General features: G+C 46.9%; 1 protein-coding gene across 3 annotated transcripts; it reads left to right on the top strand.

Annotated features, from left to right (window-relative positions):
- The first annotated feature begins 100,037 nt into the window (after window positions 1–100,037).
- KCTD18 (potassium channel tetramerization domain containing 18) lies at window positions 100,038–417,208 on the top strand. Of its 3 annotated transcripts, none has more exons than XM_086955463.1 (8): window positions 100,038–100,074; window positions 158,514–158,615; window positions 168,206–168,476; window positions 170,580–170,791; window positions 210,023–210,216; window positions 267,455–267,549; window positions 347,522–347,624; window positions 413,722–417,208. In XM_086955463.1, exons 3-8 carry the CDS (start codon window positions 168,227–168,229, stop codon window positions 414,332–414,334), a joined length of 1,467 nt encoding a protein of 488 aa, XP_086811589.1. In that variant the 5' UTR covers window positions 100,038–100,074; window positions 158,514–158,615; window positions 168,206–168,226; the 3' UTR covers window positions 414,335–417,208. The 3 variants fall into 3 exon arrangements, with proteins under 3 accessions (XP_086811589.1, XP_086811588.1, XP_086811587.1); XM_086955462.1 differs by lacking the exon at window positions 100,038–100,074 and adding an exon at window positions 100,086–100,482; XM_086955461.1 differs by lacking the exon at window positions 100,038–100,074 and adding an exon at window positions 100,086–100,359.
- The last annotated feature ends 159,508 nt before the right edge of the window (window positions 417,209–576,716 follow it).

Here is a 576,716-nt window from a genome sequence, read left to right on the forward strand (position 1 = left end):
GGGATGACGGAGCTTGAGTCCTGATTAAAATTCCTACCTGGGCTGTTTGACGGACTTCCTACAGATTGAGCGGGCAAGGATGATGCAAATTCCTAATCACTCTCTCTCTCTACTCTTTGCTATCTGTATATACTGCATTCTATTTTAACTGTTCATTTTATCATTCATTGACATTTGCGTATCTGCATTTACTGATATATTTGGCTTACTTTTTTGAATATTGCATTAATCAACAGTTTCCTTGAGACTGCCATGACTGATATATTCGGCCTGTCTTTTTAAAATATTGCATTAATAAACGTGTATGTGTTATTTTACCTAAATTTGTGTGTGTTTTCTTACCCCGCCTTAGGGGAGTGCTGGGTCTTGCCTCGGCCTAAAGGGGTGTTGCAGTTAGGGTCTGTCTTTTTGGGGAAAGGCAGATTCTTTACAATAACATACACATTATCCATTCCATATAAACCATGTAAGTGTGTAAATCAATGTACAAGATGTGTTACATGTAACAGTCAGGGTTACAAGGTGAAGGAGTCAAATACCCTTCTTAGCTCACTGTGGTCTTCTAGAAGGAGTACAATTTATTAACTGCAAGTAACAAAAGGATCTCTGTGTTCAAAGCAGTAATCCACTTAGCTATCTACATAAAATAAAAAATCTGTGTTCTGCATGTTACATGATATGATTTGCAGGAGACAACTTTTTAAAAAAGATATTTTATTGCACATTCAATTGGCACATGTTATAACATACACATATCAGAGCATCACTTCCAGTGAGGTAATTTCCTGTGATGCCACATGGAATGTCATGCTTTGGGACATCATATGCTTTGATGGCACACCTCATGATGTCACTTGCATACGGCCTAACATGGTCAGTCCCTCCACATTTTTTTAGGTCTCGCCTAGGCAGCACTTGCGCTGTCTCTTCGAGATATGTGAATAAAGCACCGCCTACTTCCCGCCCATCTTTTTGATTGGTTCCTGTCCCTGTCCTTTGTAAATGGTGGCTTTTCATTGGTTATTAGGCTTTGTAGTCCCTCCTTAGTAACTCCCTGTCTCTTTTTGTAATCTCTCATGAAGACACCCCCATTACAGGTGTTGTTATGCCCTAGGTTTTAATTATAATCTCAAGGCACTATTTTCTTAAAAGCCTTCAGACAGGACACTCACTTGGTCCTAAACAAGGTTAGCAGTGATTTCTTTACTCTATAGCACCTCTCACATTTATATTAGACCTTCTATAAATGTCCCTTCATCAGCTCCACATAGAGTACAACCTAATCCGGAATTAATATAATAATTGTTTTGTCACATTTCAAAGCTATTAATTGTATATATGGACATAGCTATTTGAATGTACTCGTGGTATTGTCTTGCCTGCAATGCATTATGGGAGTACCATATGTGACCAAACGTTTGCGATACTCACTAGGGACCTCTAGGAGCAGCTTTTAATACTGGCAGTGCTGGTGCCTTGCATACTAAGGACCTCTAGGAGCAGCTTGCGGTACTGGCAGTGCTGTTGCCTTGCTCACTAGGGACCTCTAGGAGCAACTTCCGGTACTGCACCTACCACATCTCACATTTATTTTAGACCTTCTATAAATTTCCCTTTATCAGCTCGACATGGAGTACAACCTAACCTAATCCGAAATTAATATGATTCTTTTGTCACAATTTGAAGCTACTAATTGTATATATGGACATAGCTATTTGAATGTACTTGTTGTACTGTCTTGCATGCAATGCATTATGGGTAGGGTGGATTTACCATATCTTCAAAGTTTATGATGCTCACTAGGGACCTCTAGAAGCAGCTGGCGGTGCTGCACATAGACAAGCAGTGCTGGTGCCTTGCTCACTAGGGACCTCTAAGAACATCTTGCAGTACTGCACCTAGACATGCAGCGCTGGTGCCTTGCTCACTAGGGAACTCTAGTAGCAGCTTGTGATTCTGCTTTGAGACATACAATGCTGCCCCTTGGTTTGGCCCCCCGCTTACAAGGTGAGGGGGATAGTGGCTGGATTGGAGGCATTAGTGGAGGCCACCCCCAAGGAGCAGAACCCGAACACGACTGGGTGGAGACAAGAGAATGGAGGCTGGGAGGTCCTGGACCAGCAGATAACAGCCCTGGGTCAGCTCAGTCATAAATTTAATCTTAGGAATTCGGCAGGGAGGTGGGGGGTATTTAATTGTAGGCACCTGGCACAGGGCCCTCTTTCTCCTGGGAATTTCTACAAGAGAAGAGGTGCTGCTGCTACAGAGTGTGAGGTGAGGGGGGCTCGGGAGAAGTGGATCTCACGAGGGATGAGGTGCCGTTGACCAGGGAGAGAGGGTGGGAGAGATGCGTGGGGGCAGCCGCTAGGGTGTGCTGAGGGGAGCCAGTGGTGCTGAGAGCACGGCACACAAGGTGGGGGCGGCGGGCTCCCCTGGTAAAGTACTAACTATTTTGGTAGGGTAATGATTCAGGGGAATCTACCGTGGAGGCTCAGCTATAGATTAATATTGTATTGTATTGTAATTGCATTTATATAGCCCTTACTACCCCTGACGAGGCGTCAAAGCGCTTTTTCGGCGGGTAGCACGCTACTCCGGGACCCACAGAGGATTAGTTTTGAATTAGTACAGTGAAACATGCAAGTACATTTTAATTGGTGGATAGGTTAGTCAGTTATTTGGATTTGGAATGATAGCAGAAGGACAAAGGTTTGTATTTATTTATCGCTCGCTTGTTGACGCATGCTATTCAGGGAGCCTATAAAGGATTAGTGGTGAATTAATATGGTGAAATATGAGGTAATTTCAGTGGTCGATATTAGTCTGTTACTTGGAGTGTGAAGGATAAAAGGGGAAGAAAGATTTGCATTCATATAGCACTTGGTACCCCTGATGGGTGTTGAAGCGCTTTTTTGGCGAGTAGCACGCCACTCCGGAACCCATAAAGGATTAGTGTTGAAAATTAGTATAGTATAAATATGAAGTAATTTGAGTAGTAGATATGTTATTCAGTTATTTGGGCAGTATATTAGTATAGTTGAATATGGAATATGGAATTTGAGAAGTGAACATGTTAGTCTGTTAATTTTGATAGAAAAAGGATAGTGGAGGGATAAAAGAGTGAAGGATTTCTTCTTTTTTTTTTTAAGTCAACTGATGGAAGGATCAATATATATTTGTTAGTGATAAAAGGTGGATTGTTAGGTGTAATTACAGCAGGGAGAGTGTGTCTGAGTGGGATGTAGTTATTTATGGTGTTGATTGGCGTTGTGTTAGTAATGAGTGTATTGGTTAGTGGTATAGGATAGAGTTGTGTACTGTTTGTGGGTGATGGTGGATATGTGTGGTAGTTGGGATAGTAGGGTGTGTAGATGTGGTTTGGTTGGGTTGGTGTGCATGCTGGTACATTAATCTATGCATAGTGTTGTGCGTGGTGTATATTTGGTGTGAGTGTGTTGCTCTGTTTGTGGTTGTGGATGGTGTGGGCTGGGTATTGTTAAATGAGAAAAAGGGCAGCATTTCTGGCCCTAGTCCCGACCAGTCTCGAACAGGCCCAAACGGGCAACTACCCTTGTCCTCTCTGCCCTTAACTGGCCCAAACAGGCAACTACCCTTGTCCTCTCTGCCCTTAACAGGCCCAAACAGGCAACTACCCTTGTCCTCTCCGCCCTTAACAGGCCCAAACAGGCAACTACCCTTGTCCTCTCCACCCTTAGCCTCGACACCCGGGCTGAGACACCCCAAGCCTGGCCTTTTTTATAGCCCCAGTAATCAGGTGACCCCTTCAGCCAATGGGAAGCCTAGCCCTAACACTATCCAATTACAACACTAGCCCTAACATCTAGAACCAATAGGAGACCAGAACCTTGCAGCCAATCTTAACCCTGGTCCAAGCACCCAATCAGTTCAAAAAGCCTGATCTCTATGTCCAATAAAGGCCTTAGCCCTACCACTAGTCCCAACCCAAGTCCAAGCAGCCAACGGTACAGGTAGCCCTAGTCCCTACTTCCAATAGAAATCCGAACCCTAGCCCTAGTCCCAACCCTGCAATGATTGAATCACAGACCGAGAAACCAATCAGAACCCTCAAATACCCAACCAATGAGGACATTAACCCTAACCCAATAGAAACACCAGATACAACCACCAATCAGTGTACACATGTGCCAACCAGCAGGACACCATATAAGGTCCCAGCAACCTCAGACAAGGTTTGCTGGCCAGGGAGTTGGAAGCTGCTTGCTCCTGTTCAGAATCTCCTAGGAGACAGACAGGCTCAATCCACAACTTTGGACTTCAGCAGGTAAAGGCTTCACTAACTCGAAATCTAACAATACTGTTTGAATAAAGCTTTACTCCCCCTGCAGGCCAAAAAACGAAGTGCACAGGCCCCAGTAAATACAGTTTAAACAGCTCACAGAAGCACCCTCTGATGTAGAAAATCCCTGTTGCTGGGGGTGGGGGGCAGGGGGGCTGGCCTCACTGGCTTGTGAACACAAAATGGTGGTTGGGGGTGCACTGTTTGAGCACACAGGCCTAAGCACAGAGCAAAGTAGAAATTTGGAGGGAAAACAGATTTGTCACCAAGGAATGAGAGGGACAAACTACAGAGGTTGGACTGCAAATCCCACAATTCAACACACTAAATGAAGGCAATCATGGGCAGGGAAAACCACACATTTAAAACACAACACAGGTGACAAAATATGCAATTACAGGCAGGCTAAAACTACAATTTGTAACTGTAAAGTGAAAATCGTTTTTTTTAAATCTTTTTATTTTTTTTAAAACAAGGAAAAAGGAATAGACATATCTGGAGCCATACAGTCATACATAATAATAGGGTGCACAGGTACAATGACAGGATAGACGTGAAGCAACAGAAGAATCGCTGAAACGCCTGCGCTAGTGAGTACGAAGCAGGATTTATGGCATTACTATCGACAAACAAATTTAAGCGCAGGCCCTCAGAGCCCGCCCCCCCCATAAAATCAGAATAGTAGAAAATGCATGGCAACCAGACACTGGAATCTAAGCAAAATCAGGATATTTCGCTAATATTACTAATAAGAGAAAGACAAAAGAGAAGCTTGAAGAAAAAAAAACTATAAGAACGAGAACAGAAAGAAAACAATAAACCCGTCCCCCCACCCTGCACCCCTGCATATGGCTATCGCCTAACCCCAACTAGCAGTGTGCCTGTCGCCCCGACTAACTAGGTTCTAAAAGTAGAAAAGAGAAAACATGGGGGAGGGCATTTCCGTATGGGCTCCCGGCCCCCTTGCCCCCCCGCCAGAGACAGGCATCCCCTATAATAAAAATACAATTTATCAGCATTCTCAGAAAAAGTAAATTAGGGGGAGCCATGATACACCGCCCAGCCTCTCGTGAAACCAACAGTTACGAATCCCATCCATGAAGGTCATAGTACCAACCCAACCCAGGTCAATCGATCTCAGCCTTGGCCCCTCCGAACCATCATGCGAACCCCTCCCGGAAGGACCACTACTTCTACAGGAGAATCAAAGTGCATAAAGAATCCGAAAAAAGTCAGTCCAAAACAAATCAAAGTCAGTGATTCCTCAAGAACTCCATCAGCACAAAAAAGCTCCCTCTTGGACGGATAGTCCCAATGATGTTTTCTCAACGATCGTACGGTCACCAAAGATAGAAAGGATGAAACAGAAGTCCAAGAGCAATCACCAACAGGAGTCTCCGGGAAGGGAACGCCAATCGATTCTCCCAAAGTCAGCAATGATGGTAGGTGTAGTAATACGGTCGAAACACTGGGTTCCTGATTCTCCAGAGTACCAACCAAGGGCTTCGGCACCTCTTGTCGCAAGGGGTCCTCGTCCGGAATCAAAATGGTTGTCACGTAAACCATAGCTGGCAGCAGTTCCGGCAGTGAAGCAGGGTCCGGTTCCACAAACTCCTTCTCAGTAAAGCCAGTAATCATTTTGTGAATCAGGGCATCCATATGTGAGTGAAATGCCCTGATGGCTACCAATACTGTCCTCAGCGACGGCTCACGCTCCATCCAGTCCGTTTCTCCTCGCTCAGTGCGATCATGTTCACTTCCCCCAGAGAGCCCGGTTTCTCCGGGGGAACAGATTGGAGCGGAACGGACGGCGTCGGAGGGTGACTGATCGGTTTCTGCCGCAGCCAACTGCACTCCACTGCCACAAGCGAAGACCCCGACCCACCGAACCCCGGCGGCGTCAAACCGGGTCCGCAGGACAGGGACCTCCACCCACAGCCACTATCGTGCCATGCCACTCCTCCCTCGATGTTAGTCAATCAGAATGATCGCCGTCAAAATCGGGCAAAAAGACCTCCACTGCGGTAGACCGGACCCTGCTTGATTCTCACGGCCGATGTTGTTCAACTGCGACCCAGCGAAGTCAAAACTCGAGGCCCAGGCTCTCCTGCTAGACTAGGCCGCAAACTTGAATTCGACACAACTTCGTCAACCAAGCCGGCTACGTTTTCGGGATTGCACCATCGGAGTGTGCATCGGTTCATCTACACGGAGGTAGGGCATAAAAACAGGATTATCGACAGGATCATCTGGCAGGATACGGAGGTCGGCGGAGCCGGGAGCCTAAGCAGCCACCTTGTTTGCTAGCGTAGCTCCTCCCCCTGAAAAATCGATTTTTAAACAACTTTTTGTCTTGGAAAGAGACAGCACTAGTATGTCTCCTTACCACTTCCTGGACTCTACTCACTGCAATCTGGGGCACATGTGGGCTGCAATTCACAAGATGGAGGAGAATGATTTGGGGTGCACCCAGCAAGGCCTTTAGGGGCCTGGGCAGGTGTGAGAGGAGGGCTCAGACTTGCCTGGTAGCTGAATAGCCAATGGTCTGCTGGCCTGGGGTGGGGTCTGGGCAGCTGCTTGCTCCTGTTCAGAATCTCCTAGGAGACAGACAGGCTCAATCCACAACTTTGGACTTCAGCAGGTAAAGGCTTCACTAACTCGAAATCTAACAATACTGTTTGAATAAAGCTTTACTCCCCCTACTGGCCAAAAACGAAGTGCACAGGCCCCAGTAAATACAGTTTAAACAGCTGGAGCTACAGGCCCTTTCACCGGATGCCGCTGATCGCTGCTTCGTTGCCTTGGTGGTCCTGATGTGCTCCATGACAGGGCTCCACTACTGCCGCGCCCTGCGTTGTTCGGGGTGTGCGGATGTGCTCGGCTCCTCATGTTTCCTGCTCCTTGTGGCCGAATTGCCGTGAGACTCTTCACGGTTTCCTGAGCCTGGCACTCTGTGATGTGTTGCCGGTGAGGGAGGAGAGAGCAGCGCGGCACACAGGGAGGGGAGGCAGCACGGATCACAGTGCCAGTGGATGGGGGGGCTCGTCGCCTCATACAGGCACAGGAGAGAACAGGCCGGTGGGACAAGCAGGGATGGTGTTGGTCCTCTGCCAGCGAAGTGATTGGTGGTCTGGCGCCAACCCGCATGCATGGGGAGAGGATTCAGGAAGCCACTGGTGTTTTGGGATGGTGGCTCATAGGTGGGGGGGTCGGGCGCTGTCTGGGGATGGGTGAAGGGGTGTTATGGGGTGCAGAATGCGGGGAGGGCTAAGGGTTGTTTGCGCAGGTATATATGGTAGAGGTTGAAGTGGTTCACTTTTTGGCATGGATTCTGCCCAAGAATATATGGAACAGGAGTCATTGGGGTGTTATGTTCCTCAACTGTTCATCTGGATGCCGCGTGGGGGATTATTCTGAGGGTGTTGCAATTGAATTCATGTAGCTGTTGGCGAAATGCTGAGGAGCTTTTGTGTAGGGGTAACAAGCTGCTTCAATTGTGCTATGGATTGAACGGGGTATGTGGGGTGTGCATTTCCTACGTGAGGAACAGAGTTGTGTTAATTTCTTGTTTTTGTTGCTGTGCCGATGCACTTGTGAACTGAAGGTGCCGTGATTAGGGTTAGAAGGAGGTAAAAGCATGCCAGGGGGAGCGGTGGGGGCAGGGGGCACTAATTTAGGCAGCTAAGGAAGAGGCAGCGAGGTGTCTAGTTGCAGGGTCAAAGGGGGAGTGGGGGACGACCCCGTCCAAAAGAAGGAATTTTTCCGATAAGGAGGACAGGATGGGGCTCGCTATGACCCATTGAGCGGTCATAGCCCATAAATCTGGTCTGTGCAGGGTTTGGGAGCAGGTGCATCACTCCGTTGGGTGCGCTTCCGGTTCGTCGCCCAGCTTTCCTCTCTGTTGGGAGGGAGGGGTGAGGGGGGGTGAAGCAGACCATGACAAGAAATATGTGGAAAAGGCCGCTTTTTATTGGAACAGGTGCGCATCGCATATTAAATAAACCTCAGCAAAAAGCCTTCCAAAACTAAACCTCACTAAATATGTAACATCCCTAACCCCGCCCCCTCCCCTAAAATTTCATGACCCCGCCCCCCACCCATACAATACAACATTTCAAACATTACAAAAACATTACATCACCATATCAACCATTATAACCTATAAATACAAGCCCTCCGTTAACCAACTCCCATGCCTGCCCCTTCACATCTGTCAATCCCCCAAAACGTGTAACCAAACTAAAAACGACCAACCTATCCTTTCCCTGTCGATAACAGAACTTACCCATTAATCAACAAACCTCTGCCAAAAACTGCCCAAAAACAAATAGACCCCGCACGGCACCTGCTCCAAGCGACAGAAAACAGCAATAAAAAAAACCCTGCTCCCCTGTTCCAATGAAGCCAACCAAATTATTTTATTTTTTTTGGAAACTTCTTTATTTGCGACTGCATAGTATATCACATTACATAGTATGATATTATGAACAAAGTACAGTCTTTTAACTTTTTCCCCACCACATATTCTCCCCTTGTTTGTTTTTGCACCATTTCCATTACGCTTGCAGCCAAGAACACAAAGAACATGTACGTCATTATTAAGCACCTCTCCAACGCCTCCTCCCCTGTCCCTCCCAGCCCTCCCTATGCGTCAGTCCCCAAAGTCCAGCGCCTAAGTAGCCCCCCATTACAAACATCAGAGTCCATTGCATTGATATCTCCCAGCCACAAATGTTCACTCCCTCTCTGATACCCAAGCCTGCAAGTGTCTGCGATCTCTCATAGTCCTCCATCAAGGCCGTGATAGTGTCTCCATTTGCCCCACACTCTACGAAATATACTCGGGCAGCCCCTCGCCCGATATGTGACCCTTTCGGCTGCCATGTATAGGTCCATGCCCCTTCTCCATTCCTCAAACAGAGGAGCATCAGGCACCCCCCATTTCCTAGCTATATCCCTTTTGGCCACTACCAGGGCTAGCCCCAGAAAATTCAGAGTGGGCGTGCTAGGTCCACATCATTAGTCATCCCTAATAGTACTACTTTCGGGTCCGGCGGGATGTCTGTCTCCAGCACCTCCCCCAGTTCAGCTAAGACCTCCCCCCAGTACGTTTGAATGCTGGGACAGGACCAAATAGTGTGCAGGAAGTCTCCCCTATCATGGCCACAGGGTAGACAGCACGAGTCAGGTATCCTCCCCAATCTATAAAGCCGCACTCTATCAAAATATGACCTATGCAGGACCTTAAATTGGATCAAACGGAGGCGTGATTTGATCGCTACCTCTCTAGGGTGCATCAGTAGTACCCCCCAATCCACATCATCCATTTCTCCCACCTCCCGTACCCATGTGTTCCTGAGGCCTTCTGATTTGTTTGGTCTATTATTCACGATGGTTTTATATGTCAGGGACACAGCTTTCCCCGGGATTTGTTCCTGTAAAAGGCGGCCTTCTAGTGGGGCATATTCGGGGAGTGCCTCCAGCGATGACCCTTCCGCCCTCCATGCATGTCTGAGTTGCATATATTTAAAGAGTTGGGAGTGGTGGAGTCCATACTCCTTTTGGAGCGACGGGAAGGATTGTAACACCCCTTTTTTAATCACATCCCCTAGAGTAGAGATACCAATGGCATCCCACTCCTGGAACCCCTTCAGCTTGTGTAATTCCTTCAGCCAGGTGCAGTGCCACAGTGGGGTTTGCTTCGTCGGTTTGTGTTCCCACTGTATTGCCTTTATCGCCCTCTTCCATGCTCCCAGCGTGATTCTATTAGCCGGTAGTAATCTGGCCTGCCCCTTCCCTCCATAGATGTAATGAAGACAGCTGTGGATGCCCATCTTGTGTCGTTCTAGTGCATAGGTGGGGTGTGTGGCGGGTGCGTGGAGCCATTCATTTATGGGTGCCAAGTGTTCTGCCCAGTAATAGGCCTCTAGGTCAGGCAAGGATAGTCCACCATCGTATTGATGTCTCTGTAAGGTCGAGAGAGCTACTCTAGGCTGCTTACCCAGCCACAGATAGGACCTCAACGCTGCATGGATGTCTTGGAATGTCTTGCATGGCAAGGGAAAGTATTCATTCTGAAATGCGTATAGAAATCTGGGGAGCGTGACCATTTTAAACATAGCTGCCCGCCCCAGAATCGTCAGTGGGAGCGATTGCTATCTACTAGCGTCGTCAGAGAAAGTGCGTAGGACCCGGCTGATATTACGTTCGTAGGAAAGATTACCATCAGTCGTGACAAATATTCCTAAGTACATAAACCCCTCCCTAGTTGTCTTCAGTCTCTTGGGCAGCATGGGCCAGTCCTCCCCACCTTGTGGATCGTACATCGTCGACTTGTGCCAGTTAATCTGGTACCCTGAATTATTCCCGTAGTGGTCCAGTTCTTCAAACAGTGCCGGTATGGTAGTGTCCGGGTGTGTAACATAGAGTAGTACATCGTCCGCGTATAGGGACAGCTTCTCGTCTGCTCCGTCCGCTGGCCCCATCCGGAACCCGGTAATTCCTACATTTTGTCTCACTGCACATGCCAGCACTTCAATGGATAGCGCAAACAACAGGGGGGATAAAGGGCATCCCTGCCTGGTGCCTCGTTGAATCGGGAAGGCCTCCGATAACGCCCCATTCACCCTAACCCTAGCACTGGGGCTGGTATACAAGAGACTGATCTTATGTCTATGCTTGGGCCCGAATCCCATGCGCTCCAGCACACCCTCTAGAAAGGGCCAGTGGGCAGCATCAAACGCCTTCTCGGCGTCCTGGGAAAGGAACCATTGGGGCTCAGTCCTGTCCTCCACCTCCCTAAGCCAGTTATGGGTCCGTCTCAGATTGTACCTGATGGCCGGTTCCGGGATGAACCCCGTTTGATCTAGATGGACTAACCCTGATACCACCCGTTGCATGCGGAGTGCTAAGATCATGGCATATAGTTTTGCCTCTACATTGAGGAGGGAGATGGGGCGGTAGGACGAGCAATAGTCCGCCGGCTTCCCCTGCTTGTAGATCGGGATGCCTGCCTGAGGTCCAAGGGGAACTGCCCCTCCTTCTCAGCATCAAGGAATAGGCCCAGCAGGTGGCGGGTCAGGAGATCCGCCGTTTTCTTAAAGAATTCTGCTGGTAAACCATTTGGGCCTGGGACCTTTCCCGGTCGGAGCTTCGTCAGTGCCGCCCTTACTTCTTCCTCCGTTATTTCTGCCTCTAAGTCCACCCGGTCAGATTCTTCAAGCTTCGGAATAGTAATATGTGCCATGTATTGCATTACATCCTCTTTTGAGCCCAGGTCCCGCGCTTCATAGAAGGACCTATAGAATGCAGCGAATACCTCCGCTATCTCAGCATCTGTGTCGGCCCACTTCCCCCGATCGTCCTTCACTTTATCTACCCAGCGATCATCTCTCTCTTTCCTACTTAGCCAGGCCAAGAGCCTCCCGGATTTGTCTCCTACATCGTATAGACAATATAGAGTAGCCAGGGACTGTGTCTTCGCTTCACCCGTCACCAATTGCCTATACTGAGTTTTCAGATCGGACAGTCGCCGAAGTGCTCTCAGTTCTCTGGTATGCAGATGTTCCGTTTCAAGTGTCAGTATCTGTGATTCTAGTTCCTGTACCTCGACCTGGATTTTCGTCCTATCTTCTGCAAATCTACAATGGGCCCTGTCTCTAAGTACCACCTTAAGTGCCTCCCAAAGAGTTACTCGGGATTCCACTGTGCCAACATTTTCTGCCAAGTACACCCTTACATCTGCTCTCAGGCTCCTGAGGAGTTTTGTGTTTTGTAGGTCCCATGCTGACAGCCTGAGTATCTTGGGTCCCTCCCTCCTTCTCTTACCCACCTCTATCAACAGGGGGGAGTGATCAGACACTCCACGCGCACAGTACTACTCTGTGTCTGATACCTGCAGCGCCTGCCGTGTCATAAAAATGTAGTCCAGGCGGGAGTACACCTTGTGGGCTCCCAAGAAAAAGGAATAGGCCTTGGTGCCCAGGTGGAGCCACCACCACACGTCCAGTAGTCCAAGCGCGGACATAGAATTGGCCAGCGGTGTCATATGTGAAGGTTTAGCACGGTCGCCTGTCCTATCCTGCCCAGGGTCCATTACGTCGTTAAAGTCCCCACCAAGGATCTGGGTGGTGTCTGCTGTGTCAAGGAGAATATCAGAGACTCCCCGTAGTGTGCCTGCCTGGAGTTTGGGTGGGGCGTACGCTGATATCAATGTGTACTCCTTCCTTCTCCATCTACCACGCACCCCTACATAGGTTCCTTGGGAGTCTGTCCAAACCTGCGTTATTGTCATGGGTGGATGTTTTTTAATCAGGATAGCCACTCCTCTAGAGCCCGAAGTGAAGCCCGCGTGTGCCAGGACTCTATACTGCCCCCTCGCCAAGAAGGCGCATTTAGTACCTTGCAGATGCATTTCTTGGAGGAGAACTACGTCAACTTAATATAGTTGTGAACCTGTCCCCGTTTAATCTTACAGCCTAGGCCGTTTACGTTCCAGGTTAGTATTTTAAGGCCATCTTTAGGCCCAGTCACTCCCTCCGGGTAACCCATGGGCAGGTCTTGCATTGTGGGCAGTTGGGATTCCATGCGCTATGACGGGCTTTGTGTTGAAGTGTGCGCGCATGCTTGAACAGTGCATGACAAAACAAACTTCCTCCCCCCACCCCTGCCATCTCTAAACTCTCCGAAACCAAAAACACCCACAACTTTCCCGAACCCCCCACCCTACCACCCCCCCCTGCAGCCCCAGCTTCCACATAGCCCAGACTACAGGCGGAGAGGGTCTGTCGCCCACCCTTAGTTCCCCCTACAAAACTTACGATTGCACCTTAGTGAGCGGGATGTAACCCCTCCCGCCTAGTCGGTCTGCAAGGCAAAGTGCCTAATGTAAACAACAAACGTAAAGAAATGTATAAAGGGTTGTGTGTAACTTGCGTGCCCCTTCTACGATGAGCTGCAGTGCCACAGATTAGTCCTGTCCCCTTTTCAGGAATGCGAGTCTTGAGTCTCAGTGTCGGGCTCTTCGGGGAGGCCTCTTGCCTCCTGTTCCAACTCATGTATTGCCTTCTCCAGAGGATGTAGGGATTGATCAGTCAAAAATACAACAGAGTATTGGGGGGTCCTAGGGGAGTTAGTTTATAGACAATGTGAGTACCTTGTCCCCCAACTACTACTACAAAAAACAAGAGAGGTACTAAGAGTCTATGAAGTGAAGGACTGACAGGACCAGATTGTGTCCAGTATAAGTGTTCAGATCAAACCGTTGATCTTGAGCACATGACACTATTATGTCATAGAGGTGAGGAAAGGAAGATACAGGGTTTAGAAAGTTAGAACCTAGTACCCATCCGCCCACTCATCAGTGGAATTTCGTCATCTGGGTTGGTGAAAAGAAAGGTGTCCTATGGGCTTTTCCTCAGGGAGAGTCTGAGGTAGCCAGACGTTGGACCCTTAAGAACCACATCCAACCAACAGAGAATAGTGTGTGAGTGGAAGGGGCAAATAAATTTGCAGTGCTCAGAAAAGAAAAGAGAAGGAAACTAATCCTAGTGATTAAAAATACCTACTATGATGACATAAGAAAAACTTTTATTCGGTGTGACCATCAAAGTGGTATCGTTAAAAACAGTATGCTGATAGCATGTAAGGAATTGCTATCTATCATATGTGTTAATTGGTCGACATGTTTCAGCCTATACCGGCTTTCTTCAGGACCTATGATAAGCTACTGCAACATATACTTATCGTGAGTTGGAAGTTGAACATGAACAATCTCCAACAAATGAAGGTGTATCTCCTCCTGTGCATAAAAATGTGGGAAACAAAAAACACAGTGTTAAATATATACAAACTATGTAGTGTTTACCTCAACCTCTTGAAATACAAAGAAAACATAGTCTTCACTCACCCCAATTGTAGGGAGAAAAAACCTCACCTCGCCTGGCAACAGCTCAGGTTGGAAGGAGGCCACGCACTGAAAAGATAAGTGCGAGAATAAGAATTAATAATGCAGTAACTAAATAAGTCCTGCATTATGTTTTAGACTTTTGCAAACAGTGACACCAAAAGGCATAGGGAGGCGGCTGGATTGAGAAGCTGATGTGAAATTCATCTCTAAAAATTGTATCAAACCCCTTAATATTCCAAGGTTATGCTACCAGTGGAGTTATTCAAAGGGGCCAAAAACCGCCATGCTATGTTGTTAGCGTTAAGTTAAATCAAAGGGAGTTGGAGTCTTCCTATTCAGAGCCCTCTCAGAAAGAAGCGCAACATGGAGCGCTGAAGAACTCACCTCTCCGTCGTTACCTCGGGTAGAATCCTGAGCCGAGGGGGAGGTGACTGGCTCACTGAGAATGGCTGTTAATAACAGCCGGTGGCGGACCTGAGAGAGAACTCTCAGTATGTGCGTTGTTATTGGTTGTCAGAAATCGACCAATAGTGGCAATGCAAGCTAAGCCTGCAGGGGCGCGAACCTCTTGGCGCGTTCTCATTGGTTAAGACTTAAACCAATGCCAGTGGATGGAGGCTTTATGTGCGGAACTGTGTGAAATATACGTACCGCTAGTTTTCTATCAGTCATTCATGGTGATCATACATCTGTGTAAGAGAACGACCTCATCTGAGGACTGCATGAAGAGCACTAGCATGGAAAACGTACGCCGCCCGATGACTCCGAGTATGTCAGGGAATCGTCTAAATGGGCTTTGGCACAAGGTGCGTGATTGGTGAACTTGCAACCAATCACGCACTGTTTGGTAGAAAAGGGGGTTGTTTTGTTTACTTTTCATAATGCCAATATAATATGTTAAAGAACAGGTCCGCTTTCAATAAGAGCTCCGCGGTTTGCAGAGAAATGATAGAAAGCAAATTAATGTTCATCTACACTCCATGTATACATCCGATGGTGTGTAAAAAAGGAAGTTATCATGTCAAACAGGTCGTATCCGAATATAAACAATTGAATAGACAGATCGACCGGCCAAGCCGTGTATACCAAAGGGAAGGCAGTATGTCGGCGGCTTGTCCACTGCTATGTGCGATCCCTAGGTTGCGGCTGCGTATAACAACAATGTTGGGCCAGGCTAAATTTGCATGGTGCCAATATCAAATGGGAAGTCAATTCTATAGACCAGAGAGAGCGGGCCTAGACATTGACAACCTCCCATGTGGGACCAATGAGGTGGAGATGGTGTGCACCCATGTTTGAAATGTTAGCCCCAGGTGACCCAAAACCAAGGTGAACTGTACATATAATGATGTTAAAGAAGGATGCTCACAGTTGCATCCAGGGTATATCATCGTTTAGCCCTTGTGTGTCGCTTCGCAGTTTGTAGACCCACCTTTGCTCTTTTCTCAGAAGGAACAATGAAATGTCTGTGATGTGACTGGGTATGTGTGGTTGTTCCAGGATTAACCACCTCAGTTCATCAGGATGATGTTTTTTCTCCAGAAAATGTGAGGTAAGGCGGGTAGCCTGTTTTGTGCGTCTGATTGTACTTTTGTGCTCTTGGATGCGCAGTTTGATTTTTCTTGCTGTCATCCCTATGTACCTTAAGCCACAAGGGCAGGTGATCTGATAGATGACTTTGTCACTATTACAGTTTGTGTGATGTTTTAGTTTCCAGGGTATAGTGGTGCCGATATCGACTTCCAGGGTTTTACTGGTTTGGGCACACACTGAGCAGTTGCCACAAGTTTTTCTTATGTCATCATAGTAGGTATTTTTAATCACTAGGATTAGTTTCCTTCTCTTTTCTTTTCTGAGCACTGCAAATTTATTTGCCCCTTCCACTCACACACTATCCTCTGTTGGTTGGATGTGGTTCTTAAGGGTCCAACGTCTGGCTACCTCAGACTCTCCCTGAGGAAAAGCCCATAGGACACCTTTCTTTTCACCAACCCAGATGACGAAATTCCACTGATGAGTGGGCGGATGGGTACTAGGTTCTAACTTTCTAAACCCTGTATCTTCCTTTCCTCACCTCTATGACATAATAGTATCATGTGCTCAAGATCAACGGTTTGATCTGAACACTTATACTGGACACAATCTGGTCCTGTCAGTCCTTCACTTCATAGACTCTTAGTACCTCTCTTGTTTTTTGTGGGATTGATCAGTCACCTCCTCTTCTCCCGAGGTCCGTTCGCCTGTGTCGTCTTCTTCCTCCGTGCCATTGTGATCGGTTAAGCAGTTGTATCTGGATCCGGACCTCGCCTTTGCCCCCGCCGATACTGCCGGAGTCAACCTTCTTCGACCCTGTGTGCTAGGACCCGGATATGGGGTCGTCTGTGTGTGCCTCCTACTCAGTGTTTTTTTTATCCTTTGGGTTTTAGGTGGACCCCGGCAGAGGCCAGCAGCCGCCTTCTCTTCCCTGAGCCTGCGGCCTTCCTCTACTGCTCCTTGTAGTATAGGTCATTCTTCCAGCCATTGCCATGCCTCCTCTGGTCGGATGAAAAAGTGCATTCTCCCTTCATATAGTACTTTTAGCTTCGCCGGGAAGAGTAGCATGTACCTTAGGTTTAAGTCTCTCAGCTTTGCCTTTATCGTGTCATAAGAACGTCTCTGTTTCTGGACCTCTTGGCTGTAGTCCGGAAAGATAATTATGTTAGGGTTCTCCAGCCGTATCTCCCCTTTCTTCCTGGCTTCCCGCAAAGTTGAGGAAGCGCACAATTATCGGTCTTGGCCGTGCCCCCTCCGGTGGTCTCGCCAGCAACGCCCTGTGCACCCTTTCGATGATGAAGCAGTTCGAGAATTGCACCTGTGGGAATGTTGTCTTTAGCCAGGAGTAGAGATAGGCCGCCACGTCCGTCCCCTCAATGCCTTCTCTAAAACCTACGAAGCGGAGGTTATTGCGTCTCCCTCTGTTTTCCGCATCGTCCACCTTCCACCGCAATTGCCGGTGCGATGCCTGAAGTTCCGCCATTTCCTTTTGAAGAGTGGTAATAGAGTCCTCCGTTTCTCCAATTCTTGTTTCCGCCGTCGTCACCCGCTCCGTGAGGTTCCGAAAGTCTTGACACAGGAGGAGCACCTCCGAGCCCACCTCTCCTATCTTGACCTCCAGAGCTGCCCTCGAGTCTTGTATATTCGTTCTGGATGCCTGTATCGCTTCCAGTAACATGGCGGTGTCAGAGCGCGCGCCCTGGGCCGTAGGAAGTGCCTCCCTTAGTTGGCGGGCCGTGGCAAAGCTGTCAATAGTTTCCTGCCATGTGGACCTAACCACTGGGTCTTTTTTCCCCATCTTGAGCGTCTTTATAAGTGTCCAGATGGCGCGCTGGTCATCCTCATGTCGCCCACGCAGGAATATCCTCACAGATGTCAGGGTGGGAAGAGCGTAGATATCGCCCCTCAGCCGCTCTGTCCGTTCCTCCCTGCACACTGGGGTCCCCTCTCCGTTCTGGTACTCTGGGGTGTGGGGGGGTGGCTCGCCATCCCCCAGCCAACCTCGGGCGCCGCTCTAGTAGTTCTTGTGTAGTAGGTGGCACCCCGGGGGCCCTTTCCACCCCTGCAGGGACTTCGCTGTTTCCCCCACAGCCAACTTCAAATTGTAGGGCTCACGCACTCATCTGGGTGGTGCGCAGTAGCGGCTCCGCCGTCAGCCACGCGTCGGGGGCCCTCCGATGCCGGGCCTCAAACCCCCCGGGGCAGCGGTTCTTCTGGTCACTCTGGGCCAAACCCACTCGATACACCTGCCATACAGCACTCCTTCTCACCGGTATGGCCGTTTGTGCTGGGTGAGGTGCTCAGTGTAGCCGGCAAAGCAGCTATGGCCCTCTCGCCTCCCAAAGTCGGGTGGAGCCACCAACTGTACCCCGGGCCGGGATAATGCTCAGTCCTCTATCGGGTGGCCTGTCCCGCCGCCACTTCCCCAGTTGCAGCCCCGTCTCCGGGTCGCCTCACCTCCACCACAGCTGGTCCACGTACATCTGCAGTCCGGTATCGCCCGGCCCCTCGGACCTCCGCCGGCCTCTTTCCTCACTTCGCGGGCAGCGCCTCTACCATAGCGCACGGCTTCTGCTCGGCCCTGCAGCCGATCGTTGGAGCCGGGGTCCCGCGCGCCTCACTATGGGCCGCCTCCAGTCACCAGCCAAGTGTCAGCGGGGCTCTCGCAATCGGGCTACCGCTCTGATTCCGCCGTTGTCCTCCCGTCTGTTTTCCTTACCGGGGAACAGGCACCACCAGTCTCGCGGGCCGGGCCAGGCATTAAGACCGTCCCTTCTCGATCGTCTGGGTGAATCCGGACGCCATATTGGGGAAGTCAGGCCGCGCCAGCTATTAGCCGATAACAATTTCTTCCGCTGCAGTGGCCGGAGTCTCTGGGTTATTCTCTCCGGGGACTCCTCACTTACGTCCGGTACATGTTTGCCGTTTCTCGGGTGTCAGGAACGATGATTAATGTCGGATTTAACTGCAGCGCAAAGGGAGCTCCTCTCCGGCACGTCTTACCCAGCCATGTTGTTGGCCACGCCCCCAAGCCAACCGAATTATTAACCTAACTGAGAAAAAAAAAAGGAGTGAAAAAATGAAAGCAAAAACCCAAACTGGCTAAAGGTAAGCCAAAACAAAATATAGAAACAATTGGGAGGGAGGGTGGGAAAAAAATCCTGCCTAAGCTCCCAGCCACCAGGTCACTAAACCTAAAATGGTGGCTGGGAGCAGGAGCCCAAAGCATTTATGCTTGGGCTCCTTTTGGGCTACAAACTAGGACAAGCCCAAACCCTAAGATGGCCGATGCTCCTGCATACACCTCCCCCTCCAAAGCCCCTCCCAAATCGCCCGGGGAGGGGGGCCTCCCTGCGGTCGGCTACCCCCCAAGTCCCCCTTGGGAGGGAGGGGTGAGGGGGGGTGAAGCAGACCATGACAAGAAATATGTGGAAAAGGCCACTTTTTATTGGTGCGCATCACATATTAAATAAACCTCGGCAAAAAGCCTTCCAAAACTAAACCTCACTAAATACATAACATCCCTAGCCCCGCCCCCTCCCCTAAAATGTCATGACCCGCCCCCCACCCATACAATACAACATTTCAAACATTACAAAAACATTACATCACCATATCAACCATTATAACCTATAAATACAAGCCCTCCGTTAACCAACTCCCATGCCTGCCCCTTCACATCTGTCAATCCCCCAAAACGTGTAACCAAACTAAAAACGACCAACCTATCCTTTCCCTGTCGATAACAGAACTTACCCATTAATCAACAAACCTCTGCCAAAAACTGCCCAAAAACAAATAGACCCCGCCACCCAGAAAGGCGGGGAAGGGAAACTACCCCCCTTTCTGCCCCCCCCAGTAGGAAAAAAGGCCGAACAATTCTTTACTTCCGCACATTCAAACATCTGGCCAAAACTTCTCTCAACTCCAACAAATACAGGTGCATCCCCAATTTAGATAAATGGACTCCATCATCCCGGAAAAACTCAACAGACTCACAACGGATATCCCTGTGGGACACTCTTCCAAAACCCAATTGACGGCAAAACCTGGAAATCTCAGAATTCACCTTCATCCTGGCCCTGTCAATTGCTCTAGGATTCACTGCCCCTCTCCAAATCCTTCGCGGAACCAATTCTGTCCATAAAACATGGCAACCAGACCAGCGCTCTTAATCAAAGATAAATCCCTCTTAATTGCCCGCAACAAAACCACTCCATTTACCCCACAAAGATCATTCTCTCCAAGGTGTATAGTTAGAATGTCCGGGCCGCAACCTCTCACCATTGCCTTATTTAAACATGGAATGAGTTCCCTTCAAAGCATACCCCCTTTTCCTTTCCACACAATAGTAAAAATGTTATCATTAAATCCCAATAACGTTCAGAAATAACTTTGAGCCGCCTAAACCCGGGCCCATTTGACGAACGAATGCCCCACTATCCAAACTGTCACTTCTCGAGACTGGGGCCCAGCTACTGAACTGTAAAAGAAAAAACAATGAATACTCAAGGCAAAGAGGATGACGCATGGGCCTCCCCCACGTTGCCCCGCACATAACGCTGAAAACAATTAGAAGACCAGCGCCCTAGCCGCATGATATCCCTTTGATACCATCCTCTATTATGTGCTTCTGTGGCTGCACCAATCCTAAAAGAGTGCGTTCTATATCGCTCCCCATCCAAACCAATCTGCTGCAGAGCTTTATGCAACACCATGCGCAGCTGATACCCTGTGACCGACAACCCGTTGGTGTGCAGAAAAACAGGGTCGCAATCATCACCCCCTGACAGTGTACGCCAGCGGCGAGCCAAACGCAATGGACATGTAACCTTCGTGGACCGAGCTTCCAACCACACCCCTTTCCCCAACTTCCTCTGATCCGTCTTTGAACTAGAAAGCCAAACGTGCACACACTCATCTGATAAAAACACTTCTCGCCAGTAAATCCCCTTTCTAGATTTGGAAACCCAACAACTCTGAGACTCTAAAGGCCCCGAAAAACATGAAAGCCATCAATATGGAAAACAAACAAGCTTCAAAATCATCTCTGCAAACTCAGGGAAGAAACTCCAATAACCGGGCCAAGGTCTGCCATGATAGGGGAGCACGGTCCAACTGAACACCTCCCCGCTCACTAGGCCAACTTTCAAGCATTCTCTTCCCAACCTCGCCCGCCGAAGGAGAATAACCCTAACAGAGTTTCCCCATAAAAGAAATACCTGCCAACTTCCCTGCTATGGTCACCCGAGAAAGGCCTCTCTCTATTAGATCCAAAATGAACTGTACTACATCTTCAGAATGACGCAAAGCTTCCTCACGTCTACAAGCCCCAGATGCCACAAATTCCTTCCATGCCAGGGAATATGCTGTTCGCGTGGATGCAGACAAAGAACCTACCACCAGTTGTAATACCCTACGTTGCCTACATACCACAGATGTTCCGGCATTGGGGTCGGTGTCCTGTCCGCCTCCTTGGCCAACCCACGGAATCTCCCCCACTGTGAACAAGACAAAGTATCAGCTATGCCATTGTCCACACCAGGAATGTGCAACGCACGAAATGTAATGTCATGCTTCAGGAAGCTTAGCACAAAAACCCTCATTAACTTCAAAATCTGTTCATCTCTGGCTGACTGCCTATTGACGATCTCAACCACTGCCCTGTTGTCCACCCGATAAAGTACCTTCTTGTTTGCCAGTTCCTCCCCCCAAAGGGTCAATGCCACTAACAATGGAGAAAGCTCAAAAAATGTGATGCTCCTCCCTCCATCCCTCCATTCCTGTGGCCACTTTTCTGCACACCACCTGCCTCTCCAATATAGGCCAAAACCGTAACTGCCCGCTGCATCCGAAAGCATTTGCACATCCCACTGCACATTCTCCTCTCTGACCAGTGGCATACCATTAAATGAATTTGAGAAAAAAGGACCACATCCGCAAATCCTCCTTCACTCCAGCTGGAAAGCGTACACGATGGTGAGGCAAATGCTGACCAGCCAAGGCTCTGCCCAATCTCCTACAAAAAGTTCTCCCTGCCCTAACCACCCTGCAAGCAAAGTTAAGGTGTCCCAGCAAGACCTGAATCTCCTTCACCTTTTGTTTTGACAGCATGGTGGCCAGCAATTCTAGCATTTTCAACTTTTTGTCATCCGGCAAGCGAGCCCACATTGCCACTGAATCAATCTCAAAACCCAGAAAGGATAAAACTGTAGCAGGTCCCATTGTTTTTCCAGGAGCCAAAGGCACACCCACAACCTCCATGAGCTCATGGAAAGTGTCCAGAGTTGTCTGGCACTCCGCGGAGCTCGGGGAACCCACAAAGAAAAAAATATCCAAATAGTGTGTTACCAACATATGACCTGAGTGGTGCGTGAAATGCCACTGCAAAAAGGTTCAAATAGAGCACATGACATTGAGCAACCCATCGGTAATGCTTTGTCCACGTACCATTTACTCTCAAAATGGATACCCAGAATATCCCAATCATCTGGATGGACTGGAAGCAACCGAAATGCACACTTAATATCACATTTTGCCATCTCTGCAGTTGCGCCCGCGGTCACTACAAGTGACATGGCCACGTCAACTGAGGAATATGAAACCGAGGCATCCTCCTCATCAATGAAATCATTCACCAAAGACCCCTCAGGCCACGACAAGTGCTGAATTAGCCTGTATTGCCCTTGCTCTTTTTTGGGCACCACTCCAATAGGTGATATTATCAAGTTCTGGATCGGCCAGTCATCAAAAGGGCCTGCCATCCTTCCTTCATGCACTTCTTTGCTAATTTTTTCTCGCACCACCCGCTATGTTCAGACGCTGACTTCAAGTTATCAGCCCACCTTCTCTGCCTTGGTCCCAGATAACCCAAATGAAAACCATATTGAAAACCTTCCAAAAGCTTCTGTTTCACTCCTACATCCTCATACCCCTGAAGTGCCTGTTCTAGCTTTGACAGCCTAACTGGCATAGGAGCCCAATGTCCCAGAGCCCTGCACCCCTCTACCTCCCCGACCCCTTTGAAACTGCTGTGGGGCGCCAGATGTACCTGCCCCTGACTGATTCTCTTGCCCTACCTGGTGGTTTTGGCCCCCAACATTTAACAAGGGGAGGGCGTGGCTTGGCTGCCGAGCGGAATGGCTGCCTGAAACCGCAGCTCCACCGATCGAGCAAATTAATCCGGCATTTATAAGCAATTCTGGGGATTTGGTTCAGACCCCTCGTCCCCCGGAGCAAAAGGGATGTACTCGGGCTGACCTGCAAAAATCCTGGGTCTGTGGATGAAGTTGGTGCGAAGATCGACCCGACGCGCGGTGCACCGCGGAGAGGCCTGGCGCATTAAGCGGAGCCGGCGGCTAAAGTAAGACCCAGCCCGGTAGTGGGACGCGCCAGAGGGAAGCAGAACGCTGCCCGGAACACCTTGCGATCCCGGACTACGAGGAAAATCCTGCCGCCTGCGAAGACTCGCGCACGAGGAGGGAGACAAGCATTGCGGACATTACGTGGAAGTGGCACTGAGGAAGTACTGAGCGGAATCTGCGCCATACCACACACAGAAGCGATAGCGGACACGCAGCTGATGCGAGGTGAGCGACAGCTTGCGATATAAGATGCGGTAGGATCGCGTACTAAGACTGATTGTTACCTTAAGCACAAAGCGAAATCACGGCTATAGACAGCAGCACCCGCCCGATCACGCTGAGACCTCCGGGCGTCGGCCCGACATCGGGAGAAAACGGCACGAGCCGCCATGATGGATGGGGCAATGGCAGCAATACCGGATGCCCACAGAACCAGCAGCAGGATCTAAGCAGGGAGCGGATCGGTGTAGAGGGGCCCTCGGTCAGAGAAAGTGCGTGGAAGGATGCCTGTTGCGGGCGGGCCATGGCCACTGCATACCCTCATGGATGGTGCGTGACGGGCGAAGACCCTCGGCAACAAGGAATGAAAGCGCAGCCTCACGGTGCAAAGTGAGCAAAGGAAGAACGGCATACTGCCATACAGGAGCCGCTTACGCGGTGGACCTGGTGACGCAGGCGGGTGGGTCACTTTTGTCAGCGCCGGATGTAAAGGGCGCGAATCGCCACATAGGATTGGGCCCGGGCCACTGCAGAGAGAGATCCATAAGCCAACTGTAGGAGAGTAAGGTCTGCTATCCTATGGTCACCCCAAATTTTTGCTTTTTGTTTCACTGGTTTCTGACTTAATGTGGCTGTGGGCCTGCTAATCAGACCCACAGCCTGCTGTTCTCTCTCTAAATTACTGCCAATGCACTTTAGGTGCATTACGAATTGGAACTGGTTCACCTTATGAGCCCCTGTAGTAGTGTACCCTAGGTACCCAGGGCATAGGTGTATCCAAGGCCTACCAGGGGCTGCAGCATGTATTATGCCACCCCTGGCCTGGCCTCCATATTTGACACAACTGGCTGATCACTCAGCTGGGGTAAGTTGGTGTAATCACCTCTTACTTAGGTACAGTATGCCTGTGCCTAACCCTAAACTGGACACATATGTTCCTATCAGCCACTCCTATGGAAGGCCTCATCAATCCTGGAGGCAGAGTGCTTGGAAATATGTGAGATGGTGCTCTAGCATGAGCTGAGCCTGTCTGCAGCTGTCGGGAACCACTCCCTAAGCTGTTCCGGGATATTGCCATACCATATACTCTTAAGTGCATTATAATCCTCGCGGTTATTTGCTATCTTTGGTTTGGCTTTATCAAAACATGTCGAGTAAGGTGTCATACAAATTGGAATACTATCCCCTCGCCAGTTCTGGCGACGGGGATAGCATTCCACCCTTCTAGAGGGACACGACATGTGTGTAGCCTTAACCCCGGTTAAAGTTAAACAGAGCCTCAGCATCACAAAATGGATGCTGCCACCACAGACACGAGTCTGGCCTCCTGCTGCTGACCGAAACTCGGCAGATGGTGGCCTGGACAAAGGGTTTCCTGCCTTGGGAGGTGCGAGCACCACCCCAGACAGGGTTTTGTGTATTGGGTAGGACAGGGCTGAATAGAATCAGACATGCCCGGGGCACACAAGGTGTCCCCGTGCATAGGCCAGTCCAAACCGGTCCTGGGACTTTCCAGACCCAGGCTTGGCGCGGAACTGGACAAAGGAAAGGGGGTGTAACCGCCCCCCTTCCTGGTTCCTCCCAGAGGAGGGACCTAGTAGGTGATCCACCCCTCAGATTGGGAATAAGAGTGGGAGCAGTGCCATTGCACAGCAGATCATCCTGAATCAACTTGAAATACAGAAGAAGACTGGACTTCGACATTCTGCTGCTCAGAAGACTGAAGAGAATCTCCCTTGTGGCCTAGGAGTGGCCACCCTGTGAATACAGGCACCAACCAGCAACTCGACGTCTGCTTTGCCGCCGCCTCCCGCCGGAGCCCGAGCCCAGAGCCCGACAAGAACCAGACTCCCAGACCTCTCAGAGCCCGATCCACAGTCCCTGCAAAGAAGGGACCCGTGGAGGCACCGAGTGACGTGGGACCGGACCTCTTGGAAGACACTCGAAAAGCTGACTGAGCAGCTTCTGAGGTATCCTCGACATTGTGCTTTGGGGACTGAGAACCCCCACCACCGAGCAGCCCTTGCACCGAAGATCAGCCCTCCAGCATCTCCACGATCTGCGTGGGGCCCTTTTGCATTGTGCCACTCGACGCGCCATCCCGGCCACTAGCCACGTGGTCAGCGGCCATCTTGGCGACGAAACCGACAATTTACACAGCAGGTCTGGTTGCTCCAGACCTACCCAAGCTCCTGTAAAAAGGAGCACCCACTCTGACCTTGCTGGTCCGAGTGTTAAGCATCTTTCAACTTCTGCCTGGCTTGCATTTGCCAAGGCCTGTTTCCTCCGATCAAGTTGCCGACACCGCCAACAGCGAGAAGCCTGCGTGGGACAGCTCGTGACCGACTCCTGGACGTCCTCGACCCCGGGTATCCACGTGGATGCAGAAAGAAGCTACCCGACAACGCCTGATTGCACCCGACATCGCCTGGTTCCAATCTGGTTCCACGGTAGTCACTGGCTAGTGACTTTGAACACTGTCCCCTCTGCTTTCAGGTCTTCACAACTTCAGATCCACCCTTGGATCCACCGGAACTCTTCACATCGAGCCGCCTGCAGCATCTTCAGCTCCAAGCACCATCGACCAGCGTGACGAAACCCGACACTACTTCGACCCTGTGCACCCGCTTCCTGTGGGTGAGGTAACTCAGCTCCGCCGGTGCTCCTACACTGGTACACATCTCAAGGGCCTGTGTCTTAAGTTTCAACTCCGTAGGTCACTCGGAAGGTTCCTAACTTTCTAACTTTGTACTTTTTACGCACCATAGACTTTGTATTGGAAAGTGCGTGCACTTTGAACACTGCACCCGAGTCCCGCGGGCCTTTCCCGACTTAGTCACTGCTAGTCTCGAATAGCTCCAGCGATTCCCAAGGCCCTAGGCCTGTTCCCTTTCCTATTGGTATCTCTTATACCACTTTCTTAGTATATGGTTTAGGTGGCCCCTAGGGCTCATCCATATTGTGCAACTTTTGTGTATTTTAAACTGTCTTGTGATTTAACGCTTGTGCTTCTGTGCTCATAAAGAGTCCAGGGGATTTTATAGTTAATAAATCAATATATATTTTCAATATATATCTGTGTGGTGTCCCTTTCATTTGGTATTCAAGGGGGTTGTGTATGGTAATACAGCTGGCTTCACATGCCTTTCAGAGTTTAGCCTAAGACTGCTTTGTCCACGTTACCACTAGGATAACTGGTCTACAAGGTTGAATTACAACCATCATCATAAGGGTTGCTTGGCATGGTACAAAGTGATCACTAAGAATTAGTGAGCATTATATACCAGGCCAACTTCTCACACCAACAAAGGCTACTGTTAAACACATACCAATACGGGGCATACCCGAAATTGGAGCAACTGTAACTGCGGTGAGTAGCTGTGAGGTGGATTGCGTGAGACAAAGGAGCCATATAATAGCTGGCCCACGACTGCAGGTGGAGACTACTGTGGATGTTGGCACGAGTACCCCACTGGCTGCTGACGACGAACTACCATACCGGTTCATAGCACGGGCGCCTTGTGTGGGAAGACTTAGAGGTGCGACACTCCAGGGCAGTAGAAGTGTGCTGCAGATAAGCCGACGCACCCGCACCAGGCTCGCGGTGGAACGCCGCCATGGGCAAGCCGGACACAAGACAGCCGAAGATCACCTTTGACAAGTCAAAACAGAAAACAGCTGGGCAAGACCAAGAAGAAGAAGAAGCGTTGAGAGAGGAACGGGGCAATTCGCAAACAGAAGACATCAAATCCATGTTTCAAGAGCTAAAAACGAGCCTACAAGGAATAGATACCAACATGGATGCCCTGGCTGCACGTATGGACAGCATCACAAAGAGAATGGATAAACAAGAGGGGAGAGTGGGGGTGCTGGAAACGCGTGTGACCGAAACAGAAGAAAGCCAAACTGACCTGGACAAAAAGGTACGCGGCATGGACAAGGTGCTGGCGCTGATCCAACAAAAGAACGAGGAGTTGGAAGCGCGCTCGAGGCGCAACAACGTTCGCATCACGGGGGTGGCAGAATCGACGGACATTGCGAACATGGAGCAATATATTGAGCAGATGATGAAGGGCCTTTTCGGAACAGGCCTATCGCAAATGTTCCTCATAGAGAGGGCGCACAGGACATTGGGGCCCAGGCCCAAACCGGGAGCACCGCCAAGGCCCATCATTTTGCGCGTCCTCAATTATAGAGACCGCGATACGATACTCCGTATGGCAAGAGACACGGCGGATGTGCAGTATAAAGGAAACAAACTCGCCATATACCCAGACTTTACTCTACAGGTACAAGCTGCCCGCAGAGAGTTCATGCCAGCGAAAAAAATATTCCAACAGATTGGGACAAAATATTCGTTGATATACCCAGCAAAACTGAGGGTACAGGGCCCAGGCAGACCAGCCTTTTTTGTGGATGCTAAAGCGGCACTACAGTACGCGAAGCAGCTGCCTAAAGACCAAAAGAACCAGGCGCACTCAGAAGAACCTGAAGCGATGGACAGGCTAAGTGACATTGAATAATTGTTATTGTTAAGGTTCAGCAATTGTACTGTCTATAAACTGATATAGCCAAGATAGAGCCTACGTCCAAACCTAGAATGTTGTGGGTTACTTGATCGTGGCAGACGGCGGGCATGCGTACACACACTTACGGGTGGAGGGGGTCCTAGAGCTAAAACATTCAGGCCAGCGCTCGATCACCCTGTCACGAGTACAGGGATAGTGAGAGGCCAACCTGCGTGCCCCAGGGGATGATTCCGTTAACAGGTTACTGAGATTGACTCTATATATAGTTCTTGTGGGTGGGGGGGTGACGGGGGGGGTACATGCACAACCTAATTGGGGGGTTGGAGCGGGTGGGGAGTATGGGGTATCAGGTTTGGGAAATTATGCACTTAAGGGTTCGTTTGGAAGCGAGGTATCAGGAGGAATGGTTAGTAAAACAGATCAGGATACTGTGAGGTCCAGGGCAACCTGTAAGAGATGAGTACACTTATGGTATTGTGATTGGTGGCGTATATTGAGGTCCATTGGGACATTACCTTATGACACATTACCCATGTGTGGGAAAAAATATAGGAAGGTGTACATCATGCAGAACTTGTTGAGTGATGGCGTGCATGCACGTATATCGGATGAGACTGGTTGGATGTTAAGACATGTTATTTCTGTATACCTGTAGCTGTGAAGCACATACAATGTCTTACCTGGAATGTGCGGGGCATGAATGACAGAAGAAAAGCCAGACTAGCACAGGCATTTTTACTAAGACAGGATGTGGACATATGCCTACTGCAAGAGACCCACCTAACTGCCGCTACCACACAGTTACTCAGACATAATAGATGGGGAGAAATAGTGCACGCCCCCTATTCAAACTACTCAAGAGGGGCAGCGGTGCTGATCAGACGGGGGCTGCAATGGAAAACCCATGAGGAAGTTACAGATGCTGAGGGCAGATTCATACTGTTGGTGGGGACGCTATGTGGAATGCGGGTATTGCTGGTGAATGTCTATGGCCCGAATGATGACAACCCTGATTTTTTCAGAAATGTATGGCACAAAATACAGGCCTGTGGCCCAGCGGCGATTCTCTGGGGGGGAGATTATAATGTTGTACTTTCGGACACGCTAGACAGACAAGGGACCACTAGAGAACACCACCCCAGGGCGGCGGAAACACTAGGAGAAATTATAGGGGATGCGGAATTAGTAGACTCTTGGAGGGCGCTACACCCGGGGATCCGCGCAGGCACATGCATCACAGCACATAGAGCAGCGTGGTCCCGCCTAGATTACTGGTTGTTGTCCAGGGACATTCACACTTCGGTACTTGAGGTGACGCACTTGCCTAGGTCGTTATCTGATCACGCCCCGGTATGTATGACATTGGCCACGCCGTCACAATATATAAAACCATTCAGCTGGAGGTTCCCCTCCAGTGCATTACGTGACCAGGTATTTAAAGAAGAGCTGAGAGTGAAACTGGAAGAGTACTTTGAGATTAATGAGGGCACAGTGGAATCGCCAGGCACGCTCTGGGAGGCGTGTAAAGTGGTGATTAGAGGCTACTGCATGGCGCTGTAAACGGGGGTGTTAAGAGCTATACGGGATACCCTGGGTAGACTAGAAACAGAACTAGCCAAGCTTGAGTCTACTCTAATGGAGGCACCAACGGACGGCGCACGGGCGGATTTTAGAACGAAACTCACACAGTTTCAGGAAGAGGCGGACAGGGAAGTGGCGTTTCTGAATAAATATAGTCAAGCTAGACGATATGGCGAAGGTGACCGTGCTGGGCGTACACTAGCGACCATGTTGTGTGCGCCTAGGGGAACGGACTATATCATGGAACTAAGGGGCGTAGATGGTGATCTGGTTAGAGAACCCCCAGCCGTACTGGACACTATGACGGAATATTACAGGAATTTATATACATCCAAGGTGACACCAGATGACCAGGTACTGAAAGATTATCTTGACATAATAGCCTTAGCATGGTTCAACGATGGAGCTAGACAATATATGGACTTACCGTTCACACAAGACGACATAAGAGAGATTATAGCAAGTTTACCGCCGGACAAGGCGCCAGGAACGGATGGGTTGACGGCGGCCTTCTATAAGGAATGCGCGGACATCCTGGTACCAAGGCTGCACAAAGTATATGAGGAAGCACTAGAATCAGGCATACTCCCACAGTCGCTGCGTGAAGCAATGATAATTACGTTGCTTAAACCTGATAAGGACCCGACTAACCCAGACTCCTACCGCCCGCTTTCACTAATAAACTTAGATGCCAAGATCTTTGCGAAATTGCTAGCTGAAAGACTTAAATACATGATGCCACACATAGCATTATCAGATCAGTCAGGATTCGTGACAGGCAGATCCACTTCGCATAACTTAAGGGTATTATTTGGGCTTCTACACTACCTAGATCCTAAAGTGCAAGCCACAGCCGCATTGTTAGATGCAACTAAAGCATTTGATTCTCTAGAATGGAAATTCCTGCTGACACTTTTTACCCGAATGGGATTCAGTCCGTTGTTTGCAAAGCGGATTGGTATACTTTAGCCCGACGTCCAGATTACGAGTAAATGGGCAAGTCTCCGCTCCTATTAATATAACAAGAGGAACTAGACAGGGCTGCCCCCTGTCGCCATTACTATTCGCTATTGCGACGGAACCACTGGCGGCACGAATGAGACAGCACCACACAAAGCGTAGCATTGGTTTTAGATCACGTGGTCTGCTCGTGTCCATGTATGCAGACGACATTACCATATACATGATGAACCCGGCGGAGAACTTTGATCCCTTAATGAGAGAAATGGTATGATATAGTGGCCTCACTGGTATAAATATAAACTGGTCGAAATTGGTGATGCTGCCCCTGACTGATGGTACAAACAATTGCCACACTGAATTCCCAATAGATTGGGTTACTGATGACGTCAAATACTTGGGTATAAGGATAAGCCGCACGATTCAGGATATATGGCTGTCCAACTACGGAGTAGCTATGGAATGGCTAGAAAGCAAAGTAAAGAAATGGAAAATGCTACCATTGTCGTTGACGGGCCGAATAGCTATCGCGAAGATGGTGGTGCTGCCTAAACTGCTCTATCTATTTGTAAATATTCCCTTGCCGCTTACAGTGGCGTTTTTTCGCCGACTTAGATCCGCCATTTTCGAGCTGGTCTGGGCGGGTAAGCAACCCAGGGTTGCCTGGAAGCTACTGACACTCCCCTTCCATCAAGGGAGTCTAGCAGCCCCGGATTTTGAACTATACGCATACAGTGCACAGGCCCAATATCGGCATTACTGGCAACACCCGACCCCTTACCAACCTCATGTGGCAATAGAAGGTGACGTGGCGGCGCCCTGTCCACTAAAGACAGCCTTATACCAGAAATACAAACGTTCACAGACGGACATTGATACCGTGGAGGTGGTGCGTTGGGCCTGGTCAAACATAGCAAAACGGGCGGGAATAACAGAAATCTACGCTCCGAGCATGCCGTTGGAAGGTAATCCATTGCTGGGACCACTGACGGACGCGGCGATAGCACAGAGGGCGCGTAGCTGCAGCCTGAAGGTGGCGAGCGACTTATATCCAGATGACACTTTCCTGACCTTACAAACTATGTGCGCATCGGAGGTGCCCACGGCCTCAGAGCTGCTTCTCTATTATCAACTAAGGGCAGCGTGCAAACACCGATATCCTATGTTCCCTGCAGCACCACCGACATTATCAGCTCTGGAGGACGTACTTTAGAATAACTCATTCGTAAACTAATAACACGCATATACAGAGTCACACAGAACACAGCACCTATTACACAAACTGACTCAAGATCGCAGTGGGAGGTGGAGGCTGGAATTTGTATCACAGAGAGACAGTGGACATTCTGCTGCACTCAACTTGAACACTTATCTCCAAACTATAGATTGCGGTTGATACATTTTAATTATTTACACAGGACATACCGCACACCCAAACAGCTATACAATATGGGATTGCAGGCTGATGCGACTTGCTGGAGGTGTCGGGAGCAAGAGGCTACGTTTTACCACCTAGCATGGGTATGTGGCCCAGTACATAGGTTTTGGGTGGCAATCTTCCAAAAGATAGGGCAGATAGTGGGAATAGCAATGGACCCGGATCCACTTGTGGCACTCCTCGGATTTGTGATGGGTGTGCCCAGTGCATCCCGGAAGCTAGTAGCTCTTCTTTTATTGCTGGCCAAGAGGCAGGTAGCGGTTCACTGGAAACAAAAAGCTCCGCCGAAAATATCAAGCTGGGTGGGAACGGCGGTGTACTGTAAGTATCAACTGACTAATTACTGGGAATTAATGCCACAACGTTCGAGGCCGGTAGACATTTGGCAGCCTCTGGTGGCCTGGTTGGCAGGGGCGGAAGAAGATGAAAGCGTATAAACGCATAAGTGATAGCTGCATTATGCCATAGTAGTGATGGCGGTGAAGTGTACCGTGGGGTGGGAGTGCGGATGAGGTTGTCGAGAAGTAGATGTAATATTAGGGGAGCTGTGTGGTCAGGAGACTGTAGTGTTTCAAAGGTGGACGGGTTGTGGTGGAATGTATGAGGCACGAAGGTGGATGTAGTATCGTGTGGGAAAGGCAAGGAACCACGGACAAAGTATAACCAAACATAGACACTTGAACTTGTACCTGACCATCATCCTATGTTAACCGCTTCTAAGTGTTTTGTTAGTTAACATGTTCAATAAGTATATTGGAAGTCTGCACAATTGTACGGAACCGACCCGCAATTAGCGATGTAACGCTATGAAGATAAGCTGCCTGCCTCCGGGTTGTTGGCTGAATAGCAGTGTACCACTTGCTGAAAATAATAAAGGTTTTTGAAACTTAAAAAACAAAAAAAACAAAAAATAACAATAACAAGGGGATAGCGCTTACCACAGTTGGAGCATTCGTGTCTGTACTTGCAAGACTCCCTAGTGCATAGCCGTTTGTTGAAGTCCCAGCAAGCTCCAGTTCCAGCCTGTGTAGCCGATCCGCTTCCCACCCCACCCCACCCCAGTGGGCTTCCCCTGAAAGGGCCGATAAATTAACGGCAAACCACTAGCTGTACAAATAGTTTTGCCGCCCGCAGCCGCCCCCATGGTATGCTGCCATAAATCTGTATCTAACTCCTCCCCACTTTGCTTCTGGATCCCATGCCATCCGAGCCTGAAACTCCTCATCGTATTGGGCCCATGCATAACCTGCCCCCGTAAGCTGGGCTTTCGGAATCACATCCATATATTTAAAGATAGACACGCTGCGCTCCGGGAATTTCTCACACTATACGCTTGCATATATTAGAAACGCTGCTGTCCAGTTCTCAGTAGTCAATGGCACTTTAGGGCGCTTAGCCAATTCATACTCTTCCTCCTTAGAACCTTCTTTTGACCTGACCTCCCTGTGAAGGAGTTTCAATATCTCAACATACTCACCCTTCCAAATGCGCTCTTTTGTTGCCAACATTAAATGAGCACCCAACGGCTTAGTTACCCCCATGTAAGACAGCTTTTTAATTTTCAATTCTTTACTATGAAGTGGCTCTTTAACCCCCTTTGCTTTATCCGTATTAGTCCCGCTCTCCACCTTATTGTCCAAAGCCACATTTCCATCCACAGTGCCAACTCCCGTGTCCTTGACATATTTATCCTTGAGCAGTCTACCCTCCAACTCCCCCCCGACCACCTCCTCCCCAGTCCCCACAGACACCATTTTTGGTTTGGCCTGTGTATGAGCTTTCTCACCTGGCTCTAAAAAGGCTGGTCTAGCCGACTCCGACCGCCGTGCTGATAATTCCACTCTTTCCCTTGTCCGAGGAGCCCTCACCAAGGGGCTGCGTTCTCGTCTGTTCCTTGGTTGCTGTGCCACTCCTGAAACCTGTAAAACTCTATGAGAAGCATGAGAGGGCCCTCCCCCCCCTCCATATCCTGCAATTCCCCTTCCTCTGGGCTGTCTTAATCATAATCGAGCAAACCCGGCTCCACCACCTGAAGCCTCTCATTATCAAATGCCACCTCACGGGTCCTACCAAAACCCGCATCAACAATACTGTCCTTCATGTACACTTGGACCTCCTTTGGCGGGGAAGCCGACTGTACCCGCCGGTACTCCCCCAAGCGTAGACTCTGAAGCTCCATAGCCGAAGGTAAGGTAGACCACTTAGACCTGCTATTCGTTGGGGCCAGCGAGATCGCGCCGGACCTTTGTGCGCTGACCGCGACGGGGTCCCTCCGCGGTACGGAAAGTGCCGCGCAAGGCTCTGTCCTCCCTTCAAACAACAAAAGGTACCAGAGGGTCTCAAAATAAACACCGCCCAGAGGTGTACAAAAGTTGCCCAAACACCCACAGCTCAAAATTAATTCGGCACAGGAGGCTCTCAAGGGATGAGGAAAATACCCATCAGTCACCATTCGGATCCGCCCTTCATCATTTGGGATTTTATCCAAACCACCCGTCTGAGAAAATCAGTGCCACAATCAAAGGTCGACCCGGTGGTAAGGGGGTCCCTTTGGTGGTATTTACAGTAACAGTGTGGTCTACCACTCGATGTTAATGAGTGGACAAAGACATGGGACTGGGGTGTGCAGTGCAAGAAAAAGTGAGTGAAAAAAGAAGAAACCAAGACAAAAGAGTGTGTTAAAATTGGTTTAGAAAAGCACAGAATGTTATTTATTCTATGTGTGCCTTAAATACCAAGATTAAAAGTATATGTGACCTTAAGCAGTCTGGTTATGTAGACTGCCTGAGGTAAGGATGGTCGACATGTTTCTGCAATACAGGGACTGTTGCGTCCTTGCTTTCATCAGGACCAGAGCTAGAAAAGTTAGGGCTACTGCACAACGTGAAAATAATAAGTAAGGTGAAAAGGTGACAAAAGGCCGGCGTCCTCCCCAGTCGGCTAGGACGCCGGCCTTGGAGTACCGACGGAAAGAGCGGTGCTTCATCTTCCCCTGAGCCGCTGCCAGGTGGGGTGAGGCCAGTCTACCTTACAGATCAAGTGATCGACACAGACTGTAAGGGCATTTGGATTATTCAGGTGACCGTGTGCACTTGTCTTATATTTCCTTTTGTCACTCACTTTTTCTTGCACTGCACACCCCAGTCCCATGTCTTTGTCCACTCATTAACATTGAGTGGTAGACCACACTGTTACTGTAAATACCACCAAAGGGACCCCCTTACCACCGGGTCGACCTTTGATTGTGGCACTGATTTTCTCAGACGGGTGGTTCGGATAAAATCCCAAATGATGAAGGGCGGATCCGAATGGTGACTGATGGGTATTTTCCTCATCCCTTGAGAGCCTCCTGTGCCGAATTAATTTTGAGCTGTGGGTGTTTGGGCAACTTTTGTACACCTCTGGGCGGTGTTTATTTTGAGACCCTCTGGTACCTTTTGTTGTTTGTAGGTTCTTTGGGGATCGTATCCAGAGCCTGGTCTTTAAATCTCCCCGAGGTCCTCCCCCACCGTAGTGTTTTTTGTCTGTCCTCCCTTCACCTTGGCGCAGCTGGGCCGAACCGCGCCCTACCAAGTCTGCTGTGCCGCGCTGATCCGAATCCTGAAAAGAAAAAGTGTGGACTGATGTGCTGGGGACCCCTAATAGAAAAAACTGACTCCGGCCGTGGCCAACTATACACACCGGGCCCGCTGACCGCCTTCTTACATGCCCTGACTGCACCGTCCTGCCCGTACTCGCCACAGGGATATGTGACCCCCCTTCATCAACATCACTCCAAACCAACCTAGACCCCAATGCTGCTGAAACTTGACTGCAACTCCTGCCGACTCTAGCAACAACACTCTCCCCTTGCTGCCTCCCGACTGGCCCACTGAAATCCAACCGGCCCCCCAGATACTCCACCGGGTCATACTGTTCCACCACACCACGGCCCCTTACACCTGCTGACCAAGAAGGAAAAATAACCAGGCCCTCCCAAGCTTGCCCACCACTTGCTGGCTCAAAAACCCCCTTGCACCCCCACCACTGAAATAGGAATAACACTCCCAACACTCTCAACCTGAGAAATTACGTGTGACCTCACAGGTGAAACCAAGAAAGCACCATCATCACAAGAAAAACTCCCTTTAACCTGCCCTGCACTAACACCAGAAAACCCCCTTTTGACAAACCCTCCCCCCTCCACCTGAGCCCACTCCCCATCTCCCCTGGAGCTCCCCCCCACTGAGCCCACTCCTACCCTCAACGAAGCAGGTGTAGAGAATAGAAAGGGACTGCTGCCAGCTTCACTTAAAAGACGAAGCTCTTCTAAGACACGGAAATCTTCCATCATAAAATTAAGACAAAATTACCCTAAACGCTCAGAAAAAACTAAATAACACGAAAAATTCCTCACACAAAAAATTCCTGCCTAAGCTCCCAGCCACCAGGTCACCAAACCTGAAATGATGGCTGGGAGCAGGAGCCCAAAGCATTTATGCTTGGGCTCCATTTGGGCTACAAACTAGGACAAGCCCAAACCCTAAAATGGCCGATGCTCCTGCATACACTCCCCCCCCCCCACAGCCCCCCCTGCCCTCCCCAAACCCCCTTGTAGTAATGCAGCGGAGGCCGTAACTGCCACTGTGCTGAATTTCTAATTTAAAAAACAAATCCCAAAGGCGCCCGACCACTGTCAGTGGGAGGACGGGTGCCCTTGCGGTGTGTGCAAAATGTGGTAGATGCAGCACCTCCCTCATGCATATTGCGGTGCAGTGTCCCCTCAGGGCTTGGATCGGTCCCCTCTATGTGGAACAGGAGCCCAGATTACTACCGATGCCCAGGCCGCTGGCGCAAACCGCCTCTTAGTTCCCATGTTGAATAGTTACCAAATAAAGAGACGGGCGCTGGAAGCCGGAATCAAGAACAGAGTTTATTTCTCATGAGGAGAGCCAGTCATTTCAGACATGAAACAAGGTGTCATCGGGAGGTGCTCTAACAAGTGAGCTGAGACTCCTTCTTTTATACCTTACAAAACACTTGATAGTACAATCAGGACAGTGTGACGCAAAGGAAAAGACATCCCTATAATCCTCGTGTCAATCCTACCCCACATGTATTCTCAATAGGGACCCTTGACCTGCTGATAAGAGGGGAGGGCAATCACGCAGCTGAGTGTTCCGTCAACAGTTTAGGATGTGCGCGCCTGATCATAGCCAGGGGGTGGGGTGGCCAGGATCAATAGTGAGTCCTTTGAAGGGGGGTGACTTCATACAATAAAGTGCAGTAAATGGTATCCTCTGGCTTAGGCGATGGCCTCGGACATGTGTGGTCAGTCGGACTCGGGGAAGGGGTCATCAAAGGAGTGGCATTCATGCCGCGTGGACAATCGAGCGCGGAGGGAGTGCTTTGTCAATAGAGGGGCATTCATGGAGGGAAAGGAGGTGTTGGTCAGGCGCGGCCGTGACTCCCAAGGACAGGGCCTTGCAGAGGAGGATGGTTTATGACTTGTCCATGTGAGGGAGAAGGAGGGGGTCAGGGTGCGCGCAGGGACAGAGTCGCACAGAGAGAGAGAGAGAGGTCTTATGACCCGTACATGAGAGAACGGGGGCAGTCAGATACAGCTGGGGGGTTATGTCAGCTGAGGCGGAGGATGCTTCTTCAAGAGGAAAATGGGGGGGGGGGGGCATGGGTCAAGCAGGAGGGTTGCCTTTCATAGCAGGGTCGCGCAAAAGGGAGAGGGTTTCATGGTTTATGCACGAGAGAGAGAGAGAGTTCGAATACACGCAGAAGGGAAGCCGGTGAGTCTAATCTTAGGCGGGCAAAAGGCCAGGGTGCCTAAAATGGCTGTCATGTACACAGGAGTACAGGCCTTCGCTGGCAGTGGGATGTAGTTAATGCTTTACGGTATTCATGGTACGCGCAGGGAGAGGAGTGGGAAAAAGGGAAATGAATGCTGTTTATGTACATCAAGTTCTTCAATTTCCACAGTCGCCCCTTTTTACATTACAGCGTTCATTTTCGTAATCAATGATGGTACATATAAACAGGTGCCGTCAAAGAATTAGCAGTTGTCAATACTAACATATGGCAAATAATCATGGACAGTTGAGGTGTTTGGCAGAATGCGGCACATAGGAGATTGCATTTCGTCGAGTTCCTATCATTTTCAAAGCACTACATAGCATAAATGTTTCTGACTTAAAAAGAATGTGACCAATGAACACTTCGACCAAGGCAGTTGAGGGCGGAATTCAGTTCAATATACAAGATCTCTTCGTCACAGTGTCTTTTAGCAGTGAGCCATCACTGGTAGGCTCTAGTCCGTGTACTTTCGTTGGCGCTGTGGAGCACCGGCGGTGGAGCTATAGGTCCAGCTCGGGTCTATCCTTACGCGTTGCAGGGTGTGGTCAGTCCTCTGCTGTTAGACCACAGTCCTGTTCCCTAAACAATCCGTTCAGCGGTGCCTTATGCTCGGCACCCATATTTCTGTGGCAACACCCTATTCCCAGTTGAATGCAGTTCTTCCTTTTGGCCTTCCTTTTGGCAATAAGTCACGTGGAAAAGAGTGTCACGTGGAAAAGAGTGGGTGTGTGGTTCAAATAGTCGATAGGAGAGAGAGTGGAGTTGGGTCAGAGTTCCTGGGACACACAAAAGGGACCAAGGGAGCAAAGGATAACAAGCAGGCAGGCCCATTAATCGGGCCTAAAGAAGGGGGACGGAGACTCCAGGCACACGTGGGGGGGCTTCAGGGCAGCCCATCAAGCTTCATTTTCCACGTTTGAAATTGCTGTCTCGTCCCGTATCTTGTTGCTCTGCGGCTCCACCTTTGGTTGAGGTCACACGTGTCTCAAGATCTGCAGCTAGGCTGTACGCCACGTCCGACCCTCCTCCTCCGGTGATCGTGAATCTTTGAATAGGTACAAAAACAAGCTTTTAGAGAACTGACAGACGAAGGCATTTATGCATGTGAATTCCTCCCTTAATTCTACGTGCTTGGGAGATACGCTCATCGGTCACAGTCAGAGGTCTATTACCAAGTAGTGCATATGTCGGCATTCCTACTGAGTTCATGCCAAGTTTATTCATCGTCCCATTTATAATTCAAGTGAGGACAAAATAATATTCCCATCAGCTGTGCATTTCATCATGTTCGACATTTTCGGAACATTTCCCCTCAAGGCTGGCTAACCTTATCAAACAGGGCGGGGGCGCTATCATCGAGAGTCAGGTAAAACAAGTCTTTCTCGAGGGACTCATGGTCATCATGTTTACACCTGGGACAGCAGCTGGGGTCTATCAATGGGGCGGGGACGCTTCGGGCATTCGTGCTTGGGTGCAAAGGGGGTGGGGTAATCTGGGCATTGGGGGTCAAGCTGGACGTTGGCGTTCGTCTCTGATGAACAGAACAGAACAGAAAAATAAGGTGCCATTGACATACAGTTCCCCTATAAAGGCCGGATTGGGGGACCTTAGTCGTCTTACCTGTCCTTTCTTTCTCAGCCAATTCGAGTTCATTTATTTTGCAGAAAGGAGAGGTAGTAATATGGCGAGGTACAATCATTTTAGTTTTGGTCAATTTCGCTGAACACCTTCGTGTTCAATAATTACCCAATCAGACTGGTGCCTGTGAGGCACGATTTTACCATAAGAAGGAAGATGAAATAAGGAGACTCTCATAGAGTGAGAGTTGTCCGCAATCTAAATGAGCCATTTGGTACACGCATGACATGTAGTGAGAGAGAGAGAGAGAGAGAGAGAGAGAGAGAGAGAGAGAGAGAGAGGGAGAGAGGGAGAGAGAAGGGGAGAGAGAGAGAGAGGGAGAGAGAGAGAGGGGGAGAGAGTGGGGGAGGGGGATAGAGGAAGGGAGAGACGTGTACAAAAATAGGTCGTTTGGTGCGTTCACAACACAGAACAGTAGGAGGTCAGGTAACGGAGAGACGTAAACAAAGAAAGAACACAAACCCCTACAGTACACACACACACACACTCAGACGAAGGAAGACAGTACATGTATTACATACATAAGACATTCACAACAAAAACATAAAACAATAGTTGGCCAACGAGATCTATATGTTTTTATATCCTACTTATCTTTTACTATCCTATTTACCTACGTGCTTAGCTCTGTCTACCTTTTCCTCCCTTTTCCCTCTCACCTGTTATCTTTTCGAGCGTTCTCAATTGCCAATACTTACATCTCGATCAGTCGATCAGAAATTAACCTGGTTGCGCTATTTACCCATGGTTGGATCTTAAACCATTTTTCAGTTCCTTCCTTTGGTGGGAAGTACTCCGGGCTGAGGCAACGGCAAGTATTGATCGGGAGAACAGTCGGACAGCTTGGCTAGATCTATAAGAGTATGAGAAGGGGGAAGCAGTACATTTTGAACATCAGCAACGTTTCTAATTCCCCAGATTGGTGCAGTCTTGGTAACCCTTACCCGTGCACTTCTTTTTTCGTCCTTTCCCTACCTAGTCAAATGTCTAGTTACATTCTTCTAACGTGCTATTTCGAGCCAATTTTTCGTCATACAGTACCCGTCAAGTCTCTATGTCAGTCCATCCTCCCAGTCGCTATGTTCTGAGGAGATATAGTCATGTCAAGTCTACGTCTTTTTAAGAACTTATTGTCATAAGGACCATGCTCATATTCCCTTCTTCCCTTTCTCATCGGCGGTTCGGTCATCGTCCTTCCATACTTCAGCCAAGGTTCCGACGTGACCTGCAGAAGGGAGGAGAAGAAGGGGGGGGTGCAGCATTCAAAACACATCAGCGCGCATAAATCCGGAAATGTTTTTACCTACCACATACTCGACCTATCTCCACGTAGTGCATTTCTTTACTATCTCGGCGTTTAAGCCCAGAGGGACCAGTAAGGTCAGATAGATAATTATTGACGATCTGCGTATCTACATGAGTTACTTGGTCGTAACCCCTTTTGGTCGGGTGCAAGGGTGGCGGTCAGGTGGCATTTCTGTGGTGTCGCTTTAAGGCTTCTAAAACACTTTTCCGGCTGCCTGTGACACATAATGTGGCTACTAAATATCGGGTCCTTTTTAACCTTCAGCCTTCATCATACTTTCTCGTTGCTCACAGTAGTAATACATTCAAAACTCATTAATGCAACCGCTACAACTATGCTTTCGTTTTCAAAATACTTTTAATAAAAAGTGTTGATGTATAAATACAGGCCTACAACCCAGTGGACTGGCCACGGAGCAGATTGGAACTGTACATAGGAAGAACAAAGTTGGTGGCAGTTCATTGCATAAAGTGCGGCAGTGCAATAAAATCGTATAAAACTTTACCACAGAGCAAGCATGATGCATGTCGAGTATTCAGTCAAAAATAAATTAATTCATTATCCAGATGCTCGTTCACTGTCTAAATTACACCAATTCATTGTTCCCATTCATAATCAGTACCCACCCTAAATCAGTTCATTGTCCAAACACGTGATCAATATCGGTATTGCTTTTCTTCTATAAGCACATAATCACTATCCATCTTATCGACTTTCATTGTCCAAAAATGCATACATATCTTAGAGCATCAATATTCGAGCAATCCGGGTGAACAGGGAGTTCGAAAGTTCTGTTTCGTGTATCGGCGCCATTTTGGGCGAGGTCAGGCAGGTTCCGGTATAGTCAGAATGTCTCCAATGACTCATGGTTGGACCAGAACCTTCCGTTGGCAGTTTCAAAAAGTTTTTCGCAATGAGGTAACAGTCTAACAAATGGACCATCAGTCAAAGAGTGGGGAGGGCAACAACAAGTTTCCTACTGGGTCATTCTGGTGTTCCACCGGAACTGAACAAGTCTGTACTTTGGCTGTGTTTTAGCCATTTCCAAACTGAGGCTGGCGCCGGCAGGAGTGTCGATGTCGCGGGTCCCAATGAGGGGGGGACGGGGGCGCCCATGCAGAGGGGTCGGGGGCCCCCCGGCTCTTATAGAATCTTCAAGGTCGAGGAGAGACGGTATGGGGCATGTGCCCGCCCCGGGCAAAAAGACCGCTTTTCGATGTGGACCCTCTTTAAGTAAGAGCGTTGGGGTGTCGCTGGAAGCCTCCACCTGGAGGGAGGTGGGGGAGGCTCGTTCGCGCCACCTCCCCCTTCCAGCGACCCCTCGCCGATCCTCGGCTCCGCCGTTTCGATATTGGCCGTGCCGGTTATTGAAGATGGGGGGTGGTCGGTGGCTGAGGCAAGACAGCCCCCCCCCTTCTTGACATGTGGCGGGACTACCTCCAACTCTCCAGGAATTTGACATGTGGCGGGACTACCTGTAACTACCCAGGCGTCGGCATGTGGCGGGACTACTTGCACTTGTCCAGGCGTTGACATGTGGCGGGACTACCTGTAACTACCCAGGCGTCGGCATGTGGCGGGACTACTTGCACTTGTCCAGGCGTTGACATGTGGCGGGACTACATGTAAGCTCCGCCGTTCTTGTTTGTGGCTTCGGCCTTCTTCGCGGGCCGGTCCAGGCGAGAGACAGAGGGGGGGGGGTGGTCGGTGGCTGAGGCAAGACAGCCCCCCCCCCCGTGGCCCGCAGGGCAGCAGAAGAGGAGAGAAGGAGAGGCCATCACCGTTTTCTGGGCCGTCCGCCCCACAGCCTCCCCTTCCGACTGCGTCCAGGCGAGCCCCGCATGCCTCGAGGCCTCGCCTACCGGATGGGCGTAACCGCGGACCTGTGGCACTTCGGGAGTTTCCGGAATGGGGGTAGGTACCTATTGATTTGTATCTATTTCATGTGACCGTTATTTGGGCGTGGTGGGCAATGAGGCAGACATGTTTTAGGGCAGGAATAGGCAACGGAACCTAGCTACCTCGTGGCTTGCCTTGGTGTCAAGCTTGTCTTCCCTCGCCATTTTTATGTTTCTTACTACGGGTTGTTTCTAACATTTCTTATTTTATTTTTAGCGAAGTTGATAACTCCTCAGTGGCCTACTGATTTCGCTCAACTCCTTTTCTTGTATTTTTATGCCATAACCTATTATAAGCTATAGCGACTAGTCCACACTTTAATGAACAGGTCCTTATTAGGTGTGCCTTCCAGTGGAGCTGGATGGTTCGACTCTAATAAGCGGTCCGGGCTAAACAGGCTACCACCAATGGGGAGAAGATAGGCATGACGGATTACAACGGGGACAAAAGTCTGCACTACCTATCTTATCACGGCGGACAAAGACTAGACAGAATATTTCTATTCTACGTTGTTTGGAGGCCGTGAATACCTCAAAAGAACCAATACCGAATAATCGGTCAATCAAACAATCCAGTGGGGAGAATAAGTGGGCACGAAAAGTTATCGTTACCTACTCTTTCTCTACCTGCAAAGAGAGACCTTGTTCTTCCCTGTTTGCAGACAAAGAATCTCCAGACAATAATCCACGAACGGTAGTTCGGGAAACAGTGGGGGAGGAAGATAAGCATGACGGATTACAATGGGGACAAAAGTCTGCGTTACCTATCCTTCACTGCTTGCAGAGAGAGAGCCTGTTGTTTTCTCCGTTTGCAGACAGTGAATCTCCAGAGGGTTTCAACAAAGCGTAATACTAGTATTATCCAAAACAATAATTTCACAATTTGTCGCATTTACGCGACCTTACCCGGACCGGACCGTGTGGGCAGTTCTTCGCCCTCCTCCTTCCAGCGCCCGATCGTTCTCTTACTCCATGATTTTACCGCAGCAGTCCTGTGGGATTCCAGTCAGGACAGTAGGTCACTCGAGAGAGGTCCGTTCAGAATTGGTGAAGTTCATTCAATCGGCAGCCGGACGAGGGCCCTCTCAAGGCAGGTATACTCCGATCATTTAGATGTTCACCTCATCGTCTGGATCTCTCTCATTGGACCTTATGTCACTGATGGGCTCCACATTGGGCGCCAATTGTGGAACAGGAGCCCAGATTACTACCGATGCCCAGGCCGCTGGCGCAAACCGCCTCTTAGTTCCCATGTTGAATAGTTACCAAATAAAGAGACGGGCGCTGGAAGCCGGAATCAAGAACAGAGTTTATTTCTCATGAGGAGAGCCAGTCATTTCAGACACGAAACAAGGTGTCATCGGGAGGTGCTCTAACAAGTGAGCTGAGACTCCTTCTTTTATACCTTACAAAACACTTGATAGTACAATCAGGACAGTGTGACGCAAAGGAAAAGACATCCCTATAATCCTCGTGTCAATCCTACCCCACATGTATTCTCAATAGGGACCCTTGACCTGCTGATAAGAGGGGAGGGCAATCACGCAGCTGAGTGTTCCGTCAACAGTTTAGGATGTGCGCGCCTGATCATAGCCAGGGGGTGGGGTGGCCAGGATCAATAGTGAGTCCTTTGAAGGGGGGTGACTTCATACAATAAAGTGCAGTAAATGGTATCCTCTGGCTTAGGCGATGGCCTCGGACATGTGTGGTCAGTCGGACTCGGGGAAGGGGTCATCAAAGGAGTGGCATTCATGCCGCGTGGACAATCGAGCGCGGAGGGAGTGCTTTGTCAATAGAGGGGCATTCATGGAGGGAAAGGAGGTGTTGGTCAGGCGCGGCCGTGACTCCCAAGGACAGGGCCTTGCAGAGGAGGATGGTTTATGACTTGTCCATGTGAGGGAGAAGGAGGGGGTCAGGGTGCGCGCAGGGACAGAGTCGCACAGAGAGAGAGAGAGAGGTCTTATGACCCGTACATGAGAGAACGGGGGCAGTCAGATACAGCTGGGGGGTTATGTCAGCTGAGGCGGAGGATGCTTCTTCAAGAGGAAAATGGGGGGGGGGGGCATGGGTCAAGCAGGAGGGTTGCCTTTCATAGCAGGGTCGCGCAAAAGGGAGAGGGTTTCATGGTTTATGCACGAGAGAGAGAGAGAGTTCGAATACACGCAGAAGGGAAGCCGGTGAGTCTAATCTTAGGCGGGCAAAAGGCCAGGGTGCCTAAAATGGCTGTCATGTACACAGGAGTACAGGCCTTCGCTGGCAGTGGGATGTAGTTAATGCTTTACGGTATTCATGGTACGCGCAGGGAGAGGAGTGGGAAAAAGGGAAATGAATGCTGTTTATGTACATCAAGTTCTTCAATTTCCACATCTATCCCCAACTTGGTTGCTGCTGCCTCGGATAGAAAAGGGGTGTCTGCAGCCCTTAATCATTCATGGGCAGGGGGGCCAGTGTGCATGCGGAGGATGTGCGTGAATATGTGTGTAATTCCCGTGTTTACCATTTTTTGCAGACCGCTCCCTTCCCGTTCCCTCTCACATGCTGCTTTACTTTCAGGCGAGACTTTGCAAGGTATAGGTCGGGGTATGGTCGGGAGGGGGGATTACTCTTCCAGCAATATGTAGAGGAGATGGAGGGGCTCTAAGAAGGGGTCAAAAACAACAACGCTGCCTTAAAAAGGTAAATGGTCTTTTAAAAACCTGTGAAATACTCGGTGCGTGTGGTTCTGTGTAACTCAATTCGTGCTCATGTAAAGCGCTCTGATACTTGGGGCAAAAATATGTGTTAAAAAAGGACACCAGTAATAAATGGTGTTGCACACACAACGATTTCCCTTCAGTGACGATGGGGCTGAAAAAGCCCCAATAGCGTGAATACATGTTGTCAAACATACAGCACAAGCATGCCACAGCCGTGAGTGGGATGAAAAAGCTAGGCGGGGTCCCTCAAAGGGGCGTGGCTAATATAATTAAGGGCATCCCTTAAATCATGTAACCTAAAAAAAAACAAAAAACACGGTGCTTAGCATAGGGCGCCGCCCGACTGGTATTTGGCTGTTTCTGTCATTGCATCCAGATATAGGATAGAACAAGTAACATCATATTTGCAACAGGTCAGGTCTATTGGCTTTGTCAATGGTTGTTGGTTGCATAAGATAAATGGGCAGAAACTGTCGCTTGTATATACAGTGGAGGTGCTGCACAGGGTACGGCGAGCGAGGTCAGCGCGTGGGTTGTAGGGAGTTTGGGCGCAAATTGGAATGGGTGGTGAATGTGGGGGGAGTCACAGGGCACTGGAGGGGATGCGGGGGGTTTGGGTGCCGGGGTGGCGCTTGTGGGGAGGAGACTGTAGGAGAGTGGGGTCTGTTTCCTATGGTCACCCCCACTTTTTGCTGTGATTTTCTGGTTTTTCGACTTTAGTGATGATGTGGGCCTGCTAATCAGACCCACAGCCCAGCTGTTCTCTAAATTGATACCATGTACTTTAGGTACATACCTGATTTGGTATTGGGTCACCTTTGTGAGCCCCTGTATAGTGTTTGGAAATGAATATTAGGATGGGATGCACAGCTTGTAAGCGTAAATTCAGTACAATTGGGTTCACCTAGGGTGGCGTAGATACCCCTAAAAACGCCGGTGATAAGTACATGAAATGTGATTCCAGTGGAACACTGGGACCATCCCCTTGGGAACACCTTGATTTCCTCTAATGGATAGAGGATTCCACAATGATTAGTGTTTTAAGTTTCTCTTTTTATTAATCAAGAATTCATTAAATGTTGATTCAAAACGTGTTGGTTTAGTTCATGTTTTCACTCATTAGTAAGCATGAGTGACATCTTAATTACTCAGACATCATTAAAGTTCAAAGTATCCAATGCATTTCGGGCACTGCTATATGCCCTTCATCAGGGAATAATGCTGTAACAAAAGAAATATTCTAAATTACCATCTTTCTTATAACATTGAGTAGTTCATTCAATTGCGCGTCTACTGATTTCCAAAAGCGTATCTCTGTGCAATTATATAAAACGAATCTCTGTGCAATTATATGAATCAAAAAGCTCATTTGGAGCCACAAGTACATGGTCGGTCAACTGCAAATTAATGAACAACTCACATGTCTGTAGGTTTGATCACGGCTTAACTGATGTGTTAACGCTGTTGTAAAAATAAAGAAAACGTGGGTTGTAGTGTGTTGTATCAACGCGAAATGCGAAGAGTATTAAGGCTGCCAAGTGTTGTTGAAATGCACTAACCTGTTGATCGGTGGGTTCAAACGTGAGTCTGGCCACTCGTCCGAGGGTCCGTGCTCACGGTAGTTTGTGATTTCTCAATGCAACAATGTTGCTGTTCGGTTCACGGTTTGAAACGCGATGCCGATCACGTGGGTAATGAAATGGGAAAAAAGACTATGCAGCTAGTTTGACTATGTGTAATTGCTCATTTCATGGTAAATATGTGCAGGTCGGCGTCAAATATACATCTAGGCCGAGTTTGTGTGAACATGCATGAATAAAAATGATAGGATTGAAAAAATGGAATTGAAAATAAAAGTGATACGAATAAGATTAACTGGGTGACGTGGTATCGAACCGATGTGTATAAGGAGAGCTCTTCTGGAACATGCTCCAGTCAGTGGTGCTATTGAAGAACTGGGTTTAGATGACTGTTAATGAAGATATGGTAAATGCTAAACAGGAGAACCAAGCTAACAGGACATCGGGGCAAATTTGCATATTTACAATAAGTATCATAAGTAACATGAAAATTCGTTTCTATCATTCAAACCAAATGGCTTTTGCGTGCACAACTTAAAAATCCAATAATTCTCTCTTTGGAGAATGTATTTAGTGTTGTCTCTTCCTTCTGTTTTGTTGATGGTCTCTAAAATTATGAATTTGAGCTGGGCAATGCTGTGTTTAGCTTCCATGAAATGCATTGCAACTGTTGATTTTGCATTCTTCAAACGTACATTAGATTTATGCTCAGTGAGTCTGATTTTCATCTTGCGTTCAGTCTTCCCTACGTATAACTTGCCACATGGGCATTTGAGGGCATATATGATGTTTGATGAATCACAAGTAGCATTGACTCTCAATTTGATTTCTTGTCCTTTCATTGGATGGTTGATTTTATTGCCTTTTATCACGTTGTTGCAATGTCCGCAGTTGTAACATGGTATGGTTCCATGATAGGTTTCAGAGACAGAAATTCTTGGTTGAATCATTTCTCCTAGATTTTTTGTTCTTGTAAATGCGAATAAAGGATGTTCCTTGAAACTCTGATTGAAGTCCGGTTCTAACATAAGCATTTGCCAATGTTTGAGGATAGTTTTTTTGTATTTGTAGCTTGAAGTTGAGAATTTGGAAATAGCAACAATTCTTGTTTGCTCTTTCTTTAAGCTCGGTTGTAGAAGAGTGCTTCTATCTTTTTGGTCAATTTTGGATTTGGATTGGTCCAGAATGTGTTGTGGATATCCTCTTTGTTTGAACTTGTCTTCCATTTCTTTTAGTCTTGTTTGTAATGTGCTGTGTTCAGATGTTATTCTTTTGACTCTAGCCATCTGAGAGAAAGGTAAGAATTTCTTTAGATTATGCTCATGAAAACTGCTGTAATGAAGCATATTGTTGCGATCTGTGCTTTTGATGTGTAGATCGGTTGTGAGACCCTTATCTGTACGTATGATTGTGACATCCAGGAATGCAATGGTGGTTTCTGATATTTCCCAGGTTAATTGTATTCTCTCATCAATTTGATTGAATTGTAGGAGAGCCTCTTGTAGTTCATCTTTTGTGCTGGACCATAGAATAAAAATGTCATCTATGTAACGAATGAAAGTTTTTAGATTTTTGACCCATCGTTCATTGCATAATATATGCTTTTCTTCATAAAACTTCATGAAAAGATTGGCATAGACCGGCGCGGCCGAATTGCCCATTGCTGTCCCAACCAGTTGTAAGTACCATTGGTCATTGTGCTTGAAATAACTTTGATAAAGAGAGAAAAGCATCAGTTCCATCAGGAATTTTTGGAAGTTCACATCAAGATCAGTGTTCATTAGTGCGTTCTCTATGGCTTCTATACCCATTGAATGTGGTATACTGGTGTATAATGATTTTACATCTGCTGTGCATAAGATTATGTTATCATTGGGATCCAATTTTATGGTCTTAAGTTTGGTTAAGAACTCTGTGGTATCCTTTACGTATGTTGCCATGGTTTTTACTACAGGCTGCAGATATTTGTCCAGTAGTTGACCCACTGGTTCATGTATGCTGTTTCGAGTAGACACTATTGGTCGAAGTGGTGGGTCGAGTAGATTTTTGTGAATTTTTGGGACCATATTTAGAGAAGGACTTCTAGGGTTTGCTTTCAATAAGAATTTTTTTGTTCTGTCATTGATTGTTCCCATTTCATATGCTTTTTCCACTATTTCTTTTAAATTTTTTGAGAATTCAATGGTCGGATTCTGTTCAAGTTTCAAGTAGATGTTTGTGTCTCCTATGTGTTCCATGACTTTCAGTTCATGTTGTGCTCAGTCCATTATTACAATTGCACCGCCTTTGTCTGCTTTGATACAGATTATCTTCTCATTGTATGATAATTTTCTGAGAGTGTCTAAGTCCTTCTGAGTTATATTCTTGTTTGTGTGTCGTTGATATTTGAATTTGCTGAGATCTTGTTTCACCATTTTCTCAAACATATCAATCGTCTTGTGGCTGATAGGAGCTTGGAATGTGCTACTTGGTCTGAGTCCTAATAGTTGATCCTCCTCTTGAATGGTCTGTTTAGGCAAAACATTATCAAAAAAATGGCGTAGCCGTAGTTTCCGCATGAGTTTGTAAAAACTCACCTCTACTTCCAGTTGATCCGTTGTGTGTGTGGGTACAAAGGATGTACCTTTCTGTAACAGTTGTATTTCATGTTGATTTAATTGATGCTGGCTGATGTTGATCACTAGTTGATCTTTGGAGTTTTTTTTAGATCTTTCTTGGTACCCATAGTGCTCCTTGTTGCTGGTGCTTCCTTCTCTTTCTCTTTTTCTGGCTCTTTTGTTTTGGCCTCTCCTGGGTCTCCTTTTTGAGCTTGACCCTGGTCTAAAAAATGGCTCTGTTGTGCTTGAGTTTGGGTGGTAGGTTGTATGCTGGTTTCAGGATCGACTTGTTGGACGTCACCACTGGTTGATGGTTCAGATGTTCTAGTTGTTGTAAGGAAATAGCAGAAACACAAAATGAACTATCTACACTACTAACTGAAGAGGAACTAACCACGATTTTGGATGACATACATACTCAAATGGAGAAACATACCAAGGATTTAAATGAGAGAAAAATCAGAAAATATAAGAGGGACACATTGGATTACCGCCTAGGGGAAGTGTACACCTGGGCTGAAATCTATTCTAGAAAGAGAGCTAACAAACCCTATACATCACAAACTGATACATCTTCCTCTGACAGTGATTCAGCACAGAGAGCTAGACAACAACGAACAACAACTAGAACATCTGAACCATCAACCAGTGGTGACGTCCAACAAGTCGATCCTGAAACCAGCATACAACCTACCACCCAAACTCAAGCACAACAGAGCCATTTTTTAGACCAGGGTCAAGCTCAAAAAGGAGACCCAGGAGAGGCCAAAACAAAAGAGCCAGAAAAAGAGAAAGAGAAGGAAGCACCAGCAACAAGGAACACTACGGGTACCAAGAAAGATCTAAAAAAAACTCCAAAGATCAACTAGTGATCAACATCAGCCAGCATCAATTAAATCAACATGAAATACAACTGTTACAGAAAGGTACATCCTTTGTACCCACACACACAACGGATCAACTGGAAGTAGAGGTGAGTTTTTACAAACTCATGCGGAAACTACGGCTACGCCATTTTTTTGATAATGTTTTGCCTAAACAGACCATTCAAGAGGAGGATCAACTATTAGGACTCAGACCAAGTAGCACATTCCAAGCTCCTATCAGCCACAAGACGATTGATATGTTTGAGAAAATGGTGAAACAAGATCTCAGCAAATTCAAATATCAACGACACACAAACAAGAATATAACTCAGAAGGACTTAGACACTCTCAGAAAATTATCATACAATGAGAAGATAATCTGTATCAAAGCAGACAAAGGCGGTGCAATTGTAATAATGGACCGAGCACAACATGAACTGAAAGTCATGGAACACATAGGAGACACAAACATCTACTTGAAACTTGAACAGAATCCGACCATTGAATTCTCAAAAAATTTAAAAGAAATAGTGGAAAAAGCATATGAAATGGGAACAATCAATGACAGAACAAAAAAATTCTTATTGAACGCAAACCCTAGAAGTCCTTCTCTAAATATGGTCCCAAAAATTCACAAAAATCTACTCGACCCACCACTTCGACCAATAGTGTCTACTCGAAACAGCATACATGAACCAGTGGGTCAACTACTGGACAAATATCTGCAGCCTGTAGTAAAAACCATGGCAACATACGTAAAGGATACCACAGAGTTCTTAACCAAACTTAAGACCATAAAATTGGATCCCAATGATAACATAATCTTATGCACAGCAGATGTAAAATCATTATACACCAGTATACCACATTCAATGGGTATAGAAGCCATAGAGAACGCACTAATGAACACTGATCTTGATGTGAACTTCCAAAAATTCCTGATGGAACTGATGCTTTTCTCTCTTTATCAAAGTTATTTCAAGCACAATGACCAATGGTACTTACAACTGGTTGGGACAGCAATGGGCAATTCGGCCGCGCCGGTCTATGCCAATCTTTTCATGAAGTTTTATGAAGAAAAGCATATATTATGCAATGAACGATGGGTCAAAAATCTAAAAACTTTCATTCGTTACATAGATGACATTTTTATTCTATGGTCCAGCACAAAAGATGAACTACAAGAGGCTCTCCTACAATTCAATCAAATTGATGAGAGAATACAATTAACCTGGGAAATATCAGAAACCACCATTGCATTCCTGGATGTCACAATCATACGTACAGATAAGGGTCTCACAACCGATCTACACATCAAAAGCACAGATCGCAACAATATGCTTCATTACAGCAGTTTTCATGAGCATAATCTAAAGAAATTCTTACCTTTCTCTCAGATGGCTAGAGTCAAAAGAATAACATCTGAACACAGCACATTACAAACAAGACTAAAAGAAATGGAAGACAAGTTCAAACAAAGAGGATATCCACAACACATTCTGGACCAATCCAAATCCAAAATTGACCAAAAAGATAGAAGCACTCTTCTACAACCGAGCTTAAAGAAAGAGCAAACAAGAATTGTTGCTATTTCCAAATTCTCAACTTCAAGCTACAAATACAAAAAAACTATCCTCAAACATTGGCAAATGCTTATGTTAGAACCGGACTTCAATCAGAGTTTCAAGGAACATCCTTTATTCGCATTTACAAGAACAAAAAATCTAGGAGAAATGATTCAACCAAGAATTTCTGTCTCTGAAACCTATCATGGAACCATACCATGTTACAACTGCGGACATTGCAACAACGTGATAAAAGGCAATAAAATCAACCATCCAATGAAAGGACAAGAAATCAAATTGAGAGTCAATGCTACTTGTGATTCATCAAACATCATATATGCCCTCAAATGCCCATGTGGCAAGTTATACGTAGGGAAGACTGAACGCAAGATGAAAATCAGACTCACTGAGCATAAATCTAATGTACGTTTGAAGAATGCAAAATCAACAGTTGCAATGCATTTCATGGAAGCTAAACACAGCATTGCCCAGCTCAAATTCATAATTTTAGAGACCATCAACAAAACAGAAGGAAGAGACAACACTAAATACATTCTCCAAAGAGAGAATTATTGGATTTTTAAGTTGTGCACGCAAAAGCCATTTGGTTTGAATGATAGAAACGAATTTTCATGTTACTTATGATACTTATTGTAAATATGCAAATTTGCCCCGATGTCCTGTTAGCTTGGTTCTCCTGTTTAGCATTTACCATATCTTCATTAACAGTCATCTAAACCCAGTTCTTCAATAGCACCACTGACTGGAGCATGTTCCAGAAGAGCTCTCCTTATACACATCGGTTCGATACCACGTCACCCAGTTAATCTTATTCGTATCACTTTTATTTTCAATTCCATTTTTTCAATCCTATCATTTTTATTCATGCATGTTCACACAAACTCGGCCTAGATGTATATTTGACGCCGACCTGCACATATTTACCATGAAATGAGCAATTACACATAGTCAAACTAGCTGCATAGTCTTTTTTCCCATTTCATTACCCACGTGATCGGCATCGCGTTTCAAACCGTGAACCGAACAGCAACATTGTTGCATTGAGAAATCACAAACTACCGTGAGCACGGACCCTCGGACGAGTGGCCAGACTCACGTTTGAACCCACCGATCAACAGGTTAGTGCATTTCAACAACACTTGGCAGCCTTAATACTCTTCGCATTTCGCGTTGATACAACACACTACAACCCACGTTTTCTTTATTTTTACAACAGCGTTAACACATCAGTTAAGCCGTGATCAAACCTACAGACATGTGAGTTGTTCATTAATTTGCAGTTGACCGACCATGTACTTGTGGCTCCAAATGAGCTTTTTGATTCATATAATTGCACAGAGATTCGTTTTATATAATTGCACAGAGATACGCTTTTGGAAATCAGTAGACGCGCAATTGAATGAACTACTCAATGTTATAAGAAAGATGGTAATTTAGAATATTTCTTTTGTTACAGCATTATTCCCTGATGAAGGGCATATAGCAGTGCCCGAAATGCATTGGATACTTTGAACTTTAATGATGTCTGAGTAATTAAGATGTCACTCATGCTTACTAATGAGTGAAAACATGAACTAAACCAACACGTTTTGAATCAACATTTAATGAATTCTTGATTAATAAAAAGAGAAACTTAAAACACTAATCATTGTGGAATCCTCTATCCATTAGAGGAAATCAAGGTGTTCCCAAGGGGATGGTCCCAGTGTTCCACTGGAATCCCATTTCATGTACATGCCCCTGTATAGTGTACCATAGGTATCCAGGGCATAGGTGCATCCAAGGCCTACCAGGGTCTGCAGCATGTATTATGCCACCCCTGGCTGGCCATCCAAACTGACACCACAGGCTGATCACTCAGCTTGGGTAAGGTGGTGTAATCACCCCTTACTTAGATATAGTATATCTATATCTACCTTATATATAGATACATAGTATCCTATAAGTCACTCCTATGGCAGGCCTTGACAATCCTGGAGGCAGAGTGCTTGGTTTTATGTGAGAGGGTGCCCCAGCATGAGCTGAGCCCCTCTGCAGCTTTCGGAACCATCTCCTTATAGCTGTTCTATGATATAGCCATACCATATACTCTTAAGTGCATTATAATCCTTGCGGTTAATGCTAACTTTGGTTTGGCTTTATCAAAATATGTCATGTAAGGTGTCAAACACTTTGGAATACTACCCCCCCTCCCACCAATTCTGGCGGCGGGGTTAGCATTTCACCCTTCCAGAGGGAAAAGACATGTATGTTCCTTCTTTACCCGGGTAAAGTTAAACAGAGGCCTAGCATCACAAAATGGATGCTGCTGCCACAGACACAAGTCTGACCTCCTGCTGCTGGGGGAAACTCCAGCAAGGGAGGCCTGGACAATAGGTTTCCTGTCGAGGGAGGTGCTAGCACCTCCCCAGACAGCCTGTAGTGTATTGGGGCAGGGTGGGTTGAATGGAAACCAGTTGCTGGTGCACTCCAGCCCCGCTCTGGCGCAAAACTGGACAAAGGGAAAGGGGTGTAACCACCCCCTTCCCAGGTCGACCCATAGGAGGGACCTAGCAGGTAATTCAGCCCATTTTATTAGTATAAAGATAGGAGCTGTGTCCACAGACTTTAGATTATCCTGGAACGAAACTCTGATACGAAACTCTTGGACCTTCGATGTTCTATTTTAACTAGAAGACTGAAGAAACCTCCCTTGTGGTCAAGGAGTGACCACCCTGTGCAAACAGGCACCACCAGTACTTTGCCGGTCTGCTTTGTCGACGCTCCCGCTGAACCCGAAGACTCAGCGACACAGGAACTGGACTCTCAGACTTCACTGACTCCGACCCACATCCACAGCAAAGCTGAGACCTGTGGCAGACACGAGAGACGTGGTACCAGACATCCTGCATTTTGCTAACAGTGCAACTACTGAGGCACCCTCGCAGTTGTGCATTGGGGTACGAGAAGCCCCAGACCCAAGCGCCATTTGCACCGAAGCTCAGCCCTCCACACTCCACGAGTGCCGCGTGGGGCCCACTCTTGCATTTCAGCTCAACGTGTCTTCCCGGTTTCTAGTCCGCTGGCTAGTGAGCCCCCCTGAAAACAAACCTTTGAAACCAAATTGCTTTCCTGGTTGCTCCAGGTTTGCTCCAGCTTCCCTGCAAAGGAGAAGCCCCTCAGACCTTGCTGGTCTGACCCGAAGCCAATATTCACTTTCTGCATGGATTGCGTTTGCCAAGACTTGTTGGGTCCAATCCAGATACTAACACTGCAGTCAACTAGATCCTTCATGGGACAGCTTGAATCCAGCTCCTGGTCATCGTCGACACCTCCTGGTTCTCGTGGCTGCAGAGACAAGCTTCACCTCTTCCCCTGAGATCATCGCAACATCGCCTGGTTCCTCCTGGTCACTGGCTAGTGACCCAGACGATGTCCCCTCTGCTTTCAGGTTCTTCACTTCTTCGATCCACCCGGACACTCTTCCACTGGCCGCCTGCAGCACTTCTTTTGCAGATCTCCATTGAAAGCATCGACGAAACCCGACACGAAAAGACACCTATGCACCAGGCTTCCCTGGGTGAGGTAACTCGAGTACTATGGTGCTCCCGTGGGTATTGACTCTTCAAGTGTCCTAGTCTAAAGGGGTTTTGTCGTTGTCGATCCGGAAGTGCCCTTAAACAGTAACTTTGTAATTTCTTGGTTCTCCATTATAAGTCAATGGTAACTCACGACTGTGTTTAGACACTGCACGCGTCTCCTGTGGGTCTCCTACTTCCTAACCTTTGGTTTTCTAGTGTAGCCCCAGCGATTCCCTAAGCCTATTCACTATTTCTGAAGTGGTTCTTATACCACTTACTTAGTATATGGTTTGTGAGGGCCCTGTATTTGTGCAACTTATCGTATGCTAATTGAGTAACTTGTGATGTACTTCGATCTCTGACCTCATAAAGAGTGCAGAGGGGTTGTGTTAGAAATAAATACATATATATTTGATATATACCTTGTGTGGTGTCCTTTAATTTGGTATTCAAGGGATTATAATTGGTAAAACAGCTTGCTTCACATGCTCTCTGAAGTCTTAGCCTAAGACTGCTGGTCCATGCTACCACTAGGATAGGTTGTCTATAAGGTTGACTTTACAACCACCATCAATAAGGGACGTTTAGACTGGTGCAAGGTGCCCACTAGAATAGTGGACATCATATGCCAGGCTAACTTCTCACAGAGACAGTTTCTTTTCTGGTGATCGGGTTGGAATGGTTTATATGGTGCTACTGGAATTGTGTGGCAGGGGAGTGCTGAATTATGCCGCAGGGTTGAGTAAATTGTGCGGCAAGAAAAGACGAATTATGCAGTATAATACAGCTGATTAGGGTGCATGGGAGACTAAAGAGGCGCAAGCTGCTGAAAGATGGGGTGAAGACAAGTCACAAAACTACAGGTGAAATGTAAAGGGATAAGGGGATGCAGGTACAGGGAGTTGATACTGCCCACTGGCTAGGGCCGTCGTTCACTTCACGGTTAATAACCTGTGATGCTCCTTGGAAAGGAAGGAGGTCCATTCTGACCCCTCTGGCCTTGGGGTGGGTGTGCAAGGCTCATCGCCGGGGGTTTGGGGTGGTGGGGGTTGGGAGAATGGTGAGCTCCTAACCCCGGCTTCCCCCTTCCCCAGCATGCCTCCACCAATGCCGGGTGGGTCGGGGGGTATAAGAGGAAGGGGTGATTTGATGAACAGTCAGTATGAAGGTTAGAGCGTTTTCGAGGTCAACACACAGAGAAGCAGTGCCACCTGGCTATCGGAGTAAGACCAGAGGGAAGGAGAGGTATATTACAGTGGGAGTCAGACTACCAACGATAGACAATCAATTGGAACATTTGTAGAGGGCGCTACTCACCCATGAGGGTCTCAAGGCGCTGGGGGGGGAGTAGCTACTGATCAAACAGCCAGGTCTTGAGGAGTCTCCTGAGGTCAGCAGGTCCTGGGTCTGTTGTAGGTGGATAGGGAGGGTGTTCCATGTCTTGGTGGTGAGGTGGACAGGCCTGGGGCACAACACTAGGTGGGTGCCAGTAGGTGGACAAAGGCGGCCGTCTGCTTGTACGGTTGACAAGAGCTTGTGCGGCAAAGTCTGGAGTTGTAGGTGGTGCGAATAAGAAGGCTAACATGCTGTTTCTATTTTAGATTACAAGCAAAGAAGCAGTCTATTCACACAGAGAAGGGGCTGTGTAAACTGAGCAAAAGTGGTGTCAGTAGTGGCAGAGGTCACGGACTGGGCAAATGGAGCAGGGACAAGCATAAGGGGTCGGGGACTGGAACAAAAGGTAAGTTTTGAAAAAACAGGATGGGGGCATGCTTCAAAGTATGGCAGCACTGGGGGTACCTTAGCAAGCGTATGCACCACTGTGGCCAGGCACATTGGCATAAGATGGGGGTTTTAATAGCTATCACACACATAAAACATACCCCATCCACATGACCCCACATTGCCACATCCCACAGCCACCGTTCTGCAAGGCTAGTGCCATTTTCAATTTTAGGTCAGCCACAAAAAAGGGGAGTGCTCCAGGACACGCCCGGGCAATGATGGGAGACGAGGGACTAACTCACAGCGCAACGCTGTGAATGCGAATGAGGAGGCTGGACCTAGCTGGGGTGCCTCATGAGTTGAGTACCTCGGCAGCCAGGATGCGCAGCAGCTATGGGCCAGTTTTGTGGCAACTACAAAAGCAAAACATTGGGAGGGGTGGGAGTTGGCTCAATTGCAAGCACCCGCCCCCGAAGGTGGTGGAGAATGGAAGGACATGAATTTCCACCATGCAGGTCGGGGGGCAGTTACCACATGGTAGCAATGGACTACCAAGTTCGCAGTTCGGTTGGGGCAGGGATCATCAGTCCTTGCCAACTGTGGGGTTCAAGGGTGGCTCGGTGTAGGTTTCATCAGGGCAGCAAGGGGAGCAATGTCAGGGTGGCATGGTTGCAACACCAACTACCCTGGGCCCCGTCCCAGGCCACGGACAGTTCATGGAGAGTTACCAGCAACTGCTCCAGGAGCAGCTGCAGTCATTTTGAGCAACAAAGGTGGCAGACGGATTTAAGCAACTGCTGCAGCGTAGACCAAGGAATAATACCTGTTGCCTGTTCAATGCAGGCAACTGCATCTGGGGTTGCAATGCAATTCCTGCATGGGTGCTCACGGTGCAGTGAAGCCCATCCCATTTTTTCATGCAAAACCCATGCTAGACCTACACCAGGCGCCACTTCCATGGGGTAGCCATAGCTGGGGCCCAGTAACAAAATCCCCAATAAACTTTGAGATACTAGCAACACTTTTGAATAATTACCCTAAGGAACAGGAGAGGGAACTACTTTTTTGGGGTTTCAAAGAAGGGTTTAAAATACCTTACAGTGGCTTTTTAGCAGGTAGGTCATCTAGAAACCTTCGCTCTGTGGGAGAACTTCCAGAAACAGTTGCAGAAAAAAATACAAAAAGAGCTGCAGCTAGGTAATATAGCAGGCCCATTTGACAGCCCCCTGAACAATTTTATTATCCCTCCACTAGGTATTGTCTAAAAAAAGGAAGCAGGTAAATATCGGATGATCACCCACCTCTCTTATTCCAAAGGCAACTCAGTAAATGACTGGCTAAGCCAGGATATTTGTATGGTCTCCTATGCTACATTTGATGAAGCCATCAAATTAGTTAGGGAGGCAGGGACAAGAGCCCTCATGGCAAAAGCAGATATTGAATCAGCTTTCAGGCTGTTGCCAGTGTATCCCAACAGCTTTCATTTGCTGGGGTTCCAGTTCAGAGGAAAGCTGTACCAAAAAGTGCAACACTGAACAGGCCCTCGATCCTGAAATAATGGACCAGTTGCCTACCAGGAGGAGAAGCAGTAGGGTTAAGGCAGTGCCTTCCCCCTTGCCTCAGAATGAGGATCAGCCTCCCAAGGAAGCTGATTGTGAGACCCAAGAAGGAACTGTCCCAGAAGAGCGTGAGCCTGATCAGAATGAGTTTCTTGGGACAGGGGGACCTTCAAGGGCAGATCTGAGGCATGCGCAGTTGGACTGCCCTTCTTTTGAACCCCTCAGACAGCAAGCTGCTGCTGAGGCTGCTGGGAATGGTAATGGTACCCACAGAGTGTATTGGAATGAAGGGCTCCTGTATTCAGAGGCTAGAGACCCCAAGCCTGGTGCTTCCAGGAGGTTGGTCATACTTTTGGCATTCAGGGGCTTCCTTCTCACCTTAGCCCATGATATTCCCCTAGCAGAACATCATGGCCAGAACAAGATTTGGGACAGGCTTGTCCCTCACTTTCACTGACCTCACATGTCAGAAGGTACCAAGGAGTTGTGTCGCTCCTGTGTCACCTGCCAAGCCAGTGGCAAATCAGGTGGCACCACAAAGGCCCCCCTAATACCACTACCTGTGGTGGGGGTTCCCTTTCAAAGAGTTGGGATAGACATTGTTGGACCAATGGATCCCCAAACAGCATCTGGGCACAGGTTTATTCTGGTGGTAGTGGATCATGCCACCAGATACCCAGAAGCTATTCCCATAAGGACCACAACAGCACCTGTTGTGGCAAGAGCCCTCCTGGGAGTTTTCTCAAGAGTGGGTTTTCCGAAGGAGGTTGTCTCAGACAGAGGTGAAAACATTATGGCTGGATATTTGACTGCTATGTGGAAAGAGTGTGGAGTGAACTACAAGTTCACCACACCCTACCATCAACAGTGCAATGGTCTAGTTGAGAGATTCAACAAGACCTTAAAGGGCATGATTAAGGGTTTACCTGAAAAGCTTAGGTGAAGATGGGACATCCTGCTGCCCTGCCTTTTGTTTGCTTACTGAGAGGTCCCACAGAAGGGGGTTGGCAACAGCCCTTTTGAACTTCTGTTTGGGCACCCTGTATTAGGACGCCTTTGTCTGGTGAAAGAAGGATGGGAGTTACCTCTCAAAGCTCCAAAACAAGACATTGTGGATTATGTACTTGGTCTCTGCTCTAGGATGGCTGAGTATATGAAAAAGGCATCCAAAAACCTTGAGGCTAGCCAGGAACTCTAAAAAGCCTGGCATGACCAAAAGGCTCTGCTGACTGTTTACCAGCCAGGACAGAAAGTGTGGGTGTTGGAGCCAGTGGCCCCAGCAGCCTTCCAAGACAAATGGTCTGGACCCCACACTATTGTTGAACAGAAGGGAGAGGTAACCTATCTGGTTGATCTAGGAACTCCCAGGAGCCCCACAGGGTGCTTCATGTCAACAGATTGAAACCATATGTTGACAGGGCAGACATGGGCTTGCTCATGGCTACAGATGAGGGACAGGAGGAGAAGAGTGACCCTCCCCCAGACCTGCTTTCTCAGAACCCTGATGATGGTTCAGTTGATGGTGTAGCCTTGGCAGGCAGCTTCACTGAGCAGCAGCAGAAGGACTGCAGACAAGTTCTACAGTCCTACAGACATATGTTTTCTCTGACTCCAAATCAGACTACCTGGTGCACTCATGAAGTAGACACTGGGGACAGTTTGCCTGTCAAGAGTAAAATCTACAGGCAACCTGATCATGTCAGGGACTGTATCAGGACAGAGGTCCAAAAGATGTTGGAGTTGGGAGTCAATGAGCCCTCAGAGAGCCCTTGGGCCAGTCCTGTAGTCCTAGTGCCTAAACCTCACACCCAAGATGGTAAGAGAGAGATGAGGTTTTGTGTGGATGACAGAGGCCTCAATGCTGTCACTGGGACAGATGTCCACCCAATACCAAGAGCAGATGAGCTCATTGACAGACTGGCTTCTGCCAAGTTTTTGAGTACATTTGACTTAACAGCTGGCTACTGGCAGATCAGACTAGCTGATTATGCAAAAGCCAAAACAGCATTTTCAACCCCAGGAAGTCATTATCAATTTGTGGTAATGCCCTTTGGTCTGAAGAATGCACCTGCCACATTCCAAAGGTTGGTGAACCAAGTCATTTCAGGTCTGGATGACTACTGTGCAGATTATCTTGATGATATTGCTGTCTTTAGCTCCACTTGGGAAGATCACCTGATCCACCTGAAGAATGTTTTGGAGGCCCTGCAAAAGGAAGGCCTAACTATCAAGGCTACCAAGTGCCAGATAGGGCAGAGCAAGGCTGTATACGTGGGCCACCTAGTAGGTGGAGGTCAGGTTCAACCATTGGAGAGCAAGACCCAGACCATAAAGGACTGGACTGCTCCCACCACCCAGACACAGGTCTGGGCTTTCTTGGGCCTGACTGGGTACTACAGGAAGTTTGTCAAACGTTATGGGTCCATTGTGACACCTCTCAATGACTTAACTTCAAAGAAAATGCCAAAGAAAGTTCAGTGGACAGTAAGCTGTCAAAAGGCATTTGATGACCTGAAGCAGGCCATGTGCACTGCACATGACCTGAAGCAGGCCATGTGCACTGCACCTATTCTGCAAAGTCCAGACTACTACAAAGAATTTATTGTTCAAACAGATGCTTCTGAATTGGGTGTGGGTGCTGTTCTTTCACAACTGAATAAAGATGGTCAAGACCAGCCAATAGCTTTTATTAGCAGACGGCTGACCCCTAGACAGAAACATTGGTCAGCTATTGAGAGGGAGGCCTTTGTTGTGGTTTGGGCCCCGAAGAAGCTGAGGCCATACTTGTTTGGTACTCACTTCAAGATTCAGACAGACCATAAGCCCCTCTTGTGGCTAAATCAGATGAAGGGTGAAAATCCCAAACTGCTTAGGTGGTCCATTTCCCTACAGGGGATGGACTTTACAGTGGAACATAGACCTGGGACTGACCATGCCAATGCAGATGGACTCTCCAGATATTTCCACTTAGAACATGAAGACTCAACTGGTCAAGGTTCGTTTAATGTCCCTGCGTTTTGGGGGCGGGGGGGTTGTGTAGGAGGGTAGGGTCTGCTTCCTATGGTCACCCCCACTTTTTGCAGTGATGTTCTGGTTTTTTGACTTTAGAGTGGCTGTGGGCCTGCTAATCAGACCCACAGCCCAGCTGTTCTCTCTCTAAATTGATACCATGTACTTTAGGTACATACCTTGGGTCACCTTTGTGAGCCCCTGTATAGTGTACCATAGGTACCCAGGGCATAGGTGCATCCAGGCCTACCAGGGACTGCAGCATGTATTATGCCACCCCTGGCTAGCCATCCAAACTGACACCACAGGGTGATCACTCAGCTTGGGTAAGGTGGTGTAATCACCCCTTACTTAGAGATAGTAAATCTATATGTACCTTATATATAGACACATAGTAACCTATAAGTCACTCCTATGGCAGGCCTTGACAATCCTGGAGGCAGAGTGCTTGGTTTTATGTGAGAGGGTGCCCTAGCATGAGCTGAGCCCCTCTGCAGCTTTCGGAACCATCTCCTTATAGCTGTTCTATGATATAGCCATACCATATACTCTTAAGTGCATTATATTCCTTGCGGTTAATGCTAACTTTGGTTTGGCTTTATCAAAACATGTCGTGTAAGGTGTCAAACACTTTGGAATACTACCCCCCCCTCCCCCCACCACCACCACCAATTCTGGCGGTGGGGGTAGCATTCCACCCTTCCAGAGGGAAAAGACATGTATGTTGCTGCTTTACCTGGTTAAAGTTAAACAGAGCCCCAGCATCACAAAATGGATGCTGCTGCCACAGACACAAGCGTGACTCCCTGCTGCTGGGGAAAACCCCAGCAAGGGAGGCCTGGACCATAGGTTTCCTGTCGAGGGAGGTGCTAGCACCTCCCCAGACAGCCGGTAGTGTATTGGGGCAGGGTGGGTTGAATGGAAACCAGTTGCTGGGGCACTCCAGCCCCGCTCTGGTGCAAAACTGGACAATGGGAAAGGGGTGTAACCACCCCCTTCCCAGGTCCACCCATAGGAGTGACCTAGCAGGTAATCCGGCCCATTTTCTTAGTATAAAGATAGGAGCTGTGTCCACAGACTTTAGATTATCCTGGAAGGAAACTCTGATACAAAACCCTTGGACCTTCGACGTTTTATTTTAACTAGAAGACTGAAGACATCTCCCTTGTGGTCAAGGAGTGACCACCCTGTGCAAACAGGTACCACCAGTAACTTGCCGGTCTGCTTTGTCGACGCTCCTGCCGGAACCCGAAGACTCAGTGACACAGGAACTGGACTCTGAGACTTCTCTGACTCAGACCCACATCCACAGCAAAGCTGAGACCCGTGGCGGACACAAGAGACGTGGGACCAGGCACCCTGGACAACCTGCATTTTGCTAACAGTGCAACTACTGAGGCACCCTTGCAGTTGTGCATTGGGGTAAGAGAATCCGCAGACCCAAGTGCCATTTGCACCAAAGCTCAGCCTTTCACACTCCACGAGTGCCGCGTGGGGCTCACTCTTGCATTTCAGCTCAATGCTTCTTCCCGGTTTCTAGTCCGCTGGCTATTAAGCCCCCCTGAAGACAAACCTTTGAAACCAAATTACTTTCCTGGTTGCTCCAGGCTTGCTCCAGCTTCCCTGCAAAAGAGAAGCCCCTCGGACCTTGCTGGTCTGACCCAAAGCCAATATTCACTTCCTGCATGGATTGCGTTTGCCAAGGCTTGTTGGGTCCAATCCGGATACCGACACCGCAATCAACTAGATCCTTCATTGGACATCTTGAATCCAGCTCCTGGTCACCGTCGACACCTCCTGGTTCTCGTGGCTGCAGAGACAAGCTTCACCTCTTCCCCTGAGATCATCGCGATTTCGCCTGGTTCCTTCCTGGTCACTGGCTAGTGACCCAGACTCTGTCCCCTCTGCTTTTAGGTTCTTCACTTCTTCAATCCACCCTTGGCTCCACCTAGACACTCTTACACTGGCCGCCTGCAGCACTTCTTTTGCAGATCTCCATTGAAAGACACCTATGCACCCGGATTCCCTGTGTGAGCTAACTCGAGTACTCCGGTGCTCCCCGTGGGTATTGACTCTCCAAGTGTCCTAGTCTAAAGGGGTTTTGTCGTAGTCATCCGGAAGTGCCCTTAAACAGTAACTTTGTAACTTCTTCGTTCTCCATTATAAGTCAATGGTAACTTGCGACTGTGTTTAGACACTGCACGCGTCTCCAGTGGGTCTCCTACTTCCTAACCTTTGGTTTTCTAGTGTAGCCCCAGCGATTCCCTAGGCCGTAGGCCAATTCACTATTTCTGAAGTGGTGCTTATACCACTTACTTAGTATATGGTTTGTGAGGCCCCTGTATTTGTGCAACTTATCGTATGCTAATTGAGTAACTTGTGATGTACTTCGATCTCTGACCTCATAAACAGTGCAGAGGGGTTGTGTTAGAAATAAATACATATATAATTGATATATACCTTGTGTGGAGTCCTTTCATTTGGAATTCAAGGGATTATAATTGGTAAAACAGCTTGCTTCACATGCTCTCTTAAGTCTTAGCCTAAGACTGCTGGTCCATGCTACCACTAGGATAGCTTGTCTATAAGGTTGACTTTACAACCACCATCAATAAGGGTCGTTTGGACTGGTGCAAGGTGCCCACTAGACTAGTGGACATCATATGCCAGGCTAACTTCTCACAGAGACTGTTTCTTTTCTGGTGATCGGGTTGGAATGGTTTATATGGTGCTACTGGAATTGTGTGGCAGGTGAGTGCTGAATTATGCCGCAGGGTTGAGTAAATTGTGCGGCAAGAAAAGCCGAATTATGCGGTATAATGCAGCAGATTGGGGTGCATGGGAGACTAAAGAGGCGCAAGCTGCTGAAAGATGGGGTGAAGACAAGTCACAGAACTACAAGGGAAATGTAAAGGGATAAGGGGATGCAGGTACAGGGAGTTGATATTGCCCACTGGCTAGGGCGGTCGTTCACTTCACGGTTAATAACCTGTGATGCTCCTTGGAAAGGGAGGAAGTCCATTCTGACCCCTCTGACCTTGGGGAGAGTGTGCAAGGCTCATCGCCGGGGGTTTGGGGTGGTGGGGGTTGAGAGAATGGTGAGCTCCTAATCCCGGCTTCCCCCTTCCCCAGCATGCCTCCACCAATGCCGGGTGGGTCGGGGGGTATAAGAGGAAGGGGTGATTTGATAAACAGTCAGTATGGAGGATAGAGCGTTTTCGAGGTCAACACACAGAGAAACAGTGCCACCTGGCTTTCGGAGTAAGACCAGAGGGAAGGAGAGGTATATTACAGTGGGAGTCAGACTACCAACGATAGACAATCAATTGGAACATTTGTAGAGCGCGCTACTCACCCATGAGGGTCTCAAGGCGCTGGGGGGGAGTAGCTACTGATCAAACAGCCAGGTCTTGAGGAGTCTCCTGAGGTCAGCAGGTCCTGGGTCTGTTGTAGGTGGATAGGGAGGGTGTTCCATGTCTTGGCGATGAGGTGGACAGGCCTGAGGCACAACACTAGGTGGGTGCCAGTAGGTAGACAAAGGCGGATGTCTGCTTGTACGGTTGACAAGAGCTTGTGCGACAAAGTCTGGGGTTGTAGGTGGTGTGAATAAGAAGGCTAACATGCTGTTTCTATTTTAGATTACAGCAAAGAAGCAGTATATTCACACAGAGAAGGGGCTGTGTAAACTGAGCAAAAGTGGTGTCAGTAGTGGCAGAGGTCACGGACTGGGCAAATGGAGCAGGGACAAGCATAAGCGGTCGGGACTGGAACAAAAGGTAAGTTTGGAAAAAACAGGATGGGGGCATGCTTCAAAGTATAAAGAACACCACTATGGCAGCGCTGGGGTACCTTAGCAAGCGTATGCACCACTTTGGCCAGGCACATTGGCATAAGTTGGGGGTTTTAATAGCTATCACACAAATAAAACATACCCCATCCACATGACCCCACATTGCCACATCCCACAGCCACCGTTCTGCAAGGCTAATGCCATGTTCAATTTTAGGTCAGCCACAAAAAAGGGGAGTGCTCCAGGACACACCCGGGCAATGATGGGAGATGAGAGACTAACTCACAGCGCTACGCTGGATCTCGCAGCGAATGAGGAGGCTGGACCTAGCGGAGTGCCTCATGAGTTGAGTACCTCGGCAGCCAGGATGCGCAGCAGTTTTGGGCCAGTTTTGCGGCAACGACAAAAGCAAAAAATTGGGAGGGGTGGGAGCTGGCAATGCTCATTTGCAAGCACCCGCCGCCGAAGGTGGTGGAGAATGGAAGGACATGAATTTCCACCATGCAGGTCGGGGGGCAGTTACCACATGGCAGCAATGGACTACCAAGTTCGCAGTTCGGTGGGGGCAGGGATGATCAGTCCTTACCAACTGTGGGGTTCCAGGCTGGCTCAGTGTAGGTTTCATCAGGGCAGCAAGAGGAGCAATGTCAGGGTGGCATGGTTGCATGGTTGCAACACCAACTACCCAGGGCCCCGTCCCAGGCCACGGACAGTTCATGGAGAGTTACCAGCAACCACTCCAGGAGCAGCTGCAGTCATTTTGAGCAACAAAAGTGGCAGACGGATTTAAGCAACTGCTGCAGCGTAGACCAAGGAATAATACCTGTTGCCTGTTCAATGCAGGCAACTGCATCTGTGGAATGCAATGCAATTCCTGCATGGGTGGTCACGGTACAGTGAAGCCCATCCTGTTTTTCATGCAAAGCCCATGCTAGACCTACACCAGGCGCCACTTTCATGGGTCATATTTTAAACAACAAGGGGACCCCAATTGGTATCAGCGAGGGACCTCGGGGAGCTTAATCATATAAACACAACATTGGTCCCTGGCAGGGAGATGAATGAGTGAAAATAAATATAGACTCAATCAGTACTATATTGATGAAGACGTACCCAGCCGGGCAGGGGTCTTCAAAGTTTATATTTCAGTCAAAAATGCAAAACAAGACAAAATAACACCTTCAACAAATCACGTGCGTGGGGCACAAGCCTGTACCCAACCACGACCATACACAGACAAAAACATACACAAAGGGCTTGTAAGGCAAAATCAACAGTCTCTGTGAGGTTCCAATTTTGGACAGAGAATTACTTATGGGTACCATTACATAGTTTTGTATTGAGAGTTCCACATGTATATGGTACACAGTAGGTCGACGACGTTTCGGACCCCCTTGCTAAATAATGGGGTCCATCATCAGGACAAAGCAATGGTTGCCTTTTTAGTAATTAGCCTCTTTAGCCTAAGGAGAGGAAAGGAGGAAAAACAGGTACATTACGTTTACTCACACGCATAATGAGGGTGACATTGTGCCGTGGCTATATACCTAAATCGCTAGTATCCTGGTGGAAACAGCGAGTGACTTAGTTTAGGTGTTGACAGGCATGTGACTTAATGCGATCCAACTGTTGGTGACTAGGTATGTGCTTAAGTGTGAGTGGTTCTCAGAGTCAAGTGAAGAGCGACGCAGTGAAACTGGGGATTTCCAGAGTGAAAAGAATACCAAGGTGGAAGTTGGTGCTAAGGTACATGAAAGGACGCAGTGAATTGAATTTGGAGGAATGTCAATAAGTTAGAGAAAACAGCGATGATTATACAGTATTGTGGGGGACCCTGTGGTCAAGTGAAGAAACGACGCGGTGAAGGATACATAAAATTGCAGATGACAACGTGGTCAAGTAAAATTACGGCGCAGTGATGGGAATAATGGTCAAAAATATAACAGAATTAAAGGAGGCTCACCAGAAACACCACTATGCAAGCTCATATAAGAGCGCGTTTGGCGGAGCAGTGGATACGTATAATCCGGGGATATGAGTTATCTAGGTGGGAATCAATTGTACATGATTAGGGCGAGAGACAACCAATAAAATAATTTTGGGCGTCAATGGAGGAGGGTAGGCTTATACATAATTGCTTACACTAAATTGCAAGCGACAGGTAAAATTACGGCGCAGTGATAGTAAATGCAGTAAAAAGTAAAGGAGGGAAGCTCACCAGAAACAACACTATGCAGGCTCAAAGTAAGAGTGCGCCGGCGGTTGGCTTAATCGGGAGCTTAATCGGGATCCGGGAATATGATAATTCTAGGGGGGAATCAAGTGTATACGATTAAGGCGGGAGACAACCTTTTAAATTAATTAAATTGGGCGTCAATGGAGGAGGGTAGGCTTACCAGAGTTTCAATTAAAGTTATTCATGGGTCCAGGGGCGGGAGAGGATTAGTTTCTCGTTCCGCTGTACCTGTATACAAAGTAACGTTTAATACAGGACTCTAAAAAATGTTTAGTAAGAGGCACACTTCGGTAAAAAACGAGTGGGGCTTACCTTAAAAACCGGATAATACCGGGAGCGCCGCGTCGCGCTGGGTTTCTGGAACCAGGGGGGGCCTACCGATAAAAAAGATTATCAGGGGGGACACTTAGGTGGGGTTGGGGGCACAGGGGTAGCGAGGGAAACGAATAGCGCTTACCGGATCAGTCGGCAATGCTTGACTTCCTGGCTCGTGGAGTCATGGGAGCACAATACTTTTATTGCGGTCAGCCATTGGTTGACACTTTGGACGAGGGGAGTGAGCTTGGCAGATTGGTTGACACAGGCCCATAGGCATAAAGGAAGGACAATGCTAGCGGGGTTTGAAAGAAGGGTTTAAAATACCTTAAAGTGGCTCTTTAGCAGGTAGGTCATCTAGAAACCTTTGCTCGGTGGGAGAACTTCCAGAAACAGTTACAGAAAAAAATAGAAAAAGAGCTGCAGGTAGGTAGAATAGCAGGCCCATTTGACAGCCCCCTGAACAATTTTATTATCCCTCCACTAGGTATTGTCCCAAAAAAGGAAGCAGGTAAATATCGGATGATCCCCCACCTCTCTTATCCCAAAGGCAACTCCGTAAATGACTGGCTAAGCCAGGATATTTGTATGGTCTCCTATGCTACATTTGATGAAGCCATCGAATTAGTTACGGAGGCAGGGACAGGAGCCCTCATGGCAAAAGCAGGTGTTGAATCAGCTTTCAGGCTGTTGCCAGGGCATCCCAACAGCTTTCATTTGCTGGGGTTCCAGTTCAGAGGAAAGCTGTACTATTACAGGTGCATGCCCATGGGGTGTTCAATTTTATGTGATTATTTTGAGGCATTTAGGTCCTTTTTGGAGTGGGCAACAAACAAGGTACAGTCGGTAGGTGGCAAGCTCAATTATCTAGATGACTTCTTGTTTGTAGGCAAGGCAAACTCCCGTGAGTGTGCTGAAGCATTGGCAGCCTTCAAGGTCATGTTGCACTGCTTAGGAGTACCATTGGCTGCAGAGAAAATGGAAGGCCCCACAACTAAGCTAAAATTTTTGGGAATAGAGTTGGATTCCTTGTAAGGGTTGTCACGTCTCCCAGTTGAAAAGGTACAGGACTTTGTAGCAGCTACTGAAATGGTATTAGCAAAACAGAAAGCAACATTAAGAGATATCCAAGATTTTAATGGTAAGCTCAATTTTGCATCCAGGGTCATTCAGGTGGGAGAGGTTTTCAAGAAGGTTGGCAGGGGCCACAGCAGGCATTACTCAGAAACATCACTTTGTAAGCTTGAGTGGGGGGCTGAAACAAGACTTCCGGATGTGGTTGTCTTTTTCAATGGAGTTAGAATATGGCAAGCCCCATGGACAGCAAATCAGCGGTTGCAACTCTACACAGATGCCTCCAGGCGGAGGGAGGCGGTGGGGGAATTTGGGGCAATATTGGCTGCCTGGTGGGCCAAACAGTGGCCACCTGCTTGGCAGAAATGTGGCCTGACAAAAAATATCACAGCATTAGAGCTCTTTCTAATTCTAGTGTCATTGTTACTCTGGTTGGATACCTTGGCTAAGAAGAAACTAGTCATCCTGTCAGACAGCATGGCAGCCGTCCGTGCAATTAATATTCAGGCGGCGTCGTGTCCCATTGTGTTAGGCATGTTAAGGCATCTGGTGAGCACGTGGCTCCAGTACAATATCCAGATAAGAGCAAAGCATGTGCAAGGGGCTCAGAACAAGGCAGCTGATGCTCTTTCTCGCTTGCAGTGGGAAAGGTTACGGGCAGAATGGCCAGAGGCGCAACAGGAAATGATGCCCTTTAAAGAGGAATACTGGAAACAAATGCATTAGAAGTTCAACTACAAAGCATGGCAGAGGAGGCTTTGGCTGTGGGAACAATGCAACGGTGATGGCGCTGTGTGGACACTTTTCTGAACTTTACAGCTCATGTTTTAAATTTCCAAACAATTTTCAGAAACTCGTGATGCGGGTCAAACAGTTTGTGGTGTGGGCCAGGGGAGCCAGTATATCTAGGTCATGGGTTGTAGAGCACCTATCAGCAATAGCATACCATTCAAAGCTAAAGGGTTTTGACGATCCCACTAAAGGATTTGTTCTTAGGGAAGCCTTAAAAGGATGGGCCAAAGGGGAAAGCAAAAAACAGGAAGACAGGTCCCCAATTGATTTTAACACACTAAAAATTCCAATTGACCACCTCCCTTTAGTGTGCCACTTTGACTTTTAAAGTACACTGTTTCATGTAACCTTTTCACTGGCCTTTTTTGGGGCCTTTCGCATTAGCGAACTAGTAGCCAGAGCAAAAGGAGATAAAAGCAGCAAGGCCCTGTTGGTTAAGGACATATGCCTAGGCAAACACAATGTATCCTTATGGGTGAAACGTTCTAAGACAGATCAAGTGAGAAGGGAACAGTGCATTACACTGAATAAGATGGAGGGGCACAGCCCATATTGCCCAGTTAAGCTTCTGGCAGGGTACATGGAGGAACGGCAAGGGGCCAATGGCGACGCATACCTTCTCACCCATAAATATGGTACCCCTGTAACACTTTATCAGTTTAAAAGGGTGTTAGCAGCAACTGTCCAAATGGCAGGGCTCCAAGGGCATCACTATACTACACATTCCTTTCGCATTGGGGCAGCAACCACAGCCTTCCAGGAGGGTATGTCTGCAAATGCAATAAATGTAATGTAATGTAATGTAAAGGACATTTCTACCGCGCGACTTTCACTCCAAGGAGTATCTTGGCGCTCACACAACTCAGATGGAGGAGTTGGAAGGGAATAGGAATAGGAAGATGGGAATCTGATAGGTTTCAGGTTTACATTCACCCAAACACCCAACAGATAAAGGTTTAAGAGGCAGGTTTGGGGAAGTAAGTTTTTAGGGGATGTTACCACACTTCTGTATACCAAATGTATACTTGTAATAAAGGGCATATTGAAGACTCATTACTGAACCTTTCTGTGCTTCTGTTCTATTTCACAGAGTATAAAACCGTGTGGGTCATCGGGCACTCTTACGAGTCCAAGGCTGCAAATAGAGCTCGCAATATTGGGTGGAATGCGGCATTCCAGTTTCAACGTACAAAGGTGCAATGGTTTGGAAAGCCAGGTTTACACTGGAGAAAATTGGGAAGCGTCATTCAAGTGTTCCGCACCCACTCAAAGGACCCGGATCTTTTAGTAATTCATCCAGGTCGGAAATGACCTTCCATTGATAGGGAGGGGTAAGCTACTTCACATGCTAAAGAACGATCTCACCAATTCAGTAGGGAGCATGGAAGCAACAGAAGTTGTATGGTCTGAGCTCATTCCCAGAAGGGTATGGGCTGGTTCTCGCTCTCAAACGGGCATAGAGTTGTCAAGGAGGAGGCTCAACAGCCTCATGGCCAAATTTCTGTGGGGGGCAGGTTTAGGCAGCATTAGGCACAGCTTGATTAACTTGTGGCAGCCACACTATTACAGTTCAGATGGGGTGTACATATCTGATACTGGGACAAATGTCCTGCTACGGAATATGCTAGCGGCATTGAATGCAAGGGGCTGTTGGTAGTTTTGAAGAAATAGGCCTCAGGTATGGAGGGGGCCTCGCTGGCAGATACAGCTCCCAGCGAGGCATGGCGGTACTTACAAAGCGATCCAACAAGAATAAAACAGGTTTCAAAACGTAAACAGACCACAAACGGGACAGTCAGGACTCAGGGGGTACTGGCAAGCTCCCCAATGGTCTTAGTTCACGAGAACCGGAAGCGAACAATTGGGTAGATAATTAAGGGCAGAGCCTGTGTCATGGAAGAAGTTGGGTACCGGTTACCGGGTCACCTTCGCAGAGATGGGTGGGGGAACATTATACCAGGGTCTGGCAGGCTGGAAGCAAATATGCTTGCCCACGTAGCAAAAGTTTAGACACACCGGAAGTAAATAGTCACCCGGTCGGCTTGGAAGTAAACGCTTACCCGGAAGGAGATGTGTGGACACCGGAAGTGAAACGTCACCTGGCCAGGTCGGAAGCAGATGCTTACCCGGGGAGTGTATGGACACCGGAAGTGAGGGTTGGCAGATGCTTATCCAAGGGGAGTGTGTGGCAACTGGAAGTAACAAGCATTTACAATGCAATAGGTCCCGCATTAGGAAAGTTTGAGCTATTGGTATTGTAAATGACACATTTTTTATTTATGTGTTGGTTTTGAAAATAGCGAAATTAATAGCTTTGTCATTTTTAATGCCAATACATTTAACTTTCGCAAATGTGACACCTATAGCATTTGTAATGCAATATGTGTTGTATTTACGTGACTTAGATGTATTGATATTACAAATAACAATTGCTTTTAATTTTTTAAATAATTAATACTTTAATAAAAGTTATTGTCATTTATAATGGCAATAGCTTAAACTTTTGTAAATAACTTTTGTGAAGATTATGTTCAGTGTATTTTATTGTGATGAAAATCCAAGAACAGAAGTGAAATATTACCATCTTTTTGTGACATTTGTCATAAAGCTTGAAACATTGAGAGAACATATTTGAACCAGTTGTTGTTGAATGGTTGCACAGATTGATGCTGTGGTGGCGCTGAGTGGTGTTGTGGTTGCGACGAGTGATGCTGTGGCGTTCAGTGATGCTGTGGTAGCGCATAATGATGTTGTGGTGCCTCTGAATGATGCTGTGGTGGTGCTGAGTGATGCTGTGGTGATGCGATAAATAGATAGAGTGTAATTATGTGGTGTGCAACTATATGGCACTGAGTGGTAATTGGAGTGTATGTTGCATTGAGTGCAGTGTTATTATGTGGCGTGTAATTATGTGGCACTGAGTGGTATTTGGAGTATATGTTGCGTTGAGCGCAGTGTAAATATGTAGCATATACTTATGTGGCAAAGAGTGGTATTTGGAGTGTATGTTGCATTGAGTGCAGTGTAATTATGTGGCATGTAATTATGTGGCACTGAGTGGTATTTGGAGTGTATGTTGCGTTGAGCGCAGTGTAATTATGTAGCATATAATTATGTGGCACTGAGTGGTATTGTGTGGAGTGTATGTTGTATTCAGTAGAGTGTAATTGTGTGGCGTGTAATTATGTAGCACTGAGTGGGGAGACATTTGCTGACTGCTGAGCGTGAGCTCTGCCCGTGCGAGGTCCTTACTGCTGGGGCTGCTTTTTCCACTGCCATACCTCGCGGAACCCGCTTCGCGGGTCCCGCTTCGCCCGTGGGCTTGGGCGCATCGTTGTTGCTTGCTTGCTGTGACTGGGAACTCCTGGAACTGCGGAGAGCAGGGCTGCGAGCGCCAGGTGAGGATCAGGGACTCCATTGCCCAGGAGTCCCTGCGCTGACATCATCTCCTGCACCTGGACGCTCTCCCTGCTTGCCCCGCCCCCTGAACACCGCTGAAAAGTGCCTGCTTGCTCCCTGGTTGGTGGGAGACATTTGCTGACTGCTGAGCGTGAGCTCTGCCCATGCGAGGTCCTTACTGCTGGGGCTGCTTTTTCCACTGCCATACCTCGCGGAACCCGCTTTGCGGGTCCCGCTTCGCCCGTGGGCTTGGGCGCATCGTTGTTGCTTGCTTGCTGTGACTGGGAACTCCTGGAACTGCGGAGAGCAGGGCTGCGAGCGCCAGGTGAGGATCAGGGACTCCATTGCCCAGGAGTCCCTGCGCCGACATCATCTCCTGCACCTGGACGCTCTCCCTGCTTGCCCCGCCCCCTGAACACCGCTGAAAAGTGCCTGCTTGCTCCCTGGTTGGTGGGAGACATTTGCTGACTGCTGAGCGTGAGCTCTGCCCGTGCGAGGTCCTTACTGCTGGGGCTGCTTTTTCCACTGCCATACCTCGCGGAACCCGCTTCGCGGGTCCCGCTTCGCCCATGGGCTTGGGCGCATCGTTGTTGCTTGCTTGCTGTGACTGGGAACTCCTGGAACTGCGGAGAGCAGGGCTGCGAGCGCCAGGTGAGGATCAGGGACTCCATTGCCCAGGAGTCCCTGCGCTGACATCATCTCCTGCACCTGGACGCTCTCCCTGCTTGCCCCGCCCCCTGAACACCTCCTTCCTTCATTAGGAGTAGCTTTACCCGCTGCGCGGGAGCGCGCGGGAGGGCGCCGGGAGAAGCCCGGGACAAGGGCGGGACCGTCTGTGGCCGTCCGGGGCCGAAGGAGGCCGGGCTGGGCCTGCCCTCTTGCTTTGGTTATCTGAACTCTGGTCCAATTCGTCGATACAGCCACTGATCGATTACCATCAAACATTTGCTGTTATGCCGTCTCCGGCAAGGGAGGGCACCCCTATGAAACAGGGAGGAGCCAAGAATAGGACTTTAGAGAACTACTTTACCCGGGCGGTGGGGGATGGGGACAAGGAGAGCACTCTAAGCCGGCTTAGGGCAGAGCGGAGACGCTCTATAGATAACCTAAAAAATAGACCCCTTGGAGAAAACCCCACAACGCCTAGCGAAGAGCTGACCCCAATAGAGGACGTCCCACTCCTGTTGAGGGAATGCACGAACACCCCCTCAGCTTCATCCAGGAGTCCACCACCAGCCATCAGTTCAAGCCCTAGTAGGGTGACTATCGACCTAATCTCGCAACCTCCCCCAACCCCGAAAGCGAGGAAAGCTAAGCCCAAGCCAGCCGCTGCACAAGGAGTACATGGGCCCCCCCCCAAACAAACGCAGGAGAAAGTCGAAGGGTGCCCAGGGAAATAATAAACCCAAAATTCCTCATTCTGATTTTGGGAGGTCATTAAAACCCCCCACATCGTCTGTGAGCCTTGCAGATGGATTACACTCCAAACCTATTGCACAAGATGGCTTGGCCCCTGTCCAGACAATAGATACAGGAAATAATATAGCTAATGTCCCCCTTTCTGTTGTCCCGCTAGGTAACCTGGAATTCCTGCTCAGGTCACTACTACTACCTATTAGCGAGAGTATCAAAAAGGTCGAGATTAGACTTACCATCCTGGAGGCTACATTAAGTAGCATGAAAACCCCGTCTGGTCTCCAAGGAAGGTCCCCGGAGTTCATCCCCACTCCCCCGGTCCCCCATCAGCCTCTAAATAGTGCTACGAGCTCAGCCCCCCAACAAGTCGCGAACGCTGTGGCCCCTCCACAACCCACGAGGACTAACTTGGTACCTATTAAGTCCCCTATTCCCAATAGGCCCATTCCCCCTGTAGATCCCGTCCATGCGGTACAGCCTGTAGACAGCGCTGCACCGACTCCCCTAATGAATCTTCCCCCCAGGCCACGCAGGCCTAATTTACCACCAGAGGCAAATGACTTCACTGTAGTTATGGCGGGTGTCCCTCCACTTGAAGTAGGTGAAACCGAGGATTTTTGTTCCCTAAAAAGCAGGGTCATCAAGTGGCTAAACATAAATAGACCCCTCCCAGTACATCTAAACAATGAAATAATAATGGTCAGAAGGGTGCCATGGGTGGGAAGAACATACAAATCAATAATAGGGGATTGTATACTGGTGAGCTTCAGGGACGTTGGAACTGTCTCTCACATATGCCAAGGAAAGAATAGATCTCGGGAATCTACCATTCAAACCCTTCAGGTGTCTTTCTTCTTTCCCCCCATCCCTGCTCCTATACACCCGTTCCAAAACCATGATAACTGGGAGAGGGTTGGTCGGAGGGGGAGACATCATGAATTTAACCCCAGGCCATTACTCAGTCGCCCAGAGCCACCCTTCCATACTTTCAACCGGTTTAACTGCTTGAATGGTCTTGAGGGGGTGGACTGACAAATGGATAATGTCCCACTGGGAGACGGGGAAAAAGGAGCTTTGTCTGAGGAGATGGAGGAGCAATGTCCCCTGGCTCAGCAAATACCTCCGAGTCGCGACGGGAGGTCTTTGCTAGATGGACCTGGGGCAATAGATATAGAACGCATAGGAGGGGGTCATGACCTGGTTATAAAAGATCCTGAGCGAGGGACACAAATGAGGCCTTATGGGGGACTAGGGCGGAGCGGTGAGGCACTGAGATTGATCTCTTGGAATACAGCAGGATTGGCAGGCAAATTTGATAATAAAGAGTGGCTTGATTACATTAGGAAATTTCATGTAATCTGTGTGCAGGAGACATGGGCCCTGGAGAACAATTATCACTTACAGGGGTATAAGTGTTTTTTTGTACCTGCTCAAAAGTCCAGATCAGGGAGAGCCATGGGTGGATTATCTATTTACATAGATTTAGATCTCCCGGGTAGTTGGTCCTCCCCAGATTGGAACTCCCATAGGATTCAGGCAGTTCGGTTCTCCGGGAAGGGGTTAAGATTTACAGTCTTTAACATTTATAATAATGAGGCAGCGGGAAACCATACCTCACTAGTGGCTGAATTGGATCATAGGTTGGGTCAAGAAATAACAATCCAGAAAAAGGGGCAGTCAAATGCGTTGCTGGTCATGGGAGACTTTAATTGCCACCTTTGTCCGGCACTGGTCCAAATAAACACAGACTGGTCCCAATGCCCCATGGAGAAGGGGCCGCATTTTTCCCACACGCCGACAGGGTCAGCCTTTAGTATGCTCCGGCTCAAGTATGATCTTGAGCATACTATTAACATAATAGGCACACAGAAGGATGGCACACTCCCACCTACATTCAAGGGTAGAGGGTGCTCATCCGTCATAGATTACATCCTGGCCTCAAGATCCCTGCTAAACAAGATAATTAGTGTAGGGATAGAATGGAGCAGTTTTAGCGACCATAACCCCCTTGTTTTGGAGCTGATGTATAGGGCGGGTTTAAGAACTAGAGACCATCGTACAATCACAGAGAGGGTAACAGATCAAGGTAGGAGACTGAAGTGGTCCAAAATAGATGGGGAAAAGTTTTATAAGGCCTTGGTGGACGCTGGCAAATCTGCCATTAATGACTGTTTAGATACAGAAGTCCAAGGAACAAGGTTATTGGAAGCATTCGATCAGATTGTTAATCTGATCGATGGCCTGCTTAAAACTAGTGTGCCCATAAGGAACCATGATAACCCTCGATGGTTTGATAAAGACTGCTCCAAAGCACTGAGGGAGCTGAAAAGCTGCCTTAAATCCAAACCAAGGGAGCCCCAAAAAATTAAGTTGTGTAGGGACACATATAAAAAAGAGACCAAGAGGAGGAAACTCGCCCTGCAGGCAGAAGCGTGGGCAGACTTAAGAGAAGCAGGGGAAAGAAAGGATCTTGCGGGTTTCTGGAGAATTATTAACAAACCAACCTTCCAGGAAAACGATACTCCGGAGATAGGGTCTAACATCCTCCCTGAACAGTGGGTTACCCATTATCGGGGTTTGTATAACCATGAGCCTGGTACTCCTGCAGAGCCACCCGTAACCTTTACTCAGGCGTCATCGGTGATATTTACTATCAAGGAGATCACTGCCGGGATAGAGGGTCTGACTAAAAACAAAGCCCCGGGCCCTGACGGAATTCCCCCTGATCTGTTCCTGAGTAGCACAGAACTATGGGCCCCTTTAATGACCAGGGTTATAAATACTGCAATTATTTGTGGTCTGCCACCGTCCTGGTCTAAAGCGATTATTGTGCCGATCTTTAAGAAGGGCAATAGGGACGATCCCAAGTGCTATCGTCCTATCTCCCTGATCGATGTATCGGCCAAACTCTTGGGTAGGGCGATCCTTAACAGACTGTCCGAGTGGACCGAAGAAAATAACACCTTCTCGGACACTCAATATGGATTTAGGACAGGAAGGTCCACTAGTGATCAATGCCTGAACCTTTATATGATGACTGCCAAATATACCCTGGCCAGCGATGAATCGATCTATTTGGGATTCATGGATTTGGCAGCGGCATTTGATCACGTTAATAGGGAGAAACTGTGGGACATGATGTCAAGTATGGGGATCGAGTGCGGCTTAATTAATATACTGAGGGAATTGCATAGTGACACCACGGCTAAGGTTCGATTTAACAGGGAGGGGGGACTGACCGACTCTTTTCCTTGTAAGAGTGGAGTCTGGCAAGGATGCATTCTCGCCCCTTTTTTGTTCTCCCTTTATATTAATAATTTGGAACAGTTTTTGTTAGGTTTAAAGGCAGATTGCCCAAGGGTGGGGTCGCGTCACATTCCTGTTCTGCTTTATGCAGATGACGCGGTCCTGATTGGGCGTACACCCAGGAGCCTACAAATCCTGATCGACGGATTCGTTAAGTTCATGGGCGCCCTAGATCTCTCTGTTAACCTGGGTAAATCGTACGTGCTTCTGGCGGGTAAAACAACTTCCCCTAAATTCACTTATACAATAGGAAGTCACGTAGTAGAAGAGGTCAAAACGTTTCCTTACCTTGGCGTAACCTTTGATGGCACCTTACAGTTTAACTCTTTGGTGGAGGAACGTTGTAATAAAATGATTGCCTCTAACGGGGCAATAGCTAGCTATGGCAGGAGGCTAGGCAGATGGAGCCCGGAACAGGTGATGAACTTGTACAGCTCCGTATCATGCTCCAAAGTAATCTACGGGGCAGAAGTATGGGGCTTTGCTAACACTACAAGAATTCAACGGGAAGAAAATAAATATCTGAAATCCATTCTGAGGACACCCCCTAGCACTGCGGGATTTGTAGCACACAGGGAATTAGGGAGGCCATACCTAGACGACTTGGTAAAACTCAGGTCAATTGTGGCCTGGCTAAAAATCTGGGTTAACCCTGACGCGTCTCTCAGCAGAGAAATTCTATCAGACTGTTTAGAGAGGGACAAATGTATGCGCATTCCCTGGCTCAATTACGTAAAGAACACTCTAGAGGAATTAGGCTTTGGGAATCTCTTCACTAACCCCGCAACAATTGCAGCCCAGCACAAGACACAAGTAGGGGAAATTTTCCTAGAGCGGAAAAGCCTTTGCAGAGCTGAGGCCGAAGGGGTTAAAAAGACAGTGAGGGCCCATAATCTGGTGAAGAGCGTGGAGGGTATGGAGCCCTATCTGTACCTTATGCATAACGCGCAGGATAGATTCCTGATGTGCCGTTTCAGACTGAATTTACTCCCATTTATGTTGGCATCACCAGCAGGTTTCACATCACAAATTGAGCAGAAGGGACCCTGCGGCTGCGACAACAGGTCTCCGCAGGATTCCCTTCACTTTGTTTTACTCTGTCCATTTTTTACAATGCCCAGACGCAGATTTCTTGTAAATATTTTAAAAAAAGCCAAACAGAAACACGCCAGGGAGGCATTAGTCTTTTTACAAAAAGCATCGGACCCCTTAACTTTGTGCTGTATACTGAATTTTATTAAGGTAGCGGTACGGTTAAGACTAACTAGGGGAGAGGAATGAAATGTCTCGGATTTTATAATCTTAACAGTGTTACAAATTTTTCCCTGCCTGTGTTTTATGTTAACAGTATTATTTTGTATAAGGATCTTGAAAATGTTTAATGACTTTTTTATTCATGTAAATATGTGTGTGCTTTTATGGTGTTTTTTAATCACCGAATAAAGATTCTTCGAATTGAATTGAATTGAGTGGTATTGTTTCGAGTGTATGTTGCATTGAGTGCATTGTAATTAAGTAGCATATAATTATGTGGCACTGAGTGGACTTGTGTGGAGTGTGTGTTACATTCATTAGTGTGTAATTATGTGGCACTGAGTGGTTTTTGGAGTGTATGTTGCATTGAGGGCAGTGTAATTATGTGGCATGTAACTATGTGGCACTGAGTGGTATTTGGAGTGTATGTTGGATTGAGTGCAGTGTTATTATGTGGCGTGTAATTATGTGGCACTGAGTGGTATTTGGAGTGTATGTTGCATTGAGTGCAGTGTAATTAGGCGGCGTGTAACTATGTGGCCCTGAGTGGTATTTGGAGTGAATGTCGCATTGAGTGCAGTGTCATTATGTGGCGTGTATCTACGTGGCACTGAGTGGTATTTGGAATGTATGTTGCATTGAGTGCAGTGTCATTATGAGGCGTTTAATTATGTGGCACTGAGTGGTATTTGGAGTGTATGTTGCATTGAGTGCAGTGTAATTATGTGGCGTGTAATTATGTGGCACTGAGTGGTATTTGGAGTGTATACTGCATTGAGTGCAGTGTAATTATGTGGCGTGTAATTATGTGGCACTGAGTGGTATTTGGAGTGTATCTCGCATTGAGTGCAGTGTAATTATGTGGCGTGTAATTATGTGGCACTGAGTGGTATTTGGAGTGTATGTTGCGTTTGGCGCAGTGTAAATATGTAGCATATAATTATGTGGAGCTGAGTGGTATTGTCTGGAGTGTATGTTGTATTCAGTAGAGTGTAATTATGTGCCGTGTAATTATGTGGCACTGAGTGGTATTTGGAGAGTATGTTGCATTGAGTGTAGTGTAATTATGTGGCAATGAGTGGTATTTGGAGTGTGAGTTGCATTGAGTGCAGTGTAATTGTGTGGCGTGTAATTATGTGGCACTGAGTGATATTGTGTGGAGTGTATGTTGTATTCAGTAGAGTGTAATTGTGTGTGAGGGTGCAGTGTGTGTGAGGGTGCAGTGTGTGTGAGGGTGCAGTGTGTGTGAGGGTGTAGAGTGTGTGCAGAGTGTGTGAGGGTGCAGAGTGTGTGAGGGCGCAGAGTGTGTGAGGGGGCAGAGTGTGTGAGGGGGCAGAGTGTGTGAGGGCGCAGATTGTGTGAGGGCGCAGATTGTGTGAGGGCGCAGAGTGTGTGTGGGCGCAGAGCGTGTGAGGGCGCAGTGTGTGAGGGCGCAGTGTGTGTGGCCTAAAGTAGTGTGAGGGTGCAGTGTGTATGGCCTAAAGTAGTGTGACTGCGTAGTGTGTGTGGCATAAAGTAGTGTGAGGGCGCAGTGTGTGTGGCATAAAGTAGTGTGAGGGCGCAGTGTGTGTGTCCTGAAGTAGTTTGAGCGCACAGTGTGTGTGGACTAAAGTAGTGTCACGCATACACACATTCAAATACACATACACTGGTGAAGGCTCGCAGACACACAGAAACAATATGTACATGCTCTCAGACATACACATCAGGTAAAACTTCCCTGAGGCAGTCCTTGACATACCCTTGTGTGTGAGGTTTTGTTGGTTTTTGGTTGCACCTAGTTCCGTGATGTAGTTGTAGGAGAACAAGTGTAGAGAATAGAGGCTTTGGGACAGAATGAAGAGGCAGGACAAAATGGACGGGGTGAAAGTGAAGAGAGGGCAAAGAAGGGAGAATGGATTGAGATGAAGATAGAGAAAAGAATGAGGAGGGAGAAAAGAAGGAGAGGAGTAATCTGAATAGGTAGAGGGAAAGAATAAGAGAAAGAGATAGGATGGGTGGAGGAGATTAAATAGAAAACCCGGGAGAACAAAGAGGGCAGAGGTAGGGGAGAAGGCAACAATGAAACAGAAGAGGACAGGAAGCGTAACCGAATAAGAAATAAGAAGAAGATAAGGTTAATAAAACTCAAATTATTCCCATTGCGATTTCCAAGATATGTTTCTATCTATCTTTTTTTTTTTATAGAATAATAAATAAGACTGCAGTTCACTTGGGAATCTTGATTGTCTTGGAAGCAAGTTGAGCAGCTGGAAAGGGACAAACAAATGGTAGGAAAAGAGTAGTGGGGAAGATGTGTTGTGGCTGCCTGCTGTCCATATGGTGTCGCTGGTCTTTCCTGTGAAGCTTTGTGGCAATGACTTGTTAATTTGTTAGTAGGAGCCCCCGAGCGGATTCCTTTGAAGTGTTTGAAGTCTGATGCTGGCTGCAAGCAAACCAGCATGAGTGCGGAGAGAGGCTCAGAGGCTGCAAATGGTGTGCGATGTGCACGAGCCCACACAATGCACTGTAGGCAATCCGCCTTTGGGAGCATTTCTGAGAGCCCCTACTTAATATCTCGGCCAAAGCATTGCTAAAGCAATGCCTTAGACGAGACCTAAAAAGGTTACCTGGTCGGGCTGGAAGCAGAAGCTTGCCCAGAGTGAAAGTGAAGGGTTGCGTCCTGAGGTGATAGGTCACCTGGGCAAATGGACCGGCACTGAATGTAAGGCACAGTGCTGAGCTTATGGGGCAAGGACACAGGCTGGCCTACTAAGTTAAATGGTGTTTAAAGGATAGCTTGTAAGTTGAAAAATGCCTAATAAACTGCGGTCTCAATTCTTCCATAAAACGTAAATTTGGTGTGGTCTGTGTAGTGTTGTGCAGGCAATAACGACAGACACTTACTTGTTGTTCATGGAGCTTTATTAATACACTCCTTACTTGTCCCTGTCCCTACTCTAACTGCCCTTTTCCTGTCCTCGCTCCTCCTCTTCCTCCAACCCCTTAGCTCCACCCACACCCAGCTACTAGACTGCTCACATCATTACATCTCCCCCTTTGTTCACAAAAGAAATAACTGACTAGATCAGAGTTCTTCAATTAGCCTCTTGGGCTTTTGAATGTTCCCTCGAGGACGGAGATTCACGCCGGCCTCTCCAGACGCACCTTCAATCTGACTTTCAGGTCTCTGTACTGCAACCACTTGATCAGGTCCCGCTGCCTCTCGTTGGTCTATTGTTCTGTCAAGAACCTCTTTCATAGAAGAACCAAAGGGGGTGATGGACGTAGCGTTGACAATACAAACACTCACCCCCAGTCAACTGATCTGGGTTTAATCCATCACCGTTCTTTAGCTCACTCCGCCACCCCAGTTCAGACATGGTCGTATGCAAATCAGTCTGACCCTGTGCCTCATGGGAACAGTCCAGCCCGAACTGCCAAGCCATGTCTTCCCTGGACCGGAATCAAGCTTCCCAGAACCGGTTTCTGGCATTCCAGCCGTCTTCAGCCGGGCTTGTTTGAATCCAGTGGCAAAGTGAGCAAGGGACTCACGTCTGAGCATACCCTGCCAACTTAGGGCGAACAAAGAAAAACCAAAGGGGGTGATGGACGGAGCGTTGACAATACAAACACTCACCCCCAGTCAACTGATCTGGGTTTAATCCATCACCGTTTGTACCGCTTTTGGCCGCCATAAGTGTGGCAGGGTATGCTCAGACGTGAGTCCCTTGCTCACTTTGCCACTGGATTCAAGCAAGCCGGGCTGAAGGCGGCTGGAACGCCAGAAACCGGTCCTCGTTTCCGGTCCAGGGAAGACATGGCTTGGCAGTTCGGGCTGGACTGTTCCCATGAGGCACAGGGTCAAACTGATTTACATATAGCCATGTCTGAACTGGGGTGGCAGAGTGGGCTAAAGAACGGTGATGGATTAAACCCAGATCTTTTGACTGGGTGTGAGTGTTTGATTGATTCAGATGCTCCATCCATCACCACCCCCTTTTGTACCGCTTTTGGCCGCCATAAGTGTGGCAGGGTATGCTCAAACGTGAGTCCCTTGCTCACTTTGCCACTGGATTCAAGCAAGCCGGGCTGAGACGGCTGGAATGCCAGAAACCGGTCCTCGGAAGCTTGTTTCCGGTCCAGGGAAGACATGGCTTGGCAGTTCGGGCTGGACTGTTCCCATGAGGCACAGGGTCAAACTGATTTGCATATAGCCATGTCTGAACTGGGGTGGCAGAGTGGGCTAAAGAACGGTGATGGATTAAACCCAGATCTTTTGACTGGGTGTGAGTGTTTGATTGATTCAGATGCTCCGTCCATCACCACCCCCTTTTGTACCGCTTTTGGCCGCCATAAGTGTGGCAGGGTATGCTCAGACGTGAGTCCCTTGCTCACTTTGCCACTGGATTCAAGCAAGCCGGGCTGAAGACGGCTGGAATGCCAGAAACCGGTCCTCTGAAGCTTGTTTCCGGTCCAGGGAAGACATGGCTTGGCAGTTCGGCTGGACTGTTCCCATGAGGCACAGGGTCAGACTGATTTGCATATAGCCATGTCTGAACTGGGGTGGCAGAGTGGGCTAAAGAACGGTGATGGATTAAACCCAGATCTTTTGACTGGGTGTGAGTGTTTGATTGATTCAGATGCTCTGTCCATCACCACCCCCTTAAGAACCTCTCTCATGGCAGGTGTACACTTTTGGAAATGCGAGACATTTCGGGTAATCCGTCTTTTCTCTGACTCCGCAGTAATCATTGTACCCTTCTGCTGAGTGATTACCAAGGGTTCATCTTTGAATTTACAGTCCGTTTTCTTGAGCTGGTCTTGTTTAACCACCACACAGTCTCCTTCATGAAAGGATGGAGATTTTGCTCTCCTCCGAGTGTTTGCATAGACTTTCATTTTGCTCTTGCCGGCGCGATCAGCCAGTACTAGCTCCTGATGGGCACGTGCTGGAGACACTGGTCGCAACGCTCCTTCCCATGTCGGGATCCGCATTCGAATGGGTCGCCCCAACATGAGCGTGGCAGGACACTTTCCTTTGGTGGCATGTGGGGTAGTCCGATACGCTCTCAGGACCTCATTGAGAGCCACTTGTAAGTCGCTTCTGTCCAAGGAAGCTTGTTGAAATGTCTTTTTCAAAGTTGCCATGAATCTTTCAATAGTGCCATTGGCCTGTGGCCACAGGGGCGTGATCTTGCAATGCCTGAAGTTGAGGTGCTTCGCGAACTCACTAAATTCATGTCCGTTGAAAGGGGGACCATTGTCCGTCTTGAGTTCCTTGGGGACACCCCAAGCAGCGAATATTTCATCTAGCACAGCAATCGTGTTGGAGGCATTGGTGGAAGATACAAACTGTGCTATTGGAAACCTCGAGTATTCGTCCATTATTGCCAGGACATATTTGCCTGACTGGAGGGGTCCATAAAAGTCCATGGCAAGTTCTTGCCATACCCCACTGGGTAGCTTAGTCATTTGGAGAGGAGCGGGAGGATCTCCGTGGCTGACCAATTGACACTGGGCACAGTCTTTTAAGGTGAGCTCCACCATTTGATCCAGCAGTGGGAACCACACCCTTTCTCGGAGAGCTCTTTTCGTCGCGACCACTCCACGGTGGCCCTCGTGGGCTAAGTTGATAACGCCTTGGCGCAACTGCCTCGGGATGATGATCCGATGATCTCTCAGTAGGAGCCCCTCTGAGGTGGCAGATAACTCTTCGCTGATGTGCCTGAATTCTTGCATCTCTTGGCGAACCTGAGGGTCATTCCTTTCTTCCTCACTGTCATGTCTCCAGCGGTATGTTCGCAATCGGTGCACCACCTTCTGAAGGATGTTATCCTGTGCAGTGGCTTCCTGTATCGCTTCTAGAGGAACCGCCGGTGGCCGGGCTACGCCCACTACGAAGTGTATGTACTCTTCCGCGATTGAGGGAGGTGAGACCTGGGATGCTTGAGGGTGTCGGGACATGTAATCCGCAGGATTCGCTGACTTCCCCGGTTTGTGTATTATTGTGTAGGTGTATTCCTGTAGGCGCAAACCCCAACGTTCGATTCGAGGTGGCATCTTGGCTCTGGGGTTTCCAAAGATGGTGACAAGCGCCTGGTGATCAGTCACCATAGTAAAATGTTTTCCATAGATGAATACATGAAAATGTTCGCAGGCCCATACAACGCAAGGCTTTCTTTTTCGGGTTGGGAATAAGCCTTCTCAGTGTCTGATAGGCTACGGCTGGCATAGGCCACAATGTGTCGTTGATCAGTGTCATTGTCATACTGAGCCAGTATTGCACCCAGTCTCACTGGACTGGCATCCACCGTTATCTCCGTCTTCCTCTTGGGGCTAAAATAGGCCAAATTGTCCGCTGATTCTACAGCTTGTTTAATCTCTTGAAATGCCCGCTCACACTGGGGAGTCCAAACAAACGGTTGTCCTTGCTTGGTGAGGGCTCGTAGTGGGTGACTGATGGTGGCGTAATCTTTTATGTATCTGGCACAATAGCTGGCCATGCCCAGAAAGGATCGGATGTCACTCACATCCTGGGGGCTCTTGGTGTCATTGAGTGCTGTCACTTTCTCAGGGTCAGGCTTCATCCCAGCTCCAGAGAACACATGTCCGAAGAACTTGAGAGTGGATTGATGGAACTCACACTTGTCCTTATTGAGGGTAAGATTGGCTTCCAGGAGAGCATGGTATACCCAATCTAATGCTTTGTCATGTTCCTGGGTGTTTGACCCATACACCAAGATGTCATCACTGTAGTTCAGTGTATTTGGTATGTGTCTGATGGTCTGACGAATGACTTCTTGAAATATTTCCGCCGCAGAGGAGATACCAAAACTCAGCCGTTTGTACCGAAACAAACCCAGATGAGTGGCGAATGTTGTTATGTATCGCAACTTCTCATGTAATTCCAGCTGGTGGTACCCCTTGTTCAAATCAAGTTTGGAGAAGACTCTTGCTCCAGTCAATGCGGATATCATGTCACTCAAGTGTGGTCCTGGGTGACGCTATCTTTCTATGGCGGTGTTGGGAAGCCTCATGTCCACACATAGACGCACCTTCTCAGGGGTGCCCTTCTTTGGTACAATGACAACAGGTGATACCCAAGGTGTGGGACCGTCAGTTCTTTCAATAATGTCTGCTTTTAACAACTCCTGAATTTCATCCTCTACCGCTTGCTGAAGATGAAAAGGCACTCGCCTGGGGTGTTGTGCCACAGGACGCACTTGCTCATTAATGTGTAGTCGAATCAAGCATTTGTTCATTTTTCCAAGCCCCGTGAACAACTTGGGGAACTTGTGGATAATGTCCGGATCATCACTGACTCGGTATAAGATCTCAACCAACCGGAGGCGCTCCGCAGTAGGCATTCTGAGGAGGCAATCAGCCTCCGGACCTTCAATGGCGTGAATGTATGCCGGCACAGAGGTGGATTTGTGTCGGAGTGTCGTTGCAAATTTGCCCAGACATGGAAGGTTTTTTTTTTTACATCCAGGTGAACACTCTGACATGTGCCGGACTCAGGGGGGGTGACGGCTTCATTTTGTTGTATTCAGTTACGGGGATGTAATTTTGAGACGCCCCGCTGTCTAACACAAATTTAGTGGTATGCGTTCCCACACTTATATCTAAAGGGGGATATTTCTTTAGTTGATCTGGGTCTGCTAACATGCAGACATATTCATCCGTGTATTCTGATTCCAGAGATGCCGATCTCGATTCTCTCGACAGTGACCTTCTCGGTGACCTTCTCATCCATTGGGACTTGCGAGACTCCCTGCTGGAGTGAGAAGAGCCGGAGGATGACTTTGCTCGATCCTTTACTGCTTGCGCATGATGTCGCCTCGTGTCCGGGCGAGACAACCTTGTAGCTTCACTCATTCTTTCTTTGCTATATACTCCACACATCACCTCAAAGTGATTCTTCCGTCCGCTCTTTTGGCATTGTTGACCTATCGCTGGACACGCATCTATGTGTGGGAAGTCGTACCCACATCAATAGCATTTTCTTGAGCAATCTGGTTTCTTGTCTCTCCGGCCAGACTCGTAGCGTCTGTGTCTTGTGTATTGATGACGGGATGCCGGTGGGGACTTTCTCTGTCGTTCTTTTGATCTTCTGCGAGTGTTGTGGGCTTGCATCCTATATGCTTGTTCTCTTCTTACACTACGCCCTGTCTCCATTCTTTTGGCATGTTCCTCCGCCTGATCATGCACCCTGGTAATCTCCTCAATCTCATCGAGATTATGGCTTTTCCTCAGCAACCGCCTTCGAAGTGTCTCTGAGTGACAACCATCAATGACTCGCAGTCGGATGGCATCCTCCGTTGAGAACGCGTCAAAGTTGCAATACCGAGACAGTCGGCGTAGCCTAGAGATGAATGTGCTCATCATTTCCTCCTTCTCCTGACGGGCCTGATGGAAGATGTATCTCTCATAATCCACGTTTCGTTTGTGTAAGAACTTTTTGTTCAACGCATCTCGCACTTTGTCATATGTTCCTGTATCGTCTGTCGGCAACTCTTTGATCAATTTGCAGACTTCTTTTCCAACCAGATTGCGCAGTGCAATTAGTTTATCTCTGTCTCCCGTGACCTTTGATCCTTCAATATAGTCCTCAAAGTCTTCGAACCACTCTTGCCACCTGGGGCCCATGCTTCCTTCAGCTACCAGAGTCAGTGGTTCCGGGGGGCGCAGATGTGAAACTCCCGTCGCAACTGGTGCGGCTGCTGCTGCACCGTCGCCATTCCGGGGTGGTGAATTCGCCATTTCAGTGCGGTTGTGTCAATGACACTCTCCACTTATTTGTGCTTGTCGCCCTTTGCCACTGCTTGTTTGCTTATTTCTTGTCTTTGCTTGTTGTGCTTTCACCAATGTTTGTTTACTGGCCTCTTGTCTTTACCAGTGCTTGTTTGGTTCTTGCCACTGCTTGTTTTGCATTTACCAATGCTTGTTTGCTTGCCTCTTGTCTTTGCCAATGCTTGTTTGGTTGCTTCTTGCTTTTGCCAATGCTTGTTTTGCATTTACCAATGCTTGTTTGCTTACTTCTTGTCTTCACCAATGCTTGTTTTGCAGTTACCAATGCTTGTTTGCTTACTTCTTGTCTTCGCCAATGCTTGTTTTGCAGTTACCAATGCTTGTTTGCTTGCCTCTTGTCTTCACCAATGCTTGTTTTGTGATGTCTGGTACTGCCTGACCTCAAAATGGCCGCTTGTAATCTGCACAGAGCGTTTGTCCTATTGGCTGCCTGGTTCCAAAATGGCCGCCGCTAAGGAAATCTCGGGTCCCGCGAGATTTCAGCTTCATTCATTCCCCTCACGCCGATTCAGTCACCGGGACTCACCGCATAACCGGTCCTGCAGGCAGCAACACAGTGGCAGCGCTTCACACACCCTCACTTGCTGGACCATCCAGGTAGGATCGGGGTGGGCTCCCGACTTCACTTCTTCACTTTCGGGCCATTTCCGACGCCGTGCCAAGTTGCACACATCTGGGGTGAGCTCCCAAGTTTGGCGCGAAGTAGCGCTCGGCTCCGATTCTTCTCAGCACTCACTCACGCTGGTCAGGCAGGGCTCCACGCGATCAACAACTCGCGGAGCTGAGGCGCTTACCGCTGGCCTTTGACTTCAGGCTGCGGTTTCTCTGAGGCACACGCGTCGCGACGGCGACTACTTCTTTCGTGCTGCCCGGGACAGGACGTTTACTCTTAATCATTCAGGGATGGCAGGTCACAGCATCCCACCCTCGTCGCCAGCTATATTGTCGTGCAGGCAATAACAACAGACACTTACTTGTTGTTCATGGAGCTTTATTAATACACTCCTTACTCGTCCCTGTCCCTACTTTAACTGCCCTTTTCCTGTCCTCGCTCCTCCTCTTCCTCCAACCCCTTAGCTCCACCCACACCCAGCTACTAGACTGCTCACATTATTACAGTCTGGATTTATTTGGATTCGGGTGGGGCGACTAGGTGGGGGGTGCCTCTTCTATGCCCCTTGGTTTGCTCACCCACCCCGAAGGGGAGGGGGGTAGTGGCTGGACCGGGGGCCTTAGTGGAGGCCACCCGCAAGGAGCAGAACCCAAACAAGACTAGGTGGAGACAAGAGAATGGAGGCAGGGATGGTGCTGGACCAGCAGATAACAACGCTGGGTTAGCTCAGTCATAAATGTAATCTTAGGAATTCGGCAGGGAGATGGGGGGTATTTCATCATAGGCGCCTGGCACAGGGCCCTCTTTCTGCTGGGAATTTCTACAAGAGAAGACCCACCCAACCGCTTACGAACAGGAAGTAGAGGGGGGAAAACGGGGAACATTTGTCGCAGAGGCATAGCTGACTTGCAGGAGGTCCTTTGGTATCAGAGGTTGGGGACAGGTGGCGAAACGGGAATAGACCACAAACTGGACAGTCAAGACCCAGGAGGTACTGGCAAGCTCCCCAATGGCCTTTGTTCACAAGAACCGGAAGCAAACAATTAAGTAGACAATTAAGGGCAGAGCCTGTGGCATGGAAGAAGTTGGGTACCGGTTACTGAGTCACCTTCGCAGAGATGCGCGGGGGAACATGTTATGTTATGTTATATTGAGCTTATAAAGTGCGCAGCTACTCAAAGTGTCCCGGCGCTAGCTCCTGAAAAAAAAATGAAAATGTGTCAGAGTAAAACAGGAAGGTCTTGAGTTTTTTTTTTAAAAAGCACTGGGTCTCGAGTAGTCCTCAGGGCTAAAGGCAACAGACTCCAGGCCAGACCGGCCCGATGCACAAAGGAGTTTCCACCAAGTCGCTGACGCTTGAACTTCGGAATCTGCATCAGCCATTGGGCAGAGGACCGAAGCACTCAACCAGGGTCTGGCGGGCTGGAAGCACATATACTTGCCCACGTAACAAAAGTTTAGACACACCGGAAATGACTAGTCACCCGATCGGCTTGGAAGCAAACGCTTACCCGGAAGGAGATGTGTGGACACCGGAAGTGAAAGGTCAACCGGCCGGGTCGGAAGTGGATGCTTACCGGGGGTGTGTGGCAGGCGCGCAACACCCAATGGGCTCAAAGGGCTTCAGCCCCCCAGTCGTCTGTGTCAGCCTGCTGAGACAGCTTCCCGGGCACACACACAGCGGTTTACGAGTACTTCACAGGTCTTTAAAAGACCATTTACTTGCTAACGAGGCTTTGTTGTGTTTTCACCCCTTCTTAAAGCCCTTGCATCTCCACTCTGCATATTGCTGGAAGAATCAGCCCCCGATATTTTTAGTAGGCCCCCCCCTCCCGAAATGTGGCTCTAGTTGCGCCTCTGGTGTGTGAATACCGGAAGTGAAAAGGTCTTCCTGTTGGGTTAGAAGCAGACGCTTACCCAAGGGGGGTGTGTGGCAACCGGAAGTAAAAAGGTTACCTGTTCGGGCTGGAAGCAGAAGCTTGCCCGCAGTGAAAGTGAAGGGTTGCGTCCCGAGTTGAAAGGTCACCTGGGCAAATGGTTCGGCGCTGAATGTAAGGCACAGTGCTGAGCTTATGGGCCAAGGACACAGGCTCGCCTAATAAATTAACTGGTGTTTGAAGCATCGCTTGTAAGTTAAAAATTTGCTAACATTCGTGCCAAGAATTTTCAATTCTATTAAGGACAGGAGGCGAGAATTATGCTTTCTCAATTTCTTTACTGAAAAACACAGCAGCCAATCAGCACACAGTAAAGAAAAAACGAACTACTTTACCCATGAACCCTGGGTAACCATAGAGTACATAACAGTATAAATAGAGTCATAGAGGTCACAACTTCCTCTTTCTTTGTCCATGACCATAAAGGAAAAAGTTCAAAACGGCAAACTCCAACAATCAAGTTCAAGTATTTGTATAGCGCACTACTCACCCAGAGGGTCTCAAGGCGCTTTTGGGAGGGTGGGTGCATTACTTATCGAAAAGCCAGGTTTTTTGTTGTTTTCTGAAGGAGAGGTGGTTCTGTGTAAGGCGGAGGTGAGTGGGGAGAGAATTCCACGGTTTGGCCGCTAAGTAGGAGAAGGGTCTTCCTCCCATGGTGGATCTATGGATGCGCGGGATTGCGACGAGGGCTTGATTGGATGATCGTAGTTGTCGGGCGGGTGTGTAGAAGGACAGTCGTGTGTTGAGGCATTCGGGCCCTAGGTTGTAGAGGGCTTTGTGTGCGTGGGTGAGGAGACGGAACGATATTCTCTTGTTGACGGGGAGCCAGTGGAGGTCTTTCAGGTGACCGGAAATGTGAGCTTGACGGGGGATGTCCAGTATGAGTCTGGCTGAGGCGTTTTGGATGCGTTGAAGTTTTTTCTGTAGTTTGGCTGTGGTTCCAGCGTAGAGGGTATTTCCATAATCCAGTCGGCTAGTGACCAGTGCATGGGTGACTGTCTTTCTTGTTTCGGTGGGGATCCAACTGAAGATTTTTTTGAGCATGCGTAGGATGTTGAAGCATGAAGATGAGACGGCGTTAACTTGTCTGGTCATCGAGAGGGAGGAGTCTAGGATGAAGCCTAGGTTACGTGCGTGATCTGTAGGTATGGGTGCTGTACCCAGGGCCGGTGGCCACCATGAGTTGTCCCAGGCAGAGGGGGATGATCCTAAGATGAGGACTTCTGTTTTGTCCGAGTTTAGTTTTAAACGGCTGTTTTTCATCCATTCGGCTACTTCTTTCATTCCTTCGTGTAGATTGGTTTTGGCGGTGTTTGGGTCTTTGGTGAGAGAGAGGATCAGCTGGGTGTCGTCTGCGTAGGAGATGATGTTGAGGTTGTGTTGTCGCGCGATGGATGCGAGGGGACTCATGTAAACGTTGAAGAGGGTGGGACTGAGTGATGATCATTGTGGTACGCCGCAGAAGACTTCGGTGGCCTCTGATTTGAATGGGGGGAGGCGGACTCTCTGGGTTCTTCCGGCGAGGAACGAGATGATCCAGTCCAAAGCTTTTCCTTGTATTCCGACATTGTTGAGGCGTTGTATGAGGGTGCTATGACAGACTGTGTTGAAGGCGGCGGAGAGGTCAAGTAGGATGAGGGCAACTGTTTCTCCGTTGTCCAGTAGCGTTCGGATGTCGTCTGTAGCAGCGATGAGGGCGGTTTCGGTGCTGTGTTTGGCTCGGAAGCCGGACTGTGAGGGGTTGGGGGATTTGTTGGATTCGAGGAAGGCGGCGAGCTGACTGTTGACGGCTTTCTCAATGACTTTGGCAGGGAATGGGAGGAGTGAGATGGGGCGGTAGTTTTTAAGTTCAGAGGGGTCTGCTGTGGGTTTCTTTAGAAGGGCGCTGAGTTCGGCGTGTTTCCAGCTTTCCGGTAAGGTAGCGGAGTTGAGGGAACAATTGATGACATCGCGGAGATGTGGTGCGATGATGGAGTCTGCTTTGTTGAAGATGTGGTGGGGACATGGGTCGGTTGGTGAACCTGAGTGGATGGAGTTCATCAGGCGGATGGTGTCTTCAGTAGTGATTGGGTTCCAGGCGCAGAGGTTGTGAGAGTGCTGTTTTGGGTCAGGGGTGGGTGAAGTGGTCTGTTCTTCGGACTGGTTTTCAAAGCTGTTATGTATGTCGGCGATTTTGTTGTGGAAGAAAGAGGATAAGGAGTCGCAGAGGGCTTGGGAGGGAGTGATGTCGTTGGTGCCGGCGGTGGGGTTGGTAAATTCTTTGACGATGTTCAATAGTTCCTTGCTGTTGTGGGCGTTGTTGTCGAGTCGATCCTTGAAAGCTGATTTGTTGGTGGATCGGATCAATTGGTGGTGTTTGCGGGTGGCGTTCTTGAAGGTGGTCAGGTTGTCAGTGGTTGGGTCTTTTCTCCAGGTTTTCTCGAGGGTACGACATAACTTTTTGGATTTTTTAAGGTCATCGTTGAACCAGGGGGCCTTTTTGCTACCTTGTTTGATCTGGTGGTTTTTCAGGGGTGCTAATTCGTCAGCGCTGTGGGTGATCCATTGTGTGAGTTTGGTGGTAGCTTGGTTTGGGTCCGATGATATGGCAGGAAGGTTTTGGTTAAGCGATGTGAAGAGTTGGTCAGTGGTAATTTTATTCCAGTTTCTTCGAGGAATAGGTTGTGGGGGGTTGTGGGTCGTGGACTTTTTGTAGTTGAAGTGAACGCAGCTGTGGTCCGTCCAATGGATAGCTGTGGCGTGATCGAAGGAGATGTGTTTGCAGGAGGTGAAGATAAGGTCGAGCGTGTGTCCGGCTAGGTGGGTGGGGGTGTCAACAAGTTGTTTGAGTCCGAGATTTGCCATGTTGTCCAGAAGGGTGGTGGTGTTGCTGTTGTTTTTCTTTTCCAGGTGGAAGTTGAGGTCTCCCAGTAGAATGTAATTCTCAGATGTGAGGGCATGTGGGCTGATGAAGTCAGTGATGTCTTCGCTGAATTGTGTGCAGGTTCCTGGTGGTCTGTAGATGAGGGTGCCTCTAAGTGTGGTCCTGGGGTCGGTGTGGATCTGGAAGTGAAGGTGTTCGGCGGTCGTGAGGTTATCGTCTGAGCTGGTCGTAATTCGGATGGTGTTCTTATGGACGATGGCGATGCCTCCTCCTGTTTGGTTGGTGCGGTCTTTTCGGATGATCTTGTAGGCGTCCGGGATGGCTATGGCTAAGGACGTCCTGCGGAGAGGTCATCATCCGGCTGAAGAGATGAGGAAACCTCCCAGATCCACAGGAACAACAAAAGGCCAACCAACAGGAGAAATTCGAAACACATTTCATTTAAGGTCGGAGCCTGGAAAAAGTAAAACAGAGCCGTAAAAACTATCCCAAAAAGGAATAAACACATAATCCATGACAGGGCGGGAAACATTTCAGAGAACAATCAACATTATGGCACAGCAGAAATGCGTAAAAACAATACAATCCATCATAAAGAATGAAATAAGGGTGGGATAATCCTCGCCTCCTGTCCTTAATAGAATTGAAAATTCTTGGCACGAATGTTAGCAAATTTTTAATTCTATGTCAGGACGGAGGCTCCGTTTATGCTTGTTCAAAGCTCATCCACCACTGCTGAAGCAACACTTACAATAGGTTTAAAATAGAACTTTTTAAATACAGAGTAAGAAGGCCAATCCGCGGCCTTCATGATGTCATGAAGACTGACACCCATGGAAAAAGCCTTGGAAGCCATAGCTCCCTGTGCTGAATGGGCACCAAAGAGGGAAACATCAATGCCTGCTTCCAGCATGAGCCATCTTAACCAAAGTGCTAAAGTAGCAGGAGTAACAGCCCTAAAAGGTTTCTGCAAAGCAATCAGTAATTGACCTTGTAAATCAGAACGAAGAGATGCAGTGCTTACCTCGTAATCTTTGATGCATTTGACCACACACAGCTGAGGGTTGTGAGGAAAAGAAGGGTATGTAACCGAAGACGTATTACATTTAGTCCGTCTCGATAGAGTAAAAGTAACACCCTCCGGGGTGAAAGCACGACCTGCCAGGTCCAAAGCCCGAACATCAGAAACCCGCTTGCAGGAGAGCAAACACAACAACATAGTCAACTTAGCTGAGAGTTGCTTACGGTTCAATAAAGAATTAGAAGGCCAAGACTCTAAGAAACGCAGAACAACAGACACATCCCATAAGGCAACATATTTAGGGCAAGGAGGTTTTACCATCGGATGCCTCTAAGTAATTTAGATATCAAGGGATGTTCCCCAGCGGGTTTGCCATCAATAGAAACATGACCCGCAGAAATCGCAGAACGAAAGTTGTTAACCGTTCTGTAAGCCAACCCAGAAGAAGCCATGGAGGCCAGAAAATTGATAATCAAAGCAAGATCTGCTGTAACGGGATCCACCGACCGTTGTGCGCACCAATGACACCAGCGTTTCCAACTTGACGCATAACGCTTGCGTGTGTTGGGGGCCCAAGCTTCACTGATAAATCGGATAGCGTCCCACGATAAACCTGGGATTTTCCAGCGTCCCCCGATATCCTCCATGCCACCAGATGAAGTTGACCCGACAGAACCAGAGGATGCGGTTCGTGAAGAGGGTCCAGCAACAGGTTCCATTTGGGAGGAAGAAGGAGCGGCGTCGAGCAATTCATCTCCAGAAGAACTGGAAACCAACCCTGAGCCCGCCAAAGAGGAGTGATGAGAATGAGCTCCGATTTGAACTGTCTCGCACGGGCCAGAACCTGTGGAATCATCACGAACGGTGGAAAAGCATAGCACAGGAGAGGGGGCCAAGACTGGAGAAACGCATCCGTGGCCAAGGCCTCCGGATCTGGACGCCAACTGTAGAACCGGGGAACCCAAGCGTTGAGGCGAGAGGCAAACAGGTCGAGGTGACAAAGGTCCCAGATCCTGGACAACATGCGAAAGATGCGAGGATGAAGCCTCCAATCGCTGTAATCCCTCAGATGACGAGAGTTCCAGTCCGCAATCTGATTGTCGTGGCCCGGTAAGTACTCTGCAATAACAATGATCTGTCGTTGCAGACAAAGATGCCAGAAGTCTTTCGCAATCTCCGCCAGGAGTCTGGACTTGGTACCCCCCAGTTTGTTGACATAACGCACCGCCGAAATATTGTCCATTCTGAGAAGAATGCAACAATTCATCTTGTGAGGGGACAGACACCAAATCGCGAAAGAGCCCGCAAGAAGCTCCAGGCAATTGATGTGAAGTGACAACTCTTCCTGAGACCATCGACCTCCCGTCGCCACCGGGCCGCATCGGGCTCCCCAACCCCAAAGGCTGGCATCGGATTCGATCACTACGTCCGGAGTCCTCCCGAACAGCGCACAGCCGTTCCAAGACTCCATGTGGTCCAACCACCACAACATCTCTGCCCGGGCATCCTCTGAAAGAGGAACGTGATCTGAATACCGAAGACCCCTCTGCAGATGCTTGATCTTGAGGCGCTGAAGAGCGCGATAATGTAACGGACCCGGAAAGATCGCTTGAATCGAAGAGGATAGAAGACCTTCTATTCGAGCCACCGATCTCAAAGAAACAGTCTGTTGAGCCAGGAACAATATCAAGTCCCTCTTGATGGACCTGATCTTCTGACCGGGGAGGAGGAGCTGACAGGAGACCGAATCTATCCGAAAGCCCAGGAAATCCATCGATTGAGATGGAACAAAGTCGGACTTCAGAGGATTCACCAGGAAACCCAGAGATTGTAATAGATCGATGGACCACTGTAAATGAGACCAGAGAAGAACAGGGAACTGAGCCAAGAGAAGGATATCGTCCAGGTAGACAATCAAGCGGACCCCGCGCGACCGCAAAGACTCCATCACTGGACGAAGAAGCTTCGTGAAGCACCACGGAGCTGAAGAGAGGCCGAATGGAAGGAACGTGTACTTGTACCAGATTCCGAGCCACTGAAACTATAGATAACGACGATGAGGGGCAAAAATCGGAACCGATAGATATGCATCCTTCAGGTCCAGGCGAACCATCCAGTCGCCCTCTTGAAGCAGGTCCCGCAGAAGATGGACGCCCTCCATCTTGAAGTGACGTTACACAACTCCGCCGTTGAACTCCTTTAAGTTGAGGACCAAATGAGCCCCTCCCCCTTTTTTCTCGACGAGAAAAACATTGCTGACGAATCCGTGGGGGTGAGGAACCGTGGAGACGATGGCTCCTTTGGCCAGAAGAGAAGCGATCTCCGCGGAGATGACCTCCTGATCGTGTTGGGAAAAAACAAGAGGCTGAGGCCGATGATGTTTATGAGGGTGAGCGTAAAACTCTATTTTGTACCCCTGCACCGTCTCCAACACCCAGGCATCTTTCGAGATCAATCGCCAATTGTAAATGTAAATGTACATGTATTTATATAGCGCAAATCATCCACATCGCAGGTATCTAAGCGCTTGCTTAGGGAACCCGTCCTGGTATTCCCCTGTGAGATAACCCCGGCAGGGTATCCACAAGGTGAAAGCCAGGCATCCCGCCGCGAGGGGCCGTTGTGGAGATTAAGCAAGCTATTGCCCAGAGTCGCAGAGTGTGAACCCGTGAGTCGAGTAGGCACCGGAGCGAGAATTATCGAGTCCGTGGAATTATTGAGCCCAACCCCCGTCGAGGCGGGGAATTGAACCCTGGTCCAGGGCTGATCTCAGCTTCCGGGTCTGCCGCCTCTAACCCCTGAGCCACACTTCTCCACTGTGGAGAAAATACTGCAATCTGCCCCCCAAAACCACATCGGAAGCAAGAATCAAGCTCACCTGAGGTGGAAGCATCCTGACGTCCTCCTTGGTTACCGTTGTAACCTCCTTTGCCATACTGTCCTCTGCCTTTTCCGGAAGGATCTAAATTGGATTTACCGGAAGAGTAACCTTGACCACCCCTTTGGGACTTGTTTCCACGTTGAAGATTGGAATCCGATTCACGGCCGAACGAACGTCCCCTTCGTCCAGCCCTGGCAAAAACTGGGCGAAATGCCCGGCGAAGGTTAGATTGGGTTTTATCCAAACCGTTGAATGTAGACACACATTTTGTAAGCTCCTGTAAGGTCCCGACTCGGAAGAAGCCAAGTCTGTGAGCTTAGGATCAAGCTTCATTAGGATAGAGCGACGACGCTCCGAAGACAGGGCACAGTTGGCATTGCCCAAAATACAAACAGCTTGTTGGGACCACCCCACAAATTTGTCTGGATCAATAAGGGCTCCAGTGTCTTTGGCCCGATAGGCCAAGTCAAGTATTTTGGTTAGAGGACCAAGCAAATCCAATAATTTGTCCTGGCAAGACCGCCAGGAACGATCTAATCCTTTCTTCGGATCCTTGGAATATTTTTTTTATATAAGTAACCATAGTAGGGTCTACTTCAGGGGTGTCAGCAAGTTTGTCAGCGAGGTCCGGGTGAGGACACTCCGAGCGCAGACGCGCTCGCACATCTTTCTCAAAAGGACGGCGTATGTGGGATAGGACATACTCTGCCACCTCTTTGGAGGGTAACCAGGATGAGGAATTTGGGTGAATAATATCTGAAGGGTCAAAATTAAGCAGCTGGGGCGTAGATGAGGCATCCACAAAATGTTCCTTACGTGCCTTCTTAGAAGGAGGAGGCTTAGCAGGTTCCGAGGACAAAGTAGAAGAAGAAGAGCCATCATCAGAATCGGAAGGAGGAGAAGAACGGCCAGACGCAGCACGTTTTTTGGACGAAGGCGCAGAAGACAAGGTCTTTGCCAATTTAACAAAATCGGAATGATGGGGAGTTGTGGGAGACTTTTTGCTGCGTTTAACAGAAGAGGGAGGCAACCATCCCTGTTGCGCAGCGTACTCAGAAAGATGTCTCTTCAAAGGAGCGATGGCCTGGAACAGAGCCTGACCCATGAAATCTTCAACAGAACCAGAAGGTTCCTCATCATCGTAGTGATACCCTTCCTCTTCATAAAAATCTCCCATGGCGACAAAAAAACGCCAATTAATGCCCACAGGAAGGATAATGAAATATATATAGCCAAGGCCAAATCAGGGGGAGTGGAACCCCAAGTGCAAGCCAAATATGCAGGTAAACCTGTCAAAGTAAATAAATAAATAGTGGAGGGAGGGCTTGCACAGCAACAAACAATATGCCACTCTAGGCAGAGCCTATGCGAATTTTACAACACTCTAATTATAATATCAAAGGGCGTGAAAGGAGACAAACGACAGGCAAAAGGGCACGCTTTCAGAAAAGAATTATATCTTCCTGAGGCAAGCGCCAGTAGAGGAAAAACGAGCCTGATAGAGCTCGCGGTAAGAACGCTGACGCGCATGCGCGAACAGCCGCCTGCCGAAATGGGAGACGCGCGAGATACACGCGCGTCTCCCGTGCTCCTATCTTCCGCTCCACAGAAAGGAAAAATAGACGCTAACAACACGCGTCTGCACAGGGAGGTGCCACATGCTCCCAAGCCACACCAGCAAGAGCCGCGAACACTGCGAAGAGGCGCTGAAACCAAAGTGCGTAACGATGACAACGAACGCCGAAAGCGGCGGAGGGCAAACACAATAGGCGCACAAAGCGGCAGAAGCAGCACTATGAGCAGCGCACAAAGCGGCAGAATAACAATTGAATTAGCGCACAAAAGCGGCAATAAAGTCAATACATAGCGTAAACATTAATGCAAAGAAGGAAATATGCACTTAACTGGCTGGGGGGGGGGGGGCTCTGGTATGGTTCCTGGCTCACGATACAATCATTTGCAATGCACTAGGTCTCGCATTACTGAAAATATGAGCTATTGGTGTTGTATTCTTATTTGCAACACCAATACCTCAAACTATCAGTAATGCGAGACCTATTACATTGCAAATGCTTGTTTGGAACTTGTGCCCTGCTTGTTGTGGTTACCTATTCCCTATGGTTAATGGGAAATGTAGTCAATGTTTGTTTTTCAATGCTGTTCTTTGAAGATGCTGGATAATAAAAAAGTGAAAAAATAAATGGATAATCCTCGTCTTTGTTCCCTTAATAGAATTGAAAATGTCCTTCTCGACTTCTAATTCATGCTAAACCGCTGTCCATTAAACTGACCACATATCGCGTAAATGCTACCAAACCCAGTGCTATCACCCAATCAAGTTACTAGTTCCAAATTAATATTAATGATGGTAAAGTGAGAAGACTTATGATTGATTGGGTGAACTCCCAGCGGATTCGCTAGTGGAAAATCTAGCAGTTAGTCATTGGCTAAGATATCTTGAACTTTTTTTGATTTTTTGTGATTGGTGAATAAGTCTCTCAGCTGTTATCTATTGGCTGTGATAGCTCGTCATCGTAGAAGTAACCTGCTGTAAATCCCGCCTTCTGTCAGTGTGATGGACTTCCGATTATGTAAATTTCCTTGTTCCTGATTTAGTACCCAAGGCTGCCCTAGTTTGACTCGGGGACTACCCGATACCGAGAGCCACCCGGTTTGTACTTGCGTCACCAGCGTGTCAGATTTGTAGCCTACTGTCTGTTTCTTCATAGTACTGCCGGTCCCGGGTTTCTCCCTATGGTATTACAGACCCCTTGTATACACAGAGCTGAGGCCGATCGCGGCGCATGCAAGTATCGACTCGTACAGTTATATCCCACCGGACTTTAATTTCTCCTCGAGCCGTTAAGAAGGATAGTGGAAGGCCGCTGCGACTCTCTCAGATTCTGCGCACACCACTCTACGGCGTGTTCGCGCGGACTGGGGCACAAGTGGACAGGTGTTAACAGTTATTATGGTGTGAAAGTCCTGTGTTAATGAGCTGACGTGTTCCTGTGATTTGGAAAGTTATTATCTTTTCTTCATTGGGGGTCCAACTTGGATGTCATTTTTTGCAAGACAGGTATTATGGATGTGAAGTTTCTCACGTTCTAATATTTATTTAATTTGTAATGCATCCACAGCGAATTTAGTCTTCTCTGGAATTCCGCAAACTGCCTATGCCGGCAATTACTTGGAATGGCTGGAATCATTCACGAATCCCTGCAGGTTACTTACGTGCTGGTGCACTGTCATCTGTTGGGAATTGAAAGACATGTTTAACATTCTTAGTCCGTCCCCAATGAACTCAAGTGCATGGTAGTTCGCCGGTGTGGGTCCAGAAGGAACACTGTGCATAGAATTCAGGGGAGCGTTGTCTCCAAGTTTTAAAGGAGCTTCTTTGGGGTTGCGGCTACTACGTATATTTGTTTGTGCCAAGCATACTGGCTTGACACTTCTTTCATAACTGATCATGAAGCTGTAACTGCATCAGATGTTGCAAAAAGGATACCTACACAAGGTGTATGACAATTCAATGGATTGAATTTAATATATATATTATTTTTTTTTTGTTTAAATTTGTTTACAAAGTTATACACTATAATTAACACATGTTGATAGGCGTTTACAGGCGTTTGAATGGTACCTGTGTAGAATAGATCGACAATCCTATCATACATCATACATCATGGACAAGGTACAGTGAGATATCATGGGGATTACCCTTCAGTTGGACTCTACTTATATTTGTATGTTTCGTGGAGCCTGATTATGTGTGTTTCCCAATGGTGCGGGTTGGTGTTCCTTCCCCATCTCTGTCTTCGTGGATCTTCAAGTATAAGGTTCATGATTGTATTCCCAATTGGGGTAGGTCGGTTTCGAGGATTTGAAGGGGAAGAAACAGAACCGTTAACTGTGGAGGGGAACAGGTGGGGACGGGAGGGTTAGAGAGCCGTCAGAATGTATCTTGGTGACAGTCGGTTGCATGGCTAACTATGGTTTGTTTTCAGTGTGCTGTGGTGTGTGTAGAGGGAGAGAGAGGCCGGGAAGAGGGACGGCCCACAGAACACAGAGGAGCTTGACTGGTAGTACCCCAGTATAACGTTGGTTTTATGTGTCACACGTCCGCCTCGCGTTGGTTATTGTTTGTCCTAAGAGGGATCCGGGCAGAATTTGGGATTGAGACAGCGAGGCCATGGGTGATATCACCGGTGTTGCCTCCTGTATGAATTGAAATAGTAGGTGCGCCCATTCTATAGATATAGATAGGATGTTTACGTATCCTTTTCACTTCCTCATCCCTTAGTGCTTCTTCCTCCGCCGCCCTCCACTTTTTCATGGCGTCTACCCAGGTCGCTTCTGGGGGCCCTGCTGGGGCACTTCAATGCATGGCTATTCCTAGTTTCGCTAAGCGAATGGCTAGGGATGCAAAACGGCACTGTACCTGGCTTTTCGGTCTTCCGCCTGCAGAAGATTCCCAGTGCACATGCCTCCCATGTGGATATGGCCTTGCGGTTGACCGTCGCTCGGAGTGTCTGGTGCACCCTGTCCCAATACTGTTGGATCGTGGGATAGTCCCAAAACATATATTTGAAGTTTGCCTCAGGAGTCTGGCATCGAGAGCATTCGAAATGTGTATCAGGATAAAAACGGTGGAGCCGGTGTGGTGTGAGGTATGCGCGGTGCAGGATATTGAATTGAATGTTTTTGAAGCACGCGTTCCTGTAGACCTTTTTTGGATACTCCAATGCCTTTTCCCATTCCCCGTCATGGAACACCCGTCCTACCTCGTCCTCCCATTTCTGTCGTAATGCGTTCAAGGGAGTGGTGATCAGTTCCTGGATCGCTTTGTAGTGCCAGGTGACTAAGTGTCTCCCCGTACCCATACGCAGAATAGTGTGTATTACCGGGTGCGTTGGTGGTTCACCATCATTAAGATCCCAGCAGTGGCTGTCTAATAGTTGTCTATGCATCAGGAACTGTCCCAGTGGGAGTTCATACCATTCCATCATTTGGGCATATGTCCGTAGCTGCCTGTCCTCAAACAGGGACTCGATTTCCGTCACTGCATGATCGGTCCATCCAGAAGTGTAATATTTCTCCTGTTCAGGAAACCCTACTAATGGGAGTAGGGAATATAGGGGCTTTCCCCTCGACATACGATGTATTTGTGACATGCACGTACAGGCTATTGATACCTGTAGGGGGTATGTGCGTATAGGCTTGGTACCTGGCATTAGCATTCTCCGGATGGCTGGAAGAGGTACTCGGCCGACGTCGGAGAATGTCTCTCCTATGTGACGTTGTAAATGTAAATGTACAGGAATTTATATAGCGCAAATCACCGAGCGGTTTCTAAGCGCTTGATTAGGGAACCCGTCCTGGTATTCCCCTGTGAGATAGCCCCGGCAGGGTATCCGCAAGGTGAAAGCCAGGCATCCCGCCGCGAGGGGCCGTTGTGGAGATTAAGCAAGCTATTGCCCAGAGTCACAGAGTGTGAACCCGTGAATCGAGTAGGCACCGGAGCGAGAATTGTCGAGTCCATGGACATTTTAGGACTCAAGACCCCGCCGAGCCGGGAATTGAACCCTGGTCCCGGGCTGACTTCTGCTTCCAGGTCTGCCTCCTCTAACCAGTGAGCCACACTTCTCCACGTTCTGCCGTCCAATGAGATAACCACTTAAGTTGAGCTGCCACAAGAAGTATGCTTCGAAGGATGAAACTTCCAGCCCCCCGAGTCGTGGGTAAGTACAGTGTGTTTAGGGCTACCCTGTGTCTACCACCCCTCCCCATATTCATGCTGTGAGAAATGAGTCTAGCTCCCGAAAGGAGGAGCGTGGTGGTATTACAGGGAGATTGGTGACATATTAAGTAGTCCAGGAACCATAATCCTCTTGGCTATGGCTACACGCCCAATGGAGGCCAAGGGCAGGGTCTTCCAGAAGGTTACCGCCGCACGCAGCCCCGCTAATGTCTTGCGGTGGTTCCCCTCATAGAGATCCTCGGAGAGTGATATAGTCTTACCCCTAGGTACCGGGGTGCCGTAGCACTCCAAATGAGTTTCTGGATTCCCACTGATATGTCTTGGGAAGCTAAGTGAGGGATCAGTGGAAAGATCGTAGATTAGTCCCAATTAACGTTGAGGCCGGAGGCCTCTGCGAAGTCTTGTAGTATTGTCAAAATCTCAGAGTAAGGGCGCTTGTGACATCTCGAACATAGATCAGAAGGTCATCTGCATATAGTGATACAGTGTACCGTATATGCTATTGGGATACCCCATGCTTCGTCCTCTTGACGTAAGCGTATTATGGCCAGGGGTTCCACTGCCAGAGCGAACAGGAGGGGGGACAAAGGGCACCACTGCCTGGTCCCTTGCTCCACCGAAAATGGAGCCGAGATGTGCTTCCCTATTCTCACCCTAGATGCGGGGCACTTGTATAGGAGTTGTGTATACACCAGTAGAGTCGGTCCAACGCATATTTTACGGAGGACGGCTAATAGGTATGGCCACAGCAACGTATTGAAGGCCTTTTCGAGGTCCTGAATCAGGCATGCGTCACGTGGGAACTGATCTTTTGCTCTATCCTGTATTTGGAATAACCTGCGTATATTCTGTGAAACGTTATGCCCTGGGAGAAAACCACTTTGGTTTAGGTGGATTAATTGTGGGAGAATTTGGATATACTGGTCTGCTAATATTTTGCCAAGTATTTTACAGTCTGCATTGAGCAATGTTATTGGTTTGTATGAGGTTGGGAGCGTGGGGTCTCTATGTGGCTTGAGGAATGTCACCAGGGTAGATGCCATGAGCGAGCCTCGGCGCTCACTTCTCTTCAGTACATCTTCGTACATGGACACAATCCGGGGGGTCAACTGGGCTGAGAAGGTGCTATAGTACTCAAGGGAAAAGCAGTCTATTCCCGACGCTTTATTTCGTGCCAGTGCTCTGATTGGGTGGATTACATCTGGGGGTTTAATCTTCGCCTCCAGCGCCTTCCTGTCCTCGGATGGGATGCTGGGCATAGGTTGTGGGTGGAGGAACTGGGTCAGCACGTGACGTGGTGTCGGGGCCCGATAGATTACCGTGTGATAGTCGTGAAAAATGTCTAATATATCTACTTGTGAATGTTTAGGGGTGCCTGTCTTATCTATAAACTCGTGATTGGTTTCATGTCCGTGTCTTGTTTAGCAAGCCAGGCTAGGAGTGTCCCCGCCCTATTTCCCTCTCGATACACCCTGGCAGCGAAAACCCTGAAGTTATATTTGCAGAGGTCCCTCGTGGCCTCTGCATGAGATGTCTTGACCTCTGCCACTTGCTCTGGGGTGGCTTCCCTTTTGTCCATGTTTTTGTTAAGCCCACCAATATTGTTTCCGCTTTTTGTAGTGATCTCTCTAGTATTTTTCGCACACCTACTGTTTGTTGGATACAGTGTCCCCTGGCTTTTACCTTAAACGCATCTCATTCTATCAGTCTAGATGTCGCTGTACCAGCATTTAGTGCAAAGTGTTCTTGAATGTGCTCTCCATGTGTGTGACAGAATACCTGATCAGTGAGGCACTCCCGCAGCAGTTTCCATGTAGGCACGGGGGTGGGGTGGTCTCCATCTGATGATCAATGTGTGTGCGTCATTGTCTGACAAGACTCTTCCCAGGTATTCAGTGTGTTGTATGTTTGGGAGTAGTGTTTTGGAGCAGAGGAATCTATCTAGCCTCACCCGCAGATTATGTGGGGCGGAGTGAAAGGAGTATATTTTAGTGTTTGGATTCTTCTCTCACCAGGCGTCGACCAGTGGTTCACCCAATTTCGAAATTGCTCTGTCCGTTTAGGCGCGGAGGATTGCGTCAATGGGGGGGGTGAGACCTATCCAGACAGATGTCTAGGGTACAGTTATAACCCCCCCCCCAAAAGTCACGGAATCGACGTGTTTTGTGCTAGTACTCCTGGGCTCCACATTGGGGGAATATATGCTTCCGAACAGTATTGATCGACCCTCTAATAGTCCTGCAATCGGGGAGTATTGGCCTTCTTTGTCTACTACTCGTGATTGCTCGGATCCCGGGTCTAATCCAAATCAGGGCACCCCTGGCAAATGCAGACTGTGTTGTGGCACAAATAATACCCTGCCATTTTTTACGTAGGCGATCTACCTCTATCGTTGTCAGGTGTGTCTCCTGCAGGAGAGCTATCTGCACTTGCTGCCTTTTTATATACGCATAGATGGCGTATCATTTGTTTGCTGTGTGCATGCCCCTGACATTTGATGTAATGATTTTTAAATCTGTGTTCGGGATCTTGTTCGCCATTTTGTCTAGTGTCTAGTCGGTGCCTCTCCTGGCTTAGTGCCCTATCCATCCCCTGTGCTCCTCCCCCATCAAAGTGCCAGCCAATTGTGTGTATTCTATATTTTCATTTTCCGTACATGCGCTCCCCTATGAGTACGTGGGGAATGTGAAAGAGGGGGGGAAGTAAGATTAAACAACGGGAAATGTTCCCAACTTGGGGGATCTATCACTCGGAGCGACACGTCCAAACTGCACTTCATGTGCTAACTTTAGTTTGTTGCTTGGGGGAAGTGGCCGTCCATCTCCGCCAGCTGCTACCACTGTGGCCACCCGCCAATTGACTGTATATTAGTAGTGCCTGAAGGTGTCTTTTCCTTCCTCTTCTACCCGCTGCAGTTCAATTCAGTATTCAGAATTCAAGCTTGCCTTGTTTAAGACCTCCTGCATGAGCGCCTCGCTGGTGCCGAGCAATGTCCCCTTTGCGGGTGTGAGATCTCAGAGAATGCCTTCCCTAATGTTCATTGTGACGTATCGGGAATAACAAATCAATGTGTTTGCCGTTTGGGGGGTTACTATTGGGGGTGTTACCGAGCCATCACGGAGAGTGTGCGCGTCGCTGCCTTCTTCCTCTGAGATGAACATGTGTGGGTATCTCTCTCCGTTCGAACTTTCCCCCGTTAGTCTCACCTCTGTGGCCGCTCGTAGTGCCCTCCTATGTTCCACTATGATTTGTTCGAGATCTGGAGAGTTTTAAGTAGTTGAGTCAGATTGCGGGCTCAGCTGCGTAAGGGTGACTCTTTTGTGTTGTTGCCTCTGGCGGCCTGGCGGGCGATAGGTTTGTATGCTCTTGGGATTATCCAGGTTCGATAAACGTTGTTCTACCCAGGTACTAGCCTCTGCGGGGTCAGTGAAAAAGTGTGTGGTTCCATCGTGAATAATTTTGATACGGGCTGGAAATAGCAGAGTATATTGTTAAAATCTTTTTGTGCAGGGTGCGTTTAACCGCTAAAAAGATGTCTCTCTGTTGCTGAACAGCTCGTGAGTAATCCGGAAATAACATGACTTGCTTGTCCTCCACATGAAGTGTTCCCTGCTGTCTTGCTGCTCGGAGAATAGTGTCTCTATCTTGGTAATGAAGCAGTGTTAAGAGGAATGGTCAGGACGGCGATCCCAGTAGTGGCCTGTGGGCTGGAACCCGGTGTGCCCTCTCTATGGAAAAGAAGGGGGTCAGATCCCCCGCCGGTGTGAATGTCGCCATCCATGTTGCGATGTACCTGATAGGGTTTGCACCCTCCACCTCTACTGACAGATTCAGGATGCGGATGTTGCTCCTGCGGGAGCGCCCTTCTAAATCATCAGTTTTATTCTCCAGGATCTTCATCCGCGATTGCAGGTCTTTAAAGGTGTCTTGTTGTTGCTGTACTTGCGGTTCTAGGGTTTGCAACGTTTTCTCCCCTTGTTTAACTTTGACTGCCAACGTCCTGTGCTCATCTCGGAGCAGGTTGAGATCTGTGGCCTGTTCTCCAAATTTAGTTTCCATGGTTACTCTTTAATGTTCTATGGCCGCGAGGACATTGTCCAGTTTGTCAGACATGGACTCTGAGCGAGAGGGCTCCCCCTTCAATTGTGTGTTTTTAGGGTTCAGGGAGGTCGTTCTAAGGGGCCCTGGGGCCTGCGATGTGCCTGTTACGCGCTGACACTCCATGTCGGTCGTGTCCCTCGCTGACGTTCTTGGATGGGCTCCTGCGCCGTGTTCCTCCTCTATGTACCCGGGGTGACAGCAGTCGGTTGCGTCCTGCGCTTTCCTGTTTGTTGCCTCCCTTCCTCGTCTCAGTGAGTTCTCCCAGTGGCAGCCCGGTTGCTGATGTGGATTACCCGTTGTCCGGTCCGAATTCCGCACTGATCTGATAGGCTGTGTCTCTGTTAGTTGAAAATGTCTCCGAGAGGCGACTAGGAGAGTCCAAGCCCCCCTTTGTGTCCTTTCTTTGTCCAGCGCCTTTAGTTCTGGCGGTGATCGGATGGGAGAAGAGAGAAGTCTCAATATAGCAGGGTAAAGATGCTCCCCAAATCCACCGGCCTACCACCCGTGGCCTCGCTTCTTGTTGGTTGAGCTGAGGGTTCCCTCCAACGGGAGGGACAAGGTCGGCTATTCTCGTCAGGATTCTCCAGCAGAGGGACTCAATTTGGTTTCCGTGGCGAGCCGGGGCCCATGCACAGTGCTATCAATGAACAGATTGCCGCAGGCTCCAATCCCACAGTCACTTGGAGCGTCTTCAGGTGGCGCTAGTGTGTCCGTGCCTTGAGGGGCCCAAGTGGAGCCACGGGTGGCGTCTGGGGGTGTCGCTATGCATAGCCCCCCGGAGCCTTGCCTCAATCTGTTGCTCCGTAATACCCGCCGTAGGCCGGTCCCATGTGTACTTGGTGAAATGCCTATGGGGTCTTGTACCAGCAGAATGGGCTACCAACGTGACTTTGCCTCCTGCCACGCACCTCGGGTCCTGGCGCCGTGCGGGGGAGGTCGCTGTGCCCGGGTCTGCTGTTGAGTGGTGTTGATAGCCCGCGTCACGGGGGTCAGCTCTCGTGAGGCCCGTATGTAATTTCAGTTTCCCCTCTGGGGACCACAGTCGCTCTTGTGTAGTGGTCCGCGGGGGTCCTCGAGTGTTGCCCGCCCTTAGAGGCCAAGGTTGTGATCCTGCCTCCCCCCCCCCCCCCCCCCCCCGTTCGCCTTGAGGACCGGCGCTGTGCTGGGGGAGGGTGCCTGGCCCCAGGGGCACTTTTTCGCGGTGTATTATTTCTCTTCCTGGCATTGGTGTGAGACCATCTCGGCTCGGTTTCTCGTGTGCGGGAGTCGTGTTATGCAGGGCCTGCGAGCGATCGCTTCAGCCTCTTAGGAATTGGCGACAGCGAACAGAGCTCTCGCCTGTCCCATCCGGATTCCCCCCACAGTTTGGGAAGCACTGTCATCAATTTTCGACCGCTGCAGTGCCCAGGGGTTGGCGGCCGTCAGCCTGAGCCTTTGATCCTCTTTCAGCCGCCGGGAGTGCTCAGGATTCGAGGGATGCCACCATTTTGAGCTTGCAGCGGGGACCCTACCGGAGACGCTTGAGTTGCTGGGATCACTTCCCTGATCGCACTCCAGGGCTCACCCGTTGTTCCTCAGGGTCACAGCTTTAGTGCCATTTTTCATGGGTTTCAGGCAGTCTAGGGCGTATATTAATGGCTATGTCCGCCATCTATCCGGCTTGGCCACGCCCCTTGAATTTAATATAATTGTAAGTGTAGACAAGCATTTTGGTGTCGTGGGGCACATTTATACAGCTTCGACAAATGGAGAGTTATTCCAAAAGGCTTGTTTGGGCACTTCCCGATTGTGGAACTGGTAGATGTAGTTGCCACAACATATTGTAGCAACTAGCCAAAGCTGAAGATCAAGAAAGGAACATCCCTGGCTGGCTTATATGTAGCAATTTTGGAGTATAAATTGCAAGGAAACGTAGATTAGCTTTAGGGAAAATCTGACTGAGACAAATAAACATTTAACCCATAATCTTTTGGTTTGGCCACTAACAACGCTGTCTTGTTCCTGGCAGGCTTAGGTTACAACGGCTCAGGCAAGAGAGCACATTGGTGCCTCTATCTTTCTGACCAACATCTCTGTTCAATAGAGGAGAGGTACTATTACCAACCAAAAGTGACACCAAACTGGCCTACCATCTCCATCTGACTGCAGCACCAAACTGCAAGTCCAGAGCTCCTCAAACTGAACTCATTCTCAACTGCAGTAGTTACTGCAGGAATGTACTGTAGCAGGGTAGGTTGGGTTGGACAGTGTACCTGGCTTGGGACAAGGTCCTGGGATATACTGGTCTGATAATGTCCACTTCTTAGATCTAAATTATGCATTCTCTTTTACTTGCATGGCTACCCATTTGGATCCACCTTCTCTTGCAAGTTTCAGTGGCCACAGAACTCTGTGGCCTCCTCTGCATTTTCCAGCATCAGTGCAGAACAGTTGGTGCCGGTTAAATAGTCCTACCATCTTTCTTGTTTTCATCTTTGAATAATTGGGTGTTTTGTTGACTCAACCTAGTATGGTGACGTAAATTGGTGAAGAGAGTAGGGGCGATTTTGTCATGTCACTGGATTTTTGTTGGTACTGTGTTTGCTAGTTACTTAGCCTCTTGATGCTTTATACAGACTAAGATCTACAGTTGTAAGTCATCCCGTGGGTCTTCGCCACATCAGATTTCTCCCCTGACTGACCGATTGATGTTGGTCTTTTGGGAGGAGTGGATTATGTAGACGGATATATTCCATGGGGGCACTGATGGTGGATCTTGCAATCTTTACAAACTAACCAGCGTACATGAGTGCCTTTTAGGTTTTGTCTGCGTGGTGGTTTGTGGTGGTGCTTTGGGCTATGCCTCCCCCTGCCACACTCGTGCCAACTGTCACTGCCTGATGCAAGAGTGCAACTGTTCAACCTCTACTCGGTAGCGATGTGATAGCTGTTGTGTAAAACGAATGGCTTTGTTATTCTGCTTCTGGCCCTTACAGTTGAGTGGGGTATGGGTGAAGATCCTGCTTATGGGTTATGTTTTAGAGGGTGAAGGGGAATAACACTTATTATGATTGAACGTTTGCTACGTTCATGCTTATGTGTGATCTTGAATACCTAGCTTTACAGTGTGGTATTTTATTTTTAACCAATTTGTAGTGAGTTTAGCCTCAGCATCGCATAAACAAATGACAGTCACATGGATCCGTGTTACATATACATGTTTAGTATTCCCACCCCGGTCTCTGCGCATGCGTAGCATTATATCTAGTTCAGCAGGAGTAATTGGGCTACAGTATAAACAAGTAAACAAAAATAACTTTGGGTCATAAGTTTCATTTTTAGATATAGATTCAAATCAATATAATTGTCTTCCCTACGAGCGACTCCCCTCGTATATCCTCACTCCTGCACAGATGTATAGTGTTACATGCATTTAAAATGACATCACACAGCACTGTATTTCTATCAGTCTGTTAGGGCTCAGGTTCGGGATAAGATAACAGGGAATCGGCAGTTCCTTGGAGCTCAATTGTTGTGTCGGGTGATCTACGCTCAAGGGGCATCTAACCCTGACTAGGCCTAGCACGTGGCCCTAGAATAAACTCAGCCAGACACTGGGAAATAAGGTTGCTTGGTCGGTCGGCGCGTGTCTCTGAACGCCCTCTCACGTGCTCGACCTCTTTTTATTATAGGGCGGTCACATGACCAACTTGTCCGTCCCTCCGGACCTCGGGGGCGGACCCTCGGGAACACAACATTCCTCCTAAAACAAGAAAAACAACAAAAACCAAAACATACTGCAACATCGCAAACAGGGTCTGATCGAGCCCATTGTTTCACTAGCAGCGGGACCGATACCTTCAGCGTCTCTCACAAATGCTAGCGCATTCAGTCCAAACAATACGGGCATATATATATAAATGAGAACAGTCTTACGTAAAGTAGTCTCTCAGCCAGCTGGAGGGGGTGGGATTGGCACGTAGCTGGCGCTGGGACCCTCGCTGAGTCATCGGCTCTGTTCCAGCCTCCACCTCTTGGCTTGGCGCCTCGTTGTCGGCCCCCTCCGGATCTGGGGCCTCATCCAGGGCCTCCGTGTCTCCGCCCACATCCTCACTAGAAGCCTGCTGCTCGACACGTGGCCTGACCTCGGGCTGAGATGTTGATTCACCCAGCGGCAACGTAGTTGCAGTTTCGGTTTCTCTGTCGCCTTGCTGGCGCCTTGGCTCGCTGCTCGACGGGTGGTAGAGCTTGAAGTGAGACACGTTGCGAGTCACCTTGTCTCGTCCTCGAGTAGCTGTGATGCGGGTGCCCTTCACACCACTGACTCGCCATGGTCGTTTTTCATAACTGAGTCTGAATTTGCCCCCAGTGGCCCGATTTTTTTATGAGCACTAGGTCACCTCTTTTGAAGTGGGGGGCCACAGCCCTACGTTTCTTGCTGATCTGGTCGTAGGCAGCCCGTCTCCTCATTTCTACAGTCTGTTCCTTTATCAGTTCAGGTGCCCACTGGGGGTGATGAGGAATGGAGTCCGTTATTACCCGCCCTAGGAGAAGATGGGCAGGAGCTACCCCCGTTGTAGAGTGAGGGGTCTGGCGGTAGCTACGGAGAAAAGTGAAAATAGCCATCTCCACGGACTGTCCTTTATCATGTGCAATGCGGATTACCTTGTTCAAGGTTCTCATAAACCGCTCGGCCTCCCCATTGGCCTGAGGCCACCTTGGTGTGATGCGCCTGTGACGGGTTCCTAGGGACGAGAGATAGTCTGCAAAGTCTTGACCCTGGAAGGGCGGTCCATTGTCCGTTCTAATTTCTTTCATGGCTCCATGCGTGGCAATGATTTTCTCTATCTTGGGAATCACACAGTCGGCACTGGTGCCGGTGATGATTTCGACTTCCGGGTACTTGGAGTGATCGTCGATCATCACCAGCGTGTGCCGTCCATCCGGAAGGCTGCCAAAGTCCATGCTGACCCTTTCCCAAGGGCCTCGGGGCCTGGGTTCCACAATGATGGGGGCTTCGCGGGGGCTGTCGCCTGTAGTTTGGCAGGCCGTGCATGTGCGCACAGCAGTCTCCACCATGTCGTCCATGAGCGGGAACCACACCTTTGTCCGCAGCCGGGCCTTTGTCTTAACCATTCCCTGGTGCCCTACATGCGCCAGCTGAACCACTCGGCTCGTCAAGGCCGTCGGGATCACCAGACGGTGCCCTCGCAGGAGGCACCCCGCCTCGTCTTCGTTCAGTTCAGCCCTCACGTGGTACAGACCGTCCATGATTTTCTGGGCCTCGGGTGTGAGCACCTTCCAGCTCTCCCTGGCTTTCTGCCAGTTGGCCGTCCGGAGCAGATCTTTGGCCCGCTGTATACAGGCGTCCTGAGCCGTGGCGCTTACCACCTCTTCCAGGGATATGGGGCGCGGACATGATCTGGCCACGACCCATCGCACGTAGGCCTCCGTCTCTTCAGCTTCCTCCATCTCCTCTGGGGTGGCCGCCCGGGGGTGTCGTGACAGATAATCCGCCGGGTTCTTTGCCCCTGGCTGGTACTCAATGGCACAGTTGTACTCTTGTAATTGCAAAATCCACTTTTCAATTCTGGGGGGTGGTTTGGATGAGGTGCCTGAGAACAGCGACAGTAGTGGCTTGTGATCCGTTACTACTGTGAAAGGCTTGCCATATACATACAAGTGGAAATGCCGGCATCCCCAATGAATTGCGATGGCTTCTTTTTCAATTTGGGAGTACCTTTGTTCTGTGTCCGTGAGGGACCGGCTGGCAAAGGCGACGGGGCCCAGTCTATCTCATCTCGGGCTCTCTGCATCAGGACAGCCCCCAATCCTGCCGGTCCGGCGTCTACTGCAATCAGAGTGAAATTTCTGGGGTCAAAAAACGCCAGCGTGGTGTTGCTGGACAGCGCACTCTTGATGTCTTGGAATGCCCTTTCCTGCTCCGGTCCCCAGTTCCAGGGCGTGGAGTCTTTGGTTAGCTCACGTAGAGGGAGGGTCAGGTTAGCTAGGTCTCTTATGAAGCGACCACAGTAGTTCACCATCCCGAGGAAGCTTCGGACTTCCGTGACCGTCGTGGGCGGAGGTGCATCTTTGATGTCTCTGACCTTGTCCGGATCAGGATTGACGCCATCGGCCGAGAACACGTAGCCGAAGAACCCCAGCTTGGTCTGAAGGAACTCGCATTTGTCTCGGTGCAGAGTAAGTCCAGCGCTGCGGAGCCTGCGGAACACCTGTGCCAAGCGTTGGTTGTGCTCGGGAATTGTCCTTGCGTGCACCATGATATCGTCACTGACATTGATCACCCCCGGTATGCCGGCAATGAGCTCCTGTATGACGTTCTGGAACACTTCGGCGGCACTGGATATCCCGAAGCTCAGTCTGGTGTACCTGCGCAGTCCGACGTGAGTGGAGAACGTCGTGATGTTCCGGGACTCTTTGTCTAGCACGAGCTGATGGTACCCCGCCCTGAGGTCCAACTTGGAGAACCACCGGGCCCCGGCCATCTCTCCGATCAGGTCATCGATCGTGGGGGTGATGTGTCGTTCCCTTTTGATGGCCGCATTGGGTAGGCGCATGTCCACGCATATCCGGACCGCTCCCGGCTGCTTGGGTTTCCGAGTGACTACGATGGGCGATACCCAGGGGGTGGGTCCGGACACCTTTTCAATGATGCCCGCTGCTTCCAACTTCTGTAGCTCTTCTTCGACCAGTGGCCTCAGATGAAACGCGACCCGCCGGTGTCGCAGGGCCACCGGTTGGACAGTGGGGTCCACATGCAGGTGTATCTCCCGACCCTTGAAGCGGCCGATCCCTTCGAATAGGTCCGAAAAGTCTGCGATCAGTTGCTGCACTGATTCCTCGTGCATCCCAAACGCAAAAGAGACCACTCCCAGGTCTTCTGCCGTCCGGCAACTCAGGAGCATGCCTTGGCCTTCCTCCGACACGAAGATGTTGGCACGCGTGATCTTGTCTCCGTGCCGGACTGCTGCTTTGAACTTTCCTCGAATGCGGAGGGGCACGTCCTGTCCATAGGCAAAAACGGTGATCGGAGTGGAGCGGAGGCTGGGTGGAGTAGCCATGTCTCCATAGAGGGACGCACTCATTAGATTTATTGAGGCACCCGTGGCCATGATGTCCTGATCAGCTACTTGTATTGCGCACTGTGGTAGTGTCGTTGTGCGTCGGGTGTCTCGGGCCTCCACAGTAACCACATGATTGCGCCGAAGCTCCGCCCTGCGGAGTTGTTGTTCGCTTCACCCATTTGGGCTGTGGGCGGACCTGCAGTTTGTTCACCGGTTCCACTTTCATATTGGCCTGCAGGGCTGCTTCCATGTGGGCTGCCCTGGCCTTGGACAGCTCCTTCGTGCGGCCCAGCGTGAGAATGTCTGGGAGGGGTTTCCCCGACTCCTCCAGAATTCTCTCGCGCAGTTTAGCAGAGGCACAACCCTGAATGATCTGGCCTCTGATTTCCTCCGTGACATCCTGAAATCCACACGTTAGTGCCAGTTTCTTCAATCGAGAGTGATAGGCATCTAGCGATTCCTCTGGCAGTTGCCGCGCTTGTCTGAAAATGAACCGTTCATAGTCTTGGTTGGCCATGGGTTCAAAGTGCGCATTGAGTGCGTTTATAAGCGTGTGGTGGGTTTTGGGAGTTGCTTCTGTAAGGGTGCGGGCGATGGAATGAATGTCCTTGCCACCAAGATGGAGGATCATGGCACGCTTCTGCTCCTTATGGACCTTGGTGGCCTCAAAGAATATGAATAGCCTGTCCACCCATTCTTTCCACTTCGGTGCAAGAGTGGACGGCGCACCTTCCACCACGAACGGCTCAATGGGCGGAATGTTGGCCATCGCTTCGGACGCTCGGGAGGATGTCCGTGGGCAGCCGGGATATGATCCAGCGGCAGCCGGAGCGCCGGACGCACCTCGCGCGACCAATCACACTCCTGCGCGCTGCAGATAGATGCAGGCCAGCGCTGCTCACCTGAAGAGAGCCAGGGATCAGAGTATTTCCTCCAGGCAGGCAGAGCGGGGGTGTGTGGTGGCACGGCACGAGCACCGCGGACACGTGGAAGTGCCCGCAGCCACCTCACCCCAACGGGGACACACACACGCACCCCGAGCGGGGAATCGATCACCACCCTCGTCGCCAATTGTTGTGTCGGGTGATCTACGCTCAAGGGGCATCTAACCCTGACTAGGCCTAGCACGTGGCCCTAGAATAAACTCAGCCAGACACTGGGAAATAAGGTTGCTTGGTCGGTCGGCGCGTGTCTCTGAACGCCCTCTCACGTGCTCGACCTCTTTTTATTATAGGGCGGTCACATGACCAACTTGTCCGTCCCTCCGGACCTCGGGGGCGGACCCTCGGGAACACAACACTCAATGCTAATCAGTAATCGGGCTCTCTTTAATCGGGGAGATTCTCTTTAAACTCTTGCAATTCATGCAGCAGATTATCCCAGTCTGCAGCTATGGGGACCCTACATAGTCCCCGGGACTCTTCCCGCCGAAGCACCACTGATACAGCTTTACCCCATTTGTGTCGCTGAGCACCAGTGCTTTAACCCGGTAACATGTTGCCTTTCAATGCATGGCAGTGGACCTACGGACTATCACGAACGCCAGCTCTATGAAATGGTTTACAGTGCAGTGGTTTTGGTACTCTGCTTTGGCCATGGTTCCCATTTCTCTGTCCCCAGTCCAAATCCTATCCCTTACAACCAATATGAATGGCATAGTCCGACTGGAGTTGGAATACTTACATGTATGTCAACCAGCTAATAGGGTATGTCCTACCTAGGCTGACTCAGAAGTCACATCAGTACTTATCTTCCAAACCACAACACCAAGTAGCACAGAATCTGAATTTAATCTTAAGGTAACCTCTGTACTAACTGCTGTCTGCAACACGTTGAGTCGGCATTTTATTATCTCGCTGTTTAGTATGCTCTGTCTTGCTGCACATAACAGCGACAAATTAAACTGCTCAGTGAACTTTTATAAAAGTCAAAGGTCTGTTACCCACTTTGTGTGGACTGCTAAATGAGCGTGTGCTTGGCACGCAGCCAAGATTGCAAATGCTAAAGTTTTATGTGCTGAATGGGTTTTGAGGCAGACAATTATTTATTTATGTAGATTTTGAGAGTAGTAGAAGAAAGCATAAATTAATGTTCGAGAGTGGTTGCCTGATTTCTTTTGTGAATTGAGTTGTGGCTGGTAGTAAACTTAATATTCTATTCTGTGGTCTGTGTAAATATATATATATATATATATTATATATCAATTACCACGCTGTAGATGTTGAAATTGTACTGGCTTGATTGCAGGCTTTCTTGTGAGTTCAGGAGAGAGGTGTGCAACCAACAATGACCTTTAACATATGACATATTTGTCGGACTAGCTAGAGTACTGTTTGAGAAGTACAGCAACGTTACATTGATGTTTGGTGATTTATATTAGTGGAGTACTAGATTAAAACCAGAGAACAAGTTGGTGTGTGATATAATCTTCTGTAGGCTATTTTTGAAAACAATAAATTATCAGTCATGTGAATGGCAGTGGCGTTTTCTGGGTTTACGGTATGTTGTGAGAGAGGTCATTTATTGTTGGGCCGTAAACGTTTTCTGCATGGTGAAGGACATGCACTCCTGCTGTGAGTGCCCCTGCTTCCATGATATCTGGCTCCCTGGTACTGATTTTTAGTCATGGTGATTTACGGATAATGCGTGTGCACCATGACCCAGGCCTGCTTCATGGTAATGCTGTCTTAGACCAGAAGGGGCACATCTAGTGCTACCCTCATTATGGTAGAGGGTTACTGCTTGTGCCAGGAGTTCAGTGAAATGAGCGCAGCAGTGGCAGAATACCCGTTTTGTAAGAATCAGTGTGAACAAGCCAATGTACCTTTGTCACTGGTCCACTCAAGTAAAATTCTGCTGTTGTGTACTTAACGTGCCCTTTGCCTACGTGGTAACTGTGTAGCGATGGACGGTGCATGCTGCTAGCATGTGTGTGCTGGGATGTATAAGTACCTGTGCATGGTACATGACATGGAGGCCTATGGGATCCATTTTGGGAGCCCAGGGCCTGACAGGTGAGGACTGCAACCCCCAGATGGATTTGGGTTGCTTACATTCCTGAGGTGGGAATCCAAAAACACAGGAGAAAGGGAAGCTGAGCAACCTCTGTGCACATCGATGATCTCTTTTATGCCAGGAAGAGTTTATGGACCTGGGCTCATTGTAAAGCAAGTTAATGGGTCTGATTAGGATGGCACTGTAGGACGAGGGGATCATGGTGGAGAGTAAGGCTTATGCCTCTCAACCTTTGTGGTCTTATAATTTTAGTGGAGCATGACAGCCAGGAATGATTCCTGGTTACCCTCTTGGCCTCTTTTGTGGATCAGTCAAAAACCCTCATGGCCTTTGTTGTGGATCAGTCGAAAATGGAACTGGCTACTACTGTGTCAGCCTTTCCCTTGCCAAATGACAGAACAGGTGGCAGGCATTTTTGAGAATTCAACACTCACAACAGGAATAGTAAAGGACCAAACATTACATTAAATCCGTGTCTGGATTCACGCTATAAAGGCAGGAGCCTGCATCCCACAAGTTGTTCACCAGGAAAGAATATCACCAACAGGAGAGAATATTACCAAGACTTCTGGCCCTTGGAACCAGGAGTAGAAATCAAGGTCTTCTGGTCTCCTTGCTGGGTAAGGGGCTGTCAGCCAGGAAGTCAAGACCACTTGCCCCGAGTATGGGCATCACCTTTCTGCCTGCTTGTCAAGACCAGCAGACCTTATGAGAAGGAGGGGGGTCATATGGAGGGAGCAATGCCCAATGGAGATTCTTTCAAGTGTATCCTATTGGGCGAAGTATGAGGTGCCTAGTCCGATCGGACCAGCTTGTGAGAGTGTGGGTCGCCCACAAAGTCAGTGACCTCTTTGTGCCAGGAGAGGGCCACTGTGAAGCTAGTGCTATCGCCATTGTGCCTGTGAAGTCAGTGATCCCTGTCTTCCATGAGCAGGCCACTGTGAAACTATTGCCGCTACCCTTGTGCAAGCGAAATCGGCGACCCTCGTATTCCAGTAGAGGCACTGTGAAAGCACGGCTATCGCCTTGAATCAGTGTACCAAGGCTGCTGTGAAGAAAATGTACTGCTTGAGAAGGAGCCATGTTGAGGCTAACTGATATGACTATCCAAAGACTAAGGAGACCCGACGCATCATTGGTAAAAGACCTCAAAAGGTTCCCGACTGCATAGGGAGACCAGAGCCCACAAAGACGCGCCCCGTGCTCCCACACTTGCTGGTTGCCATTAGTTTGAGTAATATTGTTTGAGGCTATAGACCTTGCATAAACTTAGCACATAGAGCTGATAAATTTGACACATAAGGCCAAACTTAGGCTTTGTTGCAAGGGAACTAGTGTGGGACACATCTGAAAGTTGCTTCCATTATTGAATGTCAAATAACCAGCTCCAGTAGAAAACAGAATGACTCGTGACTACCACGCAGGATGATGCTAGTGTACCGACATTAAGAGACTGTAGGTAGGTAAGGTTTAGTATATTGCCTCTATGCTTTGTGTGCATATATACAAATAGTATTTTTTTCATAAAAGCAGGTATTTGGACAATCAACTTATTGCAGTTACTGTTTGTGCTTTCAAAGTCTTTTGTCCATTTGCCTCACACCTACTTCCTTGCTAAGAGCCTTTTGGTTGCTCGACCCGTACTACCACTGACAGTCAAGTGCTAAAATAGGTAGTACTTGGCCCTGTTACTCAGGACCTATAATATGTCAGGACAGCATGATTAAAAGGCACAACCTCCATAGGTAGGCCTAATAACTTCTGTTATTGCTCTTAGCCACAACATGTGTATTCTAGTTGCTTCAGAATTTAAAGTTTTCAATTTTTTGGATCGTCTGTATTTTTCTGTACCACCCACGTTTACGTCTCTCAAGGTATATGTGAGGTATTTGGAATTTCTTTTATGGGTAATTGCTTACTCACACTTTTCTACGTCATTGAAACGCTTCTTAGATCATAAAAATGTTCTTTTTGTACTGTTAATCTGCGTAACCTGTTTCAACTTGTCTTATTTTTGAGCGTTGCTGAAATGATGTAATGCTAGACAACTGTAAAATTCAGTTTTCGTACATTTCGACTTTGACATCCTAATATTTTTAATTTTTAGACCTAAAAGTGGGAAATATGGTTAGGGATACATTAAGAATGAAAATGTATTTGTGCTTGTTTTGACAAGTGTCTCAAGTTCTAAACGGATAATTTGTAGACTTATTTGCACCTAAGTTTCTACAGATGATTAGAATATGAGTGACAGTTAGAAAACATACTAGCATGTTGATAATGCTTACAGCTGTTTCCACCTTCCAAATCACTTATTTGAAAAAGTGGTATGTTATTTTTTCTTCAAATGCTTACTATTTAGATGAGCTTGGCTCTTGATGCTTAATAGCCACATAGACAATTGCACTGTGGTAGGCATCTAATGTACATTTCCTGCATCATTTACAGAATGATTATCTGTTCACTTGAAATAGCCTTATCTTGTCTTACTTGTAATAGCAGCATGTTCTCAGAAAGTAATTTCTTCACAAAAGAAATGTGTGTTGGTGGGTGCAGGGAAACACTATTTGGGAGAGCGATGCATTGGTACTCTGTAGTGCGCACCAAGTCTCCCAAAGTGTGTACTGTGCTGCCTCAAATGGTGTGTCCTTGTTTTTTTTAATATCTTTATATTAATTTGAGGCAGTGAATAAAATAACATCACACAATTATCTAGGACATTATAGCATAAGGCATTACACGGAATTAAGAAACCTGGGAGTCTGGCTGGACCCCACCCTCCGCTTTGTCGGCCACACAAAGAGAACTGCGGCCTGCTGCTTTGGTGTTCTTCGGGGCTTAAGACCTGTCCTCAAATTTTTTGATGCCCTGACCAGGCAGCTGGTGATTCAGGCGACGGTGATGTCCCGGCTTGACTATGCCAGCTCTCTCCTGGTGGGGGCCAACCAGGCAGAAATTACTCGCCTGCAGCGCGTTGAAAATGCTGCAGCCAGAGCGGTAGTTGGCCTGCCCAGGTTCTGCTCCGTCTCTAACACCCTACGATCCTTGCACTGGCTGCCGGTCAAGATGAGAATTCACTTTAAGGTCTTATGTCTGGCCTTCAAAATCTTGAAAGGTTCTGCTCCCCAGATCCTTACCAACCTCTTGTCTTTGTATGTCCCGACACGCTCTCTTAGATCCTTGGGCCAAGCTCTCGCGGTGGTCCCCCGGTTCAAGCTCAGCCGAGCTGGGGGCCGATCTTTTCGTGTGAGAGCTGCGGCTCTCTGGAACTCCCTTCCGGTAGAGATCCGCATGTTGGAGGACCTCCTGCTGTTCCGTAAGGCCATCAAAACCTTCTTATTTTAAATCTTGCCCCCGCAGCTGTTCCCCTTTTCTGTCTTTGCATCTAGCGGTGTTGTGTTCTACCTTGTCGTGCGCCAGGACGCTCCTTTGCTGGAGCATCTGTGCGCATTATAAGTGCCCTTAACATAACATAACATAACATCACAGCACAGTGCTGTTTTCAGATATATTCGACTTCAATAACATATCAACCCGCATTTATCTCCTCAGGGCCCATCTCTTCTTCCTCCTCATAGACCAGGGAATGTAACGTGCCAGCAGTGCTTCCGCTATATACGTTCTATTTATTCCAATGGTGTGCCCTTGTTAACTAGATGGGCTTTGGTATTTGTGTTAGAAAGTCTGTTTGTTGTGTGCTTATCTCCTCCACTGGTTCAGTCTGGATGTAATCCCTGCCTCATTGGAATGGTGAACTGTTCTGCATTGCGACGTCCGTCTACACCCAATCCCCATAACGTATCGTTTACCCACCAGCATTAACACCAACTTACAAGTGTGGGCGAGCCTCTGTGTGTCTCACATACCACCACTGCAAGATCCCACCCCAGACATTCTGTGCAACTCTTCCTTATCAATACTTGGAGCATTTCTTGCGAATCAGATGAGTTTAGCGAACATCTGTGGGGGGAGTGAAAGTAGCCTGTGATGGACTTTTACTCTATTACCATGTAATGCTCCGATTCGCAGTTTGGTTCTCGGAGATGGCACCTTACATCACATTACAAACCATCCTTTTTCATCGATGCCTACAAGTATCCTTAGTCCTGCTCTGTGGCTTTATCTCATACGCATCCGTATATTTCATCTGTATCACTTCTGGAGGCTCCCCTTCCATCACGCATGGCCTGAGCATAAATGAACAGGAGAAACTGCCTCTTATTTAAAGATTTATAGTGAACTTGATCAGTAAAAACACCATGAATCTCGTCTCTTAAACATAAGTACCGCATTCTCAACGACTATGGTCCTTTCAGGGTTTATTTACTTTTCTTAGCCTATAGGGCAGAGGTGCCTAGCAAGGGGATACAATATAGCTAACGTTCAGTGTTGTCAATCCCTCTACTTTACTACTACTACTAGTAAACTGGTTGTAGGTAGGTAAGACTGAGGAACTCCGTGTTGGAGGCCTTACCACTGAGCTTTAAGCTACAGCAGCCTACTAACCCAAATAACACAACCATTCGTATTGCAATGGATTTCATCCCAAGTTCCTGAGTTACTTCTCTTAGCTAAAGCCAAGTTCTCACTGTCTGCGTCCTGCTTAATGGGGTTACCTGGAATCTTCAAGTCTGTCTTCTGTGAACACTGCCCACACAATCTTTAGACTCATGAAAAAACCAACCAGTCTCACAGGTTGCAGCATTTTCAAAAATGCTGGGATGGAGGGCGGTGAAGGGCTCTCTGCACTACCACCCACATAAGATTCCCCTGGGGCTTCAAGGACAAAATACCTCAGAATGGCTTCCTGAAAGCTAACACGCCTTTGTACTTTTTCTGATTAGCAGTCTGTGTTTTACCCTTGTGGATTCAACATTTGTGCGAACACACTAGATGTACGCCCATTTTAAAGATCTGAGTCATCAGAGCTGAGCTTTGTTGTTGAGGTAGGTAAACAAAGGGATACATTCCTCACAGTTTAGCACTATCTTCGCTTGTACCTGGCTGGACAAAGATAACTGGGAAATGACTTGTCAGTTTTTGATTGCACATGTGAATCTGGACTTTGGCACAGTTGCTTAAGACTATTTTCTAGGTGTCCCTGTTGCATATGATATTGTGCTTGTGTCTTTCATTTTCCAGATGTGGGGATGGGGAGGGGAGCTGTTATGTTTTGGGGTGGGGATACTAAAAGTGTTAAAAGATATCTAACTTTATTGAAGTACGGCATTCAGCAGCCACTCTTAAGATCAAATATTCAGTACAAATACGTTTTTTTTAAAACGATTAAATTGAGCATTATCAAGCTGAAACGTTTTTGGAGTTCCCATGTTCAAGATTTTTTGTTATTTGATTTAAAGTTTAAAGATGTGGGGGGCGCTAGGTGGCGCCTGACTGTGATGGCCGCGTCTTTGTAAGGCTCCCGCCTATCCGGGCGGATTTATAATCATAATTCCCATCCTGGCACTACATATTGCCCTTTAACTGGCAACACTCAGCAGTGGAAAGAGTACTGACGCCGCGGTGCTGAATTGAAGCCGGCAGCCTGTTCCGAGTCGGAGATATCCAGTGAATAACACAGGTGCAGAAAGAGGGCTGAGTATCCTGGAGGTCTGCGCCGGCGGGGGGAGCTGCGCGAGACCGCTGCAGCACGGGCCCGCCCACGGAGCTACTGGCGACGCTGCGCAGGGGACCCGAGACGACATAACTGCCCACCGGGATAATTTCACATGTGGTGCAGACCCAAGGAGAGTGAAACTGACCGCGGAGAGTGATCCTTGCTGTGCATGAACTGCAATTTCCCTAGAGCACCCGAACGGCGGCCGGAGGCCAGAGAAGACGCTTGGGACCCGGCGGGGGAGACGGTGAGGAGCGGCGGTGGCGGGAGGTGTCGAGAGATATAGCATTGCGGTGAGGCCCCGGGAGAAAGAGCAGTGGGGCGAGAAGAAAACAGTGGGGGGCACACTAAATGCGGACATTACGCTGGCGCGGAGTGTTAAGCAGGTGCCGCCATTTTGAATTGGGGACAGTTACTAGTCCCCTGTGAACGGCGCGGGTGCACACCTCCCCCCACGGGGGCTGCATCGAGAATAAACAGCCCAGGCGACACTTGCCTACTGTGTGTCCACTCATTGCCGCACGCCCATCGGAGGCCCCAGAGATAGCACGCTGTGGACGGCGTACTTTAAGACGGAGTGGGCCAACCCCGCCATTTCCCGAGAGGGGCAGACACGCGCCATTGTCAGCGGGAAAGGGCGCCAACTTGGAATACCCCCGGAGCTGCCAGAGCCCACCTGCCTGGACGCACAACCCGCTTGCAGCGCCTCTCGATATTTGATCTGCCTTGCTGATTAATGCTGCCGCCCGGGCCGGATCCTGACTGCCGGGGGGTGGTTTGAGGCGGCCTGAGGGACCACTCAAGTGTGGGACGCCCTTGGAGTCAATCAATTTAATAATCTTTATTTCGTTGCACTGCAACATAAAAGATATACAATAAAAGAAATACATATATACAGTACAAGGAACCATAGTCAATACTACAAGTCATCATTTTGGAGAATCTATGGGGGTTTGGAATTATCACATAATTGAATAAATAATTTAAAATACATTGTACAAAGTTAAAAAATCATTAAATCAAGTTTATAACAACCAGGCATAGAATTAAAAATTATCGAAGCAATTAAAACCAAAGAAAACATATTCCGTGGTACTAAACAGGTACATCTTTTTTTAAAAAGAAAGGGACTTTTTAAGTCTAACGAAATTTACAGCCAAAAGAAATCTGCTGATTCCAAACACAATTATTTGGCTGGTATCTGTTTTCAAAATTCTACCAGCTTCCTTATGGGATCTGGAGCCAATGATATGGCATAATGGGACTATCCATTTTTTTCTTGCTTTGCCATAGCTAGGACAAAAAAACAGTATATGCAAAACATCTTCCTTGACGTTGTTAGGACATAAAGTGCAGTAATCGCTATTTGTCTTCCCCCAGCATTTTTCAGTCGAATTAGTTCTCAGTGTTCCATATCGAAATTTTAAATACAGGGTTTTAGCCAACGGTGGCTGGACCTCGTCGAGAAATGATTCGAAACAGGGCACATTTTTAACCATTAAAAATGATTCGGTTAGGGGGCCGTGTGTTCTAGCATACACAGAATCATTGCTCACATAAGACCAAAAAGACAATTTGACAATTTTCTTGGAGGCCATAGTTAGAGACTCCGGCTCACTCCAAAAATGGGTTAGGCCTAATTTGGATAACCACATTCTCACATGTTTAAACCAGTAAATTTGGTTACCACTGTCTAGGTCCAGAACTTCTTTTAACCCATTTTTATAGTCAATCAATTCAGGGGTTATCCATAGTCTAACCCATAATAATAAAGGTCTTAATATTGCGTGATGGTCAGTGTGCTTGATGTTTAAGTCTAAAAATAATGGAACCAATGGGGTATTGGTGGGGACTTTTAATAATCCCCTAAAAAACCTATTCTCCAGTGGTTCAAAGGTCTTTCTACATACTGGTCCCCATAGTTCGGCCCCGTACAGAACAGCTGATTGGACCTTATACCTGAAGATCTCTATTGCAGGGGTTACTGCCTTGTTCATACATTTGTTATGTCTTTTTAATATTGGGAGACAGTTTTGCTTATACACTATTGTTGATTTTTCCAACTGTGGTTTCCATCCCATCGAAGAATCTAGTAATACCCCTAAGTATGTAAAGCTCTGTTCGTAGCCTAGCTTGTGGCCATTTAACATCAGATTGTTTTTTAAACTTTTATGCGGGTTTAGTGCCATGTATTTTGTTTTTTTAACATTAATTTCTAGCCCTTTTAAGGTACAGTATTGCTGGAACCTATCTAATAAAATCTGAAGGCCCCTAGGGGTTTGAGAGATGAGGATCGTATCGTCAGCGAAAAGGAGGGACGGTACCCGTTCCCCTCCTAATCGGGGCGAATCGTTATCACAATTCTCCATAAAAGCCGCAATGTCATTAACAAAAAGGGAAAAGAGTGTGGGAGCCAATACGCATCCCTGGCGTACTCCCCTTTTTATGGGAATTGGATCTGTAAGTTCTCCATTTGGACCCCACCTAACCTTAGCGTAGCTCTCCTGATGCAGGCCCTTCACCAGTTTTAATAATTCCTCAGGAAGTCCCTGTCTTTCAAGGGACTTCCAAAGCAGGTCACGAGGTATTAGGTCAAATGCTGCTCGTAAATCTACAAAGGTCACATGCAAGTGGCCCTTGCGGATGATGACATATTTCCAGTACAAGCAGCACAACCTTAATACCTGGTCTATAGTTCCAGTTTTTTCCCTAAACCCCGCCTGATATTTTGATAAGACTAATTTTTCATCTAACCACGTGTTTATACGGTTTAATATATGCCTGGCATATATCTTTTGAGTTATGTCTAAAAGACTAATGGGGCGATAATTAGCTGGATCGCCTCTATCCCCCTTTTTAAAAATAGTGATAATTTCTGCTCCATCCCAAGTGTCTGGGATTTGGTCACCAGCCGCAATCGTATTGAATAAAAGATTTAAATATGGTGCCCAAACGTCAGTGTTATGCAAAAAAAGGTCACCTGAAATTTTATCAAGGCCAGGTGCCTTCCCTTGTTTGACTAAAGCAATTGCCAACTCAGTTTCATGTAAGTCAAAGACTACCGGTAGGTGTGAATTTGCAGACTGAGTGGGGGTTAATTCTTCCAGAGAGATTGCCTCGTAGGTTTTGGGTGCATACAATGTTGTAAAATGTTTTACCCACGTGGCTTAGTCTAAAAAGACCTCTCTAGAGCCTTTCTCTCGTTTGTTCCCCTTAGCCACTAATTCCCAGAAGTGCCTCTGGTCCTTGGTTTTAGCTGGTAGTAGCATGCTGGACCATAGTTCATCATCCCAAGAGGATTTAGCTTTTACCAATAGTGAGTTATATGATTTTCTTTTGTCTTTAATTTCTACAGGGCTTTTTCTTTTAATGGCCTCAATCAAAGCGGTTTTGGCAGCGCGGCATTCCTTGTTATACCAAGGTTTTCCAACTGGTTTAGCATTGACTATCCCAGACACTTTTTTTGGTTTCTTTGTTAAGAGATCAAGCAGTTGTTTAAAAAAAAATTATGCAAATTAATAAATTCCCCAGATTCACATCTAAGTGAACAAAACGAATCAAATGTATTTACTAAGGTACTGTAAATGTTAGTTAAGAGGTCCTCTCTTTCCAAAATATATGCCCATTTAACAGCCCTTTGGTTATTACTAACAATTATGTTATCTTGTGTTGGTAACTTTACTTGTCTGTCTCCTCCCTGTGTTTTCCTGCCCCTTTAGTAAGTTATTACGAAGCTACTTTCAAGGGGATAATGGTCGCTGTCATATCTTTCCTTAACTTTTAGATCAATTGTATATGGCCACAGGTCAAAAGAAATAATAACGTAATCTAAATTGCTTTTATAGTCTCTCCTCTTAAAGGTCGGTGCTTTCGGGCTATCGGATGGCATACGGCCATTACAAGCCCTCAGACCATGGCTCACAAGCAGCCTCGTAATCTGAAGGGCTAAAGTAGTCCCAGCGACAGTCCCATTACCAGACAAGAGAGGTATCCCGTTGGCCACATCCTCTTCTTCATACAAATTGACCATACCCGTAATTGGCTCAAAGTTACAGTTCATGTCCCCACATAAAATTACACTTGCATCAGGCGTTAGGGTATCCATAAAACTCCCCAGTTTTTCAATATATGGTGACACCTTATGGGATGGATGAGGACAGTTATACACATTTATAAGGTAGATCACCCTTTTGTCCTGTGTGGTTATTTCCAGACCTAGTATATCTAGAGAATCGGTATTTAGAGTCTTTATACTGATGTTAATAGATACACTGATCCATATTAGTAGGCCTCCTGCGGCACGTCCTCTTGGAGAAGGCGTAGCCTCTATTTGGAATGATTTATAACCTGCTCTATGGATCTGGTCCGTAGCCCATGTCTCTTGTAACATACAAATATCAAAGGTGTTCATGTAGTTGTTCCAATCGGGGTCACATATTTTTGCACGCACCCCCGCCACATTCCATGAAACTAATGTAAACGGGGAGGGACCCTCATTTAACCCGCAGATACCAGCTGTTGTAGGTGGAGACAGGCGACTATTAGCCCTGTTGCCAGTTGCAATAACAATGTTTTCTGTCCTCAAAAATCTGCTTCCTCCATCCTCATTGAGTCCATCAATAGTATGATTATTTACACCACAACTATCTATCTCACAGTTCCTTAAACTTCAATTGCATTCGTCCAGTCCACTGAATACATCAAACCTGTTAGATATTTCCAATGGCGTGAATGGTATTAAATGAGCCATTCTTCTGTATTCGTTTGTGTCATGCCTGGGGAGTATAGTGTTACACCCAGAGAAAGCAGGGACTGGTGCTGGTTGATACATGTGAGCAAGGTTTCTAGCGGGCCCCAAATTATAAAAATGATTGTCAAAGAGGGTGTTGCTTGATACTGGTTGTTGTGGAAATACTATGGATCTTGGGTAGAAGTAAGTCAAGGGGCGCGGTATGATACAATTGTTCGCATTGCCATGTGGCCAGGATAATATATATTGGACTGCGTTTTTGTCTCTAAAATTCACCACAACCACATCTCCCCCTATGTCCTTTGGTCTTCCACCTAACCAAGGCAACCGTCGAACGTGGACTATGTCTCCATTGATATTACTGGCTATAGGTCTGTACGAAGATAGCCAGTGCATTATTTTGTTTTTTAGTTGATAGAAGCCTTCCCGCTTATTTCCCGACAATTCTGGTACCCCGGTGAGTACCACCACATAAGGTGCAGCTTCTGGCGGGAGTTCAGTGGGGGGTCTCCTGCCTTCGACCCCTTTTGTGTATCTAGTATCTTCCCCCTCCAATCTTGGCAGACCATTTGATAAATTACCCTCTTCCCTAGCTAGGTTATTATTGACAGGAATATCAGGGATGCGATGTGAGGTTGTGGGTAATCTTAGTGTTGGTGTTTTTGTCTGGTTTGTTTTGGGGTTAGGAGGGCGTTTGGGTACAGATAGTGTACTTATAAGCTGGTTTTTAGTTGCAAGTGATGTAGATGTTTTTGAATTGGTAGAAGGAGTGGTGGTAGAGGATGCTGCCACAGCGACGCCTGATGGTAGGATATGCGCCGGTGTGGTTGCTCGGCTGGAAATTAAAGCTGTTGTTGGGCCTATATTTCCTATAGTCCTGATAGAATTCTCATGGGTTGCCAAGTCTACCTCTATTTTTCCCAGTCTTAACTCCACTCCTTTTAGTCTTTCAACTATAGCTAACGTATAGCTCCTCACAATAAGTTCTATGCTGTCTAGTAATTTACTAGTAGAATTTGGAGGAGATCCTTCAGCATTTGGATTAATTTCAGTGGTGCACTCAGCAACCAAGTGCGATGTCGTTAATAGGAGTGCTGGAGTGTCTAATTCTATTTGTGCAGCTTCTTTAGCAACTGTGGTTACCGTTACTCCATTGCTAGAGGAATTTGACTTCTTCCCAAACTCAGAGTAGCTCAACTTAGGCTTCGTTGGATCCATCCTAGTGCGTCTCTTTTTAGGTGGTGGTCCATGGATTTTGTGTGGCAGGGGCCTTGTGATTTTGCCTCTTACAACTTTCCCTGGCCTGGGTGTTGGTGAAATCAGGACTTTCGGAGCACCCAAGATGCTTGAGGAATCAAGAGAAATAGTGGTTGAATCAACTGGGGTGGAGTCGATGGCAGGTGCTAAACAGTCCCTTAGCAATAGTGGCACACTGTCCCCCAATTAGTGTAGCGTCCATAAAATCGGCGCAGGGGTCATTGTTTATTGTGACAACGGGAGTGGGCTCAGAAAGTGACCTGTTTTTGAATTGTTCAATTGAACGACGGCGGTCAGCCCGACGTTCTGCCAAAAACAAGTCTTTGGACCCATCAGAAACAGCTTTCATAAAGTAGTTGTCTAAGGTGCCATTCAATGAACTCCCTACTTTATCGGGGACGGTAGCAGGGGGAGGGCTAAGTGCAATAGTAGCCATATCAACAGTGGCAGCAATAGTACGAAAGTCGATATAAATGCGCACTTACTTATGTGAGGTCCCACGACCAGGGGGAGTGGCCCAGTCCAGTCTCCTCAGGCCTCAGAGGGCCTAAGAGGGCCCGCCCTTTGCCCGGGCTTCGCCCCGGGCGCTCCCGCGCGCTCCCGCGTCGCGGGTGAGACGCGGTCTTTATGCGCCGCCTGGCGCGATGTCAAGGCGTCTCCCGCCGCTAGGCCTGACGGGAAACGTAGTCCTGTGCCCCCCTCCGCTCGGCGGCCGCTGGTTGCTGTCAGTTGCGGCGGCGGGAGGGGGACGGGAACAGCCAGGCACCGGAATCCTCGGGGTGCGTTTGCAGCGGGTGGGCAATACAGGGTTCGTTGTGGAGTTACAGGGGCCAAAATTGCTGTATACCTCAGGGCACAGCGTCACCCGCTCTGCCGGTGAGACGCGGTCTTTATGCGCCGCCTGGCGCGATGTCAAGGCGTCTCCCGCCGCAAGGCCTGACGGGAAACGTAGTCCTGTGCCCCCCTCCGCTCGGCGGCCGCTGGTTGCTGTCAGTTGCGGCGGCGGGAGGGGGACGGGAACAGCCAGGCACCGGAATCCTCGGGGTGCATTTGCAGCAGGTGGGCAATACAGGGTTCGTTGTGGAGTTACAGGGGCCAAAATTGCTGGATACCTCAGGGCACAGCGTCACAGTCCATAACAGTGAGCGCCCTGACCGATTCCCTTAGCGGCAGACACCGGCCGGACGCAGGCCACGGACATTAGACCGGCATGGGTAGGACGGAACCCAGACAGGCGAAGCTCACGTTTGATGCACGCAAAACACCCAGCATCTCTTCCAGGGAACAAGGAGACGATGACCCACCGGAGACCAGGGATGAAGGGTGGAAGGCTCTCCTAGTGGGTATGCTGCAGAGCCTCACCTCCATTGACGCTAAGATGGACGCCATGAGCAATAGATTGGAGGCGGTCGTGGAAGTTGGATAAACATGAAGAGTGACTAAAAGAAGTGGATCACAGGGTGTCTGAATTGGAAGACTGAGCGGGAACCAGCCGGCAACAAATGCTACAAATGGACAAACTGCTAAAGGTCATTGCCGAGAAGAATGAGGAGTTGGAAGGCCGCTTCAAAAGAAATAACGTTCGAATGCTAGGCCTAGCAGAATCCACCAATACTGGGAGGCTGAAAGATTTTATGGAACTACTACCAACTGAGCTGTTTGGGAAAGACTCCTTTTCTGCGCACATGGTCATCGAACGGGCCCATAGATCACTGGCGAAGCGTCCTCCCCCAGGGGCTCCTCCGCGCTCCTGATCTACCGTGATAGGGATACAGTGTTAAGGCTAGCGGAAGAAAAAGGTGAAGTACGGTATGAAAACACCACCCTGTCATTCTATCCCGACTTCACCCAGAATGTGCAGGAAGCTCGGAGCAAGTTGGTAGGTGTGAAGAAAAAACTACAATCCCAGGACATTCAGTACACTATGCTTTACCCTGCGAGGTTACGGATTCAACATCGGGGGACGTTGCATATCTTCAACACACCACAACAGGCGGAGGAGTACCTTAAGCGAGATAGGCGATCGACTTACCGGGAGGAAGCCGCGCAGGGGCGCTCACGCTCCCTCTCACCACTATCGGAGCCGGCTTGACACTGACGGCCTGCGTGAGAGACTGTTTTCTGTGGCACTGCCGTGTTGTTTTTTATGGACTCAATGCTGAGCGGCGGTGCACAAACTCATGTGCTGAACTGGTTACATAATCCCGCACCTCTTTAGCTCACCATCACCAGCGGTGTAGAATACTGGGAGGGATCGATGGCAGTCATCATGAGAGGATGCGGAGAGAAGACACTCAAGATCCCACACACCACTGTTAAAGACAGGATGTCATGGGAGCACTGCGTGGGACACACCGCTTGGCAACACAATCGATATGGCCTTAACGGACACTATGCCTTGTGGTGAAGCATAACTACTGTTTCTACTAAGTGCATATGCTGGCCGCCCGGACACTCGCCTCCGTCCCATCAGACCGACCCCTGTGACCCAGGCGGTTGCGGATGGGTGAGAAAAGGAGGCTGAGAGGGCATGTCGGTGGCCCCTAGCGGTCCCCAAATGAGGGCATTCCCCCTAGACCTTTTCTTTCCTTGTTTGCTCGGGTTATTTGAGAGTACGGATGATATCTGCAGATCAGGGTGGGCGCTGGGGGTGGGATGTTTGTTCCTGGCGAGTTGGGGTTGCCGGTGTGGGAGGGGGGGGATGTTGGGGGAAGGGAGTTCCAGGGGAGGAAGAATGCTGGGAGTTCAGATGCTGACTGCGCGCGACCGAGAAAGTACACAGAAAGACATGAGTGATAGCTATGACTGAGACGAACACTGCTGGCTCTGACCTTCAAGTAGTCTCCTGGAATGTGAGGGGATTGAATGACCCCAGGAAACGCAGGCAGGTGCTAGGTTATTTGGAGCGCCATCATGCACAGGTAGTGATGTTACAGGAGACCCACCTTTCACGGGGGAGCATGCCCCAGTTTGCATCACGTTGGGCCTCCCATAGTTGCTTTGCGTCCTACTCCAGCTACGCTAGAGGAATAGCCATACTTCTTAAACGTGGAGTTAAGTTCGTTGAAGGGGGGACGGAGGTAGACCCAGACGGAAGGTACTGTATGATTTGGGGCAGAATACATTCGCACGATGTAGGTTTGCGAACTACTATGGGCCTAACATAGACGACGCCCACCATATGCTCACGCTCCGAGGCAAACTACACACGCTTGGGCAAAGATACGTCTTCTGGGGAGGAGACTTTAACACTGTAATAGAACCCAGACTGGACCGCTCTCATGCTACCGCAGCGCACTACACCACCACCCAACCCACATTGCACAACATCGTAACATCTGACAACCTGCTGGATACATGGCGCCACTTACACCCCACACGGCGGGAAGGGACACATTATTCGGCTGTACACAATACCTGGGCCAGGTTAAATTATGTTCTTGTAACGAAGGGCGCTGCACACTGGGTAAGCAAGGCAACACATCTGGCTAGAACGTTCTCTGACCATTCCCCTGTGTTAGATGCTATGAAGCCCCTGTTAGATCTTTCCCCCTATCTGAACTGGAGACTAAACTCTTTGCACCTGCAGGACGCTGTTTTCCGGGCAGAGATGGAGCAGGAGATTACTGACTTCTTCCCCAGAAACATGGACTTAGTGGCCAGTCTAACAACGGTGTGGGAAGCGTTTAAAGTGACTGTGCGGGGATGGTGCATTACCAAGGACGGGGGCATAATGAAAGATCTCCGCCTCGACTTAAACAAACTGGAGACCGAATTAGGGGAGCTAGAGAGAGAAATCGTGGTAGAGGACGTGGCGGGAGATGTTAAGGCTCAGCTACGAGACAAAATGACGGAATACATGGATACGGCGGAGAGAGTGTAAGTTCTGAGGGAAGCATACGGTTGCTCGGAAATATGGAGAGGGTGATAGACCGGGAAAGTCACTTGCAGGCGCGGTGAGACCCCCCAGATTCCACCATTACATTATTACACTGCATGATGAACAGGGAACGCCATGTGGCACTCTCCCGGATCAAATGGCAATAATGATGTCTTATTATAAAAAGCTATACACGTCACAGCGACAGACCCCGTTACCCCTCGGGATATTTCGAAGATGTGGCCCTGGCCTGGCTGGGGGATACACAGCGCAAGTTCCTGCCACTGGGCTTGGAGGTGGATGAGATCAAGGACGCAATCATGTCCATGCGGTCCGGAAAGGCCCCAGGGTCAGACTGAATACCCATTGACTTTTATAAGTCCTATGTCTCCACACTAGCACCCATTCTGAAGGAAGTATTTTATGTGGCCCTAGATGAGGGCAGCCTGCCAACCACTATGCGGGAGGCTCAGATTATGTCCCTGCTTAAACCCGGCAAGCCACCTGACGTTTGTGATTCATACCAGCCCCTCTCACTGCTCAATAGTGACACTAAAATACTGGCAAAAGTCCTGGTCACGAGGCTAAATTTCCTCCTGAAACGTCTGGTGTTACCCAACTAGGCAGAGTTCGTGCCAAATTGAGCCACAGCTCATAACCTCCGGATGCTCCTGGCCGTGGTACAGGACATAGACCCGAACAGCGCTGCGGTGGCAGTCTTCCTAGATGCCACCAAAGCGTTCCATTCTGTAGAGTTGGATTATGTGTTGGGAACACTGTCACATATGGGGATGCCAGAGGCTTTCTAATGCTGGGTCAAAATGCTATACACAGCGCCATGTGCCAGGGTATTGCTGAATGGTGCCAGATCGGAGACCTTTCCTGTCTCCAGGGAGATGAAGCAGGGATGCCCCCTATCCCCGGTTTTATTTGCTATTGCAATAGAGCCGCTAGCAGCTAAACTGAGGCAGCATCATAACCACAGAGGCCTTATTTACCCCTCTAGGCAAGTACTGGTGTCCCTCTACGCAGACGACATCACACTGTACATACATAAACCGCAGGACAATCTAAACCCTGTCTTGCGGGAGATCACCAAATTTGGGGCCATAGCTGGGGTGCAAATCAATTGGGGTAAGTCTGCTGTATTTCCCCTTACCGACCACACGCCTCCTCATCCACTAGGTTACCCGCTGCAGTGGGAGACTAATGACTTTAAATACCTGGGCATTTATGTGACCCGGGATAAAGAGGCACTGATGAGGACGAACTATGGGCGCGCTCTGATTAAAGTGATGGATAATATTACTAATTGGCTCAGGCTGCCCCTTTCGATGGCTGGGAGGATATCCCTCATTAAGATGGTCATCTTGCCCAAATTTTTATATCTGTTCATAAACATTCCCTATCATCCGGGTGCCTACTTTTTTAAAACGCTGAAGACACAACTGGTGATGCTAATATGGGGAGGTAAGCAAGCGCGGCTGAAGCTGGACACCCTCATGCTACCGTACCGATTCGGGGGCTTTGATGTACCCGATTTTGAGCAATACTATTATAGTGCGCAGGCGCACTTCGTGGCGTACTGGTTTCATCCCCCACCATACATGCCCCATTTGGCTGTGGAAGATGGCTACGTGGCCCCAATCACGAGGACGGGGTATGTGTTTACGCCGCATAAGGAGAGGAGCGTGGACCCGTCCACTGATGATTGTACGGTCAGGGCATGGACCTGGCTGGCACGTGCCGAAGGGGTGAATCAGATGTATTCCTCTAGAATATCCTTGCGTAACTGTCCTCTGCTACCTGTTACAAATGAGAACTGAGAAGATATGCCAAAACCTGCTAGAGAGACTGAAATATATGACTTGGGGCGACCTTTATATAGGGGGCAAATTTCGGACTGCAAACCAATTTTTTGGGGACGATCCGCACTCATTTATGGATCTCTTCCTGTACACCCGGCTTAGACAAAGTGTTCGCGCCAAGACTTCAGACTTTCCGAAGGAGCCGGACACGTTTGTGTCACTCCATTTTAATGCTGCAATCAGAAGCACCCTCACATGTGATATCACTGTTATATACACGAGTGCGCACAGCCCCTCCACGATCCCTAGTGAGGGCCAGGAGGGAATGGGACTCGGACCTTGACGAACCACTTGTGATGAACAGTGGGAGTTAGCGTGCCTTCAGACAGCAGCGGTCTCTGGCAGTAGCAGGCTGCGCCTGATTCATTTTAAATTCCTGCATCGGCTGTATCACACCCCAGCGAGGCTACACAGGCTCCGTCTTAGGGACGATGACAGATGCTCCAGTTGTGGCCAGGGTCCAGCTGACTTTTTACATCTCGTTCAGGTGGCCAAATACTGGGGTGAGGTTTTTGAAGGATTAGCGGCAATGCTGAGCGTTCCCATTGAAATGACCCCTGTCAGGGCCTTGCTAGGGTTGGTCACTGATGTAGACACACCACACTGTAGATTTTTAGTAATGAGTATACTCCTGGCCCGGCGACAGATAGCATGCAGGTGGGGAAGGGGAAGGGCACCCGAATTCAAGACATGGATACATGATATGTCAACATGGCAGGAATATCTCAAAACGTACGCTGAACAACTGGCACTGAAGTCCCGGCCCAGGGACATATGGGGACCCCTGGCGACCTACCTACTGGGAAAGCAAGCAGATGATGACCATGGGAACAATGACGGGGAGGCTGCAGATGGGGTGTGAATCTGGAATGTGACTGTGATTGGGACACTGTTGTGCGGTTCATGAGGAAGCCTGGGGGAAGTGAGGGTAGGGGGGGGGGGGGGCGGGCTGGGCCTTATGGTTCTATTGGGACTAATTACACTGACTCCAGCAGCGGTGCCTAGTTCGGTGAGCACAACTTTGGACTGAGACGCCTGGTTCAACTGACATCTAATCCGGTCTGGCACATCTGTCAGCTGTTCTTTGTGGGGGAGGGGAGGGCAGTATTAGGGGGCGGGGGAGGGGGGGAGGGTTTGTTCTTTGCTAATGTATGCATAATTTGGGAGGTGAACCGTGCATTTCCATGCAGCTTGATCTGTGTCATGTATTGTTGTAAAGCCCAAAACATTTCAAAATAAACTTTTAAAAAAAAGTTTAAAGATGTGTTGAAACAAGGGGAATTTCACAAGCCCTTTTATTTGTTTTGAAGAAAGAAGGTGGGCAAACCTTGCTGGTATGTAATAAAGGCATTTATGGCCTGTGACTTTTTTAGGGTCCTATCTGTACTTGGAAGAATGGTAAAATATGACGAAAAGTAAAATATAGGGATTGAAGGTCAGGGAATAAACCATGCCGAAGAAGTATGGCAACATCTGTGTAGATAGCGTACAGCTGCAATCTTTGATGTCCGCCTCACAAAATGATCTTGTTGGTCTCCAGTAATGATGTTCAAATGATTGTTTCTTATTATTGATTGTTGGTGAAAGGTATATTTTCGGTATTCTGGGCCATCTTTTTTGAGTTGTAGCAGAGTTTAAGGATGTTGGGGGGGAAAAATTAAGTCCACATGATATTAGGCTCGTATCTCATCAGATGTCCCCAGTTGTCAATTTAAAACTTGCATCCTGAGAAAATCTGTCAGTAAAAAATAGGATAATTGAGTTCGGATAAAACAAAATATTTTTAATAGCCCATACATCCACTTGTATGCCGTAGACAACCCTTTTTAGGTTTCGCCTGGCGTCCGCTGCGCAGCAGCGTTCGCGCAGGTGAAATCTTATGAGAAGCAGTCTGGGGCTTTGTCCCGCCTCTCTGTTCCATGGGCTAGCTCCATAAATGGAGGCTATCCATTGGAACAGAGATACGTCACTCATTCCCCGAGCAGATTCGTGGGCGTTCCGGCGATTTTTTTCGCTCTCCGCCCCTTTGTGAACGTCATTGCGGCGATGGACGGTGGTTTATTATTTTTTTTTTGAAGGTTTGTTTTGGTCATTTGTCCGAAGATGGCGGCCGGGCAGTAGCTTACTTGAGAAGCTCCGCCGTGCCGGCTTGAACCAGCGTGTGCCAGTTCCCGCCCCCCTCCCAGTGTTCGTGTGCCGTTCCTGCCCCCCTCCCGCTGTTCGTATGCCCGTTCCCGCCCCCCCCTCCCGCTGTCCGTGTTCATTTGTGATTACTTTGCCTCTGGGTGGTAATGGATTCCTGTGTGTGAAGAGCTGTGCGGTCTAGCGGCTGGGGACCAGCAGTTTGGTGGAGACGGATGCTCTGCATTTTCTAATCATCTCCATGTTTTTTCACCCCTCCCCCACGCCCATGCTTTTCTCACGGGGTCAGGGCTCGCCTTGATCTTGCAGTTGGTGTTTGTTTTGGGAGTTACCGGCGGCGTCAGGGGAGAGGCACAGACGGAACCTGCTCTCGGATAACGTGTGGAAATGACTCTTAATAAATGCGGTTAATTGTCATTTGGTCTCGTGCGGCGAACACAGGCGGGCAGCAGATATGCAGGCTCTGATTAGCTGCGCTACCAGGAAGGAGCTTAATATCTGAACAGGCGTTTATTTTTGTGGATCCCATAAAACGTACAAGGTGTTGCTTTAATGTGGATGTTGAGTGTTTTAAAGGGAACGGCGACTGTGGATCTTGGGATTCTACGCGGGCTGCGCCTGCTTTGATAATATGGGATTAGACTAATTAAAACCTGAAACACAATGGCCCCTTGTGTGAGGCCTGTCGCCTGCTCGCGCTCACCCCTCGTCCATTGATGGTGATTCTAGTGGGGAGGTTAAGCTGTCTCCCCCTCCCCAGCAGATGTAATCCTAGGGGGTGCTTTTCTGTAGCTCAGCGTGATGTCTATGACTTGGGGTGTTCGTAGCGTGGGAGATAAAGCCAATAACTAGTCTTTTAGAGATATTATTTAATGCAATTTCTATGTGTTTTATTGACCATTCCTGTTGTGTGTTACATGCTTTGTACGTCATTTTGCCGAAATGAATGATGTGTGGAGAGTGGGTGCAGACTAGTGGCCCCTATGCGCCCATGCATGCATGCTGCGTGCATGGACGGTAGTGCGGCGAGATCTGTGCACCGTCTGTAGGATGTTTGTAGGGTTGTGTTAGGTTGTCTGCACGGAAAGAGCTGTATGTTGCAATGCCCCGTGTTTGTGGGCTGTGCACGCCAGTGCAAGCTTCTCGCAGGGCTGTGCAGCTGTTTGTAGAGATGGCTGCACGGAGAGAGCTGTATACTTATCTGTTGGTGGACATGCATGCACCTTGTTCGTAGTGCAGTCTGGTGACGAGAACGCTGCATGGCGGGAGCTCTTTAGTACTTCTTCACAGGCCGCCTCAAAGAAAAGCATGACCCTTCGTCAGGCGCTAGCATGCACGGCGGCAGGGTGAGGCCTGTGCGGATGTGACTCCCCGGCCTCTGCGCCGCCCTGATAAGGGCGCCTTGCCTCCGTCGAGCACTCCACTGCTCTGAAAGGAACCCGCCATATCTGCTTTCGTGTACGGAGGACATGACGCGGCTAGAAGGCCTCCTTTGAAGCGCTTGCCTCCCGAGGGGCACACTCTCACAGCCTCCCCTAAGCGCTCTCCATTATCCCGGGCCCACGCGTGAGCAGGTCATGGCTTGCAGTCCTGTTTCGTCCAAAGTCCCGGAATGGAAAGCGGAAAACAAGGATTGGAAGGCCTGCTCACACATGGACCTAGGGAATTTGATACCGTTTAAATTCAGCTATTTGGATGCTGGGTGCGTTTTTTTAGTTGTTTAGAAAAATGATGCACGTGTATACAAATAAATGGTATACCGTGATTATGTAGCGCGACAGGGTAAATCTAGTCTGTCTGAATGGCCGGGGTGCTGTACTCGAGTGATCTTACATTAGGTGACACCAGTTTCCTGCTTACATTGAACACACTGCAGAGATAGGGGCGAGTTCGTAAAGGGTGGGGCCTGGATACTCCTTTCTCCGCCAGTGAATAATATATGTCCGGAAAAGGCTGTGCCATTTACTCAATACATTTCTATAAGAAGATATATAAAAGAATTTGTCAAAAACAATAATAAAAGCTCTAACTTTTACAAAAGCGAAACCGTTGCATTGTAAATGCTTGTTGTGTTTCTTATCGAAAAAGGTTAGTACAGTTAAGCAGGTTTTTATTATGAGACCTGAAATGGAAATTGCAGTTGCCTCGAGCCCCTGGCTGAATAATTACAAATGTGGCTCCTTGCTGTACCCTACAGGTAGTTTGGTCGACTACTTGTAGCTTGCATGTTTTTAATATTCCCAGAACACCGCAGTGTCAGATAGGAGTCATAGATTCTCTGACATCTCACTGCTTGCCAGATTTAGCAGTATTCCTTTGATAATGTATTTTGACAAGGAAAGCACTAGAGTTTATGCAATCTGTAACCTGGAGGGGTCTATGAGCAATGACTTGCACATAGAAGGTATAGTTTGCCTCCTTCAGGTCATTTATGCACAACTCCAGCCAGGCAACTGCAGGTCTGCTTATTCTCTTTGAAGACCTACCACATATCAGTAGCGCTCTAATCTGCCCCAAATGCAGAAACGTACTCCCTTTTTTGCCTTCAGAAGTGCTGGTACTCCTTGTCCAGTGCTCAGGGCGTAGATGAGGGTGTGAGAGTTGAAAGGTTGATGACATGCAGATTTTGAGTTGTGAAGGAAAGGCTGGCTTAAAGTTTTCAGTGCCATATTATTGCATCTCCTTAATTCTGATATTTGTGTGTTGAAACAGGAGTGAATAGTCTACCCGTAATATAAAATCCTAATTTTAAACAATGTAAGAAAAACCCAAATGTGACTTGTTTTTACCTCTCCATAGCGTATCTGAGGTAGACTGGTGTCAAGATGGTGTTGAATGGTGTCTCCTGTGGTGCCTTAGGATCATTCCTAATTTTGCTCTTTCATCCTCTTCCTAGAGCTTTTTAAAAAAATGTCAAGATCATTCAGCTCTCATTGGCCCCCGATCTTATTTGCAGCACAGGACTGGAGCATGAATGGTACAGGCATTTCTGTTCACCCTTTATCCAGATATGAAAACATGTAGTAGGTTTTTTTTTTCTCACCACCAAGTGTGTTCTTTAAAAACCTGGCTGTGACAAGGTATCAAAGATGTGCCTATTTTCTTCCTGCGTCTTTTACTTGGGAGATTTGTTTTCTGTTGTGTGGATTAGCAGGCCCCACGAGCCAAGCATGGTTGTTCCACTGCTATAGCATGAACTTCCTTGCTCCACAATACATTCTCCACCTTGTGGCATCAACCTGACAATCTATTCCCAGTCTTTTCTTCAGTGAATAAATGTAGTTGCCTTAGATGAATGTTTCGTGTGGTCCCATTGCAGGGATTCTGCTCATGAACCGAACTATTCTTGGGACCATAAAACATCGGCATGTAGGGACTGAGTCACCATACTACTTCTGTATCTATGAGTCAAGCTAGCTATTGTGCCTCACTTACCCTCCTAACCTTTCCTGAGAAATTAGTGAGTTGACACACCAGAACACAACGCTCTCAACCCTTTCAGGGATAGGGGTAGGCCTTATAATGTAAGGAAAATGTGTCTTTTTAGCTAAATTTTAGGTTTGCAGGAGATTCTGGGTAGGAAAATGTTGGGGAATCTACATAAGCCATACCTCCCTGGACTCCCCCCGGCTGTCTAGTTCTCAGAAATATCTTGGTTAGGTAGGTTTCCCTAGATAGCCATCAAGCCCGGGACCAAACATGCAGGTGATCTCCTTTGCAAAACCAGGTCATTTTGTGATTGGTCATTTTAATGCCTCAACAATATGTTTGGGGCCCTTCCCTGCTGTGGATACTTGGCCCACCCACACAAGTGAGATACCATTTTTATCAGGAGATCCGAGGGAAACGCTTGGTGGTATAAAAATGTGTAACTAGACACATTTTGAGGTTTGCATGGCGTTGTTGGTAAGAAAACTTGAGATCAACGAGAGGCACACCACCCAATATTCTGCATGGTTTGTAGTTTACAAAAATAGAGTTGGTAAATTTTCTCTAGAGACAATCTACACCTTAGCAGAGAGAGTGAGTGAAAGGTTCAAAATGTATATTTCATTAACAAGAGATTTCACAAAAATTAAATGCACGGTTAATAATTAAAGGTTAAAAACCTGAAACAGTGACTCACAGATTCTGAGCTGTAAAGCCACGTCAAGGCACCAACCTCTTTACAGGCCATTCACACACCTTTCATACTTGACATACACCTTCCCTCCGCCAGCCACGTTCCCAGGACGTTACACTACTCACATCAACAGACATTGGAGAGACAATGTACACCCTGGCATTGAAAGACAGAAAAGAAAAATATTGCTGCACAACTAAATATTACTTAAATACACACACATACTGGTTGGATTTGGCACGAGGGTGAGTGAAATGTTCAAAATGTATATTTTAATATTAAGAAATTTTTCAAAAAGGAAATGCACTGTTCATAATTAAAATGTTTAAAAACTTGAACCAATGAGTCTGCTTGTGAGTTGTAAAGCCAAGGCTAGGCACCAACGTCTTTACAGGCCATTCACACACTTTTCAAACGTGACACAGACAAGACCATTCACACTTCCAGCCGCAGGCCAAGCACATTACAACATTAATATCAACAGACCGTGCCATTCATGGGCCCATCACTTTCAAACACCCACATGACTGACACAGCAATCACACCGGCTGGCGGTTGACGTAGTGTGTGTAGTGGCGTTTGGTCAGCAGTGTGTGTAATGACCAGCAGCAGGTCACTACTCATACACTGTCAGCCAAATGCCAGCCCACACACACACACCACCAGCCAAGCGACAACCCACAGAGACACCACCAGCCAAGCGCCAGCCTGCGCACACTGCCAGCCAAGCACCAGTTTGTGCACACTGCTAGCCACGCCCCAGTTTGCGCACACCGCCAGCCACGCCCCAAACCAAGCACACTACCAGCCACACCCCAAACCACGCACACAGACAGCCAAGCACACGTCCATGCACACTGCCATCACATTTTTTTAACAAAAGAAAACACAAAGCAATTGAAAGTAGATATAAAACTATCACTACAAACAAAACTTGCTGTAACTCAGTACATCACACTGTCATCCGTGAAACAGAACTAAAAATATAAAACAATGCAGACCAGACAGTTCACTTTTACACTTGTGGTTGCTACCAGAAACTCTTTTGTGTGTGGTACAATCGGAAACATGTGGGCACACACTGCCCAGGGTTAGGAGGAGGATCAGGGCAGGGCATATGACTCTCCATCCACATGCCTCTTTGTAAATAGACTCTATATCTCTTACGGGGATAGATATTTTGGGGCGTGGGAGGAATTAAATCAGGAAAGTGGCGATCTTTCAATCTAGCCACATCCTCCACTACTCCAGCTCTAGGAACACTTACCTGTTCCACTACGACAAGGCTGCCTATCACACACTCCTGAAACTGAACAAAAGTCATCCTTGACTCTGGAGGACAATCCTTGAACACAATAAAAGCATTCAAAGTTGGTAAGTTGAACAAATGGATGGCCAACTTCTTATACCAAATGTAAGCCTTACGAACAGCTGTGTAAGGTTCCAACCTCTGATCTACCTAATTGACACCACCCATGTGCTTATTGTAATCTACAATGCACAAAGGTTTGCGCACTTCAGCAACCTGACACCAAACAGTCACAGGTGAAGTACTTTCATCATAGATGATAGTCAGCATGTAAACATCCCTCATGTCCACAAATTTCACAGCTAGCAGTTTGTCACTTCACAAGGCACTGCACTGTCCCCCTCAAGCTTTTCACAAACAAGCTCTTCCGGGTACCCTTTACGGTTAAAGCAGATTGTGCCACAAGCAACAGTGTGGACTTTAAACAATTCCCTAATCATTTGTACAGCAATGTAGACGAAATATAGGTATAATGTTGACCTTTGTTAAAAAGTTCTCAACCAAGTTTCCACACAATTGTCTCACTAACTCCAAAAGTGAACGGACAACCAGGGGGAGTCAATAGTGAAATCCCTACCAGTGTGCATCCTGAAATTATAGACCTATCCTGTCCTACTCTCAGAAAATATATATATCTTAATTCCATAAAGTGCCCTCTTGCTAGGGATGTACTGCCTGAAAACAAGTCTTCCCTTGAACAGGGCCCAAGGCTCATTAACAGCTATTTCTTTCCATGGAGCATAGACCTTTGAAAATTGATCTAGAAAGTGATCAAGAACAGGCCGAATCTTGTAAAGATAGTCAGAATCCGGGTGATCTCGTGGCAGCACTGCTGCATTATAAACAAAAGGCAGCATCCGAATCAAAAGTAAATACCGATCAAGACTCATAATTGCAGGAAATATGGCAGTTGCCATCAAGGGACTGGTAGACCAATATGAAGCTAGGGACTGCTTCCTTTATCAAGACCATCAAAAAAGTTAAACCCAAAAACGTCTCATCCAGATTTGTGGAAGTCTACCGGGTAGCTGTAGAGCAGGGCCTACGTCTGGCACTGTTGTCCCTCAAAATCTGTTCAGCATGCAAATTAGTCTGCCCAATAATCTCAGCCAAAAATACCTTGTCCATAAACAATTGAAAAAAATGTATAGGTAAAATATTTTCACAATTCACTCTGCACCCTGCAACACCATGAAAGGCAGGCAACACCGGCTGCACCATGTTTGGATCAACCCAGAGTTCAGGGCTTCCAAAGGGAAGCCTTGCAGCCCCAGGCTACAATCCAGATGCCTCTTGCTGCACCATCAACACATCAGTGTCCTCCTCTAAAACAGACACTTCATCCGCACTGAGAGTAGCTTCATCATCGGATGATTCCTTGTGGACCGAAAATTCACTTCCAGAATCTTATACTTCTTCCTCTGCCTCCGATGCACTGTCTTGTCCGTCTCATAATCCTGATCAGAGGAAGATTCAACAAGCATTTGCAATGCAATAGGTCTCGCATTATTAAAGTTTGAGCTATTGATGTTGCATTATTTAGCAATGCCAATAGCTCAAACTTTAATAACGTGAGACCTATTGCTTTGCAAATGCTTGTTATAGATTCATTCTCATCTTAGCCATTATGTCATGCCCACCCTCCCAGATCCAGGCCTTTGACAGAGCTTTGGATTACAGGAAGTGATAGGGGATGCTGACCTATTTATGGTACTCCTTCCTGGGGTAGGCTGGGTTTAGTTAGCATTTCCTGTTTTGTTTCCTATCCTTATAAACAAGAGCCCACAGATATTCTATAATACTTGTAACAGAATGGATCATAGAACACAACCGCACAAGTAATGCCCGCACTGCAGGGCGGGCGCCCGACCTGCTCGTCTGAGATTTTAGGAGGTTATATAATCCCCTCGGTGAGCCAGTGCCAGCAAAATATCCCCACACAACTTACAAGGCAGCAAATCTAATTTAATTTAATTCGCTTTGCGTTAAGCATAGAAGAAAGTTTGATTTGTCTCCAAAGCCTGCTTGTAATTCGTTCAGGACCTCAGGACACCTTCCTATGTTGTTTGCTGCTGGCTGAGTGTGGAGGGTTCCTTGAAGTTGTACTACTATTGTTCTGATGCAAAGCAGCGGAAACATTTGTCATATAATTGTCTGAATGTTTGTTGATTGTGATTGTGAAGGGTGGGTTCTAATCAAAAGTGTCGCCTCTTTCCCCCTTCCTCCCGCCCCCATCCCTGTTGCTTCTTTACCCTGTTGAGGCAATCAGCATTAATGCAGAGAGGATGTGGCGTAGCAGCCACAGCTACTGACTTTGGGGCTGGTAAACCTGGTTTGAGTCTCAGTGTCGGAGCAATAGCATGCGATTCTGGGCAAATCACCTCATAGCTGCGTGCCTACCAAAAACAAATGTAACTGGTGCTCAGGGGAAGCACTCCAGTACTTTTGGGTTGAGTTCACGCTTTATAAAACTGCAAAAAAATAAACAATACTTTCCACTAGCACTCATTCAGTTTTCGGTCTCAGCTGGAAAGAACATGCGCTGTCACTTCAGTGCTGGTGTTGAGTTCACTGTTCCGCTCCTTATCAAACCCAAAAAAGCACTGAGACGTGGGCTTCTCTGACCACATCGTAGCACTTTTTTCAGAGACTTTCAGCCATGCTGAACAGCATATATTCTGCTATACAACGTGACTAAAAGATATTTACATTGACAACACCAATAGCTCTCGGTATGGGAAGACCTATCTGCTTTGCCAATGCTTGTTTTTAGTATCCGAGAGCTTCTCTTTCTAACCTTGACACCCACTGATGAAAAATACCATACGAGGTCGGTGAGGATTTATTTTCCGCTGTGACTGCATGAATGTTTGTTGCACTATTTGTATCTATGTTTGTTTACAGAGACAGGGGAGAAAGAAGCACACGAGGAAGACAGCAAAATGTAGCGTGTGGGGGAGAGAGTAGAGTAAGAGAGACACCAACTGAAGTGCAGGTGCAGAGAAGCACAGAGGAGTAAGAGTGACATGGAACATGGGGGAGGCTGCTGGAAAACACATGCTCTCCACATGGAGTGCTTAAGCAATAAGAACAAGGCATTGAAACTGTTAAAGGGGTGGGCAGTAATAAACAGACCCCCCAGGATATAGCGGCATAGATTAGCAAATTTAGCGGCACAAATATGGAAATTTAGCGGCACAAATATGGCAATTTAGTGGCATTTTTGCAGCACTTTATTTTACTCCTAATCATTCATTTTCAGCCTTATATCAATGGAAACTGTTTTAGCAGAGTATTCCGCTTTGAAATAGGCAACCTGAGATATGGAACAGATGAAGCAGCCCACAGGTGAAGGCTGTTATTCCTTGGAAATGCAATCCTCCATTTTCTTTAGTATAGGTTCTGAGAAGCCCATCAAAGATAGCCTGGTAGCATCCCATAGGAAATAGCATTCCAGAACCTACCTTAGTGAAATTAAATATTTGCCTAAGATCACACAATTTCAGCATGGAAGCCACGATTTTATCCAAATTTTCTGGTTTCACTCTGTACAAATCAGCAAGTAAGTGGGTATCAATTAATTTGTCTTTCCTTATGTTGAGACTTTGTTTTTAGTTTTAACCTCCTAGTGCATTCTTCTGTAGTTTTTTAAATTATAGCTCCAACTTGACCCAAAGGTCAACTCTTCACATGTGCACCAGTCACACTACATAATTACAACACACACATGCATTGTTTTTAGACAGGGAGATTGTGACTTGCCCAGAATCACAGGATGACGAGCCACAATTTCCAAGTGTATTAAAGCAAATCTAACTCAGCAACACCCGATCGGTCCACAGGCACGCCATTGACCTTTGGAATCTACTTGACACCATATCTCCGGACGTCGCTTTCTTAACAGAAACATGGATGAACGCCTCCTCCGCCCCAGACATCACCATTGCCATCCCTGAAGATTATAAGATCACACGCAAGGACCGTACCGGCCACACAGGAGGAGGAATCGCTATCGTCCATAAAAAATCAATCCGCATCTCAACCAGCTCTGACGCCAACCTCGCCAACTCCGAACACCTTCACTTCCAGATCCACATCGACCCCAAGACCACACTCAGAGGCACCCTCCTCTACAGACCACCAGGACCCCGCGCAAAATTCAGTGAAGACATCACGGACTTCATCACTCCACACGCGCTCCCCTCCAAAGATTACATCCTTCTGGGAGACCTCAACTTTCACCTTGAAAAGATCAACGACCGCAACACCACCACCCTCTTGGACAACCTCGCCAACCTCGGACTTAAACAACTGGTCACTTCCCCCACCCACATCGCAGGTCACACACTCGACCCCATCTTCACCTCCAGCAAGCATGTCTCCTTCAGCCACACTACGGACCTCCTCTGGATTGACCACAGCTGCGTTCACTTCACCTACAACAAGCCGAAACCCATCAACCACCTCCAACCAACTCTGCAAAGAAACTGGAACAAAATCACCATCGACCAGATCTCCTCATCGCTCCTTCTAAACACCCCAGCCCACTCTTCTAACCCAGACCAAGCCGCCGCCAACTTCACCCTATGGTTATCCAACACCGCCGACACCTTAGCACCACTGAAAAAACGCAAAGCAAACCTGGCAGCAAGAAGGCCTCATGGTTCAACGATGAAAATTTTTTAAAGAACTCCTCAAAGCCCCAGTCCCGCCAGTCGTGCACGTCAATCCTAAAGATAAATGTGAAGAACTGGCTAGTTTCTTCCATTCTAAAATAGATACAATCCTATCCTCTCTGCCCGCTATGCCTCAAATCTCTGAGCCGGCTACTGGTCCTATAAGCTGCCCGACCGAACTTGTCTCTTTTGGCCCCTTCTCGGAGGAGGAGGTTACAAAGGTCTTGGTGGAGATGAAGAGTGGATCTCCGAGTGACCCAGTGCCTATGAAACATCTTAAACTTGTGGCTAATACTCTGTCAGCTCCTCTTACTGACCTTGTCAACCTCTCTCTCTCTCATGGTATAGTCCCTCAGAGATGGAAAAAGGCAGTAGTAAAAGCCCTATTAAAAAAACCAGGCTTGGATCCCGCCAATCTGACCAACTTCAGGCCTATCTCGCTTCTGCCGGGGTTTTCTAAAATCGCAGAGAAGCTGGTTAACCGTCAGCTCTCTCACTATCTTGAGTCCAACCACCTGTTGGGAGACTCCCAGACTGGTTTCCGTCCCGGCCAAGGAACGGACACAGCCCTGCTGGCGGTAGTGGAGGAAGCAAGGAGCACTCTTGATGCTGGAGGATCAGTGGCAGTGATCCTCCTGGACTTGAGTGCTGCCTTTGACACCGTGAGTCATCAGGTGCTCCTCCAACGCCTGTCAGAGGTAGGTGTCTCAGGGACGGCCCTGAAATGGTTGGGATCTTTTCTCTCCAACCGTTTCTACCAAGTCTGGGAAGGGGCAGAACAGTCTTCCCTATTCCCTCTTCAATGTGGAGTCCCTCAGGGCTCATCGCTGAGCCCTACTTTGTTCAATGCATATATGACTCCACTTGAAAGAGTGGTAGCCCCCTCGGGGCTGAAGATCATCAGCTATGCTGATGATACTCAGCTGGTGGTGGGCCTCACTCAGCTGGCGGAACAACCCAACTTGTTGCATGACTGCCTGGCTAATGTCTACCAATGGATGTCCAACTCAGCTCTGAAGCTCAATGGAGGAAAAACTGAGCTGATGCTCTTGGGCAACACCAGTCCCTCCATCATTACCAGCTGTTGGCCCCGGTCTCTTGGCGACCCTCCATCTCCCAAGAAGGAGATCAAGTCCTTGGGAGTATGGTTGGAGGAAGATCTGTCCTTCAGGACCCACGCCAGAAAGACCGCGGGGGTTTGCTTCGGTCTACTGAAGTCAGCCCGAAAGGTTCTCCCACTGCTTCCGGATCCAGCTAAGAAGCTTTTGATGCGTGGCTTAATCCTTTCTAGGCTTGACTTTGGTAATGCCCTGTTTCTTGGTGCCCCTGAAGCCACCTTTAAAACCCTCCAACAGGTGCAAAATGCAGCTGCCAGAGTTTTGATGGAGATCCCTAGAAGGCAGTCTGCTGCCCCGGCCCTGAAAGCACTTCACTGGCTCCCTGTTAAGGAGCGGGTGAAATTCATGGCTCAGAACAGATGGCAACAAGGCTTGCCCGCTTTGTAATGCAAAGAAGGGGGATATTCTTCACGTCACCTGTCTTTGTGAAGAATTCCAACAAGCCCGCCAACAGCTTCCTAAGGATCAGCTCAAGCAACAAGGGATCAGTACCAGAAGGCAGGCGGTGCTGGCATGCCTGAACCCTGAAAACACCAAACTGAATTGTAGATATGTCAAATTTCTTGCGATGGTCGAGCAAAGGACCTTAAAACTGCCAAAACCAGGGTCGAACAATATAAACACAGGCTAATAAGCAGACTGATAGTAGGATGTAAGAGGACCTTGCTATGCTGTCTTCGAAAAAAGGTGTATAGTCAGCCATACTGTACTTTTTATTGCATGTTCTCCTTTTAACGGTTTTATAGTATGATATTTTATGATCTTTTGTAACATGTTTGCACTGGTTTTAATTAACTATGCATAATAAACTTTACTTACTTACTTACCCTTACATGACGTGCATAGCTGCTGGCAGGCCACTCCCTCTGTTCACAAAGGCTGCGGCTGCAACCAAAAGGAAAACTCACCCACGACAGATTTAACCTGTGGTTTTCAGGAAGAATTGCAATCCCTGGCTTTGTGCGGGTCGGATTCCCTGCACAATAACACGGGCTTGCTCATGTTTTGTTACAAGCTTTATCACCGTCACAGCTGAGCCGAAAGCCGATGTTATAAACCACGCTCCCAGACACGCACACAAAGCCCTACACGACCAAGGCCCGAGCTACCTCAACAACCGCCTCAACTTCTACGCTCCCAAACGCCACCTCTGATCGACCAACCACGCCCTCGCCGCCGTCCCCCGCATCCGAAGAGCGACAACAGGAGGAAGGTCCTTCTCCTACCTGGCCGCCAAGACCTGGAACACCCTCCCGACCGAACTTCGCCTGACCCAAGAGCACCTCTCCTTCAGGAAGAAACTCAAGACCTGGCTGTTCGAGCAGTAGCGGCACCCCACCCCCCCCCCCTAGCGCCTTGAGACCCTCCGGGTAAGTAGTGCGCTCTATAAATGCCTTGATTGATTGATTGAGTGCATCCGGCTGAATGCACCGTAAAAGGCGCCCAACGACCTACTGTGTTGGAGCATGTATGAGGTGAATTCGAATGTAACAGGCGATGATGTCATATATGTTAAGCCTACACTCAATTCGGCACTTTTTGTTTTTGTGCAAAGCTAATAGGCCTGTGTAAGAGGTTAAAATGCAATTAAAAAAAGTATACGAAAAAGCAGTATTAAATGCCCCAGATGCAAAGAAACATCCTGGTCTGGATATAGTACTCGCGCATGGACCTGGGAAATTTGAGAGCGCAGGACAGGTTTGATAACCACCTACAGAGGCGTTTGATATCAGCTGTTGAAGCTGCAAAGGACTCAGCACCTTTTACTGCACACCCTCTTCCCTCATTGGTCCATTCTGACTAGATGGGCCTCGGCTGCAGTTCAACGCAACACGCTGGGTTTATTATGGGCAGGTACCTTACTGGCTTTGCAAATACTAGACGTAGGCACCTCTTTCACACAATTCTGTGATCCTGGGCATATTTCTGTATGTCACTGTACACTCTTACCTATGAAAGCATGTAGAAAAAAGATGAGCACAAGTACCTGTGTAGCAAGTCTCAATAAGATAGCTAGCTGCTGGGATGATGCAACTGGGAGGACACTGCTGAATAATTATTACGTGACCCGGCCTTTCATCCTCTCTGTCCAAGAATGATGTTGTGGTGTCGCAACCTGCAATCTCCACATATGATTGGCCACCGCTTCGCTGCCCCTTTCCTCTACGCTGTGTGTGACCTTGCACGATCTAGCACTCCCTCTCTTTGGCACGACCCGGGGACTGACTGAGGCTGGCCAGCCCCAACAGCTTTTGGGCCCCTCTGGAATGGATTTAGGATAGAAATACGACTTAAGAGTCTATAAGGACTGCCCCCAAGGTTCTCCTCGCTGCTCATGTGCTCGGTGGTTGGGAGTCTGTCTCGCCTGATAAGTCTGGCGCAAACTTGCTTTTTGCCCCCGACCGAAATAATCTGTGGTGGATTTTACTTTGCCTTAAAATGGGAAAGAAATGCCCAGCTTTGCTTCGGTGCAGAAATGTGCTTACTGTGTGCATGCGTGCCACAGCCAAGCATGTGATTTCAATTATCGCGCCCATGTCTGGGCACGATAATTGAAACCACATGATGGCCTATAGGGGTCTATTACTCGCACCAAGCGCGTAATAGACACCTATAGGCCATGGGAAGAGCAATGCGCCCGCCTGTGGCCTATTGCGTGCAGTCTTTCATTAAAAGACGCATGCAAAGGCCAATAGCTGCCCACAAAAGGAAAAGCACACGCACAAGCGTGTGCGATTCCTAGGGCAGCTTCCAAAACCCGTTTTTCAACTACTAAAGGACTCGCGCTGCGTGAGCACTGCTGGGCTGTGCAACCCAGGGCGCAAGCCCTAAAAAGCATACCAAAAACCTGCTGAGCAGTAATCCTGCAGCTAGTTTTATTCCTTACTAATAAAGGTAACTTGACAAACAAGTCAACAGCAACAGACACTTTGTAAAATAAGTAATAAACAAAATGTGGTGTTATCATATAGAGCTATATACTCCAAAACTATACCACTCACTTGCCAGAAACCGCCTGATTCACCACTGCCTACTCTGCACTGACACAGGAAGGACCACCAATATGCATAATATTATACCTTATATCTGTTCCTTTGTTTACTGTTTTAGCTTTTTTTTTCTTTCTTTCCTTTTCTCAATTACTAAGTCTATTTCATGTTGTCCTCTACCAATTTATTGTAAAGCGCTCTTATATCCTTCAGGATCTTGTTTGCGCTATATAGAACTTTATAAATAAATACATCTAAAAAAAATTTAATAATTACACATAAAACACAATACACATTGTGCACAAATTGAAAGAGAATCTAACACTCAAAACGTAAGCTAAAGATGCTGCTATCAAGACCCCACTTACAAAAAATGTATTCATGCATGACAATAATACTCATTTGGAGTAAACACCACAAAACGTTTTTCTTACTAAACACATGCAACTAGGCAAACTGCATATCAACCACAGCCGAAACCGCAAACGAGAATCACATTAACGGAATCAAAAGCTTTGCCCTTGAATAAAAAGGAGAAAAAAATAATTACAATCACATATGCAACTAATGCACCAGCTCTCACACAATTCACCAGTCAAGCAGTGGGGCAGATGGGCCTACAAATATGGCCAGCACATTGACTCCCAAAAGGGTAGGGAACCTTGCCTAAGGGGCCTCTCCCCAAAAACAACAACTTGGTGAAACCAACATCCCTGGTGTCTAGTGGCTTCTGCCCACTTAGGGGGCAGGTGGGCCTAAAAGCATAAGGCCGATCTGCCCCCAAGGTGGGCAGAAACAGCCAAAATAATCACCCCCTAAAGGTGAGCGACCCTTGCCCAAGGGGCCGCTCCCCAGAACAAAGATATTGCCCAACAGAAAAAATCCTATGTCCTGTGGTCTCTGCCCCCTTGGGAGCAGTTGGACCTAAAAGCATATTAAAATAACCACCCCCTAAAGGGGCAATTTCCCAACAACATCTTCAAACTAACAGCCCTTGTGCCTAATGGCTTGTGCCCCGCCCCCCTTCTTGGGGACAGATGGGCCTAAAACCATTAGACTGATCTGCCCCAAAAAGGGGCAGAAACATTCAAAATAATGACCCCATAAAAGGGAGTAATCCTTGCCCAAGGGTGCGCTCCCAACTTCAAAAAATCCCTGGTGGCCTAGTGGAGAAATATAAATAAATACAAACCGATCTTCTCCTAATTGGTCCCCAAAGGGGAGCGAATCTTCTCCAAGTGGCTGCTCCACTCCATTTTTTAAAAATTGATTTACAAAATAAATTTAAAAAAAATCTGTTGTCTAGAAACTTACCTGTCTCCCTCAACACACTAGAAGCAAGTGGTTTCCAGCGTGTCAGTCAACCTCTAAAGCCAGCATGCGGTGTGCACTGATGTCATTAGATGACGTGGAGGGGGCGTCAGGAAGGGTGGCCCACAGGGGAGCACCATCGCTTTCCATGGGTGGGTGCTAGGATGGAACAGAGCCGTCCACACACGCCCACTGTGGCATTGGATGGCTCCCGGCCGTCTGACACACTCAAGGGGCAAAGGGCTAACTGGTTGACAAACAAAGCTGAATATATGAGCTTAGTCTGGTGGAGGAGGAACTAATTTAAAATAATGTGACGCAGGATCTGAAGTGTCGTATCTTGCAAAATGTGAATTTGTCTTTTTGCTTTTTGGAACTTCCAGGTGGGGGAGTTGGAAAATGTTCCCATTGTGTGTAATTAAAATGTGTATGCTGACCACTAGCTCTGTGCAAAAAAATATGTCCATATTGATAACAGAACATATCTGCATAGTTATCAGAATTAAGATATAGGTCCTCATAGAATTTACAGTATCACCTTCCCAATCATTCAAATGTAACTCGGGTACTAATGCATCACCCAGAGAAACTTTGAACACATGTGGTATCTGCGGGATCTCTGTAGGATCAGAATATGTTGAAAATAACTTTAGCCCAAACAATTCCATCAGTCACTGGAACAGCTGAAATGTTGGCGAAGGACAAGTCTCTTTTCAGTTTATGCGATGAAGAATGGGGGGGGGGCAACACTCCATTGACCGTTCCATAGCATAACCTGTTAGGAGGTAAAGGCCATTGATTAGGGGGAAAAAAACAGCCGCAAATCTAATCCACATAACCAGAAAAACCAAGGAGAATATGATCCACACATGTATCCATGGCGGGATTAGATACGTTGATTTTAACCATGAAAAAAAAATCAAAAACGTGAGGGAGGCAGATGCAAAACAGAAGAACGATCTGAAGAAAAATCTTTTTGATCCATATAGTACCTGGAGGATCCCAACTGGACAACTGGATGTTGCGTCTTAGCCATAGTACCTGAAAAATGTCATTCGGAAGGACTCTCTAATGGTGGATCCATATAAATAGCATCCATCGTAGAAGACGTAGTAGTAGGAAAAAAGTATTGTGTCTATCAAATTATCGCCAGAGGACTCAACCCCTGCCTCCCACAGCCAGTGGTGCTCATGGGCTGTAAAGGAAAAAGAAAGTCTTGCGTAAGTGAATGAACACTTCATGGCATACTATTGAGAATCGGCCACATGGTGAAGTTTGATATGTACAGTGGTGACAAAGCTTTTGTCATTAGCACCTGGAAGTGGTAGCAAGATCACAGTTTGTGTACCTTGTATTCCAAGGACCAGAACAGGAGCATGGTACATTCGGCCGAATTTCTTTTTCATCACCCTCTTTCCTACAAACTGGATCTCCAGCTCTTGAAAGCTAGCCGGAATCCGGAGTTTGGCTCTCAGTTCTTGAAGATGGACATGCATACAAGTGTTAGCGAGACTGAGCATTGCTGAACTTTTGTAGGTCCTGTAAGACAGCACAATGGTTATCAACGTCAAAGGTTGCAGCAACCACCACAATGTTGTGACCATCATGGTCTAGAACATATATCTTGATGCCAAAAAGCATTTCGTATGAGGTCTGCCCACCCAGAGATCTTTTGAGGAGATTAAGTGCTCCTTGAACCCCATGGAGAGGGTTCACCCAACCACATCCTGTACCTAACACTGTAGCCGTCAAGAACTGCTTTAATTAATGGTTCATTCTTTCCACAACCGAATTGCCCTCAGGCCTTTATGGAGAAGAATGATGCACCTGTACACACATGGACGTCATCGGATCACAGTACGCTATAGAAGCGAAAGCCGGACCCTAGTCGTAGTGGAATGCGTAACAGGCATAAGTCTTGTCGATGACTTTCAAGTCTTTAATAACAATTCGAGCATCAGCAGTGTGATGTGGCCAACCCCATATGAATCTAGAGCAAGAGTACAGCAACCAAGATAAATTTGAACGCAGTATCCAAAATCAGTAGACCACAGTGATCTAGATAAGTACAGCCAAAATGCTTGTGGGAAATTAAAAGCTGTGGAGCATTCTATCTGCTGACAGATATTGCAACACAGGACATATTTTGGGTATGTCTGTATAAGCTGTGCCACCAATAACTCCATTATAAAAGTAAAATAGTGGCAGGCACTCCAGCATGAGTGGATGGTAAACCTTCATGCTAGGCAACTATTAAAGCTTGTCTGCGGTCCTTGGGAATCACACGATTGCAGCGACTCCAGGAATAGTTACAATTGGAACATTCTGGTCATTTAAGTGATCAGAGTATTTAGAAGGAAAACCCTTTGGTAAAGGGGTGCATTTTTAAAAGCATTCACAGCAGCCAAGATATTATCAATACAAGTTTTAGAGCATGTGACTGTTGCTATTTTAGTCGTGGCAACTGCAGATGCAGAGAATCACACACAATAAATATGGGAAATTTAAGATCTGTATTTTCAAGTGCAAGGAGCAAAGCCTTCAGTTCAGCTAACTGCAGTGCAGTCACCAAAAGACTGTGTGCAGGTTGTTTGTGGTGAAAAATGCCATCTAACATAACGCCAATAAGGATGGTGCATGCAGCAGAGTACTGCTGCTTAGAACCTATAGCAGGTTGAGCTGAACAGTCAGTGTAAATAACATGTTTATACTGATGCAGAGTCAGAACACTAGAGGGCAAAGGATAGATCTGCTCACACTGTAGAATTTCTTGTGTTTGCAAAGAAGGGTCAAAGACAAAGTCTACATCTACGACTTTTAAGGACGTAGCCCATTGTATCCACCTAGAATGGAGGACTTTACCGTTAGGAACGCAAGCTTTTGTGACAACCTCTATGGCAGGCATGGGAGTAACAACCATTAATTTCCCTTGTGCAAGGGGCCATCCTTAAAGCATGGCCATCTGCACAGCAGTAAGTATTTTTTCAGTGGAAGCAAAACGTATTTCTGCAGCAGAATATAAATGGGATTTATGTGTTGTAGGGACTGTTTCACCCTCATTAAAGGTGACCTATATAAATCCAATTACACCTAGTAAAACTCAGATGACGAGGTTCGTGGTATTAACACGCGTGTGTAAGTGTTGTTTCAAGAAAGGTAGATTGTAAAGATCTGAGTGTTTCTGTGTGCTCTGATGTCCAAGATGAAATGGAAAAATCAGGATAAATTAATTCATACTGGGGTTTTACGCATTGTGCATAATTCGGTATGTTCGTTCTGCCAAAGTTCAAAAATCCCAGCAGGGACTATACTTTTTTTAATTGTGTTTGGAGGTTGAAATTGCGTACATTTCTCAACAAAATTAGGGGAAAGACTCTTTCCCTCATTGGTAAATTCATAGTAGAATAGTAGAATATGTCTAGGTGCTAGTGTCCGACCAAAGAGAATAACAAGTGGCTAAATTCCAATAAAAGAACAGAACACGAAAACATATGCTGGTTCTGTGTAAAAATGCATTGTGCCATCAGACGATTCCTGAAAGGAACAAGGAGAATGTGTATCAGATACTTGATAACTGTCTGGAGTCTATATTTTTGTGAAGTCGCAAAAATCGTTTTGCCTTTCAGAGTACTACAGGCGGTCTACCTTTTCAGATTTTAGATTTATCCCATGGCTTTTAGCAAACTTATGGTCTGGTCTGGCATCCTTTTCTGAGCTAGGCCTGCCAAGTGCCAGTACTGAAGGTCTGGTTCCCAGACTATTGCATCCTAAAGACCTATATACATGAGCAATGATAACCAGAAATTCACGTTTGGCTACTGCCATCGCGGCAAGTAGCTGGCATATAGCCAAAGACCTGGCTTCACCTGTAACATTAAAAAGAAATCTTTCAGAGACAAATTACCCATGAGTATCATCCCCAAATCGAGGGCAAGACCTGCTCCATGCTCTATCTGTATCTGTTGTTTGAGGGCATTCGGTAGAACAGCCATCGAGGGAATGCCATGACAAGGAGTGTAGACTGTGGCAAAAATAGTCCCCCAAGTGTTGCAGTTAGGTAGAGTGGATCCAGTGGGTAAGCACACATTTAAAATTCTGCACTTGTGTTTCACAGCTTCAAGTTACAAAGGTTTTTTTTTTAGGCAATCCAAATCAATATTTCCTCTCTATTAGTGGGCCGCTTGCTCATAACTGAATGAACAATTTCAGAACTTATTACAGGTGCTGCAGGCAACTGGGCTTGTGCTTGCAGGCCACGTCTAGCTGGCCCAGCAAGTAATGTACATGAACTAAATCGAGTTAGCCGTCGCTATAGGACAACAAGAACATTATACAAAGCATGGATTTGTACTAGATTTAAATTACCTAAATCTGAATATGGTTTATATTCAGCCAGTGCTGGCCAAGTGGCCCCATCATTACTGAGAGGACTTCTCTGAACTGGGCCAGGCACATCGGCTAGCGCTTAGATACCCCTGGGTGATAATGCGCTCTACAGGTTTATAATAAAATAACATAACGTAACATAACATCGGGAAGGGCCCCATTAAACCAAGTCTCGTGCTCACAGACTGTAAGAGGAATTTCAACAGCATAAAGTTGATATGCTGCAGGTGCCAGGGGTATAGCACATTCATGAAAATCGTCCGCAGCCGGAAGATTGACCCAGAAATACAAAACTTCAATGCAGAATGCAGCGCCCAAGCTCCTGCATTAAGGACTGCATATTGTTGTAAATATGCATATATTTATGCCTATCCGCAGTTGACTGCAAAACGTGATGGCAAAAGTAATTTTATAACGGATTCAAAGTGTAGCACAAACATGGTATAAAACCTATTAATATTTAAGCTTGACAACCAACAGAGCTAGGTGCTACCTAAACAATTGTGGAGGATCCCCAACACGACGGACATGTCAGATACAAAGGTGCATGGGTATTGTGGACAAGCACAAGCAGTACTCTGGGTTTCCGCAAGTAAATACCTGACCAAAACGTTGGCAGCTGCATGTTGCAGGGATTCTGCTCAGGAAAGGAACTATGTTTGGGACCATAGAACATCAGCATTCCAGAACACAAACACTCTTGACCCTCTCAGGGATCACGATAACAGTACACAAACTTTCGCAGTCACACTCATACTTGTCCACAATATGATAAACAAGAGACACGAAGGTCGTTTAGAATATTTATTTAAACTATCATGCTGTAAGAGGCAGTATTTGCACCATAATTAAAAACAAATGGATAGCAAAAATATCGGTAGCATGGTTAACAAACCAAATACCATAAAAAGCCCTGTCATGCTATGAGACAGATTAGTCTTACCTATGTTCCCCACCTTCCCCCCACCTTTCTACTGAAGATAATGATTATATATCAAATATCTGTGGGATGAGTGGTGGACCCTGTACCTTAGCATACATAGATGGATGTTCAACATCTGGGCTGACGTGGCAATCTTGCCTCAGGACCTTCGCTCAGTGTGTGAGTTTTTAACTCCTGTTCTCAGTTATATGACAGGACATGCTTGCTCACAAACAGCAGCTGCATTCTCATGTTATGTCTAGGTGCTAGTGTCCGACCAGAGAGAATAACAAGTGGCATTGTTGTTTGACGTAGTCTGTGGTATTCAGACTAAATTCCAATAAAAGAACAGAACACGAAAACATATGCTGGTTCTGTGTGAAAATGCATTGTGCAAAAAGCAAGCGTGCTTATGCAGTAACCTGTGCAAAAGAATTGTGGCCTACAACATGTACAACAAGGCTAACCAAAAAAGCTACAATGGGCCATGCAAGAAACACATGACAGTCCCTCGTTTTTGGGTTCTACACAGGATCTAGCAGCCTCTGTTCTAGGGCAGATGCTGGGATGGAGCAATGCAAAGATCCTTTCCCTTTCAAATAAGTTTCATACAAATGCAGACCAAATAATTCCATTATATTTGCAAGGTCCTGATCCTCTGCCGTTTTTCTTAACCAGCTTTACGTATTTGACGATGATTACTTATTCTGCTCTAATGAGTTGTCTTGTTACCAGAGATAAGATCCTCAGTGCAATTTTTTTGAGCGATGCTGTACTATGTTTGTAGGCGGTTTTATTATAATTATGTTTTTCTTTTTAGATATGGCGCTTTGTTGCTGATAAACGATGAAGATCTTCATGGTTGACTTCAGTGGAACACCCATCAAGTCAAATCTTGTTTTTTTGAGAAATCTACCTACAGGTTTGCTTGGATTATGTTTCTGTTCATCCCTCACACTAAATCTAAAGGTGGCAGTATACACACTTTTGTTTAGATGTTCCTTTTCCTTTTAGTTTTTACTACTATTTTATGTAGGTTTGCCAATACTAGTGAATCTCCTACTTTCATAAAAGGGCAGAGCTCCTGTCATTTACTTTTAAAGGGATGGGGAGCTAGCTAGCATTTTTTAATATATGCCTATTCATACACCAGACACTTACCTAATGCTTGGAGTTCTTTAGCTATCATGAGTAGATAGACTTATTTAGAGCTAAAGAAAATGAAGCCTTACACATATGGACCCAGTGTTATTGGACATTGGGTATCCAGTAGCCGCAGATGAAGTAAACATTATTTTTTCCAAACTTTTCAATTAACCTGTGTTTTGCTGCCCGAAGTATTCTTGTTGCTAGTTTTGAGAGTTGGATGGTGATGATTACACTCCCTTCACAAATATATCTGAATTTCTCTTCAAATGTTACTACCTTTAATTGGAAATTAAGGACATACAAGGGAGAGCAATTGGTTTGCACTTTAATGATCCACGATTCAGCATGGTCAGTGCAGTAAGAACACGCTATGTAGCTATGTTTTTTTTTTGTTTAAATCATTTTAGTAACCATTTTTTGTTTGTCTTGCACATCGATAAGTAAAACCTTACAATCAGAGCAGCATTCATGTAACTGACGGGAAAAAGGGGGGGGGGGGTGATAATTAATTGCCAGTAGCAAGGTACACTATGACTAGGGACGACATAACAGTGCAAATGCAGGGTTGCGTTAATTATAACCAATCTTGTGGCAATAGCTCAAGGAGGTCAAAAAAGTGCTGCTAAATCTATACATCAGATAATATGCGAGTAGTTTAGGAACTGTACAGTTCAAACATAACCTGGGACATAGGGTGCAACAAAATGAGAACAACGAAAGCGAAGGAAGGGCAGGGTAGAGTTGTGTAAGACCTGCCGCCTTATCTAAATTCGCTGGAGGGCCTCAGACACCTCCGAGTCTCAACGGTGGCAGGAGCCTGTGGCACTGGGGCGGTGACTGTCAGAGTGTCTGTGGTGTTCTACATTTACGTCAGCGAGGGGGGGAGGGTTGCCCTGAGTGATGAGCATCTTTGATGCAATTGGGGATCCCGTGTCTGTGTCTGCCCCCGAAAGTCTGGAAACCATCTCATCCCATTGGGGTGCCAGGGGAAACATACGTATGCCAAGCAGGTACTCTCTGCGTAATACTGCACCCTCCGCCCTTGCCCAATTGTGTAAGGAACTGCGCCAGGCAAGAGGGTGCGGTGGCAGGGGAGATTTCCATCGCTTGGTAAGCAAGCGTTTGGCCGTTATGAGACCGAGATCTAGAAACCGCGTGGCAGCTCTGCATTTCTTGTTTCTACTGAAAAGGTGTAACACATGGGCTTCCCAGGTCAGGGGAATGGTGCGGGAGGTGCAGCTCACAAGAGTAGTGGTAGCCGTTTTCCAATAGTCAGTCAGGACTGGACACCCCCAAGGCATATGTATTAGGTCAGCATCCAATTGTCGGCATCTGGGATAAGCCGCATCTACGGGGAGGAGGTGCCTGCTGATGTGGTCTGGGGTAAGGTAGACCTGATGGAGTATGAAAAATTGTATCTGTCGAAATCGTTGATTCGGGGGATGCGGGTCGGGCCGCCACAGGCAGCCAACCATTCCCCATCTGTAAACTCTCTACACAGTGCCCCCTCCTAGCGAAGTTGGAGTCGGGTGAGATCTGTTTCCGTGTGTTGTCGTAGTGAAGATGCGAACCAGCGCGAGGTGTTTCCCTCTCCCCATCATGTGTAGATACTGCAGTGTGTGATATAAGGGAGGTTCCTGGGCAAGCGCACCCATTTGGATTTTTTATATTGCTATGAGTGTTCTATGTAGTAGGAACTGCCCAGGATGTAGATTCTCCCTTGCTATGAGTTCTTGGAATGGGTTGAGAACGCCTTCTTGGAAGAGGTCCCCCACATCCTTTATCCCCTCCGAGGGCCAGTGATGTAACTCCGCCGCCATTGTGTCGCCCTGTAGAGTTCCCAATAGCGGGATGGCGGGTGCGTATGGGATGGGGACCTCGTGAGGAAAAGACCCCTCCGGAAGCAATTGTGTGCGACATTGAGGAGAAAAACATCTGGGGGTCTCAGTGTAAAGCAAGGATGAAAAATTTGGAGTAGGGTGCCAGCTGTAGTGAAGGTTGCATAGATGCCGTGTCTTGTGAATAACGGGAGGACATCCATCTGACGATCCACTGAAGTTGGGAGGCCAGGTAGTAATGTTCGAAATTGTGTACCGCAAGGCCACCCAACTCAGTGGGCAGGTAAAGCTTTCAAATGAGTACTCTATGGCGTGAGGCTCCCCATATAAAATCCTGCACTACTCCTTCTCATTGCTTAAAGAAAGGGGGTGAGATGATTAGGGGTAGAGTGACGAAATAATATAGGAGGTGGGGGAGAACCACCATCTTAACCAGGGCGATTCTGCTAGATATTGCCAAGGGGAGGGTTTTCCAGAACCCCATCTGAGACCCAATCGCCGAAGTAGCGCCAACAACATTTCCGTTGAGGAGATCAGCTCTGGCGCGATAGACCTGGACTCCTAGATAACGAAAAGGATTTGTGCACCAGGCAATTGTTGCCCCCCTCCACCCCGTCCCCTAAGAACGGGGAGAGTATAGACTTTGTTGGGTTGACCTGCAGCCGGAAAGCACGCACAAAAAGACTAAGGGCTCTGTCAAGGGAAGGAGGAATATCATTAAGGTCCCTCGCATATATTAACAGGTCATCCCCGTAAAGCGAAATGGTGTATATGCCATCACCTAGTTCGATCCCCATATCTACGTGAGTGCGGATATGAGCCGCCAGCGGCTCCACTGCTAACGCAAATAGTAACAGGGACAACAGGCACCCCTGCGGTGTCCCTCGCCATAATTGAACTGGATCAGAGAGATATGGGCCTGCTCGAACCCGAACTGATGGATTACAGTACAACTACCGCACCAAGCCGAGGAAGTAGGGACCAACCCCAAAGCATGTCGGGCCGCAAAGAGGAAATTCTAGGCCAGCGAATCGAAGGCCTTCTCTAGGTCTAATAACATGCAACCGGAGAGCGGCCAGACGGTTGGGGCATATTCCACCACCCAAAAGTAGCGGCGTAGGTTCAGGGCTGTGTTACGCTGTGGGACGAATCCATTTTGGTCAGAATGTACCAGATCAGGGACTAGCAGGGCTAGCCGATTGGCCAAGACCTTCGCCAGGATTTTATAATGCGATTTCAAGATAGCAATCGGCCAGTAGGAGCCAGGAGACGCGGGGTCCTTACCTGGTTTCAACAAAGACACCACATTAGCTGTTCGAATGGATGGAGGCAGAATCCCCTCCGAGATTGTCTCCAGGGACACCGAGTGCAATTGCAGTACCAAATGTTCCGCAGAAGTTTTGAAAAATTCTGTTGGGAGTCCGTCTGGTCCCGGAGTCTTACCTGAGGACAAGGCACGTAGTGCGTCCCGTTTTTCGTCTTCTGCTATGGGAGTGTCCAGCTCCAGGGTCTGATCCAATGATAGAGTAGGTAACTCTACTGTGTCCAGAAAAGGTCTCACGTTGTGAGCGTTACCTGTCAGGGCGGTGTCGTAGAAGCGGGTATAACACTATGTAGCTATGTTGTTGCTTATATCCATTAAGGTTTGTGTGTATGATCTTCGACAGTTTGACGTAAGGTGAGGGGTTGGGCTTACCGGGCTGAGTGGACATTACATAGGCCAGTCAAAGTGTAGCACTAGAATAGAATGTTAACTTTGTATACTTGGACTTTGCAAAGGCATCTGGCATGATGCCATGCTAAAGATGGAACCCTTTAAATGTAATCGGTTAGAAATTAGTTACAAGTGATACATATCAATTAATAAAAGGTGAAAGGCAGGCCCCATAATGTAATGATAATTGAAATTGTCTCAGTGATTGGAAGACAGCAATGTTATTTCACACCAACCATTATTGGGTACACTGGCCTTTGGCATGTAAACCTTCTTCGGATGAACGTGAGCAATTAACATAAATAAAGTAGACTGCAAATTCAGAACAGCACCTAATATCACACTGGGATCTGAATTTCTTTGGAAAATGAGCTGGCCAGAGGCACATTACCTTTAGTGTAGATAAGCTCACAATCGTGCCATAGTGCATATTGGTCTGTTAAGTACACACTAAATTGGCTGATTCACGTTTGCGCACAGTACAGTCTTTATTTTTCTCGTAGACTAACTAAATATGTGAGCACTTCATGCTGTCTTCGAAAGCATGTTGTGGATATTGTTGCATTACAAGGGGATTTGGAGATGTAAGGGCCTGATGTGTGAAGGCATTGTGCAGTTGCAAAGTCTGCAGTTCGCAGATGGGTTTGCAACTGCAAAATCCTTATTTTAAAAGTACAAAACTCCTTTTGTGAGTCGCAAGTCATTCTGATTTGCACAAAGATTTTGTACCCTTTCTGATCTCGAACACAAAGTGGGAGAGTGAAAATTGTACCGCTTCTTATTTGCATTGTGAATTGGGTGTATCAGTGATTTGTGACTGCAGTTGCTGTCACTAACCATTAATTGGTTATTGACCCCCCACCCACTCCTCCCAAGTTGGGATTCGGTACCTGATTAACAAAGACGAAGCTGTCCAGGACACCGACCACTTTTAAAATAAATGACCTGCTGGGAAGATGTGCACAGGAATGGATTGATTAATGAGTTTTAGAGGATTGACCTGAAGGAGTTATTTTGTTTTGAAATAAGGATTGTAGAGGCTAACTGGATGCACATATGTATGCATATGGGGTGTTCATAAATACAAATTATATATCTATATTGATGATCTTTGAAGAAGGAAGGAACCATTATTGTAAAGTGGTTTGATCTGTTGCCGGCAAACATTTTATGCAATGCAAAATATCTATTTTTAGAGGCCATTCGCCTTGCCTTTAAAAATATTTGTGTAAAGCAAGGTTGAGTGACTATTTTATTGTGGGGTAAGAAGCAGTGGCACATATAGATGTTAAACAGTAAGCTTAATTAGGATGACACCAGGACTATGCTTCATGAAACTGATAAGACAAATCCACTGATTGACCTGCAGCTGGAGAGAATCAAGCGGATGCGGTCTAAGAGTGGTCAAGATGTACCCATCCATTTGTCTGATCCATTGTGTCATAGTTAGCAAATAGTTCAATTTCAATGACAGAGGAGCTGTTGTGGGCATCAAATGATGAGGACCATAGCCGATTCTGTCCTCTTTCTGGGCTGTAACACTGAGTGGTAATAATGGAGGACATTGTTCAGTTTAGCATTATCTCTTCATGATTTTGCTGTACTGAGTTAGGTCGGAAATCAGCAAGGTAGTTTGTGACAATCTTCAGGAATGTTGCTGTGTAGGTTCTTTTTGAGGGGGCATGATGTCTGCTGCCAGAGGACCAGAATGAATCCATTTAGATTTTAGAAGGAATCATTTTTCCAATCTCGGCTGTCCTAATTGAGTGAAAAGAGGAACTGTTTTATGCATGTGGCTAGGCATGGTCCAACTGATAAGGTTGGACCTCTTATTATCAAGGCAATTCTCAACTTTTCTTCTGTCTCCATGGGTTTAACAGTAGAGAGATAGATTGTAGGTGGAGGGATAATAGGATAGTGAGGGGCTTCTGGTTTGTTGGCGAAGGAGTTACCTATTTTATTTTGCATTCAAAAACCTCCGGTAAGTTTTCACAGTGATTCGTTTTCAGTGCATCTCTATTAGAGGTTCCTGGTGAATGTTGAATATCTCACTCTATTGAGTGGGGCATTCACTGATGCATATTGAGAGGAAAGCTTTTTTTTGTTGCTATGTTGTGGTTTCATGGTAGACTTTCCCTTGGTTTCCTATAGCACATCTTGAACTCTTCAGTATGTGATTTACATTCTTGACATCACAAGGTATGGACTGAACATTTCATCTCAGCTAGGTCCCCTGAGTGTTACTTAGTAGCTTTGAGATGCATTGGGTTTTCTGTTTTGAAGATTGGGGTAGTAGATTTGTTCTAGTGAATGTTATTTATGAGGGCTTCTGGGTCAGGAGAGTTAATTTAGACAGCAAATCTAAATAGTGTCAAACTGAACTATGATGATATTATGTAGTGCCCGTTTTAAGTTAGATATTGCAGATCATTCAGTAAGTCTATTCCCTTACTTTTATTTCTCTGCTCACCCCTTTACCTCCAGCTAAGGAATGGCTGGCAGAGGCTCATCTAACATTACACCAAGAGGAAGTTACAGCACTCCTGGTCAAGGAGCTATAGAGAAGGTTCCGATTTTAGAAGTAGGCAGTGTTTGTTATTCCTGCTACTTTCTAATACCCAAAATGAACCAAAGGTCTTCGACCTATTCTAGACCTCAGAACTGCCAGTGTCTTCCTCAAAAAGGAGAAATTCAAGATGCTCAAGTTGGCTGAGGTCTTGAGGAGACTCTCTGGTAGCGTTGGGCTTGCATAATGCGTATTTTCACATCCCCATCCTGCATGCCCACTGGCGTTACCTGCGGTTCAAGTTAGGCCGGAAGCACTTTCAGTTCACTGTGCTCCCCTTTGGCCTTACCAGGCATCTTGGGTGTTCACCAAGATGATGGCGGTGGTTGCAGCTCATCTGAGCAAGTTAGGAGTGTTCATCTTCCCCTATCTTGACGACTGGCTGTTGAATGCATCTTTGCCCCAGGCTGTCGTCTCCCCCTTCCAGTCTATGGCGACCTCCTGCATTCACTGGGATTCTCTATAAACGTGCTGAAGTCACACCTGACTCCTTTTCAGATGTTCCCCTTCATCTAGGCTGTTCTGGACACCACGCAGCATTGGGCTTATCTGCCCGAGCAGCGAGTCCAGGATATTCAGGCTATGATGCCTGATACCTGAGATGTCCTTTGGGGATGAGTCGTGCACCATATCAAGTTCTAAATAACATATGTGGTGCAGAGGCCAGAGCGGCTGACTCCGGAGCATGGGGCACACAGTTCGATGCAGGAGCTCAGCATCATGTGAGACTGAGCAATAGGTCACCTAATCTCCCTGACAAGCCCTCCCTCCTCCCCCAGTGCCTGGATACCCATAGGGGTGATAAGTTTGCGCTTTTCAAATGTGGAATTATGATTCCGATGCTTCCGTCTCTATTCTGGATTTCGGTGAGAATGACACTGAGGCTACTGGGGCTCATTTCTTCCTGTATCCTGTTGGTAAATCATGCCAGATGGCATATGTGGGCTCTGCAGTGGGACCTGAAGTTCCAGTGGGCGCAGCATCAGGGGAATCTCTCCTATGTGGTCTAGATCTTGAAGGGAACTGCAAAACACCTGCGTTGGTGGTTCAAAAACCAGGAATGGGTCAGAGGCAAACTCCCTCCCTTCCCCAACCAGATCTCACATTAGTGACAGATAAGTCACTCCTGGGATGGGGCAGCCTTCTGAAAGAGGTGGAGAGCAGGTGACACTGGTCTCTGGTGAAATCAGGGCGCCACATCAATTTGGAGCTTCGAGCCATTTGCTTGACATTGAAATAATTTCTTCCCTCTGTAAAGGGGAAGTTAGTGCCGATGTCAACACATGATACTGCAGCAAGCGGGTGGGGTGGGATCATGGACCCTTTGTCAAGAGGTCCTGCGTCTCTGGACATGGCTAGAACAGCAGAGCATAACCCTGGTGGTTCAACACCTGGCAGTTTCTCTAAATATCTGGGCAGACGAACTCAGCCGCGGATGCCTAGCAGATCAAGAATGGGGCCTTCAATCTGAGGTGGCGCAAGGTCTCTTTAAGCAGGTGGTAGAGCCTTTGTTAGATTTGTTCTCCTAAGAAGAGAACATGCAATGTCAGCAGTTTTCACGCTGGAGTTTCCAAGGTGGCTATGGCTTGGCGACACTTTTGTCGTGAGTGGAGCTTAAGCCTCCTAAACACCTTTCCGCACTTGCTACTTCTGCCCAGAATTTTCAAGAAAATCAAGAACGACCAGGTCCATTCTGGTGGCTCTGGACTAGGCACGGGGAGTCTGGCATCAACAGCTTCTCCGAATTAGCATTGATCTCCGATCAGGGTGCCACTTCGGATCGCCAGTGTTGATAAAGTAATTGATGAGTAATAAAGCAATGAACACGCTGATTGCTACAATACATATTATTCAACTGAGATGTGTGTGGTTTTTATTACCTTTGCCCCAAGTCTTTGCTCATGAAGAAAATTGCTTCATTCTATATATATATTCAGTTCTGTAGATCTACTGATCATTCAATGCAGAAGAAAACTATTTTGAAACCCATTTGGTAACACTACTGTTATGAATGTGCTTTTCACTAAAAGGACACACCCAAACCCTGCACTCCCACTTTTGAGGCAAATATACCACTGCACCTTTAAATAATACACTTTGAGCAGCACTCCCTAAAGATGAGTAAAAGACGCAGCACTCCCTTTAGGCGAGGCAAGAAAACAAATCCAGGTGCATGTAAAATAACACACACAAGTTTATTAATGGAACATTTTAGAATGGTTGGTCAAATATATCAGTAAATGCAGATTCCCAAATGTCAAGTGACTAAAATGTACAATTAGAATAACATGCAGTATATACAAGTAGCAAAGAGTAGAGAATATATATACAAAATGGTTAGGAACACCTCACCTATTGATTAAGCAACACCCTTGCCAACTCAAGCTGGGGGAGGCCTTCACCAGCCCAGGAAGGAGCTCGATCAAGACTCCAATGCCATCCCCTCCACAGCAATATGTCTATTCTGTGGTGAGCTTCCACCTGGCCCCCGAAGGCTACCAGCTTTAATACCATTAGTCAACGTGAGGCGAAACTTCTAAAAACCTCGCCCCCTTCTCATGAGAAAGAACCGAGCTGGCTGTACCAGTCTGTGTCAAGGCCAAGACGGAGGCTAGCCAAGCTCCCGTATTTTGACTTTGAGGCAGAGTTGCACATTCTATGGATAATATCCAGTTCACTCTGGTCAGTGAAGAGTGAAAAACAAGTAAGGAGCAGAAACATGCCCTCCCCACTTTGCACCTATGTGCGAGCAGCAAGGCAAAGCCAGAAAACAAGATGACATGAGGCCATGTCGAAGCCAGTAGTAACCCAAACAACTTGCAAACACTGCTGTGCACGCACAAAAGCTGAAGCAAGGCAAAGTCAGAAAACAGGACCATCCTACATTAAGGCCAGGGCACAATAACACGCTTAAGTCAGTTAAAATGATGGTAATTGAAGGTCATCTAGGGTGCCAAACCACAAGAGTGCCTCTTTTACTACAACTAATGATCTGAGTCCAAATATGTGCTAGAATCTGGAAAATTGTAAACTAAATAAATATTTCAAGGAGCAGTTCTGCACAGCTTTACCAATCTGAGTACACAATGGGTATTTTCTAAAGCCCAGTACACTTTCGCTTTCAAAATCATCTACAACTATTTGACCTTTATTTCCACTCGAGAATTTCCAATGAGTGAACCTAGCAGTGTATTGTAATTTATTTTGTAGGTCAGCGTTTTAACACTTTGTTACTCTGTTCAAAGGTAATCCCGAAAAAGCATCAAATGGAAACTTTCCAGACCCCCTGCGGCCTATCTACGTGTGCAGTGAAAGGTGATGGCAGTGACCAGCATGCTACAAGCTCAACAGTGACCGAAAATAATGGATTTGGTCAAGATGACATTGCTGAAGTTCTGCGGCTCAACGTTGGAGGCTGTATTTTCACTGCAAGACGGGAATCTCTTTGTCGTTTCAAGGATTCAATGCTGGCAGCCATGTTCAGCGGCCGTTTTCCTCTCAAGAAAGATGAACATGGTAAACAAGAAACAAAAGTAATGTATTCAATTACCCCTAAGTATTTTTGCAAGGCTGTGCTCCAGGTCACTTCAACCACACAACATTAATTATGTTACAGCAATTGGGAGACCTTTCATGTCTATAAAGAATGTGTCATTTTTCCTCTTAATACTCAAGCTGTGACATTCCTACTCTACATTACATTGGAGGTCTGTCATCTCAGTGCAAGATACTTGAAGCAGCGAATCTGACTGAACACATTAGTAACTAACATAAAAGCTGAAGATATTTCTTTTTTTTATTCATAATACTTTCATCCGAATTTGCACTGTAAATTAACAGTTCCCATCTGTTAAATACCCTTTTCCACACTTAAAAGGTTTGTTGCAAGTTACATTAGTGTGCCGAGACCGTATAAACTTACGGCTTGTGACACCCTTCTAGCATATGTTTGAGGTAGGGACTCCTTTAAAGAATCTTAAATGTTTGCTGGAATAGGTTAAACCTAAGTTCATCAAACGATCTTCAACCATTCTGAACTTTTTAACATGTTATTTCTCCTGTAGGGTTATTGTTTAGGGTAAGTCTTTCTCTTCAGTATGTTTTTGAATTGGGAGTTCCTTGTTCTATTCTCCCACTCTCTCAACCTTTCTGTTTGGTGGACCATTGCAATGTGTACCCCAGACTTATTATGGGAACAACTGTTATTTATTGGGGCTTTAAAGGATGCCACTGTGGAAGTAAGATACGTTGTCTTACGTTTTTCAGTGGGATAGCCCAGAACTGCTAGTTAAGTAAAAATGCGTCTAATCTAATTTCAGCGCAATGCAAGGTTTCCTCATCCTCTCCTCAGACTTTCAATGTCCTTTCAGTCTCTCCCGGTCTTCCGCTGCCTCCCATTTCTCTCCTTCTTTAATCCCCGCTTTCCTCCCACCCATTCTGTTCTTCTCATGCTCGCCCTTAGTACAGTAGGATGTGGACTAGGAGGACCTCTGAAGGATCTGCTGCTAATCTGTTGGACACCATTTGAGTAACCAGCACCATTCAGCTGTTGCTGTGTGCTCTGTACCAGCTGCATCAGTGAGCATTTGAGTCAGCACAAGCCTTGTAGAAAAAAGTGGAAAGTGGGTGAGCAGGAGAGGGACATACACTGGCTTAGTGACAATGGGAAATAGAGATTAGTAATTTGTGCTTTTAGTTTTGGTGACCAAAAATATCCTGTTTTGTTAAAGTGGTGATAAAAATGCTAATCGGATAGGTTGGCAAACTAATCCAAAAAATGATTGTCAAACTGTACTAATCGGGTTTGAAAACTGTTCCGTGCTCTTTGGCAGAAAGCACAGTATAAAGTATTTTATTGAATATGTCTTAATTCTCTCATTGTCACTATCTTCATCAATGGTTGCTTAGTGTATAGCCAGAGAATGGGCAGGGGCCTTCATTTATTCTTTTCACATATGTCACTTTCTTTTGTACATTCAAGATTTTGTTTTGTGAAAATAGGGCTTAAGTTGTTCTCATGCATTATACATATAAAGTCCTTAAGCTATGTTGTTAGAGTACATTGAAGCTCAGTAGCTGCACATATGACGGGATCCAGTTATCAAGTATAATGATCCAGAAATAGCTCTTGTTGTTAACATGTTCTGCATCACACATGCTGGGAAAGGGGTCTCTATTTACAATTGCAGTCAGAACATTGGTATCTGAAATCATACTGCATAGTTGCTTGTTAACATAAGTATTTAGTCCATTTAGTCAAAAGTAATGCCTACGCTGCTGTGAATACCACAATTCTGAAGAGAAAAAAGATGTATAACTTTAATTTTTGGGTTCCGCTTGATGGGTTAGTTTAATAAACAATTTAATCCTCACATATTTCACGTAATGTCTCTTCAGTAAAACTGAGAGTTCCCATTACTACAAAAGAGCTTGAAGCCCCAATGATGAAGAGGTAGCTGCAGTGAGGAGCAGACAAACTTCATGTCTAACATAAAACACAGCAATTTTAATGGAACATAGCTTTTTTGCTTGCCAATATTTAGATCTACATTCCCATATTTGTGCAGTAGTAGTAAATTGTTCCTTGTGTTATCTTTATTTGTATTTTTACTGTTGTAGGTGCTTGCCTTATTAATCGGAATGGAAACCTCTTCAGCTACATTCTGGATTACCTCCATGGGGAAGTTGCGGTTCCTACAGACCATCAGACTCAGATTGCACTGCAGGAGGAGGCTGATTATTTTGGGATCCCGTATCCCTATAATCTCATCGACCATTTGGCCAACGAAATGGAAACGTATTGCGTTAAGTCAAGTTTAGAAATTAAAAAGGTATTTGCACTAATTTTATTTAACTGTCTTTTACCTGGTAATATAAAAAAGCACATTTTGTTTAAAACAAAAAAAAGATTGTTTTATGTGTTTAAGTATTTTAATAAATATATATTTTATTTATTGATTTGAACAATAACACAACATGAAGTGCTGTAATATCATTTGACTGGATATACTCAATTCTGTATCAACTGTGTCCAGTACGTTGTATACATGCGTGTTATGGCACTCATAAGTTATATGGTTCAAATAATTAAGTAGGCTACATCTAATATCAGTGACTTGAATTGGAGGGTTTGCAACGGAAGTTGTTGTGGGATGGTAGACCGCGTATAGCATTGGCTAAAATGACGCTCCCGTGGTATGATGGGGGGATAGCTCTCCCTGATATCAAAAGATATTATTGGGCATCGCAGTTGGGGGCTATTAATCATGGCACGTACGGGCCTGTGTCGGATCCCGGCTATGCCATGGATAGATGGATACTTCCTGGAGGCAATTACAACAGAGCGTTGTATACTAGGTCTGTGGAGAAGAGTTTGACTGGGCCAACTAGGACGGCAGTGCGGATATGGCATGATGCTACTAGCTAGCTTGGATGGAAAGACCGTTTGACTTTAGCAACCCCGCATTTCGGCTCTGAGAGGTTCGGCAGACTGTGGAATACAAAGGGTTTTGACAAATGGGATCTTATTGGCATTTCCACAGTAGGCGACCTCTGGGTGAAAGGAAAGGTTAAATCATTTGTAGATTTACAGACTGAATACGAATTGGGAGAGTCATAATACTTTCGATATGCACAGGTTCGACATGCACTGACATCGGTTTTCCCTGAGGGGGTGGAGATACTTGAGACAACCCCATTGGAGGACCGTATATTGGATGGTTATCTGCCTGATAGTACCATTTCCCTTGTCTATAAGAAGCTGATTAATCATAGAGCGGACCTTTTGACACAACTACGGGATAAATGGACCCGAGACGGCCTAGAACTTGATGATGAGGACTGGCAATCGGCGATCTCCTCACCAAAGGAGGTCGCGATTCCAGCACGACTGAGATTGGTTCAGCTTAAAATACAACACAGAGTATATGTTACAGGTCCTCGTTTGGTCCGAATGGGTTTCACGACAGATGGTTTGTGTCAGCGGGGATGTGGTCACTTGGGGACATTTCTCCATATCATATGGGAATGTCGATATGTGGTTGAATTTTGGGGTAGGGTCCACGGAGTGATGCCAGAAGTGACAGGGGTGGCTCTATTACCAGAAGCTAGGCGATGTTTGTTGAATGTCTGGGAGCCGACTGATCTCAATACGGCACAAACTCAGTGGGTGACTTTGGGGGCCATGATTGCTATACGGAACATAGCACAGCAGTGGGGGTCCCAGAGGCCACCCGCTATTGAGGTGTGGATAGAAAATATGGATTGGTGCATGTACCGGGAGAAAACTGTGTATTTGGCTCGGGCCTCCCGAGGAAATGGAATAATGTATGGAGCCCGTGGAATCGATACAGGGGGAACATATGTGTACCACCTGCTACTGCAACCTTTGATGTCCCACTTTCCCCCTGACCCCTCATTATTGACGCTGACGTTGTATCTCTTCAGTACCCTATCCTCCTCTCCCCTCTCCGACCTCAGTTCATCACTAATTGTATCATATGTTGATATTGTGGACGACCCTCGTATGTTCTATGCACTCATGTATTCTGTGGTTGCCTTGTTTTAATAAAAAGAAATATAAAAAAAAAATATATCAGTGACTTGACCAGTAGTTAATAGAGGTTCACCGCATGTAGGTGTTATCAATAACAGTACAACTAGACCTCTGATGATTCTCAACAATTAGTGTAGCTTATCAGTCGCCCACATTTTCACCTTCTGGTTCCCCTGTTTTCTTACCCACTAGATAATGCTGGTATAATCCCCTGAAGCTTTTAGGTCAGTTCCGAGGGGGCAATAACTCATTAGGGGCCATATGTAGGTGAGGCAATACCGGTCGGTAACGGTGACCGGTATTTAGGGATTTGAGATGTAGGAGGCAGGTGTCAAGGATTGGGTAATTTACTGAATCGGTAATTTAAGGAATCTGTAAATTACCAAATTCTTAAAATTCCGATTCAGTAAATTACCGAATCCTGAAACCTATGCAGGAGGCACTCAAGTGAGTGCATTTTTGCATTCAGGATTTGTTATTTTCCACCAACTATAAGTTGGTGGTAAATACCGAATACCTTAAAAAAGCATTTTTTTGCTTTTTTGTCAGTGCCATGTGGCAGACATACATGCCCTTAGGCCATGTATGTGTGCCACATGTGCACACATGCACGATTCAGGGGTGCAACAGGGTGTCAATGTGCCACCCTGCCACCCTTGGATATGTTCCCCCTATTACCGATTCGGTAATAGTGAATGGCTTCCCATTCATTCCTATGGGCCTCCAGGCCCATAAGAATGAATGGGAAATACCGAATCGGTAATACCGAATATTACCGATACGGTAAAATTTACCGAATTATTACCTACATACTATTTACCGATTTTCAAATACCGAATCGGTAAATAGTGGTTACCTACATATGGCCCAAGATGTAACCGATTGTGTATAACAATAAAGCATGTCTGTGATCCACTCATCTATTGTCAGCAATGGGCCTTTAGCCATCGCATCGCCACTCTACGTTTAGCCAGTAATAACCTCATTGCTATCAGTTTCCTTATGCTTTTATCCAATTTCATATAATAACCTAGTAGAGCGAGCAGCGTATTAGGTTCAAGGGTATGATCCGTGATCTCACTGAAATATCTTCCTCCAGTTTCTCAGAATTCCACAGCAGTACCTTGCATGTATGAATCCAGCTACTTGCTCTGGGCAGCGGTGGCATTCTGCCAAGTCTCGCTGTCCATATTTGAAGAGCTTCTCTGGCATGTAATACACTCTATTTATATATTTAAAATGTACTTATCGATGTCTACTGTTTAGGGATATGCGTTTGGTGACAGTGCAGCAATGCTGCCAACTTTTATCACTTAGATCCTTTTGCCAGTCCTGTCGTACATTCATTAGCTGTGATTTTTTTGGCTTCCTGTGCATAACTGTACAATCTGGTCACTAACTTTTTGGCGGTGTTCGCATGTATAATATTAGTGAGCATTGGCATCGCTACTGGTTCCTGCAACTCGTCTCCCAGTTGGTCTCGCCAAGCATGCCTAGTTCTGAGGTGTTGAAATTGGTCTAGGAGCTATAGAGCCATCACCTCTTTTAGTATGTCTTCCCACTTACGTACCACTCCATTGTGGAAGAAGTTGCCTGACTTCAATATACCCAACTTTCGTAATGTCGGAACTACTTCTCTTTCTCTTCCTGTCGGGAACCAGGGACACCACTCCAGTAGGGTTGATGGTGAGTACAGCAGTGCGCCTGTCTGTTCCTCAAGCAAAGTTTTCCGTACGTTGTGGAGTTTAAGGAGCCTAGGACAGTCTATTGAAGGTATTATAGACCACCTAAGGGAGAATGCCGGGGTTAGCAGCGTCTCTTTCTATGTACATGTGTGGCAATGCCTTCGGGCCATGCATCCAGATATATGAATGAGAGGCTTGAGCTACCCTATAGTACAGTTCAAGGTCTGATGTTTAGGCCTCCCATGCCGTATGTCAACGTTGGTGTTTCCCACCGAACCCTCGGCTGCTTGCCAGCCTAATCATCAGGGATCACAGTACAGTTAATGTGTGTCTTGGCAGTGTCATTAGTATATTTTAAGAAATAGGAATCAAGGCGGAATGACCATTTTCATAATAGAAATACGTCCAAGCTGTGAGGGGCAGTCAGATCCATCGGTCTATGTCATCCTCCAGTTTAGAAATATCCCTCCCAAAATTATTGGCTAGTACTATTCCAGGGTCTTTGTGAATTTGTACTCCTAGGTAGCGTATTGAGTCTGTTGACCATTGCATGGGAAAGTCCAGCTGTATCGAGGTAATGTGTGGGGTTCGAGGAAAAAATATGGATTTTGACCTATTGACTCTGAGACCTGACAACTGCCCTAATTGAGTTACTTTGATGAGTATGGGGTTAAGGTGCTTCTTGGGGTCACGGACATATATCAATGTACCTTTTTCAAAAACACAATATGGACAGTGGACCACTTTTAGCACCCTATAAGCACCAATCCATCTATTACCAATATATACATTTAGGTTGTCTTTCAGATAGCGTGCAGTTTTCAGAATACTCCCTGTCCGGAGAGTATATCCCAACAGCTTTGGGAAGCACAATGTTACAACAAGTTCCGAAATGCACCACTTCGACAGTCAGATTTACACCATGTGTCGGTGAAGGAGTCTATGTTCAAAAGAAATAATCCAAATAAGAGAACGCTGAGTCCGAAATTGCAAACCGGTATCGGCCGGAGAAGATTTGGCGCGTGTATCGTGGAGACACCAACTGGGGGCATCGAATGGGACCCCAACAGGTAACTACCTGAATGTGACTATTTCGCCAGAGCCGATTAGGGATCTACGAATCTGAACAAGTGACAGTGAATAATACGTATATTCCATACACTTTAAGGTTATTATCCAGCAATAAACTGCACAGCCTATTGTCACTAAAGATGAAGAAATGAAAAAATAGAAAAAATAGAAAAAATAGAAAAAACAGCAGGAAGGCTTTCGCAAGGAGCATTTCTTTTGGAAGATATAAGGTAACTACCTTTTTTGAATTTGACATCTGGTGACCCTACTCAGTCACCAATATCCAGACATAGGATACAGATATTTACGGCAGTTTGTGATCCCGGCTCCTAAAATTTCTACATTCGTCAACTACCATCACGCCCTGAAGAAGTTCCGCTTGACGGAACGAAACGCGTTGGCTGGCTTTTCAATTGGAATATTAAAGGAATCCTGAACACTTGTTTGCAATTTCGGACTCAGCGTTCTCTTATTTGGATTATTTCTTTTGAACATAGACTCCTTCACCGACACATGGTGTAAATCTGACTGTGGTGCATTTCGGAACTTGTTGTAATATATCAATGTACCATCTTCAAATGCCAAAAGTATTAATCGGTACCCAGGGAATCTCAATGCCCTATGCCCATGGTATTCCCTTAATGCACACAAGAGGTTCTGCCACAAGAGCGTATAGGAGAGGGGATAGTGGATACCCTTGGCAGGTTCCTCCCATTACCCATGGCAGGTTCCTCCCATGATAACTATAGAGCGCGGAACAGTATTGCCCACCCGCACTCTTGCACCCGGTACTGTATATATAGCACCATGACCAGTCGGGCAAATATCCCTCTTACCCCAATTCTTCTCAGGGCTCCCTTCATGAACGCCCATTCAACGAATTGAACGCCTTTTCTGCGTCTAGGAATACTGCTTCAGCTCTAACTGCTGGGTTAATCCTTTGAAGCGTCCCAAATATAGTTCTAAGATTATAGGTAGTATTGCGCCCAGGGACAAAGCCAGCCTGCTCCGGTTGTACAACCACGGGTATTTGGGGGGCTAGGCAATTAGCCAGGATTTTGGCAAAAATCTTGGTATCTCATTTAATTTTTTTTGTTTTTGTTTTTGTTTTTGGAAGACCTTTATTTCACATTTGTCCATCATCATACAAGGTGTAGTGCATGGCCCACATAGGGGCGAGTCAAATATTCAGGAATCAGAGTTATTCGGTATGGATGACACAGCCATTTAGCTGGCAACCCGGGGGTCCAGCGGCATTATACATGGTGGAAGCAATATTGTCATTTGGAATTGTTCTTAATAAGTGATCGGTCTAATTTTCTCTTTTTTGTTGGGGGGTGTAACAACAGTAGAAATGTGTCATTCAGTCAAGCATCGTGGCCGTCGCTGCTTATTCCCCGGGATCTCACCTAGGTGTATGTAGAACTGCATAATTGCATAGTAAAGCGCGGGTCCCGGGGTGGTTGTGGGCCTGTCTCGCGTTTGCAATGCTCGACCGTGTATGACAATCAGTGTGTGGTATAGCTCACTGAGGCATAAAACTACCGGTGAAGGCTCGCGAGACCAGTTCGCAGCCCTATAAACGACGTCCATGTGTGTGGCAGTAGGGCGTGCACACTAATCCTCAGGTCCCAAGCACAGCGGTCAGTCAGTGTCAGAACAGGCGCACTTCGCCTTGCCGCGTGTATGTCCACTGCTTGCGCCGGAGCCCTAAACGTCCGTACCTCTCCGTACTCCAGATGTAGCATGCGTTTAGTAGTGTGTTGCCGCCTAGTGTTCGCTCTGTCCTCGGTGTCCATATCGAGAGCTAAGTACAAGTCTGGTCGGGGAACTTGACCAGCAGGTAAACTATCCCCCACGGGCTATAACGGTAGGGGAAAACTGGGGTCGAGTAATGTATTGCGGTCAGGGAGTGAGTGGAGGGGGGGCGCAAAGAAGAAGATCATCGTATGTTGCAGTGGGGGTTAGCAGCCGTCCGGCAGGACGCAGAGGGGCCAGGGTTAGGATGACAGAAGCTGTGTGTGGGGGGGAGTTGCGGGGGGGGGTAGATAGTGCACACCCGGGCAAGGTCTCTGTTTGTGTGTGCGTCTAGCGTATCCATGAAGCAGGCGAAGGTCGCCTTAGGACATCCCCTGTTCCTGACAGGCCTCCTGATATGTCTGGAGGAGGTCGTCCCAGAGCTGGGCGATGGGGAACTTGCGTAGTCCCGCCGTTTCCTCTCTCAGGAGCGCGGCACTTTCCGCTCGCGCCCAGTTGGTGAAGGACGCTCGCCAGTGCTGTGTGCGGGGGGGGGAGAGCAGATTTCCAATGTTTGGTAAGCAGGCGTTTGGCCGCGATGAGGCCCATGTCCCAAAAGCGCGCTTGCACTTTATTGGACTTAGTGCGTTTATATAACCCCAGAATGCATGCTTCCCAGGTGTGTGGTAACCTCTCCTCGGCTCCATGCGTGAGGAGCTTCAGGACTCCCTCCCAGTATTCCCTCACCCCAGAGCAGTGCCACAGCATGTGTAGTAAATCCGCTCCCGGTAGAGAGCAGCGTTGGCAGGCCGCATCCGCAAGCGGGAAATACCTATTGATTTTATCCGGCGTGGGGTATGCGCGCTGGAGCAGGTAGTACTGTATAATCTTAAAGCGGGGGTTTCTAGGGATGTTGGTCGGTCCCGCCAAGACCATCGCCCACTCCTTATCGGTCCAGTCCCTGCCCCTGTCCGCCGCCCATTTGTCACGCAGCGGCTGTGTGGAAGGTTGCGAGTGTGTTTGTAACGCCTGAGCCAGCCAATGTATGATGTGCGATCCGTTGCCCATGACATGCAAGTACTGGATATAGCAATGCATCAGGAGTTCTTCCGTCATGTCACCCCAGGAAGCTGTGAACGTGCGCAGTAGCGACGCGTGTTGCAAGAACTGCCCTGCCGGGAGATCTGCGCTGTCAGCCAGGGCTACAAAGATAAGCAATTCTCCCTCAGCGTACAGGTCGCTCAACGTGTCCACCCCCGCCTGTGCCCATGCTTCCAGGCGCGTTTCCGTGAGGATTCCGTCCGGGGTCGGTGTGTCCAGCAGTGGTATGACCGGGGCATACGGCTTGGTCGCTCTGGTAAGGCGTAGGCACCTCAGAAAACATTTCCGCGCCACCGCCAAGTGCAGCTGGGAGGGGCACCGTGTGTGGGTGAGCGGGTGAAACAGCGTATTGATCTGTGTTTGCGTCCATGCAGCCTCATCCGAGGCAGTATCCTCAAGATATTTGCCACTCAGCCAATACGCCACCCATTGCGTCTGTGCCGCAAGATAATACAGCTCTAAGTTGGGGACTGACAATCCTCCCGAGTCAGTTGGCATGTACATCTTCGTCAGCGCTACCCGCGGGCGGCCACTGCTCCATGTAAGGTCGCGGAGGAGCACCTCTAGGTCTCTAAATATCCTGGTTGGGACATATATGGGTATGTTCGCGAAGTAGTAGAGTAGCCGGGGCAACACAATCATTTTAGATAAAGCTATGCGGCTGGGGACATTAAGCGGGAGGGTATTCCAAAAGCGGACTTGTGCCCGTATCGAGGCGATCGTCCTAACGAGGTTCCCCTCTAAGATATCCAGTGGGTTCCGATAAATCTGTATTCCCAGGTAGCGAAAGGAAGTGGGATACCATTGTAATCTGCCACCGCCTAGTCGTATGTCGCACTCGGGCGTGTCCGGGCCAAAGGGGTAGGCCCCAGATTTGGACCAATTGACCCTGAGGCCCGACATCTCCTCAAATGCAGCAAAGATGTCAGTGAGAGAGGTGGGGATTGCGGTTATGTCTCTGACGTACAGGAGCAGGTCGTCTGCATACAACGACACCGCATGCAGACCATCCACCAACGGAATGCCCCAATGTGGCCCCTGTGCTCTGAGAATCGTGGCCAGGGGTTCCATGGCCAGGGAAAATAGCCGCGGGGACAGAGGACAGCCTTGTCTAGTGCCCCTATGCACTCGGATGGCATTGGAGTGTAGCCGGCTCGTGCGCACCCTGACTGATGGTCTGAGGTACAACAAGTCCACCAAGGCCTCGTATCCACCTCCCAGTTGGAACTTCTCCGCGACCGCTCGTAGGTACGGCCACTCCACGGAGTCAAAGGCCTTCTCTAGATCAAGAACGAGGCATCCCGCCCTGGGCCATTGCCGGATAGCATATTCCTGCACCCGGAAGAGACGGCGGTTATTGTGGGAGGTGTGGCGCATTGGGACAAAGCCATTCTGATCTTGATGCACTAAATTAGGCACATGGGGAGCCAGCCTTCGGGCTAGTGTGGAGGCCAGTATTTTATAGTCCGTGTTAAGCAGCGCCAGGGGGCGGTATGAGCCCACCCTGGTGCCGTCCTTGCCCGGCTTCAGGATGGAGATCAGATTAGCCTCATGCAGCGTCGGGGGCAGGATGGAGTCCTCCGCTGCTGCATTGTACATCCTCAGAAGCTCCGGAATGAGGATATCCGAGCCGGCCTTGTAAAACTCCGCCGGGAGTCCATCAGGGCCCGGTGCTTTGCCGTTGGACAGGTGGAAGATTGCCTCACGGAGTTCGTCCGCTGTGAGAGGGGCCCCTAGTTCGTTCTGTTGCGCCACTGTCAAGTGTGGCATCTGTAGGGGGGCTAGGTAGCCAGCAATGTCTGGGTGTGGGACTGGCAGTCTGGATCGATATAGTAAGGTGTAATGCGCAACAAAGGTCTCATGTATGCGGCGCTGTGTGTACACAATAGCTCCGCCCGCCTCCTGTATGGCCGTCACAGGGGCCGCGCGGTCCTCTTGAGAAATCAGCCAGGCCAAGAGCTTACCAGGCCTATCACTAAGTTGATGTGTCCTCACCGAGTGTGCAGCATAATTAATATGTTTGAGGCGTTCCAGCAGTGCCGCATGCTCTGCGCGCGCCCCCAGTAGTGGAGCCTCGTCACCCTCCACCGCGTCCCCCTCCCTAGCAAGCAAGCCTGTTTCTAGTCTGGTGAGGTCTTTTTCCAGTTGTTGTCTAATCTGGCCCTGTGTCCGCAAGCAGCGCACCACTACCTTGAACGCATCCCATTCCACTTGGGGAGAGGAGGCCGTACCTGCGTTGTCCTCAAAATACTGAGCAATGCATGTGAGTAGGGAGTCTCGGAAGGTCGCATCCAGCAGCAGCGCAGGTTGCATTCGCCAGGTGGGCACAGGGGGCAGCGGTTGTTCCCAAGTGATAGATAAGAGGTGAGGGTTGTGGTCGGAGTGTGTGCGGCCCATGTAGTATGTGTCCGTCACATGGGGCAGTATGTCAGTGGACGCCATGAATCTGTCAAGGCGGACGTGGAGGCCATGTGCGCCTGAATAGTACGAGTATACCCTCGCGTCTGGGATGCGTGATCTCCAGATATCATGTAGGTCCCATCGCGCCGCCCACTCTAGTAGGTCTTTCGTGGCATTTCTCGTGGGGGCATGCAGTGGGGGGGGCAGGGATCGATCCAATGTCGTGTCTAAGGTGCAGTTGTAGTCGCCACCCAACACCCATGAAGACTCCCGCCAGACCGCCATTGTTTGCGAGAGGCGTTCCAGGAAGCCACCCTGATCAACATTAGGGGAGTATAGAGACACCAGCGCTATCTGGTGCCCATCCAGCCTGCCCCGCACGGCTGCAAATCTGCCCTCATCGTCACTCGCAGCGTCCTCGCACACCCAAGGAGTCCCAGGACGGACCCATATCAGTGCCCCTCGCGCGTACGAGGAATACTCTGTGGCGTACAGTTTCCCCCGCCATCTACGGTGTAGTGCCCTCACCTCTGTCCCATTCAGATGCGTTTCCTGTAGCAGCGCGATGTTAATCTTGTGACGTTTCAGGTATGAGTATATGTGGTAACGCCTAGCCGGTGTGTGCATTCCCCTAACATTCCAGGTACATATCTGTGTGCTAGCCATTTGTGTCGTGATAGTCAGGGTCCTCAGTGTCCTCCCCACATCGTCCCCACAGCAGTTCATCCCGCCCGCCGTCGTATGCCACCTCCGCCACTAGTATGCAGTCAATGTCTCTTGTATTGCGCCTTAGCCTCCAGCAAGGTATGGGGACAGGGAAGAAAGGGAAAACATATAGCCATAACATGGCAACAGGGAATGTAATTCCAAAAGGTCGGCTGCACAACATGTCGCCGTCCAAACACTCTAATGAGCTCGCAAACTATACAGTTCTGGGGGGTAAAAAGTGACTTGTAACCAGCAACAGGTACAGTATTGGAGTCTCTATGGGAGCCATGTGTCCTTCCCGGGCAAGGTACAGAGCCCGCTGCGGCTCAGGAGCTTCCCAGTGTCCGCCGCCCAACGCGGCGCCCGTGGCTCGCCCCAGCAGCCACGGGAGGGGCTATTGTTCCATAAGGGGGCGCCTCCCCCCCCGAGCGGTCCCCGCTGCGGCAAATGTTCGAAGCAGTTCTGCTAGCCAATTGTTCAAGTCCGCGCTGAGGGCGGTCAGTTCGTGTGCATAGAAACGAAAATAGTACTTACATTACCTGGTGTCTCCCCCAGCGGCAGCAGTAGTCTCTCTCACCATTTAAGGGGTCCGTGATCCGCCCAGCAGGAAATCAAACCAGCCAAGCGGCGGGTCGCACAGCTTCGCATCCCGTAGTGAGCGGGAGGGGGTAATCCCGGTCTCATGGTAGCCAAGAAGGTCCGCCGTTTGGGGTGTGACGTCCGGGGGTTCCCCCGATTGCTGGGTATCTGGGATGCCGTAGATCGCCTCGTCATCCGTCAGTGATGCAACTGGGCTGGCACCAGGGTGTGGCGACTGTGCCGGGGAGATGTTGATTTCCACAGCTCTGCGTAGTGCGTCCTGCTGTTCCTGCAAAATAAGGTCTACGGGCGGGGAGTGGATCGAGGCAGGTCTGGACTGCGGCGGCGTCGGAGTCCCGCGGCGGCGTCGTCGTCGAGGTCTTTCGGTTCTTCTCCATGGTAGAGGTCCCTTGCGCTCTCCGCGGAGCCTCAGGCATTCCCCCATCCAGCCAGGCCTCCACTTCGTCGGGATTCGTGAAGAAGTGCGTTTTGTCCTGCGCCACCACTCTCAGTTTGGCAGGGAATAGGAGCGAATACTTCAGGTTCCCTTGGCGCAGTCGCTTTTTCACCGCCAGGAAGGAGTGTTTCTGTCTCTGGACCTGTACTGTATAGTCCGGGAAGAACATCACTGTGGCGTTCTCGATGGTAATGTCTCCCATCTTCCTGGCTTCACGAAGTATCGCGTCGCGGTCCCTGTAGTTGAGGACGCGAAGGATGAACGGCCTAGGATTGGAGCCAGGGGGCAGGGGTCTCGTGGGTACACGATGGGCTCTCTCCACCACAAAGTAAGGCGAAAGTGTGCCTTCCGGCAGCAGATCTCTCAGCCAGTCTTCCACATGGCGGGCCGGGTCCGTCCCCTCCCACTTCTCCGGGATACCCACTAGGCGAATGTTGTTCCGTCGCGCCCTTCCTTCCGCATCCTCTGCTCGTTCCTCCAGGAACTCCACTCGGTTCAGGAGGTCCTGCACATGCCTGTCCACCTGCGTGACTTTGGGTTTGACGGTTGCCATCGTGCCTTCCAGTGCCGTAGTGCGGTCCTGTAGCTTTTTGTGGTCGGCCCTGAGGTGGGTGAGATCTATCGCCACTCCATCTATCCTAGCCTCCAGGGAGGTGCGTGTCTGCTGGAGTGAGTTTTCCATGCGTTCCATGGCGGCCAGGACACTGTCAAGCTTCGACGCCACCTGGTCCGCATCCATCCTGGCCGTTATCTTCGTCTGCCTCCCCTTCGTTTGCGTGTTGCCTGCTCCGGTACGTGTCTTCACGCCTCCAGACATGAGCCAGGCAGTGCTTGTGTCGTCGACCCTCCTGTCTCCGTGAGGGGCAGGGCGTCCGGGCCTGGTGCAATGGCGGGAGGGCGACGGGGAGCGCTGGGTCCTTATGCGGTCGCTGCTCCTCTTCCGCTCAGCGAGCGCGGCGGCCTCTCAGACAACCCGTGCCACAGCTGCGGGATAGCGTCTGTGTGTTGGGAGGGCCCTGTGGGTGTCCCCGGCTGTGTGGATCGGTCTCCTCGGCTCCGTGGTCTGTAGGCCCGGTAAGTGTGCCCTGGCGCACTCCGGATGGGCGCCTCTGTCGTCCTCTTCCGACCTCGGTAGGGTCCACTCGGGCTAAGGACGCAGCCGGAGCAGCCCGATCAGTAGGGCGGTGGGGGGTGAGTTTAGTAGGGCCAGGGCAGGTTATTTGGGCCAATCGTTCTCCACCCTCAGGTTCATCAGGTCCGAGTGCGCCTCAGGCGCTCCGAGTGCGACCAAGGAAGCCTCTCAGTAGGGGGCACGGCCACGTGTTGCGTCGCCCGGCTCTGATGGTGGACGTCGCCCAGTCCGCCAGGTGCACGGTCCAGCGGTGCAGCCTGGCTACCACCAGTGTCTGAGCAGGTGGGGCGCCGGGCTATGTGGGGTGTCCCAGGGGCAGGTACGGGCTTCCCGCCTTACCCTCAGTCCCAAGGCAGCGTCTGTTTCCGTCCCGCAGGAGGCCTCCGCCGCCGTCTCCACTCCAGCGTTGTCAGGGAGTCGCCCGTGGGGCAGCAGTGCAGCAGCCAGGCCGGTCAGCCTGGCCCCGCAGCCGTAGAGGCGGTGAGCAGCAGTTCGGGGCCAGGTCCGCCAGGCGCCGCGCCAGTCCTCGCGGCTGCGCCGACCGCAGATGCCAGAAGTCGGGCGGTCCCGCCCGCGTGGGCCAGTCCGGGGGCAGTCTCCAAGCCGAGCACTGCTGTGTCCCTCTAATGTGCCTCCTCGGGGTGTCAGTAGGGCTCCAGGTGGTCCTCGGTTCGCTGATGGGCCCGGGTAATATCGGGCAGCCGCTGCGCCACTTCCAGAAATCCCCCTCACAGGGCCCCTTCGAGAAAGCGAAGCCCCGGCCTCACATGATTCCGCCTCCCGGCAGGGTACGGGGCCGGGCGGCAACAGGCTCTCGGCAGATCGCGGTGTGGAGCCCCGCCTCCAAGTCCCTCAAAGAGTCAGCAGGGCCCCAGGTGGTTCTCAGCCCGTAGTCGGGCCCCGGGCAGCGTCGGGTAGCCGCACCGCCACCAGCAGGCCTCCTCACGGGGCCTTCCCAGGAAGGATAAGCCCCGGCCTCGCGTGATCCTGCCCCCCGGCAGGGTCCGAGTTTGGGCAGCGGCCGGCTCTCGGGAAATCGCTGTGCGGAGCCTCGCGTCCAACTTCTCCCAAAATCGCACAGCTTGTTTCCGTGGGTCACGGGCAGGTCCACCAGCAGTTTCGGGGCTGCAGCGGTAGAATTGGCGGAGAAATGGCCCGGTATAGGGAGGCTCAGGCCGGAGCTCTACCCAGGCACGTCCTGCAGCATCGCGTGTCCCTTGGTATCTCATTTAATAGCGATAAAGGCCTATATGAAGAGCAGGCCTCCAGGGATTTCCCGGGTTTCAAGAGTGTGACTATTAGTGCGTCTCTCATAGATAGGGCATCTCTCCAGTCTTGACCTTCTCCTCATTCAGAGACATTAAGTAGGCGATAACTAATTCCAGAAAGGCACTGTAAAAAGGGATTGTGAGGCCATCTATTCCTGGCACGCTGCCTGTGAGCATTGTTTTAAGAGCACTTCGAATTTCACTAGGGTTGAGCTGAGCCATTAGGTGCTCCCTATGTGCGTTGGTGAGCCATGTCATTTGTATGTGTTCTAGGTAATGTTGGATTGGCTCTGTTGGATCGTCCGAGGCTTCTACTCTGTCACGGTGTTGCCTAGCTTCGGACCTGTTGCCCTCACCGAGTGCACCAGCAGCCTCTTTCACCCTCGCTTCCCCTCCGACAGCAGAGCTTTGCTGTCCCATTGGGACTCCTGGCTGGATCATCTGTCCCCGCCCCTGCAATGCACAGCCTTTCTAGGTTCTCTGGGCAGCGCCACACCTCTCTCGGATAATGATCAGCGATTCTCCTTGATGCAGAGGTATCGTGGGCGCTGCGTCCCAGGGCCTGGCGGCTCCCCTCTCACCTCTCAGATCCAGGAGGTCACGGGTCGCCACAGAGCTGCAACGTAAGCTCTGCTCGGCAGTCCTCTACCCCAGCCCCGATCAGCTCTCTGTCGCAGGGCCAAGGTAAGTCGATCATATATTGGGAGGAGCTGTGTTTCACTGCAGAGCCCGCGTCTCTTACCATCAATGTGGCCCACCAGTATTACGGTGCAGGCTCACCAGGGAACGCCAGACCCCCTGGCTGTTCTTCCAGAGCCGTGTGGAGACCTCAGCCTATGTGAGGCCAGTTCAGTCTCCCACCCATGGGCGGGTCAGATCTCCGGCACTCTCTGCAGAGTTTGCCGCTCCCACTCCACCACATCACCAGCCAGAATCTGTTTGTCGGATCGCCCGGCGGCCTCTGATGCACCTAAACAGCAATCACAGGGGGGTGGGTGGGGTTATGCTTTATCGGGAAGCAGTATTATTCAGGGTCGTTTGCCGGGCTTTCGGAGCTCTACTAACTTGCGGCCATCTTGGAGCCAAGCAAGCTCCTCCCCCATGTTTTTGAGTATTTCGATGTATAGAACTCTTTGGGTGGTGGCAGCTCCTGAGGTTCGCTGGGGGTTTCTTTGACAGCGTGTGCAGCTACACTCTTGGGGCTTGGTAAATATTTTAAATACCTGTTCAGATCGCGCTGTGAGCGCTGGCATGATTTAGATGCTGGCGGCGATTTCCTATTTTTAAAAACTATCACTCACCATTTTCGAGCACAGTTTTTAATTACCTTGCATAACCTGAGGATCTTGGTTCTCCTTGTGGCCTCCCTCGCCCCGTTCCACCGCGGCTGACTGTGCCATTTGTGTGGAGGGCGAGGCGCCATCTTGTGTTTCCCGGAGCTAGGTTGGGCCTGAGTTAGCAGTCTAGCTTACCTGGGGAGGCAGAACATAAATTGCGCATGTGTCCTCGGCCGCGCAGCGGGCGCGACGATGGCGCGCCGAAGGTGCGCCTAAGGTAAGCCCGCCTGCGCCCAGTGCCAGGAATGCTGGTACTAGGGTGGTAGAGTCTGGAGGTGAAATAATTGGCTACAGTCGTGAGGCTCTGCTCGCACTCAATAAAGACCCATGTAACATCTCCAAACAATGGGAAGTATTACACTCCATGACGCGTAACTGCCCTGCCTGTCGTTTTCAGTTCATGAACCACCCATCCGCCTCTCCGTGTAGGATTGATCATCATACCAACATCCGTGCAGCACTCATTAATGCACGCTCGATGGTCAAACACACGGAGGAGGTTCATGAGTTGATTGTTGACGAGCGCCTCGACATCCTGTTCATTACGGAGACTTGGTTACATGAATTCTGCGCGCCAGTAATCGAGCTAGCCACTCTCTGAGGGTACAGGATAGCCAGGCTCGATCGTACGGGCAGAGGCGGAGGTATTACCATGATTTTTAGGGATAATTGGACTTTAACAAGAGAATGTACAGGGGATATTCTAGAAGGGGGAAGCGATGGAATTTGCTTTAGCCCTCTCCCCCCACTTCACCTTAGGTGGGATATTGATATATCGCCCCGCTAGGTCCTCCTGGCAGCTTCCTCAAATCTTTGGAGGAGGTCGTCACACAAAGAGCTCTGAGGTTCCCAAATTCCTGCTGCTGGGAGACTTTAACATTCATATGGACAATCTTGCAGCCCCGGGGTCAAGGGATCTATTGGATTTGTGTGACACAGCCCTCCTGTCACAACGGGTTCTTGACCCTACTCACTCAGGAGGTCACTGTCTTGACCTAGTCTGCTCCAATTTTGACCTGGTATTTTTGTCTTCCCGCCCTGTCACATGGTCAGACCATTATCTGATCTGTTTTTCTTGGGATTTAGGCTGCCCGCGTAAACCGATGAATGGGAATCTCGGCTCCCCCCTGGTAAAGATTAACATTCCAGCCCTATCCACCGCTCTAGCCCAGTCCCGCCCTGCTGAGGCCCATAACTTAGAGGGGGCAGTAGATAACTTCTCGGAATGGACGAGTACTGCTATAAAAACACTCCCCTCAGGGAACATTCAACCTAGAGTCTCTCCTTCGTATCCATGGTACACTGACCGCTTAAAAACCCTGAAGTTAGGTTGTAAAAAGCTAGAGCGAGCCTGGCGTCGTGAGTTTTGCTCCATAGCCAAGGCAAAATTACATAAGGCACAATGTGAGTACTATGCTGCCATTAAGCTGGCAAAAGGTGATTTCTTTGCAGAGAGTATCTCTAGAGCTAAGAACAATAGCAGAGAAATCTTTGCTATTGTGCGGAGCTTCACTTCTCCAGTGGCAGAGGTCTCTTCCGCACCTACATCCCCCAGCTGGTGTGAGAAGCTGTCCTCCTTTTTTATTGACAAAATCCTAAAGATACAGGCCAGCCTTAAGCTTCCCTCTCCTACCCACCTATCTCCCACTATGACACTTCAGGATAACATCGAGCCAACCCAGCTCCTCTCTTGCTTTGAAAGAGTAGAAGTGAAGGATGTGACGACTATTCTTAAATCCCTTAAGTCAGGGTCCCTGACAGATCCTTGTCCAGCTAGGGCTCTTAGTGGGGTTGCTGACATAATCGCTCCTATAGTAGTGACCTTGATTAATGATTCACTGCAGTCAGGCGTAATGCCTTCTCAGTGGAAACATGCTAAACTCCTTCCTCTAATCAAAAAGCCTACGGCTGATCCACTGCTCCCTTCGAACTATCGCCCCATTTCCCTTCTCCCAGCCTTGGCGAAAGTCTGCGAGAAGGTGGCGTTCAGACAGCTTGAGAAGTTTGTGGAGGCTTCAGGGGCCCTGCACCCGGCTCAATCTGGCTTTAGATCATCTTTTAGCACCAAGACGGCGCTTGTAGAGGTCTCGGAGGCCATCAAAGAATGCCTAGATGGGGGCGGCAGAGCGGCTCTGATTTTATTGGACCTCTCTGCTGCGTTCGATACGGTGCCCCATCTCCAGCTTCTCTCCAGGCTGTCGGACATCGGCATCGCAGACACGGCATTAAGATGGGTGGAATCTTTTCTTAAAGACCGCTTCCAACAAGTATGGTTGCCTCCATTCCACTCATCTGACAACAAAGTGGAAACTGGGGTCCCTCAGGGCTCAACTCTCAGCCCCCTGCTTTTTAATATATATATGACCCCCCTGATCTTCCTGGCAGAAAGTTTGGGTGCCAAAATCATGGCCTAACCCGATGACACCCAACTTCTCTTCACCTGGAAAGGTAATGATCTACAGACTGGGAAAGCTCAGCATTGTCTGTCGTCTGTATTTGCCTGGCTGGCCCAGGCCAGCCTGAAATGTAATTAGGAGAAATCCGAAATACTTCTTTACGGACAATTCCCGACAGCCTTTAAAGAATCCTTATGGCCCACAGGTTCTCCTTGTCCAACTGGTGACTATGGGATAGCCAAGAACTTAGGGATTTGGTTTGGGGCTGATATGTGCTTCCGAGAACAGATCAAAAGATTAGCGGGAACAGGTTTTGGCACCCTTACAACCCTAAGGAAATTCTTCCCTCGCCTCCCTAGAGCAGCTAAAGAGGCTGTAGCCAGGGCTCTCATACTTTCGCGATTGGATTATGCCAATGCTTTGTATGTTGACTCCCCTGCGTTTCTTTTAGGGAAACTGCAGGTGGTACAAAATGCGGCGGTTAGGCTCCTTTTTGACATCCCTAGGAGACTAAATGTCCGCAAACAACTATGCAAACTTCATTGGCTTCCGGTGACCCAAAGAGTATGTTATAAGGCCTTAGTCCTGACTCACAAAGCTCTCCATGGACCCTGTCCAGCCTACTTGAGGGCCAGGTTTAAACTCTACCAGCCACCGCGACAATTACGCTCGGCTGCACTTAGAAACCTGGTTGTCCCTAGGTTTCGGAAAACTCACCTTGGGGGCCAATCCTTGGCGGTCAGAGCGGCCATTATGTGGAACAGCCTGCCAAACCAATTACGGCATACGACGGATCTAAGCATTTTAAAAAAACTATTAAAAACACATCTGTTTGAACAAGCTTTCTAGACTACTGTTGTTCGCTGCCATTGTTTCCTCTACGCGCCAGGACAGTCTCGACTAACAGTGCGCAATACAAATCAGCCTATAACATAACATATAGAAGTGATAAACTAAGCTGCTCCATTTGGCAACATCATCAGATTCTTACTAGGCATCAACCAGCCATTATTGGACATGTAAAAGCATATTTTGTACATAGTTATGGCTGGCTTTGTTTGACTCTAGGTGTGACTCTGTGTGAATTGATACAATGATCCACACTGCAAATGCCGTCTTCCTTTGATTTTCTCTGCTGTCTGTGCGGAGAAAGCAAATGTACAACTCCACCCTGGCTGACATTTTATCACAGGTGGTTGGTTGGCTGTCCTGAACTTCTATGCTTAGTGGTAAAGGCAGTGAAATACTGACTCTCAAATATTTTGAATGCATGGCTTTCTTCCATCTTTCAGGGTTGATAGTGTAAAAAACTGCAAATCTTTGCTAGAAGTATCTTCTGTGCTGAGAGTTTGTAATATGAGGTGTGTAAATTGAGTCTTTATGGGAAAGACTGTCGGTGTAGTACTTACGTGTAGCTCATACTGAGGCCCTTGAAGAATTGGTGAGAAAACATTTGCAGTTTTATTCTTGGGCACCAGCACAGGATGCAAGGTGTGTTTAGTTCAGTGAAATTGTACAACAGGATATAGCCTCCAATTGCAAATCCTAAACATCCAAATGTTTCTGAGGTGAAGTCTGCATTGACTACTAAACACATGATTTTGAAAGATGAAAGGAAACTTGAGGGAGAAATCTCTTTGGGTTATAAAAAATACAGAAATGTCCTTGGTACCCCTCCAGCATCAACATCACAGATTTCAAAGACGTTTCATTGCCAAAACAATTACCGTCTCCAAAATAGCGAAAATAATGTATGTGAAAGCTTTTGGACCCTATATTATTCAAATTTGTCTTTTTATTAAGCATCAAACCATTTTACATACAAAAGACAGCACCCTCAAGGGTACAATGGGGCAGGCAGATCTCAGGGTTGCAATACCAATAGCTATGATGGGTTCAGCTTCGCATGACACCCCTGCCGGCCACAGTCCCGTAAAGAATGGATGAGCCTGTTTCAAGAACATACAACCCCCAACCCCAAATCAAACCAGTCCCAACCCCCCCCCCCCCATCCAGTGGTGACTAAATGATAACAAAAACAGAATGAAAATAATACTTCAAAATCAGCATAAACTACCTGTGCATCAACTAATGGTGAGATTCAGGCCTCCCATAGTAAAGCTAAGGAGCCCCTTAGGGCCAACGGGTCAAGGTGAGAGCATTTTTAGTTGGAAAAGGTTCATGGCCCGTACTGTCGGTGGACAGACCGCTGAGGGCAGACCGCGAGACAAAATGGTCACCAGGGGTCCCCAGCGAAGCACAAAGTCTTCATAATCATTCTGGAAAATGTCCGCCAGGCGCTCCAAGGATATGATCCTCCATAATCGAGCATGCCACAACGAAGATGCGCGGCCTCCGTCTTCTTCCATGCAGCTGCTAAAGTGAGTTTGGCCGCCCCCAGGTATGTCCACAAGATTGCTTTTTCAGCCTTAGTTTTCCTGGTCAGGAGGGGATCTCGGAGGCCAAGGAGGGTAAAGTCAATGGAGGTTAGTATCGGGTAGCCCAGTATCTCTTTGATATGAGAAAGGATCTCGTCCCAAAAAGGCCGAATCTTAGGACAATCCCACCAGATATGCCTAAAGTCCCCTTGGAGCCCACATCCCCTCCAACAAAGGTCTGAAGTTTCAGGTAAGATACGTCGAAGCTTTGTAGGGTATAGGTACCAATCGTATAAGGGTTTATAGTGGGCTTCTCGAAGTGCCAGTGACCTATTATGCGTAAAAATATCCCTCCAAAGATGGGCCCATTCCCCATCCGTAACGTCCCTCCCCAAAACTTGCTCCCAAAAGGACATATATCGTGCTCAGGGGGGATGGGGGGTGGGTGGGGTAATCTGTGCAGAGCAGCATAGCGTAAATAGCCTAAATGGCACCCTTCATAGAACCCGCCCTAAGGGCTACAAACTTCTTCCAAACTTCAGACTGCAAGACAAAAAGGTCACCAGGGGTCCCCAGCAAAGCACAAAGTCTTCATAATCATTCTGGAAAATGTCCGCAAAGCGCTCCAAGGATATGATCCTCCATAATCGAGCATGCCACAACGAAATTGCCGCGGCCTCCGTCTTCTTCCATGCAGCTGCTAAAGTGAGTTTGGCCACCCCCAGGCATGTCCACAAGATTGCTTTTTCAGCCTTAGTTTTCCTGGCCAGGAGGGGATCTCGGAGGCCAAGGAGGGTAAAGTCAATGGAGGTTGGTATCGGGTAGCCCAGTATGTCTTTGATATGAGAAAGGGTCTCGTCCCAAAAAGGCCGAATCTTAGGACAATCCCACCAGATATGCCTAAAGTCCCCTTGGAGCCCACATCCCCTCCAACAAAGGTCTGAAGTGTCAGGGAAGATACGTCGAAGCTTTGTAGGGTATAGGTACCAATCGTATAAGGGTTTATAGTGGGCTTCTCCAAGTGCCACAGACCTATTATGCGTAAAATTATCCCTCCAAAGACGGGCCCATCCCCCATGCGTAACGTCCCTCCCCAAAACTTGCTCCCAAAAGGACATATATCCTGCTCTGGGCAATGGTGGGTGGTGGGGGTTGGGGGGAGGGTGGGGTGTGGGGTGGGGGGGGGGTATAATCCGTGCAGAGCAGCATAGCGTAAATAGCCGAAATAGCACCCTTCATAGAACCCGCCCTAAGGACTACAAACTTCTCTATATCTGTAAGTTCTCTAGTGGCCGCCTCGTGAATGGAATGTGTCAAGACCAGTGTTTGAGCTGCAAGTAGTGGTAATGCTCACTCTTTGGAAGCGCACATTCTTTCCGGCATTCAGTGAACGATAGAACCTCTCCATAAACGAAACAAGTCGGCGATTTTAAGGCAGTCTCCCCTCCTCCAACTATCAAAGGGCCCCTCATGTAATGCCGGGGGGAAATCTGGGTTGAAATGAATGGGCGTGTATGGGGAAGGGAAAGAGGTCCACGCCGCCCTCTTGGTAACCTTGTCCCACGTGGACAAAGTCGTACGGGTGGGAGTGCTGAGCTAAGCATTGGGAGGGCGATCCTTTCTGGGTTTCCACAGTACATCCCATATATACCTCCCCACCACAGAGCGGTCCATGTGAAGCCAATGCTTATCGGATTCCCTGGCTGACCACTCGGTTACAACCCGCAACTGGGTCGCCTGGTAATATAGAGTGAAGTCAGGTAGGGCTAAACCACCTTGGACTCGCGGATGCCGGATTACATGATGGGGTAGGCGCGCCCTTCCCTCTTGCCAAAGAAATTTGTTGACCAGAGTGCAGAGGTTCGGTAGCAGAGTCCCCTCCAGATCAATAGGGAAAGCCTGAAACAAGTATAAGAATTTAGGTAGGACTGTCATCTTGATTACGTTGTTTCGCCCCAGCCAAGAAATGTAAAGAGGCGACCACTGTTTAAAATCTTGCTGGAGTTGAGACATTAAGGGTGGATAATTCAGCTTGTAGAGATCGCTCAATTTAGCCGTGAGGCATACTCCCAGGTAAAGCAAAGAGGCGTCAAAAGTTTCAAACGGGACACCTCAGCAGGGGAGAGGGTAAGATTAAGTATGAGTGATTTCGTATAATTTATCTTGAAGCCAGCCATGTGCTCAAAGCTTCGTAGTTCTCTTTGCATCGCTGGCAACGAACGGACCAGATTTTCAAGCGTGAGGAGTATGTCATCGGCAAACAATAAGGCATTACTCCACCAAAGGGGATACCCCGGATCTCCTCGTCAATTCGAAACCTAAACGCCAGAGGTTCGATACTCAGGGCGAACAAAAGAGGTGAAAGGGGGCACCCCTGACGGTTGCCTCTACTCAGAGCAAAGGGGGAGGCGGAGCAGCCGTTAACCGTCACGCGGGAAGTGGGATCCCCAAACCCGAATTTCCGCAAGGTTAAAAAGAGGAAAGTCCAGTCCACCCGGTCAAAGGCCTTCTCCGTGTCGAGGCCCACCAGTACCGCGGGAATCTGAAACCTCGTATCTTTCTCAATCAGGTGAACCGTACGCCTGATGTCATGCGTTTGCCTGCCCTTTATAAATCCCGACTGGTCGGGATGAGTTAGCGCCGGCATCAGAGATTCCAGACGCGCTGCCAGAATCGCAGAATACAGCTTGTCGTCCAAATTAAGAAGGGCAATAGGTCTATAGGAGCCGCAGAGTTGTGGATCCTTACCCGCTTTGGGGATCACCGTAATCACAGCTTCCGCCATTGAACTAGAAACCCACCCGTCAGAGGCAATGGCCTGAAATGGAGCCGTAAGATGAGGAATGAGCTGTGTCGAGAAACATCTGTAGAAGTGAGCCGTAAGGCCATCAGGACCCGGGGCTTCACGCAATTTGAGTTTCGAGATGTCCTCCCCGACCTCCTCTAGAGTGATGGGGGAATCTAACTCTGCGGCCGACGTCTTCGACAATTGCGGAAGGGCAAGGTCATCTAAGAATTGCTGTTGCAGCCCTGTGTCCGGGGTGGTGCCTTGAAAGAGCTCACTATAGAACTCCCTGAATATGTTAGCCTTAGCGGTGTCGGAATGCGTGAGGTGACTCTGTCGGTCCAAAATCCCCCCGATGAAGTCTCTCTCCCTTTGTACCCTAAGCCGGCGTGCTAGGTGCGGGCCCACCTTGTTGCCCTGTGTGAAAGAGGCCTGACGAAGTTTTAACAGGGTGAATCCCACTCGATTAGAGTATATGGCTCTCAGTTTTCCGCGGAGAGCAGTAAGTTGCCTCTGGAGGGCGCGGGTTGGGTTGGCTTTATGGGCCTGTTCCACTACTCCCAATTCCCTCTCCAGAGCCTCCCTTTCCCTTGTAGGATGTTTGTTTAAATTCTAATTAAGTTGGATACACTTCCCCCGAATGACGGCTTTGAAAGCATCCCAGGTGTTTTGGGGGGTTGTGTCCTGCGGATTGTTATGAAGGAAAAAATCACCAATAGCCGTTCTAAGGTCGTCTCTGGCCACAGGATCCCTGGTCAGAGCTAGGGGAAAATACCACCAACGTGTTCTAGGAGAGGTCCCACTCCATTGAAGGCCCAGAGTTATCAAACTATGGTCGGACACTGAAATCGGAAGAATCTGGGCAGCCTGGGGGGCCCCAGCAGGGATTGACTAATAAAAATGTAATCAATTCTGGAATACGTCCTATGGACTTGTGAAAAATGAGTGTAGTCTTTGGTGGTGGGCTGGAGGGAACGCCAGGCACCAAGTAACCCCTGATCAAAGACTTTCTGTCGTAGTCTACTCAAGAAGGTGTTAGTGGCCGCCCTGGTGGAACCGGAGCTATCCAAAGACCCCTGCCACGTGAGGTTAAAATCCCCCAAAGCACAATAGGACCCTCCACAACCCCCCATCTGGTCAGGAGCATGTGAAAGGAATGTAGATTGCCCCGAATTAGGTGCATATAATGAGATAAAGGTGCATAGTTTACCCCTCAAGCAGCCCTCGACTAACAGCCTCCCCTCCTTATCTGATTTGCTAGACTCGAGTTGGAAATTCGCAGAAACATGGAAAAGCAGGGCCACCCCATTGTGTTTCGTTGTGGCGGCGGACGTATAAATCATCGGGTAATTCCTGTGACTTAACCTAGAAACCTCAGCCCTCTTAAGATGAGTTTCTTGCAAGGCTACCACCTCAAATTTGTGATCATTCAAATACTTCCAAATGTGTTGCCTTTTCTGTGGGGAGTTCAACCCCATGACATTCCAAGAAGCAATGTTAACCATCAAGAAAAGAGAGCCCCCTCCCCGAGTTGCTATAGAAATCTCTGTCCCGCCGCCCAAACCTCCCCACACTGGGCGCATGATTAACACCACCCCTTCGGTCTTCCGCCACCCCTCGTATCGCTAAAGGGTCATAAGCCAGGCTCACAAAAAAGAGAACACAAGATGCACAAAACCACCCCCCCCCCCAGTCGCCACCGGATACCCCCGCGCTCCGAAACCCTCCCTTCCACTCCCCCAACCCCACCGTAAGGCCCGAGGCCCCCCGGCCTAGACCACCCCCAAACACATAGGGAAGAATAATGGGTGTCACGGACAAGGACCGCACCCCCCGATCAAAATGTCAAGAATAACTAGGAAACAGTAGAATGGCAGGCAACCAAGAAAAAAATAAAAACCTCTGTGTCCTTAGTATGATGATGCAGCGCTCAGTAGCCCTCCCATCGCCTAGCCCACCGCTGGGCCCAGGCTTGGCATCACCATCCTCCATTGCGCCTTGAAGTATCTGCAGAGCTACAAGATGAACCAGCATCAGGAGGAAAGCTCCCCCCGAGGATGAGAGGAGTCCAAGCGTCAAGTACCAGAGGTCGGAAGACCGCCTGAGTCTCCGGTAATGACGACCCTTCGAGAGCTCCAGCGGCGAGACAGATCCGGATGTAGAAAGAAGGAGGCCCTGATGGGCAAGACAGTGTGGCCCGACCCTGCCGGGGTCCCCCCCCAACGACACAGCCAGCCAGCAGGCCGTCAACCTCAGAGTCCGCCCGGAAGGATCGGGAAACACACAGCAAATCAGGAACAGACCAAGGGGCTTCAACGGCTCCTTGTGACGGTGCGCCAAGGATTGGGGTAACTCCGCGATGACCCCGCCGGCGCCTTGGTACCCACGTCGGGAGACTCTTCTGGGAGCTGAAGACCCAGCACCCGCAGCCCCTTCACCAGCTTAGAGACGTGGTGAGTTTTGTTGCCATGCTCAAAAATTAGTCCAAAGGGGAAGGACCACCTATAGTGAATCTTGTCTTCCTGCAGTTTTGCGGTGATAGGACGCAATGCCTGACGGCGGGCCAGGGTCGCCGAAGCTAAGTCTTGACAGAGAGAACACCCATGGCCTTGGAAGGACACCTCCTTCAGTTTCCTTGAGGCCAAGAGGATAGCTTCTTTCACCTTGAAGGAATGCAGCTTGACCAGGACATCTCGAGGGCACTTGCTACTCCCCGCCTGAAGTGTACCCACCCGATGAACTCTCTCTATCTTGATTTTGAGCTGCTGAGGCTTTAGAATCTCAGCGAAGAGACCTGTAACAAAGGCTTCCAGGTCCGGTCCCTCCGCCCCCTCCTCCAGATTCCGGATCCTAATATTTTCCCTCCGGGACATATTCTCCAAATGCTCTGCCTTGAGTATGGCTTGCTGGAGCTGACCGTGAAGGGGCTGTTGTTGTTCCTGCATTGAGGCCTGGGTCGCTGCCAAACTCTGTGTTTGCCCCTCCACCTTCAGGATTCTGGACCCCACTGCATCCACATCCTGTCGCAGAGTAGTGAGCTTTTCCGTGAGGTCGGCCTCCAATTGGTCAACAGATGTTCGCAAGTCCTGTTTAAATTCACGACAGAGCTCCACTTTAAAGTCTCGGAGGGTAGCCACCAGGTCCTCACGTGTAAGCGTCATTTCGGGCGAGTGTGTGGCGTCCCCCAATGAATTTGGTTTCTCGGAGACCATAAAGTATTGAGATACTTTGTTGGAGTGCTAATTAGGAGGCATAGGGTCCCCTCCTCCAGCTTGCGCGGTGCCCGGCGGGCGACCAAACCCAGCAGTGAGCAAGACGTTTTTCAGACCGACCCAGGAGACATGCTCCCAATGTCCAAGACTGGGGACGCCTTCCCGGAAGCCCCCAAATCTAGACCCATGTGTGGGGCCCCGACGAAGAAGACGAGTCTCAGAGGGACCCCCTCTGAATTCTGGGACCAACTTCAGACCAACAAGTAGACTTTTTGGCAGGGCTCACTATTCTGGCTCTCCACCACTCAGCTGTAAGTGTATCTTCATCTCTGCAACGCTCCCCAGGCGGCCGCTGCCAGCATCAGGATCCCCACTGCTGCCATCTTGAAGTCAGGCAATGGAGCGGGACATTACGAGCGCGCGAGGAGAGGCACCACACCGCGGCTCCTGCGAAAGCTGAGGGGAGTGCTGTCCCACAACCGCAGCAGACCAAGGGCCCATGAAACATCCGCCCCGCTGCCATCCCGCCCCGCCAGAGCCGCTGCAGCCCGTTACGCCCTACGCGGCGCCGGTACTGGCTCTGGGTCCTCCGCCTGTGGCGTTCTACGTTGACGGCGGTTAATCATACAGCAGCCGCCCTCCTCCTCAGCGACTCAGCGAGGGGCCCCCCTCGATGTCAGCACGGGGCTCCTCGAAGCAATCCGGCGCTCTAAGTCTCGTGCGGCACTCCCGGCCCAAGCAGCCACACAAGACCATGGGAGGAGCTCTCCATTAATGAGAATCAGCTTAAGATACCTTCAGTGGTTCATGATAAGAACATTCAGGATCGAAGTGGTACACAATTGGTATAGAGGTGTCATGAGATGCTAATTTACAGGATGATCTACAACTGCCCCATTTGTCTGGTGGTTTCCTCCATCTCATTCAGCCCAAACTGTACAGACTTAAGCAAATGTATCCATTTACTCTCCTTGTAGTTTAGTGACCTGGCAAGAGATCCTCCCCTGGTTGGTAGGCAGACCCTCTCTATGACCCACCATTTAATATCTTCTGCTGTATGATTGTGTGTGGTAAAATGTTCAACCAAAGGTGCTCCTTGTGTCTTACATCTTATCCTGCTCATGTGTTGTAGAATACTACACCTCTATGCATGCCAAATCCAGATGCTCCTAATCCAGTATTTACTATAATCCAGTCACACTGTTTATAACACTCACACTCAGTGTGTAATGATTATATGGGTTAATTTATGCCTTCCTGTCAAATATCACCATGCCAATATCATAATTGATTCAAACATCTGCAGGAATGTATATCACAAAAGAATAGATAACGTGATGACATAGTATGTTACTGAAACAGTGCATATTCAGTTAACCCAATCCAGCATCACTCTGGTTAGATACATGTTATTCAAGTAATGATTATATCGGTTAATTTGCATCATTGTAAGAATTGATTTTAACATCTGCGGAATATATGTCGGCCTCAATGGAAAAGATAACGTGATCAGATATGATAAGATAATGTTTAGTTTTACCCAATTCAGTATCACTCTGGTTAGACACATATTATTCAAGTAATGGCTGACTGTCAGATGCCCTGAATATGCGATACTCAATATATTATGACACAGGCCTGTTATATTCCGTTAACCATGTATATATCTGAAATTGGTTTAAATGAAAATCGTAATTATTCACTTTAAATTGATATGCCGCTGTTTGGCGTGATGTAAGTCACCTTTACAATACACATTGACCTTCCTCGCAGCCCCAGCACACCCCGGGCGCTTTTGAAAGCGTTGCCTAACAAATCAACCCTCATCCTACATGAACTAGTTTTCAAAGGCACTGTAAATATTCTCACACACCGGTTTTTAAATAATATCATTTCATTAAGTGGATTCGATCCTTAAATCCGCTGAGTTTCACGTCCCATACGTTACCTGGCAACCGCTATGCGGCCCCGTGAAGCATCTGCGAGGACGTTTTACTGTTTTTTCTAAAGAGCACCGCTCCAATCCGTGTTTGTACAACAACGCGAGAGCGGAGACTTCGGAATGAAATGACATGATTAAATTCCATCGCATTTCTAGTATTGCTCGGACTCGAACCCCGGAACCGCTAGCTTTTCCTGTATCACGTGATTCTTTCATGTTACACATGTTGCTTGGCAACCACTACACGGCCCGGCAAAGCGTCCTCAAGGACGTTATACAGATCCTTATAGAACACTGCTGTAAGCTGCATTCGCTCAATCTACGAGCGCGGATACGGCAGAAGGGAACTAGATGCCTGTTAACAACCGCGACTTATCCTAAACAGATGTCAAGAGGTGAGCTTTTACGCTAGGTCAAACCAGCTAGACAAATTCCACTAAGATTACCGTACATATCTAAGGGATCTTGCTTTCTCTCTTCGCAGACTAAGCAAAGAAAATGGATATTCAACTACCAGCGCCTTTTCGACTAGAAATCATTTATGAATTTATGAAATTATCACCATGGAGATTAGCCTCCGTTGGCACTTGAGGTGAGTTTCCTAACCACCACGGTATTCCTTTACATAATATCTGAGGTTAACAAAGAAACGCTCACTATTTTAATATTAAAACATCTTTATTTAGTGAAACGGATTGAAAGGGAACTACTGGTATTTGTACACTACAGCCTTGAAAGTGATACTTCTCGCGCTATGTTCTGGTGAGCCCATCCGGGCCCACTTAGGTGAGTCAACTTTGACAGTGCAACATTAAATAATTGACACTGCTCATGTCCCAAAACCAAACCTGACCCCTTCACTTTGAATCAACAGGCTGTTACCCCTACCCCTATGTCCTGAAGAAGACCCTCATTGACCCGTGAAACATGCAATCCCAGGGTTGAAACGTCGACATCGTATCACTTGGACCAGTTAGGGCGCTCTGTGAAAAGGCTCAGTCATTCAGCCCACGGAACGACTCAATTTTGATTGAACTATTCTGTCCAATCTTCCCCTTACCCCTGAATTCTCTCCCTTCCCGAGGCACTATTGTACATATTACACCATCACAATGTCACTGAGCACTTAAAGTCACGTTATTCACAAATTTCATGTCAACTTGTACCTTTAACAGCCAAAAATATTGAAATATGGTATTTATAAATGCTTGAATTTATAAAGAAAGTCTGTTTCTATACCATAGACGGTTTGGTTTTGGTTTATTGCTGATTAATTTATCTATGATATTGAATAATTATGTGATGAATACAATGTACTAGAAGAGATATTGATACACCCGACAGAACCAATTGTGTGCAACTTCGTAAATGCACAGGTTCTGAGGGATACTGGGTTACCCCCTTGCATTTAAAGAACATTCAGGAAGGCATGAATACGACACCAGTGTCTCTACGCACACACAGCATGAACATCCTGTAGGTACACAGATCCCAGGTACAATCACCTGAAAGAGAACGTTTATTTTTAGAATAATTACTACACTGACTCACAATCTGTGAGTTATGCCCATGTCCGACTGCATCAAGTTGAGCACAGCTAGGACTAGAGTACGTTATCATGTTGGAAACACGCTCCCTACACTCTTAATGTTCCATGTACCCTGCGAGTGGAATCTGTCCTTAAGGCTCCAGGCAAGGCATGGTCGAAGACACTTACATTAGAGAGCATTTCAGCCCGCACATCGAGATCTAACTTTCATCATATCCATACTGCAACAGTAACTGTGATTTTATTACTACTTCCTGAAAAAGGTCACGGACTTCAAATGTTATCACAGAGCTCCAACCAGAAAGAAACATCAAGAAACTGTGTATTGCGGAGAAGAAAGTTAAGAGTGTTGCTGTACAATTGCTTATTTACCGATTCCTAAGACTCTGCTCACCACCAATCTGGTGACCCAGAGGCCCAACGTACTACCTCTGAAAAGAAGAACCTCAAAAGAAGCCTGAAAAGAAAGTAAGGGCTAATATACAGGTACTGTGAAAGTGACGGCAGCTTCCATAAGGGAGAGGCTTCTGAGAATTCACAACAATGATTCTTCTTGACTAAATGTCATGGCCTTTTACAAGATGTCTCTACGAGTGGCTGAATAGTCGGCATCACATGCTCAGAAGCAAGGGCTAGCCATTTTCAGATCAACTCCTGACAAGACACTGATTCCAGTTTCCATTTGACATCTTTTAAATCGGGGAAAGGCAACATTTTCTATCTTGGAAGGCTTTTTTTCTTTTAAACTTCTTTTTATTTTGGAGTATAGAGCCAGTAGCACACATTTTGATCACCTGTAAAACGCACCGTGCACAATGGATGGCAAATCAAAGATACAGTTCATGGAGTTAAGCACCCACCCAGGATGTACGATAGTCCCATGGACTATCTGGGGTGCAGATCTCAAATCGCACCAGGGAATACATTTGAAAATGCTCGAAGCGCTGTACATCCCCGTTAAGGTAAACAATGAACAAAAATACACACAGAAAATAAAACATAACAGAGAAAACCTAGGCAGCAAATGACGGAGGTAGAGCATCACGGATATCCCCAAGAAACATATACTGGCTCAACAAATATATGTGTCTATCCCGCTCCTCCCACTGGATGGACCCATAATATACTAGGTAACAGTTGGAGGAGGCCGCGCCGGGTGTCACCTCTCCTTATCCCTGACCATCCGATCTAGATTTATTGAGGTTCTCACCACTACCAATATGTTTTCTCAATGACCATTGTCCCCTCCGAGGGGGCAGGGTCCTCTCCAGCCATTCACTCTGCCCCACCCCAAGGACACAAAACCACAGAGGTCAACCAGGCATTATCACCACCCACTGCTGTTCTTTTCCCTTAGCCGCCGGGAATTAGTTAGACCGGGCATCCGGCATTGTCTGCGGCATGGCCTGGAGTTCCCCGTCTGAGACCTGGCAGCTGTGTGCTCACCCCATTGCCCGGCCGTCTGCAGTTTCTCCAGCAGTGTCCCTCACATCTAAAGATCCCGGTTAGCATTCTCATCAATCTTGAGAGCTCATTCTGATGGAAGAAAACTCATCCGAGCTACTGCCTTTATGCTGATTAGTCAAGGGTACATAAAGGCCAAGCAACTTAAACACTGCCCCTGAAGTACACATTCTACTGCCTTGAACATAATATTGTTCTAATTAATAGCAAAAACGGTGTCAGAAAAGTTACCTGTGGCTTCAAAGAGTGCCACGTTTGTTCATTCGCTGCTAGTGATGAATCGCCTGTAAAAGGAGAGTGTCTCAATTGCGATTGTAGCCTTTTTGTCATGTTGGACAGGAGATAACATTGCTCCACGCTGGGCATCTTGGCTCTCAATAATTTCTTAGCTAAGTGCCCTGAAGTCCATTGGTTGATGTCCACAGAGAGGTATATCAGGAAGCTACATTTTTAACATGGATGCCTTGCATTCTTAACCACGGCTACTAGCTGTAATGCATTTTGAATGGTAGCTGCCTAATTTTCTCTGCAAGTAAAGATATCTCTCCAACCTACCCCAAGCGTGTGCGTATACCTCTGAAGCCACCATGACACACACATTAATGCATCTGGAGATTGCTACCAGAAGCTAAGAACTCTTATAAAGGAAAGAGGGAATGGAAGGAAAGAAAGTGAGCAAACAAAGAAAGATACAGAACAAAGAAAACCAGGACAAATAATAACAAATAGGAAAGAAAGGAAGAAGAAAATGGAGGGACGGAAAATAAGGGCAAAGGGAAAGAAACCCCACCCCCAGCACGGAGTGCATGTGGTTTAACCACTTTCCTTCAATACTGAAGGTCTCCCACATACGCTTCCTCATTCATAGTACTGGCGCATTGAGCTGGCAACTGTAATAGAAGAAGCTTAGGCATTACCTTTTTTTCAGAAGAGTGGAGCTGCATGCTACTTTGCTGCCAGCTCCCAGCCTCACAGAAATTGATCTATATTGTTTTTCATTGATTTGGCGGTCAATCCATACTTGATTGTCAGACAGTTACAGTGTGACTTACTCCAAGGCGTTCTGGGAGTTATTGGTAGCTCACGATTGATACGGGGAGACCCCTGTGCTAAATATATATTTTAAGTTCTTTCTCTACTATGATTCGTGTGGCATCTTTTAAAAGCCTACCTGGAAAGCAAAAAACCCTTCACCCTTTAGGGTAACGGTTATACAGAGTCTCCCAACCTAGCGCAATGCTCCTCCAAGATGGCACCTGAGCACCTAGCTTATTCAAACCTGCGTACAACTCTCTTCTCCAGCACCTGCCGTTAAAAGCACCAGCCTTACTTGATTGCGCTGGTTTATGCAAATGTAGGCACTTAAAATCTTTAGAGACTATGTACCAGTGCAGAGATAAAAGAGAGCCACGTAATTTCAGCCAAGATTTATCCTTGAAGTAAGCTATGTATTTTCCTGTCACTGTTCATTTGCTTGCTTTTCCTCTGCTCCAAAAGGAACAGTAGTTAAATGTGGCATAAACGTTTATTATTCTGGGAGCTCTCATACTGCATCAATGGGATCCAGGATTTCAGAATACAGAACTCCTCTGTTACGAATATCAAATCCCATTGGTAAGTCGAGCCCTACAAGCTGGATTGTGCAGTGTATACAGTTATGTTGTTCTCTAGCAAACAAAATGCTGCATTTTTGTGTCCTCATCAAGGTAGACAATACCCAAAATGTAGCAGACTATTTCAAAGAACGTGTGCTACCATTCACACCTCACTCCACGTGCACGGAAGTAGATCACTGGTGTGCAGTTCATGCTAAGCTTTTGGTTCCCGAACCGGTTCATGCCATGGAGGGAACACATTTCTTACCTCTAACAGTAGATTGAAACCATTCTAGTTTGACATGTGCATCGCTGTCTTCCCTGGAGAAGGGGATTTGTATTGCACTTATGACTTCACCAATACCAGAAGGAAGGTTTTGTTTGCACAGTGGGACGTTTTGGGGTTCTGGTAGACATTGTGTCATCTTGACCAATGACCACGCTTACAGTAGACACTGAAACACAATTTAATGTAGCAACGAGGATGCTTTTCTATGCACAAATAAAAAATGGTGGGGAGGATGTCCATCATGTGTTTCGGGAAAAGTCTCATGCTGCAACCTGTTATTAGAAATAAGTAACCTTTTCTGTTTTTGGAGATTCGGGTCACCTCATATAACGAGCTAATGTTACCAACCACACATCTCACAGGATATTGCATTTCGTAAATAAGTACTGTTAAAATTTTAAGGGCTTTAATTAGTGAAAACCCTGTTTTAGAGGTATGGCCTTTAACAAAAACTAATTAATATGCACGTTTCCAGTGCCCCCTTTAGTGCAATTATGTGTTCTTGTCTGCTCACAAGAGGCATCTATAAGTATTTACAGTTGCCAACCCTTTATGGCCCTAATAAAAAGACTTTCAAGTACACTGTGCCACAAAACTATTGTGAAACCAACCCAAATGAAAATTGTTCCCAGAAAAATACTTAATTTAATCTGTATTCACTCTCTTACTGAGGAACAGTTCCCGGATGAAGTATAAAAGTGGATATTGCTAATTTGCCCGTAACAATACCATTGCACTCCCTGAAATTAGATATGACCTGTCGTCAAAATGCATCAAACCTTGCATGTTTTTTTCTATGTATATTATTATCATGTTGGGGAAGCATCTTTGCTTGGCTCAGTTATCAGAGATTATATGTAAACAAGAAAAACTTCAGTGAGAGATGGAAACCTGCACACTACAAAATAACTTAAAGAAAAGACAGTAGTATTTTGGCGAACTCTTGTATAGCGATCTCCTGTACATTCACTGATTAACCTGGGATCAAAGGTATTTGGTTCCCACTCTTAGTACTTTTTAAGACTATAAAATGTTGCTTGAAGTTGAAATGTAACGGTGTATAAGTGATCATTCAGTTTACAAAGTTGCTAGGTGCTTTAATATAATAGTCATCCACAATAGTTGATCAGTCAGTAAATCATGCCCACTTGTCCAGTTTGTAATCTCAATACGTACTGTACTGGGTCACTCCTCTTCAAGAGCAATTAGACACAATACAAAAACGTGAGAAAAAATACCGTTTATTACAAAACGCTCCTAAACACTTCCAAATCCACATTTTCACAATTGGTAAATTCAGTAGTCATGAAAGTGAACTTGTCAGTCTAAAAAACAAATACAGCTCTGTTCATCAATTACAGGTTACATCACTGCATCTGGTACACAGTATTACATTTAAGACTATTAATCATTCCAGCTGGTCAGTCATAGATATCCCTTTAATTGTTATACCACGTCCCTGTGTGGAAAATAAACCTTTTAAATAATGTAGCACACTAAGTTTCTTAAGCTGCTTATTTCAACCACCTTCCTACTAATTCACGGTTCCAGCATGCCATCATTTCTGCTGTACTTGCATCATCAAATGTGTATGCCTGTTCGTGTAGTGTACTAATGTGTCATTTTACCCTTCTGGTAAATATTTAAATACGTATGACTTTTTTTGTATGTGAGTGGCATCAAGCTGTTCTGTTCTGATGAACCTTAAATTACAGTCCTCCTCTTAATACTGAAAAGTACTTCTAATATGCCTAACATCCCGCCAGGCAGTTGGTGAGCGTAAAGTAGACTCTTGGAACACAGAGTTGTTGAAGCACTGTGTGCCACGTCACTCTACCTCAGTATCCATGAAACATGCCACCTTTATATGGCACTTACTAATCATCCTGTAATCTTTGTGACACATCAGTGACCTGCCAGATAAAAACATAGGTCAAGCATCTGCAGGGTTTTGTAGTAGATGAAGAGACAGTTCCTCTCTTCGCAGTTTAATTCTAGAACAATTACTCTTTGAATCTCCCCTACCACAGCTAGCGCACGAGTGTTTTATCTACTGCAAATAGTCTTTTACCTTCTCCCACAGTTGTCTCTTGCTGTTACCTATATCGCATCACCTCCGAGGAACCATACCCGGGGTCGGCACCATGTGTGAATTCCTAGCCTGCCTGGCCTCGATTTGTTTATAACACCAAGATATATCGCAAATTCATGGCATATCTTTTCCATTGAGATACAGATTTGGTGTGACTTTTACCTTCAGATCTACATTCCTACTTTCAATCCAAAGAGGTGTGCTATATCCACATGCCTGAGTTACAGACTAATGATTATATAACACCCAACATGGATATCGACACATTTAGTTTTTGAAATTTGTAAAATTCCACATTTAGAACCTGTAACGGTATTCATATGCAGTGTCTGAGGCTGTAGGGCAAGTGAATGTGGACCACAGTGAAGAAAGTTTTTTTCAGATGTCCAATGGTGATGGCAGGTCGTCTGCTTTGGTGTAAACTGTTGATTACCTTGCAGCTTGTCTGGTAGTTCTAGAAATTATACATAAATAACAAACAAGAACCTAGGAGGTCTATGAGCCAAGCAATTGGCTGGCTAAACTGTCAAGTCAGTCTTTATGACAGTTGGTGCTAAAGTCACCATATAGCAATGTACAAGTAGAAGAAAACAAATGTGTAAGTCACAAAAGACTAGATCCAGTACGCATATTATTTGTGAATAACCATCAGAACACCAAGTGATCAGTCCTATCATTTGGTCGTTCACACTATTTGAGAGCAGTGGCCCTGATGAATGCCAAGGGACTCAGTGACCGTTAGGCAGAAACATGTTGGCCCGTTTTGTGACAGTCATAGTTCCATACTGTCGTTTGCGCTGTTCCTATTTTAATTAGGGGATGTGCCTAGTTTCTATTAAAGTTGTTGTTTAGACATATCACCCTATTTTATAAATCACCACTTTTCTATTGTGTTGCACTGTATTCTTATCACCTTTTATGAGCCATCACAATTAAACCAACACATTGGCAGTTCTAACTGTAGACCACATCCAGTTCTCACTTTGACTGTGTGGCATGAGGTCTAGATGATCCAAGGACCCGCCTGGTCACAGTGTGAACGACCAAATGATAGGACTGATCACGTGGTGTTCTGATGGTTATTCACAAATAATATGCGTACTGGATCTAGTCTGACCAGTTCTCCTTCCATGTCATCACTCTTTTGTGACTTACACATTTGTTTTCTTCTCCTTGTACATTGCTATATGGTGACTTTAGCACCAACTGTCATAAAGACTGACTTGACAGTTTAGCCAGCCAATTGCTTGGCTTATAGACCTCCTAGGTTCTTGTTTGTTATTTATGTATGTTTACTGGGGATGTGAACCAGTAGTAGGTCTCTAAAAATCCTTTCCCTTTGACCCTACTCTCCCTGTTTGTTTTTTGAGTTCTAGAAATTAGCCAGTTGGAGCCCCGCCGCAATCCTAGTTAGGATTTATGTGCGACAGAAATCTGTTTAATCCATTGCTTCCTGCAAGTTATTGGAGAAACAAAATCCCACATGCTTTAAATTTCTGCCTGCCGTTACAATCCTAAAATCTGCTGCGAATACAGAGAACGTATGATACTTTCACTACAGGGTTTCAGGTTTCGACATATGCTTGAAATAGAATTAAATATGAAGTGTTCTTCCATTAATTTAAAAAATACATATTTTTGGACTTGTTGTGGGAATAGACTCGCATCATTGGCATAAGCTGCTAATCGGTTTTCCATTTGCCAACAAGAGTTCCTTCGATTTGTTCTGACATTCTGATACTACACAGCAGTGGTTGCAGTGTCAGCAACCACTGGAGCATTGAAGGTCCCTGGTTCTGGGCCCATGTGACAACCTGCTCATCATTTTATGATTGTGCAGACCCTATATTTTGTTGTGGAAAAGACCTGTGTTAAATCTTTTGACACATGGTCATCATAGTTTGTAATGTTGCTAAACTGAGTGCTAGATTCTGCTGGGTGATGCACACCTGGGTGGTTGCAGCCCCAATAGTAAGGCTACTACGCTAATAACAGTTTTTGGCAGCTAGTTATAATAATAATAATACAGGTCCTTTTACAGCAGCCCCAGTGAAGAGACTGTCTCCTGGCTCTCCCTCCTAAATATATGTAGTATGCCATGACTGGGACTCCTTATTGCAGGGGTCTCCAAACCGGTCCTGGAGGGCCTGATCCATGCCATATTTTTTGGATATCCCCATTGAGATACATGTAGTAATTTTAAAAATCTGGCATGATCCGGCCCTTCAGGACCGGTTTGGAGACCCCTGCCTTATTGTATGTTGTGTTCATGAGAGCTTTCGGATGCAGAGGAAGTGAGGTAACTCTTAGCTTGAGGTCACCCCGTGATGCGTCCAATAATATTGCAGGGTGGTCTGTAGCCTTTAGGGCTAACTGGTACTGCGGTCTTCCATTTGTTATTTTATTATTTATAAAACACGCTAATGACAGTAGGTTTCCAGGTTCCGCAGCTTGACCAAATAACAAAGCCCAGAGGAAAAGGACCAGCATAAAAGGGTTTTCAAAAGATAACTCAAACCCAGATGGTTCTGCAGTAGAGTAATTCTTAAGGGAAGTGAGTTCCTGAGGTGAGCTGTAAGATGCTGAGCGGAACGACTGCCACAGTGTGTGTTTTTAGGCAGGGTACATTGAACAAGATATGGTGTGCTGATGGCTGAGCTGATTTGCTATAAAAGGCAGTAGTAGAAGCTTCTTCAGTTCAGATACTTCGGACCCATTAAAGATCCTATGTGCAGTGCAGTGCGCCTTGACCCGCACTCACTCAACTGGTAGCCATTGGGCGCAGCACTTTCCTCTGAGAAATGGTGGAGTTTATCGAGATTGCAAACAGTTCATATGGCAGAGCTGTCTTGCCTGCATTACCTTTTAGAAAGTTGGTGTCATTCACCGCTGTAAGCCCTGCCGCCTGTCCTATAAACTCAGCTAATTTGGGGGCTAACTGATAATTTGACTTTCTTCTCAGCATAGGAAAGTGCTTTCAGCCCAAATGATCTAATAAGCTGGTGCCAGATATTGGCTAGTAAGAGTGATAGCGAGAACCCCCGCAGCAGATTCTGATTTAACAGAAATGACTTTACTCCTGCTAGGACCATACCCTGAAATCCGTTCTCCGCCACATGGTTGAGCAGTATAGTTTGATCACCAGTATCAAAACGTCCAAGAAATCAAAGCCAATTAAGGCTGTGCTGTCACCCTCATTTTCTTTTCATGCATACTCCCCATACAGCTCCCCCGAATCCCCTCTATATGTAGAATGCTTCTTAAAGCCAAGTCCAAGTGTCTAGTTTTTTTATACACATCCAGTAAATGAGGCATGGAAGATCTTTTTGTTGCACTGGGCATAGATCAAACCAGTTCCAGCGGGCAAGTGGCTTGTAAAGCAACACTCTAACAGTGCAGTGGCCAGAGGGATAGCTAATGCTTTGGTCCTTAAACTGAGAAGGTGGGCTGTCTGCCGAACATCACATCCTTTATTCTCTTCTGCAGGAAAAGACTCCAGTATTAGTGTATGACTGGCCAGAGTTGTCTAGAATCCAATACAGAAGCACGAATGGCAGTTCCCCTGTGGGTGGTTGGCATGGATCTGTTGCCCACCTATAAGGGAAATGCACGTTGCCACAATTGGTTTGCCCCCTTCTAAAGTTTGGGGCTAACTTTGAATCTGAGTCAATTGTCAGAATCTGGAAACTGCTACAAAACTCGATGTAAGCTGACGTCTTGGCGAGTGCTCACTTTTTACTCAACATGACTTATTAAGAGGTAGATGGGGTTCAGAGACAGAGTCTCTGCTTATTTCTCTTTGAGGAGTATTGATTATACCCCAGGGAATGAGGACAACGTCTGTGCTGCTAAGTCCGGCTGTAGAAGGAGATAGATGTGTGGAAGCCTTGAGAACCTGTCTTCGCACAGCATGGAGGCAATCTTCCAGTCATCCCTTGTACTGCTGTGAATGCTTAGTCCCTAAGCCAGACCAAATCTAGCATCCTCACACTGCTGCACAGCCCTGCTAAAATATGATGCTCTTGAGCTGTGTTCCAGACTGCATTATTGTGATATGCGGCTGGCATGTGAGACTTTCTCATATTGTTTAATAAAATAAAAACATAATAGTTTAGATTATGCTTAGGCATCAAAAAAGACAATTCTGGGTCGGAGCTTGTCGGACCTTCCACATGGGTCGAAGATTGAGAAGTTCTCCATGTTCCTCTCAGTTAGTGACTGGAGTGTTGCAAGTGTTAGGGCCATTCATGATTTTGTCACCCTCCCCCAGCCCACTTTTTTTTTGTTTTGCACCTAGACTGCTTTTCACATTTATTTTTCTTTTTTTTAGGTTTTATCCGAGTTTTGTGATTCATATGATTTACTATGCACTAAACCGACAGTGTGGGTTCTGCACTATCTCAGCACATGTGGTGCCAGCTGCGAGAGCAAAATTATCGGAGTTTATGCCACAAAAGAGGATGGCACTGATGCAATACATAGCCAGCTAGGAGGCAAGATTCACAGTAAAAGTGTTCACAAGAGGTAAACCTAATCCTTCAACCTGCATTCCTATGTATTACGGTGTTCCCTGTTCTTGATTCATGTGATGCCTCCTCTGTATTTTGCAAGTTTCAAACATGCATGTTTTGATTTTTCTTTGGCCCTTTGAATTATCTATAATGCCTGCTTTACTTTTTTTTTTTAAGGTAGATTTCAGGCTTGCTGGTTCAAGACAACATTGTTTTTCTTCTTGCAGTGCCAGAATTGCTTTTCTCATCTATTTTGCAAATACCCCTTCCTCTAAGACCCCTCTCAAATTATCACAGTCACCCCACCACACTCCCTTCTTAAATGTTGTAAACTGTGCAACAATTAGAATGTTGCACATGGTCAACTAAATCTATGACCCGATTAGTATTCTCGGCAAATTAACGTAACTGGCGGCCGGTTTGCTCGCTAATCACCTGCAAAAAAATAGTGAAGTATTGGTATTCTGTTGGATATATCTTCCCGCAGATTCCTTACCTTGCAAAATCTGCTTTCAGGCTTAAGACTAGTCCAGAAAACATGTTATTTACCAATAAATCTCCAACATTGCCAAGTGACGCCATGTGGCTGTGCCCTGCTTCTGGACATGTTGTCACAGAGTATATTAGATGTCAGTTCTTGTTTTTCTGTGCCTCATTGACATGTTATGAGACTCTGTCTTGGTGTCTCACTGAAAATGTCTCTGCATTGCACAGCAATTAGGTCAAATGTCTCGGCAAAGGGCCTCAGACTTTAAGCCTTTTGGACGTTCTGCAAGAAGATGTTCCTCTTGGATCCCTCACAATGACCATGTGGTGCCTAGGTCTGCATATATGAAGAAAGGCGTACAACACTTGCACTTCCATGTACTCGGGAAGCAGGAGGCCAGTAGGAGCTTTGCTGTCTTTCAGCTAACCCTATGTTGTTTGAGGCTTTCCAGTTAGCGATAATGGATCTCTTAAGGACAGCTCAGCATCCTTCTAGGCTATTACTGAAGTGCTGGAATGAGGGTGGTTCATTATTGGTGGCCTGTCAACTCCAACTTCTCCTGATACCACACCTGCATGGGCGTTGGACCCTGGCATCTATGGTTAAGTCCTAACTGCTGTCCCCTTTCGCTCCATCCTTTCTTTGGCACTGATCTAAAAGCCAAAGATGGCACTGTCCACAGAGCCGGTGCCAGCCAAGGTGTTGATAGGTAAAAGTATAATCTAGGAAGCAAAGGATAAGGTCTAGGTCAACTTAAATGAGGAACTCTTTTTGGATGACCCCAACACTCAACGAAGCCGCTCCCCTTCACCCCCAGGGCCTTGAAAACCTTTACCAACCCTTATTGAACCCTATTGTGAATACCTGCCCAGAGGTTTGCTTGTTTAGAGAACATTTTAAGTTCAGCTTTATATTCCTTGCCTGTGTAGGATAGGGACTATGGCCAGATGGAGGATGACTCGGAGGATGATTACCGCCTGCCATTTTACAATACTGATACTGGCCTCTGTTTAGGCTTGCAAAACGTAGCGGCCTGGAAACTCACCAGAAGATGACCTTTCCTACACCTCTGGCCATATCTCTGGAAAGATTTCATCTTTTGCGACAGTCATTTGGAAGGTTGTGAAAGCCTTAAAAGGGATTTGACTTTTAGTTGGAAGTAAAATCTGACTGACATCTTGTAACCTTTTGCAGAATCAACAAAGCCTTTGCTCCCGTTTAATGACGGACTTTTGGATGATATCATGGCTGCAGCTGAAAAAAACCTGTTTCTGCCGTCCGTCTACAGAAAGACTGCCAGATACCATAGACCTGACTGGGTGACCCCCAGTTATTTGCCCTCCCACTTGTCAACATAAAGTCTTGCTGTTCAAACATTGTCATGAAAGCAGATTCCCAGGTCCTCTCCTGCAGCTCTCCAGGACAGGAAATCCAAGAAACTGTATGCCTTGGGCAGAAAAACTTTGCTACTGTCAGCTTGGTCCTCTGGTCTCTAATGCCATCTGCCTTTTAGGTTGATACATGCATGGCTTATGGGAACTGACTAAACTTGGTTATCAGCCTGTCTAACCATATAAAGAAGCCGGTCGCGGACCTGGTGAGTGATGGCCTGGTTGTGTATATAAGATCCTAAAGTGTGGGCTTAATTCTGCAGACAGAATTTCCTGGTGTGTGGATACAGCTGTCATGCTTTGTTGGCATGCTTGGATGCGTTCAAGAGATGTCCAGGCTAAGCTTATGAACGTACCCTCAGATGACTAGCGGTTCATTTAATGAGAAGGAACAGCAGGACATTTCCACCAACAGTATCCGACGTTGCACAGCTATTTTCGGGCTGTGAAATCTCGATAAAGACAGACATCTCATACTGTTCCGAAACCGCAACAACTAAATAGCTTATTTCAGACCTGTGCCTTGAGGTCATAACTGGTAATTAGCCGTGCTCCATGAGAACCCTGATTGATTGATTGATTGATTTCAGGGCGGGTTATATTCAAGGGGTGTCACCAGTAGTCACAGATCCAATCCCCACCATTCTCCCCGGGCTCTCAGCCCCTTCAAGCCCCATCTGACTCCTCACCTTTTCAATATGACCTTCCAGTGGAAAGGGAGGGTCTCCCATTTTGTCACCCTTTTGGAGAAAACTGTGTAAGACCACTATGTCCTCTAGCTGACCTCCTTCAGAACACACTTAATCATTTCTGGTCTTCTGCTCCAGGCCAATCCCCTTCCTACAGAGCGGGCTTGCCAGTGCACGCCGCAATCCTAGAGGCAGGGTCCTTACCTTGCAAATTAACCCAGAAGTGATTCCTCTGGAGCAAAGAAGCAGAGTATGTTACTCCTTATATTTCTTGGTCCCCAAGAAGGAGGAAGGACTGAGGCTTTTCCTGAATCTCCACCTTTTACATATTTTCAACAGGCAGGACCAAGATGCCTTCCCTTGAGCAAAGTCATTTCAGCCTTGTACTCTGGTGATTATATGGTGTCCAAGCACCTTTTAGGGCTCCTACTTTCATCTTCCTATTCTTCCCGCAAATAGCTGCTACATGAGGTTGTAGGAAAGTACTTCCTTTTGACATGGCCACCCCCACTTTTTGTCTGGTAACTGATGCAATTTTGATAGAAGTGCACTGGTTTTCTACTATCCAGGTCCCCAGTGCCAGTTCGCTTTCCCTAAAACTGTACATTTTATCCCCCAATTTGCAATGCTTTTAGCTCCCCTGTAAGTCCCCAGTAAATGATACCCCAAGAACCTAGGACATGGGTACTAAACGGAGTCCTTAAGGGCCTAAGGGCCACCTTGCAGCAACCAAAACCTGTTTGAGTCCAATCTGGACTCCAGCAACACTGAGACGGAGCAGCCGTTCAGGCAATTCATCACTGCAGAGACCTACTTCCAGAGGGGCTTTGGTTGCTTCAAGGGCTCATATAGGAAAGCATTGCACATAAAGATTAATTTAATTGAACATTTTACTCACCCGTGAAAACCAATATTTTTAAAAGCTCGCTTACGAAGTTCATTATATCAAAATGTACATGAAAATTAGTTTTTTTTTTTAATTGGTCTCTTGATTTATTCTTTTAATGTCTCATTTATTGCCTCTGTGGGTACAACAAATGCTTATCACTACGCTCTGGTCGCCTTGTCTCTCTACACAGTGTACCTCGTTTTGTTGCACTATATAAATCAATCAATCAAAGGTCTTGTTGAGCGTGATAACTCACCCGTAAGGCTCTCAAGGCTCTGGGGAATGTGGGGGGTACGGCTGATCTGTCGAAGGCACTGTGGTTCAGTCGAAGGTTGAGGTCCTTCCTGAATTGAGGCAGTGACAGTGATTGCCTGAGGTAAAGAGGCAGAGTGTTCCAGGTCTTTGCTGCGAGGTAGGAGAAGGATTTTCCTCCCGCCATGGTTTTGCGGATGCATGGAACGGTGGCCAGGGCCATGTGTGCAAAGCGGAGATCTCTGGTAAGTGATGAAATGCGCGGCGGTGTTTGAGGTTCGCAGTTAACATGTTGTGTAGGGCTTTGTAGGTATGTGTGAGGAGCTTGAAGGAGATTCTGTTGTTGACTGGGAGCTAATGGAGGTCTCTCAGGAGGGCCAGTGATGTGGCTGCGGCGGGAGATGTTGAGGAGGAGTCTGGCGGAGGCGTTCTGTATGTTCTGCAGTTTCTTGAGGAGTTTCTGGGTGATGCATGTGTAGATTGTGTTGCTGTAGTTAAGTCTGCTGCTATGAGTGCGTAGGCGACCGTCTTCTTGACTCGGTGGGAATCCACTTAAAGATCTTTAAGAGCAGCCATAGTGTGTGGAAGCAGGCTGATGAGACGGCGTTGATCTGGCGATTCATAGACAGCAAAGAGTCCAGAATGATGCCGAGGTTTTGTGTGTGGTCTGTGGGGGGGAGGGTTCAAAGTGCTGCGGGCAACCAGGAACGTCCCAGGCAGATGGGGTGGAGCAGTAGTTAAGCCTTCTGAGTTGAGCTTGAGGCAGCTGTCCTTCATCTAGGTGGCGACAGCCTTCATCTCGTCGTGGAAGTTGTTCTTGGCGACTGTGGGTTAATTCGTGAGGGAGAGAATCAGCTGGGTGTCATCAGCATAGGAGACTATGTTAAGTTCATGGTGACGATGGCTGCAAGCGAGGCCATGTCGAATTTGAAGAGAGTGGGGCTCAGGGAGGAGCCCTGAGGCACTCCGCAGCTGATTTCTGTGGATTCAGAGTGGAACGCTAATAGTCTTACAGTGTTCGGCCAGTGAGGAAGGAGCTGATCCATTCCAGGGCTTTGTCGCAGATGCCTATGTCGTGGAGTCTTGTGCAAAGGGTGTGGTGGGAGACTATCTAAGGCGGCCCAGATGTCCAGGAGGATGAGGGCTGCAGTAGCACCACGGTCGAGAAAGGTGCGGATGTCATTTGTGGTGGCAAAGAGGGGTTCTCGGTGCTGTGGTTGCTACGGAAGCCGGATTTGGAGAGGTACAGGATTTGGTTCGCTTTGATGAACTACGTAAGTTGGGCTTTGATGGCCTTTTTGATGACCTTGACTAGGAAGGGGAGTAAGGAGATGGGTCTGAAGTTCTTGAGTTATGTCTGATTGGCAGAAGGCTTCTTCAGCAAGGGTTTGATCTCTGCATGTTTCCAGTCTTCCCAGAAGGTGGCGGAGTTGATGGAGCAGTTGATGGTGTGGCAGAGTTCGGGGGCGATTGAGCTGCTGGCTCTATTGAAGATGTGGTGCCGACAGGGGTCCGAGGGGTGCTCCGGAGTCGATGCTCTTCATGATCCTGAGGGGGTTGTCAGCCGTGAGGGGAGTCTAGCTGAGCAGGGTCTACTGGGGTCCGGTGTCTTTGGGTACAGTGTTTGCGCATGAGGGTCTGGGGTAACAAGGCTGTTGAAGCGGTCGTAGATCTCCTTAATCTTGCAGTGGAAGAAGGTGCTGAGGATTTTGCAGAGGTCTTTGGAGGGTGGCATGTCTGCTGTTTCTGTGCTGGTATTGGCAAATTCTTTGACAACAGTGGAGAGATCTTTGCTATTGAATGCGCTGGCGTTGATCCCTTCTTGTAGAGCCACTTTCTTTGTTGTTCTAATAAGGTGGTGGTGTTCGGTGACAGCTGCTTTGAAGGCTGAGTTTTCTTATGGGGTCTTGTTGCCATCTACAGGTGCGTCTGGACTCATGAAGGGCGGGAGAGAACCAGCTGGCTTTCTTGGAGTGTCTCTTGCCTGGGGCTTTCTTGAGGGGAGTCTGTGTGTCTGAGCAGTTGGAGAGCCATCGATGGAGGTTGCGTGCTGAGGCTTTAACATCCGTAGTGGCGTTTTGCTGAGGGAGGTGGTTAGCTGTTCACAAGCACCTTGCTCCAGCTTCTGGAAGGATAGTGGTGGGTGTGGTGGTGTAAGATGGGTTTGATGAAGAAGTGGACGCAGAGGTGATCGGTCCAAAGGAGCTCGGAGGTGCGGCTGAAGGTGAAGTTGTCTCTGGCAGAGAAGATGGAGTCGAGCGTGTGTCCTGCTGACTGGGTTGGGGAGGTGACCAATCAATCAGGGAATTTTGAAGCACACTATTGACCCATGAGGGTCTCAAGGCGCTCGTGAGGGTGAGGGAACAGCTCCTGTCAGTCAAAGAGCCAGGTCTTGAGGGTCTTACTGAAGATGTGTAGAGTAGGGGCATGTCTGATGTCGATCGGAAGCTCGTTCCAGGTCTTAGCTACAATGTAGGAGTAGGTTCTTCCACCCATTCTTGCTCTTGATCAGAGGTTTCTCTTGGGTACGTGGAAGGAGATTCTTTCGTTGAGATATTGGGGTCCGGTGTTGTGGAGGCATTTGTAGGCGTGGGTGAGCATCTTTAAAGTTAATATCTTCCCTATGGGGTGCAAATGGAGGTTTCGCAGGTTTCGCAGGTGTTAGGTGATGTGTTCATGTTGAGGGATGCCATGGACGAGTCTGGCTGCCGTGTTCTGTATGGTCTGGAGTTTGCGGAGGAGAGACTTGTTGATCCCGGCTTAGAGGGTGTTTCCGTAGTCCAGTCTGTTAGTTATGAGTGCTTGGGTGACGGTCTTTCTTGATTCTGGGGGGGTTCCATTTGAAGGTCATCAAAAGGATGTGGAGAGTGTTGAAACAGGTGGAGACGCCTGCATTGATCTGTCAGGTCATGGAGAGGGAGGAGTCAAGTACGTTGCCAAGGTTCTGGGTGTGGTCCATGGGAGTATGGGGGGCTGCCGAGGGCGGTGGGCCACCAGGTGTTGTCTGAGTACGAGGATCTCTGTCTTCTCCGGGTTGAGCTTACTCTGAAAAACACACAGGGACCCTGAAAGAAAGGATACTGCCCTAACAGGGAAAACAGCTTATTGGGAAAAAAGGAGGAATTGCACCGGGCACAGTGCTGGATAATACAAGGAGAAGCAATTAAACCATAGACCCACAATTCAAAACATGCGAACAGTATAACTGATATATAGAAAAATATATTGCTTTTATTTTACTTTTTTTCTTTTCATTCAAAATATTTCAGAATCAAAAAACATGTACAAATACATCTATTACACAATAAATTATTCTTTTTTTTAAAAACATACATTCTAGACTCGTATACAAATTTTGAACCACAGATCATTACAATATATGATACAACCTGAGTAGTATATGTATCTCCAATTGGCCTAAACCGAATACTTAAACCAAAAGTCTTTTTGATCTCTATTAAGGCACAATACACCATATATGTCTCTTTCAGAAAACACTGGTTACAGTTCTTAACTACCCGCTATCAGAAAACACTGGTTCCTGTTGTTAATTACTAACGCGTTTCGGAAAAGCCTTCTTCAGGGTTTTCATACCAGTGGTTGCTAGAATGAAAAAATACTTTATTTAATTTAGGGCACATTTGTGGTCTAAGGCTTAAAGGTAAATTTCCTGAATAGACCACAGTTCATGGAGTTAACACAAGATTCGACTACCACAACCGATTTGGGTGATAAAGAAAGCCCTCACACACTGACCTAGTCAGTGTCATGCTTCATCATCGGGCCCCACCGACAGAGGCCGAATGCCTCTGTGGTGTGCTACGACGCCAGAAAGACTGCGGAGCAGGTTTTGTGTTTGGAGGGCGTGCTCTTGTTTACAGTGAAAGGTTTAAAAGTGCCTGAAAAAGGGTATCGAAAAAAATATATTTAATAGTTGACTAAAAAATTGAGTATATTCTGTATTTTACCAACCTTAAACCTTGGCATGTAAATACAGACACATAATACTCCTTACTTTGTGCCTCAGGGATCATTTATTAAATATATTTTTTTCGATACCCTTTTTCAGGCACTTTTAAACCTTTCACTGTAAACAAGAGCACGCCCTCCAAACACAAAACCTGCTCCGCAGTCTTTCTGGCGTCGTAGCACACCACAGAGGCATTCGGCCTCTGTCGGTGGGGCCCGATGATGAAGCATGACACTGACTAGGTCAGTGTGTGAGGGCTTTCTTTATCACCCAAATCGGTTGTGGTAGTCGAATCTTGTGTTAACTCCATGAACTGTGGTCTGTAAAGTTTGCGTTTAGATTGATCAATAGCCTGATCTGACCTCTCTTTTCTTGTTTTTGCATAATTAACCGGGGACTAAGAGAGTGTCCTCATTCTCCCTACCTCTCCTTTTGTTGTTGAAAATTTCCTGAATAGCCACTGTGTGACTAAGTACACAATATAACCCTCCCCTTTATACATGGTCTAAAAACTCAAAAATCTGACCTCTGCTGTGGAATACAACAATGAATATTGCACAATACATGTGAACACATAACACACCGTTTCTAATGTCACCCACCAAGTGGTGTTATTTATACAGAAAACACATAACACATTGATGTTCTCCTTCTCTTACCAGTAAAATTCTATAATTACCCAAAACTATGGGGATAGATTGACCAAACTCGCTGTGTGCTCAATCCCCTCCTGAGGCGGAAGCCAGGAGGTAGCTGTTTTATTTAGTTAGAGTTAAATTTTATTTCTTGCACGTTTTAAAAACCTGCTGTACTTTCAGCTTTTAACATTGCCGCATTCTCGCTTGATTACGAAGCTTAGAAATACTGTTCTATTACTTTGTGTGTTTTCCCCCGCTTGACTTTAAAAGTGGTGGTTACATTTCCCGCGCCCCCGCTTGATTTAATAAGCGTTACCTCTTCCCCGCACCTACTCGCCACTTGGACCAACATCAGCCGACTTTGGCGCTGAGATAGCTGGGTCCCGGGTGGGCTGAACAATCTTAGCGGCCATCTTAGTTCGGGGAAGCGTTCGCACGCACTCGATTGGCCAGTACAAAAAGGGAAGGACATGCCTCTGCGCAGCGGACGCGTGCAGCGGAAGCGCCGGATCTGTGCTGGAGTCGTGCCAGAGTCCTGCCCGTCTGCGCCCGTCCGCGACCAGGAAGCGGCCGCAGCCGTAAGTACTTTCACTTGCCGCAACCCCTCATGTCTTGTCACTTATGACTGGGACGCGCTTATGACCTTTAAACCTAATGATTGCACCTCTATGTTAATCTCTCCCTGCGATCTCACCTCTCACCTGCCATTTACACCTTGCAGCTTGGGACAGATCGAAGACAACACTAGGAAAAAATGTCCCATATCACGGATCCCTGCCCTTAATCCCCCTACTAGTAAAACCTTATGTATAAAAGCAGGCCTGATCAATTGTCGATCTCTAGCAAAACACTCCCTTGATATTGCCCAAACTTTGGAAGACAATAAATGGTATCTCCTTTTTAGGGCTCGCCCTGCGATTGCAGGCCAAAGGCCTGCTGTCGCAAAGCGAGACTATTGTGATCATTCCGGCTTTCAAGGACTAAACAGGAGAGGACAAGAGACTGGCACGCGCACGCAGCAGCCTGCCGGGATCAGGTCGCGCGCGTGAACACGCGCTCCGATTCCGGCAGGCTGTTCACAACACATGCACAACATACATACAGACCCCCCCCCCACCCCCCGCCGCGCATACACACACTCACAGAACCCCCCCTGCCCCCGCCGCCGTGCAAACACACACACACATACACAGAACCCCCGGCGCTTACACACACACATCCCTTACCTCGTCTCGGCGTGTCTTCGCGCTCCCTTGCCCCCGCTCCTCTGGTGCGCGCGCGCACCACTGGTTTCGATTCCCGCGTCGGCTCCTCTGTGCACCACAGGTTTCTATTCCGTGCTTGTTAATTTAATTCCTAACATGGACTTACTGCGTTTGTTTCGTTTACCTATCAGTCAGCGCTCATTAGGCAGCTGTAGAACGCGTTTCAGTTTTCTTCTAACATTTACTGCTTAAAGTATGTTACCGGTAGGGGAAAAGATACTGTCTTTAAGTAATTTTTTTGGTACTAGCAGGACATTAAAATACCAGTCATACCGCTATAACACAGTTTAGATGGTAGTCGTAATGGCTGCATGTTCGGGGTGTCTCATACGACACACCTCAGAGATTCGCAAAGGAGCCGCGGTGCTCGCACGCAGCCCACCCGTAGACGTAGGCCTGATCCTCACCTCAGCAGCTTACTTGCTCCTACTCCGCGGGTACTTCAGCAGCAGACCTCAGCCTCTCCTCCTACAGCAGCTGCCTCGGAGACTCGCATTCCGACAGCAGCCACCTTCAGACGGGCAGTCTCAATCCCCAGCTCGGGATCATACAGCAGCCGGGCCAATGTTTGTATTTGCAGCCGATTTGCGCGTCACCGAAGAGGCCGAACCTTTCACCCAGAAGCAGTCGTCGGAGATTCGCCAACACAATTACGGCCACTACGTACAATTACGGCCACTATGTAGTAGAGGTCACAGGCGTTCATTCCAAACGCAGATTAATATACCATACCAACACCAATAAATATAGAAGAACACCTAGAATTCTCACGGAATTAGCCCCTATGCCGAAAACAGCAGATCCCAGAAACGAAGGCCTGAGTTCCAGTAACAGGGGTCGAAGACCCTTATTGGGGAGGTATTAATGTAAGGTAAAGTTTAGCAGTCGCAACCGCAGGCCTTGGTTAAATCACGTGACTTACTAAGTAACTAGGTAGCTGGCAATTAAAGGCAACGGAATAACTTTAATTGTTAAGAGAAATTGAACTGATAATAGAACATACAAGTGGTGAACTGTCCGAGTCTTTGAGAGCTTTGTTTACTAAAACGAAAGCAATTATAGTAAAAAATTCCATAGGCAATTTGTTGGCTCTCTAATAAGGGGTGAAGCAAGGAGTCAGCAGTAAGCATTCCCTCCAAATCTAAATATCTTAACTTGATTGGAAAGAATGTAAAAAATCGTTTGGAATGATAATGCTCGTATTTCTTATTTTGACTCCATGAGAAACAAAAAGGATTGCGGCCCAAAATGCCTGTAACTGAAACACATTTTTAGGGAGACGTGGAACTAGGGTTACCACCGTCCAAGAGAAAAATACCAACCATTTGCTGTTGTTTTAAGAGTCTGCAAAGGTTCCTACATAATACTAAATAGGACTTTAAACAAAATACTCTGTATGTGATGTGTGTATTAAGACTTTTCTGCCTTTGTTTACTTTAATTATCAGTCAGGGATCAGTAACACAGCTCTAGAACACATTTAAAAGTGCTTTTGTATTTATATTTACTGGTTTGCGTATGCACATATGAGGGCTAAAAATACCTGCTTTAAGAGGTCTTCTTGTTTTATATATACTAGCAAACACCAAATTAACCTGTTCTCATGCCGCTTTGTCTAAAGTGCTAGCTGTCCCTGTTTGTACCGTTTCGCACCTTTTACTAGATAGATCACCCGCAAACAGGGAGAGTATGCCCTATTACAGAGAATTTGTGGCCCCCAGGACAGCCGCAAACTCAAGGCTGCCTTTGAGTTTGCCATTAATGAAATGAAAATCGACTATTTGAAACAGCAAATCACTCTTTCACTGCACAGGCAGCATGTGGCCTGCCTTACAAATGTGGGTGTAGTGAGTGTTGCACCCGCTTGCAGGGGGATTTATGAGGGGGTCAAGGGGACCCACTTTCCACCATCAGAAGGCATCCTCGGTGGTGCACCACCATTCACCACTTGTGGTCCACAGTAAGTTTACGTACTGACGGTCTCTTTACTTCTCCACTTGTGTCCATAATACAGCACGGGTGCACAGGCATAGATGCATCAAGCTAAAAACCGGTCGCAAACGTGCAGATTCTCAGAATCTGCCCCTTTGCGACCGGTATTTTTGCCTTTGGGATGCATCATCCCAAATGCAAAAATCGCAATTTAAGAAATCGCAAAATAGCGATTACTTAAATTGCAATTGCATTTACGGAATTTCAAATTGAGATTCCTTAAATGCAATGCATTCAAGTAAAACAAGCACTGGCGTTGCCAATAGGTCTCGCAGTAGGAAAGTTGGAGCTATTGGTTTTGTAAATGACAAAGCCCTTTATGTTTTTAAAATGAAAACAAAAAAAAAGGCATTGTTATTTGCAATTGTAATAGCTCCAACTTTCCTACTGCGAGACCTATTGGCAACGCCAGTGCTTGTTCTTACTGAGACCTGGCTAGGGGACGAAACCAACCCTGCCATACGCCTAGCCATTCCATCAGGCTATAGTATACAGTGTGCTAATAGACAGAGCTCTCGCTCAGGAGGAGGAGTAGCCATTATATATAGATCTCAATGGACTATCTCCTCCTTCCCCTACACACAATTAGAACGCATTGAAGCACTCCCATTCTGCGTCAAAATGGCTGCCAATTTCACCTACTCCGTCTTCTGGTTTATCGCCCCCCCAATTCCAAAACATCCCACCTTCCGGCCCTTTTAGACTATGTTTTACAGGCAACATCGCGTTACGCAAACTTTACCCTCCTTGGGGATTTCAACCTTCATGTTGATAATCCCTCAGACTCTATTATCCTCAACTTCCTCTCAACCTTATCGGACGGAGGGCTAAACCAACTTATCACCAGTCCAACATATAAGGCCGGACACACTCCGGACCTAATCTGTACCAATCTGGATGATATTTCCATAAACGAACCTCTTCCGGTGATCTGGTCCGATCACTTTTTTATTCCGTTTTCTTTCTCCTTGCACCATCAAGACCGACCCAGACTTCCAGCCAAAACACTAGGTAGAAACTAGAGTAAGATCTCTCCTGACAGCTTAGCGGCCCACCTCCCCCCTGATTTAGTTTCTGATTTGGATACTAGACTGACCAACTTCAATGGCTGGAGCTCTTCCGCCATTGACCATCTGGCTCCAATCAGACCTATCAAAACCTTCCGTGCTACCCCCTCTGCCCCCTGGTATTCTGATGTGCTCCGTAAATGCAAGTCGGCATGCAAGCTTCTAGAGAGACGTTGGAGGCATTCCTACTCCCCCGACAGTAAGGTCAAATATAAATCTGCCCTTAAAGATTAGAGGAAAAGGATAATTGAGCACAAAAGAAACTATCTGGAAGAAAAAATAAACCGAGCACAGGGATCGTCCAGGGAAATATTTAACACAGTCAGAACCTTCATAGACCCACTTGCTCTTAAACCTCCCCCTCTGGTGTCTCAGACACTTTGCAATCGCCTCTCTGATTTCTTTGAGGACAAAATTGCCACTATATACGACTCCTTTCCCTGCAATACCAGCTCAGACAGCCATGTAACTAGTGCAGTATCTACAGACTGTGACTGTATCTTTTCTAATTTCATAGAGATTACCACTGATTAATCATTAACAGAACTCTCAAAATGTAGATCTGGCTCACCCCTGGATCCCTGGCCAGCCAAACAGTATAAATCTCTTGCCCCTGTTCTTAATCCCATCATAAATGGGATATGGAATGACTCCCTGCTTACAGGTACCTTCCCAGACTCTTGGAAGCATGCTCGACTAGTCCCCTTATTGAAGAAACCTAATGCCGACCCTAGTGAACCTGCCAATTACCGGCCTATCTCCTTACTACCAGCTCCTGCTAAAGTGCTTGAAAAACTAGTACAGCAGCAATTAGCAGGCTTTTTAGAAACACACAGTGCTTTTCACGACTCACAACACGGTTTTAGACCGGGATACAGTACTGAGTCAGCACTGATAGAGATGGCCGACGCCATACGATGGAAATTGGACGAGGGATCAAGAGCGGTGTTGGTGCTGCTCGACTTGTCGGCAGCATTCGACACCGTCTCCCACCCCCTCCTCCTTGACCGCCTTCGATCAAAAGGCATTCAGGGCATGGCCCTTAAATGGATTACATCCTTCCTATCCAACCGGACACAAGCAGTATTCACTCCTCCCTATACCTCGGACAGTCGTCCGCTGCGCTGGGGGGTCCCCCAGGGCTCCTCACTAAGCCCTCTCCTGTTCAATGTTTATTTTTCGCCCCTATCCGAAATCATTGCTCAAACAGGAATAAAGGTAACATCTTATGCAGATGACATTCAACTCCTGTACACTTTTGACAGCCCCACTCAATTCACTTTCGATCCTCTAAAAAACTGCCTCTGCACCATAGCCAAATGGATGGATAACAACTTTCTCCGGCTTAATGCCGGGAAAACTGAGATATTATTCTTCCATCAACCATCTCCTTTGGACCCCAACATCTGGTGGCCCCTTGAATTGAGCGCCCCCCCCCCCCCCCCAACCAAAAGAATCAGTAAAAAATCTAGGGGTCAGATGGGACTCTAACCTCTCATTCCACCAACAAGTCCACACGGTATCAGCTGCCTGTTTTTCCAAAATTAGGATGGTGAAAAAATTCATCAACTTTCTACCTAGCAACACCAGGAAGACCATAGTCCAGGCACTGATTACCTCCCATCTTGATTACGCCAACGGCCTGTACATCGGACTGACTTCTGGTCTTTGCCACCGACTCCAGACAGTCCAGAATGCTGCAGTACGGTTGGTGGGTGGCATTCCCCTACGCGATCGCATCTCGTCACACCGCCGTAGGCTACACTGGCTGCCTATACAAAAAAGGGCAGAATTTAAAGCACTTATACTGGCCCACCGCGCAGTGAGGGGAAAGGGCTCTGCCTACCTCTCCACCTGCCTCTCCCCCTACAGTAATACCAGGCTCCTTCGTTCCTCCTCAAAAATACTCCTCACTACCCAGAGATTCAAAAAAGCACGCTCCGGCGGAAAAACCTTTCAAGTTTGCGCCTCTGCCCTCTGGAACAAGCTACCCATTTCTATCCGGATGATCCAGGAAGAGCTCCCCTTTGGGAAAGCCTTAAAAACCTTTCTCTTCTGTTAAAATTCCCTCTACAAACTAGCTCAGCACACAAACATACAGGAGCGCCGGGACATCCCGTTGGGGTAGCTGTGCGCTATATAAAACACACTAAATAAATAAATAAATAAACCACTATTATCATATCGGGAGATAGTTGGGTATAGTGTAAAGTCTAACCTCTTTTTTTTGTTTTTTTGTTTTTTTGTAAGACATTTATTAGCAGTAGTAAGCAGTACACAATACGGAGCCTACAACCCTGGGGCCGGCTGCAACATTTCGATTTTTGAAAAATAGAAAGTATACATAGCTCTTCTGTCAATAACCTCAGATCCAGTGGCATAGAAAGCGTTCTATGCATCATGCGTGCTCACATTTCGTATTTACATTCAAATGACGTCTTGTTTTTTCATTTTATAGCTATAAAAGTTAACTCTATAAACTCAACAGTTCGTATCCGTTTTTCTTAGAAATTTCGTAGTATCGTCGGGGTATTATTTCGGTATCCGCTGCACTGATACCCATGGTAGTCTGGGACAGACCCTATAACTGTTTTATGTGGATAGAATTCGTTGGTTCACGTATTCATTCTATCTATACAGTAATATACATCGCCTACATAAACGGTAAACATTTTCCGATTATCAATGCATTAGAGAAATTGTGACTCTGATAAGTAGTATAGCCTAATTGTATACGGAAGAAATTCAGCTTAAGTCAGGTCTTATGGTAATGAGGCTAGAGCTGCTCTGTAATATAGCTGCATTGTGCTACTTATTTTATTCCCGTTTGTAGGGCTCTGTATTCTCAGGATATTGTGCGTTGGCCTCCTATGGGAGGTGGCATGGAAGTGTATCCCTTGCGTGTGTCCACCTCATGTCCAGTTGACAGTATGTGGTATCATTCAGTGTCTCGTATAGTCAGGAATATCGCGCAAGGTGTGTGTCTAGACCCCTCGATGAATACATACAATATCGTAGCCTGCATAGCAGTTGAACCCGCCATATCAATTTCCTAAACCAGGTCCAATCGGGAAACAAAGAACCCAAAAGGGTGATCATCTATGGAGTGACAGTACGGATGTATCAAATGTCTCTATGCGCTCCCCGAGTGAAACGAGGAAGGAAGAAAAGGCAAAAAAATAAAAAAGAACAAAAGTGTTTCATGTGGAAGAACAAGGGGGGGGGGGAGTGTATAGGGGAAGTGGGGTTGTGGGACATGTCAGGGGGTTATTGTGTCGTTTCATGTATTATTGGACAGTCGTGTGGGTGGGTGTCCGGACCCGCAGCCAGTGTGACAGAGGCTTGTTTCAATCATTACTCGATGGAGCAGGGGGGGGGTCGGGCCCCTTCCAGCCTGGAGGCACCACACCGCCAGCACTCTGGTCTTGCAGGCATCAGGGGGGGTCATTGTTGTTTAAGTCCGTGGTGTTGTCACATCTTCCCTGTATGTGTCTCCTCAAATACAGTAGCATCTAAGCGAGCTCTCTATTTGTGCCCTCCCGCTGGAAGGAGCCCAATGTGTCATCCCAGAGTTGTACAATCGGGAACTTTCTCAAGCCCGCTATTTCTTCCCGATGTAATGCGATGCTTTCCGCCCTAGCCCATTTAAGAAAGGAGACGTACCAGTACTTAGTAAGCAGTGGTTCCTTCTTTTTCCAGTGTTTAGTGAGCATCCGCTTGGCAGTAATAAGTCCTAAGTCCCAGAACCTGGCCTGTATTCTATTCAATTTGGTCCTTTTATATAACCCCAGAATGCAAGCCTCCCATGTGTGAGGCAGGCCTGTGCCAGCGCTGTGTGTCAAAAGAGATCTCACCCCGTTCCAATACGTGGCAAGAGTGGGGCAATGCCAGAGCATGTGTAAAATGTCTGCGCCTGTCAGGTCACACCTGGGACAGCCAGCGGTAGTGATCATGAAATACCTATTGATCTTGTCTGGCGATAAATATGCTTGATGCAATATGTAAAATTGTATTGTTTTGAAACGGGAGTTGCGTGTAATATTCACGGGGCTAGCTAGGGCCATGGTCCATTCCTTGTCCGTCCTTTCCCTTCCTCGGAGGGCCGCCCATTTATCTCGCAGTGGCTGTGTGGATCGATGCGTGTGCATGAGGAGGGCCTGAGCCAGCCAGTGGATGATATGGGAACCATTACCCATGACATGCAGGTATTGCACGAGGTGGTGTGTCGGCAGTTCCTCCTGTATGTCACCCCAGGACTCCGTGTACGCGCGTAGTATGGACGCATGAAGAAGGAATTGTCCGGCTGGCAGGCCCGCGCTCTCCACCAGTTCTGCAAACGGAAGCATGGCTCCATCCGCATAGAGGTCGCCCATGGTTTCCACCCCAGCCGTATTCCAGCTCTCCAGCATGCGCAATGTCACCATTCCGCCCATCCTGGGGGTACCCAACAGGGGGAGCGCGGGGGCATAAGGTTTTACTTCACGGGTCAATTTTAGGCTACGAAGGAAGCATTTGCGAGCCACCGCCACATGTAGTGGCAACGGGCGGGGTCCCTTGGTCAGAGGGTGGAACAACGCGCATATTTGCGCATGGGTCCATATAGTGACGTCAGTAGCGGTGTCATCTAGGTGTGTGCCACTCAGCCAGTGTGTCACCCATTGCAGCTGTGCCGCCAGATAGTAGAGCTCTAGGTTGGGACCGCCAACCCTCCTTCTGCAGTGGGCGAATAGAGTTTTGCCAATGCTACTCGAGGGCGTCCAGCATTCCAAATCAGATTCCGGATCATGTATTCTAGGTCGCGGAACACCCTGGCAGGGACATACAGTGGGATGTTGGCGAAGTAGTACAGCAGTCTCGGCAACACTATCATTTTGGATAGTGCTATCCGGCTGGGTACGTTCAGGGGCAGTGTCTCCCAGAAGGTCATCTGGGCGCGCAACGAGGAAATAGCCCGCAGCAGGTTACCCTCCAGTATGCTCGGTGGATCTCTATAGATGTGTACCCAGCGGTATTTAAATGTGGTGGGATACCAAGTGAGCCTGACTCCCCCGAGGCGCACATCACATTCCTGAGTGTCGGGGCTGAACGAGTACACTCCGGACTTGGCCCAGTTGACCCTAAGACCAGATACCTCTTCAAACGTCCGGAATATTTCCGACAATAGACTCGGCACACAGGCGAGGTCACGTACATACAGAAGTAGGTCGTCTGCATAAAGCGAGATCACGTGTGTGCCGTCAGCCAGTGGGATCCCCCATCCCGCTCCTCTCGCCTGCAACAGCGCCGCGAGGGGCTCCATGGCCAGTGAGAAGAGTAGGGGCGACAGGGGGCAACCCTGTCGAGGCCCTCTGCCCACCTGTACCGTCTCCGAGAGCAGTCCGCCTGTTCGCACTCTCACACTGGGCCTCTGATAGAGTAGTCCAACCATGTCGACATACGCGTCTCCCAGGTCGAATTTTTCTAGTACCGCCCTGAGGTAGGGCCATTCTACAGAATCAAAGGCCTTCTCAAGGTCCAGTACCAGGCATCCCGATCTCGGCCAGTGTTTCGTGGCGGTGTCCTGTATTCGGAAGAGGCGACGGATATTGCGAGAGGTGCTTCGCGCAGGTACAAAGCCATTTTGGTCACTATGGACCAGAGTCGGGACCACGGTGGCCAGGCGCCGGGCCAATAAAGAGGTGAAGATTTTATAATCGGTGTTTAACAGGGCCAAGGGTCTATATGAGCCCTTACACGTCTCTTCCCTACCGGGTTTCAGGAGCGAGACCAGGGTAGCTTCATTAAGTGTGGCCGGGAGCGCCGAGTCATCTATTGCAGCATTGTATACTTTGAGTAATTCCGGGACTAAGGTTCCTGCGCAGGTTTTGAAAAATTTGGCGGGTAGCCCATCTGGGCCAGGTGATTTGCCGTTGGAAAGAGCAAAGATAGCTTCGCGCATTTCCTCCGGCGTGAACGGCGCCTCCAGGTCTTGCGAGGGATGGCAGCTGAATATCTGTGAGATAGTCTGCGACCTGTGTGTGTGAGCCTCATGTGTGACTCTCAGCTGCGACCGGTACAGGACTTGGTAGTGTCGCACAAAGGCTTGATGTATTTTGCTCTGAGTATACACCACCCCTTCCTCAGCCGTTTGAATGGCAGACACCGGTGCAGTGTGGCTCTCTTGTCTGACAAGCCAGGCCAAGAGTTTCCCGGGTTTGTCGCTGTGTTGGTGTACACGCGCAGAGTGGGCTGCGTAATTGAGGTGACGTAGTCGTTCCAGTAGTGCCGTGTGTTCCTCACGGGCCTCGAGCAGTTGGTCATCTGTCCCTGTCACTGCTTCCTGCTCTCGGCGGAGTAGGTCAGCCTCCACCTGGTGTAGGTCAACCTCCAGCTTTTTCTGCATGTTCCCCTGTGTGCCCAGGCAGTGTCCCCTGATTACAACTTTGAAGGCGTCCCATTTAATCTGCGGGGAGGATGCTGTGCCTGAGTTATCTGTGAAGTATTGTGCTACGCAGGCTTGTAGGGAGTCTCTGAAGGGGGCATCTAGTAACAGGGCAGGCTGTAAACGCCAAGTGGGGATGGGCGGGTGAGGGCGTTCCCAAGCTATATCCAGTGTATGTGGATTGTGGTCTGAGTGCGTTCGGCCAAGGTATTGTGTGTCCGTTATGAGAGGCAACAGTTCCGATGACACCATATACCTGTCTAGGCGTACATGTAATGTGTGTGCTCCAGAATAGTAGGAGTACACTCTAGTGTTGGGATTATGGGCGCGCCAGACATCCTGTAAGTTCCATGGCATCGCCCACTGAATGAGTGTCCTCATTGCCCCACAAGACAGTGCATCAGGCCGGGGTGGGGTAGAACGGTCTAGTGTTGCGTCTAGTATGTTATTGTAATCACCCCCGAGTATCCAGGGCACTCCATGCCAAGGCGCTAGTTTCTCTGAGAGGTGCGCAAGGAAGCTCCCCTGATCTATGTTGGGAGAGTAGATGGATGCCAGAACCACGGGTTGCCCATCAAGGCGGCCGTGTACAAGCACATATCTGCCCTCTGGGTCGGCATGGGAGTGTCTCATCGCAAAGGGAGTGCCCGGTCTCACCCACAGCAGCGCCCCGCGGGCATATGAGGAGTACTCTGTAGCATACAGTTGCCCCCTCCACCGGCGGCGCAGAGCTATTACGTCCGCCTTGTTCAAGTGTGTTTCCTGCAAGAGTGCAATTTGGATCTGGTGTTTTTTACGGTATGTGAATATTTGATAACGGCGCGCTGGCGTGTGCATGCCTCAGATGTTCCAGGAGCAGATTTTTATCACAGACTGTAATAAATAAGAGAAGTCCCATGAAATGTAGATAAGTCCAGGTTTTATTCAGCTGCAGCACAGTACTTCCAGTCTTCCAAACTCCCAGATTCAGTATAACATTTTAGATCATAACAATTCTAAATGGAACTATCTGAATAGTGTGCATGTGCAACATGGGACAAAGGTTCTATTAAAAGGGAAATATGTACAGGGAAGGATTAAAAGGGAAATACCAAGAAGTGAGAATATAACACATTTCCCCCCTTAAAGAAAAAGAAATGCATTCAAACATGAAGAAGCATATGTAAAAATCAACCAATATCAACTATGGTACACATTTCGAAACTCTTCTGACATTCCATCTTTTTCCATCCTGAGTAACAACACTATTATGATAGACACGCATAACTTTCATTGGCTTACCAAATTTGTTCTCTCCTTTAACAACAAACCCTGGTTTTCGAATCCTGACAACATCACCAACCATGAATGCTGGTTGTCTAACCTTCATCCTAGAATCGTAATTACATTTGTACTTGTCTTGTTTGAGCTCCACTTTTTTAGCCACATCCTTAATGTTCACATCAGTCATTTGTTGACTACTACTTTTCTTAAACCACCAAGGACATAATCCCGAAACAGGGTCTCTACCTTTTAATAAACGGAAAGGAGAGACTTCAGTAGTGGCATGAGGCGTAATACGGTATAACCATAATTTTTCTCTCAACTTATCCTTCCACAGACCTCCTGATTTGCGAGCCCAAACCAGATCTTCCTTGAGGACTCTATTATACCTCTCCACTAGACCATTACCTTGTGGTTCATAGAGGGCTGTAGTACAGTGCTTGATCCCATACGTGCTCAAAAACTCCAACATGAGAGAGGACTTGAACTGTACCCCATTATCGGATACAATGCACTCCGGAGAACCTTCTCTGGAAAAAATCTCCTTTAAAAATAGAATAACACTTTCAGTATTTGGATGAGGCACTAGTTTGACCTCAGGCCACTTTGAGTGATAGTCTACAGCAACAATGGCAAATCTACATTCTTGTGGTAAGAAATTGAAAGGACCAGCAATATCAATTCCTAACTTTTGCCACGGATGATCTGGCCACTTTACAGGAACTAAAGGTGCTGGATCACACTTACACGATTTATCACTTTCAATGCACTCGGGACATTCCCTGACAAATTTATCCACTACTCTATCAACCCCTGGCCACCAGAAATTGGACCTAATAAGTCTTTTCATAGAAGACATTCCCATATGGCACTCATGACTCATTTGTAAAATCACACTTCTTATAGCCACCGGTGGAATACATTTTCCAGCTCTGAACAAAAGATCTCCCTCAATGGCCAACTCATCAGCAACATTGTAGAAAGGCGTGATCTCAGCAGGAACATGTTCTTTGGAAGGCCATCCCAACCTCACATAGTCTCTGACCTTACACAGCAAATCATCCTCATCCATACCTCTCTTCCACATATCTTCCGATATAACTTTGTATTTTTCTGGAAACATTTCAGAAATGCTGGTTACTACTTCTGTATCTTCATCAATCCCAGAACTAGTACAGGGCAACCTAGACAAACAGTCTGCAGTAACATTTAACTTCCCTGGCACATATTCAATGTCGAAACTATATTCTTGCAAACGTGACATCAATCTTGCAATGCGAGCTGTGGCATTCAATCCTCCACCAGGTGATAAAATGCTCACCAATGGCTTGTGATCAGTGCGTATGAGAAACCTTGCACCCCAGATGTAATTACGGAAATGCTCAACACCCCATACACATCCCAACAACTCTTTCTCTATGACTGCATACCGTCTTTCAGTTTGATTCAATGATCTGGACGCAAAGGCAACATTCCAATCTTCCTTTCCTGAACGTTGAGAAAGCACACAACCTAAACCATAAAGGCTGGCATCCACTGTCAAAATGCAAAGTTTATTCAAACAAAATGGCCTTAAAGTTGGTGCTGACACCATGTCGAGTTTGACACTTTCGAAAGCATCCTGCTGTTTTGATCCCCACAAAAATTCTACCTCCTTCCTTGTCAACTCCCTTAACGGTTCCATCTTTGTAGCAAAATTTGCAATGAACTTACTGTAATATTCGCACAGTCCTAGGAACGACAACAACTTATCTTTACAATCTGGTGCAGGAGCCTTTAAGATAGCATCCACTAAGGATCTTTTAGGAGCAACACCCTCACCAGAAATAGTGTGTCCCAAATATTCTATAGTTTTTTGAAACAACTTACACTTCTTACTCTTAATGGTAAGTCCAAACTTATCTAGCATCTTGCACACATTCCTCAAATGCTCCATGTGTATTTCATCATCTTTGGAGAAAACCAAGATATCGTCTTGGAAACACTTCACGTACTCACTCATGTCCTTAAATATATGGTACATAGACCTCTGAAAAACGGAGGCTGCCGACGCCAAACCGAACGGCATCCGTTTGAACTGGAACAAACCCTGAGGTGTGATAAAAGCTGTGAGATGGCGTGACTCCTCAGCTAACACCACCTGATGATACGCCGATCTCAAATCTAACGTGGAAAATATCATCCCCCCTCCCAGCATACTCACGACCTCGTTGATATTTGGCAAAGGATGACAGTCTACCACTATGTTGGCATTGAGTGCCCTCAAATCTATGCACAACCTCAAAGATTTGTCAGGTTTGCGTGCCAAAACCATTGGCGAAACCCATTCGGATGACTCTATTTCTTCTATGACATCATTTCTTAACATGTCATTCAGTGCATCACTTAATTCTCCTCTGACATTAAGCGGTACAGGCCTAAGTTTTTGTACCACCGGTATGGCTCGTTGTTTAAGCTTAATAACATGAGTGAACCCACTTAACTTACCCAATTTGTCCGAAAACACACTAGGAAACTCATCAGAAAGAGTCTTCCAAACATTACTCTCTTCAACAGATCTGACTTTATCCTCTGACATATCACCATCATATGACACCATGACAGGATCTTTGTTGCGTGGATTCAACGTAATGTGAAGTCTGAATTGATCTCGCCACCCCAACACATTCACTCCCTTCACAGCCACATACAGTTTGATATATGCAGATTGATTTTTAAAATAAATCATGGAGGCAATATACCCTATAAAATCGATACTTGACTCATTGAAACCTTTTGCCATAATATCAGGAGGACACAATTCACCTTTAGAAATTATGTTCCTGTACTTTTCATCAAAATACTTTTCAGTTATGATAGTCCAAGGGGACCCAGAATCAGCCATCAATTCTAACTCTACTCCTTTAAACCTAACAACACATTTTGGAGACTCCAAATAATCCTCCTCAAGTAAACTTATACTGACAATAGACACAATCATCCCACTTACTCTGTTTGATTCATCAGACACAGCATGTTCATATCTGACCAGACTTGAATCATAGTTTGTTTCATCTCTCACACAAGAAACTTCCTTTTTCTTGAAATAATTTCCTTTATCCCCACCTTTCTTTTTGTCTTCTCTACATGAGTTGGAAAAATGACCTATTTTTCCACACTTGTTGCACTCCTTCCCTAAAGCAGGGCAAAATTTGAACGTAGCAACATGATTGTAACTCCCACATCTAAAACATACGATGCGGCTACGTGGTCCAAACTTATGACTTTGGGAACCTCTTGCAACACTGTTCATTGCACACACTTCTTCAGTTAACTTATCACTCTTACTACTCTTATTGCTTGTCTCCTCTATCGTCTTCATCCACTTATTAGACTGTTCGAAAGCCTTAGCAGTAGAGATACACTCCAGCAAAGTTGGGTTGCCTACAATCCACAATTGTTCTTGTGTTTTCTTGCACTTAACATTTACAATAATATTATCTCTAAGCATCTCATCCGTCATATTACCAAAATTACATGGCATCACTAGAGCCCTTAAACCTGTTAGAAAATCATCAAACGATTCATTTTCTTTTTGCGTTCTAGTATAAAACTTGTACCGGTTTAAGGCTAGACTAGTGGTGGGTTTAAAACGTGTTTCCACACGAAGCATAGCTTCATCAAAAACCCCATTATCACCAGGAACAGTTGGTAAATTTCTGAAAATAGCTTGTCCCTCGGATCCCAAACATTGTAAGAAAATGTTTTTCTTTCTTTCATTTCCCATCCTTTCACCATCAATAGCTTTTAAATATGTCATAAACTCTTCCTTCCATCTATTCCACGGGATGGGAGGATCACCTTTGTTTTGCAAAAATTTTGACGGAGGGTCGAACTGCATGTTAATCAATAAAAGTAAAAATAATTGCAAAATAAACAGTATAAATGGTAATAATGCAATAAGAGTAAATAACTATAACTCAATAATAGATACTAATGAGTACACAAGCTGTGTACGTCAGCGAAATTGAAAAGGAGTCAGCGTAGGATTAAAACTTGCAATACGTGGTAATGCTTCTTGTGTAGTGATCTCGTTGTTAAAATCACTTTCTACGCGTGTTGCAACCAATTTCCGACAAGCGCGTTTTAAAAGTACCTTCCGTAATGGTGTAAACAAACGTTCGATCTTTGGTAGCGGTACCAGATGCAGAGTATTGTTTTTGTTAAAGTATCTTTACCTTCCGTTAAGAAACCAAAGTCTGTTCGCAGCGCTGTTTACCTTCCGTTGAGGAACAAAACTTTCCCTTCGTAACGCTTGAGATCGAGGTAAACAAAGATGGCGGCTACCGACGCAATACGCATTACGTCATGCGTTGCGTGTAGCTTCCTTCGTCACCATAGATACAGCGCATGCGTGTGGCTTTGTTTGTAACCTTGGATACAGCTTCCTCGTCGGCGCATGCACGCTGTAACTGAAGACTTCGCGTTTGAAGGAAAACACTCGCAAAAGTAAGATTTTGGTTTAAAATCTGCAAAATCACACAAGAAATCCTCAAAAGTCAGCGCATTTGTAAAAGAAATATATCAGGAACTTTGCAATTCTTGCAGTGAATCCACAAAGACAAATAGAAAACGAATTCTTTCTTGAATCTTTTCCACTATATTTACAAGCCACACTCCAGGTTACGCATCCAATGATAGTTTTTTGAAGGAAAATCCAAGTACTTCTGGTGAATAAATTCAAGTACTTTTGGAGAATAAATCAATCCAAAAGCTTCTGGAAAATGGGTAAATACAGCAAACAGCTCCAAAATCTCCCAAAATTTCCCAGTTTTGTACCACACCTGTGCTGCTGAAGTAGAAGTAGTAGGTACTGGTCACCCTCGTCGCCAATTTTGTAATAAATAAGAGAAGTCCCATGAAATGTAGATAAGTCCAGGTTTTATTCAGCTGCAGCACAGTACTTCCAGTCTTCCAAACTCCCAGATTCAGTATAACATTTTAGATCATAACAATTCTAAATGGAACTATCTGAATAGTGTGCATGTGCAACATGGGACAAAGGTTCTATTAAAAGGGAAATATGTACAGGGAAGGATTAAAAGGGAAATACCAAGAAGTGAGAATATAACACAGACATATTGTCAATTCAGGTAGCCCCTCCTCCCCTCCATACATATTAGCCAGTCCCGGGTCCGTTGCATCCCCCCACCATGTATGTCCGCAACTATTTCCACTGACGCATTCATCACAACCCAGAATCACATAAAAGGGGGGGGGGGGTAAACAATTAACAAAGGTAACCAATTGTGGGTGAACCATACATGAATGCCAAAAGGGCAGTAGCGAAACGTGCCACCGTCCATGCTCTCGAGTGAGAGGGACAACCGTTCAAATCTAGGAGGTGTCACGTACTAGGCACAGTCTCAGCGGTATAGTCATCTGGATAGAGAAGGAAACCGGTGTCCCTCCCTGGGCCTTATGATAGATGCTTCTTACAGCCTCATTGTCATTGTGCGGAGGTTTGGCGTAGCCTGCTGTGCAGGGGCCTCAGGCTAGCCAGCCATGTGGGGGCAAAGTAAAGTAGTTCACACATCCCAGGCCTCAGGCATAGGTAGTCCCCTGCGTGTCAGGGCCGGCGGGCAGAGGGAGGGGGGGGTGGGTTACAGGGAGGCCCCTCCAGTACAGCACCTTATCAGCGTCCATGTGACTGGGGCAATACTCACTTCGTCTCAACTCCACCGTCCATCCCGGGGGCAAGGGAGTCGCCTCCGGTGTCACCAAGCACCAGCGGTGCTACAGCGTCCATCCGGCCTCCATTACTGTCACCGCCGTTCTGGTAGGTTCTGCCAGGACTCCCCATGTGGTTTCAATGAAGCAGGTCCGCTGTCTGGGGTGTGATATCCGGCAGGTCTACCGAAAGCTGCAAGTCCGGTATACCATAGATGGCTTCATCATCGCTTGGAACTATCCGAGGGCTGGCGCCCGGTACGGCGTCCGATGTCGGGGAGCTGCTCAGTTGAGAGACCCTGCGGAGTGCATCCCGCTGCTCCTGGAGAATTTGATCCGCTGGCGGGGAGTGGCGCGGTGTTTCCTCCGGGCCACGAGTCTGCTGTTCCCTGTTCCTACGACGGCGTCTCGGCCCACATGCTCATGGTCTCGTCTCATAGCTCTGCGGCTGCCTGGGCGCCATGTCAGTTCCACCATCGAGCCAGGCGTTTACTTCTTCAGGGTTATTAAAGAGGTAAGTTTTATCCTGCGCCACCACTCTTAGCTTTGCGGGAAAGAGGAAGGAATATTTGAGGCCTACTGTGCGGAGCCTTCGTTTTACCTCCAGGAAGGAATGTCTTTGACGTTGCACTTGGATAGTGTAGTCTGGGAAGAACATTACTGTGGCATTGTCTATGCGAATCTCTCCAAGCCTTCTAGCTTCCCGCAGGACCGAATCTCGGTCACGATATTTCAGTATCCTAAGGAGCAGTGGTCTCGTGGGTACTCGGTGCGCCCGTTCCACTACAAAGTAGGGCGAAAGCGTATCTTCCGGCAGTATGTCCCTCAGCCAGTCTTCTACGTGTTGGGCCGGGTTGTTGCCCTCCCATTTTTCCGGGACCCCCACGAGTCTGATGTTCCGTCGTGCCCGTCCTTCCGCATCCTCGGCACGATCTTCCAGAAACACTACCCTGTTCAGGAGGTCCTATACTTGTTTATCCGTTTGGATGACTCTGGGTTCAAGGTCCGCCACCGTTCCCTCTAGGGTCTTGGTTCGATCTGCCAGTTTTTTGTGATCGTCTCTTAGGTGGGTAAGATCTATGGCGACGCTGTCGATTTTGGCCTCCAGTGAAGTTCTAGTCGATTGGAGTGACTCTTCCAAGCGTTCCATTGCAGCGAGCACGCTATCCAATCTCGTGGTCACCTGGTCGGCATCTATTTTCTTTTGCGCCTTATCAGTTTTCCCTTTCGGCGGCACCTCCAGTTCCGGTGCGCATCCGTACCCCTCCGGACATGGGCAGAGCTGCTTGGCTATCAGTTCTGGTGGGTTCTCAAGAGGCTCCAGTAGTGAGGTGATCTTTGGTTCGTGATCGTGAGGAGGCCTAGTGACTTCCAAGGTCAGCGGGGCGGCAGGGTGTGTGATGGTCCCAACGCAGTTAGCCAGGTGGCGCTCCACGTGCCCGCGGCGGCGTTCCTCTGATCAGGCAGGTGTTCACACGGTTTAGCAGGTACCAGTCATCGCCTCCGCCTCGGCCTGTGTATCGAGTAATTAGCAGTCTCAGTGGTTTCGGGGCAGCTATGGCAGACGGGGGGTCTGTGTTGGGTCTCCAGTGCCGTCGCTCCGTGAATTGCCTCAGGGGGGCCAGGCCTTTTTCGGTGTCGGGGGACGGCCTCCCGGTGTTGCTCTGTTCGCACTAGGCGTTCTATTCCCCACTAGTTCCGGGGCCTCCTCTTAGCATCCCGTGCGTTTTCAGCGATTCCAATCTCTCAGCGGTGGCACATCCGAGTGATTCCTCCCGTCGGCAGATCGTGAGAGGCCTGGGGGGGGCAGAGGGCTTCCCAGGCTCCGTTTTCCGGCTGGCAGAGAGGCCGAGTTCAGCAGGTGGTAGGCCGCGTGTGTGGGCCTGGTCGTCAGTCCGAGCCACGGCCTCGCGTTGCTATCTCCGCCGGCCGGGCTGCAGGGATTCCCGCAGGATGCCTTCAGGAAAGACCGGTGCAGACCGGATCGGTCCTTTCGAGCAAAAGTCAGCCAGCGGGACGGTGTTGGCTCTGCGATGCTCCGCCCGCAGTTTCAGGCGGCTGCTAGGAGAAATAACGGAGAATCAGCCCAGGGAAGGGGAGCTTGGCTCAGAGCCCTACCCGAGTGCGACCGCCGCCATTGCGTGCCTAGCCACGCCCCCCCGTAAAGTCTAACCTCTTACTTAACTTTGTCCTACTTACTTTGCATAACAGATAATTTCTGCATAGGTCTTTTACCTTTGTTTTATTCCTGTGTTGTATATGTATGGAACAACAACCATTCCAAATTTTATGATTATTGGGACTCAGAGTGACCGCATACACAGTTGTCTAGAGTAAGAAGATATACACACAGATATAAATATAGTATGGATTCTGCCCTCCTAATTGACTTTGTCCTATTTATTTTGTTTAACAGATAATTTCTACATATGTCTTTTACCTTAATTTCAATACTGTGTTGTAAATGAATGTAAATGTAAATGTAAATGTGCTGGACTTGTAAAGCGCACAGCTGCCCGTAAGCGTCCCGGCGCTTGCTTAGGGAACCCGTCCTGGTATTCCCCTGTGAGAAACCACAGCAGGGTGTCCACAAGGTGAAAGCCAGGCATCCCACCGCGAGGGGCCGTAGTGGAGATTAAGCAAGCTATTGCCCAGAGTCGCAGAGTGTGACCCCGTGAGTTGAGTAGGCACCAGAGCGAGAATTGTCGAGTCCGTGGAATTTTGAGCCCGAGACCCGCCGAGGCGGGGAATCGAACCCTGGTCCACGGTGGATCTCAGCTTCTGGGTCTGCCGCCTCTAACCACTGAGCCACACTTCTCCACTGGAATGGATGAACAACCATTCCAAACTTTGTGATTATTGGGATTCAAAGCCGCCGCATGCACAGTCGTCTGATGCTGAAGAGTTCCTTTGAGTTGCTGGAGTTGGCGAAGGGCGGGAAAATACAGGTACAATTACAATATAATACAAAATACAGGTACAATTACAAAATACAGAAACAAAAGACAGAATACAGAAATGGGGCACAAAACACAAACACAGACAACAGCTACCAGAAAAGCAAGGCTCTCCCACTGGAACACCAGGGATGAGGCGCAGGCAGGTGCCTGTGAATGGAGGAGGGCCTCGAATACCTACCTTAACAGGGCAGCGACTGCGGAGATGCTGGGGGAGAGAGCAGGTTTCTGACTAGTTGTTTGAGTCCAACGGTGGCGAGTTCTCCAGCCGGGACGAGGTGTTCATGTTGTTGGGGTTGTCCAGGTAAAAGTTGAGGTCGCCGAGGAGAATGTAGTCTGTGGAGGCAAAAGCCTGAGGTGCGATTAAGTTGATGATGGAATCTCTGAAGCAGGGATGGGATCCAGGGGAGCGCGGGGTCTGTTCATGAGGGTGTCGCAAAGGGTGGTGTTCAGGTTGGTCTGGACTTGGAAGTGGAGGTACTCCATGTTGGTCGAGTGGTCTTCCGAGTGGGTGGGGGATGGAGGGTGCTTTTGTGTACGATGGCAATGCCTCCACCCGGTTTGTTGATGCCGTCCTTGTGAACGATCTTGTAGCCATCTGGGATGGAGGTGGAGTTCATCCAGGTTTCCATGAGGAAGGCGATGTCTGGGTGGACTAAGTCGAGTAGGAGCCCAGATCTCTACGGCATGTTTGTCTATGGAGTGTGTTTCTTGAGAAGTATAAAGCTGCGGTTGCCAGGTCCTGTATATGTTCGTCGTGAGGTGGGTGGGGCTGGTGTGCGGTGGCAGGCGAAGGTGCAGCTGCAGGTTTGGCACGAGAAAAGGCAATGGGTGTCATTCGGCGGTGGCAGGCTGTGTGGCGTCCGGTGTTGAGAGCGTAGAGGGTGCTGGTGTGGTAGCAGCAGATGGTCCAGGAACCAGAGTCCGTGGCGCTGGACACGGTCCAGGCGTGTACGGGTGCAGACATGTTTGCTGCCACTAGTTAACTTGAGGGGGAGGGCTGGACAGTTGGGAGGCGGGGAAGCAGGAAAGTGGCGCTGAAGGTGGGCAGGGCCACGGTGGGCGAGCAGCGGCGGGGAGACAGCGAGGAAAGGCGCTAAAGTGCAGAAAAGATAGAAATTCGAAAATTAAGGAAAATCAGAGGTCATAAGAAAAAAAGGCAGAAACAGAGGGCAGAACAGAGATGCTCCCCACTGGACCACCAGGGATGAGGCACATGTGGGTGGACGAGGGCCTCGAACACAGGACCTGGAAGGGTCAGGCGGCAACAGGTACTAGGCGGAGCAGAGAGGTGCAGTGAGGGAGGCTACTCACTGACAATGTCAGGATATAGGGTGCCAGCTTTCTACAGAGGTTCACAGTGGGGTCCCAACACTATCAGTTTGCCATCCTTCTGTTGAAATTGTCTATAGCCGCTTCACTGTGGTGGTCAGGAGTCTGTTTATTACCATACTTGGACGATTGGCTGGTGAAGACAGTCACTGATGCTGGTTCCATCCCCAGTGTACCATGACTCTCCTCATGACCAGGACTTTACCATCCACTTTCAGAAGTCTCACCTTGCTCACACACATAAGCTGAACTTTATCAGGCCAGTGTTTGACACAAGTCTTATGAAGGCCTTTTCTCCTCAGAAAATCATGTGTCCAGCTCAAGCTCAGATCCCCCGCTTGCAGGCCTGCGCCGCCTTGTAGCCTTATGCTTCCTATTACCGTATCACACTAGCTGTCAGATGAGAGCCCTCTCGTGGTATCTGGGGAGGCAGCTGCTGCAACTCTAAGGAAGTCTCTCGGTTCAGGTGCACGTCATCCTGTTGTTGCATCGAGATCTGCATTGGCAGATAGACCGTTACATCCTTTTGAAGAGTCATGGATGCCTTGCTGGTCTAGGGTTTTCATCTTGGTAACATGACAGTATGGGGCCTTTTGTCCTTGTCTCAGAAATACCTGCACACGGATGGAGGAGAGAAACTACTTCAGAGTTCAGATAGCCTGCTGGAGCTCATTTAAGAGGGCAGCATCCATATTCCATTAGACTACATACCTCCATCCTGGGATTCTTTGCTCCATCTCTCATGTGCCCCCAGTTGCCTCTCGCTGGAAGGCCATGAATGGGAGCTACACCCTGAAATTACCAAGGCGGTCTTCTCCAGATGGGAGTTTCAATTTGTGGATCTTTAAACAACGACCTGAAACAGGAAGTGTGCTCAATATTGTGCCATACAATACTCTTGAGGTCATTCCTTTGAGGATGCCTTCAGGTTCAGTTAATCTCAGAGCCTGCTATATACATTTCTGCTATAAGGCCTTTAATCTTGAGTCCTTAGCTGGGAAGGACACTATGCATGCTTAACCAGATGACAATGCTCCTAAGTCTTATGATGATGATGACTTTAGTGCTCCAGAGTTTTACCCTTTTATAGTTGTCGTGATGTCTGTAAGACTTTTCCTTGTATCTTGGTCCATTACATCCTCCCTTTGATTGCTGCTCATGAATTGTCTTCTAAAGGTTAGCAACAGGGTAAATATTTGTTGTAGGTAAGGGACATACTGCAAAATTGCCCACCTTGTTATAACAAGTAAATTTTTACCAACATCTTTGCTTTGGTGTTAGAACTGTGTGGGAGAGACTCCGTTTACACTCTGTGTGGCAGTGATTTTAAAACTGTTCAAGTGCATCTATACTCTTTGTGGCACTGTATTTTATCAGACCTCGTGCTTTTTCACGATTTAACTGTTTAATTGTTTTTCTGCTTTTAAAATTAAACCCATCACTTCTATTGTGTAAATTTCGGTGAATACGACCGTAATTGCATTTTAAAACTTACTGTATATTATCTGCTGGTCCCCGGTCCGCCACGGCTTGTGCTGGTTGCTGCGGAGGGACTTTCAGCAACGTCATCAGCGCTGCCCCCGCCCCTTCCTCCTACATATTTCCTGCCACAGCGCGGACGCGCGCAGCTAGAGCGGCACCCCTGCAGTAAGGTGGCTGACGCGCGTTGCTTTGGTGTTAGAACTGTGTGGGAGAGACTCTGTCTACACTCTGTGTGGCAGTGATTTTAAAACTGTTCAAGTGCATCTATACTCTTTGTGGCACTGTATTTTATCAGACCTCGTTCTTTTTCACGATTTAACTGTTTAATTGTTTTTCTGCTTTTAAAATTAAACCCATCACTTCTATTGTGTAAATTTCGGTGAATACGACCGTAATTGCATTTTAAAACTTACTGTATATTATCTGCTGGTCCCCGGTCCGCCACGGCTTGTGCTGGTTGCTGCGGAGGGACTTTCAGCAACGTCATCAGCGCTGCCCCCGCCCCTTCCTCCTACATATTTCCTGCCACAGCGCGGACGCGCGCAGCTAGAGCGGCACCCCTGCAGTAAGGTGGCTGACGCGCGTTGCTTTGGTGTTAGAACTGTGTGGGAGAGACTCTGTCTACACTCTGTGTGGCAGTGATTTTAAAACTGTTCAAGTGCATCTATACTCTTTGTGGCACTGTATTTTATCAGACCTCGTTCTTTTTCACGATTTAACTGTTTAATTGTTTTTCTGCTTTTAAAATTAAACCCATCACTTCTATTGTGTAAATTTCGGTGAATACGACCGTAATTGCATTTTAAAACTTACTGTATATTATCTGCTGGTCCCCGGTCCGCCACGGCTTGTGCCGGTTGCTGCGGAGGGACTTTCAGCAACGTCATCAGCGCTGCCCCCGCCCCTTCCTCCTACATATTTCCTGCCACAGCACGGAATCGCGCAGCGGCGCGCCAAAGGCAAGCCCGTCTGCGCCAGAACGCCGCCTGCCGCACGGACTTCTGTCTTTTTCTCTGCTGCTCAGTGGTAGGCATTTTTATTTTTAACGTGACATCATGCTCTATTACTCCTGGGACGAACTACTCGCACTTGATCCTAGATATCAGCCACATGTAACTAAAACTCTTACGATGCAAAGCCCATTGAAGGTTAACACATGGCAAACCAGTACTTCCTTGGTGCCCCTACTTAGTTCTGGTTTCTCTGTCTCTACTAACGCGACTGTGAGCAAAGGTCGTACCCATATATCAGCTTTATATCTTAACGCCAGATCCATTCCCAAGCATGCCCTTGAGGTTTGGAGCCTTTTAGATACAGAGCGTCCTGATATCTGTTTCTTCACTGAAACGTGGCTACATAGCCAAGCTTCGCCTGATTTGGCCATCGCCTTTCCCCAGGATTATCAGCTTATCAGGCAGGATAGAGAGGGCAGGAGAGGCGGAGGTGTGGTTGTGGCGGCTAGGTCTCCCACCTCCATCACCTTGCTCGAATCCTTTGTTACTCCTATGCTTGAAATATTAATTGTTAACATCTCGTATAATAAAACGTCACTGGGGAGGGCTGCCTTAGTTTATAGACCTCCGAAGGACAAAAACAAATTTGTTAATGTTCTTCTTGGTCTTATAGCTTCTCCTGTATTAGCCACAGATAATTTTATCTTGGTAGGCGATTTTAATTACCATGCCGAACTTCCCCTTGACGAAGATAGCTGTAACCTACTTTCAACTCTAGAAACGCTATCTCTATCCCAAAAAGTTACTGGCCCTACGCACCAAGCAGGCCACACTCTTGATTTGCTCTTTACCAATCTCCTTAGTCTCAACTGCGAGTCTCCCCTACCTATGACGTGGACCGACCACTATCTAGTAAAGTTTAGCTTTTTGAAACCTACTGACTCCAAACCCTCTTATCGTTCTGATACCAAATCAATACGATCCTGGCGTAAGTTGACCTCAGAGGCATTTTCAGCTGCTTTCATACCTCCTAACTTACAGGGAACAAATATCAACTAATCCGCTGTCCAGTTAGAAGCATCAATTAAGGCCGCACTAGACATTATTATACCTGAAACTACAGTCAAGGTGAAATCAATAGCATCTCCCTGGTTTACAGATGAACTTAGTGGACAAATCCGCTAGTAGATCGGCGGAAAGGCTGTGGAGAAAGACCGGAACTCCTGCAAATCGGTTGAAATATGAACAGGTTCATGCTAACTACCTGAAAAAAATAAAAGCTGCTAAATCCATCTACCTCACTGCCAGGATTAACCCTTTCGATGCTGATGACGAGCTCAGCTCGTCATCACCCACGGGTGTCGTGTGCTGATGACGAGCTGAGCTCGTCATGAAACATGTAAAATATGAATGACCAGCACAGCGCAAAAATCCCTGCAGCAGCCATGTGGTTAACAAAGCCGCCCATTCGAGTAAGGAATTGTATAAAATAGTTAATGAGTTTACCTCTCCGCAGGTGGAGCAATCTGCATTTCGGCCCACTGCTCAGTGGGTTGACTCACTCGCAGCCTATTTTGATAATAAAATTAAGGCTATCTATTTGACATTTGCCGCTTCTTCACCTGGGATTCACCTAATTGGAGAGGCACCCTCCTGCCACTCTTCCATCCCAAGCTACCCTCAGTCCCCTTCCTTCTTTGAATTTGAGCCCACTAACACCGTGGAAGTATTAGAAACCCTCTCGAAGGTGAAATGTGGTTCTCCTACAGACTCTTTGATTCCGCAGAGGTGTAATGAGATCTTTCCGTCACTCATTAACTTTCTTACCAACATTTTTAATGCTTCTTTTGATCGGGCTCAGTTCCCTAGTTGTTGGAAGGTGGCTCAGATCAAGCCCATTTTGAAAAAATCTAACAGTGACCCCACCATCCCATCTAATTATAGGCCGATCTCGCTTCTGCCTTACTTTGGTAAGGTGCTGGAACATCTCGTCAACAAGCGAGTTTCAACTTTTATTGAAGAACAGGGCCTCCTTGATCCCTCGCAATCGGGGTTCCGGGCCGCCCACGGGACCGAGACTGCAGTGTTGGAGGTAGTGGATAATATCAGCCTCACTCTCAATAGAGGTGAATCTGCAGTTCTTGTCCTGTTGGATCTGTCAGCTGCCTTTGACACCATCTCCCACAGTATTCTTCATCAACGACTGTGGGAGATTGGTGTCAGAGGCAAAGCCCGTGCCTGGTTTGAGAGCCATCTGACAGGCCGATACACCTACATAAAGGTCGATACCCTGGAATCTAATAAGATCCCCCTCTCCGTGGGTGTCCCTCAGGGATCAATTCTAAGCCCCCTGCTTTTTAATCTCTATCTTACCCCTCTGGCCAACATAATAAAATCTTTTGGCTTCTCCATTGTGTCATATGCAGATGACACGCAGGTGTTGATCACCTGCAGTCTGGACTTTCTTGACACTCGTTCCAGATTCCAGAACTGTATGATCGCGATAAAGGACTGGATGAGTACCAACAAACTCCAACTGAACTGTAGTAAGACAGAGATTATGTTGTTTGGTAAGGCCAAGCAGATATGGACACAGGATTGGTGGCCACAAGACATGGGACTTTTCCCTGAGCCCAAAGAAGTGGTACGCGACCTGGGAATCATGATTGAACCCACTCTTTCTATGAAGTCTCACGTCAACTCGGTATCCCGCACTTGCTACGGCATTCTGCGCAGGTTGTGTAAAATATTTAAATGGCTCCCCCTTGATTCTAGGAAACCCCTGATCCAGGGTCTTGTTAGTCGTCTCGACTATGGTAACGCTTTGTTCGCCTCTATAAATGAGGGCCTGTTGGCCAAGCTACAAACGGTGCAGAACACCGCAGCCCGTTTGGTGCTTGACTTGGCACCTAGGTCACCATCATTGCCCAGTCTCAGGGAACTACACTGGCTCCCTGTGTGCCAAAGAAGCCATTTTAAGATACTTAGTATCGTCCATAAACTTCTAATGGGAATTGGCCCCTCTTATCTTGCTAAGAAACTGGTCTGGTATAACCCTTCCAGAGCTTTAAGATCTAGTTCTAAACGTCTCCTGGTCCAGCCTAGGGCCAGGACTGTGAGAAATGGCTGCCGGGCTTTCTCTTATATTGCCCCCCTACTCTGGAACAAGCTCCCCCCTCATCTGTCTTCCATCTCCAATCACTTGGGCTTTCGGAGTTGCTTGAAAACATGGCTCTTTCCTAACTAACTGTGTCACTGTTTTAACTCAGGGTTGTTGTCTCATTCTGCTTAGCGCCTTGAGACCTTTCTGGTGAATCGTGCGCTTTATAAGAACTTTTGACTTTGACTTTTGACTTTAAACGTACGTTTACCATTGCACTACTAAATGCATGAGTTTCCTTTCTCGTCATCCGTGCCTCTGACAGATCAAAAATTTAGCATAACCAACGCCCTGGTCATACCTACCCTGCTTTCAATATCCTATCAATACTCACTTCACGAGGCTGACTACTTGTCAATTCTTGTTTATTTTGCTACCTCAGGCTTCTATGCAATGGACACCCATCTAAAATTACTAAATAATCATTCAAAAATGTCTTAAACAGTTAAACTTAACCACTACCTCCTGATTCCGCTACTTAAAGTGACTCACTTCTGTCAATTCTGAACAATTTTTTCAGACTCGCCAAGCCTCTTGTCCTTGAAAAAGTTCAGACTTAAACATTTTGGACTTTCCTTTAGTCAGGAATTGAATGTCAGCAAAAACAGTATTTGCAGAGCTAGAATGGTATCCGAACTCGCAACCACTGCTGACCTCTCCTTTCTCAAAATGAAAAAACATGCCACGCAAACAAAGCTTCGCTACTGCCAGGACTAACAACTTAAGAGGTCATTCTCAAGGTAAAGAACAAAAGGAAAGGTGAACAAAGTGGCCAGATACTGCACCATGCTTTTCTTGTCCCTCATTTGTCACAGAAATCAGATGTCAAACCTAACTGCATCCTTTTCCCATCCATATATATCTCACCTGGAACTCCTTCACACCAATGGCAGGACAGTTCCTGACCAGTTTCCTATGCTATCTAAAAGCAACCTCCTATGATGACATTCTGCCTTCAGTCAGAAAATTCATGTTCCTTGAAGACTTTACACCCATCTAGGACATCAACACTCATTTTATTAGAGGTACCTTCTTCATATGCCGGAAAACTGGTCATAGCTGCCTTGGGACAATCCGTGGTTACTCAGCAGTTTCTTGTGTAGGAGGTTGTTATAAGGTTTAGAAACTCTAATACAGCATGACACCGTAAATAACACTCAAAGTCTGTGTTCAGCCAGTGGAGTCTTGAATGTAATATAGGGTTTCAGTTTAAAGGTAAAAAATTAGTAGTTTAAACTATGATACACAAAGAAATGCATTCATTAGGTCTCGCATAGCGTTGCAGTGCAACGCCCTGTTCGCTTTGCAAGGCATGCAGTATGCAGTATAGTGAGAGCAGCTCCGCCAACTTTCCGTCCAAGTTTTTCATTGGCTTAAATTGGAAATGCTGCATTCTGATTTGTTTTCAGCTTGTTTGTCCCTCCTCCTCACGGCCATGTTGTCATTTTTCTCCTTCCATTGCTATCGGCCCCTTTACTTCACAAACTCTTTTGTTCCTCTGCCCCCCCTTCCCTCTCACAGTCCTTAACTTCCCCCCACTCACGCCTTCTTGGACGCCTGCGGGTTTGTTTATAATGCAATAGGTCTCTCGTAATATACGTCCTATTGTATATATAAATGCTTGTTATCTCCTGGGATTGGTTGGCTGAGTTTCGGCACTTTATTTTGCCTAACCTGTCCAGACGGCTGTGTTACGCATGCGTCGTCCAGCAGCCACTAAACATACGCTCCCGCAGGAAGAGGAAGGTGTTTACCAGACCCAGGCAGCCGCTGCTCTGAACACCCACAGCTGCAGCCTCTGCAGCAGCGAGCGGTCACAAGGTGACACCTGTGGGGGAGGTACAGACGACCCATCCTTGCAGAGGCCGCCTCACCCTCCCGATGGGGAGGGAGGGGAGGCTCAGGGGCCGGCGCCATAACCTGCGCCGTGCCCCCCAGTAAAAAAACGGTTCTGGGCGCTTTAAAGCGCCCAGAAGCAAACGAAAGGGGGATGCCTCCCGCCAAAAAGGGAGAGTGCCCGATGGCGCCAAAAGGCGACCAATGGGCGGGTTACGCTATGTTTGAAACCCCCAATCAGGGGGTACCACCTGAGCTCCAAGGTGGCAGAAGTGGCCAATATAAGTCTCCGCTCGCCCAGGTAGCTCCTAACTTCGTGGAGCAGGGCGAGCGGCGCACCGACGGAGTTCTGCAGACCCACCCACCCACACCTAAGGAACAGCAGTGTTGCAGGGCTCGTTAGTGGCAAGGGTGCTTGGCGGAAATTGGTGCAAGGATTGGCTAAGGAGACACACCGACGGGCGGTGTGTAGGATGAGGGCCACTAACATTTGGATGCCACACGGCAGGGTGAGGTGGCCGCGCTAGGGAGGGGAAAGGAGACGGCGCTCGCGGCCCAGACCCCACCGGACGGCAGGGCACAAAAGGTAGCGAGCTGGGGGCCTAACTCCAGAGACAGAAGCTACCCTCCACGACACGCAGAGGGCGTGGGCGATCAACCAAATGGTGATCCCGGAAATAACCGACAAAGAGGACTACCATGAACTAACAAAAGGAACTGGTTTTGGGGTGCCATTTACGAACTGATAGGTACCACAAGAGCATCGGCCCTGAAGCGGGCCAGGATGGCTTATGACATGTATGATTTATGACCAACCTACGGCAGTTCGCAAATGACAAATGTTTAACCAGTATGTGTACATTCCTAATAAACCTGCGGCCAACAACGACCACAATAGACGCACGTATTGTTGGCTAACTTTGTTGGGATGGTGGGCGGGAGGCATACGTTTTCACAGAATAGGCAGTGCAAGGGTTACGCTCTAGGGGTCCAGGCGGCCCTCGTACTTGAACTGCACAGCAGACCGAAGGTGGCGGCTGTAACACTCTCACTGTGGAGGTGCACTGTGTCCCGGGCACTGTAGCAGGCAGCGGCGGTGCTCCGGGAACAGGACACATTTGAAGCACACTAAGAACAGCAGCCCTGGCAACGCGGAACAAGAAACAACTTTTCCCAAGTATACACCAATAACATTTACAGTTTCACATTGTGCCGCCCGTTTGTAATTGTTAATCAGCCCTGCCATCGCTCAACACCTGCAGGGAACAGGAAAAACTGGATTTTTGAGTTAACAGAATCGTCTAAGGAAGGGGGACACTTCAAAAAGCTTTGTCAAAAAGCTTTGTTAATTACTCTCTTGTTGAAGATAAACACACACGCACGCGGGAGTGACGAAGTAGTTATGGAAACAGCTGGCAACCAAATGCTATGTTTAAAATCGTTTACTGTCTAGTGCCACTCCCCCTTCAACATTTACAAAGTAAAAAGCAAATTCGCATTACATATAAAGCCTCATACAATGATATATATATGCTTCTAATTAATAATCCACTTCGCTACAAATCTGATCAAAAAATATTCTACTTAAATTGCATTGTTAGGGTTTCATTATCCACAAATGACCCATTTCATTATTCAAATAAAAAAAATTACAACGGAACAAAATGTTAGCTTAAAATCAAAAGTTCTCCTTTGCGCTTTAATTTGACAAACGAACCGTATTCACTTTTGGGAGCGGGCGCTAAATGCGCCATGACATCTGTATTAACCCCTCACAGATTAACCAATATACAAATGCAGACACCAGGGCACCATGGAGATAAATAAAGCAGCCAGTCCCACAACTTCCTCAGAGAATGCACGCCAGCTCGTTTGCGAAAGGGGGGGGGGGGGCGAGGGGGCGGGGTCTCCTACGGTTTTTAAGCACCATTGCAAATTTTCCTTAAAAATAATCTTAATTCCGCACTAGGTAAACAAGTAGTCAATTTCCCTACTTCTGACCCGCGACGTGTTTGCTGTTAAAACCCTAAAAAAGTTAGCATGGCCAAAGCGACACAGCTGCCCCACAGCAGGTGCATTGTTCCCCAGAGCTTATCCCCCACCGCCAGTGGTTCCCAAACTTTTTTAACCTGTGGCTCCCTTGAACTATTTGGCAGTTGGCCGTGGCTCCCCGCCATTTTTTTACCGGTGGGCGGGTGGGGGGATGAAAGCAAGACCTCAGGAATACTTCCTGTTGGCTTCCTTAAATTAATTGGGATGCAGTGAAGGTATTAGGGATAAAAAGGATAGCAGCTGCTAGCGAGCTATTCACAAACTACCAGCAGACCAGTAGTCATTCTCAGAGGTGTTGTAAGCACATCAACTAGTACCCGAATAGCATCACATCGCAAATTTTGGTACACTGGACAGATTATTTTTCTCCTTTTCTTTAAATTAAAGGTGACGAGTAGTATATTGGCAAGACCTGGGGTGCACATCTACAGCACTTTTTCCATTTCGAAAGTAAACACAAAAAATATTTTTTATAAATGCACATTAGGGAGGGCGAGATACAGGATGTACTTAAATATTGCAGTGGTTCACGTATTTGTTGGGTTGACTTGACATGGTGGCCCACCCAGAGCCCACTCTCTCACCTCATGCCATTGGCATTTCACCTTTTATTATGGAGTTTGCACACTGGAATGAAGGAGGGATCATTTTAATTCTCCACAGCACACAGATTAATAATCTGTACTTCATACATGCATTTTGTGGTCATACCCATCCTTTTTGTTTTTCTATCCTCAATGCAGCAAGTTTCTTTTTTTATGTTCTATTCAGGATTTTAATTTTACCTGCTGGACCATGCCAAAGACTGATAAATATTTGCAGAGCCCACTGGTCTAATTATTTTCAAACTTTTACACATGAAAGGCGAGTCTAGCTGCTAGTTGTAACAAATAAATGCAATAGCCGAGAGCATTGGTGGATCTACAGATGTGGGGGTATGACTACTGACTCATTGTCAGTGAAATTGCTCTCCATCCCAGCTCCCCCATTAAGTGAGGCCTTTCCCCACCCAAGCCCCTGCACTTTGAGTGTTGAGTTTGGAGGCCCTCTTCCACCTGCAGGTTTCATCTGCGCCTCATCCCTGGTGGTCCAATGGACCTCCGTCTCCATTCTCTTGTTCCGTTTTCTCTCCTTTTTCCCTCACTTCTATCTCCTCCCATCACTCTCCTTCTGGGTCTTTCCTCCACTTTGTCGTTCCCCCCTCATTTCAAGCTCCCTCTTTCACTCTCCTGTGTCTTTCCTCCACTCTTTCTTGCACTTTTTCTGTTTCCCCCTCATTTCAAGCTCCCCCTTCACTCTCCTTCTGTGTCTTCCCTCCGTTTTTTATCCTCATCTCAATCTCCCCCTTTCACTCTCCTGTGTCCTCTGTGTCTTTCCTCCACTCTTTCTTGCACTTTTTCTGTCGTTTCCCCCTCATTGACCTTCATTGACCTAAAAAGTGGCAGTGGATTGAGTCAGCACTTTGACCTAATACATGGGTGCCACCTTGTGCCAGTCACATTATTGCTTTATAAAATGCTTTCACACCTTCCGTAATAATTATTTTTGGACCAATTTTGTTTGTTGCACCATTCATATATCACAATGCTAATTATCTGATAACATAATCTTTACAGCCTGATTCAGAATTGGTTGAGCAATAACTATCATCTGTTCGTTTTTTACGGAAGAACAAAATGAATGAATAAAATATCCTTGCTTTTCTTTGGAGGACATTTCCAAAGCAATATTAGTTTGTAAACAGATTGAAATGAAGCAATGCATCTGTTTAGTACCTTTTCACTTAAAGGGCCAAGGGCATGTTCAAAAATCTACACCTCTACTTTTTTATTATTTATTATGAGATCTTTGAAAGTCAAATATATATTTCAGCATGCCATCTGGAGATCGTGTGTTTTGAATGCAAATGTAAACTTTGTATTATTGACGAACTTGTGGCGGGTGCTAGCTAGTTAAAAACAACTGACTTGGCTGTTTCTAAAATGTATTACAATAACAAAATGCTTGTCAATCAGCACGTACATAATGCTAACATTTTAAATCATTCGTGAGACAGCTCGGCTTAAAGTTGCCTAAAATTAAATAGCGTGGCACGTGACAGCGGTTTCACAACAATGCCATATTCCATTCAGTGTTTCCCGTGGCTGCATTTTGTATTTCGCCTCGTAGCACAGTAGCCTGAAATATCTGCAAGTCAGATGGTATGATCTATTGGTTTTCATTTCACCGTTATAGGTAATTTGCTATCCGGATTATTTTCGCATAGCGCTGCATGACGCCTGTTATTCTTCAGATCATTCAAACTGTATCCATATATAAAGACCTGATAATCATTTTACATTTATTTAGCCACCCTCTGCTAGCAAAAACATGTTTTACTGTCAGACTCTGAAGTCATAAATCTTTGCGGTGTCTAGCCTGCCAACCTCTCCACGGTAGATACATTTTCCCCATGTAGGAAAAGAAAGAATATGGGGCTTGGTTTGTTAGAAATGAAGCCTGTGCGCAGCGTTCGTCTGTTTATTCATGTAGGAGGGTTCGTGTGATCGTGTGTTTGTTTTAATCGCGCATAAGTACTCTGGTGTTCCTGCACTCTGCACTTCTGACATCGCTGCACAGGGGGCCTAACGAGGCCATATGCTATCTTTCCAACATAGTGCGGCGGCGCCCCTGGCTACTGATAACGGCGCACCATGGCGCCGCGGCGCACAGTTTGGGAACCACAGCCCCACCCAGAGGCTGTGCGTGCTTCTGAAATAAACCCTGCGCAGACCTGGGGTGGCCGGAGCCCTGGACTCCGGAGATGTGGACAGGAAGAATAGCAAGTGTGTGAGTGAGGGAGAGTGCAAGGGGTACTGGAGAGACAGGCCGTGCTTGTTTTGCTAATTACACTGCAAGCTGGAGAGTCAGCTGCTCGTATTTCACTGCGATGGAAATGCTACTCCTAGCTGTGCTCCTTTTTAATGCCATATGTTCATATGGCTCCGTATATGTTGTCTTGTGCTAATGTCTGTTGTGTAACTATTTTTGATGTTTGTGTGCTTTGTTCAGGGGGGTAATCTGTGCGTGTCTGTTTGCTTTTTGGGTGGGCGGTTGTTGTCACTTGTGTATCTGTGTGGGTGGCTGGGTGTGGGACAGTGTATGATCTTATACTGGCTTAGAATCCACACATTCGTCTAGACTTCTGCTGGTAGAAGAAAGCGTGCTCCATTTCTAAGGTTACATTTGATGTTGCAGTAATTATGTATAAACCCTGCTTCTAAGTATGCTTCCTTGAGAGAAAACGTTAACACTTCCTCAATGCTTTCAATATCACAACACGAACCCAAAAAATTAAGTGTGGTCATCCTAAACAACATCATAGTTTAGAACTCACGTGAATACAGTGCATACTCTTAAGGCCAAGTGCTCTAGAGTTTATATTGTTGACGTTGGAAATGAACCATGGTTTTAGGAATAATGTTTTCTGTTTATCCGCTTAACGGGTTTCCCTTTTTTGCCAAATAAAAATAGATTAAATGTCGCTCCCATTATTATGAACGACACACGTTTAATTAAAATAATTCAGTAGCAACTCAAGATTTAAATTGAGTGTGCCTTATTGAAGCAAACGTCCAACAATTATTTTTTTGAATGGGGCCCTGCAGTTTACAGACAGATGAAGAGATGGTCAGGTTGCAAAACATTTTTATTCAGGTGTTCCCGAGGAACAGAATATGATGTGTATAATGTAGCTTAACACGGACATGTGCCAGACGACAGGCATTGCCGAGCAGCCTCAAGAACAACCCTTCCAAAGGACAGGAACTCGGTAGCCTTGGTGTGTTGGAAAAATGCACACTTTCAGTCTGTCTTAGTGCACTGATGTCAAGGCTTCAAGAAAAAAAAAATAACAGAAAAATGCAACAGTGGGGGCGTGACCAAGATGGCGGCGGAGTAGGACGCGTTTATCAGTCCCTCCGGCGCCGTTCCCATTATAGCATTGATTAGCTCCCCCCAGGGTGCCCATCGGCGGTCCGGGTGGTGTGTCGAGGCTCGGGGCACCGCGGAGACCCAGGCGGCGCCGTTCTCTGGTCCCGACAGCAATTCCTGGAGCTGCGGGGAGGTGCGGCCTGTGCGACCTGCGCATCCCAGAGGTCGCGTAGCAGTGGGGCGGAGCCTGTAGCGCGCTGGACGGGGGCGCCCAATCTCCAGTGCCAGGGACGGAGGAGCTGGCACTTCTACCCCGGCCAGTGTCTTCGGGAGACAGCGAGGGCAGCCGAGCATCGCCCACGTACGGCGGAACGCCTGGAGGTAATCGACGGCCCTCTCCCGCGGCCCTAGAAGGCAAGGCTCCAGCCCAGCAGCACAAAGGCGACTCCCCATCCCCTTTCTCGGTTTGCGATTCGGCGGACGGCGCCTGCACTCCACGAGGTCTGGGCCCAGAGACCCTCCAGCGGGGGCACCGGCAGCGCGCAGGGCGCCCAAGACTTTTGACCGCGGGGCCTGCACGGGAATTGCCAAAGAACATAGTTGGACGAGGCAGAGGAGGGGTGAGGCCTACAGGATCCAGGCGGACGGAGCCTGAGCTTCACGGGGACTTCCAGTTGGGGCACCGGTGGTGCGCAGGGCACTCAGCTCTAAACACGGGGCCTGCGCGGGGACTACAGGAAAGCATCGCTGAACGAGGCGGAGGAGAGGTGAGGCCCACAGGACCCAGGGCGATCGCACTGCTCTTGGGGCTGGAGTCATACATGGCACCTCGCTGATCGGGTCTAAGACGGGAGGAGTAAGGCCTAGCGTTGAGGCCTGATCCTGCGCCGATTACGAGGCAGCCTGCACTTCAGAGCCGCCTCCCCCCCCTCACATCGGCCCTGTGTGACTTCGGAGTGTGGGCCCCAACAGTTGATTACATCCCAGGTTGACTGGTATTGGCGCGTGAGGTGAAACGCCGGGATACACCGTGTGGACAAGGGGTTGGAACTAGTGTCGCCTCGCATTAGGTCTCACCGGAAGACTACAACATGGCGTCGAATAGGCCCAAAAAGGACAGGCTGTTGAAAGAAAGCGCCCAGAAAGGCACACAGCCGTCAACGTCACCGGTCAGTGACAAATCCCCGCGCCGCGACGACCCTGACGCACCAGCCACCAAAGCCTTGATGCTAGAACTCTTCACAGTGATTAAGGAAGGCATTACTGAATTACGCTCCCAGCTAGCGTCAGACCTGAGGGAGATGAGGCGTGATGTGGACGCAGTAGGAGAGCGGGTCGCGACGTTGGAGGAGCATGACTTGGGCACTGCGGAAGATGTGCATCGGCTACAGCAAGATATCTTACGCCTCACGGAACAAAACCTTGACCTTCAAGCACACACGGAAGATTTGGAGAACAGGTCTCGTCGGAACAACATACGGATACGAGCTGTGCCGTGGAAGGGAGAGGGGACAGACCTACGAGGCTACGTGGAGGCGCTCTTTCGACACGTTCTGAACGATGAGGAGGCACAGGAAATCAAGATGGACCGAGTGCATCCAGTTGGTCTCCCGAGAGGTCCCAAGGCTCCGCCACCAGACATTTTGGTTTGTGTCCACGACTACCAGCTCAAGGAAAGAATTCTGAAGGAGGCGCGTGATCACTCTCCCCTAGAATTTCGTGATCACGACCTGTGCTGTACCAAGACCTTGCGGCCTCCACCCTGGCTAAACGCAGGAGCTTCCGGCCAGTCACTACCTTTCTACGGGAGCAATTCTTGGGGGCATCCGTTTAGACTTGTCTTTAAGTGGAAGTCCAAACTTATTCAGATTCGGTCGCTATAGGCAGCCTGTGAACTCCTGGGGTTAGACCCAACCAACAACCCGACAGACACCAATGTCTCCCCTTCCCGACGAAGGCGTCGTTCCCAAGAATGGCAGAAGGTCGGCGAACAGGCAGCAGCAACTAGACCGGACCTATCGGACACCTTGCGCGAAAGGGGGGCAGCAGTGGCATCCATGGCCAAGGTGACAGAGGCCACAACGGACGCGTGAGGACACTGTCCTGGGCACACACCCTGTGGGCAGTTGACAGGTGCCGAAGGGAACCGTTCGTTGGTTCTAGAAGAAGTCCCTGCTGGACGTCAGGGGAGACCGGGCGAGGATCGTCAGTTCCACCTGTGGGCGTCTTTCTTCCTGTTTCACCAGTCATCCTCGGATGATGGACAATAAGTATGTCTCGATTTGTTGGTTTTATTATGGTTTTCTGTTTCTTGTTTTCAGGGGCTCTGTTGGGGAGGGGGGGAGGGCATGGGAGGGTGGGCAGGTTCCAGGTCCCGAGACAATTTTGGTGCTGCGTTGGGTGACCCCTGTTCCTACAGATAGGGAGCATGTAGTTCGACACTTCCCACTAAACAGACAGCGTCCAATAGAGAAACCTTGGTTGCCGAGTGACTAGCACTCTGGGGGGCTCCAGTTCCCCGTAAAATGTCCCATGCCCCCGACTGAATTGAGGGTCCTTACGCTGAATGTGCGAGGACTTAATAACCCGGTGAAATGGAAGGCGATACTCTCCCTTCTGGAAGCCTCCAAAGCAGACATTTGTCTGCTGCAGGAAACCCACCTTTTACAGAAAGATTGCTCCAGGATGAGGTCTCGCTGTTTTCCACACCAGTTCTACTCTTTATCTCCTACCAAGACGGCCGGTGTGGCGATCCTGGTGGCCCAACGATTCAGGGGGAAGGTACTGTAGAAGGGGGTGGAAATGAAGGGGGGACTGTTGTCTTACAGATTCAACCTACGGGGGTCCACTTTCTCGGTATGCTCTATCTATGCTCCAAATGAAGGCCAGGAGAAGTTCTTGCATACAACCCTCACGGAGGTTGCCGCTCTGCCTGACCGCCATATCCTCGTGGGGGGAGATCTGAACCTAGTGATGGACACTTTGCAAGACAGGTCAGGGCAGCGCTCCTCGCAGGCTGGTACACTCTCGGCGGAGGGAGTTACTAGATTAAAAGACATGGGCATGGTGGATTTGTGGCGCAGCTTGCACCCGGGCGAGAAGGGATATACAAATTACTCTAATGCTCATAAGACCTATGCACGCCTCGATCACTTCTTAGTTTCTTCCACTTTACATGCGCTTGCTTCAAAGGTTGATATCGCGGCTGCGTCCCTCGCTGACCATTCCCCAGTGGTGGGGGTGTTCACCCTCCCCCCGATTACTCGAACAGCACGTTCCTGGAAGTTGCGCGACACACTACTACACCGGACCGAAGTGGTTGAAAGGCTTAAGGGGACTATTAGAGATTACTTAGCACACAACAACACCACAGACACCTCATTGGCCACTCGCTGGGCGGAGCTTAAGGCAGTCCTCCGCGGGGAATTGATCGCGGTCTGGGTAGCTGAAAATGCAGAGCGAGCGCGCAAGCGAGAGGAGCTGACACAGAAAACGTGCGAACTTGAGCTCATACACCAGCGCAAGGGGGCACCGAGAATATGGAGACAGCTACGGCAGACGCGGCAGCAACTGGCGGCGCTCGACCAAGATCAGGCGGAATACGCGGCGGTGAGGTTTCGACATATGTATTACACCGGGGGTGACAGGTGTGGAAGAATGCTGGGGCGTGCACTGAGGGAGGTACAGCAGCGGCACGCGGTTCAGGAGATCTCTACACAGGATGGGAAGGTAGTCACCGAGGATGCAGACATAGCTGCGGCTTTTAGCGCCTTCTATACTTCTCTGTACGCGGGAGCCTCTTTGGACCTAGCGGAAGGTGAGAAGTTCTTGGAGTCCGTTTCACTCCCATCCCTGACCCCTGAGCAAGCAGAGTTCTTGGACCAGCCTATCCGTCCGGAAGAGGTCATTGCGGCTATTTCTCGCCTTAAATTGGCCAAAGCCCCTGGCCCGGACGGATTCTCCGCCATATTTTACAAAACATTCTGTGCGCAGGTCACACCGCTGCTGACTGCTCTTCTTTTTAATTATTTTGCTGACCCCGGAACGATATCGGGGGATCTGCTAGACGCGTCCATCTCTGTCATCCCCAAACCTGGAAAGGATCGCTCGCGATGTGAGGCATACCGACCTATTTCCCTACTCAACGTAGACCTTAAGCTCTACACTAGTATTTTGGCGACGAGACTCGCACCTCTCATGCCAAGCCTGATCGACCCTGACCAGGCAGGTTTCATCCCGGAGCGTCAAACGGTGGACAACACAAAAAGGGCGCTGCATCTCATAGAAAAGGCCACGAGGACGACGGGAGAATATATGTTTTTGGCAATAGACGCGGAGAAGGCGTTTGATCGAGTTCATTGGCCTTACCTAGAGCAAGTGCTGGTGAAGGCAGGGCTGGGCGATAAATTTCGCACATGGGCACTTTATTGTTACTCTCTTCCCACGGCGACGGTCAAGGTCAATGGACACTCATCGCCCCGCTTTCCCATTGAGCGTGGCACAAGGCAGGGATGCCCACTGTCGCCCCTGCTCTTCGCCTTATACATGGAACCGCTGGCACAGTCGATACGGTCTAACCCGGATGTGCATGGCATTAAGATCGGGGCCTACACACACACCATCAGTCTATATGCTGACGACATCCTCTTATCCCTGTCCGCTCCGGCTACTTCCTTACCAGCATGCGTGGGCAGTCTCGATGCCTTTGCTAGGGTGTCGGGATTTAAGGTTAATATGGCTAAGTCAGAGGCCTTGGATCTTTCTCTAGAGGCACAGACCCGATCCCACCTGCAGAATAGTTTTCCATTCCGCTGGACGCTGACCACTGTCCTTTACCTGGGAATCCACCTGAGCCCCACATTACAAGACACGGTTCGGGTCAATTATGCACGGCTGAGCCTTCTTATCCGCAAGGAGCTCAGTCGGTGGAAGCATTTGCCGTTATCTTGGTTAGGCAGAGTGGCTGCTGTCAAAATGACAGTCCTGCCGCACATACTTTACCTATTCCGAGCCATCCCCCTCCGTCCACCAGATGGTTGGCTCCGCCAGACGCAAGCCGAACTGGCACAATTCATTTGGAACGGCAGAAAACCTAGAATGAAACTTAGAGTGGCAATACTGCCGCCCGAGAGGGGGGGTGTGGGTCTGCTGGACCTCCTCTTGTATTATCAGGCGGCCCAACTGAGAACCTTAGTTGAATGGAGTAGATGGGAGTCAGAGAAACACTGGCTTTTCCAAGATCAGGCCATTGCGCGCCGTCCACTCCAGGAAGTGCCCTTTCTCCGCAAGCAGCATAGACCCCCTAATTTTTACGCCTCCCACATTACGAGGGTGCCTCTGGAGGTGTGGGACAGCACCAACTTGAAACATGACTTAACCACCTTCTCATCCCCACTCACACCCCTGCTGGAGAACCCTGATTTCACTCCCGGATGGGACGTCGTTGCTTATGAGAGGTGGCGCCCGGCGGGATGTAGGACTTTGTTCCACATGTACGTAGGTTACGGGATCATTCCCTTCGAAACACTCAAACAGGAATATGGACTGCCGGAGGCGGAACGCATTAGATACTTACAGGTGCGGCATTGGGCTCTTAATAGTCAGGTGTGGGTGACGGCGGACAGGCAATTGCGGCCTTACGAACATTGGTTGCTCACGAGGAAAACAGATAAGCGTCTTATCTCTGACCTCTACCGCATGTTGTTAGATCGCTACTCCCACGTCTATAACTCGGGCAGGGCCCGTTGGGAAAAGGAGTTAGGACGCACACTCGGCTCTAAGGAATGGGACGGTATATATTATCGAGCGCGACACTCCGCCTACCACATGGGACTAATGGACACACTCACCAAAATAGCAACGTATTGGTACTACACCCCAGAGAGACTGCATGAGATGGATCACAGTAGGGATGCAGCATGCTGGCGCGGCTGCGGGGAGACGGTTTATTTAATACATCTACTATGGGACTGTGTGCACCTCCGGGATTACTGGAAATCGGTCTTAGATGAGGTTGATGCCCACTTCGATACTGAAATCCCACGATTCCCCTCCTATGTCCCACTAGGCCTCCCAAACCCTTCTACATACCCATTACGGTCACGCAGAGGCAGGCTGATTGCCATCGCTATTGGGTCTGCATTACAAAATATCCTATCGCTATTGGGTCTGCATTACAAAATATCCTATCACTCTGGCGCACAACACACACCCCTTCCTTTCAGGGCTGGCTATTTCGATTATGGGCAGTGCTAGGCATGGAAAAACTGTCCTTGATCAAAGCGGGGGAAGGTACGAAGTATGCGGACCTGTGGCAACCATTTCTGTCCCTTTTAGCCACGGCATTCAGAGAAGTCACGTGCCCTAGGTACTTACGTATCTTACGTCTGTCCCAAACAGATGGCTGTTGATTTGGGGGAGGCTTACCATATGCAGGGGACAAACCGGACCTGGGGAGGGGGAGGGAGGGGAAGGGAAGGGGGAGGGAGCTGGAGCTGGGGTTCGGGTGGGGAGGGGGGGTTCGTTTTTTTTTCTTCTCTTTATCGAGTCACTAGCCTAAGCCTCTTAGGACAAGGCCACTTGGCCACATTGCTTATTCTGTCATAGCGGTCTGATTTAACGACGCGGCCGGCCCCTCGGGGTTGTAGGCGGTTTGCTGTGTTTAATCATTTGTGGTACCACCATAGGCTTTGAATTGCATACACGGAAGTACTATGCTGAGCCGGGCCGCTGGGTTGTAGGCACTTGTTGTTCTGTCTCTTGTGCTCCCAATTTACCAAAAAACAGATTTAATACTAAAAATGCAACAGTGAACAAGCTGAATAAAAAACGAATACAAAAGTTGTCAGTTGATTTGCATTCCCTTTCCTTTGTATAATATTGTAGATTCCAGGAGTGCTACTATAAGAAACAAATAGCAACTGCCTGCCCCAGCCCTACCAGCTCATTGGAGATGGCATACAAGGCCTTCTTTGCTAGCTGACTTCAAACAGTTTAAAAGCGTCTGTGGACGAGAAGCCCAAGTAGAGGCGGGGAGCACTTAAGTCATGCCTCCGTTATTTCTGAACCCTTTCTTATTAGCCCTGTTGACTGGGACTCTCATCCTTATACGTTTAAGCAGCAGAAGCTATTGCCAAGCGCGAGCAGAGCATCGGCAAGCGCGCACTTAGGACCCGGCCCCCCGGCCCCCGCCCCCTACCTGATCTAGATAGGGGTGGCCGGTCTGCCCCAATGGGCGACCGGCCGCTTATCACTTCCAGGGTGGGAGGACGCACTTCCGGTGCGACAGAGGGCGGAGCCTGGTGACCTATTTAGGCGCTAGGGGCAGGGACCCCGGCCTCTCCTTCCTCTGTTGCACCGGATCGTGGCGGCCTCCCAGAAGCGTTCCTCTCCTTCAACCCCCCCTTTGTTTAGTTTTAAACTTAGTTTAAATTTTAAATTCCCGAATTCCCTTGTCCGGAGGTAGGAGCAGAGGTCGGAGGCTTTCCACAGCCGAGTGCGTGATGGGAGACGACGAGGAGGAGAAGCGCGTCGGATTGCAGCCATCCATCTCGCCAGGTAAGGAGTCGGGTGCCGGGGGGGCCTGTGTGCAGCAGCGGATTACGGGAGGGGTGTCTGGGTATTGAGTCTGCTCCTGTGGTTTGCGGCTGCCGGCAGGGTCCCTGGGCCTGGGGGCTCCTTCCTGGTCGACGTGGGCGGGCTGAGGGGGACGGTATCAGGGCCTGGCATGGCTAGATAAGTAGACGGGGGGAAAATACACACGGGCCAGTTAGGGCCCGGCACAGAAGGCCTTGTACAGGCAAAGTTTAGGTGTTTCCAGTCGGATTTGGGCAGTACTGCTAGTACCTTGCGGGGGAGTCAGAGTGGGTCTTTTCTTTTCGGAATCGGTGACCGCGTTTCCCGCCTAAACCAGGCAGCTTCGTGAATGCTCAGTTATCCTGGGGCCTTCATACAGGGAGGGGAGACCACGGTTCGAGCCTTGGGATGGTGTCACATCGGGGCCTGCGGTTGCATTTCGGGGACTAAATGGGTCGGGTGTTGTATGGTCAGGAAATTATGCGGCGGTAGATGCTTCATGACTCTATGATGTTGCGGTACAGTGCGCTGCGCTGGAGAGGCTGTGGCGGTTATCGTGAGGGAAAAACTCCAGAATCGTGTTACCTAAGGTTGGTGCACCACGCGGAAAAAACTGAGGGGGCCGTGGAGAGGCGAAAGCCCATAAATTCCACGTTACCATGCCAGAAAATCGATAGGCACGTTGGTTCACGTTAGATCGGCGGAGTATGCTTTTCAGTAGTAGTGAATTTTGCAGAACCTGCAGCTTCGGTGTGACGGCCCTGCACAGGAACGAGTCAATGGGGATGATATCCGAACTGGTTAACCCGGGTAAACCCACCTTTTTTCTGCTTGCAAGTTGGTTTGAAATGGATGTCCTGTTCTGCCAGGTGGAAGTGTTTTTTCCATGAACCAGTTTGAAAATGGCCGCATCTAGGTTGGCTTTTAAAAGAGCATGAGTATACGGAAAGGCAGTTAACCTCCTTTCTATTCCACCATACGTTTGAGCAACTGTATGACTTACGTTGTGTTAGCTGCTTGTCCATAATTGTGATGATTCTATTAACGAGCTCCGGTGGCGCTATCAGTTAGCGCGTGGTTCTTGTATTGCAGTACTTGCACTGGGCCATGACGAGGTTGTGAGTTCGGGCCTCACCTTTAGCGGCTGATTTGTTTTAAACAAGTATTCACAGTTAGTAGGTCTCTGTTTATTAAACATAAGAACTGTAGTTTTCGGCCTCGGTAAGGTACCATATTAAAGACACATCCCTGCTCACGGGTGCCGTCCCAGTCGGGCAGTTACTAATGGTGTCCGGTCGGTTGAGTAACTGGCATACGAGTTTTGGGAGATAGCGCTACAGTAAAAAATCCCGGTTTAGCCTGGACATGGCTGTGAACTTTTGGCGCTTTATTTAATTTGCCATTCTGCCCCTGGGCTGCCCCACGACAGCCGGGCGGTGCCTGTTATGCTTGTGATTGTCGCCAATGACACAGCAGGTGGCGCAGGGACGTAGTGCTGTCTTTGCAGGGGTCCTAGACCAGCAGACTTTCCATCAGTGATTGAGCACAGTTCGTATCACATCGGTCCGGGAAATCATACCTAAATACACGCTTTATCAGCATGACCCCGCCTTCCCGTTTGGTATACAATGTTGATCACTTGGGCGTACAATATCACATTAAGGTGTTTGTTGCCAATCTTGCTCGTTGTATCTCGTTTTACATTTCTGTTGGGAGGTATATGAGGCGTGCTAGCACAGCTAAATAGCGTCTGGCCCACCTCGCCTCAGGGTAACAAAACGCTTCGACCTCTTTACCTCAATTACAAAACGGGCACAAGTGCCATAAATATATTTAGTCTCGATTGTCACATGTGTGGCATATGTGCGATGCTGCACAACAATTGGACCAAAGCGCATTTTGCTCCTCGTGATTTCGATTATCAAGTTATGCCTATTACACGTTCTTCAAGGCATGCGCTCATTTTGCATTCTTAACTGGAACCGCATAAAAAAAAAAAAATTTTAGAGTGTGTTTCGCACAGCTATGTTGTGATAATCACCATAATATAACAATTTGCGTGGCGTGCGTTGCGAATGTTAAATATTGGAGAATTCCTGAAATAGTACTCCACAGAAGTAGCAGGATGACTCAGTGAACTGAGCTGGTGATGTGATATGCGGTGATGTGCAGATCAAGGGTTTGCATTTCTGCTATGCTGACTCGGCCTTTCAGACATTGAAGGTGGATTAACTGAGTACTAGGGCAGGTTATAATGTTTTGTAGGTAGTGACGAACTATGTAAGGAACTTTAATCCTCAGCGGCTAACATCTTGCAGGACTCCATTGGTGGCGCCATCACTTACCTCATTTGTATGCCCAAACCCCGGGGTGCCGGCAGGTTGGCTAGTTCCTAGTCTACAGATACCGTGGTTTGCTAACTAGGGGCACAATACATATGCCACGTACAGAGTCATCCCTGGTATAGGAAGTAAAGTGCAAGCATGACCTAGAATATGGGTGACGATATTTAGGAACTCAGTAATGTGCCAGGACGTCATAATGTTCGGTGTGTAGGTCTTGAGAAGTCTTGCATCTTTATTGCAGGGCCATAAGAACACGAATGGATCAGCCTATCATGGCTCCAGGATAACGCATCAAAAGGGTAATGGGCAATGGTGCATCACACTATGGTGCAAAAATCGATATGCTGTTCTGATGAGTGTGACAAAACATCTGGAAGACCTACTGTGATTACAGGAGTAAAAGGCGTCAAAAAATGTACTGCATTGCTTTTCCTTAGTGGGGCAACTAAAATGCTTTCATCCAGTGGGAATGCAAAATGTCCAGTATGTGCAATCATTCTAAACTATGCTTCAGAATTTTGGTAATCAAACCTGGATGTGATGAGGGGCCATGGTTTTGTTTGTTCACATCTTGCTCCCTACGGTGGGGTTTGGTTGGTAAGTGCATGGTGCTGGCAGATCCACAATAAGTTCGTAGAGAAACTTAATGGGAGCAGGCTGTCGTGGGGGGGCAAGTCTTCATGGGTTGTCAGTGGGTGAGGATTACTGAATAAAGGGATTAGTAGGGGTGGAACGTACAAGAGTTGAAGTTCAGCCCTGGGGGATCTAAATAGGGTAGGTAAGCTCCCTTACCATCAAGTTACGGGGTTTAGGGCTAGTAATGAAGGCAAAAGGGGATAGTGCTATGTGGGTGCCTTGCATAGTAGTCTTAATGGCTTATAGTTTATCGTGTATATACGGTTCACGGTACTGCTAATTCCGGAGGCGAAACCATATGATAAGCTGCGTCATTAATTCACTCCAAGACCATCATCCTGGGAAAGTAGGCCAGTTTCGGGCATAAGAAGTAGCTAGATTTCTATGGGCTGGTCGCCTTGTCAGATAACATAGGACCTCGCCTTCAATTGGTGTGTAGTTCCCATATACCCAAGAGGGGTCCGTCAAGTTGGGATATCGTAGGCTAGGTTTGTGGGCAGGCAGCCCCATGCACCCCCCCCCCCCTCGTATGCATAGGCTATATGGATCAGCGAGCACATAGAGTTCTTGAATCCCCGCCTAGTGTCTAGCATCCCCGGAACAGGACGGCCCGATCCCCATGGGCTCAGAAACTATACAGTTACTCGGGCTCACTTAATTTGTCTCAGGAATACTCAGGGTAAGACGGGCTGCCCGTTGCCATAGAAAGGTATATAACAGTTTCCATGGCGCGCAGCAGAGTGGGACTGGCCTGGGGCTTTACTTGTAATATGTTGACTATCTGTGGCAGTACCACAGCAAGCCGTTCAGAGTAGTGTTAGTAGGACCGGGACTGAGCATGTTGGGATCCCCTGCCCTCTCGGGCAGGATAGGTGGGGCAACGCTAACTGCAGAAGCAGGCTTACCAGACAGCGCAATGGAATAGGTCGGGCGCTTGTCGTCCAACGGTGGCAGGAGACCCATTTGACCAGAATTGTAGTGTCAGAAATGCTATGAGTTGCCAATGACCATGCTTGACTTTTCTATTTCTCTCCTGTTCAGTAATGTGCCCGCGAAAGTGGTGGTGGCATGTGGCACTCGTCCATGCGACAAGCTGCAAGGCGACTATGGCAGTGGCGAGTGGTATGGCAATTGGGCCTGAAGGAAACAGGGATCCTGTGTCGGGGCGGGCGGCCCTTGGAAGAAGTCGAGAGCCTGGAATGTCTCGGTGAGGCGGCTCAAGTAGGAATTGCCCAAGTCCCGCTCAGTGTAGGGCCGCTTGTGTAGCATTCCACCCGAAGGGTCTCCAGTCTCTGGAAAGGTGAGGTATCACATGGTTGGATGTGACCAGGTGGGCTCAGTGAAGGGCTGCCGGTGTCACATTCCGCACCGAATGGATTTTTCCGGTGAGGTGAGGTATCGCAAAGATGGAGGGCAGTTATCGGGCATCGGTACATAGAGCTGGGTCAGAGGATTAGGGTCTTTCTTGCAGAGCGCAGGTGGGGAAGGTGACGGACCTTTGGGCCCTGATCACCTTTGTGGCGGTAGAAAGACCTTGGGACAGTACAATTGACCGACGGAATGGACGGGAGTCCGCCTTGCGTACTCCCTAGGCTAGCACTGAGGGGGGAGACGGTAAGCTCTCCGCTGTGAAATAGGGCCCCGGCTGGGGAGGCTAGGGCGACAGGTTACGAGCCTCCTGGGTTCCTGGTCAGCCTGGTGGTCGGAGGGTGGGCCCCTGGAGAAGGCGGACAAGGATCAGAGGTTGGGGGCTCACCCCTCATGGTTCGCAGGTGGGTTTCACCTCGCGTGGATGCACGGCAGGGAAGAGGGGAGCCGGAAGCCCCCCTTAGTGCTGGAGGATTAGAATCTTAATCTGGCGAAAGAAGATCAGGAAGTCAAGAATAAAATTGTGTTGATAACTGTATGTAATGAATTTGAAATGCCTTGTCATGTTTATGAATTGTCTAAATATTAAACATGGCCGTTTTTACACCCACACAAATCTCTGTTGTTGATTTTCATGTGGGTCGTCATGTTATAAGGAGGGAGCGGGGAGCATGCTGGGGGATCCGGGTCCTATGAACGTATCAGTTGCAGCGCTTATTAAAAGCATATTGACTACTTTTATATTCATTTAACTTGATGAGCCATCTTACCGAGTAATCTTTCCCCACCTCCTGGATGGCAAGCCTGTGATTATCCCAAGTATTTCATCAATGTGCATTCCCGTTTAGTAGCTGGTGCCATTAATAATTACTTTACTGCTTTTGCTTGTGCTTCTATAATTAAAAAATATATATGTATGATAACCATTGGAAATCGTTGGGTCGTCCATGTGTTTGTTGATTATATCACATAGGGATGTCATTGTGCTAAAAATATATGTGACCGAGGCTACGTTCCGGTAGTGTGTGATCATGCGTTGCATCGCTAAACACTTACAAGGTCCCGAAGGCGAGACCGATTGCATTACAAATGCTTGTTTTTTTTGTTTAACACTTGACAAATCAGACTTAACAGTGACAGTTTCATCGTAGGATTTCGCTTTTTAACACTGGGAATGGACCTTTATGACTAGGAATCAACTAAAACTAAAAATAGTATCTCTGGGGTCATTAGAGTGTAGCCAGATGAATGTCATAGTTCCCAAAACGTCTGGAGCCAGTCAATGGAACCAGATCCCCCAATGGTGCTCTAAAGGCCCAGGACCTTCGGGTGTATCAGTGCTTTATTCCGGCATCCGTGGTGTCCGGGATCTCTCCCAGATGGTGCATGTCTACTCGTGAAGAGTCGTGATAGTGCCTAGGGTGCTACTGGCCCAAACATTTCTTGTATGTAATATTGCGTCTTTATATACAGCAAATTCGAAAAGTGTGGAAAATGAACTGTGAAGATTTATTCTTAGAAATGTTAACTTCTTTTGTCAACAGTTGTGTAGTTTAGGTTTTGTGTCCCCCAAGGTCATTTGCCTACTCATTTTTCACTTTCTGCACTTAGAGAAGCTGGAAATAATGTTCAGTATATCTGGAGCTACTATTCTCCAGCGGAGTTGAAGAACATGATGGATGCTTTTGATGCCTGGAAAGGAAGAGGTATAGTGCTGACATTCTTTTTTCAGTCTCTTAAGTGTGTACTTATTAACCGCATAGTAGTGGGCTTTACCGTAATGTTTGAGTGTTTTGTAGTATTAGACCTGTAGCTGCAAAGGGTTCTTTACCCACAGTACCTCTCAGCTGCTAGGCACTGCATTTTTTTCCTTTTCTTTATTCCTTTCTTAATTGCTCTACTGTTATTGTTTCTTCCTAATGTATTGTATTTTTTTAGGTCTCTGAACAGGCCTTGGGTGACAGGCCGAGATAAACATGAACTAAGCAGCATAACTTATTTATTTAACATGTGTTAATCATATGACTTTTTGGCTGGCTCGGCATCCTTTTGAACAGCATCAGTTGCAGAATGGTGTCCTGTTGGGCATGTTATGGCATTGGGTCCCAAATAAGGGGCACTTGATGCATTTTGGAGGCCTCTCTACAGGAAGTGTGAAGGATTAGAGCCGTAGCTCTTGAATAGTACTGTGTGATCGTTGGACAGGCATTGGCAACTTCTTCACTGCAATGTGGGCCTTCTTGATGGGTACTCAGCTTTGGTCTGACAGCCTAGATACTACACTGATTACTGAAACTTTGTATAATAGCAATACATGTAATACACGAAATCGATACACTGCTGTAGAGAAAGGAAGCAGAACAGACTTTAATCCGGTTTGAATGTCATCGGCTCTAGTTTAACATCTTTTGCTAAAAAAAATCCGATTTGACAGCTGAGTGCCACATATGAATATGAAGGATTGCTTTCTTTGGAAGAAAAACACCCACTAGGAGACACCATTTTGAGAAAGTTATTTAAGGGTTGTGATTGTTTTGATGATTGGTCCTTCAAACTATATCCAAATTGTTAAAATGTGTAACGTGTTTCAAGAATGAGTCTAATTGAGCACACGGAACATGCAGGGAAACGGGCCTCCACTGCTCGCTATAGGGAAGACCGGAAAGGGGCCCATATGTCTTTAGGACGGGCAGCTGGATGTTGAATATCCACGTTTTGTTCTGTCGTGTCATGGGAGTAAGTATCATCCTGAAGCCAATTATTTATAGTTGGGGCCTCCTCTGCATCGTTACTATTGCCACTCGTCTCTTGGCGACAAGAATCATGGATGTCAAACATCTGGTCGTCTTAAGCAGTGCGGGTGTATCGTCCAACAGAGCCATCTATGGAGAGTGTTCATGTGGGAGCTGAGCTAAGCACTTAGAATAGCAGAGACAGCTCACCGATACATCTGAACTCTCAGGCCGGACTTATGCAGGAAGAATGCATTTGCCAAACTACATCGTTTACGTATACGTGGATCGCTGCCACCAAATTTAGACCACTTTTGGAGAGTATAATAGTATTGGTGCAGGTATTTAAACTGTACTTATTTATGCGTATAATGAAATGGTGTATCCTTCACTTGCGCATAACAATTTGGCCAGATCTTATCGGATATTCGATGGCCTAATGAATCCTCCTGACGATGATGGATTCAACCCAGATCTGTGACTGGGGGGGGGGGGGGGGGGTGGGGGGGGGGGTCTCTGTGTCTGAAAAGTTTCAGCACTCAGCCCATCATCTCCTTGTGTTTGCTTTGTTCACCCTAATTTGGCAGGGTATGCCCATACGTGGGCCCCTTGCTCACTTTGCTGCTGGATTCAAGCTAGCCTGCCTGATGAGGGGTTTTACCCCAACACCGGTCCCAGGATGCTTGTTTCCGGTCCAAGGAAGACTTGGCCTGGCAGTTCGGGATGGACAGTTCCCATAAGGCACAGGGTCAAGACTGATTTGCATATGGCTGGGTCTGAACTGGAGTGGTGAATTGAACTAAAGAACTGTGACTGGGGGTGGGTGTCTGATAAGTTTCAGCACTCAGTCCATCATATCCTTGTGTTTGCTAATGGGACAAAACTGTGGAATACAAAAAGGAAGTAGAGTGTCCCGCGTTTGCTCTAGTGATGTATGCGTTAAGGAGTGACATTTCAGTGGTGCACTAGGAAACATGGAGGAACCCGCCCTAACAGTGAAGCGCAATGCATGGTAACATAACCATGCTAGAGGTGTGTGGCGTTACAGTGGCCAAGGAATGTTTGTAGGAAAAAGGAAAGTGACACCATCGAGAACGGCCACCGGGAGTCGACTGTGTGTATCAGCTCCTTCACTAACTTTTCCTTGACTGGCAGGAGCAACTGATTATCAGCCATAGGCAGTAGGGGAGAATTGGGCATATCAAGTGTCAAACGTTTTGCTAAACCTCACCACATCTGGCACGTTGACACGAATACGTCCACGTCATTCCTTACTGCAAATGGGTGAATGCTAAGGGTCCCTAAAATCACTTGGGTGCAGTGGAGGGGAAACAGCCTTTACAATGCAGGCATTACCAAGCAAAGCCTTTACCACGCAGATTTTTACCACTTATATGCCTTTACCATGCATGGTAAGTACAGTTAAGGTAGGTATGTGTGTGTGTGTGGTGTTTGTATATGTGTGTGTTTAGGGATGGGTGTGAGTATAGGTTGATGAGGGTTGTGTAAGTGTTTAAGAGTAAGAGTATTGGGTTGTAAGGGAGTTTTTAGGGTTATGGGGTGGTAGGTGTATAGGGTTGTAATAGTATTTTAGGGGTTGGTAGGGGTATGGGTGGTAAGGGTTTTAGGATTTAGGGGTGGGTAGGGAAAATGGGTCCTGAGGATATTTTTAGGGATGGATAAGGGTATTGAGTGGTAAGGATGTTTTTATGGTTGACGGGTTGGGAGGGGTATAGGATGGTACGGGTATTTCAGGGTTACTGGGTGGGTGGGGGAAGGGGGTAGTAAGGGTAGTTTAGAGTATGGGGTCAGTAGGGGGTATAGGTTGGTAAGGGCATTTTCAGGAATTAGGGGTGGGTAGGGGCATGGGGTGGTAAGGATAGCTTTAGGGGTAGGTAAGGTTATTGGGTTGTAAGGGTGTTTTAGGACTTAGATGATGGTAGGGGTATAGAGTTGTAGGGTATTTTAGGGTTTAGGGGTAGGTAAGGGCATAGGATAAGGGATTTATTTTAGGGTTTAGGGGTGGGTAGGGGCATGGGGGGGGGGTAAGTATATTTTTAGGCCTTAAAGGTGGTAAGGGTATTGGGTGATACGGGTGTGCTTATGGTTATGAGGTGGATAGGGGCATAGTAAGGGTGGTAAGGGTAATAAAGGGAGGTTTGGGTTTGTTTCCCTCAATAAAAACAAATTGAATTAATTTATTTTAAAAAAAGGTGGAGGTTTGGCCCCCCACCCTCCAAAATGTATATTTAATTACTGCCGGTCGTGGACCAAGTTTCCGTGACTTGCCTATAACTTTGCGCTGTTTGACGAATCTTCATAACATTTTCACAAAAAAGTGCCCTGGTAATTCTTGTGGCGTATGGAAAGTTTTGGGGTGGTCCGTCAAGCGGGGGCCAAGAAAAATGGGGGGTCAAAAAAACCTAGGTATGCCATGTTAATTTCCATAGAACCTTTAGACACGGCAACAGCCCGAACTGTTGATTGAAATTACACCAAATTTGGCAGGTAGATGTTTGTCTAGGGAAGTGCCTCGTTTGTGATTTGTTGTAAATCCGTTCGGTAGTTGTGGAGTTATGTAAAGAAATTTCAAATTGTGTATGTATAGGGAGGTGGAGGATCCGCGACCCCTCCCGATCTCGTGCTGAGATATGATTGGCTGGCAACACTTGAAACCAGGAAGTGTTGGCAGCCATCTTGGGACTCTGCTTGAGCTGAGTCCCAGATAAAAACATTAAAAAAAGAAAAGGGGTCCGTGTATAAATACCATGTCCCCTTAGTCCTCTTTGGGAGGGGGTCCAGGGGGGCTAAAAAAGCATTAGAAATAAAATCGGCAGGAGTCGCACTGGATTCGCAAACCTCATCGCTATTTTTTTTAAACGAAGCACAGGTTCCCGAGGCGAATTCATTTTTATGGGGGAGTCCGCTTACTGCCCCCTCAACCCAATACCCTCCTCCAAAGGCCACCACCACCACCTACGCGGAGCCATGATCAATTTGTATTGGGGGAGCCTCAGAACCCCCCCTCCCCCACCTCCATATGGTCCCGGAGACCATCACCTCCCCTGGGCCATCTTCTTTTAAAAATTTGGGATGGGGGCTGCGCGGCCCCCTCACAGGCCGTTCTGGGGTTTGGGGACCACCACTATCCCTGGGGCAAGCCCTACACTTTAAAAAGGCGAGTGTCCAGAAGGCCCCTCCTGGAGCCTTTGATGGCCCTGGGAACCGCCACCCTCTAAGGCCAGCTCCTGCTGTGTCCCTGGTTGCCCACCCCCAGACATATCTGTTTGCTGTGGCTTGGCAGAACTTTGCCACTCCCTGCAAGTCAGAGCAAACGCTCCACTTCAGCATGCGAGAGCGTTGAAAATGCCCTTGGTTGCTGGAAGTGGAGCAAAATTACTTTTAGACTGTGGGAGCTGCTTGTTCAGCAGCTCCCTATGTCTAAAAGCAATGCGGTCTCCCTCAAGAGGCATTTGGGCTCCCAGGACACCCAAAATAAAGGCCACCCCCGAGGGATGGGGTCACTGGGGCCGAAATTAGCCCCCCTCCCAATTCCATAAATGCCTGGCCCAGGGGATGGTGTCCCTGGGACTGGAATAGGTCCAGGGAAGGAGGGGCGTGCAGCTCCCCTTCCCTAATAAAACTAAAACAAATCTTTGAAAAAACCCGGACCAGCAGATCTCCGGATGCCCTGTCCCCTATCACAATCACTCTGCAAACGTGCCTCCTGGCTTACTACTATTTGGAGGATGAAGTCTCCTTGCACGGTGAGGGTCCTTGGGGGCCAACAAGCCTTCTTGTTACCTCTAATAAGTCCCACACAGTGGGATTGCTGAGAGGTCATTGGAGGCCTCGTCCCCTTTCACCACCACTCTGCAAATTCACCTCCTGGCGTAGTACTTGGAGGGATGAAGTCTCCTTTGCTGCTGAGGGTTGTTGGGGGGCCAACAACCTCCCCTGTTACCTCCAGTAAGTCCCACACTGCAGGATTGCTGAGAGCTGGTTGGAGGCCCGCCCACTTTCTCCACCACTCTGCAAACGTGACTACTAGTTAAAAAAAATAATAGAAATTCACTTAAAAACTAGAGGTTACAAGGACTTTATTGTTAGAAAATAGGTTTTAAAAAACCAAAGGTTACAGGAATGTTATAGTTAGGCTCAGATTTCACTCATACAAAAGCAGTGAAATCAGCAGTTATACGTGAGATAACTATAACTCATGCCTCCGCAATGCACTGCTTACGGCCTCACATCTTGCATCACTCATGATCTGGTCAGTGACATCACTGATGACATCTCAGTACTGATGATCTAATCCACAGAACCACTCCACCCCATACAACCTCTCTTACACCCACTTACAGACCCACACAAACAGTCACATACCCACCCACCTACTCACTCACCCATACAGTCTGTCAACACAACCACTCACTCACCCATACAAGAACTCACACACTCACACAACCACTTCCATACCTATTCATACAAGCACTGACACATCCACACACTCACCCATACATCCATTCACACGGACACTTGCTCTACAGTACAGCCACTCACACACCTACTTACTTAACCAAACTCCCACTATAAGATCCACTCTTCCCAGACTTTTATACAGTGCAAACTTGACCCAAAGGTGTTGGGTATCAGAGCGCTTTACATTAGCACCAGTTGTGTTACACAAGGATACATTCATTTTATTTGTTAGGTGCAGGGAGATTAAGTGAGTTGCCCAGAATCACAGGATGTTGAGCGTCATTGCCGAGACTCGAACCTGGTTCCCCAGATTTGTGGTCTATTGCCCTAGCCATTAGACCACATCCTCTCCCCAATTTCTCACCCATACAGCATACTTACTCAACCAGATGGCCATTCAACCACCCACCCATTCAACCACCCACAAACCCACTCAGTCACCCATACAGCCACTGACACACTCACTTTACCAGTACACTCACACCGTCACTCACATACCCACATAGCTACTCACACACCCACACAGCTACTCACACACCCACACAGCTACTCACACACCCACACAGCTACTCACACACCCCCACAGCTACTCACACACCCCCACAGCTACTCACACCCCCCCACAGCTACTCACACACCCACACAGGTACTCACACACCCACACAGGTACTCCCACACCTACACACACCTATTTATACACCCATATAGCCACTATTACACCCATACAGCCACTTAGAAATCCACACCCACTCTGATGCACACAGTCATACAGCCACTCACACAATTTTAGAATTCGCATCACTCCCAGCAATACCGAAAGTATGCTATTTTAACTTTTGTAGTACCTTAGTATATGTGTTTAACACACCTAAAATTTAGAAAACACTCTTACTCACTGGATGATGTCATCAGTGATTCTGTTTGAGATTTCATCAGTGATGTCACTGACCATGTCATGTGTAATGTAATATGTGAGGTCATAAGCAGTGCATTGCAGGGGCGTAAGTATAGTTAGAATTTCACTGGTTTTGTAGGAGTGAAATCTGAGCCCAACTATAACGTCTCTGTAACCTTTTTTTTTTTTTTTCAATGAATACATATACCTTACATTGTTTATACTTACCTGCATTGTAAAGGCATAAACTAGGTAAAGGCATGCTTTGTAAAAAAAGAAAAAGCCTCGTAAACGTGTGTGTGGTATTACCCTGCGTTTTAATGACCTACATCTGGCAGGGGAGCGCTTAACTTTACTAAGGAACCGCAGCTGGTTGGGATATCATTCAGTATTTGAGCTAGTGTAGCCAGATAATATATGTAAAAATTTGGCACAGCAAGGCCACTCAATATTTATGGTTGTGTAAGGGTCTCCCAGCGAATTCTCAGTTGGCCCCCCGCCCCATATCAGCTGAAGGGAGACTGGGTTGTCTTTGCTGCTTAAAGAAGTATTTTGGGAGGGAAATTAGAATGTTGGAAAACAGTTTTAGGATTCTTGGTTAGACTACCATTTTGGTTGGGGTAATCCGCCCACTCATAGAGAGGGGTAGGCGGATCTATCTATCGTCACATGTCCTGAGTTGATCAAGCACCGTGATCTAACATAACCAATGCTTAACGTGAAGGATTCTAGTCCAACAAACAATGCAAAGGGTTCTACAATGTAAAGTGATGTTGGAGCGGAACAGGGACCAAGTACAAAGAGAAGAAAAACAACCCACTTCCACTTACATGCTCTATATGAAGAGTCAAATACAAATGTGAACACCAAAAACTTTTTTATATAGAATAAATCAAATGTTTATCATTATTTATGCATTCATAATCCTAATCGATATTTTAGAACATAGTAACTTATTCATGATACTTTAACACAAGAGAACCATCTCACTGTCACAAACTAAAACTCCTCATACTCACTGACTTCATATATACTATTTATACCCAACGCATCATCCAAAGACTCATTAAAACTATTGTATATCGTGCCTCAATGACTTGGAACCTACAAGGATCTGAGGAAAATACATTTTCCCCAGATACAATTACTGGTAAATAATTAATTGTTATACATTCTAACAAATGAATGGCCTGACAAACATTTACAGGTCTCTATAGGGCATATCCTTATACAATTTATAGTATGGTGGGGCGGTGAGGGCCGTTCTTCCTGAAGTCACTCGCCATCTGCCTTTTTCATATTGCCCATCTCATCCTCCTGGGAAGCTGCGTAGGACTGGTAAGTGTTCCACCCTGATTATTAGCAGCATAGTTGGTACAACTGGCTAAGTTCATTGTTAGGCCTTTGATTTTAACATCGGCTGCCACTGCGCTTTACATCTGCCTACAGTAACAAAGCGCGGTGGCAGCCGATATTAAAATCCAAAATCCTTCAGGCACTGAGCAGCTACCGCGGTCGCAGCCGATTTAAAAATCCATAGTGCCAATATCGGCCCACTGACCAACCCTCCAACATACATGCAGCATAAATAAGCAGACAAGACACATTTTTTGTTGGGAAAAATTCGCTGCAGGTTTATTAGCATAACAATATGCCAACAAGGTGGGTTATCTTACAGACGATCCAAAGGCAAGCCGCCCCTCGCGGCCTACCACCTGATGGGCCAAACTTGCATCGTGGCCTTAGCCAATCAGTGCTTAGAGGTTGTGGTGAGGGGGTAGCCACTCCCACTTCCAGTGAACCATCGGTCCACCCTCTTGCTCACGCCCCCCCCCTACGAGGGGCGGAGCATTCAAGCGACCCCTGGTTGTACAGGTTTCCAACCGCCCGTAGGATAACGGGGCGCCGTCGCACCCCAGGGTCCACCGCACAGACTTCCTGGGGATATTAGGCCTCAGCATCCTTTGTGCTGCTGAAGAGGGTACCCCTGAGTACCTTTCCGCCTCTGGATCGCCCTGTAACTCCGCCACAGCCCAGGGTGTGGCGACCGTCGCAGCCAGGGTCCCCTACCAAGGCCGGCATTCATCCTTACTTGCTATTACTAGGGCCTCCTCCCTATTGAGCAAAGCGGGTCCATGCAAAACGTGGACCACTGTCCCCATCGTCCTGAAACACCCTGTGAATTTGGAATGTCGCTTAGAGTCTAACAAAGCCAAATGCCAGCTGCCTCACTTCCCCCCAACCGAGGTACATGCCACGGGAGCAAAGGGGTGTGAAATCGGGCCAAAGAAGTTCACCCGTCCCCGACTGGTTGCCACTTGCCCCTTGTGGTCTCCTTCTAGGGTGCATACTTTGCCCCGAAGCCCAGACAAGTTCACAGTTCTAAACCATTGCTCCCTGACGTAAACAGCATGGTGTCCCAAAAGATGGAGGGAATGAGAGTGTGTAGCCTGTTTATAAGACACTGAATCTTACGTGAAGGCCAACATACGCAGCCTACCCTGCCTGCTGACCCTTAGACCGGGCACAGATGTCCGGTCCGCGCTATCAACCTGTGTGTCCCTTGATACTTCCACCAGAATGGTGTCGGACTACCAGATTCTGTGTCACCTGCTTCACTGAAACCCCATTGGGGGCTCCGCTGGGACCCTACTGAAACGCCGCAAATACTGCGTCCCGCACTAGGCCCTTAATGCCTCTCCCCGTCCGTCAAAGACATCTGACAGCCTGACCCCCTCGCAGCTTTGGTGAATGGCATTGGCCCACACACCCAGTCAGTGTTTGAAACATGCATCTTCGCTAGAGTAACCAGATAAAGTAGATTGGCTAGCCCTGTTCTGTCCAGGCTTGTCAGTGTCCAATCCACCAATAGGTGACTATCCTGCCATGGGATGTTTGAATATGCACGGGTGTCCCAGTGGACCTGCGGGTAAAAGGGGGACTACAAGACAAATACTTGCCCCTTTTTGAGCAGTGGGACGCCATCGAGACTTCTGACTGAATTGGATGCTGTCGAGGACCCATCTCTTAGTGCATGCTTGCCTCCAACAGATTACCTTAGGCAACCTCCCTTATAACACTGTGTAACCTATCACCTCGTGTTTAACACTTGTACTATTCGTCCCCCTTTGCCTGGCACTCGTAGGACCCTATGAAGTCTACCACACGCACCCTATCCAACTTTATATACAGTTGTGCAACAGGGGAACTTTTACTTCCTCACTCGTACATCCTTGTGAGTGAAACTGCAAAGGAAACATTACTATCGTACCTGACTCACCAAGAAGTAAATGCTGGCTAGGTGAGAGGTTACCTTTGGTCTTGGCCAAACGCCCTCCTCCTGTTCTCGCACTACAACCCACCAAGTAGCTGGCAGCTACCGCCACTGCCTAGCTCCCTGGCATTTGCCAGGTGTTATTTTCTGACTTGACTGGACATGGGCATCCAACACCTGACATCCTGATGCCCCCTTGCAGCTTTGGTGAATGTCATCGGGCCCGGCCCAGCCCAGCCCCCCCAGTCAGAGTTTGGCGTTACCAGATATTGTGCGTGGCTAGCCCTGTCCTGTCGAGGCATGTCAATGGCCGTACCCACTTTTAGGTGGCTACGTTGCCATGGGGTGTGAGACAAATGCACGGGTGTCCCCGAGGCCTGCAGGGCAAGCGGGGGACTACAAGACAAATACTTGCCCCTTCTTGCGCAGTGGGAACGCCTTTGGGTCTAATTGACTGTCTAGGCTGATGTTGAGGATCCATCTCTAAGTGCGTGCTTGCCCCCATAACCAATGACATTAGCTGCCTGGCCGCAAGCTTCTCCATCACTGCCAGTATGAGTTTTGCATAGGCAACATCCCTTATAACACTGAGAAGAGGATCTCCTCATATATGACACTTGCACAAGACGTCCCCCTGTGCCCGGCCGTCGTTGGACCCAAGAAGCTTGCAACAAGCAGCCTAAACAACCGTAGGTACAAGTTGAGCAACTAGGGGAACTATTCCTTCCTCCCTCTTACTTCCTGGCATGAGACCACTGCCAAAGGAGTCCCTACTTCAGTGTCGGAAAACACTAAAAGAATACTGTCTAGGTGAAAGCTTGCCCGGGCACCCAGCCAAGGGCCCTCCACTGTGTGTCAACCCCTGATGTTGAAATATAGACTGTTGAATTTGCCTACACACTTCCGGGCCCTTAACGTAAAACCAGCCAAACCAAATGCTTACATGGACACATGTGTGCAAACATGTGTCCCAAGAATAAAACAAGATTGAGGCTTGAAGAAACCGCCTGATCCAAAGTGGAGCCAGAGCTGCTAGGTCCTAGTAGGATCAGACTGTGGAGGTATGTGCGAGGCTAACGCAGGCCCAAAGTTCTGTGCAAATTCGTAATGCCTCCCCATACTGCCAATGGGCCAAAGAAAGAAAACAAAATTGGCAATGCTGTGGAACAACTATGGGAGTGTTTTATCATGGGCGAGATGCAGGAGTTATATGTGTAGTTTATGCCCTGAAGGACCGGAGATTTTTAGAGAAGTCCTCCAAGTACCCCACAGAGGACCCGACCAGTCTTCTACCATACTACCCAAGATGTTACTCGTCTAGTCACCTAGGGGGAAACTGGTTTCCACTGTGGCCCGACAGGAGAAAAGATTATGTTAATGATAGGTCGTTGCCTACTGTTAATACGCAATCTGTGGGTATCATGGAAGCGAGACAAATTCCACCATTCTGAACTGATCATCCTGAGCCAAGGGAGAGTCCCGACATGCGTTTTTCCCATGTGCTACAGGTGAGGAGCACCTACCCTTCCCTCAGCGGATGGAGCCTCAGTTAATAAAACTGCCAATAAAATTAGAGAACAACGGCTGAGCCCAAGCAGTTCATGTTCCCCACGGCCGCTGCCACTGATAAAACTTGAGCTTGTGTCATAACAGTGCACAATGCAGGAATAAAATGACTATGACTGACCCGTTAATTCTTGCAAAATCCGGCTGCACTCTAGCTGGGGAACTCCGGCATGCTGCCCATTGGAGCAGGGAACTAGTGGGTGAGCAGAGTGCTCCGCGGTGAATCACCAGCGGGTGAAGCAACGTTACCTCACCGCCCCCACCGAAAGCTTGCAGGTTCCCCCAAGGTGCCAAATCCTCTGGATCCGAGAGGCGGAATAGAGCATAGCACTGAGGCTGCAAGTTTTTCCCAGACCCACCAGTGGATGAAAAGCCAAAAAAATTCAAAATTATGGCACAGGGGAAGTAAATTGCACAGACTCCCCGCGAATCCAAACGAGAACACAATAAAATTATGGCACAGGGGATGTAAAATCCGCCCAGACTCAGAGGTGTTCCAAGAAAACACATTCTAATATATATATTTATATATATGAGGTAAGTTGTCGTCTTTCAACAGCAAATCCGGCCAAGAAATAACGAGGCAAAATCCAGTAATGGTGCGTGGTAGTTTATTGTGCTGAACACCAATGAGCTAAGGGAGAGTCCCTGTAGGAAGGTGGATATCTGACTATGGTTACCCCCAAACTTTTTGCCTGGGGTTTAGCTGGTTTTTGACTTAGTGGCCTGGGATCCTGCTATTCAGGGCCCCAGGCCGATTGCTCTCTCCTTAAAATGGACTCCATGTACCTTAGGTGCATAACACAATTGGAATTGGTTCACCTTAAAGGGCCCCTGTAACAGTGTACCATAGGTACCCAGGGCATAGGTGTAGCCAAGGCCTACCAGGGGCTGCAGCATGTATTGTGCCACCCCTGGCCTGGCCTCCATATTTGACACAGCTGGCTGATCACTCAGCTGGGGTAAGTTGGTGTAATCACCTCTTACTTAGGTACAGTATGCCTGTGCCTAACCCTAAACTGGACACATATGTTCCTATCAGCCACTCCTATGGAAGGCCTCATCAATCCTGGAGGCAGAGTGCTTGGAAATATGTGAGATGGTGCTCTAGCATGAGCTGAGCCTGTCTACAGCTGTCGGGAACCACTCCCTAAGCTGTTCCGGGATATTGCCATACCATATACTCTTAAGTGCATTATAATCCTCGCGGTTATATGCTATCTTTGATTTGGCTTTATCAAAACATGTCGAGTAAGGTGTCATACGAATTGGAATACTATCCCCTCGACAGTTCTGTCGACGGGGATAGCATTCCACCCTTCTAGAGGGACACGACATGTGTGTAGCCTTAATCCCAGTTAAAGTTAAACAGAGCCTCAGCATCACAAAATGGATGCTGCCACCACAGACACGAGTCTGGCCTCCTGCTGCTGACCGAAACTCGGCAGATGGTGGCCTGGACAAAGGGTTTCCTGCCTTGGGAGGTGCAAGCACCACCCCAGACAGGGTTTTGTGTATTGGGTAGGACAGGGCTGAATAGATTGAGACATGCCTGGGGCACACAAGGTGTCCCTGTGCATAAGCCAGCCCAAACCGGTTCTGGGGCTTTCCAGCCCCAGTCCTGGCGAGGAGCTGGACGAAGGAGAGGGGGTGTAACCACTCCCCTTCCTGGTTCCTCCCAGAGGAGGGACCTAGTAGGTGATCCACCCCTCAGATTGGGAATAAGAGTGGGAGCAGTGCCATTGCACAGCAGATCATCCTGAATCAACTTTACACGAAGAAGAAGACTGGACTTCGACATTCTGCTGCACAGAAGACTGAAGAGAATCTCCCTTGTGGCCTAGGAGTGGCCACCCTGTGAACACAGGCACCAACCAGCAACTCGACGTCTGCTTTGCCGCCGCCTCCCGCCGGAGCCCGAGCCCAGAGCCCGACAAGAACCAGACTCCCTGACTTCTCAGAGCCCGATCCACAGTCCCTGCAAAGAAGGGACCCGTGGAGGCACCGAGTGACGTGGGACCGGACCTCTTGGAAGACACTCGAAAAGCTGACTGCGCAGCTTCTGAGGCATCCTCGATGTTGTGCTTTGGGGACTGAGAACCCCCACCACCGAGCAGCCCTTGCACCGAAGATCAGCCCTCCAGCATCTCCACGATCTGCGTGGGGCCCTTTTGCATTGTGCCACTCGACGCGCCATCCCGGCCACTAGCCACGTGGTCAGCGGCCATCTTGGCGACGAAACCGACGATTTACACAGCAGGTCTGGTTGCTCCAGACCTACCCAAGCTCCTGTAAAAAGGAGCACCCGCTCTGACCTTGCTGGTCCGAGTGTTAAGCATCTTTCAACTTCTGCCTGGCTTGCATTTGCCAAGGCCTGTTTGCTCCGATCAAGTTGCCGACACCGCCAACAGCGAGAAGCCTGCGTGGGACAGCTCATGACCGACTCCTGGACGTCCTCGACCCCGGGTATCCACGTGGCTGCAGAAAGAAGCTACCCGACAACGCCTGTTTGCACCCGACATCGCCTGGTTCCAATCTGGTTCCACGGTAGTCACTGGTTAGTGACTTTGAACATTGTCCCCTCTGCTTTCAGGTCTTCACAACTTCAGATCCACCCTTGGATCCACCGGAACTCTTCACATCGAGCCGCCTGCAGCATCTTCAGCTCCAAGCACCATCGATCAGCGTGACGAAACCCGACACTACTTCGACCCTGTGCACCCGCTTCCTGTGGGTGAGGTAACTCAGCTCCGCCGGTGCTCCTGCACTGGTACACATCTCAAGGGCCTGTGTCTTAAGTTTCAACTCCGTAGGTCACTCGGAAGATTCCTAACTTTCTAACTTTGTACTTTTTACGCACCATAGACTTTGCATTGGAAAGTGCGTGCACTTTGAACACTGCACCCGAGTCCCGCGGGCCTTTCCCGACTTAATCATTGCTAGTCTCGAATAGCTCCAGCGATTCCCAAGGCCCTAGGCCTGTTCCCTTTCCTATTGGTATCTCTTATACCACTTTCTTAGTATATGGTTTAGGTGGCCCCTAGGGCTCATCCATATTGTGCAACTTTTGTGTATTTTAAACTGTCTTGTGATTTAACGCTTGTGCTTCTGTGCTCATAAAGAGTCCAGGGGATTTTATAGTTAATAAATCAATATATATTTTCAATATATATCTGTGTGGTGTCCCTTTCATTTGGTATTCAAGGGGGTTGTGTATGGTAATACAGCTGGCTTCACATGCCTTTCAGAGTTTAGCCTAAGACTGCTTTGTCCACGTTACCACTAGGATAACTGGTCTACAAGGTTGAATTACAACCATCATCATAAGGGTTGCTTGGCATGGTACAAAGTGATCACTAAGAATTAGTGAGCATTATATACCAGGCCAACTTCTCACATTGGTGAGCAGCGGATTGGGATCTGAGCTTGCTGTTGTTTTACCATTACAATCTTTGAGATTATCATTTGAAAGATCATACAGGTACCTGCTAGGTACATATAAAACAAGACTAGTATACTTAAGTTCTACTGAACGTAGTTGTTGTAGAGCAAAGGGAGTAGCACACCCTAGCTACAACTACTAGATAGGTTTAGTAGGTAAACACCAGTGTAGGTAGATTGCAACACATCCACCCACACTAGAGCAATGTCTGGAGCAGAGGGTTCCACTGGGAATGTCTCTGTTGAGAGTGACCCTCCAAGGGCACCATCCAAATTTGCTATTTTTTCCTTTAAGGAATTAAGACAGCTTTGTGTCTTAAGGGGTCTGAAGACAGGGCCTTCCCCTACTACAGACCACCTAAGAGAGCTCTTAGACCAGTCTGAGACTCTAAAGCCCTCTAAGGCAAACCCCACAGGGAATGCTGAAGGAGGCCATCCTTCAGAGGATGACACTGTAGACACCCCTGCCCCTATCATCCTGGTAGATGAGGAAGCCTCCACCACTGGAGCTCCTCAGGTAGATGAGGAGGAAGAGGAGGAGGTGGAAAGCAGTGAGTCAGATGATGACAGAAATAGTCAGGTGCTGGTCAGTAGACTGAACCAGGCTAACTTAAGCTTACTTGGGAATGAATCGGGTAACAACCCATTCAGACCCCCAGGTGGACTTAACCAGAAGCCTAGGAGGAGAAGGACTCACTCAGGTGACTCTGACAACTCCCATGCTTCTAGAGGTTCTCATGGTCACCCCAGAAGGGTGATGACTAGCCCTCAGAGAAGGGAACATGAGACCAAATTGAGAGAATCTCAAATTAGAGAGGCTGAATTGAGGATCCAGAGACAAGAGTTAGAGGTTGCCCTGGCCCAAGAGAAACTTGCTAGAGCAAGACAGCCTAGAGAGAGTGGATTAGGATCCACTGGTGGCAGCACTATCCAGAAGGATAAAGACAGGTCCTTTGATACAAGAAACCTGAGTAAGATTGTGCCCCCCTACAAAGCTGGGGATGATATCCACAAATGGATGACTGCACTTGAGAGAGCCTGCATGGTACAGCAGATCCCTCAGGAGCAGTGGGCAGCAATCTTGTGGCTCTCCTTTGAAGGTAGAGGCCGAGACAGACTCCTCACAGTTAGTGATGGGGATTCTAGAAACTACCTGGTCCTGAAGAGTGCTCTGATTGATGGGTTAGGCTTAACCACTGAACAGTACAGGTTAATGTTCAGAGACACCCAGAAGACACAGACTCAGGACTGGTCTGAATTTGTTGAATGTGCCACTAAGGCTCTGGAGGGCTGGTTGCTGGGAAGTAAGGTTACTGACTATACAGGATTTTATAATTTAATTATGAGAGAGCAAATCTTAAGTAATTGTCAAAATCAGCTTCTACATCAGCACCTGGTTGACTCTGATCTGACCTCCCCACAAGAATTGGGTAGGAGGGCAGACAAATGGGTCAGAACCAGGATCAGGCCTAAGAACCAGGGTGGTGACCAAAAGAAAGAGACTACCAAGCCTCAAGAGAAGGGTGGGGATAAAAGTAAGGAAAAGACTTCCCCAGGGCCCCAAAACTCCAAGAATGGGGGTGGGTCCCAAGACACTTCTACAACCCAGAAAAAGCCTTATTGTCATACCTGTAAACAGGTGGGGCATTACAAAACAGATAGCTGTTGTCCCAAGAATGGCAATAAAGAGAATATACCTCCAGGTAAGGCTCCAACACCTCCTGTCACTGTTAGCAGTGGTCCCCCAGGTGGTGGGAGCACCCCCAAGAATTTGGGTGGGTTTACTTTTGGAGGACAGGTGGACTCTGGCCTATCCAGGTCCCCTAACTCAGATACTCTTGTCTATGAGACTGGCATGGGGTTTGCCAATTTCACTGCTTGCCCAAACACTTTGAGCAAGTATAGACAGGAGCCCCTCATCAATGGCTTGAAAGTTGAGGCCTTCAGAGACACAGGGGCTAGCATCACCATGGTGGCTGAATGTCTAGTCCCCTCAAGGCAACTTTTACCTGATGCCAAATATCAGGTGACAAACATTGATGGCATAGAAACCAATCATCCCATGGCAGTAGTCAATCTTAGCTGGGGAGGTGTCACTGGCCCAAAGAGAGTGGCAGTGTCAGCAAACTTGCCTGTAGATTGCCTACTGGGTAATGATTTGGAAATCTCAGCCTGGGCTGAGGTTGAACAGCAAACCCATTCTAGAATGGTAAATCTCCATGGAAAGGTTAGTGGGACTGTGATGGCTACAGCCCCAATCCAAGATGTCCTTCCTGAAAAGGTTGGGAGGGCTGAGCAAACCTCGGCCCCATCTTTAGATAACTTCCCTCCTGAAAAGAGTAGCAGGGCTGTACTAGTAACAGCCCATACCCAAACTGAGTCTCCTCCTGAAAAGGTTGGTGGGGCTGTGATGGCCACAGCCCAAACTCAAACTGATACATGGGGAGTGAAGCCTGAAATGATGGATCACTCCACCCAAACAGAGAGCATTGAGGAGGAAGAGAAATCTTCCTCCCACCAGACTTTAGGAAAGGATCAGCCTCCTCAGGGAACTGATCTTACCCCTGATGAAGGAACTGTCCCAGAGGTTGTTAGGCCTGGCCTAACAGAGCCTCTGATGGCAGTGGACCCTTCTCAGGTGGGACCCAGTCTGGAGCAGGTAACCTGCCCCTCTCTACCTTGCCTTACTCAGCCCAGGGCTGCAGAGGACAAGAAGGACAGTGAGATCCAAAGGGCCCCCTGTCAAATAAAGCACCCTCATCAACAGATTAGGGGCACCGAAACTAGTAGCCCTAGTGAGGTGCAAACTTTAAAAACTCCTGAGGGATCCCCCTTAAAAGTAGTTGGGGACCTCCCCCAGATGGATATTGTTGGGCACAGCCAAACCTGGGACCCTAAGGGCCCAAATCTGAACTGTCCCTCCAGTAAGCCAAACAGAGGGACTCAGCCTCCAGCTTTAAGTAGCCAGAGGTTGACCCTGAGAGCACAGTGCAACTCAGTCAAAGAAAGAAAGGCACACATGGTGGAGAGTGATTGGAGGAAGCTGAGCCCTACAGAGGAGACTCCCTTCAGTACTCCATCTCAACACCAGCCTTTGACTTTGCAAAGACACACCACAGGTAGAGATTCCCTATGGTGGAGACCCTCAGATACCCTTAGGGTGAGGGATTGCTTAGTGGACCATGAGACAGGGGGTTACCAAGCCAGAGCTGGTACTTCCTTATATGGCCACTTAGGCAATATAGGCTTACCTGGTCAAGGATAGCCTTATCTCCTTTCGTTTGGGGGGGGGGGGTATGTAGGAAGGTGGATATCTGACTATGGTTACCCCCAAACTTTTTGCCTGGTGTTTAGCTGGTTTTTGACTTAGTGGCCTGGGATCCTGCTATTCAGGGCCCCAGGCCGATTGCTCTCTCCTTAAAATGGACTCCATGTACCTTAGGTGCATAACACAATTGGAATTGGTTCACCTTATAGGCCCCTGTAACAGTGTACCATAGGTACCCAGGGCATAGGTGTAGCCAAGGCCTACCAGGGGCTGCAGCATGTATTGTGCCACCCCTGGCCTGGCCTCCATATTTGACACAACTGGCTGATCACTCAGCTGGGGTAAGTTGGTGTAATCACCTCTTACTTAGGTACAGTATGCCTGTGCCTAACCCTAAACTGGACACATATGTTCCTATCAGCCACTCCTATGGAAGGCCTCATCAATCCTGGAGGCAGAGTGCTTGGAAATATGTGAGATGGTGCTCTAGCATGAGCTGAGCCTGTCTACAGCTGTCGGGAACCACTCCCTAAGCTGTTCCGGGATATTGCCATACCATATACTCTTAAGTGCATTATAATCCTCGCGGTTATATGCTATCTTTGGTTTGACTTTATCAAAACATGTCGAGTAAGGTGTCATACGAATTGGAATACTATCCCCTCGACAGTTCTGTCGACGGGGATAGCATTTCACCCTTCTAGAGGGACACGACATGTGTGTAGCCTTAACCCCGGTTAAAGTTAAACAGAGCCTCAGCATCACAAAATGGATGCTGCCACCACAGACACGAGTCTGGCCTCCTGCTGCTGACCGAAACTCGGCAGATGGTGGCCTGGACAAAGGGTTTCCTGCCTTGGGAGGTGCGAGCACCACCCCAGACAGGGTTTTGTGTATTGGGTAGGACAGGGCTGAATAGATTGAGACATGCCTGGGGCACACAAGGTGTCCCTGTGCATAAGCCAGCCCAAACCGGTTCTGGGGCTTTCCAGCCCCAGTCCTGGCGAGGAGCTGGACAAAGGAGAGGGCGTGTAACCACTCCCCTTCCTGGTTCCTCCCAGAGGAGGGACCTAGTAGGTGATCCACCCCTCAGATTGGGAATAAGAGTGGGAGCAGTGCCATTGCACAGCAGATCATCCTGAATCAACTTTACACGAAGAAGAAGACTGGACTTCGACATTCTGCTGCACAGAAGACTGAAGAGAATCTCCCTTGTGGCCTAGGAGTGGCCACCCTGTGAACACAGGCACCAACCAGCAACTCGACGTCTGCTTTGCCGCCGCCTCCCGCCGGAGCCCGAGCCCAGAGCCCGACAAGAACCAGACTCCCAGACCTCTCAAAGCCCGATCCACAGTCCCTGCAAAGAAGGGACCCGTGGAGGCACCGAGTGACGTGGGACCGGACCTCTTGGAAGACACTCGAAAAGCTGACTGCGCAGCTTCTGAGGCATCCTCGACGTTGTGCTTTGGGGACTGAGAACCCCCACCACCGAGCAGCCCTTGCACCGAAGATCAGCCCTCCAGCATCTCCACGATCTGCGTGGGGCCCTTTTGCATTGTGCCACTCGACGCGCCATCCCGGCCACTAGCCACGTGGTCAGCGGCCATCTTGGCGACGAAACCGACGATTTACACAGCAGATCTGGTTGCTCCAGACCTACCCAAGCTCCTGTAAAAAGGAGCACCCGCTCTGACCTTGCTGGTCCGAGTGTTAAGCATCTTTCAACTTCTGCCTGGCTTGCATTTGCCAAGGCCTGTTTGCTCCGATCAAGTTGCCGACACCGCCAACAGCGAGAAGCCTGCGTGGGGCAGCTCGTGACCGACTCCTGGACGTCCTCGACCCCGGGTATCCACGTGGCTGCAGAAAGAAGCTTCCCGACAACGCCTGTTTGCACCCGACATCGCCTGGTTCCAATCTGGTTCCACGGTAGTCACTGGTTAGTGACTTTGAACATTGTCCCCTCTGCTTTCAGGTCTTCACAACTTCAGATCCACCCTTGGATCCACCGGAACTCTTCACATCGAGCCGCCTGCAGCATCTTCAGCTCCAAGCACCATCGATCAGCGTGACGAAACCCAACACTACTTCGACCCTGTGCACCCGCTTCCTGTGGGTGAGGTAACTCAGCTCCGCCGGTGCTCCTGCACTGGTACACATCTCAAGGGCCTGTGTCTTAAGTTTCAACTCCGTAGGTCACTCGGAAGATTCCTAACTTTCTAACTTTGTACTTTTTACGCACCATAGACTTTGCATTGGAAAGTGCGTGCACTTTGAACACTGCACCCGAGTCCCGCGGGCCTTTCCCGACTTAATCATTGCTAGTCTCGAATAGCTCCAGCGATTCCCAAGGCCCTAGGCCTGTTCCCTTTCCTATTGGTATCTCTTATACCACTTTCTTAGTATATGGTTTAGGTGGCCCCTAGGGCTCATCCATATTGTGCAACTTTTGTGTATTTTAAACTGTCTTGTGATTTAACACTTGTGCTTCTGTGCTCATAAAGAGTCCAGGGGATTTTATAGTTAATAAATCAATATATATTTTCAATATATATCTGTGTGGTGTCCCTTTCATTTGGTATTCAAGGGGGTTGTGTATGGTATAACAGCTGGCTTCACATGCCTTTCAGAGTTTAGCCTAAGACTGCTTTGTCCACGTTACCACTAGGATAACTGGTCTACAAGGTTGAATTACAACCATCATCATAAGGGTTGCTTGGCATGGTACAAAGTGATCACTAAGAATTAGTGAGCATTATATACCAGGCCAACTTCTCACCGTCCCGACATGCGTTATTCCCATGTGCTACAGGTGAGGAGCACCTACCCTTCCCTCAGCGGATGGAGCCTCAGTTAATAAAACTGCCAATAAAATTAGAGAACAACGGCAGAGCCCAAACAGTTCATGTTCCCCTCGGCCGCTGCCACTGATAAAACTTGAGCTGTGTCAGAACGGTGCACAATGCATGAATAAAATGACTATGACTGACCCGTTAATTCTTGCAAAATCCGGCTGCACTCTGGCTTTGGAGCTCCGGCATGCTGCCCATTGGAGCAGGGAACTAGTGGGTAAGCAGAGTGCTCCGCGGTGAATCACCAGCGGGTGAAGCAATGCGACCTCCCCGCCCCCACCGAAAGCTTGCAGGTTCCCCCAAGTGCCAAATCCTCTGGATCCGAGAGGCGGAATAGAGTATAGCACTGAGGCTGCAAGTTTTTCCCAGACCCACCAGTGGATGAAAAGCCAAACCACTTCAAAATTATGGCACAGGGGAAGTAAATTGCACAGACTCCCCGCGGATCCAAACCATGATATAGTACAACTGGGTACCCTCCGTTTCCCATTGCGTGGCGGTCTACCCGGTATGCTGGCTCCACATGGACTGCATAGACCCAGTCATTAATATTTATGAGCTAGGAGGCAAGGTAGTAGCTCCTGACATCTGGGACTGCTAGCCCCCTTTCATATACTCCCTGCAGTAGCTTATGCAACTCAATTTGCGGGTTCCCCCCTTCCCATAACAGGGTATGCACCTCCCCTTCGATCGCTCGAAAGAACGTGGTCAGATTCGGGTATGGGGTATTCTGAAACACGTATACTAGTCGGGAAAGGGCCATCATTTTAAAGACAGCTCGGACCATGAGGGTAACAGGGAGTCATCTCCAATGGCTGACGTCCCCTTGTAGCCTCTCTAGTTGAGAGTGTAGGTTCAGGGCTAAGAATTCCTTCTCCGACTTAATTATCCAGATCCCTAAATACTTGAATTTGCCTTTTATGTGTCAGAACTTTACAGGCTGATGTGAGAGGTGGGATCTCTCTGGCAAGGAGAAAAATAAGCGACTTGTCACAATTAATCTGGTAGCCGAGTAGCTGCCAAAAGTTTGAAAGATATGTAGAAGTCTATGGAATGTCCGGCGAGGTTTGTATGCATATAGCAGAATATCCTCAGCATATAAGTAGATTCGTTCCTCCCAGCCTACCCCAATGTCTATGCTGTATACAAGAGGGTCCCTGCACACCCACACTGTGAGCGGTTCAAGTGCCATCGCAAAAATGATAGGGGAGAGGGGGCAGCCCTGTCTTGTGTGCCTATGTAGCAAGAAGGGCCTGGATACTGATCCATTTACCCGAACTCTTGCCAGCGGAGCAGAATACAGCAGACGTACCCAGGCACAAAACTTGTTTACCAAAGCAGAGTCTGGACAATACCACAAATAAGTATGGCCATTCAATGCTGTTGAATGCCATGTGGGCATCCAATGAAAGCACTGCAGTAACTTTGGCTGATTGGGACCCAGTTATGGACATGACACCATATAGACGTCGGAGATTTAGCCTGGTGCGCCTAAGTGGCATGAACCCGGATTGATTGGGATGAATTGTTGTGGAGATAATGGGACGTAGTTGATTAGCCAGCACATTAGCTCGTACCTTTGCTTCAAAGTTCTTGAGCTACATAACTCAGGGGTCTACCTTTTTTTTTGTACAACCACCATACAATGGTGGCCCTTCTTAAATCCTCTGGTAGCTGTCCCTCCTTCTTTGCTGCTTGGAACATATTCCGCACTGGTTGGGCTATTGTATCTGCTACACATTTATTTAATTTGGAGGGCAATCCGTTTGGACCTGGTCCCTCCCCGGACTGTAGTTTGTTCTCTAATGGCCCTTACAATCTCCTCACTAGTTAGATTGCTGTCAATAGCTTCCCGATCTTCTACCGAGCGCTCAGACAGAGATATCTAAATCAGCACAGTCTTCACCCATCCTTTCAGTGGTGAACTGTTATATTTCCTCATTATATGTTGCGAAGACCTCAGCTATTTCTAACACTGACCGATATGTGCCTCCGTTTGGTGCCTGGATCTCCAGCACCCAGCTTTGGTCCCTGCCCTGTGTCTGTTCCCTAACCATGCTATTAATTTATTCGCTTTATTGCCTAAATCGTATAGTCTCCTCTGCGTGGCTACAGCAGGCATCCGGGCCCCCTCTTTCTCCAAGTCTCTGAGTTCCCGCTGCTTAAGGTGTATCCTATGTCCCAGCTTGGGATCGGATATGCCCCTCCCCCCATCTGTACCTCCAAGGCGGTGATTTCTTGTTTAAGTTCTGTGCAGCGGAGATGTCATTCTTTTCTTTTACCCTCGATCACTGCCTGTACGTAGCCCCTTGCCACTGCTTTATATGCCTCCCACAGTGTGCATGGCAAACTCATCGACCCAGAGTTTTCATCAAAGTACTGTTTCAATCGTTCCCTGAACTTGTCTTGGAATTCTGGGTCCTTAAACTGCCAGGGATCAATATGTGGAGGGAGAATATAGTCTCGGATGGGGCCTTGTAGACTTAATTCCACGGGGCAGTGGTCCGATTTGCCCTTTCTTTGTGTTGTGCATCTCGGAAGCGACCTTCATGCATGCGCTGTGTCATAAGATAGTTCAACCTGGACACGCTGGTGTGTGCGGCAGGGACGTGTGTGTAGTGCCTGGCAGACTGATTGTATGCCCTCCACAGATCTGTTAGACCCAGTGCCTCTGCGAACACTCTCAGTGACTCTGAGACTGCGGCTTGGCGTGAGACGTCGTCTTGTCAGTGTCTGGAGACTTTGTGGCATTCCTGTCCCCACCCAATATTAAGATACCTGGGTCAAAGCTTTTTATTAATGAAGTTCCATTTGAGCAAATAAGTTGTTCCAAAGCAGACCGTTCAGACCCAAGATGTCACTCTGATCCAAGAGTATTACATTCTCCCAATATAATCGGCTCTGCCATGGGGATCTAGAACCCTACAAGGTTAGGGACTTCCACTTCATCAGAAGCTTTCCTCCTTCTAAGACCTCCCAGTAAAAAAGCGTTTTTTTTGGTGGAGAACCTATTCTCCAAACAAGCATGTGTTTGTTCCTTCAAGTATCACACGCATTTTATGAATTACCCCTTTTTTGAGACATGATGGCAACCTCTATTGTTTAACTCAGCATCTCCACATCAGCTTCTAAGTTGGAAGTGGCTATACTTTGAGTCCCTTCCATCCTGAAAACTATCATTGCCACTGATTTCCTTAATTTCTAGTTTATTAGAAATCAAAATGGGAAAATCTCTATCTGCTGTATTCAGACACAACATGTACAGGGCTCTGGAGTTGAATACACTTTTCTTTGGGTGCAACCTGTCTCTGGATTCATTAATTGTGTTAGAAGCAAGTGATCGATTTCTTGTATACACTGCAGACAGTCACTTAAATTTAGAAAGTGTATGTTGCATTATCCTCTACCATGAGAGTGCCAATTACTGAAATATTTATCAGACAGCATGACAGATTCCAGTGAGAGTCAGTGATGCATCTAAGTGACTGTCTCTATCCCAGGGATGACTAATGATATTTTGGAAACTTTGAGAGAGATTTGATTTCTTGTCAGTTTAGTGCTGCAAAAGATGTACTATACTTATTCTACAGTGGATACTGTTGTCACATCTTTGAGAATGGATTCATGATTGTGACTCTGATCATATATCAAAGGAACAGCTCAAAATTCCAGATCTTCTGTTTTGACACTCCATTTGGACCTCCTTCAAAATTCTCGCCATCTTCTAATAAGGTCCGGGGGGAAATCCTGACCTTTGAGAAATTGGTCCTCAGTGATGTCACACGGTTAGAGAGCTAACGGGCATTTGTACCGTGTAATATATCACTTGATGAAAAAAAGGCACTCTCCACTTTGAAAATAAACCCCTCCCTTGTCATAAAACCTGCTGACAAGGGAGGTGGAATTGTGCTTCATGAAAAGGAAGAATATAAAAATTAAATCTTAAGGCAACTGGGCAATACTGACCACTACTCCATACAAATCCTACAAAGGAGATACAGAAACTCATTGTCCAAGTCACCAATGAAGGCCTAGAAGCAGGTTTCCTCAGCAAGAAAGAACATCTATTCTTGAACACTAAGTCACCTAGAACACCTGTGATATATACCCTTCCTAAAATTAATAAAAATCAAGACAAACCACCTGGCCTCCCCATAGTTTCAGGGTGCGGGTCCATTCTGGAGCCACTGGGCCAGTACGTCGATCACTTTATCAAAGACTTTGTACCAAAAACAGAATGCTACATATGTGACAGTATGGCCATGATAAATCTAAGAGAGGAATAATCTTTTACCCTGCATCTGACACACTATTCACGTTAGATGTAGAGTCACTTTATAGCAATATTCCCCAAATTGATGCTATGCTCGTTATTGAATGGGTTTCGAACAGACGTCCATGCCCACATGCAGTCCCAACTGTTTTTATACTCCAACTTCTAGAAATCTGTCTTACCAAAAACTTTTTTCTTTTTAATGACCACTACTGTGGGCAAGTCAGAGGTACATCCATGGGAGCAGTATTTGCTCCAAATTTAGCCATTCTGTACACAGATGATCTAGAGATAGGGTGCATCCTCACAACAACAAACCCCTTCCACAGTGGCATCGCCCTGTGGAAGAGGTATATAGATGATATATTCATGATTTGGCGAGACACCATGGAGCAATTCCTCCATTGGTTGAACAATACCTGTGTCGGACTGACATTTACTCTATCACACAATAAATTGACTATTCCATTCCTTGATTTAAACATCCAACACAAAGAGGGACAACTGATAACAAGCTTATTTAGAAAACCCACTGAGCGCCACACACTGCTCATACGACAGCCACCATCCCTGCGCCCTAAGGGATTCACTCCCCTATTCACAGTTCCTCCGAATTAGGAGAAATTGTTTCCTGAAAGAAGATTAATTTAAGGAAGCACAGATCCTAAGTAATAAACTCTGTATTTGAGGTTATCCTCGTAGACTAATTTGTAATTCCCTTAAGAGGGCTTGGTATTGTCCCAGAGAAGTGCTTCTAGAGCCCAAAACCAAAAGTACACAGAACCGGATGGTGTGTGTAACAACTTTTTTACCGGCCTCACATGCCATACAAAAAAGTGTAATCAAACACTGGATAGTACTCAATGCAGGAGTGCTTAATCTTGAATGCCCCTTGTTTGCTTTTCGAAAGGCTAAGAACATTAAAGACCACCTGGTACGTGCAGCACTACCCCCCACTGATGCAAAAGGTACCTTGAATGATCTCTGGGGTCTACCACGACTTACTGGCCATGCTAAATGTAGAGAATGCATTGTATGCGAGTCTACAATAGAGGGCAAAAATTTTGTATATGATCAAATTAAGTTCCAACTAAAACATTTCTCAAATTGTAACACTTGCAATGTCAAATACACCATTTTGTGTCCATGTAACAAGATGTATACCAGTCAAACTACACAGAAAGCACGTATAAGGATCTGTCGACACCGCAGTAGGATTCGCTGCAGTGCCCCAAATGCCCCGTTGGTAGATCACGTTAATGCGACAACACACATTGAAAAAGACATCAAATAGGCAATCATTAATGTAATTAAACCTCCCCCGAGGGGTGCAGACATTCATCAGCTGCTCAAAAAAGTGGAACTCAAATGGATACTGAAAACAGGCAGTATACATACTGGCCTGAACCGTCTTGAGGATTGGACTTCCTTCCTTAATTTGACTGTTCCTTGCTCTCCATTGTAAAAACAAATTCAGAATAACGTAAAATATTATTTATTTATAATGACAGAAAGGTTTTAACTTGCTCAAAAATGTCTCTCCATGGTTTTACCCCTTCACTTTGCTGTCTCTCTCTCTCTATCACAGGCATTATTAGCCTACTCACTATACATAGTGCACTTTCCGAGATGGCCGCCACTTTGTACCAATTAATCTCACCTCTTGTCCTGCCTGCACAAAGGTCACATGACCACCTAAAGTTTATTTGTACTCAATCGCTCGTCTGGTTACCTTGCACACTTTACAGCACCGGTTATTGGCCGGGGTTGTTCACTGGCGGGACCACGCACTACTGACAGGAATAGAGATTCACTCGGTAAGGGTACTTATAACATTCTTACAACCTCACTACGGAGACTGAGCAGTGTCGTTTAGTCTCTAAGTAATTATAGCCCCATTTCTTAACCCTCTAGGACTTCCCATATCCGGAGACCACGACTGCGGCTCTTGTTGGATTCATGCACTGATTTGAATTATATTAGGGTAAGCGAGCGCCCCCTTCACTCACATTCAAGGTCCATTTGGAATAATTGCACTTTCCTAACTTGCGCTTATTCCCCACAGATCCTCATTTACCCACCAGCGGTCCCGGCACTCACTTCCATTATACTTGCCCACTCACGGTAAGCTGGCATTAGATTGATCACATCGCTAGGCCCCCTTACTTTTTAGCAGTAAGGTAACCCTTCACTTCCTCCGCTTCTAGGCATTAGCCATCGTGCCAGAACCTACATGGACCCCCCCGGTTCTCCGTTTCCTTGGAAGGTTTTCCCCACGCATCTGAGTGACCTCAACTGCCGCACTCGCGCCCTTCTCCTCCCACACCCCACACAGGCAAGAGTACCATTAGCGCCTTGTTACTACTAGCCCAACCGGGTAAGGAAGGTCAATTGCCCAGCCTTGTCTGCTCTTGTAATGCCTTCACACCACCCTACACATGTGCCGCGTTCCAGCGCATAAATGGCATCTTCAATCCTTGTCTTGGTAGCACAGCCAGTCCTTTCATTCACTTTACTCTCTCTTCGCCACAGCAAACCGCTTTCTCTCTGGCTCTACCCTGTCCTTGTAAAATTCCCCTTCTTGTCAATAACTTCTTCACATGGCCAAGTTCCTCGCTCTGCCCTTTATTTTAATTTGCACATCAACATCACAAACTCCATTATTATAGTGTTGGAACTTGTACTAGGACTGTATGGCCCACCAAATGCCCTTTGTAATTATATGTCCCTTTTTCTTTCTGCCTATTTTCCATTTTTTTCCATGGTTTATGCAACTTACAGCAATCACTGCTATATGTATACAGGCATGCTATCCTTAAAGTCCTGAAGATGATCCCGTTAATTATTTAGTAGATCGAAACGCCATTGACACATTGTACACCATATGCATATATTATACTGTGATGTTTAATATGTAATGGCGTTCCCACGTTATTACGTCTGGTCTATTCTCAAACGTATATACAGACATGTCCCCTTTGCCTGAACCCTTTCCTCAGTGTTGTTTTGTTTGTCTGTGTCAGTAGGACGCATGTTGGGTCCCACTTGAATTTTTTTCCTTACTTTGTTATTCATCTATTACATATTAAAACCTGTCCGGCTGGACAGAGAATATAGCACTGATTGAGTCTATATTGATTAACACTATACCTATCGTCTAGGGACCACTGTCTTTAGAAATAGTAACGCACCCAAGGTCCCTAACCGACTGCATATTGGGTTCCCTTGTCTTTTTTCAACACCTCTTTATTCAGGACAGTATCACTGGGATGAAAGTGGAAGTTGGAATAATGAATCTTTGGCACTTGTGTAAAAGACGAAGGAATTTGCAAAACTCAGTTCTCAGGATTCAATATCCTCAGCAGTATGTTCAGTCCTCCACTTGCAACAGCAGTTTGTAGTGAATAAATGATCCAGGCAAAGGCTGAGGTACTAGAAGAAAGGAAGATACGGAAGCCAGCCTTCTCCCCCAGCTGCAAAAGTTTAAAAGCAATGACTTGCATACTTTATACACACGTCTGCAAAAACCTTTCTTTGTGACAGGAGATTTTAAAAGACCATTCTATACAGCATCAGTAGCACTTTGAGTAGAGAAGATCACCCCTAAACTCCCACCGCAAAATATTGCCCATGACTGCATCGGAAGTAGTTGTTTCTCGAGTACAACCTCTTAACTGGACTAGTTAATTGTTCCAGACCAGCAGTGTACCTGTACACAAATAACATTGGAAAAGCCATAGACTACATACAGCATAGCCAGCTCATTTCATTGTATGGCTCAACCTCTGGCCAGTCAGAGGGATTGCACGTACCACGTAGAGGCTCAAACTACCTGCTCTGCTCCATTTCTTTAAGGAAAGACTAGTTTTTAAAGGAACAAGTCCAGAACAACATTTTTATGCACTAAAGAGTGTCTTCGTGCCAGCAATGCCTGAGAAAGCATCCAAATAACCTCTGATCAGGAAATGTGACTATTGTGGTGAGAGGAAAATATACAAATATATAACGTTACTGTATCCCGATCATGATGCAGCCCGTTGTGGTATTTGCATAACTTTTCTGATAGACCCTAAAGCCTGAAACACGTTTCGCATTGGCCTTCCTTAAGAAGCAAGGCACATCTGTGCCTTCCTGTTCAACTCATTCAAAGCATAATAAGAGGTATTTGGAATTTCAGGAGGTGCAGAGAAAGTATTCTGAGAAGTCTTGGTCTTTGGAACATTGATCGTCAGAGCCGGTGTAGAAGGTCCAAACCAGTGGTCACCTGCAATATGAAAAGGGAGAAGCAAAAAAAGAAGGAAAGGCAAGAAAGAGACCATGAGAACCCTTCTTCCACACAACATCTTCCTAAGAAAGCTGCCAGCCCTCTTAACACCTCCAAAAGACAAAGTATTCCTCATTGGATTCTGAAATTACAGTCAAAAAGTTTAAGGTCATAACATCTCCAAAAGTGATACCATCACCGTCCATTCTTTTGTATCCAAATATAAGCAAGAACCTCTGTCGAAGATGAGCATTGAAAAGGAGACGCCCACTTTTTTCCACGTTTTTTTCTTGAGGCAAGAGGCATGCTGTCAGTTAACTTTCCTTTCACCAGCGGAAATAAATCTAAGTAACCAACCTTCAGTTCATATTGCATCAGACACGGTTTTTCCAGATAGCAGCATCTCTGCCGACGACTTTGGCAGACTCTTCGACAAAGCAATTGGCAGTCTTGGTAGCGTCTGTTTTGACAGCGTCATAGCTTGCTTTGATGACTGCCTTATCTACCTTGGCACAGGCAACAACTTTTCCATCCGGTTGTGACAGTCACATCAGCTCTCTCCATTTCTCCGATTCCATCCACTGTTCCACTGCAGTTATTACTAGTATCTCAGTATCATCGCATCCCCCAGAGACACATTTACAATGTGCCTCCTTTGGGATCAAATTTGAAGGTCTGAGATGCTCAAAAGCGGTGCAGCCTCATCATGACAAGAAGGCTATTATTTTGTATCATGCTCTTCGTCTGCTATGCACATTGTATCATTGCATTATCGTACTGCAACCTCCTCAGCTCTTGCACAGCGCTCTGATACCTTGATGGTCATTGTTTGCACTTTATAAAACAACATAAAAAAATAAAGGCTTTCTTCAAAGGAGAAAATAAAAATAAGAGCCAGTTCTAGGTAGCAAGACTGCAACAACTCAGAGACTTAAGGTCCTCCCTTGCCCTGGCGGAGGTCCCGCCCTGGCTATTTAGAAAGCATTGGCAGTACCCGCCGTCATTCGGGTTCCTGTCCGTCCATTTCACTGTTTGGTGCAGGGCTCTGTCAACATGACGGAGCCTTGCACCAAACAGTTTGCTCTTTTCCGAAATTCCTTAGCAGGATTTTCTTTTTGAAAGTAAAAAAGAATAGGCAGTATTTTTTTAAAAAAAATCTTTTTACTATCACTCCCCTCCAGGGTTTGCCTGGCAGTGATGGTCAGTAAAAACCACAGCTATATGTCCGCCCATCATAAGTGGTCTGGCTGGTGGACATATAGCCAATTCTCTGACTGCTCCTACGGAGTGTCGGATACGTTTGGCTATGGCAGTGACTGAGTAGTCTCTGCCGTAGCATAACTTAAGGTCAGCCCCCATCTAAATCAAGTGAACCACTATGTTGGCAGGGAGAGAACTCCTTCGCCATTGTGAATCAGGCCTTTAACCACTAAATGACACTTTGAGTTCAGACGATGATGAAGTTAGAGGAATGCAAACTTAGATGTTTCCAGTTGTTCCTATGAAGGTTCGACATACTGATTATGTTCCACCTGTGCCTTTTGTGTTACCTATGGTGCCTTCCCCTACTTTGCCTCCACAAGTATCGCCAGTGCCACAGATAATGGAAATACAAGACTTCCTCAAGAAAAGGTGAGGATGACATTGCTTATTGGCAGATACTCTGATGAAACTAGTTTAGTGGACATAAGAGGAGGCGATTTTTGCAGAGCTGATAATATTAGCCAGGATTTTCAAGGTGATGTGGATTATGAGGATGGTGAATATGCTTGTTCTGGGAGTTCGAGAGTGGAATGATTTTGTGATTACTGATGACACACTTCCTGTACCGGAGCCACATGAAATCCCTCCTGATGTCCAACAGATTTCATACTTGTCGCTGCAGACCTCAGAATAATCTTCTTTACAATTTAATTTCACAGAAAAGGCAAGGCCTATTAGGCCAATCCCTTTTTCTGGATCATCTAAGGGAAGTCTCTATATTGACAGTTAAAAACACAGCAACAGTTCAAGAAATATAAAGCTCCAGTCGATTCACTAACATGCTTCTTGAACCATGCGAAGACAGACTCTGTGGAGTCAGTGGCTTTGCAAAGAAGGTCCAGGAATCCAACTACACCATGTACAGGTCTGACGGGCAAAAAAGGCATGGGATTCTATGGACAGAAGAGTCCATGTGTTTGCTGCAAGTTCCATCAAAATTGCCAACTCATCATCAGTTGTCTACAGATATCACCAGTTATGTTGTGAAATAGTGTCATTCGTAGCTAACCTGTCAGAGAAAGACAAGTGTCTGAGGCTATTGTAAAAGAAGGGGAGACAGCATTATCTGCCCTCATTGATGCTGCAAATATTCACCTATGGTTGCTTTTAAATAACGGATGATTGAAGACATTTCATTCTGGCCAGAATTGCAGACCTGTATCATAGGCATGCCAGTGTCTTTAGCAAGAAGATGGATGATATGCCTCAAACTATCAAAATAGATAACGACCCTGCAAGGAAGATCCTCTGCAAAGTGTGCGTTTTCTGGGAGGGCAGAAGGAGGGTTGAGTCGGCGTTGCTCTGGCTTTGTCAGTGCACTCAGTCCGCCTGAGGAGTTCAGGCAGTAGTGGAGCTGCGAGGAGCTGCGAGCCGCGAGTACTTTCAAATCGCGGCCAGGGGCCATTCCCTAAAACACAGGAGCCGCGGGGGCATTTCTGTAACGCGGCAGGAGCCGCGAGTATCTCCGAACGATGCAGGAGCCTCGAGGCCATTTTTGCAACACGGCAGGAGCCGCTAGTATCTCCAGACGTGGCAGGAGCCGCAAGGCTATTTTTACAACGCGGCAGGAGCCGCGAGTATCTCCAGACGCGGCAGGAGCCGCAAGGCTATTTTTGCAACGCGGCAGGAGCCGCGAGTATCTCCAGACGCGGCAGGAGCCGCAAGGCCATTTTTGTAAAGCGACAGGAGTCGCAAGGCCATCTCTGTGACGCGGCAGGAGCCGCAAGTAGCTCCAAACGTGGCAGGAGCCACAAGGACATAACCTGAAGCAGCTGTAGCCGCCAGTGACCTTTTCATCTTCCATTGAGGTGCACGGCCGGTATCGGCAGCCTCAGCTTGTGGCCATCATACCGCGCATTCAATCCTTCACCTGGAACACCCTAGTTCGTCTTGGCGCTTTGAGCTGGTTGAGCGTGGAACCAGAGAGACTCGGGCAGAAATGGGAGATTCCTGACACGGCCCCAGCTCACCTTTTGCAGAAGGCATCGCCCAGGTAGGAGATCAACAGTGTCAAGGGACTCTGTAGATAAAACAATACACAATAGCCTATACAGCCTGAATATCCAACAGGAGATTTTGCTAGAGGGGTTGCTGACTCCAGGTGTCATAGCAGCTTATAGAGACTTTACAGAGGCCTTGTACTGGTACTTTGACTTTTGTATTCCCTTGCCAAGTGTTTTATAATGCTGCAAATATAAAGATACAGTTTACTGTACTGTAGCCGGAGCTTAAAGATGACGCTTAAAAAGACACGGCCAGGTACGGAGGTGGAGGTTAACCCCGCAGGCCCTGCACAAAGAAGGATAACAAGGAGTATAACTACCCTACAAACTCAGGAACTAAACAACGGTCACACCCTCCCCCAAGAACTCATCACTTACTTCTTTCAGGCCTCCAGTGGTCCAACAGTCTTGGACGAGATAGTTTGGAGATTCCGTCTCCAAACTATCAGGAACCACAAGGGTCAGAGCGGGCACTATTCCTGTGAGCCTGCCACCACACAGAAAACTGGGAGTACTGAGACCAATCTTAAGCCCACTGCCAGGGCGAAAAGCCCAATATGGATCACAGCTGATATCCATCAGTGGCCCACAGAGGAGGAGGATGATGAGCATAAGAAGGTGGTCGGGGCTAATCCCCCAATGAGAGCATGTAAGGAAACTGATCCAACAGCAACACCCTGGGTAAATCAGAAGGCAACTTCCCCAGGAATAGATGTCTTAACTACCTCCTTCCTGCAAAAACTAGAACAGACCATCGAAAGAACACTGGTTGCAACACCAATAAGTCCTGGAAGAACCGCTGACTTGAGAAGGCTCCAAACAGAGGGTTGGAGTCAGATGGGCCTAGCAGATCAGCAAGATGCAATGGAAGAGGCAACCCTCAAAGAGTTAAATCTGTCAGCAATAAGAGAAGTACAGGACAAAATGGCTAGGGCGTTGCTATTGCAGTCTACAAAGATGGAAGTACAAATTGATTTACTGCAGTCAATGGCTCAGAACCTGGTGTGCCAAGATGACAAGCTGGCAAAACTAGAGGCGTCACTTGAAGTCCATAATGCCAACGCAGCATACACTAGCTCCTGTGCAGCCATTATAGAAAAATGGTCAGGGCTACCAGAAGTATTAAAGGACATGCTGGCACTTGCCAAGGGACAGAGGGAGATGTTCCCTTTAGAACAAACAATCCCAAAGACATCAGCTGTGAAGATGGCGCCACCAGAAATTACTAACTATTTCCCAGCAGATAGCCGCGTATCCAAGGAGCCACCGGCAGGGCCATGTTATAAGAACATCATAGAAGCACAAGGGAACGGGGACTCCGAGGCCCTACCACTTGCCACAACTATCGATGTTTCACAGGGTGATGCTTCCCCGTCGGAGAAGGTGGATGGAGTAGTGGCAGGGGCAGAAGCCCTGCTGTCAAGGAGGGCAAAGAAAAAGATGAAGAACCAACTGAAGAAATCCAAAGCCAAAAGAAGACCAATATTACCAGGAATACCAACTTCTGGTGCTACAGAGAACAAAAACAGCTCGATGCCACTTTGCTCCATATTCAACTTTAAACAGGTAACCAAGGCCAATTCTGTGTCAGGGGAAGATCGAAGTCAACAGAATACCCATTGGGAGAGCCCACAAATAGTTGGGCAAACATTAGCGAAGACCCATGATGAGGAAGTTCTGCAGAGCATATTACAGGAGGATGCCTGTACACAATCCAGTGCCTCTAGCTCCCCAGGCTGGGAGCACCAACACAGGACTGCAAAATATCCTAAAAGAAACCAGGAGGAGTTGCAAGAAGAACAAATAGAGGCGAAACCGCCAAACGGGGCGATAGGCAGACATCAGCCAGGAGACGGCCATAAAAACCACTAAATCTGAATTTCCAGAGGTACACCACCTGGGGAGAAGGGCAGACACTGCGCACCTCCACGCATAACCAATCTGCAATACATGAGGTGATGCTTACTCCCAGATATACAGCCAAAGGCTCTTACGACATTCTGAACAGGTCCAACATTGTCCGCCTCTTTGGCCATATTGAATCCTTGGCACAGATCACCTCAGATAACATAGTGGGTAAAGTTTAGAAGTCTGGAGAGGGATACTCATTATGACTCCACTCTGGTCGGATTCATACAACAGCAGGCCCAACATGCCGTCCTCAGCGAAGCTTCACATCTCGCAGAATGTGGTACTGAAGTTACTGTCCTCAGTGCGCCAAAATATCCACACGTCCTTACGCCCAATTATGATCAGCAAGAATCTACATCAGTCCTCTAAGGTACAATGAATAAAAGCCTAGGTGGGGGAGTGAAAACAGGGAGACTAAGTACCCCGCTAAAAATCAATATCTCGCACAGACACGCAGCGAAGAGTGCAGCTGCTCCAGCAAGTGCTGGCCCACACGGAGGACATATGGTGATAGGGTCCCTAATCAAATATACAGCAATGAAAACAGAGGATGTTCAATCTTAATTAGTGGCCAAGACTGTAAGCTAACCCGTATCTCATGGAATATTGCTGGGTTAAGTAACCTCTTTAGAGACCAGGCCACACTAGACTATCTCGCAAAGGGGGACGTATTGTGCTTTCAGGAGACCTGGGCCAAGTCAACCACCCCAATTGGCGGCTTCTATGAACATCACATACCAGCGACCAAAAGGACCATCTTTGGACGCCCGTCTGGGGGTTTATCCATTTTTTTAAGTCACGCTTGCAAATTTAAAATCAAAGAAATAAAAGTAGAGTCATCTGACCTTCAAGTCATTATAATAGAGGGGCTGAAAATGGGCCAACAGCCCCATCCTCTGCTACTAATTAATTGTTACATTAACCCAACTAAACTTCAAATGCATCAGGCCATGGAATCCTTCACCAGCATTCTGGAAGACAGTCATCCGATTTGAGCATCATAATGTGATAATTGCAGGAGACTTCAACAGAAGAGGTCTGGGTTTGATCCCTGTCGCACCCAATAATGGGAAGAAGTCAGGCCCATTGATCTCACTCCTCACAAACTTTAACCTACAATCCACTCATGGAATAAAAAAAATCAGCCGTCCCTCATGGATCCCTAAATCGACCTTCAGGAATGTCTCCACCATAGACTATATTTTCATCAATGAAGGGCAGGCACACAAACTATGTGACTTCACTGTGGACGACAGAGACGAAAGCGACCACAGGCCTCTCTGTGCCTCCTTTAATCTGGCGCGGGAACAGGTGGAAGCCCAGGAAACAATTGCAGCAACCACAGGCGATGAACGTCATCTAGCCCTCAAAAGAATAAAATGGACAGCCAACCTTAGTCATAGCGTGTCGGATTATGTGGCCAAAAGGGAGGCGGAGCTAAAGACACAAGATATAAAGAACATCATACATTTTTGGGAAACACTGATAACGGATTTACAGAAGAACTTGGGTAACACCAACCAATCAAGAAGCAGCCAACAATCAAATCAATCCTTGCCAGAACGTCGAAAACCGTGGAGCCTGACACAAAGCAAACAAGCCCTTAATAAGGCAATTAAGGCAAAAAAAAGGTATCTATCCCTGCCTTGCGAACCATTTATAAGAAGAAAGTTTGGGAGTTGAAAAGACAGCGGACAGAAAAGAACTGGCTTAAAGTGTTCTCCCTAATTAAAGAAAAAGACCACAGCAAGCTATTGCGATACATCAATAGTCTGAGCTCTGGAAGCCAGCGCAAGGAAAATAGTGTTGCAGGCAATGTGTGGGAACAGTACGTGAAGGGTCTGTACACTAGTGGAGCAAACAAGATGGGCTCTCTAAGCTCAGAGTGGTCGCAGGTGTCAGCTGTAACCATTAAAACTCAGAGCGCGCAGAAAGAAATTACAGTGCCCCGACAGCCCGTCACTTATACAGTGGAGGAGACTGTAAGGTACATTAGGGCGACAAGAACAGATGGGGCCCCTGGTCCAAATGGTATTCCAGCCCAAGACTTCAAAGCCGTCCCTGCCTTTTTTGCATCCATACTTACCCCGCTATACAATCATTCATTCTTCACAGTAATTTTACCAACATCCTGGAAAGGCTTGTTATTATTTCCAATACATAAGAAGGGAGACCACTCGAACCCTGCTAATTATAGGCTCATAGCCCTTCTTGACATAGAAGCCAAGGTTTATGCCCGCCTATTACTAAGGAACCTAGAGGCCTGGGTGGACAAGAACGGTATTCTCCCGCCTTTTCAGACTGGCTTTAGGGCTAATAGTTCCACCATGGACAACATCATAGCGCGCTCTCACCTCTCGAAGCAAGCCGTATTGGGCAATAAGTTGCCCCTGTTCTGCTGCTTCATAGACTACTCCACGGCCTTCGACCGAGTCAATCGAAGATGGTTATGGGTAAAACTCGAATCTTGGGGGATCCCGGAAACCCTGCTAAAAGCAATAAAAGCCCTCTACGAGGGGACATGGGTCTGGGTTAAATTAAGTCAAACAGTCGTAACACCAAGAATCGAAACTAACACTGGACTAAAGCAGGATTGTGTTTTGGCCCCCCTACTATTCAGCTTGTACACTGCAGACAAGAGGCAAGCCCTGAAAGACGCCAGCCTAGTACTTCAGATATTGGGGAAGTTGGCCTTGGGAACTCTCCAGTATGTGGACAATACAGTGGTCATGGACCACACTAGGGTGGGGCTCCAAAGAGCATTAAATAGTCTTGCAATATACAACAAGGAAAATAGCCTACTGATCAATGAGAGCAAGACCAAGATAGTAATATTTGGTAAATCCCCTCACAAAAAACAATCAACATGGTCTTTGGGTGAGCACCAAATCAGGACAGCTACATCCTACAATTATCTGGGGGTATGGCTGTCGGAGAGGGCCAAAGCAGCCAAACACATAAAGGAGTTAACACCGAGAATTAACAAAATAATCCTGTCTCTCAGACGTCTAAACCATCGCCTAGTAAGTCCATCTGTAGAACCTATGCTGACTGTACTTAGGGCAAAACTGATTCCCGCAATCACGCATGGTCACTTAGCCTTCCCAGGAGCACTTGAGAAAGTCATCAATGCGGCCCAGATAAAAGCTTACAAGACCGTGCTACAAGCTCATAGACAAGCAAGGAACACCAGGCTAAGGCTGGAAATAGGATTGAACCGCCCGGACTTGGTACTACAGGGAGACCTAATAAAATATTACATCAGAGTAATGAAAGCCCCTGAAAACAATCTCAAATATTTTCTAAAATGTATTTTCAGGGCAGCGGGTTCCCCATGGCACTCCAAGTTGGAACAAGCAATAGACCTATTGAAAAACGAGGCAAAGAGCATGCCCCTTGACGAAATTCCTTATTCTGCCTGGGCCCAAGCGGTAAAGTGCCAAGTCCAGACCATCTCGTCTGAACTAGATCGTTCCTCACTCCGGTACAACTCCCTCACACTGGACCTGTATAAGTCATATACTCCTGGGAAAGCCCAACCATATTTGCAAGATTCACTTTCAGCCCAAGCAAGAAAGAAAATTATGTACTTGCGCCTCTTGGCCCTCAAGATTTTGGATTTTAACCCAAAATGGGCATGTACTGACAGCATCGTCTCCTGCCGGTTATGAAATTACCACAGAGAATCTTGGCTACATCTTTCATGCTGGCCAGCGATCGTCGTCGTTTGCTGTGCCCGGCCCTAAGGGACTTGGGCCTCAGAACCTGCAGAGGCGCCTCGGAGTCGTGCTTTTCAGAAACCACAACTTGTTTACTTGCCAGGGTTGGCAAGTTTATCCATCAAATTAGAATTGCACTTGATTCCCACCAAAAGGCCACAGAACTCAGGGGTCCTGTCATTCTGCAATGAAAATTATCTGTTGCCTTAACCCTGTTAGTAGTCACCTAATTCAGTGGTTTCTTGCAAGGTCACTGAAATAAAAAATTAAACTTGGGGCCAAACAGGGGGCACGTTAAGAACTTTTCTAAATGACAATTATTATCACGGAGAGAATGACCCTGTTGGATTCTTATATAACCATTGATCCCTAGAGGTGCAAACATGCGAAACTGTGCTAACCCAACATTTTAACTTTAAAAATAAAAAGTTCTTTTAATTGAAGTTTTAAATGGACATAAAGTAGTAAATGGAGCCCCTGTAGCCACGGTGCTATTTTAAAGCTGAACACTTGGTTTTTCCTGGGGGAAGGGTAGTTGGGAGGGGGCGCTCTGTGTTTTATACTGTGAAGATTTTAAGTAATCACACAGTTACTTACCCTGCAAGATAGATGGGTATATTGCAGAAAAGACAATCATGCGTAGGCTATAGGAGACGTTATTGAGGATGTTATTAATATCACCATAGTCATCAAACAAGACAATATAGTTCCTTACAAGATTAAATCCAGCAGCATTGATGACAGAGTTCGTTCTAACAGAGCAAATCAAAGGTGCAGGGGAGGCCAAACCATATATGAATTTGGCTTCACCAGTTTTTCCTCCTCCCAGTTGACCATGTTTGTAGGGTAGAGGATTCAATATTTCCAAAAACCATGGCAGAAAATGACATTTACCAAATAGGTGCTGTAAATAGTAAAAAGGGGAAACACTTTGGAATTTGCTCAGATCGCTCTGGATTGTCCACCAAAAAAGAGGTTCCCAGCTAGCTCTGAAACTTATTTCGCAAGGATGCAAGAGAATTAATTAGTGAAGAATTGTTTTTAAATAAACAAAATCAAGGGATTGGCATCAAATGTTAGATTAAAAAAAAACTAAACAAATACCTGATTGAACAGGCTATCAGAGTGGTCACATTGCAGGAAATTCTCCCTTTCATTGAAGGAAGATCATTTTATAGCCTGTTCAATATAGCAGTTTATCTCACTGACAGTGAAAACCTGCACTTCAGGGGGTGTAGTCGTATCGGTTCAAAGTGCTCCCATTTGCCTGAAATTGGTGCCAAAAATGTACACCAAATGAATAACCCTATTAGCTACCAGTCTGTGATGCCACGGTTTGTCAGTTCGTCCACATTTTGACTGTTGGCTAATCAAGACTACTCCTTTTGTTTAGGCATACAAAGCAGTCCTTAAAAAAAGCATCTCTTGTTACAGCACTAGGACTCGTAATGTGTAGAGAAATCTCTTCTGACACCATCAAATGCTTTGTTTTTTTCTGGGAGCTAAATTTGTCACAGCCAGGATGAAGAATCTTCAAAAGTATGTCTGAAACCTATCCAAGCAGCCCTTCATAGCCAATCTCAGACATAGTGACTGTCAGAAAACATAGGACGTTGTTAGGTTGCATGTCACCAAGCATTCTCCTGATTCTTCAGGGTCATCTAAGGATGGTACCATTTTAAGAAGAACTAGATGAGCAGTTGTGCCAACAAGGAGGCTATGGAATGACAATGTAAATATAACAAAGATAATGAAAGATTTACAAAGTTGAACAATAAAGGATAACAAAATTAGCTGACCGGTTGTTTATTCACTAAGATCCTCAAGTATTTTTGATGACAGATACCTTTCATATAGGATGGTAAGCACATCTTAGCAGCATGCATGTAAGCGGAAGACGATCAGTCTTGTGAGCTGGACCGCAGGTAGCTACTGCTCGTCTTGGAATGATGAGAAACAGCGGATTGGGACATGTTTGTGCTCCATCGCAACTTCATATGTCCACTGTTCATTAGCCGATGGTACTGTCCATGCTCCAAATTGGTAGTTTTCTCGATCGATTGTTATGTTAAATGTTATGTTATGTTAAATTAAATTTATTAAGCGCACGTACGCCCGTAGGCTTCATGGCGCTGTGGAAGACTAGCAAAACATAACATGTAACAGAAAAAAAACGGATTTAACTAAGGATAAGCTTGCTTAAAGAGCCACGTTTTAAAAGCCTGTCTAAAGGCCAACAGATCTTCATGAAGCCTTAGCGGCGGTGGCAGAGAGTTCCACAGGGAGGAGGCCAGGAAGTGGAAAGATCCACCTCCCTGGCGTTGTTTCCTGATCCGAGGCACCACTAACAGGTTCTTTTGACCTGAGCGGAGAGCACGAGAGGGAGTGTAACTGACCAGCAGGCTGCTAATGAATCCAGGGCCCTTACCTTGTAGAGCCCTGAAGATAATGCATCCCGCTTTAAATGCTGCTCTCTGCGCTACTGGCAGCCAGTGAAGACTAGCCAGTCCCGGTCTAATGGACTGCCACTTAGGAATCTTACAAACCATCTGGCCGCTTGGTTCTGGACCAGTTGAAGTCTCTTGAGCTGCCCCGCTGGAAGACCCAAATACAAACTGTTGGAGTAGTCCAGACGGGACAGCACAAGAGCGATAATGACCTGAATCAGAACAGGGTGGATTAAAAGGTGGGCGATCTTCTTAATCTTACGAAGTTGAAAAAAACTTGCAGATACCACAGATACTTGCAGATTGGAAGGGTTAATTCATTTATGCCTTTCCTCAGATTCCTCTGGTGGCCAGATATTTCTGCAAAGTAAGATGTGTACCATGTAAAGTAAAACTGATAGCTCGAGTGTGGCTGAGGCAACACTGTTTCTGAGAACTTTGGGAATATGTGTAAAGATTGCAGTTCATGTCAGACCCTCTTCTGTCTCAGTGCTCAAATGTTTCCATCATGATCCACACTCCTTTAGAATGTGTTCTATTGGCTGTCACTGGTGGTAGTTTTAAGATATTAGACACCGATTAAGCACCTTCCACTCTGAAATCGTATAAAAGTAAATGGGAGAGGTTTTACTGCTGTACTCTTTCTAAGAATATAGACTTATTAAACATGTCTTATCTGTTTTTGCCATGTCTTCTGAATCAGACTAATTGAGGACTCTGTTATTCTTTGGGTAGAGTACATTTAGCAGCCACTTTATGCTATTTGGAGTGCAGATCGGCTTTCACTGTCCTTAAAAAGAATGATTTGAGTTCATGAAAGGTTTGTTTAGATAGTTCCCACCATTGGCTTTAATTTCAACACAACTTTGCCCAGACTAGTAGGTGAAATCCATTCTCTATCAAGTGAAGAACCACATTCACGTTTTTACAAAGCCAAAGTATTTTTAAGATCCAACTCCAGGTTTATCCTCAAAGCATCTTCATTTCATGTTAATCGACAGATTGTGCTACCATTTTCTTTCTAAATCCTAAACCGATGGCTAAGAGCTCATTCCATTCCTGAGACTTTGAGATGCTTTAAATTGTATCTTCAGAGAAAGGAATGTTTTCGCAAAACTGAAAAACTCTTTGTAACCTTTTGCCATGTAAATAGAGGATGTCCCTTACTGAAGCAATGGCTTGCAAAACTGATTTTGTTTTGTGTATTTTATTAGCTCATTAGACAATGAACAGACCTGTCAATGCCAGTATCTGAACCCATTCTATGAGAAGAATAGCAGCAACAGCGGCTCTTTGCTGGTTTCAAGCTTAAGATCATATGTGACGTGACGCTTCATCATGCAAATCTACACCTGTATTTACTAAACATTGCTGAATTGAGATGAAATATAAGATAGAAGCACCTGCTTGACAAGCAATGTTGTGGAGTCTGTTGACATAAGGGGAGCCTTATTCCCACCTTCCTGGGTGCAGTGAATTAAGCGTTTTACTGCTTTTGTAGACTATACTCACGCATGAGAATGCATGAGTTTATTTGATGCTAAAAAAGAAAATAGTTACCTGTACCTCAAGTTGTTTAGTATCTTTATCATATTCACATTTCACCTTCCATGTATTTACTGTGAGGCTCTTGTATTTATTTTCATTAACTGACAAGCGCAAAGAAATCTGCCAATTTGATCCTTTGAGGGGAGCATAGATGAGGCCTTGCCCTCCGATGAGCCAGAGTTTGTGCCAGATAATGAGGTCGATAGGTTGCATGGTGCCTGGTTTTTTCTCTCCAATGCACTGCTTGTAGCGCACTCCTTACCAGGGGTTCCTAGCAAGATTCAAATGGTGAAGAACCAGAATTACAGGTCCGTAACTAATTCCTTTTTTTTCTCACAAGTGTTGGTGTTTGATCTTATCAGAAAGGGTTCATTCATGGCGTTCAAGCAAACACCATATCGCCACCCACTAAGCAAGGCCAGAGCCTCTTGGGAAAAGCTGCCTCATTTAAGAGCAACAGCACAATACAGAAAGTTCCATTCTGAGCAGGTGGACATTTTTTATTCAGCTCATACTCATTTCTTAGGAAGACCAAAATCGAATTACTTGTCATGTATATCTAAATTTTACATTTCAAAATGACCAACTTGTATGTAATCCTTCCCTCGTGTTTAAGATTTGATTGAGAAGTCTCTCCAGTGTCTCAGGGGAGTCAGAGCTTACTGGGCAATGACTGTTAGGATTGTTTCCGGTAACCGCTGGTGTTCAGGGACCACACTGCCGTTTCACTGAAACTCAAGGGACAAGTGCTCCCATAAAGCACTTGACAGTCTCTTGAAACTGAGGTCGAGCAGTCATACTTACTTCTGGAGGTGGCCTGGTTTCCAAAATCATTTAGTGTGGCACATTAAATAACACTTAAACGAAAATCCAGGCTGTTCTTTACTTTAGAAAAGGACTTCATCCACAAGTAAGTAGATATTATAAACTTCAAAGAAGTGCCTACCTAGCGCCTTCAAGGCCAAAGAACTAACCTCCAACAACATTGTAGATCCTAGTGTTTAGAAAATAGTTTGACTGGTCAGGTGTGTTAGCATTTATTTTTCTTCCAAGTCTTTTTTAGAAAAAGGTCAAAGGTTACAGCTGACGCTATTTCAGGTTTTTGTGTCTCCCACTCCTAGAGCTGGGTATCTTCTCTCCTCATGCTTGTGAGAAGGACCTATTCGGTAACCAGATGAAGCTTTGCTCAAAGTACTGGCTGAGGATGCTATTACTTATCCTCCTCGCAGGCCTAGCCAATGTGGGAGGTTGCACCCATTCAGTTTCTGGCTGCCTCTGAAACCCTGGAGTGCCTATTTCAAGCTCAATCCGCTCGTGTGGTGGGCATGCATCCGAGGCCGGCCACCCTGGGTGGGACCAATTCTTACTGGTCCATTGAGTGTGTAATGGCATCTTGAAAGAGAGGCCATTTGTCTTGGGGATGGATGACACTAACGGGAAAAGGTTGAGGGAAGCAGAGGCGTAGCAGCAACACCTAATGTTTAGAACTGCTGAGACTTGTCGAGGACCTCCCAGCCTTCTGCAATACAATTTAGGCATGAGCTTTCGTTTATACCGCCAATATGGGAATATGTAGTTGGGTTCCTGAAGAACTATGCTTGTCCGCTTTCTCAAACAAATACAGGAAGTCTCTGATAAAGTAAAATAATAGAATAGGTGGCTTAGATATTGCCTTTCTGTTCTTGAGAACTCGGATGATTTCCCTCAGTCGCCCAGAAGCCGTATTTTCCCGTTTGACATATGTCTAGTTGACATCGATGAGAAGGATGTACAGTCCTAACCCATGTAGGATTACATGGTGATTTAGATTCCTTATATGTGTGTTTCTCAGAAACCGTCTAAAAATAAATTCCTCAATGTAAAGTGGTCTTTTTCGCTGAAATACAGCCATGTTTCCTGGACTTGTGAGGAGAAGGATTAGATTGTACCAGGGGTAGGTAGGTATGACTCCATATTCATCCTTGGCTCCACTTTCAACAGTTAACGAGGTTCAGCCACTGGGGCTGTTCTTTCTTAGTGGATAACTCCAGTCCACAGCGTGATTTCGACGTTACAAGTTCACGAGCAGGACGTTTTTCCTTGAGTGATCTTTGGCACACAGTGTACTCTTGACGGTCTATTTAAACATCGCATGGTGAAGGCCTTCGGACCTTTCTATCACAAAAGATTGCTGCCTAGTTCCGGGCATGAGTTTGGAGGTGGGATTAAGTATCGCCTAGGATAACACAGTCATTTGCTTCACTTTCTGTAATAACTTGTGGTGTGGGCTACAGTGTGTCACTGTTGGTGTATTCTAAATGTTGAACTGTGCCTTTATTTGAGTATGTGGAATTGGCGATTAAAAAAGCAGCAAAGATCGTCTGAGATTGAGTGACCGGTTTCACTGTGCTAGCATAACATACTTTACATATATTACCGGAGTGCAGGAGCCAAACAGAATACGGCAGTGTTTAGTTTATCTGCTAGAACACAAGCGAATAATGTATTTACATTTATGCCGTGGGAGTTTGAAGCAGAATTGACCAGCAAACGACAGGGTGTTATGAGTGTTTGAATGAATTGTGACTTTGGGATACAGAGCCCGCATCACTCACTGTTCGTCTGGCCTTATTTGTAATCCTTACGAAAACAATATTTAAGGACCATAAAAAATTATGCACATGCTGCTACAGGTGAATTATAATTAATTGTATTGATCCAGCGCTGCTCTCAAACAACCCTCCAAATCATCACAAAATACTGAAGTGCTATCATACTTCACTCGTCGGTGGGGCCCATAGCACCGCGAGTCACTCATTCACACAATCACACTGCTCCCAAGATCAGTGACGACTAGAGGACAAGCTGCTGGACAGCGGAGCACCCTATTAATCTACAATTTAAATTCTATACATTATGTACATATGCATATATGGACGTCTCCATTCTCTTTAGATTTATAAGAAATAACATCAAGGCACACCACTGTTTTAGTTGATGGAAATCAAGACCAGCTTAATTTGCTATTTCTCATTTATCTTTATTTTTCTTATTATTTTAATTACTCTATCATGACTTGATTTTTTAAATTCTAACATTTAGCTCATAAAATTCTTAATAGGACATTTCTATAGATTTTAGTCAAGGAGAAAAATGATTTCAATAATTTTGACATTTATTAGTAAACAATCAAGAAATAAGAATTTGAAATATCATGTTACCAAGCTCGTTGAAGAAAAAGACAGGAATAAACAATACAGATTTCCAATCTGACTCTCTATCTTCCTCGATGTCTACATCCCATCAGGACTCTGGATTCAATTCTATACCCCCTCAAAAGTTAAAGTCAGGAAAAATTCAAAGTCTTTTGCACCCAAAAATCATTCAGTCCAACAGCATGTCGTGGTGTGAAAAATAATTTCAGGAACAGCCTTTTTTCTCTCTTTCGTATTGGCTCTTTTATACCCTTTTCCCTTACTATCTGACTAAAATTTGAAACTTTAGGGTCCATACTCGTTCCTCATTGGTCCATTAGAGGGGGTGGTTAAGATCACCTCCTCTCCTTATTGTCCAAGGTTTGCACTGTCACTTCCACGTTTCTCATACGATCAAAATTGTCCAGTTTGATACTCCTCATCCTGTCCTTGTATTGTTTATACATCATGTAGTTACTTCACTCAATTTTCCCAGGCTCACAAACTAAAGCATCTTTTTGGCATCAGTCCGCTTTTCCAGGCCACGCTGACCTTGACACCAATAGCCCAAGCACAGGCCGTTCATACCTCTCTCGAGCACTGTCGCACATGCGTAGAGCCATGTATTCTCGGAGTCTCGCAAAGCAACCATTTTCTGGCTAGGCCGCACGGGCATCAATGGGAACTAATATGAAAACAAATGTTAGATTTTAGAATTAAAGTTCTTCTGTTTACCTCCCACCATTCTAATTTTACCCTGTTAAAGGTTACCTGGCGGAAAGCAACACAAATGCATGGTTTAGTTACCAAATTTGTTTGTTTTGCCACAAAAACACTCACGATAAACATGAATACATAGCTCTATTTAACTAAAAGCATTACTGCACTTTATTAGTATGACATTTTCACATGATTAATACATTAAAGTTTGCAAAATAAGCAAGTTAATTTCCCACGTCTACTTTTTCTGTGTGTGCTTTTCTTTTTGTTGGTTAGCAATAACACTTCATACGATTAATACATGTTATGGTTATGGGAACTTACCTTCGCATTGGGTGCACAACATTTTTTGTCATTCCCCTGCTCCATCAATTCCCCTCTTTGGTGATTTTATCACCACACAACACCCCAAAACTTTTTAGAAAGTTTTTAATAAAACATGTTTCAGGTTATTTTCATTTAGTTAGCTTAGACTCTTTTATCCTTCAGTTTTCTTGTATCATTGTACATTTTATCTTTGTACTCTTTCAACTCTATTTCTCTCCTTTCATGCTCTCCTACTTTGTTTTCTTCAATTTTGTTTTTATTGATTTTTTATAATGTTTCTATTACTCCTACATTTGCAAATTAGTCTTAGTATTAATATTATAAAAATTACTACAGTCAGTGGAATTAACACTTTCTCTATTATTGATCTACCTATTTCAAGAAACCATTTCTTGAGAAACTCTTACCAAGTTTCTCAAGAAAACCGTCAACCTCCAGTGGAGTAATTTCTTCATGTAATTCAGTAATATTTGTAATATACTTTTGAATACTCTTACTTTTGTCTGGGATATAAATACAACAGTGCTGTACCTTTAAAATTCCACAAACCCTCCTTCTTTTGCCAATATTATGTCAAGAGCAAGTCGATTATGCATCACCATAGCTCTCATAGCAACCATTTCAGTATTTACCATTAAAAGTCCTCCAGCCGTATCTGTTGATAAACGATCTACTATTGTTGACAATTTTTAAATTTTGTTAGCATTAAACTCCAAAAACATCACCTATTATTTCTAATAAACGTTACCTTCTTTTACGTGTTAATGGTTTACCTATTGCATGAATTCCATTAGTTCCTCTATCTACATGAAATATTTTAGGAAAGACCAAACCTACATAACTAGATCCGTACCAGTGGTCCGGTAATCTATAATAAACTTTGTTTCCACACAAAAAGTAAATTCCAGGAAAAACAGGATCATTTCCACCTTTAAATCCCCATCCCCTTTTATAATATATGTGTCTTCACATTGACTTGCTCCCACAAAATAATTGTCATGCAAAGTGTTATCTCGCCGAATACCTAATTTCCCCACTTGTGGTGTATCTATGTTAATTGCCACATTTACATTATTTCCCTCATTATTTTCATCTTCAAAATTCCACATTGTTGATTTGTTGATTTTGCTTTATTTGCAGTGGATTTTCTGTTGTATTGGATTCTCCTTTCCTCTACCATATCCAAAAAGGCTTTTTCTTCACTAAGCATTTTACATGTTAAATTGTGTTTAAAAGCATAATCGAAAGTTAGTACTTGTGTCTGAAGAAAATATTCACCAAAAACTCTACCCATTTTACTTTTGTTCAGTTCTTGTAAAATTTTCAGTGTCATCAGAATTAGAATAATACTATTCCAATTTACCTGTTTTGTAAAATAAACAAGATAAAACACTAAAGGTTATCCCATACGTCAAAGGGAGATGATGATAAGTCACACCCTCTGATACAGATGCAGGTAACCACATACAGACATAGCAGTCCCTTGCGTCCATAGTTCTCACATATTCATACAAGAGTTTAGAAAAAGTGTTCTTCGAAAAGTTGCTAATGGAATTATCTCTATGTAAGTCAGGATTATATACAGTTTTCATATCACTCTTTAACCCATGAATCTTTTCTTTCTTACCAACATTAGTCTTAGCATGTTCAAATTCAGGTCTGAAAGGAATTATAATTGCTAATATAAGCCACACTACTATTAATAACCCTGTACATATTAACCACATTCTACACCATTTTCGAAAAATAGCACATTTTGATCATTCAACATCATTAGTAGGCATTTTTTTTTCTTTTCAAATACAATATCTCATTCACAGTCTTTTATCGTCACCACAGTGTCTTCATCACTTTTGCACTTGGAAGAGTGTCTTTGTCTCTCTTGCTCTTGGAAAAGTGTCTTAAAATCTCTTTCTTTAATAACAATGTCTTTTAGGATTCTCTTATTTCTTTTGTTTTTGTCCTCTTTAGGTTCCCAGTTTTACACAACTTTGTCTGTCATCAGTCTTTTACTCACTTTGATAACTCAGATTTTCTCGACTACTGTTCACTTCCTCTATTGTGGGCAATGCAACATATGTTCACTCAGGCGATTTAAACTTTTGATTTGGTCTTCTTACTCTTTTTGGCCTTTGCACAGTTTCTTTATTTTCTCTTGACAATTCCTTTTGACTTGTTATTTAATTTACTTGTTCCTCTTGATTTTTACTTTTATTAATCGGTTTGAACTTAAGTCAATCATTTAATTTAGGCCAATTGTCTCCTTTGCGTTGCTTTTTGTTTTCAGGCTCTATTGTTCCACGTTCTAATTTCCAAGCTCTTTTTCGTGAACTTCTCCTTAGTTTTGTTTCATCATCACTGTCTTCAGATTCAGTTTCAGACCGACCTTCACTGGGTATCCCATCACTATACCTTCACTCTGCTCCAGACTTACACTTGCAGCAGCAACTGCTTTCAGGCATCCAGGCAATGCTCTAGCAACTGGATCCAGAACTGCTGAAAAGTATGCAATTGGTCTTCTCATTCTTCCATGTCTCTGAATTAGAACTGATAATGCACACCCTTCTCTTTCACTGCAATACAGTTCAAATTCTTTCTCATAATCAGGCATACCTAGTGCTGGTGCTTCACACAGACTGGTTTTCAACTGTTCAAATGCTGCCATTTCTCTTTCATTTAGCACTATAGGGTCTCTCACATCTCCTCTTGTCAAGCGTTGCAGAGGTTTTGCAATCATGAAAATCCACGTATCCATTGTCGACAGTAACCAACCATTCCTAGAAACATTCTCACTTGTTTCTGTGTCTTTGGGGGTTTCATTCCTTGAATAATTCTGATTCTCTCTATGGTAACTTGTCTTATTCCTTTTCCAATCTTGTGACCTAAATATTGTACTTTCTGGCAAAACTGTAATTTTGATGGAGACACTTTATGTCCTCCTCCTGCCAAATGATTTAGCAATACTATTGTGTCAGAAACACATGCATCTTTGGCTCTTGATGCAACCAGTAGGTCATCAATATGTTGAACCAAAACAGATTTTCCTGGCATTTCTAGACTCTCTGGTGATTTCTTTAATAACTGATTAAAGATAGAGGGACTTTCAGTATACCCTTGAGGAATTCAGCACCATGCCAAAATACGTTCCTCAAACCGGAATGCAAATATCGGTTGGCTGTCAGGGTGTAATGGAACTGTAAAGAACGTGTTACACAAATCAATAACTGTATACCATTTTGCATCATGTGGAATCTGATATAATATCACAGCTGGATTTGGTACAATTGGACAACATGGAACAACAATTCTATTTACCTTTCTCAAGTCTTGCACTATTCTAAATGTTCCGTTTGGCTTTTTTAATCCCATTATAGGTGAATTACATGGACTACTCATTATTTCTTTTAGAATTCCCTGCTCAATCATCTTGTCAATTACAGGAGTTATTCCTTCAATTATTTCTGGTGTCATATTTGGATAAACAGCTCCTTCTTTCACAGAAATTTTAACAGAACTTGCATCTTTCATTTGCCCTATTTCATCTCCTGAAAAATCCCATACTTCCTCTCTGACTGTTTCATTTTATTCACTAGGAATTTTCTCTTTGTCAAACACTGGAAACATTTCACTTCGTTCTAAAGCTATTATTGACATGGTCATTTTATACAACATGTCATCATCTGCAGTTTAGAACGCAATGCCATCTGGTGAACAAAAATTGCCCCAATTCATTTTGCAGAGTATGTCCCGTCCAAGCAAATTAACAGGACTACTGTCACATACCACAAATCGATGCATCTCTTTAAAATTACCAATTTCAACTTCTACTGGTCCAGTAAGGGGTGTTTTAATCTGCCTATTTGTTACTCCTACAACTTGGATGTACTCACCTGAGAGAGGAATGTTTTGAATTTCTACTGATCTAACTGTAGAACGGGTAGCACCTGTATCCACTAGGAAGGTAATATTTACACCATTCACCTTTCCAATTCACAAAAGGACCAGATTGATCTACCTCCAGAGTTGCGCCAAGCGCGCACTCAACTTCCTCTCCTAGGCACCGTCAACAACTCTCATCTGACTCATTTCCATCCGACCTCAACCAATACTGCAGAATTGCAGTTACACACGGTGGTCTTGTTACCTGTTCTCCTCCGTAGAATCCTGTCTCTGCACTGTATTTCTGAAGATTTACACTGTGTGGGAATGGTGGTTGTGGCACCTGACTCCGCTGGTTAACTACCTGTTGCTGTGGCGATGACTGTTGATTTACCTCATTCTGCACCTGTGGATTTACTAATTTATTTTCTGGATTAACCTATTGAGGTAACTTACACTTGTTCTTCCAATGCCCTACCTTGCCGCAGTTATGACATGGCTATTTCTTCTTTGCCTCATCTAAATTTAATTGTCCCTTTCCTTTGTTCATGTTACCTTTCGTTTTTGTTTGATTTCCGTCATTATTTTGGTTACTAAATTGAGCTCCATGTTGTTCAGCTACTTTCACTTGTGCCCACATAGCTTTCTCTTAAGCCTTCTCTGTTTGGCATCAAGTTCATCACTACAATATTTTGCATATCTTAATACTTCACCCACTGTGCTGGACTGCCAGCACATCATGTGGTGTTTTATCATATCACTTATTTCTGGTCTTAAACCAAATACAAATCTGGACAAGAAATGGCTCATATCCTTTTCACTCAGTTCTTCATATCCACTATATTGTTTAAAAACTAAAAGTAGTCTTTCGTAATATACATGTACAGATTCTTTAGGTTCTTGCAATGCTCTGTCAATTTGTACCCAATCTGTTTCTTTAGGAGGAATTTTGTTTTTCAAAAACGTTATTACTTGATCGAACTTCCTCATCACTTCAGGAGCTGGAGCACCTGTTTTAGCATCCCTTGGGTATTCTGTTTTTAGCCAGTCAACAGTAATTTTACATTCTGTCCATAAATTTGCAACTCCAACTATGTTGAATAATCCATCTAAATCTTCTCACAATACTTTTGAAACCTTTACAAATCTATCTACTTGTCTATACCATTCTACAGGTTTTTCTCGCAATCTCGGAAAATCATTAGTAAATGACAATATATCTTGTCTAGTCCGGTACATGTACATAACCTCCTCCTGGTATTTCTCTCATAGGACATTCATTCACAACGTGTTCTTTCTCTTTGACAGGAAAGGCTAATGATGTTTTGTCACTAATTTCTTCTCTTTTCTTTACCCATTTGCTTCTCCATTGTTCCACATCTCCCATTTCATCAGCAGCACAATTAACTTTTATTTGGGTCAATCTTCCTGAAGTATTTAGATTATCTATGTCTTTCTCAGTAAAGTCTACTCTGTAGGGTTTCTGTAACATTTTAATTTTTGCAAATTCTATTCCTAATTCATTCGCTGTTTCTTCCAATCTGTCATGCAGATTCTTTGCCCTCCATGTAATGCTTTTACACATAAACATCAGTTCATCGTCCAATTGTTCCATTAATCAATTCTTCCATATCTATTTTTAATCTAACTACATCCATTATTTTAGGTTCCTGATCTTTTAATTGCAAAGTTTTAACCCAATCACTCAATTCTTCTATTGTTGGTCCTACCGGAGTCTTTGTCAAATCAATTTTGTTTATGCTTTTTTCGGGTGTTTACGATTCTGATTCTGCACCCATAGGAATCCTTTACACGGGACTTTGATTTATAGTTAATTCAGGTGGTGTTATACAACTAGTATTTCTAACTTCAGTTAAATCTGGGTGAACTTTTTCCTTTACTTTTTGTAAACTTGGGTTAAAAGGAATTGTTAACAATGGTTCTTTTTTTCTCTGATTTTCAAAAACCGGAATTACTGGACCTATAGTTATTGGCACAGTCACAGCATCTATGTTTTTAGTGAGTTCTTTTATTTTCTCAGTTAATACATTTGTGGATCACATTAATTCAGCGGTACTAGGATTTTCATCAGGTTTCGCTTCCCTTTTTTCTGGAGTACTTCTAATTTCAGAATACTGTTTTGGAGTTCCAGTAAATCTAGTCTCCATTGGTGGAGCATTTGGTGTCACCACTATAGAATTTGGCTGCTACAAAGGGGGTCTTCTATTTAAAATCTCCTCCATCACCTCACCCTCTGTGGCACTGATCCCACAACTCTTTCTATCTGTTTCCACATTTTTCCTTTTCTCTGTACATTTCAGTCCTACAACCTAATCAACTGTTCTCATTGGGTACATTCCATCCCGCGTCAGTATTTCTCCATCTTCTCATTCTACTCTCATAAGTTGTTCCCCATAGACCTCTCAGACTACACCTACGTTCCCCTAAACCTTAAAATCTCTCTCGCTGTAGCTCGTGCATTTCATCTTCCCATTCTTTCAATGCTTCAAATTGTGTTGGTCTAGGTCTTGGTTCAAGCTTTGTCATCTTTTCTTTCAAATTTCGCAATACCGCTGTACTAAATGAACCTACTTCCCGAAATGCCAATACTCCATCGTTTTGAGTATACTTCGCCCAATTCTCCAACCAAATGCAAGTATGATAGCCATATTTTGTCATCATAAGTGATGCGGGCGCTTTTGGTGCAGGAAGCAATTTTTCCTCTCTAGTGACTATTTCCTTATCCTTTTTGAACAAGTTCTTGATTTTCTTAAACCATGTAGGTTTCTCTCTTTCTTCTCCGTAATAATTATTCATTTTCCACAGATTTCTCGCTTCAAAACAACCGTATATTATATCTCAAACTGTTTCGCTATAGCAACCTATCACACCGCGATTCACATTAACGCACCAATCCGAATAGAATACGTCAGTCACTTCAACCTATGATTGTACAGTTCTTGCTAACGCACCAACCAGCACTCAAAACGTTTGTCACGTGGACTTATCCCAGCGCGACACTTTTGACGTCAGCCCTGCTCCAGCTTCTGCTGACCCCTCTTTTACTGAATTTATCAGCACATTATTTCTGTATTTTACACAACTTGAATCAGTTAGTTACGACATAAAACATTTCCATTCATCTGTTTCGCTAAAACCAAAGTGATAGTTTCCTCAAACATATAAGTATTCTGTATTTCCAGTAGACAGCGCTTAACTCTTCTCTACCACAGAATTTAGTTTCGCCGATAAAGTAGCACTTCCCTCTACCTTACCCTTCTCTCAAGCTTAGAGGAAAACTCTATTACTCTGTCAGGGATAAGTTTTAATCGGAATACCCAATTGATTCCTGTACTTAAGCCCAAGATTTTATAGGCTGCCTTCGCTATACATTCACCACTTTCACACGTTAAATGTCCCTAACTTGTAACACACGTCTATGTTACCACTTTGAAACAGACTATATAATGTGCGGCTTCACTTGCCACACGTTCCCCTCTGCCTGCAGACAGAGTAACCAGCTTCCTACTTCCCAGAAGCTTCAAAATTCCGACTACACATAACGTAATACAAACTCAACATATAGTGTTAGTCATAATTTCTGGACATCGGAACTCTATATACATGTCAAATCTATACATCGCTTATCCAAACTAACCTATAGCAACCAGACTCCTGCTACCAAGAAAACTGATCCAGCGCTGCTCTCCAACAACCCTCCAAATCATCACAAAATAATCGAGAGCTATCATACTTCACTCGTGTCACTCATTCACACAATCACACTGCTCCCAGGATCAGTGAAGATTAGAGGACGGGCTGCTGGACAGCGGGGCACCCTATTAATCTACAATTTAAATTCTATACATTATGTACATATGCATATATGGACGTCTCCATTCTCTTTAGATTCATAAGAAATAACATCAAGGCACCCCCCTGTTTTGGTCAATGGATCAGCTAGTAGAAGTTAGTTGATGGAAATCAAGACCAGCTTAATTCACTATTTCTCATTTTTATTTATTTCTCTAATTATTTTAATTATTCTGTCATTACTTTATTTTTTAAATTCTAACATTTAGCTCATAAAATTCTTATTAGGACATTTTTATAGATTTTAGTCGAGGAAAAAAATTATTTCAATAATTTTGACATTTATTAGTAAACAATCAAGAAATAAGAATTTAGAATATCATATTACCAGGACAGGAATAAACTACACAGATTCCCAATCTGACTCTCTATCTTCCTCGATGTCTACCTCCCATTAGTACTCCGCATTCAATTCTATACCACATCAAAAGTTAAAGTCAGTAAAAAAATTCAAAGTCTTTTGCACCTAAAAATCATTCAGTCCGACAGCATGTCGTGGTGCGAAAATTAATTTTAGGAACAGCCTTTTTTTCTCTCTTTCGTATTGGCTCTTTTATACTCTTTTTCCCTAATTAAAATTTGAAACTTTAGGGTCCATACTCATTCTTCATTGGTCCATTAGAGGGGTGGTTAAGACCACCTCATCTCCTTATTGTCCAAATTTTGCACTGTCACTTCCACGTTTCTCATACGGTCAAAATTGTCCAGTTTGATAACTCATCATCCTGTCCTTGTATTGTTTATACATCATGTAGTTACTTCACTCAATTTTCCCAGGCTCACAAACTCGAGCATCTTTTTGGCATCAGTCCGCTTTTCCAGGCCAGGCTGACCTTGACACCAGTAGCCCAAGCACAGGCCGTTCATACATCTTTCGAGCACAGTCGCGCATGTGTAGAACCATATTTTCTCGGAGTCTCGCAAAGCAGCCATTTTCTAGCTAGGCCGCACGGGCCTCAATGGGAACTAATATGAAAATAAACACAACAGATGTTAGATTTTAGAATTAAAGTCCTTCTGTTTACCTCCCATCATTCTAATTTTACCCTGTTAAAGGTTACCTAGCGGAAAGCAACACAAATGCATTGTTTTCTTACCAAATTTGTTCGTATTGCCATGAAAACACTCGCGATAAACATGAATGCATAGCTCTATTTAACTAAAAGCATTACTGCACTATATTAGTATGACATTTTCACATGATTAATACATTAAAGTTTGCAAAATAAGCAAGTTAATTTCCCACGTGTACTTTTTCTGTGTGTGCTTTTCTTTTTGTTGGTTAGTTATAACACTTCACACAATTAATACATGTTATGGGAACTTAACTTCGCATGGGGTGCACAAACATTTTTGTCATTCCCCTGCTCCATCACTATCCCCACCCGTTCAGGCTGAATGCAATAAAGTGTTTAGATATTTGAATGCTTTTTTTATTTTTCATTATTGTCTTTTATTTTTTGTATGAAATAGCTTTTGTAGCTTTTAAAATACGGCCTGTTTTTGAAATTAAAACTAAAATACAGTATTTCTGAAATGTTTTATATGTGGACCTCTTGCAGGGGGCAGTATCTCATTTGTAAATAATTATACTTCGTATAACCTTATTAACGTCATTTCTTCCAAGAGCAATCTATACAGGTGATTACGTCTGACAAGTCTTTCTGGGGACAATGGTCTCCATAGTGAGGCCAGGCTATTTGTTGCCTCTGACCTTAGGCTTCATAAAAGTTCAGGCATTCAAGTGTCTTAACTGTGTTTCAGTTTCCGAAACCAAATACCCTGCAATTGAGCTGAGACATGCTGTGAAGGTGCTTTCATCGTCAACATTTAAAACAAAGGGACTGAGGGAACAACCTTCTGTTAGCTAGCATCTTTGGAAGGACTGGGCTTCCATTATGTGGTTTAAAGTGCTGTTACTGATAGCGGGGAAGTATCGTAAATATCACCTGTGCACGGTTTGCGTTTCTAGGTGGTTCCTGCTTAAAGTGCCTTTGTGAGGCCTTTTCTTTGGACCCGCAGACAGTCTGTGATAACAGGGCAGTACCCTTTTTTGGCACTGTGATTCGCCACTAGTGTTGCAGGGCCATCAATCCTCATTCTTTTCATAGGATTGCCATGCTACTCTGTGGGCACTTAACTCTCTCGAGTAAAGAAGTTGAACAGTTGAGGCTTACACTCTGAAGTGATAAGGGTTGGAAACTCGGATTCAGTAAATAACAGTTAAACCTAATGTCCAGACAGAGCAAAAGCTTCATTAGAGAATAGGACTATCGTTTACAGGTAAATAAATAGAAGTCAAATTAAGGTACAGTCCCAAACATTATTTTCTTTAAGTGCTAAGCAGTAGGCCAATGTTGTTCTCTTGGGCTGTACTTTGGTGAACTCAGAAGACTGTGGGAAGCTCTAGCCTTACGATTTCGGTCCAATGGACCATAGCTTCTTGATAAGAGAAATCCATGTATCTGGACTTCTGGATTAGTGGTTTCTGGCTCAAAGCAGCAGCTGAAAATTTAGCTAGCTGGGTGACATCCCAAATACTAAGTTTCCATAAAACAGTAATGCATTCATCGTCAGTGGATCTTCCATAAAATGAGATGCTTGAATCATTCCCTGATGTCCAACTCGTAATCCTTGTTAACATAGTATTTCACTACGGCACTGGGTACTGAAAACAAATGAAAAGTATTCATAGACCACAAGTAGCTCATCCACCTCATTTTAAACCCTAAGTCAAGCCAATCACGTGGAGGGACACAAAGTCATAACCCTCCTCACAGATTCCCAACTGTCGAATTTCTCAGACCACTGCTCCCTCCCTCACAGACCTAGATTTTCCCATCTTTACTTGTCTTTGGGATCCATTCACTGCTTTAGATCTAGAATAGTAGCTATTTCTGCTCCTGTTTGGTATATACAAGGTTATCTCTTCATATGCCATTTTAGGATTGGATTTCATCATGGCTGAGACCTTGCGCTCTCTATTTAAGCTATGTGTTGGGCGGGAAAGGTTTTTACATCGGATACCCTCACAAAATGTTTATACTGCCTTCACAAATCTAGCCTTGTGACTAACTTTTTAGCTTAGTTTTTAAATAACAGGAAAGGTCTCCTTTAAAGAGTCCCATTTAATGCTGACTCTCCAGGAAGTGGCTTATTGAGGAATTCTTGTATTTGTCTTCTAACATCCAGGAGAAGACGTTTCTGCCCTTCACTTTCTGACCCAGACTTTTATAGCGATATGTTATTGTTTGTTAGGAACTCCTAGTGGAAACAATTGACCTGATGCTCTTTCGAATAGTTTCATTCTACGAGACTATGTTCTTTAAGTATCACCAAAAGTAAGACGCAGTTAGTAACCTTAAAGCTTGCAAATATATTCATGTAAGCATCATAATGACACTACAGAACACAGTAATGTAAACAAAACATACATCATATAGCTCCTATGTTCAGCATTTTAATTCACGTGTCACTCCAGCAGGGGGATGGCCAGTATATTTGCGACAGATGGGATGATTTTCTAGAGAAGAAGAAAGATAAAAGCTTAGAAATAAGTAAACTTTACACATAGGGCAATATTCAACATCACTTGAGCAGGAACGTGCAATCTAGCAGAATCCCCATGTTTTATATTATTGACCAAGTTGCTTCAAATACTGTACACCAGATCTGCGAAGCTGCTTGGCCAAGTCTTTGTATGGTGCTGGATCACTCAGTCTGGCGCAGCACAGTCTAGCCACAAGGGTTTACAAAACTCGTTTGACTAGCGTCAAGTGCAACGAATAGGGCCCACAAGGAACAGCAGACATCCATCTCTTTACTCACAAAGTGCCATTATTGCATCCCCTGTTGCAATATCAAAATGTTTCCCCTCGCGAAAGTGATAATGGTGGAACATGCAAGCCTCTTCTCCCTGATGCCTACAGCTGCTGTCAGCACTGTGGAACCTGTACCGCATGGACAGCTCTTACTGCAAATGGTTATCAATTAATAAAAACAGCCAGGTTACTTTTCAGTGCCCTTTAACCTTGTGAGTGGCCAGATAGCTTGATTTTCCTTGCGATCACAGGGCAGAAAAAAGCTTCTGGTGGGCCATGCACTTCTCAAGGAATTGAAAGTTGATATTTTGAGTCGCAAAGCCATTTGTAATGCACTCTTTGAGAGGTTGCCACTCACGCAGTGCAGGCATTGCGAGGCCTGTACACTCTTGGACCCTGTTAATATGATGTTTAATTGCAACTTGTAAAATTTTACTTTTTGTTTTATGATCTTTTAAAATGTGTGTTGTTTTATGGGCATTATTCGAAATAGATATATTTTCAAGTAAACTAGATTGGTGATATCCTTTTGTCTTCTACCACCCACTATTCCCCTCATATTCCTTTTCTTCCCAGATGAGAAGTTTGCTCTCAACCTATTATTTTATGAAAATTGCCCTTTTCTTTGATTGCAATAATGTAATGACTCCGAAACCTACCTGGAATTTAAGAATGCTTACACACACACATAGGCACACAGACTCGCTCGTGACCAGTAGGTAGCTATAGTTGGGACCATGTTTCTATAGAAAAAGCATTTTTTGACTTGCTTATATCTTTGGAGTCGTTTGATGAATCTCACGAAATGTCCCTAAAAAAGTGTCACAGTTAAGTCGGGGACTTAAGACACGACTGCAGGCTGAACCGCTGGAGGGATTTACACCAAATTTGACAGGAAAGTAGATTTTGGTTTGCAGATCACGCTTTCAGTTATCCGATGTAAATCTGTTCAGTAGTTGTGACTAATTTAAGGAAATCCAAATAAGGGTATCTGTGATTGATACTAATTTGCAAATAATAACGAGCTCGTGTAGGGAAATGCAGAGTTTTGATTGGCTACCAACACTTTAACCAGGAAGTGATGAACTGCCATCTTGAGACTCTGCTTCCCCCCCAAGAAAATATGAAAATGGGTTAGGTTACGAAAATCCTAACCCCCTAGCTTTGCTCCTGGGGTCACAGAGGGACCCCAGCCGGACAAAAAAAGCAGGCCCCACCTCCTTGGGACCAAACCATAAAAAGTAAAAGGAGGGCCACGCACCCTCCCCCCTGGAGCTGTAGTCACTCACACAGCCATTCAGACACCCACCCACTCACCCATAGTCACTCACACGCCTACTCACCCACCTACATAGCCACTCACTCACCCGTACAGCCACTGACACACCTACCTTCTCCCTCACTATTACAGCCATTCACTCACATACACACTTACACATCCATACAGCCACTCACACAATCATTCAGCCATTCAGATTCCCACTCTCACAGTTACTCACATAATGTGTAAGAAATAGTATCACTCAATAGTAGTACACCTAATATACTAACTAAACTTTTGTAGTAGCTTAGTATATGTTTAACACTCATAAACTTGTAGGAAACACTACTAACTGGATGATGTCATCAGTAATGTCATTTGAGATGTTATCAGTGATGTCACTGACCATGTCATGAGTGATGTAAAATATGAGAGCATAAGCAGTGTATTGCTTGGGCGTAAGTTATAGTTAGCTCAGGTAACTAGAACTGCTGATTTCCTAAGGTTTTGTACTAGTGAAATCCGAGCCTAACTATAACGTCCCTGTAACCTTTCATTTTTTTCTGTGAAAAAAAATATATATATCATATGTTCACTGAAAAAACCTAAGGTTAAAATAACGTTAGTGTTGTGTCTAATAAAAATATCTTTTTTCATTTAAGAAACACAAATGTAGAAATTCAGTGGAAAAAACAAAAGTTAAAGTAACATTTCTAGTTAGGTCTATTTCTCGGCTGTGTAAACTCGTCCACACAGACTGGATGGACCAGTCCCAGACCATGATCATGTCAGTAGACCTAGAAAAGGCCTTCAGTAACATACAGTGGGACTTTCTGGAGGCCTTCGTGCTCTGCATGGGTTTGGCAAAGGATGGGGTAGCTGGGTGTGGTTTTATTAGAAGGCCAGGGCGAAAACGGGTTGCACCATTTTGGATTCTTATGACCTCTTTCGAGGTACAATGCAGGGGTGCCCGTTGGGACCCCACTGCTCTTTGGCATAGCTATTGAACCGCTGGCAGAGGTCTTCCGAACAAAATTCTGGGGTAAGGGAGTCACGGTGAAGGGGATGGAACATATAATCCCCCTTTATATTGATGACCGGCTGATTTACCTGCAGAATGGGAAGGATGATATTGGCTTTGCTTTGCAGCTCCTTAATAAATACAGGACTTTCTCTGGCTTGCAAGTTAACAGAGCCAAGACGTGTGTCTTCCTGGTCATGCGGGAGGCGCCCCCAGCCCGCTGGATGTCCATTGGACATCCTCTGGGCGCAGCATACTTTTAAATCCCTAGATATTCAAATTTATCATGAAACTATGGATTTGCGGTAGGGGAATCTGAGTAGGGAAATGTGATCTCTAAATCTTGTGTCCCCATGTGGCAATCCCTCGGACTGTCCGTAATGGCGCGCATAACGCTCTCCAAGATGGTTATGCTCCTAAGGCTGCTTTACCATTTTGCAAACCTGCCAGTAATAGTTCCGGCATCGTGGTTTTGTCAGCTGGAATCATTCCTGAGAGACATAATCTGGGATGGAGGCCGCCAGAGGGTCTCGCTTGCCACCCTTCGCTGTCCACCCTTGGAGGGGTAGGCCTTGGAGTTCCTGATTTTTAACTAAACCACGTGGTGGCACAACTTCAATGGATCTCAAGATGGCCTGTTGGGGCAGAGCTGCCGGATAGGAATGAAATCAAACCCATGGTCAGAACTCCTCTTGGCAGCAGCCGTGGGCTGTTGGTGCCGTTATCTCAGGTAGGTGGGAGGCTCAGCGGTTTATGCCTTTAAGCATCCGCTGTTGGGACTACCACATGGAGACCCACTCGCATACTTCAGGGCAGGACAAATGAGCTCTTGGACAGAGGTGGAGATAGTAACAGAGAACAACTGTTACCATTTGGGCACCCTCATCCCACGGCCATATCTGATCGAATAAACAACCCTGCCAGCTGGTCAGTTCCTTACAAACAAGGCACTCACATGAACCATGACCTATGGGACCAGGGAGCTGCAGAACCGGCAACCCACCTAGTTTTGCAACTGCTTTTGACGAAGGGGACAGGGAGACAACTGATTACGCTGTTCTACAGGGCACTAAATATTATGGCTGGGAAACCTCTGGAGGCCGTTAGGAAGTGCTGAGCTCGGCTGTGGTATTTCGGACACTGAATGGGAGAGACTGCTGGTGTAGCCTCATAGTCTCCCGTAACACCCGCCTCAATTATATCCAGCACATTTGTACACACAAGACATACTTGATACAGCGCAAGATAGGGGCGATTTACGGGGGAGAGCCCAGACTGTGCTCCGATGTGCGGCACTAGATGCAAACTTTAAACATGGCTTGGGGATGCACTCCACTACAAACGTTCTGTGGGGGGCAGTCCTCGCCCTGAGCCAAACCCTCAAAAATACTATGGCGGTCTGCCTTTTAGGGGCCTTTCCACAGACCGAGGCCTAAAAAATGTAGGGACTAGGTTCCTAGAACTGGCCCTGATATTGTCACATAGTATAATAGTCATGACTTGGAAGTTGGTGGACCTAGAGTTGAGACCTGGACCAGGGACATGACATTGTGGGCCGGGCTGAAGAGAGGGCACTGCAGGGAGGTTGCCCGGGGGTCCGCTGATGTCCAATAGCAGGCATGTGGTTGGAGGTGGTGGATGTGTGGGATACTGAGACTCAGACAGAGGCACCCTGAGAGGAGGGTGGGGACATGAACCGAGATGAGACGGCCGTAGTGGGCAACTGAACCGGGGGCACGGTAAAGAGGGAGAAGATTAGTCCGGGATTGATGGGGTAGGGGATGCGGGGAGCGCCACCTCCCTCTCCAATCCACTGGGCGGGGGCGGGAGTCTGTGGGTGCGGAGCATGGAGGAGTTGGGGGGCCTTAAGAACCCCACCCTTCTTTCCCTAACCTAAGCACAGTACTGGCAGTGACCTTCCCTGGGACAAAGTTTGAAGTTTATAGTTTTTTTAAGGGCATTCTTGCACAATGAGTTAAAGGATATCTACATAACACACATACACGAGAGGGACAGGCCATTACGCCGGCCTACCACTATTAAAATCTTGAGAGTACGGCCACAGATAATGGAAGGAGGGATGGGAAATTTACCAAGTTCATCCCACGTACCCACGCATTACCACCGACTAGCGGGGAGTCTGGTTCACACCCAGCACAACTATACCACATATCGGGGCTCCTGGAATAGTGGATATATACTTAGGCTGCAAATGGTGGGGAGGGTGAGGAGTGAAGAAATGTTAAATAAAATGGTGGAAAATTCTATACTGCAACTTCATGCCAAATGGCAATAAAAAGAAGAAAAAAAACCTAACTTGTGCCACTGCCGCACACTGCTTATGACCGCACGTGACATAACTCATGACATGTTCTGTGATATCATTGATGACATCATCCGCGCTTTGTTTTCCCACACATTGCTGTATTATTAGCTATGACTTTACACATAGCATGGTTCACATTAACAATCAACCACAGATACATGAGAAACCCTCATTGAGTATGGTGTTAAATCTGTATACAACTATTCAGAGAAAGCCAAAATAGTAAATGCCAATTCCATAACAAATGCCCTTCTACGGACAGCTTTTATCTCAGTCATACCCCTGACACACACCGAACCCCATTAAGAAATAAAGTTGATATTAGTAGAGAACTGAGTACTGTAAACAGTGCTTACTCTATAGAGAGAGTTTACTTTATACCACACTGTTTGCCAACCCTTAAACTTTCCTAAGAAATACACCACAGATTATTAAAAACAGTGCACGCTATATGCAACAGCTGTCAAGAAAGTCACAATTTGCCAAAAATAACCAATATCTGAAGGCGGTAAACATTCTACTACCTGCACCGTTCATACTATGGTGAAAACTGTAGATAGCCTATCTTCTGAAGCAAAACAAGCATACGGAAATAGGTGAGTATCTGGTGCCCACAGTTTTCTATGTTAAATAGAAATTGTCATGCTGAGACGGTTCTTCAAAACTGTAGGCTGCTAACAATACTGAGTATGTAGTACATAGAATCTTTGCCCAGCTGATGACTTTTTTTTCAGTACCAAATACTTAGTGGAACAGAATGAACACAAGCCTGCTGTCACCTTTACACAGACTTACTTTTGAATACAAAGATTTATAAAGTGTTCAATACCTCTATACAGCTATGGTGCATTAGGAGGACATGTGTTTTCTATATACTTACGGCATTTAGCAGGACCCAAACTGTTCAAAAGTAAGTGGAAAAATAATATGCTAGTTATCCGCCAGAATCTAACCAATAACCCAAATGAGCACACTCAGTGGATGATGTCATCAGTGATGTCATAAATTGTCATAGAACATGTCATGAGTAATGTTAACATCATCATCAGAGAACTTTATTTCGATCACTATGGATAATAAAAGTATAGACAACCAGCATCACATATATACATAAAAATGCAAATATTAATAACACTAAATACAACTTTGCTGATATATAAAAAGCTCCATCTGAATATTAGTTCAAAAAGCAATATAAAAAACACAGTTTTGGTAAGCATAGGGCCACTATCTAAAGTGCTTGAAAAGGACCGTGACCAAAATTATAGTCTACAACAATATTGCACACCCGACCACAATTCATCATAAACATCAGACTTTTCATACATTCCATAGGTTAAAAACTGGCTGTGCAATTTTCACCCGCTTTATCCAAAATGGCATTAAAAACTTTGCCTGGCAAAAACCCATAATCCGACTGGTATCACACTGCAATAATCTGAATGTTTCCTGATACTCCCTACTACCCAAGTGTTTACAAAGGAGAACAATCCATTTTGCACGTATTTGTTTATAAAAGGGGCCGAAGAACAAAACTTGGATACGCTATTCGTAACACCCTTCACAGCCTACACACAAATCATCATAGGAACCACTATCTGTTGCCATCTACCAGTGAAGGATAGTATGACTAGAGTACCATACCTAAACTGGGGGTAGAGTTTCCTGACTAAAGGAGGGACAATTTCATCAATGAAACTTTCATAGAGAGCCATTGTTTTTCGATCAATGAAGGCCACAGATAGGGAACCCTTGCACTGCATAACGTGGTCCGTTGCCACACACTCCCCAAAAATTGCTTTAATTCTGGCCTTGCCAATTAAACACAATATCTGGCGAAACCCAATATTTATACAGATTCAGCCTTTGAATTAGGACCTTAGTAGCACAAAGCCACGGAATTTTCCATGCACACTGTGGGACCAAAAGTACTTTGATTTCCTCCCGATAGGAATCGAGGGTGGGTGTTGTCCATAGCCGGTACCAGTAATCAAATTTCTGCTCTCAATCTTGTGGCCAATCTTCTTTTGGGCCAGATTTAATATAATGGAGTCAGCTGTATGCTTATAGGAAGATTCAATAAAGTTCTCATAAACCTTTGCTCCACGATGGTGAGCCTTTCTGTATGCGAACAACCCCGAGTCCGTCCATAGGGTCTTTACACTGTATATTTCTAGTGCCAGAGCCACCCTTCTAGATGAGGTTTTTCTGTGTATTTTCCCTATATATGCATTGTGTTGACCCAAGGACAACTGTGCTTTTTCCACCTGTGACACCCAACATATATTCTTTGTGAGTTTGATACCCAGTTACTTGGCACCACATCAAAGGGAGTGTCCCCAACTAGCATTCTCTTAGAAAGGGTCGACGTCTGCCCAGTAACAATCATACATTTGGTCTTAGAGCTATTAAGCTCGAAGCCCCGCTCAACATAAAACATTTGAAAAAAGTTCAGGAGCTGTTGCAGACCCTGCGGCGGCTTAGATATTAACAAGGTGTCGTCCGCAAAAAGGAGTACCTGGACCCTCCTATCTTAGGTACATCACAGCCGTCCCTGTCCAAGGAACCAATTACACCATTTATGTATAGCGTGAAAAGAGTGGGCACTAAAACACACTCCTGCTTGACCCCTGACCCCCCTGCATTCACCCTCCCCGGTGGAGAGGGTCTATCAGGGCCCCCTTCTCCCCCTCCCCCCTCACCTGAGCTTGTGTGTCGGCATGTCACCTCACTAAGATGTCCAACTAGGGAGTGGGTACCCCCATTTCCTTAAGGACTCTCCGTAACTTGGCACAGGGAACCACATCAAACGCTGAACGAAGGTCAAAAAAGGCAATATAGTTTGCCCTTGCCAATAATCACCTCCCTCCAGTAAATGCAGGCAAAGCGAAAAAATCTGATCCACAGTGCTCATATGTGACCTAAAACCCACCTGCCAATCAGAGAGCACACTCTCATTGCTTATCCAATCTTTGATACGGGTCAGGACCTGATTACATAATGTTTTTTGTAGTGACTCAATCAGGTTTATGGGCCTATAATTGTCTGGTCCCCCTTCGTGTAGATGGTAATAATTTACGCTAATTTCCATGAAGGGGGAATCTCCATACTAGCTAGAATTGTGTTTGAGAGCAGATCAATATGTGGCCCCCAGATTTCTAGATTTTTCCTATACAGGTCATTTGGCAGTCCATCTGGGCCCGTGGCACGACCAGGAATACAAGAATGAATGGATTTTGATGCTTCATTTAACGAAAATTCAAACTGTTCGGCTTTAGGATGAAATCAGTTTTCATAGCCATAACATCACCCTTGACTATGTCACATTTGGTAGAATAAAGCTACCCAAAATGTGCCATCCATTTCTGGGGCTAAATACAGAAGTCAAGAGTGCGTGTGTGACCATTTAGGCAAACCACAACTGTCTTCCAGAAGGATTTATTATCTTTATTGGAGAGTGCTTCATTCAGGTTTGTCCATAATGAACGCTCCCATTCCCTTTTAGCTTTATTTAACACCTAATGATAGCAAGTCTTGCTTTTGGTTATATCTAACTGCGATTTTGACTTGATTGGCACAATAAGCTCACTCTTGACTGATCAACATTCCCTATTATACCAATTATCAGGGTTTGACACCGTTTCCCCCCTGTGCCTTTCCTTTCCCTGTACCTCTCTAATATGGGCTAATAGTTTGTTACTAGTAGCAAATTCCTAAATTCTGGACACAGGAGAGAGTCCGCAATTACACTATCAATGACCACTTAAGTGCTTCTGAATTTTTCAGCACCCAGTTCCACCTAATGGTTCTAAAATTATTAGTGTACGAGAGAGAATCTATATCTCCATTGTCATAGGACACCTGAACAGGATATACTTCATCCCGTAGTAACAGCCAAATGGCGTTGTGGTCACTGTCTGTACGATCAATTACTTCCATATCAACGATTGCCTGCCAGAGCTTAACATCTGCCAAACAATAGTCTATTCTACTACTATGAGCCACCCTATTGTATGCCATGTTGCCCTGGCGAGCCGAGGGGCATCTTCAATTAGTGGCTATAAGTTCACAGTTTAAAGCCAGGGCCAACAATTGGCTCGCCTTTGCTGTCCATCTTACTAAGAGAAGATCGATCTGTGGTATACCTCAATGATTGTCCTGTTCTTGGGTTAGGTCAAGTGGGGGACTGCCAGTGGGTCAAAGGTGGAATTTAAGTCCCCAGCTACCAAAAGCCTATCTTTACAAGTATTCTCCAAAAGTGCTTGTCTAATATACTGATTACCTTGGTCTCCTCACTACAGTTCTCCACTTTATTATATACATTATACATTTTTTTATGACGGCCTAGATGGGAGCACCAGCCTAACTGTTAGTATATAAGGAGAGGCAATGGGCACTAAAGATGTTCTGCACTGGGGTGTTATTTTAATCCATACACACAACCCTCCTGAAGGTGTACCCCTGGCAGATTAGGTCACTTTCACACAAAAAGATGAATACGCGCACTTGTGAATGGGGGCTAGACACCATGTCTCTTGAAAGAGACAGATGTCAAACAATTCAGTAAATTAACCCCACTCATCCTTCAATAATAGCTTTGTTAATTCTGCTGCATTCCATAACAACATTTAAATAGGGATTGTGTAAGGCTGTTTGGCACCATTAAAAGCAGGCGGGACTAGCTCCACAGTGGTACTCACCCCCCGCCCCCAATTATATACAACTGGGGATCCAGTCGCCGAGTACAGTGTCTGGCCCATTAATCCATTTCCAGTAGCCTCTAAATGTGTCCCCCCTTCTCAGAGGAGGCACGTTAGCCAGCAATGGGGCTTGTGTAGGATGTGACCGCTCTTCCTCCACAAAAACTCTATCATCAATATTACAATGGAGAAGTACCTTTGGCTCCAGTCAGCAGGGGGCAGCATTTGTCCCACTATTTGTTTCATCCAACTCAGTCTTAATCCCTGCATTCTGTGGCCCCTCAGACATACCTGAAATGTAAGATGTATGTGTGTATTTGCTTTGGAAATGGTGCAAACTTCAACTGGTATAAGATCTTCCACCAGGTCGCTGTTTGTAAAAGAGATCCGCAGTTTATCATAGGAGCAATCAGAGGTTTCCAACCGTTCCACTTATATAATATCACTCCTGATAATTTAATAGCATTGTCTTGTCTCACGGAACCAGTATGTTACCTTTTTTGTTGTTGTTTGATCTGTTTATTATTATTTAACAGTAAGACATAAAAATACATTCATTTCCTCCAGGCGCTTGGCACATGTGCACAGGGTATCTTTAAACTGAGTTTACAAGAGGCCAAATTGTATCAGGGGCCCCATTTAGCAGTCTTATAGTCATACATAGAATTATACATTCCGCAGTGCTTATTATGATAACAAAACTATTCGCATATACCTTGCGGATCCCCGGCAGAAATTAAAAGATCCATGTATATCAAATTAACAATCGTAAGAGTTACAGGCAAAACAGTGCTCAAGGCATCCCCCATGTGGCAAAACATACCCACAGTTTCAGTGTCAGATATCCAATACTTTGCAGGCAAAATAGTTTCATATAAATGTGATACTGCACAGATCCCGTCATTCCTCCAAACTCAAAAGTTAGCTCCAATACCCCCAATTAAACTGATTTCGAACTCCATAAGTTATGATATATGTATACCTGATTCAAGTTGTAGATTTGTTTGAAGTGTTGTGAGAATTGAGTTCCAGATAGTGGGAACTTGCACAACCCCAGTATGTCCTCCCTTCTAAGGTACACCCCCTCAGTCTTTTCCCAGTTTAGGTCAGAGCGAGACCAGGCCAGTATCGATGCAAGGTCCTGAGATTTCCAACGCTTAGTTAGAAGTCTTTTAGCCACCACAAGGCACGGATCCAGGAATCTACTTGTGGCTCTATGCGCTCTATCTCTAGGGAATAACCCCAAAATGCATGTCTTCCAAATGTTTGGGAGTTGTCTACCTGTGCATTCAGATAGGTGTAGTGTAACCCCTTCCCAGTACTGCTGACGTTTATGACATATCCATAATATGTGTTTAATGTCTGCATCTAATTGGACTCATCAGTGACACTGCAAATCATTTCTATGAAAATTAAGATTTATTTTCTCTGGGGTAAGGTATGTGCGATGCACAATATACAATTGTATGGCCTCTCCTTTAAGACCTCTCTTTCAGATGACAGGTGTACATATTAGGGTATGTGGACGGACTCTCCTCTCTGCTGATACCTCTCTCTGTAATAAGTGTGTGTAGTACGGTGTGGGGAGGGGCTAGTGGCTCTCCTTTTAGAACTCTTTCAGATGACGGATAGCCATGGTAGGTTGTGTGGAGGGACTGCCCTCTTATGGTCCGACCTCTCTCTTAGATGACGGATGTGCATAGTAGGGTGTGTAGAGGGACTGGAATCTCTGCTGAGACCTATCTCTATAATGATAGGTGTGTGATGTAGGGTGTGGGAAGGGTCTGGGCTCTCCTTTCAGACTTCCATTTCAGATGATAGGTGTGCGTAGTAGGCTGTTTGGATGAGCCTTAACTCTACTCACAATTCTCTACAAACCAATGAGCATAAATATTAGTCTCAAACACCATCTCCAGTAAGACTCCTTCGTACAGTAACAAGTATGCATAGCAGAGTGTATTCAAACATCACCTACTCCTTCCTACTTTTCACGATCCTGCAAGAGTCTTGCAAGATTGTAACATTCATTCTGTCCCGGGGCTCGACCTGGACGAATATTACCATGGGCTGTAGTGAGTTAGTCTACCTTAATGGGGTCATCCAATTGTGCCCTCATATGGTCTGTAAGAGTGTGGGGGTGTCTCTAAGAATTTGGCGATTTGCTCTTCTGATATTTGCTCTTTATGTCTTTAGGGTGCAGAGAAATAGTGTAAATTCCGTGGCTACTAATTCAGGGGAGGAGTATATGGTCCCGTCTGACCCACGCACTGTTGGTGCGCTTGAAGGGAAGTTTTAGCTTGGCATAATCTATGCAGCATCTTACTGGATTTAGTGCCCCATTGGTATATCCGATGCTGTGAGGCTAAGCATATTTCTTTCGCTTCCTGGGTGAGATATTGCTGCATGCGCTGTTGTGCTAGGAGTAGATTACTTTGGTGATGCGGATTAAAATCTGCTACGAGTTGAGCATCTACTCTCTTTTGGTGGCATTCAAAGTCTTCTAGCTGTGCCTGGTGTTTGCGCTTGTTCCCCGCATGGAAACTTATCTCTACTCCATGGATTGTGGTTTAATTGCTTCCCATAGGATAATTTTGGATTGGGCCGAGGCCACGTTTGCTGCAAGATAATCTGTCACTGCCCTAGTCAGAGTCTCCTGATACCCTGGGTCCCGGAGGTGCCATGGAGACATTCGCCATCGGAAGGTTTTTTTTTTTTAGTTAAGCTTAAGTAAGACCGGGGAGTGATCAGAGAGTCCCCGCGGTAAATGAGATATGTGGGATATTCGGTGGATATAGCGATGTTATAAAAATTTAGTCTAATCTGGACAGTGACTCATGAACCGCTGACAGATCGGTGTATCCCTGTTCTGAGGGGTGATATTCTCGCCATATGTCAGCCCATCCCAATGTAGTGGCAAGGAGATGTAGTTTGGTCTGACCTGTCTGGGGTACCCGCCCAGGATCTCCCCGCCTGTCCAAGGATGACATCACATCGTTCCAATCTCCCCGCAACAGTGTCAATCCCTCCGGAAGCTCTTCCCACTGCTGTGTAACTCTATCGATGAAGGCGTTTCCCAAGGGAGGGGGGCATATATGCTGCCTATATTAATTGGTTCGCCATACAGTGTACCTGAGATGATGGTGTATCGGCCCCATGGATCCAGCTACTGCCTGGTTTGGACATAGAGGACTCGGCTATGTAAAATGGCTGTGCCTTGAGAACCCCTAGTAAACCCGGAGTGATAGATTGTATAGTACCCAAATCTAGCAAGACAGAGGACTTTATTGCCAAGCAAGTGAGTCTCCTAGAGGAGAAGGATGTCAGCCCTGTATCGGTTAGCCTGACTGAGGACGGCGCCCCTTTTGATTTTGTTTAGTATCCCTCTAATATTCCAGCTAACAATGGTGAGTTCGCCCAACCGGGGTTGGTGTATCAGAGTAGTCATCTAACGTCTGTCTGGCAGCTTTTTGTTATGATGTGTGTGGGGTCTAGATATTGCCTCTGTGTACAAAAAACGATAATAACAATAACAATAATACTTAAAAACTTGAAGGAATCCCCCACCCACTCTGCCCATCCCCATACTGCCATGAACCAGGAACATCTGTTGCAGTAGAGGGAACCCTATACCCCAACGGGGGAGGGCCCAGAGATCCTCTGCCAATCGGTTCCCAACTTTCCCTGCAATGTAAACAGAAGAGTCTCAGGGCGGTATGGTTCTGTGACTGGGCCTCCTCGCCATCCGAACGTTCAAACGGAACAAAAGTCTCAGGAAAGGAATAGTGTTTGACCTGGCATCATTGGCGTGAGTCTCCCTTCCATTTTTGACGGATTGCCTCCTCTGTTTTAATATGTTTTTGCTGGATTAATGCTTTGGGCACGGTGCCACTGCTAATCAGTGCCACAGTGCAAGTGCTCCCTATGTTGAATTTATGTACTAATTGGTTATTCCATCATTGGGTTATTTGATTTACCTGTCAGCCCCTAGTACAGTGCACCATGTGTTACCAGGGCTTGTAAATCAAATGCTGCTGGTGGGCTTGCAGCACTGGTTGTGCCACCCACAGAAGCAGCTTGTAAAGTGTGTCTCAGGCCTGCCATTGCAAGGCCTGTGTGCAGTCTAGCACTGCCATGTCGACTTGGCCAAGTGCACCCACTTGCTAGTCCCTAAACCTTCCATTTGCTTCATATTAGACACCCCCATGTTAGGCCCAAGGGCAAGGTGCATTGTAAGTATAAGGTAGGACATGCTCTGATGTGTGTAGCATGTTCTAATAGTGTATTACAGCCGTTTTCGTTTTTCACTATTGAAGGCTCCCTGTTCTCATAGGCCAGAATGGGCAGTTAGATTATTACATTCTTATAATCCTAACTGACTCAGGGAACACAGTAGAAATTTGAATTTAGTATACCTTTTAGTAAAGTTTATTTTAATATTCTGTGTTGCAAATACCACTTTTAGAAAGTAGGTATTTGCTTGCCTAACCATTGGAGCCTGCCTCTGCTGGGTTGTGTATTCCTTGTCTGGGTTTGTGAGTGACAGGGCTGGGGAATTCCAGGAGACAGACTGGGGCAGCCTGGTGGTGAATAGAGAGATCTACATCTAGATGGGAGGGAGGAGTTGCACCTGGGACCTGAATAGGGCTGGGCCTTCCCTCTACAATGCTGGCTCCACCCTCTGTGGCTTGGCTGATGTCTCTGCCCTGCACTGTGAAAGGAGAGGAGGAATCATGTCACCAGAGTGCTCCGGAGCTGTATCTTCCATCCCCTGTGCTAGCTCCACCTCCTATGGGGCGTCTGATGTCTCTGCCCTGCACAGTGAAAGGAAGAAGAGAGTCATGTAAACAAAGTGCTCAGGAACTGGTTTGGACTAGGCAGAGGCCTCTCTGCCTTCAGAGAACAAAGGATTTTGGGGTATAAATATTGGGACCCTGATCCCAAGAAATCAGATTACTTCTGGACAAGAAACCTTTCTGCCAAGGAGAAGAACCAAGGAAGCTGCAGGAGTTGTACTGCCCCTCTGCCAGTGTGGTGTTTGCTTGGTTGGCCTGCAGTTTGCTTCATTGCCAAGGGAGAGGAGAAGGAACTTTGTAAGGACTTTCATCTACAGAATATTCTCCAAGGGCTTGAACTGTGCTTGCCTCCTGCTGAAGTCTCAGGGACAAAAGACTTCACCTCCAGCTCCCTCTTGAATTTCCTTGCTGGGAATTCTGACTCCAGTCACTTGCGTCGCTGGGAGCTGGAAGCGCGACGCATCGAGAAGAAGCGTGTCGCTGCCGCAGCTGAAATCATCACAATGCCAGAGAAGCGAGCATTCGTCGCATCTCCCTGGAAGCGTGTGTTCATCGAAGCTGCCTCCGTCGCATCACCGGAGAAGCGTGACTCCATCGAGAGAGTCGCCATCGCATCACCGGAGAAACGTGTCGCAGGGCCTGTTGCGACTCCAAAGTACAGAGTCGTCGCATCGTCATCGCATCATCATCATATCACCGCAGGCCGAGAATCTACGCATCACCTCTGCACCGGTAAGGCTCACGACGAGTCCCCTGCTGTACGCAAACATTGAGAAAGGACTCGACCGCTCCCCCAGGTCACGGAACCGACGCATCCCCCCTTTTGCGAGCCTTTTGTTCACTTTGCGTTACGCATCCAGGTACTTTGTTGAGAACTTTGTCTCATTTACCATCAACTTGAACTAAGAGACTTCATCTTTTAAGTAATCTTAAGTGTAGTATTGTGGATTTTTGTCGTTTGTGGTCATGTGTTTAAGTCTATATAAAGAATACTTATTTTTATAAAACCTGTGTTGTGTCCATCTGTAGTGTTTTCACTGTTCTACTGTGTATATTCACAAATGCTTAACACACTGCCTCTGAGTTAAGCCTGTCTGCTCGTGCCAAGCTACCAAGGGGGTGAGCAAGGGTTATTAAGGAATGTAATCCCCTTATCCTGACTTAGAAGTAAGGGTCCCTATTTGGACAAAGGTGAATACCATTGCAACTAGAGACCCCCAGATCTAACAAATAGCAATTTATCTTTCTCTGCGCCAGGAAATGGCATCTATGGTCCGCCCAGGACGCAGTCTCTGTAGTTGGTGCTCAACAATTTGATCCGAATCGATATCTCCGTTTAGAATTGTTCCTTTTCGGGCGGTACCTTTGTGAGCCCTGCGACATTTGAGAAGAGTCAGATTCCAGTGGTGGCGGTGTATGTGGCCGAAGATGGGACCTCTCGTCCGCCCAGGCAAAAACTGCCTCTGGTGTATCAAAGAAGAAAGTTTTGGAGTTAAAGGCAGTGCGCATTCTGGCCACAGCCACATGTGCTGAATATTGAGCTCTCTGAGACTATGCTTAGCGGCCATGAAAGATTGACTTTGCTCCTGCACCAGCCTAGTATAGTCCGGGAAGACCATGACGTGGCGCAAATCAAACAGCTTGTGTTCTGGCAACCTGCCATTTAGTGTCCCGACCGGCGTAGTTCAATAAACGAACGATTACTGGCCTTGGGTTCTCCCCTAGAGGGGGTTTCTTCGTGAGCGCCCGATGTGCCCTTTCCACGACGAAGCATGTGGACACCCTTTCCTCAGGCAACAGTGACGGAAGCCAATTAGTGATGAAGCGGACCATTGAGGTACCCTCGCAGCCCTCCGGAAGGCCCACAAAGCGCAGGTTATTGCAGCGGGCGCAGCCCCCGTGTCTTCCACTCTTGAGGCCATCTCCTGGGCCACCATTGCCAATTTGTTCACCTTCTTTTGGAGAGTCAATACTTGATCTTCGACTGTTGAGACTCGGGTTTATGCCTCAGTAATTCGGTCGACCGCATTCCGGAGATCCTGTCGCAGCAGGGAGACTTCAGACCCTACCGCTCCAATTTTGGCATCCAGGGCGTGATTCCATAATGGCAGCCAGGAGTGCCGATTTATTGGTCGTCATTCCACCAGGATCTCCCACAGGGGGCAGTCGTGTATTGGTCAAGGGTACTTTGTTTAGGGCCGGCACCACCCTGCTTATCTTTGCTCATGATGATCGGGGATGTTCTTCTGGCTACCTGACTGCAGGGCTGGCATCCACGCATTTCATTAGTGTCTATCTCTCTTCACAATGTTACTGCAGCTCACCGTTCTTCCTATTTGCGTCGGGGGGGATAGCCCTATGGGCTGGACCTCATGGACTCCGGACCCTCTTGTCAAGAGAGATGCGGGCGACCCTGCCTCTGAAACATCCACAGGGGATCACGCTGCCGCAGCAGGCCGGGGGGAGGGGGTGGTGGGGAAGAGGGGTGGGGGGGTTTGGGGGGGGGGGGCTCGCAGGCCGGCCAAACCTCTATGGACCCCGGTATGGTGCCCTCCTGCTCCTCCGCTGTGCAGGATTTCAGTAAGGTGGGGTGTTGCTGGGATAAAGGACGAGGAAGTAGGGTGTTTACCTCTTACCCCGTACCTCTCACTGGATCAGTGTACTAGTGACCCAAGTGGGGCCCCGCACTAACCGCCCCTTCGATCACTGCCTCGCCGCTTCCCTTCCTTGGGGCTCACAAGGCTCACCCCTACTGGATTTGGTTGTGCTGCCCCTAGGCCACAGTGACATTAGGGCATTGCTCTCTATGCAGTGTGTGGCCGCGCACCACGCCTCCGAGGAATTTGCTCGGCCGGCCACGCCCTCGCAGCTGTGATCCCCAGGGTCTAGAAGCTCCCAGTCGGGTCCTCAATTGACAGGACGCACCCTCGTGTGGCGGGGGCTCCCGGTGAACACTGCACTTGTGGCCGATTGGGCCCGCCGAGCACCCGCCTCTATGGAAGCTGCGGGTCCCCTCCCTCCCCCCCGATCGCAACGGCCACACCACTATTCCGGCTTGCCTTCGAGGGTCATCAACGTCCTTCCCCACGTCTTTGGCCTCACCTCGGCCGCTGGATGATTTCAGAGGCGGGTGCTGCATCAGTTGGCCTGGATCTGTGCTGTGTTGTGATCCGTGCCGCACGCTACTCGTGATTGATCTTCAGCATGTCCACTCTCCGGCCGCTTGCCGATACGTCCTGGCCTCAGGGAGGGTTTATTCGTTCTGCTTAGGGCAGGATGTAAGACGGATTAATTGTTTTATCGAGTGGGCGAGCCTCGTAAGAGTGCGTCCGCCATGTTGGCTGCCCAAGCCACGCCCCCCTTAAATCTACCTTTTGATTAAGAGCATCTCTTTGGTCTTTTGGTAGACCCTTCCTTAGAGAAGATGAAGGACACAGACGTTGGAAAATCTAATGGTGCCCTACAGTCCCCATCCAATCGGTGTTCTTTTCGTCGCTCCTTCTACAAGGGGCGCTCCAAAAGCATACCCACAGACATTACCACAACATCGTATAGAGGCAGCAGTCAATCACCCTCTTCAAGAGGTTGCTTTCAAGGCGGATTTAAAGGCAATAATGGAAAGGGAAGAGGTAAGGTACCACACCCGCACCGCCCCCTCAACAAACAGTGACTTGCCTCCTCTTCCCTGATCATTCCACACCTGTCGGGGACGTCTCTCTCAATTCCTCCCCATCTGGCATAAGCCTTCAGACAAATGGGTACTAGGAATTATCCAATCTGGTTATTGCCTGGAGCTTACCAACAAGCACCCAAACATACCTCCACGTTCACACAAAATGTCCACAGCACATACACCTCCTCAAACAGGAAGTTCACTCTCTTCTGCAAAATAAAGCTATTGAGCCCATACCTTTATAATATCAAGGATCCGGCATGTACTCCCTATACTTTCTAATACCCAAAAAGGAAGGCTCTCTCAGGCCTATACTTGAGCCCCGAGAGTTAAATCTATATATTCCCTCAGATCACTTTCACATGGTAACACGTCAACAAGTGCTCCCACTCCTACAGCAAGGCGACTTTATGTCTACTCTAGACTTAAATGACGCATACTTCCATACTCCAATACATCCCACTAATTGCAAATATCTCAGGTTTGTGGTAGCGGGACAACACTACCAGTTCAAAGTGCTTCCATTCGGAGTCACCACTGCTCCCAGAGTATTCACCAAATGTCTTGCAGTAGTTGCTGCTCACTTGCGAAGACAACATATTCATGTCTTCCCATACTTAGACAATTGGCTCATCAAAGCCAGTTCTTACCCAAAGTGTCTCCAGTACACTCAAATAACAGTACAGTTAACTGCACAATCTCGGGTTCACAGTAAATGTGTGAAGTCCCATCTACAACACGCAAACATACTTAGGAGTCACTCTCTAATTTCACAGCTTCTGCGCAACCAGTCATTACCAGCTCGAGTATATATGCAACTATTGGGAATGATGGCGTATTGCATCATGATAGTTTCCCATGCAAGACTTCACATGCGTTCCCTTCAAGAAGGCTTAGCACATCAATAGAATCAGTTTCAGGGTCAATTATCACATCTGGTGGTGTTAGACGGCCGCACCAATCACTCTCTGCAGTGATGGAATCCACAAAATCTATCCAAAGGGCAGCCCTTCATTGACCCAGTTCCACAGACCGTGCTAACAGCAGACGCATCACTCACTGGTTGGGGAGCTCATCTCCAGACTCACACCATACTAGGTTTGTGGAGTCAAAAGCAAAAGCAGCTTCATATAAAGCATCTATAGCTGCTAGCAGTATTTCTAGCACTCAAAGCCTTCCAGACTCGGCTTGCAGGCAAAACTGTCCAGATATGCACTGACAACATGACCGCAATGTATTACATACAGAATCAAGGGGGGAACACACACTCTCCAGCTGTCAAGCCTTGCACAAGTCATTTGGAGTTGGGCCTTACATCAAAAAATTAATCTTCTGGCAGAACACCTCCCAGGAGTAAACAATCAGATCGCAGATCTTCTCAGCAAGCAGAGACAACTATATTCACAGGTTGGAATTTCACTCTCCGGTTCTCCTCCCATTCTTTCAAATTGTTTTTTTTCTCAGATAGATCTGTTCTCAACACACCAAAACGCAAAATACCAAAACGCAAAATGCCCAAACTTCACCTCCAAATATCCACACCCATTGTCCAGAGGCAATGCACTATGGATGAACTGGTCAGGGATATTTGCCTACGCTCTCTGCCTCTCCCACTCAATCCACTAGTGGTTCGGAAGCTCAGACAAACATCCCCTCACACTGATCCTAGTAGCTCCCACATGGGCCAATCAACCTTGGCTCACTACCCTGCTGAAGCCCTTAGTAGGTCCTCATCAAAAACTACATCCAGTCTCCTCACACAGAGCCATGGAAAGATGAAACAACCAGACCCCAAAGATCTCAACCATGCGATCTGGCACCTGAAGACCTAGTTTGGCTATCCGAAGCTTCCACCAGACTGTATGAATATCATTAAAGAGGCCAGAAGGCCTACCACAAGGGCTTGCTACACAGCTAATTGGAAGCGGTTTGTTATATATTGTAATAACAACCATATCAACCCGTTAGATGCTTCCATTCAAAATATAATTTGTTATTTACTACACTTACAGCAGTCAGGAATAGCTTACACATCCAAACTCTTGCATTTCGCTGCAATAGCTGCATACCTTCAAAATAGACCGCATCGTTCCCTTTTCAGAGTACCCATTATCAAGGCTTTTATGGAAGGACTCAAATGAGTTATTCTACCAAGGCTTCCACCTGCTCTAGTGTGGAACCTTAACATTGTCCTTACCAAACTAATGGGTCCACCCTTCGAGCCATTGCACAAATGTGAACTGCAATGTCTCACTTGGAAAGTTGCTTTTCTCATTGCTATTAAATCACTGAGGAGAGTGGGTGAGCTTCAGGCACTAACCATGGAGGGACCATTTTGTCAAGTCCACCAAAACAAAGTGGTCCTTCGCACTAACCCCAAATTCCTACCCAAGGTGGTATCTGCCTTTAACATCAATCAATCTGTTGAATTGCTGGTGTTCTTTCCTGAACCAGATTCAGCGGCAAAACTAGCTGTACACACATTAGATGTTAAACGAGCATTATTGTATTACATAGAAAGAACAAAACCATTTTGTAAAACTAAACAGCTCTTTGTGGATTTTTGCTCCATCACACAAGGGCAGACCTATTTTTAAATCCGGTATTGCTCGATGGATAGTTAAACGTACTCAAACATGCTATGCAAAAGCAAAGAGGACTTTGCGAATACTCCCTAGAGCGCATCCCACCTGCAAACTAGGGGTTACTATGGATTTCTTAGGAAAAATCCCCACAGCTGACGTCTGTAAACCTGCAACATGGTCTACACCGCACACATTCACCAAGCACTCTTGTGTAGATGCGTTAGCGAGACAACAAGCTAATGCAGGCAAACAGTACTTAGAACTCTTTCAGACAACTGCAACAGCTTCAGGTTAGCCACCGCTTTGGGAGAATACTGCTGTATAGTCTATGCAAAGCATATGATCTACAGCTCACATGTCTCGAACGGATAATGCTACTTACCCAGTAAGCATCTGTTCTTGGCATGTCGAACTATAGATTCACAATGCTCCCACCTGCCTTCCCGGGTTCCTATACCTGTTGCAGCTATCTCTTACTTTATGTACATATGCATGGACATCTCTATTCTACTCTTATGGACTCCTTTCCAACCCTCTGCTGGTGGAGTCGATGTCCATGAGCACTATCACCGAAAGGAGGCGTCACCTACCTTGTGACTGAAAAGACTTCTATGAAGAAAAACAAAGTGCAAACATCCAGACCCAACACTAGATGGCAGGAGCATGCAAAGCATGTGAATCTACAGCTCTACATGCCAAGAACAGCTGCTTACTGGGTAAGTAACATTATCCTTACAATCGGGGCTGGGAAAAAGCAGTATGTGCACAAAAATGGTACAAAATCATGTGTTAATTAACCTAACCCTCTCTCTCTCTCACAGGCTGCAATGGCGCTGAGAAAAAATCCGACAACGGGTGGGGTGGGAACAGGGCGGGAGACGGGAATGATTTCAGAGCACAACCGGGCGAGTGAGTTTGTTCATTTCGGCAGCCGCGCATAACTAAAGAATTGAGCAGCTGCTTTTCTCAAACCTGAAGGTGCCCCGCGCACATCTTAAAAGCCTTGCAGGAAAGTTGTGTCTGCAGTCGGACAAAATAATTAATGAAAATAGTGCTCTCTGACTAAATAAACATACTGTGTAACCACACAAGTAAATTGTCCAGTCCTCATGGGAGGTTACAAATGCATACAAGGCGTTAATATGGAGGGACTGACAAGTTTATTAATGAATCACAAGCAACCATTTAGAAACGACAGAAACCAATTGGAAAGGGCGCAGCTTCAAGTCAATACCCAATACAGCAGGCCTCGCAGAGCTGCTCATGTGCTGCCCAGGCTCGACCTAAAAAGGTCTATTTATAAAACATATTTTAGCCACATTGCAAACCATCTGCACTGCTGTACAGCAGGGCTACAAAAGACTGCCAACACTAATGGCTCTCATAGGTGAGACCCATTGGCTTTGCCAATACTTGTTACATTAAGGAGGTTAATGTAGGAGATGAGTAAAGAATAAAGGGGTGGGTGAGTAGCGAATATTAAAGTGGATTCCTATCTCAGTAGAATATGTTTAATTTGAATCTGTTAAGTTTTTGTTGCATACTAAGTTGCAGTTGTTCTTGTTTGCTATAAATTGTCTTTTAAATGTAGGTGTCAGCTATTGGCGTGTGCCACAGGAAATGATTGAGTGTTGGACGCTGGAGGAGAGATCTCTGCAAGGGAATCCTGACCACATGCCTGCAGTCCAAAGAAGGTATGCATATGCTGGATGTGGAAAGCGCCGTACTTTTTAGAAAATGAGAATTGTCTGTGTAGAAGCACTTTGTTATACGTTATGCCACCATGCCCTAATAATTAGGAAATATTAAGGGATATGGGTCAACGAGGGGAGCCCATAGATTATGCAGTATTTTGTAGTAACTTCCTATTGCAGTCAGTGCTGTTTGCTAATTATTTTGAAGCTTCATTGTATCTAAATATCGGGGGGGAATCTTATGAAATAGTAAGTAACTAGTGAGGTGGTATCAAGATCGCTTAGACTGAGGTCGAGAGTCTTCTCCGATCACAACCAGTTTCTTTGATTTCATTTTGCAGTTTATGCTAAATGAACGGTTAAGGTTATTATATTTATGATCATGTGCAACCAAACATGCAGTGAAAAGTAAATACATTTCTCACAATTATGAATACTAGTCTAGATAACGACATTCCTCGGGTCTTTTCTACTTAGAACCTCGATAAACATTTGTCACAGATATTAACATTTATCCTAAATTAACACAGATGTTACTTAATCTGGGTTGTTTCTACACAAGACACAATGTTTTCTTGGATTGCAGATAACATTTGCCAAGACAGGATTACCTATAAGGTCCCCTAGACTCTCATTGTTATGCATTATATTCACTGAGTAAGGTGGTCATTTTTTACACACTGAATTTATCAACCTACCTCAAATATTTTGAGGGATTCGGGGCATATGGGATATCTTAATGGATTGTAAGATTGTATTTTTTTAATAATAAACTGTTGATTTTTAACACTGGTGAAGATTATAGTTTTTAACTAATGTTGTGAATTGTACACAGGGTTCCTACACTGACTGTTGGCCTCTATTGAGTTACTGTATGTTGACTTAAGAAATATAATTTTGTCTCTGAAAGCGTAGATATCCCCCAAGTCCCCTTGGCTGGGTCATCTTACGCCTTAGGGTATACCCCCAACGTCTAGGGACGTTCTGCTTGTTTTTCCATACTTGCTAACCCGGTCCCTTACTGGTTCTTAGGGTACCTCCCTCCTTGTGTTGTGAGAATATAAAAAACTTCCAACTAAAGTGAGTGTCACCATACATTACATTTACCACCATGGTCAATTCAATAAATACTTTATTTCGGATATATTTCAATCCATAAAAGTACACAAGTAAAATACAGTAGACATTTCATAGTTAAAATCACGGTTACTAAAAGACAAATGATACATATTACATTAATGAGTAAGTAGGCGAAATCATAATTAAAGTGCAAATGGTACTGAATTTACAATAAGATGCATAAGTTCATCATCCATCAGAGGTATATAGTCACTCCTCTAGGCACTTTCTCAATTTAACAGTTAATTTTAAGAATTCTATCACATGAAGAACACTATCACTGTGCAAAAGCTGTAGATACATAAGTGCTGGTCTTATTTGATTAAAATTTAGTTTCTTTAAAAGGGTAACAAGGTAACGTTTTCGTGGGTATTCATAAAACTTACATAAAAATATAAAATGCAGCATATCCTGTGGAGACTTCCCGTCGCAGCCACAGGGAGCAGCAGTTTTATTAAAAATGTCCGACTTAGGTCTGATTAAAAGATGCTGAAAAATGTTGAACCTGAACCTCGTCAGCAGAAATTTTTCATGAGAAGTAAAGGAGCATGTTAGATATAATTCCATAGTATCACAGGTTTTTAACATGACATATTTCCTAACATTAGGTTTCATGAGCTCAACCTCTTCTCTTTGGGCCCTCCTATCCATATAAAAAGCCTGCTTAATTGCTGCCACATCACCCTTTAATATCCCACTGGGGTTTTCAAACAGGTTCAGATATCCAAGCTTCAGGAACTGAGATTTCAGGTATTTTAACCAGGGCACAAACATTGCATTATCATGAGATACAAGGTCTTTTACAATCAGGTGGGTTAGCGGGATGTCTTGATTTAGCCATAATTTTACCCAGCATGTCAGTGGTCTTAGCGCAAGTATGTCCGATAGGTACTGACTTCCCAGTTCTTCGTGTACCGCTAGGTTCGATGTACTAGCTGGGACACAAAGCAGACGCTTTAAGAAATTATTTTCAGTGACCTGTAGCTGTTCACCACTTACATAGCCCCATATCTCACTGCCATAGACAGCGGTAGCTATCGATTTAGCATTATAGAGTTTCATCATAGCAGTATTTGGCTTTTTCCCCAATTTAGTGGCAAAGTTAAAGATAGAGGCATTTACCCTTGTCATTTCCCCTTTCTTTCTTGCCACGTGTGGGGCCCAACTGAGCTTTGTGTCAAATAAAACACCAAGATATGAGAATGTAAGAGTGATGGGGATCAGGGCATCATCTAGTTTAAAAATGAAGTTCTTTTTTGGTTGACGGCCAACATGCATTATATAAGATTTGGAATTGTTGACCAAAAGGTCTCTATTAGTCATAAAGTTATTAAAAGCATTCAGAAGTGCCTGGAGACCCTTTTCCGTTCTCGAAATTAAAACCGCATCATCTGCATATAAAAGTACAGGAATACCCCGCCTGCCAACTCTAGGGCAGTCTGATTTTACCTCCTGTAGTGCGGCATCTAAGTCATTAATGTAAAAATTAAAAAGAAATGGGGCCAGGATGCAGCCTTGACGCACTCCCTTTTTAATGTTAAAATTACCAGTGGTTTCCCCTTTAGTTGAGAACCTAACATTAGCTCTGGTGTCACTGTGCAGGTCCACCAAAAAATCCACAATCCCTCTGTCCACACCTTTCTCCCTCATGGTCTGCCACAGCCTTCCCCTGTTAACACAGTCGAAGGCCGATGACAGATCCATGAAGGCAAGGAGTACGGCTCCCTTCTGCACGACAGTATATTTGCTCAATATGAGGAACAGGTTGAGGCACTGTGTTATAGTGGAACGGCCCTCACAAAAGCCATATTGGGAACTGGACATAATGTTATTATCAGCTGTCCAACTTGATAAGCGCTGCAGTAAGATTCTCCCCATAATCTTGACCATAGAGTCTATTAGTGATATTGGACGATCGCAAAGGGGGCTGCCCTTGTCTCCTTTCTTAAATACAGGAACAATTGTTGACAATCCCCAGGACAAGGGACAACCCAATATAGCGGCAGCATTAAATACAGCTACCAGGATAGGTGCCCAAAAACCTGGATCTGATTTGTAAAGATCCGGTGGAATTCCATCAGGTCCAGGGGCTTTCTTTGCTGTGAGACCCTCTATGGCATCCATTACCTCGCTTTTATCAAATTTAATTTTACATCCCCTGACATAGGGTAAAGCATCAACTGTTACAGGGTTCGCTGAATAATACAGTTTTTTAAAATGAAGTTCCCACTCCTCCTTAGTTATGCAGCAGTCTAGTCCATCCCCCGGTTCTTCTGCCAAGAACGGTCTTTTAACTAGCGCCCAAAATTTGGTGCTACAATTTAAGGTGGAGGGGTCAAGTATTTCATCCCAGGCCTCTCTTCTTAAAAACTCCTTACGGGATGCGATGACAGCCTTATATTCTTTTCTGCACAATTTTACACCTTCCCGATTTCTCGGGGTGGTTGACAAAGCAAACCTAAGTTTGCGTGCAGCTTTAGTACAGTCGTGGTTAAACCACCTAGGACCCCCTTTCACCAAGTTCTTAAGGGGGACTGACAGTAGTTCTGACACCTTCTCCGATAAGTTTTGATAAGCAGCTAGGACCTGCCTAGGATCTCCCCCCTCAAGGGTACAGTTTTTAATATCCTCAGTGCATTTTTCAGCGATATTTTTATAGAGAAGATCCGGGGTGACCATTGACCATTTAAGTCGCCTCCTCCCATCTGTTGTGCACAGCCTGCCTGTGCTACAGCTCTGGTTTCCCTTTTTAACCCAGGGTCCCTTTAGACAGATTGTTAGAGGATTATGGTCACTGAATTCACTTAGCTCAATGCTGAACGAATCCAGAAAAATCTGCATCGTCAGAGAAACTAACATATGATCTATAAAGGTGCCCCTGCCATGCCCTATGAAAGTAGGAATATCAAAGCATTTTAACGGGTCCCTGAGTGTCATAGCCAATGAGAGGTCAAAGTTGTTCAACAGGTCATTACATAATTCCCCCTCCACAGTATGTTCCATTTGTAGGCCTCCCATACGTTCACAATGCAACTCTGTTAGGCATTTCTTCAGTGGGTCACCGCAAGGATGCACATTAAAATCCCCCATGATCATAAGATTATGACCAAGATCTTTCGAAAAAGTAGTAATAAAAGAATTCAATACAGAAATTTGATTAGAGCCTGCACTATCATGAATTGCATTATAAAAATTCACAAAACCAGCCCGACAGTTTTCTCCATATAGAACTAGGCCCATCACTCCGGTGTGCTGTGATTCAATTCTACTCATTTTACATGGTATTAAAATAGAAACAAAAATTACAAGTCCCCCCCCCTTTGGCCTACCCCTTATTGATGGAGTAGCTGGCACATAGAAGGCCTTGTACCCTTCCAGATGGAGATCACACCCCACCAACCAAGTTTCTTGTAGACAGATGATCTTAAATTGCTTAATGTAATTAACCCAATTTCCATCAGCCATTTTGGCAGCCAAGCCTGCAATATTCCATGAAACAACATAACAACCTGATGCTATATCCTGTGGGTTCTCTGTGTGTGTATAGGTTCACCTGAAGCCACAGCGCCCTGAGCCGCAGGTACCTCACACATCTCAAGTCCAGACAGGGCTTCATACCTGTTCTGTGTGTTAACATTAGACCCATGGTGATAGCGTCCAACGCTATTAATCCTATTGTAGGTTTCATTCATACTTCCAGGCCCGCATGGATTGATGATGTTATATATAAATTGTGTGTCCATGACTGGGGTCTGTGGTTCGAACACCCGCCTAGTTACCCTTTGTTGGGGAGTGGGTTTGCACAGATGTGCGTAGAAGTACCCCAGTGGGCGCACACAAATACTGTTCTCATTGTAAACTAGTGAGGATGCTCTTAAAAGGACAGTTGCCACATGCTGGGGATGTTTAAAGTTTACGACAATACAATCCCCACTACCCATCTTTTTATAGGGGCCTACCCAGTTCACCCTCCTTACTGCCATTATCTGATCTGAATAAAGAATGGGAAAACCACAATTTTTATTAAGCCATGCCACTGTCTTATTTTTCAATGATGCATGAGATTCATCATATGGTGAGGCGGGATGAGTACCACAAGGTGGAACATTGGTCAGTACTGCCACAAACGGTGCACAGTCAGGTGGTAAGTTTAGGTATCAATTGTTCCTGGGGGGTCTTGGGGCTGGACCACTTCGTGGGGGTATAATGGGTTGTGTCAACAGAGCAGGTGCCACTGGAACGGCTGGTGTACTTAATGCCTCATTCCCAGTGGTGGCTGCTGCAACAATGTTCCCAGTATTCTGATGGTCTTTTGCCTTCGTTACATCCTGCCATTTTCTACCCGCCTTATCTCTGCCACTAATTGGTGCCGCCAGGTGTGCAGATACCAGGCTGCCCAGCCTTGCCACTTCCGTGACCAGGATCTCAATCTGACTAGTTAGTGGTTTGATCAACTCCTCTATTTTCAGTGCTAATTTTGCTTCTAGATTTTTAATTAGAGAAGCAAACTGATCAGAATTTAAATTAAAACCACTATGATTATTTCCAGTGAACACAAAAGGGTTTATGGCAGGGCTATGTGCTTCTTTCCCATCCCTTTTTTTAGTACTATGTTTCCCCCCCCCGTTTTTGCTGTGCTATCCTGCAGGTTCGTATCGGCCTGATAACAGGCGGAGCTTCACTTATTTCACCTATTTCCTCGCTTGACAGGACATGTTGGTCTGAGTAAACCTCAGCACTCACTGTAATGGTAGTCGGCGGTTCTACTCTGGTATCACCACTCATATTTGCATCAGCGTCTATAGTCATCCTGGGGGGAGACAGATCTGGCAGGTCCGAAATCGAAGTGCCCTTCCCTAAAGAGGCACGTCTTTCATTATTTATCTGGCTAACTTTCTTCACCATATAGTTCTCAATGGTGCCTGGACCCACAGCTGGTTTATCACTTTTGGATTTAGACATCCTAAATAGCTATAGTGCAAAATGTAAACTCAGGTAAAACCACTACTTACTCATATAAAATAAAACAAAGTTCGAAATAAAGTCTCACGTGAATAATACACAATGGAGGTCCAGTTAAGAAGATGTAGTGTCCCTGGCCCAGCCCAGTCTCCTCAGGCCACTGAGTGCCACAGAGGGCCCGCCCTTTGCCCGGGCTTCGCCCGGCGCGTCCCGCGGGACGAGGGACTGGCGTTGCCTTTATGCGCCTCCTGGCGCTCTTCTGGGCGTCGCTGGTGGTGGGAGGGGCCCGGCGGAGCCAAGCCCGGCCGGGAAACAGGCGGAGCAAGGCCCGGCCCTTGGTGGCTGGTGCGGCGCTTCGGCGGAGCAAAGCCCGGCCGTGAACACTCCTCAAACAGTCAGGTACCCCCGCTAAGCTCTGGCCTGGCGCTGCCTTTATGCGCCTCCTGGCGCTCCTCTGGGCGTCGCTGGTGGTGGGAGGGGCCCGGCGGAGCCAAGCCCGGCCGGGAAACAAGCGGAGCAAGGCCTGGCCCTTGGTGGCTGGTGCGGCGCTTCGGCGGAGCAAAGCCCGGCCGTGAACACTCCTCAAACAGTCAGGTACCACCATGGTCATGGACGAATTTTGTGCAGCTGTGCCAGGCAGTGTGCTCCCTCTTCCCTTTTTAAAATTACTAGAAATTACATTTTTCCTTCATTTTCTGTATTCTTTATGGGGGGGGGGGGGTATTTTGATCATGTTGAAATATACCTATTTTAAAACTGAGAGTGCTATAGAAGGACCTTTTTAATTGTGCTTGATTTTACCTCATGATACTGTTTCTTCTCTAATATATTTTTGTAACTTTTTCTGAAAACATAAGTGGCTAATTCCTGAAAGCCGCAAAGTTTGCATATATTCATATAAAGGATTTACAGCTCTATGCCCCATTTACAACTCTTTTCAGGTAAGGTAGTTTTAAAATGAGGCCCTAAAAATATTCCATTCTGATAGACACTTCTACCTGCAGATTCTTCACCTGTAGAATTATCTCTGGCGTATGCCTGGATCCAGAAATGTCAATGCTCTCACATTGCTGGTAGGGGGTGCTGGCTTCATATCAGTGCCAGAAGTTGGCATCTGATGGTGTCACTGAAGCCATATAGCACCCACCACAGTGAAGCATCAGTTCCCTTTTTTTTCACACCTTGGAAGTAAATCCGGAGCTCGCTCTTTCCTGAGAGTCGTGAGTTTACCTCACACAGAAATTACTTCGATCTAATGTCTTGTCCGGAGCTTTCAGGCTTCAAGCCCTGAAGGGATTGCGAGGCATAGTTACCAGTATTGGGGTATCTTTAATAGATACACATACTTCATCATTCTCCATCACCAAGATTGGAGTCCCACAGGAACTTAATCAAGCAGTAATTAACAAATACCATAGGATTAATGGCCTCAGGCCATGAATGTAATATCCTATCTATGTCCTTTTATTAAAAATTAAAAAAAACGTGAAGTACAACCAATCAGCTGTCAGCACCCTCTAGAACAGTCCCAGCAGAGGCAGTTTCCCTCAGATTTTCCCCAAACGTCATGTGTGAAGTGAGTCTCCCTGAGTTCTACTCAGTTTCTTTCATCTTACTGGATTTTATTCTAGAATTACCATCTTTCCAAAATGTCTAACAGAAAGGGCCTTTTCCGCCCCTGTAAGACATGTGGCAAGAAGAGACTCCATGTGGATGATCCACACATGAGGTAAGACAGTGCAGGGTCTGTCACGCTTTCGCCTGAAAAACTATGCAGGATAGAGAGGTGATGCTATTGTTATGTCTCCAGATGACTAAACATCAGAAAACATCTTTAGAGAAATAGAGCAATGGATCTTCAAGGCCTCATAAGACAGCTAGATCCCAAGAGGGTACCTCTGGAGAGGGGAGAAAACATCTCACACCCTCTCATGAGGGTAAGGATTCAAAAAAGGAGAAAGCACAAAGTCTCCTCAGAGCCTTCATTATCCTTACTTACTACACCTTCAAGTAAGGAAAAAGACCGTCCTTGAGCCTCTTCCTCACGCCCTTTGAGGCACAAATCTGACAGAAAATCCTTGTTGAAGACCCCATCAACAGCACCACGCTTGTCGACAACCACAAGTACCACCGTCTCAATGTCAACACCGTTGATGGCAGGAACGACGATGATGGTAGCTATTACAGGTCCCATACCATATACTAGGATTTCTCAGACGAAGAGCCCATCAACGCTGAGTGAAACGCTGACTACTGCATCGTTGACGATTATAGTGCAGACGACCATCATCACGTCGTAGAAGGTTCCGTTGACGAAGGCCCCATCGATGATCACTGCGTCAATGACGATAATGTGTACGTCAGTACCGTCCATGAAGACGTTTTATGAATCCATAGGGACAACACCTTTGACGGCACCGTCAATGATGGTGAACATCACAAGAGTGACCTAGACTTTCCTACTGCCTGAGGTGACTTCACTCGTCAAAGTGTCACCTTTACCTCCTCACTTACTGGATATAGAGAACTCTGATGAGGATGATGATGACATCTTTGGGGTATCTTATAGCCCATCCGAGTTCTATGTTAAATGTCAGTTAGAGGACGATGACTATGAGGATGAAGAGCAGTATTATCAACAAAGTTTCATAACTTTGCCTCGCCATTACCAACCTTATGACTGCCTTCCTGATTCTTGTCCTTGAGACACGTCACATCTGCCACCTTCTCTCATCCAGGATTTACAAGCAGACAGCAGCTTCCACCTCAGGGTAACCAACCTGAACCTCTTCCTCAGTCGGAACTACAGTGCACACCGACTCTACCACCAGCTGACACACCCAGGATCACTCCTTGCTCACTGATCGTAGCGTCTCCCACAGAACATCCGTCTTCCTCAGTCGAGGAAAGAGTAGAGGGTGAAACACCAGATCCGCTACCATCGTCGGATCCTTGGGGCAATCACTGTCCCCTCCACCACATCATCTAGCTTACTCTCCTCCTGAATATATTGGAGGGTTCCATAATTTAATGGAGAAGGTAGCCACCAGGTTTCATCTGCCAATGACAGTAAAGCAGGCAGACTTCTTCCTGTACGATTTCAATGAAAAAAACTAGGCAGTCTATACACTCCATTCCCATAATCGATTACATCTGGCAGGATGGAGTGAAAATGAAACCCCCTGCTACAGTATCCGCTGTGCTCCCTCGAATTGACTGGAAATACAGAGCTCCAGAGGATTCGCCATCCTGCCTCAAAGGTCACGCGAGACCGGATTCAGTCATTTCTCAGGCGGCACAGAGGCGATCTAAGAATCCGGCCACTCACATCACAACTCCACCTGTTCAGGAAGGCTGTAGATTGGATGTTATGGGAAAGCATTTTTCAGGTATGGCGGCAATCACAGTTCGGGCAGCTAATGACTTGGCAATAATTGGCCGATATGGTCATCAGATGTGGTCTGACATGGGTTTAATGTTAGACCTCATCCCAGAAGATATAATGCAAGTAGCCAGAAAAATCTTACTGGAAGGAGAGCACGCAGCATCATGGAGCATTGACTACGCAATGAACATAACTAACACTGTCTTTCTGCAGCTAGTGGGTACTGTTGTGTTACGATGCCAAGGGTGGTTAAAGTCTACCACTTTCAGGCCTGAAGTCCAAACAAAGATATTGGATATGACAAATGATGGGGACGCGTTGTTTGGCAAACACATCAACTCGCTGTTGGCTATAAAAACTGATACAGACACCACAAAATCATTATCCACCTTGCAGTACAGAAAAGTGCCATTCAGAGGAGCCTGATAACATGGCTTCACCTCATACAGAGGTGGTTACCAAAGGGCCCAACAATATCATGTATACCAGCCACAATACCGGCAAAGATATCAACCTCCTGCATACAGTCCGTCATCGACGGCTTGGTTCTCTCACCAGGGCGGCCTCAAAAGAACACCCACCCGAGACAATGGGCAAAAACAATGATCACGATCTGGTACCAGTTTCCCACCCCATAAGTGCGAGAATTTCTAATGTACAACATTGGCAGAACATAACAAAGGACCAATGGGTATTGTATCTGTTCACCTATGGCATACCGTGGAGTTCACAGAATGGCCACCAAATACTCTGCTCAGGGGAGCCCCTCCTTGTCTTCACTTATTAGACTAAGAGGCCAAGGTCATGCTTTCCAAAGAAGCAATCGAAGAGGTTCCATTACTGCAAAAGGGACAGGGTTTCTACTCTTGTTGTGACTTAATAAAAAATAAATCCAGGGAGTGGAGACTAATACAGGACCTCAGGAAACTCAACAAATTCCTAAGGAAACAAACCTTCAGGATGATAACACTTGCTGATGTCTACATTGCCTGAGCAGATGAGACTTCATGACCTCTCTCAATTTGGAAGATGCATACTTACACATCCCCATCCATCAAAAACATCGAAAATTTCTCAGGTTCGCAGTAGCTGGTACCCACTTTCAATTCATGGGCCTCCCTTTCAGTCTCAAGTCGACACCAATGATATTTACCAAGTGCCTCGCCCCGATAGCTACAGCTCCGCAAACTCCAGGTCACCAGGTATTTCCCTACCTGGACGACTAGCTGCTTAAAGCGCCAGAGGCACTGCAAGTCACCAAAACTACAGAGGCTTGTCTACAGCTGTTACAGAGTCTAGGATTGACAGTGAATCAAGACAAGTCATCACTTGTTCATTGTCAGACCATATTGTTTCTGGTCTCCAGGCTAGACTCGAACCAGTGCAAAGCTTTCCTCTTGGACGAACGACAACTCCGTCTGCAGAAGTTAGTACTGGTCATTTCAGGAAAATGGCCTGTTTCTGAAAGGAAGTTCAAATCGCTCCTACGTATGTGCTCATCAGCGATAGACCTCGTCCTGTTAGCCAGGCTAAGGAAGAGACCTCTATAGGAAGAGCGTCAGCATCAATGGTTGCAGATATCGGGATTCTTCGAAGACCAACTTTAGATCACTCTGGACATGAAGGAGGCCATACAGTGGTGGTACCACAGGGCAAATCTATTGAAAGGTCTTACCTTTATCCAATCAATCCCAGATTTCATTTTAAGTATGGACACCTTCATGGATAGCTGGGGAGGTCACTTTTAAGATCCCCAGATTCAGTCAAGTGGTCCAGTGCTCAAACACTGAAACCGATCATCAGTCTAGATCTCAAAGCCGTATTTGTACGAACAATACGACTAGAATGTATTACGTTAACAAGCAGGAAAGAATCAAGTCCCTCACGCTATTGCAAGAAGCGCGAGAAGTGTGGGATTGGACAACAGCACAGGGCATCTCTCTCAAAGCCGAACACGTCCCGGGTTTTCACAACATCCTAGCGGATTACCTCAGCATAGCAAAAAAACTGTTGCCATGAATGGAAACTAAATCAACAGCAACTGGACAGTGTGTTTGCACTGTGGGGAAAACCAGCACTAGACCTCTTTGTCACGAAGGACAATATGAATTGCCAGTCCTATGTCAGTAGAGTCCCTCCGGGGCCATGGGGAAATGCCATTTTGATGCGATGATCAAGGGTATAGGCCTACGCCTTTTCCCTCCATCCCATGGATTCCCTGGGTACTTGCCAAAATGAAAGTGGAAAAGCGGAGTGCTGCTGTCTGATACTAATTGCGCCCATATGGCCCAGACAACATTGGTTCCTGGAGCTCCTTCATCTCACAGAGTCCATACCCATTCGTCTGTTTCCATCGCCCTCTCTCCTGACCAGAGACAAGGGTCAGATATGTCACCCGGATCCGACTTCTCTTCACTTACATGCCTCGCTCCTGAGTTTTTGGAGTTCAGAGAGATTATTATTTCACAGGAATGCAGGGATATCCTCAAAGTCTAGAGCTGAAATTACTAACAAAACATTCAGATTTAAATGGAAACGATTCTGCTTCTGGTGGCAGCGAAACAATTTACATCTATTTCAAGTATCCCCAGAAAAGTGTTGCCATATCTCCTCTCCTTAGCAAAATCAGGTCTCACTTTCGCCTCAGTAAAAGTGCACCGTGCCTCGATCTCTGGGTAAAGATGATCCTTTCATCTTCCTTTTCTCTGTGCTACTAGTCCGGTAAAACAATTTATGAAAGGTCTTGTCCGCGCCTTTCTTCCGATGTGTGCATCCCCTCTGCAATGGAAACTCAATATAGTTTTTCTCACAATTAATAAAACAGCCATTTGATTCGATTCACAGAGCTGAATTGAAATTTCTGATGTGGAAAATGGCTATTCTTCTGGCTCTCGCTTCCGCTGGAAGGGTTGGTGAAAGACCGGCTTACACTATCAAGGAACCATTTCTTCAGTTCAAGGAGGATTTTGTGAGTCTCAGAACTAGTCCTACCTTTGTCCCTAAAGTTCTCACTCAGTTTCATCGTAAAGAACCAGTTATGCTCCAAACTTTCTTTCCGAATCCAACTATACCAGCTGAGCCGGTGCTGCATACGCTTGACGTCAAGCGATGTCTCAAATTCTACCTGCAAAGAACAAAAGACATATCAAAAACTGATCAATTACTAGTGACTAACAGTCAAGGCTGGGAAGGCACAGCTGTCACAGAAACCACTGTAGCTAGATGGGATACATTATTGTCATGATAAGGCTGACAAGCCTTTAAAAAGAAAGACTAAGGCACGCTCTATAGGATCCATGTCTATATCAGCAGCTCTTTTTGCTAGAGTGACATTCGAAAAAATTTGCCGTGCTGCAACCTGGAAACGTTCCCTCACATTCAGCTCTACTGCCTAGTCTGCGAAGCGTGGAGATGCCGCTGTAAGCCAGGTGGTGCTTTGTCACTGGTTTAGGTAAGGTGAGCCTCTGGTAAGAAGGATTTTAATAACTGTGTTACAAGACTATGTGCTATTTGTTCCCTTTGTATACGTATAGATAGAAGATATTCTTTACCCTGAAATATGTTAGATTAATTTTCCTTATTGAAACTAGATATGGAACAACTCTTACGGTATTATAATGGTATATGGACATCTACAATTTCTATACCGGTTATGTAAGAATGTTTTAAATGTCTCCCACCATCCACTACAGACAAGATGATTTTCTTATGTTACTACTGGCTATTCTGAATCAAGCATGTTAATCTGTGAAAGATACCCCAATACTGGATAGGAAAAGAAGTTATTTAACTGTAACTTTGGTTATCCAGTATTGGTATCTTTCATAGATTCACATGCAACCCATCCTCCTCCCTGTAGAGGCTCCCCTCTTTTACTTTATGGGACAACATCTTCCCACTTGTGCTTTAAAAATATTAGGGAAACTGCTTCTGCTGGGACTGTTCTAGAGGGTGCTGATTGGTTGTACTTACAGTTTGGTCCTTTTGTACATAGATAGGCTATTACCTTCATGGCCTATGGCCCTCATAGCCTATGGTATTTGCCAATTACTGCTTGATTATGTTACTGTGGGACTTCCATCTCGACAACTGGGAATTAATCAAGCATGTGAATCTAGGAAGGATACTAATAATGGAAGACTGCAGTTACAGGTAAGTAACTTATTTTCATACCCATCACTGACTGACTTTGGTGCATGTGTTCTGACCATGATTCCTGTGCTTGCTCCTCCTCTCAAAGCATGCACCCATGACCTGAGACCATAATGACAGATAAAGTCATCATCGCTCAAGATCTCCCTTCTCACATTCTTCTGGAGTGGAGAAAAAGAAGCATAGACGAGGGAAGTTGCCTAGATGACACCAGACTCCCACCGGATCTTCATCCTCTGAACTGGAATTAGTCGCAGTGGAGCCTTCGGATCCTGCTTCACCAGGCTCTGAACCTATTCCATAGCTGGACCCGGGTGTTCAACTGACTCCACTGGCATCTTTAGCTCTATGGGTGCAAATTCTGTCATTGGAGGGTATTCTGGTACTGGTGACATCCTTTCCACTGTTCCAGGCATTAGGAACAGTGGAAAGGAGAGGTGCAGTACTTCTCAGTGCAATGTTTGGAATCTTTGCTAGGGCCTCGAATCCAAAAGGGGTACCCTTGTGACCGGCAGTGCCCCTCAGCCTATTCATGTTAAATTTGATGGCGCCATACGGTACTGGGATCCAGCCTTCTCTCTGGTGTGCAACTACACTGCTCCCTCATCTGTCGTGGCCGGTGCCGCCACAGACACCACCTCTTCTGCCGGTGTTGTGCCCAGAGTCACTGAAGTCATCTCCTCCATCTTCATATAAGGCTGTCCGAGGAAGAGAAGTACAAACAAGTCAATCCACAGCCTTTTCTGTTCAGACGCTGATCCTCCGAATCTCTAACCTGCTGACGATGATGGGAGAAATCCCCATGGGGTACAAGAGTTACCTCCAGCTAGTCGCCTTGATACTTCCCCAGAAATATAGTTGGGGTATTTGTTTTGGCACCCCAACTCTGTAGGTCGTATCTTTCACCTAGCGGTCAAGAAAGCGACAGAGGTTCTGGAGTTATATTTGCAGTAAGTGGATGTTAGACCAGTGTCCTCATGAAGGTGCTCCTCCGGAACCTCTGGAACATCGGAACCTTTGCTCCCCATCAAGCGTGCATTGGTGGAACCTACCTTGCAGCTTGTAAAATTCTACTCCTGTGCCTGTGGTCAGTAGACTAGTTGCCAAAAGCTATAGCCCTGCTTTAGGGGGCGACCATCCTCTTGGATGACCCTTCTCCAGAAAGTCTGGGGATCTAGTCATCCTGGTCCTAGAAAATATTCTCAAGGCACGTTCCCAGCAGTCCTTTCGAATGGGGAATCCAAATGATTTGAGTCATGGAGGAGGAACGTCTTTTCTGATGGTAGTATGATGCTTAAGTACTAGAAAGCCAACTGTCTGCTACCAGGAAGGCAACTGTCAAATGTTTGAACCTCCAACAACCTCTACCACAAGATTACCATTCTTTTTTTCATTTTTAAGGATTCTCCAGGGTGGGGGTTATTTTAGTCAGCGACATTCTTACCAAACGAGACGCCCCAACCTCAAAACTAGTGCTGGAGTAGGGACAGAGGAAAGGGCTGTGGATACCATGAGCAATGCAAAAACCACAGTTGATGGACAGAATGCAGAACAATGCATACATTCACCCCAGTACAGAGATCTGGGCCTAAATCCATCGTTTTTTTGCACTCCACACCACCCCAGTTCAGACATGGCCATATGCAAATCAGTCTGACCCTGTGCCTCATAGGAACAGTCCAGCCCGAACTGCCAAGCCATGTCTTTCCGGGTTCGGGTTCATAACCCCCATCAGCCAGGCTATCTTGAGTCCAGTGGCGAAGTGAGCAAGGGAGCTCAGACTGATTTGCATATGGCCATGTCTGAACTGGGGTGGTGGAGTGAGCTAAAGAATGATGATGGATTAAACCCAGATTAGTTGACTGGGGGTGAGTGTTTGATTTGCTCAAACGCTCCGTCCATCATCCCCTTTGGTATCGCAATGGTGAATAGTAGTCGTGACTCTCAAGGGGCAGTGGCTGGGCATCCACAGCGCTTCCTTTGGAGGGACGATATGTTCCTCTGATCCTTCAACCAGGTGAGAGAGGGAGGTTGATAATCACTCAGGTTCCGACCCTCAGTTGGGGGTCTGGCATGCACAGATCACCACAGCGTCCTCTCCTCTTGATGACATTGGAACAAGGCTCCTTGTTCTTTAAGGTGGACCCCTCTAACGTATACGGTCACTGACGTTATTCCACACTAAGGTGACAGCCTGATCGATCACCAACTTTATTCCATAGATGGGTGGCAGCGGGAACAGCACATCAGTCATGCAATCTTCACAGCAGTCCCCTCTGGCATACAGGGGCGGCGACTTTCATCTGCACACGGGCCGCTGCCTGATTGGTGCAACCATGGCTAACTTCATGGGGACCCCCCTCTGGCATTAATCACTGGCTTTAATCTAAACACGGGTGATAACCCGATTGGTGCAGCATCTCTCTCCTCCCACCTTGCTGTGGGGATCACTTGTCAGGAGCCACGGTGGAACTAGCTCCCTCCAAGCACCTCTCTTCCCCACAGGGCACACTGGTCTTAGCAAGTAGGCAGGCACTGATGGTCATGGGGCAGGTGGTCTTAGATTTCTCAAAATATAGCCTAACTAGCTGCTTGACAGTTGACAATTTTGGGGGGCCTTGAGCTCCACTTCCTAAAGACAATTTCCAGACATCAAATGCGATTTAAGGTCTGAATCTTTGTAGCATGTCATGGGGGTTTGCTTCCATTTGAAGTGCCCTCTCCTTTGCCCTGCCTTTTCTCCAGGAAGCTGTTTGTCACAGCAGTAGTGACTCCAAATTAGATAGCCCCACAACACAGGTCATGGGAATGAATAGAGGTTTATACTTGGATGTGAGCCACAGTGATATGCGCATCAAAAGGTTACCCGTGGGCCTTAACCCTTCTCTTTGATTCTATTATCAGCCCCATCTCCTTCCAGAGATTTGCCCAGGCCCATTTTCAGTGACCTATCCGCACCCTTTGAAGTGTACTGAAGAGCCTGGTTTTCCTGCTCGCACTGTGTGTCTCACCCAGCTCTCAGGAATGCAGCATTCCTCTACATCCTTGTTTAGTCGCTGGGACTTTGTCAAGGCTGCAGATAATACATATACAATGTCTAGCATTACATGAACACTTATAAATATTACAATGGTTTTGGTGGCCTCAACGAGGTCCTAAGGGGATATTGTAAATTATGAAGTTAATTCATAAAATTGAGTCTGGAAGAAGGTCTCGGTTGAATACCATATAGGTCAATTTTATTAGAATTTAAACAGAAAATATATAAAAAGTTTGTAATAGCGATAATAAATTTCTTATCAGGTGCTCACATATGTGACAAAAAGTGCTCAAAGTGACTTTAGTGAATTAAAAAACATTTATATACATTTATATACAAAGATGTCACCACAAGGGTATTCCCACACAAATTATATACAATAAAAAATGGGGGAGTTTTTCCTTGAGTTTGTCGACGGCGTTTCGATCTAGGTTGGTTTAGATCATCATCAGGACGTGAGCTTCCCTGAAACTAATAATAAAATTAAATTTAGTCCTAAGGTATTGTACACAAGACCAAGAAATTACTTTGAAATTCTCCAGGCAATGATTCTAGAAGTGTGCCATTATTAATTGGCCCTCGCTTACTTAGAAAAACCTTTTTTTTATTTTAAATATAACTGCACACAGAAGTGTGCCGTGCTGGCATCGACAGTCACAGACTCATTTACGCGCTTTTATTTACTTAAAGACTTATTTAAGTCTTTGATTTCTAGAAGGCATAGAAATCGAGTGTACTAGACCCAGTTTTTTATTGTAGGCTAGATTACGCGCTTTGCTTTGCTTTGCTTTTGGACTTACTTCGAGAAAAAACACTTTAGTTCCTAGGCGGCAGGAAAAATAAATCAGGCCGATGTCGTAAAAAACTGCCTTTCTAAAATTAAAAAGGGAATAATTACGGTTTGTGGAAGGTACAGTGAATGGCCCACATAAATTAGTTTAGACTCAGCACTTACACGTGATTTATGCAGTAAGCGCCACAAATTGCACAGTTTAATGTTGTTATTTAGGGTCTTCGCTTCCACAACGTTGTCTAGAAGAGACAGAAAACCATTTTTGGTAACTTATATTTTTGAGGTGAAGCAAAACCTTAGCATTCAATCATAGGGCATTTTTACCTCTATATGTTTTAGCGTTGCAGAGCCCGTGTGTTCCCTGGGCCAGGTGTGATTTCCGTGGCAGGAAAACGTTATTAGATGTGAGGATTCAATTTGCTCGCATCGGTGGATCAAGGGCTTCGGTAAAAGCGGGAGCTAATCAGAAACATTACAGGGCGGTTAAATTCATGTCTTCTGACAGTTACCTTTAGAAGAGAAATGCATGGACTAGACGTATCTATCTTACTATTAGTTCCAGCACTTACTTAAACACCGCTACGTTCTGTCCCCTCCGGCGCCACAGATAGCTTCTACGATCTGGCGTTCTTTCAAGCACTGATCTCTTATTTCTTTGACGTTTATAAGACGCATGCGTCAGTTAGGTTTAAGCTCGCGCATGCGTACTAGTATCCTACGCGCACTACTCTCTTGCTCCTTGATGTTTGTAAAGCGCATGCGTTGACCAAATTTGGCTGCACGCAAGCGCAGTAGTATCAAAATGATACATGTGGCTAAGCTGGTGGTGTCATTCGCGCAAAATCTGTTTTATCAGTCTATCAGGCTGGCGGATAGATTATTGTCCCATTAGCGGAGCGGGCCACATATTGTTACAATTCTTCTGTCCCGCTAATTCATTTTAGCCTGAAAACAAGAACAGAATATACCAACATATAATGTCTTGTATACATAAGTCTACTTTATATTTTAAAAAAATATATATATATACACACACAGTATACAATAGCCGCCGTCATCAAAATTTACAGTTTGGTAAAAAAAATTTTTAAACATAAAGATTAAACTGTTAATTATTTCTTTAGCCCGAGCTATTCCATTGATCCAGAGTGTTAAGTCCTTTTTCAATACTTTTACATAGAAAAATCCATTTACACTCAAGACGGTTCAAGATTGTCTGCTGATTTCCTCCTCTCACATTTGGTACAACATGATCAATCACTTGCCATAGTACATCATTTTCTGAATGTCCAAGTTCCACATAGTGTTCAACAAGGGGCGCAGTAAGTACCTTGCATCGTATTCGGCTCCGATGTTGAGAAATTCTCATCCTGATTTGTTGCGTAGTCTGACCGATATACAATTTTTTGCAGGGGCATTGAATACAATACACAACATTTTTGGAGTTGCAATTTGTAAAGGATTTTAAATTATACTTGCAGTTTTCATACTCAAAACATTTCGTATTGCTCGTGAACAGGCATGCAGTACAATTGTTGCACTTATAGTGCCCTATAATTGGTGGTAAATTTAGATAGGTCTCTATAGTTGTAGTTTTATTTTTTTCACAACATGCAGCTCTCACTAAATGATCTTTTAAGTTATTACCCCTTTTAAAGGAAAATAAAGGGATACCTGTCTCAAGTTCAAGGGGGGCTAGAACAGGCCAGTGTTTTTTAATGGCTTTACAGATCTTATTACTGACAGTATTGAAAGTTGTTACACAAGTTATCCTGTTTAAGGGCTCTCTCTTTTTAGACTCAAACAGATGTTCCCTATGCGTGTACCACGCACGCTTCATAGCTCTCCGTACCAACTTCCTGGGGTAGCCTCTGGTCATCAATTTAGAGCATAAAATTTCTGCTTCTTGAAAAAAATCCTTTTTAAATTTACAATTTCGTCTGATTCGAAGGAACTGGCCATAAGGTAGGCCGTCCCTAAGTGCCCTTGGATGTGCACTTTGATACTGTAGCAGCGTGTTCCGCTCAGTGGGCTTCCTAAATAAGGTAGTGTACAGTTGTTGCTCGTGACATTTGATTGTTACATCCAAGTAATCAATTTGGTATCTATCAAAATTGTAAGTAAATTTGAGATCTGATTGGCTGTTGTTTAACCACAAGCAGTATTCCTCCAATGTCTCCTCCTCACCTTTCCAAATCATTAGTACATCATCGATGTATCTGTGCCAATTAACAACATTTTCTCGGTAAGGGTTAGTAGTACTCAATACCACATTGGTTTCCAAGTCATCTACAAACAATATAGCAAAATTTGGAGCAAAAATGGCTCCCATAGAGGTCCCTTTACATTGTCTGTAGTAGGAATCTTTAAAAATGAAGTAGTTTTTGGTTAGGGCAATCTCTAATAGAGTCATTATAAAATCAGTAGGGACCTGATGTGGAGCGGGACGGTTATTCAGATGTCTGCGAATCACGTCCATTCCTTTTTGCTGAGGTATATTAGTATATAATGACTCTATATCTAGAGTTACCAAAATTTGTGAGTCAGGATCGTATGGGTATGATTCCACAAGACTTATTAAATGCGTGGTATCCTTAACATATGTGGCTGTGTCTTTCACCAAATCCTTTATAAAAAAATCAATATATTTGCCCAAAGGTTCCACGACCGAACCACATCCTGAAAGGATTGGTCTTCCCGGTGGTGCTTCCTGATTTTTATGAATTTTAGGGAGTGTATATAACACTGGGATTCGGGGTTGCTTATTGTTAAGGAACAGAAACTCATTTTTACTTATGTATCCCTCCTCTAGTGCTTCTTTGGTGATCTGCTGGATTAAGTCACCAATTTCTTTAGTGGGATTTTGTCTTAGTTTTTCATAATGAAGACTGTTATTTATTTGGCGGAAAATTTCCGCTTCATAGGAGGTACGGTCTTGAATAGCAATACCGCCTCCTTTATCGCATGGTTTTATCACGATTTTATCATTCTTTTTAAGTTCAATGAGGCTGTCCCGTTCTTCTTTGCTGATGTTAAAGGGTGTGAACCTGTAATCCTTTTTAATGTTTTCCAGATCCCTGAGGATTAAGTGCTCAAAAGTTAAAACCTCAGGTGGCATAGCACTGCTGGTAGGATTAAAAGAAGAAGGCGGTCTTAAGCCAGTAATGCTCTGTTTTTGGGCAGCTTCTCTATCTTTAAAGAAAGTTTGTAGTCTTATTTTACGAAAAAAAGAAAACATTTCAGATTGAATATTAAACCAGTTCGGTTTCTCAGTTGGGACAAAAGAAAGTCCCCTACTCAGCAGAGAGATGTCTGTAGGGTTTAATTGGTGACTAGAGAGGTTGAATATGGGTATAGTTTCCATATTTGGTTGTATTGGGGGTACATTATCTAATATTGGTTGCCCCATTGGTAAAAGCGATTCCTGGTCTGACGCTCTCCCGGGTTGAAATTGTACCTCGGTTTGGGTCTCCCTCTCCCTCGCCCTCTGCCCCTCGGGGGATCCTGATTCCTCTGTTGGCCTCTGCCTAAAAAATGAGAGTTGTTATAATTTGAGGTGCTGGGGCCCTCTAAGCCGTCAGAGCCGTCTGATTCAGCTGAGGAAACGGAAAAAGTTACAGGAGCCCTGTTCTTAAACCTACCCCAGGTGCCTGATGGAAACTTTTGTTGTTGATCCGCGGCACCTGTGGTGAAGAAATCCTCCTGGAGGTAGGGATAGGTTTTATCTTTATTATAATTCTTAATGTCTTTGGTGACTTTCGTTGTTTTTTTATGAATCTCAAAGGCCTCAAAGTCTTTTATAGTACGATCAATTTTTTCTAGGCAGGTTTTTGCGTCTGCCAGGGAATCAAGGTCTCTTATTGCCTGTTCCAAAATCCTTATTTGTTCAAGTTCCTGTTTGCTGTGTTCTATTGCTGTGTCGATACCGAGCACCATCCAATGGCGCGAACACGTCGTGCCAATGTGTGCAAAGCCTGATTTAAATTTTGGATCTTGCGTAAAGATCGCTGGGACGTTCCGTACTTGAAGGCCCACTGGTATTATTTGTGCTCTTAAATAATCAGTTAACATAAGAGCATGTAATTCAGTACGTACATGCTTTTTTTTAAGATGTTCAAGTTCAGATAATTTTTCATTAGCCGGATCGACATTTAAAGCAACGTTTGGTAAGGAACCTTGCAACAAGGAAGGACCTGAGAGTTTACTTGCTACATAGTCTTCTGTGTAGGTTATACCCACTGGTATAGACATATCAATCTAAATTGAAGTATAGGATATATACAACACATATAACTTGAATCAACAAAAAACAAAGACAAATTACATGAAGCATTACATGAAGTCACAGTCAAAAGGGACAAACACCTTGAATGTAGAGAAATTAATTCACCCAAAAAGTGAAGATAATATAATTGATGAGTACAGTCCCAGATGAAAAAATAACCGGTCCATGCATCATGTAGAGGTGAAGATAAACTACTTTTTTCAGTGCAGTCTTGTGTCTAAAGAATGGCTCTGACATAGAACTGTATCAAAGTTGAGTGCGCCGAACACACTACGTTGTAGCATGCACGTGTTAACAAATGAAATGACAGAGAAAGGTGATCATGCCAGATCTTTATCAAGAGAAGCAGTGTCCCAAAGTAAAGTGAAGAAAAGGGTATGAGCAACTAAATAAAGAGAAATCCAACAAGAAAGCCCCAAAAAGGAGTTGAGAAAGATGAGCGGTTACCTGAAATAAATCGTCACAAAAGAGTATGATTAGACTGAAGAACTAAATTAGCCCTTATGTTCACATAGTATGCTCCTGCGGCAAACCCAACAAGTGGTATGCAGTCTGAGAGATATCCATGATCTCTCACCTGAGACGTAACATAGATGGGTCCAGGCCAAATAGTGACAATGGTTTAATTATGTCTAGCTTAAACAGAAAAGCCAGCAGTGGTGATGACACACCTCTGGGCGTATTACGCATTGTCATTATTTTGTAGTGTAGTTCCTATTTCCCTATAGGCCCTGCGCATTGGAATAACATAAACAGCAGAATAGACGTAGAAGTGCGGTCTTCCAGGTCTCTACTGACTATGCTAAAATTAATTGGGTTTCTTACCGACTAGCTCAGAGGTCACTGGAAACTTTCTTGACTGAATAGGAAGTGATTAGCTTCCCTGGCACAGCCAAGAAGGGATTCAGTTTTCCAACAACCGCATAAACATGACAACTTTGCTCCTCAGATAAGAGTCAATCTCTAGAGTCGTGTGAAACAATAGACAGTTATTTTACTCAGTCAGTTGTGCAGATTACTTTCACTAAGATGCAGAGAATAGAGAGACGGGCGTTTTCAATAAAAGGTATTATTTATTGAACAGTCTTTCTTCTCATACATGAGAAATGAATTGCCACAATTGCAATACTAGTTATTATATAAAGTGCGTACAGAAAAATGAGTATTGCGAAATAATACTGTAAAAGCATTGATATGGTTTCTTAGCCATATAATGGTTAAAATGAATAAAATATATACATTCATATATACATTAGGCTAACTTACTCAACTGGTGTTTCTAACTACGCCTACCCCAGTGTGCCTGACCTAAGCCTAACACGTGGAAGGGAATAAGTAAGTAGTTTAAGTTAAGTTGGTTTTGCCAAGGTTTGCTTCAAGAATTCTCTCTAAGGGTTTAGTCAACACCATACCTCTGGAATAGAATGTTGGAGGTCTTGTATCTCCTCTCAGGACTCGATATCCCAGTCACTCGCAAGGGTAGGCTGGAAACGCCGGAGCTGGATTTTCTCGGCAGGAGAAAAGACAGCGTCTTTCTCAGCGCGTCAAAGAGGAGGAGGAGGGGCAGCGTCCGTGGGCTGCTTGCATCTGCTGGGCTCTGCAAGGGACGGCTGTTCGGCTCCCGTGTTCAGAACACCATCATTCGCGCTTTGCTTAAGGCAACGCTGGTAATATTTATACCTGAAAGGTGCCTTGTTTGACGTAAGTTTTTGGACATAAGACGTCAATAAAGATGTCACTAGGAAGTGATCGTCCTTTCAGTGCTCATTAGAGTTCTATTACTAATCAAAACATAGCAAGCGGGGCTTTCCCAGGTTGCTGAGTTTTATCTTATTGAAGAACTCGGAGTGTAATCTAGGAATCAAGATAGTGGCTTCTGCTGTGTCATTCACTGTAATGAGCTGCAGAGGCGAGTCTCAGAAATGTGTTTGAATATGGCTGAAATATGGCTCTGATCGTTTATGCCATTATAGGGGTATGAATGGATTATAGCCGAATAGGGGCATAAGGTCACAGTATTGATCGGGGTCCTAGATTAGAACACGACACCCACTCCACGAATTTATGTCCATCAAATTACTAAAACTAAAGCAATAAGATGCATGTGTAACATTGCCCACCCCAAAATACATATTTGCATTTGAAATGGTGTATTTGAAATACATGGAAATATAGGTACTGTACGTCTTTAAGCATAGAAATCATTCAAAAATTATAGCATATGTAATCAGTTGAATGATATTTGCGAAGAATTACACATATCTTTATACAGAAAAGAAGGGCGAGATAATTTCATCACATATAAATGCATTGCTGTAAAATTTGCTAGAGGCTGATGTAAAGTATATTGTCTCTAGATCTACTAAAAATAGAAGTTCTGTTCTTTATGAATAGTTCTACTTTAAGCAAAGAATTCGTGCCAGAGAAAAAAAAGGGTAAATATTTTGAAAAATAGTTCAATAAAAAAAAAACCTTGGTGAACGGGGGAATAGAGTTTCAACGCTTTTCAGTAGTTTTTGTTGATCAAAACTGAAGGCCGAATTCAGAGTTCATGTGAACGCTGTGTGTCAGAATGCTTTCCAAAAATTATTGTTTCTGTTCAGGGGAGAACATCATATCAGACAAGCTCTCAAAAAATTGGTCTACAAAATCAGGTGACAGTTCGACCAAGTTCGATAATGCAGTTACTTGGCATGTGTGAGAATGATTGCCATCATCGGTGTCTGGATCAGCAATGCTCACAGAAGGTCGTACCTGGGTGATGTTGCTTTTATTTTTTCGCTCCACTGTCACCACCTAGTCGTAGCACAGGAGTCTCAACGAATGCCGTCATCAGGATTGGTAGCCGCTGGGGACAACACAATGCGTGAGCCGTTACAGGACTTAGCAAAGTATCGATATCCATTGGTACTGCTGATGGAAGTGCAAGACAGGTGTCTAACACGCATTCCTCTCCGCATAGCATACATCGAAGCACAGGTAAGATGCAGGTCTGCCATATAGGTCTGAATGAAAGAAACCAGGTCATGTTCAGATCTCTCAGCCTGGCCAATCCAAGGACTCTAGTTATTCGGTCCCGGTAGCGTAGTGCTAGGATCGTTTCTTCCATCCCTGCCGGAGTCATGTCTGTGTTTTGGCTTGCCATATCGGAGCAGGAGGGTCAAAAATAAAATTCCTGCTACAAGTCCCAAAATTAGGGGGATGCCGCCAAAGACTGAATGGACAAAATTTGGAATTAAGCCCAAGACTGCTTTGAATGGTGTTAACAGTCCCGTAAAAATGGTCTTAAACATGCCTGGGATACCTACGGCCTTTGACATGTTTAGAATTTGGCTAAGCATTTCTGTGAAATGCACGGGGCAATTTGTTGATAAAAGGTCATGTATCTCCGAAGCTGTCCTTGCAACTTGGAGATCATACGTCTCTTTTGATGACGTTATGGGCACTGTTGTCTGCAAAAGCACAGACTTCATTCTGCTTAAAGTATCAATTCGTATAGAAGAGACATTCAAACAAGGCCATATGGGAGTCTCTGAGTCTCCAGGGCCGTTTGGAAACAATGCTTGCATACAGCATTTGACCATGGATGTTACGCTTACGAGATAGGCTTTTCCTGGCAAAAGGCCACAACAGCTGTGATCCGTTATTAGAATGTAACTCCCGTTTGAGAGCGGCTTGAAGAAAGGCTCTATCTGCGTTGCAGGTGTGACATGTTGGTGGCATGAAAGGTTGTTCGAATTCCCTTCACAGGCTCCGTGTAAATTAATACCCTGGCACAAAAGTATACCGCTTAGTGAATGTTTGCAATTTTCACCACTAAGAAATACACTTTTGTTGCTGTCACTGATGCAAGTGTGTGTGTATGGTAGTTTCCATGCTGATTTAAGGTATCCTTTACCCAAACGTTCCTACTGGCCAGTCGGTATATACTCAAGGCAATTTTTAAATTGAAAAGTTGTTATCGGAATTCTGATAATCCCGTGTATTATCCATTCAATGACAGGACGTTCTGACATTGTCAATGGTAATCTCTCAAGTTTTTCGATGCTCAGGATTGTATAGTCTGCTCCTATCTGTGCCAAGCATATGTGTTTATCAGTAAGGTTAAAGATGGAAAACAATGACGTTGTGTTGATTAAACGCCATGGCACATAGCCTGAACGAAGATTTTGCAGCGTCCAGCCTAACTGTACAATAGAACGTAATTGTGACTGGCCATGCTGTAACATTAGCAAGTCCTTGTCTATTATATCTATGGCAGATGATACAATACTGTCCAGTGAATATATTCTGGAGGACAGAGTCATTAACCCATTGTCCACTACAGAAAGTGATTTTTCCAAATTAATACGATCAATTTCTCTTCCAGGGGATCCTCATCAATAGTCATAAGCATTAGAATATTCCCGCCCATGTGCGGGACCCCGGAAACACTATATTATATGTACCCCACATATATATACATATATATATATATATAAATAATATTTATATAAAAAACATGCAATAGCAGCCAAATAACATCAGAGCTGAAATATGCTGTGAAGAATTTCCACCATACATGTAAATATAAGCATTGGAAACATGAGAAACAACACCAAAGATTGTTTAGAAACTGTTTTAATGCTTAGCAAGCAGTAGAAATTCTCATAACTCACTGGAAGCATAGGAAGCTCCCAGGCTGCATTGCAAACACACAGTCTAAAAAGACTGAAAAGCTAACCTGTAGCTGAATAGCAATAAACTGACACCGTGCCTTTAAGGCACCCATGACCCCCTGTATCCCATCATGCCCCAGGGGTGACAGTTAGGTCAGTTGTTCTTTCCGGCTCCTTCAGGGAAGGACCCTGGTTACACAGCTCCACTATTTTTTTTTCTGTTTTTGACAGAAAAATACTGCACTTTTGACAACTTTTCCTCTTACTTGGACAATTAATATCTAGTCAAGTAAGATACTGCTTTTTTCAGCAGTTTAGTGAACATTTTTCTTCTGAAAATGCCTTCACTCTTTGACAAATGCCCTTCTTGTGGCAACAAGAAGGCAAAATCAGACAACCACGAAGTCTGTATCCTATGTCTGCCTGATGATCAGGATCCAGGCACCTGTCCTCATTGTGAGCACCTGTCAGGAAGAACTCTCAAAGACAGGGAGAGGATTCGTATTTATGGCCTGGCTCACAGGGCTTCAAGAGGAAGATCACCGGTGAAGAAAGGGACCAAGAAGACTCGTACATCTTCAAAAAAGAAGTCTTCACACCCTTCAACCTCAGCGTCAGGCTCGGCGCTGAGAAAAGAACAACCGGTTGAGTTTTTCTCTTCCAAACTACCGTCGACGGCGGGCTCGCCGTCGAAGAGAAGACCAGGTACGTCGACGACGTCGAGGGATCCAGCTCCGTCGTCCAAATCCCCTCCGCCGGCGTCAACCGGGCGCCGACCGGCGTTGAGGAAGGCGACTCCGCCGCCGTCAACCGGGCGACGGTCGGCGTCGAGATCCATAACCCCTCCGCCGTCGTCAACCATGCGATGACCGGCGTCGAGGGAGGTCACTCCTCCACCGTCGTCATCCAGGCGACGACCGGCGTCGAGAAATGTGACCCCTCCGCCGTCGTCCAAGAAGAGGCGTTCGGCGTCGAGAACCAAGACCCCTCCGCCGTCGACAGTAGCTCGTCGATCGGCGTCGAGGACGCAGTCTCCGTCAGTGCCTCGTCGGCGTTCGGCGTCGAGGGTGCCCAATCCCCTCCGCCGTCGTCGCACGGGCACTCGACGTCGAGACAGAGAACTCCGTCGACGGCCTGTCATCACCGTTCGACGTCGAGTCAGAGAGCTTCGTCGACGACAAGACATCGTCTTTCGACGTCGAGAGAGAAGCCTCCGTCGGCGACTGGACATCGTCGCTCGACGTCAAGAGAGAGGGCTCCGTCGACGGCAGTTCATCGCCGTTCGACGTCGAGGCAGAGAGCTCCGTCGACGGACGGTCATCGCCGCTCGACGTCGAGAGACCGCAGGCTTTCTCATGGACATTCGAGGTCGAGATTGTTTGATCCTCCGACTCCTCGAAGGCGTTCGACAGTGAGGGAAGAACGCTCGACGTCGAGGCATTCAGATGCGGTCATGGTGACGGAGTATGCTTCCCGTCACTGATCTTCACGGTCCTCTGGCTCCTCAACTGAACCTTCAAGGTCCAGAAGTCCTGTACACAGATCTTCTGAGCGTAGACCAGATCCTTCATCTGACCAAATCAGACTATCACCTAGATGGTATAGGTCTTTGGACCATTGGAGAGATTCTGGGGCTGCCAAGAGGATGCAGGAATATGCCAGTCCACATCACAGGTCTCCTCTGCCGAGTCTGGTGGAGGAGATGGACAAGCGAAGCCCTCCCAGGCGCAAATCACCTGTGAGACCATCAACCAGGTCTCCCAGAAGATCCAAATCACCTGTGAAACCATCCCAGAAGATCCAAATCACCTGTGAAACCATCAGCCAGGTCTCCAAGAAGATCCCGATCTCCCAGAAGAAGACCTCGGTCGGAAGATCGAATCAGGTCTCGCTCTCCTAGACGGGAGGAGCGTTCGAAAAGATCGCGGGAGCGAAGGCACAGTGCTCACCGTAGACGTTGACGTACTCCGTCTACGTCATCCACCTCGTCTACCAGGTCGTCCAAGAGGGACTACTCCCCTACATTGACGGACAGTCCTACGTCCAGGTCCTCCCCAGTGGATGACATTGGCACGTATCTGGATGTGCTGCAAAGAGGAGCACTGAAGCTGAACATAGAAATGTCTGTCCCTCCGGTAACAACGACAGTCATTTTTGATACTATACACAAGAAAGCCATCTCCCGGCCCCTACTACCCTTAGTCACGGGGATTATGGATCCTGTCAAGGAGGTTTTCCTAACTCCAGCGGCGATCAGAGCAGTTCCCGCCCGCATTCAGAAAAAGTACAAACCGGCATCTTCGGACCCGGTGTTTGTAAAATCTGATCCTCCAGCAGACTCTGTAATTGTGGCAGCGGCGAGGAAGACGCACGCTGTGGCTGGTTCCTCTTCAGTCCCTCCAGATAAGGACAGCAAAGCTCAAGACTCCTGGGGTCGAAAGGTTTGCAACTCAGCGGCGTCCACTCTGAAGGTTTCTAGTGCGGCTGCGCTTCTGAGTCGATACGACCGAGCCTTATGGGACTCTATGGAAAGATTCAAAGCCAAACTGCCAAAAGAAGACCAGCAGGACTTTGAAGAGACTGTTACCGAGGGGTGTCTGGTGGCGAACCAGATGATAAGCACGGCTGCGGATGGTGCAGTGCTTTCGGCTCATTCCTATTCCCATGGGGTTTGTGCCAGAAGATCGGCCTGGTTGCGCCTTACAGGTCTGAAGCCGGATGCTCAGCATCGCATCCTGAATCTCCCTTTTTCGGGTTCCGCACTCTTCGGAGAACATGCGGACGAAGAGATGACCCGAATGAAAACGGAACTGGATACGGTGAAAGCGGTGGGCTTGGAGAAGAAAAAAGAATTCAAGCGCCGTTTCAAGTCCAACAGGGGGAGAGGGGCTCAACAGAGGGTTCAAACCCCTCAGTGGTCCCAAAGTAAGAGCCAGGGGAAACCCCAGTTTCGAGGCAAGCCCAGCAGAGGTAGAGGAGGTCACCAGCAATCCTCTAACACCACAAGAGGAGGAAAGGCCTGAGCAGTGGCTTCCTCTGGCGCTGTTACCCACTCCAGTGGGAGGAAGTGCTTCACAACACCTGGCAGAGTGGGTCAGCATCACAAAAGATCAGTGGGTGCTGAATATACTACGCAATGGATACAAGCTACGTTTCCGTGCTCCTCCGAAGAGCATGCCTCCAAAGAGCTCTTGCCCTCACCAGCTAAGCTTGCTCCGAGGAGAGGTGAAAGTCCTACTGCAGAAAAGAGCGATAGAGGAGGTTCCTCCCACTCTAAGAGGAAAGGGAGTTTACTCCAGATACTTCCTTGTCCCCAAAAAAGATCAGGAGGACAAGTTCAGGCCAATACTCGACCTACGACTATTAAACAAAGTCATCGTCAAAGAAAAGTTCCGCATGCTAGCGCTTCACCAAATATGTCCACATCTTCAAGTCGGAGATTGGATGTGTTCGGTGGATCTGCAAGATGCGTACTTTCACATCCCAATTGCTCAACAACATCGCAAGTACTTGAGGTTTGTCGTAGGGAACAAACACTACCAGTACAAGGTGTTACCCTTCGGTCTCAAGTCCGCACCACGAGTCTTCACCAAATGCATGGCAGTGGTGGCGGCTTTTCTTCACAAAAAGGGACTCTTCATCTACCCGTACCTGGACGACTGGCTCCTAAAAGGCCCATCTCCGGTACGGGTAACGCACGATCTACAACTGTGCCTGCATCAGCTACACAGGTTTGGCCTCCATGTGAACCTGGAGAAGTCAGTCCAGCGGCCTACACAGTCCATCCACTACCTAGGCTCCGTTCTGGACACAAGCCTGGGAAAAGCGTTTCCTTCGGAGGAGAGACTTTTTTCCATGAATCAGAAATGTGGGATTCTGCTGGAGTCTCGGCTTCCAACAGCCCGACAAGTAGCATCCCTGTTGGGTTCCATGGCGTCCTGTATTTTTCTCATCCCAAATGCCAGGCTGAGAAGGCGTCCTCTACAACAGGCTCTGGAGGATCAGTGGGACCAAGCAACAGGGCTCTGGGAAGACCGTATCACTCTTTCCCAGGCAACGAAAGATGCCATAAAATGGTGGACTCAGAGAAAGAATGTGCTGGTAGGAGTTCCGTTTCACCATCCCGTTCCTTCCCAGTCGATAGTGACGGATGCCTCCCTGCAAGGCTGGGGAGCACACATGGGTCCGCTTCAAATTCAAGGCCAGTGGTCTGCGCAGGAGCAGACATACCACATCAACATGCTGGAACTCAGAGCGGTATTCCTAGCTCTCAAAGCTTTCTTACCAGTGATCGAATCCAACTCAGTCCTAGTTCAGACGGACAATACGACCACCATGTTCTATCTGAACAAACAAGGAGGCACGAGATCTCGCCCACTCTCTCGAGAGGCTCAGTCAATCTGGCATTGGCTTCTCTCTCGAGGGCTCACAATAGTGGCAGTGCACCTTCCGGGCGAGTTGAACGTAAAAGCAGACGCACTCAGCAGGCACTTCGAAGATCAGCCAGACTGGGTGCTAAACGACGAAGTAGTAGAAGAGCTTTTTCGTTGCTGGGGTCGTCCATCCATAGACTAGTTTGCAGACGACGAAAACGCAAAATGCCACGCCTTCGCGTCCAGGTTCCACCGGCCAGGAACGCAGGGGAATGCTCTACTGATGGATTGGTCGGGGACGTTCGCATACGCGTTTCCTCCCCTGGCTCTGATTCCGAGAGTAGTTTCCAAGATTCTCAGGTCGAACATGGAAATTATCCTGATTGCTCCGGATTGGCCACGGCAGTGGTGGTACCCGGACCTTCTACATCTGTCTGTGTGTCCACACAAACGACTTCCTTGCAGGCCGGACCTGTTGAGCAAGATGAACGGGAGGATAATGCATCCCAACCTTCCATCATTGAACCGAACAGCATGGCTCCTGAGGTCCTGCAATATGGACATTTGAACTTGCCTCCCGAATGCATGAACATTTTAAAAGAGGCTAAGAGACCTTCCACAAGAGCGTCCTATGCGTTCAAGTGGAAAAGGTTTTACTTGTGGTGTAGGGATCATCACTTGGATCCTACTAAAGGGCAGGAGGAAATAATCCTTCCATACCTCCTTTCCCTGGCAACTGCTGGTTTAAAGTACACTTCTATTAGAGTGCATTTGTCAGCCATTGTAGCATACAGAAAGTCACCTGATCAGATGTCTTTCTTTCAGGTTCCAGTGGTTAAGGACTTCCTCCAGGGGTTGAAGAAAGTGTATCCCCCTGTGCGAAATCCTTCTCCTCCTTGGGAATTAAACCTGGTTCTGTCCAGGTTAATGTCACCTCCTTTCGAGCCCATCCACAAGGCCTCCTTGCAACATCTTTCTTGGAAGGGAGCCTTTTTGGTGGCGATTACCTCTGCGCGCAGAGTAAGTGAGATACAAGCGCTCTGTGCGAAGGAACCATATACTGTTTTCCACCACAACAGAGTAGTCCTAAGGGCTCATCCATCTTTCCTGCCTAAGGTCATCTCTGATTTTCATATAAATCAGTCTATTTCCCTCCCTTCTTTTTTTCCAAATCCTACGACCCCAGCCGAGAGGTCGCTTCACTCTTAAGAGAGTGCTAAAGTTTTATTTGGAAAAGACTAAAGGGATTAGGAAAACAGACCAACTGTTTGTGAACTATGGTTCAATGAGAACAGGTTTTCCAGCGGCCAAGAGATCCATCTCCAGATGGATTGTCTCTTGCATTAAATTGGCCTATCAGCTTGCAGGCAAGCCTTTGTTGATGTCTCCAAAAGCCCATTCCACTAGAGGGACAGCCGCTACAGTAGCTTTCTTACACGACATACCAATGTCGGAGATATGCAAGGCTGCAACCTGGAAATCAGTTCATACCTTTACGAGGCATTACTGCCTCGAATCTGATTCCAGGGCCGATACTCAAGTAGGGCAAGCCTCCTTGAGGAATCTGTTTGGGTAGTCTATAGTCTACTCAGATTTGTGATGAGATTACTGTCTTATCATTCCTTTGCCCGCAGGGAAGAGGAGAGGCTCGCTATTCTATTCTAATGCTTATGACTATTGATGAGGATCCCCTGGAAGAGAAGGATTAGTTACTTACCTGTAATCCTAGTTCTCTTCTAGGGGTATCCTCATCAAAGTCATAAGCAACCCTCCCGCCTCCCCGGGCAAAGGATACTCTTTAATAAGGAGATATGGTTAACCTATTTGTCATTGGGTTTGTTTTCAGTCTCCGAAAAGAACAACTGACCTAACTGTCACCCCTGGGACATGATGGGATACAGGGGGTCATGGGTGCCTTAAAGGCACGGTGTCAGTTTATTGCTATTCAGCTACAGGTTAGCTTTTCAGTCTTTTTAGACTGTGTGTTTGCAATGCAGCCTGGGAGCTTCCTATGCTTCCGGTGAGTTATGAGAATTTCTACTGCTTGCTAAGCATTAAAACAGTTTCTAAACAATCTTTGGTGTTGTTTCTCATGTTTCTAATGCTTATATTTACATGTATGGTGGAAATTCTTCACAGCATATTTCAGCTCTGATGTTATTTGGCTGCTATTGCATGTTTTTTATATATATATTATTTATATATATATATGTATATATATGTGGGGCACATATAATATAGTGTTTCCGGGGTCGCGCACATGGGCGGGAATATTCTAATGCTTATGACTTTGATGAGGATACCCCTGGAAGAGAACTAGGATTACAGGTAAGTAACTAATCCTTCTCGTATTTTCTCTGCTGTTTCAATTTGCATAATTTTCCATGCCTCGTTGTAAGCCGCATATATACTGGTCGCTATGAAACGCTTTTGACGCTGTTTGCGTGGTCCCATAATGAAATCGCGCAAGTCAGCACCATCTTTAAGTAAAGATAAGTGTTGCTTAATTTCTGCCAGTGTGGATGATCCTAGCCATTCAAGGCAGAGTTTCCCTACACTGTATGTTGTTACTATCCCTGGATGTTGTCTCTGGAGTATCTAGGTTCTGGTCTGGTCATTTTTATCCCCTGTGTTTTATTCAGGAATCTATCTTGACAGTTATTCGTGTCAGTAGGCCAGATTAACCACTTTTTCCAATCAGGATGTGTTCTGTTTAGAAGTCAAATTTGTGATACGTCTATTTCAATATCTGTGGTTGCATTATCAGGTATTGGCTTTGGAATAGACGGTTTGTTAAGTTCTTTAATCTTAGCTAGGCCAAGACAGGATGTTTGGTGAATTGTGTCATTTAAAAACATCATTTGTTCTGGGATCATGCAGGCTCGAAAGAATGCTTCTAGGCCTTGTACCTGCCACTCTTTTGTACCCCAGATGGTTTTTGTTTAAATGTTATTTTTCCAAAAATCAAAACCAAATGTCATCATTTTTTTCATAAAATGCTTCTGAATATATCAATTTAGTATTTGTCAACATGTTTTTCGTCCCTGTTTTATCTAACAGTTTATAATAAAACGTTTCTGCATCACTGGTATTAAACCCTGAGAAGTACTGAAATGTCTCATAGAATGTTTTAGAACTACTTTTTGGTGGAGTAGCACAATGTTCCCATTGGTTATACTTTAAAACATTTCTAGGTTGTGCAGATTTATGCAAGTAATAGTCACCGTAGTGTGAGAAGCAATACATCTCGTAATTAGAAGAACCTTGTAAATAATCATGTTCTGTGAATCTAGCTGACATTACTAAATCAGACATCATATTATTTATACTTTCAAAATCCCAATCATCAGAAAATGTACTTGGTTTTACAAAGTCACTTAAGGAAACCTTGAACTGGTGAGGATATTTCAAGATTTCAACCGGGCCATACACTTCATAGTCAGTTTTGTCCCATACTACCCCGCCGGGTATTGGAATGGCTGTGACATTCACTGATGATAGTTCTCTTTTCTCGACATGAGATGATCTGTGTGGTTTCAGGACTAAGTTGATGTTCTGACTTGCTGTGTCCATTGAACTGTATTTTCCCTCAATGAATTTTCCCAAACAAAGTACCATGATGAGCCAAAGCAGGAGGAAAAATATGCCTAGCCCAAACCAGAACTCTAACCATGGAGAAACAAGATAAATTTCCTTTAGTTGATGAAAGAGTTCTGTTACTTTTTCTTTAAAAGTCTTTGTTTCTGGCGTTACTTCAGGGTTGCTTTGATCTTCAGAAAAGTTGTCGAAATTAATGAAGTAGCCAGAGGCAGTTCTGTCAATTGTTGGAATTGTTTTCTCAATTTGTCTTTCGGTAGCACATTCTGATGCCACATCATTGTAGACCGGTGTTTCTTGACAAACTGTTTCAATCTGTGTTTCAAGGGGCACGAGTTCCATGGCATTATTGCATAGTCCTTCTCTGTGCACTGCAGGTTTATCAAATGTGATTAGTCTTTCAGTTTGAACCTCTTGAATTGTTGCAAATGTGGGTATTCTGTTGTTTCTTGGGAGTCCACTTGGCCTACTGTTGATTATAGGCCACATGATTGTGGTTTTACCAGGTCGATTGATACAACTCTGTTCTCCTTTTTACCAGCAAGGGGCGGTAGTACTACTGATCTTGTTCCGTTGATTGCTTCGACAGGTACTGCTTTTATGTAAGAAGGCCCAAATTCCTTCTTCACCGCTATTTTCTCTCTGACTAGATCCCCAATCTTTGGAATCCAGACAGGCCTTGCTGGGGCTGATGGTGCCTCTTCAGTGGTAGTTGGCTGTTGCTTTAACTTTATGTTGCTTAAGGATTTTCTTGTTTCATTCAAGTCCTGTAAAGCAGCCAAACGATCTTTGATGTCAAAGTCTTTATTCTTATCTTCTACCACTGATACCTGACATTCGAGGTCCTGAACGTGCATTCTAGTTCCGAACAATAGTTCGTATGGGCTGAAACCTTTTAGAGAATTTCTTGGCAAATTATTTAGACTGAGCTGGACACTTATTAAATGTTTGACCCACCCATCACCCAAACCTAATACCTTCGCAGTTATAGATTGCTTTATGTCCCGGTTTTTTCTTTCTACCACACTGTTCCCTTCGGGGTGTGACGGACAAGAATACCGCAATCCAACGCCTATGCTGGCCATGGCCTCCTTATAAGCTCGAGAGCTAAAAGCAGGACCCTGGTCAGAATGGAACATGGCAATTCCGTATGTGCCGATAAAGACTCGCAGATCTTTTATAACCGTTCTGGCGTCAGCCGAGCGCTGGGGCCACATTTTTTTAAGTGATTTTAGTCTAAATGACATACAATGGGACGCATGTCTCTTTTTTGATTGTGCGTATAGAGCGCCTTATGCTTTCTATTAGGGTTCCTGACACTACGCTGGCCGGTTCTCCACTGCGATCTCTGTTGCAGTCTTTACAATTTTTTGCAAAATAATGAATATCTACGCTCATCCCCGGCCACCAGTACTCGTATTGTAATTCTTTCAGAGAGTCCCTGATTGTTTGGTGTCTCAGACCCAACCCCATATGTGCTTCCTGTAAGAGGAAGCCTCTCCTGCTCCTGTTTGGAATCACCCTATCCCCCACTCCAGGGATTCGAGCAAAAGGAACGGAGTTTGCATCAATTACATATGCATAATTGAGTGGATAGTTCACGGGTAGCGCTGCACAGTCGTTTTTTAAGGACGTTTTTACTGCCAGCATGGTTTCTCTGTCAATGTATTTTTCTGAACGCTTTTTTGTGGCTACGAAGCCGGTTTAGTTGCTTCCGCTGTGGCTGTATTAGCCAATGAATTCCCTGCAACGTGAACGCCATCACGTTGATGACTCAGAGTGTGTATCACCTGAGTCTTTTGTAGTTCTTTCTGTAAAAGAACTACTTGCTTCCAAAGCATTTTATGCTTGATTGTGTCACCTTGACTTATTTCCCCCCTCGTCCTTTTTTCAGAAAATTAAACACCGTTCCTCCAGAACGAAGGACAAGCAGGGACTCTCCGGCAAGCCTTGAGCCGGATGAAGCGCAGGTAAGAGCCCCGCTCAGGGAAACAAAGGTTGAATGAGCCATAGCGAATGCTTTATATTAAAACCGCACATGTATTCCTTTTTGTTTCCAGCCACTGTGAGCATTCTACTTTCTACCATCTTGATCTGCCGCTTTTTGAATATTGATGACTCTTTGGTCCATTGGCTAAGGTAGGATGTGGTCCCCACTGGTCTTTGAGCCTCTCATTTTTAATCGTGTCTGAACCTTCCCCCCTAAGCACCCCTTTTTTTATTATTTTTGCAGAACGATTTGGTCCTGAGGAGAACCCCCCTAATAAGTGGGGTTCGAAACGCGTCGACCACTCCACTCCCGTATTTGGTCTTTATTTGCTGTTTCAAAGACAGAACATCTTTGATTTTGTTGTGAGAACGACTCTCCCCGTGTAAATACACTTAAGGAACTGAAAAAACTGCATTATTCAAAGGGATTCTTTCCAATTTATGTTTGACCAATACGTGGCTCCATTTGGATTTTCTTGTTTCTTTTTGTCCACTGATTACGTTGTGTTGTGTATGAATGTCTGTGTATGACTGGACGGCCATGCTTGATTGAATGTCTGAAATATTCATGTTTTTTGCACTTTTGTATTTATTGTATATATGAAACTGTTTGCTTCCCCTTGCACTCATAAAAAACAAAGCAAAAAATAATTTGAAAGAGAATAAATCTTTATACATTGCTAAAGAAATCAAGCAGGTGGTTTTGCTTTTTTCAAACCCCTATTGGTCCCCCCAGTTTTGTGGGCTAACTTTGTCTCAGCATTGGCTCTCGTGTTGTTTTTCTTGTTGATTGTGTCACCTGTCATCTTTGAAATCATTTTGAACCCAGCTCTGCAACTCATTATTGTAAGAGTTGACGCAAAAATGCGAATCGCACACGATTAGTGTCGGGAATTCACGTTCCGCATTTTCAAGCGCCATTTTTAAAGATCTAATTTCAGCTCGCTGAGCCGAACATTTTCTCAGTGATTCAGTTTTTGTTATTTTCGATCTGAATTTACCGCACAGCCAGCGACCTTTAACAATCGCGCAGGCTGCATCATAGGATTTGTTTTCCACATTGTAGTGCTGGACAAATCTGTCTGTATAGATTATACAGGAGTACTGTTGGAGAGGCAGAATTTCGATTGGCAGAGGATATTCTTCTTCATATTTTAAATCATTCAGTTTTTTCATGTTCGGGCCATAGTAGTATCTCACTTTTTCAGTTTCAAGGGTATTTCCCCACTGTATCCATTTCGGATCCAGTGACACTGTAGGCAGGTTTACTGGGCTGAATAGTGCCTCGAAGGCTGATTCTGCTGTAATTACCGTTATACTTCTACCTTGGGCAAAAGCTCTTTCTTTTGCCACTGCCGTTCGAATTGCATTTACAGAATTTTCTGTAAGACTGAATGTTTTCTCTGCTTGTGTGTACAAGTGTGATTTGTATGCTATTGGTACCGTTTCTCCCTCATTAGAGGTCAGGTAAGTAAATCCGGATCTCCCTGGGATGACTCTGATTACAAGGTTGCGTGTATTGTCAAGTGTTTCTAATTTTGTTTTTGGTAACATGTCTGTTTGCAGTGATCTCAAAATTTCTGTGTGTTTTTGAGTCCAGTTGATTGGTTTAAAATCAGGTTTAATTAATTCGTAGAGAGGTTTAACCCTCTCCGCATAATTTAGAATGTAAGTTCTTCCGAAATTCAGGAAACCTAGAATCGATTGTAAATTCTTCAGCGTTTTTGGTGCTTGGAGTACAGCGCACTTCTCTAGGAAGTTGTCCGCTAGGCTTTTGCCTTCACTTGATAATTCGTATCCTAAAAATAATACTGTCAGATGGGCAATTCGAGACTTTTTAAAGTTGAATTTGTAACCCTCTGCTGCGAACCCAAGTATAATGGTGTTCACCCTTTTCAAGTGAGTATCCAAGTCGTCGTCTGTTAGATAGATATCATCGACATAAGATAATGCCTCATCATCATATATTTGCAGTAACTCTGTTACTCTAGCTGAGAATAGTCCTGGGCTGTTCTTGAATCCCTGTGGGAGCCTACAGAAATTTTTCTGTGACCCCATTACTGAGAATGCGGTCAAGTATCTGCTTTCTGGTGCAATATTTTGACAAAAGAAACCATTAGATATGTCTAATGTTGTTTTATATTTTTTCCGAACTATGTTATTCATTAGTGCAGCACTATGCGAATTTTGTACTGCAAATGTTTTGCAACATGAGTTAAGGTGTCTGTAGTCCAAAACTAGACGATATGAATTGTCTGGTTTGGAGACAGGAAACAAAGGATTGTTCATTTGAGAGGTGCATGTTTCAATCACCCCCTGGTATTCAAGTTGATCTAAAATCTCCCTGACCTGTTTTTTAGCTTCTTGCTTAATTGGATACTGCCTTTGTGCAGTCGGTTGACTTTTTAACTGGATTTTGTGAGGATGAGAGTCCTCATCCCATCCTAAATGATTTTTATATAATGCTGGTGCCTGGGCTACTGCCCATTTCCTTGCATATATATACTTAGTGTGAATCGGAATGTGATTCGAGAAGGCAGGCATAATCATTTGTTCGCCATGAGGGCACTCCCTGACAAACTCTGGGGGCCAATCTTTTTCAGCTAACAGAATGTCATAGCCTTTTGAGAGGTTATCCCAAAATAGACCCCTTATTTTTCTAGTCTTATCACCCTCTATACGCAGTGTTATTTCGTACATCTTATGAGGTTTGCTAACCCTGGTATCGGCAGTTTCCACCTGAATGTATTCATTCGTGTCCACTGTCTCCAGATGACTCATCAGGATCTTGCGAGCTATGCTGATTTCTGCTTCACTGTCTAGCATTGTCTGTGCCCACTCCCCGTTTTTCAACTGTGTCCTCAGTATTCTCGGCATGTTCGATTACTCTAATACTGGCTACCTTCTTTCTTGGAAATTGTAATTTTTTACTTTGAGCAGGTTCCTTGTCTTTGGACTTGGTGTGCTCTCCTGGGTCTGACCGTATTCTTCTTTCCGATTTCTGCGAAAAAGATCGAGAGGGACGTGTATCAATACTTTGATATCTATCAGGCTTCTTCAAATTATCCCTATTTCTAAGGTTATATCTTTTCTCAGAGGGCTCCCTCTGGGGAGACTGGTGTTCTCGAGTCGGAGTTCTTTCCCTCCGTCGAGGAGGCCTTCCTCTGGACTGGAAAACTTTTTCCTTGGGAGTGGATTGTTTATTTCCATCCCAGCTCTTTTTAGGAGTGTTTGAATTATTTTTAATAAATAATTTTTCAGGATTTTCGAGTAGTTGGGGTTTCACTGGTTTCCCACCCAAGCTGTCTCTACCTAATTCTTCATAGAATTTCTCTATGATTCTGGCAAGCTCAATTGGTTGATCTGTTTCCTTCAACTTCTGGCGGATCGTTTTATCCTCCATTGCCAATTGAACTAACTCTCTATATGCCTTTGTTAATTCTCTTATTTTAACTAAGAGTTCTTCACTTGACATTTTATCAATGTCTGGTTGTGGTGTGGAGCTGGCTAGAACCGGCCACGTTGCTCCTGGCCTACCTAGTGGACCGAGTCTGGTAATATGATCATTGTGTTTTAGGGCGCCTTTAAACCAAAGTAAATGTTCTTGGTATTTTAATGGGATTTCAATCTCCTCGAAAGGAGCGTACTCATCCTGTGGATCCCCTATTTTGTAATAGTGGAACTCTTGTGTTGCAGCGTTTGCCGCTGGAAATTTTATCCATGAATAGAATACCTCTGTCTGCCGATATTCGTGAGCCTCTATCACGAAGACGACTGTGCCACCTAGTGTGGTCAGTCCATTTTCTTTAAGTTTTAACGTTATAGTTTTTCTTATGTTGACCGGGATGATTATCGCACCCGGTTCAGTAATTTCATCGGGACCCTGCTGAGTCGCATTTACTGCGGCTCCAGTGGTTCCGTTCTCTCCTGGCGTTGTATAAAATCAAGGTTTTGCAGAGCAGGTCTCCAAGGAGACAAAGATTAGGTGCACAATATTTTGGAACACTGTATCCTTCAACGTTGAATAAACCAGAAACTCTACATAGGAATCTCTTCCTACTAAGTTCGGGCGGATTTTAACCTTTCACCCACTCCAGACGTCTATTGGAGTATTTACGGGAGAAAGGGTCTGTGTGAAAAATGCACGACTGAGTTACTCTAACGTCTTGCGTTAGTTTATCGCCTTACCAAACGTTTGGGCGCCATGTAGTGTAGTTCCTATTTTCCTTATAGGCCTTGCGCATTGGAATAACATAAACAGCAGTATAGACGTAGAAGTGCGGTCTTCCAGGTCTCTACTGACTATGCTAAACTTAATTGGGTTTGTTACCAACTAGCTCAGAGGTCACTGGAAACTTTCTTGACTGAATAGGAAGTGATCAGCTTCCCTGGCACAGCCAAGAAGGGATTCAGTTTTCCAACAACCGCATAAACATGACAACTTTGCTCCTCAGATAAGAGTCAATCTCTAGAGTCGTGTGAAACAATAGACAGTTATTTTACTCAGTCAGTTGTGCAGATTACTTTCACTAAGATGCAGAGAATAGAGAGACGGGCGTTTTCTATAAAAGGTATTATTTATTGAACAGTCTTTCTTCTCATACATGAGAAATGAATTGCCACAATTGCAATACTAGTTATTATATAAAGTGCGTACAGAAAAATGAGTATTGCGAAATAATACTGTAAAAGCATTGATATGGTTTCTTAGCCATATAATGGTTAAAATGAATAAAATATATACATTCATATATACATTAGGCTAACATACTCAACTGGTGTTTCTAACTACGCCTACCCCAGTGTGCCTGACCTAAGCCTAACACGTGGAAGGGAATAAGTAAGTAGTTTAAGTTAAGTTGGTTTTGCCAAGGTTTGCTTCAAGAATTCTCTCTGAGGGTTTAGTCAACACCATACCTCTGGAATAGAATGTTGGAGGTCTTGTATCTCCTCTCAGGACTCGATATCCCAGTCACCCGCAAGGGTAGGCAGGAAACGCCGGAGCTGGATTTTCTCGGCAGGAGAAAAGACAGCGTCTTTCTCAGCGCGTCAAAGAGGAGGAGGAGGGGCAGCGTCCGTGGGCTGCTTGCATCTGCTGGGCTCTGCAAGGGACGGCTGTTCTGCTCCCGTGTTCAGCGCACCATCGTTCGCGCTTTGCTTAAGGCAACGCTGGTAATATTTATACCTGAAAGGTGCCTTGTTTGACGTAAGTTTTTGGACATAAGACGTCAATAAAGATGTCACTAGGAAGTGATCGTCCTTTCAGTGCTCATTAGAGTTCTATTACTAATCAAAACATAGCAAGCGGGGCTTTCCCAGGTTGCTGAGTTTTATCTTGTTGAAGAACTCGGAGTGCAATCTAGGAATCAAGATAGTGGCTTCTGCTGTGTCATTCACTGTAATGAGCTGCAGAGGCGAGTTTCAGAAATGTGTTTGAATATGGCTGAAATATGGCTCTGATCGTTTATGCCATTATAGGGGTATGAATGGATTATAGCCGAATAGGGGCATAAGGTCACAATATTGATCGGGGTCCTAGATTAGAACACGACAATTTGCACCCAGCGTACCTTTGAAAAGGTGCACAAACAATGACAATGCGCCCCATTATGGTGAATGTGCTGCCCCCAGGGCTAGGCATTCCTGTGAAAACAGGGGGGCTGCTTGTAACCACCTGCACTTTTAAAGGGGATTAGCGATCTCCTTGCAGGTGGGTGCTGTCAGTGACGGCACCCACCTGCAAGGGGAATTCTGGGGGGGTCCATAGGACCCCATTTCTCCCCTTCAGAGAGCTGCTTTAGGGGTCACACACAGTGCGCCACCTAGGAGATGGCACACTGTGAGTACACCCCCATAGAGCTTCTTTGCCTCTGCACCCGCATCTGTAATATGGCGCGGGTCCAGAGGCAAAGGAATTCCCTCATTTGCATAGGGCACAACCCTATGCAAATGAGGGAACGCCCACTGATGGTAGTGCTGGCGCTTTAAGTGCGCCAGTGCTATCAGTATTATGAAGAGGACGCACAAGTGTCAGCACCACCTTCTGTAACACCAAAGTGCTCTAGGGGTGCGCAAAGCGGGCGCAAACGCCCTTGGCACCCCGGGGCATTTATTGTAATGTATCCCCTGGTCTGCTGTGAAGTCTATTCAAAGCTAAGAAAACATATAGAACCAAATCATCATGTGGACAGAAACCGTTCAAAAATATAGGGGCATGGCCAGCAAGATGGCCGACTAACAGCACTAAACACCGGCTCAGCCGGCCCTCAACAGAATCCGACATCTAGTCCTGGGAAAATTCACCCTTCAACACACAACTAAATGCGGAGAAGATACCGACAGTCGAGAGGCAGTGACAGATGATGGAGCGGACTTGCGGCGAAACCGAAGGTCAGATGAAGTAAGGAAAGGGACGGCCGTAAGCCCTACAGAGCGTAAACACTGGGCCTGTGAAAAGGCCTACAGCCTCTCCGCCTGCGTCCAGGAGTGCCGAAGAATGCCATATTCAGCTGAGGGCCTACGGTTGCGATTGTGCAGCAGGGTGCGGTGCGGCTGATCCAGAAGATACAGCCCAAGAGATAACGGGAGCGGCGTCTGCCCACGGGGTTGGGGAAGACAGGGGGTAGAGGACCCCCCTGCGCCGAAGGGCAACTCCTGAGGGGCCGGATCTGTGTGTGCAGCCTCAGGGAAAGATGAGGGAGACATTGAGGCGGTGGAGCGGGGTTCATCCTGGGCACCGCCTACCGAGCAGTCCCGAGGGATACCGAGGGCAGATTCACGGAGGAGGCCGCGAGACGAGTGGGGGGTGCCCCGGAGCAACCGCAGGAGCTGAAAGTAGTGAGGGCGACGCCCATCCCTAATCAAGGGTGGGAAATAGAGTGTTGCTGGGCTGCCGGGCCCCGAAATGAGTAATCCAGAGGGGCCGAGGGCTAGCTATGATGACCCGAAAGTTTGGGGAAGGCGGGGGAAGCGACGCCATAGCGCAGCCCTCCCCGCGGCGAGGAGCAACTCCAGATGGGCCGGAGGCTCGGAGCTGTGAGTGTGGCCCCGGGAGGAGGCAGAGAGACATCGAGGCAGTGGGATAGTGACTCCCCCACTGCCCTCTGAGAAGTCTTGAAGAATGCGGAGCCTGGGTGTAGATATATAGAGGTCGCAAGACGGCGGGGGAGAGCCCCCGAGCAACCCGGAGGAGTGCTGTGCCCGAAACGATGTCAGGAGCCGGGAAGCAGTGAGGGCATCCCCTCCCCCGCCCCCCCCCGCCCCCCCCCCCCTGATCCAGGAATACAAGAGGGCGTCGCTGAGATGCGATGCCCCTGAGGCAAAGAGCATTCCTTGAAACCGGGTGTGACTGGCCCAAGGGTGTGGAGCCCGGAGAGGGGTCATACAAGAAGAGGCCCGATCTTGAAGTACCCAATAAGGCCTGAGAGAACAAGTCTGAAGACACTGAGGCAATAAGGAAGACTGAAATCGGCCAAACAAGGCAGGCCAGGTGAGATAGAGTGCGCCCTGGGCAGAGGGGAAGAGACCGAGGCAAAACTCACTTAAATAACAAGGGCAGAGCCTGAAACACCAAGCCTACCCTTATCTACAGGGAGAGTCCCCCCTCCCTCTGAGTGGGCCTGTCAGCTTAACCACCCCTCCTCTCCCCCTCCCACCCCTCCTTGATAACTGAAGAGGGGAAAGGTGGTTTTGAAGACGCGGCGTCCTGCCCAGGAACGATGGGGGGGGGGGGAATCTATCTCAGGAGAGGCGTGAATAGACTTTGCGAGAAGCCAAAGGCCAGGGACTTGGAAGGAAAGTATCCTAACTGGTGTCTACCCATATAACAGGTGGAAAACCAAGGCAGTACAAAACCTTCCTTATAGATGGAAGCCTAAGCTGGTAGATACGGGGGGAGGGGGTAATAATTTAACCCAAAGCGGGGAGAAAGGGCGCAAGAATCCTTTACTAAATCTCCGATTCTACTTTGATTCAGTCCACCCCTGGACCACACAGCTCTATATACTGTGGCCACCAGCTACAGACATGTCAAAAAACAAGGAACTTAAACTGCAGCATCAAAGCAAATTAGACAAATCTACCAAGCCTGTTGAGACCGCAGCAGACTCAGGCGAACCACAAACTTCCATCCCAGACAGCGCGGCGCTCCCTACAAGCAATAAATGCCTCCAGGGAAGCAATAGAAGGGAAGATAGGCAAGGTGAGGTCTGAAGTAACACTACTATGGCAAGCCCTAAGACAGGTGTCCGAAAGGGTAACGCTAGCAGAAGGCAGGATTTCAGAGGTGAAGGACCCGACCACCATTGAGCAAGGAAGTCCTTGACATGCATGCCACCATGATGAAAGAGGTGGTCTGGAGAGTAGATGATGCTGAAAACTGAGCAAGGAGGAACAACCTACGCTTCGTTGGTTTTCCGGAGCAGGTGGAAGGCCCTGACACCGGGGCCTTCCTGAAGAAGTGGATTCAGGACCCGTTTCCCACAATCCCTTTCTCAGCCTGTTTTGTGATCGAGAGGTCACACAAAGCTCTTAACGCCAAGCCTCCCATGGGAGTTCCCCCCGTTCCCGACCCACTCCACGTTCAAATATTGCCACATATAGCCAGATTCCTAAATTACCAGGACAAGGGACTCCGACATGCACACAAGAATCATGATCTTCCCAGACTACTCTAGAGCGGTGCAGAGGCAAAGGCGCAACTTGACATGGGTGGAAGAACGTCCACCAATAAGGACAAAAGAGGCAGAACCGAGGGAAGCCGCAGAGACCTGAAGACAAAGGTCCAACCAAACGATCAGACATACTAAAGGAAGATTGGAGAGGTTCAGGAACCGAGCCAAGCAACAGCGCCTCACACCCCAGCTCGAGAGGGGTAACTGACGATCAGGACACTCCAGGGAAGCAGAAAGAGGAGCGCATTCTAGTAAAAGAGAAACCCCACGGGGAACAGGCAGGGAAGATGAAGAAACGGAGGCCTCGGTTAGCGCTCACCCGACCAAGGCAGAATCGGAACACTCCCTGTTGACCTCAATATCCACACATAAATCCAAGACCAAATGCAGAGGCACAAGGCGAAGAGGGGGAAAAGCTGAACATACCGTGGGCAGGCGGAGCCCGGTGGTAACATGAGACTTGAGATCTCGCCGATACTGACTGGTGCTCGGAGTCTGCCGCCCCATATTCAAGTTAAAAGCTTTATTATTTGTATTTTTACTAGTTCATTTGTCCTTGCAGCCCTTCTTACTGCAGAGTAGATCCAAGTTTAACTGACATAGCAGAAGGAGGACAAGGACAATAAATTTGGGGGGAGGGTGGGTGACAGGCATCTGCAAACCACCCACTACACAGTTGGTCATGTTGCCACAGAGGGGAAGGTGCCCCACCAGGGAGGGGGAGTGTGGGGGGAGTGGGTAGGGTGAAGTTAGGGAACAGAGGAGCACACAAACAGATCAGTGATATTTACAGATAGCAACACAGACGATGGACCCAAACTACAGATGGGGTAAGATGACACTACCCAAGACTATGCCATTCGATATCAAGACGAGCAACGGGGAGTCACTTGACCACGGTAAATACTCTATCATGTCCTGAAACGTGACTGGGCTGGGAAGTAAGGTGAAGCAACGCCTGGTAGCTGCCTACATCAAATGGCTGAAACCCGAGGTAATATTCCAGAGACACCCCTGAGGGGAACGCAATTTGGATTACTGGGCAGGGAGGTATATAAAACACTGGCACACACCAGTTTTTTCACACGCGCCCGGGTAGTGGCAATCCTGATCAGGAAATCCCCCCCATGTAGGGTACAACGCAAGTGGATCGACCCAAATGGGACATACTTAGCAGTTAAGGGGATCTGGGACAGACTAGATATAACCCTGATTAGTGTATATACCCCCACGCCTACAGACATATATACGTTAGCAAAATTGACAGAAAGCCTCCTGGAGGCGGGTTTCTGTATCCACTTAGTGGGAGGAGACTTTAATGATGTGGCGGACCCCCAGCTAGATTGTACCTCTTCCATAACCGGCACGCACAGAGACATACAGCTCAACGTTTCCTCAAAACAATGGGTTTGACAGATCTTTGGCGAAGGCTCCACCCCCAGGCCTACTCATACTACTCCGGGGGCAGACAGAGTCTTCTCCACAATAGACTATGTCCCGGCCCCAAGCAGAGTACTTGGCTAGAGACCTCTCAGACCACTCTCTCCTATGGCTCTCCTTGGGTAAGAGAAGTCATACGGCTAAGCGGGGTTGCAAACTCAATGCCTGGGAACTCAGAGACACTAGGGTAGCTCAGGAGATTAGAATAGAAACAGAACTGTATGTCAAGCAGTCACACTCTGAGGCATATGAGACAGTTCTCCCTGACAGGGCACTGAACATAATAGCCTACAAAACAGGCATTTGCAATGCAATAGGTCTCGCATTGGGAACGTTTGAGCTATTGGTCTTGTAAATGACACATTTTTTGTTTGTGTTGGTTTTGAAAATAGCGAAATTAATAGCTTTGTCATTTACAATGCCAATACTTTTAACTTTTGCAAATGTGACACATATACCATTTGTAATGCCACACAAGTCAAAAAAGTTTATTTTGTTACGGTACTCAATTGAGGACCACAAAAATAAAATATATACATTATACAATCACATTTAGTACATTTTCAGTGCGATTTTCAGAAATTTAAAAATTTTATAGCAAACAAATTCGTTTGGGGGGTTTTTACAAATTAATAAAAAGTCTTTAGAGTTTATGATCCTGCATGATCGATAAATAGGTGTAAGACATAGTGACCTTGCCTTCACAATTTCTGTATTAGGACATATAAAAAGAAGATGTTCCAAATTCTGGTTGCCCCCCTGACAAAAGGTACATGAAGCTGTCTTTTCTGATCTCCAAGTAGAAGTAAAAGTTAATACTGGAAGGATTCCTAGACGCAGCATCATGATTACGCGTCTTGCTCCATGAATAAGGGTATAGTCTAGGTAAGGTAAGTATTGCTTGTATTCATAGGAGTTGACGTAGGTTTTATACATAGATAAACTAACACAGTGTGAATAATCAATGTCATAACTCAATTTAGGGGTGAATTTTTTTAAAAATAGTTTGAGTTGGGCTAAAGACCACGTAGAAAGTATTTCTGGACTAATTTTAGCTAGCTGAAAAGCCTCTTGCATATTTTTAAAAAAAAGTGAGGTTGCTGGAACCGGTGTTAAATGTCTCGATTTTTAGTAAATTTCGAAGAGTGCCTTCCTTAGAATGGAGTAGATTATAGGCCCACCTTATGATACTAGCTACGGCCACAGCATAGGCACTCGTAATGTTGCATTCCAGTCTCAACACCTGTACTGGAGTAGATGTTGAGAGCTTTAATAAGTTTTTTAATATTTTTCCTTCGATTAAGTTCATATATGTCCATTGATGGATGGGAATGTATTCCGTAGCATATGAGACAACCGGTGGAATCTTCGCTCGATAAACTTGAATCAGTGCCGAAAATTGCCTCTGACCAGTGGCAGAATATAGGCGAGACAATGCCCCAGCGTGTAGATCGCTTTTCCTTTTTAAATGATCTATTTGGCTGTTGTTCCTCAGATTTTGGGAAAAAATTCTGCCCAGGTAAGTATACTCTTTTACCTGCTCTACTTTCTCCCCTCCCAACTTCCATTCATATCTCACCTTTTTCTTCTGTTTAGAGAAAGCAATCACTTTGGTCTTGCTGATATTTGGAATTAGGAAGTTTTTCTTAGAGTACTGGTGTAAAGTGTCGAGAAGATTCTGAAGTCCAAATGGAGTTAGATCAAACAGGACAATGTCGTCCGCATACAGCAGGGAATGAATATACTCGTTGGCTATCTTTGGCGGTGTACAAAAACATTGTTGTAAATTACTTGGTAAATCACTTAGGTACAAAGAAAATAAAATAGGGGCCAAGAGGCACCCTTGCTTTAGTCCATTTGAAGTGAAAATTACCCTTGATAGACCTTTATCGCTCCCCATTTGGATACGGCACCAAGTGTCACTGTGGAGATTTATTATTAAGAGCAATAGCTGTTCTGGGATGCCCATTTTTCTCAGTTTTAACCACAAGGTTGGTCTGTCTACTCGGTCGAAGGCCGTCGAGTAGTCTATGAATGCTGCATAGACGGTTTGTTTGTTCCCTGTTACATATTTGTCCAGGATTGTTTGGAGGATGGCTACATTATCAGTCACTGCATGGTTTGGACGAAATCCAGACTGGAACTTGGGGATTAAGCCCAGGGAAAATGCCCAAGTTTTAAGCCGTTCCAATATTTCCGCCGCAAAGATCTTACCAGCGGCATCCATGAGGGCAATTTGCCTATAATTTCCCGGAATGTTTCTTTTTCCTTTTTTGTAAATTGGAATGATTATACTCCCCTTCCAGGAAATTGGTATTTTGCCGCTATCGATTATGTAGTTAAATAGTGGCGAAAGTAGCCGTCCCCACTCTTTGTGCTCTATTTGATAGACCTTAATAGGTATCTGATCGGGTCCTGATGCGCCAGTGCTTTTTGCCCATCTTATTGTCTTTGAGACAGACAATGCCGTCGTTTTATTGATTTTTGTATCATTCTTTCCCAGACATTGCACTTCAGCTTCGCCATTATTAGTCAACTTGTTTGGACTGTAAAGCTCTCGAAGGTAAATTTCCCAGTCTTCTTCTGTGACAGGAGTTGATTCTAGCTTTTTCTTGGTTCCTGTCATTACTGCAATCAGGGCCCAATATTTGCGTTGGTTTTTTTGTTTGGCCGCTTCTTGGATTTCAATCCAATTTGTGTCCTGTTTCAGTTTTTTCTGTTTAGTTTTTTCTCGCCTTATTTGATTTTTTAATCTGTTAATTTCCTTTTTAATTGTGAATGAAAAGTTCAAAAACTGGGCACGTATCAACCTGTTGATTTGTTTTACGACTGGTTTGTTTGAATTTTTGTAGTTACTACTTCTTTTACTTTTCCATATTTTTGTTTGTTCTAACTTACTTTGTAGTGCATGTTTCAGTTTATTTATTATGCATGCAAAGTTCTTTATAGGATCGGCTGAATATGTAGTAGTCAACAAATTAGTTTGGGAGATCAATAGCCTCACTTGGTCCAGATTTTCTGACCCCCAGAAAATTCTGCCCCTCGTTGCATTTACTTCCATTTTTATTTTCTGAAATAACGGTTGATATTGGAAAGTAGTTTGTAGAATCCATTCCGTTGATAGAAATAGGATAGCATGATCACTTTCCTCATTGAATGTGATTAATAGTTGACTCATTCGATCTTTTACTCCGATCCCACATATAAAGTAGTCGAGTAGAGAGGAAGATCCGTTACCCTGCCTCGTATAAGATGCTGGTTTATCGCCCTGCATATTACCATTTAGGATAGTCCCGTTTATTCTTGGGAGAAATGATAATAATGCACGACCTCTCTTATCAGATCTCATTCCTTTTGGGAGTACAGGGAGTGATATTTCCAAGGATTCTTCTTTTAAAAGTAAAGCCCATTTCTTTGTTTCACAGTTTGATATTTTTGCATTCATATCTCCCATTATAATATAAGGCAGGTTAGGTTGATCTTCAATAATTTGGGAGATGGTCTCCATTAGGCGGTCAAACAACAGGTCGCAGTTAGTGCTGGGGGGCGCATAAATGTTAAAGAGTAGTAAAAAAGTGGATGATGTTTGGAATTTTAGAGATACTTTTAGACATTGTAAATTATCCATCTTGGTATTAATTAATTCCTGCGACCAAGAATAATCTTCTTTTAATAAGATTGCTAAACCGCCTTTAGCATGGCCCCTTCTTGAATTTTTTGCCAGGGTTTCAAAAACGTAGTATCCTTTTTGTATAAAAGGTTTAGTATTCCATGTTTCCTGTAAACCAATAATGTCGGGGAGAGTATCAGTTACATACTTTATTTTATTGTCCATCATCCCTGCCAGGTTCCAGGACACTATCGTCATACCTTTGCTAAACTTGATTTTTTTGAGGTTTAACAATTTTTTTACTATTTAGGGTTTCAGATAACCATGCCCAAGATTTTGTCATGTTCTCATTATTGGTAGGTCTTAGTTCCCTGGACCATACTGACCTCTCACCTTCTTTTACTTGTATTTTTAGCAAGTCTTTTCTGTTGGAATTGAATGTTATTTCTCCCCTGGAAGTACTAGGGAATTCATCACATCGGTTATTTTTGCCCAGGGTACCTTTGTTTATGTTGTTAGTAGGAATGGGATCCACTACGGAAATTACGTCATAACCGTTTTTATGAAGGATTTCCTTTTCCCTAAGAATGATTCCAGGTAGAACTGGCGAGAAAAAGGAGACTTGTGCTAATTTCTTATTTTCTTTATTAGGAAAGAGAACTAAATCAATTTCATTGCTTGTCAATGAGATTAGTGATGGCATTTCTTGTAGAAGGTTCAATATTCTACCGCGGTTTAATGGCATCTTGTCAGTAGGGAACAGTTCCTCAATGATTAAGTGTTTAGATATTTTTCCTTCCCATGTTTGCGTAATAATATCATTCATTTCTTCAGTAACCTTAGTGATTTGTTCTGCTGTTCTATATTCTACCACTGGACAAAATTCCTCAGCCTTTGGATTCAGCTTTGTTAACAGTGGAGATTTTTGAATTTCTGAAGAGTTCATCACGGCTTTAGGAGTGAATTTTTGAAATTTCAGTTTGTTCCCTTTTTTCCTTTGTATTCTCCTTAGTGGTTTTCTCTGTTTCTTCCCCCCAGCATTTTCCTTCTCATCTCTTTTTTCAGTTTGATTTAGTTGACTATCTTTCTGTTCACTGATAATGCCCAATGGCTCTACTTTGTTTTCCTTTATACCCTGATCCTGCTTGTTATTGGACTCTTTGCACGAGAAGATAGAAAAATGCTTATTAGCATTACCGGTATTAATTTCCGGTTCTTCTTTAAACAGTTTTTTGAGAGAATATGTAATAAGAGGTTTATTCTTCTTTCTTAGATCCTTTGTTGTAGTCACCATTTTTCCTATATTAGTTGTTTGTGTACTGACATCTCGCTGCTTTAGAGTTATATTGATGTTATTTTGAAGAACTTCACCTGTTAATGTTTCAACTAGAACTGATTTTTTTGATATATCATTACTTAGAAATTTTTTCTTTTTTTCCTCAACTAAATGTTTCAATATTCCTATTTGCACATCCAGGGTTTCGTCGGAATTAGCAAGTATTTGGCCAAGATGAGTGAGCACTGATTCCAGTATTTCTTGCAATGTAAAAAGCGCCTTTGAAAGAGGAGACGTGATGTTTCCACAGGTTACATGCGAAAAAATTGGATCTGTAAAGTTGTCTTGGTTAGGATATAAAATAGGTGATTTTTCTGGTGAGCTGGTTAAAGGATGTATTTGACTCAATGATATTTCGAATATTTCTTGCTCTTGCTTCATATTCGTACTTGTAAACACATCAGAGGATAGCTCATGATCCTGTTTACTTATTGCGATTAGTGGACTTATTTGAGCTGTTTCCACGGGGGTGTTTTGGTCTTTCTCTGTGAGGGAAATAATTGCCAAGTTACTTTCTGATTTTGTGCGAACTGGATTGCAAGTAGGCTGTACGAAGAGTGGTAAAGAATCATAATGGTCCTTATTTGTAGATGACTCTAGTTTATTTGGTTTGTCTGTTGATAGTGAAAAAACAGTTTTTCTCTTTGAAATAGTGGAAAAGTATGTATTTATAGCTGGGGTACTTGAAAGATGACCAGATTTCAATGAATTTGTTGCCGTCTTTGTAACAGCGGTTTCAGTCCCCATACGTTTCGAATAAATTGTTCGTGAACGGAGTTTTTTTATCGCCCTCATATTTGAAATCTAGATTTAGATGTATTCGTATATTGGTTTCGAAGTATAAATTTAGAGATACCTCTGTAGCCAGGCGTAAGTGGGGTGGCCCGTCCCGTCCTCAGTCGTCCCCGGACGGCCACAGACGGCCCGCCCTTTGCCCGGGCTTAGCCCGGCGTCCCGCACGCGTCCCGCTTAGCGTGGAGGGAGTGTTTTAAGTAGGAGCAAGGGGCGGGAAGAGACTCCAGGTGCGCTCAGGTCTCCGCGCGCTGCACCCTGGGTCTCGCAGTCCCAGCCCCTGTCAGGCGGCCTCGGTCGTCGAAAATAGAAGGTTGAAGGAGCCTGTCTCCTAGGATTCTCCGCGTGACAGGCAGCAGGCGATCAGTGGGCAACAGAAGTCTCAAAGAGCACAAAGCGCACAGAAGCAGCTACGAGCGGCACCCGCGAAGCGGGGGCCGCGAGCTGTTAAAGCGCCTTCAGCCAATCCGGGTTCAGGAGGCAGTCAGCAGAGGCGGAGCAGGGGCGGGAAGAGACTCCAGGTGCGCTCAGGTCTCCGCGCGCTGCACCCTGGGTCTCGCAGTCCCAGCCCCTGTCAGGCGGCCTCGGTCGTCGAAAATAGAAGGTTGAAGGAGCCTGTCTCCTAGGATTCTCCGCGTGACAGGCAGCAGGCGATCAGTGGGCAACAGAAGTCTCAAAGAGCACAAAGCGCACAGAAGCAGCTACGAGCGGCATTTGTAATGCAACATGTTTTGTATTTGCGTAACTTAGATGTATTGACGAATAACAATGGCTTTTAATTTCTTTAAATAATTAATTTTTAAGTAAGTTATTGTAATTTATAATGGCAATAGCTTAAACTTTTGTAAATAACTTTTGTGAAGATTATGTTCAGTGTATTTTATTGTGACGAAAATCCAAGAACAGAAGTGAAATATTAATATTTTTTTGTGAAATTTGTAATAAAGCTTGAAACATTGAGAGAACATATTTGAACCAGTTGAATGGTTGCACAGATTGATACTGTGGTGGCGCTGAGTAATGTTGTGGTGGCGACGAGTGATACTGTGGCATTCAGTGATGCTGTGGTTGCGCATAGTGATGTTGTGGTGACCCTGAGTGATGCTTTGGTGCCCCTGAGTGATGCTGTGGTGGTGCGATAGATAGATAGAGTGAGGGCGATAGATAGCTAGAGAGAGGGCGAAAGATGGATAGAGTGAGGGCGATAGATAGATGTGTGTGGTTGTGTGTGTATATGGTTGTGTGTGTGTGTGGTGTTGTATATATGTGGCTGCGTGTGTGGTTGTGTGTGTGGTTGTGGTTTTGTGTGGGTGGTTGTGTGTGTGGTTGTGCCTGTGTTTGTGGTTGTGTGTGTGGTTGTGTGTGTGTGGTGATGTGTGTGTGTGTGTGGTGATGTGTGTGTGTGGTGATGTGTGTGTGTGTGTGGTGATGTGTGTGTGTGTGTGGTGATGTGTGTGTGTGTGTGGTGATGTGTGTGTGTGTGGTGATGTGTGTGGGGTTGGGTGTGTGGTGATGTGTGTGGGGTTGGGTGTGTGGTTGGGTGTGTGGTGGTTGGATGTGATTGTGTGTGGTTGTGTGTGTGTGTGTGTGTGTGGTTGTATGTATGTGTGTGCACAGCTAGAGAAGGATGTAAGTGGAAGATAGCAGCAGATCAGCACAGGAGAAGAGAACAGGGAGTTAGAGAATGAGGCGGGAGGAAGAGAACAGCAGATAAGCATGGGAGAAGAGAACAGGGAGTTAGAGAAGGAGGTGGTGTAAGGGAACAGCAGATCAGCACAGTAGAAAAAAACAGTTCAAGAAGGAGGCGGGTGGAAGAGAACAGCAGATCAGCACAGGTGAAGAGAACATGGAGTTAAAGAAGGCGGTGGGGTGGAAGAGAGCAGCAGATCAGCACAGGAGAAGAGAACAGGGAGTTAAGGAAGGAAGCGGGTGGGAGAACAACATATTAGCACAGGAGAAGAGAACAGAGTTAGAGAAGGAGGCGGGGTGAAAGAAAACAGCAGATGAGCACAGGAGAACAGAAGCAAACAGGGAGTTAAAGAAGGAGGTGGGGTGGATGAGAGCAGCAGATGAGCACAGCAAAAGAGAACAGGGAGTTAAAGAAAGAGGCGGGTGGAAGAGAGCAGCAGATGAGCACAGCAAAAGAGAACAGGGAGTTAAAGAAAGAGGCGGGTGGAAGAGAGCAGCAGATCAGCACAGGAGAAGAGAACAGGGAGTTAAAGAAGGAGGCGTCGTGGAAGAGAGCAGCAGATCAGCACAGGAGAAGAGAACAGGGAGTTAAAGAAGGAGGCGGGTGGAAGAGAGCAGCAGATCAGCACAGGAGAAGAGAAGAGAATAGGGAGTTAGAGAAGGAGGCAAGGTGGAAGAGCAGCAGAAGGCGGTAGAGTGGTAGAGTGAGGTCGGTATAGTGAGGGTGGTAGAGTGAGGGCGGTAGAGTGGTAGAGTGTGGGCGGTAGAGTGGTAGAGTGTGGGCGGTAGAGTGAGGGCGGTAGAGTGGTACAAAACCCCCCAAGGCCACCACGGCCAGTCTGGCTTTATGCTGAAAAGGTCAACCAGACTAAACGTATGCCGCCTGAATAACTTGCTGGAAGCGGCTAAACTTAGAAACAATCCACACTGGATATTGTCGTTAGATGCCGAAAAAGCGTTTCATACAGTACATTGGTCCCTCCTGAAACTAACCCTCCAAAAATATGGCTTTGGACCTAAATTTTGGGAGGGGATAGATCTCCTATATGAAAGCCCAGTTGTCCGGGTGCGAGTGAATGGGGCATTGTCAAGAGAATTACCTAAAGGCCGAGGTACTAGGCAGGGATGCCCCTTATCCAAGAGGAAGCGCAAAGAGCGGAAGATGAATCAATATCGCTCTATGCTGATGATTTTCTCTTATATGTTACTAACCCCCGACACACCCTCACATTTATTTTTGACATATTTGAGAAATATGGGGAACAAGCGGGCTACAAAATAAATTGGGGAAAAATCCAGCTTATACCCGGTAAACCCAAGCTTTGACCCCAGTGACTTTCCCAGGCAACTTAAAATAGAAAAGGAAGGAATAAAATATTTGTGCATGTACGTCTCCACAAAGAAAATAAAGAGCCTTAAATGTAACATTCACTGAGTTATTTCAGAGTTCAACGATGTTGAGTGGTGGAAAACCCTACCATTGACACTCCTCTGGAAAGCAGCAATATATAAAATGATAATGTTGCCGAAGCTACAATATGTCCTCCAAAATGCATACCACTCTTTCCCGGAAGAGATCTTTGCCAAGAAAGAAGGGACACTTAGAACGTTCCTATGGAATGGCAATACAAGAGTGACACTCAACACCCTGCAATTAAACGCATATAATGGGGGCAGAATGCTTCCAGACATCAGAGCGTATTACTGGGCTGCACATCTGATGGTGATCAATGACTGGGTACACATGCCAGGAGATCACCCCACATATGCCCTGGAATGCACCCGATTTGGTCCACATACACATTATTTATATGGAGGAAAGGGAGGAAAGAAATTGTTGCCGGTGACGCATGTAGCTGTAGACACTTGGAAACGGGCAGGAAGGCAGATGCGATGGAACGACCGAATAACACGGGAAACTCCTCTGTGGAAAGGAACGAGATTGCAGGAGTTTTTCAAACTAACAGGCTTTAGGATATGGAATATGCTGGGCATCTCAAAAGTTGGGGGATATACTAGAGGGCAGGGAGCTTATTACTTTTGCCTCACTGCAAAAGTACAATATGGAGTACGATATGCACAGAACCAATACTTCAAATACTTACAAGTGGCTCACGCTCAGAAAACTCAGGGGTTAGACACGGAGGAAATTCCTGAATATGCACCACTGGAGGGGAGACTTACCATGGGGTAAGTCAGGACTTACAAAACACTTATAAATAGCAAGCCGGACACCCTGATAAGATTATGGGCAAAGTGACAAACAGATCTAGGACCCCTGGATTACCGTGACTGGGAGGCGGCATTGATGAACCCTTGGGAGGTCGCCATCATACACTCCTACACTTAATACAATTTAAAGTACTCGATAGGGCATATTATGATAGAGCCCGCCTTCATAAAATGGGGAGGGCAGATACACCTGAATGCCATCGCTGTATTAGGTAGAAGGGACCCTACCTGCATATATTGTGGGAATGCCTAATGATACAGGCGTACTGGAACACCCTAATGAAAAAACTGGGGGAAACAATACCTTTGGACCCAAAGTACCCACTGACATAGACCTCCCTCGAAGCTTAGCTATTATTAGCAAACCTAGGTATGATAGTGGCTAAACGAGACGTGGCACGACAATGGGGGGCACCTGAACCGCCCACAATACATGAGTGAAGAGGGGGGATTGACCTATATATGACAGCTGAGAAGACGACATACAAGGCTCGAGGAAATTTACTAAAATATGAGGCCCCTGGATGTGATATTATGGACTCCCCATGAGGTAGGAAGACACACCATCACAAGACCGGACGTATGATATACTAAGGGGAACGCAAATGAGAACTTGGAGTATATCTAGTCCTTTACCCCGTGCTGTCTGACGTGATCTAATATTTACAGAAAATGTACGAATATTCTAATATTTTATGTTGATTTCCCTATGTTGAACCTTCAAATAAAAGTGACTGTGATGCTGTTACTGTACTTCAAAATAATAAAAACAGTTAAAAAAAATAAAATATATATATATATATATATATTTATACATACACTGCAGACTTCTTTTGTTCGAAAAGAAAGATCGAGCCACACCAACCAGGTACTTTTTCAAATCGATTTATTCCAGGGCAAAAAAAGACGCGTTTCGAGCGCACAGGCTCTTGGTCACATGACCATGGTTCCATGTCAGGTAAACATGTACCTTTAGGTTCAATGAAAATAAAGAAAAGACTCTGTGTTCACAACATCACACAGGTCTAATGTCAGAATCAAACAAAATCATGTCGTAATTCATTTGTTTATGACACAAATAATTAGATTAAGAACATTCCTTCAGTGCCAATTGTTCTCCATATTACTAATGTATATATATGTTCTAAAGATTAGTGTTTTAGTAACCTGCACAATTCCATGTTTCGTTATTAACAATCTTGTTCTTATTGTCACTTGGGTATAGTACCCATTCTCTTATCTAAAAATAGATAGTTGCATATAGTATTTACATCAGTAGTTAATAGCATATCCATTCACACTAGAGATTTATATGAATTATAATTAACAATTTCTATTTCTCTCCCAATGACATAACCTCTGTCTGTGAATTGCATTAATACTCGTTCGTTCACCTGCTTCAAAAAATCTTTTAGGTATCATCATTGTGTCACCTATTGATGAACAATTCCAATATGCTTTTCGACGAGTTTTAAATGAATTCACTAATGAAAGTTACAGAGGGTAAAGGAAGTAGCGGGCAGTGCAACATTTAGTGTTTATGCCCCCTTGCTTCGTGCTCGTAATTCATACGGTGGTGTGTAGTTCATTGTGTGTTTTGCTTTTACTTAAGGAAAGCAATTCCTTCACCATACCGAAATAATCTACAATCACAAGAAGAAAGGTAGATAAGGTTATTAATTTTCACATTTCATACATTATTACCCATCTAATATTAAAAACTACTAGTTCAATTCTTTCTGTGATTTCATTTATCATTTGTTTCCAGAGTAGTTCTAACATTTTGGAGAAAATACTATTGACAACTACCATTGTGCTAGTGATACCACCATGTCTATAAACATTTAGTTGTTACAGGAGGGATTGGCACAATCTAATTCTAAAACTTTAGTTAAAATTGTTTACCCTGTTTTTAAATCAGCTGGCACATGCCTAATTGTATTTGCATCCTCTTACACGCACTGTAATCGGTGGAACCACCGCTCTTTGCCGGTCCCTCGCCTTCGTTTGTTTGTTGTTGGCGGACATCTTTGGTTGGGGAAGAGGGTGCACGCGCTAGTCCTCTCTCTAGGAGGCGACTAGGGCTTAAAAGCTGCCATGTCCACGCGCAGCGGAGACGCGCAGCGGGGATGCCGGAAAATCGCCGGAGTTTCGCCAGAGTCAAGCCCGTCTGTGCCCGTCCGGGCCCAGACGGGCTCAGGGCATACCACTCTGCTCATTCCATCTAGACCTCTGCCCCCCCCCCCTCAGGTATTCACGAGACTCACTGCTCTCGCTTCGCGCGCCTAAACTGCCTAGTTGCCATTACAATTGGGTTGAGGGTACTGCCTTTAAACACTGTCTTGGGTGTCGTTTGTCTAATAACTGTGTGACTTTAAATTCACTCACTATGGCTCTGCTTAATTGCAGATCACTGCCTTGTCACGCGATAGAAATACACTCCCTCCTTTTGGACCACTGTCTGGATGTGTTATTCCTGACGGAAACGTGGCTGACCGCGTGTTCGGGTCCCGATATTGTCAATGCTCTCCCACCGGGATACCTCATTTTCCATCTTGATAGGCCGGATGGGAGAGGGGGTGGAGTGGCCATCGTGTATAGAGATACTTTTGTGTGCAAAGCTGTAGACTGCGGTATTACCAACACTGAAAGCTGTCATTTCTCCCTTGGCATATCTTCTTCCGTTTCCATCTCCGGCCTCCTTTTGTATCGGCCTCCTGCTGCGCTGGGGAATTTTGTGGACTCTCTCATTGAGGCCATCATTCCATTAGCCGCTGCCTCATGCAACTTTGTACTTCTTGGGGATTTTAATCTTCACTTTGATAACCCCAATGATGTGGTAGCAAGAGATTTATTGAGCTCATTTGGTGCTCTCGATCTTCACCTCGCTCATTTGGGAGCTACTCACAACAGAGGTCATCAGCTTGACGCTGTTTTTGCTAATACTGCCAACCTGCAAGCCCTCCAGATGTTGGCCCTTCCCTGGACGGATCACCACCTTATTCCTTTCAGCTGGTTGTTGAAGAACCGGGGAGATCCCGTGCCTAGACAATACACTGTGGAACGACTCTGGTCGAAGCTGCCGGTTGACAGTTGGGTTGAAGAGCTAGCTATAACTCGCCCTGACCCTGTAGATGATCCCAATATTGCTGATCAACACCTGGCTAATTGGCTCACTAACTCTCTTGATCTACTGATTCCTAAAAAAAGCAGGCTTATCAGGGAGAGAAGAATTGCTTCTGCCCCCTGGTACACCCCGGAACTGCTGGCGGTAGTGGAGGAAGCAAGGAGCACTCTTGATACTGGAGGATCAGTGGCAGTGATCCTCCTGGACTTGAGTGCTGCCTTTGACACCGTGAGTCACCAGGTGCTCCTCCAACGCCTGTCAGAGGTAGGTGTCTCAGGGACGGCCCTGAAATGGTTGGGATCCTTCCTCTCCAACCGTTTCTACCAAGTCTGGGAAGGGGCAGAGCAGTCTTCCCTATTCCCTCTTCAATGTGGAGTCCCACAGGGCTCTTCGTTGAGCCCTACTTTGTTCAATGCATATATGACTCCACTTGAAAGAGTGGTAGCCCCTTCGGGGTTGAAGATCATCAGCTATGCTGATGATACTCAGCTGGTGGTGGGCCTCACTCAGCTGGCGGAACAACCCAACTTGTTACATGACTGCCTGGCTAATGTCTACCAATGGATGTCCAACTCGGCTCTTAAGCTCAATGGAGGAAAAACTGAGTTGATGCTCTTGGGCAACTCCAGTCCCTCCATCATTGCCAGCTGTTGGCCCCGGTCTCTTGGCGATCCACCATCTCCCAAGAAGGAGATCAAGTCCTTGGGAGTATGGTTGGAGGAAGATCTGTCCTTTAGGACCCACGCCAGAAAGACCGCGGGGGTTTGCTTCGGTCTACTGAAATCAGCCCGAAAGGTACTACCACTGCTTCCGGATCCAGCTAAGAAGCTTTTGATGCGTGGTTTAATCCTTTCAAGGCTTGACTTTGGTAATGCCCTGTTTCTTGGTGCCCCTGAAGCGACCTTTAAAACCCTCCAACAGGTGCAAAATGCAGCTGCCAGAGTTTTGATGGAGATCCCTAGAAGGCAGTCCGCTGCCCCGGCCCTGAAAGCACTTCACTGGCTCCCTGTTAAGGAGCGGGTGAAATTCAAGGCGTTGTGTACGGCCCATAAAATTCTACATGGCAAAGGCCCCCCCATCCTTTTTAATATGGCCCGTCCTTATAAACCTCCACGCCTTCTGCGCTCGGACCAGCAACATCTTTTGCAATCTGCGAGAGTTAGGAGAGCTCGGACTGGGGGCAGGCGTTTCTCGGTACAGGTGGCATCTCTGTGGAACTCTCTGCCCCTTAAGATTCGCTCAGAGCCCAAGATCCTATTATTTAGGAAACTCCTTAAAACCTACTTGTTTCCACAGTAGTGAGTAATCGAGTTCCTCCTTCTTTGGTCTGTCGCGCCGGGATGCCCCCGGGTAAGCTGAGCGCGTTACAAGTTTCATATAATAATAATAATAATAATAATAAAGTTCTTTACATAAATTATAGTTAAAAACAGGTGGAACCGAGTTCCTAAGGTTTGGGAAGCTCTGCTCTCTTCTTCATCATTTTTACAGATGTATGTACATCTCTTCATCGATGTTCAATCCCATGGGTGCTAGGGTTCCTGCCTGGAGGATGAATCTCGATTCTGCTCTTCGCAGTGCCATCTTTCTATCTCCTCATCTAGGGTTTTTGGGGACTGAGTCCAGAGCAAAGTACTTTGCCTGGGTCCAGTCTCCATCATGATGTGAATTGAAATGCCTCGCTGTACTGTATGAAAAATCCTTATTCGTGATGGCACGCCAGTGCTCCAGTATCCGTTTTTTTTACGGGGAACGTTGTCGGCCCAATGTACCATTTGTTGCACTGGCATGTCACCACATATATTACATAGTCTGTACTGCACTGGATGTTTATACATATAAATATATATATATATATATATACACACACACACACACATATACATATAATGTGTGTGTGTGTGTATATATATATATATATATATATATATATATATATATATATATATACATGCAGTAGGGTAAAACAATTACTCTTCTGCTAACCTCACCTTAAGAGTACCTTTTGCTGCTTTTAGTTGAAAGGCATTGCCAAGTCACGTAAATATCTGTTCCCATGGAAGACCCAGTCAAAAATTAGCCCAGTTAATTTCATATGTTGTCCAATCAAGGAATGCACTAGTGTCTAAAGCAAAGTATCCTTATCAGTATATACTACCCCATATAAATCCAGGTGTATAATTTTGTTGGGCTGTCGGCAACAGCAGATACGTATTCAGTATTAGACCTTAACACAGCATTGGGGTACACCTTCTAAGTCCAGTAAGAAGAGAAGAAGCTGCGGCCTTGAATACCTAAAAGCGACCGTAAAGCATACCATACGTCTGCGTGCCCAGCTGTTCCATAATAGAAAAATACTTGGTGGTCATAAATATTGTCAGCAGTGCGGGTAATGCTTACCTGCAACCGTCTGCTGTCCTAAAAACGTAAGTGTCAGGTCGCACTCCGCGGAATCCAGATGCAGCAAGAATGGTCCACCTCCTGACCTCACCAACACCCTGATAACATAACATAACATAACATACAGAGTGTTCGAGTGATCGGGCGAGGGAAGGATAGGAAGGGAACAGTGGGGAAGGGAAACCTGCAAAACAAGGTACACGATTAATACTCACATATACAGTCTACTCTCATATTATCTCGCTAATTCCTGTTTATTCACCTTGAGTAAGCACCTTGATTTCCCTGCTCTTGCAAGCATCACATCAGTCTCTCAAGTCACTTCCCAACCTATGCAGAATAAAGAATAGATCGTTCAACGACTAAGATATCCTGTAGATGGATGCCAACATACCCCTAATTCCAAGAATGCAAACTGAACAATGTAGAAAACTCATTTCCCTTCAAAGAAACTTCACAAAGCTGGTAATGGCTTCAAAAGTAAAAAAAGAACAAGTACTATATTGCACCCAAACTTCTAATGTCCAAAGAATAGTTCCTTCCTTATTTTTATCCAAGAATCAGAGTCACAGTACAACGTGGTTGCTTCACCACACCTTCAGCTCTGAATATAACAAATCCGGCAAGCCAAAATGTCTTCCAAACACGGCAAAGCGTAGTTGTGACCACCGCTTTCCGCTTTGGCAATTGTAATCCACAAGAACTAGTAAATTAATCCTTAATGAAGGGAATATCCGCTCCCTTTCTTCGTAACGTTAATGCGTGGTGCTAACCACAGCATCCCGCTCTCTCCAACAGCCGGCATACAGTAACGGCCGTTACTGTATGCAAATGCCAAGTCCACGATGCTCAGACGGGAAGCTTTACCGCCTCGCACCCCGCTCACCTTAGCTTAGTAGCGGACTTCCCCGCGGTCTCCGTATGAAGCGGGAAACGTCTGCCACTACCGAACACTCCTGCAGCCTCGGGGTGTATCTGGAAACCTTCTGCCTATGACGAGCCAAAGTCCTCAAGCACGCCGGTGCCTCATCTCTTCCTCCTACAGGGAACTCGTAAACTGGAACAAAAACAACAAATCACGCACAACGTTATCCGTGTCAGCCCTCCTTAAGTATCGTGCATCCTTGCCCATGCCTCCTGGGATTTGTAGTCTTAGGGGGGCAAGGTACGCGCGGCTGCGCTAGAACCTGACAGTAAGTTATCCCAATTCAGTCTCCTTGCGGCATCTGAATTTAAATTCCAGTAGTAACCATGGCATTGTGTGGAAGCAGAAAGAGGACGTTCCGAAAGTCTTGACTAGATCGCGGTCGCAATCTTTGAACATTGTATCGGTGATGCATTACCAAAAAGGAAACGATGGAGCGGACAGACTACAAAGTGGCAACATATTACAATCTGGTGTGTGTATGTGCCTGAGTATATCAAGAAAGTCTCCACATATTATATAAAAAAGCAGTAGAAAACCAACATTCACAATGGTACCATATAGAAAAATAGAACTGGACTAGGCAGCCCCTCCCATGTTTAACAAGTATGCCTTGAGTATGTCCAATTGTCAAAGAGTCGTAGATGGAGATCAAAGGACACTGTCTCCCATGGAATCCGGATTCCACATCAACCTATTGAAGCTCCCATGCGATGCAATTGGCAGTGAAAGCCTTTCTACCCTCTAACAAGGGAAGACTACTGAAGGTGTTCACCATTTGGTACTTCAACAAACAGGGCTGGGTGGGGTCATTGACCCTCTGTCAAGAGGTCCTGCGCCTCTGGACATGGCTAGAATGTCAGGGCATTTCCCTGGTGGTTCAACTCCTGGCAGGCTCTCTGAACGCCAGAGCAGACAAACTTAGCCGAAGATACTTAGCGGATCACAAATGGCATCGCTAAACTGAGGTAGTGCAAGGTCTCTTTCAACAGTGGGGTGAGCATTAGTTAGATTTTTTTGCCATCGCAGAGAACGAGCACTCTCGCTGGGAGATGCTTTTTGTCTTTGGTGGAGCTCCGGCCTCCTGTATGCCTTTCCCCAATACCTCTCCTGCCCAGAATTCTCAAGAAGATCAAGAACAACTGGGCTCAAGTCATCCTTGTGGCTCCGGACTGGACTTGGAGCCTCTGGTACGCCAAGCTGTTGAGCATGTCCATCGTTTCTCCATTCAAGCTGCCCCTTCAGAAGGGTCTCCTGTTGCAACTGGAGGGACGGGTTCACCACCTGAACCTATCAACACTTCTTCATGCGTAGAGATTGAGCGGCGACACTTGAAAGCTTTTGCCCTTCAGCTAAAGTCTTTAATGTTATCTTACTAGCTTGTTATCCCTCCACCAAGATGGCATACGCCGGCCGCTAGAAAAAAATTGGGGCATGGTGTACAGAAAAACAGGTTGACCCCCTTTCCCAAGTTTTCTTGTTTGTCCTTATCCTGGCCCAGCAGGGCTCTGCCTTGGACACATCACAGGGTTATTTACCTGCTCGCTCTGCCTTTCTGCATCTGCCAGATCAGCCTTCCTGCTTCAAGTATTTATTGTAAATGGATTCCTTAATGGTCTGCAACACATATTTTCTCCAGCTTCCTTCGTTATGCCTCAGTAGGACCTTTACTTGTTATTACCTTTGGAACATATTGGGCTCAAATCTTAATTTCCACCATGACCGGTCACGTTTGCACTTGTCCCGCTCCTGGCTCTGCTGGTATGACCTTTGTTCATGACCTTCCAAAAATAATCTGCAGATATTCTGTCATTCCACTACTGCTTACGAAACATGCTTTGGCACTTCATTGGACAGTAAAACATATTCCACTGATTCTTCATGGTTGAAAAACATGATCTATTGTGATAAAACAAGCGAAGAATATGCGATACCACAACCTCGTCCTTCAGACTTAAACCCCTGCTAGACTACCTACTGACATTGAATAATGATTTATCAGACTGACTTGCTAATCCTTTTTGTTCAATGTCCACCCTACCTAGGCTCTTCTGTGTCGTGCTAAGTTGGTCGCTTTGTATGTTCACCAGATTGTTGATGTGTTACGTGACAATGAATCTGTCTTCATAACCATTGGCATTATGTTGATGTGTTTTGTTGTTGAAATGAAAAACGATAAAGTTAAAAAAATAAAAATAATGTGCGCTACCTTTGATCCGCTTCATACTTACCCTCAGGATCCTCACCATCAAGACAGCTTTTCTGGTGGCAATTACATCTGCCCGGAGGGTGCGTGAACTGCAGGGGCGGTCATCCCAGCCTCCGTACATCTTTTTTCCCCTCCCTACCCCCCCTAGACGAACTTGTCCTTCGGACTTGATCATCCTTCTTGCTGAAGGTAGTAACCCAGTACCACATAGGCCAGTCCATCACTTTGCCTGCCTTTTATGCTCCGCCTCATCCCTCTTAGGAACATGAGACATACTGACTAGAGAGCATTGTCGCTCTATCTTGACTACACTGAGCATTTCCAGATGGACGATCAACTCTTTGTGGGGTATGTCGGAGCCTAGAAAGGGAAGACCATGCAGAAAAATGAACCATCTCCTGATGGACTATACTCTGCATTAAGAGCTTCTACACATTAGCGAAGAAGCAACCCCCAGAGGGTTTGCATCCTCATTCCACCAGGGCAAAGGCTGCGACCACTGCATTGACATGCGGAGTTCCGGTCCCGGACATTTGCCAGGCAACAATGTAGGCCTCACTGCACATGTTCACCAAGCATGAACAATCCGTTCCATCTGGACTGGCACTTTGCCCATTCGACCCTGCAGGACTTTCTGGTTTAAATCTGCTTTGCAGGCCCTTCTCCAGTGAGGTATTGCGTGGGTATCTATTCTAAGGTAAGGAAGCAGCAGCTTCAAGTCTCTATCAGATGAACAAGTTACTTACCTTCGGCAACACCTTATGTTGTAGAGATTGTCTATCCGCAGATTCCTCACTGACCCTGCCATTATCCCGGCTCTGCCAACAGATTTCTAGACCAGGGCTATTCCTCTTTTCAGGGCCCTAGTTCCACACACCTGTAGTCTGTGTTCTTTGTGGCTCCTTGTGTGGAAAGTCATGAAAAGAAGCGGACTACATCTCACTGGGGTGGCACTTGTATAGGCACTGCGCATTTCACTTCTGGCATGGTTGATGCCGACAATACCATGTGGAGCCAATGTACACTACCTACTGGCACACAGGGTTACTCCTCCTGGGCAAAAAAATCCAGATCCAGTCTGAAGCCTGGGGATAATTCTAGTGTAAGGAATCTGCTGCTAGATAAATTCTCTTAACAGATAAGGCATTAGCGAAGGTAAGTAAATTGTTCTTTTAGTCCAAATATATTTTCTAAAAATAGACTTAATTTCTTTGCCATGTCCACAACTACGCAGCTGCTATTGTTATTGCATTGTGTTGCTGTGTCATAATATTGGAAATGCCCATGTGCTAACAGATTTGTGTATTTACAGGAGGATCATCGATTTCAATGAAGAAGATCAGGAAGCTGGGACATCAAAAACCAGCCACAAACCTATCCGCTTTTCTGGTCCTTCCACCAGCACTCAAATTAAAATCAAGAACTCAACTGCAGTAAAAGTGCCTGCCCTGGACATTTCCAGAACTCCTTTGCGTGTTGCAATTCCAGTAAAGCGATCCAGCAATGGTGGTTTGGTACTGCACAAAACAGTATTACAAACCCGTCCTGCTAACAGCAACATGGTGCCTTCCAGCAGTGTGAATTCTTCTTGTGCAGAATTGACCTCGAAACAGACTGCTCCAGGGAGCTGTAAGACCAACTCCTCTACTACCATTTCTCCACTGTCCTCAAAGAAGCCCACTTTGAATAGGATTATCAGGTTGAAGCGAACTCCAGTGTGTGCAGATTTGTCTCCCTTACCGACCTCTTCCACCTCTTTTTCAGTCTTGTGCAAAGAACAGGAACTTACATCCCCTCCTGTTCCAATGTCTTCTCCATCTACAGCACAGGGAGTCTCTCCCCACAAAGCAAACACTGATTTAACACTTGCTCTTATTAACGTCAGTGAGAATCTTGATCAGAATGAAACGGATAGTAGCTCTTAGTAAGTACATGCCATCAAACTCTAACTTTTGTCATTTTTATGGATTTCTCATTAGAATTTTTTGAGGCAAAGTATCTTGATGTGTAACACATGCAGTTTTAGTACTACGTTTATAAGAGTAACCATTCTTTGCTTCTGGATTGTGTTGTGCTTCATTCAGATTTTTGAACAAGAAAAAATATGAAAAGTATTGTCCTTAATTTAACTATAAAGCCCATGACCTTGAGGTTCAGATATTAGGTGAAATGCAAGTGTGTAAGAAATTGGTTTACTGGTTGACTGGAGTGTGAGCCTGGTCAAGCAGCAATCACAGTCCTGTCAAGTTAAGGCACAAGCAAATCTCAAACTATCCTGTGCTTAACCCCCTGGTAGCTTGGCACAGAGCAGTCCTGCTAAACGTAGAGGCAATATGTAAGGTATTTGTGCAACACTTTAGACAGTAAAACAGTGAAACTACCACACACAAGGTTAGCAAAATGGAGCTGAATTTAATAAATCAAGCAAGACTGAAACTACAGAAATCCTATCTGTATAACCTGAGTTATGAAGTTTTGAAGAATAAACCGCAAATTAGTGCCTAAAAACTTAAGGTATCAACCGCGGCTCTCTTGTTGCGCTGGAATGGCTCAAATCATAAAGTTCAGGCCGACCGCAATGGAGCACAGGTCGGATGCAAGTCCCAGATAATTCCTGCTGAAGTTTAACCTTCTCAAGTTTTGTGCTAAGTGTAAGGAAATGCCTCTTTGTATGGTCGACTGATGCTGCTGGTTTTTCGACTGAGTGTGCTGAGGCCTGATCACCAGACCTCTGTGCCAGTGCCCTTACCCTAAAAGTGTATGTTGAATTGGCCATTCCCAATTGGAAACGGTTGACCTACCTCTAAGTCCCTAGTAAATGGTACCCTGGTACCCATGGCATGTAAGTTAGAGAGGGTACCCCAGGGCTCGCAGCTTGTACTGTGCCTCCTTGCCGGTACCCAAAGTAAAACAAACTAAGTCTGCCATTGCAGAATGGTACAGCAGTCGTGCACTGATAGCCTGACTTTGACATTGAAAGCAATGGCATAGCCACCACTCCCCCTGGACATGTGTGTAAGACACCCTTCTGGCAGGCCTAAGGCAGTGCGCAACATATTACGAATGCAGGCCATCTACTATACATGTCCTAATAATAAAAACAAACAACTGCTGTTTTTACTGTGGAAAGATTTGAGCGACCAGTTGGCGAGTACAAGGTTACAAGCAGAACCCCTCAGCTGCACCGAATGGTACGACCAAAGTGGGCATGCAAAGGTATCAAATAACTCATTACATTAAGCCCAACTTGTATCTCAAGTCGAAATTAATGTAACTTGTTGCAGTGCTACTTAAGCAAAGCTGCCGCTTTGTTGCCTTTTAAAACTCCTGCACCTTCCCGGGCACACGTGGAGCCTGCTCGACAAAACAGCTTTCTGACCTCCTGGAGAGACGTGGTAATGACTCAGGAACGAGAATAATGAGGGATTGCAGGCCACAGAAATGTTGTCTCCTTCCTGCAGGATGCCACTTTGGTATTAGTACTAAATGCTAAGCTTCAAAGGTGAAGCCATATTTGAAGGGCAGATGTGTAGCACCAAGGGGGAGGGCTCCCCCATTGTTGAGGTAGATATTCTGGCACAGAGGGGAAATCAGTTGACGAAACCAGTTTCTCCAGGGGCGTGTAGCCCTGAGGTAGCCACACCACAGGGAGTGGGCTAGGGAGGTCTGTAGACTAGGAGAGGAGTCTCGCCATCTTGGAAGTGTGCAGAATAGTGAATCCTGGGATAGTCATATGAGACACTCCACAGGAAGTGATCACTAGGTGAGAGGTAACCTGGTAGCCCATTGGCTACCAACGGCATACCGCACAGAGGGCATTTTCCAAGTATAAGAGGGGCACCACTGGCACCCAGACCTCCGATCTTAATGAACTTGGAAGAAGGACCGAAGAAGGATTGCCCTGCTGTACCCAGGGACCAACAAAGAGAGGTTGCACTAATAAAGACTGCACTTGCTGGCTAGCAAAGAGAAAAACCATGCAGTTAAGCCAAGAGAATTTCCAAGGGCCAGCTGACTGGCCTCCTGTTCGCACCTGAGGGACACAACAGCTGAAGGAGACTGCTGGGGTAAGTTGGTAGCCCAAAGTCTTCAGGCCGCTACCACCGCCGTCATACAGCACCGACGACCAAGTGACGCACAGCGTTGCACCGGAGTTCACTTAATCTAGGCGTGTCGTCCGAGTTGCTGGGACCCTCAAAATGTGAGTTATCGACTCTGGAAGGATTGGCCTGTGACCACAACAATGGTTGACTTGTAGTCCAGTGACGGCTGGACCAGAGCAGAGAGGACTTCGTGGGACATCAACCCTGCACCAGGACCCTCTACCCATCTTCTTTGACCGAAGAATCCCTGCAGGAAGACCCCCATTGACCATGTTGCATCCACAGCATCCTTGGAGCATCTTCAGCATCCTTCATCTGTTGCATCAGGATCACTCCATAGGAATCTATTGCAACATGGATAAAGTACCTGGAACTGTTGAAGTACTACTTCTTTTGTGAAGGTAACTGTTTTTGAGGACCTTGCTGGTTCCCCTGACTAGCTCCCTGCTGGAGATGGTAGCCCCAAATACTCCTAACCGACGACATTGACTCTTACCTAAATTTTCCTTGAAAAAGCTTGTAAGTGCTCAGTTTGTTGACTTTGCCAAGGCTTATTTTTGGTTGGGTAAAATTGCTTTGATTTATTATTGCTGATAAGATCTATATCTGCAGAACCCTCCAGTGGGTCTTTTTCATTCTAGTGTCTAAGTTTAAAAAAAATAGTCTATTTTTATAAATTGGTGTTGGCTTTCTTGAGTGACATGTCAATTTCTTCAGTTATTTTGGTGCCGTTTGAATTCTCAACACTTGTTCCTCTGTGCAAGACCTGCTGCTCAGTACCACAGCTACCCAGGGTTGAGTGGAGGGTATTAAAGATGTAACATACTGGACCTAAAGTGGTTGGTAAGTGTATTACACTGTGTGGTCGCACAACCACACCATATAATAGACCCAATTTCCTCTCCCTAAGTGTCTTGTTCACGTTGCAGAGGGTCACGGGGAGCAAGGAGAGCATCGCGGGAGGTAGTCGGTTTGGTGAGAAGAGCCGTCAAGGAGTTGCGGACGTGCGGGCTGGAGCTTTGCATTGGCAGTCCCCCACATATGATCGATGCTTGTTGTGCAAAGAGATGGGCTGGCGACTGCTTGTGCTGATTTTCTGTGTGAGCAGTGCGGTCTCAGTGCGAACTAACCTGTTTACTGTTGCAAATAGCCCAAAAGCTTGATTTTAAGAGCACTGTGCCACACCAAGGGATCAAGAACTCGCTGCACCTGAGTCCCAGAGCTGGTTGGAAAGCCTTTTATGACCCTGAGACTCCAATCAGGAGGCAAACAGACTAGCCTTTGGAATCACGCTGGGGTCCTGGGTTCAAGATGAAGTTGCATGTCCAGTTCTTCTTCCCCAGGCAAGAGAGCAGCAGGCCAGCACAGTAGGGCAGCAGTTCCTGTAGAGCAATAGTCCAGCAGAGTGGCAGGCGTTGTGACAGCACAGCAGTCCTTCCTGGCAGAGTATCCAGAGGTCCAGAAGTGTACTAAAGCGTTGGTGTCTGAGGTTCTCTTTTCTACACAGTTGTACCTTTGAAGTTGGGGGAAGCTTTTAGAAGCATTCATTTGAAGTGACATATACCCTGCCTTCCTGGCCATGGCTCCAGCCTAACTACAGGGGGTACACAGCCCATCGTGTGGAGGCAGGACACATCCTATTCAGGTGTAAGTCTGGCTCTGCCCAGCTCCTCCCTACCACCCTGCCAGTGATGGCCCATCCAGTCACACCTAAGCTCCCTATTCTGTGTGACTGCAGGCTCCAAATGGCTAAGGCAAGAACATGGCAACTTTCTAAAAGGAATATAAAAATTAAAGTTGTGCTGTTCCTGAATGATCTATAATTTAACAATATACAAGGGACAGTAGGCTACAGAGTCGAAGAGATGGAAATCAATTTCATTGGAATGTAATGCTCTCACGCACCCAGTTGGGTGTCATGCTTCATCATCGGGCTGCTCCTCGTCTGGCCGGCGCTCCCGATGTGGGGCACTCTGGCGTAGATCTTTTTCCATATAGCCGTTTGGTGCTGTGGGGTGTGAGAGATTTAGTGAGTGTAGATTAATAAGTGGTGTGTGATGTTTATGTGAGTTAAAACAGGGTTGGGAGTATCAGCAAAAACTTTAATTGTGGGGTCTTCTACCCTGATTAAAATAAAGAGGAAAGGCGCAATGCTAAGTTAATGTCTTGGGCGTGGCGCTCTTCCGTGTGGTTGGTCAACATGTTTCTTCACAATTCTACAAGTTTAGAGGCGATTCGTCAAGACCTAAAGTTTAAAAACTATCTACAGTAAGGTGAACCGGAAAACAATAAAAAATTAACGTTTGGGATTAAAGCCACCATGACTTACTCTGTCTAATGGCTGGTGGTACTGGTTCTACCCTAATTGAGATATACTACTGCTTCATCAATCCCCGGCAGGTCAAGATATGAGGAACTTCCCCCTATAGTTTGCATAGTACACAATGTGTCCAAGGACCTACCCACTGCTGCCGGGAACTTTCTACAAGGAGCATTTTTAGAATTGCAATTTAAAAGCCAACGTCACCACAAGTAAGGATTTTAAATTGTGATTCCAGAGATACACTACATGAACTGGTTACCTCTTCCCATTTGGAAATTACTCATAAAATTTAACAGGGCAACTCAGTTATCCCTTGGGAGAGCTGGCCCTTGCAGTACTGAAAAAGGAATTTAGTAGTTTTTCACTAACAGGACATGTAAAGCTTAAAAGTACATGTCCTGTTCTTTATACACATTGCACCCTTCCCTCTTGTCTGTCCAGGCACAACGCTAGGGGTGATGTAATGTATTAAAAATGAAGGCTTGGGTCTGGCAAAAGGTTTTTTTTATTATGTAAATGATTATTTTATTTATTTTGCCAAGTCGAAATAGCAGTTTACACTGCACACACAGCGCTCTGCAGGCCTGAGAGGTGTTTAAAATGCTACTTCAGTGGGTGACACAACCAGTGCTGCAGGCCTACTAGTGATATTAAATTTACAGGCCCTGGTTACATGTAGTGCCACTTTACTAGGGACGTAAAAGTAAATTAAATATGTCTTTTGGCTATAAGCCAGTGTTACTGTGTTTTAGAGAAAGAGCATAAGCATTGGTTAGCAATGGTAAAGTGTGCATAGTTCTAAGGCCAGCAAAAACGAAGTTGACAAAAACAAGATCTGAAGGTAAAATGTTTTGGGGAAAACACGCCATGGATGCCAGGTCTAACAAAGTTTTTTTTTTAATCCATGTCTTGTGGCTTAGTAGACTAATGCGTCCATTGTAGGGGCTGTTGTTTGACTTCGTGGTCACAGGTTCAAATCCTAGCGGGTCCACTAAGCCTTATCCTTCCGAGATCATTAAAATGAGTACCATTGGGTTGGGTAACAATAAACATCTTTTATTCAATGCCAAGATACCCTTGGCTGAATGCGCGCTTTACAAATACACGTTCTGTTATGTTATAGTTGCTAAAAATTGGTATTTTTTGGTTGCTGTTATTAGCTGCTGTACATTGGTGGGGGGCTGTCTACGTTTTTGACTGCACAGTAATTGAAGATCTGAAGGAAACAGGTTAGTATTAGATTCCTTACCTTAGAATATCACCAGGCGCCAGACTGGATCCGGAAAATTTTGTGTAGTAGTACCCCTGCGCGTCGGTAGGCGTTGCGGGCGGCTCCGTGTCCGTCGCCGGCGTCGTTGGCGCCGGATGAAGTCGTCGGAGTACTTAGACGCCGCCCTCGTGCGCTGAGGTAAGTTCTTCTTTTTTCCGCGCCAGCAAGCGCAGGTCCGGAGAAAGTGGTACCCTTTAGTCACTTTTTGACTAAACTTTTTCGATCCTTTTTGGATCCGTTTCGAGTCCCGTGTCGACTGCAACCGACTGATGTCGGTTACCGACCCCCATCGCCGGTGCCTACATTGCCTGGGGCCCGATAACGATGACAAGTCGTGCCCCAACTGTCGTGCCTTGACGTCGAAGCCTAGGCGGGAGCGGTCCCGTAAGCGCCTCGAGCTCCGGCACTCGGCCCGTGCCGCTCGAGGTCCCGGTCCGGAAGGAGGTCGAGGGACCGGTCGCAGGGCCGAAGTCATCACAGCTCGGCGAGTTGACACCACTCGTCGGGCTCCAAGTCCTCGGGTAAGAGGCACAAGAAGTCGAAGAGGCGACACCGCGGCTGGGGTTTCGGGTGACACCTCCTTGGCAGCTCCGCCGGAGCCGCAGGCGTCTCGGCCTGCTCCATACCCGCCGGTCCCTGGGCAGAACGCGACGCCGGAGGAGATCGACGCCTTCCTCATGGCCATAAAGTCGCTCTCTCCTCCATTGGGTTCTGCGGTGCCTTCGGGCTAAGCGGCCCGACTGGGAGCCCAAGCGGGCCGGGTGCTTCGGCCCCGGCGCCGTCTGGTGCTTCGGCCCGGCGCCGACTTTGGTCCCTACGCCGCAGGGCCCCACTGGGTCCGGTTCCGGATCCGAGTCGCCGCTGGTTGACCTTACGACCCTGCCCTCGTGGCCCCTAGGGTGTCATCCCCAGCGTCGTCCCCGCACGACGCCGTCCCTGGTCCACCCCTCGGTCCGGATCCGGCGTTGGAGCGGCATTGCTTGACGCCGCATATGGCGCCGGCCGAAGAGTAATTCTTCGAGGATCTGGGTCCATCCTTTATCCCTGAATTTAGGACATGGACGACGAGGGAGACTGAGGCGGGTATGAGGACCCCCTGGCACGTGAGTGCCAGTCATATCAGGACTTGACAAAGGAACTAGGGGAAGCCAGTGGCCTGGATACCTCCCCAGACACTGGTTTTGTCTCCCCTCCTACCGTGGCTACCGAGGAGAGGGCTGCTTATAGTGTGGTGCTGATGAGGGCATCCAAGGCCTTGGCTCTTGAGCTCCCCGTCGCAACAGTGAGGTCTAACATCCTCACAGAGGTCCTTAAACAAGGGGTAAAGCTCACCAGAGCCTCTACTGCTGTTTAATGAGGCTCTCACAGACATCCTGTTGGGCACTTGGTCCAGGCCCACTACAGGTACCCTTGTAGATAGGAACGTCGCTAGGCGCCACCGCCCAGCCCCGGGCGACCCTAGTCTCTTGTCCACCCCGAGAGCCTGGTTATCCAGGCCTCTACTTCCCAATCCGCATTCCCGACCACCACCAGATCGGGAATCCAAGAGGTATGAACAGTTCGGAAAGAAGATGTTCTCCTCCCTTAGTTTGGGGTTGCGGTCGGTCAACACGGCGTGCCTCTTGGGCCATTACACCCACTCTTTGTGGGATACGGTTGCAGCCGTGCTGCCTGGGAGCCCGGGCGAAACTCGCTAAAGGCCTCGTGGAGGAAAGAGACGCAGCACAGTACTCTATACGATGTGGACTGGATACCACGGACTTGCTATGAAGAGCGATTTCAACGTCTGTGGCAGTTCGCCGCCACGCCTGGCTGAGGTCCGCCAACTTTTCGGCCGATGTCCAAAACACCCTTATGGACATGCTGTTCGATGGCAGCCACCTCTTTGGTGGCAAGGCAGATCATGCGCTGGAACGCTTCAAGGACTCCAGGGCTACGGCCAAGTCCTTGGGCCTGTCGGCCCGCATCCGCAATCTTCTGCCCAGCGCTCCTTTCGTGGCCACGGAAGGGGTGCTCCCACACGTCCTGCCAGCCACGGGTCGCAGACTAACATTCAGCGCGGTGGCGGATATGGTTACCGTTGCGGCGGTAACAGGGGACAACGGCGCGGCTAGTCCACATCCACCCCCGCGGCATCCGCCTCACAGCCTTCCTAGTCCGAGCTTTCAGGCCCATTTGACACCAGTGGGGGGAAGGGTTCGCCATCACCTCCTCCCCTGGCGCACCATCACATCGGACAGGTGGGTGCTGCAAATCGTCCGAAAGGGCTACTCCCTCCCCTTCGAGGCGACCCCTCCAGCCATGCCACCACAGTACCACCGCGTGTCGGGGGATCACTTGCAACTTCTGCAAAAGGAAGTTTCGGCCCTCTTGGCCAATAGGGCCATCAAGCGCGTTCTTGGGCCAGAAGTAGGACGTGGTTGTTACTCCCACTACTTTCTGTTTCCCAAGAAGGGCTAAGGGGGCCAACGCCCTATCTTGGACCTAAGGAACGTCAACGGCTTCCTCCGGAAGGAGAAGTTCAAGATGCTGCCTTTGGCTCAGGTCTTAGCTGCCCTGGACCCAGGAGACTGGATGGTAGCGTTGGACTTGCAGGACGCATATTTTCACATCCCCGTCCTGCCGGCCCACTGGTGCTACCTGCGGTTCGCGGTAGGCCACGAGCACTTTCAGTTTACCGTGCTCCCCTTCGGCCTTACCAGCGCCCCACGGGTGTTCACGAAAGTGATGACGGTGGTTGCAGCTCATCTGCGCAGGTTAGGGGTTTCAGTCTTCCCCTACCTCGATGACTGGTTGTTGAAGGCGGGCTCGCCCCAGACAGTCATCAGCCTCCTCCAGACTACAGCCGACCTCCTGCACCTGCTGGGGTTCTCCATCAATGTGCCGAAGTCACACCTGTGTCCCTCTCCGAAGCTCCTCTTCATCGGAGCGATTCTAGACTCTGCGCAGTTTCTGGTTTATCCTCCCGAACAGCGATTTCGGTATATTCAGGCTCTGATTCCGATCTTCCAGCCGTTATCCCGAGTCTCGGTCAGGTTGACGCTGGGGCTGATGGCCTCCTGCATCCTTCTGGTGCATCACGCCAGCTGGCGGATGCGGGCTCTGCAGTGGGACCTGAAGTTTCAGTGGGCCCAGCATCAGGGCAACTTGTCCGACCATGTCTTGATCTCGGAGGGCACTGGAAGACAGTTGCAGTGGTGGCTCATGGACCAAGATTGGGTCAGCGGCAGATCCCTCTCCCTACACCAACCGGAGCACGTAGTTGTGACTGACGCGTCCCTCCAGGGCTGGGGGGCCACATGGTAGAGTTGGAGATTAGAGGCCTCTGGTCTCCGGCGGAGTCCCGGCTCCACATCAACCTTCTGGAGCTGCGGGCAATCCGGCTTGCACTGAAGGCATTCCTCCCCTCTGTCCGGGGGAGTGTAGTGCAGGTGTTCACGGACAACGCCATGTGGTACTGCAACAAACAGGACGGGGTGGGGTCGTGGACCCTATGCCAGGAGGCTCTGCGCCTCTGGCAGTGGCTGGAACAAACAGGGCGTGACCCTGGTGGTTCAACACCTGGCAGGTTCCCTGAACGCCATGGCTGACGAACTCAGCCGTCGGTGCATGATGGATCACGAATGGCGTCTGAACTCGGACGTGGCGCAAGGCCTCTTTCAGCAGTGGGGAGAGCCTTGGTTAGATCTATTCGCCACAGAAGAGAACGCTCAATGTCATCAGTTCTGCGCGTTGAAATTTCCAAGGCGGCACTCGCTCGGAGACGCTTTTTGTCGCGAGTGGAGCTGCGGTCTTTTGTACGCCTTTCCGCCTATACCACTACTGCCCAGAGTGCTGAAGAAGATCAAACGCGACTAGGACCAAGTCATCCTTGTGGCTCCGGACTGGGCACGAAGATACTGGTATCCCAAGCTACTCAGCATGTCTGTCGATCCCCCGATTCGTCTGCCTCTTCAGGAGGACCTTCTGTCGCAGCAGCAGGGGACGATCCTACACCCGAACCTGTCCAGTCTCCACTTACATGCGTGGAGATTGAGCGGCGGCAATGAGGCCATTTGACTTGCCTCCTGAAGTCTGTAATGTGATTCTGGCAGCCAGGCGTCCCTCCACAAAATCGGTATACACCTGCAGGTGGAACAAATTTGTGGCATGGTGCACAGCAAAGGCTGTAGATTCCCTTTCTGCCCTCTTTCAGAGGTTCTCCTCTTTCTTCTTTCTCTTGCCCAGCAGAGCTCTGCTCTGGGCACTCTAAAGGGCTACCTCTCTGTCATTTCCGCCTTCTTAAGGCTCCCTGATCAGCCCTCTTTGTTCAAGTCCCCAGTTGTAAAAAGGTTTTTGAAGGGCATCACTCATATGTTCCCTCCTGTTCCTTTCGTGATGCCTCAGTGGGACTTGAACCTTGTTCTGACTTATCTGATGTGCGCTCCCTTCGAGCCACTTCATAACTGTCCTCTTCGTCTCCTTACTCTTAAGACTGCATTCCTGGTTGCCATCACCTCTGCCAGGAGAGTGAGTGAGCTCCAGGCTCTTTCTTCTCAACCTCCTTTCCTTTCTGTCCATCCGGACAAAGTGGTGTTGCGGATGCAACCCTCTTTCCTGCCCAAGGTAGTCACAGCCTTCCACATCGGGCAGTCCATCACCTTGCCCACCTTCTTTCCGCCTCCGCATCCCTCGAAAGAGGAAGAGAGGCTCGACCGTCTGGACCCAAAACGTGCGCTCTCATACTATCTGGACCGCACACGCCAGTTCCGGGTGGATGACCAACCCTTTGTTGGTTACGTGGGCGCTAAGAAGGGACGGGCGGTGCACAAACGGACCATTTCTCGATGGGTCGTCTTGTGCGTCAAGGCTTGTTACTCTTTGGCTACAAAGGAGCCTCCTGTGGGGCTACGTGCCCATTCGCCTCGGGTCACAGCGGCTCCTACTGCCCTGGGTCGGGGAGTCCCCTTGCAGGACATCTATCAGGCAGCTACGTGGGCCTCGCTGCACACGTTCGCAAGACACTACTGCCTGGACAGCCAAGTCCCGAGGGATGGCTTTTTCGGCCGTTCCGTTCTCCAGGACTTTCTGGTGTGATCAATGGTTCGCAGACCCACCACCTGGGTTGGTATTGCTGGGGTATCTATTCTAAGGTAAGGAATCTAATACTAACCTGTTTCTTTCAGATGAACAAGTTACTTACCTTCGGTAACAATATATCTGTAAGAAACAGTAATTAGTATTAGATTCCTTACTGCCCCTCCCATCCTCCCCGTTCTGCGAACCGATATCTAGGGTTAAGGTCATCCCCTTTCAGGGCCCTAGTTTTCACGGCACCAGTGTTGGTTTTTATCATGGCTCTGCGTTTCTGGCTTCAAGCAAGCCGGGCTGAAGACGGCTGGAATGCCAGAAACCGGTCCTCGGAAGCTTGTTTCCGGTCCAGGGAAGACATGGCTTGGCAGTTCGGGCTGGACTGTTCCCATGAGGCACAGGATCAGGCTGATTTGCATATAGCCATGTCTGAACTGGGTTGGCAGAGTGGGCTAAAGAACGGTGATGGATTAAACCCAGATCTTTTGACTGGGTGTGAGTGTTTGATTGATTCAGATGCTCTGTCCATCACCACCCCCTTTTGTACCGTAAGAACTAACATCAGCGCGCGAGGGCGGCGCCTAAGTACTCCGACGTCATCCCGGCGACGACGACGGACGCGGAGCCGCAGACGACGCCTACCGACGCGCAGGGGTACTGCTACGCAAAAATTTCTGGATCCAGTCTGACGCCTGGGATATTCTAAGGTAAGGAATCTAATACTAACTGCTGTTTCTTACAGATATATCGTTACCGAAGGTACGTAACTTGTACTTCACTGAACAATCTGGTCAAAGTGCCAGACAATTTGTTTGCATGGTTAAAAAACTCAGTACTCCAACGATCTATGCTGGTGAAAAGGGGAACCATTCTGGTGCCAATTCAAGGTGCACTTGTCAGTCCATTTGCCATTGGTTTTCACTTTGCAGGTTACCTGAAGACAATGTTTTGCACTTTCCTGCAGTATTGATATGGAAGTTTACAAAATCTAGTTATAAAACAAGCCAGTATATTTTTTAAATTACAGATTTATCAACGGAAGATGCTGTCTCTTTTCAAGAGAAGACCTTTCTGTATTGCTCCACAGATTTAAGCTACCACCATAGTCTTCACAGCATTGTTCTCATCTTAACTTCAAAACAAGAGCATACAAAAACATAGCTTCCAGAAGCTTAGTGTATGGCAACATCTAAATAAATCATTGACCTGTGATTTGTGTGTTCTTCTGCACTTCTGGATCATTGGGGAAAAAAGAGGTTACTTTGCAGGTTTCCAAGAGCTCATGATTTTGTGCCACTTGCTGCATTAAAGGGCTACATAACACAAGGCCGTTAGGCCACTTCTTGTTTGAAATCTTTCTACTACCTTAATTTAAAATGAAATTATATTGAACCTTTATAAAAAAGACACTTGTTAGTACCAGAAATTGCCATGTGTGAAATATTTGTACTGTTCAGTGTTGTATTTACAGACTGCATTGCTACCAGCTATGTGGAGTCCTTGTTAGTAACATGGATTGTTGCAAAAGTCCATGGTTGGCAGGGTCTATGGTCCTGTTTGACTTATTTGGAAAGTGTTGGGTCTTCTTGAAGACCTGTGGGCTTCTGTGTTCTTGGTATTGCGACTCTGGTATTGTGTGCCAAGCTGTTTATGTGACACAGCAGTTGATGGAGCTAGACTGCGACTACAAACTCAATTAGTTTAGTCCAGGCATTTTAGAACTTTCTTCTATATACTTTTAATATTCATCTTGTTTGTGGTTCTCAAGGCTGCGATCCTTAGGACTTTGTATTGAACAGGTGCTGGGTGTCAATAGTTGTGTGCCATGATCACGCAGGAAAGCATGGATCACCATATATTTTTTAAAACTTTTGTTTATTGATTTTTTAGTAAAATACAACATAGACCAAAGGTACGAAAACAGTACACAGACCGTTGCACAACAGCATCCGTCATCCAATTACAGTATACATATGATGCCATTAGATACAGATTATATTATTTGATAAAAGAAATCATCGAGGGGTTGGGGGAAAGTGCACAAAACAGGATTAATCAATCTGTGTTTCGCGAACTTCCAATAGTCTCTCAGTCTTCACCTGGCGGGCAGTTCTTCCTCATAAGTTTGCAGCATATTTTGACTGGAGGCCATATCTCGTAGCCATAGTTTTACCGTGGGTTTATCTTTGCTGTCCCAACATAATGACACTCTGCGTTTGGCGAGAAGTAATTCTATAACACAAAATTTACGTTTAAGAGCTCTAACATTCTGATTCAATCCTAACAGACAAGTGCAGCTGGAACATTCAATATCTATGTCTACGATTTTACCCAATGTGCAAGTAACTTGTTCCCAGAAGGTGCGAACAGCGGGACAATGCCACGCAATGTGAATGAAATCGGCTTCATCGGTTCCACAACGTTTACACTGCGCATTTGTACGTAATCCATATCTAAAAAGCCGGGCCGGTGTATGGTAGGTTTGATGAAGATATTTAAAGTGTAAAATTCTTAAATTACCATTAGGCGTGAGCATGCCTTTAATAGAACAGGCGGATGACCACTCCACCTCAGTGAGAGGAACCTCCAGCACCTCGTTCCATCTGAGCAGTGCCTTGGAGGTCACGCCTGCAAGCTCTTCCTGCAATGAGTTATATAACCTGGAAATTAAATGTGTGTTGTTAGCCGTAGTGATCAGCATCTGCAAGGTCTGGAATGATGGTGGTTCCGCAGGTAAGGCAGTGTAGTGTTTCCTAACCGCCCCTTGAAGCCTATAATATGTGAAGCGGAATAATAAGGTTTGATTGTGTATATACGTCAAGTCAGTTGGCATTATGAACCCTTCATTTTGATACAAGTCACCTAGTGTGTCGAATCCTACCTGTTGTAACAATTTCATGCCCACCTCTTGTGTAACCGACAGTTCAGGGTGATAGGGTTACGGAAGGGACGGAGCGTATAACGGCAGTTTCTTTGCTAGGCTACCCATTTTATGCCATGCAGCGGCTGTCGCGTCTTCAGTGCTAATGTCCCTGTCATGTAGTGGTCGTCTGCAATGTGCGAGTATTGCCTTTAGCGGAACGGTATGAGCATCACCCTCCTCAATAGCAACATGTGTGAGGTATGGGATGGGGTGGAACCAGTAGTGCGCATAAATAGTAGAGTAGCAGATCCGGTACTTTGAAACCACCCCTAGAATAGGGCAGGGTTAGGGCTCGCAACTCTATACGTACTATTTTACCTGCCCAAATTAAACGGGTTACCAAGGATGTGAGTCGTTTGAAGACTTCATTTGGAGGTTGAATCGGGATATTGTTGAAAAGATAGAGGACTTTTGGTAAAATTACCAATTTACCTATGGCCATCCTGTCGGCTAAGGATAGGGGGAGCTGGATCCATCGGGTAATTTTGTCTTCTAATGTGCTTATCACCCTACCGTAATTGGTACGGATGACTAGGTCTGGGTCGCGATGATACCAGATGCCTAGATACTTCACTGGGTCTGACTGCCATTCTAAGGGTAAGTCTAATTCGTAAGGTAGCATGGAATCGGTAAGAGGTATAACCATAGATTTTGACCAATTTATTCGGAGGCCTGAGTGTCCTCCAAATGTAGTATATTCGCGTAATAATGGAGCTAAATTCTGTTCAGGATCTTTTACATAAAGCATCATGTCATCCGCATATAAAGAGATGTGTAGTGGCCTAAAGCAAAGAATTGTAAGGTGGAATGGTGATATCCTTGCCTAATCCTACAGGCCAAGGGCTCTAGTGCAATGGTGAATAGTAGTGGGGATAGGGGGCATCCCTGCCTCGTTCCGCGTTCTATTGCCATGACGTCGGATATGCAATTATTGACCCGAACCCGGGCCATCGGTTTAGTATACAGTAATTTCACCCATTGTATAAACCTAGGTGGGAATCCCATCCGGCGCAATACAGTTATTAAATAGGACCACTCTAGCGAGTCAAAAGCTTTGGCCGCGTCTAACATAATTGCTGCAGCTTTGGTGTCAGGGTCAAAATAATGGGATACTGCAAAAAGAGTTCTATTGTTATGTGCAGTTGACCTTGCTGGAATAAATCCAGATTGGTCCGGCAGGATCAGGTTGTTCGAGAGTGGTTGCAATCTAACAGCTAATAGTTTGGCCAAAATCTTAGAGTCCACGTTAAGTAATGATAATGGGCGATATGAGTCGCAGCACTCAGGATTTTTGTTTGGTTTAAGAAGGGCAATCAGAACTGCTTCTCTCAATGAGGGAGGGAGCAGCAGTTTATCATGTGCATCACCGTACATGGCAACAAGATGGGGCGCCAAGATATCAACAAACGTTTTATAAAATTCGCAAGTGAACCCGTCAGGGCCGGGTGCTTTGCCATTAGGAAGGGACTTAGTAATCTCAGTCACTTCCTTCACAGTAATGGGCTGCGATAGGTACTCTCTTTGTGCATCCGAGAGCCATGCTAAAACAATGTTGGCTAGATAGTCCATAACTTCCTCGGGGGGGGCAGTGTGTTGTGATTTGTATAGTGGGCTATAGGATGTTGCAAATTCTTGTAGTATCCCCTCTGCGTCAGTGTGGATCTGTCCGGAGTTGTCTCTTATTTGTAGAACTTGTTGTGGAGCACGGCCCTCGCATATTTTAGATGCTAGTGTTTTGCCAGGTCGACCCCCTTCTCCAAATGATCTTGCAGTGGTGCGCTTTGAGATGTATTTCAGCTCATCCATCCTCTGTAAATGATTGATATTCAGACATAACAACCCTGATATCCCCTAGTGTTTTAGTGTTCTGAGTGAGTGCAAAGTCACGTTCTAAAAGTCGCAATTTATCTTCACATAGTGCTAGTTGTCTGCGGATATGCTTTAGGATCCCCGCATTCGTGCTAACACAGATCCCGCGTATTGTAGCTTTAAAGGCCTCCCATAACAAACCCTGGTCGTCTGTAGTAGGTTCGTTAATTTTGAAGTATTCTGAAATGGCGTTGGAGATGGTGTCAGCATAGACTGAGTCCAAAAGTGCCTTAGCATTGAAACGCCAACTGTATGGGGGAGGTGTGTAAAATGGTATTGTCATAGACACTAATACCGGATTGTGGTCCGATAGAGGCCTTGGTAAATGTATTATAGCACTAGTCCAAAGTAGAATATCATGCATTCCTAACCAATAATCAATCCGGGACCAACTGTTGTGTGCTGCTGTGGTGTGTGTGGCCTCTAAACTGCCTGGGTTGTGCTGTCTCCAAATGTCAGTAAGGCCCATGTCGAGCATAATATCCTTCAATTTAGCTACCGCTTTGCGATGGGGTTCTATAGTGGAACCTGACCTGTCCAAATTTTTGTCAAGCACGAGGTTAAAATCCCTGCCCCACAATATAGATTCACCTTCCCATTCATGTAATGTGTGCCATATCTCTTGATAGAAGTCCGGATCGTCAACGTTCGGACCATATGTGTTAACAAGAGCTAATTTCCGGCCTCTTAAGAACACCCGTAAGAATTACATATCTACCCTGAGTGTCTACACGGAAGGTATCGATAATGAAATTCGTCCCTCTCTTAATGAGAATAGTGCCCCCCCGTGAATAGGAGGAATATGCAGAGGTGTGGACTGTTTCAGCCCATCTGCGCCCTAGTTGACCGACAGCATGTGGCGCAGTGTGCGTTTCCTGTATAAGAGCAATATTAATATGCAACCTGTCAAAATATGCAAACATTTGTCTTATTTTCTTAGGATTGTTGAGACCCCGTATATTCCAGGTTAGCAGATTTATTTGTGGTAAACGACCATCATCAGCAGTCATAGTGTTGCAAGGAAGCTATTATTAGGTAAGTTATAGGTGATAAACATTGAAACATCTCTATATTAGACTGTATGCGAATAGACGTTAACGCATCAATTCCTAATAAACAAGCTTCATGGGACTCAGCGATGCGTCTTAAGTACATTGGACTGCAACTCTGAACCAAACATTCCCCCTCCCACATTAGCATCCCAAATATGCCAAGGACATGACACCAACCCAAAATGTAACCAAATCATAAACTGCGTGGGGAACACACGTATGAGGGTCCGTTGAGGTCACACGGCTCCATCCACAGTAATAGTGGATGTGGTCAGGACCTTAACATGAACATGAACCAGTTACAAGCAGTTACAATAAGAGAATCTTGACAGTATGTCGAAAATTACGTATATAATCATACCGACTGGTGCCCTTCAGTCGCTTTATTGCCCAATCCCTTCACCGCCCACTCATCCTAATGCAGTGAACAGTTGCGAATGAGTCCTGAAATAATCAGACTTGTCCCCTACTCTTCCAGGCAAACAAGAGATTTGTGGACATACCGGAGGAAGGTATGTAGGCATATTATGGTCGCTAGCGTATACCATAGACAATACCGAACAGTGCAGTACATTATGCAGATTACCCAGTTCGAATGTGTTCACCCTCTCTATAAGTTGCATAGTGTATTGTGCCATGAGGAGCGTCCCATATCTTAAGTAGTGAACAGTAACTGTGGACTCCACAATGATAGGCGCTAAGCACAAGTGGTGCGCTGCAATACATCCTGGAGTAACATATTTCGGGCTGTGGAAGTGCCAGGGAATACAAAAGTATAACAGCCCCTTGCGCGTTGCAGTAAGTAGTGTATTGCATTGGCCCATCCATGTGGGAATTCGGAGTCGTTGGCATGAACAGTCACACATAGGTACAGAAATATGCGGTAGCAACAGCCCCATACCATTGAAGAGGACTGATAAGGCGGCAGCACCATTGGCCATTGCAAGGAGTGAGAGGGGCACCATCACAGTACTTGAAATAGGTGTGGAGAACAGTGGCTTACCGTGTGTAAGGCTTATGGAAGGAGTTCATCTTACCAGGCCATGGTCACTCAGTCCGAGTCTTGGTGCTGCTCCTCCCGTGCCCTCTCTTTGCGTCTACTTTGGAACTTATGAAGAAAGTCTTGGGCGGCTTGTGGTGTCTGAAGAATAGTGGATCGACCTTCCAGTGTGACCTTAAGTCGCGCCGGGTAGAGCATGGCATATTCAATGCCCAGTTCACGCAGCTTTTTCTTTACTTGGTTGTATTCCTTACGTGCTAGTTGGACTGTTAGCGTGAAATCCGGGAAGAACTCCAGTGCGTTACCTTGATAGTTGATATCGCGCTTCTCACGAGCTAATCGTAGAATGGTATCGCGATCCTTGTAGTTGAGAATGCGTGCAACTATTGGGCGTGTGGGTGCGCCTGGTTTGGGCCCAGGAGCCAACGTCCTGTGAGCGCGCTCTACAATCAAAATGGATGAGAAGGATTCCGCGACAAACACGTTCTTCAACATGTCCTCCACATAGGTTTCCATCCTGCCGGTGTTCGCGGATTCTGGTACACCCCCGTTGCAGACATTGTTCCGGTGCGATCTTGCTTCCAAATCCTCTGTCTTGTTCCTAATGACTTCCAGAATCTTTTCCAGTTCAGAGCATTTTTTGGTGGTGTTGTGAGATTCGTCTTCCACCGCTGAGATTCTTGTTTCGGCTTCAACCAGGTGCTCCCCATGTTTATCCAATTTGGTGGCCATGTTGTCGACTCGCTGCGCTAAGGTGTCAAGTTTCCTGTTGATATCTTGAAGACTTTTCTGTATAGCCTGCAGAACTTGTGCCATATCATTGGACGTCGTTGCGTCAGTGTCCAGTTCAGTGTTCGAGTGCGACAGTGCGCCCTTATTCTGTTTTTTGGCTTGAAACTGCAGCTTTGTTTGCGATTTCTCGGGTTTGCCCATCTTCGTGATTAATTACTTCACCTATGTGATGAGTATGTGCGAGCAACCCGTGATAGAAGAAAGGGCCTCGTGCTGTAGGATCCCAGATTCACTGATATCGCTAGGATAGTATCACTGAGATGACGCACTCTGACCGGAAGGAGCAGGTCTCAAACCAGCAGTTGTACTGCACCAGCGTAATTATACATGCGTCCTGTGGCTGAAAGGATGCAGTGCAGTGTCCGTGTGCCACCACTCGTGCGGCGATACCTCTAGTAAGCGTGAAGGCGCTGCAGGCGTTGTGTAACTAGAGGCCACGCTGATATTAACATTGGTGTCCCGCTAGATTAGCCGCATGCTAATACTAATGAATGAGCACTCTTGGACAGAGCCACAGCATTCGCGTCTCCAGAACTGGCCCGATATATTGCGTTGACTCTGCGTCTGTGTCGTGGCAGCTCGAGGAAGCCTCAGGTCTTATAATGGGTGTAGCACCGAAAATCACTACTGCACAGTCAATCAGTGACCGAGCATTGCGAAAGCATATCGGAGGATTTCGCCTAACTCTTGAGCAGGACTTTAAGTTGGAGGAGTTCTGTCGCCATTAGCAGCCATTATCTCTGAGTCCGCCCGCCATTTTGTAGTTCATACGAGCAGGCATAGTAGTGGGGAGACTCAGTTTGCTTGTGCGGCATTACAAGGTGAGCTGGCCTTCAAACAGCGCATTCCTCACGTTAGGAGTCCATTCGCGATGTTTTGGAGTTGGTTGCGCTCTTCGCGGTGCTGTGGAACGCCGCCGATACAGGTCTCTCGTTGAGTCCTCTAGTGTAGGACATGCGTCTCGGCAGAGTTTGGCAAATATTCGTGCTCACCGATACTTTAGAACACCGCCGCCGCCGCTTCAGTCCAGTAGGCACCGCATTCTGACACACTCAGCTGTACGCGGAATGAATTTCTGTCACGTTTTACCGCTGCTTTGCATCTATTTTCGTCCCGACCCGCGGAGCTGTCTCAAAGGGCAGCCATTCCGCTGTGCACCCTCTAGCGCCCCTTCATGGATCACCATATATTTATTACTATTCAGAAATTGGAGGTGGCTTGTGAGTTTATTTATTTCGGGAAAGTGTTGCCAAAATTAGCTGGCTGTACTGAAAACATAGCACCGCACAAAGTCTTCCTGTACCTAAAAATAGTAATTGGAGGTGGCAACTTGGATTTCCAGTTTCTCGTAGGCTAAGTCTCAAACTTAAGTTTCAGAAAGAGTTGTTCTTCAATGTGGTTTGCAAACTACTGAGGGGACCGTGATCAAGATTCTTCTGGCAACATGGAGCCAGTGAAACGTTTAATGGGTTGACGTGATGCGGTCTCATATTCACAGCTGCATTAGGATTCAGACAGCTTTGTTGTTGGTGTGCTTTGGCCTTCTTTAGAATGTGATATGGCCTCAACCTGTTGAGGACATTCAAGGGAAGGAAAAATGCTCTTCTGGGGCCTTCATTTGTAGAAAGAGGTTTTAAATGCCTGGTTAATCTCAGATCTTTATGATAGCTGGGCGTCCATGATGACTGTGGTTGCAGAGTTTTGCTGGCAATGGTGAGTGGTGCTCCAAGTTCATGTGGCTTCGGAGAATATGACTGAGTGTTAAACCATTTCCACATGTTAGGACTCCTGTTTTGATGGGATGTGGTTCAGGTGGTTTCAGTTTAGCCTGTTCTTGACTAATAGCGCACAAGGGCCAAACATGTCAGTAACAAAACTTGTATGGACGTATTATATTTTATTTAACGTGATAAATGATTGACTACTCACGTTAAAATGTTTGGGTTCCTCGTGTTACCTTCTCTAACTCTATTTTGAAATTCACTGATATTCAGACTTATTTAGGGCAAACTGGAGATGGCAATCAGCAAAGCATTGTTCATAGTGGTCAATTACACATGGTCAAGTGTTCTCTTCTTGAGGGCTTGGACGAGCTATAGGAGATTCTTTGTATGAGTCCAGTATCACTTAAAAAAGCATTAGCCCCATATCTGCTCAAACGTGAAACTGAAAAGAACTGAGTATTATGAAGAACAGGCTTCAGCTCCATATGAAAGGGCACAAAATGGCGAGCTGACCCAATCCTATACCCTATTGTGACTACATTCTACTTATTTCAATACCACATACAAAGAAGTTATAGCTACCTCAATGTGCATTAATTCGTTAAAAACAATTGTTGGGCCCTATGACACCTGTCAACTCGCCCCATCCCAAACAAATATATTACTACCATCCCTGACAACTTTCTCTGCTTTTTTACAATGCATTAATTCTCTCTACAATCTTCTCCATTTTCACTTAAATTGAGTTTCGTGGCCCCTTCTCCTCATTGGATGTTATTTATAAATGTTTGTCATTTCACTGTACACTAGACTTACTTCTATTCCAGCATCAGTAGTTATATATCGATCCTTTTTCAGTGTGGTGCTGGGACAGAGAGATGATTGGCGTGCAGTAGTCTCTAATAGAGGAAGACATTTTTCCTTAAACTTAATCTCACAGTTAGTAGGCATTCTACAAATATTCATTGTATGCAACAAGCTGATTTTGAAAATGTGGGAATGTTGCAGTGATTCTCTTCCAGTGAATCCTCATAAAAAAACAAAAGCAATGAATTGTCCTGCCCATGTACGGGATCCCAGAGCACTTTGCAAAATATATCTATATATGTGCAAGCTCTTTTAGAAGACAGTAGGCACATCTACATTGAAAACAATAGGTTTTGCAGCCTCAAAAACTGATAGAAATGGTCAAATTACATCTCATTCAATTATAAAAAATATCTTCCATTGGAGTAATAGTCTCTGAATCCAAAATGACTAGAAATATCAGTCACAAATCTCATGTTTAAAAGGAACAATAAAGGTAATGTAGGGCAATGCTAGCACATAGGTTGCACAGCTAAGACATTATAACGGCCCTGTGTCTTTAAGGGCTTTGCCCTAACTCCATTGTCCCAGCATGCCCTTGAGGTGACAGGTCATTTTTCTGGTTCCTAGGAACAGGATCCGGGAGCACTGAGCAGTCATTTCTGGCTTTTTCTCACTAAAATCATTTTGAAACCCCGTCAAACCAATCTCACTCGACATCCCTTAGGACTGGAGATATTTTTCACAATATCTGACTGGATGTTAATATATTGTGCAGTCAGAAATGCCTTTACTTGCAGGTTCAGTTGTAAGAAAAAAGCTAACGTAGGTCCTCATGGCCTCTGAATCAATGGCCTTCCAAATGATCACCCTCCAGAATACCGCAGGCTTATAAAATGAGCATTTTCAATGCAATAGGTCTCGCATTTGGGAGAATTGGAGCTATTGACATTGTAAATGATAATGTCTTTTCTCTATGTGTTTGCTTTTGGGACCTTCAGCACACACCTACCAATCGGTAGGTGAACTGCAGACTGAGTATTGCGTATCAAACTGGAGCAGACTAAGTGTGCTCTGTGTACGAAGATGTCCCTTCAGAGAGGGTGTAATGGCACCAATACATTTCCCTTCTGAAAGTTGCATGGGAGACCCTTTGCCGTTAGGTGTCCTGCAGCATATTATCCATAACTTTAGCACACACCTACCAATCGGTAGGTGAACTGCAGACTGAGTATTGCGTATCAAACTGGAGCAGACTAAGTGTGCTCTGTGTACGAAGATGTCCCTTCAGAGAGGGTGTAATGGCACCAATAAATTTCCCTTCTGAAAGTTGCATGGGAGACCCTTTGCCGTTAGGTGTCCCTTCTGAATGAAGTAAATCATGCTGTTATACCACTGCTGGCCCCTAGATAGAGTGTTTAAATGGAACACAGTTACCGTACATTTTTAATACATTTCACCTTCGGACCATAAATTGTAGGTAAAGAGATAGGATAGAGTTGGAGTAACGAGGAGTGGAGTGTTACAGTTTATAGTAGTGGTTTAAAATGGCAGTGTTACAACTTGTGGAGATGGAGGCAGTGTTTTCTGACATTTATCACATCATACTCAGAACTGTGGATGCATGATACATTCACAGTACAGGTGCACACTTAGGCAATTTGGCCAACTTAAAACCAAAATATTCAGTGAGGGGTAGGAAAGACTATTAAAAAATAAAAAAGTTTAAAAAATTGCCGTCATTGAAAGTAACTTGCGCTCATGGCCTGCTGTAGTCTAGGAAGAAAGACACTGTACAGTTTTTATCCATGGACGAGCTGGTTGTCAGGGTGTTTGAGAAGGAGATTAACACAAAAGGTTGTGAAGATCACATGACGGCTGGATGCATTTGGTGCTTGTACCTGGAAACACAGTATGTTACGTATTCTGGATACTCTCAAATCATCAGCAATCAGTTAAAGCAACCTGAAAAGCAAGTTACCCAAGCTCTGAACATAGACAGAATCGGAGGCTAGGCTGCAGTCAGAGCATGCACGCATATTCCTTGCAGGCTGTTGGTGCATGCTGCGTGTACCGCAAGTTTTGCAGCTGGGGGTGGGTTAAAAAAAAGCCCTGTGGCCCCTATCTTTGTCCTGCTTGCACAGATAAAGATGAGCACGGTGTTTGGAGCTAAGAGCAAGGTGCTTTTGACACACCCAGCAGTAGTAGAATGCTACGCCCCTTCATCCGTGGCAGGAGTTGCAGATTGCCCCAACCCAAACAAGCAGCGGAAACTATTAAACCAGCTGTGTGGATTTACATATGTGATGGATAGCAGGTAGGGCAGAAGTTCCTGTCACAAGGATCTGAGGGGTACGGAGGAGTACTTAAAACATTCACAGATCAGTGGGACTCCCGCTGAAGAAGGCAGCCATGAGCTGAGTGCGAGCGTAGACAAAAAAAAACTCACTCACTGCTCACGAAGAGGGTGGAGGGGAAGGAAACACTGCTTTTGTGCTCAGAGAGTGAGGGGGCTTTTATCGTGATTCAGGTGGGGGAAAGCAGTAGGGCATGAGAGCAGATGACTTTGAAGCTCGGAGGCGAGCAAAATGAAGAAAAGAGGACGGGTACAAAAAATCTTGCTCATAAGTGTAATAAAGAACATGCATCGTAAGAGCCCAGGTAACAGGGGCACTCCCCATGGGAGGTTACAAAATTTGAAAAGGTCTACTAAGCTTTTTCACCAATCACAAATTGGTATTTACAAAGGACAGTAAGAGAAGCCAATAGAAAAGATGAGAGGGGCTTCAAGCCCATATTCTAGATACCGCATGTTTTGAAGATACTGCAAATGCGCTGCCTCGGTGAGACCTAAAACTGTAAAGAAGAATCCTGAAAGACAGGCAGAGGATCAAGATGCTAGGCCATAAGGAAAGGCTTTAAGAGACTGCCCAGGAAGTCATGAGGGGCGAGGAGAGAATTTTCAATCCATATCTTCATCCTTCTCTCTCTTTCTCTAGGAACTTTGTTAGTGGTAGATCTGAAGAGCGCAAGAGAAGAGAAAAAAACAAAGTTCCCAGTCGAAGGCCTCCACGCCGAGCACAGGTACTGTAGCCACATGTTTGCCATTGAGAGACTGTTCATCACATTCGACCTCAGGAAGATACAGTAAGTAGACGTCGAGGCAACGCTTATCAGCACCAGAGCCACAACCATCAACGTTGAAAAGACCTTCCCACTCAACCTCCATCATCTGCATCTTCATCGCAGAGACATGCAATAGATTGGCTCCATCGTCTTAAAATGAAGAGATTGGCAATCTGTTAAGTACTCCAGATTGTACTCGCCCACAATAAACTTTACACCTGTGATGTCTGTCTTCCACTCCTTTTCCCAGAAAATCTGTTTTTCTGCACTTTGGGTTAGAGAAAGGGACGCAGAGCTGAGGTGTTCGGTGGGCTGATGGAAATTCAGGCATTGGTTCAAGTAGGTGGGTACAGGGCCTTGTATGTAGGGGTCCGGAACTTGACCCAGCATGTTTTCTGTGCAGGGAACTAGTGGAGTTCCCTGAGGTAGGGGATGATGTGGGTTCAACTAGGGAGATATACAGCGAGTCTGGCTGCGGCGTTCTGTGTGTTCTCTAGTCGCTGGAGGCGATGAGCTGCGATCCCTGTGTAGAGGGCGTTGCCGTAGTCCAGTCAGCTGGATATGAGAGCCTGGGTGATGGTGTGTCTTGAGCTTTGGAGGTAGCCATTTAAATATCTTATGAAGCATGCAGAGGATTAATAAGCAGGATGGGGAGGTCGAGGTAACCTATGTCATCATGGTTAGCTTGTTGTCCAGAATGATTTCTAGGTTCTTAGCATTGTCAGGGGGGTAGGACTAGAGTAGGTTCGAGTTCTGAGGGCCACCAGGATGCGCCCCATGCGGAACTTTGGTTTCTGAAAATCAGTATTTCTGTTTTGACTGAGTTGAGCTTCAGGCAGTTGATATCACAGGGATTCCGTGCTCAGACAGAACTGTGCATTGAGGCTTGGAACCTCAGTGAATTAGGGTGTGCCAAAACTCACCTTAGTACCCAAAAATCCCCTACCAGACTAGCAATCGGTGTCTCATTGGTCATTATAAACTCCCAATGCTTAGACAAACCAGAACATGGACTTAGTACACCTCAGGTAACGTGGAACACATGAACACTCTTTCGTTATACAATCATTTCAATCCAGAACAAGGAGTAAAAGAGGACACGTGCATATTTGAAATGTTTATTCACTAATGCAGTGTTCTCAAACGCAGTATCTTAGCTAATACAAGCAAACATATTATAAGAAACAAAGTAATCCGCATAGTCACTAGTCCAGAGAACACAAACGGTGAAAGCATATTATTATGCTAAAATGAATAGGGTTTAACAAAACCGAATTCTCACCCTCCCTAGCTAGTATATTATATTATATCTAAGAAGGTCTCTTGTGGGTTTTAGCAGAGCTGCCCCATACCTCAAGATCCTAGTGGTAAGGGATCACATCATCAGCAACCAGCTCTTCTGCATGCGAAGCACCATCAAGTGTGTTTGTATGCTATCGTGCAAAGCAATATAAAACGCGCCTGAAGCCAGAACTTGGCTGCAGCTGCATGTATGTTATGTCTAGGAACGTGCGAAGATCAGTGCTCACAACAACTACTGTGTTGAGATATCCTTGAAGGTTTCAGCACTCACTGTACAGACACAGCTCACCAAGCAAGGCTGATATCAGTGTAACAACATATTATTCTCGTATGAATCGAAAACATTCTACTAGGCTCAAAGCTAAAGCAACAACTAAGTGTCATGTGCAAAAGCAGCAGAAAGGTAAAATGGCGTTTAAACTCCTAAAAAGCTCATGCTAACTTAACACAGCATACATGCTCTATATATCTATATATCACCCTGCCTTGATCCGAGCACGTATAAGATAAGATAAGAAAAGGGACTCAATTGTTAAAAGCAGAGTTCAATAAAACGTTCAGTTCGGAATTAAGTAGGTGAGGAAAAAAAATAATTTAGTCCGATCAAAAATCCAAAATCTCACCAGCATGACATTGTAATGTCCAATGTTAGTAAAGCCAATATGTCTGATTTAAAAATAATATCCATCATAACTCGGGGGAAAACTTTTTTTTGTGAGGGGGAAAAAAATCATGACATGAAATGCCTCAATAGGAGTCAGCCTAAAACTGAGTATGCGAAATAAGCAGCAACTGCTTCCAAAAGGAAGTCACGGTTATCATCCAAAAATAACTCAGCCCTCCAATTTAATAGTGAGAAAGAACATACATGCTCTTCAACAACCGGAGCCTCTAGTACCATCAGAGGACAACTCGGTGGGTTCTCAATGAAGCTGTGTGCCAAGAAAGCTTGTGCCGCTGTGAAAATATTCCAACGACCCAGAACTCCATGCATCGCTGCAAAGGCCATAATCCCTCCGTCAGAACAAAGCAATTCATGAGTAACTAAGGTACTCATGAGATGATCATAATCCACTTCAGGAGACACCAAATTGCAGAGACACAAATCCAGGGCCCAATTGAAATCACAGCTCAGGCAATGAAACACAGGCTGGACACAGGTGAAATAGGAAAATCGAAACGATAATCCATACGATGCACTTAAGGTGGCAAGTGGCAGCACACCATAGTATTCAAGCATCCTGTTGCGAAACAGTGCCAACTTCTCCTGCTCGTTTGCGAATACAGGACGGACATCCATTTTGAATTTAAAAAAAATAGCAACAAAAAGCCAGCAGCCAGCGCCAGTAAAACGGGAAATCCACCAAATAGGCTGGAAAAGATTGAATGGAAGAAAGCAGGAATGACTCCAAATATCTTTTGGAAAGAAGTCACTAGACCACTGCTCACTACTTTAAAAAAAATTAGCCAGCCCTGAAGTGGAGGACGCTTTAAAGATTGTATGAATCAGCTCACCAAAATGTAAAGGAAGGTCAGTATTCAATAAGGCATGCACTTCTGTGCGGTTGTTAGCTACGTGAAGGACAAATGTTTTGCGAGCAGATGTCAGGGCAACTTCTTTTTGTGACAATAAGGCTCTTATTCTGCTCATCTTATTGAACTCAGACTTCAAGGTCTGAATTCTCGGCCAGATGGAAACATCCAGGTTCCCATGCGGGGGTGGATACAGCACATTTTTACAGCAAACCACACGCTCACTGATTGTTACAACATAAGCTATGCCTTTCAATAACCCACAACAATCCTCATTATTAAAAAGTAAATAAATACCGTTTGCTAACAAAGTGAAAGTCGGGACAATATCAGGTACTGGTGTACCCTTCAAAACACATGCCAAATTAGGGCAGTCTTGGTTACAAAAACCATGCAATTGGATGTGTCTACACATCAATGAGTGATCTGTTGTTTCTGTACACTCATCTCCTTTCAGATAAACCTCTTTCCCGTCCCTAAGACACCTATAAGTGAAAGGGAGAGACCAGGCTTCATGTAAGTAGGAGGTGCCAAGCGGGTCGTACCTGCCAATGGCAAAATACTTCATGCAATTTGTAAACTGGAAAAGCGCAAAAGGTAAAGTTATTAACCTGTGGATAAGCCACGTTGCAGCTGTGGCCTCTGCCACCGAAAATGGTAAAGATTCTAAGCGTTCAATGTGTAACATGGAAAAAGAAGCATCTCTCATTGAAAGCAAACGTTGTTTTTCAGTTAAATTAAAAGGTGCAAACAGAGATGTGACATTAATGTAATTCCAAGGCACTTTTCCATTTTTTAGTGTCTGCAGGGTCAAATTGCATAATAGAACGCAATTGATTTTGACCATGGTACAAAACAGACACTTCATCCTGTACAAAATCAACAACAGATGAGACAATATTATCCAATGTGTAAATTCGGGAGGAAAGGGTATTAATGCTGTTATCCACAACTGCAAGCACTTTTTCCAAATTAGCTTGATCAATAGCCCTAAGGCGGGTAGCCGCTTCAATCTGTGATGTTTTCCAGAGTTCATTATAAACGGCATGGATTTATCTTTTAGATCTACCCTTATGAAGTCATTCAAGTCAACCTCGTCAGTCAATTTAGACAAATGTAATTTTACTGACGCCAATGTAGAGTGTTTGAGCCAATTCTGACACAATTTGCCTACTGAATAAGTGGTCACAGAATGGTCACTGTCAAAACGGGGATCTACTCTGACCTGTGTAAAACTCTCAGCCAGGCACGAATCTGCACTTCTGTGCCACATCAACCAACCCTTAGGATCCAAACCGGATATGTTAAAGGATGCATTTAGCAAAAGGGTCTGCAACTCTCTAATTGAAAATTTTGTAGAATTTTCCCAACCCGAATATTCTTCCAAATCTGGGTAGGAAGGAGAATTTAATTTTTTAAAAGTACCCAATCCAAAGCATGTTGTCTGTGAGATAGAAGAATTCAAAAACAACATATGATTTGGGATGAGACATGCACGGTGCAAAGCCTCAGTGCCTTGTACCTGCCAACTTTTAGAACCCCAAACCGATTTAAGGTCAATAGTTTCCTTCCACAACTCGTAGCCACCAACAGCTAGCTTGTCTAGAAAGGACTTCGAATACAGTAACTTAGTATCGGTAAGTCTAACTTTGGAGATGGATTTATCTGTTATTTTAAAGTAAAAGGAGGCGGGATTGGACTGATTAAAGTCAGTAAAATAAGTGTACTTTTTGAAAAATGTGTCTGAGCTGCCTCTCAAAGGAGCTGGGCAATGTTCCCACTGAGTATAATTCACAGTACTCCTCCTAGAATTAGTTTTGTGCAAGTAATGATTGCCAAAATGTTGGAAGCAAAACAAATCACCATAATTAGCAGATTCTAAATACATATCTTCAGCATCAAAGGCAGCATAATACTTTAAATCAGCAAACAAAGCCTCTACGGCCTGAACATCCCAATCATCAGAACGTATGTTTTGTTGAACCACATCCCCCATGTTAACTCTAAGCACATTAGGAACATTAATAACTTCAGTCGGACCATGGATTTGAAATTTAACTGCATCCCAGACTATTCCATCCAGGACAGGCCACGTGGTGATGTTAACAAAGGCCAAGTCTCTTTTCAATCTGTGGGCTGAATGTGAAGAGGAGTGGGGAGCCAATGTTCCATTCAGATGTCTAATGCATGTTCTCTCCTCGGCATAATGTCCATTTATAAATCGAAAAAAATAAAACACAAAACCAATTGACATAAAAAGATAGAGAGCAAAAAGCCCCAGCCAAATGTAAGTCCAAGGGGGAATAAAAAAATGTTTTTTTAAACAATGTCGCGTAGGCTCTCAGCCTTGTGGGCTTCCCCGACGTAGGTGAAACAGTGTCAAATGAAAATCTGGATTCTGTGGCTAAACGAGTTTGTAAATCAGGCATCGATAAGTCAGTTGGGTAGGTGTAGTCTGTATCATCAAGGTGAGTACCAGGCAAAGCACTCAATAAAGGACTTGAAACTGCAGGCATCTTGAGGGCCACCTTCGGTACATGATCTGAAGCAGTGGCCAAAACAGAATTTCTCACTATCGAAGGACAGGAGACTGCCGGTGTCATGCTAAGAAGAATCGGCCACTCTGTGTATTTTGACATTGTCAATGGAGATATACCTGTTCTCTTTACGACCTGGAAGTGGTGGTAAAATGACTGTTCTTGTGCCCTTCACTCCAAGCACGGGAACCGGAGCACGGTATGAGGGACCAAATTCCTTTTTGTTATCGATCTTCTCCCGAACCAGTTCTCCAAGTTGGGGTAGCCAGCCAACTACCGGGATCTGCAACGCATCATCCGATGTGGAGGGCAAATGTTCCTTCGCAAGACTGTCTCTGGTCTCTTGTAGAGTCTGTAAAACATTGCAATGTTCCTCTACGTCAAAGGAAGCAGCCGAACCGACCGCGTCTAGACGGTCAAGGTCTGGGACGTACATCTTGATACCAAAGAGCATTTCGTATGGGGCCCCCCCACCCAGAGACCTTCTAGGGAGATTATTAAGAGCACGCCATTAAGATGGGCCAGCCAGTTTCTGCCAGTGCCTATAACTCGAGCTGTCAGCAGGTCGGTATGGAGACGAAAACTTGACTTGGACCCCCATCGAAGTCATGGCATCCCTATATGCCTTAGAGGCGAAAGCAGGACCCTGATCCGAATGGAAGTTACCACAGGCAAAAATCCCTACAAAGACACGCAAATCCCTGATGACAGTCCGTGAATCAGCGCTGCGATGAGGCCAGACCCAAACAAAGCGTGTGCATGAATCAACTGCTACTAAGATGTACTTATACGCAGTATCAGAAGAAAAAGGACCGCAGTGATCTAAATAAACGCAACCAAACGGTTTATTAGAAATTAACAACTGTGTTTGGGGCGGACACGTAGCAGTTGAAGGCTTAATCTGCTGGCAAATGTCACATTGAAGGACATAGTCACGCGTCTGTTTGTACAGTCCCTGCCACCAAAAACATTGTTGCAACTGAGACACAGTAGCCGAAACGCCCACATGCGCAGACGCAACCCCTTCATGGGCCGCTGTGATCAGTGAATTTCTGCGATCTGAGTTGGGAATCAACCTCTCCCCAACTTCAGGTATTTTCACATAAGGAACCTTTTTGGGACTTAAGTAGTATGTGTACTTCGAAGGGAACCCAGTAGGATATTTATCTCCCTTCTCAGTGGCAGCAACAGCTGCCAAGATATCATTATCAATCTTACTTTTGGACCGTGTGACTGCTGCAACTAAATATGTCGATACCGCTGATTTCGCTGCTTCATCAGCAAGCGAGTTGCCAACAGCGTGGACTCCCACGCGCTGGTGACCGAGAGTATGAATTACAAACACAAGTGGCAACTGCTCTTTAAGCTCAGCCACTCGGACCCAAATCATTTTATGTTTTATTGTGCTACCCTTGGAATCACGAAAATCATTCTGAAACCAAAAGAACAAGTTCTCATTGTAAGACTGGACACAGTAGTAAGAATCACGTACGATAAGTGTTGTCACACTAGGATCAGCGTACTCTAATGCAAGCATCGGAGCACGAAGCTCCACCAATTGGGCGGTGCAGTCCCCTAGAGTCTGTGTATGCACGACTATGGACTAGAACTCATCGTTCACCATGGCACCTACCACAATGGCGCATGCGGAAACGTAGGCGTGTTTAGAACCATGTGCAACTTGCGCCGAACCATCAGTGTATATGATGCAATGGAAATCCTCCAAAGGCCGCATAGCCAAAGGTGCAGGATGAACAAACTCATATTGCAAAAACTCCTGCGACCGTAAGGGGGCATCAAAAATGAACGTGACATCCGGAGACGTCAATGATGCAGCCCATTGTATCCACCGAGGGTGCAAAGCTTTAGAATTAGGTACACTGGCTTTCGTAACTGCTTCCAAAGCAGGACACGGGGTAACAACCAACATGCGTTTTCCCTGTGACAGAGTGCGTTCCTTTAGAATCGCCATCTGCACAGCCGTCAAAATTTTCTCCACAGTGGAAAATCGCATTTCAGCCGAAGTGTACAAGTGTGGCTTGTAAGCAATAGGTACTGTATCTCCTTCGTTAAAAGTAAGGTATGTGAAACCCACCGTCCCAGGGATGATTCTTATCACCAGGTTGGTGTGATTATCACTGGTCAATAAGTATTTAGAAGCGAGCAGATCAGCCTGCAATGATTGCAGTATAGCTGAGTGCTCAGGCAGCCAGTTCGATTTCGTAAAATTTGGTTGTATCAAAGCATACAAGGGCTTGATACGCTGGGCATATTCAGGAATGTATGTCCTCCCGAAATTTAAAAATCCCAGTAAAGACTGTAATTTTTTCAGAGTTGTCGGAGCGCACAATTGTGCGCATTTCTCCAAGAAGTGAGGAGCCAATCCTCGACCTTCATTGTTGAGCTCGTAGCCCAGGAACAACACTGTGTACTCCGCAATGTGCGATTTTGCAAAGTTGAATTTGTCACCGAAGTCGGCAAAGCTACAAATTAAGCGGTCAACGCGACACAGATGCTCCCACAGTTCATCATCCGTGAGATAAATGTCATCCACATATGAACAAGCATCTGGGTCAACTCTCTCTAGGAGAGAGACTATGCGGGCAGCAAACACTCCAGGACTATTCTTGTAGCCCATCGGTAAACGTTTGAAATGTTTCTGGACACCGCCGCAAGTAAAGGAGGTCCATTGGGAACTAAGACCATCCAAATGGTGGGCATAAAAACGTTGGAAATGTCAAGCGTGGTTTTAAACCGCTTGCGCACAAGACTATCCACTAAAGAAGAGCCGTGAGTATTCTGTACTGCACAGGTACAGCAATGTGAGTTTAAATGCCGGTAATCCAATACCAAACGATATGAACCGTCAGGCTTGGTCACAGTAAAAAGAGGGTTATTCATTTGTGACACACAAGTTTCAATAACACCCTGATATTCTAATTGTTCAAGGATTTCCGCAACGGAAGCCTTCGCTTCACGCTTCAAGGGATATTGAGGTTGAGGCTGAGGCATAGACCGCAAAGGAATCTCGTGGTGAGGAGAAAATGTATCCCATCCACAGTGAGTATGTTACAGAGCCGGCGCAAGGGCCTTAGCCCACTCTTCTGCAAAGTTCAGCGCATGCTCCTTCGAGACAGTGTGCGTGAAACTAGGGAGGATTACCTCCTCCCCTCTCGGAGCTGCGAGCACAAAAGGTGGGGGCCAGTCAGCCTCCGCTAACAAAATGTCATAAGTAGTCGTAAGATTCTCCCAAAATACCCCTTCTATGGTGCGTTGAATGTCACCCTCAATGAATAAGACTATTTCATAGATTCTGCCAGGGGGAGCTACTCTAGTGTCAGCTGTCTCCACAACAACATAACGGTCAGTCGCTGTCACCTTCAGTAGTGGACGCAGGGCCTCGCGCACTATGGAAATCTCCGCTGCGCTGTCCAGCAAGGTCAGAGCCCATGTCTGATTCCGAAGCTGGGTTCTCACTATCTGTGGCATATCTGTGTGCTATTAAAGCAGCGACTTTCTTTTTCTGAAACTGGTGTCTCTTCGGTGTAGAATCGTCCTGCTTGCCTTTGCCGTCTTACGAGCGGGGCTGGTCGCGTCCTTGTTGGCCGCCCCGACCCCTGCCGCCTCCTCCACCACCGGATGAAAAAGCTGATGACTCCTGAAAAGAACGAGGAGAGCGTTGATCAGAAACCTGAAAACGATTTTATCATCGCGCGATCGCGCAAGTCATAAACACGTTCTGTGGGCGCAGGCAATGGAGACGCAGGATGAGACTCCTGTTTCTATTGTTGTTGCTTTCCCTGTTTTTGTTTTTTAGGCCAATTTTATTTTTTGGTCTTGGGCTGTTCGTCGGTTTCCGACTTCTGCCCTTGGGGTTGTTTTTTCTCTTTAGTAGAAAAAGGCTTGAGACCCCCACTATTGCGGCCCACGGTTTTATAAGCCGCCACAATAATCCTCGCCAACTGCCGGGGTTTTTCGGCTCCGGGAATCGCCTGCAATGCATTGGCAACCTGAAAGTTCACCGCATCTCCCTTGACATTAGCAAGTATGAGATCGGAAACCACATCAAAGGTGCCACAAAGACGCATACCCAATTCAACCGCAGCCTCCGGTCCGTGTTCATCCTAAACACGTTTAAGGACCATCGGCAGGACAGTCATAGACGGAGTGCCGTAACACCTCGCGTAGACCGCCGCAAATGTCTTTCCCCAGGTCTCACAGTCACCGATTTCGGGGGTCAAATCCTTAGGTAAGGTAATTGTCAGAATCCTGTGTTTTTCACCAGGAGATGTGTTAGGAAATACCCCTTCCAATTGGTCAAACTTTTCGGCAAACCAAAAAAGAAATTCATCCTGTTCTTGGGGACGCTTGCCCATCACTGCGTTGACCATATTGGGACTGAGCTTCATTCCGCCCTGCCCGGCAGGAAGCGCCGCACCACCCGGGGCCCCGCCCGGGAGATTGCAGGTAATGTATTGCACTAACGACCTAATCACGCTAATCGCGACTACATGTAGTCATCTTAACTCAGCTACGTTACATGCTCCATGAAGAGGATGAGGTGTAAAACCAGCCAATACAGGCCAAGTTGCGCCTGGAATGGACAAAGGACCTAACCTCGGAGCTGCTAAAGTATGGGGTAGGGCGCCATTAAACCAAACTCGATGCTGCCAAGTATCTATAGGAATCTCCTGTGCCCTATATGGAGCATATTCCTGTGGCACAGCCGTCGGAGTGTATGTGTCGAACACACGCGTATCTGCGTTCATAGCTGGGAAGGTCACCCATGAGTAAAAAATCTCATACGGGTAAGCCACCTCTGCACTCACCACCATTATCACGGCCAAGCCATCTTCGGGGACATTATAATTCTGCAAATGATTGCGCACCGCAATGCGGCTATGTTGCGCAATGTCCACCGCAGCCATAGTGACACAGAAAGAAAAAAGGTACAAAGGAAACTTTGTAACACAACTGGGTAGTAACTCAATGAAACAGTTTTAGAAAGATTCAAGCTTGAAAGGACCTATACGCATACAGGTAGGTTTGTCCGGCACCACTGTTAACCGGAAACAATAGTGAAGGGGTTAAGGACCGAATGATGTACTATTCAAGTATCATGCTATAAGACCACCAACGGTTGGGCGCCATGTCGCAGGGATTCCATGCTCAGACAGAACTGTGCATAGAGGCTTGGAACCTCAGTGAATTAGGGTGTGCCAAAACTCACCTTAGTACCCAAAAATCCCCTACCAGACTAGCAATCAGTGTCTCATTGGTCATCATAAACTCCCAATGCTTAGACAAACCAGAACATGGACTTAGTACACCTCAGGTAACGTGGAACACATGAACACTCTTTCGTTATACAAGCATTTCAATCCAGAACAAGGAGTAAAAGAGGACACGTGCATATTTGAAATGTTTATTCACTAATGCAGTGTTCTCAAACGCAGTATCTTAGCTAATACAAGCAAACATATTATAAGAAACAAAGTAATCAGCATAGTCACTAGTCCAGAGAACACAAACGGTGAAAGCATATTATTATGCTAAAATGAATAGGGTTTAACAAAACCTAATTCTCACCCTCCCTAGCTAGTATATTATATTATACTAGCAGCCTGTCCCGACATTGTCCGGGTATGAATTGCTGCCGGCCAGTAGTATATTGTTTTGTAGGATTTCGTTTTGATAGCATTTATAATCTGTGACAGGCCTGTGAAACGCTCCGATTCACAGTGCACTGATGATGCACTTAAGAGTGCGCGTTCAGTAGTGTGTGAACTCGAGTTTCCCTACTTTATTTTTCCTTGCAATATTATACAGCGCGAACTCGACAACATGGCATGAGCACAATTTACATTACAGAAGAACACATTCATTTGTGGTAGGCACGGGGAGACAAAGCGATTTGCCTGGAATCACAGGATGTTGAGCTGATGGCGAGATTCGAACGTAGCCCCCCAGCTCTAAAGTTCGCAATTCTAGAACTTGTGGTGGGAGGTGTGTCTAAAAGTGTATGTCGGTGCTGGTCAGCAATGAGAGAGACCTGTGCATTTGTCAAATGGGTGGTGAAAAAATATGAGTATGTTGCTGGAGATGTGGGCCGCCGTGCCACCAATGTACTTACCGGGGGAGGGTAAACACCCATTATACCGCAATTTTCTTTCCGCATACCATCACTCCGCATACTTTCATTACGAAAGTACCATGACTCCGCAATGCCATTATAATGCATGGCATTACATTTTATATGCTTTTACCACGCATACATTTACAACGAAATTCATTGTAAATGCATGAATGGTAAACGCATGTTTTTTTAAAAATGTTTGGATAAGGTAAGTATGGGTATAGGGGTATATGTTTTGCGCTACTGAGGTATATGTTTTTGGGTGTTTGGGTATTTTAAGGGTTCAGATATAGTTTTGGGTTATGGGGTACAGGGGTAGTTTTCGGGTTTAGGGATAGGTATGGGTTTTGGGGTACAGGGGTATTTTTAGGGTTCAGGGCTAGGTTTGGGTCTTGGGGATAGAGGGGTATTTTTAGGGTTCAGGGGTAGGTTTAGGTTTTGGGGTACAGGGGTATTATAAGGGTTCAGGGCTAGGTTTGGGTTTTGGGGTACAGGGGTATTTATAGGGTTCAGGGCTAGGTTTGGGTTTTGGGGTACAGGGGTATTTTAGGGTTCAGGGGTAGGTTTGGGTTTTGGGGTACAGGGTTATTTTTAGGGTTCAGGGCTAGGTTTGGGTTTTGGGGTGCAGGGGTATTTTTAGGGTTCAGGGGTAGGTTTGGGTTTTGGGGTACAGGGGTATTTTAAGGGTTCAGGGCTAGGTTTGGTTTTTAGGGTACAGGGGTTTTTTAGGGTTCAGGGGTAGGTTTGGGTTTTGGGGTACAGTGGTATTTTTAGGGTTCAGTTCTTGGGGTACAGGGGTATTTTTAGGGTTCAGGGGTATGTTTGGGTTTTGAGGTACAGGGGTATTTATAGGGTTTAGGGCTAGGTTTGGGTTTTGGGGTACACAGTATATTTATAGGGTTAAGATGGGTTAGTGTTTAGGGTGTTGGGGTATTTTAAGGAGTAAGGGTGGATTATGATTATGGGGTGCATGGGTATTTAAAGGGAGCAGGGTGGGATTAGCACAAGATATGAGACATGGCATGAAGGGCGGAACGTACCCCACGCCCCCAGCGTTTGTCACGCCCCCAGCACACGCCCACAGCACAACGCAGACACGCCCACAAGGGACTACTTTGCTGACATGGTTCTTTTACCTTTTGAATGTATATGGTGGGCGTCTGCATAGCCTATGTCCTTCTGCTGCAACTGCCCTTTCCAACGCTGTATTGGGTGGTTTCTGAGATTACTCGCCTCAAAGGTTTGGGGTCTCTCCTTATTATATTAGTACTAGCAGCCCGCCCCAGCGTTGCTTGGGGCAGAAGGGGGCTGGGGGCTGCATTTTTACCCCGGGGCAGAAGGTGGCTTGGGCAGCATGTTCTCCGACTCCCCCCCCCGCCGCCGCCGCCCGCCCCGCCCGCCTCCCGCCCATACTCGAATTAAGTTAAGAAGTAGCAGCCCCCCCGCCTCCCGCCCGGACTCCATAAACATTAAAGCCCGCGCGGGGCACCCGCCGACTCCCTCCCCCCTCCCGCCTCAGCAACGTACCTCTCACTGCCACTGCTCCTCCGGTTCTTGCAGCTCCTACCGGCGCTGTTGTCCTCCGCTCTTCCTGGTTCTGGCGCCGCTCCTCCCCTCACGTCGCTCATGTCGTCGCCGCTCCTCCCCTCACGCAGACGTCGCGGCCGGCGCTAGTTGCAAGGGACTACTTTTTTAAATTTATTAATATTTTAAAAAACGTTTTATTTTTATTTTTATGTAGCCTATGTCCTTCTGCTTGCCCTGAGGTTTTCTAAGATGTCTTGGGTGTTTGGATTGGCGCTGTAGTTCCCGAGTTTACCTTGCCTAAAGGTGCAAGTTCTCTCTTTATAATAGTAGTATAGATGGATCTAAGAAGGTCTCGTGGGTTTTAACAGAGCGGCCCCATGCCTCAAGATCCTAGTGGTAAGGGATCACATCATCAGCAACCAGCTCTTCTGCATGCGAAGCACCATCAAGTGTGTTTGTATGCTATCGTGAAAAGCAATATAAAACGCGCCTAAAGCCAGAACTTGGCTGCAGCTGCATGTATGTTATGTCTAGGAACGTGCGAAGATCAGTGCTCACAACAACTACAGTGTTGAGATATCCTTGAAGGTTTCAGCACTCACTGTACAGACACAGCTCGCCAAGCAAGGCTGATATCAGTGTAGCAACATATTCTCGTATGAATCGAAAACATTCTACTAGGCTCAAAGCTAAAGCAACAACTAAGTGTCGTGTGCAAAAGCAGCAGAAAGGTAAAATGGCGTTTAAACTCCTAAAAAGCTCATGCTAACTTAACACAGCATACAGGCTCTATATATCTATATATCATTGTCCTTCATCCAGTTGGCGACATCTGTCATGAAGTTGGTCTTGGTGGTGGTGGTGTTTTCAGAGAAGATAAGTTGTGCGCTGTCATTATAGGATATTATGTTGAGTTCGTGGGTCTTGGCGATACTGGTTAGAGGTGTCATATAGGTGTTGAAGAGGATGGGGATGTGCAAGGATCCTTGTGGTACTCCACAGATGATATCCTTTGGTTCGGAGCTAAAGGGAGTAAAGAAAGAAACACTCCATCCAGTGACATGACAGATTTTTGCATTGCTGTCACATATTGCGTCATGCATAATTCTGAGTCAGAGTGCCAGACTCCACATTCAGCCTTTATCGCAGTGTCTAGAGGTTGAAATGAAACTGGAAATTGGGGAGCTGAGAAAAGGTGATAACATTAAGCAGCCCTCTAGTCACACTCTTGGTGATGCTAAACAACCAAACATCTGAGAGAGCTACCGTTTCCTCAGGATATTGCTTTGCAATCTATAGTGACAGATGCATCAGTTCTAGGCTAGGATGTCCACGTGGATAATCTACAGACACTGGGAATTCGGGCAGAGAAGCAGAAGTCCCATCTCCTTCTGCTGCAGTTTAGAGTTGTCCATCTAGCTATAAAGTCATTATTTAATTCAGAATAAGTTAACTTCTTGTCTAGATGTAAACTATAACCACAATGTATTATCTGAAAAAGCAGAGAGGAACACTCTCGAGACAACAACTGTCTCTAGAAGCTCAAACCAATTGGAAATGGAAGTTCGCAAAAGATCTATTACAGCTGTCTAGGCATACAAAATGTTCAAGTCGATCCTCCAATTTGATTAATGCAAAATAACACAAAATCATGAATTGATTCTCAACGAGGGAGTACTGCAGAGTGTGTTCAAAGAATGGAGTTATCCTCAAACAGATTTTTTCCCAAACGCAAATATAAAAAATGTCCCAACTTTGCCATTAGATACTACTGATCCAGCGGCGTACCAACAACAGATACTCCACTACCATGTACTCACCTGGGCCCATTAAACACACACACAATTTGAGTACACCGCTATAGACAAAATGTATAATTTCACAATGTTTAGGATTAGTTATTTCATACTCCTAACTAACCTTTCACTGATCAAAAGTTCTTTCTTCTGGTCAATGAACCATTAGTTGAACTAGTTGACGGCGATAATTAATATAATTCTAACTTTCTATACCTCGAAGTAAATAACCACAGACTCAGTGCATGTGAACCACTTTAAAAATACACAGTGCAATCACCATCATTCTTAGGAGAATTTTTTTTATTAAATCATCAAACAAATACAATACAGACTTACTCAATGAACGATGTCTGAGGAAAGGATAGGATAGAGAGAAAAGAACATCTGCGAATAACGTGCAATTATAGTTACCAAGAATGGTGTGAAGACCAACACTCTTGTCAAAGGGCTGGTAAGGTTCCCCTGGGATAGGTCAGGCGACAAACACTTCAGGACAGGATTCAGGATAGTTGACCTCTCTAGAATACCGACGGTTGCGCCGCCCCCTCTCTGACACTCTCTTCCTCCTCGAAATTCTTCAGCGATCTTATCTAACTCAATTATATCAGGATAGAAGGTTCTGCATTCGGCTTCTTCATCAGCATCTCCCTCAGTATCAGCATCTCCCGCTCTAAGCTCATAGCATCTGGACTAACTAACTAAATAAAAAAGCAATCTCAATTATACCTTTTGTTCTTCATGTTCCACCCACTAAAGTTTTGATATCGTAAAAATATGACATCTAATGGGTCAGGAAAGGGGGAAGATCATCACACCATGCTTACATGTCATCTAAATCAGTTCGATCATTGTTCACAAACCCATCCCCCTAATTTTTATTCAAAATTCTTGTTCACACACGCAGTCATGTATTATTTGCAACATTTTATTAACAGTCTAAATGTGAGTCCACTTTCTTGAACTTTTCACTATCGGTTCCCAGGGTACAATACTTTACGACCTTGGCTCCCGTTCTACATCTATGTCATCTTTCCGGGTTAACTTTCAGTGGGCATGTGCAGTCTTTCTTTTACTGAACTTACTTCAGTTATACATGAGAGGCCCAAATGCGCACTAGTGATAAAGTCAGAAAGACAAATATTAGTTTCACATATAAATGGTTTCACGGTATAACACCCATTTCTACTCTATTCCCATTTACTTATTCATACTTTCCCCGCATTAGCATTAGTAAAATAGCTTGTTTTTGTTTCAGCTAAGCAGATGCCATGCACGCGAGTCTTCAAGATTTTATGTTAGTGTCTTCTGCTCATGCGCAAGAATTTCCCTCCAAACGATAGCTCATCATACTGCATAGATTCAGTTGATGCATGTGTAGTAAAGATTTCCTGTTTAAAGCGGTTTTAGTCCTTCGTTCATGTTATTCACATTAGTAAACACATAAGCAAGATTCACTAACCCGCGTATTTGTGTGGTGCACATTAGTTTTATACAAAACAATTTCAGTAACTTGTTAGTGAGTTAAAGGAGCAGATTGCTTCCGGGAAAGTCTCTTTTGTACAAGTTGTTGCTCCATCAATCCCCTCTCTGATGGCATTTTCAACTAACTAAGAAAACCCCAGGTGATTCAAAACTGCGCTGCCCGCACTCTCCTGCGCATCCCTCGCAGCCTATCTATTAAATCCGAACTAAAAGATCTCCACTGGCTTCCAGTGAGGGAAAGAATCCACTTCAAAAGCATGTGTATTGCCCACCGTGCTTACTGGAGGAAAGGAGCAACTCTGAACCACACCCTGATCTCCCCCTACCATCCCAGCAGACAGCTTAGGTCGGCCTATGCCTTCCAAGCCATCAACCCCAGGATTAAAAGAGCGAGGAGTGGAGGCAGAATGTTTTCAGTAAATGCAGCAAAACTCTGGAACTCCCTTCCGCTCTCCCTTCGCTCAGAGGCTAACATCCTGACTTTTGGGAAAAAACTAAAAACCCTTCTCTTCAGTAGATAACTCAACCCCCTGCCACATACACCTCCCACTCCTAAGCGCTAGGACGCCTGCGGGTAGCTATCGCGCTATACAAAAACCAAATCCAATCCAATCCAATCCATTTTGAGCCATCACAAAATTACCCATCCCTTCTCAGATGCCAACTTTCAGCATTTCTCATTCTCATTTTCCTCCTTTTCATTTTTAATTTCATCTTTGTTTTTTAAATCTTTTATCTTTTTGTATATCCTTCCTTTAATTTCCTCCTTTTGTATCTCCTCATATTCCCTCTTTCTTTTCTTTCCTTTTCCATCCCATTCACTTCATATTGTCTTCCTCTTCCTTTGTTTCTGCAACATTTGCACCAAATCATTATTGCTAAAACTATTATTGTTATACCAACTATTGGAAGAATTATTTGACCTAAAATACTTTCCCTAAATCAGAAAACCAAGTCCCTATTGAAGAAATACTATTTGTTAGTCTTTCCCATACACTGTCAACCTCCAGTGGTTTCAAATCTTCATGAAGTTTTGTAATATTCTTAATATACCCTCTAATTTCCTTACATTTATCAGTAATGTAAGTGCAACAATGTTGAACTTTCAGCATTCCACAGACTCCGCCCTCTTTTGCTAATAAAATATCAAGCGCAAGTCAATTATGAAAAACCATAGACCTAATTGCAACCATTTCTGTATTTATCATCAAGAAACCCCCAGCAGTATCAGTCGAGAGACAATCAACTACTGTCACCAATTTACAAATTCTATGTGAATTCAGAATGACTCCCACTGAAGGTATCAATACACCAAATATGTCACCTACTATTCTTGAAAATCTAGCTCACTTTCTCCATGTTAGTCCATTAGTGTTTTCAATGTTTCCAGTGATTCTTTTTACATGCTACATTTTCGGAAATACTATCCCAAAGTAGCAGCTTCCGTACCACAGTTCAGGCAACTTATAATAAGCATTATTCCCGCACACGTAGTAAACCCCAGGAAATACTGGATTTGTTCCCCCTTTTAGTCCCCAACCTCCCAAAATTAGGAAGTTATGTTTACATTCACTGGAACTAATAAATATGTTATTATTTGTCTTTAACCTATGGAGGCAGGTTTTCCCTTTTTTCACAAAGTCCAGGGACATCGCAGCATGAGCTTTGCCATTTGCATAAATTCCCTCTTTCCTAGCCCATGGTGGTCACAGGTTTTCTGTTCAGCAGCTTTCTTTTGACAATCCTATCTTCTTCCCTCTACCAAATTCAAAAACACTTTCTCTTCTTCACGTAATATACATGTTGGATTATTCTTGTGTGCTTTAACTATATCTATTGATTTTATTGTTATGAAGAATTCACCCATAAACTGCATCTTGGCTACTAAGTACTGGATTCATATTCTTTCGAATAGGAAGCTCTGAAAATACTACATCTAAGTTTGAATAATACTGAAGTTTTCCTGTTGCATAAATCAGACTTGCAAAAACACTACATGATATACCATATGTTAAAGGTAAATGGTGATATGTAATTCCCTCTGATACTGACGCTGGTAATTTCATACAGACATAACAATCGCTAATCTCCATTGTATCTACATATTGAAATAACAATTTTGTAAAAAGATTTAAAGATGTGTCATTATCTAATACGGTGTGATAGAAATCTGTCTCATCTGCCGCTTCTAATTCTATTCTATCTCTTTTTATTGTTGCTGCTTTCTCATTAGTAACTGTATCATTCTTTTTATTTGTTAACATCAATAAAGGCACTGCCACTGTTAGAAATAGCCATACTGAGATCACTAATAAAATACTACATCTTCAAGCTCTACAACATCTTCGTGTTAAACTTTCTTTCAGTTGTTCAGTGACTTCATTTTTCGCCTTTTTAATCTGAGAAGATACTCTCTCCTCTTTCTCTCTTAACGTGGAAATACACTCTTGTTTTTATAGTGGTCTTAACTTTCTTTCATCAAGCTGCGCAGCATCTACTTCCTCTGATTCCTCACTTAAATCTAAATTTTCAAATTCTTCTAATAGTACATAGGTCCACTCCGGGGCCTTGTATTTATTGTTTAAAATTCCCAGTCGTAGGCTTCTTCGTGTGTTTCTCACAGTTGATTGTTTAGACTGAGTTTGACTAGTAACCTCCTTCACTTGTTCTGGTCTTTCGTTTGTTTTTCTCAGGTAATATTTCAGTATTTTCACTCCACCTGGCCAGTTATCACCGTTTCTGACCCTTTTAACCTGAACTGCACTTTCACCTTCTTCGTCTTTTTCTAGAGCTCTTTTATTTTCAGTATGTCTAGGGACAATCTGTTCTTGTTCTGAATCACTCTCTTCCTGGTCCTGTTCAGGTCTTAATATTGTTATTTCATTCGCCTGAACCTGTTCTTCTTCCTCTATCTGGTCCTGTTCAGGTCTTATTTCAAATTGATCTTCTTCTGTCCGAACTTGTTCTTCTCCTAACTGGTCCTGTTCAGGTCTTAATACAATTTGCTCTTCTTCTGCCTGAACGTGTTCTTCTTTTCCTGTCTGTCCCTGCTCAGGTCTTTGAATAGTACTGTTTGCCTTTGCCTGAGTATGTTCTTCTTTCCCTGTCTGGTTCTGCTCAGGGTCTCGAGTAGCTTTGTTCACTTCTCCCTAAGCGTGTTCTTCTACACCTATCTGATCCTCACTACCTTCCTGCCTCTCTAATCAGGTTCTTCTTCTTGTTTGAATAACAACTTCAGGTATGTCAATCACTATTATCCAACCCTCCTGACTTGTGCTAGGTTGTTCCTCGTCTATTACTTCAGAATCTATCACTCTAGATTCTTCGACTTCACAACCTTCAGCTGTTTCAACTGGTTCTCTCAGTTGCTGTTCTTCTTCAGTAGGGTCTGGAACTATTTTGGTATGACTAGCATGAATCCATTCGGATAAACCTGCACACTTCATTGCTGTTGTAGTGAGCAGTATGACTTGACGTGGCTTATGTAAATGTAAATGTAAATGTATAGGCATTTATATAGCGCACTACTTACCCGTAGGGTCCCAAGGCGCTTCGACCGCTGCGAAACCCTTCCTGGCTTCCCTGAGAGATGGTCCCTATTGGGTATCTCCAGGGTGAGACCAGGTATCCCCGGCGGTCTGGTGGGGCCGTTAGTGAAGATGAGGCAAGCTAATGCCCAGAGTTGCCGAGTGTGATCGCTGATCAGAGTGGGCACCGAGGCGAGAGTCTGGTCTAGAAACCTGCCGCGCCGGGAATCGAACCCTGGTCCCGGGCCGTCCTCTGCTCTCGGGTCTGCCGCCTCTAACCAGTGAGCCACACTACTTCATCCCACCTGGGTGCTAGGCCCGACTTTCTGGCGTGTTTCTTCACTACCACTCAGTCTTCAGGATTCAAATCATGCGCCTGTGTTGGCTGCCTGGCAACTGCTTCTTCTGCAACCTGGTGAGAGACAGAACGCACTAGGTCAGCCAATCTTTTGCAATAGTCTAATACCAGATCATCCGTTATATTCATAAATTTATGTCTAGGAATAAATGCTTGTCTCATTGCCCTTCCCATGAGTATTTCATGTGGACTCAATCCTGTTTTTCTATCAGGAATACTTCTGAGTCCCATCAACACAAGAGTCAATGCATCTGGCCATTTCAGTGATGTGGATGCACACACTTTTCCTAACCTTGACTTGATTGTGCCATTTAGTTGGTCAACCACTCCAGAAGTCTCTGGACGGTATGCACAATGCAGTTTTTGTTCCAATATTGAATGCTTCACAGATTAATCGAAATATTTCATTATTAAAATGAGGTTCTCTATCTGATTCCAAAGTGACTGGGAAACGGAAACGAGGTATCAACTCTCTTAACAGCAATTTAGCAACTGTCAGACTGTCATTACTCCTAGTGGGATATGCCTCACCCATTGTGAAAACAAACACACTATGACAAGGACGTACTTCATTCTGTTGCTTCGAGGCAACTCTATGAAGTCAAGCTGCTGTCTCGTGAATAATCCTTCTGCCTTTCTAATTTTTCCCCAACTGACCCCTGTCTTCCTGCCTGGATTTTAATGCTTACACTAAGGAGTTAGGTCCTTGGCCATGAAGTCGGCTAGACCATCAATAAATTGTATACAAAAATAATTGCCGACTTCACCTTACTTAGCACCTCCCAATTGAGGAAAAACAAACCAGAATTACTATATGGTCTGTTTGGTATATTTCCTTAATACCTTTTTGCTTTTTTATTTCATTATGTTCAAATAGTTTAGGTACAAAAAAAGACACTTTAAATACATTCAACAATTTTAACTTAAATTTTCAAAATCAAATTACATTCCACATTGTATATATAAACAACACATAAATTGACATTACATATATAGACACCATATTAGTTTTGATCAACAATTAATAATAATAATAATAATACAGAAATTTCTAAAGCGCGAACAGCTACCTCGCAAGGAGGTGTCCCGGCGCTATGTGAGCAGCTCGAGTAAACAATAAGTAAAGCCGGTGGATCAGATCTTTTGATTAAAAAGCCACGTTTTTAAATGTTTCCTGAAACCAATCTCTGATGTTGCCGACTGAATGGCAGGCGGTAGGGCGTTCCACAGCTTCACCGTGTTTGCTGAAAAGGTCCTGCCTCCCAAACGCGCCTTTCTGACTCGTGGGACGTGTAGCTGGAGTAGGGAGTTTGACCGTAAAAGTCTCGCCTGTTCATATCTAGGGAGTCTTGCTTTAATATAGCTAGGACTGGTGCCATGGAAAGCTCTAAAAGCCAGTGTTAGCGCCTTAAATTTAATTCTGCTTGCCACCGGAAGCCAGTGCAGCTCGCGCAAATGCGGAGAGACATGCTGTTTAAAAGGAATATGTTTTATCAGCCTCGCAGCCGCATTCTGCACGGTCTGCAGACGTTGAATCAAATATTTGGGTAGGCCCAAATATAAGCCATTTGCATAGTCCAGCTTCGAGGTGACCATCGCATGGACTACCATTTTTCGGCAGTCTTCTGGAAGCAGCACAAGGAACTTGCGCAAATTCCTCAGCTTGCTTAAGCACCCTGTTGTCACTTGCTGAATGTGGGCAGAGAAGGCCAAGCTCTCATCCCACATTACCCCCAAGTTTTTAGCCTTTGTGCTGGGGGAAGGCGCAGGGCCCATCTCAGATGGCCACCACAGATCCGGGGAAGGGCGAAGGCCTTTCCCAAAGAAGATCACCTTCGTCTTGCCAGCATTCAACTTTAATTTATTGGTGTTCATCCAGCTGGCAACATCGCGGAGGCACCCCTTAAATTTACCGAAGGCTGCCTCCGACACTTCTGAGTAGGGGAAGACGAGCTGGGTATCGTCTGCGTATGAGATTGCCGTGACCCCCCATTTGGCAATCATAGTAAAAAGTGGTGCCAGATAAATATTAAAGAGTAGCGGGCTAAGTGCCGATCCCTGAGGGACCCCACACCCCAGTCGCTTAGGTTTGCAGGAAAAAGAGCCCAACGCCACCTTCTGTGACCGGTTGGTCAAATAGGAATGAAGCCACCCAAGTGCTTTATCCTGAAGGCCAATGTCCTCTAGGCGCTGCAGAAGTCTGCCGTGGTCAACCGTATCAAATGCGGCCGATAGATCCATGAGCACCAGCATAGCAGATGCTCCTGAATCTAGAGACCACCTAACCGACTCAGCTACCTCAATCAGGGCGGTCTCAGTGCTGAAGCCCGGCCTAAAACCCGATTGAGTTTCATGCAAGATCTTATTCTCTTCAATGAAACTATTCAATTGGCGCTGAATCAGTTTTTCCATCATTTTACCTGGGGCAGCCAATAGGGAAATCGGTCGGAGATTGCTCAAATCCCCCGGATCTCCATTTGGTTTTTTTTTCAGAGGGAGGAGTGTGGCATGTTTCCAACAGTCCGGAAACACCCCAGATGTAATGGACGTGTTCCAAATGTGCAGGAGGGTGGTCACAATTGACTCCGCCATCATGCTCCAGAGCTTCGGTGGGCAAGGATCATCAGGAGCCCCCGATTTGCACCTCTTTATTTCCTGCAATGCCTCCTTAAATGAGATAGAATGAAATTGACCTAAAATCGAGGTAGATGGGCTGTTGTCAACACTATCAGCCATTATGGTGGGACGAGAGTCAGAGAAGGTACCATACACTTTCTTAATTTTGTCATCAAAATAATCCGAGATACCTTCACAAAGAGACTCGGATGGGGTGACTTCTGTTTCAATAATTCTCGGCTTGAAAAAGGACTGCACTATATTAAAAACTTCTTTACTGGATTGTTCCGCCTGACGGATAGAGGTGGCAATATGACGCCTTTTTGCTTTTTTTATAGATTTATGCAACTTGCGGAGGGCTGTTCTATAGCGAGCCTTAGCTGATTCACAATAGTTTACCCGCCAAAGGCGCTCCAGTCTCTTGCATGCACCCTTCTCTGCCCTTAGCTCTGTAGAGAACCAAGGGGCAGAAGGTGATTCCCTGCGAGATAGGGCGAGTTTGGCTGGAGCGATGGTCTCCATCATGTTGCCTATCCATCCATTCATTGCCACTGCATCTTCATTTGGATCTGTAGTTAGAACTGGAGGGTAAACTGTCAGGGCCGCGCTAATAGTGTCAGGTCGAAGATTTTTCCATTGCCTGAGCACAAAGGAGCGTCTACCAGTGGCCTGAGAGCAAGATGGTAGAGTAATGGCAAAGGGGATCAGGAAGTGATCCGACCAAAGCAGAGGCTGTGGGGTCTCAACTATTGTATCATGGATGTTAGAAAAAATAAGGTCCAGCGTGTGGCCTGCTCTGTGCGTGGGACCAGTAACAATTTGTGTTAAGTTAGCTGCTCTCAGAGTAGATATTAACTGGTCTGCCAGGGGGCAGCTCAACCCATCAAACCGAGCATTAAAATCGCCCACTACTATAAAGTAGGGGTGTATAAGAGAGCTTTGGACAATAATGTCCATAAGATCACCTGAACTGGCCCCAGTGCAGTCCGGGGGTCTATATATAACTATCCCTGCCAATGAACATTGGGGATTGACTTGCAGACAGAAGTGAAGCCCTTCCATCCCTGTGATCGAGGTCGGTAGCGAGAATGTGAGGGTAAATTTAATCTCACATAAATGATCGCTAACTAAACAAAGGACAAAGTAAACATTTAAATACTATTATTCAACAAGCAGCAAATTAATGCATTTTAATTTGTCAAAGTCATTCAATGTACTGCAAATTAATGCATTCCTGATTCAAAAGCCGACACGTTTCAAACCCATTCCTGTCACTTTATGGGTTCTCATCAGGGCTCTGTCTCTTTTATTTTTCTACAGGATATATGTAAAAAAAGAGAATGGAATTCTATTTTAGTATTTGGGTATATTTCTTATCAATCACCCCTCTATCGTTCGCAAATGACAAAACCTGTACCTGCATTGTTGCCAGTCGTATGCTCCAATATTCACTTTCTAGCTCATGTGTTTCTTTATCTATAATGTAAGAGTATCATTATCAGGATTTTTAATCGTTTCTTAAAGAGCTCGGGAACACGTTTGCAATAGCATTGCCGCACAGCCTACCTTTTATGATCCTTCTCTTCGTGTTTGCACCCTTATCATTTTTATATTTCGTGATGTATTCAACTACTGTGAACAAAATGGAAACATTTATATTTAGAATATTTTAAATAAATTTTCCATCTGATTTTTTTGTCTACTTATTATCCCATAAAGGTGACTTTGAAAGCATACCTCATTTTACTTCAGCGCCTACATGCGCGGGGTGCTGCACGTCTCAGTTTTGGTTATGCAATGGAAGGGATGGTCCTCGTGTTCCTACAAGTTATTCAAAGACAAACGGGGGAGAAAGTTCTATCACCCGTGTGTATTCATTTTGTGTCTGTGTTACTATATTGTTTTCTCAATCGGTTTGGCATACCTGCTTTCTTTAGTAGCGCGGTCCCGCGCTATGCTTACAGAGCGGCTTGTTTTACTTCGCTGCTGCGCTAATTCCTTCCATCGCTGATCTCCCATGATTACACGGAGACACGAATTAAGTAACTGATACATGTAACTTAGTATCTGTTCCCATAAATGTATCGCGGCTCTTACCTCCTTCTTGTGTGTGCCGAGTATGGGTTCGCTATGTCCCTTGACATCGCGGCCATCTTGTAGCGTGTTATTTAAGTGTGTACTTGCCTTGAGTAGGTGGGGGCCATCTTGGAACGGGCTAGTTGTGGGCTTCCAAGTTAGCTAGTGTAATATGTTGTTTACACCCGCCGTTTGTCATAAATAATTCGGTAATTATACAATCATATTAAATGCTCTCTAATTATCAAGGCACATATAGCAGTCTACAACAGTTAGTTTTTCAGATTAATTCGACAATCAGGAATTCATTAGAGTCCGGTTAAAGCGCTGTTAAATTTCAGAGTCAGATAAGCTTGTTTATGCAGAAGTAGCTTTTCTGTGTCAATAGGATATTTTGACTGATTTACAGTGTACAAGACCGACCATCTGAAATCTGTCTCACCATGCTGCTTATCAATAAAGTGTTCAACCATAGGGGCTGATATCACCTTATTTTTGATGTGTGACCTGTGCTGTGTTATTCTCACATTTATTTGCTGATTAGTCTTCCCTATATAAATTTTTGAACAAGGGCATTTGACTACGTACACAACATTTTTTGTTCGACAATTGGAAAAACCATCATGTTTCCATTTTATGTTGTTATGTTCGAATTCCTTCCCCTCGATTGTGTTAACACAGGACACACAGTTTCCACAATTGTGGTGTCCTGCGTGGATAGCCTCTAGTCTGCATTTCCCCACAGAATGTTTCTGCATAATGGTCATACTCTCCAATTTGCATACAATTCCTCCTGATTCGGAGTAGCTGGCCATATGGCAAGTTAGCCTTCAGGCTCCTGGGGTGAGCACTACGATGATGAAGTATCGTATTTTTGTCAGTTTTCTTCTTATATAGTGATGATTGCAAACAGCCGTCAACACATATAATTTGTACATCCAAAAAAGTCATTCTTATGTCACTTGACTCTATAGAAAATTTTATGTCTGGGTGCCTCAAGTTGAGCCATTCGTGGAACTGCATCAACTCTGTGTGGCTCCCCTGCCACAGGAGCCACACGTCGTCGATATAGCGCAGCCACTGAATTATATGTCCCATATGTGGATTGTTATTGTCCACGAACTTCCTTTCGTATTCGGCCATGAATAATACGGCCATTTCTGGGGCATAAGGACATCCCATGGCTGTACCTTTTGTCTGCATAAAGAACTTGTTGTCAAATTTAAAATCGTTTTTTTTCAAGGCAATTTCTGCTAAGTTAAGGATGAATTGAGTGGGGACTCTATGCGGTCTTTCTCGGGCATCTACATAGAGCTCCATGACTACTAGCGCTTCCTCCTGGGGAATCTGAGGATATAGGCTGCATTTCCCCACAGAATGTTTCTGCATAATGGTCAATGCATAAAGGAGGGGGGTCCTCGGGAATTTCTTCACCAAGTACTCCCCCTCCTTTAGTCCTACAAAGCCACTTTCCTTACCTTTTTGAATAATTGGCGCTATGATACCTTGTATCTCTTTTGTGGGATCTTCATTTAGCTGCCTATACCAAATTTGATTGTTTATTTGTGAAAAAGCTTCGGTTAAGTATTTATCCCTTGGCCAGATGACAACCGCTCCGCCCTTGTCGGCCTGTTTTATCACAATCGAGGTATCATCTTTTAGAAAAACTGTACGCAAATTGGAGAGTATGACCATTATGCAGAAACATTCTGTGGGGAAATGCAGACTAGAGACTATCCACGCAAAATGTTAAAACACTCCTACAAGAGGGCTCGCTGTACACCGCGCGAATGCCTGTTGGAAGTTAAAGAAAAACAAGAACTAAACCGACTAGTCTGTGTGACTACATTCGGTCCCGACACCCATAAGATCAGACAAATGGTTTTAAAAAATTGGCATCTCCTAGAGAACTTAGAATGCCCTTTCCCTCGTCCACTGTTCGCATATAAAAAGAACAAAAGCATTGGCCAAACTAAAGTTCGTGCTGAAAACGCTTTGGCTAAACCTAAGAGCCACTTACTATCTAAATGGGGGTTAAAACCTATCGCAGGACACCACAATTGTGGAAACTGTGTGTCCTGTGTTAACACAATCGAGGGGAAGGAATTCGAACATAACAACATAAAATGGAAACATGATGGTTTTTCCAATTGTCGAACAAAAAATGTTGTGTACGTAGTCAAATGCCCTTGTTCAAAAATTTATATAATGAAGACTAATCAGCAAATAAATGTGAGAATAACACAGCACAGGTCACGCATCAAAAATAAGGTGATATCAGCCCCTATGGTTGAACACTTTATTGATAAGCAGCATGGTGAGACAGATTTCAGATGGTCGGTCGTGTACACTGTAAATCAGTAAAAATATCCTATTGACACAGAAAAGCTACTTCTGCATAAAGAAGCTTATCTGATTCTGAAATTTAACAGCGCTTTAACCGGACTGAATACATTGTCCGAGGTTTCCCGACTCTAATGAATTCCTGATTGTCGAATTAATCTTAAAAACTAACTGTTGTAGACTGCTATATGTGCCTTGATAATTAGAGAGCATTTAATATGATTGTATAATTACCGAATTATTTATGACAAACGGCGTGTGTAAACAACATAATACACTAGCTAACTTGGAAGCCCACAACTAGCCTGTTCCAAGATGGCCCCCACCTACTCAAGGCAAGTACACACTTAAATAACACGCTACAAGATGGCCGCGATGTCAAGGGACATAGCGGACCCATACTCAGCACACACAAGAAGGAGGTAAGAGATGCGATACATTTATGGGAACAGATACTAAGTTACATGTATCAGTTACTTAATTCGTGTCTCCGTGTAATCATAGGAGATCAGCGATGGAAGGAATTAGCGCAGCAGCGAAGTAAAACAAGCCGCTCTGTAAGCATAGCGCGGGACCGCGCTACTAAAGAAAGCAGGTATGCCAAACCGATTGAGAAAACAATATAGTAACACAGACACAAAATGAATGCACACGGGTGATAGAACTTTCTCCCCCGTTTGTCTTTGAATAACTTGTAGGAACACAAGGACCATCCCTTCCATTGCATAACCAAAACCGAGACGTGCAGCACCCCGCGCATGTAGGCGCTGAAGTAAAATGAGGTATGCTTTCAAAGTCACCTTTATGGGATAATAAGTAGACAAAAAATCAGATGGAAAATTTATTTAAAATATTCTAAATATAAATGTTTCCATTTTGTTCACAGTAGTTGAATACATCACGAAATATAAAAATGATAAGGGTGCAAACACGAAGAGAAGGATCATAAAAGGTAGGCTGTGCAGCAATGCTATTGCAAACGTGTTCCCGAGCTCTTTAAGAAACGATTAAAAATCCTGATAATGATACTCTTACATTATAGATAAAGAAACACATGAGCTAGAAAGTGAATATTAGAGCACACGACTGGCAACAATTCAGGTACAGGTTTTGGCATTTGCGAACGATAGAGGGGTGATTGATAAGAAATATACCCAAATACTAAAATAGAATTCCATTCTCTTTTTTTACATATATCCTGTAGAAAAATAAAAGAGACAGAGCCCTGATGAGAACCCATAAAGTGACAGGAATGGGTTTGAAACGCGTCGGCTTTTGAATCAGGAATGCATTAATTTGCAGTACATTGAATGACTTTGACAAATTAAAATGCATTAATTTGCTGCTTGTTGAATAATAGTATTTAAATGTTTACTTTGTCCTTTGTTTAGTTAGCGATCACTTATGTGAGTTTAATTGTTGATCAAAACTAATATGGTGTCTATATATGTAATGTCAATTTATGTGTTGTTTATATATACAATGTGGAATGTAATTTGATTTTGAAAATTTAAGTTAAAATTGTTGAATGTATTTAAAGTGTCTTTTTTTGTACCTAAACTACTTGAACATAATGAAATAAAAAAGCAAAAAGGTATTTAGGAAATATACCAAACAGACCATATAGTAATTCTGGTTTGTTTTTCCTCAATTGGGAGGTGCTAAGTAAGGTGAAGTCGGCAATTATTTTTGTATACAATGGATTTAAATGCTGACAGATCAAACATCTTTGGCAAAGACTCTTTGCGACTCCCCTGAACTTCGGATAATACCAAGTCTGTCTGAATAGTCTAATCATTGCATCCCTACAAACATGTGTGTCCCCATGATACATTCTTGCCATTTGAGATAGTAAGCAGTCTAACATGACTGGTCTGCCATAGGTGTATACCCATACATCATCTTCTGTCCTTCTTTAACAACCTGACTTTATCCAGATTTCCTTTTCATTTGCCTCAACTTCATCCTGCAACTGTCTAACCTCATGCCATGTTTCTAGAGCTGAGAAAAACATACGTTGGCGGCTGATTTCATTTGTTTCCATTTTTCTGTTAAGTACTGTGTTATTTCTTGCACAATATTGAGCAATTTGGTCAGCATATCTGTTATCTTCCGCCATATAGTCATTGCCTGACTGGTGAGCCGCACACTTGACCACTGATATTTGTTTCAGCAATTGAATTGCTTCCAACAATTCCTTTACATTTTTGCCGTTCCTTAGCGGAGATCCTGAAGAAGTCAGAAATCCACTCTGCATCCAGAGTTGGCCAAAATCATGCACAACCCCGAAACCATATTGACTGGCCGTGAATATGGTTATCCTCCAATTTTTCCTAATTTTGAATGCCTTTGTTTGGTCACCAATTCGGCTACTTGTGCAGATTTGACACCCAGTAAACGGGATGCTTCAATGACCCCCGATATTTTACATACAGCGTAAGCTGCACTGAATCCTCCTCCCTCTATTCTCACGCATGACACGCTCTTTCTCCTGAGGCGGAAGCCGGGAGACACACACCACCTCAGCACACTCTGAACCTCATACCAGTTCGTTTTTTCAAAATCGTTTTTTCTTGTGTTACTTTATTCCTTTAGCCTTGGTGGCATTTTTAAAATAAATAATACTTTCCTTACTTTACTGACTGCGCCGATTGAGGGCTCAGTCCAGCCTCGATCTAGGAGGCTAGTATAGGAACGCGGCGGCCATCTTAGGGAGGGATCTCCCAGGTTGATGAGCAGGGTGCAGTCTAGCTTCTGAGGCGCAAGGCACTCGGCGCTAGTACTTAACCAGGAATTTGTTTCAGCTCGCGAGACACGCTCTTTCTCCTGAGGCTGAAGCCGGGAGACACACACCACCTCAGCACACTCTGAACCTCATACCAGTTCGTTTTTTAAAAATCGTTTTTTCTTGTGTTACTTTATTCCTTTAGCCTTGGTGGCATTTTTAAAATAAATAATACTTTCCTTACTTTACTGACTGCGCCGATTGAGGGCTCAGTCCAGCCTCGATCTAGGAGGCTAGTATAGGAACGCGGAGGCCATCTTAGGGAGGGATCTCCCAGGTTGATGAGCAGGGTGCAGTCTAGCTTCTGAGGCGCAAGGCACTCAGCGCTAGTACTTAACCAGGAATTTGTTTCAGCTCGCGAGACACGCTCTTTCTCCTGAGGCGGAAGCCGGGAGACACACACCACCTCAGCACACTCTGAACCTCATACCAGTTCGTTTTTTAAAAATCGTTTTTTCTTGTGTTACTTTATTCCTTTAGCCTTGGTGGCATTTTTAAAATAAATAATACTTTCCTTACTTTACTGACTGCGCCGATTGAGGGCTCAGTCCAGCCTCGATCTAGGAGGCTAGTATAGGAACGCAGCGGCCATCTTAGGGAGGGATCTCCCAGGTTGATGAGCAGGGTGCAGTCTAGCTTCTGAGGCGCAAGGCACTCAGCGCTAGTACTTAACCAGGAATTTGTTTCAGCTCGCGAGACACGCTCTTTCTCCTGAGGCGGAAGCCGGGAGACACACACCACCTCAGCACACTCTGAACCTCATACCAGTTCGTTTTTTAAAAATTGTTTTTTCTTGTGTTACTTTATTCCTTTTGCCTTGGTGGCATTTTTAAAATAAATAATACTTTCCTTACTTTACTGACTGCGCCGATTGAGGGCCCAGTCCAGCCTCGATCTAGGAGGCTAGTATAGGAACGCGGCGGCCATCTTAGGGAGGGATCTCCTAGGTTGATGAGCAGGGTGCAGTCTAGCTTCTGAGGCGCAAGGCACTTGGCGCTAGTACTTAACCAGGAATTTGTTTCAGCTCGCGAGACACGCTCTTTCTTCTGAGGCGGAAGCCGGGAGAGACACACCACCTCAGCACACTCTGAACCTCATACCAGTTCGTTTTTTAAAAATCGTTTTTTCTTGTGTTACTTTATTCCTTTAGCCTTGGTGGCATTTTTAAAATAAATAATACTTTCCTTACTTTACTGACGGCGCCGATTGAGGGCTCAGTCCAGCCTCGATCTAGGAGGCTAGTATAGGAACGCGGCGGCCATCTTAGGGAGGGATCTCCCAGGTTGATGAGCAGGGTGCAGTCTAGCTTCTGAGGCGCAAGGCACTCGGTGCTAGTACTTAACCATACGTACTTCCTCCACGCAGCAGACGCGTTTTGCTGATGCGCCAACATCGCGCCAAAGGAGCGCCTAAGGAAAGCCCGTTTGTGCCCGTCCGGGCCAGACCGGGCCCAGGGGCCAGGATGCTATCTTCCACAATCCAGGTTAGACCTGTTCTCACTCATAGCCGGAATGAGCTGTTGTCCCTTAATAATCATGCTTCCAGGAACTGTATCTTGCTGGGTTCTCATACCTCTGCCCCTAATATCTGCTCTGGATGCAGATATAATCTCCACCTTGAAAATCACCATCGCACGGGAGTCAGTTTCGACATATACCGTTTGGCATTACTCAATTGCCGCTCCCTACCCAAACACGCAACTGAGCTCGCCATGTTAGTGGAGGAACGAGACTTAGATATACTCTTCCTCACGGAAACATGGACAAATGACAGCTCCCAACCGGATCTTGTACGGGCTCTACCTCCCAATTATGCCATACATAGACAAGACCGACTTCATGATCGGGGGGTGGGATTGCTATTATTTATAGGAATACCCTTGGATGCCGAATAGAAAATCTTTCCATCTTTGGAGCTGAAAGCCTCAAATTTGCTATCTCGTTCTCTCCCATTAATACTCTTTCGGGAATCCTGATCTATAGACCCCCTGGCCCTTACGGTCAATTCTGTGAAGATCTTTCTTGCACAGCTATTAACTATGCTAGTACTTCTCCTAATTTTACCATTCTGGGGGATTTTAATATCCATGCAGATGAAGTAGATGCACCGGCTTCTATAAAACTGATTACTGGTCTGGAAGTTCTCCATCTAAAACAACTAGTTACCGATCCAACACACTCTGCAGGACACATCCTTGATCATTGTTATACCAACGTTGGGTCCCTTAGCTATGACGATGCGATTCGGATCCCCTGGTCTGACCATTCACTACTATTATTCTCCCTGCCCTCTCAGAATCAACCCGAACATACTAAACTCACGAAACAGTTATGTCGGAGATGGTCCAAACTCCCCATCGAAACTTGAAACATCAATCTTAAAAATACCCTTCCCAAAATCCCACCGGAGACGGTGGAAGCCGATATTTCCTTCAATCGATGGGTGGAGGCATCCTTGGATCTTTCCCTTCCGAAGGTGGAACTTTCCCACAGAAGTGGTAAGAACAAGAAGGCCTGGTACACCCAGGACTTGAAACTATTGAAGCTCGCCTGCAAGCAACAAGAAAGGAAGTGGAGAAAACACTACTCCGAAAATGACAAAGTCAACTATAAACTTGCCCTAAAAAAGTATAAGGAGGAGATTAAAATCACCCAATCTAATTACTTTCAAACCAAAATTAGCATGGCTGCCAATTCACCTAGAGAAGTTTTTTAAATTTTTAAATCTTTGGTCACCCCTCCCACCCCTATTGAAGACCCAGGACTTGCCCAGGCACGTTGTGAGGAACTTGCCAAATTTTTCCTCAACAAAGTAGCTACCATATATTCCTCTTTTCAGCCTTCTCCCACTGGACCCCCGCTGGCTTCTCATATGGCCCAAATCCAACTTAATGAATTCCTTCCTATAGACCTCTCCACTACTCAGAGTCTCCTAAGAAACTTAAAATCAGGCTCTCCGAATGACCCGGCACCCCCTACCAAATAAAATCTGGTGTCAGATACTGTGGCTCCAGTCATTCAGGAAGTGATCAATGCCTCGTTGACCTCAGGCTTGGTGCCTTCAACCTGGAAACAGGCTAAAGTTAAGGCCCTGTTAAAAAAAAACAACCTTAACCCCGAAGATTGGGCAAACTATCGCCCCATCTCTCTTCTGCCCACTGTTAGTAAACTCACAGAGAAGTATGTCAATTCTTTGCTGGCTACCTTTCTTGAGGATAACAATCTCTTTCACACGACGCAGACAGGGTTTAGGAGACATCAAGGCACCGAAACAGCGCTCATTGCAGTGGTTGAGGAGGCAAGGAAGATCGTAGACAGTGGGAATCATGCGGCCATACTACTATTAGATCTTAGCGCGGCCTTCGACACCGTCAACCACTCCATTCTACTTCATAGGGTGGAGGAAGTCGGTGTCTCGGGCCGCGCACTACAGTGGCTGCAATCTTTTCTGGCTGATAGGACCTTTGTGGTATTTGAAAATGAAGCCTCCTCCCCTCAAATGTGTCTCAACTGCGGTGTACCCCAGGGCTCATCCCTCAGCCCCACCTTATTTAATATCTATATGAAGGCGTAGGCTGAGGTGGTGCTTCCCTGGGGAATAAGACTTGTTACATACGCAGATGACACACAACTGATCATCTCACTATCTACCAATGATGCCCCTTTTGAAAGACTCGCCAGCTGCCTTAATAAAGTTCAGGAATGGATGGATGAATCCTTCCTTAAACTAAACGGGTCAAAAACTGAGGTGATGATGCTGGGACATAAAGCACCTACCACAGTGGATGGTTGGTGGCCGGACAATCTGGGCCAACCACCCAAACCTAAGACCCAAATTAAGAGCCTTGGGGTATGGATTGACCCAGCTCTTAATTTTTCTGTCCAGGCCCTGAAGGTAGCTGCCACATGCTACGCACTTATGAGGCTTTTGAGGAAAATTATCGTTCTTCTTCCCTTTGAAGCCAGAGGGATACTAGTGCAGGCATTGATTCTGTCACGCCTTGACTATTCCAATGCACTTTATCTGGGCTCCCCCCAAGGGACAATCAGGACACTGCAGACTGTTCAGAATTGTGCTGCATGTTTGTTGCTGAACATTCCACGAAGAACATCTGCCAAACCTGCACTCCGCCAGTTGCACTGGCTTCCAGTGCAACAGAGGATCGAATTTAAAACCTTGGTGACGGTCCACAAAGTAATCCATAAAAAATCACCCTTATTGATATAATTATTTTTTTGTCCCCACCTCCCGAGACGGGAATTAAGATCCTCCAATAAGAACCTTCTCTCAATCCCTAAAACTAAAAAGGTGCGGATGGGTGGACGACGGTTCTCCCTACAGGCTTCAAGACTCTGGAACAATCTGCCACTCGATCTGAGAATGGAAAGTAACCATCTTAGTTTCAGGAAGTCGTTTAAAACCCTGCTGTTTGTCTGAATTCGGTGAATGAACGTTGTCCAAAGCGCTGGGATGCCTTCTGGTAGCCATGCGCGATACAAATACGTAATCATTCATTCATTCATCTAAAAATAGTTCATTATCTGGCTCTTTCAAGGGCACTTCTTTTTATTTCGGGACAGGGCTTGGTACACATTTCAGTTACATCCAGACAATCATGATCCATTTCATCTTTCACTTCTTCACAACATGGGTCTGGCATTAATGTGGCAGGATTCATTATTGTACATCTTATTACTGTCACATTTTCCGCTCCCAGAATCACTCTTTCATACTTAGTCATCCGACTAGGGGTAAGGTGCTGTGTTCGAGTCCTTGTTAAAGGAATCTCAACTGAATGTGGGATGTAAACTTTGGATGAATTGACTCACTTTGCTCCAGACTCATACAAGTAGCAGCTACTGCTTTTAAGCAGCCAGGTAATGCTGAAGCCACAGGATCCAGAGTAGCAGAGAAATATGCTACTGGACATCGGCTTAATCCAGGTCTTTGTGTCAAAACTGAAAGTGCACAATTTTCTCTCTCAGAACAGTGCAAATTCTTTCGTATAGTCAGGCATTCCTAAGGCAGGGGCCTCGCACAGAAAATGTTGCAATTTCACAAACACTTACACGCACTCATCATTCCAGACAATCAGATCCTTTGCTCTTTTCCGAGTCAACTGAATCAATGGTTTTGCCAGCAGGGAAAACCCAATGATCCACTGCCTACAGTACCCTACTACTTAGAGAAACATTCTAATCTCCTTTTGTGTCTGAGGTAGTTGCATTTGCTTGATTATCTTTATTCTCTCTGGGGTCACATTTCTAACTCCTCTTTCTATTTTGTGGCCTAAATATTTAACTTCTTGCTGACAAAACTGAAATTTCTCTGGAGACACCTTGTGTCCTCCTTCGGCCAAATGGTTCAGTAATGCAGTTGTGTCAGTGACACAATCTTCTCGTGTTTTTGATGCCACCAGTAGGTCATCAATATACTGTACCAAAACTGAATTCCTGGGCATGACCAATGTTTCTAGACACTTTTTCAGGATTTGATTAAAAATGGAAGGGTTTTCTGTATACTCTTGAGGAATACGGCACCATGCCAAGACACGGTCTTCAAACTTAAAGGCGAATAAATATTGACTGTCTGATTGCAAAGGAATAGAGAAGAAGGCTTGGCATCAATCAATTCTTGTAAACCAGCCTGCATTCCAGGGTTTCTGATAAAGAATAACAGCTGGATTTGGCACTACTGGACAACAAGGTACTACAATTTTGTTAATCTTTCTCAAATCTTGCACTATCCTGTATTTTCTGCTATGCTCTTTAAGTCCCATTATTGGCGAATTGCAAGGACTACTCATTATTTCTTTTAAAATGCCTTGTTTAATCATTCGGTCAATTTCTGGAGCAACTCCTGCTTTCACTTCTGGACTCATTTTGTATTGTCTTGTGTTTGGATAAACTGCACCTTCTTTCACTGTTACTTTCACTGGATCTACATTTCACATTAGCCCAATATCTTTTCCTGTAAAATCCCACACTTCTGGATTTACTATGGTTCTCAACTCTTCTGGCAATTCTCTTTTGGTTATCAATGAAAACATCTCATCTACCTCAGTGCCTTGCTTGGCTAGCATGATTTTAAATACGTCTTCATCAGGGGTTTGGAAAGCAACACCATCTGGTGTTCAGTAGATTGTGCAGTTCATTTTGCTCAATAGATCTCTTCCCAACAAATTGACTGGACTAGAATCGCAAACTACAAACCAATGCATGCATGTCTTTGAAATTTCCAATATGTACTTCCATTAGTTTTGTGATTGGGGTTCTAATCTGTTGATTCGACACTCCTACAACTTGGATAGATTCTCCCTAGGTGGGTAGGTTTGGGATGCCTGCTATCTCACAGTAGACCGGGTAGCACCTGTATCCAATAGAAAAGTGATATCACTACCTTCCACTTTCCCATCAATAAATGGACCTGACTGATCTACCGGCAAGGATGCGCCAAGCACGCACTCCTCTTCCTCCCCCCTCAGGCACCGTCATTGCACATAGTCCCCCTCGTCATTATCATTCTGTAAAAAATATTGTATAGCCACAGAATTTTTCTTACCACTTCCTCAGTGAAATCTGGCCTCCACACTGTATTTTTGAGTGTTCACAAAATTTGGCATAGGGGCTGGTGGCACCTGATACTGTGGAGTAACCACCTGCTGCGGCCTCATTCTGCGTCTGTGGATTTAAATTTAAATTTTGCCCATTATTATTCTGAATATTCTTACACTCGTTGTTCCAATGTCCAAACTTTCCGCACGCATGACAAGGATATTTCTTCTTCGCTTCCTCTCTATTCATTCGTCCTCTTACTTTACCACCATTTGCCGCTTCATCATTCTCATTTTGCTCTTTCACCTGATTATCAGTCTGGGTATTTAATTTATTTCCCTGCTGTTCTGCCAATTTCACTTGTGCCTACATCATTTTCTCTTTTAGCTTTCTACGCTTTGCCTCAATATCAGCTCCGGAATACTTGGCATACTACAAGATCTCATCAATCGTCTTGCTCTGCCAGCACAACATGTGCTGCTGAATCATCTGACTAATCTCCGGTTTCAGACCATACACAAACCGATACACAAAATGTCCCATATCTTTATCACCAATGTTCTCCAAACCACTATACTGCTAAAACACTTGCAGTAACCGCTCATAATATGCATGTACAGACTCATTTGACTCTTGAGTTGTTCTATCTATCTGTTTCCTTAGGAGGAATTTTTCCTTTCAAAAAAGTAATTACTTGGTGATATTTCTTCATCACCTCTTCTGATGGTGCTCCAGTTTTGGAATCTCTCGGATATTCCTCATTTGGCCAATCAACTGTAATTTTACAGTCCGTCCATAAGTCAGCAAGTACCACAATATCAAACAAACCATCCATATCCTTCAACAGAACCTTTGAAACTTTCACAAATCTTTCAACCTGTTTGTACCATTCAACGTGCTTCTCTCTCAACCTAGGAAAATCGTTTGTAAATGACAAAATATCCTGTCTGCTCAACGGAACATGAACATATCCACCACCAGGAACCCCTCTCATGGGACACAATCTCCCTGCTTTTTCTGGTTCTTTTAGCAAGAATGCAGATGATGCTTCCTTTGCTTGTGCTTCCTCCTTCTTACTTGCCCACCTAGTCCTCCACTTGTCAATGTCTCCCCAACTCTGCAAAATGTTAATTAACTCTTTTATCTGTAATCTTTTACCAGACACATTCATATTCTCCAAATCTTTGTTAGTAAACTCCACTCGATATAGTTTCTGTAATCATTTTGATCTCCTTATATCTACTCCAATCTCTGAAGCAACCTCTGTCAATCTCTCATGAAGCAATTTTGCATTTCTGGTTATACTAATACATAAAAACAACAACTCATCAATGTAAAGGTTCAACATTTCTATTCCCACATTTCCCGCAATCATCTCTTCCACCTCCACTTTCAATCTGTAAATATCTAAGATCTTTGGTGTTGAGCTTCGTTTATCTATTCATTGTGCCCATCGTCGAAATCTTCTGGAGTGACTGCTGTTGAACCTCTAGTTCCTAAAGGTAACATAGGCCCTCTGTCTTTCAAAGTGCTGGGTGGAACTCTTTTCGGAGTTTCGGTTAAAGGTTCCCTTATTGGAAGGTCCATTAATGAAATGACTGAATCGCACTCCCTGGCCTGATCATCAGATATTACTACCTCTCTTCTGGGATTACTCAAAGGAATTGTTACTTCTTGAGGTTTTGGGCTACTCAATTTATCTCCATATAGTGGGATAACAAGACCTATAGTCACTGGTACTATCAATGCTTCAGTATTTACATTCAATTGACTTATTTTCTGTACTACTTCCTCCCTATTTCTATTCAAGGCTTCTCTTTCTTTATCTTGAATCACCCTATTAACTGATATATCATGTAAAATTTCTGGAATTATGGGTGTTCCCATTGCCTTTGCACTTGGAGTGACTCTACTGGGTCCTTCTTGATATAGTTAGAATTTCCTCCAACAATTCGTCATCTGATTCACCATATCCTGCCACATTCATGTGTTTTGTTTTCTCCTTACACTTGCTTCCCGACTGTTCCTCAGCCATTAACGCTGGGTATAAACCTTCTGATACTATAGCTCTTCTCCATTGCTTCATCTGACCTTTGCATGACTCATGCAAATGTCTGGGAAAAAATCCTGTATTTCTCTCATTTAAAAGTCTCTCATTCTTCCAAAGCCTCATACTGAGTTAACCTAGGTCTTGGTTCTAAATCATTCATTCTCATTCTCAAATTCTGAAGAATTCTCCCATTAAACGTACCATGTTCTGGAAAAGCTAGAACTCTGTCACCTTTTGTATATTCCATCCAATTCTCCAACCACACACAAGTATGATATCCTCTTTCCATCATCATAAAGGAAGCAGGCGTTTTTGGTGGTGGAATAGGATTTCCCTCTCTAGTCAACACAGGCTTATCTTTCGTAAAGAAGTTCTTAATTTTCTTTATTAATGACATTTTTCTATTTTCTCCATACATTCTGGATGAATGATATATGAAAGAATATTCCTCAAACCCTTGAACTCTGCTATCGGTGCGACTCACACCAGCAGTTAAATCAGGACTCAAAATACAATTCTTTTTTAAACGAATCCTAGCGCGGCTATTAACCAATCAAACTCAGGCTCACGCTCGTGGTCTGACCAATGCCAGCGTGGCCTTTTGTGACGTCAGTATTGCTCCTTACTACTGACCCCTTCTTTACAATCTGCTTCTGTCTCGCGCCCGCTGTTTCAACCAATACTGGCGCGGCTCTCTGTGATGTCAGCACAACTCCGGCGACTGACCCTTCCTTCACAAGGTAATACCAAAACTTATTTCTTTACTTTTCTCAAAATAAAATCCGTTAGTAACAACATAAAAACATTTTCTACTCTGCCTGTTACACTAAACAAAGGATAGCTTTTTGACTTATTCTGGAGACTCAGAATTGCTCAGTAAAAACCCCTGTTTACCCTTCATTCAAGCTTGGGAGAACCTGTTACTCCTTCGGTGTTATCCCTACTGGGAAATAAGACCAAAGTTTCACCAGCGAACCCTCTGCTATCGCTCACACTCTACATTTATGCAAAATATTCCCCAGTTTAATACTGCCAGGCCTACGTAGCTTCTCAGTATTATTCCAACAGACGAGTAACTTCACTGCAGTGTGGCTTTTCTCACCATCCGCTATTCACTTCCCTGGTATTTCCGGACAACATAAAACAAGACGCTAACGCTTTCGTTAAACATAAATCAATATTCAATATTATCACTAAACTAGTCCATAATAACCATAACTCTGCTACCAGAAAACGAATCCAGCGGCGTACCAACAACAGATACTCCACTCCACATACTCACCTGGGCCCATAAAACACACACACAATTTGAGTAAACCGCTGGAGTCAAAGTTTATAATTTCACAATGTTTAGGATTAGTTATTTCATACTCCTAACTAACCTTTCACTGATCAAAAAGTTCTTTCCTCTATTCAATCGACCATTAGCTGAAAGTGATAATTAACATAATTCTAACGTTCTATACCTTGAAGTAAATAACCACAGTCTCAGGAAAGTTTTAAATTGTTATCTAAATTAAATGCATGCAAACCACTTACAAAATACACAGTGCAATCACCATCATTCTTAGGAGAGAAAATTCAATTAAATCATCAAACAAATATAACACAGACTTACTCAATGAACGATGTCTAAGGAAAGAAGAGGATAGAGAGCATTCGGCTTCTTCATCAGCATCTCTCCCAGCATCAGCATCTCCTGCTCCAAGCTCACAGCATCTGGACTAGCTAACTAACTAACGCTATCTTAATTATACCTTTCGTTCTTCATGTTCCACCAACTAAAGTTTCAATATCGTAAAAATATGTGATCTAATTGGTCAGGCAAGGGGGAAGATCATCACACCATGCTTACATGTCATCTAAATCAGTTCGATCATTGTTCATAAACCCATCCCCTTAATTTTTATTCAAAATTCTTGTTCACACACACAGTCACCTTATATTTGCAACATTTTATTAACAGTCTAAATGCAAGTCCGCTTCGTTGAACTTTTCACCATCCGTTCCCAGGGTACAATACTTTGCAACCTTGGCTCCCGTTCAACATCTATGGTATCTTTCCGGGTTAACTTTCAGTGGACATGTGCAGTCTTTCTCTTACTCAGCTTACTTCAGTTATACATGAGAGGCCCAAATGCGCACTAGTGATAAAGTCAGAAAGACAAATATTAGTTTTACAAAAAAATGGTTTTACTGTATACCACCCATCTCTACTCGATTCCCTTTTACTTATTAATACTTTCTTAGCATTAGTAAAATAGCTTGTTTTTGTTTCAGCTAAGCAGATGCCATGCACGTTAGTCTTCAAGACTCCATGTTAGTGTCTTCTGTTCATGCGCAAGAAATTCCCTCCAAGCAATAGCTTGTCATACTGCGTAGATACAGTTGACGCATGCACAGTAAAGATTTCCCGTTTAAAGCAGTTTTAGTTCTTCATTCATGCTATTCACATTAGTAAACACATAAGCAAGCTTCACTAACCCGTGTATTTGTGTGGTGCACATTAGTTTTATACGAAACAATTGTAGTAACTTGTTGGTGAGTTAAAGGAGCGGATTGCTTCTGAGCAAGTCTCTTTTCTACAAGTCCTTGCTCCATCACTACCAACCAGGATCCATGGGTAATGCCCTTTTGATCAACTTTTCAGGGAGATTTCCTTACTCTCTTCCTCCTATCCCACAGATCACTATAGTCCTGATAAAGCTATGACCTTCCAAAGCAAAAAGGATTGTTGTAGTGGTTTAGCTCCTGGATTCTTACAATATGGATATTTAGGTCTCCCTCAGTACCTAAATATCTGTTTTGGAAATCTCGAGAGACCTACCACTAGAGCATCATCTGCTTTCAAGTGGAAAAGATTCTGCATCTGGTGTACTCAAAATAACTATGGCCCTTTTACATGTCAAGAGAAGGTGGTTATTCCATATTTTTGCACCTTGCAAGATTTGACCTTTCCTTTTCTTCCATAAAGTTTCACCTTGCGGCTATTACTGCATATGGAAAATCTTCCTCACCAACCTCTCAAGAGGCCCACTTTCCACCATGGGAACTGAATACTGTGATTTCTAATAGAGGCTTCTGGCCGCAGATTCCTCACCTTTTGAATATTTCCAAGAAATCAGACTGGATACAGAAACATTCCGCAGTACTTCTGTGTGCCAGTAGGTAGCTGCGTGCGGCTCTGCACTGATACCGTTCTGCTTTGGAAATGATGTTTGATGCCTATATATGTGCCACCACCGCACACCGATGTCATTTACTTTCTTTCTGCGCCACTAGATACTGACCAGAGCTTCGTCTTGTCTCTTTAATTAAAGGACAAGTTTTACATCCTTCAGGACTGTTGTAAATAAATGTCAGTGACAGATACTCCTCAGGTTTTCCTGTGGTGCTTGTGGTCGATCCACAACTCTAAGGTCTGCAGTGATTAAGTGTTAATGAACGGGGCCGTACGAGATCACGAGGCAAGGCTTTACCTCTGGCAAATACCGGAAGACAACGAAACTGGTCCAAGTCAAAAGGTTGTTCACAAGCCCGTTCCTCATTCCGAAGTCGCAGGCATCGTTCTAAAGATCTGTCTTAGTATTGATCAAAGTCGTCAGGGATGTCATAGAGAAAACACAAGAAATCTTAGCGGATTCCTGCCACTCATATTCTCACGAGATGACTTGAGGGCGGCACCACACTTCTAAATCTAGCCACCGTAGTTGATTAATGTTCAAGCCTATCCCACAACTTGTTCTGGCACAACCTGAGTTTCTGAGTCTATCTGCCTCTCTGAAACAAATCAAAGAGTTTAGCAAGGCCATGCTCTGACTCTTACGATCCTTGCCGACTCACTCCGGCGTGCCGAGATGTCTTCCATCTGCAGTACCACCGGCGGGTTCGACCTCAGTGCCAGGTGGACCCTCTGAGTGCTTCCGGAGCCATCGGGATGCCTAGGGCACCTAAAGACCTTGACCTCCAGCTTCCTACCTTGGAGATCAAGATGAAAGTCCTGACATTAATTCTCCACCCTGGGCAAGCATCCACTGACCCCCCTCTTGCTTTTCAATAAAGACTTTACAGATATCTAGTCGGGGGGCTTGGGCCTAACCTTGCTCTGGCACTCCAGTCAAGTGCCAGATCATCAAACATAACCGCTCTGCCCAGCAACCCTTTATTTTTTTTTCTGCGTCCCTCCCCGGAACTTGGTGGTGCCACCGTCTACAAGCAGGACAGATTGAAGCATTTTTCCAATCTCTCCCCCAGATGGAAGTCAAAACATGTGAAGATGTTTGAAAAGGGTTTTCTCATCCACCAGCTTGGCTCTTGGATCAGTGAATGCCGCCTAGACAACAATGCGCACAACAGCAAAGAGCTCTTCAACATCGTGAAGGAACTCTCCAACCCCAGCTCCAACACCAACGACGTCCCACCCTCGCAAGACCTGTGCGACTCGCTGGCCACCTTCTTCCACCGCAAGATCACAGACATCCACAACAGTCTCAACGCCACGACGGCCCCGACAACCATTGAGACCTCCGCCCCCACGACCACCATCCGCACTAACTGCCTGCTCTACTGGACCAACATCAACGACGATGACACCATCAAAATCATGAACACCATCCACTCCGGATCTCCGTCAGATCCAAGCCCACACCACATCTTCAACAAAGCCAGAACATCCATTGCACCCCATCGCTGGAAAGTCATCAACACCTCCTTCGAGACAGCAACCTTCCCAGAGAGCTGGAAGCACGCCAAGATCAACGCCTTACTCAAGAAACCCAAGGCGGACCCCAAGGACCTCAAGAACTTCCGGCCCATCTCCCTGCTCCCGGCAAAGGTCATCGAGAAGACCGTCAACGAACAACTGATGCGCTACCTTGAGGAGAACAACATCCTGGACCCTTCCCAGTCCGGGTTTCGCAGCAACCACAGCACCGAGACTGCCTTCAACGCCGCCACGGATGACATCAAGTCCCTGCTGGACAACGGAGAAACGGCGGCCCTCATCCTCCTGGACCTGTCAGCCGCCTTCGACACAGTCTGTCACCACACACTACGAACACGCCTCCACAACGCTGGGATCCAAGAGAAGGCCATGGACTGGACCACCTCCTTCCTCTCCGGCAGAACACAAAGCATCCGCCTTCCGCTCCGAAGCCACCGAGATCATCTGCGGCGTACCCCAGGGCTCATCCTTCAGCCCAACTCTGTTTAACATCTACATGGCACCGCTCGGCCACGTCGTCCAACGGCACGACCTCAACATCCTCTCCTACGCCGATGACACCTAGCTGATACTCTCCCTCACCAAGGACCCCCACACTGCCTAAACCAACCTTCACGAAGGAATGAAGGTCGTTGCTGAATGGATGAGGAACAGCCGACTGAAGCTGAACTCGGACAAGACGGAGGTCCTCATCCTCAGATCCAACCCTTCGGCCTGGGACGACGCCTGGTTGCCGACCGCACTGGGAACCGCTCCAACACCAACCGACCACGCAGGCAACCTAGGGGTCATCTTCGACTCCACCCTCTCCATAACTAAACAGGTCAACGCCGTCTCCTCCTCCTGCTTCAACACCCTCCGCATTCTCCGTAGGATCTACAAGTGGATCCCCACTGAAACGAGAAGCACAGTCACCCAGGCCCTTGTCAGCAGTAGGTTGGACTATGGAAATGCCCTCTACGCAGGAGCCCCGGCCAAACTCATGAGACGGCTCCAACGCATCCAGAACGCCTCTGCACGCCTGATCCTCGACATCCCTCGCTGCAGCCACATCACACCCCACCTGAGAGACCTGCACTGGCTCCCGGTCAACAAGAGGATAACCTTCAAGCTCCTCACCCACGCACACAAGGCACTCCACAACACCGGACCAACGTACCTCAAAAGACGACTCAGCTTCTACACCTCCACCCGCCAGCTCCGCTCGGCCGACCTCGCCCTCGCCACAGTCCCTCGCTTCCGAAGAGCGACCTCAGGCGGCAGATCGTTCTCCCACCTCGCCGCAAAGACCTGGAACACCCTCCCCATCCACCTACGGAAGACCCAAGACCTGCTGACCTTCAGAAAACTCCTCAAGACCTGGCTTTTCGAGCAGTAGCAGTATTCCCCACCCCAGCGCCTTGAGACCCTCACGGGTGAGTAGTGCGCTTTACAAATAATATGATTGATTGATTGATTGATTGATTGATTGATTTATTGATTGATTGAATGCCAGCTGCCTCTTGGGGCACTATTCCCACTCCCTTTGGGATTCTGAGGCTCACGTCATCCCAGGTGTTAATGCAGATCTCTGACCTGTCCTCACCCAGGCTATACGGGATGGTCCTAGCACTGCCAATTTCACAATTTGTTGTGGTTTGGCCACCACCAATTCTATTGGGCCGGTCATTGACTAGTTTTGTCATTCGCCCCCCAGTCCTGGTTGGGGTCAACCAGTTTTCCGGGTGATGTCCAGGTTTCCTATTTTAAGCATACCATTTGAGAGGACTCACCTGCTTGGGGACATGGCAGATTTTTCTCTAGAGCTGTTCAAAGAGAGTAGGGGCACAGCATCCTCTCTGGGCTCATCTTCCCCACCTCGCTAGTTAATCAGCCCTATCGCTCCCTTTGCTTCTTTGGCAGAAACTCCCAGTCATGTCAGCTTATCCAACTTCAACAAGGTGCCCCGCAGTTTCATGGTCAAGGCTGTGGTGCCCTGTCAAGGTGAAGGAGCCGCCCAACCCTCTGCAGCCCTACCTACGAAACACCTTTAGCGTGTCATCAGTGGAGCACTGCCGTACGTGGGAAGCAGGATCGGTGATTTGTTTTTCCAGGTTGTCAGGCCGTAACATAAGACAGGTTGGTCCTGCAGACTGTTCACAAGGGGTATGCATAGTCCTTTCTTTCCACTCCATTGCATCTTCCACTGTTCCCTCAATGACTGATATAGGATCGTTTATCCATTTTGCAACAGGAAGTGCATGCCTTTTTGACCAAAAGGGCTATTAAGTGGGTGCTTGAGGCACAAGTAGTACATGGTTGCTGTGTCTGCTACTTTCAGGTGCTGAAGAAGGACGGACTATTTTAGACTTGCGCCTTCTCAACACCTTCCTCCGGCTGGACAAATTCAGGATGCTCATCCTGGACCAGGTATTGCCTGCCCTCAATTTGTCTAATAAAGTTTTGACTGTTGATGAAGAAAAATTTTGAGCAAAGGTCTTAATTTTTGCCCCCTACAAGAAGGTGATTTTGCCAGTACACATATAGATCTCTTCAAATGTGTGAGGACTTTAAAACGCAAGGATTTCTTTGTAAATAGATCAAGTGGTGGAGGGGATGATTTAGACCTACCAGACACAAATCACCCGACAATAGGAGAGATACACTGTGCACTGTCTCATGACTTTGAATGATGATGAAAACATTGACATTCCTATGTTGCTTAGGGATCTTAATATTCCCCAGATCAACAATACAAAGACTGGTTTCCGCCCCAAATCCAAATTTGTCCCCACCCACTATTACCATCGTAATATCGACATTCTCCATGACAAAAACACTAGGGATCTCCATTACTCGAGACACCTAGACAATATACCCCCAAGATGGCCTATAACATCACAGCTGCAGAAAAACAGGCCCTCAGAAGACTTAATGAAGACACTAATGTCATAATCAGGGAGGCCGACAAAGGTGGGAATATTTTTTTAATGAATCATGGTGATTATATGAAAGAAATTGCACGCCAACTTGGCAACAATTCTTTCTACAGGGAAATGCCGAATAATCCTATTGTTGAAAGTACCAAGCTTATCAATGCTCACCTCTATGATTGGAAGGAAACGGGACTCCTCACTGAATAGGAGTTTAGGTTCCTTTGGGTGGAGTCTCCGTCATTCCCTTATATCTATATACTCCCTAAGGTCCACAAAGGTGGAGGATTCCCACCTGGTAGACCTATAATTTCGGGGGTAGGATCTCCCACTGAAAAATTATCACAATTTGTGGACGCTAAGCTGCAGGGCTATGTGGCCAATTTGCCTTCCTACGTACGAGACAGCAAAGACATCCTCACCAAACTAAGGGATTTTGAGTGGTCTGATGATCTGACCTTTGTAACTCTCGATGTGGAGAGTCTATATACGTGCATTGATATGGATCATGGCATCAAGGCCGTCCAATCCTTTTTGGATAAGGATGATGCAGCACTATTTGACTTTGATGAAATGATCATCGCCACGATTACTATCATTCTAACCAATAACTATTTCTTGTTTGACAAACGGTGGTTCCACCAACTACGTGGGACTGCGATGGGCTCCAAGTTTGCTCCTTCTTACGCCTGCCTCTTCATGGGCTGGTTTCAGAGGGAGCATGCTTGGAGCAGGCGTGTCTCCCCCTGGACCCACAACATCGTGTACTGCGGGAGGTACATAGACGAAGTCATCTGTCTTTGGTCTGGAACTGTTGATGAACCTAATCAATATGTTTCCTTTCTTAATGACAACAGGTACAATGTTAAATTCACGATGACCTACCATTTGCTGTGGTTCTTTCCCCCCACTTCACTTTGGGAGGCACCCTACTCTACCGCCCCCCGTCTATCCCGGTAGCTTCGTGGGCAATATTGAGGAGGTTATTGTTCCCCGGGCCCTCAATTTTTCTCGCTATCTCCTGCTGGGTGATTTTAACATCCATATGGACACTGGGGATCTGCCTGAATCAAGGGGTTTGGCTGATGTCCTTGCGCTGGCGAACCTGACACAATGGGTGAACTTTCCCACTCATAAGGCTGGTCATTGGTTAGATTTGGTCTGCTCTAACTTTGAGATCACTATGTCACCCCCTATGAAGGTTACCTGGTCGGACCATGCCTTAATTTTGTTCACTTGGCCCTTAGGTTCTAAAGTGCTGAGGGATTTGCCTGCCCCTCAAGCTCACGCCCAGAGAATAAATGTAACCACCTTCTCAGATTCGCTTCTGGCTAACCGGCCAACGTTGCCGTCTAACCTAGAGTCTGCAGTGGATTTATTCAATGCTTGGGTTAAACAAAGCGCCGTTGTGCCCTCCAATAAAGGTGGTAGTAAACGGGTCAGGTCATCGCCCTCTAAACCCTGGTTCTCCCACGCTCTCAGGGAACTTAAATCCGGCTGCAAAAAACTGGAGCGAGCCTGGCGCCGTGAATTCCGCCCTGATCTGAAGAGTGATCTGCGGAAGGCGCAGAAGGTTTACTATGCCGAAATTAAAGCTGCCAAAAGTAGGTACTTCTCAGAAAGGATAGAGAAGGCGGACAACAATGGCAAAGAAGTCTTTGCCATTGTTCAGAGTTTCCTTTCTCCCTGTGCTGCCTTACCAGTTCTTCCGGCCTCCGATCGCTGGTGTGAAGAACTGGCCTGCTTTTTTGATAATAAAATCATCAAAATTCAAGAGGAGCTCCAAAATTCCAGTGGGCTTCTTCGGCCCTTGTCACCCTTCGCTTGTTCTGGGGGGAAGCAATCTACTAGCCAATTTACCACCTTTGAGCCAGCTGTGCAAGCGGACGTGCTGGCCATCTTGGAGTCACTAAAGTCGGGTTCACCCTCTGACCCTTGCCCCGCCAGGGTTCTGGGGGGAGCTGCGAGCTTGGTTTATCAGGAGGCCACTCAGGTGGTCAATTTGTCTTTGTCCTCGGCCTCAGTGCCACCTTGCTGGAAACAGGCGAAATTGCTTCCTCTCCTTAAGAAGCCTGGCCTGGACCCTCTAGCCACGTCCAGCTATCGTCCGATATCGTTGCTCCCGGCACTGGCGAAGGTCTGTGAAAAGGTTGTCTATAGGCAGCTGAATAATTTTATTGAGTCCTCTCAGGCCCTGCACCCGGCTCAATCGGGTTTCAGGGCGGCTTTCAGCACCGAGACGGCTCTGGTGGAAGTTTCGGAGGCCATCAGGGAGTGTCTGGACGGAGGCGGCAGAGCGGTCCTGGTTTTGCTGGACTTATCTGCCGCCTTCGATACGGTTCCCCATGCTCTGTTGCTGAATCGGTTGGCAGAGGTGGGACTGTCAGGCGCGGTTCTGGCTTGGCTGTCCTCGTTCCTGTCGGAACGGACGCAGCAAGTTTGGATGCCTCCTTACGCCTCGTCTCCCAAGAAGCTCAGCACAGGGGTCCCCCAGGGGTCGACGTTAAGCCCCCTGTTGTTTAACGTTTATATGACCCCGCTGATCTATCTGGCTGAGCAGTGGGGAGCCAAAATAATGGCGTACGCCGACGACACTCAGCTGTTGTTTACCTGGCCTAAGAATTGCCTAGATGCTAGTGTCGTCTGCTCCTGTCTATCCAATGTCTTTCGGTGGCTCCTGTCAGCCCAACTTAAATGCAACGAGGACAAGACAGAGCTGTTGTTTTATGGCAACTTTCCGGCCAATTTTAAGGATCTCATTTGGCCGCCTGATTTTGCTTGTCCCAGCTCTCTTGGAGGCCCGGCCAAAAACTTGGGGGTCTGGTTCGGACAGGATCTTAAGTTTGAAGTACATCTAAAAAAACTTACGGCGACCTGTTTTGCGACCCTCAAGTCACTAAAAAGGTTCCTTCCACTGCTCCATAGGGAAGCAAAAGAGACGGTTCTGCGTGCTCTGATTCTATCTAGGCTGGATTATTCCAATGCCCTCTTTAGCGGTCTTCCTAAATATCTCATCAACCGAATGCAGATTATTCAGAATGCGGCGGTCCGACTTTTATTCCATCTCCCGAGAAGAACCAGCGCTTCTGCTCATCTCCGAAAGCTCCATTGGCTTCCAGTGGCCCATTGTATTGTGTTCAAATCTCTGGTCCTGGCCTTCCGTGCCCTGCATCAACACGGACCACAATATTTGCACAAGAGGTTCACGTTTTATTCCCCTCGCCGTGCACTCCGATCAGCTAATCTCCTTCTGATGTTTACGCCTAAAATCAGATATGTGAGATTGGGTGGTCAATCTATTTCTGTCCAAGCAGCTCGATCCTGGAATGCCCTGCCGCTCTCTTTGTGTGCGTCAGCCACACTGGCAGAATTTAAGAAGGGGTTAAAAACTCACCTTTTTAATCTCAGTATCTAGTTGCTTCCCTTCTTCCTTGGTTCGGCTCTGTTCTAGTTCACATATCGCGCCAGGATACTCTGTAGTAGCAGAGCGCGTAATAAAATCTTTTATACATACATACATTATACATACATACATAAGGAACATATCAACTTTCTGCACATCCAATTCTACGTCAAATCAGGTAGAATAGAAAGTACCCTTTTCCGCAAGGAAAGCTCATGCAATTCAGTACTGCATGCCACCAGTGCCCATCCTAAATCTGTGATCAACAACATTCCCTACGGTGAAATGACGAGAATCATGCGTAATTGCAGTGAGGATCACAATTTCAATACACAACTGAGGGAGACCGTTGACAGGTTAACCAGACGGGGTTACAATCCAGCAATCCTTAAAAAAGCTGAAATCAGAATCTGTAATATGGATAGGGAGACATCTCTACAAGTTAAACCTAAAAGAGACGATGTGGAACCCAAAGCGAGGTTCATCACTCAATACAATGCACATAGTGGGGACATTTTTAACATCTTTCGCAGACATTGGCATCTTCTGACTGAAATACCTGGCCTTAAGAAATTTATTGAACAGAGACCCTCTATTACATATAGGAGAGGCAAGGCCCTTAGGAACACACTTTGCCCCAGTTATGTTACGACTCCCAAAAACAGTGACAATTGGCTACCGACAAAACCTAAAGGTGTTTTCACTTGTGGCACTTGTAGCATATGCCCAATAGATATGAATAAAACCCTAACATTCAGATACAATACTGATAAACAGCACAAGATTGGCCATTTTATCAATTGCAATACTACTCATGTAGTTTATGTATTGGGCTGCAAATGCGGGATTATCTATGTGGGTAGTACTATCCGTTGCCTCAAACTTCGAATTCAAGAACATAAACGTGCAATCAAGTCCAAAGAATCTCGATACCCAATCACTGATCATTACATGAAAGAACATCCAGATGATCTCTCTTTCTGGTTTCATGGTATTGACCACGTTCCAATACCAACTAGAGGTGGAAGTAGGGAGCTAATGCTGAGGCAAAAAGAGGCACGTTGGATTTGCAATCTAAGGGCGATCGAGATGGGTCACAACACAGATGGGGAGATGCACCATTTCCTATGAACTTATATTGTATTTGTCTGTAATCTCTGTACAGTCACAGGACCGCCACCACCATGTCTGCCTTGCAGTTGATATCTCATATTTGCTTTGATAAAAATAACAGGATTATTCTTTAATTCTTTAGGTCCAACATGGTAATCCTGTTTTCGTTTGAGTATGTGAACCACACTGGGCTCAGTGTGGTATAGCCATTTTGTTTACGGTATATGTATTTAGCATTTAACACTTTTAACCATGTATATATTTTTGTTCATCCATTGCGTTATTATGTTTCCCCTTCCTATGGCTTGTTTATTTAGGTATGAATACTTTACTTACCTCTGACTTTCTGTCTTTTTCTTCTCTATGCCCACTCACATTTGTTCTGAGCTTGGGATCATGTGTCCCACTGTATATGCGCAACGGGGCATTTACATGATTGGTTTGTCCATTACTGTAGTCTTGTTTTCGTGAAACACATGAGTTCTGTATTAGAGGCTGGTCATCTACACTTACTTGTAGTTTTTATATGACGTTTTTCTTCGCACTTTTAGGTATACACTTTCCTACGTGCGGTACATTAGATCACAATCTTGGATGTCTGTTACCGTTTAAGACCACTACGATCATTAGGTATACACTTTCCTATGTGCGGTCCATTAGATCACAATCTTGGATATCTGCTACCGTTTAAGACCACTACGATTATTAGGTCGTCTTTTCTAACAGCTATCCCTGCATAATCTTAACTCCAACTTTTGTGTTACAGTTTGCCTTTCGTTTCTTGAATGTTTTCCCTTTTTATATTCCAGCTTTCTTGTCAACTACTGTTATTTTTATTTCTGTTTCTAACGCGCTTTTGGTTTATCCGATTAATATTGGGCATTATGTGTATGGCCTGTATTGCGGCTCCTTCTCCCAGTGCTTGTTCTAAGATGGCGCCGCGTTTCCTACCTACGTTCTGCCTATAACGAAGAAATCGCTTTCATTGCCGATCACGTGATAGGGGTGGGTGTATTTTAACCAGTGAGACAGCAATGGCGGGTCCTTTGAACCTTTGGCGTTTTGAAGATCGGTACTCCGAACCTAGGTAAGGTATCGGGGAGTTTTTTTGCTATTTTGCGCTTTTGTTTTTGAGGGATCCAAGGTGCGCCAGTACTAAGGGGAAGGGTGGTGCAACCGCATGTTCGCTCGTTCCGAGCGTTTGTTTCTAAGCAAATATGGGACGGTGTGTATTTTGGTTAGATCGCTCCTGCTATTTTCTCCGCAGGTCTAAGAGATCTTCACATAGGCAGACGGTAGTTTGTGTCTTTAGATACAATTAGCGGGACTTCATTTCTAATTAGTGATTTGTTTGCTTATTGTCGCATGATGAGTACTCCCCCACAGCGCCACTATTATCGGCACAGTATTTGTTTGGATTCCAGTGGGGCGGCACGCTTTATATTATAGTTTTTTTCATTTATACTTGTTTTAAGAACTTGTCTTACAATTTAGCTATTTTGTGTTTCTTTACTTGTTAGTACATTCCCTTATTATGGGGAGAATACTACTCAAGCGGTGAAAAGGATTGATACATGCCCTATCACTTGCTGTTTCTTGCACAATTGCAGGTATGTTTTTATGAGTAATTACTTACACATGGTTCTATATTCATAATATATGTTTCTCGACACCGGCAATATAGGGACACTTATGTATATTTTGTATTTAATTTATTGAATTCCCTTTTTTATTAGTTTCTGTACCTGGCTTTTCCGTGCGGGTGTTACTCTTTTCAATACCTACCCAGTCTAGGCGTGACATCTATTCCACCAACCAGGTTGGCTATTGACTTTGTAAACTACATGGGTATGCTCTGATTGTCAATTACTATTAGGTTCATTACCAGTATTATATGTTTTGTTTTATCTTTTGGTCCATGCAGGGATTGGTTTATTTATATTTAAGCCCCTGATCTACTTACCTTCCACCCTGTTGACACACGAGGACAGAGTTCCTAGGTGAGCAAGTTTTTGAGATATACTTAAGAAATTAGGGTTTTTTGGTACGTTGAACGAATGTGATACCGGATGAGGTTAAGTGTCAATTTTTAGATGGCTCGCGGTGGGCTTGTTGCCCTTTACCTTTATTTGATTCTCTCCACTTACCAGTGTTGAAGCATTTTGTGGGCCATTGGGCCCTTCTTTTTTAGATATCGTGTTTGACTTAACCATCTCCCCCCCCTCTCCCAGCTGGACCCGGGCCAGTTTTTCGTTGTGTTTCTGCTTTTCTGAACATCCACTTTTTGATTAATTATTGTATTGTTGTTTGCTTTACAGACTATCATTTCCCGCACACTATAGACAGATTGAGCTGTTGCTACATAAGTGACCATTCACCCTCTTTTTTGACCACGCTTAATTGCGATTTATATCAGGTAAGGGGGTCTTTTGGTTTGTACTGCCTATCCGACCCTCATGCCCTTGACCCGAGATCCATATATGGTTCCCCTGCATAATCGGTATGTTTTATTCATGTGTACCTACTTTCGCTATCTACAGTATGTTGCTTCTCTTTATAGATTGAGAATTTCGTCGACCCACGACGTGGACACCTAGTGTTTGGGATTAGCATGTCCTGGGTTCACCTCTAAATATTCGCTGTTTCTTGGTGAGTGTTGTTGCGGTTTTATTCTTTTGTGCGATTTTTTGGAGTAATGTTATATCAGGACTCCATACCCAACGATGGCCACTCGCCCCTTATTTTTGATGTTATTTCTTCTTCTTTTTGGTTGAGACTCTCCCGTCTGTCTTATCTTTCTTCAATATTCCCGATGAGTTATTTCTTTTTTCTTTTTTCTTCTCTTCCCTTACCTCTTTCTTCTTATCATTTATTTTTCTATTTCTATCTCTTTTTCATCCCTTCTGACATAATGCCTACACATTTGTGTGGTGCAAACCTCTCAAAATGTTGCTTAGACCGCATACTTTCTGCTGCTGTTATACTTACAATGGTATGTTGCGAATTCCCCAAGAATCTGGTTAGACTACATTGTCTCTGCTGTTGTTGTATTATCGTCTTCCAGGTCAACACAACACCAATATGTTTTAGTGATTTTTTTTTTGTGGTTGTCTTGTTTTTCTCAAGATGTACAGTCTTGCTGTGCCTATGTATACACTTATTAGTGTATTTTGTTTGTATTTTTTGTATATATATTTTTTCTTAATATTTGGTCATATTTCTGTATATATTTTGTGTGTGTATGTATGTATTTGTTTGCCTAAGTGTTTTTTTATCTTTGCCCTTTCAGCCCTGACGAAGTCCCCTTAGGGACAAAACGCGTTGGCTGAGGCCTTTTAACGATTTCTAATAATAAAGGAACTTTTTCCAAATTACCTTATTTGCTACGGACGTCTTTTTGGTGCACCATCCTTCATAAATGCAACTTGGTATCTGCCCAGACAGTGGAGCTGATGTGCGGATAGCCCCAGATGTGATTTGCACAACCACTTAAACACTTCCTACTGCGAAACTTGAGTGCAAACCTTAGTCAGCCGCAGTTTTCTTTTTCTGACATTCCCTGCCCTAAATCCTGGAGACTGGATGGTGGCATTGGACCTGCAGGATGCCTATCTCCATATACCCGTCTTGCAGGTTCATTAACACTAACTGCGGTTTATGATCAACGTGCCTGTGTGAAACCTTCGCTCCTCATCGGCCAGACTGGTGAGGATGCCAAGGTTCAAGAATGCTAAGGCTGGGGGTAGTTCTTTTGGTGTGGCTGCAGCTAAACTGTGGAACGTACTCCCGTTGGAGCTCAGGCAAGCCACTGACCTCCTACCTTTTAGAAGGAGATTAAAAACCTGGTTGTTTCCTATGATTTAGTTGGTGTTTAGTCACGGTTTTTCTTTCTGTCCGAGTCTGCCAGCGCCAGGATGCCTGTTAGGTGACAGTGCGCTTTATAAGCTAAATAAATAAATATAAAATACATTTTCAGTTCACTGTGCTCCCTTTTGGTCTCCCCAGGGTCCCTCAGTTGTACATGAAAGTGATGCCAGTGGTGACAGCACAGCTTCGGAAGTCAGGGGTTCCATTCATCCCTCACCTCAATGACTGGCTGCTGAAGACAGGCTCCCCCCAGGCAGTCGTTGGCCAAACGTCAGACCTCCTGTCATCTTTGGGGTTCATTATCAACCTGCAGAAGTCACACCTGGTTCCTTCTCAGATGCTCTTTTTAATAGGAGCCATTCTGGACAGTTTAGGTTTGTGCCTTTCCTCTGGAAAGTATAGTCTAGGATATAGTCTGTGATCCGAATCTTTCAGCTTCTGTCCTGCATCCTGGTATTGAACCACCTGGCAGTACCATTGAATGCCAGGATGGACAAACTCCTCCAGCGGTGCCTAGCAGAGTGGCAGTTACACACAGAGGTGATGCAAGGTGTATTCCGCAAACGGGAAGAACCTTTGCTCAATCTGTTTGCCACCACTGAGAATGTGCAATGTCAGCACTTCTGCATGTTGGCATTTCCAAGGTGTATGTCCCTCTGAGAATCATCCTGCCTTAAGTTGAACTCTGGACTCCTGTATGCTTTTCTGCCAATACCTCTCCTTCCCCGAGTTATCAAGATAAGGAATAACGGAGTCCAAGTAATCCTAATGGCTCTGGATTGGGCACGGAGAGTATGGTACTCGGAACTCCTGGGCCTGATTTCGCAACAACAGTGCAGTGTTCTGCACCCGAGCCTAAGCAGTCTCCACCTTCATGCATGGAGATTGCGTGGCGACAGCTGGACACCTTGGACCTTCCTCCAGAATAGTGGTTATCATCTTGGCAGCCAGGTGTCCCTCAACGAAAACTGTATACACTAATCATTGGGACAAATTTGTGGTTCGGTACATCACATGCCAGATTGACCCCAACTAAGCCAAGTTATGAAGTTTTAATCTTCATTTTGTCCTAGCAAGTCTTAGCTCTGGGCACGTTTAAGGGTACCTTTCAGCATTTTTACATTTCCCAGATGAGAGCAGATTTTTTAACGTTTCCAGTTGTAATGTACTTTTTTAAAGGTTTACTACATTTATTTAATCCCTCTCCCTTTGTCATGGCCCAGGGAGATCTTAATTTGGTCTTTGCATATCTGATGTACACTCCTTTTGAGCCCCGTCACAGGTGCTCCTCACCCTCAAGACAGTGTTCCTTGTTGTCATAACATCGTCATGTATTGTGAGTGAGCTTTAGGCTCCCTGTGTCAACCTACCATACCCCTTCTTCCCAGAAAAGCTGGTTTTGCAGGCGCGGGCTTACTACTTGCCTAAAGTTGTGATGCATTACAGCGTCAGTCAAAACAATACCTTGGCAGCGTTTTGTGCTCTACCTCACCCCTCTACAGAGGAGGAGGCACTGTGGAACTTTTTTGGGGTTAAAATGGTAAACATTTACATTAACCTTACTGAACAACAAAGTGGATGATCAGCTCTTTGAGGGTTCTCTGGAGCAAAGAATGGCAAGGCAGTGCACATGACCACCATTTCCCGCTGGATTGTGCTTTCAAGTAAGATCTGCTATACACTGGCTAAAAAGCAGCCTCAGCAAGGACTGCATGGTCATTCTACTAGGGCCAACGCTGCTTCCACTAGACATTTGGCAGGCTGCTATGTGGCTGTCCCTCCATACGTTCACAAAGCACTATTGTCTGGACAGTCAGGTTTGCTGAGAGGGTAGTTTTGCCCATTTGGTTCTGCAGGACTTTCTGATTCAAATAGGTACTGCTTTGGTATCTATTTAAAAGGTGAGAAATCTGCAGCTAGAAGTCGCTGCTAGAAGAACAAGTTACTTACCTTCAGTAACGCTCTTTCTGGTAGAGACTCTATCAAGCTGCAGATTCTTCACCAATCCTCCCCGTTCTGTGATTGGACTCTCAGTAGGATCCCATGTTTAGGAATCGGCACACTGGTCAACCAATTTGCTATTGGGTCTTTACGTCTGGGGGCCCAGACAGCCTCGAAAGTAATTGACATCTGTGTGTGAGAGTTATGCCTATATAGGATATAATTTCTGGAGCAGAGTAACATGGCTCCACCTACTGGCACGCAATAGTACTACTGAAAAGTTTCCGATCCAGTCCGATGCTTGGCAAATATCCAAAAGGTGAGGAATCTGCGGTTGAAGCCTTTGCCAGAAAGAGCATTACTGAAGTCACCTGTTTTTTAAAGTTGATGGGTCCGCCCTTTAAACGTATGCACAAGGTGACTCTGCAGCATTTGTAATGGAAGACAGCCTTCTGCATAGCTGTTACTTCTGTAAACCGGGTCGGCGACATTCAGGCCTTATGTTTAAGAGAGCATAATATAGTTTTTTATAAGAAAAGAGCTGTAATATGAACCTACTATGCTTCTCTTCCAAAGGTAGTGTCAGATTTTCATGTAAATCAAACAATATCTTTGCCAAACTTCTTCCCAAACCTGTCAACTCCAGAGTAAGAGGTTGTTATTTGCTGGATGTCAAAAGTGTACTAAAATTCTATTGACAAAACAAAAGAGATTGACTAAACAAAAGAGATAGACAAACTGACCAACTATGTGTGAACTATGGTCCTCATAGGCCTGGTCTCTCTACTTATAAGCAATCCATTCCTAAATGGATTGTTTCTTGCATTGTGCTCTGTTACTAGTTAGTGAAGGAATCCTTCTCTTTTTAAACCTAAAGCTCAGTCAACTAGGGGAAAGCAGGGACTATGGCTCTGTAAAGAAACATACCCATTTCAGAGACATGTAAACCTTCTACACGGAGGTTGATGTATACCTTTACCATACATTATGGTTTGGATTCAGATTCAAGACAGATGGCCAAGTGGGTCAGGTCTTTCTGAAAATCTTTTTGGTCAAAATCTTTTAATTGGTTTTCACAAAGTTTTAACAACTTTTGAAGCTCCACCGAGCTCTAACCCATACCAAGATCACCAGATAGCTAGAGACAGTACACAGTTTCTCCATAAGTGCTTGGCATAATTCTTCGCATTTCCATGTGCCAAAACACATTATCACATTGTATATATTGTGCAATCTACACAGCGCCCAGGCACTATGATCGGGAGCTGTCAACATAAACAAAAATAGTAAACAAATAGAAAATCCAGTGGAATTCAATCTACATAACCGTGAATTGATTGAGGAGAGCATGGGGCAGGCTGTATCACTGCCAGGGGGGTCGCCGGGGCCCAACCCGTCCAATCCCGGCAGAATCGGGGGGGCCACACACGAGGGGGACCACGAGAGCCCTGACAACCACATCTCCCGGGGAAAGCGCCGCCAGGCCAGGCCAGTTATGTTTGGAAGAGGTGAAGGGTCCTTAATCTAGGGCCACAGGCAAAGAGCGGCAGGCCTTCCGACAGGTATCCCACCAGTGGACTCCTGATATAATCAGAACCCTTGCAGAAGTCCGTTATAATATCCGTCATTCGTTCCAGGGCTAGGGCTCGCCATAGTCTGGCATGCCATTGAGAAAGAGAGGAGGCCTCTGGTTTCTTCCAAGGCTGCGGCTAATGACATTTTAACCGCCCCCAGGCATAACCGCATGATAGAGCGGTCCACCTGGGTTTGATGCCTAAGGCGCGGGTCCCGCACCCCAAGAGAACATGCTCCAGAGAATCTGGGGTAGGGTACCCCAGAATCTGTTTAGTCTGACATAGGTTTTCCTTCTAAAGGGGTGAATGGAGGGACAATCCCACCATGTGTAGCGGAAGTCGACTAAGAGCCCACACCCCCACCAACATCTATCTGAGGTGTTGGGGAAAAGCGTGTGTAGCCTCTGGGGGTGCAGGTGCCAATCAAACATAGTTTTGTAATGGGCTTCCCGCAGAAACATGGAACGGTTGCGTTTAGCAATATCTTTGTAAAGGGAGCTCCGTTGCTTTTCTGTTAAGGGGGAAAGCAGTAGGGCATCCCAGAACATCCTATGGCGTGGGACCTGAAACGGACCCAGCGTGAGAAGGATCACGTAAAGAAACAAGATGCAGCCCTTGGTCGGGCCGCCTGCTTGGACAAATATCTCTATTGGGAGCAGGTCCCTGGTTGCTGCCTAACATATCTGGTGTTGTTTCACCCAATGTTTTAACTGGAAGAAGCGGTATTCTTCTGTAGAATGCAATTGAAAGGTTTTGGCGCAGTCTGTAAAGGAGCGTAGTTCTCCTCTGTTAAGGGGGAAAGCAGTAGGGCATCCCAGAACATCCTATGGCGTGGGACCTGAAACGGACCCAGCGTGAGAAGGATCACGTAAAGAAACAAGATGCAGCCCTTGGTCGGGCCGCCTGCTTGGACAAATATCTCTATTGGGAGCAGGTCCCTGGTTGCTGCCTAACATATCTGGTGTTGTTTCACCCAATGTTTTAACTGGAAGAAGCGGTATTCTTCTGTAGAATGCAATTGAAAGGTTTTGGCGCAGTCTGTAAAGGAGCGTAGTTCTCCTCTGGAGAAGAGATCAGACAGCATGAGGCACCCACCCTCCCTCCATCTGTGAAAGGGACCTTCTGTTATTGCTGGGGGGAAGGCGGGATTAAAATGGATGGGGGCGTAAGGGGATGGAAAGGTCTTCAAGGGCAATGTCTTGGTGGCAGTATCCCATGCATTAAGAGCAGTGGATGTTGGGATGCTAAGATATACATTCATGGCCTGTCTTGTTTTGGTTTCTAGGGCAGGTCCTATATGGACCGTCCTGCGACTTGCCTATCCATATTGAGCCAGGGTTTGTCTGAGGCTTTGAGGGACCACTGCGCCAGGACACGGATATGTGCGGCTCTGTTAGAGAGGGAAATCTGGAAGGGAAAGTCCCCCCAATAAGTGCAGTCTGGTCAATAGTCGCTGATATAGGCGGGCCCTACACCCCTGCCAAATACATTTTGTTATCATCCCTTTCAGCTCAGTGAACAGCTCTCTGTTAACCAGGATTGGGAGACCCTGAAAAAGGTACAGGAGACATGCCAGCACGTTCATTTTGAACACGTTTATACGACCTATCCAGGTTATATATGTGTAAGCCCATTTAAGCTGCCGGAGTAGAGGGGAAAGTTTGCTTATAGAGGTCTGCTGGATTAGGAGTGATTTTGATGCCCAAATAGGTTATTTCTTCAAGAACACATCGGAAGGGAGGCAATTCTCCAGTCCACCGCGGTTGCCACAGGGGCCGTTTGTACTTTGCCAGTAGCAGCGGCCATATTGGGGCGGCTGGCTGTTGGCGGTCTAGTCATCCTAGGCAGGGGCATAAGAGGAGGCAAGGCATGGGAGCACGGCAGTAGGTGGCAGACACGCCGGCATACAGAGCAGGTGATATGAGCTGTGTATCACCCCCATGAGCACTTCTCCTTCTCCTACCTTGACATTTTTAAATGTACATTTTCTTTTTTGTAAAAAACGTACTTTTGGTCTTGTAATACTGTAGGCAACTCTCCGGTCCACTGCGGCTGCCACAGGGGCCGTTTGTTGTGGAGAGAGGCTGCCTTTAGCGTTGTACTCCGCCAGGTGCAGCGGGCATATTTGGGCGGCTGGCTGTTGGCGGTCTAGTCATCCTAGGCGGGGGCATAAGAGGAGGCAAGGCACGGGAGTGCAGCGGACGCACGCAGCGGGCACGGAGGCGGCTCTAATAGAAGTCACGGACAGCATTAGGATGTCCTTAGATAAAGGGATTCCCACCATGCTGATGCTCCTCGATCTCGCTGTGGCCTTCGACACCATATCACATAACATCGTGCTTCGCAGACTACGGGATATTGGTGTCGGAGGTCTAGCACTGGCCTGGCTCCAGAGCTTCCTGACAGACAGATCTCAGTATGTCAAGTTAGACGCACTTGTGTCATCAGTCACCCCACTTGACAAGGGAGTACCTCAAGGCTCTATTCTAAGCCCCACTCTGTTCAACATATATGTGGCCCCGTTGTCCGCTATTATAAGAGCACATGGCTTTGATACCATCTCTTATGCGGACGACATGCAGGTGATTATTCCTTTTGATTCAGATCCTGCTGTCAAAAGAGTCAAGTTCAGGACCTGTATGTTGAACATAGCCGAATGGATGGGGGAAAATTTCCTCCAACTGAACGCCAACAAAACGGAGATTGTCCTGTTCAGGAAGGCGGAGGAACTCTGTTCACAGGACTGGTGGCCTACAGAGCTGGGAGAATCTCCCTCCCCTGCAAAGCATGTCAGGAATCTGGGGGTTTTACTGGACAACAAATTGTCATCCGCAGATCACATCAAATCACTTTCTGGCACTTGTTTTGTAATTCTGGTAATGTTAAGAAAGGTATTTCCTTGGATTCACCTTGGATTCCTTGGCAAGAAAGACTTTGATACAGGCGTTTATTGTAAGCAGATTGGACAACGGTAATGCCCTATTGGTCGGAGCCAAGGAAGATTTGCTTACGAGGCTCCAAGTGCTGCAAAATACAGCCGCAAGAATGGTCTTGAATAAACCCAGACGCTCCCCTTCGCGACCTTTGCTGCCAGCCCTACATTGGCTGCCTGTAAAGAAAAGAGCAGTCTTCAAACTCCTTACTCTGGTATTTAAGGCAACTCGAGACCTGGGGCCAGCTTACTTGAGGAAGAAGACAAGGCCTTATGTTCCCGGTCGCCTCCTCAGGTCAAGTAACCAAAATCTGCTAGTACCTTGCAGAATCCATAAAGCCAGAATGGGAGGACGTGCTTTCTCCTATCTGGCCCCATTCCATTGGAATAGGCTGCCGGAAAAGATACGTCGCTGTACCTCTCTGGGACACTTTAAAAAAAGCTTAAAAACCTGGATGTTTAGGGGTCTACACTGCTCATGGTCTCTGTCTGTTGTCATGCCCAGGCGCCGTGAGATCCCCCTGGGGATGATATGATGCGCTCTATAAATGTTAAATAAATAAATTAATTAAGGGAGATGCCTCCATGACGGCAGTCATCATTGCTTGGGGCAGTGTCAGCTTAAGTAAGAAAGATTTAGAGAGATTGACTTTCAATTCCGCTACTTTCTCAAATTCCTGAAGTTCCATTTGTATGGCCAGAAGGGACGAGTTGGGCTCAGTGATGGGAGCAGAACATCTTCTGCAAAGAGTGAGATTTTATGCTCGTCTGGGCCAAATTTAATACCCTGAATGTCTGGGTTAGCTCTGATACGCGCAGCCAATGGTTCAATGCAGAGGGCAAAAAGCATGGTTGAGAGGGAGCAGCCCTGAAGAGTGCCTCGCAATAAGTCAAAGAATCCGAGGCCACTCTGTTGACCAAAACCAGGGCCCTCGGGAAGGAGTAGTTGGCCCGCACCATGCTCAGAAAAGCCTTGCCGAACCCCAAACAATATAGGGTGCAAATTCGGAAGGTCCAGTCAACTTGGTCAAAGGCCTTCTCTGCGTCTAGTGAGAGCAAGGCTGCTGGGATAGGTTTCTTCCGTACTTTATCAGTTAGATTAATTATCCTGCTCAGGTTATCATGGTTTTGGCGTCCTTTAAAGAAACCAGATTGATCTGGGTGGACCAGGTTTAGTAGGATGTCTTCAAGTCTAGTGGGCAAAATCTTGGAGTAAAGTTTTGCGTCGAGGTTCAGGAGCGCAATAGGTCTATATGACGCGCATTCTTGGGTGTTTTCCCTGCTTTGGGGATTAGCGTGATTAACGCTTCCCCCTTCGACGGGTAGACTTGATGAGAGGTTACTATTTCATTGAAAAGTGCTGTAAGGTATGGGCAAGATCAGCCGCAAACATTAGGTGAAAATGGGCTCTGAACCCATTGGGGCCCGGGGCCTTTTGGAGTTTTAGAGAGTCTATTGCATTTTGGACTTTCTCACTCGAAATGGGCTTCATTCTTGGCCAGGGAGACCTGTGGGAGGTCTAGTGAGTCCAGGTAGCGGGATTGGTCCTCTCTCCGTGTACATTCATTTGTAGAAGTCGCGTAAGGCGCTCGCCTTCCCCTCCTCACTGTCATTTATGGTGACAGCTGTGTCAAATATTTGTTTGACATACTCCTTTTCTTGTTTAGCCCTGAGTTGACGTACCAGCAGAGGACCGATTTTATCATTTACATCATACCCTCGGTCTTGAAGGCGTAGGATTTATTTTTCTGCCCTATTGGTATATATTGCCTGAAGCTTCCCCTTCAGAACAGTCATTTTCCTTAAGGTTTGGATCGATTGGGCCTCCGTGTGTGACTGTCCGGTTAACCGCAGCTCCTCTCCAATGCCAACCGCTCCCCAGTTTGTTGTTTCTTTTGGGTGGAAGCCAAGGCAATTCATTTACCCCTTATGATCGATTTTAAGGTGTCCCAGTTTGTCAAGTGGGAGGTATCTTTAGGATCGTTGTGAGCAAATAAATCTTTGATCGACTTTCTCAAGTCATCTCGAAGAAGATGATGCCTAATCAGGATATTAGGGTAGGACCATCTTGTGAGTTTGGAGCGAGGCACAAGCCAGTAAAGTGACATTTCCAGGATTGCTTGATCCGAGAGACATATTGGGTGCAGTTGTGCTCCCGCTATCTACGGCGAAGCGCTTGACTGATAAAATTGTGGTCAATCCTAGAGTGTGATCTGTAGTAGTGGGAGAAGAAAGAATTGTCACGTTTTGAGGGATGGAGGGTCCTCCAACGTCTATCAGCCCCATGCATTGGATTAAGTATTTAAGGGTCTTGCTAAAGACTCCTGCCGCTGTTCTATGTGGCTAGGTAGTGTCTACAGTAGGATCCCAGATAAGATTAAAATCTCCCATTAGGAGAATATCCCCAGAGGCAAATCCCTCCAGCGTTGATAGGAATGTGAGCTGGAAGTCCGACTGTCCAGAGTTGGGGACGTAAATCGTGGCAATAGTGCATGGGCGACCCATCAGAATACCCTTTACCATGAGGAATCTCCCCCCTTTGTCAGCCTTTGAATCATGGAGTTGAAAGTGAATGGAAGAGTGAAGCAGGAGAGCAACTCCATTTTGTTTAGTGGTGGTCTAAGACCTGAAAATCAAGGGGTAAGTTTTGTGGTGCAGCTGGAGGTCTTTGCCTCTTTTTAGATGAGTTTTCTGTAGGGTCACGATATGGGCATGGTGGTCCCTCAAGAATGTCCATAGGCGTTGCCTTTTGTTAGGGCAGTTTAGATGCCCAACGTTCCAGGGCAGACAGATGAGTGGCATAAAGTCACGTGAGTGGAACACATTTGCCATGGAAAAGAACCCCCACCTTCCCCCAGTCCTCCGCCCCCCTCTTCCAGAAAGTCAATCAGTTGCGTCACAAGCTTGGCTCCCTGGTAGGAACAGAATATCAGAACAAATAACAGAATTTTGAACAAAAAAATCTCCAAAGCTATCAAAAGATCTCACTATTGGTGACTCTGGGGGCGAGTCCAGTCCTGCATCTAGAGCCCCGCATATGCATGTATTGGACACGAAGATACTCATATCTTGAAAGGAATAAGCGAGCAAGTCTCAGTCCCATGGCAGGAAAGGATCCCATTGCTTCAATAAACCGCCCCCTTACCTCCCCCAGTCCAGGGGCATCCCCTTCAAAATCCTGCCTACCTCTGGGCAGAGTTTCTGAGTATTCAACAGGCTAGTGGGGGAGGGTCGAAGAGTTAGAATGTTTTGAGACGTTATGCTTGGGAGGATCAGCATCTCGTTGACCTGCCGACCTTCTTAGGCGTCTGCCAGGAGCCCGATAAGTACCTCTCTGAAGAGTGTTCCAGCCCTCCCTCCCCGGAGTCACCGCCAGTTGTGGCGATGATTGTTCAAGGCCAAACAAGGTCGCTGCCCCTTCCACTTCGGTAAAGTGGGGGTGTTTGTTTCTGAACGAGAAGGTGATACCAAAAGGATATGTCCTTCGATACTTGATCTGACATTCCCTCAATGCCGCCGTGACCGGTCTGAACTGCTGCCGACATGCCAGCGTGACTGGAGCTACATCTTCCAAGAGTGAGCAAGTAGCCCCTTGAAAAGTCATCACATCACTGCTCCTAGCTTCCTGTGGGACAAGTTCCTTAGTTTTAAAGGAGCTGAATTTGGCCCTCGTCTTGTGGGCGCTTTTTGTCTCCCTGGTTACACATGCCCAACTTTGGCACTCTTTCCAGCCGGACCTCTGGATGATCGTCACCAAGAACACTGAAGAAAAGACCCACCATGAAGGCCTCCAGGTCGGGTCCCTCGCTTCCCTCCTCTAGACCTCTCACTCTTACATTGTCTCTGCAGGAACAATTCTCCAGGTCCTCCTACTTCAACAGGGTGGAGTTCAATTGGGTGGTCAGGCTGGCAGTTCTCTCTTCCTGAGGCTTCATTCGCCCTTCAAGTTCCTGGCACTTTGCTTCTTGATCTATGGTGCAGGCTCCCACCGAATCCACATCAGCCTGGAGCAACACCAGCTTCGAGCCCATCTCTAAATGGAAAGCCTTGTACGAAACGCCAAGGTCTGATTTTATGTCGTCCCTGAGTTCCTTTTTGAACTCCTGCAGCGTCGCCAGCGGGTCCTCCCTGGTAAACACCATGCTGCCCAACGCGTAGTCTCACCCACCCCCCCCCCCCCCCCCCGACCTTCTCCGCTCGGGACTCAGATGCAGCAAAATAGCTGGAGATTCTATTAGTTTGAGTCTTTTTCAGCTACATATGGGCCACGTCTCTGGCTATTGTGTTGCTGTCTCTGGACCGGACGATCACTAAATTGTAGTGTTGCAGTCTAAAGCAGGGGCAGTTGCCCGGGATCACCCGGGGTGGGGCGGGGGGAAATAGGAGAGTTCCAGAGACCTCTACAGCAGGGTCTTTGTCAGAGGACAATGAAGTGATCCTAGAGCACTTTCTTGCCCACAGACGCTTTTTTTCCAGCAAGCTCATGTTGGGTTAAGAGTCTTGGAGAGACTCCCCCCAATTCCACTGTCGTGGAGCCCCATGATAAGGATGATGTGAGTGTCCTGGGGGCTCCCCCCTCTGCAGGGACAAGTGTGCGCTCTCACCGGCTCCCACCGCTGACTCGGCCCCAGACACGAGGCTCTCTTTTCATTGCCATTTAGAGGAACAAGGGAGCCCACTCGGTAAGCAAGGACCAAGGGTATTAGTGTAAATGAACAACAAAGGTCCTTGACAAAAGGGAGATACACTCTTGAATAATTATAGGCCACAATCTGCGCTATAATGAACAGGAAGTCCAGCCGGACCTCAAAATTTAATTAATAATGTAATAAGTAGAAACTTATAAACAGTGGGACACAATCCTGTATCCAACAAGGCTAGACAAACAATTTACAATACACACAGGTAGGGAATTTCTCAGGCAATTTGAAAGGAGGGAGCAGCTAAAATTAAGATAGAATCAATTAGCTTCGCTCATGTAGAAAAAACGCAATTTTAGCACATAATAGTGAACTGGTGTTTAGACTACATCAACTGTCGACGGCGTTTCGATCCAGTGAGAATCAAGGATCATCATCAGGACAACCAATGTATTGCCTGAATGTACAAGCCTTAGGAAAGGGTGCAATGAGACAACAGAGAGTAGCCCTGGGTATTGCTGAGGGCGTGGAACTGCCGGGCTCAGGAGCCTCGGCGTTGCGAGATTCGTAGGCAGCAGTGGCCTGCTACAGGGAATTTTGAGGAGATTGAAGCAAGGATCACCAATTAGTGCGATGGTCTCGCATTGGAGAGGAAGAGTTGGGGGGTATTTCCGCGTGGCAGTGGAAGCCTACAATGAGGCACCTTGAGTTCACAATGGAACTACTGCAACCGTCTGGGGGGCCCAAATTTCCAGCCCACCGGGCACCATCTTGAAGTCCGGCATCGTTGCGTGGTCCTGGGGAGGCCTCCCCCATGATCCGCACTCATAAGGCCCAGTGTTGGGGGTGTGGCGAACGCTCTGGGGACATCCTACCCACGCCAGCCTTCTCGCACGCTCCCACCTGAGTGATGCAGCTAAGTATATCCAAGCAAAAAAAAAGAAATCTGTTCATAACATATGTGGACTTAAGTTCAGCATTCGATTGTGTTGACCATGGAACGCTCTGGCAAACATTAAAGGACATTGGCCTGGACAATCAAATACTTATTTTCATCAAGGAACTGTATCATGGGGCTGGTGCTTGTGTCAGATTTGGTAGAAAGGGTGAGTGTTCCGATATGTTCCGGATCCATGGAGGAGTAAGACAGGGGTGCATTCTTGCCCCTCTGCTCTTCACGCTCTATATAAACAAGGTTGGATCAATCCTGAGTGGTCTATTATGATTATCCTACAGCAAATGGAACACCCATCCCTATACTGCTTTACGCAGACGATGCGGCGATTATGTCACAAACGAGGGTAGGCCTACAAAAGGCGGTGTCTAAATTCTCGGAGTACATAAAAAGCAAAGGTCTCCATGTGAATGTTTCTAAAACCTACACAATGTCGTGCGGACCCAAGACCCGAAGAACACCTTGCCCAATAACCCTGGATGGCAGAGGGGTTGAACTTACTGATAGATTTTGCTACCATGGAGTCCATTTTGAGAGGAAGGGCTCCTGGAAACATACCGTGGCTGCACGGACTCTAGCTTTCACAAAGACTACTGGAGCCCTGATGAATTTTGCTAAAAGACTGGGTGGGAGGCCAGTTAAAGAACTGCTCCAGATCTTCAAGGCTAAATGCATTTCTACAGGGACATATGGGGCTGGGCTCTGGGGGATAGAGCAGGTGGAAACCATCCAACGCGTCGAGAATCGTTTCTTACGCTATCTATTGGCCACCCCCAAGAGCACGGCAACATATGTGACACACATGGAAGTAGCCTTGCCATATGTCACAGACATTATTAAGTTATCCCCAGTATTGCTATGGCACAATGCATGGGTAAATCCATAGACCCCCTTAAATAGAAAGATCTTAATGGATTGCCTAGCGATGGATGGAGCCACTAACATTAAATGGTTCTCTTATGTTAAAGACCTGTTGGATGAAACTGGTCTTCCCGAAATCTTTCTTAACCCAGACAGCATGGCAAACATTTCAAGATCTGCTCTCAAAAAACATCTATTGGCACACCTAGAGAGCAAAAGATGGTGGGAAGAGAGACACAAGAAGACGGTCATGGCCCACGACTCGGTTACTCTTAACAAGGGGGTTCAGCTGTACCTCTTAATCGAACAACCCCCTTTTACTCGTATGCTTTTGACTCGTTTTAGGTTAGAAACCTTTTATAGGTTAATAACCTTCCCACAGTGCAACGACTGGTGTAAAGAAAAGCGACTTTGCCCTTGCGACAATGTCTCCCACCAGTCTAATATTCATTGTATTTTCTTTTGTACTTTTTATAGTAAGCCGAGGCAAAAAATCTTGAAACCCCTACTTGTATCCTGGGGTCTGAGGTCATGCAGAGGGACATATGACAAATTAAGATCTCTAGAAAATGAACATACTATTTTTGTTGTATCCTCCCTACTGAGAGCTGTTATTAGGCACAGAAACACAATGCAAGCTTAAACTTGCACCCGCACATGTTTTATTATACGGACCCTTCCTGGCCTAATCCAAATTATTTTACATGGCTATGGTAACATATTATGAAATTTCTTGTTTTTAAACCTTGAATTCTCACTGATGTAATGAAAATGTAGTATTTTAACCAATATTGGAAATGTAACTTTTAAATGTGATTTTTTAACTGTACGCTTTTATGAATTTGATTTTATAATTCGAATAAAGCACTTTTGAAATTAAATTAAATGAGTGATGCAGTCAGCGGTGGGGCCTCCCCTCACTCGGTCATTCTGGGCACAGCAGCCAATCCACTGGCCCTGCTTAGGGCCAGACGCAGCCAGAATCCGGCAACTACTCAAGGCCCCTGTTGCTTGGGGGGGTAGAACCACACAGCGGGCCAGGGATCGCGGGGCCGTCCGCACCCGCAGCTAGGCGAAATCTAGCCAGGCCGAGCTGTACAGAGCACAGCGAGTGCAGGCGCCATTTTGTCTGCTCCGCTGCTCCCCCACTTGGTCCGTCCCTCCGCCTCGCAGCCACTCCTTCAGACGAAATCCTAAGTAGCAAACCATCCTCTGATGACAGCACGCCCAGAACTCAGGCTGCGAGCCAAATTCATGGCACTGGTTGCGCTGTAAAGCCCTTAGTTGCCGGGCTCGACACGGAGCCGATCCGGATCACGTCCACGTGGCCATGAATGTACAAGCCTTAGGAAAGGGTTAACCACTCCCCTTGAGAAATCTTTTCGAGTGAATTTGGGTTTTGCTTTTTTCTTGTCTACAATTCTTGTAGTAAGATAAGCTTGTTATTCTTCTCTGTGCTTATGACTTGAAGATGATCCCCTGAAAGAGAAGAAAACGTTTCTGATCTGTAATCCTAGTTCTTTTCCAGATGAATTTTCTTCAAAGTCATAAGCAACCCTCCCACTTTCCTGGACCAGAGTTTAAAGCAGATGTTTCTTTTCAGGGGCATGTTCTTTATCTCTGTAATAACGTAATAATTAACTGATCTATCACCTAAGGTGCATGATGGGAGAGTGGTGTAAGGGTGAAATCCTTAAAGGCACTGTGCCAGTTTTAATGCGTCCCTTGTGCAGCCTGTGTGCTAACATTTCTTTATTTTTTATTTTAAAAAAGAGATTTGTGACTGATAGTTCTAGTCACTTTGGATTTGGTGACTCTATTACTCCAACTGGAGATATAGTTGAAAACAGAAACACAAAATAAATTTGCCCATTAATGGACTTTTCTAGGCTGCAAAGTCTGTTGTTTTCAATGTATATGCGCTTTTTGTCTTCTAAAAGAGCTGGCACATATTTTTTTACAAAGTGATTTGAGATCACGCACATGGGCAGGACAATTAAGTGCTTATGACTGATGAGGATTCCCCTGGACAGGAACTGGGATTCCAAGTAAGAAAGCTTTTAATCTATTTTTTCCACATTTGAGGGTTTTGCTGTGAGCATGAGTTGGTCAATGCAGATACCATTTTTGGACTGCAGTTTTGATTAATCCAGAAAGTGAATAGTACATACTTCAAAAGTAAAACAAATAACAGATGGCTAGTAATATCAGTTGAAAATGATCTATTGCAGCCTGAATTGTTGAATACCAAGAGTTGAGTTCCGTCAGCAATAAGTAAAATCAAGGAATAATTGAAAAATGCATTCAAACGAATCCAATTTATCCTTAATAATTACTATCATCCAAGGACTAAATAAAAATCAATAAAATTATATTTGTGGCTTAATATTTTGGTAGACCACAATTCAGATGGTTTGCATATTTATTCTTCTGCTCAATATTGGCTTAGTTAAAAGGTTTCCCATATTTACAGACCTTGCATCAAAGGTAGAAAAGAGGGATTTTTTTTCTTTAAAAAGGTAAAAATATATTATCTCAAGTGAAATTAACTGTCAAAAATACTTTAGATGAGTTGGTTGAGAGAAACTGTTCTGTACTGCACTTATGAAATCTGGTCCTGCGACTGAATGGATGATTCTTTAATTTTTACAACAGAGATGCATACAGTGCTAGGATGCAATTTATTTTGTAACTCCATTACTACACTTGATTTTGAAGGTGCTTGGGGAATCACCTCGTGTCTCGTAGTCTTCTGGATTTCTTTTTATGGTGCATTTATTTCAAAGTGTAGATTCAGAATGGTCTTTTTACCTTTCGAGTATTAACCATGTCATGTAGGGGTGCGTGGGGAGAATACACATTTGTCTCCTGAGGCATATTAATTTAGCTACTCACACTCAATGGATGTTATGCCCACAAAATCTTTACAAAGCCTAGGGCTTGGAAACATAGTCTCACTTGAAAAAGGAGTTGCAAGTTACCCTCTGTAAGACAATGTTAATAATGTGTCTGGATGTGCAAAAATATTTTATTAATGTCTGACCAGTTCAGTGTTTAAAAAAAAAAAAGGTTTTCTCCCCCTTCTCATTTAGTAAACTTGTTTCTGCATTCAGTATTTACCTTCGCTGAGTCCCAACCTTTCATCAGGATTTATTGTAAGATGAGCTCCCGGGGAAACATACTGCACGGAGCAGTGAGGAGGTAGGCTGCCTGCCGACGCCGTATACCAGAGGAATGAGCTTGTACTTGGATGCGCCGGAGAGACTGAGCTCAGGCCCGGATGCCGCCACCCTATTGTCAGAAGACAACTCAGTACTGTTCCGATGACTCCCTGCCTGACCGTGGATGACTCCTGGAGAGATTCCGAATTGCTGACTTCTGCCTACACCTGCATAACTGCCACTGACTCCCGCCGGGGTGGGCTGATGGCCCGGTGAGTTGTCTGATCACCAAAGGCAGTGATCTAGAGTGCAGGAGGTGCTGCGCTAACAGCACAAAGGTAGGAATCTTGCATACAGACTAAAGAAAATTGACACTGGCCCTGTGTGGACACTTTTAGGCCACTGCCTCACCTCATGTGTACTCACAAGCGCCTCTTCAGCCCTCGTTGGTCTCGATCAGGGCTCGAGTCGGGGTACCACATGGGTGGACGGCGTCCCCCCACTTATTTTACAGGGGGGAGGCCATCCCCCCTGCCAAACAGCTGGACTTCACTCTTTGGCCTCTCTGGGACGAGGAGCTCGGCACCTTTCGTGACGTCACTTCCGGTGACAGCGTCCCCCCACTTCTTTTTTTACGACTTGAGCCCTGGTCTCTATCCCTTGGCTCTCTGAGCAGTTTTAGGCTCAGGGATGGACAGTGAGGGGTGTTTGTGCCCTGCAGAGCTAGGAGTAAAGCCCACGTGCTGATGTACCCAAGAGCGGAAACGTGGGCCCAGAGGGCCTTGTTAAGTAGGACAGGAATTCCCCCCCCCCTCGTTAAGCATTAGAAAACAAAAGAGGACTTCTCAAATGCGAAATAATAAGAGCATTCTGCGAGAGACTGACCTGAAGAGGAATGCTCCCTACGCTCTCTTAGTACTAAAAATCAAACAAGGACTTCACTGCCAATAAAAACAAAAAGAGGATTAAAAACTTTGCAGCACATACAACAATAATTTTAGTTTCTATTAAGGACACAGAAGCGAGGATTCTGATAGATACATCTGCCAGTGAATTCCTCACCATGTGAATATCCCCTTGCGTCAGCAACATTCGGAAATTATTTTTGTAGTTTCGCGCCGACGGTGACGACATCACAGAGGCACGGCATCGCGGGCGACTCCGCTGACGTCACCGACACCATAATAGGCCCACGCCGGCGTGATGACATCAGGTCCCTTTTTTCCGCGTCGTCGACGCTAACGGTTTTCAAGGGATCATCTGTAGCTTTATAGTAACTTTGTTACTTTGTAGTTTTCTTCTGTGTTTCATTGTCTTCTGTCGAGATGTCTTTGAAGAAGACTGGATTTAAAGCTTGCGGGGAATGTGGCAAGACAATGTCCATCACTGACCCCCATGAGTGCTGCGTCTGGTGTCTGAGCTCCGATCATGACGTCGAGGATTGCCGATCTTATAAGAAGATGACTCCAAAGGCCCTTCGAGAGAGGGAGACGAAGCTCCTCGTCGCAAAGTTGAAAAGTAAGAAAGATAAGAAGACTTCGAAGTCGCGAACTCAGCGTTCAAGGTCGAGGTCTCGTTCGAGGTCGCGCTCGAAGTCGTCTTCTGCTCATGCTTCGAGATTTTCGAGGAGGAAGCACAAGAAGAGGAGCCATGAGTCCCGACATCACTCAGGGAAGGACTCGAGTTCGAGGCCGAAGTCGCAGGTGAAGCTACTTCGTAAAGAAGCGGTGGCTTCGGCTTCGGAAGCCCAGGACTCCGAGGGTGAGGCTTTGCGTGCAGATTTGCCTGAGTCACCGAAGCAGCTAGCGAATCCTTCTCCGGACCCGTCCCATCCTTCTGGTCAGGAGGATGAAGGTGAGGTGGAGGAAGTTGGTGAAGTCGAGGTTCCGGTGCCTGCGGGTTCGTCGACCCCAGTGCCCCAGCCTGAGGAGGAGATCGACGTCGAGACGACTCCGCTCCCTCGAGAACAACCTGGGGGCCCTTATCCAGCCTTTCCGGATACAGGTCAGGATCCATCCCAGTTCCTGAATGCCATGTTTGGAGTTTACCCCAGGGCAATGTACCCCTCTGGTGCACCTGTTGGTCCCACGGGTCATTTGGCGTATAACCTGGGTGTCCCCCAGGCTTATGCTCCTGCGCCCTTTATGCCTTTCATGCCAGCTCTAGCACCGCAGTGGCATTTCCCGGCGCCGCTGAGGCCTTCGACGCTGAAGCCTTCGACGCCGAATCCATTGACGCCGATTCCATCGACGCCGGTACCCACGACTCCGATGCAGAATCCCGTTCGGCCTCGGGTTAAGCTGCCTAGCCCGACTTCGGGTACGACGCCGGCTCCAGCGAAGTCGGTCCTGGATCCGTCGACTTCGTTCATGAAGGAGAGGTCGAGGCGTGAGGCCCAGAGACTTCTGGAGAAAGAAAGGTATCGGGATGCTGACGTGGAGGAAGGGGAGTTACAGGATTCGGAGGATCCTTTTGATGACCTGAGAGAGGCCAGTGGACTTGAACTGTCTCCTGAGTGGGATTTGGCCTCTGTGTCAGACGTGCCTTCCAAGGATGTGACGCCTTATCACGTTGTAATTAAGAAGGCTGCAGACTTGTTAAATATTACTCTGCCCACCGCTGAATACAAGTCAAACATTCTTACTGAGGTCCTTCATTCGCCTTCCTCCGTTATTGAACCAATGCTTCCTTTTAATGACGCTTTGGCTGAACCCATTTATGAAGTTTGGAAGAAACCTCTGACAGCTCCTGCTGTTTCAAGGGCTGTAGCAAGGAGGTATAGGGTGGCACCTGGTAACCCGGACTTTTTGTCAACGCACCCCCTGCTGGAGAGTTTGGTTGTGCAGGCAGCCTGCTCAAAGAAGTCAACAGGTGCTTTTCCGCAGGTTCCTGGGGAAAAGGAGGCAAGGAAACAAGACCAGGCGGCAAATAAAATCTTTTCATCAGCCAGTATGGCTCTAAAGTCTTCAAATGCAACTTGCCTGATGGGTAGATACATCCATGCTTTGATGGATTCCGTCAAGCAGTTGGTGCCTAAAATCCCTGAGAACGATAGAAAGGATTTTCAGGAGGTTATTTCTGACACTGCGGCAAGGCAGGTAATCCAGAGTGGGCTGGACACGGCTGATTCGGTGGCGAGAGTGATGGGTTCATCTGTGGCCACGAGGAGAGCTGCGTGGTTGAAATCGTCAGAATTCTCTGTGGATGTTCAGTCCGCTTTGATGGATTTGCCCTTTGATGGGTCAGGATTGTTTGGTAAAAAGGCTGACGCTGCTTTAGAGCGGTTTAAAGACAGTAGAGCGACAGCAAAATCTTTGGGCCTTCAGACCAGGGGTTCATTTGGAAAACGATTCAGAAGATTTGGCAGATCTTCCTTTCGGGCCTACAAACAATCACAGCAGCAGCCGCAGCAGCAGCAGAATACGCTGTACAAGTCATACAGGGGCAGACAGAGAGCTCGTCCTAGAGGTCGCCAAGCCTCCTCCTCCTCCTCTTCCCAGCCCCCTGCCACCACAGCAAAGCAGCCCTAGATCCGCCATTCAGGATCATGTGGGCCCAGTGGGGGGCCGGCTTACCCATTTTCTACGAGACCCAATTACCCTCCTTGCCAGGGTTATTGTTCGGAGGACCATCTGCTTCTCCTGCAGGAAGAAGTCCTGGCACTGTTCAGAAAGGGTGCGAAAGAGGTGGTTCCAGAGCAGGAAAGGGGTCAGGGATGCTACTCCCGGTATTTTCTTATCCCCAAGAAGGATGGCAGACTTCCTCCTATCTTGGATCTCAGGATCTTGAATCTCTACCTGAAGCAGGAGAAGTTCAAGATGCTCACCCTTGCACAGGTTCTTCAAGCGCTGCTGGATGTTATCGGTCGATTTACAGGATACGTATTTTCATACTCCCATCCTGAAGTTGCACAGGAAGTATCTCTGTTTCACGGTTGGGTCGCAACACTACCAGTTTGCGGTCCTCCCGTTTGGTCTTACTACTGCGCCTCGAGTCTTCACCGAGGTAATGGCAGTGGTGGCTGCACATCTCAGAAGATCGGGGATACCGGTATTTCCGTATCTGGACAATTGGCTGATCAAAGCAGAATCTCCGGAGATAATGCTCCATCATCTGCGAGAGTCAACTCAGTTGTTGCACAGGTTGGGTTTTTCGATAAATGTACCCAAATCTCACCTGGTGCCCTCCCAGGGCAACCTGTTCATAGGTGCGGTACTGGACACTACTGTGTGTCGTGCATTCCCTCCTCCTCAAATGATTCGCGACATACAGGAAATGATTCCTTTATTTTACAATGGGGCGGTTGTTCCAGTCCTGAAGGTCCTTCGTCTGCTCGGTCTGATGGCTTCTTGCATCCTGTGGGTCAACCATGCACGCTGGCACATGAGGGCACTCCAGTGGTGCCTCCGTAGGCAGTGGTATCAGCACAGCGGAGATCTCAGGGAGTCAGTGAGGATCTCGAGCAAAACTGCAGCGGATCTGTCTTGGTGGGGTGTGGAAGGCAATCTGTCACAAGGAAAGCCTTTTCAACTACCTCCATCGGTGGCCACGGTGATATCGGATGCATCCACTCTAGGGTGGGGTGCTCATCTGGGGGATCTGGAGGTGAAAGGTCTTTGGCCTCCAGAGGAAAGGTTGCTTCACATCAACCTTCTAGAATTGCGGGCGATACGTCTGGCGCTCAAGGCCTTCCTCCCTTCCCTTCGCGGTCAGTCAGTTCAAGTCCTGATGGACAACACGACCGCGATGTGGTATGTCAACAAGCAGGGAGGAGTGGGGTCGCAGTGTCTCTGCAGAGAGGCTCTGCGTCTCTGGTCCTGGGTTCAGGACCATCAGATTTGTCTGATGGCAAATCATCTGGCCGGAGTTCTGAACGTTCGTGCAGACAGTCTCAGTCGGCAGTTCTCCGCCGACCACGAGTGGAGACTCCATCCAGAGGTAGTTCGTCACGCATTTCGGACGTGGGGGATTCCTCAGGTGGACCTGTTTGCCACTCACGAGAATGCTCACTGCCCGTCATTCTGCAACCTCCAGTTTCCGATGCAGGGAGCCTTGGGGGACGCGTTTCAATTGAGTTGGGACTCGCAACTCCTTTACGCGTTTCCTCCCATACCATTGATTCCTCGAGTTCTGAGGAAGATTCGCCAAGACTGGGCCTAAGTTATATTGATCGCCCCGGATTGGCCAAGAAGGGTGTGGTACACAGATCTTCTCCACCTCTCTTCGTGCCCGCCGCTTCGTCTACCTCACAGGGCAGATCTCCTCTCTCAGATGGAGGGGCAGGTTCTACACCCCCACCTCCAGACCTTACACCTTTATGCCTGGAGATTGAGCGGGGCAACCTGATTTCCTTTTCTCTCCCGCACGATGTGGTGGATGTCATCTTATCGGCCAGTTGTAGGCAGGGGAAACCCAATAAACCCTTGTAGGCTTGGGCAACGTATAATTCAACACAAAGAGGTGCTACAAGGGATTTGTTTTTGGATCATTCAGTCTTAATTCTGAGTTGTACCATAGTAACACTCAACTGTATCCACTGGATAACAATATTTCTTTAAATGGATAAACGAATCAGTGGAAGGTCAGAAGAAAAGCAGAGCAAAGGGATTTTTTGTTTGAAAAAATCTTTACTGAAAACAAATTGTGGGAGATAAATGTACAAACTAATTGTAGCAACAGATCATGAACAAAGATTGAACACAATTTATCTATAGTTCATGACAAAACACATCAGCTCCTATTTAGTAAACAAAACATAACCCAAAATGATCAATTAAATGTGGTTACGAATATGTGTTGGAAAACAACATTAGTGGAGTTGATGGAGTGTCGACGTTTCGGTCTTGGTTGCAGATGTCAAAAAGACCATCATCAGGACGAGGATGTTTCAATTGCTGAAGCAAAAACTCCCTTGGGGTGTGAAGCGGTGTGTCTCCTTTAGTTGACTGTCACCGAATTTTCTAATACTGTATCAATAAAGTTCTTGAAGAAACATATTAAACGCGTTGGTCGGTGAGTTGGAACAACGATCATATGACACGCTTTATGTTCAGTGTGATCTCTTTCAATTAATGAAGAAAACTAACGTCTCAATCGGTTACTGAGGTACAGATTTGCCACATCAGAAGAGTTGGACGTTGTTTAAAACTGTTGGTGATTTCTATTAAGGTCGGGTTTGAAGGGACAGCGTCTCCTTCCTCCGTGAAACAACGTTCACCGTTCAACGTGGTCAATCAATGATTGACCACTGAGCCAGGATACGTCCAACTCTTCTGATGTGACAAATCTGTACCTCAGTAACCGATTGAGACGTTAGTTTTCTTCATTAATTGAAAGAGATCACACTGAACATAAAGCGTGTCATATGATCGTTGTTCCAACTCACCGACCAACGCGTTTAATATGTTTCTTCAAGAACTTTATTGATACAGTATTAGAAAATTCGGTGACAGTCAACTAAAGGAGACACACCGCTTCACACCCCAAGGGAGTTTTTGCTTCAGCAATTGAAACATCCTCGTCCTGATGATGGTCTTTTTGACATCTGCAACCAAGACCGAAACGTCGACACTCCATCAACTCCACTAATGTTGTTTTCCAACACATATTCGTAACCACATTTAATTGATCATTTTGGGTTATGTTTTGTTTACTAAATAGGAGCTGATGTGTTTTGTCATGAACTATAGATAAATTGTGTTCAATCTTTGTTCATGATCTGTTGCTACAATTAGTTTGTACATTTATCTCCCACAATTTGTTTTCAGTAAAGATTTTTTCAAACAAAAAATCCCTTTGCTCTGCTTTTCTTCTGACCTTCCACTGATTCGTTTATCCATTTAAAGAAATATTGTTATCCAGTGGATACAGTTGAGTGTTACTATGGTACAACTCAGAATTAAGACTGAATGATCCAAAAACAAATCCCTTGTAGCACCTCTTTGTGTTGAATCTTATCGGCCAGGCGTGACTCCACCAAGTCCATTTATTCTTATAGATGGTCTAAATTTGTTGCTTGGTGTGGGGAGAAGTCCATTGACCCTTTAAGGGCTCGATTGTCCAATATACTTCAATTCGCACTTTCTTTGGCCCAGCAGGGTTTTGCGGTGGCAACTATCAAAGGTTATTTGTCGGCCTTATCGGCTTTCCTTTATTTGCCGGACCAGCCCACTTTGTTTGAATCACCTATTGTATTATGTTTCATTAAGGGCCTTACCAATAAATTTCCTCCAACTCCTTTTATTGTACCTCAATGGGACTTGAACCTTGTTCTTACGTTCTTGATGGGTTTGCCTTTTGAACCTTTACACAAATGTCCCTTGAGACTTTTGTCTTTCAAGACTATTTTTCTAGTAGCAATTACCTCGGCAAGGAGGGTAAGTGAGCTTCAAGCTCTTAGTTCAAAGCCCCCATTTTTATCCATTCATGCTGAAAGGATGGTTCTTAGGACCAGGGCTGCTTTTCTGCCTAAAGTGGTTACTCCTTTTCATCTGGGGCAGTCCATTACCCTCCCTACCTTTTATCCTCCCCCTCTCCCTTCCAAGGAGGAGGAGAGACTTCACCGCTTGGACCCTAAGAGGGCGGTGAGCTTTTACTTGGACAGGACAGGTGAGTTCAGGTTGGATGACCAGCTGTTTGTTGGATTTGCTGGCTGCAAGAAGGGGAAGGCGGTGCACAAGCGCACGCTCTCGAGATGGATTATCCTCTGCATTAAGATCTGCTACGCCCTGGCGGGTAAGGAGCCTCCAGAGGGTATAAGAGCTCACTCTACTAGAGCAAAGTCTTCTACATCTGCTTTGTCTAGGGGTGTGCCTGTTGAGGACATTTGTAGAGCGGTGAGTTGGGCCTCCCTCCACACTTTCGCGAAGCATTACTGCTTGGATAGCGAGGTGTGGAGGGAGGGCCACTTTGCGCGTGCTGCCCTCCAGGATTTCCTGGTATAGAATAGTGGACACCCTCCTCCGGGAGTGGGGACTGCTGTGGGACTCTATTCACAAGGTTAGGAATCCACTGGCAGATGTATCTATCAGAAGAACAAGTTACTTACCTTCGGTAACGCTTTTTCTGGTGGATACAATATCTGCCTGTGGATTCCTCACTGACCCACCCGCCTCCCCATTGTCTACTCTTCTATGCCTGAGTTTATTGTAATGTATTTATTTTTTATTGTCAAGGAAATGTTTTATTTCAATTGCATTACTGTATTTGCTTCACACTGTGTGTGTTATCTTCATATTTGTGTACTGTGTATACTATGTATATATCTACTGTCATCGGTCCATCCGTGTGCCTTGAAGGCACGGAAAAAAAGGCGGAACTGATGTCATCACGCCGGCGTGGGCCTATTATGGTGTCGGTGACGTCAGCGGAGTCGCGCGCGATGCCGTGCCTATGTGACGTCGTCGCGAAGCTACAAAAAGAATTTCCAAATGTTGCTGACGCAAGGGGATATTCACAAGGTGAGGAATCCACAGGCAGATATTGTATCTACCAGAAAAAGCGTTACCGAAGGTAAGTAACTTGTTCTTCAGCTTCTCAATCTTTACTAATCACTTTACAAGCAGCCAATCAAAAAACAGTCAAACATTTAACCGCTACAAATCCCATGAGGCTTTGAACCACGCCTCCATAAACCACCAATCGGAATAGTCCAATGTCTTCAAAATAGCGAGGCACCATCTTACTGCCTCTTGCTTTGCAATGAGTAGTCTTCTTAGTGTAAGTCAAAAAAGGATACAGTTTCAGCTCTCAACGGAGAGCAACTCCAAATAACATTTCCCAAAAGAAACAACTTATCCATAGGTAGCGCAGAAATCACCAATCTGCCATGAAACTCTAGATTCAGCTCTGTTTGGAATCCGTTCTTGAAATCAGAAAGAAGTTTTGAATATCATAGAACCATAGACATCATGGCAGTTAAGAAACCACTTAACCTGTCCCAAAGGGGTGGGATAATCCTCGCCTCCGTGTCCTTAATAGAATCTAAAATTCTTGTTGCATATGCAGGAACATTTTCTATTCTATGGCAGGTCCGGAGGCTCAGATTATGCTGGTTCAAAGCTGACCAACCACAACAGAAGAAACATGTACAATTGGTTTGTGATAAAATATTTTAAACATTGAATCAGATGACTAATCAGCTGCTTTAAGAATATCTTTAAGAATATCTTCTAGCCTGGATCCCATAACAAAGGCTTTGACCGCCATTGCGCCCCTAGTAGAATGGGCACCATACATAGAGCCATCTATACCAGCTTCAGCTATGACCCAATGTGCTAATGTAGCCGCCGATACTGGGCGGAAAGGTTGCTGAATTGACAAAAGCAAAGGCCCCAAGGGTTCGGTTCTGTGCGGTAAGGTATGCTACTCATAGGTTTTTAAACATTTAACCATACATAATTTGTAATTGTGAGGAAAGGCAGCATTATCCACTGATCGTGACATAATCTTAGTTCTATTAGATATAATAAATGATACACCATGTGGAGAAAATAACCTACCTGCTAAGTCAAGTGCACGTACGTCTGACACTTGTCGACAAGAAAAGAGACACAAGAACATGGTAAGTTTTGATGAAAGTTGTTTTAATGATAACTCTTTATTCTCAGGCCAAGATTCAAGTAACAATAACACATTGGAAACATCCCATAGAGTATTATATCTGGGTTGCGGAGGTCGAGCGACCCTTATTCCTTTCGATAATTTGCATACAACCAGATGAACACCTACTGGTTTCCCATCTATGTGGTTATGTCCAAGCAGATCTAAAATTGTTTACTTACTTGTAACATAACCGGGTTTCTCCACACTCAGAGAGAAAATTCAAGAAATTTTTTAGATAGAATCCCACGGGATCCACCTCCAGTTGAAGGCGCCAACCCACCCAACATTCCCATGTAGCAGAATATTGTTTATGAGTGGAAGGATTCCAAGCTGTTGTATAAATCCGGCAGCCACCGATGAGAGGCCTTCAATTTGTTCATGTCTCCTGATAGCTTCCAAACCATGAGATGAGGAGAGCGGACTGGATCCAGGAGCAACTGTGGAAAGACAGGAAGTCGAATGGGTAGATCTACTGACAACTCCAAGAGAGTCGGAAACCACGTTTGTGTCTTACAAAGAAGTGTAATTAAGACCAACGATGCTGACTGATGGCGGACGTGGCTGCCACTCTCTGGATCATTGCAAAGGGGGGGAAGGCATAGTTTGTCTGCGATCCCCAAGGATGAAGAAAGGCATCTGTTTCCAGGGCCATTAGGTTCCATCTCCAGCTGAAGAACTAGGGAAGTTGAGCGTTCAGGCAAGAGGCAAACAGATTAGGGAGGCATGGGCCTCAAATAGTCATGATCTCTTGAAACAATGAAGGATGAAGCTTCCAATTGCTGAAACCTATCTGGAATTCCAGTCCGCCACTAGGTTGTCTGTGCCGGGGATGTATTCAGCCAAAACAGTGATCTTCTGTGCTAGACAGAAGTGCCAGAACTCTTGAGCTATGCTGGCTAACAGTCGAGATCTCATACCTCCTAGGCAATTTATGTATCCTACCATGGACACATTGTCCATCCGCAGAAGGATGCAACAATTGCTCTTTATGGGGGAGAACGACTTGATGGCGAAGGAGCCTGCCAACCGTTCCAGACAGTTGATATGTAGTTTCAGTTCTTCTGCTGACCAGCAACTGCCGCTAGGGAACTCTCTGCATCTTGTGCCCTAGCCCCATCAACTGGCGTCCGATTCGATGACTACATCAGGAGAAACTCCGGAAATGGCCTTGCCATTCCAAACCTCCATATGTGTCAGCCACCATTGGGGCTCCTCTTGCACATCGTGTGTCAGGTCAATTGTGTGATCGTAACTGAAGTTCTGTTGAAGGTAGTGAATTTTTAAACTTTGTAGCACTCTGAAATGAAGAGGACCCGGAAAGATCGCTTGGATAGAGGATGCCAGAAGACCAACAATCCTCGCTAGGGATCTCAAAGGGATCATCGTCTGTTTCGACAATGTCGACCTGATCTCTCTCTTGATGGGTTTTTTTTTGGTTGGAGGTCGAAGTTGGTCTGTCACTGAGTTGATCTGGAATTCCAGAAAGTCCACCTGCTGAGAGGGAATCATCATGAACTGCTTGAGATTTATTACAAAGCCTAGGTTCTGGAGGAGAGACACAGTCCATTGCAGATGACTTAGTAACAGAGTGTGATATTGTTCCAACAGAAGCATGTCGTCGAGATATACGATCATGCGAATTCCCATGTCTCGAAGTCGAGACTCCACTCGTTTCAATAGTTTAGTGAACACCCAAGGGGCAGAGTATAAGCCGAGCGGTAGAGATTGATATTGAAACCATTGGTCCTTCCATTGAAATTGGAGGTAACGCTGATGAGAGGGATAGATCAGGACTGTCAGATAAGCATCTTTTAGGTCTAACCACACAATCCAGTCCTTTTCCAGCAATAGATCTCTCAAAAGATGGTTGCCTTCCATCTTGAAATGGCGGTAAATCACGAAGGGGTTGAGCCCCCTCCTTTCTTTTTGAACCAAGAAGACGTTGCTGCTAAAACCTTGTGGCTGGAGAGCTCCCGCAGCAATGGCCTGCTTTGTCAAAAGATCTAAAAGTTCGAAATCTATAAAAAGATTCTTCTTGTCGGGAAAAATGGAGAGGTGGAGGGGGGCATATTGAATTGGAGGGGATGTTAGTTCTGTCTGATACCCTTGAACAATGTTCAGGACCTATGTATCTGATGCGATCTTTGACCAATTCTGTATAAAATGCATCAGTCTGCCCCAAGGGAATCGCAGGAAGAAAAGGTTGAGTCATTACCAGAGGATTGGGCATCATTGTTCCGGAATTCTCTGTTGACGCCTCTGTTGAAGCGACCTCTGAAGCCTTGTGATCTGGTGAGATAGAATCCGGCTTGGACCGGGTCCTGTGCATACGCTCTGTGCCTGGGGATATATCCATGGTGAGGAGCTTGCTGTTTGAAGCATCTGGTCGAACGTCCTCTGCCATGACCGGCCCTGCCGGAGAGGGGTATTGAATACTCTCTTGAGACATGATTGAGATTTGTCAAGGGAGGTGGATGTATTTACAAACTTAGCAATGTCCTTGGCGAATCTGTAACTAAAAAGTTGACCTTCTGCCAAGGGACCATATTCTGCAGAGGCCAGCTCAGTAAGTTGTGGATTTATCATTAAGTGAACAGATGTACGTCTCTCAGAGGAAAGCGCACAATTCGCGTTGGTTTAGGAGGCAAATTGCTCTTTGAGTCCATCCAGCTAGGGCTTCAGGGTGAATAGCTGCATCCGTCTCTTGGGCTTGAAGAGCTAGTTCCAAGATTTTGGCCAGAGGGCCCGATACATCTAGAAGCTTGTCCTGGCATGCTCTCAGAGCTTGATCGATTCCCTTTTTTGGATCTTTACGGAATTTCTTGAGGAAAGTTTGCATAGATGCATCTATGTCAGGAGTGAAAGCGGTTTTGTTAAGGAGGTCTGGACGGGGACATTCTGACCTGAGGCGGGATCTGACCTCTTTGTCGAAACTCTTTCGCAGATTAATCTGCATATATTCTGCCACTGCTGGGGCCGGGGACCATTCTGAAGATCTAGGGTGAATAATGCTAGCCGAGTCAAAAGTGAAAGGGGACTGAGTCGCTGGAGAAGATGGACACTTGCGTTTCCTAGAACGCTTATGAGGTCATGACTCTTGGGAAGAAGAGGAATCTGTATCAGCGCCCGTGGTAGGGGAAGGCAGAGGAAGAGACAATGGGGGTAGGGTCAGCGGGTCAGTACTATAATCATCCCTTGCTTTTTCCATAACTTTAGTGCAGATGTTAACATGCGGCCAAGAGTGGCCTATGGGCTCTGAGGGAGGAAGAGGGTTGGAGGGGGATTGAAGGAGAATGGGAGGGATTGCTACCTCAGTTTGTCAAGGCGTTGCGATATGGGTAAGAGGGCAGAAGACCAGGCTTTGTCAAGGGTTTAGTCAATCAAAGTTTCCATATTCTCGTCATAATAAAAATCCTTATGATCCTGTGGCCCATAAACATCTAGGTCCAGCTCACATACCTCATAATCAGACATGATGTGTGGAAGAAGTGTTTTCCTAGCTCAAAAATCCCCGAAGGGAAACCAATTAATTACGCCCTGTACAGCTTAGATATATGGCGTATGGGAGGAGCAAAAAGCAGCTGCAGCGGAGATGCCTAGGTACCTTAGACTGCTTCCTCAGGACTTAAGAGAGGTGGGGCCCTAACAGCCTGAATAGCAGCTAGAGGTTCCAAAAATGTATGTAACTATTCTTTCAATAGCCTGACGTGCAGGGGTGAAAAATGTCGTCCGATTTAGAAAATATGTAATTGGCCCGGTACCGGCACTGCAATCTGCTGAGGAACCCTGTTCTTCGAACCCGGGTCAGCCGTCACCAGCGCAAAGACGGGAGACTGCAGCATGCACTATCGCGTGCAGGCTCCCGAGGTACATGTATGCAGCCCAATTGGGCTGCCTACTCGGCCTCGCTTCTGGGAGGGGCCACTTCTTGGAGAAGAGCGATGCGCACGCCTGCCACAGCCCGGCCACTCGGACAACAGCTACAGGCAGTTCTGGAGAGGAAGGGAATAAAGAAGGCGCAACCCGTGCGGAGAATGGGGAAGAGAAGCACCACGGGGGGACGCGGGAATCACTTATACGGAAACAGTATCAGGCAAAAATCCAGTAGTGAAAAACATACGGACACAGCACTGAAATATATCAGGCAACGTGCAAAACAATTACATATCGTAAGCACAATCACATAAAGCATAACATTAATCCGTAATAGAAAAGTGTATCATGCAATCCAATTACACAGAATAATGAGGCCCTTATCTTGACTGCGGAGCAGCAAAGATATTTGTAGTAAGGTGGTGCCTCACTATTTTGTAAACATTGGACTATTCCGATTGGTGGTTTATGGAGGCGTGGTTCAAAGCCTCATGGGATTTGTAGTATTGTTTTACTGTTTTTTGATTGGCTGCTGTTAAAGTGAGTAGTAAAGAGTGAAAAGCATAATCTGAGCCTCCGGTCCTGCCATAGAATTGCACTAGGGACCCCATTCCAGAGAGAGGTGAAGGGAAATCAAATCAAAAGAAAAATACTCATGAGGCAGCCATCTTATAGAATTCTCTCCAGACAGACCTAATTCCACCATCCCTGGCAATCTACCCCTATCTCACTACGGAATACTCACGATTTGGCAGTCTTTTGTATATAGAATTTAATATATATATTGTTATTCAAAAAGGACCTTAAATACACAGCACTCCACTCCATCCTTGCAACCAGTCCCATCACAAGAGCAGCCGAGATCTCCTCTCCTCAGCCCGGATCGCACAGCACTGACATAGAGAGATGCAGCCCTAAACTCTGGAGCTCTAAATATCCTACCAATCTATCCAAAATTTCTATAACAAGGATCATACATAACCTTCTCAATTTCTAGACCAACTAATAGCAGACACCTATCTCACCGCAGACAAGGGCAATCAGAAAACTGATTTAATTTTCTAATCAAAATGTTCAGCGTAATGGAGAAACCTTATTCCTCTTCAAAACAAGTTACAAATTCTACCGATATACCTTATGGAACCAAACTCACCATTTCCTTCTTACCAAAGTTTCAGAGGGAGCCCATCATATCCATCTTCAGGACTGGGAACATACCAATCCTAGCGACAGACCAATAGCTCAACATCTTTGACATTTCTCTCCCATATTGCACACATTCCCACTCCCCAATCACCCCACTCACCTTCATCCTCGACTGACAACCCAGCACCAACTCACCAGCTCATTCACACTAATACACTACCCACTAATGTCGCCCCCTGCACGACTTCCAACGGCCACACAGCAACCCAGACCACTGTCATACACCTTAGTCATGACGTCGCCAATCCCAATCCTAGGATCGTCTCAGCGACTACCATAGTCCCTGCGAACACAATTGACGACCTCCGAAATGGAACCCACTCAGCTAACAAAAAACATTCTATGCCTCCAGTTTCAACGACTCTGACCGCTCCATGAATATGGTTGATATCCCGCTAAACACATAAGAGCCACCACCTATCTCCCCTCTTGTGGTACTAGGAACACCCCCCTCCGCGGCCCACCACACACAACTCTTAACTGAATAGAACAGAAACTCAACATCCCTGCTGAAGATATTTCCCACATCAAAAAGGCTCTCTCAAGCCAGAACAGTTTTGTTATGCAAACCCAAATCTATGCTAGGAAAGGTGAGACCCCATAAAGGATCTCCAAGTGACAGCAGGCAAACCTACAGGTCCTTCATCCCCCTTGATCACCTTTTGTACAAACCCCACCAAGTCTTCAACCCTCAATCCCCTTCTGAAGCGTTAGCACTTACAAATCATACTGCTGTAAACCACCCCTAAGGACTTCCAATCCCCCATCCAGAATCCCAGTATTCATCTGTACAAATAGAATCCCCCAAACAAATATAGTTACCCACCTCCCCGCTCAGTGCACCACTATCCAAACACTTCACTCTCAAAACAATAACCCTGACTCCCCAATCTGTTGCTCTTGAACTGCAGATTAGCGGGTAAACATGCAACAGAAATAGCTGAAACTATCCTAACAAATGGAATTGACATTCCATTTTTAAATGAAACTTGGCTCAGTGATCACTCAACCCCTTTAGTCGACCTGTTCATTCTACCTGGCTATTCCATTATAGGACAGGACAGACCAGGTCATATAGGAGGACTAGCGAACATTCACAAGAAAGCCATCCGTCTAAACACCTTTGAGACCATGAACTACTTGACATTTGAAGACCTAGGAGTTGAACTCATAATAAAAGATGCAACACCATCTACCAAACCCTTGGTGATTGCCCAATCTTCACAAAAGAGCTATCTGACCAGGGGCCGCATTGCACATTGCCATTGTTTGCACCGGGCTCAAACAAGACAATGCGCCCCATTATGGTGAATGCGCTGCCCCCAGGGCAGCGCATTCTTATGAAAACACGGAGTCACTGCTTGCAGTCACTCCTTGTTTTCACAGTGCAGGCGGCAACCCGCTTCCACTTTTAAAGGGGATTAGAGATCCCTTGTAGATGGGTGCAGTCAGTGACTGCACCCATCTGCAAGGAGATGTCCGGGGGGTCCATAGGACCCCTTTTTCCCTTCCAGAGGGCTGCTGTCAGGGGGCGCACTCACAGTGTGCCGCCTGAGAGCTTCTTTGCCTCTGCCGCCACATCTGTAATATGGTGCTTGTGCAGAGGCAAAGGAGTTCCCTCATTTGCATAGGGCGTACCCCTATGCAAATTATGGATTGCCCCTATTGGTATCGCTGGTGCTTTAGGTGCGCCAGTGCTATCGGTATTACTGAAGGGGATGCACAAGCGTCTGCGCCCCTTCTGTAATACCAAAGTGCCCTGGGGGCACGCAAAGCGGGCGCAAATGCTTGTTGCTCCTCTGGGGCACTTATTGTAATACAGCCCCTGATAACACAAAAATCTCTAAATGACACCAACGACATACTCTTATTTAATAATTTAAGTCTTCACTGGAACAACACAGACGACTCAATGGTTTGTAGCCTAACAAATTTACTTGAAATCAATGACTTTAAACAACTTTGCAAAGATTGGACACACATCAAAGGCGCTACCCTAGATGGGATAATTTCCAGAAATTATCTTGTCTCCATTTGATCTATTACACCCTTCAACTGGTCCGACCATCACCTCATACACTTCAAGCGCAAGGCCAGCTCCAGATACAACCCCGCCACTACCAACTGAATCATGCACTGGGCATGATAGATGACCTCACTGCCCACTAGAACTCAGCGATGTCAAACCTCCTTGACCAAGTGGCCCGCTCAAACTCAAGAGATCTAGAAAGACCCAGTCTAGATCCTGGTTCAATCTAGACCTAAACACAGGAGGAGGCAACTAAGAAAGACCAAAAGATTATGGAGACAAAACCCTTCACTGACACACCTCCCACTCCTCAGAACTGAACGGCTATTCTACAAGAAACACATCTTTAGTGAAAAAGCTGCTTTCTTTCGCTTTCCACTTGACCGCACAAAGAACACACAGAGAGACCTTTTCAACATAATAAAACAACAAACTACCCTCACCTCCCATCATGAAATAATAGCCACCAATGAACTCTGTGAAGAAATAGTCTACTTTTTTACTGAGAAAATAGCAAAAATGTAACAATTTCTTACCCACACAGGTCTGACTCCTAAGCCCTCCCACTCCGACAACGACGACACCCCTGTCTCCATAGAAACTCTTCCTCCAGGCTTCACATCAGACTTGAATGACCCACAAATAACTAAAATCAATAATGAGTTTGTCCTACTGAAAACAATGCCAATTGGTCAGAGTTCAAACCGTTAACAGAAGGTGAATTCTACAAAATAATTGCAGACTTGAAGCCCACGTCCCATACTACTGACCCCCTCACCTTCACCCTAGTACAGAACCTTAGCTACATCATCCCTCCGTTCTAGACTAAAATCATCTATGCTTCCCTTGCGTCGTTCTGTGTACCTGACTCCCTCCAACTAGGCCAACCCACACCCCTTCTCAGAACACCTGGGCCAGACCCTAACGATTTCAACAACTTCAGATGTGTCACCAGCTTTCCTTTTTTAGCAAAAGTAATCAAAAAGTGTGTCCTGCTACAACTCAACCAACACAGTGATACATTCAACTTCCATGATAACTTCCAATCAGAATTTAGAAAAGGTTGTAATATGGAAATCGATGTGCTCAACAAATCAGACGGCATTCTCAGAACGTTAGAGGAAGGCGACTCATGCCTTCTAATCCTACTCACTCTATCGGTGGCATTTGACACAGGTAATCACCAAGCCTTACTTAAGACCCTCAAGAATTGCACTGGTATCAGCATCAATCTCAACAAATAAAAATCAACAGCTTTCTCTCTCAACCTACACCAGTTCCACAAGGCTCGAGCCTCTCTCCAGCCTCTTCATGGAACCCCTCAATGTTAACCTGAACCAAACGGGTGTCAAATACCACTTACACGCCGATGACACACAACTTAACTACAAAACAATATCTCACTGAGACATTAGTCCTCTAAATACTACACTAATGAAGGTACAAACCTGACTAACCACCAACCACTTAAAGCTGAACCCCAATAAAACTCAACTTTTACTCTTTTCCCCCAAGAACAAGCCTTTACCAATCCAAGAATGGCTTGTAAATGTGGATGCACTAAACTGTTCCCTCTCACTCTCCAACACTGTGAAGTTCCTGAGAATTATCCTCGACAAAAGCATGCCAATGAAAAAACACATCAACAACTCAGCCAAAGGGGTGCTCTACACCTTAAAACTTCTTAAGAAAATCAAACTATTTATTTCCCCCCGACGACCTAAAGACTGTAGTGCAATCCTTTGTCCACTCCAAGCTCAACTACAGTAACGCCATCCTCACTGGGACCCTGAAAAGTCATCTTACGCCTCTTAGTACAACTCTTAATGCAGCTGCCAGACCCCTCACAACCAAACCGTTGACCATATCTCACAGGCTCTCAAGAGTTTCAACTGGCTTAACGTAGAAGGAAGATGCATCTACAAGACAGCTTGTATCACCCACAAAGCCCTATCGAGAGCGGGAAGAAGCCAGGACCTGAGAAACTCCAACTCATTTCTCCTCATCCCTCCTAAACTGAAAAAAAAAACACAGAAGCGTTTGGTCTCCAGAAACGCCCCACGAATTTGGAATGCTCTTCCTAAGGATCTCTGCTGCAATCTCTCCTACACTTGTTTCAAACGGAACCTCAAATCTCTTGCTGAACAAATACTTCAACCCGCCACCAACCTCATTCGTCGTACCCATTCTTCCACCATGCAGACAGGATCACTCGCCCGACCCATGAAATGGCCACATTTTGTTGCTAACGCCACTCATCCATATCATTGTATTATCCTTTACTCTCTGATGTGCCTTTAACCGCATGCGCGCTAGCGGAATTCCGCTCGGACGCTGGGTTTTAAAAAAACGCACTTTGCGTGACGAGCTGGGCTCGTCATCAGCGTGCGAGGAGGCTACGCCATGACGAGCCCAGCTCGTCATCAGCGTCGAAGGGGTTAATAATGTATTGCTTTTTTACTCACTCCGACTATACTATGTCAACTGTGAAGAACCCCCATTATCACTGTTTGGAACTTGTTCACACGTCTTGTAAAGCCCGCTGATACCCTCGGGTACAATAGTGCTATATAAAACTCTCAAATAAATAAATATTTATAGGTCGTGGCTTAAGTGGAAAGAAAACCAAGATGGCCAACAGCTTTCTGTAGTGAGGCTAACAGTAGGTGGTGATCAAGATCTGGCTGGTATAGTGTCCCCCTACGTTGGGGCCTCAGGTTATGAGCCAAACAGCGCTCTCCCCAGGGGACTAATGACTCTGTGACATGAATAGAAGAGCCATTGAGAGGTGAGCACGGGCAGCGGTCAGCTCACACAGTCGCTGCTGTAAGTGTTCGGGTGGTGATGTCACGCTACTGGTGGGAACCGCGGAGCCGGACAGGGGTTCGGTGTTGGTGGAGGAGGTGCTGCCATACACCTCACCCCACCATCCCGCTCTCCTGGACCTTGTGCTGTGGAAGCAGTTGAGGGCTGTGGGGTTGAGGGCTGTGCTGGCCTCAGGCCATGGAGGAGGATGAGAGATAAGGATTCCATCAATTTGACCTAATTGCCCAGCCAGTAGGAGCCTAACTCGAAACTGTACAGAATGTTATCATTATAAAAGCTATTCAACTTCTGCAGGGTCCTAGAAAAACTGAAACAAGAGACATTATTTAGGTATTCCATGATCATTTTTCATATTTTTACTCTAAAGAGAATATTCTAAATAGTGTAATTGCAGGATTTAACTTTTGAGAACATTCCATCCCTGCTAGCACCTTTGGAAGAACGTACAATGCTGGAAGAGGTTTTAGAGGCTAGAAGATACCTCTCGAGCAATAAAGCTCCTGGGCCAAATGGCTTCACCAGTTCCTTTTTTAAAGCTTTTACGTAGATATTAGCAATGTGCCAAGCTCCCGCATTCATCTCCTTTTTTAGAAATGTAGAAAGAACAAAACACATGATGGAATCGTAGACAGTTTAAATGTGCAGCCTAAAACAAAGGGGCATATTATCAAGCCTGTGCGCTAAAATTATCGCCGCTTTATCGGCCGAAAACGGCCGATAAAGCGGCGATAATGGGCTTGATAATATGCTCTATGGAATTCCAATCGAAGCCCATGTTAGATGTGAAGACATCTAACATGGGCTTCGATTGGAATTCCACAGAGCATATTATCAAGCCCATTATCGCCGCTTTATCGGCCGTTTTCGGCCGATAAAGCGGCGATAATTTTAGCGCACAGGCTTGATAATATGCCCCTAGATTCTCACCTATGTTGATCGTATATGCCTAAGTCAACTTCAGAGACTATGGCCTATTGTTCAACCAACTCAATTGGGGTTCATAGTGGGGAAACAGGTATGAGATATTTGCCTAGCGCTGAACCTCTGGGGCCACAAAAATGAGTACACGGATGCTCTTTGTCTTGCTCGATTTGGAGATGACATTTGACAGATTGGACTGGCTCTATATCTTCAAATTATTGAATAGAGCTGAACTTGGACCCAGCTCAAGACAAATTTTGTCCATCCTTGTACGAAGCACAAAATTCATAAGGTTCGTAGCATGCTAGATGTTCTTGTCAAGGACTTGTATAGATAGGAAATATTATAGCTCAACAGAGTTGCCTGTATTAAAATAAACTTTATGCCTAGATTATTCTGTCACTCAGACTCTTCCGCTAATATTCCCGAAAGGCGTACTTCAAAACATACAGGAGAAACTGTTAGCTTTTACCTGGATAAGCGAAACCCTATGTGTATCTAAAAAAGCATTATATTGAGGATCCCCACAAATTGAAAGATATGTTTGAGGCATGCAGCAACACCCCTTTATAGATCTAACAATGCCCAGAAGTACTAGACTTCGGGTGAAGCTAGAGGAAGCCCTTTCATCTAAACCATTACAGGTATTCCTTTGAATGAGAAAACATACAATGCTACTGTAAACCACACAGATCACACTAATGCCCTGTAACACTGTGATGTGGGTAGGTGAAGTGACTTTGTGTATCCCCAGTGGCCTTTTACTTCGAACAATCATGATTTGAATCCAGGCACTATAGATAGGGCCTTACATACCTGGGTCAGATATGACACAACCACGTTGGAGAAGATCTTTGAAAATGGAAAGGTTCTCACCCTAAAAACATTATGTCAGCGATGGCACATATCTGAAAGAAACAGGTTAGTGTTAGATTCCTTACCTTAGAATTCTTTACCTTAAAATATCCTCAGGCGTCAGACTGGATCCGGAAAGTTTTCATCAGCAGTACCCCTGTGCGTCGCTAGGCGTCGTCTGCAGTTCCGCATTCGTCGTCGTGATCGCCAGTATGACGTCGTCGGAGTACTTAGACGCCGCCTTCGCACGCTGACGTTAGTTCTTCTTTTTTCCGCGCCAGCAAGCGCATATCCGGGAAGAGCAGTACTCCCCTCAATTTTTGACTACATTTTGATCTCTTTTGATCACTTTTCAAGTCGACCCTCAACTCACGGTGCCGCTAGGGATGCCTGGTTTTAAACCTTGCGAGGACTGTCACCGCTGGATGTCGGTGACAGACCTCCACCGTCTGTGCCTTTATTGCCTCGGGCCGACCATGATGACAAGTCGTACCCCGACTGCCGGACCTTGACCTCGAAGGGTAGAAGGGAGCGGTCCCGTAAGCTGCTCGAGCTCTGGCAGTCGGCTCCACGCCGCTCGAAGTCCCGGTCGAGGAGGAAGTCGAGGGACCGGTCGCGGAGCCATAGTCATCGCCGCTTGATGAGCCACCACCACTCGTTGGGCTCCAAGTCCTCAGGTAAGTCGTGGCATTCGAAAAAGAAGTCGAAAAGGCGTCATCGCTCTTCCGACTCCCCCCGACGCTCGCGCGATGCGGCCAGGGGTTTGGGCGACACCACCGGAGCTTCAGGTGCCGCGTCCAGCTTTATACCTGCCAGTCCCTGGGCTGCACGCCACACCGGAGGAGGTCAGCGCTTTCCTCACGGCCATGAGGTCACGCTTTCCTCCGTCGGAACCTGCTGAGGCGCCTTCGGGCCCCACGGGTCCGACTGGGAGTCCTAGCGGTCCGGCGGCTCCGGCCCCACGCCATCGGGTGCTTCGGCCACGGCGCCGTCAACGACTCCGGTCCCGACGCCGCAGGGCTCCGCAGGATCCAAGCCTACTGGATCCGGGCCGTCGCCAGTCTACCTCACGACTCCTCCGCTGGCGCCGACCCCAAGGGTGTCGCTCCCGGCGCCGTCTCCGGACGACGTCGACCCCAGTTTCAGCCCCGGTCCTGGTCCGGCGTTGGATCGGCGTAATCTCCTGCGCGGATGGGTGAGGCCTTCACCCTTGACCCGGCTCCATCATTTTTACCTGATTATCAGGAGATGGATGATGACGAGGACTGGGAGGGGTCTGAGGACCCTCTGGCACTGCAGTGCCAGTTGAGTCAGGACTGGGCAGAAGAGCTAAGGGAGGCCAGTGGTCTGGACACTTCGCCCGACACTGGATTCGTCTCTCCTCCCTCCGTGGCTTCACAGGAGGGGGCTGCTTACAGCGTGGTGTTGAACAGGGCGGCTAAGGCCTTGGCTCTTGAGCTCCCTGTTGCGGCCCTGAGGACTAACCTCCTCTCTGAGGTGCTCAAACCGCAGGCAAGCTCCTCGGAGCCTCTACTGCCGTTTAACGAAGCCCTCACCGACGTTCTGCTGGGCACCTGGTCCAAGCCCTCCACAGGCCTCCCTGTGGATCGGAACGTGGCCGGACGCCACCGCCCGGCTCCGGGCGACCCTAGCTTTCTGTCCGTGCACCCCATACCCGAGAGCCTGGTGATCCATGCCTCTACGTCCCAGACCGCATTCCTGACCGCTCCTCCGGATCGGGAATCCAAAAGGTATGATCAGTTTGGGAAGAAACTATTCTCCTCTCTGAGTTTGGGGCTGCGGTCTGTCAACACCGCCTGCCTTTTGGGCCGTTACACCCACTCTCTGTGGGATACGGTTGCGGACGTGCTGCCACAGTGTCTGTAGGAGGCACGGGCAAAGCTCGCCCAAGCCCTGGCGGAAGGGCGGGATGCAGCACGGTACTCAATTAGATGTGGACTTGACACCATAGACTCGCTGGGTAGAGCGATTGCAATGACAGTGGTGGTTCGCTGCCACGCCTGGCTGAGGTCCGCCAACTTCTCGGGGGATGTCCAGACCTCGCTCATGGACATGCCCTTCGATGACCGTCGCCTTTCTGGCGACAAAGCGGACAGTGCGCTGGAACGTTTCAAGGACTCCATGGCTACGGCCAAATCCTTGGGCCTGGGCCAGCACCAGCAAACGTCCACTTTTCGCCCCTTTCGTGGCCAAGGAAGGGGCGCCCCCACACGTCCAGCCAGCCACAGGCCGCAGAACCAGTCTCAACGCGTGCGTGGTAACCACTGTGGGGGTGCCGGGGGACAACGGCAGGGTTAGTCCACATCCGCTCCCGCAGCATCTGCCTCTAAGCGTTCCTAGTCCAGCATTTCATGCCCATTCGACGCCAGTGGGGGGCAGGATTCGCTATCACCTCCTCCACTGGCGCACCATCACGTTGGACAGGTGGGTGCTTCAAATTGTCCGAAGGGGCTACTCCCTCCCCTTCGAGGCGACCCCTCCAGACACGCCACCGCAGTACCACCGCATGTCGGCGAATCACTTGAAACTTCTGCATGAGAAAGTTATGGCCCTCTTGGCCAAGGGGACGATCAAGCGCGTTCCTGTGCCAGAAGTAGGACGTGGTTGCTATTCCCACTACTTTCTGGTACCCAAGAAGGACAAAGGAGGCCTACGCCCTATCTTGGACCTCCGGAGCGTCAACGGCTTCCTCCGGAAGGAGAAGTTCAAGATGCTTACTTTGGCTCAGGTCCTAGCTGCCCTGGACCCAGGAGACTGGATGGTACCGTTGGGCTTGCAGGACACGTATTTCCACATCACTGTCCTGCCGGCCCACCGGCGCTACCTGCGGTTCACGGTAGGCCACTAGCACTTTCAGTTTACCGTGCTCCCCTTCGGCCTTACCAGCGCCCCTCGGGTGTTCACGAAAGTGATGGCGGTGGTCGCAGCTCATCTGCGCAGATCAGGGGTTTCAGTTTCCCCCTATCTCGACAACTGGTTGTTGAAGGCGGGCTCGCCCCAGACAGTCGTCTCCCACCTCCAGACTACGGCCGACCTCCTGCACTTGCTGGGGTTCTCCATCAACGTGCCGAAGTCACACCTGTGCCCCTCTCAGAAGCTCCTTTTCATCGGAGCGGTTCTGGACTCGGAGCAGTTTCAGATTTTTCCCCCCGATTAGCGGGTTCGGGATATTCAGGCTCTGATTCCGATCTTTCAGCCTTTATCCCGAGTTTCGGTCAGGTTGACGCTGCGGCTCTTGGGGCTGATGGCCTCCTGCATCCTTCTGGTGCATCACGCCAGGTGGCGGATGCGGGCTCTGCAGTGGGACCTGAAGTTTCAGTGGGCACAGCATCAGGGTAACCTGTACGACCAAGTCCTGATCTCGGAGGGCACTGCGAGTCAGTTGCAGTGGTGGCTCACGAACCGCGATTGGGTCAGCAGCAGATCTCTTTCTCTATCCCCACATGGGAGAGAGGGAGATCAGAGGCCTCTGGTCTCCGGCGGAGTCCTGGCTCCATATCAACCTTCTTAAGCTGCGGGCGATCCGACTTGCACTGAAGACATTCCTACCCTCTGTTCGGGGAAGTGTATTGCAGGTGTTCACAGACAACACCACCGCCATGTGGTACTGCAACATACAGGGCAGGGTGGGGCCGTGGACCCTTTGCCAGGAGGCTTTGCGCCTCTGGCAATGGCTGGAACACCAGGGCGTCACCCTGGTGGTTCAACACCTGTCAGGTTTCCTGAACACCAGGGTGGACGAACTCAGCCGCCGGTGCATGATGGATCACAAATGACGTCTGAACTCGGACGTGGCGCAAGGTCTCTTTCAGCAGTGGGGAGAGCCTTGGTTAGACCTATTCGCCACCGAAGAGAGCACGCTATGTCATCAGTTCTGCGCGTTGGAATTTCCAAGGCTCAGCAACGCTTTTCGTCACGAGTGGAGCTGCGGTCTGTTGTACGCCTTTCCGCCTGTACCATTTCTGCCCAGAGGGCTGAAGAAGATCAGGCGAGACTGGGCCCAAGTCATCCTTGTGGCTCAGGACTGGGCACGAAGATACTGGTATCCCGATCTACTCAGCATGTCAGTCGATCCCCCTATTCGTCTGCCTCTTCAGGAGGACCTTCCGTCACAGCAGCAGGGGACGGTCCTCCACCCGAACCTGTCCAGTCTCCACCTACATGCGTGGAGATTTAGCAGCGGCAGTTGAGGCCATTTGACTTGCCTCCTGAAGTTTGCGATGTGATTCTGGCAGGCGTCCCTCCACAAAAACGGTATACGCCTGCAGGTGGAACAAATTTGTGGCACAGTGCACAGCAAAGGCTGTGGATCCACTCTCTGCCCCCCTTTCAGAGGTTCTCCTCTTCTTTCTTTCTCTTGCCCAGCAGGGCTCTGCTCGGGGCACTATCAATGGCTACCTCTCGGCCATTTCAGCCTTCTTAAGGCTTCCCGATCAGCCTTCTCTTTTCAAGTCCCCTGTTGTACATAGATTCTTCAAAAGGCATCACACACATGTTCCCTCCTGTTCCCTTCGTGATGCCTCAGTGGGACTTGAATCTTGTTCTAACGTATCTGATGTGCGCTCCTTTTGAGCCACTTCATAACTGTCCTCTTCGTCTTCTGACTCTTAAGACTGCATTCCTGGTTGCCATCACCTCTGCCAGGAGAGTGAGTGAGCTCCAGGCTCTATCTTCTAAACCTCCTTTCCTCTCTGTCCATCCGGACAAGGTTGTTCTAAGGACTCGTCCTTCTTTCCTGCCCAAGGTGGTCACAGCCTTTCATATCGGGCCGTCAATCACCTTGCTCACCTTCTATCCACCTCCGCATCCCTCGAAAGAGGAAGAGAGGCTCCACTGTCTGGACAAGAAACGTGTGCTCTCATTCTATCTGGACCGCACATGCCAGTTCCGGGTGGACGACCAGCTCTTTGTTGGTTACGTGGGCCCAAAGAAGGGACGGGCGGTGCACAAGCGGACCATCTCTCGGTGGGTCATCTTGGCCATCAAGGTTTGCTACTCCTTGGCGAAAAAGGAGCCTCCTGTTGGGCTGCGCGCCCATTCCACTCTGGCCACGGCAGCTACTACTGACCTGGGTCGCGGAGTCCCCTTGCAGGACATCTGCCAGGCAGCTACGTGGGCCTCGCTGCACATGTTTGCTAGACTCTGCTGCCTGGACAGCCAAGTCCGGAGAGATGGGTTTTTCTGCCGTTCCGTTCTCCAGGTCTTTCTGGTGTGATCTTGGTTCGCATACCCACCACCGGTTTTGGGATTGCTGGGGTATCTATTCTAAGGTAAGGAATCTAACACTAACCTGTTTCTTTCAGATGCACAAGTTACTTACCTTAGGTAACAATATATCTGTAAGAAACAGTAGTTAGTGTTAGATTCCTTACCGCCCCACCCATCCTCCCCGTTCTGGGAACCGATATCTAGGGTTAAGGACATCCCTTTCATGGCCCTAGTTTCATGGCACCAGTGTCGGTTTCTATCATGGCTCTGGGTTCCTGGCACGGAAAGCTATGTACAGAACTGACGTCGGCACGCGAGGGCGGCGTCTAAGTACTCTGACGACAACATCCTGGCGATCACGACGCCGACGACGGATGCGGAGCCGCAGACGACCCCTAGCGACGCGCAGGGGTACTGCTTTCCGGATCCAGTCTAACGCCTGGAGATATTCTAAGGTAAGGAATTCTAAGGTAAGGAATCTAACACTAACTACTGTTTCTTACAGATATATCAATACCGAAGGTAAGTAACTTGTGCGATAGGTCATAACATCTTTCGTAATACACAAATATTACACTGGGCTGCTACTGGTAACCGGAGGTCAGCAACCACACAGACCCTGACACTCTTAGAGTCTTTGTTGCACAAGCACGATACCAAAGGACGTATATTGATATGTAGTGGGTCCCGCAACCTTTGTTAAAGCCACATATGCTGTTAGATGGGAGGAAGAGTTGGGGGCGAAAAATGATTGAGACCTTGTGGCGTCATACTTGGGACCAGGACTCTTCTGCATTCATTTGCCTCCGATACAAAGGGAATGGTTATAAGGTTTCTGTGTAAGATGGTACTTTACCCCATTTGCCTTAGCGCATGTTTGGCTCCCCTTTGTAATGGTGGTAATGTGGTAGAGAGATGGGTTAGCCTAAAGGAGAGACCTAGTGTTCAAAATGAAGGACATCACGGAAATGGAGTTACAAATGGACCCACTTGACTTTAATGTTTGGGGCACAGAAGATGAGTGTGGCTACTTTGCGTGGAAAGCTTATCAGGGATTTGCGTATGGCGGCCAGATCTAATAGAAACTATTAGTTGTAAATTCCTTACCATAGAATTTCCCCCAGGTGTCAGTCTGGATCCAGAGATTTTTCTTTAGCAGTACCCCTGCGTGTTGTTAGGTGGCGTCAGTCCGCTCCGCGTCATCTGCATCGCAGGCTCCAGGATGACATCAGAGGACCTACATAGACTCCACCCATGCATGCTGGTGGCAGTTCTTTCTTTTTTTGCGCCAGCTTAAAAGCAAAAACAGAGAGCGCTACCCCTTAGCTGTTTTTTGGCTAGTCTTTTTTTACTTTTTTCAACTTCTTTTTTGCGTTCCGAACTACTGGTGCGTCAAGGGATGTCCTAACATAGGACTGGCCTCAAGGCTTGTGGCTCTTGTCATCAGGCGATGTCTATGATGGATCTGCACATCGTCTGCCTTTGGTGTCTGGAGCGCGACCGCTATCCAAAGTCGTGCTCCGAGTGCCAGGCTATGAACCCAATGGCATTGCGGGAGCAGTCCCAAAAGCTGCTGGAGGCCCTGCATTCAGATCCGCGTCCCTCCCGTTCGAGAGGAAGGTCTTGAACGGTCATGGAGCACACAGTCCTTGTCGCATTCAAAGTCGTTGGGAAGTTCATCGGGTAAGTCAGGGAAAAACAAGAAGAAGTCGTAGAATCGCAGGCGTTCTTTGACTTCTCCCTATCGGTCTGCCAACGCAACGTGGGATTCTGAGCATTGTGGCTCGAAGGCTCCGTCTCCGGTGCCTATTTCTGGAGATGATTTCATGCCTCCCTGCTTTTCTGGGCGCCGGAGCGTCTCCTGCCCAAATCCAAAAATGGTATGAGTCCCTGTACCTCATTTTTGGGCAGCCCCACTCCGCTGATGTGCTCTTGAGCCCCGCAGAGCCAGTTTGGGTCCCTAGGCCTTCGACGCCAGTGGCTCCTGGCCTGGATCCGGATCGACGCCAGACAATCTCACTCGATTTTCCCCCAACATCGAACCTATCCTCATCCCTGAAGTGAACACTGAGCCGTAACGGCTCTGGAAGGGACTTGTGTTCATTCCTGGCGTTCCTTTTGCGCCAGAGGGTGAGGAAGAGGACTGAAAGGGGCTGCTGAACCCTTTAGCTGACCAGCTTAAAGAACCGGACTGGCGAATGAACCTGGGTGATGCCAGTGGTTTGGACACCTCCCCTGACACTGGCTTGTTTTCTCCCCCTACTGTGGCTACGGAGGAGGAAGCTTCCTATGCGGTGAGGAGTGCAACCAAGGTCCTTGGCCTTAAGCTCCCTAAGGTGACAGTCACGACTAACCCACTGCAGCTTCCACTTCTGAGCCCCTTTTGCCGTTCAATGAAGCCCTCACGGATGTCCTTCTGGGCACTTGGTCCAAGCCCAGCACAAGGGCTCCTGTGGAAAGGGCGATTGCCTGCCGCCACTGCCCCTCTCCTGGCGACCCAGCATTCCAAACCCAACACCCCCCTCCTGAGAGCTTGGTCATCCAAGCCTCATCATCGAAAGATGCATTCACTTCTGCTCCTCCAGATAGGCAATCCAAGAAGCTGGACCGCCTTCGGAAGAGGATGTTTTCTTCCTCCAGCTTGACATTGCGGTCGGTGAATACCGCTTGCCTCTTGGGCTGATACTTCCATACTATCTGGGATACAAACACGCAGGTGTGGACTTAGTGCCGGAGGAGTTCCTGGCCATTCTCTCTCAAGCAGCTGCAGACAGGAGAGACGCAACCAAATTCACCATATGATGTGGACTGGATAACACGAACTCACTGGGCAGAATGAGTGCCACATCGGTAGCTCTTAGATACTGCGCCTGGTTGAGAACCTCTGGCTTCTCAGGGGATGTCCAGTCTTCTTTGATGGACATGCCCTTTGATGGCACTTGCTTTTTCGACGACAAGGCAGACTCAGCAATTGAGCTATTCAAGGATTCTCGAGCTATGGCCAGATCCTTGGGCCTCACGGATACCTCCCATCCACCTCAGTCTGACTTTCATCCCATTCGTGGCTACGGAAGGGGCACCCAGCCACTGATTTCTTGCAAGCTGTCCAGTCTCTGTGTGGCCCTGTTTGTGGGACCCAGCGCCCTCGTCGGTCAGGGAGCCAGCGGGAGGGCCAGTCCACCCCTCCCCCCCACCACTGCCTCCAAATCTTCCTATTCAGACGTTTTTTGTTTTTTTTTGCAGAGTTTTATAGAGCGCGAACTTGACCCGAATCGGTTATCAGAGCGCTTTACATAGCACCAGTTACGTTACATGAGGACACATTCATATTTTTTTAGGCACGGGGAGATTAAGTGATTTGCCCAGAATCACAGGAAGTTTGGCGTCGTTATCAAGACTCAAACCCAGATCCCGAGGTCCGAGGTCGAGCGTCCTAAAGAACCAGTAGGAGGCAGGATCCGCTATCACCTCCTCCACTGGCACTACATCACGTCGGACATGTGGGTTCTGTAAATAGTCATAAGGGGCTACTTCCTCCCCTTCGAGCCTACCCCTCCTTCCATGCCACCCTCGTACGATTCCATGTCGGAGGATCATTTGGCACTTCTCCGCAAGGAAGTTTCGGCTCTCTTGGCCAAGGGAGCCATAGAGAAGGTCCTTGTGCCAGAAGTAGGTCGTGGTTTCTATTCCTGCTACTTTATGGTGCCCAAAATGGATGAAGGCCTGCATCCTACCCTAGACCTCCAGACCCTCAACTTCTTCCTCCGGAAGGAAAAGTTCATAATACTCAACCTAGCCCAAGTTCTGTCTGCTCTTGATCCAGGAGACTGGATGGTGGCATTGGACTTGCAGGACGTTTATTTCTATATTCCCGACCTACCAGCCCACAGACGTTACCTTTGGTTCACGGTGGGCCACAAGCACTTTCAGTTCACGTGCTCCCTTTTGGCCTTAACATTGCCCCTCAGGTATTCACAAAGGTGTTGGCAAAGGTCGCAGCTTGAATGCGCAGATCACATGTTCAGTCTTCCCCTATCTCAAAGACTGGCTGTTGAAGGCAGACTCGCCCCAGGTTGTCATATCCCACCTCCAGACTATGGCGGATCTCCTGCACTCGCTGGGGTTCACTATCAATGTGCCGAAGACACACTTGCTTACCTCTCAGACGCTCCCTTTTATCGGGGCAGTTCTTGACACAGTGCAGTTTCAGGCCAATCCTCCTGAGCAGTGATTCCGGGATATTCAGACTATGATACCAATGTTTGTCTCTATCCGGATTTTGGTGAGATTGACTCTGAGGCTGCTGGCCTAATGGCCTACTGCATCCTCCTGGTGGATCTTGCCAAATGGCATATTCAAGCTCTGCAGTGGGACCTGAAGTTCCAGTGGGTGCAGCATCAGGGGAATCTTTCTGACTACATCCAGATCTCGGAGGGAAATGCGCACCAACTGCAGTGGTGGCTAACAAACCAGGTTTGGGTCAGAGGCAGGTCCCTCTCCTTTCCTGTAGGAAGCTGGCTCTGTGTATACTATACCAAAGTAAGGTATAATGTACAAGGGATCTCCAGAGGTATAGCAGAGGGTAAATTAGATAATCACTAACAGCTCTCTTTGTGGTAGTGTTGTCGAGCAGATAGGCTTATCAGAAGGGTTGGTTAAGCATTTATTGTATTCACTCAATCAAGGACTGATTGCACACACTCTCAGACCAGATCCAGACCCAGACCAATCAGGTAAGTTTTAAAAAGGTATAATTATGTATCTGAAAGAAACAGGTTAGTGTTAGAGTCCTTACCTTAGAATATCCCCAGGCTTCAGACTGGTTCCGGAAAGTTTTCGTCAGCAGTACCCTTGCGCGTTGGTAGGCGTCGTCTGCGGCTCCGCATCCGTCGTCGGCGTCGTGATCGCCGTAATTACGTGGTCGGAGTACTTAGACGCCGCCCTCGCGCGCTGACATCAGTTCTTCTTTTTTCCGCGCCAGCAAGCGCAGATCCGGGAAGAGCAGTACTCTAGTCATTTTTTGACTAACTTTTTTGATCACTTTTCGAGTCGATTTCAACTTGCGGTGCCGTTAGGGATGCCTGGTTTTAAACCTTGCGACGCCTCTCACCGCCCGATGTCGGTGACTGACCCCCAACATCGGTGCCTTTACTGCTTTGGGGCAGACCACGATGACAAGTCGTTCCCCGACTGCCAGGCATTGACCTCGAAGGCTAGACGGGAGCGGTCCTGTAAGCTGCTCGAGCTCCGGCAGTCATCGCAGCTCGTCGAGTCACCACCACGCGTCGAGCTCCAAGTCCTCCGGTAATTCGAGGCATTCGAAAAAGAAGTCGAAGAGGCGTCATCGCTCTTCCGACTCCCCCTGACGCTCGCGCAACGTGGCCGGGGGTTCGGGCGACACCGCCCGCGCTGCTCTGCCGGACCCACAGACGCCACGTCCAGCTCCACACCTGCCGGTCCCTGGACTGCACGCGACGCCGGAGGAGATACGTGACTTCCTCGTGGCCATGAGGACTCACTTCCCTCCGTCAGACCCTGTCAAGGGGCCTTCGGGCCCGCGGGTCTGACTGGGAGCCCTTGTGGGCCTGCGGCTCCGGCGCCGTCGGGTGCTTCGGTCCCGGCGCCGTCATCGACTCCGGTCCCGATGCCGCAGGGCCCGCATGATCCAGGCCTGGATCCGGGTCGTCGCCAGTCGACCTCATGACTCCTCCGCTGGCGTCGACCCGAGGGTGTCGCTCCCAGTGCCGCCTTTGGACGACACCGTCCCCGGTTTCAGCCCTGGTCCGGGTGCGACGCCGGAGAGGCGCCGCTTAGCGCCGTCTCCAACGCCGATGGGTGACCAATTCACCTACGACCCAGCTCCATCATTTTTGCCTGGTTTCCAGGAGATGGATGACGAGGAGGACTGGGAGGGGTCTGAGGAACCTCTAGCACAGCAGTGCCAGTTAAGCCAGGACTGGGCTGATGAGCTGGGGGAGGCCAGTGGTCTAGACACTTCTCCTGACACTGGATTCATCTCTCCTCCCTCCGTGGCTTCGGAGGAGGGGGCATACTTATAGCGTGGTGTTGAACAGCGCAGCCAAGGCCTTAGCTCTTGAGCTCCCTGTTGCGGCCGTGAGGGCGAACCTCCTCACTGAGGTGCTCAAACCGCAGGCAAGCTCCTCGGAGCCTCTACTGCCGTTTAACGAAGCCCTCACCGACGTTCTGATGGGCACCTGGTCCAAGCCCTCTACAGACCTCCCTGTGGATCGGAACGTGGACGACGCCACCGCCCGGCTCCGGGTGACCCCTGCTTTCTGTCCGTTCACACCACCCACGAGAACCTGGTGATTCAGGCCTCTACGTCCCAGACCGCATTCCCGACCGCTCCTCCGGATCGGGAATCTAAAAGGTATGATCAGTTTGGGAAGAAACTGTTCTCCTCTTTGAGTTTGGGGCTGCAGTCTGTCAACACCGCCTGCCTTTTGGGCCGTTACACCCACTCTCTTTGGGATACGGTTGCGGAGGTGCTGCCACAGTGTCCGGAGGAGGCCCGGACACGGCTTGCTCAAGCCCTGGCGGAGGGGCGGGATGCAGCACGGTACTCGATTAGATGTGGACTTGACACCACGGACTCGCTGGGCAGAGCGATTTCCACGACAGTGGTGGTTCGTCGCCACACCTCGCTGCGGCCTGCCAACTTCTCGGGGGATGTATAGGCCATGCTCATGGACATGCCCGTCGATGGCCGTCGCCTCTTTGGCGACAAAGCGGATAGCGCGCTAGAGCGTTTTAAGGACTCCAGGGCTACGGCCAAGTCCTTAGGCCTGGGCCAGCGCCAGCGCCAGCAAACCTCCGCTTTTCGCCCCTTTCGTGGCCAAGGAAGGGGCGCCCCTACACGTCTAGCCAGCCACAGGCCGCAGAACCAGTCTCAATGCGGTCGCGGACGTGGTTACCGCCGTGATGGTACCGGGGGACAATGGCAGAGTCAGTCCACATCCGCCCCCACAGCATCTGCCTCTAAGCCTTTCTAGTCCGGCATTTCAGGCCAGTGTGGCTCAATGGTTAGAGTGGCAGACCCTGATGCAGAGGTCTAGCCCGGGACCAGGGTTCAATTCCCCGCCTCGGCGGGTCTTGGGCTAAAAATTCCACGGACCTGATAATTCTCGCCTCGGTGCCTATTCCAATCATTGAGTCCCACTCTGCAACTCTGGGCAATAGCTTGCTTAATCTCCACAACGGCCCCCACAACGCTAAGGATGCCTGGCCTCCACCTTGGGGGTGCCCAGGAGTGGACGCCTCACAGGGAAAGCCAGGATGGGTTCCACAGCGGTATTCGTACAAGCGCCTTGAGACCCTTGCGGGTGAGTAGTGCGCTATACAAGTATCAATTTACATTTACATTTACATTCGACGCCAGTGGGGAGCAGGGTTCCCATCACCTCCTCCACTGGCGTACCATCACGTCGGACAGGTGGGTGCTGCAAATCGTCCAGAGGGGCTACTCCCTCCTCTTCAAGGCGACACCTCCAGCCATGCCACCACGATACCACTGCTTGTCGGGGGATTACTTGCTACTTCTGCAGGAGTAAGTTGTGACCCTCAGTCAGTTGCAGTGTTGGCTCACGGACCGCGATTGGGTCAGCGGCAGACCCCTCTCCCTACCCCAACCGGAGCACGTAGTAGTGACGGATGCGTCCCTCCAGGGATGGGGGGGCCACATGGGAAAGGGGGAGATCAGAGACCTCTGGTTTCCGGCGGAGTTCCGGCTCCATATCAACCTTCTGGAGCTGCGGGCGATCCGACTAGCACTGAAGGCATTCCTTCCCTCTGTCTGGGGAAGTGTAGTGTAGGTGTTCACGGACAACACCACCGCCATGTGGTACTGCAACAAACAGGGCGGGTGGGGTCATGGACCCTTTGTCAGGAGACTCTGCGCCTCTGGCAGTGGCTGGAACGCCAGGGCGTCACCCTGGTGGTTCAACACCTGGCAGGTTCCCTGAACGCTAGGGTGGACGAACTCAGCCGCCGGTGCATGATGGATCCCGAATGGCGTCTGAACTCGGACGTGGCACAAGGTCTCTTTCAGCAGTGGGGAGAGTCTTAGTTAGATCTATTAGCCACCGAAGAGAACGCGCAATGTCATCAGTTCTGCGTGTTGGAATTTCCAAGGCGGCACTTGCTTGGCGACGCTTTTCGTCGCGAGTGGAGCTGCAGTCTGTTGTACGCCTTTCCGCCTATACAACTTCTGCCCAGAGTGCTGAAGAAGATCAGGCGAGACTGGGCCCAAGCCATCCTTGTGGCTCCGAACTGGGCACGAATATATTGGTATCCCGAGCTACTCAGCATGTCAGTCGATCCCCCGATTCGTCTGCCTCTTCAGGAGGACCTTCTGTCGCAGCAGCAGGGGACGGTCCTCCACCTGAACCTGTCCAGTCTCCACCTACATGCGTGGAGATCAAGCAGCGACAGTTGAGGCCATTTGACTTGCCTCCTGAAGTTTGTGATATGATTCTGGCAGCCATGCATCCCTCCACAAAAACGGTATACGCCTGAAGGTGGAACAAATTTGTGGCATGGTGCACAGCAAAGGCTATGGATCCACTCTCTGCCTCCCTTTCAGAGGTTCTCCTCTTCCTTATTTCTCTTGCCCAGCAGGGCCCTGCTCTGGGCACTATCAAGGGCTACCTCTAGGCCATTTCAGCCTTCTAAGGCTTCCTGATCAGCCTTCTCTTTTCAAGTCCCCTATTGTAATAGATTCTTGAAAGGCATCACACACACATGTTTTCTCCTGGTCCCTTCGTGATGCCTCAGTGGGACTTGAATCTTGTTCTAACGTATCTGATGTGCGCTCCCTTTGAGACACTTCATAACTGTCCTCTTTGTCTTCTGACCGCAGACGACGCCTACTGACGCGCAAGGGTACTGCTGACAAAAACTTTCCGGATCCAGTCTGACGCCTGGGGATATTCTAAGGTAAGGAATCTAACACTAACTACTGTTTCTTACAGATATATTGTTACCGAAGGTAAGTAACTTGTGCTTTATTTCTAGAACCAAGCAGAACTTGGTACAGTAAAACATTACAAGGAAATGTAATTGTGGATGGAATTGGAATCATTATAGGTTTGTATTTGCTTTTAAAATAGTTTAAATAGTTTAAAATACATAGAAATTACTTTTGATTACTTTTCAGTTTCTTGGAGTACTTGGGGTGATATGCTGAGCTATCGCACAAGGGGACTTACAATTTACAGGTAACTATCACAATTTCTGAATTACAGAAAGTTACTTTGGTTTTCATACAAAAAAAGTTGGTTCAACACTTAGAACATTGTTTGGAACAAAAATCATATAATTGGTTCCTATGGGAGAAAAGACGGTTATCGGTGTGCAGGTAGGTAAAGAACCCGCAAGAGTAGGATCTGAAAGAGACACGTTAGTGATAGATTCCTTACCTTAGAATATCCCCAGGCGTCAGACTGGATCCGGAAATTTTTGCGTAGCAATACCCCTGCGCGTCGGTAGGCGTCGTCTGCGGCTCCGCGTTCGTCGTCTGCGTCGTTGGCGCCGGAATGACGTTGTCGGAGAACTTAGACGCCGCCCATGCGCGCTGACGTCAGTTCTTCTTTTTTCCGTGCCAGCTAGCGCACATCCGGAGAAGCTCTACCCCTAGTAATTTTTTGACTGAACTTTTTGATCTTTTTGATCATTTCTTTCTTTGAGTCTTCGACTCTATCGGTGCCGGTAGGGATGCCCGGGTTCAAACCCTGCTCGAAGTGCGACCGACTGATGTCGGTCACGGACCCCCATCGCCTGAAGTGCTTAGGCCTCGATGACGACGACCGCACCTGCTCCGACTGCCGGGCCCTGACGTCGAAGGCTAGGCTGGAGCGGTCTCGCAAGCGGCTCGAGCTCCGGCAGTCGGGCCCGCGCCGCTCCAGGTCCCGGTCCCGGTCCCACGGGAGGTCGAGGGACAGGTCGCAGGGTCGGAGTCATCGCAGCTCCGGGAGTGGACACCGGTCGTCAGGCTCCAAGTCCTCAGGTAAGAGGCATGAGAGGTCGGAGAGACGTCATCGTTCCTCCGACCCTCCCCGACGCTCGCACGATGCGGCCGGGGGCTCGGGCGACACCGCCCACGCGGCTCCGCGGGAGTCGCAAGCGTCGTCGCCTGCCCCACACCTTCGGGTCCCTGGGCACGGCCGACGTCGGAGGAGATCGAGCGGTACCTCATGGCCATGAGGTCCCGACTGGAGGCCCTAGTGGGTCGGGTGCTTCGGCCCCGACGCCGTCGGGTGCTTCGGCCCCGACACCGCCGGCGACTTCGGTCCGGCGCCGCGGGACCTCACTGGATCCGCTTCCGGATCCGGGTCGTCGCCGGTCGACCTCACCGGCGCCGGCCCCACGGGTGTCGCCCCCGGCACCCACTGTGGACGCCGTCCCCAATGTTCCCTACGGTCCAACTCTGGCGCCGGAACGGCGCCGCTGAGCGCCGCTTCCGACGGCCTTTGGAGATTTTTATATCCATGAGGAGGCCCCGTCTACTAATCCTGTTTTACAGGAAACGGGTGACGAAGAAGATTGGGAGGGGTCTGAGGACCCTCTGGCAATGGAGTGCTAGTCTCAACAGGACTGGACATATGAGCTTGGGGAGGCCAGTGGTATTGACACTTCGCCAGACACTGGATTTGTCTCCCCTCCGACCGTGGCTTCGGAGGAGGGGTCTACATATAGTGTAGTGTTGACGAGGGCGGCCAAGGCCTTACACCTTGAGCTCCCCGTCGCGGCCGTGAGGACTAACCTCCTCACTGAGGTCCTCAAACCGCAGTCAAGCTCCAGCGAGCCTCTGCTGCCGTTCAATGAGCCCTTGTATGACGTTCTTGTGGGCACTTGGTCCAAGCCCGCCACAGGTCCGCCTGTGGATAGGAACGTGGCCAGACGCTACCGCCCGGCCCCGGGCGACCCCTGCTTTTTGTCCACCCATCCCACCCCCGAGAGCCTGGTCATCCAGGCCTCCAATTCCCAGACCGCATTCCCGTCGGCCCCGCCTGACCGGGAATCCAAGAGATACGAACAGTTCGGGAAGAAGGTGTTCTCGTCCCTAAGCTTAGGGCTGCGGTCTGTCAATACCGCCTGTGTCTTGGGCCGCTACACCCACACTCTGTGGGACGTGGTTGCGGACGTGCTGCCACAATGTCCGGTGGAGGTCCGGGCTAAACTCGCCCAAACCCTTGCGGAGGGCCGAGATGCAGCGCGTTATTCCATCCGGTGTGGGCTGGATACCACAGACTCACTGGGCAGGGCAATGGCAACGACGGTGGCGGTTCGACGCCACGCCTGGTTGAGGTCCGCCAACTTCTCGGCCGAGGTCCAGGCTACACTTCTGGACATGCCGTTCGATGGCTGTCACCTCTTCGGCGACAAGGCAGACCATGCGCTGGAACGTTTTAAGGACTCCAGGGATACGGCCAAGTCCTTGGGCCTTTCGGCCCCACGCCAGCAAACGGGTGCCTTTCGCTCCTTTCGTGGCCACGGAAGGGGCACCCCCACACGTGCTGCCAGCCTCGCGCTGCAGAATGTTCAACAGCGCGGTGGCGGCCGTGGAAACCGCCGTGGCGGCGGTCGGGGACAACGGCGTGGCCAGTCCACACCTCCCTCCACAGCACCCGCCTCAAAACCTTCCTAGTCCGAGTTTTCAGGCCCATGTGACGCCTGTGGGAGGCAGGGTTCGCCATCACCTCTCCCACTGACGCACTATCACGTCGGACAGGTGGGTGCTGCAGATCGTCCGAATGGGCTACTCCCTCCCCTTCGAGGCGACCCCTCCGTCCATGCCACCACAATGCCACCGCGTGTCGGGGGATCACTTGCAACTTCTGCAAGAGGAAGTCACGGCCCTCTTGGCCAAGGGGGCCATCGAGCGCTTTCCTGGGCCAGAAGTAGGGTGTGGATGTTACTCCCACTACTTTCTGGTACCCAAGAAGGGCAAAGGGGGCCTACGCCCTATCTTGGACCTGCGGAACCTCAACGGCTTCCTCCGGAAGGAGAAGTTCAAGATGCTGACTTTGGCACAGGTCCTAGCTTCCCTGGACCCAGAAGACTGGCTGGTAGCGTTGGACTTGCAGGACACTTATTTCCACATCCCCGTCCTGCCGGCCCACCGGCGTTACCTGCTGTTCACGGTAGGCCAAGAGCACTTTCAGTTTACCGTGCTCCCCTTCGGCCTTACCAGCGCCCCACAGGGGTGTTCACGAAGGTGATGGCGGTGGTCGCAGCTCATCTGCACAAGTTAGGGGTGTCAGTCTTCCCCTACCTAGACGACTGGTTGTTGAAGGCGGGCTCGCCCCAGACAGTCGTCAGCCACCTCCAGACTACGGCCGACCTCCTGCATTTGCTGGGGTTCTCCATCAATGTGCCGAAGTCGCACCTGTGTCCCTCTCAGAAGCTCCTCTTCATCGGAGCGGTTCTCGACTCGGCACAGTTTCGGGTTTACCCTCCCGAACAGCGGGTTCGAGATATACAGGCTCTGATTCCCATCTTTCAGCCGTTATCCCGAGTCTCAGTCAGGTTGACGCTGCGGCTTCTGGGGCTGATGGCCTCCTGCATCCTTCTAGTGCATCACGCCCGGTGGCGGATGCGGGCTCTGCAGTGGGACCTGAAGTTTCAGTGGGCCCAGCATCAGGGCAACCTGTGCGATCATGTCTTGATCTCGGAGGGCACTGCGAGACAACTGCAGTGGTGGCTCACGGACCGCGACTGGGTCAGTGGCAGATCCCTCTCCCTACCCCACCTGGAGCACATGGTTGTGACGGACGCGTCCCTCCAGGGCTGGGGAGGCCACATGGGAGAGGCGGAGACCACAGGCCTCTGGTCTCCGGCAGAGTCCCGGCTCCATATCAACCTTTTGGAGCTGCGGGCGATTCGTCTAGCACTGAAGGCATTCCTCTCCTCTGTCCGGGGGAGTGTAGTGCAGGTGTTCACAGACAACACCACCGCCATGTGGTACTGCAACAAACAAGGCGGGGTGGGGTCGTGGACCCTATGCCAGGAGGCTCTGCGCCTCTGGCAGTGCCTGGAACATCAGGGCGTGACCCTGGTGGTTCAAAACCTGGCAGGCTCTCTGAATGCCAGGGCGGACGAACTCAGCCGTCGGTGCCTGATGGATCACGAATGGCGTCTGAACTCGGACGTGATGCAAGGCCTCTTTCAGCAATGGGGAGAGCCTTGGTTGGATCTATTCGCCACAGAAGCGAACGCGCAATGTCATCAGTTCTGCGCGTTGGAATTTCCACGGCGGCACTCGCTCGGAGACGCTTTTTGTCGCAAGTGGAGTTGCGGTCTATTGTACGCCTTTCCGCCTAAACCACTTCTGCCCAGGGTGCTGAAGAAGATCAGGCGCGACCGGGCCCAGGTTATCCTTGTGGCTCCGGACTGGGCACGAAGATACTGGTATCCCGACCTACTCAGCATGTCAGTCGATCCCCCGATTCGTCTGCCTCTTCGGAAGGACCTTCTGTCGAAGCAGCAGGGGACGGTCCTGCACCCGAACCTGTCCAGTCTCCACCTACAAGCTTGGAGATTGAACGGCGGCAGTTGAGGCCATTTGACTTGCCTCCCGAAGTCTGTGATATCATTCTGGCAGCCAGGCGTCCCTCCACAAAGTCGGTATACGCCTGCAGGTGGAAAAGATTTGTGGCATGGTGCACAGCAAAGGCTGTGGACCCTCTCTCTGCACCCCTTTCCGAAATTCTACTCTTCCTTCTTTCCCTTGCCCAGCAGGGCTCTGCTCTGGGCACTCTTAAGGGGTACCTTTCTGCTCTTTCGGCCTTCTTACGGCTGCCTGATCAGCCTTCCTTATTCAAGTCCCCCATTGTAAATAGATTTCTGAAGGGCATCACACACATGTTCCCTCCTGTTCCCTTCATGATGCCCCAGTGGGACTTGAATCTTGTTCTCACTTATCTAATGTGTGCTCCCTTTGAGCCACTCCATAACTGTCCTCTCCGTCTTTTTACCCTGTAGACTGCTTTCCTGGTTGTCATCACCTCTGCCAGGAGAGTGAGTGAGCTCCAGGCTCTTTCTTCTACACCTCCTTTCCTCTCTGTTCATCCGGACAAGGTTGTGTTGCGGACAAGACCTTCCTTTCTGCCCAAGGTTGTCACAGCCTTCCACATCGGGCAGTCCATTACCTTGCTCACCTTCTTTCTGCCTCAGCATCCTTCGAAAGAGGAAGAGAGGCTCCACCGTCTGGACCCAAAACGTGCGCTCTCTTATTACCTAGATCGCACACGCCAGTTCCGGGTGGATGACCAACTCTTTGTTGGTTACGTGGGAGCGAAGAAGGGAAAGGCGGTACACAAGAGGACCATTTCGCGATGGATCATCTTGTGTATTCAGGTATGTTACTCCATAGCCAAAAAGGAGTCCCCTGCGGGATTGCGGGCTCATTCCACTCGAGCCACGGCAACAACAACTGCCTTGGGCCTAGAAGTCCCCTTACAGGACATTTGCCAGGCGGCTACGTGGGCCTCGCTGCACACGTTCGCAAGACACTACTGCCTGGACAGTCAAGTCCGGAGGGATGGCTTCTTTGGCCGTTCCGTCCTCCAGGACTTTCTGGTGTGATTATTGGTCCTCAGACCCACCACCGGGGTTGGTATTGCTGGGGTATCTATCACTAACGTGTCTCTTTCAGATGCACAAGTTACTACTTGTGTAACGATATATCTGTAAGAGACATTAGTTAGTGATAGATTCCTTACCGACCCACCCATCCTCCCCGTTCTGCGAACCGATATCTAGGGTTAAGGTCATCCCATTTCAAGGGCCCTAGTTTCATGGCACCAGTGTTGGTTCTATCATGGCTCTGCGTATCTGGCGCGGAAAAGCTGTGTATCAGAAGTGACGTCAGCGCGCATGGGCGGCGTCTAAGTACTCCGACAACGTCATTCCGGCGCTAACGACGCCGACGACGGACGCGGAGCCGCAGACGACGCCTACCGACGTGCAGGGGTATTGCTACGCAAAAATTTCCGGATCCAGTCTGACGCCTGGGGATATTCTAAGGTAAGGAATCTATCACTAACTAATGTCTCCTACAGATATATCGTTACACAAGTAGTAACTTGTGCTTTTGGGGGTTAGAACCAAGGTTCCCCAAGGTTCAGTTTGGTACTGAAATTACACCAACAGCGGCACTAGGTCGGCCTGGTGCAGACTGTAGAGGCCCAATGTTAGCCAAGGGGGCAAGGGGGCACCTCGGTTGGTGGCTGCTCACGGACAGGTCATTTGGTCTTGGGAGCCAAGCTCCTCTGGTTAAGGTCAGGGCAAAGGGGGTCCCAGATCAGCACTAAGTCCACACCACCAGCTGTGCAGGGTCGGCCGGGTAGAGGCAGTGGCGACTGGCGCGGCTCGCAGGTGGTGAGGCGGGCGCAGAAGGGTGGAGGGGGGTTGCAATGTAAATTTATTTTTTATTTAAATAAACATTTACCTTGCCGCTGGGAACTGCATCTCTGCTCTCCTCCGTCGGACTCCAGGAACAGGAAGCACAGCCAAGCTCCCCTGACCAATCACAATGCTGCAATGCAGCGTTGTGATTGGTCTGAGCATCTGAGGTTCGACGCTCAGCCAGGGAATGGGGCCTGAGCATGTTTTCCACGCAGGCTGTAATGCAGCCTGCGTGGAGAACAGGGAAAGTTCCCATGACTGTTTGGCCGGTCCCAGAGAGCCACTTAGGAGTGGTCAAACCACTCCTCCCCTGCCCTGCTCCGAGAGCAAAGCAGCCCTGTTCTGCCCGCCCACAAACCAGCACATAAACGTAATATAATAATAACTCAAAGTTATTATTTTATGTTTTTTTATTTGCACTGCTTAAAAGCAGTGGGGCGCTGCTCCTCCGCCATAGTGGTGGAGCAGCCACTGGGTACAGGGTGCTTAGGAGGTGTCAGGAGCCCAATGCAATCCTATGGGGGTTGCTGGTTTTGGATTTTGGCTGCAGGCACGAACCAGGAATTCTTCCAGGAGGAACCAATAGCAGGGGCAGGTAAGTTGGATGTCTCAGGGACGTAGGTGCACCTCAGGTCCTCTTCTCCAGGGCGAAGGGCCATGAGTTGCAGGGGTGCCTTTTGAGGTCAGATTTCACCTTACCAGGCCACTCACAGCTGGGGGGGTGGTCTCTGTGCCGAGGCTACAGATGACATTTGGAAGTCCTGGTTGGGGTCAACCTACGGTGGACTAGGTCTCTGGTGCACCGGAGAACCTCGCTGGGATTGGTGGGCCCCTTGGACTGAGGCCGTAGGTGACTGGGGCAGTCGTGATACCAGGCATTGAGTTTCTTCGTCCTCAGCAGGCTGAGTCTTTCCTTGGAGTTTATTTGGAACAGAGCTGCTGTTTGCAGGATATCCGGTCTTTGTTACAGGCAGTCAGTCCTCCCGGGGTTCTGGAGGTCGCTGGCTGCAGGACACTTCGACTTTTGGTGAAGAATCTCCAGAAACTGCAGACGGGCCGGTAGGGCTGGGGCCAAGTCAGTTCTTCCTGACAGTCTCCTCTGCTGTGCAGCTTCTTCCATCCTTCTACTTTGTATGTTGCAGGAATCTAGGGAGGTAAGGTTCAGGGTCCCCCTAAATACTAAATCTAGGGGCGTTACAGGGGTGTGCAGGTCGGGACCAATTGGTCCCTTCCTTGGGGTTGAGTACACCCCCTATTATGCCACCCTCCAGTGTGAGGGGGCATGATCCTCTCTATAACTGGCTGGGTCCCCTCCTCTTCATGATGGAGGGGACTGAGATGTGTGCTTCACCTCACCTCCCCCGCCTATGTTGTGGGGTTGGCAAAGTTGGGCACACCTCACCTCTGCCCAGGATAGGCTTTGTTTCTGGACCCAGAGACCCTCTACCCAGGGATCTAGACACCTGTCTGGAGGTTGCAAATGGTAGGCAGCCAATCAGGAACTGTAGGAAAGTAGGATCTGCTTTCATGATCACCCCCACTATTTTGCTGGTGTTATTCTGTTTTTCTGACCAGTCTGACTGGGATCCTGACAATCAGGACCCCAGTCACTGTGCTCTCTCCCTAAATTGGACTTGCTAAGTACTTTTGGTACCTTCCTAATTGGCTACTGATGTACCCTTCTAACCCCCTAGTGTAATGTACTAAGGTACCCAGGGCATAGGTACACCAGGGGTCTCCCATGGGCTGCAGCATGTATTGTGCCACCCATGAGAGACAAATCAAACTGTGACTACAGGCCTGCCATTGCAACCTGTGTGAACTGGTGTTAGCACCACTCACAACATAATACGTTTTCTTATATCTGATATCCCTGCACTTAAAACCTATAAGTCACCCCTAAGGTAGGCCTCTCAATCCTGAAGGCAGGGTGCTTGGGTATAAGTGAGAGGGTGCCCCGCATGAGCAGGACACCCCCTACAAACCTAGGAGTCGATTCTCCCGGCTTTGTATGTGCAGCCAGCCATTTTGGACATATAGTGGACATCAAGTCAATTACAAGATGTCTAACTATATATTGGCTGCACCGAAACCGGTCATGTTTGGAATCAAACATGTTGGAATCTTACCCCAACACCGATTCCAGCGTTGGATGTAGGATCCCATGTACTGTGGGGCTCCCCTAGGGAGCCCCCCTGTATTCCCGGTACCAACCTTTCAGGGTCTAACAGCAAGCTAGTGCTGCTGCCGATCACAGACATGATGCTGCCCTCCTGCTACTGAGCCGGCTCGAGCAGTGGAAGGTAGAACAATAGGGTTCCTGTCGCAGGCCTCCCGGACAGGACTGGGCTGGGGTGGGGGCCCTTGCATACTCCAGTTGAAACCGGTTCAGGGAGCCAAAGGCTCCCGCTCTGGCACGAATCTGGACAAAGGACATGATGGGAGTATCCTCCGTTCTGTCTAGCCCCTCGTCTGAGAGGGATACCTGTCCCTAGGGTACTTAACGGCTTACCTGCGGGTGGCTCTTCAAATTTGTTGTGGGACAAGATTCAGATCCGAAACCACTTCATCTTCAACAATCTGGGCATGTTGAACTTCGCTAGACTTCGCTTTGGGAACCGAGACTGCATCTGGAACACTCCTGCTGCTCCTGGTCTCGTCGTCCTGCCAGTCTTCTGAGTCGTCTGTACCTGTGCTCCATACAGGTACTTCTCCAAGCCTGGGGACATCCAAGACACACAAAAGAATCTCCCTTGGAGAAAGGAGTCTTTCCCCTTCTTTTGCAGGCACCGCAACTAAGCTGACCGCTCTGCTGTTCCCGGCGTCCTACGGACTCAGAAAGGCTCAGCAATACAGGTGCTGGTCCTGCAACTCCCTAGAGGCCTGCAAGGTCTTCTCAGGAAGTTTGAAGTCAGTATCCCTCGTCGGAACCGCTGGAGAAGTACCCCTGTGCACCGCGTCGACTTACCGTTGCAAAGGCTTGCTGACTGTCTTCTCCAGAGATCTTCTGGCTCCAAGAAGCTCTAGCTTCCAGCATCTGCTGCTACCAGAATCTTTGTCCTCACTGCACCCTTTGCACCGTGGGCCTTTATTCTTGCTGAACTGCTTGAGGTCCTCTTGCGACTCCTGTGCCTTCGGCCTGTGGGTCCTCTTGAGAGTCCTTTTTGGCTCCAGTTGACTCCCCTGCTTGTTCGGGCCTGCTCTGACTCTCCTGCAGTTGGTGAGTCCCTTGGACCTTGCTGATCCTCACAATGCACTTTCTTCGTCTGTTGCTGCTGCGAAGGCTTGTTGGTGCTCCTGCCGGACACCAACCCCCAGGCTCTCGACTTACGATGCGGACAGCTCGTGAACGGCTCCTGGTCTTCCACAGTGTCGCCTGGTCCTCACAGCTGCAGCAAACCGGTCACGGTTAACTCTCCTGCAACTTCGTTCATTGGTGGTCATTGGTCTTCCGTGCCTCTGGGTCACCCCCGGGTGGCATAGACTCTGACCCTTCTGCTTGCAGGTACTCCTCTTCAAGAATTCACCATTGGATTCCATCTGGACTCTCTTCTGTACTCTGTACACAACCTCCGTGGGGTTCCTTGGTACGTACCTCGTGTGGTTCCTTTGGTCCCCGGCTCTTCCAAGTCTTCTGAGTCCAGTCTCAACTTTGGGCACGGTTTGCATTCAACTTTATTAGTATATGGTTTGGTCTCCCCCTGGCAACCACTTTGTATTTGTGCTACTTACCTGTTCTACTGTTGAAGTATTGTGTGCATTGTGATTATATCTCCGGGTCGGAAATATAACAATGTGTTCGTGAGTTTTTATAATAAATTCATATTTTTTATAACTACACTGTGTGGGTCTTTTTAACTTAATCTACACTATATGATTAGTACTGATAAAGCAAGCTGCTTTAAACTCCTTGTGGACTAAGCCTGAAGGCTGCTCACCACAGCTACCAGTTGGAGAGCTTTCTGTGGTTGTCTAAGACCACTAAACCTACCACAAGGGTTGCCTGGATTAGTGCAAGGTGCTTCACTTACATAAGTGTGCTCCATATACCAAGCCAGCCTCCTACAGGAACCACACCAGGGCTGGTCTTTTTTTTAGGGGGCATCTTTAAGATGCCCTCTGAGTGCATTTTACATTAAATGCCACACTGGCATCAGTGTGGGTTTAAAATGCTGAGAAGTTTGCTACCATACTTCCCAGGTTTCAAAAAAAACATTATGGAGCTGTGGAGTTTGTAATGACCAACTTCCAGACCATATACTCTTTATAACTTTGCTGCACTTACAATGTCTAAGAATAGACTTAGACACTGTAGGGGTACAGTGCTCTTGCAACTGTACCCTCACCTGGGGGCTAGTGCACCCTGCTAAACAGGTGACTTAACTAGCCCCAGGCAGTGGGTAGCAGGCATGGCACACAGGGATGCATGCCATGTTGACTCTTCACTTTTCTGTGCACCAAAACATGCAGCCTGCAATGGCAGTGTGTGGGTGTGAACGGGCAGGCCCCCTAAGGGTGGTACAATAGGTGTTGCAGTCCTTAGAGGCCTTCACTGGTCGCAGTGTCCTTGGTACCCATGGTACCTTTTACAAGGGGCTTACCTGTGGCCAGAGATGTGGCAAATGTCGGTGCAAAGGTACAGGTATGGGATAGAACACAGGCCCTGGGAACCTGATTGGCAGGGACTCAGGGCACATCAAGTGAAAGTGCATCAAATGTCTTGCAAAAAGGGGGGTGGGTTACTGCAATAGAAGCCCACTTTCCTACACTTCCCCAACCAGATCTAACGGTGTTGACAGATGTGTCACTTCTGGGATGGAGCGGCCACCTGGGAGAGGCGGAGATCAGTGGTGCCTGGTCTCCGTCGGAGTATGGTCTCCGTATCCACCTTTTGGAGCTCCAGGCAATCAGACTGGCACTTAAGGCATTCCTTCTCTCAAGGGGAAGGTGGTGGAGGTGTTCCCCATCAACATCACCGCCAAGTGGTACTGAAACAAACAGGGCAGGGTGGGGTCGTGCTCCCTTTGTCAAGAGGCTCTCTGCCTCTGGACATAGCTGGGATATCAGGGCATAACCCTGGTCGTTCAGCACCTGGCGGGCTCCCTGAACACCAGGGCAGACAAACTCCGCCGTCGGTGCCTGGTTGATCACGAATGGCATCTCCATCCAGAGGTGGCGCAATGTCTCTTTCAGCGGTGGGGAGAGCCTTGGTTAGATTTGTTTGCCTTCGAAGAGAACGTGCAAAGTCAGCAGTATTGCACATTGGAGTTTCCAAGGCGGCGCTTGCTCAGCACGCTTTTTGTCGTTAGTGGAGCTGTACACCTTTCCCTCTGTACCACTTCTGCCCAGAATGCTGAAGAAGATCAAGCACAATGGGCTCAAGTCATTCTTGTAGCTCTGGATTGGGCACGAAGAGTCTGGTACCCCAACCTTCTGAGCATGGCTATTGATCCTTTTTATTAGACCTCCATCGAAAAGGCTGTAAACACACAGCTAGCAAACTTCGCCGAAGACAACAACATCCTGGACATCTCCCAATCCAGAGTCTGCAGCAACCACAGCACCGAGACCGCCCTATTCGCTGCCACAGATGATATTTGCTCTCTCCTCAGCCAGGGCCAAATGGCGTACCTCATCCTCCTGGACCTCTCAGCTGCCTTCAACACACACTCTCAACGCACACTGGCCACCAGACTCCACTATGCCGGTATCCACGGAAAATAGCCTGGACGGGTATGCTAATTACTCACAGGCTGAACTCGGCGAGTCAGACTCCCACCCTATCTCTCCGAACCAACAAAGACCAGATGTAGAGTGCCCCAGGGATACTCTCTCAGCCCCACCCTCTTCAACATGTACATAGCCTCCCTCGCAACCATCGTCAGAAACCATGGACTTAACATCGTCTCTTACGCCGACGACACCCAGCTCATCCTCTCCCTCACCGAAGAACCCAACATCACAAGGCACAACTTCCAAGAAGGGATGAAAGCCGTCGCCACTTGGATGAAAAAGAGCTGCCTGAAACTCAACTCCAAGAAAAGAGAAGTCCTCATCATTGGCTCTACCCCCTCCACATGGGACAACACCTGGTGGCCACTCGCCCTCGGAAACCCTCCCACCGGACAAACCACGCACAAAACCTTGGCATCATACTTGACTTATGGCTCACAATGAACCACCAGATCAGCACCGTATCCACGGCCTACTTCAACACCCTCGCATACTCCGAAAAATATTCACATGGATCCCACCTGAATATAGAAAAATGGTCACACACGCCCTCATCAGTAGCAGATTAGACTACGGCAAAGCCCTCTATGCCATAATCAACAAGAAACTACTCCGCAAACCCCAGTGCGTCCAGAACGCAGCAGCCAGACTCATCCTAGACATCCCCGCCTCAATCACATCACCCAACACCTCCGCCAACTCCACTGGCTTCCCATTGAAACAAAAATAACCTTCTAGCTCCTCACTCACGCATAAAAGGCCGTCCACAACATAGGACCAGCATACCTAAACAACCGCCCCTCCTTTCACGCACCCAAGAGACACCTCCGATCAGCTGACCTCTCTCTGGCCACCATCCCAAGCATCTACAAGACCAGAACGGGAGGAAAGTCCTTCTCCGACCTCACAGCCAAGGCCAGGGACAACCTCCCCCTCCACCTCCGACAATTGCCTAAAGTAAAAGTGAGTTTATAAAGCGCCTGTTTACACCAACCGGTGTGCCCCGCGCTATGGTGAGAGGGAGAGCAGAACCAGGAAACACCGGCCTAGTCGGAGAGTCACTATTGACACGAAAACAAGTAGGTTTTAAGATCTTTCCTAAATTTCGCCTCTGATAACTCCGTTTGGAGGCTCAGGGGAAGTTTGTTCCTATTCTGTGCCGCCAAGAACCGAAAGGACCTGCCACCCATCCTGGCCTTCCTGACCTTAGGTACAAGTAGCAGACAAGTCCCACTTGATCTAAGAAGCCGTGTGGGCACATATTGTGTAAGTAAATTCCTTAGGTAGGAGGGGCCTATGCCCTGGGTAATACAATGGCATGTATAGAGTGCCTTGAACAGCGCTCTTTTCCTGACTGGGAGCCAGTGCAGGGAGGTCAGAGCTCTTTTGGAGGCAGTCCTCCTACGTTGCATAAGTACCAGTCGTGCTGCTGCATTCTGAACCTGAAGTCTATTCATATATTTGACAGTGGCACCCAGATAAAGTATGTTGCCATAGTCTAGGCGAGATGTCACAAGAGCTTGCACCATGGTCTTCCTGGCATCAATAGGGAATAGGTTCAGGGTTTTCCGCAGGCCCTTAAGGACTCCAAAACATGTACCCACTACATGCCTGGTTTGATGTTCATAAGAGAGATTACAGTCTAACCATAAACCCAGGTTCTTTACCTGAGAGCACAGCGTGGGAGTGGGGCCCAGACTCTAGGACCACCACGCCGACGACCATACTGATGGGGCACCCCCTACCACAAGCACCTCGGTTTTATTCCCATTAAGTTTCAGGCAGTTGTTAGCCATCCAGGAGGCAAGCTCCTGCAAGAATACTATGAAATTTGAAGCTGCCAGATCCAGTGCCTGTGATATGGAGACCACCAGTTGAGTGTCATCGGTGTCTGATACGACCCTGATCCCAAAACCCTCCACTAGCTCTGCCAAAGGAGTTACATATAGATTAAACAGGGTCGGACTCAAGGCCGATCCCTGTGGCACACCCTGTCCCAGTTTGATATTTTTGGAATAGTGAATGCCCTGCCTAACCTGGAAGCTACGGTCTGCCAGGAAGGATTGCATCCCCTTTAGAGCCGGGCCTGAGACACAGCGCTTATTCCGACACTGCAGCAAGGTGTTATGAGCTACAGTGTCAAAGGCGGCGCTCAGGTCCAAAAGGATCAGGGCCATTGTTTGCCCAGCATCTACTCCTTGTCTGATGGTTTCCGTGGCAAGGAGCAGAGTGGATTCTGTTGAATGTAATGCACGAAAGCCAGATTGAGAGGGGTGCAAAAGGCTAGATTTCTCGACATGTGCCATCAGTTGTTGGTTAACTACCTTTTCTGCCATTTTGGCCAGATAAGGAAGCAGCGAAATAGGTCGTAAGTTGTCAAACTTATCAGGGCTGACATCTGGTTTCTTCGGTAGAGGAAGGACAATTGCATTCTTCCAACTACTTGGCACTGTGTGCGTACTAAAGGATACCTCCAAGAGATGCCTGAGTAAGGGCTGACTTCATACTTAGGCAAATCCTAGTAAGCAGCTCGGGTGGGGGAACGGTGATACTATCCATCCTTATACTGTTCCTAGCCCCTCCAACCTGTTCCACAAACTCATGTCCCTTCCTCACAGCCTCTGGAAAAGTGGAGTAGATTTTCTCTACTTTCTCTGAGAAGAAATCCGTAATTCGGTTGCAGGACTCAACTGAACCCGCAATCGGTGCGGCCGTGGACACTAGGGAGGTGATCTCCTTATGGATCTTAAATAATTATTTCGGGGAATTTTCCGCTGCCCCAAGTCTATCCTGATAGTATATGGCCTTTGCCCTTCTAATAAGCCCATTATATTTTTTTCGGGTTTACAAGTACTCCATCCTATCCTGGGTTAAAAAACCCTTTCTCCATCGCCTCTCCAGGCGTTTACACTCAGCTTTAGCCAGACGCAGTGTACTGTTATACCATGGTGCAGATTTATGAGCTCTGCCCAGGATCTTATCTGGTAGTAACGGGGCCGTGCTATCCAGCGCTTTTGTAATACGCCTCTCCAAATTAGAGCATGCGTTTTCAATATCTGTGCCCCCAGGAGGCCCATCCAGGGCCAGAGCCCTATTAAATTTGTCCCGTGAGAAGCCCACTCATTTCCTGCGGGGACAGTTCAGCATGGATTTTTCCTGGACTCTAGGCCCTAGAGCCCTCACAAAAAGGGGACCAAAAAGTGGTCTGACCATGGTACAGGGAGGGGAGTGTTTACTCCTATATCTTCCCAGTTAGCAAACACAGGGTCAAGTAAATGGCCATGCTGATGAGTCGGGCATGAGATTTCAAGCTTAGGTGGAGCATCAGCAGTTCCTGGCATAAATCGGCAGCCCCTCTATTCGAGGTATCGTCGAAATGAAGGTTCTAATCGCCCAGCACTAAAAGTTTATCATGACGTAAGACCAGGTGCGTAAGACACTCAAGCAAGCTGGACGAAAACCGAGTTTGAGGGCCAGGGGGTCTATAGAACAAGAGCCCCTTCACAACAAGGTTAAGATTTACCTTAATCATGAAGGAGCCCACTTCACTATTGGCAATAGTGGTGGGTTCCAGGGAACATTGTAGGGGGTGTTTAAAAACAATTGCTATCCCTCCTCCTCTACCTGTAACCCTATCAATCCTGGTAATTGCATAACCAATAGGTAGTGTCCCCAGGATTTCTAGTTCGGAATCGGAGTCTAGCCATGTCTCAGTAAGGAACAATAAATCAAACTTTCCATCAGCGAGCAGGTCAAAGATCTCCAATTTATGATTGCTGAGAGATCTACAATTCAGCAAACCACAGCAAACCACAGTTCAGACCAGAACTTCCTGCCTGCATCACTCTCCCAGTATTGTACCTATATGAGCAATGGCTACAGCCCCCGTCGTGACTGGTTCCAATCATACTTCCAATCATACTATATCTACACAGACTGGCTATTGGTGGACAAATGGCGTGTAGCTCTAGCGAGCTGAATTGCCTTCTTACAGCCGGTCGATCAGGGGTTCTGGCCCCGGTCCCTGAACGGGCGCAGACTGGCTTGCCTTAGGTCGCTTGGCATGCGGCTTTATCCCTGCTGATTTAGCCACTAGACCGTTAACCATCCCACCGGAAGTGCCTGGCTCTCCCTTCCTCGCCCTCTGCGCAACGGTGCTGGTCACCACGTCGGACCGGGGCGGGAAGGAGTGAGAATTAAGCCCAGGCCACAGGTAAGTGAGTAATGCCTATAACACTAAGACACAGTGTTTCGCTCTAATTAGAGCTCTTCAGAGAGGACCTCAAGACCTAATTCTTCCAATGACCCCAGCACTCAACGGAGCTGCCCCCCCAGCACCTTGAGACCCTTGCGAGTGAGTAGCTGCACTTCACAATTCCTGATTGGTTGGTTGATTGATTGACTACCCCTTCGGGAGGATCTTCTGTCACAGCAGCAGGGGAGGGTTCTTCACCCGCCCCTGTCCAGTCTCCAGCTCCTTGCTTGGAGATTACAGCGGCAGTTGACAGCTTTCGACCTTCTGCCCGAAGGCCGTGATATTATCTTGGCAGTCAGACGTCCCCCCACTAAAATGGTATACAGCTGTGGATGGACCAAATTTGTGGCATGGTGCACAACAAAGGCTGTTGACCCCCCTTTCTGCTCCTCTTTCCGAGCTCCTTTTGTACATACTTTCTTTGGCCCAGCAAGGATCTGCTTTGGGCACTCTTAAAGAATATCTTGCAGCTATCCCTACTTTTCTTCAGCTACCAGATCAAGCTTCCTTATTCAAATCTCCTATTGTTTATAGATTCTTTAAGGGCCTTACTCATCTGTTCCCTCCATCTCTTTTCGTAATGCCCCAATGGGATTTAAATCTGGTTCTCACTTTTCTTATGTGTGCTCTCTTCGAGCCTCTTCATAACTGCCCTCTCAGGTTGCCCACTCTCAAAACTGCCTTACTTATTGCCATCACTTCTGCTCGCAGGGTGAGCGAGCTGCAGGCTTTATCTTCCAAGCCCCCTCTCCTATCTGTCTATCCCGGATAAAGTGGTGCTTCGGATGAAACCTTTGTTCCTTCCTAAAGTTGTCACGCCTTTTCATGTGGGACAATTTATCACTCTGCCCCCATTTTGCCCACCCCTGCATCCTTCCAAAGAGAAGGCGAGACTCCACAGTTTGGACCCAAAACGTGCCTTGTCTTTTTATCTTGATTGCACTAAAGACTTACGGGTGGATGATTGACTATTCGTTGGCGATGTGGGTGCCAAAAAAGGTTGGGCTTTTCAAAAACAGACCATCTCCCGATGGGTTTTCCTCTGCATCAAAATATGCTATGCTTTGGTGAAGAAGGAACCTCCTGTAGGGTTGCGTGCTCACTCCAGCAGAGTAACGGCGGCAACCACCGCTTTAGGATGTGGAGTCCCAGTCCTTGACATCTGTCAGGCAGCAACATGGGCATTCCCGCACACGTATACCAGACACTACTGCCTGGACAGCCAAATCTGGAGTGACTGGTACTTTGCCTGTTCGGTTCTCCAGGACTTCCTGGTATGATCTTGGTTCACAGACCCTCCTTGGGGATGGTATTGCTGGGGTATATAGTCTAAAGTAAGAATCTACAAGCAATAGTCTCTATCCGATGAACAAGTTACTTACCTTCGGTAACAATATATCTGGTAGAGACATATATTAGTTGTAGATTCCTTACCGTCCTACCTATCCTTCCCTCTCTGCAAACTGATTTCTAGGGATAGGGACTCCCTTACAGGGCCCTAGTTTTGATGCTCCAGTGGTCAGTCTCTTTCATGGCTCTGCGTTTCAGTCGTGGAAAGTCTTGTTAAGAACTGACGTCAGCGCGCATGGGCGTCGTCTGTGTAGGTCCTGCAACATCATCCCGGCGCTGACGACGGACTTGGAGCTGACCGACACCACCTAACAAGGCGCAATAGGCTCAATATATGCTATAGAAACACTTTTGGTAAATAAAAATAGGATCAAACCCTTTATGCCCAACAACAGAACCAGGGTACAACACGAGTCTCTTTCCTATAATGGTCTTTGCCAAGTGTGCAGACCTGTTCCAACATCAACCAAACTTTTACCAAATGTATAAAGCAATAAGGAGGCCTTTTCTTTTTCAAAAACGTTTTTTTCCAAATTTCAGTTTTTCAATTTGATTCTCCTCAGCATGTAAGAACATTTGTATGAGTGAAGATGGCAAAGTGCTCAAAAAGTGCGAGTTTTGTGGTAATATAATAAAACATTGTGATCCACAAAGATATGTACATATTCAGGGATGTACACTGATTTCTGACTATAAAGGACCAGCCAGGCTAATTCACTGTAAGTTACAACACTTTGTATGGAACAATTCCCTTCATTTTTGGCATTGTTTGATCTGACTGTAAGCAAGATATTTTTTGCTGTGGTGCTGAGCGTCAAGGCAAAATTGGTGCTGAACTGCTTGTCTACTGAACTGACCGTGCATCCAATGATCTAAAACTAAATAGTGATGACATCTCCTGTCTAAAATGAATTGACTACAGATAATGTGATGCAGGAGATAGATGGTGCAATTTCACATCCTTATGAAACCCCGGTAATGTAATATTGATGCAAGGGTCGAAACGTCGCCCATTTGCGATTCTCCTATTAGCATGACCAGAAAATCTGGATTTCATTAAAGATACGGAGGCTTACATTATGTATTAATCTTTTAATGCAGTCACAAGCAGCCACACTACATCATAAAGAAAACAATTCTAGAATGCAGTGAACACATGTTATAAAAGGCATGAGGAACAAACAGACTGCCTCTTTTAAATGAATTGAAGCAACAAAAGTTCAATAAAGGTGAGATCCAACTTGATCTTGAGAGTGAAGAAAACAGGAGTCTGAAGGAAGGAAACGAAGTGAAGAGGATTAGAAGATGATTTTTTTTTTTTTTATTTATAAAGTTTTATATAGCGCAAACTTGATCCGAAGGATATCAGAGCGCTTTACAATTTGAGGCAAAGGTAACAAATCAGAACATTAGTGTAACATTGGGAATCTAATGGGCATTGAATCAACTAGAACAAACATAACGGCTCAATAACCTGAGTGCACAAGTAGGAATGGGCTATGCGATGGAGCATAGAGAGATAAGGGGAGTACGTACAATATTTTCTCAGGTCAGGACCCAAAAAACCAGGAGAGCAGTTGGGTCATGGGTGGGTTCAAAGGTACAGTGGAGAAGAGAGTGTCATAGTTGGGTCATGGGTGGGTTCAGAGGTACAGTGCAGAAGAAAGGGTCATATTTGGGTGTCATGGTTGGGTTCAGAGATACAGTGGAGAAGAAAGGGTCATGGTTGGGTTCAGAGGTACAGTGGAGAATAAAGGGTCATAGTTGGGTCATGGGTGGGTTCAGAGGTACAGTGGAGAAGGGTCATAGTTGGGTCATGGTTGGGTTCAAAGGTACAGTGGAGAAGAAAGGGTCACAGATGAATCATGGGTGGTTTCAGGGGTACAGTGGAGAAGAAAGAGTCATAGTTGGGTCATGGATGGGTTCAAAGGTATAGTGGAGAAGAAAGAGTCATAGTTGGGTCATGGGTGGGTTCAGAAGTACAGTGGAGAAGGGTTATAGTTGGGTCTTGGGTGGGTTCAAAGGTACAGTGGAGAAGAAAGGGTCATAGTTGGGTCATGAGTGGGTTCAAAGGTACAGTAGAGAAGAAAGGGTCAAAGTTGGGTCATGGGTGGGTTCGGAGGTACAGTGGAGAAGGGTCATAGTTGGGTCATGGGTGGGTTCAGATGTACAGTGGAGAAGAAAGAGTCATAGTTGGGTCATGGGTAGGTTCAGAGGTACAGTGGAGAAGAAAGAGTCATAGTTGGGTCATGCGTGGGTTCAGAGGTAGAGTGGAAAAGGGTCGTAGTTGGGTCATGGGTAGGTTCAAAGGTACAGTGGAGAAGAGAGGGTCATAGTTGGGTCATGAGTGGGTTCAGAGGTACAGTGGAGAAGAAAGGCTCATAGTTGGGTCATGGGTGGGTTCGGAGGTACAGTGGAAAAGAAAGAGTCATAGTTGGGCCATGGGTGGGTTCAGAGGTACAGTGGAGAAGGGTCGTAGTTGGGTCATGGGTGGGTTCAAAGGTACAGTGGAGAAGAAAGGGTCATAGTTGGGTCATGGGTGGGTTCAAAAGTACAGTGGAGAAGAAAGGGTCATAGTTGGGTCATGGGTGGGTTCAAAGGTACTGTGGAGAAGAAAGAGTCATAGTTGGGTCATGGGTGGGTTCAGAGGTACAGTGGAGAAGGGTCGTAGTTGGGACATGGGTGGGTTCAAAGGTACAGTGGAGAAGAAGGCGTCATAGTTAGGTCATGGGTGGGTTCAAAGGTACAGTGGAGAAGAAAGGGTCATAGTTGGGTCATGGGTGGGTTCAAAGGTACAGTGGAGAAGAAAGGGTCATAGTTGGGTCATGGGTGGGTTCAAAAGTACAGTGGAGAAGAAAGGGTCATAGTTGGGTCATGGGTGGGTTCAAAGGTACTGTGGAGAAGAAAGAGTCATAGTTGGGTCATGGGTGGGTTCAGAGGTACAGTGGAGAAGGGTCGTAGTTGGGACATGGGTGGGTTCAAAGGTACAGTGGAGAAGAAGGCGTCATAGTTAGGTCATGGGTGGGTTCAAAGGTACAGTGGAGAAGAAAGGGTCATAGTTGGGTCATGGGTGGGTTCAAATGTACAGTGGAGAAGAAAGAGTCATAGTTGGCACATGGGTGGGTTCAAAGGTACTGTGGAGAAGAGTCATAGTTGGGTCATGGGTGGGTTCAGAGGTACAATGGAGAAGGGTCGTAGTTGAGTCATGGGTGGGTTCAAAGGTACAGTGGAGAAGAGAGGGTAATAGTTGGGTCATGGGTGGGTTCAAAGGTACAGTGGAGAAGAAAGGGTCATAGTTGGGTCATGTTTGGGTTCAGAGGTACAGTGGAGAAGAAAGAGTCATAGTTGGCTCATCGGTGGGTTCAGAGGTACAGTGGAGAAGAGTCTTAGTTGGGTCATGGGTGGGTTCAAAGGTACAGTGGAGAAGAAAGGGTCATAGTTGGGTCATGGGTGGGTTCAAAGGTACAGTGGAGAAGAAAGAGTCATAGTTGGCTCATGGGTGGGTTCAAATGTACAGTGGAAAAGAAAGAGTCATAGTTGGGTCATGGGTGGGTTCAGCGGTACAGTGGAGAAGAGTCATAGTTGGGTCATGGGTGGGTTCAAAGGTACAGTGGAGAAGAAAGTGTCATAGTTGGGTCATGGGTGGGTTCAGAGGTACAGTGGAGAAGAAAGAGTCATAGTTGGGTCATGGGTGGGTTCAAAGGTACAGTGGAGACGAAAGAGTCATAGTTGGGTAATGGGTGGGTTCAGAAGTACAGTGGAGAAGGGTCATAGTTGGGTCATGAGTGGGTTCAGAAGTACAGTGAAAAGTTTAAAAAGGTCGTAAACTCGAGCGGTAAAAGCAGTATAAACAAATGCATAGAATAATCAACATATCAATAAGTACTCCGTCCAAGGGAAGGACGGGTGGGATAATGTTAGCCTATGTGTCTGTAATGAAATCCAGATCCTCTGGTCATGCTAATTGGAGAATCACAATGTCATTACAAGACAGGAGGCTACATTATGCATGCTGGTAGCCTTAAAGGACAACATCATACATATGCTCGATAGGTTTACAATAGTGATGAGCAAAAGTGAATGCATTGGACCAATCAGCTGCTTTCAGGATATCATCCAACTTACCACCAGACCAGAAGGATTTACTTGCCATAGCACCTCTTAGAGAGTAGGCTTGGAATTTGAAAGGTCAAGACCAGCAAGGCTCATAACGGATTTGACCCATCTGGCTATGGAAGAAGAAGAAACTGGCTTAAAGGGTTTAACAAAGGAAATAAGGAGTTGATTAGCATCCTGAGGGCAAACATCTCTCATTCTAGAGTCATACTCTTTCATACAATCTACAACACAGAGTCTTTTGCAGAGATCGAAACAAGGGTAAAAAATAGAGTCTGACATTTTTGGTCCTTCTAAGGATTTCAAACGTAACTCCATACATATCATAAGATCTATTTGAAATATCAAGAGATTTAACATCAGAAACTCTACGACAAGAAATAAGACACAAGAGAGTTGCAAGTTTAATGGAAAGACATTTTCTATTGAGTGAAGCGTTATCAGGCCAAGATGAAAAACATTTAACATCCCACAAGGATTGGTATTTAGGTTGAGAGTGTCTCCTCAGTCTAATACTTTTTAGAACCCTACAAATGATAACATTTTTACCTACTGTTTCACCATTGACAAGGGAGTCTCCGGCAAAGATTGCTGATCTATAACAATTAATAGATCTATAAGAAAGGCCTCTGTCAAATTGTTCGACAAGAAAGTTAACTATATTCACAATAGGAGCCTCCACGGGATCCAAGTTCCTCTCCATGCACCAACAAAACCATTTTCTCCAAATGTTATTGTAACTATAGTGTGTTCCTGGTGCCCAGGATTTTCCAAGGAGAGTGAGAGCTTATGATGAAAGGCCAGGCAATTTGTTGGATTGCCTGACACTTTCCAAGCAAGAAGGTTCAAATTCCCTGAAAGAATTAGGTGGTGATCTTCTCCGTCTGCGTTTGAAACCAGATCCTTGACTGCTAGAATTAGGAAGAGAATGTCGCAGGACAGTTCTAGGGTTGTCGGGAACCATGCCTGAGAAGGCCAAAAGGGAGTTATCAGGATCAAGGAGCACTGGTCTTGTCTCACCTTCTGCAGGACCCTTTGAATCATGGCAAAGGGAAGGAGCACATAAGCCTGTAGATGAGACCAACACTGGAGAAAGGCGTCATGGCAAGAGCGTCCGGGTCCGGCATCCAGCTGAAATACTTTGGTAATTGGAAAGTCAGTCTGCTGGCAAATAGGTCCACATCCAGAGGACCCCAACTGCGAAATAGAGCACTGAAAACGCTCACATTGAGTTTCCAATCGCTGAAGTCTGAGAGGAATCTCGAGTTCAGATCCGCAGAAAAATTCGACTTTCCCGGGAGGTATTCTGCCTTCAGGGAAATCTTGTGTTCTAAGCAAAACATCCAGAGCTTCTTGGCTAAATCGGAGAGGTCTGCTGATCTGGTCCCGCCAAGGCCGTTGATATATGAGACTGCGGAGATGTTGTCCATCTTCAGGACGACGGATCTGCCCTGAAATGAGTGTTTGAAGCTCATTAGAGCGTATAAGCCTGCCGTAAGTTCTAAGAAATGTATATAATGGGAAGATTCCGCAAGAGACCAAACACCACCCGTGTTTTGGTCGAGGAAGCGAGCACCCCAACCGTGAAGGCTCACATCTTATTCCAAGACAAATTCCGGGGCCGAGCTGAAGATTGCTTTGCCATTCCAGGCATCCAAATTCTTCAGCCACCAAGAGAGTTCCAATCTGGCTTCCTGATCTAAGGTAAAAAGGTCTCCGTACCATAGACCAGACCTGAGGGCCCTTCCTATTATTCTCTGAAGAGCACGGTAATTCAGAGGTCCTGGAAAGATAGCTTGAATGGAAGAGGAAAGTAGGCCCGGAAGTCTGGCTAACTCCCGGAGGGTTAGAGACTGTCTTTTTAGAAAAAACCTGATCTTTTCGAATGTTGGTGATTTTCTTGGTGGGAAGAAGGAGAAGGCAATTCGAGGTATCTACGGTGAAGCAGAGGAACTCCAAGGACTTGGAGGGGGTAAGGATAGATTTTTCCCGGTTTATAATGAAACCAAGACTTTCTATAAGATCCATGGCAGTATTGAGGTCCTTCCGGAGTTGGGAGTGGAGTTGGGACATGATGAGGATGTCGTCCAGATAAATAATTAGGCGAATACCTCTTTCCCTCAAGAGAGAGACAATAGTTCTCATGATCTTGGTGAAGCACCAAGGGGTAGGGATAAGCCCGAAGGGGAGAGCCTGAAATTGGAATAGACGGTTGTTCCAGATGAACTGAAGGAAAAGTTGGTGTTCTTGCGCCATAGGGATGGTAAAGTAAGCGTTCTTTAAATCCAGCGTGACTAACCAATCTCCTTCCAGTAGGAGGTCCCTGAGGAGGTGAATACCCTCCATTTTGAAGTGTTTGTAGACCAGGTACTTGTTTACTTCGCGAAGGTTTATGGTCGTTCTCCAACCTTTTTCGTTTTTTTGAACGAGGAAAAGAGTGCAAACAAATCTCTTTAGAGACCATGGTACTTCTACAATTACACCCTTTTGAAGCATAGAGGAGATCTCCTCTTGGACAATTTTCTGATGGTCCTCTGAAAGGATCAAAGGTTTGGGTGCTTGTATTTGAAAAGGGAGATCTATGAAGTCTATTTTGAAACCCAGAACGGTCTCCAGAACCCAGGGGTCTTGAGTTAAAGATTCCCATACATGATAAATGTTTTTGAGCCTGCCCCCTACCTTTGGAGGGGAAGAAGAAGAAGAAAGAGGAGGACTTACTTGGAAGATTGTTGTTGTTGGGTGTTGCACGGAATCTGTAACCTCTGTTTTGAGAGCCTCTCCCTCTCTGAGGATAGATTTTATGGTTAGATGGGTAGAATCCTCTACCTGTTCCTCTGAAGGATGAGAAGGGCTGTTGGTTGCCGCGACTGAAAGAACGTCTCCTTCTTTCAGCCTGTCCAAAAAGGTTGGTATTAAAGACACGTTTCATATTGGCCTGCGCCTTGTCGAGAGTAGTAAAGGTAGAGACATATTTCCCTATTGATTTATCATATCTTCTCCAAAGAGGAGACCTCTGGGGTTCTGAGAGGGCTCGGATTTGAGGCTGTTGCGAGTCTTTCTTTCAAGTGAATTTCTGAGCCATCTCGTAATAAATTGGGAAACATGTCCCTGAGGGAACCATTTAGAGCTATTGGGGTGGGAGATGTTGAGTGGGGAGAACATTTCCTCTTCCAAGGGGTTGAGGATAGCGTTTTTGGAGGAGGAGGAGTCAACCTTGAGTTGGTTATTAAAATCAAAGTTTTCGTCATCTAAGTCCAGGACAAATTCGTCGTAGGGGTTCTGGGAAGTTTCCTCCTCCTCCGAGTCAGTGTCTGCGACGTTCTGAGCACTATTGTAATTTGTGCCACTAGGGACACCCATCAAATTTGTGCCGCTACGGACACCCATTAAAGTTGTGCCGCGAGGGGCACCAGTAACATTTGAGGCGCGAGGGCCTCCCGTCAAGTTTGAGGTGCTAGGACCTCCCAAACCAGTTGAGGTGCCAGGACCTCCAATAGTGCATTCAGTAAGAGGCTCAGAGTGTTTCGATTTTGTGGTGCTCTTCCCATGAGTGATACATTGAGGATCACGAGAAGAAGGATCATCAGGGAGACCATTTTGATCAAAGGTGAGGCGTCTCTTAGAGGACATCACCTCTCTAACGTTGTCCAGCATGAAGGACCTCATTTCTCTTTGGAGAAAGTTTTTAAAGGATTCATTAGCATGGTTAGGGAAACTAGCAGTGGCATTGTCAGAGTCAAGGTCAGACATAGGATTGCTTTGATTAGGCAGCAGTATGGGTTTATAATCTGCGTTACTCCTTACTGTAGGATTATAATCTGCCTTGCTTGCTATAGGTTTATAAAATGCCTTGCTTTGCTATTGGGGAGGTATGACTTTGAAATCGGTCTTCCCTTTATTTTGGGAACAGTACAGGATTAACTTTGTCTTAAAATTGCTTTCTTTTCCTAGTTTCCCCTTTTTCTTTTTTTTTTAAAGGATATTAATAATATAGGTTGTAGACGCGATGAAAACGTGTCAGCAACGATCTCCAGCAGCAGCTGATGAGAGTGATGTAACTGACGCTATCACTCTAGCTCAGCCGCTGCCGGAGAATCCAATTAGCGGAAAGACCATAGGCAAGTGGAGCGCGCTACGCCACCGTTGCCAACGTCCATTCCTCTTCTGTGAAGGAAAGACTCGCTCGCAAAGGCAGAGCGAGCGTGTACCGAAATGAAAACAATTTGAAGGAAAATGAAATCCTTTATGGATTGCGGACGCGACCGTAAGCGGTTGAAGGAAATGAGGAGAAGCTTAGGGAATGCGGTGCACCCCCCAGAAGCGAGTGTGGGCCTACCAAGAGAAGAAGGCACTTCGGTGAGGAAGGGGAGGGAAAGGGTGGGTAGAACTCGACGACCATAGATTGGAAGTCGAGGGGGGCAGGGGGAAAGGGCTGGGGGAAACCCAGGGTTAGGCGCACACTTGATATTCAAGTTGGAGAAGCAGGATAATTAGAGCGTCAATACAGTATATAAGCAATCGAGTCAATACAGTGTATAAGCAATACAATTCAGGAAATATTAGGCAATAAAGGCATAATACATGTAAAGTAAAAGTATACAAGGAGAATAAGAAAGAGTAAGCAACTTATCTGCTTGCAAGCCGCATTTCAAAGAGGCAGTCTGTTTGCTCCTCATGCCTTTTATACCATGTCTTCACTACATTCTAGAATTGTTTTCTTTATGATGTAGTGCGGCTGCTTGTGACTGCATTAAAAGATTAATGCATAATGTAGCCTCCTGTCTTGTAATGAAATGTTAGGCATTGTTCTATATAAAGTGTTGTGAGGCAGAGTGCAGGAATTTAAAAAGTTTGAGCGCCTGTGGGAGGCTGGCTTAGTATATGGTGCTTGTGAGAAAGTGCCATCTTTCTTGCATTGGTATGCCCCCACTTTTTTCTGACTGCTGATGTGCTTTGACCACCAGGTACCCAGGGCAGTGTTCCTTCCCTAAAACTGTGATGAAACTAAAACCCAGTTGGCATCTCTGGCCACCTGTCAGCCCCTAGTAAATGGTACCCTAGGTACCCAGGGCATGGTGACCAGTGAAGACCCCTAAGGGCTGCAGCACTTATTGTGCCATTCTTAGGGACCCTGTACCCTGGTACCCACACACTGCCTTTGCAGGCTGAGTGCCTAAGTACAGACCTAAACAAAGAGTCGACATGGCACACATCCCTGTGTGCCACGCCCACAAACCCACTGCCCTGGCATACATCAGTCACCCCTCTAGCTGGGTGTCCCATGCCAGTGGTGTGGGCACAGGTGCATGTGCCCTGTGCCCCTACAGTACCCTGGGCCATTCCTGGGCACTGTAAGTGCAGTGATGCCATTAAGAGTATATGATGCTGGGAGGTCGACATTACGAACTCCACAGCACCATAATGTCTACACTGAAGACTGACAAGTTTGGTATCAAACTTCTCAGCACATTAAATCCCCACTGATGCCAGTGTGGGATTTAATGAAAAATGCACCACAGAGGGCATCTTTGAGATGCCCCCTGAAACCTAACCACAATCCACGTCTGGACTGAGAGGCTGCCTAGGCTGCCACACAGCAGACATGCTGCTGGACCCCTGGGTGGCGAGCCCCGCTCTCCTGGGCCTGTAACAATGCACATCCTGGGCGAGTTGCTAGGTCTCCTCCCCCAGGATGGGCAGGGAGAAGCTTCAAAGGCCTGCTGCCTCTGTGAGCTACTCCAGACCATTTGCTCTACCCAGCAACTGGCCCCCACCAGTCCTGACCCCCACTCTGGCGGGAAGACTGGCGTGACAAACTGCGTCAGGAAGGTGGGGTGCCAGCCTGTGCCAACCCCACCCCTCAGGTGGGGGTGGCAAGGTGAAGCACGACCCCGGGCCCCGGCCATCTTGAAGATGGGGAGCCCTGCCCAATCACAGCTAGGCTCCTGCCCCCATCCCACAGGAGAGGAGCAGGCTAGGGGGTCTACCCACCCCAGGACAGGGACCTATTGGTCCCTGCCCTTGCCCTACCTGTAACACCCCTATATTCAGTATTTAGGGGCTCCCTGAACCTTCCTTACTCAGATCCCGATAAGAAAAGAAGAAAGAAGATCAAGAGGAAGAAGACCTGCCGGCAGCTGCTAACAACAGGACGACAACAACTGACTAGGCTCCAGCCCTACCAGCCTGTCGATCCTAAAACCTGCTCCTGCCTAAACCCCGGTGACTCCAGCGGAGAGCAACCTTGGGACACCCAGAGAACCTGCCTGCCTTGACCCTCTTGAAGATTGGGACTCCCATCAGCAGAGGCTCTGCTGCAACAACCCCCCTGGCGCCAGCCAGAAAGCTTCGGACCAGCCCACTCTGCACCCGCCCAGCCCAGCCCGTGCCCAAGTGATCCAAGACCACGAGGACGTCCCCCTGGTGACTTGGACCCGAAGTCCAGTGCCCAAATACCCTCCTCGACGAACCAGGCGATGCCTGCAGACTCAGAACCAGAGCCCCCCCAACCGCGACCAGCTGAGGGTAAGCTTTTCCGACACCCAAAGACAACCCTGCACCCGGCGCCCTGCAACTCCCTGCACCTTCCTTTGGGGTACCTACCTGTGCTCCAAGATCCCAATTTACCTCTCGAAGTGGTGGTCGCCCCTGAAGAGTCTCCGTCCCCGAGCCTACAGCTTTTGTTCATCTTTTACCTTTCCGATTGAATAACATTGAGCGCCTGACGGCTCAAAAGCACCCTGCACCCAGCAGCTCGAGTGCCGCTGGCCATACCACCTTTGTCCTATCCTACTTCCCCCTTTGCCCTGAGCAAGTGACCAGGAACCCAGCTCCCACAGCTGCATGGCCTGCTAGCTAGCAGCCACCAACCGAAGGCCCCCTGCTCCTCATTGGATAACATTGGGCCTAACTACCTCTGCACCCGGCCGCCCCTGTGCCGCTGAGGGTGAACCAACTCTACCTACCTGACCCTGGGGGACCCGAGTCTATGCCCAGAACATTAACTTCACCAGCCGAGTACTCACATGGAAACCGGTAACACACTTACCTGCCATTGGATAACATTGACTGGTTTGACTCGAAAAATCCTGCAACCTGAATTTTCTCCCATTGGATAACATTGCCAGATTTATGTTGAAAAGTTTCTGAGAGTGTACTTTTCAAATAGCTTTATATTCTTGAAAAATAACTGCAATAACTAAAACGTTTTTACTTAGTTGTTTTCAGCTTTGACCCCAGGACTGAACCTAGGATCCAGTCCTGGAACTACCAAAGTAATCTACAAAGTAATCATCTGTGTTTAGATAGAAAACCCCATTGAGCTCAATGCTAAATTGTGTGTAGAATTGTTTTGCCTACTGCAACCCCTGTATCTATTGTGTTTACGAAGTTTATTGCCTTTCTGCAAAGTACTCATCTGAGACCTCTCATATTGAGAACAGTATATTTTGATACCTGTTGGTTCTAAAAATAAAACAACTATATCTTTGATATAAAAACAATTGGCCTGGAGTTCAGTCTTTGAGTGTGTGAAACCTTTTGCTGACTGAGTGTGTACAAAAAATACTTTACACTGTCCTCTGGTACTGCCTTACTGCTCGGCCAAGCTACCACTTTAGAGAGTAAGGTCACACCTGGCTTTAACCTCTGTTATACCTCTGGGGTTTGTGGACTCTATACACACTGTACCTTATTCTGGTCCAGTATATATAGAGCCACTTTCTCACAGTGCTCAGTTATGTAAGTGTAGTACCCTGCACTAATCCAGACAATCCTTATGGTGATTTTAGTAGTCTTAGACAACGTTAGAAAGCTCTCTAAGTGGTAGCTGTGGAGAGCAGCCTTCAGGCATAGTCCAGAAGGAGTGTAAAGCAGCTTGTTTTACCAGAACATAATCCTATTGGTATATATTAAGTAGAAAAGAACCACACCGTGTATTTATATACATATGTATTTATTATAAGACACTCACTGACACACACAAATATCTCCAACCTGGAGATATTAACAATGCACACAATACTTTGCAAAGAAAACAGGTAAGTAGCACAAATACACAGTGGTCGCCAGGGGTAGACCAAACCATATACTAAAATAGTGGGATGCGAACCACGACTCAAGTCAAGAATATACCCAGAAGATGTAGAACTGCTGGTGACCCATAGAACCACCCAAGGTTATTAACCAATAACCCCACAGAGGCAGTGAGCAGAGTGGGAACATGACCGCGTGCTCAATTCCAGTCAATGGGTAAGTTGCGGTTGCAATTTTTAAAGAAGGACCCTTCCCAGTGGACCCAGAGGAAACCCTGTGAAAGAAAGAAGGTTGAAAAGCCACCCCTCCCGTGGATACCATAGGAACCAGAATACCTACACCAAGGAAGCTGATTGCATGGGTGCACAGTGGCGTCGGGAACCACAGTCAAACTCAATGGAGGACTTCAAGAAGATGCCGCTGGCAAAAAAAGGTGAGTGTCTGGTGGAACCCAAAGGTGGATTCAAGATGAGAAGTACTTGCAAGCAGAGGGGACAGAGTCTATGCCACTCAGGAGTGACCAAGAGGCACGGAAGACAAATGCCCACTGATGTCAGGTGTTGCAGGAGAGTTGACGGTGACCTTCGAGCTGCAGCTGTGTGGACCAGGCAACGCTGTGGAAGACCAGGAGCCTTTCACGAGCTGTCCCACGTCAGATGTAGAGAGTTGAGGGGTCGATGTCTACCAGGAGCACCAACAAGCCTTGGCAACTGCAAACAAAGTGGCAAGCAAAAAAGGTGCAGTGTCAGGACCAGCAAGGTTACAGGTGCCTCACCAACAGCAGGGGAGTCAGAGCAGGCCCCGAGCAATCAGGGGAGCCCACTGAAGTAAAAGAAGACCCGCAAGAGGACCCACTGGCCGGAGGCACAGGAGTCACAAGAGGAACTCGAGCAGCTCACCAAAGGTGCAGGCCCGCGATGCATGAGATGTGGTGAGGATGAAGATCTTGGTCACAGGAAATGCTTGAGGTTGGGGCTACTTGAAGCCCAAAGATCTCTGAGGAAGATAGCCAACGAGCCTTTTCAATGACAAGTCGACGCAGTGCACAGGGGTTCGGTTCCTGCGGTTCCGACGAGGGTCCGTGGGAGCCCTGGATCAGCAGACCGGTCAGCTGCGTTGCGGTGCCTGCAGATGCAGGAAAGTGACTCCCTCACTTCAAGGGAGATTCCTTCAGGTGTCTTGGATGTCCACAGGCCTTGGAAGGATCCTGTATAGAGCACAGGCACAGACCTTGTAGCAGACTTTCAGGACAGCAAGACCAGGAGCAGCAGGAGTCTTCCCAGTTGGAGTCTCGGTGCCCAGAGCAAAGTCCAGCAAAGTCCAGAATGCCTAGGCGGTCAAAGATGAAGTGGTGTCTTGATATGAATCTTGTCCCACACACAGGTAAGCCTTTAATTAGCCTAAGGAAAAGGTTGGGACAATTCAGCATTCTCAACCAGGGGACGGGGTGGACAGTGGGGAGGATACTCCCATGTCCTTTGTCCGGTTTCGCACCACAATGGGATTCAACAGCTCCCAGAGCTGGTTTGAACTGGGGTATGCAAGGAGGGCACCAAATCTGCCCTTCAAGCAGACTGAGTGGCGCTGGCAAGCACCCCCACACTTCCCTGTGACGGGATACCTATTGTCCTGCCTTCCTCTGCTCGAACTTGGCTCAGCAGCAGGAGGGCAGAATTGTACCTCTGGTCGGCAGCAGTCATAGTTTGCTGTAGGGTCTAGAAGATTGAGATTAAGGTCAAATCTATTTTCCTAACTTGGTGTAGGATCTTTATGTGTAGTGTTTACATTGTTTCAAGTGTTGCACACATACTTTATACACTGCCTCTAAGTTATACCTTACTGCTCTGCGCTAAGCTCCTTGAGGGTGAGCATGGCTTAATTTAGGGTTTGCCTGCCATTTACTCTGACTAGATTTGCAGTTGCTGCTTGACCAGGGCTCATACCCCAGTCAACTAGTAAACCAATTCCTAACAATATATATATATATTTTTTTCACAGTCTAGCCACAGATTCCTTAACTTAGAATATCCCCAGGCGTAAGACTGGATCTAGAATACGTTTTACCCAGCAGTACCTCTTCACGCC

Source organism: Lissotriton vulgaris, chromosome 2_1 (genome assembly GCF_964263255.1).
Source record: "Lissotriton vulgaris chromosome 2_1, aLisVul1.2, whole genome shotgun sequence".
Lineage (NCBI taxonomy): Eukaryota > Metazoa > Chordata > Amphibia > Caudata > Salamandridae > Lissotriton > Lissotriton vulgaris.

Coding starts and splice junctions, on each gene's coding strand:
- KCTD18 (XM_086955463.1), top strand. CDS start 168,227: ATGGAAACTTTCCAGACCCCCTGCGGCCTATCTACGTGTGCAGTGAAA. Junction 267,550..347,521: donor TGATGCCTGGAAAGGAAGAG/GTATAGTGCTGA, acceptor TTTTAAATGTAG/GTGTCAGCTATTGGCGTGTG. Junction 347,625..413,721: donor ATGCCTGCAGTCCAAAGAAG/GTATGCATATGC, acceptor GTGTATTTACAG/GAGGATCATCGATTTCAATG.